This window comes from Corvus cornix, chromosome 3, assembly GCF_000738735.6.
Source record: "Corvus cornix cornix isolate S_Up_H32 chromosome 3, ASM73873v5, whole genome shotgun sequence".
Lineage (NCBI taxonomy): Eukaryota > Metazoa > Chordata > Aves > Passeriformes > Corvidae > Corvus > Corvus cornix.
The window spans coordinates 46351040-46895953 of NC_047056.1; the positions used below are offsets into that span (position 1 = coordinate 46351040).

At 37.7% G+C, this 544914-nt stretch overlaps 4 protein-coding genes across 19 annotated transcripts; 2 read left to right on the forward strand and 2 right to left on the reverse strand.

The window, feature by feature from the left end:
* The first annotated feature begins 1004 nt into the window (after positions 1–1004).
* On the forward strand, positions 1005–167763 carry FMN2 (formin 2). Of its 5 annotated transcripts, XM_039569096.1 has the most exons (22): positions 1005–1069; positions 15238–17230; positions 33546–33712; positions 45957–46104; positions 47971–47979; positions 50395–50456; positions 63123–63155; positions 66359–67685; positions 67770–68076; positions 69117–69261; positions 79730–79817; positions 100602–100663; positions 108175–108266; positions 108405–108534; positions 109423–109569; positions 111364–111423; positions 111604–111724; positions 121843–121935; positions 136260–136311; positions 152900–153049; positions 165138–165219; positions 166590–167763. In XM_039569096.1, exons 2-22 carry the CDS (start codon positions 15289–15291, stop codon positions 166614–166616), a joined length of 5244 nt encoding a protein of 1747 aa, XP_039425030.1. In that variant the 5' UTR covers positions 1005–1069; positions 15238–15288; the 3' UTR covers positions 166617–167763. The 5 variants fall into 5 exon arrangements, with proteins under 5 accessions (XP_039425030.1, XP_010397253.3, XP_010397270.3 ...); XM_010398951.4 differs by having other exon boundaries at positions 66359–68076; XM_010398968.4 differs by lacking the exon at positions 63123–63155 and having other exon boundaries at positions 66359–68076.
* A 3974-nt stretch (positions 167764–171737) lies between these two features.
* Positions 171738–213053, reverse strand: GREM2 (gremlin 2, DAN family BMP antagonist). Of its 2 annotated transcripts, XM_039569107.1 has the most exons (3): positions 212745–213053; positions 176714–176840; positions 171738–174601 (listed from the first exon to the last, which is right to left on the reverse strand). In XM_039569107.1, the coding sequence occupies exons 2-3, from the start codon at positions 176779–176781 to the stop codon at positions 174094–174096; spliced, it is 576 nt and encodes a 191-aa protein (XP_039425041.1). In that variant the 5' UTR covers positions 176782–176840; positions 212745–213053; the 3' UTR covers positions 171738–174093. The 2 variants fall into 2 exon arrangements, with proteins under 2 accessions (XP_039425041.1, XP_039425042.1); XM_039569108.1 differs by lacking the exon at positions 176714–176840 and having other exon boundaries at positions 212745–213052.
* Positions 213054–236079: 23026 nt separating this feature from the next.
* On the reverse strand, positions 236080–479093 carry RGS7 (regulator of G protein signaling 7). 11 transcript variants are annotated; one of them, XM_039569100.1, is made up of 19 exons: positions 478700–479091; positions 477471–477582; positions 373437–373533; positions 341630–341680; positions 320943–321049; positions 310619–310670; positions 298668–298732; positions 296890–296966; positions 296675–296756; positions 278801–278875; positions 277640–277738; positions 276842–276903; positions 275294–275404; positions 274712–274837; positions 267355–267541; positions 264529–264618; positions 263212–263265; positions 262329–262409; positions 252733–253401 (listed from the first exon to the last, which is right to left on the reverse strand). In XM_039569100.1, exons 2-18 carry the CDS (start codon positions 477546–477548, stop codon positions 262335–262337), a joined length of 1488 nt encoding a protein of 495 aa, XP_039425034.1. In that variant the 5' UTR covers positions 477549–477582; positions 478700–479091; the 3' UTR covers positions 252733–253401; positions 262329–262334. The 11 variants fall into 11 exon arrangements, with proteins under 11 accessions (XP_039425032.1, XP_039425034.1, XP_039425031.1 ...); XM_039569101.1 differs by having other exon boundaries at positions 253125–253211; XM_039569102.1 differs by lacking the exon at positions 252733–253401 and adding an exon at positions 261878–261942.
* A 28713-nt stretch (positions 479094–507806) lies between these two features.
* PIGM (phosphatidylinositol glycan anchor biosynthesis class M) lies at positions 507807–513874 on the forward strand. Its single transcript, XM_010406631.4, has one exon. The coding sequence runs from the start codon at positions 507910–507912 to the stop codon at positions 509161–509163; it is 1254 nt and encodes a 417-aa protein (XP_010404933.2). The 5' UTR covers positions 507807–507909; the 3' UTR covers positions 509164–513874.
* Positions 513875–544914: the final 31040 nt, after the last annotated feature.

A 544914-nucleotide genomic window follows, 5' to 3' on the forward strand; every position in this document is an offset into this window, starting at 1 on the left:
ACCTTAAAAGGGAAAAGGTTTCAAAACTTCTAAATGCTCCTGGTAGGCTTCAAGCGGTTCTTTGATTTTTTTTTTTTTTTTTTTTTTTTTTTTTTTTTTTTTTTTTTTAATTAAAAGGACAAATTTTGGTTTTTTGTTAAAAGGACAGAGAGTGTAGAAAGAAAGTATCTCAAATGGGAGGAAGGCTTAAAATAATCCATGTAACTTCCATTTACACTTAGAGGAATGAGAGTCTGTCAGCTCAGACTTACCCTGCAATACAATGATTCAGGGACAGAGCAATACCACTTGAAGGTCACTTTCTGAGCATGAGACTTCCTTAGAGCATGAAATGAATTGGAACAGAGAGCTGTATTCTGAGTGTCTCCATTACTGCAGTCCTATGAAATGTAAACCACAAATCTGTCATCTTCCCTGCCCCCTCCGATGCAGAGCTCCTTCAAATTAAGACAATGAAAATAAATCACTTTACAGAATTAAAAAATGTGTTTAAAATAAATAAAGGGAGGGAAGGGAGCTTACTGGAAACTTAGGTGCCAATCACAGATTTATTCTAATCCACTACTTTTGTCAGTTTGTGGAATTCATCCCATTTAATTTGTCAAACTCCAACACCCATTTAAAATTAAAATGTCAGATTCTTCCCTGATTTGCACACAAGTTCTACTTTAGTGAGACTGTAAAGACATAAAATTTGGAAAAAAAACTTTATTCAATATGGTTTGCCCCACTACACAATATATAGTTATGTGACATATTACTATGAACACCTATGTTCCTCCAAATAAAACACATACCACACTTTCAATAACTTTTGTGCTAAGTCTTTCACGCAGTGAAATTTCTTAAGGCATTTATGATTTATTTTTTTAAACATTCCTGCAAATGTCAGTGGCTGTTAACATCTGAATCAAACTGTTCCCAGTTCATGTGACTGGAAATGGTGCCCAGAGCAAAAAAGCCAGACATTCTGACTCTTGTATAAGTATAGTCTGTGTGGAAATGTTTCTACTGAGCAGAAGTAGAACTTGCTGAGTTCACATCAGAATACATTTTGGCAGGAAACAAGGTAAGGCTGCCTTATGACCACTTTATTATTATTATTACCTTTATTAAAGGTATGTTTGGGAAATAAATGGTCTAAGAGCTGAAGAAAAACACAATGACCTGCTAAATAAGGATTCTGGCTGGACACAAGGCTAAGTGGCTCACATATTGGTGGCAGTATCTGAAACTTTTCTGGGATTAGAATGGAATTATCTCACAGGATAGAAGGCTGAATTTGGGGCTTTAGCTTATAGCCACTCCAGGGAGCAGTTCTGAACAGCCTTAGGCTCTTAAGAGGTTTTCCACCTTTTAAGTAGAAGGAATGCCACACAGCAACCAGCTGTGCATAAGGGTAAAGGGCATTTTTAGCAATGAAGACTGAAAGAGATAAACCGAACTCTATGCACATGTGAATGAGATTTATTTGGAGTGTCGCATGGGTGGTATCAAAGACAGAAAACTGTGCCACTCAGAGATGGCTGGACTGGGAGCAGCTGTAGACTTGCATTTGCCTCCAAAGGTGTTAGTGCAGCTAAAGATATTTAAAATATAACACTTGACATATGCACATACTTTCAGAGAAATTGGAAGATCTAAAAGCACAGCAGAAAAGCTGTAACTGAATACCTAACTCCCTATGAAGCTCCCCGTCCAAAAGAGAAAAGCTTTTTTTGTTATCATTGTAAAAATTTCGATCATAATTAAAGATTCAGATGAGTTCTCTAAACTTTATCTGTCGTTTAGGAATAAGCCTTTTTTAAGACTAACCACTGGATGGCCAATGTAGATAGGGTATGTGTTTAGACACTACTTTACTGAAAGAAAAACAGGGAACAGTAATTAACTCCTTCTCCCCAGTCTCCAGCTACCTTCTCTCATTGTTACCCGATACTGTTTGCGTGTTCTCGGCTACATGGAAGCAAGCAGTAGCTTCAGAACATGACAGCTGTAGTGCTTTGTTTCTCTTCTCTTTGCTTTGCATCCTGCTTACAGCATGTGCACAAGAGGAGAGGAACAGGATAGAGAAGCAGCTCCACCACACAGGAGGTTCGCTGCTTTGGCAGGACAGCATTTGTGTTCCAGTGCAACTACAGGGCAGGGTCTTCAGGCTGCCTGCATAACACTGGACTTATATTTATGGGACCCAGGCTACCTGACTGAATGGATGGATTGCTTGGGGTTTTTTTTTTCCTTTCATCAAAAAAGTTCTTTCCTCCATGCCTTTAAGTGGCGGCTAAGAAAAATAGGTGTCAATAATTGGACAAAGGAGACTAATATTTTCAAAATAGCCTTGTTGTAGTGCCAAACTGTGCTTGTCCTATCTATGCTGGATGTGGATTTTGTTTTAAAGAAAAATCCTCAAAGAAAAACATGATGAGTGTGTTAAATAAATAAATAGCAGATAATGATGCATTAGAGCAGCTCGTATTCAATCTTCCAGGATCTGCAAGTGTTTTCCCTAAGCTGAATTGCTATCATTATCTTACCATTTTTAACTGATAAGAAGTTATGAGTTGTCTAGGGATGTTGAGTGAGAAGCAGGGGGAAATCTTACCACAGACAAAAAGCTATACCCCCCATGTTTAAAAATAACAAACCAAGTAGGCGGCTTAGTACATGAGACCTGTTTTATCTGGTTTGAGATGATAAATGAGGTGGCAATATAAACCCAGTTTCTGTGGATATTTCTTTAGCAGAAGAAATGGTGTAATATATATGCAAAAAGCCACAAACCACTGAAATAACTAATACCACATAATCAAAGTTATATCTGTGTGCCTGTAGAAACCAGTTGCACTCAAGAGTACAGAAGAATTCAAAAGCATCTTGTTTTGAGGTTTTATTAAGAAATTTTTTAACAAAGAAGTCAGAGAATGTTTTTTCATTAAGTCTTTATACAAATGGCTCTATAACAGAAAAATCTAGATGTGCCAGGCTTAAGTAGTGAGAACTTACTGTAGATATGAAACAGTCTTTGTAATCAATTCTAGTTACTGAAATTCTTAGTGTTTACAAAATATCTGTAAGATTTCTCAGTCTGATTCAGCAGATGGCAAGAACTCAAAATACCCCAAAACTCGGCAGTTTTCAAAGTTTATTGTCATACTGAACATATACAATGATTTTTGTGATTTATGTGTACACACATTCCTGACCTGGATCAAACTTCCTTACCTTTTTTTTTAGTAAATTAATTTTGCAGCAGAAGAAGAGAATTATTTGTTCTATCTCATGATCTGAAGTCAAAAAATATTTACATGTTCAAAATTTTAATCCTTACCTATACTAAATTCCTTATAATGTCTTCACAATTGTACATAAGAAAATTCAGTTTCTTTCCAATGCTTTAATCATTACATTCTGATCTGGAGGTTTCTCTGCTTCATCCAACAGCCTGGGTCTTTAATATCTTTTCTATCAGAAATTTATGACTTTCTTCAGTGTTGTACTCTGTAGCACAGCAGTTTATATACAGGCTATATTTCAATGGAGAGTTTAAATTTGCATTCTCTAAAGCTGCCTTTAAATATACTCATTATAAATATTTCAAGACTCTCTTCTCTGCACTTATTTTCATGATAGAATTGGAGGAGAATGTGGAATGAAATGTAATCAAAATAGAATAATAACTCACAGCAGACACTATCATTAGAGGAATTTTTAAGTAACTTGACACTCTATCTCTTTGAAATATAAGCTATACTGCACGCTAATATTTGAGTAAGAGATAGTTTTCTAGGTCATGAACAAGGTATTTCTGTCTTTTATCTGTATGCCTTCCTCAGAAAACAGTGGGCAGGATCTATTCATTTCAAGCTACAACAACAGGAGTACCAAGGGTTCTAGGACACATCTGGAGCAGACCCTAATTGAGGGATCAAGGCAGCTGTGTCAAGATATATATATATATTTATAAATAAAGACAACTTTGGTGTGGGTTTTGCCTTAACGTCTCCCTGAAATCCTCCATGCAGTTAGGGCTTTAATTGGCAACATAAGCAGCCTATTAATACATTATTTGAGCTAATGCCAGTTTAAGGAACTGTAACTCTGCTGAGGACCATAGGAGTTGAATTTGAAAAGTGTATATATTTTATGCTTTTTATATCTTTAAAAGGAATTATTACAGATATGAAAATTTTCTGACTTATATTATCAGAAAAATCTTATATCCTGCATACTGCTAAAGAGATGTTTATTCACAGCTATTTCCAATTGACTTATTCCTGCCTATGCAGACAGTCTTGAGAACTGTGGTTTAATGGAAAGCCATCTGATTTCCTTTCTGGGACACAGCTGGATTTCCACATCAGAGGGAGTAATGTCAGACTCTTAATATAAAATTTCACACAGAAACTTTGGACTGCTTAGAACCCTGTTATGGCACTTGATATATTTTATATTAACACTGAGTTAGAAGGAACATAAGAAGCTTGTGTCTAATCAGATATTGACATAATGATAGAAGAAAAACAATTGTGTCATGAATAGTCCCTAATGGGAGTGAATAATAGTAAGTTCAGTGGAGTGGAACAGAAAGAAAGCAAGATCTGTAAATATCCTGTCAAATTCTTTTCTCCTTGTTTCTCAGACTGATGTAATGATCTGACAAGATTGAAATAAGGTGCATTTTCTAATATTGCATATTTCTGCTTTTTCTGTAGATGTCTTGTTCCCTAAATTAAATAAAAAATAAAAATATAAATAAATGAAATCAAAATCAACAAAAATCACCAAGCAGACTCCCCAAACCCCCAGACTTTGTCTTCTGCTATGTTTACAGGGTCCTTAGAGCACAGTGAGCCCTTGATCTATATTAGAACCTAGTGTCAATATTGGTCCTGTCATGAGTTTCCTTCTCTTTCGCATACTCACATTGAGCTATAGCATCTTGCCACAAAAGTAGTACTGGTAACAGCAACGGCTGAAAAGAAAGCTTAATACATCAACGTGAGTAATTATATGTTTCTGCAATTGTGCAAGAGAAGTCCAGCACTTTGGTATCTGTGAGGCAGAAAAGCTCTTTGCTTTGCTTGAGAATTCATTGAGAGCTTGAGAATTCATGTATTTGGATGAAATAGAAACATGAGGCTAATTTCTACACCCACAGATAAGCCACACAGAAATCAGAGAGTTCAAGGCAGTTCTTCCTTATGATGTATTACAGAAAAGACTGATCTTCCATCTGTCTTCAGTTTTCCTTTTCCAATTCTTCCTTTACTTTCCTTAGCTTCTTTATAACACTATATTGTGATTGAGCATTTCATGTCATATTCATCCCATGTCAGTGACACGTATGCTCTGTACTGTCCTGGGCTTTTGTGTAGCTTATTATCCTTTGATTTGAAAGTACTGACAGATTTAGCACTCTTTCTTTTCCCACTTTACACATACTTGCTGTAAACATGAAACAACCACTTTATTTTACCAGGCCAAGAGTCTATCCTTTCCACATTAAGAATCTATTTCTAGTTCATATTTTCTAGAAGGCTACTGGTATTTGTCTATCAAATACCTCTTTGCTGCACTGTGATGCAAAAGCGAAAGCGGTGAAAGGCAGGGGGAAGAGAATAAATGTAATTGAGTTAATGAGGTTATCCATGTGAGTCTACTTAGATTATCAGCTCTCTGGAGTAGGAATGATGTGCTTGTAGCACTTTGCTTAGTGTTTGGTGCAACTGGTCCCACCTTTGACTGACGTGTCTGTGAGCACAAAACACAGCTAACATGATAGCACACCCTGAACCAGGCACCCAGCACAACTGTTTGGAGTTGTGAGACTCAGTCAAAACAAACAAACCAACCCCCTTATCTAAGGACATTCATTAATAGGAATGACAGACTTGTGGAATTAAATTTCCCATTGCTTACTGTTAGAGTGTTTCCTACAACATTGTCTATACTGACAACTGCTAGAAGCTTGCTGTTGAACCAGATGTATCTGCAATCCAAATCCCTTTTTTTTTTTTTAATTTTTCCAGTAATATATCCTGAAATATTTCAGTATCTGTGGATATTGGGCAGATTTCTGGCACAGAAGCAACTAAAGCACCAGATTATAATGGAAATACCCTATTTAAAAGTCACAAGTCTTCTTATGACTTTTTTTTCTTCTTTAGACTATGCTAAGGTAGCCTAACACTACTTTAGTAAAGCAGACACCTCCTGTAATAACACCCCAGGTGATCTGGCTCAGGGAAGACCATCAGAATTTTGTTAATTGAACATTTAATCGTTTTTTTCCCCAGATGGTGTTTTTCCCTTGGTGCTGAGTACATTATTTTAAAAAATTGAAAGGTAAGACCTCTTAGGGCATATTTTATCCTTCCTATTGTAAACACATACAAAAAGATGAGCTGCTCTATGGACAGTTCACACAAAATGTCTCTAAGTTTAATTTAGGGCTGTTCCTGAGTGTTTAAATTTTGTTTACTTGAACATCTTTCCTGAACACAAATGAAACGGAAAAGTAATGTCATTTAATGTGTGAAACTGACCAACTCGGATGTTGGGAAGGACTCTGCTTTCTAAATAATTTTATGTAAGCTCTTAATATGAAGATATTGGCAAGGTTGGGGACAGATCACAGTAAAACATTTGCTTGAAATTTTTCTTGCCAGTTGTTGCATAACTTAATGCTTGTGTATTACTTCAGGTTCTATAACTAATTTCCTAAAGCACTCTAGGCTGCAACATTTTCATAGAATCATAGAATTTGCTTAGTTGGAAGGGACCCATCAGGATCATTGAGTCCAACTCCTGGCCCTAAGCAGAACACCCCAAGAATCACACCATGTTCCTGAGAGCATTGTTCAAACACCTCCTGAGCTCTGATAGGCCTGTTGTTGTAACCACTTCCCTGTGGTGGACCATGTTACAGTTTTAGGAGAAATTAAGACCTTGACCAAGCAAGCATCCCTCAATTATAACTCCCTACACTCTTTGCAATTCTCTCACACCTAAATTTTCAGTAATTAAATATAAATTTCCTTAATCTCTTTTCTACATTTTTTCACAGTGTAAACTCTATCTAAAAACATAGGGAGGCAAATATTTAATTCTTTCCTTTCTTTCTGATCAGTTCTGTTTGGATTGTGACACTGCAGAAGACTGGAATCCAACTAAGGGTATTCACAAAGGGAAAATGAATCTGCTGCATAAAGCTAAAGTAAATTGTATAAAAATTATAGAAAAAAATAGATGATGAATACAGAACATCCTTTACATTGTCAGTCATGTCTTGACAATATTTGAAAGACATGGGCATTAACATTTACTAATGTTATCCAAGAACCAAGATATGGAAGGCAAAAGTAAAAGCAATTAAAATGTCTGAACTGTAAACTGGTGAGATAATTTCATTGTATTCCTTATCCACAGTAATACATGAAAGAAAGTGATGCTTGGTCCTACATGCTTCCACTCATTACTGACTATCTGTCAAGAGTTGGAAGTGACTCCTTCCATCATAGTCACAGCTGTGCCTCTAGGTACAGTTAACAAGACTTTGGATTAAAAGATAAAAAATGAGTGATGATACACCATGTAAGGACAGGACAGTTATGTGTAGAAGAGAATGAGGTTAGTTAGCAGAAGGGAGAAATGGCACTGCAAGGGGAGGTGCATTAGAAACTGGCAAACCAATTAAAGTGTTTGAAATGATCAACAGCTTCAGAAAAAGGAATTAATGAAGATAAAGTAGCATAGGAAAAGGGGTGCCATTTTTCATCTAGAAGCAGGTCACCCATCATATTGAGGATATTCTTGGTCTGTGGATTACCTTGGATAAGTCAGGAAATGAGACAAGATATCAAACAAAAAAATTCTTTTATACAGCAGTGGTGGAGACTAAGTCAAACGAGTTGCTCGGGACAAAAAAGACAGTAGGACAGTTGATACTAGATACTTGGTCAGTTGAAGACGTTGAAGTTGAGTAAGACGGCATAAGACTGAAAGACTGGGAATGGGTATAGTGAGCAGAACAGCGATCTGGTAAAATTTTAAGTTTCTATTGCTCATGGAATGAACATTCAGTTCCCTAACTAGATCACACTAATTGTTCTATTTATTTAGCCCTACAAAAGCTGTAGTGGTGGCCTCTATGCATGTCATAATACCTTTGATATAGAAACCTCATCATCTTAATTGAATTTCATTACCTTTGTCTGGGCATCTGGGTTATTTATCTGTTATTTATTATGTTTCTTCTGTCTTACTGTAGTTAAATAGTTTGCCACCTGTTCATCTGCAACATACTTCCTTTATTGACAATCAGGACCTTAACTCAGCTTATTATGATAGCCATTCAGCTGACAAAAGGAAAGACATTTTAACCACAAAACCAGTAGGAATTCACTGTGCTAATTAGGCTTTAGGTCCCTCATGCTAAGGTCTAACTGACATAAAACATAAATTATGGTTTGAGCCCACTTCACATAGTTACAGCCGTCTCCATGAGTTAATTTCCACCACAGCTAGTTCAGCCTAGTGAGGCAGCCAGGACTGCTTGGGTGTTAGCAAGCACTGTGTGTAGGTGGACTTCTAGCCCAGCTGATGTCCATTGTCCTGCTTTCTAATTGCCAAAAGTATTTGAAACAATACAACAAATGAGTACAAAATCAAAATAATCACATTTTTTAAACCTCCCTGAGTGTTTTACAGAGAGAGTTTGCCCCAGGGTTGTTTCCTCTATGGAGAGCATAATGGCAATTGACAGGAGAATGGTTGGTGTTTCAACAAAAAATGAAAGCTGATCAAACGCTTTCTTTTTTTAATTTGACACAAATTTTACACATCCACATATGTACATGCAACAGAATAATAACTGATGCCCAAAATAAGAGAGTAAAAAATTAATATCATTTATTCTCTTCACGTATTTTTAAATCAAAGTTATTGGTTGAGATTTTTAAAAAACTTTAAAGACTCTCAGGAAAAACTGATCTTTGTCAATTTTTCCTTGAGACTAGTAGGTAATTTCTGCAGTAGAAAAGATAAAATTAGAGTGCTAAGTACTTTCGTTAATCTCTTGTCTCCTGCAGAAAAGGACTAGGCTCAAAAATACGCCATTGTTTCATGACATTTTGGGCTCTCTGCAGGCAAAAAGGTTCAGTGATATGATCAAAGTCAACATTTTTCAAACCTGTCATTAAGTACTCTGGGAGTTGTCCAAGAAAACCAACAAGACAATATGTAATTTTCCGCTTGATTTAACAGAATATGTTCTTTTCTAAGGAATGAAAATGAGGAGGCCCAGTTTCCTACAGTTTTGTGTTCTTTGTTCCTTTCTCTATCCTCTAGTACAATAAATCTTGTCCACTCTCAGTTTTTCCTATGAAATGCTTGCTTGTGGTGGGTTGTCCTAAACTACGTTAATCCTGTTTGATCGACTGACACAGCCAGTTCTGCTTATCTTTCCCCCTCTACGCAAATAGTGATTCTGCACATGTGTGAATTTTGCAGGGGTTTAATGGTTTCCATCTTAAAAGTTTGGTTGGTGTTTCCTACTGTGTTCAAAAGCTATTATGACGTCTGAAGAAATAACCTTATTGCTTAAATTTCATTTGTTAGGAAATAAAAGACTTATACTCCTATTTTTTTTATTGTACTTTACAGTGGTTTAAATGGTAGAAACTGTTTTTTCTGTGCTTTGACAGTCTGGTCAGCAGATATTTTGCTAATTATTTTTTTCTTGGTGTAGCCTAAACTGTGTTGCATTGAATTTGTTTGGCACATACTAACAAATAGATGCTGGCAATCTGCATTCAACATAGAATTTGTCTGAAATAAACTTTGTTCAAGGAAGAGGGGAAGCTATGCCACAAGATACCTCACTTTTCAGTTGGTAATAGGGAACAAGCCAGATTTTCAGACTTCCTCATTGCTTGGGTTTGGATGCAGCAGTAGTGTAGTACACTGTGCTCCAAATGCAGGAGTATCTGGCTGTAGGATTTGCAGAGGCCTGGACTTTTGGAGCCTTCTGTGACCTAACCCTGAAATGTAATGCATACATCTCCAGAATGCTGGCAGGGATTTGACTGCAGCTGTTCAGCCAACTCCCCCTGCATGGGTAACTGTGATAGGTTCTGTAGAGCATTTATGATGAAAAGTACATTTTACAATAAAGAAGCAGTAAGAATATGGAAATGCAAAGGGAAAACAATAAAGCGACTTACTGGAATGTGTATGAGTTTTGCTGTGTCGAGCTGGTCATATTTTTAAACAAAAAGAAGCTCTATTTCACAATGCATAAATGTATTATTGCATTTAGGTGAAGAATTCAGGAGGTTAAATGCTTCATAGAGATTTTGGCTCCTAGCCAGTGGCCTTTTGCAGCATGTAGTTGGCAAACATTGCATTGCTGGAGACACTGCTTTTTCAGATACATTAATTTTAAATGATAACTCTCACTAGATAGAAATTATGAGAAAGAAAGTTCAGCATGATGTAGCAGGCATTTGAAAATCCTAGTCAATATTTTTTCATGCACTAAATAAAAGTTCCTAAGCAAGTCAAATCTCACCTAGAATCATTGCTTGCTAGGTTCAAGCTCCTTGAACCTTCCTAAAGGAAGCCTTTCAACGGGTAAACTAGGTTTCCCAGTAGCTGGATCACCCCTACTTAATATAAATACAATGCATACGGCATGATTTCATACTGCTTAAACAAGTAATAAAAGAAAAAGCAGAATCTCATATCCACTAGAAACTAAATGAAGCAAGGGCAGGACCAGCTTTAATCCTGGCCACTATGGTCTCTTAATTTACTTCATATTTTCTGATCTTCTGACTTGTCCCTTGCCAGTCACGCCTAGAGCATGTCAAGTCCTAAAAGACAATTCTCCCTATGGCTGAAAGAGATGGGACTGTGGGGGCAGGAAAAAATTTTCAGCTGCTTGGAGCATGCCTTTAGCAATATAAGGGAATATTTAATGGTAGCTGATGCCTTCTGAGAAGATAAATTTTACATCGTGCTCAAAATGGCGGCCAAGGAAGGCTTCTTGATGCCACAGGACAGCAGGAACCGAGACCAGGTTCCAGCACTGGGCTGACAAGAATGAGTATGAAAATTCAAGCTCTAGTAACATAGATGGGTGGAATATCTCGGTCTGCTAAAACAAGTTTTTCTTCACACCCCCTGCATTGCCATATGCCAGTAAGTAATGCGACACCAGAGCACTTTAAAACCCTGCTGTTACTCTATGTACCTTTATCTCCAAACCAAACCCATGCTCATTTAGCAACTCATTAAAATTAATCTCTGCAGCATGTGTATGGCAGATGTGAAGATGTCCTGCAGCCATGTCTTCTCAGGGAGTGGTGTGAGAGGAGGGTGGAGAGCATACAGCGCTGGCGGAGCAGAGCCCAGCTCCGAGGGCACTGTCATGGCATCTGGGCCCTGTAGTACAGTGCTGAGGCTCTCACGCTGCTGCTGCCCCAGCCTCAGCCCACCTCTGTGTGAAGCCTGAGTCCCTGGATATTGAGATTCAGCCCCCTCTAGTCAGCCTCTACCCTGGCCTGCCATGTTGTGTCTTAAACCCAGGAGAGCACCTGCCCTTGACTGCAGCAGCCTCATCACCCTCCGTACTGAGTGTCCCAGCAGGAAGTGACAGGACAAAGAGCCCAAGTTTGTAGCCTGACCAGCCACTTTGGGCTCCTGGAAGAGCTGGCTGTGAGTACAGAGCCTGTCCCTCAGCCACTGTGCAGGGTGCTATGGGAACACGTGGCACAGTTCATTCTTTGCCCTCCACATCTTTGCTGCACAGTGGTGATGGTGCAGCATCACTGCCGAGAAACTGCTTTGGGTCCTTTGTGTCTTGCCAGCACTCCTGTGGATTAAACCCTTTCCTGGGGTCCTATGGGTGAAGCCTAACCCTGCCCAAAGGCTTGTCCTCCAGCAGGCACAGCCTGAGGCAGTAACAGGGTGTTATCTCCACTCTACTGGGACTTGCTCAACAACTAATATTGAGAACCGAATGAAATATCACAGCCAGTAAATCATGGTGAAAACTCATCCACCCCAAGAGAGATGTGTCTCTTCAGAGCAGGCTTCCCTAGGTACCCCTCTTTTCCTCCAGGCAGCCTGTGTTTGCCATAGGTCCAAACTACCAGGATGCCAACTGGTCACCAGCGTTTTTGTAAGGAATTGGAGGGAACACTCCTGACCCAACAGGAGGGCAGTGCTCTGCCTTGGCTGCGCTCCAGGAGGCTGAGTCCTGAACCCAGGTGTGGGCAATCAGTGCTGCCCTTCCCCTCCCAGCTGATCAAGGGGATAGGCAGGCAGTGTTGGGGGATCTGCTCACCCTTCCAGGGAGGCTGCAGGAAATGGTAACTATCTTGAAGATAATCACAATTCTGTAACAGGTCTTGCATTTTTAACAGGAATATGTTAACATGAAGGTCTCTGGGAGCACAAAGATGATATATCTTGAGTTGTAAGTTTTGACTCTCCTCTGTGTGTTGCCATTTGCACATCCTCAGCTTTGGAAGAGAGTGAGAGATGAGGAGGATCTCAGGTCTATGCCTGCAATCTCACACCTCAGTGGTTCTGGCTGGGCACTGCAAATACTGAATCAGGCAGGCAGGCAGGCAGGCTTCCTGATTAGCCTCAGTAGCTTGTTGACAATTTATACCAAGCTAAGAATAAGTTATACTAACTCAGAATGAGTTACTATCACTCTTAAAAATGAAATATCCTGCTTGAACACCTAAATCCTTTTCTTTTCCCCATTTAGTGTCTGTTGAAATTCTGTCTTTTTTTGGTGGAGAATATTGAATACTTTGTTAGCTTTTAAAATGTAGCTTACACTGATGCCAAAATGTTCTGGTTTCTTGCTGAATTTCTTTTTGATAACATATTTTTCCTTAGAAGCTAAAAGACTGACTGAGAAAAAACAGACCCCAAAACATTAACTTTTTTAAAAATGTAATATATTTAAACTTTGGAAATATCTATGGCTCTACATTATGTGGGTTTTTTTTGAAGAACTGACTCATCAGGATGTGCTCTGTGAAGACATCTAGGAAATAATGCACCTACGTGATTAAAACTATTCTAAGTTTCTAGTTTCTAATTTAAAAATTAAGATTGATCTTTAACTTGATTTTCTTACAAGCCTACCTGTGTCAATGGCTTGGTTTTGCAAAACAATTTGCAGAGTAATCACTGCTGGTGAGTTATCAGTAGTTGTAATGAAGGTGTATGGGTTCTGCCAGGCAAGTTTACAGAGAAGGAAGGAAAGAAAGTGTTTTAGAACATTAAAGTAGTTCTACACTTCTGTTACACATTCAGGCCATTGTATCTTTATATTACTCCTGCAGTATGTTAATTTCTGGCAGGTTTTAGTGGGAAAAGAGTTTTTAAGTGAGGTTGGAAGATACAAGTACTCCAGTTGTAATCAAGGCTTAGATCCTTGTCAGTTCTAGTCAGTGAAAATACCCATCAGGGTATTATTCTACTACTATGGTTCTCTCAAACTGTGCCTTAAGTAATTCTTTCTGTGTATCTTCAACTGGACTGAAATTATATGCTCTTTCAAAAGCCTTTTCCAAATACATAATAATGATGCAAGAGGTCAAATACTAAAACAAAGTAGAAACTAAGTAGGATAGCAGAACCCAAAAGCAGGAATGGAGTAAAAAAGCAAAATCACTTAACATGCTCTTGCAGGTTTTGCTATACTAGATCTTGTTAGTATATTTATAATTTTTAAGTGTTAAAGGTGGAAAAAAATAGATGTTTGACTTGGTTAGATAAGAGAAAACTAAAAAAAAACCAACCCAAATCATCCCACTGAGTATACAAAGTCATCTGATCCACATAAAACACTCAAGTTTTGTAGACAAAAGGTTTCTCAAGCCTGAGCCACAGGCCCCTCAGAACAGGGCTTACGTCAGAGCAGTAAGTGACCAAGAAGCGCAAGGAAGAAATGATAGTTCAAAATAATTTATTTGCATGTGTCATTGTATTCTTTCCAAACTGAATAAAGAGAAATTATTACTATATAACCAGAGCCTATATTTTTAAAGGTATTTAGAAATCTTTGGAAAAATAAATAGTGTGTGTCTTGGGGGGAGGGGAGGATATGCCTGTATAGTTTTTCAAATGTGAATGATACTCCTTCTTCTTTAATGTATATTAAGGCAGAGGAAAGAAGCGAAATCTCTGTTAGGAATTACGCTGAAAGTAGGAGTTAGATAAACCAGTAGATTGTTTCCCTGGAATGATGTATTGGTTTAAGCAATCCCTGATGGAAGGGAAGTTCACAGCTGTGAGGAATACATAAATTCTTTCAAAGAAACTGAACATAATAGACCAGACAGTTTAGAGATGGTAAATTATAAGCAGAAAGTTTATCTAATTACTACTTGTTTGGTGTTGAACCAAAGTACTGGACTGCTAAACTGATCCAATTTGGCAATTTGGCATTCTCGAGCCCTTTTCCTTCTATTCCAGTTATTTTAATTCTAAATTTTAAAAGTGGAAAGAAATATGTCTGAAAGTTCAGGAAATGTATTTATGAAGTATTGATGCTTATACATCTAAAGCAAAAATTAAGGAGAAGCAGCAACAGATTAAAACTTTTGCACAAGCTTCCAAAATAGTTAGGAAATGTCAGCATCTAAATCAATTATTAAATATGTAGGGCAAAATAGATGAGTACTTCACTGTATCTTTTTCCTTAGTAGAGTTTGAATACTGCTATTTTTCTTATTTGTTTTATCTTGTTTTGTGCCAGATGTTCTTATCAGGGAAAACAATGGTGACGTGTTTTAATATTGATGAGTTGATTCTCCTGGGAATAATAGTGTATCTACCTTCTCAGAATACAAATTGTGGGAGGCTTTCTATAGCATAATTACCACAACACATTGAATTTTAAGTGCAACTATTTAAAACTGTGGAAAGAACTTTCTGTTTATTATCTTTGTTTTATCTATTTAAGAGGAGAATGACTCTTCTTTTAAAATTATGTACTGTTTTGATGGCCTTTAAAAAGCAAGCATATAAATCAGCAGTGGTAATGTGTAATCTGTCAAAGCAGCATATGCTTAAGCACCTTATAAACTATTAAATAATCATAATATTTCTCTTTCCAAGTTTGTTAGTTTATTTGTTGAAGCAATTGCAGAGCAGTTGCAGAGTAATTAAAGTACTTTACTTTAACTTTTTTTTTTTTTTCCCCTTCAGGAACTTGAAGTACCGATATTATAAATGATTTGGTGACAAGCTGAGCTTGCAATGCAGGCAATAAAAACCGTGGAAAAAGAAGTGACTTTTATTAAGGAAATACTTTTCACAGAATCCTTCCTCAAGCACCAAGAGTGCAGCAGAAATCGGGAGAGCAGGCTGCTCCAAGAGCAGCAGCCATTGGAAGGAGCTGTCTGCAGCTCTCAGTGCTGTACTGAGCATGTCCCAGCGGAGCCCAGTGCAAGCAGCACATTATGCAAAAAGGCAGCTCTAGCAGATGGGAGAGAGGCACAGCAAGCATTTGCTTCACTTGCATCACCACCGCTTGAAAACAAACCTGGATTGCTAGAGGGGATCTCGCCAGCAGGCCAAAGGAATGAAATCCGGGAGGATGGCTTGATTGTCAAAGGTGTTGCACTGCGAAAAATCATGGGGAATCAAGATGGGAAGCTAAAGAAAAATACAGGTGATGTGCAAGAAGGAGGAGAAGATGTCTCTGGGCCCAAGGATACGGACGGCACAAAGAAGGTATCAGGAGGCAGAAGGGGACTGGGGAAACATGCAAAAGGTAGCGAATCGGGTAAGAAGAAGGGTAAGTCGGACTCCAGGCCCTCTGTGTTTTCAAATCTGAGGATCAGAAAAAATCTGTCCAAGGCTAAAGATGGGAATAGCAGTTCACGGGAAGATGTTTTGGAAAGCCAGGCCTTGCAGCCTGGGGAGCTGGACAGTACTCATTCAATTGTAGCCAAAACTCCCGATATAAGCATCTCTGCAGATGAAGGGGGTCTCTCAGACACAGATGTTGAACATTTTGAAATCAGAAATGAAACTGCTCCAGCTGCTGCAGAGACACAGGATGGACAAAGGACCAGCTCTGGCTCTGATACGGATATATACAGTTTCCATTCAGCCGCAGAGCAAGAGGATTTGCTTTCTGATATCCAGCAAGCTATTAGACTGCAGCAGCAGCAGCAGCAGGGGGCAATTAACATTGGAACTGAGGACCTTGTCGCCAAAACAATGGGCCGACACATGGCTAATTCACAAGCAACCTCCTTAGATTTCGAACGGTTTTTTTCAGTAACTACCACTGACAAAGAAAGGAGCCCAGACACGGAGGGGGCTTTTCCAGCGGTATCAGAAATTGTGGAAAACCTTCCTGTCTCCGGTGCCACTGAATGTGAACCGAAAGAAGCGGTAAATGGCACAGGCTCTCCTGGTAACGGCTTATTTGAAACACAGGAACGTCAGCTATTGACTGAGGAACAGCCCGTTGCTGGAGTGGATGCTGTAGCCAGTGAACTACAAGACAGTTTGAATAGAACTGCAGTAGAAAACGGGTCTGAGACACACAGCTCCGCACAACCTTCTCCAGCCTCAGTGGCCGATACTGAGGCTAAAATTGCTGAAGTGCAGGCTGTTGATTTTCAGGGCTCAGTAACAGAGGGTGGTATTTCAGATGCAGGCCGTGATCATGCTGCTGAGACTCAGGAAGGGAAACACACTCTGTCAGCCAGTCGAGAGGAGCTGCGTAATGGTTTATCCATGGAAATGAAAAATGGCAGTTTGTCCTCTGAAGGAACAGCAGACAGTCCGATGCTTGGTTCCCGATGTTTTAAGCCCTATCTAATTAATCCCTGTTACATCAAAACCACAACTAGGCAACTGAGTTCTCCCAACCATTCACCTTCTCCCTCCCCATCCCAGAGCCCGCTTTTCACAAGGAGGCAGGATTCCGTCCACAAAAAAGAAAAAGTCTCAGTCAAGAAGAAGAGGTCTGCTAGTTTGGCAGGTTTGTTTAGTCGTTCTGCAGACTGGACAGAAGAGGTGTCTAATCACAAAAGCGAGATCACAGAGAAGGTGAGCTCTGCAGACTATTTGGAGCACAAGGGGTTTAGAGAGAAATTTCAAACAGAAAGAGTGCCTTTGACTCATTCAAGAAAGTCCTCAGGGGTCCAGGCTTCTACAGAGACATTTCCCAATGTCTTTTCAGGTGAGTGATATGTATTAAGGGTTGTTTGGCTTTGGTATTTTTTTTCCCACAACAGCTTTGAAAATATTTTTAAAATACTTTAATTCACTTAATGCAATACTTTGCATGCATTATCATCTTTACTTGTGCTGACAGCTTTAAAATCCAAGGCCTGATCTTACAAACACAGTCACATTTCATCAGTCTGGCAATACTGCCACTAAAGGAAATGCATAACTCTGAAGTTTTTCATTCTGCTTGTCTCCGTTGTCTACATCCTGTAGAAAAAGGCCGAATGCCTTAAATTATTCTTGTTGAAAAATGCTAAAAGCTGCACTGTTGTAGGCAGACCAGCTCTCTGCATAAATAGATCTTTCAAATGTGAAGCTTTCTGTAACCAGGATCCTGTTTGGGGTTTTCTTGTGCTAGGTGCTGTTCTAATGTACTGTAAACATCTGAGACCTGCACCTGGTGTTAGACTGAGGTGGTGATGAGGATTTGCTTAGTACAAAAAGGAAAAAGCCATGCAAGCACAGATGGACAACACTTCAGAAAGGAACCAATTTCCTCTTCAGAAGGGGGGAGGAGGAAAAGAAAAAAATGTTAATGTATTGAAGGGCAGCAAAAACAGGAGAGGAGAAGGGAACGCGGGGTTGTACAATTTGGTAGCTGTGTCAGGCTGCTGCTTAGGCTACATAAGGTGACTCATTCAGTAAAGTATTCTTTACCTTGCCGGTTAGGCAGCTTGCATCCTGTCACAATGACATGGGAATAGAGAGTTCACAAATGAAGCACTGTGAGTAGATGGTTGTATTTTCCTTCACGCTGAGGTTATTTCCCCTTTTTCTGCCCCCACCCCCGAAGTTTCTTTATAAAGGTAATATATTCATAAATAGGAACATTTCTGCCACATAGGAGGTATGTATACAGAGAAAACTGAGCAGCATATTCCATATATTTTTCACTTAAGGAACCTGTAGAACTAAGAGAATACAGAGAACATACCCTAAGAGCACCTGTTATAAGATAAAACTGGTTTTGTTTTGAATGAAGTCAGTTCTAGATGCATGAGCACAGTAACCATATCTGTGCACAAGCTCTTTGCAAAAAATGGAGTGAGATTTTTTTTGTGGTTTTATGAAAAGTAGACAGAAGAGTAAGATTTATGAAATAAATACCTAACATTACTTTCTAGATTCAAGTCACAACTCTGTCATTCTTCAGGAGTCTTGAACAAAATTCCCCAGTTTCGGTCTAGAAAATTAGAACTCAAATTTTTTAAAACAGAAAAAGCCAGTCCCCTCTGAGACTAGCCCTCTATGAAGTGAGCTGAATCTTTTTTTGTGTTTTGAATCCCTTTCACCCATTTCTAAGACTTAATTTCAGACATACTAGTTAAACTTTTCCAATTTGAGGTGTTCACTAATTTCAGATTTATAGCATATAAAAATCACACACTTTTTTTTTTTAGCTATCAACATTTGGCAGCTTATAAAAAGCTCAGAAAAATTTTAATTGCCACATCAGTAATTAGACCTTATAGTGGTGCTATGACAGAAATAAATTTTATGTGGTAAACTTCAAGAACATGGTATTTCTTTTTAGATACTTGTTTTCTGAGAAACAGACTTTTTTGCATTTCCTCACAAGGTTTTGATTTGCTTACTAAAAATTTTTGGATTGTTTTGTGTTTTCCCACCAATACTTCAGACTGTTATTGTGAAGGGACCAGTGTCCAATGCAACAGTAGTTCTATCTCTTATGGAAATCACAGTGACCCTCATTTGCATGTACATACCAGCTGTCTTTACAGGCAGAGGACAATTATATCTTTCAGTTCATGCAGAAAAGCTTAAAGTGAGGGAACTGGAAATGACTCATCTCTATTTGGCCATTCATAGTTTTAAAAAATGTATTTACAATCTAAAATTTATCAAGAATTTAAAAATAACAAGTGGTGTACATAAAAAAGGGGAATTAAACTTCACATTACTCTTCCCATAAACTGCCATTGCTGCAAGAGCAGAAAAGCCTCTAAATAAACCACTCTGGTCAGCAATGATTACAGAAATAATTTCCTTGTAATTTGATACTACTTGTGAAAAATGTTGTATTTTACTTGCATGCATGAGATACATTGACTTGGGGATTAGCATCAGGCTTTGAGAAATAACATTCTTTATAGTGGGATATTTCTAGCTAAAAAAAAAACCAAACAAAAAAAAAAAAAAAAAACAAAACAAGAAAAACAAAGGAAAGGCAAACCCAAACAGCTTCTTGCCTACAGCATTAAATCCCATTTTGCTGTGCAGTTACTGCAGTGTTGTTCTGCATTTCTAACTGGAATCAAGTAAAATATTCCACAACACTTCATCATTGATTTCATTGACTGCAGGTTCTATGCAGATGATTGGCCTACTTTTGCACCATGTTGTGGTTTGGCTGTGTGCCCTTTGGTTTTCACAGTGATACATACGAACTCTTTAAGACTGCTTTAATGTAAAATGAAGATGGAAGCCAAGGACTTGAATGGCAGAGACTTTGCATATCTAATTTTGCTTTCTATAAGAAGGAAAGTACAGTATTTCGAATTTGATGCATTTCTTAGGAATGTGGTGTGCACAAATTTATGGGCATTTTGTAATTCAGGCATTTGAGCTATTTCATTTTTTATGTGGACAGCTGTATTTGAATTTGCAGTGACAGTAATTACAAGTTCTAGATTACCCAGTGCACAATGGGGCCATGGCTTTTATATCGTGGTCCCAGGGGGACAAGAGCTTGACAAGAGTTGGTTCTCTCACTTTGTCGTGTGGCAATGAATGATTTGCACTAATGTGAAGAGAGTATCTTGGTGGGAAAATGAAATTGATATTTCCAAACATTAACATAACTGAAATGAAAGAGCCAATAGATAGATTTAGTAAAAAGGATTTCATCCTTGCATTAATTTGAGGTGCAGTGATTGCAGAGGAGCTAATAAGGGCGTGTTTTACGTAAATTGAATGAGTCCCATCAGCTGCCCCAGACAGTAATTAAACTTGACCCAGACAAACCCATGCCCTTTCTAATCTCTGTTGGCTGGTTGTAACACACTTGCTGCATGAAGCTCTTTCAAACAGATCATTTACCTTTAAATTTCTCTTCAGAGATTTTTATTTGTTCTGCTCTATCTGTAAAGAGGAGACAAACAAAAAGTCCTGGTTACCATAAAACAAAATCTGAAGCCAGTACTGTGCTTGTGTACTCATGTCTGCTTTCTGACTTCTGCCACTTTATTTCACTTCCATACTGTTTTAATGTTGTCTTCCCACTTCCAGTTCCATTGCAGTGTCTACAGGCACATACAGAGGTCTTAGTATAGATAAGTATGCGAAAACTCGAAAAAGTTGGATCAAAGTTTATTTCTGAGGCATAAAGTAGACCTTTTAAAATGCTTTTTCAAGGCTTTTTTTCTTTCTGATTCATGTGATGACACACACACAATATGGATTTGTATCTGTTGGCATCCTGAGTAGACTTTTTATCAGGCAGCTGTTATTTAAGATTACTTATGGTTTTCTGTTTCACTGATGATGTTTGTTAGCAGTAATACAAACGATTCTTTTATCAGATGAGGTATAGCCTCATCTATGTAAGGGAGCTGCCCAACAGCAACCCTACATGTGGTATGTGATCACACACTACACTGAGTGTTGCTAGCAAGCATCTGAAGGGAAAGATCCTCCTCCTTTTGCCTAGTACACACAAAACTCGGGGGAGGGGGGAGTCCAACACTGCACTTCTACTGTACTAAAATGTGTTTGAAAGTGGCCTGCAATATGTTATTGAAAGATGGGTGAGTACTGATCAGTTGCTTTAATGTTTCTGTGCCAGAACCCCAATATGGGATTTGGAGAAACGTGAGTAATTTCACTGGAATCCAGTGCTGCCAGGCTTGTTTTGATGGGATCTCATGATTAATACTTTGATCTTTATCTAGAACTTCATTGGGAGTAGCAGATTTTGGTCATGGGATTGAGTGGCTCTGTCTATTGGGCAACCACATTCTGACCAGCAACCGCATTCTGATGTATGACTGGGAGCCTGACATGTCTGGAGTAGGAATGTGTGGACTTGGTTGCCTGATGGTCTTTTTTAGGGTGCAAAGGGGGAAAGGAAAAGGGACAGTTTATAGCTGGGATCTGTGCAGCTCTACTTGGTTCTGAGACACAGTATCACAAGAATATCCATCACACAAGGGATCTGTCTGGAACTGACCATTAAAGGACGTTGTGTGCTTCAGTGACTTCATTTCTGTGAAATGAGCAGCGGATTACTCCAGTGGGAATAATTATGTGGAGTTTAAGTTTGATTATATTTCTTGGGTTTAATTGTGCTTTATTATTTTTTAAAGTATGCACATATTTTTTAATAGCTTGGGGCATGGTTGGTATATTTTTTTAAAAAAATCCCCAACTGTGTGTGTAGGACTTATTTGCAGAAAAAAAAAACCCTATTTCTTGAAACAGGCTTTTTTTTTTCTCTGTGCTGTTCTGTTTAAAGAAAAACAAATTTGGAATTGAAAAGCAACTCTAGGGATATTTTAGGCTGACTATATATGAGGGATTAAGTTCTAATGTGAATCATGGCGATAGAATATGCAAAAATATTAATTACCCAAGATATTTTGTTTGTTTAGTGTTCTAATCAAGCTCAGGATATGGCCAAGTGTATTCCTTATGAACTACTTCTGCCAAAATTTGAGCTTACATAAGGAGTAGTGGTGATGAACCATATATATGTAGGTGTGGGTGACTGCAGCTTTGGTTATTTTTAGATACATTTGAAAACATCATTCTGTAGCAGTTAGCTGGACTGCAAGTTTCCAGAAACTTACTTTTATGGAGGCAGTTCATCGTTTTTGGGAATGGGGTGAATTGGTACAAGGGGAACAGGACAGAAGAAGAAAGGACAGCTGTGAAAGGAAGGTGATGGACAGATGTGAGGACTTTACATTGTGTCACTTCATTCCTGCCTCTTCACATGATAATAGAAGGCCAGTTGCACTTCATTAAATGCTTTAAAAAGGCAGCAAAGGGGGTTCAGGAGCTGTGGCATGCTATCATTTTCTCTAAGCAACAGCAGCTTCCTGCATTCCTACATTGCAATTCATGTAAAGAAAATTAAGGACAACGAGGTGGTCTGTGTTACCTTGAGTATAAAAATGGCTGTTCTTTTATTTCCATGTTGCTGCTAACCAGAATGTTTCCTTCACACTGATGGAAATAGCTAGGCTTTCTGACCAGGAAGTGGGTGATGTTTTCTGATGCCAAACCATGTTTTATTCTCTCATAAATACAGACCATAACTTCTTTCATCTGTAGTTGCACAGCAGTAGAACCATTAAGTAAGTTAGCACTTTTGTAACAGTAAGAAGCAGTGGTTTTGAGATTGTGTGCAAATATCACAGGTTGTAAAAGAAAACCCTAATATATATAAAGCTAAATGTAAATACATAAATAAAGAAGTACGTAAATCTTTAGAATTTAATCTTTTTGGTGTCTTGACATATATAGCTAAGTAGTGGCAGGAAAGCCTAGTCACAAGTGAGATTTATTGAGACATTCTTATTTGTGAGTACAAGTATGACTTTTTTGGTCTCAGGATCTGTATAAGAGTTATCAGGAGTGCCAGAGCTCTGAATGTGGTGTGAATTTGAATGAGGAGAAAACATAGATAACTTTTCTCTGGAACTAATTACAGAAGGCACCTTCATTCTAGAGTTTATTTGGTGCCAGGATCTGGCTCAGATGTACCAGAGATAGATGCAGAAGACGTAGAAATAGCATGTACCAGGGAAAAAGTAACTGCTATCCTTTCCTCTTCCTTGCACTGATAAGGAAAAAAAAAATCACTCTAAAAAAGAAATGTGTGCTGCAGTATCACAATAGTTAACTAACTTAACATCTCTTAAAAGTCATGGAAGAAAATGTGGTTTTCATTTAAAAAAAAAAAAAGGGAAAAAAAGACCAAAACAAAAACATTTCCTTCATAATAGAGGTTGTGTATCCAAGTGCTATTTTGTCATGCAAAGAGTCAAGAAATAATTTATGCTGAGAAATTGTTGAGGGAAATACTTGATTACATCAGTGAAAGAAAATAAAGGCCCAGTTACAGCAAGGGAGTTGTGTTTCTAGGTTTTCTTCAGATGAAGTCTAGAAGAACATATCTGCACAAATACATAGATGTACATGTGTAGTTTTTGTGGAATATAGTTCTAACTTTTTGCTTTTCCCCTTTTTCATCTTACTGTTGTTTGTTTATGGACACAAACCCAAAAGCTTTTGTACATCCTGATAAATATTAAAAAGCAGATATTAAAGTTGGAGATTACCAAACCTTGGGAGCACAGCTCCTGGAGCAGAAAGAAAGCTAAGGCATACCTGGGATCTAATGAGCAGGTTGAAGGAAATGTGTTATTTGTGTCCCATTTTAAAGACTTCCTAGTTTGGTTCAGTTGTGTCTCGTGACTTTTGGCTGCTTGAGCACACACTTGAATTTACTTCTAAGGTAAAGATAGGCCAGACTGCTTTGAATGTAGAATAAAACATTGAACCATTAGGCATAAAGGAAATTGGGTTGTATGGAATAGTGTGTATCAGTTTGGACTGACAAAAGATGCTGCTAGTAATAGATGCCCAAAAAGACATCAGAGGAGCTTCTTACTTTAAAGAGCTAGATGGAAAGAATTGTGGTTTTCCAGCAGTCTGTAAGAACCTGGCACAGACTGCTGCCTTCACATCACAAATCTCCACAGAAACTAAAAAGGTAAAGATGGACAAAATTAAATACTTGCTGAGAGGAAGCTAAGTACCTGGAAAACGCAATACAACATTTGCCAAAGATGCATATGGTGCCTAAAAGATTTGATAGACAGACACATATAGATTCTCCTTCATAATAAACTGCTATAATTATAGGGTAGCCTTGTAAATGTACCTCTGTAATCTGCAATGATACTGCATTAGAACCTGAAGAGAAATCAATGTGAAAGAACACATGCAATTTAATGTTGTGGGAGGGTGCATCTTGTTTATATTTTTAGAAAGATATTTTGTACTCTATGCCACTGCTATATCATAGTTGAGGAATTGTCTGGTATTTAAAAATTTTAAAACCTTCAGCTTCTGAAAGTTAATATATGAAAGCTTCTGAAAGATGTATCCTTTCCTTTTACTATTTTTGTCACATATATAGTTGTCGCTAAGTGACGTATATAAATGACATATAGCAAGAGGAAGGGATAAAAGAATAGTTTAATATTCTGTCTCAGCTTATCCTGTTATACATATGTCATATGTAAGAAAATTCACTGTGGGGGAAAGGTGTAAAATCTTAGTCACCATGAAAGCAAAATTTCAAGGAGCTCATGTTCAAGTTAGGGAGAAAGAGTGCTTCACAGATTTGCTAATCTGGAAGAATGCTGAAAGCACTGTCACAGCCTATCACAAATATTTAATATGTTGTGAAACTCTGGTGATAGTAGAGATATAATACCTGCTTTTTATAAAACGTAAAATATTGTTGCAAATAATCAAGCCAATTTTCATCATGTTTTGACTGCAGCAGCAAGTAAGGCTTTGGAACAAATCTTGAGGGAGGAAATTAGAAGATATAATTAACTATTGAGTATATGACAAAAGGGTAAAGAAAAATGACAAAATGCAGCATGGTTTTATCAAAGATCAATAAGACTACATTGCTAATATTTTATTTACAGCTGCTTTCTAGACAAAACAAGTGTGCTAAGAAGGCACTCACCTGCATTTCTGTACAAATGGTAACACTGCAAATCATTTATCCAAAGAAGAAAATTCCTGCTGGTTTTAGATAAGGGACTCTGTCATGTTACTTCACTGCTACCAGAGGTAACAGCATCATTTTGGCCTGCCCCCCCTAGAGTTGTGATCGATGGGCTTGGTCAGGCTGTGGAAACTTATTACATAATTAAAACAAGAGTAGACCTGTGTCCTGACCTTTGTCATGGCCATAGCCCTTGCAGGACTTGAAATTTTCACTACCAAGTAAAATTTTTGTTAAACTTCTGTCTTTCTATATTATGACACAAATTTCAAAATTAGGAACTGAGCTGACCTTAGGATTTCATTCATCAGGGTGAAGGTCTGCATTAATTAGATTTTCACATGCTTCTGCTCTTTCTAGCATGATTTGTGGAAATATGGTGCATGTTTAAGTAATCTTATAACAGACTACTGGGGAATATGCTGAAATTGGTGGTGTTGTCGTGTCTCATACCCAGCACAAATGAACAGGTTGTTTTAAAATGTAGCCACTTGGTTCAATCAAGAAACACTATGGATAAAGTAGGAGATGCGTTTGTTTTGAAAACTGTTTGTAAAATCTTTTCTGGGGTGGATTTTTACTTCCTTAATTCAGTGATCTCTCTTTCTCACCTTTATTTTTGGAGAATCCTGTTTTCAAATTTTGTCAGATCTCCACTTTTCCCATGAGGGCATTTCTGGAGGAATTTCAGGGCCATTTGAATGAGGAGCTACCTTTGCTCTGCATGCACTGAGGTGGCCCTGGGGGCAGTGGCAGGATTCTCTTCCGGTGACAGCTAATGCCCTTGCTTCCGAAAGGGAGCATGCACACATATTCTCTGGCTCTCTTTTGGATGTCTCAAGCACTTGAAGCTGTTAGCATTATGTGTTGCTTTTTCTTTTGCTGTATAATGTGTTGCTTGTTCTTAGCTGAGTTGAAATCTCAGTGATATGCTTATGAAAGTTGTCTTGCACAACCCAGAATCTGTTTAAATTTTAATAATAATTGTGGGGCTAAAATATAGGGAAAAAAGTACTTGCTTGACTTGCACAGGGGTTGATGTACTCTGGTCCTATCCTTAGAACTAGTGAAGAGTACACGGAAAAATTTTAACACTAAACAAGCATACTATGAAAGATAGGACAGTGTAAAATGAGAGAGATTGAGATGCCAAAAAATTCAGAGAGCTTGGCAAAAGTAAAGCATAGTTTTTACTGTGGCAATCAAGTACAGGACTGAGAAATGTGAAATTAATAATTGATAGTTTTATTCTAGTTGTTTGAATAGTCTATGAATGTATTCAATCAATACATTATTCACTGTAATTTAATAAATATGTGTTTCTGACTTTGAAATTACGTTGAACTGTCTGCAGGCAGACATGGAAAACTGTGGGAATGAGGGAGATGGTGTTGATATATGTCTTTTTCTTAATTCTCTTGCTTAGACAGGCTTTCTGCTTTGACTTCTGAATTTAAGATGATGTGTGGGTTTAGTTCATACCATCCATGTGAACAGATAGGAAATCTGGAGGCAGAACATCAGAGAAGAAAAGTCAATCTTCTTGGGTATTTCCACACATCCCTAACTTTATTAATGTTCTAAGTACTAAAATATAAAAGTATATTTTATGTATAATATGATAATATACAATATAAATATGTAAAGACATCAACATATAACATCTGTGGGTTTTTTTCCCCTTAGAAACATAAGCTTTTATACAACTAGCAAAGGCAGAGATGAACTATTTCACTGATAATAAGAACAAGAAGAAATATATTTGACAGTATTGTATCAATTTGTGCCCTAACCCTAGACCTTGACCAATTTTTTTATATTTAAGTTTTATGTTGCCTGGAAATTAGACTTAAAACATATTTTATTTTGTGTTTATTCAAAGCAGAAAGCTTTTTTTTTTCTTTTTGTTGTGAAACTATATTGTGCGGAGGCCGGTTGCTTACCAGGTTTTCCATGTTTTATGTAACCAGGATGTGAGAAAACTGTCACATGATTTTAGGAAAGTATCTGTCAATAAAAATTCAATCCCTTAAAAAAAATTTTAAAAAACCAACCAAACAAACAAAAAAAAACCCAGCTAAAGCAACCTCACAGGATGAGAAATCTAGAATGGTTTACCAATCTAAATCAGAAGAGGATTAAAAACTCCACAGTGAAAAAGAACAATAAATGAAGTTTCTAATCCTGGCATATTCAGCATTATCTCCCAGGTCAGTCTTCAGGCAAACAACAGGCAAAATTAAATTGCTACTTTGTAACTGCAAATGCATATTTAATATGCACTTATGCAGTACTTGGGCTTATTATTTGAAGAAAAGATGGCTAGAATACCAATTTCTGTTTCATTCCCCAGGTTACGTGTGCACCTTGGAAAACTGTTCTCAGCAGTCACATGTTGCACATTATATCTAGGCTGAGTGGTACAGGTTAGCTGAAAAATGGGAAATTTGAAAAGCTTGTGAAATTAAAGGAAAGCATTAAAGAACTTTAATACTTTTTATCATTGAGGTATTAATTTTATATGTGAAATATTAGTGTGCTTGTTCTATTTGAGTCTTGGTAAAGTATATGAACAGCAAAAAGGTGAAAATGGAGTGCGATTGATTTGCCCCTGAAAAATTGTTCATTAAGCTTTTGCTGCATAGTTTGAGAAAATATGATGTGTAAATTTATACTGAAAATTATTTAAGAAATTGTATCTAGCTGAAATTGCTATCTCAGCTAAGAATATGAACATCTTTGCAGTCTTTCTGTCTCTCTGACATGTTTGTCTTCTTCTGGCATTCTGGGCCATGTTGGTGCTGCACTAAATGAGGCCTGAGTTAGCTGGCACTTTGCTGACAGCATATGTAGAAAAGGAGATAGAAAAAAAAAGTGAAAGGAAGGAATGATTTAGACTAATATGGGACAGCAGATAGCTGAAGTACACCATTTTCTTCCTTTTGAATGCAACTCTTTTTTTTCCTCCTATTTTCTCTCTGGTTTTTAGTTTGGGGTTTTTTTTGGTTGTTATTTTTTTGTTTATAAAACTACATAATTGAAATCCTTTCTAAATGAGAAACCATAAGAAGACTACAATTGTCTTTTTACATTTTGCAAGAATAATAGAAAATGTTAGAAATGGAAATTCACCATTTTGTCTATTTCTTCTTCCTTTTCCTTTATTTCCTCTACTGTCTCCCAAAAATAGAGCAAAGCCTAGGGTACATTTGGCTTCAAAGCTTATGAAATCACTTTGCTGTGTGAGCATTTCTGGTGTTACTAAAATGGACAAAAAAAAGAGGGAAAAGGAAACCAGCAGATTTCAGCTTTTGAAGATGTAAGCAATATGTGAGTGAGTAAGTCAAGTTAACTCTTGAGGTTGCTGAATAGGGTGTTCAGAGCTGGTGTTATACTGAAGCCATTCACTCTGCATTAGGAAGAATTAAAATGGAAAGTCTGTGTTCAGTGTGTGTAGGTGTACTGATGCAACTGCTGTGCTAATGGTGAAAGTGTGGTATAGTGCTCTGGGTTTTTGGAGAGAGGATCACCGAGACAGGCAGAAGGGGGAGCTTTTGGAGTATAACTCATTTTGATCATTAGTCTCAGCTGGTGCTCAGTGACAGCTGTGCTCCCGGGCTTTTGCAAATCCGGCGTAAGGAGGATAGAAGACACATCTTTAAAGATAAATGTGAGGTTATAACAGCAAGATCCTCAGGGAAACATTATTGTAAGCTCTGCTGTAGCACAGCGCCTCAGTGCACATGTTTGTGTTTTCAGTATGACTATTCTAGTTTTCTTCCAATTCTCACTTCCATTCATGTCTCTTCCTGCCCTCAATAATTAAGCAAATGCAAAGCTAACAATATTTTATGATATTGCTGATTCTTAAGGATTTTCTTTCTCACCTTGTAGCTCTTTGAAAGGCTTGTCTTCTGAGCATATCAAAGGTCTATAAGGTGAATTCATTGAGTCAGGACTTGTATTTCTCTGTAGACAATACTGAACATGCTTTTACCCACATTTTTCATACAGGGAGACAGGATGGAAGGAAACCATACTTGAACTTGTGAATTTGCATTCAGTAGTGAATAGTTCTACATGTTCTACAGCGGTGGCTTTCACGAACAGTGGTGTTCAATTCTTGATCATAGGGGTTGGGTGAGGACCTGTTGTGTCATACTGGTGGAGACAAGATCAATAGTGCTTCATCTTCATGAGAATGGGAGAAAGAGACAGATCATACACAGGTGGAGAACATGGAATTTGGAAGCAGAGCCAGAAGATTCAGGCTGAGTCACAGTAGCAGAATTATAACAAAATATCCACAGAAATCCAGAATACCTGATACTTCCAAACTTAATTTCATGTTCTCATTCTTTTAGTTGATAAACTGTGTAATCCTTTGCAAAAGAGGAAAAAATAAAAGTCTTTTTATCCCTTACTGGGGTTTAATAAGTCATTCCAAGCTCCTAAAAAATATCTTCTGAGTTTATAGTCATCTTACTTGCTGAAGATTTTTGGCAGGATCCTCAGAATACTGATTTGATCTAAAGCTGGAGTTCCTGTCTAATTCAAAACTTAGTATGCTTCCTATCCCTTGTCAAAATAATTAGGGGAAAGGTAAGAAAAGGGTTCAGGATTCATGACCTGGGATTTCTAGGAAGAAATGTTGTTTTATACGTGAAAAGTGGTAATTTATCCTCTTAGGGGGAAAAATATCTCAGAGACCTTGGTTTTAGTTTTTACTGTTTCCACAGAGGGAACAGGCAGTCAAGAGAAATTCTTTGCTATTCCATTTAACCTTGTAGCAGAAATCAGCCAATCATTTAATAGTTATGAAATGATTAATCACTTAATTATTCCAGATTATTTGCAAACATCTTTACCTCTTGAAAGTATTATCTCATTTAATTTAGGTATATGAGGTGATTACGGTGTCTGGGGCCAAAAGCTGTTGCTGCTGCATTTTATTTATAAATTAACAATGTAAAATTGTAGCTCAAAATCTTTTAGTTGACTGAAATTTAGCCTATGCATTAAATATGGCTATGATTTTTTTTTTTTTTTTGCCATTTAGGGTGTAGATGCAGGGATTAACATTGTACAGTCAATATAGATACAAAGTAATTTTAGTTTGAATTAATTCCAGTGTATAGTGCAGATAGACAGGGTACTGGCAATCCATCTGCAGTTCAAAACAGCAGCTGTTAAAAGCCTGTAGGATCGAGTACTAAACAGGTATTTTGCTAAAACTAAACAAAAATAGAACTTTCATTGTGCCCTGAATTATAAACATGATTCCTGTTGCTTCACAAATGTCTCTTACATCAACATCAGTGCAGGCATCGGTGGGGTCAGAGGGCAGTGAGGCGGGAGCAGATTCAGCACCCACCTCCCCAGGCTGATAACGACTTTGGAGCTGAAATGCTTCTGCTATAGTGATGCCTGAAATTAGGTATAAGGGAAATATCAGGTGCCCTTACCTAGGGAGAAACTACTTCTTGGTTAATGGTGGCTTTCAAATGTAATTTTCCCCTGTCAGGAACTACAGTGGCACAGCGAATCCATCCACCAGGCCCTGCATCATGGCATGGTGTTAACTTGAGGAAATGAGCATATTTTCAAATATCAACACAACTTCTCTTGATAGGATTTACCTCTTCATTTCCCTTTAAGTAAAACTTGTGTTGTCCTTTCTATAACTTTGGTTTCTTTTTATGTTTGATGGGGGATGTGTGGTTCTTGCACTGGTATTGTCCACTCAATTTGATTGTAAGCCCTACCTGGTTAGGTACAAAACTTCAGTGGCTTAACACTATGTTCTGTCTGTATTGTATATATTAAGTACTTTAAGCATACAACTCATTCAATGCTGATACAGAGATTTTTGTCATAGCTTCTTGCAGTAAAACTATTTCTCTATGCTTTGAAAACTGAGTATTTTCCAGCTTGCATTTAGTAAAATGTGTTAACTGAATGAACAAAACATATTTCTGTAATTTAAGTTTCTGTCTGTCCTCGATCTCCGTAGCAATTGTAAGGAACACGCAAGCTGCATTAGAGCAGAGATTTATATGAACATGGCTACCTTTGTGTTGAGAATGCTTATTTTTTGATTCAACATATACTTGATAAAAAGAACACCTTAATAGTATTAAAATCAGTTTAAATCAAGTTATTGATTCTTCTAGCTTAAAAACTAATTGCTAGTATAATTAAATAATTTTTCTGTCCTATTTATTCCAAGACTACTTCATGCGCAGATGGACAAAATGATATAATTTCTCTTACCATAATCTGAATTACTTAAATTCATTACTGACTTCTTTACACATATCCTTATTTTATGTTGCTTGAATACTAAAGTATTTTTAGACAATAGTTAAAAACCACCATAAAAATTAAACTCCAACTGAATAGCAACTAAGATTCTGACCAATGCATTTGAACTTAAGCAAGACATTTAAATGCTGTAAAAATTAGCAAATTAATGGGTGGATTAAGGGAAAAAAAAGCCTCATTTCCTGTTTTGTAATTTACAGATATTTTTCCTGCTATTAGGTCAAAGCATAAGAGAGGGGTTCTGAATATGCAGGAAAAAACTCTCTAAACATGACAAGATTATTAAATGTTGAAATATCTGGGGGAAAAAAGAAAAAATCTATCAAGTCTGACATTCAGAAGTCATGGATACCCTTTTAATATATAATATAGTATGCAGAAATGTGTCTTTTTCTTGCATAATCCTTTCTTTTTGGGTGTGAGCAAAGTGACCTGTGGTCAACAAGAAAGACAGACTGTCTTCAACTAATAAATTATTTTGAAAATTTGAAAATTAAAAACTGAACAGTGATAGAGGGATACAGTGAATAAGCAGTTTTGTTAGCACTGCATTATAGGTGGTGTAACCAAGGAACAGAGGCAAATTGATTGAAAAATGTAACAAAATTTATGTCTCTTACAAGTTTATCTCATAGCTTATCTCCTGTCTTATTCCCTTGAATGTATTGCATTTTGTCTAATAAAGGGCTAGGAAACTTGGACTAATAATGAGATAATTATTAGATCTTTAGATGTGGCGAAGAAAGTCTTAGAAATATTTTCCAACATTTTAATGCATTATTTATTTTAGGGTGTATTGCCAGATGAAGTTAAAATAATACAGAAACTTCTGGCCAAATGTCACTTACAATATTCTTTTAAAATTGCTTCCAGATGTTTAAAAGAAAAATCCTTTTAGTATGTTCAGAAAGCCTGGAAAATTTTACATTTTGAATAAATTTAATGTTCAATCAGAAATCTTGTGTGTAAAAATCAGTAGAATTATAATAATTATTATTATTATGCTAAATTACACTAAAATGCCTTCTTAACACAGTTTGGGTTTCTTTTGTTTTGTTTTTGGTGGGTTTTTTTGAAAATACCTTTGTCTTTGAATGAGTGGGTGAAAAAAACAGGCAATAGAAGCTTATTTAGGTACAAACTGTATTCCTAGCTGTTTTATACTCAAACATGAAATTAACTTTTTTACTCCATTTGTCTTTTCTCTTTCAGTATATCTATTTAATCTTCTTATCAATATAACATAAATCTATAAATCTGAACTTCGGCATCTTTTTACATTTGACATTTTAGAGCTTAAGCAACTTAACATTCTTACAAAGTAGATTTTACTGCAACCTGAGTATGTAACTAATTTTTATAGTCTATTTCTGGCTAAGTTCACAACGCATTGTCATCTTTCAAACCACTAACATTTTCTCCTCTAATATATTTTATAACATATGCTTTCCTTTCATGTTCTGGTTGGATAACAAAAGAAAATACTTTGATCATAAAATCTGGCCCTGTAAGAAGAATAAGTATCTTCTTGCTCTTTAAAGGCTTTACTTCTCTGAATTGCTGTGACACTGCATTTTAGTTTGGAGCACTCCGCCACTCTGGACCTGTATACAATACAATTTTATATGGAATAGTTATGAGGGGTTTTTGTTACTATTCTTTTATTGAGAGTGTCTCTGAAGAAACAGAGCACAATTTCTCAAAGAATATAATAACTTTATGATTCAAAAAACAAAGGCTCATTCCAGGAGCTGAGAGACTAAACTCTATGCTAACTTTTGTGATGTCTTTGAAGAAGTTGTTTCATCTCATGGTAATGTCTTGGTTTTCCCTTCAGAACAATTGTACAGGAAATTGATGCTACAATAACAACTCATGGGTTTTGTACATACTTCACAGTGAAGCCAGCGCATATATATGTATACATATAATATATACATATATTTTCTTGAATGTCCTAATTATTCAGGCTCCAGGTCATTTACAGTCATTATGTAGAAATATTTTACATTAAAGACTTACTATCAGATACATTTCTTAAGAATTCTTTTTTTTATTTAGTATTTTTTACTTCAGATAGTTCAGGTTTTCAATACGCATTGTAATGCCAATACCTGTGTTCTGCATATAGCTACAAATTCTTATTTCTCTCTCATCACCTTGGCAGGACGAACTCTGCTGGAAAAGCTCTTCAGCCAGCAGGAAAATGCACCACAAGAAGAAGCAGAAAAACTCTGTTCTCGCATTATTGCAATGGGTCTTTTGCTTCCATTCACTGACTGCTTCAGAGAGCCATGTAATCAGAGCGCCCAGCAAAGCACCCCCACGTTTGATGTAAGTACTGAAAAAGTTATCTTTTGCCTCCTTTTGAAGCAGGACATGATTTGCTAATGGTTTATCCCTCCTGATAGAATTCTGTTTGTCATTTTAATGAAAATTGCCCTTAGAGTGACCATCTATTTTTCTGTGCTCAGGTATGTACACTTTTGTATCCATGTAAGCATAAGAACGTTCTCCTATAACTTGATTTCTTTTAAACTCATATCTTAGCCTGCCATACTGTTCTTCATTTGCAGTTTTCATTAAGGTGTCTTCTTTGAATCAAAGCATTCTATACGACCACCAAGATTTCTATCAATAGCTGCTTCTCCAAAAAATATAAATGAAAGGAAAAACAGAAAGCAGCGTGTCACAAAATTTTACAGAACACAGACTGGATGTCTATGCTAGACTTTTTTTTTTCCTCCCCTGAAAATACTTTTTGATACAAAATAGTGCAGGGGTCAGTGCAAGTTCTCTGGCATTCCAGCTATAGTGTTATCTGTGCTTTCCTAAATATCTGTGTTTTCCTAAATAACCCAGTTTATCTACAAAATCGTCCCATGGTCCCTCTAACAATATTATATGCTTATGTTTTGGATTTGGTGTTACTATTTGTTTTTAAGATGCAATATTTGAAACATTTTTAACTGGTTTTTGAAATTAATTGAAAAATGCAGGTTAACTATAAAACTGAGCTTACTCAGGCAACTTAAAATCACACAGCATTTGAAAGTACTTGGGGTTAAATATGCTCATAAAAGTTACTGCAAAAGAAAAGTTTCTTATTTTTCAGGTTGTTTAAAAGAGTCTGGTAATGTTTTCAGTTCTACTGCTGTTGCTATATATTCAGCAATGTCCTTTAGAGTATTGAATATCATATCCCTAAAAAGTTTCTCTGTTATAAATAGATTTTTTACCAAATTCGAAGTTTTGAAAGAAGCAGAAAAGGCTCCTTTTTTAACTGATATACCATGCTTTGTGTAACAGGTATTTTAGTTACTTAGTTTAGTTAGTTTAGTTAGTTTAGTTTAGTTAGTTTAGTCTTTTGTTTAAAGTATCTGACAGGAGGGACATATTAGTAGCCTAGTACCATGTCAACCATCTGTCAAGGTCAGGAATTTAAGATGTTGCTGGATTAGCAGTGTTCTTAATGTGACTTGGTCTATCAGTAAGCCACAAATGTCACAGCTTCTGTGACTATTTTTCTGTATAAATCCACTAAATAGATCACACTCCTGGTAAAACAGTGTCAGAAGTGGTGTATGGCCCTGTTATGTAACCAATAGTTCATTCTTCTTCAAGGGAGCACGCAGCTGTCTTGAACACTGGGATCTCAATAACTGAATTCCCCATGGTGCAGAGCTGAGAGCTGCTGATATTGAGTTTTGGAATATGTTTCTGCTCCAGCCTTGGTGACCACAGTACAGGAACACTGATCAGTTTATTCATTACATGTTCTCTGAAATGAAAATATTTAGGCCTTGCAGTATAAATTCTAATGGCTGAAAAGTTGAAAATTCTCCATCTCCTAGTTTCTTAGAGTAAATAAAATATTTTACAGGAATAAATGCTAATTATTACGTAAGGGAATGAAAAAATTCAAAATTAGCACCAAAAATTATGGTGGTGCTGAATATTACTTAAAAAAGGACATGTAAGGTTGGTGAGTTGTGTCCTCTTTTGCATCTCTCTCCATGTTTGTACCTTGGGTTTTTTTTCTTATTCACATTTTTCTTGTTTGTTCATTTGCAATTTTTAAAATTCATTAGAGCAAGACTTGAATGTTGATCTAACAGATTATATCAAAGACACAGGAATCAGACTATCCTTAAGTAATACCTAAATTTCACCCATCTAGAATTAAGAGGTACATTTTTTAACCTTACTCCAAAACTGGGAGCAGAGCCAGACCCATATTATTCCTTCACCTCCAAGCTCATCAGACCCCCAGTTCAGTTTCAGATTGCCTCCAGCTTGTCAGATGTCATTTTCACTCAGCTGGAAGTGCCATCAGCAAAGCTCCTGTAGCTCTGTCCTGGTCCCTGCCACCTTGTTGTTCTTCCTCCCTTCTTCATCCAGCTATGGTGCTTGCCTGTTCCTTAATGTTACTTCTTTGGCTGTTTTGATTTTCATCTTAGTCTGGTGCTTGTAAAGTCTCTTACGTCACTCCTTCAGAATATATGAATTTTTTGCAGAATTTCCAACAATTTTTCCACTGAAACCCTTCTTTGAATCCTGCCTATTCTCCTATTGTGACATATCCCTTGTATTTCTGAACTTTAAAGTACTATTTTTTTTACATTGAATAAAATCCATTATTCCCTTAAGTGTGGTCCCACAGACTTTATTTTTTGAAGATGCTGTGTTACAGTTTATGAAAACAATTCAGTAAGTTTTGTTCACTATCTATTGCTCATGGCTTGAGATGAATATAAACAGATTATTTAAAAGTCCTATACCCTCACTTTGATCCCCTTTTCTGGATTGCCTCTAGTGAATTTAATTTAACGTGGCTAATGCTGAAATCTCTTTAAATGTTTGCAATTGCACATTCTGATTATATTCTCATTTTCTTTATTATTCGTGCCTGCTGGTCACCTCTACTTTTCCCTGTCTTAGAAATGTTTATCCAAATCTTGTGTCTGTTTTCTCAGTAAGGCAAGAGATCTGGTTTGCTTTTCTTCTCCCAAGATATTCCAGGCTTCGGTGTAGGCCATTTAACAATGATACATGCCCTCTTTTTGATTTCTTCTTGTATCCTATTTCTTTCTCTTCCCTTCTGTCTGACTGCAATTAAGCAGTGCATTAAAAGTAAAGAGAACTTTCACAGCTCTTAGTTTCTTGGGCTAGTATTCTAATGTCTCCTAGAAGTTAGTTTAATTTAAATTCTTGGCATGTGTGACTCTGGTGTATGCTATGCTTTGTGGATATGGTGCTTACTCCTTTTTTCATATATGGTAAACGTGAAGGATCAATAAATGCCAAATGAGAGCACAAATCTTCAGAGAATTAGCATCTGTCATCACATTTATGCTGAGGACAGTGTCTAGTTTCCAGAGGCTTATATATTAGTCAGATCTTTGGATAAATTTTAATGATGATTGGAGGTGGCATGTTCATGAAGTATCTCTGAACTTTTTGTCAAATTAGCCCAAAGGACAGAAGTTTTAGAACTGTTTGAAGACCTTATGAGAAAACTTGCATGCTCAGTCTTGGCCTGTTTTTATCATTTCTTTTGAAACATGATGGCAGTTGCCCAGAATAAAAGATTAGTCTAAAAAATAAAAGTTGAACAGAGCTTTAAAGTAACAGAAATAGACAGGGTTGGGGGTTTTAAGATGTTTGCCGTTGAGAAACGGTGGAAGCTTTGGTTATAGCTCTTCCTACCTACTCTTACACTGTAAAAAAAGTATCTTAAAGAGTAAGTGAATGTTCAGTGGCAGGTTCTCTGTCTAGAAATATGTTGCCCTGACTGCTAGTTTCCCATTTGCTGGAGAGGTGCTAATTATTGCTTCATGTATGTCATGATGACTTACTCATCAGGCTATCTTTAGTCTTTCATGCTTCTGCTAGTATATTATAAAAGAGAACCAGAAGGTTGAACTAAAAAATAAATAAAATCAAGTAATTAAATGGGTAACTTAGATTAGCAAAAGCCTACAGAAAGCATGTTCTCTGAAAAAATTTCTTGTCTTTTGAATAGCTGTCGACTGCTTGCCTTTTAAATTTTTCCTTTTTTAGCAGTTGTGGGTTATTCAAGAGGGTTTCTAAAGATTCAAATTAAAATAAAATACCTTCTGAGTGAATGATATGAGAGAAAGTAATGCCTTGTGAAAAACTCTTCCATTTGTAAACTGAAGAATCATAGAATCATTAAGATTGGTAAAGACCTCTAAGATCATCAAGTCCAACCACTAACCTGGCACCACCATGTTCACCATTAAAGCACATTCCCAAGTGCCATATTCACATTCCTTTTGAACTCTTCCAGGGATGGTGATTCTACCACTTCCCTGGGCAGCCTGTTCCAATGCCTGACTACTCTTTCAGTGAAGAAATTTTTCCTAATATCCAATCTAAACCTCCCCTGGCGCAGCTTGAGGACTTCTCCCCTTGTCTTGTCTCCTGTTAGCTGTGAGAGCTACCAATCTTCCTACATGTAGTGCAGCTGTAGTCTTCAGCTTTTTAGCATGTTACCTCATTATATTATCCCATTAGAGTAGAACAAACATGAAATTGTCTTGGCTAAGTGGTCCATCTTTGGCAAGAATGTAACAACAGGCAAGTTTTGTCTTCACCTGTTGGAGGATTGCAGCTTTAATAAGGAGAGATCTCATCCACTTAGGTTCTCTCTTAATATTCTCAGAGAGCCATCAGTAATGTGTATAAATTATACATATTTGCATTAGAATTTAAACTGTTTATACATCAATTAAAGAAGCTGGCATTTTCCTATCAGTGTGAGGTTTCTTTAACATCTCAGTGCTAAGAAATATCAACAGGACTTGGTGTTAGCATTTTATCCAGTAGTTGCAATTAGCACACACTGTGGATGCGTAGTCCCTAATTATGACTTCCCATTTCAGATTTTCCAGTTCATGTTGTATAGTCTTAAGCTACGGGCAGTTTTTTATTTCATAGCAAGTTTCTATGTTTTTTCTGACAAACTTTTCGAGTAACTTTGTGTTGCTTCTGAGCAATAGGTTTAAAACACTTAAACTCTTAATGAAAAATAATTTTGTGATAGGGGCTTTTTTTATAATTTTGTAAGTGCTTTTGAGAAGAAAACCAAGCACACCTTAGTATCCATACCGTATTCCTTGTCTGAGGAACATAATCTCTATTTCACACTGAAGGGTCCAATAACTGCTTCTTTTCAAGTGGCACTAACCAGAAGTACCATCTTCTTTCATCTTTCTTTGTTTCTGGTTTGATTTTGACTGGGCTATCTCTCTATGTCTCTTTTCAGTGCTTCTGTTTAATCCTCTTACTGTATTGAATACAGCTCTTAAGGCCTTCTTGATTTGTCAACAATTTCAGCACATTCTGTAATGAAAGGGCTAAATAACATCATCTGGATGGTACCTTTCTTTGCCATGCTATGATGTGATTTTATAGAGTCGTGTTTGACAGTTTGGGATAGGCACTGCCCCTTGTGCCGTTTGTAGTTATGATGCCTGACTAGGCTGTCATCTGTTTCTGAAATAACTCTACCCCAAGGAAGCAGAGAGACAGAGAGCATAAATGGAAAACACTACAAAAAATGGTTGTTTTCCTATTATCTCCTGGCCACCTGTGGTGATGCAAATGCTTTCTAAGGAAATTAAGATGCTGCTTTCTTTCTGCTGAGTAGTAGCAGATGGTGGAACTTTGCAAGTCGGAAGAAAGAGAAATTAGTGACGTGAAGGCTTGACTTAATTTGAACTTATTTGCACTGCTTGTATCAGTCTGAAAATTAGTGGGTAAACAGATTGCAGATAGACTCCTTTCTCAGAAGGCAGAGAGCCAAAATACCAGTGATCATTTCTTTACCAAAGAACTTTCCCAAGTACTGACACCAGCTAGGAGAACTTCAATTCTAAACTGCAGCACAGAGCTGGCAACAATGCATGCAGCATTTCTTCAAGCCTACTTTCAATGCTTGGGCATATAATGTATAAGACTGAATGTAGTCCCATTTTAGGAAATCTGTCAGAGCAGTACCTTGGAGTCAATAGTGAATAAGACTTTAAAAGTGAACAAGTGAAAACTGTGGACTACAGCAGAGAAAACAGATTATTAATCTTTGTTTGTAGTGTAGGTTACCATGGCAGTTCATTTTGACTAAACCAAAGCCCCCATGCCTTCTCTTCCATTGCCCAGTCACACTTTGTGACACTTTGTCTTTTGTGGTGAGCAACTCTGAATATTCTTGAGTGTAGTAAAATAGAAACAGTTGGTTGATCATTGGGCTGAAGTATTGCTTTTATGCTGCTTTCCTGCTCCCATTTTTCTTTTTTTTCAATTTTAATTACATATTTATTTAGAGTTGTTAGCTCTGGCCCTGCAGCTTTCTACTCTTTTTACTCCTTTTCTTTTTTTCTTTCTCTTTCTCTTTCTTCTTTCTGCCTACTTGTGGTGATGCTACTGTATACACTTTCAACTGAAATGCTTTATGTGTGGGATGTTGCTAAGTTTTCAGGTTTCTTTTTGCAATGAACATTTCTTACCTGCTTGTTCTGAAGAACTGCTTCAGGAGCCATATACTGACTGTTAAGTTTATACCACCTGTTTAAATTTTTTAGTATCATTGTGCATATGGTGAAGGTGGTGGTCAGCCTGTCACCTCAAGAGATCTTTATATTCTATGACTTTCTCTAGGTTAGTTCTCTTTCTTCAGAATTTCATTCATAAAAAGATGTTTTTTCTTGCTTGGAATTGTGAATAAATGGAGGGTTTAATTTGCATATACTGCATATCTCTCTTTCAAATAGAGTTTTATAGTAGTAAAAATCACATGATCAAATTGCATAGAGGTGAAAAGAATTTTCTAAGGAAGCAGTTTGATTTGGGTAATTCAGATTTTTCAGAACCCAAACTTACTGAAGAACTGTGTCAGTGTAAATGAAAACAACTGAGGAAGGAGCTTCTTGTCTTGGCTTACATTTTCTTGTGAGTCAATGAGAGGACAAACCATCAGGTCATGTCAGTAATAGCTGATAACCTCGTGGTCTTGGCATGCAGCCTTCCAAGTGGGTGTTCTAGTTGGATGTGTAGAGAGGCTAGGTCTTGATCTCTTTTCTTGAAGGGTAGCCACTGTTCCCTCTTCCAAGGAAAGTTTACTGTAAGCTCACCAGTTGAACCTGTTCAGCTACATTAAGTGTAGAAGTTGCTGGGGAATAGGAAAACCAAGACAACAACTCTGGAACAGAATAAGAATAGATGTGGAAATCTGAAATTTACTTTCCTGATTTCCTTTTCCCGTGAGTGTTCTAACTGCAGGGCTAGTGGCTCTCTTTACCTCTACTGGAATATTGTGTTGAATCCTGAGCAAAGTTTGATGGGATCAAACATATTTTTTCTCTCTGGTTGAGAAGGTTGAAGTCATTCCATGGGAAATAAATGTTTCATGATCTTTGACACTTGAAGTGTTTTTAAATTCATTGTTGAGGCACACTGGTTCCCTGAAAAGAAAAAAAATCCCTTGACTCAAGTAAAATGCTTATGTAACAAATTTAGTTCATGAGGATAAAGTGCTGCTTCAGCAGCACATTACAGTATTATGAAGGACTTGCTCTTTTCAACCTTGGAGAGCATCTGTGCTCACTAGTACAGCCAAAGGTAGCACAAGTTGAGGGCCATGTTTAATTACTGCTCTGGTTCTGTCAGTGGCAAGACAGAGCTTTGTTACTGAACCTGTCCTCAAAAAGTAAACCACTTTCCCCATTCTTAAATGTATTGATTTCTTTATTTTAAAAGCTGCTTAAAATAAAGCAGTCTCCTGCTGCTAAGAGCATTTTGAGGTAGTCTGGCTCTAGTTTCTCAAACTAAAACCTTGGTTCTCCAATTAACTCTTTGTCTGCAGTGGAGAGCATGCAGTTGGCTTTCTTTCATTTTAGAGGCTGTATACTTAAGTATACTAGAATGAATAAACCTCCTGAATGGAAAAAAATTAATTCCTTCCATGCACTTGAAACAGACTAAATGCCAAGAAATTATATACAAATGTGGACAAGCTCTTTGGAGCTCTTAGCCTGGAAAACACCTCTGAGATGGAGTCTGGGCCCTTCTCATCCCAAGTAGCAAAAAATGTAATTGCTCTATGCGTTTATCTTGTTCCATCTTAAGTACAGTTACACTTTTTCCTCTCCCTGTTCTTGTTCCATCTTAAATTCAGTTACACTTTTTCTTCTCCACATTCTTCAACCTCTTCCTACTGAAAAAATGTCATCCAGACTGATTTGATGAGTAGGAACCTTCTTGTAACGACTGCTCTGTGTTTACTCCTGCCCCATTTATACTTGCCTGTGAACACACCAACACTTCTGTTCTCCCTTTTCAGGATAACTTCGAATGTTTATGGTTCTAGAGAAAAATTTTTCAAGTGTACTATTTTAAAAAGAAAATCTCTGCCAAATAGAGCCCTATTGCATCACAGCTCAACACAGGAACCACCAGGAAAGTTAGTACAAATGCACTGTCAAGTAAGAAAATTTAGAGGTACTGCTAATGTACTTTCTCCCTCTACCGCTGTAGAGCATTGTGCTGCTGTACTGCCTCACCTTTCCCATCTGACTGTGCTTTGGTTTTTTTCCTTGAGAATTGTCAAAATACTTCTGGTCAGATTTTTTTCCCCTTGATTCTCACACTGCTAATTCATGCTTTTGCAGCCATTGGGGGCAAAAGTGTATACACCTATTGCTATTTGAACTCCACCTCCTATACCTCTTTTAAACCTTTCTTACAATGGATATTTTTGTTCTTTGAACTGGAAGCAGATAAACAGCTGATTAAAAACAGAAATGACATTGAGCAGAAGGTTGTATCACCTATATATCTCCAGGAGCAACGCAGCATACATTCAAGGTTGCATGTTATATTCCTACAGTGAGGAATACACTACTCTGTAACTCATTCTGTGGCCCAGGGAACAAAACTGTTCTTTCTATGAAAAATGTATGACCCCTCTTCAAAAATCTCTAGGCCCACCAGAATCACTTCAGATGTTTGCTGCAGGTCTAGCTCATGGCCATAGTTTTGGGTTCACTAGCTCCATGTTATTTTCTAGAGTAGTTTCCAACATCCATTTGCATCTTTAAAGATAAGCCAGAAAGAATCTACAGCTCAAGCAGTGAAGGAATATATTTAATATTTAATTTATTATGTACTTGAAGTGTAATGCTGTGGTACCAGAGAAGGAAAAGTTGTAACAAAAAGCCATTCTCTGTGCATACTGAGAGCTGTCTGGGAAGAGAGTGAGTTAAACTACAGACCTGACTCTCTGCTAGCATCTATAAGTGGTAAAGTGTATATTGATTAGGTACCATCAGATCCTGCAGGCAGTTTGCCTCGCCCATGTGCAGATGCTCTGCACTTTTGAGAACCAGTAGAAAGTGCTGTGTAAGGATGTGTGGAAATGAGAACTCTTCTTGACATCATGTTTAGTGCGCTGGACTCAGACAGCTTGAAGATTCCAGTGTCTGCCCAGAAATTAATCTGAATAAATAAGACTGGGATCATTCATTACAAGGATATATATGTAATTTTTTCCCTCAAAAGAGAAGCTTTAAAAACTAAATAGTGGAGTTTGAGCAAGATGAAGTGGAAATTCCAGATGTATCCACAACTTGATCATGGTAAGTGTATTCACTGACTGTATGTACAATGATATTTAGTAAAAATTGCATCTGAAATGAAAAGATTAAAGGAAAACAGTTGAATGTGGAAATCTAGGTTCATGGATGATTACTTTGCAATTATTAATACTAAAAACAAATCTGGATTTTTTCATTTGGATTATTTTGTTTCTTTTGCTTCAACAGGACTTCAGCAACACAGAATTGGCTGCATATATCTTTCTTCAAACTGTTCTAATAATCATGCACATTTATGGCATTATCAGATTTGAAAAAGGAGAAATGAGATGACTTAGTATATTAACTGACAAGGAGCTAAAGACAAAACATAAAGAGGATTAGGTTTTGGACCGTAGTTTCAATGTGTAGGAATTAGGACATTAAAATGATTTGTATTTTTGAAGGGCATGAAAGTAGACAGGGTTAATCTTTTCCCTTTTAAAGTGTAATTTATGGACTATCAACTTGCCTCCAGAGCTTCAGACTACCTTTCTGTCATGAGGGTTTTTCATATTTTAAATTACATTTACAAGCTTGCAAGTAATCTGAAAAAAGTTGTTGTTAAATACCTTGTTTATGTGTTGAAAATGGATATGTTTTCATTGTAGTGCAAGTCGAAGGCATTTTTGGAAAGTCTACATTTACATCTGTAAATTTCCATTACATGAGGAGTCTATTCCATTGTCCTTCTCTGCACTGAACAGTGAATAAAAAAAATCCCCCCCAAATGCAACACAAACAAATAATCCTGTCTTTTATACTCACAAAGCTCCCATGCTGGGTAAAGAGTTGTTTATTGAGTTGTGTGATGTTTTAATTTATAACTGCTTGTATAGAATATGCTGTAAATTATATCAGCAAGAATATGGGTACTTCATATTTTCTTACCTTCATAATGCATACCATCTGTACAATAATTCTGAGATTCTTTTTTTTTTAAATGTATCTTGATTCATATGGACTAATCTTACTTCAAGAACCTGTCGCTAAATTATTGTATTGTGTCTTTCAAGAACCGCCATGGTGAAATGTCATGCCCAGGAACAGTTTAACTGTTTGTCTTCCTTGTTTATGCTATGTCAATATTATCTACAGCCAGTTGTCTTTTGTTTTACTGCCCTATAACCATACCTGTAATCCTATTGAAGTCATCTGTGCTTAGCCAGTTAACCGTGTGCAGAGCATGTTCTTCCCTGTGTTCCTTGGACTGTATAAGGTGGTAGAGTGGGCAAGAAAAAAATAGTTCTGGTTTGTCTCAATGACTTTTTCAAGTCTTACTTACCTCTGTGTTTTTGAGATTTAAATGGTGCAGAAACAAGACAAATAGCAAAATCCAGCACTTTTTCTCTGCACAGTATGTACAGGTAGGACTCTCCTCCTTTTTATTCAAAAAGTATTGGAAATTGGGCAGAAACTCAGAAATACATATCCTCTAAAAAGCTGGAAATAGACGAAGGGAGAGAACTAAGTGATTCAAAGGACTGAATTAATCAAGCCTTTTCAGATGTTCAAAGAGAGTAGCATGGTAATGGGAGAAGGAACATAGAGTTCAGGGCTATGTAAAGAACCTGATGTTATTTTTTATTAAGCTTTTTATCCTTTTTTTTTACCTCTAAAGTCAGTGTACGTGTCTGGATTTTTGCCATGTTTTTCCTGCTGGGAAGGTCTAATGAGCTTCCTTTGACCCTGACCAAGGCACCCTCTGTAAAACAAAGCTTTTTACTTTATAACCAGTATTTGTTTGTTCCACATAAGTTGCTCTCAATAGAATATTATCACTCTTAAAACAATTTCTTTCTAGGCAGGTAGAAACTTAGTCACATAGAACAGTGATTATCCCAAAAACAAGCATCATTCTTCTCCCTGCATATCTTATCAAAGTTTATTATCTGTCAAATTAAAAAAAAAAAAGTTTTAATCTAAAAATTAAATATGTACTGGTTTTTACTCAGGCCATAGCATGAATGAAGTCTAATGAGCATCATCTTTATAAGAAGGTATTACTGTGATATGATTGTATTTTCGTCCTGTGACTCGATTTTTTTTCTAGTTTTGTACTACAACATTTGCATCTTTCCACATCATTTACTAGGTTACTCGTGCAATTGCTGTAAATGATCTCTATAGAATTTAGAGTCTTCTAAACATTTAATCACAAGCTGTGCGTGTTGATGCAGACTAGGAGTCACAAGAATAACTACCTGAATTGTGGTCATCTGAAATCTTGCTGTTAGCTTAAAGCATAAGTTTGCCCTAGTTTTCATCAGAAAGTCTTCGTGTCCTACTTTTAATCATAGACTCAAACTCAAAGCTATTGAGCAATAAGGATGTAATCTGATTTGAGCCCAGAGGACTGAGAACACCTTTAGCTGTTGGTTTGTTTGTTTGTTTTCCTTTTACTGCAAAAGAAAACCCACCTTCTTATCTGCTTTTCTAAAAATATTAAAATGGAAATGATAAATGTAGGACTGCAAAGACTGCATATATCAGTTTAATTTATGCTGAAATAATTCTGTTCATTTTCCTTGCTTGTATGTTTGGTGTAAAAAGTTTATGTATGGTGTGGACTGAAATATTTCCCTCCAACCCATAAAACCGGCCATATGTGATGAAGTGCAGTCATGATGGACAGAATGTGTTACCTAAGGAAAGAAGTGTCAGAGTTCCTTGCTCAAAAAAGTGCTGAACTGCATCCTAGCATGTTGTTGTGTTGTAGAAAATTAAAAGCTTAATTTTCTGTTGTTAATGAACATAACTATTTTAATATAGATTTCTCTTAAGTCTTTATCAGACTGAAGAGCATAAAACCAAGTCTGTCTTGATATAGGGGATGTTATTTGTACTGAAAACAAAAGCTTAGGTATTTTGACCTTGTCTTTCTATATGAACTTTTCAACCTTTTTTTTTTTTTTAAATCACAGCAAGACCAGCTTTATACTTGGGCTGCAGTTAGCCAACCCACACATTCAACAGATTACATTGAAGGAAGCTTTCCAAGGAGAATTCCATCTGCATGGCCCCCACCCAAACCTCCAGATGAAGAACAAAGACTCAAAATTTCAGAAGAAGGTACAGTTCTTGGACACAGAGAAGATAAATATATAGCTTAGGGGAAGCTGCTGTGTTTTAGAACCTGAGATATAAACTTGGTATCTTAGCTACTAACAAACACCTAGTTTTGAGAATCTTGGATTAGCATCAGAAATAACGTTAGCTAGTATGAATCTAATAAAAAATATTCACCAAAAATGCATTCTTTTTGTTAGCAACCAAGATGTGTACTGTGAGGAATGGATTTTGCCAGGTGCTGTGATCTTTATTCTTTTTCAGTTTACATACCTTCAGAGCTATTAGAAATGGGTTCTTTTCTCCTCTTAAAAATATGGAAAACTTCAGAAGCCGACTGGTGGTATACTGAAAGTTATTAGAGTGGTGTAAGGTATTCCTTTGTAGATTCAGCAGTCTCATGCTGACAGGGGTAGGAAAAGTGTATCTGAAAAAATAAATTGTAAACTTTGTTTGCAAAGTCAGTTTATCTTAAAAATTGTGAGGTTATGCTGCCAGCCAAATTTCTGCAATCTTCTTCATGCTCTTTAAGATCTTCATTTAAGCTGAGCATTAAAACAAAACCAAGTAAGAAAAAAACTCCCCTGTAGCTGACAAATTTAGAAAATAATTTCAAATCTGTTTACTCTTAGTAGTGTTGATCCATAAATACCACAGGTTCTTGGAGGCTTTTCTTTCCATTAGTTAGTATTCAGCAGCTCTCAACACTTTAAGACTGCATTCATCCCCATGCCCTCCATGGAGAGCCACTGGGTATTCTCAGATTTTCCATTCCTTTCCACTCCTCCTTTTCATTGCTCAGATTTGAAGAGTTAAGTCATTATTTCAACAGATCTCTTTGTATTGTTTGTAGGCTTTGGGTGGAGTTAATTTCAGATTTGCTTCTCTTTGGGACTTCTTTGCTACTTCCCCTGGAACATGAGCAAAGTATTTCTTGCATGGACACCTTTTACCATGGCAACAATTTACTTTTACTGGTATCACTTATTCCAGTGCTCACAAGCAAAATATCTGATACCCACAAAAATGCAGCACTGCTATATTGTTCTGTTCATGCTGTGGCTTTTACTAAATTAGATCTATTGGAGATCAAGGAAACATTTCTGCACCCATCTCACTGATTCAATTCAGAGTGTGGAACACCGCAGTACTGGATTGTTGAGCTAGTCCAGTTTTTAACTGATGAGCTACTGTTTTATGCTGTATTCAGTGAAAGTGCTGCCATACATGGTGGTAGAATTCACTGTCATGTACTCTGAGAGTTGTGTTTCTCAGCTTGGAGACTTAGCTAATGGATGTGTGATCACAGTATTTATGAACATACTCTGCACTGGGAAAACGAAAGGGTGAATTTCAAATTAAATAATTTTGAGATTTTAGCCCAGCAGAGGTTGGTGCAAGGTAACAACAGTTTTGTGCTCTAAAATCTAGAAGAATGTTGATAACATAAAATATTTTACAATGTAAAGATACACTTAGAAGTGTATTTCGACCAAAAGGACAATACTTGTAAGTTTTAAATGTATTCATTTTATACACGGTTTGTTTCCATCCTATGTTGTTCTATTTATTATGCCTGCTACATGGATGTAAAGTGTACAGGAATTGTGTGTTCCTTATCTCAGCCACTGCCCTCTCAAAAAAAAAGCAAAAATACTAAGAAATAGAGTTAGAAAAAATCAAAATACACTATTTTCCACTTTAAGTTTAATGTAAGTAGTTCTTAAAATTTATTCATTGAAATTTCGGTGTGATTTTTCAGTGCAGGGCATGGAGGAAAAAGGAAAAGTTACAAGTTTTTTTGAATACAACTCAGGCAGGTGAATAATTTAACTTTCTTTAATTGTTCACATGCTTGCCATTTGGAAGAACCTGGAGGTGAGTGATGTGAAACCTGAGGATTAACACCTTCCTCAAAATTTGTAACTAAATTATTTTATGTATTTACACCTTTGCAATTTTGTAGGGGACAAATACTTTTTTAAAGGTTTAAACTATTGTGTGCAGGCTAGCTGTATTTTGTATTACATAGAATTATTGCTGTCTGGGTTACAGAGATATAGTAATACTAGAAACAATAGTTCCTTCATAAAAAACCCCATGCATTTTAGACAAAAACATGCATAGATTAACAGAGGAATGGAGCAGGATATTTTATAGAGTCTTTGCTTTTATTATATACGTTAGCATTAGAACAATAGTGGACCTCAAAGTTTAAGTAAGGCAAGACAAAACTCTCCAAGGTTTCAGGTAATCCATCCTAAATTAGCAAAGTAGTTAATCATGTGTTTAGTATAGTATGTATTTAATAGTCTTGCTGTATGCTCTGTATGATGTGAAGCATTGCTAGATGTGTGAAAAGGGGCCATTAGAGTGGTCAGGAGTTTTTGGGGTTTTGGGGCAGTGGGTGTGGTCAGGTTGATTGTTGTTGTTTGGGGATTTTTTTAGGTTGGCTATTTATTTTAAAATGGACATTTGGAAATACCCAATATGAATTTGGGTTCAAGTCATCAAATACGATAAAAACATTTTTCAGTTCTGGTTTCAGTTAAGATGGTCGACAAAATGAGCCAACATCACCAGTAAGACCAATGTGTATGGGACTAATTTTCTATTTGAATACCCCAAATCTGTTCCTGTCACTTCTTACAGCATTTCACTCTACCATTATCACATCTCAGCACATTGCCTAAATCTAAACTCACCAGGGTATCTGAAATTCAATGACTTTAATGCTTTGCTGATGACACTATTCTACTTAACATATAGGAAAATGCAAGTAAGCAGGCACTAGACCCCAGTCATCCTGTCTCCCCTGTGACTGTTTAAACACTTGTGAAGACACTCAAAGATTATGCAACTTCTGCAAAATGAAACAGTCTCAGCCCACTAAATATCACTGTGGGTTTACAACCTGAAATCTAAGTTAGTCTCTAAAAACAAAAAACCAAAACAAAACACCAAAAAAATTAATGTTTGGTTTGGTTTAAAGGAAAGATTCATTTCTCATGTAGCACTTTTTTCCTTTCCCTAACTGTTTTTTTCTAACTGTGGTGGTAGTGCTTGGGTTTTTATTTATCCTTTCGCTTAACTAAAATGGTTGGTTTGCTGGGAATAGATTGCATTTGCCAAATTTTGTCAAACTAACCTTAAAGTTAACTGCTCAAATCACCCTGACTTCAAATTATATTTAGAACCCTTTTTAGAAGGATAACATTTCTGAAGTAAAAATAAGCTAGACAATTCTGTCAAATTGTTAAATATTGACCAATACATAGGAGCAGTCTGTTCCTATTTTTTAAAGTATTTTTAGACAAGGGAAGTAGTTGTGCTAATTTACATGGTAGAAAACATTAAGTCGTGAGGGTACATGCCTAATACTAGAAAATCAACATAGAATAAGCCTGTTGTGAGCAAAGATTGAATAGTATTAACATTTCCCTCACAGAGAAATCTAAAATCTAAATCATGAGTTATTTTTTCTTAGGTGCAGCTAATCCACATCCAAGTAAAAAAGTTGTGGATTTTTAATTTTCAGGAGTTGCAACATAACTCACACTTGCAATGATTCTTCCTTCTATGTGTTGCTTCCCAACAGCTGGGATTGTCAGAAAGCTGTGAGGAGGCCAAATGTCTAGGAATTATGAATCCAGACGCTCTGGTTCACAGCCGCTTCACTCTTTCTGCAAATGGTCAAGAGATTTCTCTGTTGAATAGTAGTACCTTTAAACACATAGGAAGGATGCCACACATACATTCTCTGGGCAGGTGTAAGAAAAATACTTCTATTCTTGCCATGTGTAAATAATTAGGCTATGATCAGTAAAGAGGCATCATTAGCAGTAGCTCCTAAACTGATTAAAAATCTTTGCACTGTGTAGTTGCTGTGGAGTTGTTTGCTTGTTTGTTTTCCTTCTCATTAGTTCCTTTTGGGCAAGGAAACTGAGATGCAGTGAGGTTCTTTAAGGTCAGCAAAGTTTTAAAATAAGAAATACGATCTAATTGTGGAGTGTCTTATGTTTTGCTGCCCTTTTTTAGATCTGTATTACTACCTATGTCATTGCCAAGTTTTCAAATTTCTGTGGTAGTGGAGGAAACAAAAATGTAGTTAGCAACAGTCATCAGTTTTAAGGACAGTTAATTTAAGAGATAATTTGGAAAGCGGGACAGTTAATACTGTTTTCTTTTTAACTCTACACTCCTTTCATGAGTTTCTTAATGTGTATTTCAAAAAATCAATGAATTTTTTATATATATAGGATTTTAAAATCTGTATCTTCTTTTCAAATTCAGAGTTGAAATCTACAGTCCTAGAAACAGAGAAGCAATGCATAGATGGTGTTCAGCGGGCACAGGTAAGATTCTAACAGAAATATTTTCTCATTTTTTAAAAAGAGTGCAAAAAGAAGTACTTCTTTCAGACATTTTTGAAATAGTTTTGTGTACTGAATGTTCTGTATGAAAAAATTCCAAAGTGAGGGTGTTTTATGTGCTCCATAGAGTATCTAGGTATAAGGATTGAAGGTTCCTGCCTGCCTAAAGTGATTCTTACAAAAATGTTACTGTTCACTCAAAAGTAATTTAACCCTCTGATGGCATTACTAAGGAATAGTTATAAAAGATCTGGTTATAATAGCTAATCTACAAAGGTTCATGTAAGTAATAGTGGCAGGGATTTTTTTCTGACTCTCTCCTCAAGCTTATGGCAGTGGTAGTAAGCGAACAGGTTTAAAGGGCCATGCTGGACTTAAAAAGGAGATGGTCTAATACTGGGACACTGGAGACATTCTGGGTTGGACTTGTGCCACAGAAACATAGTCTATCATATTTTTCCAGCATGTCACCATACATGTTCTATACTTCAATAAAGATGGTACAGCTTGATGGGGACTAAGGAACTTCAAATTCTGTTTCCTCAAAAGGAAACAGACTTATCTTACTAGGGAATAAGACTATTCAGTTGTTCTGGAAGTCATTAGAAGGAAGACTAAATTCTGAAATCTTCTTTTGAAACAAGGAGTGACCAAAAGCTCTTGGAATCTCTTTTCTTCCTCCTCTGTTTCCCTCCTTGTTTCCCCTTTTGGGTTTGTTTTGTTTGGTTTGGGTTTCATTTTCTGGGGTGGTTTTTTTTGTTTGTTTGTTGGTTTTTTTGGATTTTTTGGTGGGGTATTTTTTTTGTTTCTTTTGGTTTTTTGGCGTTTTTGTTGTGAGGTTTAGGGTTTTTTTGTTTTTTGGTATTGTGGGGCTTTTTGTGTTAGTGACAAGACAATTCAAGCATCACTGCATCAAGTAGCATTTGTGAAAATGGTCGGTGATTTGCTTTTCAGGGGGAAATAAGGAATGCCTAGTTAAATACATACAATACATCATAAAAACATGATCATTAGACTCAAAAATTTAATTTGGGCTTGATCACGTATTTTGTGAGCCATGGGTGGGGAGAGTACGTGTATTAACTTTATGGCTTCTCTCTTGCCAAACAACTTTGAAAGAGTTCTTCTAGTTGGTTACCTAAATTCTGCTACTTTCATAATATGGAACATTTTAAAACTACAGCTCATTAATTAAAATAATATTACAAAATAATTCTACTTTGCAGTATTTGAAGTTTAAACTAAAATATATTTGTCCCATCATATTTTTGTATTTCAGTCACCCAGGTTTCAGTAGCAATGGTTTCTAGTATTTATTGTGGAAAAGTACTTTTTCCCCATTCTTACAGAAAATTATTGCATGTAAGGAGCATATTTAATTGGTCTCTAGTATTTTAATTCATTGCAAGAAATGACCTATTATAAATGGTTTTCTTATTGGAAATATAATTAATTGAAATAGGTTTATGAATACTTAGGTATTTTACTATTAGAAAAAAGTATTATGAGAATTACTATGAGAATGATGTTTAACCAGGAGCTCTGGAGCACTGTGTGATTGCTTGAACGAACGGCATTTGCTTCTGGTTGGCAGCTTTTCTGTATTTTTAAAACTAGTCTATTATGTTGTCCAATTACTGAATTCCATCTGCTAGTGTTTAGGAGATCCCCATCCCTCTTGCTCAGTGGTGATTTCTTATGACAGTAACATGAACTTCTTCCATTCTATACTATTACTCATCAATGACCTGCAGAACTAACAGGATTACCTCACTTGCAGAAAGTCATCTCAAGGTTTTGCTGTATTATGCCATCACCATTCTGGTTTGAAAATCAGAGTGGAAGCTTTTTAATTTGAGGAACTGTGTGTGGATAAAACTGTCATGTTGTCATGTGTTTAAATTATTTCCATGGTGTCCCAAGCAGTTGAGCATATTCTACCTATACATCAGTGTTTAACTATATAAATCTATGAAAGCATCCAGAAAGTAGAATGGCCACCATGTTTGTAGGTAAACCCTTTACTACAATCAGATCATTCTTGGTGTTATTTTTACTTTTTTGAAGTGATCAAATGCTATGACATGTTTCTATAAGAGATCTACCCTCTTTTGTTATTTGTCTACTGTTTTAATTTCTGAAATAAGCATGCATTGCCTGAAGTTAGCCTAGTAGGTGATTTTTCTCTTTTTCTTTTTATACATAAATGAAAGAGAGCTCTAGTGTAAAATTTGAAATTGATCAACTAAGTCTACTTACAGACTTCTTCCCTGTCCTTTTTCTGGGAAAAGACATTTCCCACATACTAATATAATTGAAGATTATTGGCCAGAACACAATTGTAACTTGATGTGCTGATAAATTATCTCACTTCTGATAAACAGTTAATTAAAAGATTCAGAATAATTTTAAATTAAAGGCACAAGTAATACAGCCTGGCTTCTATACTCTCTTGTCACTTGAAGGGGCTTCTTTCTATATATCCTTTCCATTTCCTTATCTTTACAATGGTAGATATAATCTGCATGTTTTGCAGCATAATTTCTGCAGGTTTTTTTAAGAGTGTTTTTTTGAGTCTAAAATACCTAATTTTTCAAAATTACAGCTAAAAAAAATGAGAACGTAGGGGTGTGCTTGTTTTTAGTACAGGAATTGTTAAGCGGTGGAAAAATAAGAAAAATTGGCAGCCATTTCAAGCCCTGGTTTTGAAATGCCAAATAGCAACGATGTCTGCTTAGTCTTCCCAGTGTGAACAGAGAAAGTTTTGTTAGGCTTAACTCCTTTAGTGAAAGAAGAAGAGAAAAATTGAATGTCCTAATTTAGAAACTCCAACTTCAAACCTGATCTTTAAATTTGACAGCCATACTTTGTGCAAGAACCAGTTTCTGCTCTGTTTGTACTCCTGATCTTTTGTACTATCCTCACAATTTTCCTTACATTTTAACTCAATTTTCAAAGTTGCTTGATTTTATTTATATGGTAGGTAAAAACAGACTCTTAGCAAAAAGAAGAACAAAAAAACCCCCATCTTTTAATTGAAAAATGGGTACATGAAAACTAGGCTTTGGTTAGTAGTGGGACACCACAGAGCCAGAAACCTAAAGTTGTTTGAAAGGCACCTAAAGCACTGTCTTATACACCTTATTATAAAATTATTTTAAATTTCTATTTTTGATCATTTGTGATGAGAGTCTCTTCTGTATACCACACAATTTTAAAAACAAAGCCCTTATTACATTTGTTTAATTGTCAACATCCAGATAAAATGAATATTTCATGCCACTTCATGCCTGGTCCCTGTAATCCCATCTTGGGAGACAAGTTTTTGCCAGACTGTTGCAGTCTCTACCAGTTTGGTTATAAGATAGTTTACACTGACTTTTTAGACTATATTTACATCAGAAAATCTTGTCATCAAAAAATTCTTATGCTCATGATGCTTCCATCTTAGTTGGGTTTGGTTCACCACATTTTACCCAACAAATAAATCCTCAACCAAAATTATATGCCTTTTTGGAATTCCAAGTACTTCCACTGGGACTAAAAGCCAGACAAAATTTTGGCAGTTCTGAGGTGCTGAAGACTGGTTTCTACTGCATAATCTATTGGTGCACTTTCCAGCAATATCATAGGGAAACAATGCTAATCTTAAAAAACTTAAATTACAAGGCAGGTTTTGCCATCTTGAAGATACTTTCTGCTTCAAAAAAACAGACTCGTGGAGTGTATTTTTAGAATATTCCTAAGCGGCCCACTTTACTAACTCCTCTCTCAGCGTCTCAGTAGGAACCTTTCTTCTTATGCTAGATTTAACTATGAATTATTATAATTCCTTTGGGTAATAGCTTAGTGATATTGGAAATGTTCCAATTTTGACACTTAGTAATACAAGAAAAAAGGTTCTGAAATCCTTTAAGATAAATACATAATCAGTCTATTTAGAAAGTATAAAACATTGATGGGACTGGAATTTACTTTTCATTATTATAAAATGTCACTGCTAGAATTTGTCTCAGAAACATGCATGCTGCCCAAAACACTCTCTTAAAAGAAATTTCAGAGATTATTCTTTACAGGTGAAGGTAAGATAAAAAAGGTAGATGAAAGATTAGTCTGAAATGGTGAAATACAAAAAAGACTTTTTAAGAAAGATTTTATAAACCTGCTTTAGACCGTTATGACACTTTTAGTCTGCTATAAAACCTGTTTTATATTGGTATTACATGGATTTCATCAGCACATAGACCAACTGTAGACAAGACTAGTGAACCACTGGCTTCAACAAGAACTTGAGGAAAATTGGGAACTCTTCCTCTATTGGCTTGCAAACTGTTCTGTGGCTGTGGCTCTTTTAACACTGCTTGATTTTTGCATGCTCTTTCTTGAGATATTTATTAAGAAAAAACCTGGGAAGAAGTGTCACTCTCCTTCTGTCCCTTTGCTATTTGATGGGTTACTTTTCGTAAGGGGGAAGAGAAGGCTTGTGGAAGCAATGAACATTTACTCTAAAACAATTCTTTTCCTACAGAGATATGACTGCCAAAGTCTTAGATTTGAGCAGGGAAAAATAAGTTACATACTTGGGTTAAAAAAAAAAAAGCCAACCAACAAAAATATATGACATATCCAAAGGGATCTACTATATACAGTTTTCTCATTGAGAAAATAAAGAATTATGAAAGAAGCAAATATTTTTGTAAGTTTCCATGTGAATCAAATGATACTGAATAGAGTTTTATATCTTCTTTTAAGAACTGTATCAGTGTAAACTTTCTGCAAAATCATGCCAGCATACCCAAATTTCAGAATATAAAAAGTTAAAAAAAATCAGATGTATGTATCTGGGGGTGTCTTATCTTGCAAAATATACACCCAGATTTGTAATATGTGATGTGGAGGAACTTATATTCTAATTCTAGGTCCAATGTTAGAATTGGGATATCTTAGCTTTAAGCAGATGAATATCAGGAAGCATATGTAGACAAATAGTGTTTTCTTGTTAGCATTCAGAGTGAATGATGCTTTGTCAGAAATGTACAGAAAGGAAACAAAGTTTGTATGAAAAGAGGTAATACAAACCTGAGAAGACTTTAGTGCCAGGGCCATAGGAACTGCTGAATTGTAGAGCATTTTGCTCCGGCAGTAAAGGGAATCTAACTTTGTGGAACTTCACCCCAGGACAAGTTAAGTGCAAATCAAGTCGTTCATGTTCATGAAACATAGTTTTTATGGAGAAATTTCAAGTTCTGTTGATGGATATCTTAGATTCTTAATATTAGAATTTACTTTTCAGTTCAAAAGTGCTGCCATTTTCAGGTTTATTTTTTTGTTTATTTGTTTTCAGAAAGCCTAACAAGCACAATTAGATTTTTTTATTTCCTAAAACCATAGCAGTTTTATTTCCTAAAACCATAGTCTAAATTAACGAGACTTTTTGAAATACGAAGTGAGATTCTCTGAGTTGAGACCTTAATATAGCTCAGAGACTGTCCGTTCCAGTCTGTGCTGCTTCCTGCACGGCTAGTAGCCAAACTTTGTAATTAAATACTTTCATCTGATCATGCTGGGGTTTCTTAGGCCGTGAAGGAAGGATGAGAACGCAAATAGGAATATTAGAAACGAGGGAAGAAGTATTTCTTTAGAGTCTGAACATCCTAAAGCAGTCTGCCCAGGCAGCCACTAGATGGCACTTAAGCATTTTTGAATGGACAGCAAAGCACTTGTAAATCAGTCCCGGGCGGTCCTGCAGACACCCTACGGAGGCTTTTTTTTTTTTTTTCCCCCCAGTCAAAGGGGTGGCTTTCTCCTAATTGATAAATTAGCCTTTAAAATGTGCATACACTTGCGCTGTTTAATCTAATCAAGATTTAGCAATCCGAGCATCTCTCAAAGCAGACCCTCCAACCTCCCAACCCCCCGAAATGTTAAGTATTTAGAAAGCTCTGTTCTGTCACTGTTAAGTTGTTTTGTTTGTTTGTTTTAAACCAGTGAAAGGAAAACATTTGGTTTGGTCTTCAGCCTTCTGGATGACTATCTTTGAAGTGATAATTGAAAAATTTTACTGCTGAATTACTATCACTTAAATAAAGAGGTCAATTTTCTGTTGAAAATGAAATTTGCTTCTTCAACCACAATCTTGAACCCACTTTTATTTAGTTCCGATGAGGCAGAATTTTTAAAAAATTAAAAGGATAAAAGTGTGTTGTGCATTATTAATTGACACACATATAGAATATAAATCACAGGCTACATATTTAAATGAAAATAAAGGAGTATAGAATATCATGCCTGTGTGGTAGAAAAATGAAAGCAGTTAATTCTTAGAACAAATGTTAGTATTTTGTATTATATCCAGACTTCACAATACTTGGATTGACTTCTTTTATTTTGCTTGAAGGCAGCGTTTGCCTCCTTAAAAGAAACAATAAGTTTTATTATTTTCAGTGGAGCAAAAAATAACACATTTTTGCACTCTTCCTCCTGGTCGTGGTGAGACTAAAATTTGTTTTTTCTAATGTGTGTTCTTCATGTTAATGTCAAGATGAAGTTTTACGTCTGCGCTCATTTATGTTTCAAAGGCTCTTTATTCAGTTTTTCCTCTTTTCTTGAGACAGCCATATATCATAGATCTGAAACACATAAAAGTCCTAACAGAGTTCAGGGCTGAGTAGACATTAGGAGGTCATGATGTACAAACCCTTTTCCACCAACACTGTCCTCCATGCCACGCCAGGTTAGTTTAGATGTTTGGTGTTTTTTCTCAGGACTTTGCTCATCTCTGAGTATGGGTATGAGATAATGATAATATGTATTTCCTGCTTTGCCTAGTCAGTGGTAAAATGTTAAGTCTTGCTCTGTTTCTGATGCCTTGTTTTGATAACAGATAAAAGAGATGAAAATGTGCTGTAAAAGTCTGTATTTCCTGTGAGTTACTCCTAATTCAAGTACTGTGTCCTTTCAGGCATTGATTAAAATTCTCAGGAAACTGTGGGTCAAGTTCTTGTGATTCATCTTGTTTCACAGCTTCTTCATCACAGACTCTTATAAGAAAGTATATTAATAATAATAATAACCATAATAGTAATAAAAATATACATTTTTCATCCTTTAATCATAATGGATATTCTCCTTCTTCCATTTTGACTATGCTTTATACTTAGACAAAGACAGGTTTTTTTGTCATTTTAGTTACAAATTCTTGGAAATTTAGCACCAATCTCAGGGTTTGGGCAATAATTGATGGGGAAAAAGGAGAATGAGAGTAAAACTGAGAAAATAATTTATTTTAACAAGAATTACTCGGCAATACTTTAAAGCCTTGTCTATAGTGGGAGAGACTTTCACTTCTTGAAAAAGGAGAACTAAGGGATAGGGACTCTATAGAAAAATTACCTCTTTTCTGTCTGTGTGTGATTCTAAGCATTAATATGTTTCTTCTCTTGCCTTTTACAGTGAGTTTTTTGTAAAATAGTATCAGAGTACTGTAAGTTCCCTGAGGGAGCAGTGAATAGAAATGCATGATATAGTTATATACTAATTGACAATTCTGTTTAAATTGCTTACTCTCTTTTCCTCTGACTCCTCACTGGTTTTGCTCATGAAAATAGATAAATTGAGATAGTGCTCATGCCATCTATACATTTCTGGTTAGAGCAAAATATATGAGCTGTGTTCATTAATTGTTAAAATATCATTTTTTTTCTTAAATTCTCTAAATCAGAAATCCTATTTCAGAGGAAAATCTGTAAACTCCCTTTATACTGAAATATGATTTATACTGGAAGTTCCATTATTTACATATGAAATTTCTCTCATCTTTTGGAGAGCAGTGAAAACAGATTTTGCACGTTCAATGGTAGCATCCTATACTTGGATTATATAGAATATTTTTGTTACTATAGTATTTACTTTTCAAGCTTTTTGAAAAAGAATTCCACAGAAATTGAAGAGAACAAGTGAAGAAATTACATGAAATACTGGAAAGCAGTTTGAAAAATGTATATATGTATGTCTGTGTATTATGTGTACATATGAGTATGTTAAAGAAAGCATCTTGTGACATTCCTAGCAGGACATCTCATTTGGCAAGTGGACTTTACCTATTTGAGAGACCTCATCCAGTCAAAAGTGAGAACTCTTTCAAGTTCTTATATTTTGCTTGGCATTAAGTATCAGGTGCTACCTTTTAGTGGTGTAGATCCTGAGATTTTCCGCAGGACCCTGTATGCAGAAGAGAGATAAGAAATATTTTTCTTAGTAAAAATAAATATTACTTTAACCTAGAAATAACCTAAATAATTTAAAAACAAAACAAAATAAATAACCATGATATACTGCCAAACCTGAATGAGAACTTAAAAATAAGGCTGAGAATAATTTTTGCTCTTTGGATACAAGATAAACCAGTTACTCTATCTTCTACTTACACTTAGATCAAAAGATAGTTATCATTAGGTTTTCCATCTTAAGTTGGTATAAATAAAAGCAGTAAAATCACTTTTTTTCCTTTTCTGTTTTTTGAATACCTATTTTTCTTTTATTTATTCTTTAGAGAACAAACCCAAAACTATTCATAAAAACTAACTCACATATTCCAGAATGTGTAACTGCTCTTTGTTATGATTATTCAACTTTTTCTAAAGATAAAATTTGCTTTTTCTAATGTCCATGATACCAAAATAATTTTACTTAACCTCTTAATACCTAAAGATCATTTTTGAGTCCTTGATTTTGATTGACTTTTTTTAAGGCTCTTTCACTCAGACCAATACAGCCTTGTTTTTAATATAGCTTTCATGCCTTTAAAGAGTTAAAGATGATGACAGACTTTCAGGCCTCTGCCTTCAGCATGTTTATGGATACATTTGTGAAGGCTCTCATTCCATTTCCCCAGACCTTTTCTGTCGTGAGTAGTAGACTCATGCTTCAGGGTATCTACAAAGATTTATTCTTACTGTGGATATTTTTTTGCTTCTTATTCCCTACTGGAAGCCTAAAACAAAAGCAACATGTGAACCTCCCATTTGGTTGTCTGGCTGAACTCTTGGATAAAAAGGGCAAGTACTGTGTAGAAGTATCATACTCTGGACAGTTGCTTATCAGGATGTGGCAAAGTCACCTGGAAAATCATTAGCTTTTTTGATCTCCCTTACTAGAGATTAAAGGCATTAAATTTAAACTATTTATGTTCACATTTTAGCTCATAGAATCCTTATTGTTATTTCTAACATATAGCATATAAAGAGCACAGATATAATAATAGAATTAGTTTGCACAGTGATTGCTTTACAAGTTGCTGGTCAGTTTCAAGGTGAATTGAAAATCAGGGAAAGGTCTGGTGTGAAAAAGTTTAACACCTTTCTCTAATATGTCAATGAAGTAATGCTCATGGTATGCCAGCCAGATTTTGTGTTTTAACAGAATGAGATGAATTGTTGCCTTGGCCTGGATACACAGGAAAACTAACCAAACACTTTAGATTCATAGTTGAAATACTTTATAGCAAACACAGGTGATAGAAGAAAAGAACCAATTCATCATGTCATAGGCATTTCAATAAGCAATTTAATATTGAGGAGAAAATAAATCCAGACAGTTTTTATCCCAACTTTTAAGGAAATATGTGACTTTTAAGGTACCTGTTGCTTATAGACTGCTGACATAAGTGGCTAGGTTTTAGTTATCTCTTCATCTTTAGTAGCAGTCTCTTTGCAATCCACAGCACAAAAAATAAAAGACGCCAGAAACAGGTAAAATAAGGTTGTATTAAAATTAACAAAGTTCAACTTTTCTTTTCTTTCAATACCCAGTCTCATTTACATACTTTACACTGGATAAGTGACGGAACACTTAAACGAATTTCTGAGCTAAATTAAGCTATGTGTATGGGTAAACCCTTTTTGAAGTCTTATTTATTGCTGTATTGTTTCATGCCTCTCTAATAATGAATTTTATCCAGGCCAGGACAGAAACCTTCAAGACTTGAGAGGGACTTTCTGATAGGTTTTTCAGCCTGGACAGTCAGGACATTGCTCATGGCATATGGAACATGTACAGCCTGCTTGAGAAATGCTGGGCACTGTTCTATAACCATACACCTCTCAGTGTATTTTTTTCTGCTCATTCATTCATACTCAAGGCACCAGGATAAAGCAAGGGTTAAGCTTCCACAAGCTTATTTTTTGAAGGTTTAGAGTAATATTATGTAAGACTACAGTAATTAAACTTGACTCCTGTGCATCTCCTAGGGTGGTCAGTGGTTCTGTCAGATTTTATTTTACCTTGTCTTGTCTGTTGTCTACAAAAATTCTTTTGAGGTTTCTATTGTAGTAAAACTTGGGGATAACCTAAGGTTATTTTCCAACTAAGTTCAGAGTTACACCTTAAAGAGAGAAAACTCTTTCAATCTTTGATGTATCTCAAGTTGATTATTTGTTAAAGTGGGTACTGTAAAGAACTGAGATCTTATCCTCTGAAATACACTTAGCTCAGGGATAAGGAATTCAAACTGTTCAGGAGCAGAAACTTCAAGAAACTAAGCTCTTTTTCCTCTGGCTTCCAGCTTTCCAAGTTGGCATTTGCAATGCGTGCATCCTTCTTCAAAGGTGTATGTTGCCTGTTAATTCTGTGATCGTTTATTTGAACTATTTGAATTTCAATAATTATTGAAATTATTCAAATTATTTCAATAATCATTGATTTCTGCATGTAATGGTTTGGGGTTGTCACACATGATAGGTTTTTACAAAACCACTTGGTTGATTAGACATGTCTCAGCTCTTTAGGATAGGAAGAGCTACACAGGCCATTGCCAGCATAGTGCAGGGTGGTGTAATCCATCTGTTGCAATGTGTCACAGAGTGGGAGAGTGGCTCACACTCACCACGTAAGTTTTATAACTTCAGGCAGGACAATGCACTGCACTGTTTTTGTTTCAGGGCTTGCTCATTCATTGCTGTACTGGGAAGCTCTGCATCATGTTTCCTTGTGGTTGCAGGAAGAAAGATGGACTATTGTGAAAATGTCTACCCCTGTTCCCGTATGTGCAACTTCAGAATAGTAAAAGCTTCCCTCAAAAGGCTTTAATCAGGTAGTCTGAGGAAGAAACTAATATCCAATACTAATTCTACTCCTTCGGCAGTTCTCCCTGATGCTATTGGCAAGTTTGCCAAATTTTGACTCAACTTCTACTGCTGTAAAAATAACATGCTGCAATGGGCCTTGAGATTAAGTGAAATGTGAGAATTAATTAGATGGATGCTATTTTGTTTGAATGCAAATCAAGTCTCCACCAGTACTTCTCATTTGCCAATTACTGTAGCACTAAAAATGCCTGTTAAATGTTGTGTCTCCTTTTCTTAAGGTTGATCTGCAGTTGCAAGAAGTAGCTTTGAAAATGAGACAGCTTTAAAGAGAGAAACCTGAATAGAGATCACATTTCTCTGACTGAATTAAATTCTTACTGTGGCTCTACTTTGTGCCATTCGGTGAGCGTGCGCGTTCAAAAATGTTTCACTTCGCGTAGAAAAGAGGCATTTATTAACAGAACAGTTGGAAAGAGCATCCTTCCAAGTAACTGTGCACTGCTAGTACCACCAAGTGCTCCCAGGCACACTTACTAGAAGACCTGAGGGGTCTTATTTTGCCATCTTAATCCTGTTTAACTATATGCTTCTATTTCCTGTGTGTTCTTGCAACTAGGTAGCAGCATAGACTCTGATTCATGAATTGTGATGTAGAGAAACTAAAAGGTCAAGTTTTTGGCAAAAAAAAAAAAAAATCAAAGCAAATATAATCTTATCATCTAAATACAAATTCCATCCAGAGAGGAAATTTCATTACACTAAGTGACAAGTTGCTGAAAATTATCAAACTGCTGATGCAACTTTTTGACTTGCAAGAGTATAAGGTATTAACTTCTAAAACTAAACTGTAATATGTCTTTATTTTTCAAATATCCCAAAATTGCCATTAAGAACTGTCATTATGTTTATTAAAAAAAAAAAAAAAAGATAACATTATGGCTGTTCATAAAGCATATAAGTGAATGAAAGCAGAGATAGATAGATATAAACAAATACATAATACAGACACCCATATACGTGTGTCTATATATACACATAGACTAGGGCTGACTTTTACAGATGTGGGTTTTTTCTGCCTGGAAATTTAGTTATAGAAGGGTCTATAGGTTTCAGTCACTCATCTGAGAAACTAGGTTGTCAACTCTGTAGCAGGAGGTAGCTGAAATCTGATCTTTTACATGTTTGAAGAACCTGGGTATGTTCTATCCATTTAGATCAGCTTTATGCTGGACATCTGATGTGCACACATGGAAACATGACAAGATTGGAATGAATTGTATGAAATGTACATGTGCAGATCCAAGTGTACAACATTTAGCCAGTAAAGCAAATATTCCCAGATCTGTATACAAACAATCCTAGCAGTGCAACCCAAAGAGGACATCGGTCCCAGACTGAGCATCCAACTCATTGCACATGGAACATGTACAGCCTGTTTGGGAAATGCTGGGCACTGTTCTATAGCCATACATCTCTGAAATGTTTTTTCCTGCTCACTCTTTCATAGCCAAGCCACCAGGATAAAGCAAGGGTTAAGCTTCCACCTTTCTTTCTTTCTTTACAGAAAGAAGACTGTTCCACAGTACCTGGGTCCTGGGTAAGAACTCTAGGCAAGACAGTGTTTCCTCATATCTCTTTTAAACCCCATAGGTTTCTGCTGTGGAATTGTCCCCTGGATTGAAAATGAAACTTCTTTTCATTATGTGTGGATTTTTAGTCTCAGTCTTCTGATCCTTGTCAACAGCTTTTGACCATCTTTTACATGTATGAAAAATTAAGTAGTCTCTTGCTTAGTCTCTAAGAAAATTGTAGAATTTTCATTTCTGATTGGATTTATATAGTTTTGATTTCCTTCTTTGTTGAGGATAGTGGAAGCATTCTGTGACTTAGAGTTGTTTGATAAGCCCTCTCAGATCTAGAGGTAGACTTTAAACTAGGGCAAAGGCAAAAATCCAATTAAACTACTCTGAGGGCACCTTAAAAGTCTAAATGAAAAATATCTCTGTCTAAAATAATTACTGAAACACATAAATGCAGGGGCCATGTTTTGTTTTGCTTTTGGTTTCTTTGGTTTTTAGACCAAATAAATGTAAGTATATCGCATCCTCTGGATAAATATCTCTTCATTCACATCAAAGTCTTGTTTGTTCATACTAATGCTGTTTCTATGAAAACCTGGGTATGTTGGTGATTGTTAGGTAAAATAAGATAGGAAATCACCAGCTTGTTTGAAATGTCGTATCTCGAGGATAGCAGAAACACTGCTTCTTAGGGCATGGGCTAAACAGTTCCTGTAATGCATCAGTATATTTTCATTTCTTGTCTGAATGGCTAATTCATCTCACTGGATTGCCCATTTTTAAAAAACTTTAAAAAACAGTTCTTCTCTTGAAAGAAATTTCATTATCCGCAGGGTAAATTGTCTTGTAGAACAGTGAATTCTAGGTTTTTCCTGCAGCTAACATAGAATTTCAGTATTCAAGAATTACTTCTTTTTCTTGTTAGAAGTTGAATCCAATCTCCAGAGTAAAAAAGTTTTTAAAACAGGCAACTGTTCTGAGATCAGCCATCATTAAGGCAAATCTCTTCAGAGCCACTGAATATTGTGCTTAATCCTGTTGGGTGCAGTTTGTTTATGGCAGAAATGAATTTGCCGTATCTCTTATAAAATCCTTGCTGGAGTGTTCTTACAGTGTAAAATGGGAGCTTAGGAGAATTACAGTCTGGGGAAACTGTATTTGATCTCAGCTGAAAACTGGTGTGTGGCCTTAATAATCCTAGCAACACATTTCCTTTGATAGTATTGCCTTTTGAACAACTGATAGGCCTTATGGTATTTGCAGGTGACTGCTAGGGGGATAAGAGCAGAAGAGAGAAAGGGATAAACAATATTGGGTTCCTCCTTTATTAAGAATTTTTTCAATAAAACTGTTGCTGCTACGAAATATTGAGTTATTAAAGGAAACTGGATGGACTGAAGCACCATGAGTAATTTGTAATGGAAATGTCTTTCTCAGCCTTTTTCCCTTCTTATTATAATCTATGTTAATGTAACTCTGTTAATTCCTTCACTGTTCATTTTTTCATGTTCCTTTCTCTGTTTTCCTTTTTTTTTTCAACCTGTGGTAGGGAGACCTAGTTGAAATACATAACTTTTGGTTCAAACTGCTGTTCCAGAAAGTTCAAACAATCTAAGAGATTGTAAGTTTTTTGATAATGGTACTTCAAAATCAAACAATAATTTGTTTAAATGTACTAGTTGCTGTTTAACTTCTGGGATTACTTTAAGACAACTAAGAAATTCTAAGATAAATAAGAAATTGAATTTTTGTGTCTGAAAACCAATTCTGTGCAGAAACATTTTTTTTAAGTATTAATGAATATAATATTTTATTAATAATCCCCAGCTGGGGAATTTTTAACTCCATTTTCCAGAAAAAAAAATTACTTTTAAATGCTTCATGTGTCAAAAGAGGAGAAAAAACATTTTTCTGAAACAAATCAAGGCAATTGGTATATCAAGTATTGTATGTTTATTTGTAGGGTTCTTTACAAAATCTTTAATCTGAATATTTGAAATATTTCCTATTAAGTAAGCCTATGGTCTCATCTGAGATGCATATGATTTTACAAAAGGGAATAAAGAGGCACTAAACAAGTTTGACTGTAACCACTCATGAAAGCTGTTGCATGAACAATTTAATTCAACTAAATACTTGAAGTGCTGGCTAATATTTCAAAATGAAAGAGAGAACAAAAGTACTAAAAAGTAAATGCATGCAACTAGAAAATAATTTCTTTATTAGAAAATTTTTTTGTTGTAAAGTCATGTCTATCTCCTGTTCATCAATCCTGAATAAGCACAAATGGCTATTTTTGGACAAGGTTGCTTCTATTGGTAGGTTTGGATGAAAGCACATATCCATTAAATTCAGTACAGTTTATTACTGGTATTTCTTTAAAAATGTAGGAATTAGTGTGCCTTTAAGGTTAATGGTTCCTCGACTCAAGTCTACAGCAAGCAGGATCAGATACTTGAGAGAGATAAGAAATGTGTAATCTGTCAAATACAGATCAACCATTCTGGGAAGGAATCTTTCCTACCACAGTCTGTCACTTGGCAGAGGAGTCATAAATCTGGGGTAGGAGGAAAGTTCTCCCTTAGTTTTGTCTTGCTTCTTTTCTTCCCTAGTCATGCTGGCTGGAGAAAAGCATAATTATTCTGTCCTGAGATTTAGCTGTTTTCCAAAAGAGAGCATTTGTAGTGTTCTGCATTCCTGATCTGTGTTGTATCATTAAGGTATATACTGAAATGCAGCTGTCAATACTATGTTCAGTCTGTTATGCATGGTGCATCCCTTTGAAGAAACAACATTTTTCCAATTAACAGAATTAAAGTAATGCTGAGCCCTCCCACCACCATGTCCGCATATCCATGTGTAGGCAAATGCTTGCAGTACTTGTGCTCAATGGTTGGTTGTTTTCTTGGTCAGGATATTTGCAGGGAGGGAGGAGTTACTACTGAGTTTTGGTTTTGACAGGTATAATCACAGTCTAAAATATGCTTGTACTGATGAAGGTAGTGTCATACTGAAGCAAGTAATTTTCCTAAACTGTCTACTTCCAATTAAAATGTAGCTAGCCAAAATTATTCCTCACTTTTTAAAGCCTTAAAATAACTAGTTTGTTTTGGAACCTCTTGAATACCAGTATTCTTGATCTAATATTCTTGATCTAAATTCAATTTTTTATATAGTGATAAATGTTATTCTCTTTTGTGCTTATTGTTTTCTTTGAAAGGATGATTTTGAGGTGAAATCTGAGGAGCGTGCCAGTGTCATCCAACAACTTGAGCAGACTATTGAGGATCTGAGGACAAAAATTGCAGAACTAGAGAAACAGTTCCCTGCTGCAGAGGTACAGACTGCTGGGAGGGAGCAGGAAAATGAGCACACACACGCAGACTCTGGGGAACTCAGCAGTGTGACTCTTCAAAGGAATGAAGAGGAGACCACACCCAGGACTGTGTCACAGGCGAGATCTGTACAAACATCACCAACAGAGGATTATTTAACACATACAATGCCTTCAGCTAGTGCACTGCCACAGCCACCCCCACCACCACACTTAGAAGGGGGCAAAAGTTCCGTGCCAGATCTAGAACTACAGCCCACATTCTGTTCTGAAATTTCCTTAGTTCTGTCACCGAAGCTAATCTCAGTGCCACTGGATGCAAGCCAATCAGTACCGAGTATACCACAGTCACCTCTTCCAAGACCCAAAGTTGATTCGTCCCTTGCATTTGAAGGAGAGACTGAAACGTCAGTTTCCCATCAGCCTCTAAGTACTGTAGATGTAACTTGTAGCGAACATCCCCCTTCTTTGCCCCTGGAGCCCACATGTAGCATTCCCCCATCACTGCCAGCAACAGAACAGGCTGCCCCCCTGCCTGGAGCACATGGCCATTCCTTTGTTACTCCAATGTCTATGGCAGGAGTACCACCGCCACCACCCCCACCTGGCTCAGGACTCCCGTCTTCTACTGTTTCAGCAGTGCCACACCTGGACCACTCTTTCCCAGGTGCCATGATGTCACCTCTCCGTCCTCCTCCACATTTGCCAAGTGGGGAGATACCGATGCTGCCTCCAGCTCCTCCCCTCCCGTGTCCTGGATTCCCTCCACCACCTCTACCGCCACCTTTGCCTGGTGCAGGAGTCCCATCTCCTCTGCCTGGTTGGGGTATCCCACCTCCCCCTCCACCACCACCTTTACCTGGAGCTGTTGTCCCTCCTCCACCTCCTCCTCCACCTGGCCTGGGATTGCCACCCCCAGCACCACCACTTCCTGGAGCAGGACTGCCACCACCTCCCCCACCTCTGCCCGGAGCGGGCATTCCACCCACTCCTCCACCGCCACCACCTCTGCCTGGTGCAGGTGTACCCCCTCCTCCACCCCTGCCTGGTATAGGTGTTCCCCCTCCTCCACCTCTGCCTGGTGCAGGTGTGCCCCCTCCACCTCCTCCACCACCTCTGCCTGGTGCAGGTGTGCCCCCTCCACCTCCTCCACCTCCTCTGCCTGGTGTAGCTGTGCCCCCTCCACCTCCTCCACCACCTCTGCCTGGTGCAGGTGTGCCCCCTCCACCTCCTCCACCACCTCTGCCTGGTGTAGCTGTGCCCCCTCCACCTCCTCCACCACCTCTGCCTGGTGTAGCTGTGCCCCCTCCACCACCTCTCCCCGGTGCTGGTGTCCCTCCACCACCCCCTCCTTTGCCTGGGTTGGGGATGCCTCCTCCAGCCCCACCACCATTGCCTGGAAGTGCACCACCCCTCCCAGCATCAGTCCAGGGCACCACTTACCCAGCAGTCCCACAGGGCTGTGGTTTTCTTCCTCCTCCATTACCATCTGGTTTATTTGCAATGGGGATGAATCAGGAGAAAGGGAGCAGGAAACATGTGATAGAGCCTTCTCGGCCAATGAAGCCTCTTTACTGGACAAGAATTCAGCTTCACAGTAAAAGGTAAGTCACAGAGTTGTGTAGAGAGTGGTGGTTTTGCTTTGTGGCTGTCTTGATAGTACTGTTTGTTATTTGCAAAAGTCTTTACTGCTAGGTAGGTGTCTGAGAGGATGTCGGGGCAAACAAGACTATATTTAGTTGGATACATTAATAGGGTACCCCTTTTCTTTAAAGTGAGCAAAAGTTATTTGCACATGGAAGCTCTTTGATGGTAGCGTTTTCAGTGTCCTTTGGGGTTACATTTCACATTTTGATCAGAGATCCAGGGGTGACTATGTGCCACCAGGTGTTCTGTGAAATGTTTTTCAAAATGTCATATTTGAGATTCCCCTCAAATTTCAAAGTAACATCTATCTCTGGAGCAGCTTGTAAGTTTTTGCAGTGTCTTCCTTCTAGATGAAGGTATGCTGAACGCATTCTATCCTTCTCTTTCCTTTCTTCAGTGACCTAGAAATACTTTTTTTTTTTTCCACCTTGTACACTCTGCAGACTCAGATTCAATCTGCAATTTATTTGCATAAAGCGATTCTGATAGCCCTTACTTTGACATGACTGGGTTTCAGTTGTTGATGTTTTTTGAGGTTTTTGTTTGTAAAAGATCATTACGGTCACGAGAAGAAGTTTCCTTATAAATATTTTCCTTTATGTCTCTGAGTAGTAATTATAAAACCCATCTGCTGTTATTTAATGATGAATTTATTCTTTCTTTTCAAATTCTTGCCACTGTCACACAGGTTGTCTGTAAATAACTATTTCTACTTCTCTTCCTGTCCATGTCTGCATGTTTTATAGCCTATATACAGCCTCTTTCTATTCCTATCCATGTAGAGTGGGTGAATATAAATAAGCCTGACTATATCATGTGTGAACACAGAAGAAAACCCAGAAGTATAAGGGAGAATTAACGGTAGTTCTTATCAAAATGCTGCTAGTAGAATTTAGGCAACAACTTTTAAATTGCTGCTATTTTATTTTTTAATTCCTCCATTTATGACCTTATTTAGTTTGACATTGCCCTACATAGGTCTTTTGCTTAACTTTAGAGATTCTAGTGCTTCACTTGTGTGGGAAAAAATTGAAGAGCCTTCCATAGATTATCATGAGTTTGAAGAACTGTTTTCTAAAACAGCTGTTAAAGAGAGGAAGAAACCCATTTCGGACACCATTACAAAAACAAAGACTAAACAAGTGAGTACTCATTTAATTTTGGATCTTTTCTAGGCTGTTTTTTACATAAAGACAGATTTTTGCATGCAGCTTAGATGAATTATGCCTTGTGTGGAATTCTTACCATATATATATATACACTACAGAAAAATAAAAAAAGGAGAGAATGTAGAATGGATTTCAAAGCTGTACATGTTAAAGACTGAAGATTTCTTTTTTCATAAATTACTTCTCAAGTATGTATTTTCCTAAAAATATCTTTGCTTTATCCACTTTAACAAAAATAATACCAAAATAATTAGGTGCATATATGACGCTTTGAAATTGACTGCAGATGTGCAAGGAGTAGTATATATATTATTCTGATTAATTTTATACATTAAATAATGAGTTGCACATGAAGTACCATGACTTCAGAGAAAAATTATGCTTCAAATCTAAGTCCTAGTGTTATACCAATCAGAGTGGTTCTAAGTTTGTGTTGTGTTTATGTCTATAAAGAATATGAAGTTTATATAGACAACAAATGACAAGCACAGCTGGGAAAAATCCAATATTAATCAAACAGGTTTCTTGAGACAGAATGGTGTTCAATATAATAAAAATGGGAAGCATACTTTAAAATGTAGAAGTTTAAACCCCTGAGTAAAAGAATTGAATCTGAATGTTTACATGACTATTTGGCTGTAATCTTCTTGGTATCTGTGTAAAAATCAAATTGTGGTGGTATGCTAAGTAATTTTCAATTAAACTTTTGGATCACAGAGGGGATGGTCTTATGTAGGATCCTAAAAAGCAGTTAAAATTCTTGTTTTATCTTGGTTTCATATTCCTCTACTCAATTCAAAGCTAGGCAGTTCTTTCCATCATCTTTTGACATGCAGGTTAATGCTGTACAAGACTTTTTTCCACATTGGATATGCAGTGGGACTCTTTAAAATATCTATTCACTAGACTTTATATCTGAATATGACCTGTTAGTTGTCCACCACTTAGTTCTGGAGATGTTGCCCCCATATACACATTGTGGTCAGCAGTATAAATGCACGTCCTTTACTGTGCTGACAACCTGCTGCAGGCAACAGAACTGGTAAAAAGTTAGGATAATTATCCCAAGGTGTTGGATAAAACCTTTCTCTGGATGGATGGGAAGGACAGTGCAAACACATGTCCCACTGTGCTGCACTAGGCTGTACTAACTGGGATGGGAGGAAATGTAAGGTTCTGCTGCTATCTTGCTGTCCTGCACTAAATGTTCAAAGTGCAAGATTTTTGCTCCTCCTTCCTCCTTCTAGAAAAAGCCCTTTTTAATGGTTATTCTTAGCTTAATTACTATCATAGTTGTTTAAGTAAAACAAAAGAATGCAAAATGATGTTGTTGGTCCCTGCATATTTCATAAGATTTGGTGATGAAAATCTCTCAACAGAGTAGAAAGCATGACTGCTTACTTCTCGAACATAAACAGAGCTTAAAGACAGTGATTATGAATAAATATTAGATGTGGATTTTAATACTAAATGTTTCTTTTTCTTGCAATGCCAAAAATGTAGATGTCTTTTCAGTAAATTAAAAAAAATGTAGGTAAAGCTAAATTGAGTAATTGTTCTTAACTTCTTTGTAAAGAGAATTATTTTCTGACAGAAATTTCCACACAGAAGTTTAAGGCAATCAAAGTAGTTGCTGTCATTTAGGACAAACAGTCCTGTGGGCCACCTTAATTCCGAGAAGAGAATCCTCTGTTTCTTTTCTTCTGATAACCAAACAAATGTACTGCTCTCCAAAATAGAGAGAAATTGCTTAATAGAGAAGTCTGGCTTGTTGAATTGAAGTATCTGGGGAGAAAAGATTGACCAAACAGATAATCATAGGCTTTTATCAGAGCTATGAGAGCTATCCTTTATTGCAGATGTCAAGGTTAAATACTCGTGCAAGAATCCAGTTAGGGCTTTTCAGAGTACTGCCATGAGACAACTGAAATAGAACAGCTTCACAAATATATTCCACGTACACCCTCTCAGCAATTTGGAATGCAGGACTTCATTTTTAGAATTCTCTTCATTTATACTGCAGTAAACACTTGGATAATGAAGTCCATCCATGTTTAAGAGAAGAAACAGTTACTTGGGGAAAGAATGGCTGTAATTCCACATGTTTTTTACAGGGAGCACCAAGTGCTCTCTAAGTGGTTATGGACTTACATGGCTTCTATGATAGTTACGGGTGTTGTAAAGATCTTACAAATGGTGTTTCTGTAGTGATTTTTACAGGGACACGTTATGCAAAGCAGATGTGTTTTGTCACCTGTTGAGCTATGAAGAAGCACTGTAGAGCACAGAACCAGGACCCTCACTCTGCTGCTTTTCAGAAACGCTCTTCTCTGGCAATTGGTTTTGCTCCTTGTGTTGATGTGCAGGGTCTGCTGAATGAATGTATTGCTTAGATGGATTGGATGTAAAGTACTGGCTACACTGGTAATAGTAGTCATGAAAAAATGTACAGATAACTTTCAAACATATAAAGTATTTGGTACTTTGTATAAACATATGATTTTAATAAAACTCTTTTTATTGTAAGCTAAAATAAAAATGGATTTACAGAGAAGGCCGCATGGCAGGAGGGAGAATTCTAGCTAATCTGTAGAAAGATTTGATAGGTTTGGGATGTTTTAGTGCATGAAAGATTAATGATTTCGAAGTAAAATGCTGTTCTGCACACAAGACTTTTTATTCTCTAAACCATAGAGCGTATGTATATGTTTGCTGTGTATGTATATAGATACGCATGATATAATTATTTCTGAATAGCAAGCCCTTTTTTAAGTGGTAAAATTATTATCATTCTGGGTTGTTTAGGGGTTTTTTTTTAATGAGTGTGTTAATTTCACCCTACACAACTATTGTTGTAATTGTTGTAATTGTTTTCTCAGCATGATCATCTGCAAGTAATACAATATAAATCTATAACACTTCTAAAAAAAATCAATATCACACCTAGAATTGAATGAAGGCCACATTAAAATCCATTCCAGAACTTTAAAGAAAGAGAAAGAATGAAGTGTTAATATTTATTTGTGAATGCAGCTGATTTTATTCTTACCGTCTCTTATTTGGTGCTATGGCAAAAACTGTGATTTATTTTGCTCTGTTAATGCATATATATCAAATTCTCAGCTGCTGTAAATGTGTGCAGGCTCACTCAATGAGAATGCCAACTAAATCTTCAAAGAAAGTCCTTTATAGGCTGTATTGTAGGTGGAGCTGCCATTGCTACCTATTAAAGTGGTCTGACTTTCATTATAAGTCCCTGTTATAACTTTGCCAAAATTTAGCTCTTTAGACTGCAAGTTTTTTTAGGTTGTGTTTTTTCCCCCAATTTGTGTATTTTGACAAAGTTACGAAAGGAAACAAAGTCTGGTTTTGCTCATGTCCACATAATTTCATAGACTTGAACTATGGAGAAATTTATTACATATATCTTTTTAGTTGCATAAAGGGTTTCTTAAATTTTGACATTCTACAGATTATAGGTCTGTTCCTGTTGCTTAGGAGGGACTTCAGGTATAATCCTGAAGATTTTTTTCTGACTTTTTACTGGTAGTTTGGAAAACAGGAGCCAAGAGGAGTGATGCAAAGGAAGATTAAGAAAATTAACTGGGGAAGGAGTGAAGAACAGAGGAGATCTGACAGCTGAAAATACAGAGTATATTAGCTGTGATTCTGTGTCACCTCTTACTCTGTCTAAAGTAATTTCCCTCAGAAACTTTTTGTGAGACTGAGGTGTCCTTGACCTGGATCATCCTTTCACCAAGTTGTCAATCTCATCAAACCTGTGGTGTTTGGTGCAAGCACGAGGTAAAACTCACTCTTGTGTCTTGTTCAGCCATGCCATGTAGTTACAATACTAGTTTTGATTACAAGCCTGGGTAGTTTTTTCCATAGAACCATAGCTAGTGTGGACTGTGTGGAATGAGCACAGTCCATAATGATTACTTACTAATTTAAACTGCTCCCTGTGTCAAAAATTGCTTTATAGCAGTTGTTGCAGCACTTAAAACCCATGTAATTAGTAAAGCAGGAAGAATACACCTCATGATTAAGGATAGACATACTCAAGAATGATGGTAACTGCAATATTAAGAGTATACTTCATGGCAAACATTGGCCAGCATACATTGAATGGGTTCAGTGGGAAAATGGTACGTAATCAGAAAATCTTGATACCACTGTCAGCACAATAAGGATGTAGAATGCACTGAGCTGACGTGCATAGATTACTTTCCTAACTTTTGAAAAGTCATTTTAGAAACTTTACTGATAATCCTCTAACTCTACTTTTGGAAAATATTATACAAGTAATATGATGCAATGCAATACAATGCAATGAACTTTTCAATCACAGACCAGTTGTTTATAATCTATCATGTAAATGAAAAAAAGTTAAATATTTTCTCAAGTGGAAATTCCACTATTAATCTATTGAAGTTAAAATTTTAAACACTGTTTCCACCCCAGAATATAAATAATAGGTTACTAAAATTTCATTTGGTTTCAAAAGCCTTAGGTGCATAAAAGATGTCAATAAAACAGTTTAGATAATGATTTCAGGATATTCGAATTTTTAAGTTGGACGCAAAGAAGCTGTAGTAAGAGAATACTTCTAGAAATAAAATGCCACTCCTGTCCTTAGAGTTAGAACATTATTCTTATTTTTCAGTAAGGAACATTTTACTATTGCTCAGCCTCCTGTTGAGGAATACAATGCTTATCTAACTTAACTAGTTTCTAACTAAATTTAAGCAATCTAGGTATTTTTTTCACCTAATGATAGAAATGATGAATATTACTGGGGCAGCAATCTCTTGGTGAAATATTATTCCTACAGTAATTGTTTTATTATGATAATTTCAAGCAGGGCCCTTTTAGTGATAAAACAGCACAAAAAGGAATGAACTGTTTCTCATCTACATCGGTAAAAACTTTATGAATGAAATAACACAACACAGTAATAGAGAAAATGTATGAAAAGTAAATATTATGTTTTATCGCTACCCTCAAGCATAAAGTTTCAGACATGGCTGCTTGGCTTCACTAATTTGCATAACATGTTAACAACTTGCCTCTAGATTAGTATGAGAAAGAGAAAGATATAGATTATGAAAATCTTCAGTGGGGAAAGAACCCAGCTAGTTTCCAGGGGGGATTTTCAGTTTTGGTTAGGATAGGAGACAGAGAGATGCTGAAAATTATGCTTTGTTATTGATGCTCTGTGAGTTCAGTTAAATCATTATGTGCCATCAGCATGGATATATTGTTAGACAGCCATGACTGGGTGTTGGTTTTGGGAGGTCAGGGGTTTTTTTGTAGGTATTAAGGAAAAGTTTTTGATCTCCTATTATACTAAAGTGACCTGACTACTTGAAGTAGTCCCGGTTTCCACTCTCACAATTGCCATTACTAGCCAGAAGTTACTTCTGGATTTGCCTTTTAAAAAAGGCAAACAAAAGGTTAACTAAAACCCATGACACACACAAAAACCCCACCTGTAAAACAATATATTACTGTTATACCTATAAGAAGGATACATGGGAAAGATATGATGGGTCCACTTCTGTGATCGCCCATTTTACACTTCGAATATACTTGAGTCTGCAGAAAAGACTTCTTGTCACAGCACCTAGTGAGAAGGTAACTGCATTACTGCCCTGATCCTGTCTCTTAACATTTTATTGAAACTTTGTTGTTTCCTCCTCTTCCCTGCCACATGTATGAGCAATAGGCCTTTGTAAAGTAGAGTTTCCTGCATGTGACTTCATGTAATGTACAGTAGTTTTTCTTAACCAGTGAGAACTTTGGGATAATTTTTCTAAGCGCTGGCAGTCAAAATCAGAAACAGAAAGCAAGAATCATTGAAAAATTCCATGCATTAACTAAATATTATTCTGGGGAAAGGCAATCTTCATATTTTTTGCTTCAGGGTTCTCATCAAACATGTGTCTTGCATTACCTTTCACTAAATATCTCTTTGACTGTTTTTGCTTGTGTTAAATAATCAGGAAAAAATTTGGCATGTAGTTTGTTTACTGCTCAACAATGAGGACCACTCAACAATTAGAAAGTTTGTCCTAGACTTCAGGCTGCAGATAATATCTCTAGCTTCCTTTTTATTTATTTTTTTAAAATTTGTTTAAAGCAGAGTTCCAGAATCCAGACTAAAAAGGAGCTGTGTATTGTGTCTGAGGCTTTAGATCTTGTCGAGATTGGATTTATCAAAGTTTTGTTGTTCTGCCTTTAAATGGCGTCACTCGTCTGTAGCCTGTAGGCCCAGACTATGCAGCTGATTTGTTTTATTGTTTTTCTTTTAAGTGTGGGAATTGCTTTAGGCATTTATGCTAATATTCATATTTTGTGAATTAGTGTTGTATTGTTACAGCCATTCTATTGGAGGAATCTCTAGTATTCATGCAATTGACTGAAATGGGAATGAACTGCGTAATAGAGATTAGTATAAAAGTTGACATAAACCCTACATTTTAAATAAAACCAGACAAAATTGGTAGCTTCTATGTGAGGCTGCTTTATCTATTGCTGTTCTGCACCCATTCACCTGACAGTCATGCTCTTTGTCACTATTTTGATATCATCATGGTTCAGAATTTTGCAGCAGAGATAACTTATTCTTCCTGAGGACAGTGGTTTTTTTGTTTTGTTTTGCTTCTAATCACTGTCAAGATGTGGCACTCAGCAAATAATTATTCTCCTGTCTATCAGCTCACTTTCAGAAAAAGCAACTTCTTTTTCCTGCTAACTTTTAAGCCAGGACTTGAAAGGGTCTACTAGGTCCCTAAGTCCGGTCTTGCAGCAGTGACAGCAATCATGTTCTAGCCTGCACGACAACAACATAATTTATTTGGTTATTTTTCTCTAGTTTTGGTCCCCTTGTTGTGTTTGTAAGCCTGATCTTAGTAGCTCTCTGAGCTTTAGAATGCTGATAGAAGAGAGAAATTGTGATTTCACAATTTGAAGCAAATATAATATTACAGGAGTTATGAATTAGAAGTGGGAGTTTCCTAAGAACAGACTCCAACTCATTCCTGATCTTTGGGCCTCCAAGAGGGAACAGTGTAGTTCTGCTTCCTTTGGAAATGTCAGGTTGGTTCTAGGTAGGTTCACACCTGAATGCAGTTGTAATTTTGTTTTGTGGAAGACCACTTAAAGATATTTTACTCTCAGTTTCCTTCTTTCGTTTTGGTTTACTCTGGACAACATAGTATCCAGCATCAGTTCCATTTCTACTTTATTTTTGCAGCATCTGAGTGACAGGAAATGTACAAGCTTACTTCAGATAAGCTCTTGCCACTTTGTGTGACTATTGTTTTCTGATAGCACTTTTGCAATAAGTTTGCATTTCATTTTTAGTTCACTTTATTTGTCAGCTTTGGGATAGTTTTCTTGTTCAAAATAAAAGCAACAAAGGACTCCCACTATATGCTGACACCAGCAAGTTAAAGTTATGCTGTTAATATGAGCTGTTTCAGACAAGCAATAACAATGGGAGCTGAGATCAACAGTTCCCCCAACATCTACCATACCAAATTCAGTCTTTTTGATGTTGTTGGAGCACACAACTTTAAGGTGAAGTTTTTGAACTTTTGTTATGTAACATACTACATTGTTTTTTTGTGTTGCTCTGCCTTTTCTGTAAGTATGGTTCGGTAGCAACATCAGTTGAAGAAATTCTGTTCTTTTTGAAATTTTGAACCCCTTGTTCTGTTTTTTTTTTCGATAGAATGAAAGGTACTTGTTTGGTTGCTATTATGGATTGCACCTTAATTGTTAGAAAGTTTTGATCTATACCTTGCTACTCAAGATCTACTTTATCTTTTTTAGCTGCAAAGAAGTAAATCAGTAACAGCTTCTCTTTCAAGAAGAAAATCTCATATTGACCCAGCTTTATCTCAGTTCCAGGCTTAAATGAAATTTACATTACATTTTAAAAATATTTAGAGTGATTATAGCCTATTAGAAGACTAGTGCAGGTTATCCTAATTATACTTTTCTGAATCACATTCGTTTCCCCTCTGAATTCAGACAAATCTGACTATCCTATCGTATTTTAGTCCATTTGACTTCAGTTTTAAATTCCTAATAGTATATTACATTTGCATAGGAATTTCTTGCTAATTTTTGACAGGTGATATCAGTAGCCATGCCTTGAATTTAGGTCTTTAAACTTGTGAGCATCAGTTATAACATACTTGTTTTCTAATGTTAAAATTTTTGGTTAATGAGCAGTATTTTTGCTGTTGAGGCATCCCACCCCAAAAGGGAAGGGAAAACCCAGGTGTACAGATGCTCATGGTCAAAAAGGAATGACAAAAGTCAGGTCCGTAAAAGCCTACAAAGTTTTAGTAGCAAATTATACACTTGTCATGGAAATTGGTATGTCATTGCCTTATTTTCCAGTATAAGCACACAGTGGTGGGTTTTGAATAAAGAGGTAGAGGGAGGGAGAAAGATCACCAGTCCTTGCTCCAGTGTCAGTCCAGCTAATGGGATGTCCAGAGTCCTGGAGCATGCATACCTGATCTTCATGGGGGTACCTATTCATAGATAACTTTTCCCTGCCCTGGAGATAAGTTTCTTGCTTTTTATGCAAAACAGTTATCATGCACAGTTCATTCCTCTAGACCTTTCTGGAAATGGGTTGGAGGCCTTTGGGGGTCCCTGGTGTTTTGATCCCCTACTACTGGGTTGGCTTTTGGTCAACAATCCATGCCCTTTTCTCAACCTCATTCCCGCATGTGCACTGTACCATGTTGTGCTTATCTCCAGGAGCCAGAACAAAGCTTCTGTCCCAGAAAATTGCTACCCTACCCCTGCATGGCCCCCTTCTCCAGCCACATCCTGTTACTTCTCACAGCATGTTATTACCAAGGATCCTTGGTTGGCCGCACAGCGATCTGGCTATTCGTGTTTGAGACATAGACATTAGCCCCTTATCGTCAGGGCTTCTACTGTTGTATTTTCACTTCACTGAGGCTAGTTTGGCATCTGTGAAGAAAGGGGGATGAAATATCTTCATAATCAATGGTTATGAAGGTTTAAAAAGGGAAAAAGTAAAATTAAACAATTGGTCAGCCAACCACATCCTCAGAAAACCTATACTGTAAGTACCGTGAGTTTCTCAAGATTCCGTTCCTAAGTAGTTCCAGTGGCAAAGTTCTGGGTCAGGATTTTCATTCTCTTCTACTGTTCAAGCATCAGTGTACAAACCTGTGTCTGAAAATGTAGGTGAATCAAAGTTGTCAATGAATCAGTGAATTACAGGGCAAACATCTTCTGGGTACTTTTTTGATTTTTTAAGATGTGAATTGAATAATGAAATTCTTTACTCTGGCTAAATTCTACTTTTTCTAATCTCTTTTCTGTTAATTAATTTTTAAATCTGCCAGTGTGGCTGTAGATAATACAGCCTCTTGGTGCTACAACAGGAGCTGTGTAACTTGAAAAAATATGTATATGCTTCCTGACTTGATCTTACAGTTCTAATTATGTGGCTTTTTTTTTTCCTCCAAGTGACTCTCAAAGGTTTTCGTCAGTGTGCTTAGTACAGTGTAAAACTCAGCAACCTAAATTGCTGAGATTAAATATTAACCTCTTCCTTCTGTGCAATGGTTCTATCTCCACATTGAAAAGTATTTCATCTAGAATAATGTTGTTTTACAGATATGATCCTTTTCTGGCATTACTTGTTTCCCCTAACAATGATATAAAATTTACATCAAGTTGAATTCAAACAACTTAGAGCCCTGTGGAAGACAGTCTCTGAATTACATGCTGCTTTTATGCTTGCAAAACCAACATTTATGAAAGTGTGTTTTCATCACTGATTTTAACCCCCTAAAGCAAGATGTTTTGATGGCTTGATTCTGTTGGGTTTTTTCTATTTTGAAAACAAAAAAGCTTTGTGACCTTTTATATTCCTTAAAGTGATCAAAGAAAACCCCAATGTGTACGTGGTTATTTTGATTTTAAAATAAAATTCATATTGGCGCCTACTACGTCAAACATTCAAATAAAATATAAATTCTCACAGTTTTAACTTACATCAAAGATGGAAATCATTGTGTGGTTTTGGAAACCAAAGCAATTCCAAGATAGACACAGTTGGAATTTTTTTTATTTGACAGCGTGTTTCATACACTTAGTAACATCAGTGTGAAGTAAAGTGTGCATTCTAACGAAGAAGGAAAACTAGGGGAACCTTTATAGGGACTCTTTTAGGATTAAATTCAACTAGGTGACACAGCTACATATGCATGTAATGGATTTATACAGCAGAAGCAAACTTTTAAATTAATAAATTTGCTCATTTTTAAATATATATATAGACTACAAAGAACTATTTCCTGAATATGTCGTTGGTAATACAAACTATCTTGTACATTATCCTGCTGATTGATAACAATAGTTGTGTTTCTTTTGGCAGGTTGTCAAGTTGTTAAGTAACAAAAGATCTCAAGCTGTTGGAATATTAATGTCTAGCCTTCATTTAGACATGAGGGACATTCAGCACGGTAAGTGAAATAACTATTGATTATTCTCAGATCACATAATTAATAATCTGGAAATGCTAAATATTTATCTCTTTTGATATGTAAAATAAATTAATATGAGGCCTTTTTTACACTATTTTTCCTGAAAATAGCTTGTTCTGGCATTTATATTCTGCTTTCAACATCAGCAGTATAAGTGGTATATAATATAGACACTTTGATTTTTGGTCTTTTTGAGGAAGAAAGAATGATGTGTTGTTTATTTTAATTCAGATAACCTTGGGACATATTCAGAAAAGTGAATTATAATGTTTAATTTATTTGCTTTATAAAATAGTTCCTATATTTGGGTTAGCACAAACTGTAGAGTTCTTTCATCTTCAACAGCATTTTTTACGAAGTGAGATCTTTTAGGGGAGTGTAATACTTTTCACATTTATGCTAAGAGACAGTAGTGCAAAAAGGTGAAAAGTGGAACTGCATTTATATTCAGAGCATCCCTTATGTTTCCCAAAGGCTTTGGATAGATTTGAAGCAGATTGAATTATCCTGTGAAGTGCCAGCCTATCTATTAAATAAATGTGGTTTCAAGTATAACACAGACTTCATAAATCACAAAAACATCTTGTGAACTTTCTAGGCTACATATTTACAGCCATGCATTCAGTTTACTATGATTTGCTTATTTTGCAAAATTATTCATAAATAGAACAAATTTGAGAGCACTCTGTCAGCTAGTGAGTAACTCTTAATCACAGTTTTAAGGTTTTATTAAACTGTTTTGATGGTTACTAGACTTCCTCAAGCTGAAGCGCTTAAGATGGTAGTCATAGAGCAAGGCGCCAGCACTGGCGCCAAGAAGTACTTGGTATTTCCAAAGCTGGCAGATGTAGTTCAGTTAAGTCATAGAGCAAAATCTGAAAACAATGATATGGTCCTTTCCTTCAGTCAAATACTCAACTTGGTTTCAGTTAATAATGAGAACCTTATGAAAAAAGGAGTCCGCCTAACATCTGTGTCTGTGGTAAAGCCAACACAAGTTCATTGAAAATTTGCTTGCTTAACATGCAACACTAACAATAATATGGCATGAATGTCAGTAGTTGAAAGGGTCAAACAATATTATTCTTAACCTTTATCCTATTACAATATTAAGCACACATGATCATCTAAGAGCTGTGTGCAGATTTTGTATATTCCTCTTTCAATAGCTGTTTTCTAAAACCAAAAGTTTTTGCAAAAGGGAATTTAATAGTTCTTTTATTCCCTTGCTGTGCAGACGTGATTGAACAAACATGAGAAAACTTTTGTCTGGTGGGGGGATTTGTGAAAATGGTTGATGCTAGAAGTCTTTATTTTTTTTCCTTTTTTTTTTTTTTTTCTTTTTTTAAGAACATAAAATAGGCATGGAGAAAAAGTGGTGAGGAGCAGGAAATAAATTTGCATGGTGGGGGCAAGGAAAATAGAGATCTCGCCCAGCAGTATTTCTGGCATCAGTCACTCCATGCAGAGGTCTCTGAGTGATCTAACCATAGATCCCATGCAGAAATTACAGAATCACAACCCCAAGTATTTAGCTTTACCTTTATGTAGGCAACAATTTTAATTTCTTATTAAAAAGAAAGGTTTTTACACGTTTTTGACTGTTATAACATTTAGGATTTTCTGCTGCAATTTGAATATACTTACAAGAATGTACTAACAAAAATTCAAATAATGATTGAGTGCCTGCGTTAACAAAAATAGTCAGTTGATATATTTGCACCTTTACACGTTATTATTTAAGTTGTATGGCAATGACTACAGTAAAAAATGGGATCAGTGTTTTTTGTCCCCTGGTTTTTTGTCCCAGGGTTTTAGTAGATGTCTTGAGTTTTTTCCATGTTTGATGTACACTGACATGTAAATTTACACATATCTCACTCAGTACAATACAAGCAGTGGTTTTCCATAAATAAGAAATGCAGTCAAATGAAACTTCCCCCTGTCCCCCTCCCAACAATTTGTGGTACTAGACAACATATAGCTTTCTTGTAAATATTCTCTATATCAAACATAAAGAATATTTTTAGGATGCAGTGTTCATACAAATTGCAGAAATGTAATTTTATTTTTTTTTACTGGCCTCAGAAAGGCAACCAGAAGGAGAGAGAAATTTTCAATGCAGTGTGATATTCTGTTTCTTGTTTTGCATGCTACCTATTGTGTTGTATTTTTCTGGCACTTTAGAAAAATTTTCAAGTTCTACATGAACAGAAGAGAAAACAATTATGCTGGGTACTAATCCACCTAATAAATTTAGTATTTAAAGTTGTAAATCATATTGTGTTTAGATGAAGACCTTAAAATAGCTTGAGACCTGGTCACATGTTGTATTTAATGTCTTGTAAAATTTTTGTTCTTTGGTTGATGTTTTTGGAGTATTTTTATTTGCTTTTTAAGATACAAAATAATGATGAAATATTGTCTGCATATCTGATCCGATGTGGCATTTAATAGAAGATCTCAGTATATTGTAATACATCTTAAATAGATTTCTTTTATTATGTGGCTGTTAAGTGTCTGCTTGTAGAATTGCATGTCTGCTTCCAGCTTTGAAAATAGGTTTAGTAAGACAAATGCCCAGAGCATGTCTGCTTTTAAAACATTTTTACAGTGTGGAAGGAGTAGTTGTAATAATCAAAACACATTTGTTCTGAACTCTGGTGCATCTTTCTAGTAGTGCTGTAAAGTTTGCTAGGTTAATTTTTGTTGTTATGGGGGATTTTTAGTAGATTCTAATTGCTAACAGAACTCCCATCTACTTCATGCACTCAGGCTAGAACTGTAAGAAATGTTGGTCTCTTTAGTTGCAGTGCCATTTCTCTGTAATTAGTACAAAAACGAGTACTCGTGGTTTCTCTGATTTTACGCAAGGTTTTACTGATGCCTGGTTTTTTTGCAATCATCTATCAACTATGCAAAACACTTTATCCAGGCATTTTACTTGCTTTTGTGTTTTCAGTATACCACAAATATCCTTTATCCAGTATTTTGTTCCCACTGGAAATATTGCTGTATTTGGCTGCATGATATGGCCAGTGCTTGAGAAATGCCAAACAAGCACTTCTTACCTCTTTTTCCTTTATAGTTCAGACTTTCTTCCTAAAGTAAATGACCTGGGGTTTAACATTAATATTCTGGGGTTTTTTCTTAACATTTCAGAGATGCAAAGTGTGCTCAAATTAGAGATACAACAAGTTTCTGGTTTAATTGACTAGAGTAAGCTATGATGAATATCCTATACATTAAAATATAATTCCATGTTAAGCCTGTGTCTGCATTTAGGGACAATGTCTTGTGAATAAAGTACCTCTTTTTGTTCAAGTTGTCTGTCTGCACTTGAAATGTAACAACTGTTTGAAATTGCAGCAATGTTGCAGATAGCAAGTTTTTCAGTGCCTTCCCCAGCCCCCTTGTTTATAAAGAAACAATGTGTCTTCCTCTGTGTTTACAAGTCATAGTAAGCGCTGTAAGAATAGCAAAAAGTTCTTCTGTGTGTGTATAAAAATAGAATGAACAAATTAAACTGAAGATGTCAGCCAGGAAAAAAAGGCAAATTTGGTATTTCGTGCAGCTAAATATTACATTTATTACACAGTGAGATTTTTATCTAGTATTTCTTTCTTGTATGGAAATTATTCCTTGGCACACCAAAATAGCCTTAGTTCTAACCATGCCTTGTAAATGTCGAAAGTAAAAGCTTGTCAAAAATGGCATATGCAGTTCTTTGTCTTTTGAAGTTATCTGTTATCTTTTCCAAGTCAGTAAGTTTCTCTTAACAAGGTTTGTCTCTCCAGGTACTGTGTTGCTACAATACTCTTAACTATTTTTCTGTAAGGTTTTGCATAGCAACTTGTGGTTGCCCTGGCTCTGTTAGAAGTAGTTTGGAGATTTCTGCCTCTGAATTTTGGATGACTTTTCTCATTATCCTCATTTAATAAGTCATTTTTTCCCCCTCTCTGAGACACTGGTAGTCTGCAGAATTTGATGGAGATACCTGTCCCACTCTGATATCTGCAGGGGGGAAAAGAAAGGAAGGCCAAGACACTGCCTATTATAGGCCTCAAAAAAGAATGAAATAGGAAAAACCATTACAGAAAAGGCAGGCAGATTCACCTAACAGCTGCTAAAAACCAACCTTGTAATCTGAATTTGAGCTTATTTTACTGGAAGTTATACCTGCAGCAAAGTTTGTTCTGCTAACAGCAGTACAGCTTTGAACAACAAACATATCTTCTGCCCTGAATTCAAGACAGATGTGCAGGAAGTGAACATACTTTAAATGTTAGCAAGAAAAACAAATGTTTATTCTTTAGTATTTGACTATTAGTGACAAAAGAACAAGAGAAAATCTTGTTCTTGTAAGAAAATCTTTCTTACTTGACCACTCATGCTGACATGTAGAAATGATGAGCAAGGAGAGACTGTCAAAGGTTTGACTAAATGATTTCACTGGAGAAGGATGATAAAATATCTCTTACATTGCATTATTTCAATTTTCTGTGCAGGAATTACTCATGCATTGAACAATCATGTAGTCTGGGTCCAAGAGATGCTCTACATAGAAAGCAATCAGGGAAGAATGACTTAATATCTGGAAAATAAGACTCAGGATTAGTTTATTTTATAGAAGGTCCAGAGGTGATCTAAGCATTATTTATCCTAACAATAATGGGTGTGCACAAGCACTATCATTTGAAACTTATAGTACCCATTCTTCACAAATATTTCAGTACCTTCCTAAAAGACATCTTACTGATTAAACAAGTTATGAGGACAAAACAATACATGATTGGATCAAGTTATTTGGCCACTGTTATACTAGAAAGTATAAGTAAACTTGCTGCCCAAAATTGTTATGTCTGTCCATTTAAGTTATGGGGAAAAATGTTGGCTGTAGGAAAATATGAAGACCTTTTTTTCTGTTAGATGGCAAGTCTTTATTTCTTTATTAAATTAATGATAAATAAAGTGATTGAAATCAGTGTAGGTTAATTACAAAGTTTGAAACTTTACCTGTTACTTCTGGTTTATCAGTAGAAAATTGAAATTGTTTAAATGTTTCTCTTTTTTCGTCAATCAAATACTGTGTATGCAAACACCCAAAACCTTAAAAGATTATGGTTTAAACTTTCCCTCCGATAGTCTTTACAAAACCTGTTTAGATTCTTCAGAGACAAACCCAAGTAAAGATTGGTTTGATTCAGCATTTTTCTGTCTTGTGTACTAGCACTTCCTCAAAACTTCACACCATAATTCTGAGTCTTATTCCTCTATTTCTTCTTGACTTTATGCTACCATATTCATTATATTATGCCTGCTGTTAGATTGTATGCTTGCATGTTTTATTTGCTTATAATTACTTTACAAGCTCCTGTTGGGAAATTATTGGTAAGGAAAACAATGGAATACACAAAATTACTTTTATAGAATACAGACTAGAGTTAAATTAGAGTGTCACACATATGTATTGCTGCAGATGTTTCTATTGCTTTGATGCTGTTATTATGCCCACAGTGTTCTGTATTGAGCAGTGATTTTGGAGCCCTTGTCTGGCCCCTCCTGTCAGATGCAGTTAGGGAGGAAGAACAACAAAGGGCCTTGGAGACAGGTGGAGTTTCCAGTGGATGTGGCATAAACCCCTGAGCTACGGGTGAAGGTCCTGAAAGCCAGTCCTGAGTATTTAAAGCATGCCTCAAGTCCTCTATTGTCTTAAGATTTTCTGAAACTTAGTTTACAGTGACCAGAAGTCAATAAAGCAATGGCAACAGTTGTTAATGGAAAAATACAACTTCAATAATAATTTTATTTTAATATATGTGCAATCATCAAGATAATGAAGGACAGAAACATTAATATAATCAAGAAAGGAACTGAATGCTTTATGCCATATATCTCTTTGTAATTTACACTTAAAAACCAAATTTATAGAATTATACCATTTTTTTCTATAATGCAAAATGCATTTTAAAGAACATAAGTTTAGGGTTTTAAATGAGGAAAATAATATTGAGTTTTCTTCACAATATTTGAATCAGCAGAGACTAATTACTGCCACATTGGATAGTTTGGATAATTAAAGAATTTTTGTTGTTGTTAAGAACATATGAATGTAATTTAATAGAGAAGTTTTGTAAGAAAATGTAACTTCATTGTCTGTCTGTTGTTTCAGTTGAAACCGAGGGTTTTTTCCTTGCAAGTCTGACGTAACTTTGAAAATTTGAGAGAAAAGTTTCAGGAAAGTTCTTTTCTCCAAAAGGAAAAAAAGCAGTCCTGTTATTTCTCATTTGCATACTGTATACTCTCTCAGAAGAGGGATGATTACAAAATTCTTAGCATAAAAGCTAAAAAGTATGTGCATGCATTAGTACCATGTAAAAATTGGGTGGGGAGAGGGAGAAAAAGAGCACCTTGTCCCTCTTTTATAGCAGAAATAATTTCCACTGGTCATACTTTTACATTGCTGAACTACATAGAGGTTTTAGCATTATTAAAATTAAGAAATCCCTTTTCATTAAGAAATTCCAATAATACAGTAATATATTTTTTCATTAAATCAAAATGTTTAGAAGAAAAGGATGTTTGCCACAACAATCTGTTTGTGATTTGTCACGTGTTTTTTAGATTTGAATACATTTATGCATAAAAAAAGTCGTATTCAAAAATTAATGCCACTTATATATATGTATAGATGCTAACAATTTAAATACAAGGTAGTTAAAATGGGGATTTAGTAAAACTTGCAAGAAAAATTGGTAAATCCCTTTTTTTTATTCATTCAGTGTACCTATAACTGTATTTTTCTTATCAGATTTCTTAAAAAATCAATTTAAACTTTGCTACATTTGGCCAAGTGGAGCTCTATCTAGCTTTGTACCCGATCTCCTCTGTAGATAATCAGAAAATAAAAATAAAAAGCTGAGTGGCACTGACCGCTCATTATGTAATTTTTGTAGGTCTCTTATCTTATTGCAGGTAGTTCACCTCAAACTGAAAAGTTTATTTGGAACAGCTTTCATTCATGTTTTCTGTTCTTTTGATTTTTGTCACCAATCTACAGTCCATGATTCTTTCTTCTCTTTGCCAATGAGGTGACTGACTAGCTCTGCATGCTGCTTTCAAGATCTGTGTGCACCACATGTCTGTGCCAAGATGTCACAGCATCTTCTTTCAGGCTCTGTTTTCTCTGTATTGTTGCTGTTGTTTTGTTTACTCTTCACTGCTGCTAATTTTTGAGCTTATGTTTTCAGAGAATGCTGAAAAAAACTGTCTTTTTGGGGTAGCAGTTTTGTTGATTTTGTATGCATCACATGACTTTTACAGTCTGGGTTCTTTTTTTCCCACCTACTTTGCATGTATTGACACTGAATATTTGAGAGATCCTTTTTTGTGTGTTTGTGGTCAGCTTTTAAGTTGTGTTACTATCTGAGAACATTGATGCCTCATGTTCATTAAACTGCACAGTAACCTGCAGAGGTCCTAGTAAGGCTTCTTCGCCTCAAATTTCTACTTTGAAAATGAAACATTCATTTTGGTAATTGATTTTTTTTTTTTTTTTTTGAGCTGCTTTCTCATTACATTGGTTTATTTGTATGATGTTTAAAAAAGCTGTTTTTCTGTATAATACATAGGCATTTTCCAGGCATAAAAATCAGATTGACTGGTTTCTAGTTTCCAGTATCATCTGGGGGATCCTCTTAAAATTTTCATTTGTATGTTCTGAAGCTTGTTCAATTTGAGACAGTGCCCAAAACATATCACTTGAGAAGTACAGAACTTGTCTGAGAACATCTTTGACCTTTTCTGTGGTTGTGAATCCTTACACAAATAATTTGTTTAACCTTCTCTGATTCTCTTTCTTTTGTGCTCTTTTTACAGCCAGATTATCTGCGTGCCCAGCTGTTTCCTGTCAGGCTTCATATATGTGATGTGTTTGAAAGCAGTTTTATTACTAGCTTTATGCATTTGGCAAGTAGGGTTTAGACCTTTTTGTTCTTCTCCAATTTACATTGAACTTACAGGACTTTGCTTTTTGTCTTGTTTGGCTGATTTCCACTTTTGAAGAGTATCTTTTATTTACAGGTGTCCCCCATGCTCTTGTACTTAATCATATACGTGATTTTGAGGAGTAGGAATATTGGGGGTGTGAAAAGACAAGGGAGGGAAAAGGGTGTATTTAAATTTATCAATTGACTTTTTTTTTTTTTTTCATTGTGCCTCTAATGAAGTGTCTTTAAGCTTTCTTCTGACCTTCAACCTTTTTTGGCTTTCAACTATCCTCTCATTTTAAGGTAATTTCTGGTTGTAAAATCTAAAGTTATGGTGTTACTCCTAAAAATCTAATTCTCTGGTCCTATAGAGAAATTTCGTTAAAGGTTAGTTTCATGTCTCCAACTGTTTTGTATTTTATTCAGAAGTAGATCAAGTGTTACTTCAGCTCTTTTGGTAAATCTGCTTAGTTGCTTTGAGTAATAACTAGTAATAACTCTAACCTAAAATTTAGACTCCAAAAGATGGCTCAAACAATATGGTTAGCAGATTAAACCTTAGACTAGCATGTTTTCTATGTGGCATATTGTCTTACACCTAAATGGTAAAATACCATTTAGGAGTCATTATTAAGATGCTTTTTGGATGGTCTGTAATAGGTCACTGACTGTGTTTTTTCTATTTAGGCTTGAATTTATTATTTTTATATTATTATTATTATTATTTGGCGTGTATTTACAACCAATTGCTTTATCTTACCCGGCTAATGCTCCCTTCGGTATTCGCTGCCTCTCTTCTGCTGTAACGCTTTATGGCACCATGTACAGCCTTACATTGTTACTGTCACACTGGTTATCGTCCTTTTGTTCCATTCGGAACGGCCATTGCATCCACCAGTAAATACAGATCTCCCCTTTGCAGATGTTAGATGCCTGGAAACTCTACGGACACCCATCATTCACACAGCCTGGCCTTTACCCGTCGGGCTCGGCTTACCTGGGCCGCGGCGCTGCCTCGCCTCCCTCGCTCATGCCCGCACCGCGCTCCTCCCCGGGCGGGGCCGTCCCGGCCCCTCGCACATCCCGGGGCCGCCGAGCGCCGGGGCCGCCGCCTGCCCGGCCGAGCGCCGCCCGGGCCCCGGGTCCCCGCTGCCGGCAGCAGGTGGCAACAGCGGCCCGCGCTGCCGCCGCCGGGGAGCTCCGCCGCCCTGCCCGGGAGACGCCGGCCCGGCTGCCGGCAGAGCGGAGTCGCTGCCCCCGCGCCCGGGCTGCGCCGGGCAAGGCGCTCGACCTCGCGGCTCGGCGAGGCGCTGCCTGTGGGCACAGTCCTCACGCAGGGAATAGCTCCTTTAAACAGTAGCTCCGAGTGTAAGGAAGAGAAAGCATGATGCGAAGATGGTAGAGTGGCTTGTTTGTTGTGTCCATGCATCATCCACTATAGGGGAGGGTAAGAAAGAGTGCCCGGGAAATTATGGTTTTCTGCTTAGCCTGAGTGCCCACTGTTCCTCATGCTGCAGTCAGTATGTTGGTGTTCCTGTACCTGTCACTTTATGAGGTACCTGGATTTCTCCTACTTATTGCTTTCTCTTCTTTCTCTTGTTCTGTTGTTATCCGCAGACAATGAAAAATCAGGATAATTTCTGTTCTGCTGTTTCACATGAAACCTCCCCAAGCAATGGGTGTTACGTTCTGTTTCAGTGTAAAGTATTTTCTGATTTTTAGTGAAGTTGCAATTGCTTTTGCTACCTAGACACAAAACACAGCTCAGTGTCATTGAACTGAAGCAATATCGATTGCCTCTCATAATCCTACAGTCCTCAGTAGGCCAAAGCTAGTCATGATACTGAAATAAATATATATATGTGGTTCCAAATAACTTTTGGGGGTTTTTTCTTCTAATGTGCGTATTTTGGTTTTCTGTGTACATGGGCATTTCGTTTTGTTGTTATTTCAGCCCTTATTTCCTTGAATTAATACCAGCTTTTGAAAAATGCTTTGGAGTGTGAAAAAAGGTGGAACTTAAACCATATACAGGCATCCGTCTGCGCTCAGCAATCACAGTATTGTGATTTGAATTAGTAAAGCTGTGTCATCTGTCATGTACCTAGCCAAAAATCTTTTTGCAGTATTTTCATTATCCCACCACACTTATAACATGGTATCACAAGATCATTACATCACTTTCTTAGCATCTGTAGCTCCTTAGTACTATAACTTCAGAATATTTGGTGAAAAGCTTAACGTGCCTTAATACGATGAAATCCCTGGTGTGTTTATCCATGCATCAGACAGGGCAGATATGTAGAATACTAGGCAACATCTAATATGTACTTTGCTGTGCCATGAGAAAAAAAAAAAAAAATTATTTGGAGAATAAATTGAGAGTATGTAATTTTATTTCAGTGAGATACTACTACCATTTGACAGAAGGAAAGAAATTTGATTTGAGAGGAAACCTCTCAAAAGTTTTGGTTTTGTTATTCTTGACCAAGAAAACTTGTATTTTGAGTTGTGACTAAAACGGTTGCTTGTACAGCAATTACAGGCAAATGAGGACCTGCTTTGCATGATGTTTGAAACCCTGTATATTTCCATGCTGTGCTTTCTAGCTAATTCTGCTAGTACGGATACTGGTATCACACACAACTGGCTAGCTTGAACCATAAGCAGGGAAAGCTCGTTTCTGAATGATAATACATGTCTTCATGGCTAAAAGAGCTTGCAGTACTTTCTGCTGTAAATCATCAAAGGGTAACAACATTCCATGTAGTCTATGTAAAATGATTTAGGCTTGGTGATGTTACAGAAGACTAGTAGAGAATTTGAGAGAGAGCTAGCAAAGGGCAAACATGCAGCTCAAGTCTAGGTTTTTAGACAGAGCATTCTAAGCATTTAGTCTGGCTGCTGAATAAGGCAAGCTATGTAATATTGCCTGCTAATTTCTGCCTCAAACTATTAGTCTGTATAAATATGAACATTTTAGCAGTATAAATGATCTTGAGTTCCAGCTGAAATTCTGACCCTTCAACCTTTTGCTTTCTTTGAAGTTGCTGAAAGTTTTGCAGTTGACTTTGGTGAGTCTAGGATTTCATAGAAATACTTTAAGTGATGGAGAAGTCAACATATCCCATGAAACGTTGTTCAAAAGGTTAATTTCTCTCACTTTTAGCACTTTAAAGATTCTTTCCATAGTGAATTTGCTAGATTAATTTACAGATACCCTTCATTCTTTCATGCTTTGCCTCTGTGAAATTACAGAGCTGTCTACTTTCAGATATCTTGTCATGCAGGTATGTAATCATGTTGCTTCTTAACTTTCTTTATATAAGTTAAATAGATCAAGCAATTCAGCAGACAAGTTCTTGAGGTTATTCTGCTCCCTCCTTTGTTGGTCTTTTTGATCCTACACTGGTTCTAGCTCTAGTCCAAAAATTGCTCTAACTTCTAGCCACTTCTTGAGAGTTTTAGATTAGTCATTGATGATGATTACAGAGTGCAGTCAAAGCACTTCTTTGGGTGAGTTTGAGTCTGCTCAGGAAAGAGCGGCTCTCCCATTAGCATTGCCACCTGGATTTCATTGAGGATTAATCACTATTTTTAATATCTTTCTTTTCAATGTTGATAAAGTTATATTTATTTGCAGTGAGCTGAGAACGAAGTCCTATGAAAGCCTAAGGTACTCTCTTGTTTGTGGTAATGTTTCAAGAGCAATTACATTTTTAGATCTATGAGCTGGCAGTTATTAGCTCATTTAGTGCTGACAAATAATTTAATGTAAGTGTTCTAAATTGCCAACCAGACACACCGGGAGCTCCATTAACTATGCACTAACTGTGGGTAAATTGAGAGGAAAAAAGCTAAAATCCCAAGTTAGTTTCTTACTGCAGAGAATCTACTTTTTGTAGAAACAACGTGTGTTAGGTATCTGCCCTCATAACTTTCAAATACTAATCAAATACAGCAGTGCACTACCAGATAATTCCAAATAAAAATCTTCTTTCTCCTCCTCATGCATTTTGTTTAAATTTATAATTTAGAATGAGCTCTCTAAAGCAAGAAAGGAAAAGCTTGTCTTTTTCTTATAGACTGCACTTCCCAGAGTTAGACATGACTTAGTTTACTGTGAGGTATTCTAATAGAAGTAGATTAAGTGGGATTAAATCAAAAGCCAGCAAGTTTGGTTACTAAAAAAAAGCCACAGGTAACTTAAAGCCTCAGTTAGTTTCAAGCCTGAAGGCTCATTTGTATTCCAAACAAGTCTTGCTAATGTCTCCCAGTTACACCATCACTGGTACCACAATTAGCCTGTGGAACTCCTGGTCTTAATGTCATTGAAACAGAGACTGAAAGGCATTAGAGCCTACGTGGATCTGAAAGAAAAGTTTAACACACAGAAAACCCAAATTTTATGTCACCTGACTCATGAATTTAAAGCTACAAATCATGTCTGTCTTGAGGCAGATTGATACACAATGCCAGATGTACTGCATATGTGCCTTTGCAGCTGATGTGTTTGTACAGTTTAAACGTACACTGTAAATACTTACTGACAAGTAAACATCCCCAAAATATATTCCTCAGATATCATGTTTCAGTAGTCTGCCCCCAAAAAAGATATACTTGACAGGTATGACAAGGTTTCTTTTGGGAACCTCTAAATGAAATGCCTGTGGCATGCTGTACTGCCCTAACCAGGAAGTGAAAAAGCTTAGTACAAACTGGTACTGAAATTAAAAGCCAAGAGCATTGGGGGGGTTTTTATAGCAGCAGTTTTATTTTCTGTAACAGAAATTCTTACATATAAAATACACCTGTATGTCAATATTAATTTTTATATAAAAATCCTGTTCTTGAAACACTTTACATTTAAGGGTCAGGAAGTTTGCCTAGAGAACAACCCCCTACTATAATCATAAAGCACAATTATATATTTATTTAAACTTATTTAAATGTGTCTTATACAATCTGCATTTGTGTACTATGTTAAGCCTTAAGTAGTGTTTGGGGAGTTATCATAGTAATCCTTTTCAGTTTGTTGAAAATCTTGAATCCTGCCAGTCCGTCTCACATTTCAGATCCACCCCCCCCAATGACCAGCCCCTGGCAGGTTCATAAAACTGTTTGCTCCTCTATGCGCTGTAGTTTAAAATAAGCATAATCTGGTAAAATGCCAGTCTTTTCTCAACCTTCCTATATCCCACACCCATGTTTTTTTCACCTGCCAAATTCAAACAAATCTTATCTAAACAATTAAGATAAGCATTGAAGTACTCTCTATAGTCAAATCAGCAAACCTCTCAAAGCCAGAACTGAAATACAATCTCTCTAAATTAAACAGTCTACAATGGCAATCATGTTTGTATTTAAACATTTTATTCTGAAAGGATTACAGCATTGCTCTCCACTTTTTTTTTCATGCCTAGACAAGAAGGCGACATACTGAGTCAAACAAAATATATTTGTTCTCTATGAGCTGAGCTTGCACACTTTTTGTAAACAAACTGTATAGGTGTATGAAGTTTGACTTCATATAATCAGTAACTGCTGTCCTTAACAAAGTAGGCACTTGTTTGAAATCTATGTAATGTAATTGTTTATATTAACTATGTACAGCTATGTAAAATCTGGTGATATATTTTGTTGCATGTGTGAATGTATATTTACATGTATGTAAAAAAATCTGTTGATACAGTTTTTATATTAGGGATACAAGTGAGGGAACAGAAATGCTAAGGACAACTTTCTAGAAGTTTAATTGTGTTTATAAGAGAAGAATCATGCCGAAGATTCACTCCTTTCAACAAAGTCTCCTACTTTTTTTCTTCACATTTTGCAAAACATATTAATGCTTAATTTATTCTTATTTTATTGCTTCCTAGAAATGCGAGTGCATGTTCTTGAAGTTATTTAAAATTCTTAAGTCCTTTAAAAACAGTCTGAAGCAACAGCTCAACTTAATCCATGGCTTCTGCTTGGAAATTTTGTTTTCTGTTCTGGTTTCTCACACAAGCTTTAGATCAAGGTGAATTACTGCCACAGTAAAACTGTGTGCAAGCAGTTCTAGGTGGTGTCTTGCCTCTGATCCATGCTGTATGTACTTGTGCTGAAGTTCCAATCTCCCTCGAGCTTTGTGCACTTAAAGTTTTCATCCTGACAATTTTAGAGTATTTCCTAATAGATAAATATATCATGCAGGTACTGAGGGCAGGAAGGTAGGTAATAATGTGAAGTTGTTCATTTATGCTAACTCTACCAGTGCAGTCATGTGCCACCTACCCATTTTAAGGAGGGGGGGAGGGGGAGATAGTGTCTGCTAGTTATGCAGTTTATGTTTAACAATTCTTTTGCTTATTTTCTGAGGAACTTTAAAAATTATACAGTCATGACTCTTGTGTGTTTGCTGCAGTTTCCATTAGCACAGGGACATTAGGTCTTAGCACTGTTGTGTAAACACAACATTTATTTCAAAGAGGCCCATTTGGAATTTAACTTTCTGCATTGGAGATACACATTTCTATTCCTAATGATAAAGAAAAATCCCAAGAGAATAGCAGCAGTTGTCAAGTTGCTGGAAGTATTACAGATAAAAACATGACCTTGTCGATGTCAGATGAATGATGCCAAAAGTCTCATGGGGGAAAAAGTAAAAAAAAGGGGGGAGGGGGAGGGAAGGAGGAGTGAACCAAAGGATATGAAGTTTTGAAGTTGTGGGTTTTCCATGTGATCAATAAGAGACTGAAAGTTTTGCAATTTAGTTTATTTTTAAATGTAAATCTTAAGTTTCACATAAATCTGGGTTTACTTGGCAAGTAGCTTGATATTACATCCGAACGTAATCTTTATGGGAGCAAAAGAAGCCATTGCACTTTGATCATCTTCTTAGGCTCTCTTGGCTCTTTTGTTGATGAGAACATTGATGCAGGTGGTTTTTTTTCTACTTCTGAATTGAGCAGTTCAGCTGTCCATCATTCCAATGAACCTGATGAAGTTGTCTGCATTGAGACTTTTCTTCATGGATTGCTTGTGTTTGCATGTGCTGTGTTCTTGCATTTTCCCCCAAAGCCACCTGTCAGAGAAATCTTCCATTCTGTATTCACAGAACAATTCTGTATACATTCTGTATCTATTCTTTTTCTCTGTTTGTTGATAAAAGCATAAGTTGATCAAGCTATATATTATCTGACTTGTTTTTCTTGTATCAGTTTTCCATTTTTTAAGATTTGCCAGTATGCTAGTTTTCTAATGATGCTGGATTTTGACCTCTTTCAATTTACTGCCTGTACATTATTCTTGAGGAGTCTATTGTTCTTAATTAACTCAGAAATAATAATTCAAGGAAGATAATTCAAAGTGACACATTGAACCTACTCATCTACTTATGTGCCTTTATTTTCTTGAAAACATACTTTTTAGATAATTTAAAATAATTGTAAATCCCATTAAATTTGGTTGAATGAATTTTAATAGTACTGTTCTGCCTCAAAATTATGTAGTAATTTTGAGACACTAATTATATAAAGCTTACTGTTTCTGCAGTTCTCTATATTGATACAGATTCTTAACAACAACAGAGTCAATTTTTTTGTCATAAGTTTGATGGATGCCTTTTCAGTTTCTTTCACTCTTCAGCTTACAGTAATATTCCTGGGTATAGATGATTTCACTGGAGCAGAAATATCTGGGGATCAAAGCCTGGTAAAAATACTATGGAAGTTGTAACCTCTTAGTATCCTGTAAGCTTGCTCTCATGAAGGGCGTAACAGCTGAGAAACCCCCAAATCTGTGCCACACACAGAACTATGTGGTAAGAGTACTGTGGTTAGTTGTTGCAGAAGCAGGACGTCCTTCACTCAGTGAAGAAGAATAGCTCTGCCTTTGTATTTTGCTGTGCTGACCATCTGTTGCTGCCATTTGTCAGAGAAGTTGTGAAGTCTTGCAGAAACTCCTGGTGCTCTTCTGGAGAAAGAGAGCAGATGTGAAAGTGAGGAGGCAGAGATGTGCAGGAGGAAAAAAGGAGTGGCCTCTTGAAGCAATACTCCTTGGTTTTTGGAGAGTCACAGAGAAGTCAGCTGAGGTAGAAATCAGCAGGAAGGACTTAGATGGGTGGTTTTCTTGTTTGTCTCTCTGAAGGACGGATCTGTGTAGGGCAGGACAGGTTCAGACGTGGTTTTACTTTAGCTACTGCTTCTTTATGAGGACTTAAACTGTGATCTGTTATCAGTCAAGTAGGATTTGGAAAATGGTTAGTCAGTTTTTTGTGAGACGGCGGTGCTTCCAGGAGGTTTCAAGAAGGAGACACTTAATTTTAGACAGAGTCCAGAGCCAGAAAATCTTAGGCAGCATACTTGGAAAGGCCAGAGAAATGGAGTGGGGTTTGAAACCTGTCCTGAGAAAATGGAAGCCTAAGACTAAGAATTCAGCTGAATACCAGTTTTCTGAAAGTCATCCATATGTGATTGTGTTAATGAGAGTTTTATGACATAAAATTTGGATCCAAAGGATCTGGTTTATAACACTTTTTCTTCTTTCTGAAATGCTACTCAGTGGGAAACTTCAAATTTTGGCCTTTTCATTTAAAAAGGAAATTCCAAAGTTTTGGACTTTGAAACAAAATGGAGTTTCCAAGGACTGGGTAGTTGTAGGAAGTTGTCTTTTCTCTGACACTTTATGTAAGTGGTGCTATTGGTGTATTTAGAATCACAGCCACAGGGAAATGTGAGTTAGCTGTGTCGGCATTGCCTGTCGGCTTTGGTTTAGTGGCAGCTGGTAGTTCGTGTGCTCCTAGATACAGAATAGCAACAGAAATGATCTGTCTAACAAAGGAAAAAGTACAGCCGCTGCCTTTAGAGTCTTCCTGACAATACACTGGGCATCATGCAGCTTGCTGCCAATGGTGTTTTCTCATACATTTCCTCTTCAGGATTACATTTGCTGGCAAAATTTTGATCTTGTTGTTGGCTTGGTTACTGTCTTCCCCTGAAGACTTGAGGGTGGTGATAATTTATTGTGTTTGGTTTATTTTTTGTATTTTGCTTTGTTGTTGGTTTGGGGTTTTTAAAATTGTGTCTCTGTTCTAAATTGTCTTCTATGTATATGGAAGAAGATCCATTAGTTCTCAGTTCAAATATGCCTCTGAGTATGATCACGTGCCCTAATCTCACTTTTTTACCAGCAACATATCCTCCTGTCAAGGGATGTACCTTCTACACTTGTAAATTAATTGATATTAATGAGAGTAGTGAATCTTTGTCTGTCTGCTTGCATTTTTTTTTCTTTCTAACTCCCAGCTAGTACCTAAATTGGCTTTTCTAATGTGAGTTTGCATACATATTTTTTTATTCCACTTATATTTTAGAAATACAGAATTGAAAGGAAACTCTTCCATTCTGCTAAAATTTCCATATTCTGTCATTAGATAATAAGATATCATTTCTGCCATAAAGATACCATTTTAGATTTCCATGCAGATTGTGACTAAAACAGTGACAGTATCAGGAAATGTGAGGACGAGCAAGAGTTCCCCGAACCCTTTAATTTGGCTATAAATCCTTTGAAATTTCTTCTTCTTTGTCCTCTATAGTATCAAGTAATCATTTGTGATTGATCCCCAAACCCTCATTTTACTGGGTGGATTTTTTGTAGTTATCTGTTGACCATGGCTTGCTTAAATAGAAAAAGAAGTTGTTGGTTTGTAATTTCTTTAACTTTTTTTTCTTGGTTCAACTTTGATTTAATCATATCTATGTATTTGTATATATACATCAAATAATTTTACAGTGTTAGCTTGAACCTAGTGCTGGTTTTATTGGCAGGAGTGGCAATAGGAATGCAAGAAAATAACAAAACTATGAGATCTTGACAGTAAGAACTGAATTCCTGGGTCTGATGTGATTAAAGTTCTTTCTATTAGAGCAAAAGCCAATAGATAGTCTTCACTTTCATAGTAGTCAAGGCCAGGAAATATCAATGTCAACTTTGAAACAAGAAAAAATCACTTTCTAAACTAGTGACATGGGTGAAAATATCCAGTGACTGCAAGACTAATACAAACCCTTCTCCAGTCACTTGCATCAAAGTGTACTGGAACTGCAGCGTGGCCAAAAATATTTTCATATGAGGAAATTAATCTTTGTCTGTGTTTCATCATTCTATTGCCACCACATATGGAATACTTTGGTTAGATGTTTGTGTAGTCATGCTGATTGTAGGGGGCATGTTTAGCTAGTAAGCTTGGCTACATAAGGAAACATGATTGTTTTTTTCAATTCAAATTGTCTAGATAATGGAATTGAAAATGCAGTAGTTCTGGTTTATTTTTCCAACTATCTTGTTCTGTATGGCAATGCTGCAGGTTTGGCAAAGAACAGAAGCTCATACCCTGAGTCCTCAGAGTAGGGGGAGCGCACCTAAAATGAGTATGGAAAAATCCTAGTGAGATGTCAGAGCGCTGTTTATGAACATATACAGGTTTAGATGAAACATCTAGAAATGTATTTCTCTTTGGAGGAGGAGACTTGAAGGATATATCCTAGAATCTAACTTCCCCATGTCCTTGTCTCAGACTGATTTAAGCAGCTCCCTGAAGTATGTACACTCTTCTGCATACCTGTTTTGTTGAAAGTACACAGACCTGGCACCATTGTGTTTGCCAGGCGTTCTCTTATCTCCTGCAAGCATTCAAACAAAAGTGTTCTATTGCTCTCTGAGTAATCCGTGGGTGATCTTAACATTCAGCAAAAGTCAGGGCAGGAACTTATGTTAAATTTCTTAGCACAGGAGTGAACGGTCTCTGGAAGGAAGGGGGTGGAGTAGGGAGAAGGAAGCCACAACTCAAAATAAATAGTTGAAGGGTTGTGAGTGTGTCCATATATGAAAACATTGAGAAAGCATAAAAGTGCTGGAATGTTAGACGGTATAAACTGGGTTTCATAATATAACCTGGGTTTAATAAAGCTGTTTGTACATAGGCTTTGATGTTAGTGTTGTCTTAAAGTAGAGCTCTCAAACCAATCTAGACCCAGTTTCTAGTTGCATGCAAACTTTAGTGTCCAGTTCTACAAATCAAATTTGGCATGTTTTTAAGCATACAGCTAGTCTTATTGAGCAGCAATATCTTATTAAATACAATGTATAATACAGTGCCTTGTGTAGAGGGCATCTTTAAGTCTCTGTTGCAACAATTATTACACTTGGATGGGGGAGGGAAGTTTAAAAATATCCCATATAATTAGTAGCAGCTTTTTGCACGTGCCTCCTCCCCCAAAAGAAAACAAAAAACATGTTGCTTCCTGAACTGTTAACTGTTACACTGGCATTATCTGCTACATTGCTTTCTGGTAAAGGAAAAATGAAAAAATAAAGAGTTTTAAAATTATTTTTTTGTTTAGTCCTAGAAGTTAGCTTTGTGCCCTGCTTAGAGATACAGTGTGGCCTGCTTAGTTTAATCAAGATCAACACTTTTTTGTTTATAATTTTCTTATACTGCAACTAAAACTATGTCTCAGGCCTGGAAAGGGGAAACATGATGAGTCCCAGACTCAGAGTGGTATCTCTGGATGCTTTAGAGCAATCAGAAACATATGAGCTTGAATTATATTCTGTAGTCTTCAGGTGTATACAGAATTTCTCTGTGACAGTTAAGGACATGGATTTATAGGACAACAAGCAACCCAGTGCTGGGTCTCTATCTCTGATCAATGTTGCAATTTCTAGATTAATCTCACCTAAGGAATTTATTCAGCTTATTGTACGAGTGCACTCACACACCACACACACACAGAGCCCATTACAAAAAAGGGTACAAATTAATGAAGTGCAAAGTAGGAAAAGACTGGTATAGTATGATAAAAATTATTCATTGCCATCATATATATTCTAATGCAACATTCTAAATGTCAAGATATAAAATCTGGATGGGGAAATTTGGATTTATACACCTTTTAAATGAATGGTCACAGTGCTTGCAAAAATATGTAAGAGGAAGACTGAAAAGCACTATTTGAGAAATAAATCTTTGTATTAGCCGAGAACAATTTTTCAGTAGTTGCAAAAATATTTCCTATGCCTTGTGAAATGTTTCTAAAACAAATGGGGAGTCAGGGTTCCATTTCTAAAGGTGTGTCCCTCTTAATGATTTTTTTTTTTTTTTTTAATTCAGGTTAGGTAGATAGAAATCATTGTCTTTGAGCTGTTCCACTGGGGTTTTTTTGATGCTGAAAAAAATACAGTATGTGTGTGGCGCCAGAATTGGTTGGGAACAGGAAAGGCATATTTTGTATCCCTACTAAACGTGTCGGCTTAGTGCATAGAAGACTTGACCCTTGTCAGGTGTTTTGAAGTTAACTGGCTGACTTATGGATTAATGAGTTTAAGACTGAAGTCAAACAGTGACAGGAATGAGCTTTGTTGTGCGAGTGTGTATGTGTGTGTGGCTGTGGTGCAGATTTACAAATTTTTATAATGCTTTCAGCTGGACCATGAAAGTCTGATGTAAAGCTTATCTCTGATCTCTGACTATGGCCATACTTGTGGGATCATGTTTGTGTGTTTGGGGGGAGGGAGATGAATTCTTTAACACTTGACACCTGGCTCTACCAGGTTTCCAGCCATACTCTTAGAAACGGCACTATTCAAGGCATTAATAAAGTTAAAACCCTTAAGCTGTATGACCAGTAGGTCATAAAACTGTTGTTTAGTATTGTGACCAGTCTTTCTTTCACAGCTGGATTATCATCCTGAACAACTAACTCTTTTTTATTTTGTCTTTTTTTTACAGCTGTTGTGAACTTGGACAACTCTGTGGTTGACCTAGAGACACTGCAAGCCCTGTATGAGAATGTGAGTAATCAAAGGAAGTCCATAAAATGTAGGAATATTGTGTGTCCATGTGAAGGTATTTTTACTTGGCATCAATAATATTCAGAAATCTTGTAGAAAAAGTCCTATTTTGAAGTGACTTTATTTTCCACAAAGCAATGAAAACACTTAAGTATTTACATTGCATTAATTGCCATTGTGTGTTTTACATAGTGCGTGTATTTCTGCATAAGTAAAATTATCAATGTCTAAATGACTAAGCAGAAATCAATTTTGCTCCTTTTTTTTTTCTTGGCTGGTGCAATCTTCGATCAATAGGTATCAAACCTTACACTCCACATCTTTGCCATCACTTCGTAATTTCACTGACATAAAAATACTGTTCAATTGAAAAAAAAAAAGCTTTGATAGCAGAAATCATTCCATTTGTGAAACTGTAGCATTTAATTATTGTTGCTTCAGGGATTGCTCCAAAATAATTTTAACTCTTTGAAAGGAAAAGAATTTCTCTAAGGTAATGTAATAAAAAGTAGCAGAAACTTCCAGGGCCTTCATAAATGTCTGGTACTAATAATCAGAGAGATTTGACCTCTAGGTGTGTAAAATCAGGGATTCAGAATATGCTCAGGCATGTTCTAAAACTTCACAAGGACAGTCACATAAAAAATTCAAAATCATGGATGTCAGAAGTGTGTTTCTGCCTTCAGCTGAGGCCAGCGAACACTACGCCTTTCTGTGAGTGCGTTGCCTGGATATGTGGGGCTCTGGCTACACATCTGTGGAAAGAGTGAGAAGGCTTTTGCACTCCAAAAGAACCTGGAAATATGAGACTCAAAGCCATGAGCCACAGAATGGCATTGAAGGCCAATGTATGCTATTGTATGGGGTCCTTTACTTCCCTCATGTAGTTTTGATAATGCTAATTAATTTAACACCTTTCAGATGTTTGGTTTTTAGTCTTTAGCTTTTAGTCACCTGCTTTGGAATGATTTGATGATTTATGAAATCCCTCTAAATAATCCACTTCGGAGTACAAAAAGGGAGATAGTAAGCTCTAGTCCACTTTAGAGAAAAACGGAGGAGCTAAACAAAACATAAAAAAACTGGAAGTCTCACAACAGCTAGAAAAGACTTTTACTATTCATCCCTGAAGAACTAGGTTACTCAACACTGCTCAGGAAGATTATGGTCAAAAGAGAAACCTATTCTAACAACCTCCAAATCTCTATGAACACTTCTCTTCTCTGTGCCACAGCATTTCTGTTTTGGGCTATGGTATTTTATTTGACATTAATTTTAATCTGTTTCGTTATAAAGTGAAGATATATCCCATTCCATACAGTTTTTAGCATGCAAAAAAATTGAATTTTATCTGTTACATATGTGTGAATGTGAGAGATTTTCTTGTGGGAAGTATGGAATAGATACTGCAGTCATAATCAGTTTTTGCATACTTCCCTCTCTTATAGTGAGCAAGATTTTTTTTATTATTTTGGTTTAAAAAATACTCCTCTTATGTTGATAATGTACTAATAATTTTCAAATGTTTACTTAACGTCATCTCTAATATACTTCAGAATCTGAATATAATAGATTATTTGCAAATTTGCAGTTCATTGAAATAACCAAATGTCATTGTGTTGATTTTGTAATTACCTTCACTTATTAGAGAAAATGTCTAGGAAATGTCCTGACTAAGGAAAACACCATATGTTAATCTCAGGAAAGACTCAAGTTGTTCAAATGTCTAATATATTTCTTTGCTTTGAATAGAAAACAGATCAGTCCAACTTTATTATATTTGCTTGGTTACAAGACAGAAAAAAACCCCACAACCACAACCAAAAAACCCAACCAAAAACCAAACAGAGAACAAGAAAAGTCATCAGTTTACTTGGAGAGGGTTTTATAAGGGGACCTGAATTTTAATCCTGGATTTTTCTGTTTGATAAAACTGTGTCTAGAAAGAAGCTTTCTTTTTAGTTGACTTTTGTTTTCTTTTTTTCCTTTCAGCCTTTTGTCAAAACACTTCAGACCTTGCATTTTCTTCCCTTGCTAGCTTCATAAATTATAACAATATTGTTCAATAACAGTTGTAAGCAATGGGTGGTACCAGAGAGCCTGGCATGTTTGACTCCTCCCCTATTTCTCAATATCATCCTGTGTTGTAAGTGGGAATAATTTTGCAGCATTTGTTTACTTTGTAGCCAGTAATTTAATTTCTAGTTCTTAGGGTTTATTTATTAGATTGAGATTTTTTTTGCTGGATATTTAGATACCACTGTACCAGTCCTCAGTCTTTCTATTTGATCTGTATGGAACATATGGGAGCATTTGTTTTACAGTCTTCCTTTAGAATGGAATCTTTTTTTCTGATTGCATGTGTCTGGCATAGTGCTTTCCCTTCTTAAATGTGAATGAAATTTGGGCAGTCTCCAAACCTAAACACACCCTAATTTCAAAAGCCACAGAATCCCAAGGGTTCAATTCCTGTTTAGTGAGGAATTAAACTCTTGTTAAACCACAAAGTTGTTGTATATATCTTAGTGACTTTTTATAAATGAAGAAGCCCACACCCCACCAAAGACCCAAGTCCTCAATAATTTATTTAATATTATTAAGTTGAACTGCATTGAGTGAGAAGGACTGTGTTACTGCAGCATTGTACTGTACAGTCAGATAGCTCTTACATGTGGTTGTGTAGCTCGGTTTGTGAAGAGTTGTTTAAATATGTGTTGATAATTAGCTATGTATTAATATCTAGACTATTTTAATAGGAGAATCTTAATAGATAAAACTACATGTGGAAGTGTTACTTAAATGTGCTTTTACAAACTCTCTAATAACAATGCTATCAGGTGTCAGCTATAATTAGGGGAGAAGGCAGGTAAAATCCATTCAAGTTTCTGTATGGGGTTAGGACATATTGGTTGTGATCAGAAATGTACTGATCAGCAAATAAGTGAATGTTTACTTTGAAAACAGATTTCCTCTTAGCAGCTGGGGTTGTAGCTAAAGTATCACTGAAACAAGGTATGTCTGCTTCTGCTTGCATGTTCGCTATATCATGAAAACAATTGTATAAAAGTGGATTAAAAATGCTGTCAAATTATTTTCTTTCATCTATGAATTTGCCCTTTTCAGTTCTTTTCACATTACAAAAGAAACATGCATACATTCACAATTAGGCTCCCAGTTTTGTCCATACTGCCTTTAAAAGATTTAGGTCAATGCTTTCAAAAACCTCAAAATGCCTTTGCAAGAATAAAAGGCATCCGGAAGTCTGAAGCGCATGAATCTGCCACTAAGATTCAAACCATCTCCTCAGTTATTTCTTGTGATTTTTTTTTTTTTTTTCAACTAGCAATGACAATGTGATGTCTTAATATTTTTTGCAGAGCCTATAGATGGTACTTGAGTTCTGATGATCCAGCTTCAAAAGAATATGATATTTATTATTAACTGTGGTATCTCTGTATATCCGTGTTGTTCCAGCTACTGGTGACAAAATTCCTTAGACAAGTCACTTGATGTTTTTGAAATGTATAACACAAAGTTTTAAAGTCAAGTTTGGCAAAAAATAAAATTGCATACATTTAAACTGATCCAAACTCAGAGCTAAGGTTCTGTTGCAAGGAAAAGGAAGCTAACCAGGAAATGGATAAGATTTATGTTGTGAGATTGAAAAAGGGCCGTTATGAACTTTGGTAAGACCAAATACAGGCTAAATTTATACTCTGGAAAAAAATAGGAAAATAATTAAACTGAAGCAGAATATTTTTGCAGTAATTTCTGTTAGATTTATGCTGTCTGATTTTAGATATGGTTAAAGCAAATTCTAGTATATTATGTTATTTTTTCTAATTTGGATGCTATATAGCTATATATAGCTAAAATTCAAGGAAAGAAATATCAGTGACATTCAAGGAGGTGCTAATGCAATCAGATTAATTACTTTTCTGAGAAGTATTTATTGAATGTGTTCTCTCTTGACACAAATTTGAAGGGCAATATAAAAGCTTATTTTAATTATCCATTTGTAAATTAGAGAATAAATAGCCATTAACAATAAAGGAAGCTGGTAAAACTTCTGAGAAATGATCTTCAATAATAGCTGTGCAAAAGATACAGTATTTCTTTTCTGTCAGAATTTAAAGTACCCATAGATCACAATTCTGGATACCTGAGCCAAAATTAGTGACTTGAAATTCAGGTTTGATTCTGAACTTGGACCATGTATTTCAACTTCTTGATTTTGGTGAAGGGTGTAAACCTTCTCTCTTGAGTTTTGCTCTGGCCTGCCCATGAGTGGATCATGCTTAGCCTTTGTATCTTTGACAGTTGTTACTTCTTTGCATAAACAACCTGGGAATAATGGCTTTAAATAAGGAATAGAGAGTCTGCCTAACCTTTGGCCATGGGATTTGGTGGAGAAACATTAAGAGCTTGAACATACATGTATGTAATAGATTGCTGCGATAAGCCCTCTAATATTTCACTATGTGTAGAAGGCCAGGAGAGAGAGAATTCTCAGTATTTATTCTAAAATATTTGCAAATAACCATTTAGTTTTATGCTTCATGTTAAAATATTTACTTCTCTTTAACTGTTATGAAAAAAATGTCAAGTGATTTTTCTCCAGTTTAACAGAAGAGAACATACTTTACAGACTCACCAGAAATAATGGAACTTAATTTAAATTGTTAGTATGAGAACTTGTTTACTTTTACAAAAAGTTAGTTTTTTTTCAAAAATTTACAAGTGTGAATTGAATACATGAACTTTTTGAAATTTGAGTTGAATAAATAAAATAGCTCTTTATACACAGTCATGTCATTTTCACATCTAGACCTCCATGGCTCTGATGATATGACCACTGGAGCAATGCTACCTTTCTTGGCATCCTTCCAATTTCTAAAATCTATAGATTTCACTTATTGCCAAGAGAGTTCTTACTGATTTGAGAAGTGATGGAAATTTTCTTTTCTTTTAACTCTCACTTGGTTAAGAGTATTCTAGATTAAGTGTGGACATCTCCCATTTACATCTGCCTTTTTAACACAAAACGAAACCCAAGCCTTCTCGTCAACAGCACATGCAATATTTAATTTAATACTTCTGCAGTTAGTTGTCTCTTTTCTAGTCCTCATCTTGTCTCTGGATGAGTCTTCTAAGACTGGATTAAAAGTGGATTAAATTTTCTGATCCTAGGATCTTGGAAACATTCTTCTTCTCAGGATATCTTGATACAAGAAATAATTACTATAGTAATTGTATTCACAGGTCCTATGTCTGCATTGACTTTATGGAGAAAAATACCTTTGGAGGATGAAGGCCCAGGTTTCTTTCCTCACACAGAAGTGAAACTGGGCTAGGGAATTCAGGAAACTAAGTGTTATGAATGGGCCACTGCCAGTATTTTAAAATTAAAAACTGATAAAAAATCCTCAGCCTAGTCCTCATTAACTGAGAGAGGTGTGATGCCATATAAACAATCAGATAAAGGAAGGCGCAAACAGGTCAGGGGAAGTGACCTGCTCAGCACTCATGGGATCACATTTAGGATTCTATGTGCAGGTGTGGCCCCTCCAGGGCAAGAGATAGTGATATATGGGAGCAAGTCTAGTGCAGAGCAGCAATGATGGTTAAAGACTTGGAGAAGTGTTATACAAGGAGAGACAGCTGGGTTGCTCAGTCTGGAAAAGAGAAAGCTCTGGACAATCTTATCAGTATGTACAAATACCTGACTGGGGAGGGGGAGTAAAGAACACAGAGCTAGACTCAGGGATGCCCAACATAATGACAAGACATAGTGGGCCTCCTGAATTTGAAACACTGGAAATTCCATAATTCCATTTAAATAGAAACACCTTTTTTTTTTTTTTTTTTTTTTACTGCAAGGGTGTCCAAACACTGGAACAGTCTGCCTAGAGAAGTCATCAGGTCTCCATCCTTGGGGATATTCAAAACCTGGCTGGACATGATACTGAGCAAGCTTCTCTAGCTGCCTCTGCTTTGTGTCAGTGTTCACCTAGACAGTCTCCAGGGGTCCCTTCAAACCTCAGCTATTCTATTAATCTTGGGTACAGGTACTACCACCATAATAATTTCTTAGTGTCGAGAACAAAGTTTATTGCTGGAAAAAAGAGTTTTTAATACTTCCAATCTGTTGAAGTATTTAATATATAAGATCAGACAACTTTAGAGATGACCTTTGAAGAACATCCACAGAAACGCTGGCTAAATATTAGGATATGTGACATTCAAGATAGGTGGCCTTGCAGTCATTTCCAGACTTCTTGATGTAATAAGAGAAACTCTAAAGGGCTTTTGCTAAATGTCTCTTCAATCTCTTCATCTTTCTATTTTGCATCAGTATTTTCTCCTTTTTCACGTGGGAAGATGTTCAACAATCTTAGAAAAAGTGTCCAAACCCAACTTTCTGGTTTCAGGTTCCTGATGGAGCAGGCACTGTGATTTGAAACAGCTCCATCCCTCTTCTGCTAACCCTGCAAAAGCATTCAAGAGAGAATGCAGATGCAGCATATCTTATGCTTTGCCATTATCTAAGTGCTTAGAATATAATTTTCCACTGTTGTCTTCAAGTTCTGTGGTGGAGAAAGTTAAAAAATGAGTGTAATGCTTTCTTAAAGGAATAATGGTAGATATACCTTTTTTAAACACTTGGGCAGATTGATGTTTTGAATCTCTTTTGAAAACTGCTATATTTGTCAAAAGAAGGGTCAGAAGGAGGAATTTTCATTTCACTTTTATTCCTTTCCATGCCATTCCATTTTCCAGTAATACAGTTTAGAAAAAAATTTTACCATCGCTTGGAACACAGAAAAAAGTGAGGCTCAGTTTCTGTTGATTGGAGTATTGAAGAACAGATTTCACAGTGTGCCACAGGGTTCTTCAGGAAACTAGGCAGTTTATATGTAATTTTTTTGGCTTATTAAGATAAAAATAAAAATAATTTTACTCCAAAGAAATATGCAGTAGTTCTCATGTGTTATATGTATGACAGTTCCATATTAAATCAAATATATGTTCGTTCCATTGTGGTTTCTCAGATCCCTACTAAAATTTAAAATGCAATAAACAATACAAAAGTGTTTTCATTTATTAAAAAAAAATATTATTTAAATGCATATTTAAAGATCAGATGACATTCAAACGTAACCTAACAAATTTGTGATGAGAAATACCACTCTCCTCTTGAGTCCTTCAATTCAAAGACTTCATAAATCAGCAAAGTAAAGGCATTGGGAGTGAAGACTGTCATCTCAGTGCATCATTGAATGAGTAAATATTTTGCAGACTGCTGGCAGTAATATTATTTGCAAGATATTCTATTCTCTATCAGATCTATTTATACTTAAAATCACTCTGTAGACTCTTATAGTTTTACCATAAGCAGTTGCTAGAAAGAAAAGAAAAATCTATGAATTTGATTTGTTACAAGGGTATCTTTATCTGTGTTGTTTGACTAGTCACAACAATTTTTCATTTTTTTTTTTCCTTTATTCCAGAGAGCACAATCAGATGAGCTAGAAAAAATAGAAAAGCATAGCAAGGCATCCAAGGAAAAAGAGAACGCCAAGTCTTTGGATAAGCCAGAACAGTAAGAACACACTTATGAAAGAGCAGTTTTGCTCACTTCAGAAAACTATCTCTGCTGAAGCAAAATATGTATGAAAAAAACCCCAAGCCTGTACCTACTGACAGTGACCCAAATAATTTTCTTTAATCACTTCGACAGGTTCCTCTATGAACTCTCACTGATTCCCAACTTTTCAGAACGTGTGTTTTGCATCCTGTTCCAATCAACGTTTTCAGAAAGCATTGGTTCAATCCGTCGCAAACTTGAATTGTTACAGAAACTGTGTGAGGTAGGTTGTGCTCTGTGAAAAAGTAGATCTAAATTTCTGATATTTAATCTTGTTAAGCTTTACTCATATTTCAAAAGTTTTCACTTTATTTACTTAAAGTACTCATTAAAAATCTAAAGGATAGTAGAATAGAACATTTTATGATTGTTCTTCAACATCAAAGTGAATTTTAAGATTAGCTTTTGGTTCTGAATTATATCATGTTTTTGCCATCAGTGTGTATCAGTCTCTGGAAAACAGTGCACCTTCTACTTTTTTTAAAGCAAAATCTTCCCTCTTCATAGTCACTGTATCACTCCTTTTCAAAGGAATGCCAGTTCAGCTAACCTTGTGTTTGCTCGAACTTGAGAAATGTGCAACTTAATAATATGTCTGGTATCTAACATCAGATAGAGATAGCAATGTTGTATCTAGTCTGAAGAGATTACTGGAATTTTGCAGTCCCATGCAAAACAAATATGGGGCTTTAAAACGCAGGTAACATCAGTATTTTTGATAACTTAAAACTGTTTCAATTGTTTTATGTTTTACTATGTAATGTTTTTTATTTGATTGATTAAATGTTTTACTTGTTCCATCTGAGTGTTTTATGAACTTCTTGATTAATTTTCTCAGAAATTAAATATACCATTCACAATTTCAGTATCAGTCAAGGATTACTATTTTGTTTTTTTCAACAGGTCATGTCTGGTAATACTGTACAGATTTTCTCTTATTTTTTTCTAAGTCTCCATTTTGGAGATAACATTCTCCATTCATAAAAAATTACATATTAATATTGTTCTACTTCTATGTGTTGCAGTAGAAGGTAACACAACATCAACAAATCTGCTCATTAACCATAAATATTAATGGAACTTTGAACTTTTTTTTTTTTCTGTATTTTAGACATTGAAGAATGAATCAGGCGTTATGAGGGTTCTAGGTTTGGTTCTTGCCTTTGGAAATTACATGAACGGTGGAAACAGGACACGAGGACAGGCTGATGGGTTTGGACTAGATATCCTGCCAAAACTGAAAGATGTAAAGAGCAGTGTAAGTTGACTTGAGACTTCCTGAAAGCCTGAGAAGCTTAAATTCTCAGAAAATTACTTCGTTTCTGAGTAAATGTTGTGAAGTTTATGAAGGCATGTGGAAGGGAATTCTTTTGTTGCTACGCTTATCTGATCACACTTCTAGAGTTGGATGTATTTGTAGAATTATGAAAATTAACCATCTCTTTTCACTACTATACAAACAAAAATACCTAAATTTATGTTTTAGTTCCTACTTTGATGTACGTTTGACTTTCAGTACACTTCATAGTTCCAACTTTTCTTGTAATTAGATACTATGATCTGACAGTTAAAAGTTTATTACAGAAGTGGAAAGAGTTCCATGCTGATTCAAAATATTTGTGAGGGAAAAAATGTCACTCCTGGAAATGATTGAATAGGCATTCAGAGCATTTTGGATAATCCAAAATTCATTCTTTATGTACACCATGATTACAGAGTTTGTATTTAATATTGAAACATGGAGCCACCTAGTAAAGTACTTCTTGATTCAAGATTTGTCTAGTCTAGTCATCTCAGTAAAGACAGTGATAAGTAATGTTTTTTCTTGCTCTGTGCTAAACTGGAATTTGTGTGTTACCAGCAATTTTTGGCTTTGATTAATCACTTCAGGGTTACATCACATATATCTACTTTTGTTTACAAGGAAACAATAATCTTAAAGTTTCTATGGCTATAATGAAAAATCTTACCTGAATGTGACAGATTATAGCAATAATTCTTGACCCTTAAATTAGTTCCTACCAATGTGATGAGTCACTGTCAAGATCTTCAATTCTGCAAATGGCAGAAAAAGAAGAGTTGGTTTCCCTGCTTGGTCCCTCACTAAATATACATTTTTTTAGCTGCTGAGGTAGGTCGTGTGAGTAGACTGTTAACCCTGAGTTGAGAGACCATGTCAGCCATTTGCCTTTTTAAATGGGTGGAGGAATTTCATTCTTGCATCCTGGTCTCTTTTTTAAACCAAGGGAGTGGTGATGTGAATGACACTTCAGTACAACGTATTTAGAGCAGCTTACTCCAGCTGAACCTTCAAATTGGCTCTAGATCTGATATGTCACCAGTTTTAGAACTCTGCTCAGTAGAAAATGTAGGCACACTAAATTTAGTTTGGTAACTCAAGACTTGAGTATGTAATTTGCTGGAAATATTTTGACTATTAACCTTGCAATTGCAAGATACATTTTCAGTTTATTTGCTACTGATCAGTCAGGAAAGCTCTTACAAAAATCCTTTTCTTAACACATCTGAAAACTTAATTCTGTCAGAAATCCTCTTCAAATGGAAAGTTTTCTGCTGAAGTTTCATTAGAGAGATTACACAGGGGAAGCAATGAAAAAGCTCCCTCCCTCACCCCCCAAATTTCATTTATAAAAATAACTTTCTTTGTTTAATTTAACTTTGCTTTGGTTATAGTTATAGTGTTGCCTTGAAGAACTTGTCTACATGAACCAGAAACAATTTCTCTTTTCCTTGTTGAAAAATTTCAGAACATAAGGTTTGCAATCAGGTAGAATTAAAAAATCAGGAGTATGTTCCATGAGTGTTATATCTTTCTTCATTTTATTTAATGATTAAATAGGACTTCAGGGTGAGGTTTGATTTTGATTTGGGTGGTTTTTTGTGTGTTTCTTTTTTTTTTTTTTTTAGTGAAGGGACCAAACCAGCAAAGTATTTTTTTACACTAAATATTTCATTTATATGAATTACCTTTTCTGAATTTTTTTTTTCTGTGAGTTTCAGTAACACAGAAAACTCTTACTCTTCTATACAGGACAACAGCAGAAGTCTTCTATCTTACATTGTCTCATATTATTTGCGTAATTTTGATGAGGTGAGTGAAAGTTAAATTTACTCTTTTAAATTCGGGTTAAGCAACCCAACTGACTAAATTTGCTCTTCTGCTGGCAAGATGCAGAAATGTGTACAAATATTCTCTGTGCTTTCAGTTATATATTTTAGTATAGGAAAAAGTAACGAGCACTATGTAACTGTTCACTTGTGGTTTTGTCAGGATGCTGGAAGAGAACAATGCATCTTTCCTCTTCCGGATCCACAAGATCTCTTCCAGGCTTCACAACTGAAGTTTGATGATTTTCAGAAAGATCTCCGCAAAATGAAGAAAGACTTGCGAGGTACTGAACCCAGATCATGCTAATTATATGTTGCCATTATATCTCTTCTATTTTTGTTTGTATCATTTTGAGAAATTAGATGACACTGTAAAAATAGTTGTGTATTTTTAACTTCTCAGCTATTAGTTTGTTTCTTTAATTTGCTTTTCCATGACTATGGAAATAATGCAATAATACACAATTTTCTGTAGATAACCTGAAGAGGTTTTTAAATTAAACAGCATCAAACCAGTTAGGTTAAATCTTTTGTTTCAAAACCAAACCAAAAAACTAATTTAGTTTTTCTTTTTTGCACACTGATTTCAAGTCTTTGACCATAAAAAGCATTGCAAAGTGTTGGACTATGTCCATGATAAAAAAATAATAAGAGGTTTATAACCAGGTCCAAATAGTATCTAGCAGATAAAAAGTATGACATTGTTAGAGACACTTCAAATAACTGGACTTTACTGAAAAGTAACATGCAAAGGAAGTATTTTTTTCTCCTCTTATGAAATGTTTTCTTTAAATGAATTCAGCAAGCTTAAGATATATTTGCTAGACTTTGATGAAGAACATTTACCATATATTTCTTAATAACATGGGGATCTAAGCACTAGATTTGTTAAGCAAGAGTAGTTTGCACAAACGATCCATGTTCTTCAATATTTTTTGCAAAAAATCTGTGTTAAACTGGTCAGTTATGTTACTGTGCTGAATCTTTGAGGGGGAGATACAAATCAAGGAGTGATCTGCCCATTACTGTTGCCTTGCTGCTTTTAAATGCCATGCCTCTGGAGAGCTAGAAAAGGTTTGGTAATCCATTAATCCCTGATCAACCTACAATGGGAGGTTCTCTATTAAAACAAAAACATAACATGGTTACTAAAGGATATCTGACCTTCCCTTCTTGCTTCTATCAAACTTTGTTTGGATGTTTTAAAAGTTATTTTAAATATTTTGAGGTAATATTTAAAGTTGTATCAAGGTCACTTAGTGTGATACTAGGGAGTGAACTGTAGCATCATCCATTTACTGCTCCTGAACAATCTAGGGAGCAAAAATCTCACAATTCAGTCATGAAAACTTGTTCTATACTTCTTGCAACTTCCAGATAATCTCAGAGCTGATCTCCAAGCTTGCACATGTAGAAGATACATAGGTCTTATTTAAAAAAGATACTTGAATTCAGGTGCATGTTAACGAATATCCATGGGGGCAGATTTTATTCCTCACAAATTTACCAAAAATGTTTTTTGGTACATTAAAGGTTAAATATTTTTAGATCAAGGTTGAAATTTGCACACAGACATAAATCTCTTGTGGAATAAATCCACACTGTGCAGTGATCAAAGCAGGGGTTCTGTAGAAATGGAAATTACACGCTTCGATCTGCCTTCAGATTGCAGTTGAATTCTTTCTGTGCTTCCAATCCAACCCTTAGGCTCGAGACTCTTCTCTGTAGTTAATGAAACTGAAGAATAACTACAAACACCATTGCTGGTACAAGCTTTTTTGGGGACAGCATCAGCATCTTCATCCTCTCCTGAATATGTCATGACAGTTTCAAAACCAGACTGCAGTCTCAGTCATGACTTCTTAATAGTGTCCAGAGATCCAAAATGCTTTGTGGTTCCTTTTCCAAAGAAAAGTGTCAATCTAAATTAAAAACAATTTCTGTTAAAAGATTTTATGACTGCAAGAGCAGTAGAAGTAAATTTTAGTAATACATTAAAAATTCTAGGTATTCTGATAGCTTGTTATAATGATTTCAGTGAGATAGAATAGCCTGTCTTAATGACAATCATTTCTAAATAGAGTACAAATTTTAACAGAATGCATAAAATTACTTGCAAACGGGTTTTTTACTGCATTTACTCTAAGTACACTGCCAGATTTGCTAATGAAGACATGGAATCTTAAGAGTTACTAGAGCTATTAAGTGCCTCATCAAATGACTGAACAAGAAGAGAGTTGTATGATGCTGAGAAAATTCTGACAAAATTCTAAATATGAACCGATTAATTTGATGTCAGTGTGAGTAAATGAGTATTGATTATTCCTGGGAAACACTGACTTTAAAGTCATAGAAATAAATGCCCAGAATACATTACTGTTTTATACTGAGATGTGGACTGTAACTTTGTACTTATATTCATCAGTAATTAGATGGCAGATTTCACCATTTGGTGAGGGGTGGGGCATTTGATTTGTTCTTTGTCACTGAGAAACAGAAACTTGTTCAAATATTGATGCAGGCAGTATCACCATTTAAAGGGTATTCTGTTCATGTTAGTTTCAAATACCCTGAAAACCATGCAGTGAGATCATGCTTATTACAGTGGGGGAAGGAGGTGTTGGTTCACCCAGGAAAAAAGTCTTCTGCAGATATTTTATTTCTGACTTTGAAAACTTTCCTGGATCATTATTCAAAGGTAAATTTCATTCCAGAAAGATCCTTTCATAAAACTTAAAAAACCCCAACAGAATACCCACAAAGTGGAGGACAGTTATTATTAAAAAAAAGTTTCATAGCTGTAACAATAACAGTTCATTTTAGTACTGTTGTATTTTTCCATCCAAAGATGACAGTAATATACACAGAGACATGCAGCTATAAATAGTCTTCATGATTCTGTAAAATAATTTTGTTGATGTGCTCTTTCACAGTTTTGAGTTTGGGCTTATGTTTGTATTAGAGTTATTATGTTGACTGCTTAAAAAGAAAAAGGACTCGTGATGTTCAAACTTCTGTACTTTCTTCCCTTGTGACTATCGAGGCTATTGTCCATATTTAAGTGTTCATGAACTCTATGCCTTGGCAGTTTTTAAAATCTTAGATATGAAAATTTCTTCTAGTATTTCAGATTAGAAGTGCAAGTCCCAAAGACTTTTAGAATCATACCGTGTCTGTTCCAAGATGAATAAGACAGAAACTTATTTTTTTTTAAATAATACAGCTCTCCAGGATAAAATTTATATACCAGATTTTTTTTTTTTTTTTTTTTTTTTTTGGTAAGGTAGAAGACCAAAGAACAGGTAGATCCTTTAACTAACAAATCAAGTGAGTTTGGCTCCATCTGTTGCTCCTAGATTTCACAGCTCTCCAGGATTCCCACTTTAGCCTTTTTGACTTCAGTGACATATAGTTTGTTAAGCAACTTGATCTGCTTTTGATCTCTCCTGGCTGTCAGCAACATTCCTTGATGCAGTCATGCCAAGCAATGACTTCTGCTCCTATGTCATTCCACAGAAGAAACTTTAGCACTTGCCACATGACTTAAATCAACTCACCATGTAAAGAAAATTGGGCATCCAGGGTCACAGGAGCAGTGTGTGACTCTCACTGATTAGGACCTCTGTTATGTAATTGTTAGTATCAGTATGTTTTTCTAGACACTTCAGAGTGCTCCAGGCAGAGCAGAAAGATGTGGAAAACATATATTAATCAAGATTCTAACCCTCTTTGCTCTGACACTCTTAAGGTAAAATTGTGGTTTAGGAACATGTTGGATTTCTTGCCCATGAAATTCTTCAAGATGTATTTAGGAAAGAACTAGAACACTAAAATGGCATTGAGTGTTATAAAATTATGGCAAGTTAAAAAATGTTTAGAAGCTATTCTTTGGCTACACATTAGCATTCTAGCCTTACAACATTAAGTTTATTCTTACTAATCAGAAACTAATTCATCACTTGTCACTTATTGCAAAACTTTCACTTAAGCTCAGCTAAAAGGGAATTAGAAACAATGTCAGGCAGAAAATAAATCTCACTAGTAGAAGAGATTAATAGTACAATATGATGCAGATTGCTATGAAACTGAGTTGAAGTCAGTACTTGTTTATGTGTCATAATGTCATATTTAATATATTTGATTAGTCACTGACTACAAGCAATAATTATGATAATTTAACATTATTTTTTTAGTGATGCTTTCTTTTCCTATTCTGGGTGTTTACAACTCACTGAAAAGTCTCCATCCAAAGAAGCTAGGCTGTGTGGCCCAGTACATCTCTCTGATTTGGAATAAATGTGACTGAGAATGTTTATAAAGTGTTAAGCATTTGCAGAACACTTTGTATTTTAGAAGTATGTTCCAAGAAAAGCCCCAGAGTATCTTGGAAAAATACACGTTCCCTATTTTTTTAGTGCATCTTACAGTCACCTAAAGTTACCTATTCTTGTTGGACCTGCTTGTTGTAGAGCTGTTATGTGCTCTCATGTTTAACACCTGCTGTGTGAATAAGAGCATTGGAAGTACCATAATGTGGGATAGAAAGACTTTTTAAAAGTTGTATTTGGGATGGTGTCAATATGGGACTGAGAGAGTTCAGACAGTAATAGGCTCACTAATCATTCCTCTTGCCTCAGTAAAGGTTACCCTTAACACCTAGAAAGAGTTCCCATACCTGAGAGTTCAGTCAAGCTGTAGTTGAAACTGAATTTTCCTCTTCATGGGTGAACTGTGTCTGGGGTGTAGGGATTACTTTGCAAAATAAGATTGCATCCACTATTAGTTCTTTCATAAGTAATATTAATGCTTTCAGACTAAAATTTTTAAAAATGTATCATTCTATTTGCCCCTTTCTTTCTCACACACATATGTATCCTTGTATCTTTTCATATTCCCAACTGTTTCCATCAGAGTTCTGATGATGGATCTAAGACACTGGTGACATTTCAGTGCCACTTCTTGATCAGAAGCAGGAGTGGTATTAATTGTGACTTCAATTAACAAACTTGAGCAGCCTTAAGCCATTTATGGCCCCTCTTCAGATGGAAGAAAAGGAAGGGATTGCTCTTCTGAATTTGATTGTCCCCCTCCTTAAGGAGGAGAGGGACAATCTAAGGATTGATTAATTTTCCAGTTAAGGAAAGGCCTCGAGTATAACCTGGTGATCTATCTTTTAAAAAGCTAAAGTTTGGTGAAATAAAGTGTATCCTCAGAGGTTTTCCAAAAAATTAAGGTTTTTTTAATGTGCTCGTACACTGATATTTCAAGTTTCAAGAGAAGACGGAGATGAAGTAGAGAGAATTGAAGTAGTGAAAAAATTGTACTCTTTGGAGGCTGAATACATTTCATCATCAAAAACATCCTGTTCAAAGACAATTTGAAATTGTGGTTTTGTAATTCTCTGTCAATAGTTTTGATATAAATGTGAATGAAGATATTTTACAATTAATAAATATATTTCTTTTTTTTTTTTTATGATCCATAGATCCATATTGTGATAAAATAATGCCTTCAGTCTTATTATAAAATGCCAAATCACTCAAGATAATTAATAGCAAAGTGGTTTGGGTCAGTCCTCCAGTTATCTGTACCATTTACAGAAACCTTTACAGAACCTGCCTTTACAGAAACAGATATTGTTTAACCATATTAAATCTTTACTTTTGCCTACTCATTAACACCTGTACACTCCCAAATTCTAGCTGTTTGTTCAGTTATCACAGAAAGGGTTAATTGCTGCAGCTATGCTGCATGCAGACTCCTAAACCTAAACCAGATGTAAACTAAAGCCAGGCTTTCAGTCAATCTGTGAGTCATATTTTACTGTCCTTAAAACTCCAAACAAGGAGCTGTCTATGGAAGCCCTTGAAGACTCAGCAGTTCTTAGTGTAAGTCATTGCAATTCCAAAAAAAATAAATAAAAGAAAATTAAGAGCTCTTTCTGTATTTGTGGCTGGGTTCATCAGAGTTTGTCTTTTGATGAGGCCAGCATTGTTTCCTTTAGATAAAGTCTAAACTTTCTCTTAAAGTCACAGGTTGCAGTTGTAAGGAACCCAGAAAGCACTGAGGAAGTTGAGAAAACAGTGGTTATGTTGTCGTATGGTTTTCAGACAAGTAGGACACAGGCACATCTCTTGTGGAAGTCTGAGCACTCAGAACCTCAGAAAATTAAGGACATAATTTCAAAGCTTCCATAAAGGCTTAAAAGCAAAGTCTATCAAGTCTCAATTAAAGGTGTGCTCTCAAGTATCTTAAACGATCTTGAAAATCCACCTGAATTCTAGCAGACTTCTATAGATAAGTATGTGGTTTCTGAATTAGTTAATAAAAACAGCCTAATGAAGCTGTTAATTATTCATGCAAGACAATTCATAAGTCTGCTTGCTTCCTTTTTTATTTTGTTACTGTTTGGTGTGGGGGTTTTGTTGGTTTGTTTGTTTGCTTTTATTTTTCATTTATTTTTCATATTTTGGGGGTTTGAAAAGAAAAATCCTGCTGCCCATTGTTACCCTGGCCAAAGAAAATGCAGAAAGCCTGAGGAGCAGCTGGTCATCTGCTCACCCATTTTGTTCAAAAATACATCTTTTATGTTTAGAAGAGATTTGTACTTCCAAGGGCTAAAATTTGGCATCCAACAGAACCAGCTGGGAAATGTGCACTAAAAAGATACTCTGAATGTTGAAAACTTTTTATTTCTCCTTTGAAAAAAGGTAAAGCAACTATTTCTGATAATGAGACTGAGTGTATCTTACGTCACAGAATCACTAACTGAAAATGTTGGTGCAAAGCACAGAAATTTTTTGTCACTTTTCTTTTCCGTATAGATGTCTCTTAAATTATATTTGCTGTTGTGAAACTTCACATGTTTTTAGTAAGGTGACCTGAAATAAAAATAAAAGAAAAAAATAGGATGAGCAAACTAACACAATGGTTTGAAAAAATGCAATTATTTGTGTTTTAACACAGAAATATAAAATGAGATGAATTCTTGAGATACTGGATACAGCTGGAATTGCTGTAAAATTAAATCTCTAAACTGGTTTTGAGCACAGATTTTCACATCAATTTCCCGATCAGGAGCATTTGAGAGACCTGTGTATGTATGGATAAAAAGCTACCAGTTTGAATTGCCCACAAGAATCCATTTTGCTGCATCTGTGAAAAATGACATGGAGTTCTCTGCAGCATATGATCTTGAGAGGAGATGAAATTAGATGTATTATTGGTCCTTTCCATTGTTTATGTATTGCTTATATGTTAAAATTGGTTTAGAGGGTTGTAGAAAGGGTGTCTCTGCACTCACCAACTTCAGGTTAGGATTTGAGATCTTTGGAAGGTCTGAAGTGCATGATTTGGGACTAGAGGATGCTGAAACCTTCACCTTGCTTCAAAGCAGCACAAAGTTTTTATCTTTATTCCTGTTTGGGCAATTCAGTCTTGTGAGATAAGTTTCTACCTAGTGCTTGGCTTTTGTGACTGCCTATATGAATCTCATTTGTGGTGCCTTGAATACCTTTCAGTTCTTTCACCATAAGAAAATTTAAAATCTGCTCGAAATAAGTGGAGTTTAGAAATATGCTAATTTTGTCTAAGTTTTTCAATTGTATGCACATCTCCTAAAATGAGAGAATAACTAAACCTGTGAGAACAGGGATGATAAGACCAAGTCTGGGTCTGTTAAGAAACAGCAGATAAGCTTTTGTTTTAGACAAAACTTTTACAAAGTTGTCACAGCAGATCCCCTTTGCCAATGTATTCCTTTGATATCTGGGATGTTTAGCTGAGCTGTTTCATGGAGATGAATGTGTTTTAATATGAAGCTGAAGTTAAAAACATCAAATTTAGAAGGCTGTTTGTATTCTCACATACTTTTTTTCCCCCCCCCCATGTTTTTTCTCCATGTTGCTTAGAAGTTATTAAATACTCTTCTGACACAAGCATTTACTTAGTATCTTACTTCCTCATTTGGGCAGAAGTACTGGGAACTATCTGATATTTTGTACTGTTTGCATTTGATCAGCACTTTAAATTCTTCAGTTACAATGAGGAATAGCAATAGCTCATACAAATAGTGGGGGGTTTTATTCTAGTGACAAATTACAGAAAATAATAGATGAGTGCTCTATCCAACAGGCTGTGAAGGGAGACTAACATTCCAGTCTTGGTGATCTGGAGAATTGAGAAACTTAAGAACTGCTTACAGACCTCTTAATTCTTTAATGCAGAAAGCATCTGATGACCTAGTTTGTTTTAAGCATCATAATAATCATTAGTATGGTAATAATGACTGGATTTGTTGATTTTTAAGGTCTGAATGCTATGTACAATATTTTACACTCTCTAAAGCAAAAGAAAGATATTATTTTCCCCTGTTTTTCTGATTTTAAATTATTTACACGGTGTTTGTAATTCAGGAATAGGGCGAAAAATGGTCCTGAACTGTTATTTTTCTGAACATCATTGATTTTACTCTTTTCACAGAGGGAGGGGTGTGGGCAGAAAAGAACAAAAATAACTCCACCAAAAACTGGAGAAACAAAGCTGCCATTAAATGCACACCCTTTCCCACACCGCACATATGTGCACAAACAAATCAACTATGGGAGAGCTTCCAGAATCTAAATGGTTGAAGAAGAGACATTTCATTTTCACAATCAACATTACATGGTTTCGTTTCCTATAACAAGATGAATATAAAACATAGAATATCCCACATTTCCTTAAGCATTTTGAAATGGGACTGCTTCAAGCTGTTGACATAGGTATAGGCTAAGATTTTTGTTGAGTATAAGTTTTCATAAGATATATTCTTCTCTCAAATTGGCTGAGAGTTCATTTAAACTGCAAACATTCAAGAGAGTATAATGCAGTACTGCTCTGAAAAATATTTAATCCATATTCTGGAAAAACGTATGGAATTTTGGTGATATCAAATGTTATGGTAGGTCTGTCGCCTCTTTCAGCTCTGACACTTGTTTCTCCATAAGAGAAAAGAGTAATACAAATCCTGTATATTACCATCAGAACATCTCCATCTGCAGAATAGTACATAGGTTCTCTATTTCTTCTTCTGTCATATGTTGTTAGAAAATTCATGGTCATTTGGATCCCCTCCCCTATTTCACATGTGTTGACTAACATTTGTTTAAAAATTACAGGCTTCCAATTACGTAGTTATATTTGGCGGAGGATAGGATTCTTTAAAATTTTTAATATCGCTGCATAAGCAGGTTAGCTGTCTAAGTAGACACCTTCATGTTTATCTTTCCCCTAAAAGTCTGCTGTTATTATTTCCATTTTGATCTAAGTTTAAAAAAATAATTAAAATTGAATTTTATTATCACCCTGGTTTTATTCCACTTGTGTGGAGTTACCAGTTATTTGAGTCAGTCTGCTTTTCTGTATAAATATTAGGATAGTGCTTTCTACTACCTTAAAATATTTTTAAAATGTTAAACAAGTTTTCTATCTTTAAAGATGTACTAATAATTCTTTTTCCTAAAGAAACCCTGGAGGGTAAGCAAGGAAATGTATGTTTTGGAATATGTGCACTTGAACTGGAAATTTTTAGGCAGAATCCAGCAGGATTGATTCCTGTTGAATGGCAGGAACTTACCACAGCCTAAAGAGGTTTTTCTTATAGTGGAAACAAGTTTAATATTCACCTGAAATAGTCTCAGGTCTTCTCTTGACCCAAATTAAATCAGCTTGGATAGTTGGTGGAAGTATGATAGTACCACCTTACCCACAAATAATCTTTGTGTCAGGGGTGCTTTAGGCCCCAGATTCTCTGTCTTGGTTTCTAGTGCAATAAGAAGCAAGCTGTTCTTCAAGTTCTCTCATAGAGTTTAAGCAATGAGTACTGTACTCTTACAGTCTTCCACTTTAATCCTTTTGCACTGTTACTTTTGAAAAATGCAAAACTCTTCAATACATCTGTCATTTTATCAAGTATCAAGCCCTCATCTGTCTTAACTTACTAAATTAAGGTCATTCCTACTGTTGGTACAGGTTTTGCATCTGAACCTTATTTTGATTCAGGCACTATTACCTGGGGCCAGGTATATCAACACGGCCTGGAATCTGTGTTTGTAATTTTGTTCCCATGCAGTTCTGCCCCTGAAATTTGTCTTTCTCCCTCAAAATAATTGAACACTTTTGTTAACTTTTGCTACCACTCATTTAAATTCACACACTGGCCACAAATTATCTGCCTATAAAAATATTTTACTAGGAATATAACTGTTCCTGATTCTATTATCATAGTGTTTGTACTTGTTGTGTGTTTGAGGCACATATTCCAGCAGTTTCACTGGATATGAATTTAAGTGTTTTTTACTACAGTATACAGATCCATGGTACGAATGTGTCACCCTAAACTAATCTGTTACTTCAATTTCAGCATGTGAGACAGAAGCAGCAAAAGTTTATCAGCTATCACTAGAAGAGCACCTACAGCCCTTCAAAGACAACATGGAGCAATTCATTAGTCAAGGTAAATAATGAAATGTCACTTAACCTTTTCATGACATTTCAAAGGAAAGTTATGGGAACAATGTTTATACATTGTGGGAAAGGGACTGTTTATTTTGGCATCATAGAAAGACATGGATTAGTTTAATCAGATGCCACACAGTTCTAACAGATTTGCAAAATGATTCTCTTGTACTGTAGGTGACTCACTCTCTTTTGCATGACAGCAAAGACAAATGCTATTGGCTTGAGTGTGTGATCTTCTAAGTTCAACATTCCAGTAGAAAACAAACTTGCAGCCTTTGTTCCTTGAAAAATTATTGAAGCTGGATCTGTTTCATTAACTTCATTCCAATGAGATAATTCTTTTGGGTGTGCCAAAAACATGGAATAAGCATAACAAAAGTAGTTAAAGCTTTTCCAGATATACTGCAAATCCATATGAAATACTTGGATGTGGTTAATGGTTAACACTGCAAGAGAAAATATATTAGAAATAGCCAGGGTCAACTGGCATCCTGAGTATTAGTAGGAAAACCCTTTGAAAATGAATGGACTATGCTTTACTAGATGTTTCTTTGACAAGATTATAGGAAATATGGATAACTTTAGGTTTTCACAAATGTTATATCAGAGCTTGAAATAGTACTCTGCATTGACCAATTCATGTTTTAATACAAGTCAGAAATCAATGCATCAGGGTTAAAGTGCCCTGATGAGTACATCAATGTAATTGTAACATTTTGCTGCTCCTTCTGCTTTGATATTGCCTCTTATAATGGAAGGCAGACCTGTTGTCTCCTGAATAGGCAAATTATGTGAGAATTCTGATTCTTGTGCTGATTCATTAATTCATTAGCCTTGACATGTGTTAAAGAGCTACCACTCATAGATATAATTATTAACTGAATGTGCTTTGTGTTTGAGAGGCTGGTCAGATTTGCATGTGTCTCTTCCTGGTTAGAGTATCCAAGATGACTATATATCCAAACATTTTAAGTGCAGTACCTATAGAATCATAGAATGGTTTGGGTTGGAGGGGACTAGACCAGGCTGCTTATGTACTCTACCATGTACTGATCCATGCTATAGGACTCTCAATTACAGGGAATAAATTGAGCACACCCAATATTTTGAATCATCAAATATGAACTGATGTTTTCTAAGACAAATGTCCACTATCCAAACCTGGCAAACAGGATGTTGTCTCCAGCACAAGTAGGTATGAACCAAATTAAAACTGGATGCTGGTTATGTATATGGCATATAAATATTACAGTAGTGGTATGATTGAACATGTAGCAAGTGCTTTGCATTAGGTTTATATTATAGTTTTTATGTATAGATAGGGAAAATTCAAATCACAAGTTTTTCTGAAAGATATCACTATTGGCATGCTGTAAATCATGTCGTTTTAACCTTATTGACAGAGTAGGAAATCAAACATGAAGATTATCCCTGGAAGTGTTCAGGGCCAGGTTGGATGGGGCTCTGAGCAACCTGCTCTAGTGAAAGGTGTCACTGACTATGGCAGGGGGGTTGGAACTAGATGATCTTTAAAGTCCCTTCCAACCCAAACCATTCTATGATTATATGATTGTATTTCAGCAGACGGCTATCTGTTAAATTTGTTTCTTCTTTTAGAAACCATAGTTTTAGAAGTGTCTAACTTTAGCTTGTTTTATGATTTTTGACTATACTTTTCAGAATATAATTTTATATAATCTTTGTAGTGATCTGTTTTTGCAAGGATATGCAATTTCCTTTGTGATTACATGTCTGTACTTTAGGAGAGTGAGGAAAAAGAAAAGAAAAAATATATATCCATCGCATCCGTTAAGAACTTTGCTGTGTTCCCATATTAGATGTGTGTGTTGTTGACAAAAGGAGAAACCCATAATGTCAGTAAAAATATCAGTGTCTCATTTTGATAAAAATAATTGTGTATTGTGAGCACAGTAAAGTGTGACTAAATTTCTACATTTTTTTAAAACCGTAGGGCCTATTATGAAGAATTCTGTCCCAATGTAAGAAAGACAAAGGTTAACATATAGCAAAAAAGAATCCCTGGTTAAGATCCAAAAATAAAGTAATTTAAATACCTTTCATTATGAAATCCTTTGTTTTTACTTCATGGGATTGAATTCCGACTTGAAAGAGGCCATGTTTAAAGCAGGATTTCTCTTTCCTGTTCAGTGTTTGACAGGCTTTTGATCTAGATATTTTTTCTAAGGGCTTTTGTTGTTTATGTAGACATAATCGATGAGTCTTTTCAGCTAGACTGCACACATGATCATTTAGAAAAACAGAGGGACAATTCTTGGCACCTTTTGGGGATTTTTGTTTATATAACGTATGCTCTGGGCAAAGAAAAATCAAGCTTTACATTTTTATCTTTTCAAGTTCCAGTTTCTCTAAAGTCAGAAAAAGTTTTAACTTATAATTCAGATGAAAAGCATTTTTCAAAAGGTTGAATAATTTGGCATGTTTGTATGATGCCTTTTTAGAGCGGATAGCTTGTGTGCATAATGGGACCCAAAAGTTCAAAGTAGCTAGTTACTTACAGCATATTCACTTATACATGTTGCTAGCAGCTAAAATGGAAAATGGTTTTCCCATTGGCAAAAAAACTTGCACACCAAATTAAATATCCTTGGCAAGGGGTTAGAAAGGCTCTGCTTTATAAGAATAGTTACTGTCACACACAGATAACTTTGAGTTATGTTACTGCAACTCATCTGGCTGATTGTTACTAATGATGTATTAATAAAAAAAAAATAATCTTTTTTAATGTTAACACTTTCGTTAGATTCAGCAGAGACAAAAAAAAGGTTGTACATCATTAGCTTGCTGGTAGATTATTTCATTTGAAAGCTAAAGAAGGGGAAGAGGCAAGAATGTGTTCAGAATCATGAAGTTTTTAGATGAAAGTGCTAGTGGTATGTGTAATGAAGGCTGTTCAGTATTTGCCTTGCTATCCAAGTCAGTAGCCTAAACAATCAGTATGTGCACTAAAGTATGCAAATTAGCAACAGGATACCAGTCCTTTCTTGAGGGACTTCATGTCTTTGTTAAAATGATCATAATACTTAACGAGATTTAATTACCTGTGCTCCTTTCTACATTGGTTTAGTGGATATTGGCAAGTGTGATTTATCTTATGCATTGGGCTTTTGAGGGTCTGTGTGCCTCAAAACCTCCAACAAAATCCTCTCTGTTCTTCCAGGTTCTTTTGTTTTCTTCCATGTTTTTTCCTCCTCTTTTTCTTTTCATGTCCTCTTTTTGAGTCCACATACTGTAATCACATCAAATCACCAAATGTATCATGTGGTTCTCTTGTTCTTACAAATGTTATATTTTTTTCTGAACTTCTACGTAGCCATAGGGTTTAAAAATGGAAAAATAAATTTAAAAAAAATAGAAAATCTACTTCAAAAAAGGAGATTGAAGAAAAGTTGTCAGAAAATACAAAACTTTTCAAAAATATATTGCTTATTATTTAGTTTGCTATAACCATTTCTCTAAGCGTTTCCAATATGTGAGTAATATATAACTGTGAAATATAGTAAAGCAATTGTCCTTTTCCAATGAAAATTTATTCATACCAAACAGTAGAGATTTAAAATTTGCATGTCCCCAGTATAGAATATATAGTCACATTTTCTCTCTTTGAGTTATTCCCCACAAGTTATCATAATTTGAATAAGAGAGATTGAAAGCAAAGCTCTATTTGGGAACCTTGTCTCCATTTTTCCATATGTAATTGTGGATACATAGGGATGCAAATACGTGAGAGATCACATCCACCAGTTTAGAAAGCTTCAGAAATCACTTCTTTTCCTGGCGGGAATGAGTCTGACACGAGACAGTGGGTAAATGCTGAGGGTGCTAGTTATCGTGCAGTTTGTAGAGGAATTTCATTAGCAGTTAGTAATCCTTTAACCTTGTCCCCACTGGATAGGTTAGCTAGCTCATGCTGAAAGAATTGTGTGTGCATGAACCACAAATGATTCATAGTCCACAGGTTTTAACTGTGGTTAACTTTGCAGTGAAAAGCTGTCTCTGGGTGTTTGCTGTTGGGATGCCATCTAGGCTGGGCATTCTTGTCAGCTTGATAAAGCAGGAAACTTATGGCAGGAGGCAGCAGTCATCACTCCCTCAGAACAGTAAGATTTGTTTGGGAAGTAGGAAGATTCAGTATGTTGAAATCACAGCTTTTCCACTGAGATTCTATAAATTGTGAAAACGTTGCGGACTTCAAATCTGAACAAATCATCTGTCATCATATTCAGAAACCAAGCCAATATAATTAGTTTTAGACTTTAGAAAGAACAGTATTCCATGGGACAAATACAGGCATTGTTTGCAGAAATAAAAACAAAAATTTCTGATTTTTCACTATTTCATCTAAAAGCAATGAGGATTATTCCAGTGTAATTTTAAGTTTGGGACCACAGCGTAACCCTTCAATCTTTGGTTCCTTCTAGTCTTACTTTGAAAAATTTTGCCATTTTGCTATTGTAAGTGAATACCAGCACCGGATTTTGTTCTGCTGGACCCAAGAATATAGACTCTTCTCCAGACCTAAATTCTAGTCACATCCTCATGATCTTACAGAACAAAGATGCTAAAATTGTCCTTTTGGTTGAACTGTCTGTAACCATCTCCTCCTTTTGCCTGGAAGAGCATTCAGGAACCTGGTTTCCAAACTGTTAGTAAATGAGTGTATAAATTACAGTGAGTTCTATTTATCGCTGCAACCAGATAGTTGGTCATGACTTGTTCTTTTAGGTCAAGCAGCAAAAGGCTGTGCATCATCAAATGATGGATTGTGAATGAGACTGCAGCATCAGACTGCATCTTGGATGTCTGGGTTAAGTTCCTGGCTCCAGAAGTGTTGTAGATGATTGTGAAATGAGTGCTGCTAGGGTAATCTTAATTCTGGCATTTTCTAACCCAGAATGATTGATTTTGCAGATTCCATTTTCTTTAAATATTGCTCTTAAAATTTGATTAATATAAAGGAGATCATAGCAGTACTTAATAATTTTTCTAAAAATAATTTGAGGAAAATATGACTGAAACATGATTAGGAAGATATATGAATGAATGTTTTTTTTGTTTTTATTTGAAAAAATTGCACAGAACATTAAGAGGTTGGATATTAGTAATTTATGTGGAGACACTGACTTTCAATATTATTATGATTACCAAAATATACTCATTACTAAGATCTAAAAAAAATTTTTTTTCCTTTGAGAAGAAAATTTTGGAGAAATCTGAAGGGCAAGAAGCATAAACCCACTAGAACAAAAGATGCAGGAATTCAACTTAAGCAATTTAATTTAATGAATGTTTAAATTTTTCTGTTAGTATTCTTTTTGTTGAATTATTGAAGGAGCTTTTAAAACTTGTTCTTTGAGTCCTAAAAGTATTTTTTTAATCTCACACTGACATCTTAATGCTGATAAATAGTTTAACGTCAGTGCGATATAAACTTATCCTTACTTCAGATGTCAGCACCTCCATTGGTGTGCAATTTTACATAATAATCCTAATTCAGATAGTATTGCATTTGCAACACTAGACAGGCTTCACTGAATTAGCCTCCCTTGCTCCATGAAAGTCCATGAAAGACCAAACTTTTAGACTGGGGCTGTCAGCTGTTTTGTGCCTTTGGCACAGGATCTCATCTAATCATTTTTGTAGGCATCGCAGTGGTTTCAGACAGCACAGGTGTGGTAGAGTTAAAAAACGTATTTTGTCATCACATCAGGACAGAACAATGTATGAGTATCACAATAGCATGATATAAGTCATCCAACTCGAAATACTCTGAAAAAAATGCCCTCTGAAAAAAAACACCAAAAACATTGTGGACAGGGGAGGGCAGAAAATAATTCACATTTTAAATCCCTTCTCTAGTAAAAATGTAATCAAATGAGATTCCTTTTATGACATAGTTCTTGGGATGGAGAACGAAAAATAAGAGGACATTAAAGCTTAAGAGCACTTAGGTCCTTCATAAGCCGTAATCACAATGGCATATGTTCTTCAGCACTGTGGAGTCCAGGCTTACAGATGAACAGCCTTCCTTTTAAATCAGGCCTGAATTCTCTTGCTGTATCTTTATTGTACCCAAAAACATATATTTAGTCATAGGTATGCTGTCCAGCTTCACATCTGTTTCCTGCCTAGTCCTGGCCTGACTGAGACCTTTCAGCAGTGTTGGATTTAAGATCAGTAGCAGGGAACATCGAGTGAGGAGCTCAAAGCTGCACACGAAATACAATGCATTGTACTTCTGTGAATGTGACACAAGGTCTCAAATATGATGGATGGTGGCTTAGCCACTTCCTCAGATATGGATGCATCTCATCAGGTCCCATGAATGTGAGTACCTTCATGTTCCTCAGTCTCAAACCCAATCTTTTCCTTCTTCATTCTCTCAGTCCTTGCCTTTGCCTTCTGCAACTTTGGCAGTGTGGATAGACCACTTGCTGATGAATACTGAAGCAAAAATAATTATCCTATTACCAAACTGCTGCCTGATGGAGTAAAAGAGAACACAAATAGCAAAATGTGGAGGAAGTTTGCTTCTTGAGACACGTCTCAGATAGAACTTGAGATTAATTTTTTTGGTTTTATTATTAATATAATATTAATCTGAAAAGTAAATCTCCTTTTATAGTCTTCTTAATTTTAAAATTTTTTAACTTTTAAGGAAGTTCAAGTTTCTGTCCTTGCTTATTCACTGAGGTTTTAAGTTGTGCTTCCAGAAATCTTGCTCATAATCTATGGAGCTAGCACATAATTTTCATTCCTGTTGTGTGACGGTCTAGTCATAAGGAAGTATAATTGGTTGGAATCTATATAAGTGTTTATGTGTTTAACTGATCATAGGTTTTGGAAAAAAGAAACAACATAATCAGGAAAATGTTCAGCAGATTGGATGCTCTATCCCAAGTTATCTTCAAGAAACTGGGGCCTGAATTTCTAAATTTAAATATTCTATTTCAATGTTCTCTTACCTGTAGGCATAAAAATCTTAGAAAATGGGGGAGGGGGTACAGGTATTCTTCATGCTGAAAACCTTTTATGAATTTGTCGTAGGAAGTACAGAAGGATGTAAAACTCTTGCTAGGATTCCCAGAAGAAATCCTGCTGTATTCTCTTGTAAAGCTTTCTTAGCATTAATGTACCCAATAACAAGCCATCCAAATGTACTTGGATCTTTGTTCAGTGTAAATAGAAATTCTCAAAACTATAGCAACACAGCTCTAATGAGTCATTGAAAAGGCTTTGTATCTGTCAAAAAAAAAGAAAAAAACAACTGGCTCCACTTGAAAGTTACTGGAAAGCACATTCATAGCTAATTATAAACAAATACTAGTTAACACTTTAAATAAAGAGAGGAAAAAAGTAAAAAGATTTAGGATGTAGACAAGATGAAAGGATTCTTGTTGCCTTCCATCTGAGATTACTCAGATGCATTCCTGTATTCAATTACCTGAGAAGATGTGATATTCCCTTAAGAGAGTTCAGGAGATCAGAAGGGATGGCAATTTCGTGCATCTCCTTACTCATAGCCCTTTGAAACTGGTTCAGCAGAAATAGCTTAAATTGCAACAGGGATTGGGGCCAGACGGTGACTACAGACAGTAATCACTGGATCAAGATCGTACCACAAACAACAAGAAGTTCTGGTGGAACAAAAGCTCTGGCAGGGTGTTTGAATGTACTTTGAGTAGACTTACAAGGTCTACTTGGAATACGTTCTGAATCGGCACCAATGGGTCAACTTGTTTTGTGGCTATGCTTATCTAGTACATTTACACGTAAAGGGCATTGATAATTCTTATTAGTTGCTAGCTTTGAGTCTATTTTTCTCATCAAATCCCTTGCATACTTCATATTTAATTCTAAGCTTGAGGTTTATGGATTTTGGTTTTTTTTAGAAAGCCACCAAGCACAAGCCCCTGTCATCATTTAAAAACTAATGATCATCTAACTTTTCTTCACAGTCTTCCCCAAAAGCCACTTCTTTTTTCATAGTGTCCATCTAAAATGGCTTAGTTCTTCCTAGTGCCACTCATGCCCTTAACCACACTAATCCTATTAAATAAAACATGCAAAGAGAACAAACAACAACAAAATCCAAAAATTGACGCAAAACAAATTCAGAAGTCTAAAAGGGAGCGGAGATAAAGGGGGAGGGGAAGAAAGAGACTTTCCTCAAGAGCTTTCTATTGATTCTGGTGTATTTGCTATTCTGCTTTGGTGTTTCAAGGTTTTTCAAAACACAGTCTTCAATAGTATGCTAACTGCCAAAAAAAAATTTCTCTAAGTGTTGGTGTTTTCTGAGGGTATTTAAAAGTATATATACTACCAAGGACAATAGGGAAATTTTCTCAGAAACACTGACAGAGCTCTTGTTAACTTGGACCTTAGACCCTAATAATAGCAGAGTAACTGCATGCTGTTGCTTGTGGTAGTTCATCCAATATTTTCTCTATATCCATTTTCTTTCTGTCCTAGTCATGTGCTTGAGATACCTACAGAAGGTATCCTTGTGGCCTTTTTCAGGCACCTCAGGTCCTCAAGCTAGGAGCTAGGACAGACGTGACAGGTGAACTGCCTGAGGTTCCATAAACTTTTTAAGAATGTTTTTCCCTCAATTTGGTTTTTAGTTTGTTTTGTTGGGACTTTTTTTGAATTTGTGGCTCTGCCATTGGAGATACATGGTATATTTTCAAAGCCCCAGCTACTATTTGTTCATCACCAGTGTGAAAGAAAATATGTCTTCTTTAAAGATCCTCATAAATCTGCAAGAAGGGTTTGTAAAAATACTATTAATAGGTTTTTTTCTATAAATTTTGCTGCTTTTTAATAATGTGTATATAAAAAAGGAGCACCATAATCCCAGTCTAAAACAGGTGTTGTATGTCTTCAAGTTCCCAGTTAGTTGTAAGAAATATTTCTCTTTAGATTTTTTTTAGTCCTGTGGAAGAGATGATAGAGTGAAATATCACACTTTCAAACAAGAAGTTGCAACAGCTGATAATAGAAACAACAGATGTTATTTGCAATATCTGTCCACACGGAAAATAGTCTGTACCCATAGAAAGAAGATATATTCATGTTATTAGCTTTTTTTAAAGTCAGATTTAATGCACAAGGTATAGTGGTTAAATTTGGAGGAGACTAGTAGAGTAAGTTTATTGGCCTGAAAATGAAAGGATACTTGGCAGTTGTCTTTGCGTACAGCACGGCTTCATTTCCGCAGAGAACTTAGTATAACACATCCAGAATGATCCACTGAGGTCAGAGGGGACAATTTGTGGTCAATCAATGGTTTATATCCTTGCCTTTGAACCCCTTTTAATTTAATTTCATCTTCTAGGCTTCTTAAAAAAAAAAAAGACTATTTAGAGAAAAGTGAATTATACTGTTCTGCTGAAGACCAGCATTTTCTAAAATTCCTGTGTCTATTTCTCACATTCAATTTGGCGAGATACATCAGATTTTTCATAAATGCATAGGTCACTTTAGTATGGTTGTTCATATATGTTCCTTTGTAGAAGTTTATAAGTAACATTTGCAGGACTCTAATCAAAAAGAATTGGAAGAACATGCCATTGTTTCATGTGTTTACATCATTCTGGAATGTGGATATATGCTGATAAGGACAGAAAAATTGAAAATTCAGTTAATTATACTTAATTTGTGAGATCTTGTTTGAAAGCTCATTTTGAGATGCATGAAATCAAGTTTTATGTCCCAATTATGAAACATCAAGCAGTAAATTGAATCAAATTTTTTTAAAAGTGATAGAATAGAAATTAGAACATCTGATGAGTAATTTTTGAAGAAATATATATGTCCTATAGTTATAAGAATTGATAAAAGAGCCTTGGATATAGTACAGTCCTCATGCTTGGTAAGCAATGATGTAGGGAGGAAGGAATGTACTTGAATTTTGACCAAATATATAAAGTGTTTAGGAAGTATAGACCTTGCTCTAAAAGGAGACCAACTTTAAATAATCTGAAGGTATCTTAATGGAAAAAGCAGGCAAACAGTGGAATGTCATCCAACAAGAAGGCATTAAAGATGCTTTCAAATGAAAAAGGGAAAATATAACTAAATCAGTACATGTTGTAAATCATTGATAAAGTAACTTTGCTCTGTGTGAGGTCACTTTGACTCCAAAATGCTGTGGGTTTTGAGATGGCCATGTTTTTCAATATGACCTTAGGTTATTTTCCAATTACATTATTTAAAGTAGATTTTTCAGAATATCTTTGCCTTCAGGATTATGAAAGTTGCATGTAAAGCCCGACAATATATAGAGTGTATGAAGGCTGACATATAAAACTAAGTGTTACCTTTGGTGAGTGGTGCATTACACAAAATAGTGGGGTTAGTATTTCCTGGTATGATATAGTCTTTAATAGATTTGGAACAGTGTATTTGGAGGTACTTCAGCAAATTGGTGTCAAGAATCAAGAAAAGTTCTTAGCTGGGGGTCTTAGAAAAGATGATGAGCCAATAAAATATGGAATATTTGGGAAATAAAACTAACCCAAGAGCAGAAATTCCTACATCTGTCAGAAAACCTGCAAGCAGTCACTGCCACATTAGCTAGTGGATTCTAAATAGATATGAAAGCAGATATGGATACTGCATGACTACAAGATTTCTTTTAATGTTTTTCAAAGGAAATCAAATAATATTTCTGAAATAATCTTATTTCTTGAAGATAGAGAGTAATTGCAGTGGCAGAAGAGTGTGCTCAGATATGGTCAGCTGCCATGATATCCCTGGATTTATCTAATTCTTCTAATATTGACCATTGATATGTTATGATTGCTGTGGAATGGGCATGGATATTCTTTTTTTTATTATTTCACCTGTTGTAGGTGGTTTTTTTGTAACAGGAAGTACACTATTCTGCCCTGAATGTTCTCCCAAGCTGGACATCTTTTAGCTGGCATTTGGCACTTAATGGATATATGCCAAGAATGAAGAAGCCAAACTGGTGCCTTTCATGCACTGTTTTTACACCTGTGATGAACTGCTTTGGAGGAAGAAGTGATAATAAAGATGCATTATATTGAGTGAAATGATCAAGTATAATGCACCTTCAACTGGATCCACCATAACTACATTTTTTTTCTTTCCCTACTCAAAGAGGAAAGCTAAATTGGAAGCAGTTTACCAGTGGGGTGATTAGTACAGGGCAAAGTACCTATAATCACTAATATCAGGAGGTAATATTAGTGGCCCATTCCAGAAGTTATAACAGTCTCCAGCTGTTTCAGTGTCTACAAGTTATTCCATTGCATCCAAGTGATAATAAGAACTCTGTCACTTTTATAACAGGAGGCTTTCTTCCCTGACTGATTAAATTTCACTGGATGTCTTCAACTAGCCATTTTCCATAGCTCTTGGATGTTTACTGTATACTACTGCAAAAGCAGTCATCTGATTATTTTCTTTGGACAGGGACAGATCTCTGAGTGTATATACCATATTTTCTCTTTCACTGGTCCCACCTGTGGTCTTGTGGAATCAGAATTGTTTTCATAATGTCTTTAACCTTTTCTGTCTAGAAAAATGATAATGCAAAAGGCTTGAAATTAGATTTTCACCTGAATAACATTTTTTGATAGCATGCGAAATGTTTAAAAATATCATCACATTTGGAACAAACTACAAGGAAATTCTTCTTCAGAGAAAATTCTTTTCCTTGCAAGACTCTGTTTAATACCAAGAGGTGATTTGATGCAGGATGAAATCTCTCTCTGTGGGAATAGTAGCTGCCTTATGCATATGTACTTATTAGAACATATTAAAAAAAAAAAATTAGAAAAAAAAAGTGCTATTACATGCATCTCTGCCATTCAGGGTTTCTAGAGTTTCTTTTCATTGTGTGATACCAATTCTCTATGAATTTATTGAAAGTATATATACCAAAAATAATTTGGTTTTGTTTTGCTTTAATTTGTTTTTCTTCTTCTCTGGACCACAATAACTTTCTTTTTTAATTGAAAGGAAACTTGTGCCAGAATGGGGAGATTCTGACATGCTTCAATAAGCTTAGGATAATATGTTATGCTTACACTCTTTTGAAAAATAAATTGTGGAATATTTGTTCCATTATTGGTGTGTAAATAATTGTTTGTAAACATGTGCAGAACAGTTGAAGTAAACAAGAAAGGACCTAAAACAAGGCAGGTCTAATGATATTCCATCCCACCAATCCTGGAATGATAAAAAAATTTCTATCCTAAGAATGCGATATGTGTATACAAGACTGTCATAGGATGGAAGATGCTAGCCTCTGTTTCTAAGCATTGCTTCAGTGAAAGAAGTCCAAATTGCATTTTTCAGTAATAGAATTATTTCTTTTAAGAGTTGTATTCACAGATACTTAGGGATTGTGTTAATGCAGAATTAGATATTTGGTCTCATTTCATTCAGAGAGTTTGTGCACAGCTTCTTCTCTTTTGAACAATATGTTTTTACTGGTAATACCTTCACTTTCAGGACTGAAATATGAAGAAAAAAAAAGTATTAATGAAAATCTCTAAAACCTGCAACATTTCACCTGGTTTCTTATCCAAAGTGATGCAAGGCTTTCAAGAAAAACTTCAAGTCAGCCCAAATTCACTCAGCACTGGGCTCAACTTCACTCAAAAGGGTTGTGAGCCCTCGCAAACCTTTTGAAGAATCTGGGCCATGTTTCAAGTCAGTATTGAAACCTGTAATCAGGCAGGATTCACGTGCTCTTCAGTTTCCTTGAGAGCATTTACCCATCTCTGCCTTGAGTTTTCTGTGGTTTGCTGGGATTTTTTTTTGCTTTCAGGATAACAATGGTGGAGCCCAAGTAATGATTACTAAATACAATTTTTTCCGCTGCAAATATCCGGGCACTGGTCACCCTACTCAGCAGACTACATTGCTACTAATAAAAAGCATTTGCAGCCCTAGACAAAGCTCTGGTCATTGTTGTGACTGGGGAAAGTATAAGGAAAGTCCATTTGTATACCTTTGCTACAGATTTCACACGCCCATTTGAGTGCATGTTTGTAAATTGCTGTTGATTGAAACATTGTAACAGAAAAACAGCAATTATCTTTGTATCCTAATTAAGCCACTGATTTGCTCTTTTTTGACAAATTTAAAATCAAGATTTTCTTTTTCAAAGGCACTGTATCTATGATGTATAAAAATAATTTTAATGAATTATTATTATAGAGCTATGTAGGGAAAGTGGAATAAAAAATAGCTTAAACGTTTCTTCTTTTTTACATTTCTACATGAATTTTATACTACTGACATTTGTTACCCGGAAGTTAAGAGCTTTTGCATGTTCCAAAAGCTACTGACTCTTGGGAATCCTAAAATTCTACATGCAACTTAACAGGCGAGAAGTCTAGCAGACTGAAAAGGGAATCAAGCACCAACTTAAAAGAGCTTTCTGCTAAAGCATGCAGATCTTAAATGAGATTTAAGTTGTGCTACCTGAATGACTGCATAAATATAAATTTCACCTAAGCACATGCACAGAGCAGATTGGTAATTGCTTTGCACATTGGTGATGCCTAAGTTAATGTGCACGTTCTTGTAGATTTTTTATTAAGTATTCTTTCACTGATGTAAGTTAACTGAAATGTGCACAAAAAAATTATGAGAGAACATGTGGCAAATAGATAATTTTTTCACCAATGTGTGGGAGTGAAAGTTTCTTATTTGTAATTTCCCTCACATGATCACCAAATGATAATATCTTTCATATAAAACCAGTCATGTTTTCAATATGTGCCTGCTACAGTTCTAGTACTTCACTAATGGATGTGTGTACAGGGAGCGGGAAGAGTTTTCATTTGTCAAGCAACTTGTAGAAAAGCTATAAGGCTGAATCTTTCCTGCTCTTTACTCAGCCTTTCCTCCTCTTGGTAGACAAGTTCCCATATTATTTAAGTTTTTGGAATCATTATTTAAAATCTGGTTTTAAGTCAATTTCATGACTTGGTTGTTGTTTATATTACTGCAAGATTTTTTTTGTTTTTTAATTTTCAAGTCTTTGAGTTTTGTGTTGATTTCTTTTTGTGGTTGTGGTTTTGGATTTCTTTTTAATAAGGTTATCAAAATTTGTGCAGTTTTGTTTTGTGGTTGTTTGTTGAATGGGGAGTTGGTTGGTGTTTTTCTTTCAGAATTGATCCACATGAGTATATCCTCAGGTCGTTTCAATATATTTTACACATTACATACTTAAAATTATCTGGAAACATCTCTATTTTTCACCTTGTTGCTAATTATTCGATTGTATTTTTACAGCCAAAATAGACCAAGAAAATGAAGAGAAGTCACTGACAGAAGCACATAAAAGGTAAGAAAGAGCAATGCAGTAAAACCTTTCTTTGAAAAATATGGTTTTGTAGCAGTTGTTGATAACCAGTATTACTGTATTTTTGAATATTGATAGAAATGCACTCAGAAAATGAAGTGATATTTAGTTATTTTCAATTTTAATTTGACAATGAAGAAAGATTGAAATTCTATAAAGAAATATTGTACATTACTCCTGTCTTTCAGAAAATGCATTAATCTTATGTAAAAATAAATTCAGAATGTACCATTTGGACTGAGGAAAACTGTTCATACTACACAAGAATCGTGGTGATTTGAGAGATATTTAGCATTCCCCAAACAAATATTATTCATTAGGCACCGTTTCTTCTGCTTATAAAATGTCCATTTTATAAAAAAGAATTAAAACCTTTCTTTTAATAAACTAATGGTATGTATAGTTAAATGTGACTTCCTTTGTAGAATTGCTAATAGATCTTCAAATTCTTTTTGTGGCAAAAGGCAAAATACCTCATTAAATTTCATCACAGATGTGTGCAGTTGAGACAATTTCCAAAACTGGGAACCTCACTGCATTTGCACCACACGTGGTTTGGTCTGATTTTTTGGAAGAGTTCTCCAGCAGCAGTGTTTAAATGGGACAGATTTTTATCTGTCCCAGCAAGAGATCGAAATATGGTGCACAGCATTTATAGCCCAGGTTTAGTGAAACTCACAGTCTGCATTTGTTTATCCTTTGCTAAAAATAGCATTTTCTTTTTGTACTAGCTACAACTATCACTTAATACATACTAGTGAATATATCCATTATATATTCCCAGAATTATGAAGTCTCTCAGTAGGATTCCTGTAGAAGATATCACTATAAATGTTACTACTATGGGGTTTTTTCTACTAGTTTTTACTATGGTTTGTTAGCCATTCTATGATCTCAGTGCCCGAATTTGCTACCTGCAGTATTGCCACAGGGCGGTTGACATCTTTCCTGGTACAACACCACATTCTCTCTCTATTCTCTTGGGCAGTGTACTAAAGATAGTAGCTGAAAAAGAAGCCCAGAGGAGTGAGTGCCACAAGAACCTCCCTTCTTACTTGTACAGAGATGGTAGCTCCTTGAGTGGCACATCAGTGGTGTGGAATCATGGTGGGAAAAAATGCAACAAAGGAAGTGTAAGAGAATCACAGACAGCTGCTTTGAGTAGATTCCCTTAAGTTTCATGATAGAATTACAGAATATTCTGAGCTGGGAGGGACCCACAAGGGTCATCGAGTCCAACTCTTAAATGAATGGCCCATACAGGGATCAAACCCACAATGTTGGTGCTATTAGCACCATGCACTAACCAGCTGAGCTAATCTCAGGGTATTGCTGTGGCTTAGTATCACACCTCTTGCTCAAGTATATGAAAGGCATTCCTGACATTTCTTAGGTTTGTTTAACTGTTCGGTTACATAATTCTTATCTTTAAAATTTTCCTTCACAATAAAATTTTGAGAGAAGATGGTGCTGTTAGGAGATTTTTGTGATCTCTGACTGCTCTTTTAAGGAAAATGTTTTTCCTGTGGAAAATGGATTAGAACACTACTCCAAAGGTGACAGGAATCTAATGACAGTAGAATCAGCAATCTGTTCAGAAATCTTGTGATTTATCACTATTTTTTGGTGTCTAATTCATTTTCCATTCTAATCTTTTTCCCTGACAAGACTGGAACCATCATAGAAAACTTCCTATTGGTTTAATTAGCATAAAGGGGGAAGAAAGTAAACTGCTCCCTGGATTGTCATTCAACTTTGTCTGCTTCTTCTGACTTGTCCTAATTCTTTCTTCTCCCCCTATATTGAGTGTAGCAGCTCCTTTTACACAGTTTGTCAAAGAAGAAAATTCTGCTTCATTGCTCCTCCTTACTGTGAATATCTCGCAAGGATACTCGCAGACATAATCTTTCATGGAAGACAAGGAATTATGCTAGGACCACATTTACTAATATCTAGGTTACTAGATATTATTTTCTTTCTTCCCTCCACCTTCCCACTGAAACTCTTGATCAGATTAGTGGTATTTGTTAAAACACTGAAGACAACTTCATCTATAGTTTTAGTATTATGTGTAATTATTTCACTAAAATTTTTAATTTAGCTTGGAAATAAAATGCTTGGGATCCTTTTTGGCAGGTTTGGGTGAAAAAGAAGATGAGAGCTTAAGAAGCTAAATAAAAGATTAGTTGCATTTGACTAATCATAGGTAGATAGCAGTGCATAGGATAACGAGACGAGCAAGTAGTGCAAAGGAAAGTGATGGATTAGATGGAGCAAAGTTAATGTGATTAATGTGCTTGGATTTTCCTTGTTGAAGTGGATGACTTCAGCCCATGTGTAAGTTCAGGTCTACTGCATGGAAGCATTTCTTTAGCTTTCATTAAAAACTAAGATTTTTAAAAAATTATTATTACTATTATTATTTTCTTTGTTAGTTTCTCTCCATTAGAATACAAAAGCCCAAAAGAAAAGCTCTTGCAACAATAACAAAAAAATGTTTCTGAAATGAATAATGATTTGGGGGAAATGCAGCAATGTGTATTTTAAAAAAGCTCAGTTGTGCAATAGATGAGCTGAAATGGAAAGTTAATCTTACACACAAAATGAAGACAAAGCAAATGGAATGTCTGCTCCAGGGACTCCATACAGTGTATAGCTGTTCATTTGTCACAAGTGAGAAAATGTTTAATCAGTTTTGAAATGATGTATTCTCTCTTTATTTATCGTGTTTAGTGACTTTGAGAGTGTCAGTATGTAAAGTGTTTATCCAAGGAATGGATTTCTGGCACATGGATAAAATGAAAAGTGAAATGTTTAGCTCGCAATAGGCATATGTTCCAAGATCTCTCTGAGTAAGTATCCTGAGATGAGAAGAAAGCACACAGGTCTATGTTTATCTAGCTTACGCAGGCAGACAAGGAAGGCTCCAGCCTGGTATTAACACTGAAGTGACATGGAATGTCTTCACCAAACCCCAAACAATTACATCATTCCCTTAACAATATTGATAAAGTGTAATAAGAAAGAACCTGGCACTTTCCAATTAGATCCTCATTGCTAAATGCTTGAGAAACTGTGAAATACTTGTCAAGTTAAAGCAAAAAAAAAAACTCGTTTGGGGGGAGGTGAAAGAAGTAAAACAGAAAAGAGAGAGGAGGAGGAGGAGGGGAAAGAGATGCTTCTGTATTTTAGGAGTCCTCAGTTCGGTGCACCTTTTTTTTTTCTTCTTTTTTTTTTTTTTTATTTGAAATAACATCCTCTGTCCCAAGACTTGTATTATATATATGTTCCCTCTTTTCTGTATTTTCATGTACTTAGTGTTAAATATCTTTCATCTTTTCAGATGTGATTTTACTTAAGCAGCAAGAAAAAAAAATTGTAGTATTGTTTCCAGGTATGCTTAATACAATTTCAGAATGAGACAGACTTCTATCATAGCATCCACAGCAGGTAGGAACCAAGATTGCAACAAAATTATTGTCCAGATAATATGGCAAGTGATACCTCGTTTGCCATGCTAGGATGAAAAGTAACAGCAACAGCAGAAATACCATTTTGCAGACTTATAATCAGAAATGAGTTAGTTACTCCTCTTCTTGCACTTCATTTCTGAAGAACCAATAGCTAAACAACCTGACTGAAATTACTAGCAACAGCATTCAGTGAAGTTGGAATTCCTAATTCTCTGTCTTGCTATCTGAACAGCTCTAGAGGAGTAGCATGTAACTTTATTACTTTCTTAAAATACCTCACCCAGTATTAAGTTCTTGTCTGCTTAGAAGGCTTCCAGATTCACCTCTTTTTAAAAAGCAAATAAATCCAGACTTGTAACACTGGTCTCTCCTCCACTGAAATAGTACAGATGGTGTTTTCCTTCCCCTTTCCCTGCAAACATTTGTGTCTTCTTGGAATAACACTGTGGGAATTATTCAAAAATTTAATTGGAGATGTTTGTTTTTTATATCCAAGACACAGTCAGATGATATTCAATTTTTCCTGTTCTCAGTCTAACATTTGCTCAGAAGCATTTGATTCTAAATTCAGTTCAGCAGCACTGAAAATTGTTCAGTTACTCATATTTCATATAATTAATTTATATTCCACTCCTGTAAAAGACAATGTATGCTAGAAATGTTTAAGAATGCTACTAAAGTTTGGGGGTTTTGTTTCGTTTTGTTTCTTTTTTAGTGTTTCAGATAGTATAACCTTGCTTGAAGTGATAAGTCACTAAGTCAACAGTCCCATACACTGGTGGTTTAAAACCGTTCACCTGTTTTTCCTGTTGATGCCTAACAAGAGCTGGAAAGATAGAAATGCCACTTGCTGTCCTGGCTTTCTGTGCATCACTCATTCAAAAAAATCTTAGAACTTAATTTTTTCTTTAGCAAATCTCAAAGCATTATGAGAATATATATTTGTTTTATAAAAAGTCAAACAGAGGCCTTTTTGCCTTTTGACGTAAGTATCAACTGGGGAATTTAGGACGTGCGTGGCTTGGTATGAAATGCTCATCTTTCTATATTGGGATATTTTTATTTGGTTTGTTTTATAATTTGCTTCCATTACTTGCACATTCCAGTGATTTTTGGGCTTTTAAGTGCTTTTTGAGTGCAGCCTCCCAGGCACCTCTTCTGTTTTCAGGACTTTTAATAATCCAGTTAGAAATGTGTTGTTGCTTTCTTTTGCTGTAGCAACAAAACGACATTAATTTTGAAGAGAAATGTTTACCTTTAAATTGCTTGCAAAAAAAAAAGTATTCCTGACACAACAGTCTTTGCAGACTTCCATTGACTTCACTGAATGTGAGACTTGTGGAGGAACAAAGGTTTACACCTGCTTATGAGCTGACAAGTTGATGACATTTAGAGAAATAGCAGACAGTATGGTACAATGGCACTGCTGAAAAGCAACACCTCGAAATGTAGCACCTAAGTCTGGTAATCCTTTAAAACATTAAATGTTCTTCCCACCTCACTACCCTCCACACAATGTTTTGGATTGTTTCCAAAAGTGAACTGTAAAGTTAAAGTGAAAATTGAGTTAATGATTGAAATAAACTGGTGAAAAGCTTAGTGGAAGAGGTATGTATTTAAAAAAAAAAAAAAAAAAAAAGGCAACAAAAAACAGAAGGAAAGTTTTAACTGAAAGGCAAGAATATGCTATGGGACTCTGTCTTTCACTACTCTTTGGCCATTCATCTATTGTTGGTTCCTTCACTGTTATGTCTCTTTTCTCACTGTGTGGCTCCCAGCATGCAGGCTGGAATTGTTAAGGGTAATACATTTCAGACCGTAGATATACATTAGTTGGATCAGCAAAAAGTAAATACTTGCTGAGCAGAGGATATGTGTATAGAAGAAGCTTACAGACTGTTAAACAGTTTGGATCATTCTAGTTTAGTATCCTGTCTCTGACAAAATATCAGGACCAGTAGATACGCAGTAATGGAAACTTAGCCAGCAATTTAGTTATGTCAGAAAGTCTCTTCTAAAATATGGGTAATTGGTCTTATCCTGGAAGATGAAGTCCTTGTCCTTTTCTGAAAATATTTGCCAAATGATACAAGTCCTTAACTATTTAGATGATTGCTTTTTGCCTGTAAGAGCATTATCTTTTCTTTTAAAGATTTTGGCTTACTTGCTTTGAAAATAATTTTATTTTATTGGTTTGAAATTAGTTTGTATTTAATGGCATTCATTGCTAGTATGAACAAATGGGAATACAACTTCTAACAGTCTGGGGTACAATTCAGAAATCTAATGTTTTATGCAACTTACTCTAAAGTTTATGTAGAGGATTTATTCTTAGATCTTACAGTAAAAGATAAAGGACGTTAGTTTAAGGTGCAACTACAGTTACACTGCTAAATAGCAGCTAACACCTGGATAACAATATAGTTAAAATAACTTGGGTCTGATCAACCCAAAACTAATGCTATGGCATCAAACTGAGGATTAGAAAAAGAGAAAATAGAAGAATCAGGTAGCTAATAAAATTAGTGGGAAAAAAATACATGAATTAAAGTCTTTCAATGTGTCATATCTTTTTTGGCTTCCAGTTTATGTCCAGCAGGTGGTTTCACTGAGTAGCCCTCAAAAATTCAAGATATTCCTCTTGAGCTGTTGCAGCTGAAGTAAAACGCTTGTGTGCGTGCATGTGTGATTAGCTCCAGTGCCTCTGCATTTTGCATCAGCTTCTGATTGTGTTCAGCAGGATTTTTCTTTCATCATTGTCTACCTGAGCTGTTTGGTTAGATTGTTTCCTAAGACCTTCATAGTACAGTGTTCACATTTGCAAGTACTGTGACTCTTTTACTCTCTTGTGCTGATTTGCCACTAGAGTTGTTCCTTTCTTCCTTGCTGTATGTTAAGATTTACTTTAAGTATTACAATATTATGTTGCTGTTGTCATGTATATGCAAATGGAAAAGCAGAACGGCAGGGGTGGTATTTAATTAGGTCACAACTGCTGTATTAACTTATCTGGGAACTATCCAGTAATAATCTGTACAATATAGGTCATTCCTTCCATAACAATTTCCAGCTGATGGAAGGCTGCCATCCTCAAGCCCCTCCACGATATAGGGCTTGCTTCAGCCTACTGCTGAAACTCCACTGTGCTTCTCATATACGGAAATGAGGTGACTAGGGAAAAAAAGCATTGTCTCTTTACTATTCCTCGGTTTGTTCCTCGGCCTCATTGCCTTGTTTCTTGACTTCTTCGACAAGCCGGTTCAGAAACAGCTTTACTGGGCCAGATCCCTTCTGTACTATGTCTTAAATGAGGGCTTCTCATGAGATAACCTCACCCGCTTCTTCTCTCAGCTGCTGCCTGATAGTTCTACCTTAATCAGTCTGTGGAGGAGGTAAAACTTCCTGCTTCACCCTAGAGAAAACAATTAGGGCGTGGTCACCCCAGACTAGAAACACTGTGAAGCCTTCATGTAAACCTTGGAAGGGATGGGACCAGCTCCTCCAGACATGAGATAATTTTCTTAGGTCAAAGGAGTATGGTTTGTCTAGCTTGGCTTGGATATGTGAATATTGATGATTCACAAATCCAGAGTGATGCAGTTATTTAATACAATATTTCTGTTAATTCCAGTGGCTGCCACCTTTTCATTTAGACTTAATCCTTGTAGAAAATGTTGCCCATTTTCTGAACTCATCTACACAAAGTTTCCATCATTTCTATGAAGAGGATATATTGGGATAACTTGAGAGTTGAATCTTAAGTGCTTAACATTTGAAAAATCCAAGTAAAGACCTTTCCAACCTGGCGGTTCATCAAGGCAGATTTTGAAGTCTTTCAATTTCCTTTCATGGGATTTTGTCATAATTGACTCTAAGAATATGAAAGCCCCCATGAACAGCTCTGTTTTCAGCAAAGGATGGATTTCTTCTATTCATAGTTGTGCTGACCTATGATGATATTAGTGGATGCATGTTAAGGAGAGAGCTCTTGGGCACTGAATTAAATAAGAACGCTCTCCAGAGCAACCACAAAGCGTTAAGGTGAAACTGCATCAGACAACATTTAAAATGCTAGGATGTTCTATAATACCCAAGTGTTTAATACCATTTTTATTTCATAAAGAATAAAAGCATTTTTATTCTATAAAGAATAAAATTTCAAAGAATAGAAACTGAAACCTAAGTTTGACTTGAGCACCAAAATAGAAATTATTATGATTATGCCAAAAAAAACCCTGTACATTCATTTCACATGCTATATTTAGAGGGTATTTTTGTCAATGCACATATATAAAATTTAATCTATGCTGAATTTTATTCTTAATCTTGTGTGTACCTGACATTTGATAAAGCATGTGTGTGGTTTCCATCTAGATATCTAAATAATCTGCTCTAGATTTAAGAAAAACTGTTCTTTCATTATATAATTGTTAAGATTTTTTAGATAACCCTGACCTTGCCTTTTCATGAATTTCAGTTACAAAAGTGAGCCACACCACGGGAGCAGGCAGATTACAAGGCTGAGGCTGTCATCAATAAATTGAAAAAACATAACAAGCTTTTAACACAGTATTTAGTGCACAACAGTTCTGCACTACTTCCAAATGTAATTATAACCTCTTTAAGTAATAATGGTTGCTCAGAAGGTGCGGGGACTTTGGGTGGGTCGGACGGTCGGGACGGTCGGAGACGAGAGATCTCTGAAGTCAGATCTTGGAACATGCGGTTTATTGCAAAGGGTGTGGGTACAGGGGCACTGCTTAGAGCTGCAGCTGGCAGCTCTGAGCAGGCCCAAGAGAGCAAGAGAGTAAGTGGGTAAGAGAGAGAGAGAGCGAGAGGAATGAGAGTGAAGAAGAAGTGATGAGAATAGAATGGAATGGTGAAGTCCTGGTTACAATACAATAAATCATCTTCTGTACTGAATATTCTAATTGTCACTAACCAATCTAATACAAGATACAAATCCTATAGCATTTACATACAGCCTATAAGAGTTCTTATATTACCATAGAGTGTTACATCTTAACTTCTAAAAGCTACTCTTTGGACCCCTTCTGCTGAGCTAGTAGGGTCTGCTCTGACCCTTGGACCTGCCTGCAAGCAGAGGGTATTGTTCCATCAAGAGGGGATTACCTTCAGTCGGCCATACCATTGTTTTCCAGTTGTTCAGTAACTAAGATTTGGTATTTCAAAAGCGGCTTTCATTTCGATGTCGCTTATATTTTTCATATTCCCCAGATCTTTTGTCAGGCAATCATATTTATAAGGCTTTCCTGTTTCATCTTCCCCAACAAGAAGGCCTCCAGTGAAGATGAGGTGTGTTAATAATCTGAAGCCAAGATGGGCTTTCAACATGAGGTTTTTAGCAGTTTCTTACAGCACTGAGGCCAGCAGCTTTTGTGTCAGACCACTGCTGTTGAAATTCATTCTACCACTGTATTCTGCGTCTAACGGCACCTTATTATTTCTTCAAGTTCAACCAGACAAGGGTTATTTAATATCTCTGAAGCTCACATGTTTGTCTTTTTAAGATAGAAAAATAGTTTTCTCTTGGATATGTTTCTAGGCCTGACTTTCCAGTGCACAAAATTACACGGTATTGTTTTACACATGCTCATATTGCCTACATCTAGTTTAGCACAGAGCTATCCATACGTCTGGAGCAGCTTAGCATGGGCATGATATCCACTGTAACATGAAATTAAAAGCATTAAAGTCCAAGATAGAGAGCCTAAACATTTATGCAAAGTATTCAGATAACAGCAGATTGCAGCTGACACCAATTCATCTAGAGAACTTTAACTACCTCAAGCCATGATTTTGGGAGAAAGTTTGAAATTAGTTAAAATTGTAATTTTAAAATGACATGGAAAAAGCATATGCAACTTAAAAATGCATTCAAAGAGTCACGCTAAAAAATGCTTGGGTTTTTTTCTATTTTTCTTCTCAGAGTGGCCTGTTAGAATACAGATGTCAGAGGCAAGGAAAAGACATAAAGTTAGTTCTGTTTCTAATGTACTATCTCAATTCATATTTTATTCTGAATAATATTCTTGAATAGAGACATAACCTTTAAATATGCACAGCAGAATTTAGGTTCACATAAACCCCAGATACTGGGTGAGATGTAGCTGACATGCTTTGCATGTGATTTAGTGAAGGTAGCAAAAATATCTCTAACCTACCTTTCCTGAGCTTTGATTTTCAATTAGCTGGAAACTGACTCAGAAAAGCAGAATGGCTTTTTCAGCACTGTGGTTTTTTTGTCGTTAGAAAAGTTCTGTTTGCCAAGATAGCTCCCTCCTGATGAAATTTAGCACCTAATCCTATGCCACCTTGGATAAAAGATGGCATTGTTATATCAGTGGAGCACTTGTTTACATCAGAGTAATGCAAAAACCCAGACTCAACCCAAACTCAACCCAAACACACAGAGGGACCAGGTTAGAGCCTATTGTTTTAGAGAGAAAGAGAATAAAAATACGGAGAAAAAATAATTAAACCAGTGAGGGAAAATCTTGCAGAATACTGTTTAAATGTAGTATCAACTGTGATCCCTGATAGCCTGCTGTTTCCAGAAGATATAAGGAACAAGACTTGATTAGGCAAATGTCATCATACCCAACGAATAAATCTTATTCTGGACCTGATAAAATTATTTTCTAGAAATAGAGATTTTGAAGGTCTCAGAGCTCAAATTCACCTTTTAACAAAAGTATCATTTGGTTTAGTTATGGCCATTTTATTTTGCTGTTTTGCAACCTTTTGTTAAGAGGCCCTTTGTTCGTGAAAGACAGGACTAAAGTAATACTCTCCCACTGAAGGAAGTAAATAGAAGGGTCTGGAATAACAGTTTAAATTGAGGTTGAAATGGCAATCTGATATGTGAAGGGTTTATTCACTGTTAACACCATGAGATCATTGGTCTTCCTAAAATTTTATTTTTCCCAAAATGTTTGAGTGCAAAGCTTTAGTCCTGATACCTGTTGAATTTAACAGTCTATGTCATAGTGTATGCTCTGTGCTATGAAACAGTATTCAGTTACAGGGTCTGCTGCCATTAGTGTAAAATATGGAAGTTCTGCATTTGTGTTACTAATCATTACGTAAAAGTAATAATACTGATCATTGAAGATGAACATTAAAGTTGCAAAGCATTCCTAGTATTGGAAGCGAGGGTGTTAAAATTCTCATGAGCAAGACAGACTGGCCTGTAAAAACATAATTTTCTGTTCTTCGTATTGGATGCTTTCTGTTGAGCTTTTGTTGGGAGAAAAAAAATGGTACTTCAAAGGTAGAGGGATTTCTTTGCTCTTACTGAAGCTGCTAATTTTCATATGGTTGGAGCAATAAAACACTTTTTGTTTAATATGAATTTATAAGAGGCAAGGGACTAGACATGGGGGAGATGACTTAGGATTCAAAACATTGCAAATGTTTGGCAGGTTTTTTTTAGAGGGAAGGAAAAATCTCTTGAGACCGTTGTTTTCTAAGGAACAATATTACAAAATACATAGTTACACAATATGAATTGGCAAATGAAAGAAGAGATTAATGATTCTGGCAGCTAATTTAAGCTGGAATATTATCTCAACTTTCTTTTTAATATAAGAAAGTTACTTTTCTTCCTTTATAAAAAGGGGGGAAAAGTAAAAGGACAAGAAGAAATTTCTTACCAGCATTTAAGTACTATTTATCTTGAATGAACCTGTATTTATTTTTTATATTTTCTCACTTATAATCATGCAAAACAAGAGACAGCACTGAGGAAAGGCAATTAAACTTTTTTTTTTATTAAAAAAAACCAATAGGTGAAGAAAGTGGTGCAAAGTTACAGTGCAAAAAAGGACCCTCAGCAAAATACATCAATAGATAATTACAGCCTTCATAGGATGCTATGCATATAAAGTTTCCTAGCAGTCTTGTGCTATCTCAATAACCAGGATGCTGTTTCTCTTTTATTTTACATAATTTTGTGTGACCTTGTTGGACTGATTGGTATTCTGTCTGAATATTAACTCTTGGTATTACTTTCAGATGTTGAATACACTTAGAAAATACATACAAAGCCTTGGTCTCTTTATAAAACAAAACAAATACTAATGTGAGGATTCAATTATCACAATTATTAGCAATTATTATCAATTATTAGCATCCAGGAAGCAAATACTGTTACTTAGATATTGTACTCATCTTTCAAATGTAGTTAACAATTCAAGATCAACACTCTGAACAGGCTTACGTGCCTATCAATTCAATTTGGCTTTAGATAAGACTCATGCCAAATTGAAAGTAGTAGGAGGCACATACAAGCTTTTCTTTCCCTTTTACCTTCTTTGTTTTGGTAGACTATGCTTAGTTCTAAATTTTATCTGTGAGTTTAATCGAACTAAAAGGTACTTCAGTAGTTTCAGCCTGATTTACACAACTGCTTTGCAAAAGTAACAGATTAGCACCATTTACACTAACTGTTCTTAATCACTAACGTATATAAGTGATGCTTAGAGATTTATAAAGCCAAAAGAATATCCATGTTGCAACTTCAACCAAAAGATGTAGTCTGTTAAACAGTGCAGAACAGAAACACTTCTTTCTGCTTTTAAATCCACATTGAAGCAAATCTTTACTCTCTCAGGTGATTTAGTTTGCTGCATGAGAAAACCAGATGCAAGTGTGTTTGTGCATGCGTTCACCATTTCTCAGGAAGGTCAGCCAGGGCGTGTCTGTACCTATGGTTACTTTGCTATTTGTTTAGCCGAGGAAGCCTGATCAAATAATGCTGAGATAAAACTACTGCTGTCTATTGCTTAGTATTGTTGATTTGCTTTTGTACATGTTTATAAACCAGCCAATGCACCCCAGACAGCAGGTTTGAATTTGAATTATTGTCTGCAACTTTTTGCTAGTTGTTCTCAGAATGGAATGGGGAAAAAACATTGAATAATCAATAGCTGCTCTTTAAATATTCCTAATGGATCAGATCTATTAGCTAGTATTGCTGTCAGTGAGCCATTTGCAATGTGAATAGCTTCTCTTCTTTTTCATATGATTAAATTTGGCTTGGCTTTTAGTACATCCATTCCTTTCTTTCCTCCAAATAGAAGAATCACTTTCATAGACTCATACTCAAGGGAGTGCACATAAAAGTCCAGTGATTCATTCATCAAATTTCTACATTTGAGTAAGCAGTGAGTTTAGACATCAGTCTGAAGTGATTTTTCTGAATTACACAAACCAAAGACATTAGAAGATAAGAAAGGAAGAAAAGGAACTAACCGTCTTTATTTATTTCCTTCCTTACTTTTCAGAGATAAGCAGCTCTTCCATTGTTCTGAGAAAGTTGGTGTTACTTAATTCTCCTTCGGGGCCAGCTTGAGGGCTATGAAACCCAGTCTGAAACCTGTTTAAAGAATTCTGGCTTTTGCCATGTCAGGATAAGAAAGTAGTGTGAACAATACTGTCTTATTTTAATCATGCTTGAAAAGTCAGGCTGTTTGAAGCAAAGGCAATGACCTCCTTTACCTACTTTAATCCCTGAAACTAAGTTGCATGCCCTTCCTTCCCTCTTCCATGACTCCAAGATCTCCAATGCACATTCTTTTCATGACTCTCAGAAAGAGTATGGATAAGTATGAACTTTTCACTTGAGAAATGGACACTAAACAAGCTTTGCAATACTTGTTTCAAAATAAATATTTAATTTTTCAGATAGATGAAATGAAATTCAGAGAGGTCAGATGAGTTTCCCAAGGTTGTATGATGCAGAAATTAATCTAAGTATAGAAACAAAAGGCTTTTGGGCTCCCTTATTTGATCCAAAATGTCTATGTGATGCACAGTTAGGAATAGTGACAATAGTATTTGCATATATTTTGTTTCAAAATCTGCTGAAGAATGAACAGGAAAATTTGAATGGCTTGCAACAGAGAAAAGCACCGGAAATATTTAAGATATTTACTGCCTGGCTGAAGTCTGAGAGGATTGTATCTAGTCTTGGGGCTATGGCAATGTCATCCAAATTTCTCTTTCTATTTAAAATGCATGTCCCCTCCTGGAATTAGCCTTGAGATATGTCTAGTTTGACATATGTAAACATTTCCAAATCAGGTATTTAAAGACCATGGTAACAGGATTTATTTCTGCCCATGTTTTATTATTTGATGCATTTGGATTGGCTTTATTTGCTTTGTCTTTCATGTGTGAATTATGCCATTTTGTCTTGTACTATAAAAATGACAGCATCAAATGTATAGCAAGCAGTTTCCATATGTCTTCTAAATGCACTCTAAGAGACTTTAATGCTAAATAAGGGTGGACCTCTCTGGTTAGAAAAAGTGTGGTAACTGTCTTGACTGTTTGATCTGCATGTATAGAAAAAATTATTTGATCCATAGAGATTTGTGCCCTGAAGTATTATTGTGCTGCAGCTGATGTCTTGTGCATTGTTACTGGGCATTAGAAAGGTGTGACATACTAACAATGACAACCTGCTATGCTGCTGCTGTTTCACATTTCACAGACAGATAATTTTCCTTACCTCCCAAACTAACTGCTAGGGAGTCAAGCAACCTGTATGAGCATTTCTCTGCTCTCTATAAACCTAGTAATTATGTTACAGCTGTTAGACACAGCTGTATGAATGTGTAAGATTGCACTGGTTATACAAGTGGTCCTCAGGGAGATTTTCAGTCACCAGAGAAAGAACCACTGGTTATCTCCTCCTGCTCTCAGAGGATAGTTGGAATAACTGAAGAGTAATGGAAGTCTTTGCACCTTTAACAGACGTTAGTGCTGTTTATCTATTGTTTTTGACTGAGCATTCTTTTATATGGTATGAATTTCATTTTGATTGACTTCCTGTTTCTTGGGATGTTTTCCTGTCATGGACTTTATTATCTCAAATATAAAAGCATTACTTAGGATGGGCCATTCACTGTCAAATTCTTTTCTCATCATTGTCATTTGCAAAATGTTATGAAGACACATTTCTCAAAACAAGGCTTCTTATTTGAAATTTTGTCTTTCTCTGTTTTGCAAATCATTAATGGATTTCATTCCATTAAACTCCAAACAGCTTCTTCAAAAATAAGTCATTGACTCAGCTGACGCCTCCAGATTTCTCTCTTGTTCTTTATTCCTCACGTTCCTCCAAAAATATTGTCAGTTCATTCTGAAAATTCAAATGAGCCTTTGATATGAGTTCCCTGCTAGCCAGCTACAGAGCTGTAACTCTGGGGGAAGAGACCGGGAGAAAAAATATCTCCCTGGTATATTTGCAGTCTTGCAAAAAGTTGGGAATATGTGACAACAGGAAGAAGTTTAAAACATAGTGCAGCTGACTGCAATGTCAGGGATATTCTTTTTGAATGATGCTGTGGAATCAGAGGATAGATGATAAATACCTTCCCCAGTATAAAACTGGGGGGAAAATGTAAATAAGTAAAATGGAATATTTTAATCAGTACTATTACTCATTAATAAATAATTTGAAAAAAAACCCAAGCCAAAACCACAACAGAGCCAAGCCCAGAAAGAAAAGCATTCTGTTTATTGGCCAAGCACTGAGTTACAGAACAGAGTGCCATGGTAGGCTAACTGAGAGAGCTGAAAAAATGGCATAATCAGGTGAGGAGTCATTTGAGTATCGATGTCATGGGTTAAAAAATAAGGATGTTTTTGTCTTCTGTATTTTTATGTGCTACATCTTTGTTACTCAACAGCTTCAGTTTGCTTCAGCAAATGGAAAAATAAATTGCAAATTAAGAGAAAAAATGTAATGTAAAATTTGGTGTAAAATTTGATTGGTAAATTGATGTTAAATTTTTAAGATGCAGGCTTTTTTATTCAGCAACATGATAATATATATAGATGCTTGTTTTTCAGGTTAGGGAAAAGAACTGGAATATTCGGGTTTGAGAACTAAAATAAACATTTTCTTGGAGAATTTGTGAGATTGACCCTCTGAATGGTTGAATCTTTGTACGTTATTGTCACCATCATAATCCATGAATGAAGATATAACTTCTGTGACTAAAATTACATTTCCATCCATTTAACTGGAATTGGATTTTTACTCATAATTAAAGTGATTAAAACTGTGATGATTGCTTCAGAGAAAATTGTAGGAGCCAATGAATAATAATAGATCAGTGAGAAAAACACGTACAATTATATTTCAAGAGAGAGTTTTCTATTGAATTTTTTGTAAAATAAGCAATTCTCCAGTGGCTTCTATGTTGAGCTTCAGATCAGGAAAACATTCTTAAAATCTCCAGTATTTACAAAATGCAAAGTGAAAAACAAAATGTAATAATAGTTAATCAAGCAATATTTTTAAAAATAATTATTCTGTACCCTCCTGTAACATTCCTGAAATAAAAGAGAAACCAGTCAAACTCAGAAATACACTACATTTTCTTTGCAGTCACAGTCTGCATTCAGTGTGGGAAATATGACCTTTGCATTTCAGGAGTAGTTTTTACTTGAGGAGTAGCTTATGCGTTTGCTACACGAGCTTTACTTCTGCTGTGTTCAGAAGGGATTGTTGGATTGTTCTGGTAGAGTCACAATGGACACCTGTTTTCTAGCACAGCTGCTGCTGGCCAAGTTTTCTGTTGCGTCATTTCTTGTTTAGTACAAAGCAGGTTTGAGTTTTAATGTTTCTGTGTAGTCTCCAGCCTAAGCTATTGTGTTGTAGCACAGATCTAACAGAACTTGAAGAAGTTTATTTACAGTCCTTTTTGGGCTTTGACTCTGTGTTTTGAAAACAGCTTTAAACACAACAGAAAAGCAATATATGGGTGGGTGTGGATATCTGGATTTGCAGGGCTGCAGACAGCGTGTTCATTTTAGCTTTTGAAATGGAAAATTCTTTGGTCAAAACTAGAAACTGTGATAAATCCCAGATCCCAACTTTACTGAAGAATCATCTTACATTGTGTACCTACTTCTGTATGAAGAGCTCAGAGCTGTTATATTTTTATATTCTTTTATTTTAGATCTGCTACCAAGAATAATTAAATAATATGTCAGCGTCAAATTAAAAAAAATGCCTCAATAGGTACTGAAGCATTTGCTATTTCTGCTTTCTTCGACAGCTTTTTGGAAACGACAGCCTATTTCTGTATGAAACCAAAAATGGGCGAGAAGGAGGTGTCCCCACATTCCTTCTTCAGTATTTGGCATGAATTCAGTTCTGACTTCAAAGACTTCTGGAAGAAGGAAAACAAACTTATTCTTCAAGAAAGGTACATTTGTTTGTTTGTTCAAAGGCTTTTCTCAAAGAATGTTATTGGGAGCAATCGCACAGAAACCAGTCAGCCGCACTTCATTAGCACACAGCCTATTGAATGCCTTTTGGAGTTTTCTCAGGTTTTGTTTTTTTAACAGATCATGACACCCACCCCCACTGCCCCCAACCCCTAGTCATCCTAATTTTTGAATGGGATTTTGATACTAGTTTGTGCTAAAGTTTTTTGGGTCTAGTGTTTTTGGCAGAGCATGTAACTACTATGCTGCTATGAATCTGAGGAATGGAAGGCTTGTTTTAGGCCTGAAAGTTGATTAAAGATTTTCCATTAGCGTATTTAGTCAAAGAAAGTCAAGGCATTAAGACATGGCATTGCGGAGATTGAGACATTCCTGACATGGCATACTGTAAATATTTGTGTGACGATGTTGGGAAAAAGGAAGACAGAAATCACAGCCCAAGCGATGGGGTACACAAGAGTAAGTGTGGTATATATGGCATGAAGAAATGCTTTCTTTGAAAAATCAGCCATGGTGTCTGGTCCGTGTTTTAAAAGTTATGAAGTCTGTACTCATCTGCATGCAGATAGTCCATTGTGGTCACCCTTTGTTTATAAAAATTATGCCAAGAATTAATCAGTTGTTTAAAAAGTAATAAATGTCATATAAGGAAAAATTAAACAAGTGCAAACATGTAAATTCTAAGCACTGTTATATAATCCTACAACTGTTAGCAACTCCAGTTGAAGCTGTATCTGAACATTGATGGGATTGAAGCTTTAGATTCATTAAATTTACTTCAGCCTGTTATTAGGTAAATTGACAAGAACAGGCCCTTTTTTTCAAATATACTCATCCTATGTGATTGTCACTGACATCTGACTACTGGTTTAGAAAGTTACTGAAAACTTTCCTGAGGCATCTATATAGTCAATGTCATATATACCATATATATATTTGCTGTAAGTGGGTACATTTTGGAACAAGCAGTCTCACAGTGAAAAAATCTGGATTCTGCGACCATGGCAAGAGCATGGTGCAAATGTTAACACAGTACAGCAGATCTCTGGGGATCTATTTCATATTACTGACTGGATGAATTAATTTTATGTAATTAAGTGTATCTCTTTGAAACAGATTTGAAAGTTAAATAATATCTTTGGTTTGCTATGCAGGGATTTAGCTGCCTAGTTAACATAGGTTAATTTAGTCTTGTGTATTTTACAGAAAAGCATTTAAGAAAAATGTCCTTTTATTTCAAAATACTAAGCTATTTTCCTTAACCCAAAAATCCTCCAGAGGGTTCTCACTGTAAAATAGTTTTCTTTAAAAGACATTAACTAAATGAGCACAAAACTTCTTCCTCCTATTTTCCTTAAACATCTAAAGCTTAAGAGAAGAATGGGATTGAGATACGATCATTTGACCCTCTTTGAGTTCAATCTATGTGTATACTAAGAGGATGTGTTGAAGCAGCAGAGAAAAACATGGTGTCTGCCAGCTTGTCCCTTCTAGGGCAAGGGTGTTTTTAGCCTGAAAGGAACTGAACATGTATAATGTACAAAATGGCTGCAGGTGCAAGATGTGACAGGGAAGGGAAAGGACAGTGAGAGGGACCTACAGTAGGAAAAGAAACTGGGACATCCCTTGGAAGAACAGCAGGGAGATCCAAATCCAGGCTCGGAACTGGTGGTTTGAAGGAGGTTCTCCCAGAGGGACAGACAGGACTGCGTAACTTCAGTCCAGGAAATCACTGAGATTAAGACTGAAAAATGATATATCCTGAAAATCACAAGTAGATTTTTGTTTTGAATTTTAACTTTTACTTGCCTCATCAAGTTTAAATCTTCTGCTCTATTTCATTTGTTCAGGTGAGGCAGGGCTTAGACTTAGAAAAAGTCTCACCATTGCTGTCAAAGGTTAGTATCAATATCATGTCATAGATACCAGATCAGACCTTCCTAGGAACAGATGAATGGTATGGCAGAAACTCATATGCAGGGCCACAGTTCCATCCTCCCTTTTCTGGGTATGAGTGAGGTGCTTACACTTGTTGGTCCTCTCCGGCTCTGGATGTGTTTCCCTCTCTTCAGACTGTTTGCTATTCTAGAGGGCCCGTGCAATTCAGCGAAGATTTACCTTATATTAGTTGTATTTCTAGATGGGAGAGCTGGAGGAGGAGAGAGCGAGGGGCAGATATATGTGTCCTGTAAATGTATATGTACGTATAAGTTATACAATGCTCATAAGCTCAGTGTGGCCCTTGCCTTTACTAAGAGTCATGTTGCTGAACAGAGGCTGTGTCAGCGATGCCAGCAGAGGAGAGTTCATAATCAAGATCAACACAATGGTAAAATTCTGTAAGCCCCTGATATCTTGCATCACACTAAGCTTGAGAATTTTTTTTTGGCTGACTTTATTCAACCCTTTAACTCCCACGATAAATCTTTGACACATTAAAAATAATGTATAAACTCAGAAAAATGCACTCGCCTCTCAAATGCAGAAGTTGCCCATTCCCGTAAGAATAGCAGTTAAGCTGGCACCTGGTGTGTCACACTGTGTATATCTAGATGAAAGGGAGATTCCTGGCCAGCATGTCTCCACAGCTCATTGATCTCCCTCTGCAGAAAGACTGGTATGTCTCCCTACAGACTCCTCGGCAGGATGATTTAAAACTTGCTGTTGAGCAATTTAAAGTCTGGCATGGGATATCTGTACGTTGCACAGCAAGGAGCATATTGGTAAGCTGCCACTTCTGCTTGCAGAGGAGGGCATTAAATCCCATTGCACGAGCAATGTCCTCTCAGACCAATTTAAGGGATGTTTTGTTAACGCTTATAATATGAACCAGTCAGTCAGACTTGAGAGTGAGAAATCAAGGGACATGGGAATAGGCACTTGCAAAGAAATGCAGAGATGGAAGAAAAGAGAAGAAAAATGTACATGGAGTTGCAACATGAGAGGGAAATGATGAACATGTGGAGTATGTTTAGTGGGGTAACATTTTGCTTGGCATGGTTCTGTAATGCCAGCTAAAAGCTCCAAGTGTTATGTTAGTGAGTAGTCATGGGTAGATACATTTTCTGAGTTGGGAGCTTTAATCTCAATGTGTTTATTACACTCTAACTAACTGAGCTGCATGCTGGTAGGCTTGGGTTTACGACTCATAATGACATTTCAAAACAGAAGACAGTTTTACATGACATTGAATTGAATAATTAATGGATCTTCAGTTTTTGGGAGTATTTCAAAATTGTTATCTTTAATAGATTTCTGATGACAATATACTGTTATGGGCCCTGGAAAATCTACTTTAAAAAGCCTAGACACACCAAAGATTCAGCAGCTAGGAACAGTCCTGTGAGGCAATACCTCAAAAAGAGACCATTTGCTGTTCAGATAAAGAGGTTGCTCAACATTTCAGTATGGTTTTTTTTCTTCTTCCTTGTGCATTTTTGGCAATTAGTCTTTTTTTTTTTATGAATACACCATTGTGTTTTGGTTAGGGGGAGGTGAACAGAACTTTCATTTCTTAGCACTGCTTTTGAGAGGAAAGTTTGTGGAAAAAAAGCAGCATTTGGAGATAAGTTTCTCAGTCTGGATCTTTGGTGGAAAATCCTTTTGAATACCTTAGTCTAACATTTTTAAGCAATTCTGTGTTTTATAGGACAGGAAAAATATTTCCATTTGCAGCTATGAGCCAAGTGGTGCTTACAAATATTAAACATAGTGAAGGATCTAGTAAAAAACTAGTTCCAAATGTGCAATATTTCCTAATTTTTGTGACTTCTGTGATGTTGGATTCCAGAATGGCGCCCACATAAACAGCAGAAGGGCTCTTCAGTAGCATCTATCTGGTGATGGTGGTGTATCATGCTGGCACATTACGTTGCATCCTAGTATGTATGTTTTGCATAAAAGAAGGTGGATACCAATCATAATTTCATAATTAAGTTTACAGACTGTTTTCATAGCTGTAATGTCAGATTGGGTGGGATAGTTAAAGCCACAGTGATATAGGATACCATCATTCCTACCATGTAGCGATCTTTTCCATCTTTTTTCAACCTTTTCCTCTTCACCACTTCTTGTATAAAGAACTACATTTGCCTATGATGAAAACAGGGCCAACATATTCAAAAAATACTTGCATATTGGTGAAAATAATTACATAATTAAAAATTTTAAACAGACCTGTCACTTTTTGTACTTGTTAGTGTTTTCATTCCCAGGCAAAATGATCACTTTGGCATTTGAGGTGCAATAAAGCATTGTAATGTTTTACAAATGAGCAGCATTTGTCATTAAATACTAGTCCCCAAAAGTTTTGAGATGGTCATAAAGGCTTAAAAGCTACTGTAACCCGGACTGACCCTGAACTACTGAAGATGTGAACTTCCTTGCTCACGGGCAGTTTGCTAAACCAGTGCATGGAGTTGGCATAATGGCAACATACATTACGTGTAAGTGCATGGCTCTGGGCATGTTTTATGGTATCAGTATAGGGAATAGTCTAACATCAGGGGGTTTTATTACGTGTTTGAGAAGAACCTTACTGTGTCTGCAGTCATTTTTGAGTCACTACATAATGATGGATGGGCACTTTTTACCTCATGCAGCAAAGTTCAAAGCCTCTTACTTTCCCATCTCCTGCACTGGAGATACCTTAATGTTGTGGCTCTTCAGCTGACTTCATTTTTTTAAATTTTCTCTTCACTAATCTCTTCTATTCACTCAATTCTCATCTTTGCTTGTACTACCAATCTTGTAGCTACCAATTATCCAATGTACTAGCCCCAGCATACCCAGTGTAGCAACTCTTCTGTCCAGGGAATGTTTCCATATTCTCTTTAAGTTTTCTTTTCCATGTAGTCTGTTTACTGAGACTTTTTGTATCGTTTTCTACACATTGGGGTTTTTGCCTTCATTTACCCCATCTGCTGCTTAAAAATGTTTTACAGCTAACACAGAGTTTCACACTTCTGTTCACTCATGAGTTTAATTTCTTTTGCTAGCTGATTACAAGTTTTACCTCACCTCTGGTCTTCTTCCCTTCCCTTATCATTTCCTGTTGAATTTCCTAACAAAATAGCCCAAATGTAGCCAGCTTCTTTGAGAGCAACATGACTTCAGTTGCAAGAAAAACAGTGGAAGGTGATAACTATCTTTTCTTAGTTTAATTTCAGTCTTGATATGTAAAGTCTGTGGAAAAGTGATTTCCATTTTGCCTGAAGATACAGCCTGAAATACTGGCCACTTTGACAATTTGTTTACAAAGGTCATGAAATGTATTTAAGTGGGTATGTGTATGTTCTCATTTTATTAGAAATATAGCCATCCTTAACAGTTCAATTTTTTTATTTCATTACATTTTCAAGGTGAAATTCTCTTTAATGTCAAAATTATAATTTTTAAATCATGTTTTGCACAGTATTCATTTTTTTTGTATTTATTCACATCTGTATATCTCTGCACAGATAAGACCCGAACCCCTAGATCACCAAGAGTATGATTGCCAGAGAACAAAGTGAAACTAAGTATTTCTGAATTGAAATACTTTCAGAATATTTTTAAGTGTTTGGTGAACTGCAGTGAGACTCTGTAAATGGGAAAGTCTGATTTTCATTTCAGTTGGCCTCAAAGCTTTATTTTAGGACCATTTGACATGATGAACACTAAAAAAGTCTGAAATGTATTCCCCAAAGTCTACAGTGTTGACAGAGGAGGTATGTTATTTAGGGTCCTGCTACAGGTTATTTTTTTTTGTTAAGTGGCCAGATTAAAACATTTTAATTGGTTTTTCTGTGGTCCTCTGAGTGAAATTATGATTAATCACTGTGTCTTTCCAACAGCCACTGTCTGCCTCATGGTCCTTGAATTAACCATGCAAGGAGCTGGCAGGGTTGTCATGATAGTCCAATACATTATTTCTCTATTGGTAGGCAGAGGTTAGGTTTCATCAGTTTGTTTGAGGGGTGCAGGTACATTACAATGTACTTCATATCTGAATAAGGTCTTTGCAGTCAGTTACTGAATCATATCTGTGTCATGACTTCAACCCTATTGGCATGAAAGTAAAAGGTCTAAATTTTTTTACTCCACTTTTATGTTGGGAATTGTAATTTTCCATTCTGGGTTTTATGGTTCAGTTTCTCCCTTAGCAAAAAATATTTTCAGTATTTTAGTCAATGAATAAAATATAGTAACATCACCCTGGCAGAGTTTAAGGAGAGAGTTTTAAAGTTTTCTGCCCTTGAAATCGGAAAGATGTCTGGCATGTGATAATTTAGTGGAGGATTTTTTATTTGTTTTTATATGTAAAGGTGCTATTATTATTGTAAACAAGTTTAACTCAGTCTTCAACCCAGACAAAGCTACATAAAATATTTTGGCAACACTCCTTTTATTTAACTGATAATAAACACTTAGTAGTATAAAGAGTATTGGCCTCAGCTTTGTTTTGTGTTAAAAAACACAGAATATCTGCAGAAAAATGTCTTTTGGGTTTCATGAACTATACTGTCAGCTGTAAAAGTAATATCTGTCTGAGTTTATCATGGAAGTTTTTGTGAGCAGCTCTATTATCTAAGGCATAACTTTCCAGTCCTCTCACTGTGATTACATTTGTCATGTCATAGTGCTCGCTGGTGAAGTGTAGCGCGACCAAGCCTAGATGGAGCCAGTAGGAAATGAATCTGTCTGCCACTGATACTTCAGACAAAATTATTAATGTTTAGTGGCAGGGAAGTGGCTACTCCTTCAATGGATTGAATGATGACAGAAAGTCTTTAAGCCTTGATAAGGTTATGGCCAGGCTGGCTTTTGGTCTAGAAGGTAGATAAAAATACTCTGTCTTTTGGGTTTTTAAGCATGTCTGGTTTCTTTTTCCTGTGTGCATGCCAAAGTGTAACTTGCTTATTCATCTTACAGGCTATCTTTATACTTATTAATAATTTTTATATCTTTGTCTCACAATAAATACGAGGTATGAGGAGGTGATAGTGCTGGAGAAGAGTTTTTATTATGATGGAAATAAGAAACTACTTCTTTTGTTACAGGTGACAATTGATAGACTCAATCTTATTTAGTACAGATTTCAGGAGCATAATTCTTAGGCTCTGTAAGTGACTGTCTGTTCATTCCCTTGTAGATTTTTTGTTTAAATTTTTTTTAGCTGATCCATGGATTGCCCAATGTTGTATGTTCCCTACATATTTTCTGACTGTTGAGGCTGTTTGGAAGTATATTCTGTCTAAAATAATGCTAGAAATGCTTTAGCTAAATTTAATATTTAAGGAAATTCAAGTGATGAACACTCTTAACAAGTATTTATAGAATCTGCCCTAGGCCTGAATAACTCTGCTCCTCAGATTACTAAAGTGAGAGTTAATCAACTCTCTGGTTGTCTAGGCTGGGAAGACTAGTTTTTTTAGGATTATGTTCTCACTAAGACAAAATCAAGAAATTACTTGAGAAAGGAATAAGAGGCAAAAATTGCTAAAGGTAACACAGCTGATGTTATCTTTTCTGTCAAACTGCTATGCTGACTTTTGAGCCTGAATTGGCATAAGATGGGACAGGGAGCGACAGTAAATGAACCCGAGTCAGTTTGCTGAAAGAAATTTGAGTTTGAGAAGCACTTGAAAAGTATGAAGTGGGATAGTTTGAGCATCAGTTTAGCAAAGAAGCTTGGCACACTGCAAGCTTGCAAAGCATTCCCATCACACTTACCAAGTGACCAAGCACACCATGTCCTTTCCACATCCATCCTTTCCACATCCATCTTCCTCTACCACTCTCAGATCATGCCTTGAAGATCTGTCCTACTTCTAAGGATTTGGTTGCCATTGAGAGTGATGGCTCTATAAGGGGACTGCACAGCCTCTCTAACAAAAAGTGTTAGTAGTGTGGAACTAAATAGCTTAAAGTAAAAACAGATCTTCAGAACAATAAATCAATCTATCACATGCCTGTCTTTGCCTAAGGGTCGTAATTCTCAGGAACTGGGGAACACTCACCTTCCTCAGACTTTTCTTCCACAGTCTCCCCAGTGGCAGCCTATCTTTCCACACAGGGCCTGATAATTGAATACCCACCCCTTTTCTAGGAATGTCTTTTTAACTGTTTTTTTGCTCTTTGACCTCTGCATTGGCACAGTGGTAGTGTCATTTTGGCCTGGAGCTTGGAAATACGTTGTTGTATGCTATTACTTCTCCTTTTGTGACTGTTGTGACTCTTGTGTTGTTTTCTCCAAACATCCTTTTTCCTCCACCCATTATTGAATTAGATCCGTTTGTTTCTTCATAAAGCTCTATCAATGCACCACAGCTGAGTTAACCCAGTCTTGAGTTGAGTTAACCCATAATCAGTAGTGTTCATGCAATTTTTGCAGCTTTTTTTCTCAGATTATTATCTTGCCTCTCCATGCTGATCAGGGTCTCACTGATGTCAGTGGGAAGTAGTGCAGGAAAAGCCTGAACAAGAGGAAGGTACACAGGGATTTGCTTGCCACTGTGAGAAATATGACTTGAACCAGGCATGAGCTGACAGAAGCAATGTGGTTTTGCTTAAGTCTTTTTAGTTTCATGGAAAGATGAAGAAACATTCATGGCCAATAGAGAAAACCTAAGATGACAAAAACTTGCCAGTGGCAATTATTTTCCAACTGAAGTAAGACTATTGCCCTTACTTTAAAGGTAACATTTTATCTGCTTTTCTACATCACACAGTTTAAACAGTGTGGATCCTCCTATCAAAACACATCCTTTTCCTCTTCCAGAAGGATTAAGTTATTTTATTTTTACATTTAACAAAATCTTAATTAAGCTGAACAATCAGCCTTCACAAAATACACTTGCACATTGTAAAAATTGATAATCACTTTCACTGGTTTATGATTTAGCCCTGTGGAAGGCTAATGGTTACCTTCACCTCTATTTCACCAGTCTGCTGGCTTTTCTTTTTCAGATACAGCTGTAGATTTATACAGTTCTCCATGCTTCCAGATTTAACATGGTCACAAGCTAAGCCTCCTTGAAACAAACCTTTGGTGTGCTATCTTTACATTTCTCAGGGCATTCTTGCTGAAGAGGCATGTGTATGGGTCACATGGGCCTCACTGAGGGTCTATCCAACTGCTTGGATCTTCCTGCACAGAGAGCAGGATGCGAGCCAGGAGGCTGTGAACTGTCCCAAACCCACACAGTGAGTCAGTGATATGGTTGGAACTGGAACTAAGTGGTTGCTAGCTCTCAGCTTTAAGTACATTAGGGAGTAATGTATCTTCTGTATTTCCCTTGGTATGAATAAAGAGGCTCAAACTCCAAGGAATTTCATAAAAGCTCCCAAAACCTTGAGGACCACAACCATACTATTGAGACCAGCACCTCTTACATAATCCTGGAAATTTGGGTAACACAAGCTTAAGGTTGTCACTTATCAGTCTGGAGGTTGTGGATCATTTTTGAAGTGCTATCTAAGGGACACAGGAGTTCTGACTTCCTCCTTCACAGAGTGGCGTGTTACTAACATCTCGCTGTTTCAAACAGAGACAGCCTTTCTCTAAACAGCTGTTTCTCTAATTGAAGCAGAATATGTAGAGATGTTACACTGACAGTGACACTTAATGGGACCTGCTCTGTAGAAAAGAACTGCATTATCAAGCGTTCCTTACTGTGTGAGGATTTTTGTTTTGAATTAACATGAGACCCACAGGGAGCTGTGTTGTCTCGTGACCTGGTACGTTAGCCAGCAGTGGGTAATCCATCCTGGAAGGGGAATATTTAGGTGGGACAAAGACTGGAATTGAAGATTCCCTGTCATTTCCCAAGGATAACATCTAGATCTGTGTGAACTGGTTTGGTAAATATTTTTGTGTGTTACATATGCTGCCATCTGCATGTTGAGTAGTTGGAATACCTGCATATAGTACACTGCTTCGATAAAACCATCATTTAGATGAGCTCAATAGCTCCCTAGGACTTGATACTAATTTACTCCCAAGTAAGATTTCATTTTTTTAGTTAAATGATGTCTACCAGTGAAGGGAGACAGCTATACTTGTATTTGAAAAAAAGGAAATTACATTATAGATGTGTTATTTTATATCAGACTTTGTAAAGCGGCTTTTGATAGGTTAGAGTGTGTCTGAGTATTTGGAAAAGATCATGGGAAGATCAATGTCACAGATATTTTTCCTCTTTTGGAGGAAAGTAGACATGAAGCAGAAGAAAAAATGTTGTAGGGAAAAGAAAATGTCCTTGAATTTTGCTTCATTCTGCATCATTCCCATAAGTTTCTATTTGAAGCTATCACCACATTTTGGCTGCCAATTTTACTGAATCTATTTAAATACATTTTAAAGGTGAATTACTTGGCTGCTTGACATTTTTGTTCTGGATTATGCTGCAGCAGTCTATCTGATTTGCGGTCAGAGAAAGCATTACAGCTTGAAAATAACAGGTTTCAAAGCTCCCCCCCCCACCTGTGCACATGAAGGTCTCCCCACACTGACAACATACAAGGCCATCAAATGGAGAAGGCAACTTGTGGATGTGCTGGAAAAGAACTGACATTTAAATTAATTTTTGAAAGTATAAATTTGAAACTTATGAAGAGAACAAGGTGTGTCTGGTGAAGTTGAATAGAGGAGAGATGAATGTGAAGGCAGTTTTTATAATATGCTTAGCAGACTCAGCTGGAGTTTTATTTTCAAAATCTTGGCCCTTACCACTCATAAAAATATTCAAAAATAATAGTAACACAAAGTCTGATTCTCACATTGCCGTGTGTAGCCTCAGTGAAATAACAGACATACAAGTGGTCTGGAGATGAACCGCAAGGAACCAGCCAAGGACATATGATTTCCTAATATCATTTAACTCTTGTTTCTTTTTTTCACTCTTGGATAATGGTGAAAAGTCAGACTAACTGCCATCTCAAGTCCATTTTTTTGGCAAGATCAAGCCAATATAGGACATACATTTTTGTTTTCTACTTCTTATTTAGCAATAAAATTATCATCTCTCATTAAAAAAAAAATTACAGATCTCACATGATTTAATGTTCTTATAGAAAGTGCTTATGTAAGTCTTTGAAGCTTAGAGAATTCATAACATAAATCTGTATTGTCAGTGTTTCAGCAACCGTGTGTGTTTACAAGGTTGATCTATAAAATGAGTGAAAATGGTAAAGAAATACTTTACAGTGTGACATTGAATCTGTCAGCTTGATTCTGGCAGGTTCGTAGTCTGAATGTAGTCCTCTGCCTTTCACAGTTTGTTTCCTATCTGCATGACAAAAAAGGACATTTTCTCACCAAAAATGTGGTGGCATTTCACAAGTTCCTGATTTGGTAGTGTTTGTCAAGTCAGGAAGCACTAAGAAGTGGACCCTTACTTTTAGAACCTGCTCCTCTCTTTATCCAAGCAGCCCAAGCGCATTCATCCCCAGTGGTCATGTAAGCCTTGAGGTTCCTCAGCTTTGGAATTAAAGAGATGGGTGCAGTGACATGCATCACCTTGGTTTAAACATCCTATTCCATGGAAATTTTCCATTTTTTGTTTTTTTAAGTTGGAGAGTAAAGACTAGAAATTTAGGTTAAGCTATTTTGCCATTTTAAATACAAACAAAAATGGGTGGGAGGGAACATAGCTTGGTGAGAAACTTTGTTTAAACTGTAGCTGAAGTACCGAGGGTTAGAATGGATGAAGAGTTATTTTAAACAGTGATAAAAAGGAGTTTTCTTAGCAATATTTGCATGAATGCTCTGAAATGTAAACTTCATGTCATCCAGTGACATTCAGAAAGCACTCATACATTTGAATCTTCAGCTGCAGAAAGTACTGATTGCTTTTGTAACTGGAATTGATTATGCAATTGATTATGCCTGTCCACGTAAATGCCAGATATGGCTACAAAAGCCCTGGAGTGCAAGTACTATTTTGTGGAGCATGCTAATGACTAGATGGAGAATAAAGTTATCCACTTGTGTCCTCAGGCCTTAACTTGTGAGTTATGTACTGCATTGTCTTTGTAAATATTGTTGGTCTACAGGAGTATTTATAGATTTTTGTCTCTCTTCAGAGTCAAAGAAGCAGAGGAAGTCTGCAGGCAGAAAAAGGGGAAGTCGCTGTACAATATAAGACCAAAACATGACTCTGGAATTGTAAGTAAAAAATGTAGCAATACTTCTATCACTTATTCTACCTTTTACCCTTTGCATTTTATAGGTAGGTTATTCTTGATGTATGTTTTTGTTCTGAGTTGGTTTTTTGTTTTTATTTTTTTAATATTTGACATTTGCCTTAAAGGTGTTAGATTAACAAACTTGAAATCTGCCTATGAATATTACTCCTCAAAATAGATGTAGCACAAGCAAGAGCAGTTTATTATTGCCCCACCGTGCCAATCTGTGTTGTTCCCAGTCTTGGTGTGGGATGCACGTAGAAGGCAGAAAGGCGAGTCTGGTCTTCCAGCTTATTCCGTCTGTATTCACTCTCTTTTCTACAGATATGGAATGTGAGGAAGAATTTTGTTAGTTACACATTTTTCAAGCTGGATCACTGTATCGAATACAGTGGTTTCTGATCCACTGATATGGATTTGTTTGGAATAGAAACACTAGAAAAAGATAATACTGTGCTTTCACCACTCTTTTGAAAACAAATAACTTCTGTGATAATAGAGGAGTAATTCTGGCCGTTCAATGAAACTTTGCCCCTATGATTGCCTAACCATTGGGAGGATCATGACTGATTTTACAGAAAAATTATTCTGGTACCTCACATTTAAATCATAGCTGTAGCAACTGGCCATCATTTATGTTTTAAAAATATTAGATTTTTTTAATGTGCCTGTGTCCTCTTACCCCCGCCACCCCAAGACATGACTTAATTCTTTTGTGCTTCGTAGTCATGGCTGTGTAGTCATATTGTCTGTGACACATCTTGTAGATGAAGCATGTGGTAATTTACTGTATTCTAACTAACATAATCTGACACAGGAAGCAGTAATATTGCATTTATTGTTCCTTATTTTGAATGATTAGTGAGAGTTGACTAGTTAGTGCCACAAGAAATGCAAATGGAGTACTAGCTTGGTAAGGAATTATAAACTACATTTTATCAATTTTAGGTAAAACAAGATCAACCTGTTATTTCAAAAAAACCCCCAAAATAAACATTGTTTTGGATTTCTCCATCTAACTTATAGCCTGCTGTATATAAAGACACTGAGATTTCTTTTAAGAAATAACTATTTGTTAATTATCCCTGTATAGTTCTTATTTGCACTGAAACAGGGACCTTCAGTCTTACTGAAAATTTGATGAGTGAAAAGGAAACAAAAATATTTGACAAGCAGTGTACAGCTGTAGTCTACTTCAGTTCTAGCTTCAGTTTATTTGTGAAATCAGTTCTACAGTAAATATAGTCAAACATTTGCCTATGTATTTCTATGCTTTTCATACTTGCATGAGGTGGTTTTGTGTACACTTAAATTTTCTCCTTATTTTTTTAAATTTATTTTATTTTTCAGAAAGCAAAGATAAGTATGAAAATCTGAGAGAAGAAATTCAAAAGCCATTGTTACCTGGTTACCAAAACTCAACATGCCTGTGGGTGGGGACTGAGGGAAGGAAACTACATCATCCTGATCATTTGCTTCCTTGACCTTTTAAAATTTGCGTTTTGTTCTCTGGAGTTTTCCACCAACTGATGTGTTACTGTACATTCATTCACGAATGTAATCACTTTAATGGAGTGCCCAGAAACAGACTAGGTATGGACTTGAAACACCTTCCCTGTACTCTGTATCTCCTTTGCCACTCGAAAATGGTATTTTGTAAAGTATATGGTATATTACAAATAGGACAAGTCAGCATGCCTAAAAAGCGGCATCTGCATCAGTTCCGAACATGCTGAAAATTGCATTAAGTTGAACTTCATAAGAATACTACTTGGTACAGTAAAACATTTCCATTCCTACTGGCAACATCTAACACAAATACTTCATGGCACTGCACTTAGATTAGGGAAAGAAATGTTACTCCTAGTGAATTGTTTGTATCCGTTTCATGTTGGCATTTGTAGTTTGTATTTTGAATCGTTAAGTGCTGTTTATACAGTATAATCAATGCTTTCCCAACTTGTTTGGTTGCCCTCCATGACTAAATATTTGTGGAACAAGATGTTTACTGTAACTATCTTTAAAATCGATAAGGCAGCATACTTTTACTTCATCTTTTGCCAGATAGTGAATGCCAGGTGGTACGGGGGTCAGAAATCCAGCATCGTAAAAAAAAAAAAAAAAAAAAAAAAAAAAAAAAGTGAAAAGCAGGAAAATACAGAAAAGCACAGAACTATGATAGAGAGTATGAGAAATTGGCTATTATAGTTTATTAATATATAAAGCAGCTAATACTTTTACATGAACTTTAGAAGGTATAGTATAGTTTTAACTGCGGATCACTTAAGTCAGGCTTTTGGCCATATGTACATGACTTCCCTTCTGGAATTAGCTTTACAGTTAATTTAAAACTCCTTTAGAGAGCCATTAAAAGATGCACATGGAGACGACATTTATGGAAAACAGTAGCCAATTCTAGTGACAGAACATAGACTACCAACTAATTGACATCAATTTCACACTTAACTGAATTACAGACATTTCCTCCAGGCTTTCAGTGTCCCTGACTAGGAGTTAAATGATTGAAATATAAGACTTAGGGCTTCCATTTTAGACCACGTGCTTAATTCCAATTTGCAATCCAGAATTTGCTGTATCAGTTTTGAACTGCTCAACTGATAGCAATCCCTTCATCCAGTCCTTATTTAAGAGCCCCAAACCAACCAGCTTAATTGGTAACATTTTTCTTTCAAAGCTAATTTTTCCTGAAACCAGACCGTGCGTGCAACTCAGTTGGATGCATGTGCTCACAGATTTGGAGCCTGAAAGACACTGGGGTAAGGCAGATGAGCTCTAACCTGCTGGGTTGTGTTATTCCCTGTCCAATCTAGCACATCAAGAGACATTCCGAGCTGTTCAGAGGCTAATATACTCTACAGGGTGTCGTAAAAGGAAGTGCAAAGTATGACCTCAGGAATCTGTTATTCTTCACATATACCAAGCACTAGAAAAGATGGTTTTTTTCACTGTGTGAAAAGCAAGTCTCCTGTTGCTGATAAACCTATATGAAAATCTGTACTACTAATAATTTCTGGCAGGGATATAAATTACCAAGAATGGAATTCTAAAATTTTGTGTTGATGGGAGTAACATTACTATTTGGGGAAGAGAAAATAAGAGATTATTTGCTGTTACAACTAACTTATGGAAAAAAAAATCTTTAAAGAATAAAGCTATTTTAATGGCACTGATTCAAATCCATGTTTGTATTTATGTAAACAATAGTCTTTTCCTCCTAACTTTGCTCCTAAGTGCAAGGATACAGTAGCATGTTTTCATTTGTAGCCTTCCTGTTCTCTTCAGTACCTACAGTATGTATATTACTATACTAAATGAAATAATAGATCATCTAACAAAGATCACTATGTGCAATACTGTATTTAGTGTTTCTATTCCAATTTTTTTAGAATGTTAATTTATATGAAAATAAAAGGAATAATAATGAAATAACTGCCTTCTCTTGTCACTCTCTGTCTTGGCAGTAGTGTGGTACAAACTGTTTTCTCCCTAAGCACCACATCCCATTCTGGCTCCTGTGATCAAGGAAGAGCCTTTGTGAAGAGATCAGAGGAAACAAGGCTTCTCTCTTTGCTTGCCTTTTAGAAAGATAGAGACAGTAATTCCCAGTTATATGTATATACTTCCTTTTCTCCAGGTGGTGGTAGGGAGAGCTCCAGCATCCTTTACCCAATGAGACCATGTAAAACTCACTTCTCCAGCATGTGCATGCCTCCCAGTCTTGCATAGGACCAGCAACCTGGTCCTACTAACACTGCTGAAGTAACAGTCTCAAGAAAGTGCTATTAGGGCAAAAATATGCATTGAAAAGTAATTTCTGCATATTATAATCCTTTTATATATATGCATGTGTTTTGTCCAGCAACCTGCTAAATCTGTCACATACATACATACCCTTTCTACAGGATCTGCAGCATGTATGCTAGAGGTTATTTTGAGCCTCTGTCTCCCTGAAGAAGTGTCAAAGGTGGACTGCTGCTGATGGAACCACTACATAGAATTTTTCTTTCATTTTCCTCAGACCCAACCTACTTGGTTGAACATGTCTCTCTTTTATATAGCTTCTCTCCAGCCTGTCTCAAACTTCCATGCACAGTAGCCCACTATGTGCAGTACCACAGCTGACCCACAGAACCTCACGGGGGACTCCAAACACAAGTTTCACTTCTGCTTTTTTTAGCAGCACACTCAACTTTTTACAGAATTCGGGACCAATGTTTGTTTGTTTGGGTGTGTTTTAAAGAAGTTCTCACTCCCCTCATTTACTGCAATCCCCCCCCCTTTACTGCAACATCAAGCACTCTACACTTTGAGTTGGCCCTAATTTAACAGTTCCCACAGACAAAATTCTGAGCCTTTGTTGATAACCAACACCACGTATCGCTCACTGTTACTTAAATGCAGCAGCAAAAGAAGGACTTTCATACCTGAGCAGCAGATGTGACTTACTGACAAGAACAATCTGGGTTTTTTATGAGGAGCTAAGAGGATTCATGTTGTTTTTCTTGCAAATTAAAGCCTTTCAGAAGCATGGTACTTTGTCACATCATGACACTGTAGTGGTTAGCTTTTTTTAAAGTACCTTTCATCACCCCAAAATACTTCCAAAACATAGTTAAGTATTAACCAACTGTGGCAGTAGGAATAATAATTAGAGGCATCTTCCACCGACTGACTTTTTTTCTTGCCCAGTTTTTCAGTGATCAGCTTAAAAAGTTGGAAGCAAATATTAATTTCATTGAGAGAACATATAGCAAGTCATTGCATTGCAATTATTTTGTTGCAGGCTCTAGGTTAAAAGCAAAGCCAAATTTGTGACAAATCTACTATACCAGTTACTGCAGTTACACAAATTTTAAACTGCTATGGACAGAATAAGTGAAAACTGGTGAAGATAGTGTAAACAAGTGAGCAAAGGGAGGAAAGAGAAAACCATGCCCCACACCGTTCATGTCTGCCACCCACCAAGAGGATTCTCATTAAAGAACAGGTTTTCTGAGCTATTCTCATTTATGACAGACCCATCTGTTCCAGTGTATGATATTCATCCAACCTACTTGTAAAAGCATCCAATAGTAAGTCCATTGCTTCAAAAAATGGTGTCTTTCTGAGGATAAAGGGTGCCTATTGCGTCAGCACTGTTGTCTCATTTATTCCCAGCTGCTGCTCAAATTTAAGCTCTTAGAAATTTCACTTGCCACTAACCCCAAATTGGGGTCCTGCCAGCATGGTAGTCCCATTGTGGTTGAGCTTAACATTGACTGTCCTCCTCCCTTCTCCTGTCCTGTAGCACCTCTCCACTTTAAGAAGTAACTGCATCCGTCTGACCTACAGCATTTTCACCTACTCGGAGAGACTCATCTTGTTCTTGGATTGCTTCCACAAGGGGGAGATGCTTGGATCACAGCGTACGCCTCTGGTGTACAATGGTTCAACAGTCGGGCAGCAACAGACTGAGAGAGCTGGAGCTGGAGACTGGGCCGTGCCTCAAGCAGAGGAGGTTCAGGTGGGTGCTGGGCAATGCATTACCTGCAAAGAAGGAGAGTGGCCAAGAGATGGGTGGAAATGAAGAGAGGGGCATTCGAGGAAGTGAATGTTAGGCTCCCTTTGAGTCAAGTGACAGGAGGTGCTCAGGAGTCCTGAGCAGGGAGCCTGACCACACCTAGGCAGCTAAGGCAAAGCAAAACACTAATTCTCTAAAGCAACAGCTACAAAAAAAAAAAAGTCTCCAAACATTGAACTGTGAGAAGATTTGGGCAAGAGACAGGGAAGACAGCGAAGGGCTCCTGCAAGCGTAGTGCCATGAAGGATATAGCCCTCCCTTGCTAGCTGTGATCTAAGTTCTCCTGCTTCTTTCAAGACCCATCACAGGCACCTCTTCTGGTCATGTTGAGGCTCATCAATCAAGTGATAACTCCCTTTCCACACAGAAATTTGCCTTTGAGAAATTGCATTATCTCTGGGATGGAAAAGGAAAAAAACCCACAAACCCTAAAATACTACCCTATGTTTGGAGTGCCATATGGTGTACCTATTCAAGAGCTGGTAACAACCTCTAAAGCTCACCTTTATCTTAAGATGTAACTTTTTTTTTCCCCTTATGAGTAGTTTGGTGCCTGTTACATAAGGATCTATATATATTTTAAGCAAAATTATTTAGGTCAGTTACGTCTCTTATGGCAAATGATGGCAGTGTTTCAGCCAGTGGTGGAGCTTTGCTTGTCAGTTGACCAAAAAAACCCAGAAGAAGGGCATGCAGAATCAACTCCAGAATCTAAGATTAGTGCATTTTATTTTTCCCTCTTGCCTTCCAGGTACTTCTGACGGGAGCGGGAGACAAGCAGAGAAATAGGTTTTCCCAAGCTGTCAGGGTGAGCCATCATTCACCTGTATTTGGGAGGGTGAAAAGGAAGCTGGAGAATATACTGATTAGAGAGCAGTTGGACACAAGCTATTGAAGCAAAACACCTGGATGCCATATAACCCTAGAGTAGCTTTATTATTTAATCTATAATTTAATAGTTGACCTATAAAATAATTACATTATACTTAAAGCATTTCTTCATTTTTTTTTTTCATTTATAAAACAAGAATTAAATACAGTTTTAACCATTACAAGCTCAACTCAGTTTTTACATAAACACAGCTCCTAGAAGGAGCTTTAAGCTGCAGCATATTCATATTGCAAACTGGTGAAAAACCCAGGCAGGGCATAGCTTAAAGGTAAAGATTCTTGCACATTTTTCTTAAGTGAATTTATTAGGGTGCTTTTCTCTCTCTGGTCCAAAACGTCTGACTTTCAGTTCATTCCTTTCAAGTGGAGTCTGAGATCCCCAGAGTCTTAGTAGACTATATTGCCACCTTCCCCCCCTGCACCCCGCCCACACCCACACTCTCAAGACAACACTGAATTGTACCCATCCTGGGGCTGGCACAATGCCACAGGGCAGCAGCAACAGCCCCTACCTAAAGCATTCCCTGTGGGAGGAGCCTCCCTGTGCACTTCCAACACACTGAAAGGTCACAGCAGAAAAGCGACGTCCGTTCATATAACATGGTTGTCAGAGCCAACCAACCTCACCCTGCCCACGCCAGTCCCTGTAAACCGCTTGGTGAGCTCTTGTGGAGATCAGTCCTGAAAGCCTCTTAGGGAGGCCTGTGTCACATAAGGGACACCCGTGGCTCTGGAGCCCCAGCTGGCAACAGTGCTGAACATATTAACCCCTTGAAGTGGCTGCATGCGAAGAGGCTGGCGGGGAGGGGCTCCAGCAGCAGGCTGGTTTCACTTGCTGCAGATGCTGAACTGTGAGACATGCACAGGGCGTCGGCGTGTCATTTTTAATTTGTGAGCTTCAGACAACTGAGTGCGCACTGGCTTCGGTTTGGGGGAAGGGGCTGGTTTGAGACAGGATTTTAATGCAGCTGGGACTAATACAGATCAGAACTGTAACAAATGGGATATACAGGACATGTTAAACTCCATCAACTATATCAATAACAATGTAGTATGACTTAAAATGAACTGCAAGTGTTCACCAACACTTACTGAGCAGGTCTCACAAACTGAGTGGACCACCAATAGTGTAGCAATTACAGCTTACTCTTTACCCGCTCCCACAGCTGTGACCCATTCCAGCAGCACTGACTGAGGTGTTTGTCCTTTAACAGGGACACATTAACATGGTTTCCAATCATGGGAGAGACACCACTCCCAAAACTTGGTGACACTTACGTAGCTTTCGTATTCAGTCCAGCAATGACCAAATTTTGTCCTTTGTGTGACAGTGCTTTTATACCTTTGGGGACACATCATTCCCTTAAGTGTTCTCTCCCACTACCCTCCCACCCTCCCTGGTCTGAGCAGGCATAAATAGGTGGTCATAAATGAATGTTGTCCTTTTTGGAGTAAGAAACAAACACACATATCTAACATACAAAAACCTACCAAAAGCAGAGTAAAACCATGTCCATTTTAAGCCAGGCAGCTGACCTAGCAACCGAGTCTCTTAACATATTTTAATCGCTGGCATACTCTGCCACAAGAAAAATACACATGGCTAGGTCTATAATACTTTAAACAGCTGTTTACTATAGCTAGGTTACAAAATAAACAGTGCTGCAGAGGCCATGTGTTCAATATACTCTAACCACAACAGCATCAGAACCCAACCTCAGTCTGCTCTGTGGTCACCGTGGCTGACCCAGCGCCTCACCCTCTTCCCCTTGCTTCTGATCTGCCGTTCAGACAACAAGCCCAGAACCATTTGTCATTGCACAATTGAAGTCATCTTAAGGAGAGAAGCCTTGTCAGACAGTCTCGCTTTTCACACATTACTCCTCGTTACTCTCCCTCATCTGTGTCCCCCAGTCCTGGGCAGCACCCCAGCACTTCCAAGTGAGAGAAGCAAGCTCCAGACCAAAGCACGGGGAAGGCATTCTCAACTTGTGGAGGGAACTGGAGTGTAGGGCAGAGGGCTTTACTCCACACAGTGGAAACATTTAATGCTGGATTCAGCCAACTGGTCACTTAGATGAGCAAACCCAACTTCTGGGAGCCTGCTCCACTCCAGAAGACTCAACTGCCAGATGATATCTAAAATACAATACAACTTTATGGTGAAGTGCCTAACACATCCCGTGAAAAAGCATTATTCCAGTAGGCAAGTGACAAGGAGACTTTCCTTGCTGGAGAGATGCCTCCTGAAAGAAAACAGAACACCAAAAAAAAAGGAAAAGAAGAAACAAACCAACAAAATGGACAGTCTGCTCAGTGGGAGAGGAGAGGCAGCAGTAAAGCTGATGGAGGCAACACCAAGCAGCAGCTACATGCCTGTTCTCACAGTTTGCCTGAGCCGTTTAGATTCACAGACATGCACCGGCACTGCTTGACCTTCTGAATTTTCTTGAGTCGGAATGGTGGGTCCAGCTCAGGGCACTCCAGCTGCACAGTCGAAGAGGTGACCTTGTGTGGCTTGCAGAAAGCACAGGACTGAAAGGACTCCTCCTCCTTTTTCACGTGCCGCGGGATGTAGAAGGAGTTGCACTGCCCGTAGCAGAAGCGGTTGATGATGGTGCGGCTGATGCAGCCCTCCTCGCTGACAGTCTGCCGCAGCGGCTGCGTCTTGCACCAGTCGCTCTTGAGGTACTTCCTCTCGGTGACCACGAGGGCCTCCTGGCTGGAGGCCAACACCTCCTTGTTCAGCTGCTGCCTCCGCTCCGAGTGGTTGCTGCTGCTGCCTTTGTATGGGGAGGGAATGGCACCTGCAGGCCGGTTTTTTCTGGCGTCCGTCACTCGAACCAGCGCTGCCATCAGAAGAACGGACAAGGCAAATTTCCAAATCATCCTGCAAGGGCAACACAGGACACTGTTAGGAGAGACGCATTTCCAAACCTCAGAATTGGAATGGAGTTGGTACTTCACGCATGCTTTTAGAAGAAGTGGAGATCTTATCGTCTTTATAACCCCATCACTTTTCCTAGATCAGCTCTATTCTAGGGTGATTGCTTATCATGAAGAGGCCAGGCTCTTTGGAAAGTCACACTGCTTCCCCTCACGCCTCCACAAACTCTCCAACTACTTGCTTTTTCCCCTCAGGGACACTAATGCTTTGATGACTGAAGTGGTGGTTTTACAGAAGCTTCAGCCAGAAACATTTCCTCCTTGTCTCTGAAATCCTGGGCCAAACAGCTGGGCAAACTCCTGGCTAGCAAAGGCTCAAGAGACTCCTCCCAAGATGGTGAGAGCTGATTTGGGGATAGCAGGGGAGAGGGGAAGGGAATACCAGGTTACACAAAGTGAACTCCCCTGTCTCTTCAGCCCCCGAGTCCAGGCCCGGCCTCATTCCACACAGAAGTAGCAAGGGGTGTCAAAAAGACTATTTTTATTATTTTAAATTGCTTCTGAAGTTTCTTAGGGCTTTTATGGCACTTACAGGCTTGTATTTGTTGTCTTTGTGTGAGGTCAAAACCTTGATGGATTTATTTTTGCAGTAAGAGGAAATGCTTAAACACAACTTTGAGGACTTCACAATTGAAGGCCTCTTGGGCAAATGGTTTAAGAAGGTTTGTAAACAGGAGAGGATTAAATATTTATTTTAGATGTTAAGGAATAAGTTAGAGCATAAGCTTGTTGATAAGTTGAAATAGTCTGCCAGACGGCAAAAATATTTTTTCCTATGGTTGTATATTATGTATTCTTGTTCTGTGGAGCATCTCTTACCAGCTCTTGTCCAATTTATTTTAGTAATGTGTCTCGATGTGCTTCCAGAGTATCAGAGTAGGTGTACTAAATTTCCTTATAAAGTCAATGCTCACTAGTGAACTGCTCATTTGACAGTTCATTTCATATCACTCTCCCACTCTCCCTGGGAAAGGAGAACAGAGGGTCTCTGCAGTGCCATAAGTGGGTACACGGAAGCTTCCCACTTGGAGACTAGAACACTTACAAAAAGTGCTCTGTTCACCCTTATTCTTAATGGATATTTTTATAATAGTGTACAAAAGACAGACTTATCCCTCTATTCCCAGTAAAGCTTCAAACCCTTCCAAGTAATGATTTTAATTTTTTTCCTTTAGAAAGATACCAAGGCAAAAAAAACTATCAATCATCACACTGGCAATTATAATGCCTAACACTACAGACACTTCAGATGTTACCCAGGTACTCCCATCTCGAAATCATGTCATTTTCCAAACAATGAAACCAAAAGATCAAAAAAGTGTTTGCAGTAAAGGTGTAAGAGAAGACAAGAATAGCAGTAACAAATGCTTCTCACCTAATAAAGCAGATCTAACATGTTTGACTTCTGTGGAGATGAAGAAAAAGAACTACTCTAACAGACTAGGTGAGATAACATCCCTTAAGGTTATTTTCTAAGTCTATTAGATCTCAGTGTCAGACTTGGACTAAGTTTCTAAGGGGATAAGTCTGAAGTGCTGAAGGAAACAAAAGTGCTAATCGTATAGCTGTAAACAGAGGGTGTTCTGATGCAGAGTTAAATTTCACCAGACTGTATGCTTGAAACAGAACCACCTTTAAATGGCAACCAGTATTTCTAAACCACAAAAAAGTTCATTCATCTGCAACCATGCCATCTCCCCACTGAACACTCACTGTAGCCATTGGTACTTTAAATCAGAGGCCTATTTTCACACTGCTTAGCATTCAGCTTGCAAGTCTAGAAGTTTTGTCCAGAGTCTTTAAATGAAGCAAGACTAGACTTGGCTTTGCTGGCAGGTGTTGTCGCCAAGTCCATTGGATGTCAACCCACACAGGCAGGCCAAAACCTAATCAGGTAATTAGTTTCAGTTGAATATAGTGTTCCATGCTTCCTTTCAAATTGTTCTCATGTTATTCTGCACTGATGGCTGCATTTCAGTAGTAGATAAAATAACTGATTCCCAGTGCTTTGTGTTTTTATATAGAAAGGGGAGGAAAAGAAACCAGATTTACAAACCTATATTTTCTAGAAAAAGACAGAGGTGAGCTCTCCACAAGATGCCTTATGCCACATTCGTCAGGCATACTCTTCCACTCTTTTGATACACAAGGACTATTGCCTCTCCAGTATCATCTCTCTGAACCTGGCATAGAAGAGGACAGCAAAGGTCAGAAGGAGAGACACACCCGTTCCCCCACCCCTCCTCTTTTCTTGGGATGATCTTCACAAAGCTTTTTCCAACTTTCATGACTCTACAGTTCTATGAAACTCTGTGTTACCATGCCTGCCCTTTCTCTTCGTAAAATGCAACTTGAATGGACATGTTCCTTTTTGTATCAAGTGGTGGCCACACAGAAATCCGATGCAGGAATTCAGGAAAGCTGACAGAGAACTAACAACTCCAAGTCTACAATACAGAGAAATACTATAGCAGTATTCTAATTACTTAAATGGTTTTATGTAGCAATGGAGAGCCATTCAATAGAGTAAGTAGGATTTATTCAGTAAGTCTGTGTTTATAACTAATAAAGCATTATTAATCAAAGCCACTATTGTGTGGTTATAAACCAAACACTGCAATACATGTTAGCAAGTACTTCTACAGACAGGTAGGAACACACCACTTATTTCTGTCATTGATCCTTATCAAACTTGAATGTTAAAATATTTACATAATGGAATAATAATCTATTTTACACTAGCAGGTCAAATGTGCATTCTGTCAGATTGTGGAATTTCTAATCACAGTGCTACTCCTTACTAGCCTGCAAATCACCCCTTTCTAAGCCCTGGCACACAAATCCCCTATTCAAGCAAGTAAGGGTGCAAACAAGGTCACACGGTGCCAGCAACTTGCCAAGGACTACATATATTTTCAGTGCTCACATGCAAAGAGAAGAGAAACTTCAGGACCCTCAGAGAAAGAGAGCATTTTGGCAAACTCAATTTGAATGCAAAGCAACCTGGTGAATGCTGTCTGTCTGCACACAGAGCAGGATGAGAAGAAACACAAAACGTATTGGAGAAGAATCTGGCTTTTGGCAAGGACAGGGCAGTTCTGCCCTACTTAGATGGAACAGAATGGAACAGCATGTGGCTGAGACCATGCAAGTGAGAACTGCCTCAAGAGACCAACGCCTGCCTCTACAGCTTGCACCAATGCCAGCCTGGGCCCCCCATTCCTGCTACACTGGGGGTCCCCACAGCAGACCCAGTGGCAGCTCCTTTGTGACAGTTTTCAGCTTCTTCAAGCATTGTTGCCAGCTGCTGCCAGTCCCCTCCATGCCTTTTTTACAGTGTGTGAGCTGACAATAACTTAACCTTAGATGAGACACCCAACGAGGCCTGGCTGCATTTACATATCACATGGCAGGTTTTTTTCCCCCTGAGATAAGGAAATCAGCATCAAGTATGAGTTCATAAACTCATCAAATCCAACATGCTGGAGCTGGGCTATCAGGCCCAGGAGTGTAAAAAAGCCTTGTCCATGGAAGCAAGAATGCCAAAATCCAGCTCTGTCATTCAGAGGTCAGGTCACTGTGCTAGGAGGGGAAGACCCAGGATCACTGTGTCTGCCCTTAGCTTTATTTCTTCTTTGTATCCAATTACTGTGTAACATAAAGTATCTACCAAGCCAGGCTACCTTTTGCATACCGACCTTCTGGCCCTATAACTCATGCATTCTTGAAAGTAATCCAGTTCCAGAGCAGGACAGGCAGTAATGTAACCCCCAAAATAGCTTAGTTTTGTGCTTAGGGAAGTCCTCTCTGAATTGAAGCATTGGATTTGATTTCAGAACTCAAACTCATAGTTTTCAGAGAAGTCCTGCAGTGAAGAAGTGAGTGCTATGGTGTGAAATGCAGGGCAGGAGGTAACACCAGTGTCCATCTGTGCTGAGTGACTGCGCTGATCGTTTCCTCTAGTTTTCAAAGTCATGACCAGTTTCTCAGCTCAGGATGCAGATTCTGACTGGGAATTCCTGTTTTGTAGATCAGCCTACTTCTGGGCTGCAAGTGGACAGAAAGAAAGAGGGATGTAACTGCAAGATCACTGTGATATTTTGTTAGCTGCTCAGGAAATCAGGAGGTGTGAGACCCATTTGTTTGCTGTAGCATGCACACCTATAAAACACTCAGCATTATCAGCATTCCTGTAAGCATTCAACTCTGATACAGGTATGACACAATCATCTCTTCACCAGGCCTGTCTGGAGGGAATTCAGAAGTAAAAGTCGCAGGCAATTTAAAACAAAACAAAACATAACAAAACAAAGGGAAAAAAAAACCAACCAAAAAAACCCAACCCACAATCACCAAAAAATCCAAACCTGCAAAACCTGTCTTACCATAGAACATAAGACTCTACCTATTCAGCTTAATCACAGTATGGATTCATGAAGAAGAAGATTTAGTACTATAAACCTATCATACACCCATCAAAACTACAGACTCAAGTACTGTAAGAACCAGTGGCTTGGAAGATGATAAATTCAGAGATTTTTCACTTTTTGAAAAATTTAAATTTAATTAACAGCTGAAGATCTTCCTTTGGACAAATATTTCTCTGTAACTACCAGCAAAAGGCAGGCATTACAGACTAGATTAAATCAGGTCCCATGACATAGTACTGTACATAGATGGCCACATTTGACCACCTGTATTGCTTGTTTGCAGCTTCCATCCTGCAAACTTCAGAGACATGAGAGCTCTCCTTAGGGATCACTTGAGCATGGCTGAGTATGGGAAGCCCTGTTACCAAAATAGTTTCAAGTCCCCACTTACTTTCATAGTAGACCTAGTCAGAAGAAGAATCTGTATAAAGCAGTCATATGTATAATAATGCAAGAACACGATGTACATGGTTAGTTCTCACATTTAAGATGGGACACAAGAAGTGTTCCTTGAAGACAAGCCAGGCAAAAGCTTTTCAAATAATTAAAACTTGGCTTTAGCAACAGATGTGGAAAGCCAGGAAATATCCAATACTTTACCAGGAAGCCAAAAATGCTATTTATTTAATTTATTAATAGTTAGGCATGATTCTAATGGTACAATGTTCTCATAAAGGCTACAATAAAGACTAATCAGGCATCTTTGTGCAAGGGAGGTATTTGGTGCTAACTTTTCTCTTTTAACTATCCTTTGGAAACTATTTCTCCCATGTCTCAACAACATCAGCAATAACTGAACACTGTACTGTATCTCCTGTTGCAGAAACATGGGCGTCTTATTAAATTGTTGCATCATTAATAGATTCCCATTATTAAATTGCCAAGACTGAGGCCAGCCACAACAACAAAACATGCAGGAGGCATCAAACTTTAAAAAACAGTAGAAACACAGTACTGCAGCTAGGATTCAGCTATTCAGGTTTGCATTACAGCAGTAGTTACCATGTCCTAGGAGTACTAAGCATCACTTTCAAAACCACTGCACAAAACACAAAAGGCAGTAATTATTTAAATAAGAATAATTAATGCCATTACAGAAATTTACACGCAGAAATTTTTCCATTCTTGCCCTCTAAGAACCTTCTATAGCAATCTGAAAGAAAGCTATTTAGCTGCATCACAGCCCTAATAGTAGATGGTTGGGGCAGAAAACATTTCTTTCAGGCTTAATAAATTCCTAGTACCCTCACTGGCTCGCTTGGATGGAGATCCTTCCTTCTCTCCATCCTTCTCTCTCCCTTCCACCAGGGAGATCCATCCTCTTTTTTTGCACCAACACCTCTCCCTCAGAGAGTCAAGACTGCCTACAGGGATCATCACGAAGCTTTGAAGGAACCAGGAAAGGTTTTCCTGCAGTCTGGATGTCTCAGGAGCCACACTCTATTGTGCAGGCTCTTGCTTTGTTTTTTGAGAGGGTGAGATGAAGTTAGGTTTCAACAATGCCAGCCTGCATTCCTCAGAATAGGACAGCATTTCCCCAATAATGCCAGAACTTAGAAGTTCTCCTTGCCAAGACAGATCCTGAATTTATTCTCCTTGTCAAGATAAATCCTGAATGAATTTAAAATATTGAAACACAAAGTAAATCATCAATGAAATGGATGTAGAACAAAGATACTGGTGGAGACAGTCTATGCTAGTTGAAAGGATGTTGCATTATACTAATTCACTCTCACTGAAATGATTTTCTACTATCAAGAGCTTTATCTTGAATTTTCCCTTAAAAGGCTGGGAGTTTAGAAGAATTCTTCATCCATGCACAAAAATATAAGAGGAACCAACAACTCAGCCAATTATTCCTGTCTTTCAGCAATGTGTTATGTGTTATTTTTAGGACAGGAGGAATAATGAAGAAATCTTGGAGGTAAACTAACCAGCTTGAATGCTGGGTTTTTCCTTCTCATCTTGTCCTCTCTTTCTTATCCACCTTTACTGCCAATAGAAATCCGTGTTTATAACCACTGAACTATTCTTTCTTTCAGGAACTTCAGACAAGCTTATTTGAAACCTGTTTAAATGCAGCTGGTCACTTCATCAGTGTTAAAGGATCACACTACTCCAGCAGTTCTTCTTTGCACTGTCATCCTGCCACGAAGTATATTGGCCTAAATATTGTATGACTGATCTATATTATCAGGCTTTTCATAGGCTGAATCTTTCTTATCTTGCATAGCTTTTAAACCTGTGGTTAATTTTTTTTTAAAGTAGTATTAGTACTGGGGGAATAAAGAGAAGTTTTTCATTTTTTAAAGCCAGGACCATGATTGTGAGAAAAGTCACTGAAGAACCTGGTTGTAAACTACAGCTCCAGAAGACTGGAGAGAGGAGAAGGAAAATATTGATGAAGTCAGCCCTGGTATTTTGACATACTTTTATCATTAGGGAGATGGAAGTAGCGTTAGGCCACTTGGAATGAATTTAGAGAGGTTGTCAGAGAAGTAGAAATGAGACAAGGAAGGTTGAGGCAATCTGGAATTCAATCTAGCCAAGTATGTCAGTAAGAACAAGAAGGGCTTCTTCAAATATATCTATAGCTAAAGAAAAACTAAGGATAATGTGGATGCATTACTAAATGGTGTGCGGACGCTGGTAACAGAGGATACAGAGTTACTGAAGATCTTTGCATTGGTCTGACACAATCATCTCTTAGGACTGTCTGACCCAGGAGACCAGGATGAAGGAATGCTGAAAGGAAGGAGGATTGAGTTAGAGAACACCTAAGCAAATCTGACATCCACAAGTCTATAGGCCTTGACAGGCTGCGTCCATGAGTGCTGAAAGAACTGGTGGACACCAATAGTGAGGCTGCTCATGATCATCTTTGAAAGGCCATAGCAGGCAGTAGAGGTGCCTGAGGACTGGAAGAAAGCAAATGTCACCCCAGTCTTCAAAAAGTGCAAGAAGAACAACCCAGGGTGAGGCCCGTCAGCCTCACCTCAACCCTGAGAAAAGTGATGGATTGCCTCATTCTGGAGTCCATCTCTAGCCCCATGGATGACAAGAAGGTGATCAGGAGCAGTCTGCATGGATTCACAAAAAATAAATCATGCTTGACCAACCTAATTGCCTTCTAGTGTGAAACAACTACCCGTATAGATGAGGGAAGAGCAGAGGATATTGTCTACCTCGATTTCAGCTAGGCTTTCAACACTGTCTCTCCCAGCATCTTCACAGGCAAAGTCAGGAAGCGTGGACTGGATGAGTGGACAGAGAGGTGGATTCAGAACTGGCTGAATGGCAGATCCCAGAGGATCGTACCCAGTGCACATGGTCAAGTTGGAGGCCTGTCACTTGTGGTGTCCCCCAAGGTTCAGTGCTGGGCCCAGTGTTGCTCACCTTGTTCATCAATGACGCAGATGGAGGGGTAGATGCCTCCTCAGCAGGTTCACTGACACCACGAAGCAGGGAGGAGGGACCAATACCCCAGAGGAGCTGTGCAGCCCTTCAGAATGACCTTGACAGGTTGGAGAGATGGGCAGAGAAGAACTGGCTGAAATTCAACAAAGGCATGTGCAGGGTCCTGCACCTGGGGAGGAATAACCCCTGCACCAGCACTCCCCAGGCTGCAGGCTGAGCTGCTGGAAAGCAGCTCTGTGGAGAAGGACCTGGGGATCCTGGTGGACAACAAGCTGTCCAAGAGCCAGCAGTGCTCTCGTGGCCAAGAAGGACTGGGATGCGTTAGGAAGAGCATTCCCAGCAGGTCAAGGGAGCTGATCCTGTCCCTCTACTCAGCTCTGGTGAGGTCACATCTGGAGTGCTGTGTGCAGTCCTGGGCTCCTCAGTACAACAAAGATGATTAAGGGACTGGAGGATCTCTCTTATGAGGAAAGGCTGAGGGAGCTGGGCCTGTTCAGCCTCGAGAAGTGACAACTGAGAAGGGACCCCATCAATGCCTGAAAGATTCAGAAGGGAGGGTGCCAAGAGGATGAATTCAGGCTCTTCTCAGTGGTACCAAGCAATAGAACAAGAGGCAACAGACAGAAATTGATGCATGGGAAGTTTCATCTGAATATGAAGAACAACTTCATCATTGTGTGGATGACCGTGCAGTGGAACAGATTGCCCAGAGAGGTGGTGGAGTCTCCCTGACCAGATATATTAAAGAATTGTCTGGATGCAATTCTGTGCAATGTGCTCTAACATGACCCTGCTTGAACAGGAAGGTTGGACCAGATGCCCCACTGTGGTTCCTTCTAACCTTACTCATCCTCTGTGATTATGTCCATGATATGTAACAGTGCTTCCCAAAAAACACACACACAGATGCAATTACTAAGGCCCCAACTAGAAGAAAATAGTGCAGGAAACAATGCTGCAAGTTTTGTTGGTTTGGGTTCTTTTTAAGGCTAATGTCAGGTAATACAGTGAAAGAAGACACTATCAAGTTCATATAACCCTGTATTTATCAGTAGCCAAGATTTTGATTCAACAATTGTGTCAGCATTTATGATTTTAAAACAGGAAAAGTGAAATAAAGAGAAGGAACAAAAGCTGCAAGAAATGTAACTCTGGTAATGCAGTAATGCCTTTTTTAGGGGATAAGGAATACACATAACTCTGATTGAATACTAGCAGGTAACTGGACAAAGGGGTTTTTTGTATCATTATGATTAAAAGTCCTAAATTTTGTTGCTATTTCAGTTTGAGGAACTTGTGGTTTTAGAACCAGCCACAGACAAATGTCTGCCTGGTGAGCACATGTGAACTGTCCCAAGCAGAGTGAGATGTCCTACTCAGAAGTGTCTGGGTAGTCATCAGTACTGGCAGCATATGCAACACTGGGGAAAAAAGGGGGAGTGGAAGGAGGAAAAAACCCACAAAATAAAACCAGATTTCTGCTAGCTGTCCATGAGGCTGATTTTCTTTCTCACAACCTGGTTTTGAAGAATGCTACAGTCAGGGGGTGGAAGGAATGGAAACAAGAAGAAGAGCTTTTTTGGGAAAGGACTGATAATTCTGTGAATCTAAAAAATATCTCTCTGCAAGAGTGAACTAAGTTGAAAAGATACTTGGTCAGTGTTTCTCAGCTTTTCAGCACAAAAGCCCCGAAGAGTCAAGTCAGTTCTGTTTGCATATGAACTTTTTGTCCAGCAAGTAAAAACAGCCTACATTTAACTTTATTCTTCTGTGTTGAACGCAGCTGTTACACTCCCATTTGGCAGCATTTCATTCAGGAGAAAACAGCAGACTTCTGCCCTTGGGAAACTAAAAACTAAATCTGAAGGGAAGCGGTGACTTGAGCAAATATCTTCATTTGTGACCATCCCTCAGCCTGTTGGAAAGGAGGACAGTCAACACAAGAATGGGGAAAGTTCAGCATTTAAATACAATAGCTCATTTCGTTGCTTCCTCACTGGAGAATCGATGCTACAAAAGATGATTTTGCAATGAACCATCTCCATTATATTTTTGTTGTTTGCATTACAACAGAACACAGAAACCTCGTCCAAGACCAATGCCTAAGTGACACAACTTCAAATGTTTGTAGACTGACTTGGTGACCAACATATGGCTCAGAACTGAGCTCAGAGGGGAAGTGAGTTACTGGAGGTCAGAAATTAACTGAGAATGGACTGTTTCCAGCATCTTTCAATTGCACTGCATGGCACCAATACTCTTCTTTTTGCAAAGAAATACAGATTTGTTGCCCTTAGGCAAGCTTCTCTTTAAGAACATTATACTCTTGTAAATAAAAATATAGTTTCCCTGAGTTTTGATAGAACAGGCATGGAGTTAGGAGCTTCATTTCTTTGTAGCTTCAAACAACACACTACTTCTAGAATGCACAGCTCATTTTCTAGCCCACAATAAAGGAGATGACCATTGATCTTCAATATATGTTCCTTACTGTACTTGCACCATTCTAAGAAGAGGGCATTTGAATGAGTTTTGTTCTAGGAGAAAACTGAGCTCTCTAAAGCACCATAAAAGTGCTCAAAAGAAGTGCTTGCTTCTCTTAACGATCAGAAAAATGCAAGTACTTCTAAAAATCAACAGGTGGCATGTAATCTTGTATATAATAAACACTAGATTAACCAGCAGAGAAGTAACATTTAAATTTTCCAGATTTTCTGGTAGATTCTGATAGTTTTATCCTCTGAGGCTCTCTATCAAGATGCTATCCTCAGGTACGACACTGTGACTCTGAAGTGGTCATGTTCCTGTTTGAAAAATCTAAAATGTTACTGATGGTCTAGTCTTTATATTATGAATTTCTGTAAGCCATTATCCTATTTATAAAGTTGAAACACAGATGGTTCAAATAAGGATTGCTCTTATCACAATATCCCACAGGCTAATCTTTCTATCAGGTAGTATGCAAATTCCCATACAAACAAAATTTCAGCTATATATATCACTACTTTCCAACATGTCACTTACAGGAACCATTCCAGCTGTATTTTCATACAGTTGTCTTAAAAATGGCATAGATTTATTGCTTCGAGCGTTTTTCATTCACATTCATCTCTGCTCCAATTTGCCTGACAAAGCATCAGTCCTCCTGACTATAACTTGCAGCAGTTCTGGGGACAGAGTGCAGAAGATCTATGCTAACAAGCAAATAAAACAAATATTGACCCCATTCAGCCTGTTAGCTGCAACCAGGTCTATGCCACGCAAACACGTAACTAAGTGCCTTACCAGAATTATTAGTTTCACAGAAAAGCCCTTTTTCTCCTCAGTGAGGTTAAATCTAGGGAATCCTCTCATCCTATCTTGCCTTTCCTACAGTTTATAAGCAACACATCTGACACTTCCTCACAACGAATTTTTTTCCTCTGCCAAATTTCAAATGAGCTGGACAGCATGGCAGGTTTGAAACTTCTACTGCATTATACTAAGTGTGTTTTGTCCTAGGGTACACAGGGAGGCATGAAAAATATTTCAGGGAAGGGGATGGGGGGGAACAAGTCAATGGTATCACAATTTAGAACACGAGGATGTTCGGGGGCTACTGTGGTGGACTGGCACACTGAACACACCCATAGAAAATCAGAGTTCATGAGCTCTAGTGTTCACATGTAACACAAGATACCTTGAAACAGCAGTGGGTCACCTCAAAGTTTTTAATACATTCTCTCAGCCAGGGTGTAAGCTGGCCCAACAGCGTAAAGCTTGTTTGCACTCTGTGTCGATGGAAGCCACGCCATGCATGGTATTATCCTTGGGTTGATCCTGTAATATTTTGTAACCCCTTTTGTTCAAAAACTTACTTGGAGAATTATCAGATGTTTTCTTCTTTCCCTAAGAGCACCAGCCTTCTGCTTACTTTTGCAGTAACTTTTTGTGGGTTAACCAATGGCCCATCACAATCCCTGTTTAATTAGTTTTGTTTCAAATGTTTAACTCAGCTGTGGGCTTTGCTTTGAAAGGAACCCTGTTCACTCAGGGTGTCTACAAGAAAAACTTGATGAATTTAACTGAAATGCAATTCAAACGCTAAAGAGCTGAAAAGTGCAGCAACCATGTGCTCTGATGAGGTTTTTCCTGTGTTTTTGCAAGCCTATAAACACAGATAACATTTGGAGTTCAAAACCTTCAGAGTTACATGGCTTTTTGGCCACCCTAGTCCATGCATCAGTTGATGCCTTGATGCAAACTCTTCAGTTTGGAAATATTTTGACCCTTGTTTTTAAGTTGTTTTCTAATACAAAAAAAAGAAATTTTATTTCGCTACATGTCTATTGATATTTCCAAACTGACAGTAACCCTTTTGACTGTCAGCTGTCAAATGGACCAAAATAAATCATAGCAGCTCAACAGCTGTCAAAAGTAAAGAACTTTTGAGATGCTATGAAGTCAGAAATACAAATAAAATTTTAATTATATATACACTATCAACATAACATGCTAAATACCTATACACTTCAAAATAACTTTCTAGAAATATCAGGAAACCTACAGCACACAGAATGAATGGGCAAACTGCCATTTTTGCACTGTTAACTGGCAGTGTGTCACAACTAAAAGTAAATAAAAGACAAATTTTCAGTTAAAATGCTGCAGGATGATTTGTAGGAAATTTAACATCCAAATACTGGAAATTTACTCCATCCCTCCCACTTCACACTGCTGGTAACACGTGGCTGTCCCACATCTATGTTCTTGTGGCTTTGATTCATGCTCAGATCAGTGATTCTCCCTCTGTCATTACACACAGAATGTAAATATTTGCTCTGTCTGTATTCTGGTTTACAGACTTGACCCACTATTGAATATGAAGGCTGTAATTCAATCATAAAAGGATCTGTTGCCATGTGTAAACCAGGACTTTATGTTTTATGACTTAGGCTTTGCAGAGCAGCCGTCTTCCTACTCACCTCCCCCTCTCCTTGCCCATGACTGAATTATAGTTCTGTCTCTAATTGAAGCCTAGTATTATTCTATTTCTCTTCTGCTGAGAGAAAGACCAGAGCTATTATTCTGAATACACAGCAAGCCACAGGAGCCTGGATGAGGTACTCTAATGACAGGTCCTCCTCCACAGCACATTTGCAGTCTTTCTGCTAATTAATTTGATTTCCTTTGTCTAGACTAACATAATACAGCAAGTTATGCTCATTTAAAGGGAGATCGTTAGCCTCTGAGTTCACTCCAAATGAGGAAGAAAGAAAAGTCAATAGACTGGAATCTGGGGGAGACTGACTGACTTTGTCCTTGACTACACCATTGCTTATGTTTTCACTTGACCAAGACTTTGTGTCCAGGAGAACCCGAGACAGCACTATCATCAGAGGAGAGACTATAATCAAAATCAGATATCGTTGGTATGTGCATGGCAAGGCAGTGGCAGATACACAGAAAGGTTCTGTCTATGATGGACTGCAGTCAGCAGCTTTCTTCCTGGCAATTACTTGGCATTTGCTGTTCACAGCTCCTGACATCCTCAGAGGGCTGAACAAACATGTAATTAAAAACACACACAAGCTGATTTCTTCAGATTCCCTTCACAGAACAGTAGTGTGCCACTGGACTAGAAAACCAGAGGCAAAACTAGTAATGGAGTTAATGAAGTAAATCCTCACTATTTGGAAGGCAAGACCTACACTCACCAGTTTTGACAATGACTGAAATTTAGAAGCTGGATGAAGTCTCAGAACTGTCAGTCAAACACAGAACTTGGGAAATGGAGTGATGCATGATAAACAGATGAACAGAGCTGGATTTGAAAGTTCAGCCTTCTGAGTCATCTGGGCAGATCCGGTTTTAAAACCCAGCAAGAAAAGTGACAAGAAATCAGCCATCATATAGGTGCCCTGTGGGGTGGAATGAGTTCAAGCACTTTTTAATAATGGCAGGGAAGATCTTCCCCTATGACAAAAGAGGAAAGGAGAAAGCTGGCAGGGGCAATCACCAACCCCTTCTGCTTGCACATCCACAGAAAAGTGCCAGAGCTCCCCTTCTGTAGACAGTTTCAGGACCACTTCTATCCTTGTAACCTCATCTGCATTTATAATTTGGCAGCATCAGAGTGGAAGGATTCCGACTTGATGACTTCCTGGCTGAGGGGTTATTTTTTTGGCTCTTAGTAACTGGGGACCTTCTTTACTCAAACACAAGCAGAAGATAAACTGCACCTGGAGGCTCTTTATTAACTTATTCTGACCTTGTTTTTTTTACAGTGTTTGGCCACAAGCCATTCAAACTGTGTCACCGAAGTTAAGGTTTGAGTGTTTTTCCATTACTGACGCTTTCAAGCTTGGTAGAAGTAGGCAGTAAGTAAAAGGAAATCTAAAGATTCTTCTCTTTGGCTCTTTCAGAAAGCTAATCTCAGAAAGGTCAGGAAAGTATCTTGGAAAGAGCCAACATCTTGCTATAAATTTCAGTGTGAGATTGCAAACTCCATTTCTCTTCCAAGTCTATTCAGGGACTCTTCCCCAGATCTACCTCAGGCAGCTCCTCCTTGGATCTAGAGAAGAGAGATGACACTTCTGGTAATCTTGGGTGACCTCATGTTACTACACAGAAGGACAAAGATACAAGACCCCACTGCATGCCAGTGCTTAATTGGATTCAGAGGAATGAATGGTCCAAGTGAAGTGGTAAAGAGCTTCCCTTCTGACATGACTACAATGGAAGATCCTGGCTAACGTGACCAGTAAATGCAAAACTGATTGGGAAGAGGGGGAACAAGTGATCAGGAAGATTGCCCGTTCACGGTTTGCTTTGGTTTCTTTTCTCTTATTACAAAGTAGTCAGAGAACATAAGCATTACAGTTTAGACCATTTTACTAATCCTAACCACTTAGTGCTGGTTCAAGCAATCATGTATATCGTACTGAAGCAGCAAGGGAGTTTGATCAGATGAAGGTTTTGTTCGAACAGATCAAAGTACTTGTAATGGCTCAGCAACCAAATGCCATCTGTGCCACTACCTAAGTCTCACTGTAGCTGATTATAGCCACATAAGATCATCCCAAAGAAAATGCTCTGATCCATAGGTTTGTTCTGGTTCCTAATGAGTGATCACACACACAGCTCATATATTCATTTATGAATGATTTAGACCAAAAGTACAAAAACCATTACATACGCATGAACTAGACTCTTCTAATTTTTTTTCCTATGTCTTGGCTAAACACGAGACTTTTTAAAGAAGCTATGTGTAATATGGAATTAGGAGGACAGGAATCTAAAATAAGGAATGAGGGAAAATATATTTTGACACTGAGAAATAGACATATTGAAAGCCTCATCTCGATACTGGAGGAAATATTAACATTGGCCTATGTCTCCACTTAAAATCAGCTAAATTATTAGATTCTGAATTTTCCCTTATTTTTCTTTTCAAAAAGGAGGTGAAGTGAGCAAAAACTGGTTTTAAGATACTTTCAATGTGAACTTAATAAATCCTCAAAAGCCAAGAAGCCATTTCAGAGAGTTAAGATGAAACATGTTTTTGTCTCAGTAACGGGAAAGTCCTAAAATGAATTTCAATTCGAACTAGGGCCTTCAGGTGCTTTCAGTCCGAAAATGTCTGTATCTCTTCCTTTGAAAAAGCATTTTTGAAAAAAAGTTTTGATCAATACTTCTGAAAACTTTTATTCCCAGTGTGTGAAGAGACAAAAAAAAGTTTCAACTGAACTTACCACAATTCCTGTAGTATGATGGTCCTCAATGGGTCAGTGATAACCACAGCCCCATGGGACTTTCTACGCTTGTATTTTGAAAGGAGGCTCAGTAAAGAATTTGGCTTAGGAAAGCAAGACTATGCTTCCTCTCTTCCCTTACTTAATTTCAGAACAACAGCTTTTGCTTTTAGTTATTATTTCAGCTTCCATAATTTTTCTCCAGCACAAAATTACAGAGAAGCTTCATACATATCAGATCAGTGATTTGGGCAGTGTAAGAACATGGTGAATGTCAGAGCAACAGAAGAGTAATTAGGAAAACACAATAAAAAATGCACCTAGCAAAGGTCAAGCTAAAAGCAGCTCACCTGTCTGAAAATCTGTTAATTTGCCAAAACCCCTTCTTCTTAGAGGATCCTAAGAAGCTCTTAATTAGCACAAAAACTGGAGAGTACTAATTGCTACTTGGCAAAACTTTGCTTATTAAAAACACAGGGACATTTGTGGGTTTTTTTTCCTTGTTTCCCACCCTCAAAATCAAACACTTTGTTTTACAACATAAATGACACAAAAAGCTACATGAAAGCAAGTGCACACTTCTGTATCTACATCTTTATTATAACCATGAAGGGGAGGACTCTTAAGTTTACCTAAAAAAAAAAAGTATAAAAGGACTGAGAATTAAATCATTAAACTGTATGGTTTAAGCAGAATGTGCAATGGCACTGCAGACTTGAACAGAAAAGGAAGAGAGGTGATTTTGAATTAATTGAAACAGACTTAAGAATGCAAGCTATTGAGTGGATTTACAGCATAACTGTACAGAAGACATAAAGAGCTCCTCTAGCTACTATAGTTTTAACAAGGTCCTCTCTATAACTATTCTCCACCCCCCATAAAAACCAAAATATTATTTGTTCAAAGCTGCTTGCCAAATCCATGGCAAAGCATCTAAGAGAAACAAGAGATTTAGAGACACGTTAGAAATAGGTGACGGAGACATACGTATCACTTGAATCAATGTGAGAAATCCAGAAAACACCTGTTCCCACACCTACAAAGCCTCCAGTTTCATTTTAGACTGTGACATTGCTTATGTGTCCATATGCTAGTGCTCCTGTAGGATGCCCGGATGTCCAGCTGGGTAGGTGGTGATGATGTCTTCTGCCATTCACATAGAAGGCAGATGAAGTTTGGGAACCTCTCAGCAGCTCCCCAACAGCCCTGCTTTGTCATGTGTGTTTCACATACAGTCACCACTGAGTGGAAGATGAGCAGCATAAACTGCTTGCTACTAGTCATCCAAAAATCCAGCCAGTGGGGGACGCTACTTACCTTTCTTGTAACAAGCCTTTCAACAACATCTTCCCTGTTTACGAATGTAAGCTCATGGTTTCAGTACACACTGGAGGTATTTTGACACACATTCCCCTCCCGTTGTAAAAAAAATCCAACAAACTCTAAAAATTGCAGAAAAGGTTAGTGAGAAAATGGAAAGCACAAATAGGCATTTCCCATATTTTACAGTTAAAGCTGGGTTATTACGTAGAGAATAAACACAAAATTCCTGGACCTGAAGGGAACTACAGTACCATATCCAACATTGTTTTGATGTCATTAGGTTTTGAGGTATGGAGGGTGAAGTCTTGATTTAAGCTCCTTGAATTATATCATCTTCCCTTACAAATTAAGAAGGTCAATTATTCTAGATTTTTGAGTCCAAATGAAACTAACCACAGACAAAACCAATTAAAACCTATGCCTTTTTCCCTCAATTTCACATTCCAATTAGAATACTGCAGCATATTGGTTCAAACACATATTCCCATTATATGTAGTCATTTTAGGACAGGACAACTCCCTTTTCAGGAATAATGGCACACAGAAAATCCTGCATCTGACCTTGGGAAATAACCAAAACAGCAATTAATGTCAGCTGGATATATTTCTGATTGCAAACCATGCCCTTCTGAGATAAAGCTTAAATCATCTTATGCTGTCACCCAGTCCAGGATTGAGGACCCAGTTTGAGTCCTTTAGACTGTGAGCCACTGTCACTCTGCTCCTGATCTCGCCTTCCCCCCCACAGGACACAGGCATGTGTGCAGCCACACAGTCAGCAAGACAAGTTTGCTGATCCAGCCAAAAAGGGTTGGTTTTTTCTGTTTTGCCGGCAGGATCAGTGGTGCTGCTGGACTCCTGTGCCAGTGCTGGGCTGCTCTACCTACCCAGTGCCAGCCTACAGGCATGCTGCCTCCAACCAGTGGCCTCACCACACCCTGATACTCCTTCCAGACTGGGGCCTGGGAAAGCTGTCACCCAACTTACCTGTTTCAGGGCGGAGGAGGCTAATGTAACTGGGAGGGTGTGGCTGATAAAGGCGGCGTTGACAGATGAAACTGCATGCTTTGGCTTCCTATAAGAGATGCATGGTCCTTATATCTAAATGGCTTGATGTCAGTAGTACAGTCTGTACCACAGCAGTGAGAAGGAATAATAATAATAATAATAATAATAATAATAGAATAGAATGTGATGAGTAGTACCATTTCAGATGACCGAGAGCACCACAAAGATGTTTGTTTAGGCCAACACATCCAAGATAGACCCTGTGAGAGATGCATACTCCTCTACAGTGGCCACTGGAAGCCAGGTGAGAGATGTGGCATATCTGAACAGGCATATGTGCTAGGGCAGCCAGCTCTCCATCAGAACCTCATTCTGCTATGAAGACTCAAGAACTTGATTATGGCAAGTGTCTTAAACACTACAGCTCTGACTTATGACTAGATTTCCAAAAGAGGTATGCAGCGTTTATCTCAAGTCCTCAATGGATATGGGGTACTTAAAAAGAGGATCTTTTATCTTATCTTGAAAATGTGCTCTGCAACTGTAGTGCAAAACTAAATATTAAACAAGGGAAAAAAGCATGAAAATGTACTCTAACTTCTCCATCCTACTGTCTTGACTTTGGAGTGTCTTGCCTTTTAAGTGCAAAGGTTTCTACCACCAAGACATCAGGGTTTTAAGTGATTAAACACAACCACTGGTTTCACTGCAAAGAAATGATCTACATAATATATGAAACACTGATGCCTTCTGCTTCTCTGTCTCCATTATCACCCTCCCTGTCCTAAAATTTATGCTTGCTGGATTCTCCATACCTGATCCAGAATCTAGCCTGGAAGATGGTGGCAAGGTGGCTCTATCTTTGTGTGAAGATGCGATGTACCCATGCACTTAGTGCAATGCAAAGTTAAACAAAACTGAATTAAGGACAAACAAACAAACAAGTAGTGTGGTTTGCAAAAAGAAGTTGGAAGAAACACTTTTCCATTCTCTTTCCAGGTAACAGACATGCCAGAATACTTATGAAAAAAAACCAATTTGCGGGCTTATAGCTTGAAAAAAAATCTCTCAGAAGTTATAATACATTTTGAATGCAAATATTTGTCCAACCTCCCTTTCAGAACAGAGCACTAGAGCTGTAAAAAGAGTTGGTCACTTGTTCAGCTGTTGAATTCACATGGATTTTTGCCCTCCTCAGGCAAAAGCATAAGTTGTGCATTCACATGACACAGTAAGAAATGGAGTGATGCTGCTAATACCTGAATAAGAAAAACACAAGGTAAACATTCAGGAGCATTCATTCAGCAGAAGGCTGAAACAGTCTGTTCATTTGGTCCCATACTGTTTCTCAGGTGACAGCTTCAATGCCAAGGAGCACCAGCTTGTACATCTGCCACCCAGCCAAAGGGTACAGACCACAGTGACCAGCCAAAGGGAACAGGCCTTATGCACAGAATCTGTTCATTAAGCTTCTCCCTTGTTACTGATCAAAGGCACCTTCATTCTCCAAAAGACTGGGTGATTCTGAGAACCATGTGGGCTAAGGCTTTCCATTTAACTACAGCTGCTTTTATGCAAGAATAAATGTAATACAATTAATAGTCAACAGATAGGACTAAGCTCTCATGCAGGTATGGGAGCATTTTAGTAATTAGGACTCTGATTAAGACAGGGCAGCTTTAAACTAACGCTCTAGAACTTAAGCAAACACTTAATTGGCTTCCTGCATTCAGGCCCAAAACCCCGTTAAAGTTACCGGACCTTAGAAGAAAAGTGTGACAACGTACCCTGCACACCAGCAAGTCATAAGCACCAGGGAACACACCCTCTACCCGCTCGTAACTAAAATTAGGAGATAGAAATTGTATGGCAGTTGAATAAGTTTGAAGTTTGGATCAGCTGGCATTTAAACAGGGAAAGGTGCCTGCCATCTAAGATGTACAGCTCTCATTTTTAATCAATTGCAAAGTAATATTTATTCTTCTTAAAGGAAGCTGTAGGCTCTGTACTTCACTGACAGCTTTTTCAGCTTACACAGACTCCCCCAGTTTTATATTGTTTCAGTGTGCACTGCTGTCTCTCACAATGGTCATCACAGTAACACATCAGTCCCAACATGTTCCACAGTAGACAAGAGACTCCTCTGCACCTGGAAATTTAGACAAAAATTCAAAAGCAGAAGCTAATGCAATTTACATGTTAATCTCAGATCTATGACCACCACACTTCACTTAAGGATGTTAAGGACAAATCAAGAGTCTACTTTTGGCCCTGAAAACATGGGTGCATAAATACAGAATGGAAAGTAGTAGCTTATGAACTAGTTCTGGGCACCATGCTTCAGGAAAGCCATGCAGTATTCTCGAGGGGAGACAAGGAAGAAAGGTAAGAACATTTATATACACAGAAACCAACTCAATGTGGCCAGATTGCAGGAATCAGTGACCTTTAATATGAAGAAGCAAAGTCCAGAGGAGTGATGTTAATAGCCTTTAAATGCACAAAAGGCAATAGCAAAGAGTGAAATGATACATTTTTACTCTTCATGGATTCAAATGCAGTAATGTTAGCAAATAAGACTTCAGACAATATTCCAATTAGCAAGCACCATGATACAGATAGTGAGGCATTGGAATTGATTTGCCGAAGTTTGTAGACTCATCATCAGAATTATTAAGGAAAAAGTGACACAAAAGGAAAAAAAAAATCACATCTGCCATGAATTATGTTAGATGAAATGGATCCTAACAAGCAGGAGAAGAACCAGATGACTTCTCAAAGTTCCTTTAATTCCCTTTTAAGTAAATAGACATATATATATGTATATATATTATATAAAGCAATCATTATCCACCAAAGAACCATCTTTTTAATAGGTTTGGGGGTTTTTTTGACTAGTTTTGTCATCTCTGCTCTCATCTTCCTAGGCTTTTAGGTTTTTGTGCTAGCTATCACAGAAATAAATCACCATTCTTTTTGCTATGGGGTCACCTATCACTACTCAAAGCCAGCCTGATGTTTAACACACTGCAATCTCCTAAATGTGAACCTACCAGGTTTATAACACAGATATTATCAGATGGTTTCAGAATTAAAGACTCAGTTTGACTTCTTTTGCTGCAGGCAGAATACGTAACTTCTGTGCAACGCTCCTCTGTCGGCAAAAGAGGTCAAGACTCAAAATTTTGAAGAATGTCTGGGCTTTTCCAAAATTTCAGTTATTTAGAGGAAACATTGCCTTGTTTATTTTTTTGAAGAAGATGAATGTAATTTATAAAGCATTAGAAAATAAATCAGGTTTCCTAAAACATATTTAAATATGCATAAAACACACAGACACCATTTTCCACATAAGGCTAATTTAGGCACAGTTTTCAACATTCTTTGAAGACCGATTTCAAGACAGAGGAGTCAAAACTGCTTAATTAGCCAGAGTGGGTAGATGGGAAGATGGAAATATGGTGCCATGCACACTTCTTCCCCACAGTCCTTTCAGAGCTAGCAACAGATGCATTGAACTAGAAGGTTTGCAACGGCACTGCTGCTGCGGCACCAGCTGATGGAGCTGCCAAATTCCATAGTCAGCAACTGAATGGGACAGCTGAGTGGCTTCTCACCCAGAGGTCTCAGGATGACAACCAGGCCTACAAAAAACCACATCCTCAAAGATCTGAGGCCAACTGCAGAGGTTAGCACAGAAGAAAACATCTGTTAATGTCCTCATGACAGCAAACACCCAAATTCCTCTCTATTTGTAATACCTGTAATTAACAGGTGTGGAATAGTTTGTCAACAGCTGTTATCATAAAGCTGTGGTATTTGTCCTACAAGCACAGCAGTGCTCTGTGAAGCTGTACCCACTGTCCAACACTCCCTTTCCCACAGAGCACAACAAATAAGATAATGAAATTGCCCTCAAACAGAAACTGAACACACACTGGAATAGAATTCAAGTTTCCCATCTCCCTTTTTTATCCTTCCAAAACCGATACAAGTTTTGAAATTCGATTTACTTAAGTGTTGCTAGTTCCCTAAAATTAATACAGAAAGGAAAGGCACCTCCTCAACATTTTCCTATGAGGAACTGCTTCCTTACCTAGATACAGTCTAATATTTCTGATTACTTTAAACAGGTGGGGTGACATTGCAGTGCATGGTTTCCTAAAAGCCAGGAAAGTCATTCACCTAAGAGCAACCTACAACACCAACATTAGTTATTTCTTTAATATTATGTTCTTATTATTTACTGTTATTTAGTAATCAATATACTGCTATTTCTGAGAGAAGCCAGTTGTGGAGGTGCATTTTTTAAACCAATGCTACATTTACACTCTCTTGTAACCCAATGGAAAGTAATGATCAAGTGGATATACACATGTTCACAGTCTAATAAAAAGTACATCACTCATTGCCATGGAATTACTGCAGGATTGAAACAAATGGGAAGTGAAATACAAGACAGAATCCTTTAACAGATCAGTACAGCAGAGGATGAGAAGAACCAGCAATGCTTCATGCACTAGGCAATACTGCAATGCTTCCTAACAACAAAAATTTCCCCACCTGCCCACTGTGTTTCATAAGCTCAGGAAAAGAAAATATGGCAGATGGGTAGATTCTCTGAAAATATGTATTTAAAAATATTTTAGAGGCTTTATCTTACAAATACTGACTTCATCAAAGCGAATAGAAAAACTAATATTTTAGTTCAATACAGACAATAATTTTACTCTGTGGAAATATCAGTACAAAATCCTTGAGATTTAAAATATACAGTCATTTAGGCCAGGCAGTGATCTGTCTTCAGGTAGACTTGCTGATATTTGACACATTTCAGGCAGCACAAAAATGTACTGCCATTAAAAATACTTTATCAGTTTTAAGTAGCCAGCAAATGCTTACAGATAAGTTATTTTGGCAGCTGATGGATGGAAAAAGAAAGAATAAAAATGACACCAAAAAATGTTTACCAGGAAGTAATTTAAAACAACAGATTGACAACATTTACGTTCTTAGAATATCTTGCAATTCCAATACAAATTATTTTTCATTTGCACTTAACACCATGCTACTTCTTTAGGTATTTTTCATATTTAAAATGGTACTATAATTTTAATTAATTATTTTTCATCTAGCTATAAAGAGGAAAAAAATGGACAAGGGAAAAGAAAATTCCGAAGATTAATGTTTCTTGCCTAGTGTGACACACCAAATAAATCTAGCCTAGTTAGTTTTAATCTAGGGTAGAACTGCCCTTGGCTTTACAAGAACACTAGTATTTTAAAAGGTTCCATAACACATGGCTAAAAAGGTATCCCCCCAAAGCACCTGTAAGACTGGGCAAGTTCCCTCTTTTTAAAGACATCCAGTCCAGCGAAATTCTGCAAGCCAGAGGTAACCCAAACTTTCTGCTTTCTGATTTTTCTTGCTTATGCAAGTCAGTGAAGCTGCCTGGCAGGCTCACTTACGACATCTGAGAATGGTTCAGTCTCCCACTAAATGCCTTTCTAAGACGTTTGAGCCCACAATAATTTAGTACCAACACACAACAGATAATTATCTCCTAATGTTCTTTCTTTCCATGTCCTTAGGTATAGGGATCTGGTAAGAACTTAATGGAAGAGCATTGTGGGTAAAATATAGAAGTAAGTGAAGAAGGAGAAAGAGCTGCAATACAAATTTTGCAGGGAGAAAATGTAAAGAAACGAGGAGTATTTTGTGGCACAAGTGCCATGCAATTCTAAAGCAATAAATATATAAATATAACAGGAATCAGCCCATACTCCATTGATTTACACCCCTGGTTGTGAGAGATACCAAACCAGCTGAAGAAAGCAGAGGTATCAGATCATCTGAAGTCATGAGGTTCAGTTTCAGCAATGGTGACACATAACTGTTTTTCTGAAGCTAATGGTAACTTTCCCACAATGTTTGCATTACTTGTTGGCTTCATAACACAAATGTCTTGTTTGGTAGTTTCCTGGCTGGAAGGACCTAGTTACTGCCAGTTGGCGGTACCAGGCAAACCATTTCAGCAAAGAAAGGCTGATCCTAATCTCTTCTCATGCAAGGCTAATACGTATCAGTGAAGAATTCAGTATCTGTATTCCTCTGTGTGCACAGCTCCCAGCTGAACTTTGGACTTGTAAAATTGGTTGTTATAGAGGACTTCCTCATCTTGAAGTAAAGTCACGTTCAGTGATCCTTAAAAGCATCTCGGAAATCCCACAGACCCTGAAAGGTGCACCAGCTCCGAACTGTGACATTCTGGCTACTGGCACCAGGGGCCAGTCCTTATGTGAGGGCTTGACAGTAGAGGGGAGGGGGTAAAATGTGTCTAGCGGTACTGTGGATCTAATTACATCTTCATACAGCTCCAAGGATCTTATCAGCTTTAGTTCCAGAGTGTAATTTAACCTATGCATTCAACTCTCATAGTGATAGTCTCCCCAGCCTGCAGTTGCACCTTTTTCCTTACAGTGTGAAAATCTCAATAGATACATCCAAAAATGGGAGCATCAAGCAGCATCTTGCAGCATAACCTTTCTTCCACCTTTTTTTTCTGAACACTTCTGCAGAAGCCTCCACTCATGAGATGCAGGGCTCTGCAAACACTCATTTCTTCAGCATTATCTGAAGTTTAATAATTTCCCTCTTTGGCACACTGATTTATGTGCACTAAGCCTAATCCCCCAACGCCCTATTGGCAGCACAGAGTGCTGGTGTCTACCCTACCTCTGGAATTCCTGATACTGGACATCTAATTTTTGTGTTCTTCAACAGTCCTTAGGACTGAGAGTGATGTCTCTACTGAATTATTTTGTTTGCTCAGTTTCACATTCAAAACAGGTGCTTTGAAAAACGACAACTTGGACTTCATAATACTTTGCAGCTCAGTCTACAGAGCACTTTATTTCATTTGGAAGCCACCGAGGCAGGTGATCACAAAGCAGTTTACCTTAGCTATTAGACTCCTGCTTCTCTGCAAGACTTATTAAATTCAGACTGTCAGGCTAATCTATCTTCACAGCTCCACATACTGAGCAAGGATCATGCAAAATTCTTAGCCTTTGTAATGTTAGGCAGAGGAAAACTTAAGCACTCTAAGACAAAGGTTTAAGGGAAGTTGCCCAACAGATAGTTTGGGGCTTCGTGTTCACAAACTAGCACTCTAGGCATTGTTATTTGTAGAATTCCTTTGACCTTCTTAACAGGCCAGTCTTCTGCATAGTGAAAATAGGTGGGAGGAAAGAAGGCAAAGGCTACTTTTACCACATAACTAATCAGTGCCACAGGGGCCAGATACATTTAGATTCTTCTTAAGTTCTTCTGAAGTTACTCAGAGATTGTGCTGAAATTTCCAGAAAAAAAGAAAAATGCTCCTTTCATTAACTTATGCATGAATCAAGGTTTTACTGCGAGTCATATATATATGTAAGGTTGGGCTAACAGGCATATTTTAAGTAAAGGGTAAGCTGATATGAGAAGGTGACCGAGACAGAGGAGCAATGTCACGGTGATTCTGGACTCCTGGTCTTTTTAGTGTGGCAAAATAATGCAATCCTTTGAGCAAAAAGAGGGAAAGAAGAAATGGCTAAATACTTAGCCTTCACCTCCCCACACCCCTACTATGCCCTGCAGAGCTGCCCTGTGAACAGCAGCAAGCAAAATCTACAAATATGAAACCTTTCTCCTTGCAGACACCAGCGACTGCTGTCCTCAGCGCAGATTCAACCAGCATTTGTCTTTCTCCCTTTTCTCCTGCACATTCCTTCTGCACACCTCTAACTACAACTCTGCATCAGGGCAATAGCTGCCTGCCACAAGATGATCTGGAGAGAGACTGCTGTCTCAACATAGCATGGAGATGACTCGATAGTGACAAAGTAAATCATCCTTCAAAGATAAGTCAATAGTGAATAAGTAATTTTATCTGTCAAGAGTTAGCATGCAACAAATACCTATAAAGGTTACACAACATAAAATCTACTAGTGGTTAGACATGAAATTCCCTCACATATGCTAACCAAGGAAGTCTATGAAGGAATAAATCCCACTTGACTTCTCATGAAAAGCCTTAAAAACAGCAAGCTGTATATATACACTCCTAGGAAAAGATTATACCCTAAAAGATTGTTAGTTTACAGCCAGATATCTTACTTGAAGATGCATCTTGTATTTCTTAGGAATCAGGTTAAATTTCCATGTAAAAATACTTTTAAAAAAGTGAATGTATGAGCAAAATAGTTTACAATGAATAATAAAAAAAAAATCCTAAAGCTGCTTTAAAAAGCCCAAAACACTTCTTGAACCCACACACACTGTGAAGCCATAAACAGTCTGGAATTTAACTTCAGACCACTGAAAAGTTCAACTCACTTTTCATTTCTGTCACTATTTGCATTTTTCTTTTTTTTCCAGTTACATAAAAGCATTAATCTGTTATGATTTTCTTCTTGAATGTACTTTTCAAGTTCTTATATAAATTTCTAGCATGGCATGATATCTCTCCTATAAACTTTGTCAAAATTTAGCTTATGATGTTTAAAACATTCTATTTAATTAAAAGAAATTAACAGTCCTCTTAAAATGTGCAAGCAGCAGTTGTGTATTCTGAAATCCAGGCTGTAAGTATACATCCCTTAAATTTTCCTAACTTCTTGAATAAATAGATACTTTGAGGTTTCCCAGATAAGATATATTTTAGATTACTTAGGCTAGCTAAAGAATGCTTTTGCCACTCTGTGCAAGTAGAGCTGAAAGTGCAATTATCTTGCTATAAATAAGGTGACTCTTAAGAATGAAGTTCAGAAGTGTTAATGTCAACCCTTTAGCGGACATATCTCTGATAGGCTAACTCCTATGTGTCTCAAAGCACCTAAGCTAGTTTTAACTCAAATTTTAAATCAATTCTGACCTTTGTAATATATGCAACTCAGGAAAAGGTGATTGAATAATTTCAGAATTAAATTATACAAGTTTTGCCATAAAAACTAAGTAGGTACAAAGCTGTTTTGAAAGTTTCCATTTAAATATTATGTTGACTCACAACTACCATCACACATAGCAAAAGGTCTAACTAAAATGTCCAAGAACAATCTATGCATGGAATAATCCAATTCATCAGAAGCAAATCCTCTCTTCCCTACTTTATAGTACTTGGATTTAGATATGCTGCTTCAAAAGAGAAAAGTGCAAGCACAATTAACAATTGTTGCCTCTTTCTTTTACTACAGTAAAACTTTTTTTATAGGTATCGATGGCCTTGTGCAAACCATAAATTAAAATTTTGGATGTCCCAGGTTAGAAACATTAAATAATGAAGATAGCACAGCAATACACACTGGGGTGAAATTCTCACTGTATAGAAGGCATGGTTAAAAGCATTAGGTTTTGTAAGTATAAAAGTATATTTGCATTGTCTTGAAGTAATAGATGGTTCTCCTTCTCTGTGTAAGGACTTTAATCCAGTGTGTGTAAATCTGCATTAGAATTCACATCCTTATAGGCCTTGCAGAAAAACGAAACATCTAATTTTTTTGTATCTACACAAAAGGTTGTAACTACCTCTTTTAGATACTATTCATATTTGCTTACATGCACACGCATCACACTGCAATAAGCAGTTAATAAGAGAAACACTTCAGCATTTCATACTTTTTTTTAAAGTGCTCAATGACAATAAGAGTTTTTATAGCTCATAAAGTGAACCATAAGGTACTGTTCAAATAATGACAGCATTATACAATCACAGAATGGTCTGAGTTAAAAGAGAAATTTAAAGACCTGACAGTCCAATCCCCCTGCCATGGGCAAGGACATATTCCACTAGACCAGGCTGCTCAAAACCCCATCCAACCTGGTCTTCAACATTTGCAGTGATAGGACACACACAGCTTCTCTGAGCAAACTGTTCCTGGGTCTCACTACTCACATTAGCCCACATCATTTCAGAAGATTTGGGAATTCTGGTCTCCGTGTTGTCTCTTAAACAGCAATCTTATCCAAAGATTTTCCACACTTAGCAACTAAGCCTGTCTACCTAGACCACTAAGGCCACTCAGTACTAAAAGGGTTTTTAAGACATCATGCACGGAGTCTGCACCTACAAGCCTCATCAGTCAGAGGATATACAGTGTTTTCAACACTTATGTCAATATTTACAGCACAGTTTCTGAGCCAGTTTCCCATATGTATCGATTATATACCATTTCAGACATGCCAGAGGACACAAAGAAAGGCTGGAACAGAATTAAGACACAGCCTAACAGCCAGAAGCAGAGCCAAGGGCAGGATGATCCTTCCAGTCTATAAATTTAGACTTATGGCAGGCTGAAGTGATATCACATGGGCAGAGCTGTAAGCAGAAGAACAAAACACGGATACTCTCTGGACCACTAGCACTTTGTGATGCTTTTGGCAGGGAGAGTTAATCATTTTCCTGACAGTAGCTGGTATAGGGCTGTTTTGGGTAGGACAGTGTTGATAACACAGGGAAATCTTAGCTATTGCCAAATAGCAGCTTCACAGCATCAAGGCCTTTTCTGCTTCTGACCTGACCCAGCTAGAAAGAAGGCTGGGGATGAACAAGAAGTGGGGGGACACAACCATGACAGGTGACCCCACCTCACACAAGGGATATTTAAGACCATATGGTGACATGCTCAGCATATAAAGCTGGTAGGAGAGCTGTTTGGAGCGATGGCATTTGTCTTGCCAAGTCACCACTGCACATGGTGAAGCTCTGCTTTCCTGGGGATGGCTGAACACCTGCCTGTATTTGGGAAGGAGTGAACTAATTCCCTGTTTTGCTTTGCTTGTGTATTCAGCTTTTGCTTTCCCTATTAAACTGTCTTTATCTCAACCCACAAGTTTTCTCACTTTTACTCCTCCAAGTCTCTCTCCCAATCCCACCAGGCAAGGAAGTACATGAGCAGCTGTGTGGGGCTTAGTATCCAGACAAGGCTAAAACCATGACGCAGACTTCAGAGATTGTTAGATTCTGCCACCTAAAAAACACTGGTCATGAATTGAAATTAAAAGGCCATCACAGAAGCTTTAGGAAAGGTTTACAATCAGTACGCAGACAGGACTTAAAAAAACCCCTGAAGCATGACTCTCACCCAAAAAATTCAATCAGCACTGCTGTGTGACTAACTTATATATGTTTTCATGCATCTAGAAGGTTCAAAGTGTATGTGTTGCTAAAATTAGGGCATCAGCCTTAATCACAGGAAAGTAAGTCAGTGTTCAAATGTTTTAAAAGAAAAATAAATATACTGGTGAAAAAATCTAATTTGGAGCACTTCATAACCAAAGAATCTTAAATTGCAGTTCACTTTTATAACAGAAAATAAGATTCTCTTAATGAATATAAACCTAACCATGCAGATTCTGATTTAACCATAAAAAACAACTAATTTGGGGTGGTTTTATAAACAGTGACAATAAATATAAACCCATGATAAATATAATGACCAGTAAGTTTCAATGTTCTTAAAAAACACATCTAAATTTCGGCGTGGAAGAAGAAAACCCAAACAACAAGTACGGCATCAGCATCTCAAACTCTCTGTATTTTACACATTCAGATAAAGTAACAGCTTAATTCAATAATGTTTGACTGCTATCCAGTTATTTATATAAGTAAATGAAGCTGGCGTCCAAGTGGGGAGATGAACTGGCAATGTGCCGTAGCCTTGAGTTACAATTTGTATATAATGGGGCAAACTGCAAGCACTCTGATTGCAGTCTGTCTATCTATGTGGACAAAGCTAAGCAGAAGAGCCAAAACAGGCAATGCTCTGGTTTACCTAATGACAAAGCAAGATAGACATTTCTCCAATCTGCAGGTGAACTTGCCAAGGACAGATCTGCAGAAGAACCCCAGGCTGTGGCCTGAAGCCTGGACTGCCAGCAGAGTTAGATACAGAGCAGTCTCCCATGAGGCAGGAAACACCTGCTATGGGCTGTGCACCCATGCATTTGCAATTCTACAGCCTGAACGGATCACCTAAAACCAGAAAAATAATTCCCATGGTTCCTGGAAGTCTCGAAGACTCAACAACATGCTGGACTGTACTACAGTCATGGTTATAATGGAAATGCATGGCCTTTAATGAAAACGGTAACTTAGCTGGCATGAAAAGGTGATCTCCACTGATTCCACAGACCTTTAAAGACCATTTGTGGTGGGAGAAGAATGCAGGAGAAAAGAGATTATTCCTCCACAGCTTGAACAAATTACATCAGACTTTAATATCTCAAGCAGGTTAGGAGCTCACATTCATATCTTACATCACCAGGAAAAGGAATGAATATTTTGGGGTGACTTAATGGGTAGCATACAAATCCATAAATTTCACACAAAGAGTGATCCTTGCTTTTTAGGCTTGTTTCTAAGAAATTTCATAGTTGAGAGGAGTGTGGAGATTAACTCATTTCCCTAATCACCTATTTATCAAATAGATGTATTATCACACACGGCATGAACAGCTAACCACAGTAGCTTCTATAACCAACAGTGACTTCATCCTGCAGTTCCTACTAATTACCAACACATGGTGGGAATAATCCACTGGCCTTTTGTGGTGCTCAGAAGCACACAGTGAGCAGCTGCCCACTTTAGCAAGAGATCTGCCATTTTGGAGGTGATGAAGACATTTACAGTAGTAGCTTATGTATCACTGTGTGATTATACATTCTCCTCTACTCCCAATATTTCCAAAAAGCTTCCCTGCATGCACTGCACAGCACAGTTACTTCATTCTGTTTTACTGATTTGTAAGCAGCATTTGTGACCTTGTAAAAATGACCTCTTAACTCGTACTTAGGAATGAAAAGTCATCCCTGTGGCCTTTTCTTTCTCCAGAATTCACTCTCTAGTTGAAACATTGGCCAAGGCACAAATAAACAAACATTAGTAAATACGAGACTGGACAGCCATTGCTTCTCAAGAGTAAAGTCTGCCAATGCCAGATATGGATCCAGAGATATTGCTGGTTTTACCTCTTCCAGAATAACTTTTCCAAGGAGCTACACCCTTGTCTAGCTTGCTCAAATTCTGAAAATTGCTGTTTATGACTGTGGCTGTAATAGCTGACCTAACCAGAAGTGCCAGGAATCAAACCACAGTCTTTGGAAAGCAACAGGATCCATAAGATACAGACTCCTTATTTTGAGAGACTATGCTATGAGATTCCCAATCCTAAGCCACACGAGATGGCTATGCCAGGGTAACAGTTCAGATTCCACAAATCACATCCACATTGTTAAGTTTTTTTAGCATCTCGTGTACTTTTTAAATGGACACCAAATCTGTTTGTCAAAGGGAGCCTGAGCTGCTAAATAAATAGTGATAAATTTCCTAAGACTACTGGGCAGAGTGTTCCTTCAAGTACAACGTGTGTTTATCAGTTTCCCACTGAGCTAGCGTTGACTTTCAAATTTCCTTTAATCTTATTATAGTAAACATAGTACAGCTCTCTGGCAAACAAGAGGAACATTCTTCCTGTAATATCATATGCTTCTTTTAAAGAAACCTTAGAGATGTCCAGAAAATAATGAGGCTCAAGTTGGAATAACACAATAAACTTGTTTCCAAAGAAACAAGTTCCACAAAATATTATATTTTTGTACTGGAAAAAAAAATGGCTATTTTTATAAAGAGAAGACTGGCAAATTCTGATAGGTACTCAAAACAGCGTTTGCATGTATCATATTTTTAAAGTCAGCTATTGAAACACCGACAGAAAAATATTTTCTAGTTGGAAGCAGTCTACCTGAATTGAAGGAAAATGCAACCGGAATTTCGGATTTAGAATTCAGAAAATAGTAGACTGTCGTTTGTGAAGGAACTTTTGCAATGCTCCTTTGAGAATAAAGAACATCAAGTGCAGACAACTTTAAAAAAAATTAGATAAAGAAAACAAAATGGGATCTATTAGAGTACAATTTGTATTTAAAGCCTCTTTTCATTTGAAAGGAATGTACGGTAGACAAATGTGAGACTTGTCTTACAGTTCAAAAAAACCCAAAGATTTGAATAACTTTATGTAAGTGACTGAAGGGACGTTGGGAACCTGAAAGCAAGACAGCTTCAGGTGACATAAACTAGCTCAATTTCCATTTGTGTGCATTTGTCTTGTTTGCTTCAGGGTTTCTATAGAAAAAGGGTCATTATATATATCAAAAATGGAACACAATGGTGCTATTTTCACGTATCTTCTGTGATTTTTGAACAAAACAATAAATATTCCTAATAAGCAGTTTCTGTGACATTTTGAATCTTCAGCTTCAGCTACCATTAAGAAGCCACAAGTTCTAAGCTATTACTTTACTGAAGGCTCAGCTTCAGTAAGGATGTAAGTATTAAAGAGACAGATGAACAATCTTCCCCTGCCTACATGGAATCCAAGATGCTTAGAATTTGTTTCAGTTTGTAAGTAGTCACGCTTCAGACTATCTCAGCAAAAGCTGTTCTCACTGAAGAATCATGCAAAGTTTCCATGGACATCATTAATGAAGAACATAGACCAAAGTCAACAAATATGTTTAGTATAAATCCATTGTGTGTAGTAATCCGAAAGGTGTCAGCCAGAGAACAACTTAAATCAAAATACAAGCGATAGCCATCTCTCTCTTCATTAGCAGACTTTACTGGGTGCTTCCATTAAGTCATGCAACATATTCACATATTCCCATCTTCTTTGCCTGTCAACCTCCTCTCGCTCCTCACAAAGGACACTGAGCTCCAAATTATGTTGACAGAACAGGAACAAAGGATAGATGGTTCATAACAAAAAACATGCCTAGAGCAAGGATGTCTGATATCTGAGAGCTTCCTTTTGGATGTTTTCCTTTTGGATAGAAGCTCTGACCCACTATTTACACCCCTATCCCAAGCTCTCCCACATATTTTTAAATTACAACTTTCCAGATGTTATCTCAATGGAGACTGGCCAGATTTATGGGCAGGATCTCACTTAACTCTAAGCCAAGCTAGTGTTTTGGCCTCACTGGAAATGAGATTAGGTCTGAGATTTGCACCAGGGACAAAACCTGCTATTCCATGCCAGAAATGGTCAATTTTTACAATGCTGCTTATTTTTTTGTTAGCACTACTGTATAATATCAGTCTATTTTAGCATTATCATAACAGCACTTAAGTAGGGTAATAGGATAGATGAGGCATGGCTGGAATCCACAACAAAACTGCATGTAAACGGAGATGGGCAACTAATTCACATCTAGACCAGCTCAACAGAGTTTTCCAACTCCAGTAAGTGTTTGTACAACACAAGGTCAACAAGGCGTTCTGCATGAGCTGTACAAGTGTTGTTTCCAAGTTTTAAGAGATGTTAAAAATTCAGGAAATTTTGAAGATTTATTGTGTTAAATCCACAGTCTGATGCTGTATTTGTGCACTGCCCATCACACTCAATAAAATGAAATTTGGAGGGTAAATAATATATTTTCCTTTCACAGTATACTTTACTTCTCCCACTTCCTTAACACAAAATAGACAGAAACAAAACCTTTATGAGTCTTTCTCTACTTGAATATATCACAGTTTTAATTTCCTCAAGTTTCATTGCAAATTATGGTTTCTTAAAATACTCACTTCCTAAACATCAATTACTTTTAAACTGTCGGGAATGAGAGATAAATTTACCCCTTCTCTTTCCCTAAAAATCTTGTAATAAAGGCAGTAGGATGCATATTTTTATATACAACACACGTTTACAGTATAACTAATTCTATATGGCATCACAGTCTATATTAAAAACTGACCTTAGTAAATCCCCCTTATTTTTATGACTAATCTAAAATACACCACTATAACTCTTAGAAATATTATTTGGACAGCAACAAAGAACGAAATATTCAGAATGTCATAGATAAGTATGGTTAAGCACAGAAGAAAAAAAGAATGTTAAAAGTAGGTGCTGTAAGATGACTTTTTGAGAAAGACAGGTTACAAGTGAAGTTGCCATAATTGTATCACACCAGATATTGAAAGATGGATTGCCTGCTGCTTTAATGTCCTGGAGCAAGACAGATTTTTATGGTCTGCTTCCCTTTCTGAAACAGGCTTCAAAAATCTTCTTAAAATTGATAATGAAAGGCTTAATGGATTGAAAACAAGAAATACCATGGTTTCAAGTGACATATCATCATGTCTCATGTTAAAATCTGTACTTCATCCCACAGAGAAACTATGCATTGAAATAAGACTTGAGTACACAACTTCCAGCAACAGAAATAAAGTCATGTGAGAAGGAAACGCTCTCCTGTTTTTCACTTCCTATTGTTCCGCTTAGTAGTACATTTTCTGCAATCTAAATCTAAAAGCAGTCTTGGAGCAGTCACAGTGATTCAGGACAAGAAGAACCTTTGTATCAAGCATGCTATACACATGCAACCCTACCATTTCCATCACCATCCAACGAAAATGTACGTAGAACTGAGGAGTTGGTAAGAAGGCTACTTTCTGCAGCAATGACAACCGTCTTCTGTGTCTAAGTGAAAGAAGGATCTGATCCCTAACTGCTCCAATAATATATTTTTAAGCAACAAATGCTTTCATAGAAGAGATAACTGTTTATAATTAACAGAATCATTTTTCAATTTAAAATATTTTTCCCAAAAGAAGGAAACTAAAGAAAAACATGAAACTGTAAGAAGCCAGCCAAATCACCAAAAATACAGAGAATGGAAATTTTTCCCTTTACAGCGAAAACTGCAGAAAAAATGTTTAACATGTTTTAATCAAGCTTGAAGTTTTAAGTGGATGTTTCTAAACATCTCCCCTCAAACATTCCCCCCTGCCTGAGGCAACTAGACTCCAGGGTCAGAGCACGATTCTCACCATGTGCTGGAGTCCAGGAACTACCCCCACAGGTGGAACCTCCTCCCAAGCAGTACTTCTGGTGCCCTGTGGGAGATGCAGTCAGCCACGATGCTGCACCCAGGGAACACAGGGCAGCATTTCTAAACAACAGTTTTAAAGTTTCAAGCCAACATTCCTCATCACTCCCAAATGCAATGAAGAATACAAACAGCCTTATGGACCTTTATACGCAGAAGGGCTATGGCCAGTGACAGGCAACCAACCATGAAGAAGCACCAGCTGTCCTTTCCTAAATGCAAATGCTGTGTCTACACCCAGTAGACAAGCACAAGGCTACACTACCCAACCCTCCCACTCAAAACCTAGTCTGCTATCACATGCCAGACTAGAAAAAAAAAAAAATTATCCATCTTAATTTTGAACTGAAGAGATCTCAGCAGGACAGCCCCAGTTGGTTGCAGGGCTGTGCTCTCCAGCTGAGCCAGGAGTTTCTTGGTAACACATGCATGGTGCAAGAAGCAAGGACTAGCCCATGCCCCCAGGAAAGATGGCTAGTATTGGCTTCAGACTGCGTGGTACCTCAGTAATAGCATGCTGCAAATGGACCAGGTCTACTGTCGCAGCCAGCACAGCCCAAAAAGAACTGACAGGCACAGCAAAACATCTAGGCACAGAAGACACTGTATGTATCTTATAGGGTTTTACTTCAGGCTAGATCTGGTCCGAGCAACAACTCTAGCACATCTTTTAGTTTATATTCATCTTAAAGGAATCCCAGCTGGGCCACCATGAGGTATGTGGAGATGGACAGTAGGTGGAAAAACTGAAAGATGTGCATCAAAAGCCCACTCCTGACACGAACCACAACACTATAAATGCACAACCACACTCGAGAGCATCTGTGAGTGAAGGGACAAGGCTACTCTTGGAGATATTCTTCAGATGTCAGTAAATCTGCACAGTACCTTGAACCACTTGATTCTTACTCGGTAACTTGGAACTGCTCACTGAAAAAATTCTAACTCAAGATCAGAAATTGGTAAATACCACTGTACCAATTCCAAGTTGGAATTTACCAGTTTCTGATTATTGGGTTAGAATTATTATGTGATTTTAGTAGTGTTAGAATTAAACCAGTTACCAAATTTATTAAACAAAACTCAAACAGGACTATTTATTACAAAAGATGATCTGGATCTCTCAGCTTTGCACTTTCACAGAAATTGACAAATGGTGACTGAAACCAAGCATTTTCCAATTTATTGATGCAGTTCAGTGGGTACTTCAGGTATTAATTTTTACCCTCACCTGATACTATGAAAACAAACAAAAATCTCCACACTTAAATTCTTCAACTTTTCATACATTTGTTCTGTTCCCCATTGAAAGTCATGCACAGTCTATTTGAAAGATAAAAAATGGAACATATTTCAGCTGAACGAATCAGCTCAAAATCTTGGGTTAATAGCATTTATTTTTGTGGCACCCTTGTAGAGGTCTTACTGATGCTTTTCATTGACACATCTTTCACTTACTTATCATACTGCAATGGAAGACTGAGCAAAACTCGCTGCTACGAGACACACCTGCTCCCCACACACAAGAGCTCTGCCCGAACAGCAGGCTGCAAGAGAGGTGAGAAGGCAAAATCCTACTTGCTAGGTTTCCCACTCATCCTACAAAAAAAATTTTCCAAACCAGTCCTCTCTTTTCAGCTGCACAGTAATCACAAATGTTTAGAACATAGGACTTCACTTCAGTGATGACAGAAGTTCATGAGGACCATGCAACAGAAGTGAGAGAGAGACAGGTTGCTCAGAGCCTGAACACCATCACAGCACCCTCATGTCCTGGCTCTCAACGTAGGCACACTGCTGATCCACTCAGTTACTTTCTTGAAGCGATTTTTTTAAATCTTAGGGTATAATTCTTCTTTAATTTTTTCAAGTAATGAAGAAAGACCAGCCTGAGAAGCAAGAACCAAGTTTTTGCAAGTGAAGCATCTGCATTAAAATACAGCAAGCATTATAAATAAGCAAATATTTCAGGCTGTGCGTACTTCTTGAAGTTCAAGAAACAATCTAATCCCCTAAGAAAACACAGCATCTGTATTGTATTGGCACGGGTGGGAAGACAAGACTGAAGTGATTGCTGATTTCACCCTGGTTTAGCAAGAAATAGCCTTGAAGCAGCCTGATAACCAACTTCCTAATTGGGGCTCTGAGAGGACATTGCTTGGTCTTGCACCTGCTGCTTCTTGATTGTTGAGAGGGCTGTGGGATTCATAACCTGGGGTTTTTTCTCAGGGAATCTCTATCGTTGGGCTGAAGTTCACCTGACTCTACTCACTGAGATTTCATCCCGTTTATTTCTCCTCTTTCAGAAAGAAAAAAAAAAAAAAGAGGTTTAACTTTTTATGAGCTGTTAATTTTTTGTCCTCAAAAATCCACCAAAAGTTATATAACCACTTTCACAATCGCATGCTAAAAATAAGAGCTGTTCAGCCAAATGCCACTGCAATTTTTTATAAGACCTGTACGTCCAATTCTGCAAGACCTGTGGAAGCACAAATATCTCCTTAACTGTAGCAGAAAGTCAATCAGGAGCTCCTTCTGAGACAGACATCGGTCTGTATAATCCCCAAGTTCAAGGTATTAAAATACGAGTGTATGTATACACACGTGTATTTCCAAGTCATGACTTAAAGTAATGCTATTCGCTCTTGGAGCTGATCCCTCGTGGGGTTTCATAATCACAAACCATCATTAACCCAAAGCAAAGAAAAAAAGGTACAAAGGGGCACAGGTTTCAAGCACGAACTATTTTTTTTTTTTTTTTCTGGTTTGCCTTTCTTTTTCGGGAGCGTGGGGACGCGACGCACGACGCTCCAAACGCTGGGGGACCTGGCCATCCAGGTAACTTCCCAGGGCGCTCGGAGCGAGGCAGCCAGACCCCAGCGCCGCTCTCGCTGATTTCGCTCCGTGCCCCTGCAAGCGCCCCGCGGGCGGCGGGGTCTCGGACGCGCCGCTCCCCCGAGGCGAGCGGCGGCCCCGCCGAGGTCCCCGCGCGGGGCCGGGCCGGGCCGGGCGGGCGGGCGGCGGAGGGGCGCGGGGCGGGCGGCGCGGTGCGGGACGGGGCTGCCGGCGGCCGGAGGCGCTGCGGGCGTCCCCGCGCTGTCACCGCCACCGCGCCCGCGGGCCCCGCCGCCTGTTCCCCGGAGGGGCGGTAAGAGGGCAGGGGAGGAAGAGGAGGAAGGGAGCGAGCCGGCCGCAAGGGCAGCCGTGCCGGGTCAGGGCGCTGGGCGCTCCCCCGGCCGCCCCATACCTGCACGGAGGCGGGGAAGGGTCCACAGCGCGCTCCGTCCGCCGGCTATAGATCCCAAGGGGCGATGAAGCGGGGTGGCGGTCGCCGCCCTCTGCCGCTGCTGCCGGTGGCGGTGGTGCGAAGCCCTCGCCGGCTGCAGATGCCCATAGGCGCTCGGTGGGGCCAGCGGTGCGCGGAGACAGCGAGGCGGCTGTGCCGGTCCCGACGGCTGCGGGGAGCGCGGCACTGGCTCCGCGCAGCCACTGCCCGAGGAGAGGATCAAGGCCCCGCTTTCGATTGGCTCCGGTGGCCAAACAGCTCACACCGGCCTGCCCGCCCGCCCGCCGCCTCCCGCCCGCCTCCCCTCGGTCGCCCCACGCGCTCCGCTCCCGGCGGCCCCGCTCCTCCCTGCCGCCCGCCGGCTTCCCAACCTGGCGGGCACAGCCAGCTCCGCTCTTTCCCCCTCACACCCTCCCGCTCCCCCCTTTCGCCCCCCCCCCTCCCCAAGACGACGTCCAATCCCGGGCCCTTTGTTTATGTCGTGACATTCTCACCCTGGGTCTCACAAAACACCCTCCTTCCCTTCGCATCTTCCTCCGTGAGCTGAAGGACTCGCAACTTTAAGCATTCATGACATTTTGTGTCATGCTCAATATTCAGACACGTTTGTTCTCTGAACATTTCAAAAAATATCCCTAGCTGGTAAAATTAAAAGCATGCAGTGCCTGATCACCTGAGGGCTAAATCTGAGGTAGGACAAAGCATTCTTTGCCTGAGTTGAGTTTGCTTTTCTTACGCTGTTTGGGCTCCTAGCCCCAGCTGGGTTAACTACACGTCAAATCTTGGCATGCACAGAAAATAGGATCAGGATGCCTTCTCGTCCTGATCTCAGGTTATTCACTTTCAGCGGCTGTGGTTGTCATTCCTTGGTGCATCTTTGGTGTTGGTATTTCTTTTGCTCAGGATGACTTAAGTGACCCGTGGAAAAGTATTCTTCCTCCTGCAGATGTGCTGTAATCTTAAGGCAAATCTTAGACTTGTCTTCTGGGCAAAATGGCAAGCCTTTGGTTTCAGTATGACCCTCTGTTTAAACAATATACAGTTGAACCAGATAAATAGGTCCTGTGGGTTTTCTCCGTGCAGGAAGATGTTGTAATATTTCCAGTAAGCATGCTGGCAAAATTCTTATTAAAATTAGGGAGAACAAAATGATGAGTTATAATAGATGCACTCTTAATTAATGCAATGACCTGCATTTAACTGATGCTGTTGAATTAAGCAGCATCTATAGCTGCTGGTACATTAGATGCCATTAAAAGTCAATATTTATCCAAATTTGGCAGATTGAAGCGTTTGAGACGGAGAATGGAGTTGCAGAGATACCTTTGCATGACACCAGTATGTACATTTTTAATGGTGACCTCCATATCCTTTTTAATTGATTCTGTATTAATTTTTTTCCCTACAAAATGGTATGTTATTTTTCATTCCCTAGAAAGCATGCATACTTTTCTCTCTTTGGGGCATACAGAACTAGTTAAGAATGGTTTTGTTTATATTTTGTACAGGCAAAAGTCAGAAAAATAAAAATAGAAATATTGAGAAATATATAAACCCAGACATATTTAGAAATATCCATACTTGGAGTATAATAGAGCCCTCATTTAAAAAACTTTATTAGCAAAAACATCCCTCACTGAATTCAGTGAAGCTACACCTCTGGAACTTTAATTACCCCCCAAGAATAACTAAAAGATCCTGTTTCTTTTCTATTATATGTTTTTCCTTCACATATTGCCAATTTATTTTTCCCTGGAGAAATGAAATTGCTGGTTTAGAGACCAAGCTACATTTCCAGCCATGGCCCAAGAGACACAGAAGCCACTGCTTCTCTGTCTCCTCCCCCAACACCTCTGTCACAGGCATCTCTCCCAGCATGCTCCTGATCCAAATGACTGGCTGACATATATATATATGTGTGTGTGTGTATATATATATATGTATACATATATATATATGTGTATTTATATATGTATACACATATATATAGACACACACACACACATACACACTAAGTATTTCCTTAGTCAGAAAGTGTTGTCTGTCTTCACTCTGACTTTTTTCTGGGAAGAATGCAGACTCCATTTTCAAGGCCTCTTTATAATTTCAATGCAAATTTTATATCCTGCTTTGTGTTATTTAAGGGAAAAAGCTCTGAACTCACTACAGAAGTTTTCCTGTAATATAGTCTTTATAGTTGTCCTAACGGACCAAGAACTTTCTTTGGTACAGATGACTTGGGACTTAATAAGATTTTGTACTTCCAGAGTTGCTACTTCCCATTAGTTATTTTCAACATTTGTGTTTGTTTCCTTCTGTGTTTGGATTCCTTTACAGCACTGATAAGTTTCCCTCTATTCTTGTTCAATTTAATAGCTTTTAACCTGTCTGCTTTATTTATGTCTGCTTAAGTGCTTATTTAATCTTTTCCCTTATAACTATAATGACCTTCCACAGGTTAGTATAATCCTAGAAGGTATGTGGGGAATTTAAAGATTTAAAAGTCGTTTGACTTCATAAATAATTTTTATTTTCTCATTACGTGCTTTATTTTTAAACCAGAAATGTTTCATTTTCTGTTTGATCAATGATTGTTTTTCAAACATATTCCTTTCACATGTATAGTAGTTAGCAAACTGAGACATTTTGGATTCTAAACAACTTTTTTTCTTTTTTTTACAGTTTGGTTAGTGAGAACTGCAAAAGGTCTTGATCTGACATGGGAAATACACAGCATGTTTATTCTTTGGTGTGCTCTACAACTAGAATTTTATGTCATTAAAAATACTTTAGTTAGTTACACGGGTTTTGTTTCGATTTTAAAAACTGAAATACTTATATTCTGCAGATAGCATTTATCCACTGATATCACTGTAAAGCACGTTGATATTGATATTGCTGCATCTTTCCTCCACTGTGAGAGCCTAACTGCTATTGTATGCTGTGCTTAAACTAACGGACTAACCTTTTAATGTCCCTTGGCAATTACAGAGCCATTAATTCAGCAAGATGTTGAAGCCTATACCTACTTTTAATCTACAGATTTAATGACTACATTCTACTTCTGATGTGGCCACACTTCAGGAATGACTGTAATCCATGTCTTTTGTCTCACACTGAGACAAAACACAAACAACTGGTGCCCATCTCCTTCACAGCAAGGACCATATCTTTGTCATCGCCACTACAGAAACTGTTCTGCTTTGCAGCCCTGAACACAGAGCTTGTCTTGATCTGTGAACACATCTGGCAGGAGTGCCTGCAGAGCACGAAAGGCTGTAGCACAGCTCCAGAGCCAAAGGAGGCTTGAGAGATGGTACAGTCAGTCACATATCCCAATGTCAGTCCTGCCCTGAGACATGATCCACAGAGTTACATAAATCAGAAAGAAGAAACCAGAGAGATCCGGAGGTCCCAACTGGTGATTATATGAATTATTCCTGTTTGTAAATTGACATATCTGCCCTGAATGAACAAACTGATAATTTGTGTCAGGTTACACACATATCCTCCTCTCTTAGGCCCTGAGTAAGCAATCAAGCTCTGCAGCCAGGAGCTGGTTCAATACCCTCCTGGGAGATTGGTGTCCTGAGACTCCTGACTGTCCAAGGGGTGCCATATGTTTCTGATTCAGGTACAGTTCTACAAACTGATTTCATTGCCTTACAAGCACCCCTAACACCCCTTTGTTTCTGCATGGTTCCTGCCTCTCAACTAACCTGCATTGTCTTGTTCTAGTCCTAGCTCATGTTTATCCACAACTTTCAGTGCAAGCTCTTTGATTTCCTGACCTGGCTCTTGATTTGCTCTTTGGTTTGAGGAAGCCCTCATTTATCAGTTTTCCTTAGTGCATTTCCACCTGGAACTTTGGGCTGGTCTGTCCTTGGTGACTGAATCCTGGTCTTGAGTTTCTTCAGTCTCAGTGGCTGGACCTGCCCCAGCAACACTCACTTAGCACAAGTATTCCACTTGTGGCTCCTTAATAACTTCCGTTCAAAGCCACCTTTCTGAATGGGAATTATAAAACATGATATCCCGCTGTTGACGCAGAACATTTGGCACATAGCTTATCTGCATGATAATTCAGCCGCCGGTGGGATAGGTTGTATGGGCAATGTTGGGTCGTGGCTTAGGAGAAGATGCAAGAATGCAGGAGAATGTCGCGTCCCTTTAAGATTAATCACACTTGTCAAGATCTTCAACGGCTTGTACTGTTTTCACAGACAATTAGGCACCTAAATGCCTTTGGACATAGTGCACCTGTTTTTTAATTTGAAGTCCTTTCTAACATTGTGGATTCAAGCCAGGAAAGCACTCTAAGCAGCGGTAATTTTGATCCTGTTTTTTTCAGTACTTTATCTTTGCTATGTGAAAAACAACCCTAAAATATGTCTCTACCTAGACAGGACAACATCCCATCCCAGAACATGAGTAAATACTTCATGTAACTGCCAATAAAGAACTTCATTAACATGGATAAATGTATTCCTGGCAAAAATGCCATCTCTGTATTTCACAGTTGTCATGAATGAAACATTCTTAGTATTGCCCAATTCTGACTTCAAATATAAATTACTCTGTGCACACCTTAGAAGAAAAAGAAAGTGCTATCATCTTTCTTTACCTTTATTTTCTTTCATTTCATTCCCATGAAAATTTCATTTGAGCTATCTAGATGCCCTGAGCACATCTGTGTGCTCCAGGCACTCGGGCTTTAGGTAGTTGAAAGTTGTTTCTCCTTTGTGCATTCTCTTGGAGGAAATAATTGCTCCTCACAAATTTACCGTTGAAAAGTCTCCAGAAGGCTCACAAATTCAGTTTGCCAGATTAAATAAGATTAGTCCACACAGGGCCTGAAGTAAATTTCTCCTTGATTGGAATTTTTTTCTACCCTGGGGATGATTCTTACTTAGACTGGTGGAGGCTTAGTATCAAATGCTGCCGTACTGTTTTTCAGGAGGTCATCATAAGAAAAGGGATAACTAGTGAAGAACAGAAAAAAAAGAAGAGGGAGGGAGAAGGGTATGAAATGTTAATGCCATTTTAAGACAGAATGGGTCTGTAAATATTCACTAGTCCTCTCTCAGAATATGGTGGTCCAAAGTACCTCTCAACACTAACTTTAAAGCTGTGGTTCATTAAGTCGTGAACACTTTACAAAACCCTTCAATTTTCCAAAATATTTGAGGAATATTCTGAGCTACCCAGAACTCTTCAAAAACTGCTCAGCTAGAATGAAAGCAGTCATCTCATACACCAAAGCATCACACACATCCTGCATTTTCTGTTTCATATGGTCTATGGCCAGTCTAGATTTTTGCTTAGAACAACTTTCAGTGAAAATTAAAAGAAAAAAATTGTGTTAACGTCTCTGATGTCTGTCATCCCCTTCTCTAATTTAACCTTAGACACTCTTTTACCCTGTTTTGATGATGCTCTACTGGTTTTAGAGCAGACGATCCTGCTGAAATATGGGATGAAATTAATGAATGAGGACACCAGTTAATCTCCACTCCATCTCTATTTTTCCTGCTTGGATTGTGATATTATCTAGAAAAAGAAGAGAGATGAGTAGCAGAGAACAGAAGTCCATTTCAGATGAATTCTCTTCCTTCTTCACTGTCATGAGGGGTTTTGGGGACATCTGGATCTCTAGGGAACATCACTAAATAGGACCAGATAACCTCAAAATATTAGAGTCACACCAGCCCTGTCATGAATGATTCACTTGCTGTATAACACCTAATAAAGGCAATATGTGTGGAACCAGGAAGGCAGCCAATATAGCTTCTTCCAAGAACTGTGAGTAATTAACAAGGTCTCTGGTTAATTTCTTTCATGAAAACGTGTTGAGTGAGATTCTTACAAGTGGTGCTTTTTGTGTGACATTCCCTCTACTCCCAAACAGCACAAGTTCGTGCAACTTGAAAGGGGGAAAAAGTAAAAGTCAAAGTTTCAGAATTTGGGGGGAGTTTGTCTCCAGCTGCATCAGCTAGTGTATCCTTGCTCCACTTTTATTTCCTCATCTCCTGGTGGTTTTCCTCTCAAAACCTGCTGTATAACCCAGCTATAGTTATTGTATAACATGCCCCAGCTTCTTGCTTTTTGAAGTGTTTCAAATCTCTGGTGTTTCAGAGGAAAAGTCATTTGGAACTTCCCTGAGATGAAAGAAGCCTAATTAGTTGCATCATGTTGCAAAGGAGAAGGAATTCACAAAAAGCTCCAAATTGTCCTTGTTTGTGGATCTCATTTCACAGCAGCTATGAAGAGGAAAGGATGACTCTCAGCCTGCTGTCACTGTTACATTTTATAAGGAACACTCCATCTCTTTTGCTCTGTGTACTTCAAGCTTTCCCCTGGTACTGCTCTTGAAGCAGTCCATCACTGTCCATGACTGAAGACATGTCTCCTTTGAACTTAACAAGCACTTTCTTCCTCACTACAACAGAGCAAGCAAGTTGTGGAAGATGGTTGAGTTGCCCAAAGCAAACAGAGCCTACCCCCACCCCAAGCAGCAGAAGATGCTCCAAGCAAACAAATAAAGTGATGGGTGGTTCCTTCTGACAGCGGGGGAGATTTTAAGTGACAAGAATCCTGCCAGGGATATGTTGAGGATGGAGTACATATGATAACAATTTAATATGTGCATCACACAAGGCAAAAGTTAATATCCCTTGTTATATTAATATCACATGGCACAATTGAATTTGATATTTTAATTAAACCTAAATATATCTCACTGATAGTGATTGCCACTGGATGTTTTGGGAAATACACAAGCATTTAACTGAAACCATCAGTTCAAACAAAAGGACAGTATCCTCTTCGATATTTCAAATGTATTATGAACATGTCAGCTAATTGTTAGGAAGAAATAATACTAAGCTGCTTCAGAATTAGGTGATGAGGTGACAGAGCACAGAATATCTTATAATGTAACATTTGCCACATATGGCTGTCTCTGCAAGCCCTTGAAAATATAATGCCTGGTCTAGATCCCTTTATGCTCAACATCTTTGCTGGCAATATGGACAGTGGTATTGAGTGCACCCTCAGCAATTTCACTGATGGACCAAGATGAGTGGTGTCACTGAGTGGCAGTGGACGTGCTGGAGAGAAGGGATGCCATCCAGGGGGACCTTGACACACTTGAGAGATGGGCTGATGCAAAACTCATTAAGTTCAATAAGCAAAGAGCAAGGTCCTACACCTGGCCAGGGCAATCCAAGGCATACCTCCAGGCTGAGCAGAAAAGTGATGGAGAGCAGCCCTGTGGAGAAGGACTTGGTGGTGATGGTTGATGAAAAACTCAACATAAGCCAGCAATGTACACTCACAACCCAGAAAGATTCTCCAATGGAATCCTGGGTTGCATCATAAGGAGTGTGGTCAGCAGGTTGATGGAGGTGATTCTCAACTTCCACTTTGCTCTTGTGACACCCCACCTGGAGTATTGTGTTCAGTTCTGGTGTCCCCAGCATAAGGACATGGAACGGTTGGATCCAGTCCAGAGAAGGGCCATGAAGTTTTTAAGGGCACTGGAGCACCTTCCCTACAAAGGTAGATGAGAGAGTTGGGGCTGTTCAGCCTGGAGAAGAGAAGGTTTTGTGAAGACCTCACAGCAACCTTCCAGCATCTTCTTGATGGGGGCCTACAGGGAAACCGGAGAGGGACTCTTCATCAGGAACTGTAGTGATAGGACAAGGAGTAATGGTTACAAACAAAAAGAGGGGAAAATTAGGTTAGGTATTAGGAATAAATTCTTTATACAGAGGGTGGTAAGATACTGGAACAGGTTGCCCAGGAAGGCTGTGGATGCCCCAACCCTGGCAAGTGTTCAAGATCAGGCTGGACAAGACCTTGGGCAACCTGTTCTAGTGAAAGCTGTCCCTGCCCATGGCAGGTGAGGTTGGAACTAGACGATATTTAGGGTCCCTTCAAACCCTTAACATTTTATGATTCTCAATAATTTTCTTTTGAGGCTTTTTTTATAATAGGAAGTAAATAGATGTGATCAGAGACCATGAAAACTGAATAACAACAAAAGAATTGTATCACTACAAAAGCATTCACTTGTGTTGCATGAAACAGAATGGGACTGAGATTTGGCCAGAACAAGTGGAATCTTTTATTTGCTGGGAATCTAGGAATATTTACATATATTTTTAAGTGAAATCTACCAGTTTGAACAGCATCAACTTGTTTTTATTGCACAATTTGACCATGAATTGAATTATTTTTGCCAAGTTTTGTTAATTTACCTGGCCAGTTTTATACAATTTATGCACAGTTAATACTTCACTCATCAACTCTATGTAAATGATGGAATTCTTCCCTTCTCTTTGCTCCTAATGTCACACAATAATATCTGCCCATTTCTGACTAAATTACACAGCTAAACTTTGAGATATATACGTGTACTTACTAGTATAATACATTGTTTCTTAATTCCTTCTGTTCCTTCTTTATTTTTTGTTAGTTATTAAGAGATCTTTGTCAGCTATGGGTGGATTCACAATGAAGTCTTCTCTTAAATAAAAAATTATCCCAAATACTGTGTGTTATGCAATAAAAATTATGTATGTAAAGAGAGACTATTTAAGGAATTGAAGAAAAAATTAAAGATTTGTCTTTTCCTCTTCTTGAAGAGTCTAGGAATTTCTTGGATTTGAGCTACATCCTTTACCACAAAGGTACAATGTCAGGTTCAAACTGATACAAGAGCAGAACTACTAAAAAAAGTATATCTCAAGAGCATATCTGGCATCTGAAGAGTTCTGTCACAAATTCTAGGAGCAAGGTGTGCCCTCTTCCCACTCCCACCAGGGAAATCTATGAAGACCACTAGCTGCTAATCCAGATCACCTGCTGCCTTCTGGGAGGCTGAGCTGGAATCTGAAGTACTGCAGATGACTGTCCATTCTCAAAAATCAACTACCCTTTATGAAAACTCAAGAAAATTACTGAGGGAGTTTGTGGCCTATTGCGGTCTTTAGCAGTCCACAGCTTCCTTGCAAGGGGAAGCTGAGAGGCAGGCACCAATCTCTTCTCTCTGGTGACCACGGACAGAACACAAGGGAAGGGCATGAAGTTGTGTCAGGGGAGGTTTGGATTAGATATTAGAAAAAGGTTCCTTATCCAGAGGATAGTTGGACACTGGAACAGGCTCCCCAGGGAAGTGGTTACAGCACCAAGTCTGACAGAGCTCAAGAAATATCTGGGCAATGCTCTCGGGCACATGGTGTGACCCTTGGGGTGTCCTGTGCCAGGCCAGGAGTTGAACTCGATGCTGCTTGTGGGTGCTTTCCAACTCAGGATAATCTGTGGTTCTATTTGTTTTCTTAGGGATGGACTGGAATTATTACCAGAATAATAAACATCAAAGGTAGGGTGCTTCAGGTAGCTATACGTAACACTATGTATTTATTCAATTTGATAATAAGATTTGATAATGAGATGTCTTACTGTTCACATAAATGCTTATCCATTTTGATATCAATAATAGATAAAATATACTATATATTTTAATTTATGTTAAATTATGCAGGGACCGGAAGGGGCTCATCCATAGAGAAGTCCAGGCAGGGTGTGTATGTATGTTTATCATTCTGCAGGGTCTGCAGTTGTCATGAGTGCTTGACACTGCATGTGGAAAAGCATTGTACTTTCTCTAAATGATGTATTTGATTACAACCAAGTATTTATGAAGCTTCCAGCTGCACAGTACTTACAGGATCTTCAGCAAGTTAAAAATGACAGTACTGTTGTGCATACTTAGCTCTCTTTTCCTGCCATGCTATTTAAGATCTGAATAATCCACTTTTCTATACATGATGGTAAGCCTAGGTAGGAATAAGGAGAAATTCACACGGTAATGAAACAAGATTAAGCCATTTAAATCACTCTAGAAACCAGAAGGCAATGCACCCCATAGTTATTTTTGTTCTAGTCCTAGATCTGTACTTTCATTTAACAACCTCATGAATGTTTTAGTTGAGAAGGGAGGCGTATGTTGCTCCTAGCAAGCCAACTTACATAATTAGAAGTAAAAAAACTTCTGAATATATAAGCATGTCTACAGGTCTGCTTTCAATACCATCACTGTCTGCTTAAATGTTATATAAGAGGACAGGCTTAGTGCTATTCCCTCTAACCATGAGGAAATTCAGAAAGATTCAGAGATAAAGATTAGAACTTCTGCTGCTCCTGAAGTGCTGTGGGTACACACTGTGAAAATACTGCTTCATGTCAGGAAGTACTATATGCTTCATTCAGGTGCTCTGGACATTTGCAGTAGGAAAATGGACCGCAGATGAGCGAAACTCCACAGTGTAGCTACAGCAAGGGGACTTGCACATATGCCTTCTAATTTTCACAACTTACATACCTTTCTAAATCTAGGGCCTGTGGGGGTGGAATAATCTGGAATTGGAGTGGTCAGGATGGGAAGAAAACAGACATAAGGAAAAGTCTGAGAAAGCTCTGGTGACAGAAGGATTTGACAACTACAAAGTTGCATACAAAGAGATGGAGAAGCAATAGGTAAAAGGCACAGCATAGCACCTAGAAGAATGATGTGTAAAATAGAATAGGACATCACAAGTCTCTGATGCATCATTCCACTTTCCTCTGAAAGTTCATTGCACTGGTGCAAAGTACTGAGAGAGTATTTTAAGGGCCTCAAATAATTTCAGTTTTGCTTATGCACCTTTTCATATTCTGATTAAGTAATGAAATTTTACTCAAGGAAGCATCTGTGGATGGGACACATGTACAAGCATTTGTGCTTGATGTGTTAGACAACTCATCCACTCAGGTAACATAAACAATACCAGGTAACCATTGCAATAAGAATGTCAAATATAGAAAATACGAATGGTCTGAAGTATATTTTTTTACTGAGATCTAGCTGAGGGCCTCTAAATACTGATCAAATCTGATGAGTCTATGATTTTCAAGTGGACTTTGAATAAGTATGGAAAGAAAGAGTCCTAGAGCAAATTGTTATCGATAGTTGTTCTTTGCAGCATAATCTCTTCCCCAACACTTCAAACAAATGTCTAAGTTTGGACCATAACTCATATCTCTACTACACACACACACACACACACACAAACACAAAAAAACAAACAAAAAAAACACCAAAAAACCCCCAAAGCAACCCCCCCACAAAAAAAACCCAACCAACCAAAACAAACAAAAAACACCAACAAAACAAACAAAAAAAAACCTCAATGCATTTTTTTATCTATAAGAATATAGATAGAAGAGACCATAGTTTAAAATAACCAAAGATCAAAGTTTGTCTAAAGCTTGGCTTGGGTTTTCCTTTGGGTATGAGACTATTGTACCAACTTTTAAGTGCATACTCAAATAGAGAAGACATGAGACAAAATACTTCAAAGTAAGTACCTTCCTTCACATTGACTTCTTGCTTATCAAGGCCCAAGTGAAATCTTAAAAATCTTGAAATTCTCAACTCGAATCCATAGTTCTAGCTAAGCAAAGGATGATCTTTTTTACAAGATAAACTAGTCTAGACTCAAAAGTTTGCAGTGATGGATAGTCTAATAAGTCCTTCCCTGCTTGTGCAATTCTTATAACCTTTATTTTAATCTGAATATTTCAAAACACAGCTTTCTGATACTGGATCTTGTTATGCCTTCTGCTGGATTAAAGAGTCCTCAAAGCATTCCTGAAGTGGTTTCCTGAATGCTTTCCAATTTTTCAAAATCCTTTTGAAGGTGTAGATACTGGGGCTGGACACGGTATTCCAGCTGACAGTTAAGTTTCATTACCTTGAAATAAGGATTAACTGGGAAGTCAAAACTACATAACTTGGTGTAGTGACATTTCACCTTTGGTGACCTGGCTTAAAATTTGTGTTTGGTCAGCAAAGGAAATTGTTTTTCTAATCTTATCCGAGCCCCTTCTCACATTTTTCCATATCAAAAAAGAATTGCTTTCACTGGCATAATTTTCCTTTGTGACTAAGGACAGGCCTAGCACTGGGCAGGCTGAATAACAGCTTTGAATGGCGAGGACATGCTGCCAGAGCTGTGTCCATCCTGGGTGCAGTCTGTGGCTCCTGTGCTCCCAGGCACAAACACATTGGGAGCAAACACTGTGTGTACATGAGCTGCATCTGCCCACTTTCCCCTGCCCTGACCTTAGGCACAGCCAGTGCAGCCCCTAGCTGGATCCCTTCACCCCTTTGCTTGGTGGTCCTGCCTGAACAACAGTGAAGGAAGCAATTTTCTTTACAGCCTTAGAATGAAATGGTATTTCACAGCTGCAAAACTATATAAAGACTTGAGGCTTACAAGCCGAGCAACAGAAGGCAGCCTAAATTTAAAACCCTCTTTGCACTATAGAATATTGCCAAACAATATCCAATGAAGAGAGTGAGATGTTACCAAAAGGTTTTTCTTCAATAAGTAAAAAAAGTATGACCACATACCAAGTATTTAGGTAGTGATGTCTTCCAGACTATGAAGAGATAGCAAGGGAGGTCAAAAAGTAAAGAGAATCTAGTTGGTGCAAAAAATTACTATATTATTATAATATTATTAGAATAAGATAGTTGTACTTCTATGGGGTTTGGATAGACTCATGAGTATTAAAATACATAGGCATTAACATATGCATAGCTATATTCCAATACAAAGCTTTTTGCTTGCCAAACCCCCATTTTTCATTACAAGATAAAGTTCCAACATAGCTGTTGGGATTCATCTGCAACAATTTTAGCTTCTAAAGTGTTAATAATCTACTTTAAGTTTGTCACCTAGGTCCCCTTTTGTGATTGGCAGAAGGAAAAAGATAACCCTGGAGTTATTGGTACCATAGCCTCACACATGGCTTCAGAAGAAATTATTTGCCCTATAAACATGCTTCTTTTTCTCCATCAAGTATCAAAAAAGCTCCTTTGTATTTGATGTGATTTTTAAGAAACTGAAGTTAGGTAGTTGTTGTAGATACCCCCACCCATGAAGATTAGAAATGTATATGGATACTAATGGCTATAGTCAGTGTTTAATCAACGTAACAAATAATCATAAATGCCATTGTAGCACATTCCTAATGCAGTGGTGCCCACTATTGTGAAGAAATAGGATGAGGAATAGTTAGAAGATGTGTGAGAACCCTGAAAGAAAGTCTATCCTAATTTCAAGAGTTGTTGATGTACCTGATGTCCGTAAGATGTGATACTGAACAAATATTCCAGCAGGATTGTCAAGGAAGAGGGAGATAATATAATCAGAAAATTATTAGTGAAGAAGTGTCAATGAACCCTTTATTTTTTGCATCAAAACATCCTGTTGTACTTAGGATAACCTTGCCAAACTCCTAATTTGGAAGCCATGATATGACAGCTTAAAGTGTTGGTAAGAAAAATTTGGTTGCTTAGAAATTTATGCCTTTTGGTTAGAAATCAGACTGCCTGTGCCAGAGGGATAAGCTGGATGTTTCCACTGCTTTGCTGAAGGAAGAGTTGGGATGTGGGAAGTTGTTATAATCCTGGCTGAAGGCAGCCCAGCTGGGCTCAGTTTCCCTGTCCCCCTGTAGGTCCCAGAAGCAGCAAGTCTGGACTGCTAATGCATTTCCTTGACTCTTTTTCTCCTATATTTCTGCCCACTCTTCCTCTCCTGTCCATGATGAGAATGTCTGGCTCTTGCCCTGATCCACTTTCATTCCAGTCTTGGAATGGAAAAAATCAGCTTTGCTTGCACAACCGAGATCTCACTATCTGTCCCTCCTTATTAAACCCTGTCAGTCTTGAAGGGGGCATGCACAGCATGGGGAGGTATGCCTTTGACATAGGGAGCTCTCTAGAAGAGGCTGAAAGACTCTTTCAGACAGAAACAGTGGGTTTGTTTCAAATTGATGCACTCTACATTGAAATGTCAGCTTTTTTTTCTGTCCTGTTATTTCCACTAATCAGTTTAAAAATCTCAAACAAATGATGTTTAGAGTCCAAATATAAATCAATTAATAATAATCATATTTATAGTCTCTTGTTCTGTTATAATTAATAATTTCATTGATTTCTTTAAAAATATAAGTACTGTAACAGAATATTTAAAGTAGATACATTAATGTTTCAAAGTTTCTAATTTTTTCTGAATCTGTTCAAAACTTCCCGGAGAAAATACAAGATTATTCTTCAATCAGAAACATTCCTCAACAAAATTTTCTTTTAAAAGGCTCTTGATGAGATGTATTTGGATTTCTGAGCAGCTATTGCCCTAAATCATTTCATCACTGAGGTCTGTATAAAGGAGCCTCACTTGGTGGAAAAGAATAACATCCAAGCAGCCTCATCTGGAAGAATATTAGCAGTAGCAGAGATCTGCAAGGTTTTCATTTGGTTAGCAGAAGGCCTTCAAAGTTTGCAAAGTAGTAATGTTTCCTGCTTCAGAAGGATTGAAAGTAAAAAAATAGCTTATAATTCAAATTCAAGGAAGAGTATGAAAGAATTACTTACTTTCTTGCCAAATAGGATGCAGCAGGAGATAAAGGTTCTTAGGAGTTTAATAGATACTGAGAGGGTGGTCAAACACTGGAATAGGCTTCCTAGAGAAATGTTCAATGCCCACACCCTTTCTGTGCTTAAGAAGCATTTGGACAGTGCCTTTAACAACATGTGTTAAACTTGGTCATCCCTTGGTCAGGCTGAGACTAGAGGATCATTGTAGGTCCCTTCCAACTCAAGTAGTTCTATTCTATTCTATTCGATTCTCTTCTATTCTATTCTATTCTCTAAGCAACACAGTACCTAAAACACCCTTGGACTTTCAGGGATTTCAGCTGTTTCGGGCATATGCAGATTTGGTATAATTATAAAAACAACAATGTAATGAACCTTATGTAGGTATGCTCACCATTCAAACTGTGCTGTGCTTTTCGAAGTACACGTCTGTTATGTACTAGATTTTCAGAAACCATAACTGTTACCTTATTGTCACCTGCCATTTACAACAATAACCAAACTCTCCTAGCTGGAAACAAAACTAGTGATGCTGGGGCAATGCTGATCATATCAGGGAATACCAGCTGTGCTGTGAAAACAGTCATTGATAGTACACTGCGCACCAAGAAGGAATATTCGTGATGTCCCCATGTATTATGAGTATGTAATTAGTTGAGCAGAGGATGAGAGTTTAGATGCATGCATGGACCAGTGCAAAAGGTGTATGAACTATTGCTTAAACCCTTTGAAGGTTGTCAGCACCACCAGGTATTTATGATCTGCCTTAGAAGCCTAAAGACAGAACCTTTGTGCCTCTGTAGTCACAGCACAAGGACCCTCTCCATAGTTGCAACTCGTTATTTACTCATCTACATTGTCTGCTGGAAGACAAAGGAATCAATCTTTCAAGAGTTTAGCTTCAGTTCTTTGGCACACAGCGTGGAAAGTCCATGTGTCATCAATCCTTTGAGTGAACCCAAGTTACAAATCGGAGCAGCACACTAACATTAACAGAGCTCTTTACTCCAGAACCAGACAGGCTTGGTTCTCAGCTTAATAGACTTACTTAAGAAAAAAACTCAAACAACAAAAAACCAAACATATATAGGAAAAGGATGTGTTTCCATCTCAAGACTAATAAAATCTACAGTTTTGGCTTCACTCCATCTAGTGGCAACCAGGAAGAAATCCTCCCTCCTCCTTCCACACAGAAGGAGCAGTGCATGAGCTATGGCTACAAGTTAGTTTTGGATGTGTGTGGCAGGGTTTGGGCTTGTTTATAGTCACTGAAGTCCAGGAGTCATCAATTAATGGGCTTTGATGTGTTCACCACTGACAGGACATGGCTCCCATTGCACCACACCCTCCTTGGTGCAGGAGCGTGGAATGGGAACTACTCAAGAGGAGGCAGGAGGAGAAATTTCCCCATGTAGATGGAAGCAAAGATCTGCTGAATGCCTGTAAACAAGGCGTGCTGTGGTAGAAAGGTCTGAGAAAAATGCATTTGTAGCTTCTGATAAAGGTTTCTTAAGCAATGGAAAGGCAACAGAGAAGAGGCAGTTTCATTCATCATCAAATGTATCCTAGAGCCCTCAGTAAAAAGTCTTGGCTCAAATCTTCTTTTCTGATGTGCTGGAAGCAGACTAGTTCTTACAAAGTCTTCTAGGTATTAACATGTCAGCCCTTGCTCGACATTATTTTTCTCTGATACTTTATCTGAGCTTGCAACACTTGGGTCTCCATGTGAGTTTCTAAAGAGAACAAAAGTCACAGGAAGGTAAGGCACATCTGTGTCTGCCTCCAGGTGCATGCTCAGAAGCAAAGGATTCTCTCTGAGGACATCAGTTCTCACATGAACTTGCCTAGGTTGGCTTTTATGTTGGAGTTAGATACATTGAATGGTCTGTGCAAAAGCTATCGAAATCAAACACCTGAATTTTAGAAGTGTTCAAATACCATTGAGATCTGTAAGCTTTAAGTAAAGTATAAAAATTCATTATATATGTATGGGCACACACACACACACACACAGACTACATATTTTACTACCTGCATATATACAGTTACATATACATAATGTAACTGCTTCTTAAAGAACTTAGCAAAGGATCTGGGTCTCATTCTCCTGTATTTTGTATAATAGACAGTTTAAAAGAAATGCTTCTGAAATTCTGTGTGAAGGCAGATATAGAAAGCAATTTTATATGGCCTCTCTATCAATCAGGGTAAGAAAAGAAACAAATTTAGTGAGATAATTTTCATGAAGCATAACTGAATCATGCCTCTGTTTTCATTCAAATCATATAGTAATTAGTAAGTGATGATCTGGTTTAGAAGAAGGAACATATTGTTTTTGTACACTTTGCTTTGTGTACTGTTTGGGCTAAATTAAGACAAATAACTAAGACAATATTTTTCTTTGATATCAGTAAATACTGGCATCAAGAAACCATTGCCCCATTATATTTAATGGGAAGAATTCAGTCTAAACCTTTTTTTCATCAAGTTGAGGAGGTGATGTCATATGGTAAAGGCTGGATATTCCAAATAAATCACTAACAAGTCATTTTGGCTGCGCAATATGTGTATCAGATATGCAATTGAACATGTCTGGAAGAAAATGCATTATTGTCATAAGACTTAGGAGTCAGAGCCTGATGAGTCTGTATATCTTGCAAACAGTTACACAAGTAACCAGACATTTCCTGCGCAACTCAACGTTTTTAAGGGAATGTCCTAGACTTTATAGCAAATAACCTTGGATTACACACTCAGACCCTGATTCAGCACCCACTGGTGAGTGTTTCACTCTCTTCCTGTAGACCCTCACACGACATGCTTGTCAAACGTGCATTGTAAAATCCATTGCAATATCCAAAGGGCACCAGTGACTGAGCTTTCGGCATTAGTGTGTTTCAGAGCTGTGGTTCCCAAGACATGGCAGCAGCTAATAATGACAGGCCATCTTCTCTACATTTCTTAGTATCTGGTCCTGAGTGTCCTGAATGATTTAGAGCCCAGGGAACTGGACCCACCCCCTCAGCACCCAGAAGCTACTCCGGTGCCCAGTGCTTGTTCTGCTCATTGCAGATGCCTGCCCCATGTGGGGATTGCTCCAGCTCCAAACTCATGGTCATCAGCAGTGCAAGGCAGATACTGTTATGTCCACTGCTGTGCTTCAGTCTACCCATGGGAGGCCACGGATGTGTAGGTGTCTGGCTGTGGGTGTCTGGCTCCAAGGCAGATGTCCTGGAGGGTGAGTTAAGTTCCCCATGGGGAGTGTGCAGTAGATTTAACTGCCTCATAGGCAGTGTGTGATATCCAAAGGTTATGAGGGTATTTACTAAAGCTCCTGCTAATTTGATCTGCCATAAATCCTAAAAGGTTTTATCAGCAGGAGGAATCAAAAAATAAGCTCATTACTCTTTCTCACCAATTGACCATGATCTTTTTCCCTAATTTGATTACCTAAACTTATGAATTGACAGCAAACAAAGTATCAGTGAACAAATTAGACTTCTTCCCCAAAACAACATAGCAGAGCTCCCTCCAGAAGAGGAGCTATGCCAGTATAAGCTTGGTTTATATAAGACTCAATTTTTGTGGAAGGGTTACTGAGGATCCACCCTGCAGAAAATCAGAGCAGATGTGTAAAGTCTATGTGGAAATAGGAGCCTTCCTTTCTGATCGATCTGCAGTGATACCTCAGGCATGGATTAGACCCTAGGAAGAGCATTTCTCATGCTATAAAGTCTGGAGGTGGGTGAATATTTTTACAATCAAAATGAGGCTGGGGAAAAAAAAAAGAGAAAGAATAAAAAAGAAAAAGCTGGCATGTCTCCAGGAAGCTCTGTTTTTCATTTCACCTGAACTGTTTAGAATTTTTACAACTGAAAATTGCTTCTTTCCATCTGTGAAACATTTGCTTCTTGGAAAAGATGCACAAAGCCAAGACATGAAAGACATTTGAAATAAATAAATAAACTAAGGCATTCTTTGGAGAATCCATGCTGTTTCCCTACTGCTCCCCATTTTCTTATGAAGACCTCTCCACAGATGGAGGGCAGCCATGGTGTCCTCAGCAGTAATGAGTGAGGGAAAATAATTTCAGTAAGTAAATTACAGTAGCTCATATGCCTGCAGTCTTAATAGATTCTGTTTCTAAAGCATAGGCCACAACTAGTTTAGTGAGGGGAGACCATCTTTCATGTATGTGCATTCAAAAATGTTACAATTTCCAAAGAATAGTTACCTAATAGAATCATCTGTGGGTAGTACTGCCTGATATAAATATTTTGTGCAGGATAGGGATGGAGGATGTCAAGTTAGGCTACTGCAGGAACTTCAGAGACAATTCAGGGCTGTGCTCCTGTTGGCATTATGGTAGCTGAAGATCATTTTGTATAGCTCAGTAGAGAGAGAGATAAACCAAGCCATTTCTCTGGTCTCTCTATAACCTCCCAAAGTTTATAAGTAGCCAATAACAAAAATAAAATGGCAATGGTGGCTACTGCCAGGTTCAGAACTCCTCCTGCTCCTCTATGACTACATCCCTCTTTAAAAGGTGTCACAAAGAAAATTACCCAGAATTTCTGAACAGAAACTATGCCAGGTAATTGAGAAATTTTCCTCTGCCCTTTAATCTGAAATTATTGCAGATTATAAATAAAGCAGAGAGAAGGATCTCCAAGCAAGGACAACACCAAGGGCAGATACTTGCTCGGAAAGAATTGAAGCCTTTCCATTGACTTCAGCCAAACTATGCGGGCTCATGCTGGCTGCAAACTTTACCCTATATTTTTCTCCCTGGAAAGGAGTTACCATCCTTCCACATGCTTCTGGTAGTGACAAAGTTCAATCAGCGAGAGCTGTCAAATTCTACCTGCCCAGAAGCAGGGATCTGTGTTTGCTAAGGGTTTTACTGGATTCAGAATCAGAAAGCAAATGTTGCATTAGCAGGCAATAGAAAAAGTTACTGGGCTGTCCTCTCTCAAAGTGATTAATTATTCAGTGTGACTAAACTGATTAATTATTTAATGGAACTTTTCTTAATTGTTGCTTAGCAGCTCTGGAACAGAGGAAGGAGTTATTTGGAAGATTGCATACCATTCTACTCTCTGTCAGGTGTGTTGATTTGCAGCTAGATGGTGGCACCAGCCTCGATGGTCGACCAAATTGGAGACCACATTTCCTTCATGATTTGTGTTGCTGGAGCTAGGGAGTGTATTTGAAGAATGCAGGAGAGGAGCCAGGTCTGGTAAGGGCTTGAGGAATCCTTTTGTTATTCAGATTGAAAGCTTGGCTGGTTATGTAGAGCACATAGAAGATTTGCTACCTCCTCTGTTACTACCCTGGAGAACAGAAAGCATGGATAAGATCTCCTTTGGAAGCTCATACTGTTAAAATAGACTCAAGAGTCTACTGCTCCTTCTGTTAAAATAGACTCAAGAGTAAATCTATTCTTCTAAAATCTTATGTTTAGCTTACAGTAATTTTGGATACACAAAATATCAAGTTTTGAGGAAGAAAAAAAAGAAGAGAAAACCCATAAAGGGCATGTGTTTGAACCCAGGCTCAGCAAGGCGTTGCTCTGTAGATGAATTTGCAAACCTCGGTTCTATCATTCTGCTAAAGTGAGAGCTATCGGGGTCTCCTTAATGTGTTACACAAAAGGGCTGCAGCACACAAAGCCTGGAACACATCAGTTCACAGATCCCGAGAGGGTCCTGTGGAGTCTATTACTTTGATGAAGTGGTATTTAAAATTGCATTACCCAGCAGTTGTTTAACCCTCCAGATGTTGCCCCTGTGGAGTGTTTAATACGACGTGAAGTGCTGGTAGGCTAGGCCGTAACCTCGTGTCATCTATTCAGCAGGTCACGTCAGGTCTTACCATCTTCTACTAAATGAATACAGGATGACCCGACATAGCAACTTTCCTCATCTGCTGTTCTTTTTCTCTTTTTTTTTTTTTTTCAATAGGGAGTAGGAAAACCAGAAGAAAACAAAACAAATCCAAAGGAACGGGAGAAAAGAAGGACATCTCAAAGCAAACTCAGGAACTTTTGTTCATCTCGGTTCGTGATTCCCTCCCGTTTGCGCTGATAGCCCCGATCCAGCAGCTTGGTGCTGCCATCTGCTGTTTCTCTTGCTGCTCACGCTGCCCACGTTTTTGGGCGCATCAGCGAAGAGCAACTTAAATAAATCACCATCACGAATAAATAAAAGGTAATTCTAAAGGGAAAGAGGTAAAGAGCCTAGAAGTGAAAAATCTCACTTAATTTTTGATAGCATTTTTTAATCTTTGAGCAACATGCTAATAGTAATTCCTATGGTCACCAAAAAGATGAGGCATGAGCAACTCAGCTTTAAGGAACATTTAACCTGGAATTTCTTATGGCTTATAGGTCAAGGACCTGATGCTCCACAGTGGTTTTCATGGTTTAGATATTTGGTGCCACAGCTATTTGTTTTACAGAGCTGGCTTCCAAAATCAGTTAAAACCAAGGAACAAACTTGTTTAGATTAGCGCAGGGCACTTGTTAGATCACCTCTGCAAAGACGAAACTTTCTGTCCAAAGGCTGGGTACCTTCTGGGACATCAGCAGCTTTTAAGAACATGAACGAAATCCCTGTGTTCGCCAGAAGGAATTCAGTTGGCATATGACTTGTCCCATCAGCCCAATTAGGCTCTCTGGTATCTAGCTGGGCTGTAGTTCTGCCACCATCTGGGTTAAAACACAGTCCTGACAGGATTTCTGTTTTGAAGGTAGATATGGAAATGAGGAGTGAACTTTTGTTGGGGGTTCCTTGTAGCACAAACAAATTTGAACTTTTTATAGAGTAAGAACATTGACATCCAGGATGTTGAAAATCAAAAACATTTTACCATTATTACACAGAACTCTATTTTTTCCTTCCATACTTTTATTTTTGTGCGGAAACCTATTTGCACTTCTCAGCCAAGTCTTTACCAAAGATTTCAACAGGGCTAAGATTTCAACCCTTGCTGGCCAGTGTTAGCACAAATGTGATAGGTGTTACTATGACTACATCTATGGAGAACTGGTACTTAGAGAAAATAACAGTTTACTGGCATCTCTTCTAGTGAAGTTTTTGAGATTCAAGTATCAAGAATGTAGACATGTATTGAACTCACTCTGCCAGCACAAATAATCTCTTGACACAGGACTGCAGCCACAGAAATCAGTGCCAGCACAGCTCTCTCAAATTTGAAAGGATTGACCACTTCCTCTCACTGTTACAAAACCCTGTGTAGGAATGTAAAACAGAAACTACAGCACATGAGAGCTCAGGAATGGATGTCTGTCACACCAAACCCTTGACAAATGTGTTTTCCATAATCTGGCTTCACCTTCTGCTATTCTAATAGCATCCTATGGAGTGGAACCTTTGGCAAGTGGTGTCTTGTAAGTACTGTAGGATCTTCTTGCCTGATACAGATAGCAGCAGTAAAGCAGCATTTAGTGTGGAAGAGGTTCTCCACTGTAATCCATAAAGGTGGAGCTTGGGAACTAACAAGAGTTGTGCTGTAATTTCTAGCTCTGAGGAATGGTCCTTCTTACCTTTGCAGATCCATCTCCTCTGTCACTTACCTCTTCCAAAAATGCAAGGCTTTGTGAGCTCTTTGGCTGCAAGAACAGGCATCTTTGCATCCTCTCAGGATGAAGTAGCTAGACTCAAAAGAAGCATTTTCTCTGTATGTGCTTTAGTGAAAAGATGTAAACAAGGTCAGTGAGCAGACTTGTGCTTACAGAACAGCAGACCTCGTGCTCCAAGTGTGGTTAGTGCCAGCGGGACAGAATGGGCTCCCAACCTGGGAACTGCTCAATCTTGATAGGCACCCACCACTCCAGTTCTGAGACTGAAATTGTGCTGCCAAAGATTCAGTAGACCTAAACCCAAGTTTAGAAATGCTACTAATACACCCACAAGTCATTTTAGTCTCTTCCCTCTCCTCTCTTCCCTCCTGTTCTTGTCGAGCCCAAATATCAACAGTTAAAGTAGGCATTTGGTATAATGCAAAATGTAAAGTGAATTGGCAACAGCATAAATCTGAAATGCAGATATGTGAAGATACATTTAGAGAGAAAAAACGTCTTCAATATATTTGAGCTGCAATTGGAACATGAGTGCATATGGAAGAAACAGTACTCTCAACCCATCCTACCAGACTTCCAGAACTGGAGCCAGCTGTGCCGGCAATAGGCAGTAAGTGTCAGCCTGGGGCTGGAGGTTGTGTTCATGCCTCTAGGAGCAACCAGGAAATGAAAATCACCATTATTGTGCTGGTGTAGATGTAACTCATGTGCAGTTGCTCAGTACTTTGCACGGGAGCCAGAGAGAGCACGTGTAGGGAGCAGGCAAGTGTAAGGGTACATTGCAACTCTGGCCAAATAGTGTTCTTCTTTCCAGGCCAAGCACACTCCATTAGCTAAACTAACTGAAAACAGGTGACCTAACCTTTGAAAATCAACAGTATCATTGTTCCCATGTCTTCCAGGGTACAAAGAGCATTTATAAAAGCAGGTTTTACTGGATCATATTGCACAGTTCAGTTTACCTTTCAGTATCAAGGTCTTATTTAAATGGTGCATATATATCAATAACAAAGACAATTCAGTCATTACCAAATTTTAGTCTCATCTGACCTGAAAATTCCCATTCTAATACCTGTATTTTGGGTATAATTGCTGTCAAAGTATCATCTTCTGAACACAGACGCTTCAAAAGATTTAAACTGCTATTGTGACTGTCCTGTATACAATAGAAGAAATATATTGTTACTGCAGAGGAAAATGACTTGTTTCATGCTTCTCACATAGTATCTTTATTAAACATTTGGACAGGTAGGCATCCATTTATTTATAAGTAATCTATGGCTTCTTAGTTTGCAAATGCTGGTTGAAAGTTCACAAGAGCAGGCTTTTCTGTGAACTTTCTGTATTTATAAGTTCGGTCACCGCAATAAATCCTGAGCTTATTGCCTGCTTAGCAGCATTTTGCGCTGTACCCCAAAGGCTAAAGCTTGGAGCTCTGCATCTGAATATTTCAAAACCTCTGAACAGCTTGATTGGAGTTTGATTTTCTTCTTAAATAATGCAAGTTGTTCTGGAAAGAACATGGAATCGCAATTACCTGACAGTCAAATCCTTGGTCACTAACATACAAAGCTCCACTACCACTAATAGAGGTTTCATTGGAGCAAAGCTTATTGCAGCATTTTGTAGTTGCTAGAAAAAAAGTGTTCTTTGTGCGTGCTGTAGTTCAGAGCTGTAAGGTCTTTGTGAATGGTTACTCTCAAAGCGCTACAGAAGTTCCCCGGTTCAAGGTGGCTCCTGGCTCCTCGGAAAAAGGAATGTGGGTTTCCAGCCTGGGAGGAGAGAAATAAGTGAAAAAGGAGCATCCTTGGGCTAGGCAGGACAGGTCTGCTTAGTGCAGCTCTGCAGCCTGGACAGTCAGTGCTAAGCTGGTTCAGAAGGAAGCAAGGTGAGTGCTGACCCCAGTAAACACAGTGCACATCCATGAATCCAAGTCATCAATCACAGTAAAAGCTCCTCCAGCCCTATTTGTTAGAGAAAAAGGATTTTCAGATTATAAAACCAGGAGTCACTGTGTGGTCACCTAACCACATAATTTAGGATACAGAACATCCTTGAATTTGATCCAGTGAAAACTTGAGTAAATCTCTTAGATTAAAAAAACCCAACAACATCTATTCTCGATTTAAAAATTGCTAATGGTAGAAAAGCCACAATAACCTCTTGCAAACCATACCAGTAGCTATGTATTTCCTTGATGAAATGTGTAGCCTTTTCATCCTGTGCATTTGTCCAGCTCCAGCCACCAGATCTTTTTATATCTTTACTTGCTGGATGAGAAGAGCATTAGTCCTGAAGTAAATACTTACCATCTATAACCAAAATCCTTAAACTTTTTCTTGGCATGCTTAAATGATTGCACACCTACCACTTTATCCGAAGACACTTTCCAGCCTTTTGGTTGGTCTCAGAGCAATCTTTAAGAGCGCATGAAGCAAACTCTGTGCTTCAGAGCTCAACACACATAGAGAGGAAATCAGGCCTCCATGCCAAAAATGCGTATTCCCAGGGGTTACATTAGTTTCTGACCAGTTTTGTTCCTGGAGCTGACACCCAGCTAATGCCCTGGATGTGAACCAGCATATCCAGTTTAAACCCACTGCCCCCTGGTGAAGCATGCTTCCCACAGCACATATAGCCCCTACAACTTGTTGCTCTGCACCTGACTTCACTTTTGCCCACCGGATAAATGACTATTGCTCAATCATACAACATCAAATGGCCAAACTCTTCAAATTTCTGCCTCTAAAGTTCCTTCAATCCTCATTTAAGATAGAGGAATCTGGTAATCTTTGTAGTCATTGTAAGGCTTTAAGTGACAATTTTGTGTTTTTATTATTAATAGTAAAATTTGTACTATATTTTTGCAGAACACTGTCAGAAGCAAGGCCACTCACTGCTGAACTGTTTAACTGCAGAAATATTAGCCAGTGTCATTGTTACTCTGTGTATCTTCATTTCCCTGAAGTCACACATTATTATTCACTTAATGTCTAAGGTATTATATAAAGATTCCATGCTGCATTTTCAGCTCAGAGAGGTCTCTCTCAAATGAAGGAAGGGTAGCAAATGCAAGTAATCTTCTCTGCTCCTGTAATGCTTTTCGGGTAAGAGCAGCAGTTACTAATTAATCAGCTCCATGAACTAATTAAAATATCTTCTGCATGTACCATTCATATAACATATGTAGGTGAAATGAAAGCCACAGCAAATATAAATAAAAGTTTCACAAGAATTTAGTGACAGGCCATGAAGAGGACCCTGGGAGAAAAAGGGAAACAACTCTCTTATGCCTTGCTTTATGCGTAAAGACAAATTCACTTTCTTTCTGAAAATGGTTGATACTCAGCCTTGGCTCTGCATGTCAACTCCACTTCTTTTCCCTCTTTGAAATGCTGAGCGTCTTTTGATATGTTTGGTAAGTCTCTATTAATCCATTCCCATCAGAGTGCTAAAAAGACACATATCATGTAGGAAAAAATTGCATAGCTCTCCTTCCACATGGAATTCGGCAAAAGCAACCAGCTGCAAACAAGCAAGGATGCATATTTCCATGATTCATGCTGCAGAACCCACCATAGGCTGTGGGACTGTTGTACAGAATTTGAGCTTTCACAGAAAAAAAAAATGCTACCAGGCGGCCTGATGGTGAGGGAAGTCTTCCCAAACAGGAACTGAACATGAATCAAATCAGGATGACTCAGATTGTTTTTGTGATTCTGCAGAGAGACAATCTGAGATAATAGCTGGGTTGTGTGAACTATTGCTATAATTTATTACAATAAAAATTCAAAATACAATGACTTACTATTGTGAATTAGGTTTTTATTTTCTCTATATATATCAAAAGCACTTTAATATTTAGATTTCTAGCCCCTCTGTATGAATAAATACATATAAAAATATTTATAAAAGTCCTCCGTATGCTTCATAGCAAACATGCAAATTATCATCTTAACAAACATAGCAACATCCCTTTTGTATGCTCAGTGAAGTGCACTTTGATAAGAAAACAGTAATGTGTAGCAGCAAGATTGAGTTATGATGGGAGGTAGCCAACCTTCGGACATCAAGGAATTTATAATTCTATCATTACATGTTGAAGCTTGAAGCTTATGACAGAACTTTCTGGGTGGTGGGGGAAAAAAAGAATGACTGAAAAAATAAGCCTGGGCCATTGTTTAAATATATAAATTAGGTTTGTGCTGCTTTTGATTCAAAGAAAGAAAGAAACCTGGTCTATTTGTGTTTCACAACAGCAAGGGTACTGTAGGCAGCACAAAGGATCAGTAAAAGTAAAGGGTATCTCTGATGTTTGTGTTGTACACGCAGGTTAAGTAAATGGTTTTAATTTAACCAACCAGGTCCCATGACTCAAGGTGAGAAAAATTCTTCTTTAGTGCTGTTCTCCATCCTTTGCCAGAAAGCTGTTCCCAATTGAAACTATATTTATCCATTATTTACCAGTTTAGTCAGCCGAGCACAAGTTGTTCTGAAAATGTTTGTTTAAATCGGCCAGCCAGGCATCAAGAAGAAAAAGGAGAGGAGTGGAAAGAAAAACCAATATGGAAACACGTCTAAAGTTCCAGGGAAAACCTTTCTGTTGACTTTATCAGGATATAGCCAAGATCTGCAGTCAACAGAGAATGATGGCTATTAAAATAAGGGAAAGGGACAAGACACTCTAAAGAAAGAAAAGGCAGAGAAAGGAAAATAGAGGGAACTTCCTGCGTTCCCATTAAAGAGGGGGAAAATGGAGATTCAGCTGCAAACAAGCAATGGAAGGGAATGAAAACTGAGAAATTAAATTAAAATATGTATGACAATTGATTTTAATGGGTAAAAATGTCAGGCATTGGCCTTGTTTGCAAATTTTCCTGAATAAGTGGTAGGGACATAGGCTGGTTTCAGGATGCATAGGGTATTGAAATAGCTGGAAAATTCTGAGTGATTATTCATGTCTGAAGCCTTGGGAAGATCACATCTGGTAGTAAAAGAAAGATTTACCTTCAGTTTTAACTTGTTTGGAAACAATTGGGGAATTTTTGTTACGAAATTATATTTGGGGTCCTGCCTCTGAGAGAATATTTTAATTTGCAATTTTTACCCTGACAAAACAATTTTAGTAGAGCACGATGAGTGCAGTGAGTATGAATCAGTAATGACCATGAAAGGACCAACACCACATAGTGAGCCTTACAGGATTCAGGAAGGACAGAGTCAAAGTTTAACCACAAAGAAAGCCAACTTGTTAAGAAATGTGTCTGAAATGCAATGACTAGTAAATCCTCCAAAAATCAGTCTTTGCAGGGGGAGTAAATGTGGAAGGCATATTGTCTTCTTAATCCAGAACAGACTGACGCATCTTTTGAAGAGCAAACTGAAATTCTTTCTAAACTATGAAATCTTGAAGGGGGACAAGGCATGAATTTACCAGCCAGTAAAAAGGTCCTTCAGCCACTTTCCTCTTGCCCCAGCCAGACCTCCCCATGCTCCTCCCTTGCCCATTTTTTAAATAGTAACATTCAAATACGTATCTAGTTAGAGAGATTGGTGGATGACCGACAGATGGGTGGTTAGTAGATACAGACCACTTAGTTTGTTTCTCCCACAGTTTTCTGGTTTGTAGTAGTTTTATTTCCCTTATCACTTCTCCCCAGCTGTCCTTTTTGAGTTGGCTTCCAGTGCAATGAATGGTTTCCATTTTTAATTTACCATACATACATAATTATAACTTTCCCTGTGGACATGGGCAAAGAGCTTGCAGCCTTGACAACAACATTATAAATGATGGAAGCATGTGCTGTCAATGCGCCGGCTAGTAGAAGAACACAGGCCTCCAAAATTTTCAGAGTTTACTACATAAGACGACCTTGTTAGCTCAGTCTTACAAACATGGATCAGGACAGAGAGGAGCCATCACAATAAATATCTGTCATACAATCCAGACCTAATTCTTCATGGCCACCACTTTCCTGCAGCACGTTCAGGCACTAGTGCTCTCGTGCATTGCAGCATCCTCCTCACTTTTGTGTGTTTGCCTGTGTTGTGGTGTGTCTCTCCCAGGGCCCCGCCACTGCTACCAACACCCTCCTCAGGCTCAGGCCCCTCCAAGTACACAGGCACTATGGTCTGATTCTCCAGGAGAGCACTGTATTGGACTTTCCCCTTCCATGTACATACAAAGGTATTCTTTGCACAAAACCAAAGACTAACTTTGTCAGAAATTCTCCAGGTGTTTGAGGAATGCCATATGGAGAACCCAACTGACAAAAGCAGCTCCTTTTCCTAGAGTGGAACCAAATTTGCTAGCATGCTACACCATTACCTCCCAAGCAGCAAAAGACCCATATAGGATTGCATGAAAAGTCATATAAAGGCTTATTACCAAGGGCAAAGAGCAGTTGGTAGCAATGTCCCAAATAGTTACACTTCAAAAGCATCAGCCTGTAGTTCAAAGCTCTAGTAGCTCTCTCGACATGAGCAGATCTTCCCTTCTTCATCAGCAGCTGAGCCAGGTTTTGAGCCAGCAGTGTTTCCAAACAAATTAGTAGTAGTAGAAATAATAGCAGTAATACTGCCCACCCCTTTCCATCACTGGAAGGATTTGGAAAGCAGTCTTCCAGCAGAGCTGTGCCAGTTGCACACAGAGTGGGCAGATGCAGAGAACATCTGTTTCAAAGGATGCGCCAGCAGTGCAGGCACTGAGACATCAAATGCCAGTGTACAAAAAGGCACCAGGAAACTTGCTGTAGGATCCTGTGAGGAAGGAACTTTGTTCCTCCTGTGACCAGAGACAGGACTGTTCAGTCTGTGTCACAGAAGCAATGTGTATCCTCCATCCCGCTGTTCCTTGCTGCTCCACGCACACTGCACCACAGTCATGCTCATTCACCTCTACAAATACCAGGTTGCCAGTGACTAATATGAGCTTTTTAAATCTTGATGATGAATGGTTTTACGTTTCCAAAGAGGAATGCTCTGTCCCACTGCACATTTTCAATTGTCTTGTCCGTTTCTATAAAGCTGGGAGGATGGACTAACAAAAATCACCTGGGGTGATGAAGGGCTTTGATTAAGGGCTCCCCAAACTGAGCTTAGAACTAGCTACCAGTACCCGAACAGGTGCCTATAAAAGCCAGGTAGGAGCAAAACAGAAGCACATGTTTCTCTGAGCTGAGATGTGCCCTCTCCTCTCTGTTGAATACAGCCCTATCTCAGGCACCACCAGCTCAGCAAGGATGTAGCCCCAGATGCTGCGGTGGTGTGGGTGACAGCAGGGCATGGTCACATTTCTCAGTCCCAGATGCATCACGCAAGCTGGAGCCCAGAGGCCAGCTCAGCTCAGAGCTACGCCGCACTCTGAGAGCCTTCCTCGCTCCCCAGGGAAGCCAGCTCTGCTCCAAGCTGTGGGAAAACCACAACCAGACCCCATGTTTTACATTTTTACTGCCTGCCCAGCCACATCATCAGACTATCTCATTTTTAGCAAATGATCTAGACATCAGCGAATTCTCCAGATATTAAAAGACTATCCTTCAAGCCTGCTCCACCACCTCTGAATGTGACCCCCCACCTAGACTGCAGCTCTTCAAGTTATCCTCCATTTGTTTGTTGGTGTGCTCCCTTAGATCTGCAGATTGCTTTGATTATTTGAACATCTGGAAGTTGTCACATGCCTTTTCTGACCGTGACCATCTGAAATATTACCCAGCAGGACTTGAGGGGAGACACAGTAAGGAAACAAAAACATCCTACTCATAAGAACATGTGGCAGGAATTATCAAATGACACCATCCCAAAGGGTAGTGTTATATATCCAAGTAAAGGCAAACTTTCTCTCCATCCCCTAAAGCGAGGACAATTTTTTTCCATAATATCCACTCCAGACATAAAACAATATTACATACAAATACCTAAAGTATTTTTCATTAAACATTATGTTATTAAGGTTAGTTGTCTATTACTAATGGAGAGAAAGTATTTCTTTCATCCTCTGGCTTTAAAAACTGAAGAGTAGATCCTCCTCATACATGATTCTCCACATAAAAACCTCCCCAGAATGGTTCAGTGTCTGAAGTCATTAGGGTGCTTATTCCTGGTTTTCCTGTGGCCCTCACAGGCGGAGTGCAGGTTCTTTGGTAAAGCTGAAATGGGATATATAAAAAATGAGATGAAAAAAGGTTGAAATGCAAAGTCAGACTTTCTCAGCAATCCCATCAGAGGCTGTAGGGGCTCTGGAGAAGAGGAGAAAAGACCAAAATCAATGCAGCTGTGCTGGTGAAAGCCCAGGAAAATCAAGCACAGCTTTTAGATTTGGTTTCTCATTCTTAACAAGATACAAAAATGAACAAATGAAGAACAAATAAAGCGTGAGGAGCAATACAGACCATACTGATGCAGTCTGGCAGCTGTTGATCAGTTACATTTTGGCCTTTGTCAAGAGGTTCTCCCTAAAATCAGAAGTAGATGGCAATGGGTTTCCTTCTGGCCTGCCTGTTTGCTTACAGATCATAGGTCCAACATCTCATTGCCCTGAAGGAAAACGGGAACAACTACGTGCAGTGCTTCCATGCATGACTTCCACACTCCCCTTCCCTGTGGGCAGCCAGCTGGAAGGGGGGCAGTCTTTGTTGGGGAGGTGATACTAGTAGAAGTAGAACTGCTTAATCCATCAGTCCTCAGGCTCTGCATGTCTCTAGAGTCGAATAAGACCTTGATGTCTGTGGACGGCTTTGCTCCGTGGCTGTCCCTGTTTCTTCTTCCTTTGGGGGTACTTTCATATTTGGTTGCACAGCACTCTGATTTTTTCTTCTTAAACCAAGTGCCACTGGCTACTGAAGGAAATTCCTAACAACCCAATTATATCTTGATAAGACCCCAACATCCCAGAAGGAACTTGTGTAGTGCAGCAGCACTGGTTCCCAGGAATCCTCTTAAAAGCAGACCGTCTCCTCTGATGTAACCTGGCAAAAATCTTCCACGGTCTTTCTGTTGGGATATGACAGAAGGTGGTTCGTTTGTCCCCGGCCAGGGGAGGGGACGGGGAGCGTCCGTGGGAGCGCGGCCGCAGAGGCGCTGCGCACTGGCGCCGCGCGGGGTCCTGCTCTTCCCGGCCGAAACCGCATCGCGGGGCCTGGGAGCGGCGCGGGCGCGGTTCCGGCGCGCACCCACGAGGTGTCACTGCTGCCCCGCGCCCGGCGCCGACAGCGCGGGCAGCGAGCGGCGGCCGAGGGCACGCACCCGGCAAGGCTTTGGGGCGCTCGTGCTGGGAGGGAAGCTCGCGATTGCTGCCCAGCCACTTCCAACATCACCGCAGCGGAGGGTTTAGAGGAGGAGCGTAATACCGGGTTTATTTGTTTCCGATGAAGGCCGATCAGTTGTCAGCACAACTGTCAACAACACATGAGATCAGCAAGACTCAGCATGAAAGAAAACTGAAAATGTCAAATGGAAAAAAGTGGTACATGACCACTTCAGGACTACGGGAGGAAAAAGGAAGAAAAAAAAAAAATCACCAGGCTTTTGATAGCACCAAACTAGTTTGCTCTACTATGGTAAAGAAAATTGCTTTGACTTCCTCCCTTTGTTTCTGATTTTATGCTCTATTTAGTTTTCTCATATAATGGGTTATAATGAATACCAAAATAGTCCCATCCAGTAAATTTCTCTAATGAATATTTTTTGTAGTAAGCATTACACAATTCATAGTAGTACCATTCAGATTGCAAGCTTTTCCTTAGAAGAAACTGCAGCAGCAGTGCAGCAGATCAGTGCTGATATACGGCCATGCTGGTCCTGCCCTGTCAGTACCTATAAAACAGAAAATAGGAGTGTGCAGGGGATGGAGTTGCCTAAAGAAGCCATTTCTGTGTTACATGAAGGACTGATGCTGAATAATGCAGACAGATTTTCTCTGGTAGAGTTGCTGCTACATGCACAAGGTGGCAAGGCCTCAATAATGAGGAGTAATGATGGAGGCATCCTGGTGCAGGAACTGTCAGGATCTGAAAAGGATGCAGCTTCTACAGGCAACATCAGACATCTTCACCACATTGGGCATGGAAAGGTTTTCCCTTCTTTCTTGTCTCCTCTTTCTTTCTTTTTTCTTTTTTTTTTCCCCCCCCACAATGCTATTTGGGCAACATATTTAAAATCTTTATTTAGATATAAAATAAAAGCAGCTGGTTTTGTTATTTTTATCACTCCCTCCTGAGTCTCATATTCCTTGTGGTCTTCTGGCCTGTAAACTCTTGCTTTTTTTCTTTCTCATTAAAAGACACAAAATAATCAAAGTAACTCCACCTAGTCCATGCTTTTTGTGGAAAGAGGTTGTCTTCAAAATCTTTCTAGAGACAAAGGTGCATTCCCAGCTCATGCTGTGGCCTTGGGTGAGAGAAGAAGCAGAAGAAATACAAACCATCTTTCAAAAAAAAAAAACAAACCCAAATCCACCCTACTAGCCCACCCTACTGTACCAAAGAGATTCCACTACTGACATCCAGCTAGCAAGCACAACTTTAGGAGCAAAGGGTAGCTGTATTTTAAAGCCAGTCTTAAAGGTTTCACGTCTCTGCTTTCAGTGGAAGTATGCTCTGGGGCAGGAAGCTTTGGAGGTTGGGATAGGAAAAGAACAGAGACGTCAACTGAGGCAACAAAAGGTCTGGAGATGCTCAGAGATCCTTGCAGATGGCAATCCCGAAGTACAGTTTTAATACAGCCATGAGGTTTGAGAAAGTATTTTTCTGTTTTTCCTCTTAGCACTGACCAGCAGCAGAAGAGATATCTAAAATTCATATCTTCTGTGTTTGTTTTTTTAGTTAGTTGTGGGTGTCTTTTTTTTTCTCCAATGCCACAAGTATACAGAAAAAGTAGATGATATGGGTCTGTACGACTGGAATTGCACTGGGAAGAAGCCCTTTGGAACAAAATGAAAGTCTGATACTTCAATTGTCTCATTACAGGATGAAAATAAACATGGAAGTAAAAATTATGCTCTGCACACAAATGCCCTAGTGGGAGAGCAGCTTCAGCTACTCCCTTATACCTGGGGTTTCCAACACTGACAGAAAAAGATTAGGAAAACAGCTGAGGAGAAAATCAAGGGAAGAGATAAGGCAAAACCTTGCTAGTCAAGAAAGGTTGCTGAACTGCTTCAGAAGGGATGGAGGAAGGAGAAATGGAATTACCCAAAATGACTTAGGAATTACAAACTTAACAGTTCCCTAATAACAACTTTCTGGAAACCAATTCCCTCATTAATTGAGCATGTCTATCTAATTGAACTGTATCTTCAGCAGTTTACTCTATCCATCGATGAAATTCCACATTTGTGCCTCCACCCCCAAAAAATTTTATCTGTGATTTAGGCACAACATGAGCTTCCACAGGCCTGTTCACTGGTGTCACTGGAGCTACCTCCCAGACCAATATGGACCAGGACTTAGGAATATTTCCTAGTCTTGGGCTTTACTCTTCATTCCTGCCTCCCACAGACTCTCTCTTTGATAAGAGAGAGAGACACTCTGCATCACTCTGTGGACACCTCACTCTTACCATGGAAGAAGCTCAAGCTCCTTACTTATTTCAAATTGCAATGCTGGGAGTGAATGGCCCGAGTACCCGCCCCCTTTCTTCCATCAGTCTCGGGCACCAGAGGAGTCCACACCTTTTGTCTGCCTCCATTCACTGCACCTAAGCAAAGGAATAACTCATCTCCCTCACATCTCCTGAGGTTTCCAGAGACACCTCCTCACCAGCAAGGAAGGATGTCCTGCTGTGTAACAGCACCCCTGTACAGGCACCCTTCTCCCCAGGACATTGTCCCATGCCCCTTCTCCTTCACCTTGGGGGAGCAGTGGCTGTAGGAGTGGAGAGCTCCTGGGAACAGGGTGGGGAAGGGGAGAGGCAGACTGCCGGGAGAAGGATGGTCCCTTGAGATCAGGCCACAGTCAGAGGCACATTGTGCATCCACATCAGCCCCTGCCCTAGCGCTGACCTGCCTTTCCTTTAATGCTTTCTGTTTTGTGTTGTTTTTCCTAATTTTTTTTAGTTCCAAGAAGGATAAAACAGAGAAGGTAAGTATAAAGAGCATTAGTGGGCACCATAAGACCATGCAGGAGAGATCAATGGAGCAAGAATCAGAGGAACAAAGGAAAAAAAAAAAAAAAAAGATGGAGAATCCTAAAAAAGATGTTACTGATGGGAAGAAGGAGAGAAAAAAGAGAATCTTAAAGAAAAGTTGTCTAAAGAACAGTGCATCAAAGGAGATGAACTCAAAAAAAGTTCATAGATTTTGGGTTATACATTCCTCTCAGCAAAAGGTACAAAAGTAAGTCACATTAAATATGCCATTGCCACTCATCTTTTAAAAATGAAAGGGGTAAAGAAATAAAAAGGTGGATAGAAAAGATAATGTGCATAATGAAATGCCTCATTTATGTGATACCTGTGCTTAAGGAGCAGTTGCCAGGTTAAGAGGAAGGGTGGGAAATAGTACCCCTTTTGAAAGATGACATCTGTGATGAATCTAACAAGAGATTTTAAAATCTAGTCAAATCAAAAAGAAAGCCAATGAAGGTGAATGCAGCAGAATATATTTTGGGAGCAAAGTACAATAAAAATTGTGCAAATGCCACTAACAAGGTAACATTTACCGTCGTGTCTTAATATTGTTTGATATTTACTGTCCATGTCCACACTTGTAAATAAGGACTATCACCTAGCATTTGAGCAGGTTCTCAGAGTTTATTATCTGGACAATTTTTCTTTGCAATTTACACATACAGATCCCTTACAGCAAATAGTGATGATGGTACTCATTCTCATTCAAGTGTTTGTGTTAAAGAACCAGACCTGAAGCTTCCTCAGTTTCACCCATATATAAGGATAAAAGATTATACCTGCAGATAAAAGGACTGCAAATAATGCACAGGTGGAATAAAAAATAATTAAAAAAAGATCTTGGAAAAAGAGAAAGATTGTCTGAAAAATGAGGATGCTATTCAAGGGACAACTCAAGGCACCTCACTGACCGAAGAAGAGTCAGCTACACACCAAGGGGAGCAACCATCTATGCTAGAAACACCAGTAAGAAAACCAAAGGAGGCTGTGATGTTGCAATGTCCATTTATGTTGGGAACATATAATTGTAGTGACTGCAGCAGCCTGGTCAAAAATAAAGGGATAAACCAAAGCAAAGAAGATTCTGTTTAGATATTAAGGAAACAAAACTTTGTCATTTCAGAGATAATGACTGTCTGGAGAGACTCTGCAGCCCTCAAGTCAATGTATATACAAACAAAACACATTGAGTTGTACACATGCCACTTGAGGGCTCCACAGTCTGCAACGACATGGGGGGGGGGAAATCCAGCCTCAGAGAACTCCTCTTCCCCTTCACCTCTTCAATATTGGGAATTCAGCATATCTTCAACTCATAGGAGACAAAAGCAATCTGTTCAGCATAGTTAGATCAAAAGGCAGACTGGTGTGAGTCACAACCACTTAGCAACTTGCTTAAATGAATTCTGGACACAGAATATGTTAAAATGATTTGCTGATAATTTTGCTTGAAGATGTTGGGATTAAAAACTTATTTTCTTTAATTCCCTGTAGCTATTAAAATTCTTTTAGCAAAATTCCTGTATTTTATGCACCTTTTATAGTAAGTCCAGTGTTATGCACCTACTATAATAAGTGCAGTGTTAGTTCTATGCACAATATCTTTACCTAGAAGAGACATAAAAAATATGTCAGTTTTAAAATCTAAATTGAAAGAGCTGTTTTTCACTATGCATAAAAAAAATAATTGGAAGAGCTGCAAATAAATCACTGGCTTTTCCAACTCCTAGTTCCAGTTACATATCAAAACCAGCCTTTCCTCACTTTGGTGGTCTGCTCTGGCTTTAATTTTTTTTTTTTTTTTTTTTTTTTTTTTTTTTTTTTTTTTTTTTTAATAAATAACATCCTAAATGCATTACTATAGGTCTTGTTTTCTGGAACTGTTTGTTGCCCTCCTATTTTTTGTTTCTTAGGAGACTATTTGGCATTTATGGTTTCAGTCATATTAGGGGTACAATTTGAAAAAGTCAACTCTAGATATTTTATTATTACACATTATTGCTTTCTAGATGGAAAAATGTTGTTGTTGGGTTTTAAGGCACCGGTTGAAGTTGATCTTGCCTGATTTTTCAGGTTCTAATTCCAACTCAGCATGGCTGTGACCAACAGGCTGGCAATCCACCAGCTGCATTCTGCCTCTCTTGCTCCTAATTATTTAGCTCTCCTGTTTTCCTCCCTTGTCGGTTCTGTTCTGGTCACCGCAATTAATTCCCATTTCTTAGTCCTGTATTCACCTTCAACTCATTAATTTCTGGCCAGACTCCACCACTGTTTTGGCTCAGCATTTTGCAATTTATCTCATCACTATTGTAAGGCCCTTTTTCTCCCTCTTTGGATTTCTAGGGTTGAAGGACTGTTTTTACTTGCTTCTTACAGAAGAATGGGTGACTATTTTGCTGTTTTCAGGTAGGTGCCAGGATAGATTCTGCCTCTCCTACCTTCACAGGCTGGTCTGGGAGCACAAAACCATCTGAAGTGTGCAGAAGCACCATCAAACACTTTATCCTGTAGGCTTTAGAGCTGTTTAATGTACAAGGATGTTTGGGGAAAGAGACTGACTGATGAACCCCAACTCTCAGATGAAAGTTCCAAGCTCCAACCAGTTATTTTAAGGAATATTACAATTAATATCCCTTATGAGGGTGTTTTAAGCTTCTTGGGCAGAGCCAGGAGGCACTGAGTGATGCCTTTTCCCTAGAAGATAAGAAATATGGTCCCTTCAGAGTGATTTTCTCTCTTGGTCCTTTTTTCCTCAGCAGATTTGTGGCTTCACTGACATTCTTAATTGGTAAATTGTTGTGTAACCAAAGTCAAACTGCAGCTGCTCGGTTAATGTACAAGCATGCCTTAATCTGAGATAATCTTAATTCTTGAAGTGGATCTTTGTATAAATTTGGAAACACAAATTTAGCTTTTCTCTGTGGGTGAGAAAAAAGGAAGTTTGTGCCTGCTTGGAGTTTCCAGTCCCAGTATTGTATCACTGGCAGATGACAGCGATGAGGTGAAGTATCAGAAGATTGCAGATAAACCTTTTAAAAAATCATCTAGTTGTAGGATTGATTTTGTTTGGGCCAAGTTCACTCATATGTAGCAGGGGAGCTGTATCACTTGAAACTAAGCTCAAATGAAACCTTAACACAGCTCCCTGACTACATTGAAATCCTTATTAGTAATGCCCGGTTTTACTTTAGAGACATCATGTTAAATCCTGTGCAAATACAGGGAAAGATAGCCATTCAATACAGACTTCATATTTCTTGAAAGGAAATGTCCTGGATTCAGCTGGAATAGATTTCACTTTCTTCCTAGTAGCTGATGCAGTGCTGTGGTTTGGATTTAGCATGAGAATACTGTTGATAAGACACTGATGCTTTTGGTGTTGTGGAGCAGGTCTTACCCTCAGTGAAGGACTTTCCAGTTTCCCATGCTCTGCCAGGGAGCAGGTGCACAATAAGTTGAGGCAGCATCATGAGGACAGCTGACCCGAGCTGGGCCAACAGGATATTCCATACCACAGAACACCAAGGTCAGTATAGAAACCGGGGCAGTTGGTCAAGAGGGCCCGATCGCTGTTCGGGGGGCTGAGCATCGGTCAGCGGGTGGTGAGCAATTGCATTGTGCATCACTTGTATTTCTTGGGTGGGGGATTTTACTCCTTCCTCTCTTGCTCTCATTTTCATTAAGATTACTGTTATTATGAATATAAATTTTTTCAATTATTAAATTTTTCTTATCTTGTCCCATGGGTTTTACTTTTTCCTCTTCTCCTTCCAATCCCACCGGAGGTAGGGGGGAGTGAACAAGCAGCTGCTTAGTTTCCAGCTGGAGTTAAACCATGACAGGAAAGAACTAGAATAAGTACTGAATGGGTTCAGGAATACAAATGCTCCGTGACTTTTTATCAACCAGTTGGTGTTGCAAAGTGATTTTGAAAAAAATATTTCTTAGGGTGAAGTTGCATGAAATGCCTAATGCTTGGATTTGAAACATTAGGTATTTGACGGAAGTGATTCTTTGAAGCAGACAGCGGTATCTAATTAGTTAACTACTAAGGCAAAGGAGGCAATATACCAGTTGATGAAATTGGTGGCAGCAGGAGTTTGGAAATAAATATCTCTATTTGGCACTGAGAAGTGAAGCAAAGCTCAAATTTCTGTGGATTGCCTGGCCCCAAGCTCATCTCTCAGAGCTCACATTTCTGTGGTAAAATTAAATCTCAGTTTAAGATCTGTGGTTCAGTGTGGCTACTTAGTAAAATTTGTGTGACGTCCCTAGGTTGTGAATATTTTCAGTTGACCTGTATGGACCTCTCAGTAAGACCCAGCTCTGATGGGGCATTTCCATAAAAGCTTAGTAGAATTCTGCTAGCAAAACCAGAGACACTTTAAAGCAGTAATTGTCATCCTAGCTAGAAACCAGAAACACAGTGCCATGTGAAAACAATGAACAAATAGAAATCCCAAACCTCTAGAAACCTCAACTGAGCAGAATATGGGGAACAGCCATTCATGGATTTAAAATGCATTTTGTACTGGGTTCACTCAGACTGCATCTTTAAAGATGCTGCATTCCTGGTTATGGCTGCACCAGACTACTGCCAGAGCCAGTGGAGAAGTGAGTGCTCCCAGCAGAAGGCAGCTCAGCTGCCTTCTGCCCAGAGCTGCTCTGTGCAACTATCCTGTCCCTAATAGCATCAATGCAGGTGGTTTTCCAATGCTAAATGAGATGTCTCTGGTAGTAATGCATTCAAATTGATCGTCTGCTTGTATCTATGACTGTCCCACTTCGTGTGTTCATGTTTAGGATTCATAGTCCCTTTGAAACAAGATTCTCAATATCAAACCACAGTCAGCATGACAGATGGTACTAGAGTTGGCTGTCCTGAGTCTATTCTGTGCATTGCTAAAAAGGCTTGTTCATCCTGTGCACACTACCATGCCCTGGAGGTATCACCATTTTGTCATTTGACTTAGTTCCCATTCTTTCTTTTCTACTCTGAGATTCTGTCTACTATCCTTACATCACCTCTATCAGTCAACAGTGTTGTTTCTTAGGCCGAGCAGATTTCTGGTTCCAGCTTAGATTAGCTTCAGAAGCTCCGTACCTACTGTCTCACGGGCAACATCAACACACACTCATAAATCTGTCAACAGGTTTCTGTGTGAGTAAGCTTGGCAGTGGACGCACAACAGCGTCCCCGAACAGAGCCCTGGAAATGACAGCCTCCTCCTGCGTTACTACTAGAGGTTTACTCCACAGACTGTGTACTTAGCACTCCCAAAACACTACCTTTTCAGCTTAAAATGTTGCCTTATAGCACAAGTGACAGCAAGGAGAAAGAAGCCCTGTCCTTCCTATTTAGCAAGTATACCCTTGTGTTCTCAGCCAGCTTTGTTCATGTCCATTCCTAAGGAAGTGCAGTTCAGTCAGTCCAGTCTGGGGTAGCGACTGAATCGCTGGGCAGGCTGCGCTCTTACAGAACGGGCCTAGCTTAAAGAACGGTTTGCTTATGCAATGACAAGCAAGCGGCAAAGGTCTCTCTGCTGCTAGCTTGATAAAAAGAAAAGAAAAAGTAAATGATTATCAATAAAGTGTGTTTGGTTAGGTGTCACTGAGAGAAAGAAAATGCCATTTCATGTCACTTTTTAGAAAGCACAAGGTGTGTAACTTTTGGGGGTCATTTTGCTCAACTAATCTTCAGATTCAATATTAAAATCTCAAACTTCCCAAAGGAAAGAGATTCTGCATCTTTTAATGAAAGATAAAACAACAATATAAACATACACAAATTTACAGAGAAAGGATCAACTTTAATACATCTGAAGTAAAAGGTGTTCTTTTTTTAAATATGGTATAAAAATAAATGCAAGAAACATTAACAGAGAATATACAGACAACAGACAAAGACACAGGCTTTCTTTCTCAATGTGAATACATCAGTGAAATGAAACCTTCTGTGCTAATTTATTGTGCAATAAATGTGATGCCATATGTATATTTATTAATATATGCATTTTTTACATTTCTTCCAGTTTTTGATTGACGTATTTTTTTAATAAACTGTGCCTAGCAGAAGCTTTTTTTTCACTGTACTTGAGCTTGCAGAAAATAAAAAGACACAGATCCAGCTTGATATGAAGGAGGAAGTGAGCAGACAGTTTTCGAAATGGAGGCATCGAAAGGCTAGAGAGTCCCTCGGAGTCTGTAATGCCTTAGTATACACAAAAGAAAACAAGTCAGGTCCTTGCTCATGCAACATCTTGTTCTACTGTCCTCTGAGTCAGGCAATCAGTGAGCTACAAAGTATGTATAATGATTTGAGTCTGCTTCCATGCTACAAGGTGATCCTTTTAGTAGGACTGCACTAGACTGGTTAACCTCTTTGATGTGAGCGATTTCCCCTGAGGAAAAGATAAAAACAAAAAACAAAAACAGAAAACAGAGGCATGATCACTGCAAACCTGTTCATCAGCAACCACTCAGTGTTGCCACATCACTCTCAAATAACTAGGGGCACCAACTGGAGTCTGTCAAATCTTAAACCACAGGAAGTCCTTACACTTAAACACCTCCACTGCCAGCCAGCCAGATTGCTTCACAGAACAAGCCAGCAAATTTAAAGGCCGTTTTTGAACGAGATTGGTTTTGGCTGATGAGAAACTGATGCTGAGGTTTTTGCTGTCAGTCACACCCAGAACTTGAAGAAGGCTACCGCCAGCAAGAGTGCCTTGTGCTGCAAAGATGAATGTGCAAACTGCAGTAGCTCTGTCACAGAGGACAAAAAAGCTACTTTCAAGTTAAGGTAAGAAAGTAAGAGGCAGATTGCATATAGGTAGGAAAGCAGCTTTTCCATAAACACAGCTATAGGTTTGCTGAGACCATATTTACTCTATAAAGAACATTGGTCAGGTATATTACATGTGACTGCATAAAACTGCTTTGAAGGTGTTGTATTTCCATATTGTTGTTTTCATCATCATTCCTCCTGTTGCAAGGATGTGGTTTCAATTTTTTAACAAGTTCTTTTAACAAGGTATAATGACTGTCCCACAAGAGCTAGGTCTACAGCATGAAGAAGATGGTGTTAGGTATGTCACTCTGGTGAATTTCAGGCAGATTTGAGCTTTATCTGAGCCAGACAAAAACCACAGAACAGGAATTAGCTCTCCTATTGCCACATAAACGGAGTTAGCTCTCCAAGGGCCATCCTACTGTGGCTCTGATCCAACAGAGGCAGAGCTGGCACAGCAAGCTGACATCACAGGCATACCCTGACAATGTAACACAAATATATCATAAATAATTAAATAGAAAATGGCTCTAACTCACCAGTTATATATTTAATACTTACATTTATTATATTGTTCATTTTAAGTGCCCAATTCAGAAATATCAAACTGATTTCAAGGACAATACAGTAAGAAATACTGTAACTATGGAGAGATGCTTCATTTTCGGCAGTAAATGGTAAATGAACTTATTCTGCCATATCAATAAATTGTTAAGTCATCTGCAGCATTACATCTCAGCGGAATTACACAATTTAATATCTATTGTCATTATCAATTAAATTTATGCTCATGGGGATCTGCAAGTTTGTCTTGAGCATTCGCTCATACACAATAGATCAGAGCAGGTCTTCATAAAAGGAAGAATAACTATTTTATTCTTTGTTCTGTGAAATACAAGTTGACCAAATTAGGATGAATACTTCTCCTACAACATAATTTGAAAGGGAACTCATGATTTGCAATGTTGGGTTAGACTGCTCATCCATCAGGTTCACCATATCACCTGACAGTATTAAAACCTACTTCTTTTAAAGATGGAAAGTCTCCTTCCTGGCACTCTGTCTTCCCTGTATCTGCCACTTTCTACCTATATTAAATTCACAGCTTCTTGATACTTTTTCAGCCTTAAATTCTGTTTTCCTTTAATGCATCAGGTAAGCTGTCATAGTAAGACATCTTTTCTTTTTAAATAGTCAAAAATCCTCAACAGCAGTGTGGCCTTAGAATACAATCTAAAACATTAAAAGCATTTCCAAGATTAATGTTTTGTTAGACAATTTTGTTAGACAATTCTTGACTTTTGGTGCTAGACATAATCTCAGAAAATTTTGAACATATGCTTATCTTTGCCTTTCATTAAGTTATTTGCACTTAAGTTTATAGGTGTACAGGCCTGGCTAATTTCTGTAAACATGTATGTGTTCCCTTTAGTACTGAACTGCATAACCCACTTAATTAAAATATTAACACCTGGCATTCTCAATTAGTTACAGTTTACTCAAAACTACACTGGAAAGCTGCATAAACTCTTGTCGTGGTATAAAATCTGTGAAATAATTGTTTATTATTATTTGAAACTATTATTTAGGAGTTTCAAAATTTCTGGAATTTCTGGATGGACCATAACGAAACTCTGGCATCTCATGAATGAATTATGCTGTCACATAAACTAGGAAGTTTTGACCTAAAATCAGGCCAAAAAGTAATTAGTTGATCTGATTTGTATAATCTTTTTCTACATATTGTTTGACTTTTCCCCTAGAGACACAGTGGGCTGTCATGACAATCTTTTTCTGTATTCCACATCACTGGCTCCCTGGATATTGCTTGTCTTTGGATATTTTTTCTCCAAAGCCCTACAGTGATCAAGAACTCTCTGGATGATCCCCTCTTTCACCTCTCCTCCCTGACTCAGAGAAATCTCCATATGAGCAACAACAACTACAACAAATGGTCTTTTTCCAGGCATTAGTAGTTCTAATTTATCATAAAGTTGGAAAAGTGAGAGCTTAGGAGATACACCCTTCTTAAGAGATCTTCTTCAATGCTTATTCTGAATCATATGAAGTTCTCTGATTAGGAAAATAAGCTTTTAATACACAGAATCCATTGCAGCCCCAAATACAGAATTATCACATCTTCTTATAAGATCTGCAGGGACTTGTTATTTTCCAGTTTACAAAATATACCTTTCAAACTCTGTTCCAGAGTATACTTTTCCTTTAGCCCTCTGTGGTAGCATTTCATAATTCCTGCTTCTAGGAGATTTCTAGATTTACTCAATTTACAGACGGATGTAAGGCTTATCCATTGTGGGTCATAATTCAAGAGCTGAGCCTAGCTATTTATTTCAGATGCAATGTTAACAGCATTTCCGTAGGCCAGATTTTGGGTTGGGAACCTGCATCTAACAGGCTAGTTTTCAGAGTTGTAGCATATGAAGATGTTTCCTGTGCTAATGAGATTAAAGAAAATTCGGGGGGCGGGGGGGGGGGGGGGAGGGTGAAGTCAGAAGTAGTTGATGTTTATCTGAATAATAAAAAGGAGATCCTTACTGTTTTCAATATATTCTTGCCATCAACATTTAAAAGCACACAGCCAAATTCTAAAGAGGATTATGATTTTTTGGCTGTATTAGTGCACTTTGGACATAACAATTGCAACTATTTAAGAATTTTACTAATAATGCAGAAGCCAAAATGGAACCCTGCACACATACCCTGACAAGAGAGTCAGAGTACGAGAAGACAACACAGCAGGTGGAGTGAACAAGTACATCTAAAAGTACAAAATCAATTGGCCTCAGCCTCCAGTCCCTATTTTAGCATATTAACTGTTTGACATAGAGTTGTCCTTCCAACTTTACTTCTAGAGAATTTAGGGGGGGGAAATTGTAAAGCTATTTGCAGATGCTGCTAAATACAGTCATGCAGACTGACCCATTTATGCAGCATGACACTAAAACCTCAAATAATCCAGCAAAAAAGTCAGCAACAACCTCCATACATATGTGGCTTATAAGAAGCCAATATGAAATCTGTATAGGGGCTGGAATTGAAATGTATAACAGAAAAAGATCACGTCTTTTCCTTTTAGAAGATTAATTCTCTTCCTTTCTGCTAAGCAACCTCAGTGGTTCCTTTTTCATGTTTCTTTATTGCCAGTGCAGATGCTACTTCCCAGGACTGATACTGGTAGAACTAGAAAAGAGAACTCCACGCATCTGACGGGAAAAGAGAGAGGTAGCGTGAACCCCACTGTGAGCAAAATGAGATGTGGAGCAAGAAGCAAACCTCCTTGGTCTCACTGTTCCCCATCTGCTCATGTGTGAAACACCTGCAGCACGCTGTCAGCTCTGCCAGATCAGCAGGGAAACCTTCCAAGTGACATTGCAGTGCACTACACTCAGAGCTGGTGTGTAAACAGCCCCTGACAGGAGCACAACTGGAGAGACAAGGGAGAAGAAGCAGTAAATCCCTTTCCATGTTGAGGGAGCCCTTGTACTACCAGCACAAGGGAATTGCTTCAGCACTGCTCTGGGGTTCAGAATTCTGCTCCAGTTTCCACAGAGCACAGGATGCTGCTCTCAGCCATCTGTGCAGGTGTATTTCTCTTTCAGATGTGAGGAAGGGGACAAGGTTAGTATTTACTGAATTTGGGGCACAGGTTGTCAGTACAGCTGCAGTGCTAAGTGGTTACATGTGCAGGGAAATCCTTCTGCCTCTGGCTGAGATTTGCAGCCCTTTGTTCCCTTCTCATTAGGGCTGTACTCTTTCCTGCAATGATCTGAGGACAGGAGTCAGAGGCTGAACAACTGCTTTCCTGTTTTGGCTCACTCCAAATCCACTGACAGTCTCCATTTCTTTCTCCTTTTACACTTTGCATTTACTGATGAGCTGCTCTCACTTGTGATTAACCTAAAAACTCTTGTCAAATGGGGTAGTTTGAACTTGAATAACCATCTGAAGTGTAGGTCTCCAAGGGACCGATGCACAAGAAAAATATTTTCAGTATGTTTGTCCTGGGCCTGACTCCTCAATAGCTCTCTCCAGTTCTCATTCCTGTAAATAGCCTAAGAATCAGGTATATGTTTGTCAGCTGCAAAATGGCAGACACTGGCCCAGTACCTTACCAGTCTGTGCTGGCTCCTCACTTGGATGAACCTGGTTGTGCAAGTGTTACTCCTAAGCTCCTCTCTTCCAACACAGAGCACAGCAGCTCAGCTCCAGTCACTGCAGAACAGCACAAGGAGGCCGGTCTTCACTGGCACGTCCTTTATGATTTTCCTCTGTAGGCATAATTCTTTAAAAAACCCCAAAAACTATGGGGATTTTACTAATTAGTAGGCCGAAATAAAAATTTCAATTATTTTCTTTGTTCTTTTTTAGTCAAACATAAATAAGACTTCCTGAAATGGAAAAGGCCTTCATTTCTACAAATAGTTATTTTCATTCTTGTTTTGTATTTGTCAAATAAATAGCTTTATGATTTAGTTTTCTTCTGACCTAGCTACTTTTTTGTTTAAATTTTGGGAATGACCTGTAAGTAAACTCAAAATGAGATTCCACAGCTGATAACTGCATTGAATTTCTCGGACAATGCTATACTTGAGGAAAATCTAGGCCTTGGCAGGATTTCAGGACTAGATGGACTTTTGGTCTGGCACAGTAGGGCCTTGTGTACATAAGTTTTACCTATTCATATAGAAAAATTTCTTGATTAACAGATGAAATTGATTATTTATCTGCTTTGTTGCTCTGAAAAAGGGATAGATTTTAACACGGAGAGAGATTACACTTGTTTAAACATTTGGAAAATCTATGACCTACTGATAAGAACTGGGGAAGCTATTTTAATGAGTTTTAATTTCCATCTCTAGGCCATAATTCACAATGTCATGTTAAGTGGCATTGGATTGAAGCTCCGTGAAAATGTGCTCTGTTCAATGGCCTTTGCATTTCACATCTCATGCATGAAATGGCCTATTGTTACTGGTTTGGAGGGGGGAAAAAATCAAAGGACTCTGGTCAGCCAGTTCTTTCAGGTAAGTGGGAGAAGAAAACTGTGTAGGATATGGGTAATACAAGACATAACAGTTTTAAACTCAGAATTATTAAATGGGGTCTTGTTTATGATGTTATGCATGGAGACAATTACAGTTTGATGGCTTTCTAGTTTAATATATGAACTGAACTTGGTCTGTTTTGTACTGGCTGTACTTCCCTAAGACCTCACAAGCTTAAAACAAGCACCTTTTTTTTGTGTTCTGTGTGACCATGCAGCAACAGATAAAATGCTAACACTGATGGTGGTGTCTGAAGTCATGGCACCAACACATGAGGATGAAGGGTCTGCCCCTGGTAGCTCTAAGGAGGAAGGCTACCCCTTCTTACCCCACTAACTCGGTTCCTGGTAGGACAATAAAATTTGCATGGGGTGGAAATTAAATTAGCCCACTCCCCCTGTAAAGCAGGTCCCTTTGTCTCGAGGGCTCCAGACCAGTAATAGCAGCTAAGCACCAGGCTGGGGCTCACAAAGTCCTGCTCAGTCTGCCACTGTCACAAGTCCTGCATGCACATGACAAATTACAGACAAAATTGTTCCTTAAAGAACCTCTTTGTTCCCGTTATCAGTGTATATTCACCCAGGTTTTTCCCCTCTAATGTAGATACTCACACTTGAGGTAGAGGAAATTTTCTGAGCTTTTTAATTTTTAATTTTTTTATAGTTTTTTTCCCCATGTGAATTCTTCACAAGAATTTCAGTTTTTAAATGCCACAGAAACTGCTGATTTCAGTCTCTCTACTGCTTTAGTATGCAATGAGATTCTCCTGCTCCATGACTTAGACCTTTAACTTCCCTAGTCCCTTGGGGACCTGCAGGTGACTGGACTTCTGTTATTCTCAAAGAGAAAGCTGAGGGGCTGAGCTAGGCAGGGAGAAGCCCAGAGCACACTGTCACTGCTCTCTGTGCCTCTGACTCAAAGCTGTGACACACGTGGTTGCCCATGTTAGTCCAAGGCAATTCCCCTGTCTGATGGCTTCATTCCAGCAGCACTGAAGTGTATGTGCTCTATATTTTCACATAGTACCTGGGAGCATAAGTGAGGCAGACCAAGCATACCTGGGGTTACTACTCAGATACAAACTGTAAAGTGTTCAATAACAAACATTACATCTAGCAAATGCCAGTTTGCTATTACTTCTGTGTATTTTATGTGAATGCACATTCTAATTCTAGTTAGAATTCTAGAATGTGAATTCTAACACTATCCATATTGTCTGCTGCAGACTGCCGAAGGCATTAGCAATTTTGCACTATAAAATCTACAGAGCAGCTCATTAGTCAGTTTTTAAACTGAGCATTTAGGCCTTTCATGAAGTGTACCAACTTACTGAATTTTTTCTGGGAAGAAAACTCTTCAATGTCAAAGAAACTCAGAGCTGAGCCTAGTATATACCTCCACTTCTATTTTTTCTCCATCAGACTAAAATAATGACTCATTATAATAGGTTATTTCCATGAAATTCATGAAATAGTACAGAGTAATTTCCCTCTACAACGTTTCTAAACTTTCTATTTTAACAAATACTTTCTGTAGCAAGTATAACCCAATTTCAATTAACGTTGATCAGGAGCCTCTTAGAGTCAACAAATCAGATTATGAATTACGAGTCCATCTTCTCAGATTGAGTCCCTAGACACAGCCAAGGTTACTGGGGTTTTTTTAAACACTTCAAATGGAAAAAACTGAGTTCTAATTTAGTTTAATACAAACCCACTTTGATACAAGTGAGGGAAAAAATGCAGTGAAAATTAGTCTAAATATTGCAAACCATCAGAGAAGAGAAACTGTAATTTTCATCCCACTAAATCAGAGATGATAGCACTTATCCAAGTCGTAGAAGACCCTTTTCACACCTATTTTCTGTATTAATCAGTAGAACAGATCTATTCCATGGTCCCTCACTTCATAGTTGATCAAGTTAATCAGTACACTGTAGAATATTCTGAGAAATGTTTCCCTTATCCCTGCTGATTGGAACCACTGTACCAAGGTGAATAATTACATATTATAAACTCATCACAACCAAGAACAAAAGTGGAAGAACAAGGATGCCTGGTGGAAAGAGGTCCTGAGGAAGTGGGTGACATGAATTCAGTCGTCTTGGAAAAAAGCTTTGCATTTGAGCATCCTGATATTCTGGATTAATTTGCAAGCCTCAGACCTGTGAGTCTAGTAGAGATTATAGATCTAGCAGTGACATGTTTTTCTTTCATACCTGACCCGACTTGACAGACTCCACCCAGGTTAACAGGTAGTAGTTGGAAAAAAAGCAAAACCACAGATTTTATTTCACAGTTTGCTCTGTGAAAAAGAAAAAAATCTCCCTCCTCTATCGAGATACTAATGTCCAGAAATCCTCCTAGTTCACAGCTGGTTTATTGGGCCTGCCAAGCATCTCTGGCATGCTGCTATTCTGGTACTTCTGCCCTGAGATTAGCAGGATGAAAATCAGGCACGGCTGCAGGGCACAATGCTCCAGTGTTTGTACCCAGAACTGCTGGTTTGTCTGTAACGCTGCTCTGGGAGGGATTTCAGTGTCTCGCAAGCTTATCTTCACATTTCCCCTTTTTGTGCTGTATTCCCAACCCATCCACCTGCAGCTTGCTATTTCCCCCCTCATGATTACCTGTTTACATTATGTTTACCATAGCCAGTTCCCGACCCCTGGGCTGCCCAAAATGCCATGAATAAATGTAGCATTGCAGCTTGCCAGGCACTGTGACTGGGAAAAAGTTTGGTTCTCAGAGGTCCTGGATGTATTACCCACTCTATGCACTCTCTTTTACAGATTTTTTATTAATATGGAACTTCCTACTGAATTATAGTGGAATTATCATGTACAACACTATCATGTACAATGTTGTTTTATAGATCCAACCTGTTTAGACAACACACAAATCACAACTGCAACATGCTATGGCAACACCACCATGCAAAACATTGGGGTTTTTGTTTCAAACATTGGGATAGTTTCCTTTGTGGCTGTTTATTTACTTTTAGTGTCCTTTACTGACTTTGTCCCATTGAATCCAAATTTCTTCCTGATTACAGTGGATTCAAAGCATATTACAGGAAGCCTTTACCTATAAGAAAGTAGTTAAAGAATTACTATTTTGTTTTAAAATGTGAGATATTCCCACAGCCTCACAAAACTTTCACTGTGTTTGTTTCTTTTTGTGATTACTGGGAAGTATATATGTATTTTTTAAATACTTGAGGCAACGCTCTTGAGCCTCATTATAGGGGAGACAGTTTCTGACAACTGCTTCTCCTTCCCTAGAAACTAAAAAAAAACAAAAACCATGATCTTTGCTGAAAGCTCTCATATTTTTCACTTCAACACACACAGCTCCACTGACCAGGTCACAGAAAAAGCCACAGACGCACACGCACACACACACAGCAGCGTCACCTGCACAATTCAACAGACAATGCAGACAAACTTGAGTATAATCCAAGATCTTTCTACCTCTTTTCATAACAGGTTAGTGCTCGCCCTCAGTGTTGGTGTACAGTTTTTATGGCATGGAAAAATAGGGATGTTTCTGCCCTACAAAAATAAATGCGTTGAATTCTTTAGTTTGAACTTTCACAATGTAAAAAAAAAAAATCCCAAAGAAACTGGATAAGTAAAAAGAATCCCAAATATCATGAAATCAGTGGATCTTTTGGCAGGTGGCAAAAGAACGCCCACACAAAATCTACCAGCCTTTATTTTTTTTACCTTTGAAAAATAGCTTTCGAAAGTTATACATTGAAAAGAAAAAAAATCAGTTCCTGTAGTCCATTACGAAAATGAATCCAAATCAAACCCTTGCACAATAACAATATGAATTCTTTGGCCCTGTAGAAGCTGTTAGACATCAAGGAAGATGGGGAAATTATTATTGTTTGTTTTTTCCTGTGCCCAATTAAAAAAAGGGGGACAAAGTCTTTTTTAGTAAAATAAAAAGAAGACAGGATGGAAATCCAATGTATTCAACTGTTTTAGACTTAGTATTTAAGAAGGCACCAGAAAAAGAAACAACATCAAGCATGTTTTCACAGATTTTTTACTAAAATTATAGGGGGGGGAAATGACTAATTTCATGCTTCCTAATGCAAAAAGCATGGCTCCCAAAGGTCCATTCCTCCATGTGTGACTATTGAGATCAGCGGGAAAGGGACTAGGGAGGAGGGGTTGTAATGAAAGCACACTATAAAGCTGTCATTCCCAGGAAAATCCACAAGCTGTGATGAATACACTTTTAACCCTCAGGTTAGAGAAGCAAACGGGAAAGTAGGGATCAGTGAGGGGAAGGGGAGAAGGATGTCCCATCAGGCTTACTAGTCTTCCGAGGCAACAAACTTACCACATTGCGTGTGAATTTCTCAAAAGATGTTCGACGATCCAGAGTGTTTTCCAACTTAAATTTGAAATAAATGAAACAAAGGAAACAAAAAGAAAAAGGAGGGGAAAAAGAAAAGCAAGAACAATGGAGTAGAAAAGAAGGTTTGATGAAACAATGGACTGCAAAACAAAGTTTGTATAAATCAGGAAGCAAACACAGGTATGAGGCTGTAAAGGGACTTGGCAAAACAGGGGATGGGCAAAACAGATATAGTACTGGACAAAAATAATTTTTCATGGGGATCAAACTGGTTTGAATTTAAAGAAAAACTGAAAGTAAAAAGAAATAATGAAGTGCACATCTTGTGTTAATGAACTGACATTCACAAACTTAAGGACTTCACACGGACAGTTGAAGCTTTCTGGTATTTTCAACATCTCTCTCTATATTGGATCTTCAGAAATCAATGTTTGAACAAAAAACAAAATCACACAGTACTTTCACATAATTTTAGGTTGTCATTATAAACAATAGAATGCTACAGTGTTAATAACTACCTTGTTCCTGTAACAGTCAGGGCCCTGATTTTGCAAGGCACAGGGCTCCCAGCTGATTCTAGGAGATTACTGTTTAGAGCCCACTAACAGAATTATTTATCATCATGGAAATCTGCATTGTACAAGCTGCTCCACATACTCTGGGCTGTGGCTATTCAGAACCCATTCCATGATCTGGACTTTTCTAAGCAAATATTACATACCAAGTCATGAACCTCTGTTTGCCAAAGTGTGACATGATCAATCTTTCAGGTCAGATTCCTAGCCTACTCAAAACTATTCATGTAGTAATAGGGAAAGAAACAAAATTAGGAAGCCCCTATATTTATAGTTGAAGTTAGAAGTTATTAATATGAGTAAGATTGTTTCTAAACACATTCTGTAGCTTTCATAGGTGGAATAAAGAGAACAACAATTATTACATAAGCAAACTTGCAAACATGAAAGACTATTCTTCTGGGATTTTATTTTATTTTTTTTAATGTATTTGTAAAGCACTTTGCAATTTAAGGTGCTTCATAACAGAGAAAACAGTACAATATGGGATGTAAAAATAAAAATAAGTTTTGCTAGATTAACTTATTGAAACATGCCCGCATGCAGGATATATACACATATATGTATATTGAACTCCTGTGTGTATGTGACCCTCCAAAAACGCCAAGCTGGTCACCTACCAGATATCCAGTTGCACTGGCACAGGGGAGAGAAGACTGAGTATTGTTGCAAACATAACCACTGCTTTGCACAGTGGCAAGACAAAGGCAAGATGGACCAATACCTTTTTCTTGGCCTGTAGCAGCTCCTGGTAGGCACTGGATCGTATAAAACGAGGATAAGAATCACTTTTCATCAGTTTGTAAATGTGCTCCTGAAAAGGAAAGGAGGAGCTGTTACTCCCTTGAAAGAAGACACATGTAAAATGGGAGGCAGCCACACGTTTTGGCTGTGGAATGTACACCAGCTAGCACTACTATGAATAGGAAGCATTACAGGACAGCAGGTTTCAATTCTGAAGCTAAGGCTTAATTGCTTTCTATTCTTAAAGCAGAAATACCACCCATTTCTTATATATAATTACACAACACACCTTTCTTTAATTTATAGACCAAATTTTCCAGTACAAAATTATTTTCTAAGAATTGACAACCGAGTCCTAGCTTAAGGCCCAACTTCAAACCTCCCTTACATTAGTTAGTTTAGCTAAGTGATGAAATTAGGAGATTTGGGTCCTTCCTCATCAGGTTTTCTGAATTAGTTTCTGGAGATACTCTTGTGATTTCAGAGGCTAGGAAGAGGTACTAGGTTTTGTGCTTAGGTTAGTGAGGATTTCCCCTGGCTACTCTTGAAAACATTCTTTGACAGATGTTTAGTCTGCTCACCAGCTAACAATATAAAAAGGAATACACATATGTAAATTGAAAAACAGTTCCAGGCTAATCTAATTTTCAACATATTAATTCTTCAGAAGCGTATAAAAATTTGGAAACTTTTATCCAGAAAATAAATTACCAGAGCAGCTTAAAAAACTTTTAATTTTGGAGCATTCTAATTTCTGAAAAAGATGAAAAAAAATCTCTGATGTAGGACACTTGATAATTCTAGTTCTGATTATATGCTAGAGGAAAGATCTTTAGAAAAGCATTCAGAATAGGAAATGCTCTCAAAAGTACTTTTAAAAGATCCTGAATTGTGTTAGCTATTTTCGTGGAGTTTTTCTTCTACTCAAATTCTATTCTTTACTGTAGGAAGCCTGTAGCACAGCAATTGGGAAACAGCAAACAAGCTGGAAAGTAAATACTGTTTCTCAGCTTGGTAGTGCATAAAATTAGTGAATATAAAAAAAACCAACCAAACAACCCCAAACAAAACTCCCCACTTTATCTGAAAATTAAGGCAAGGTAAAATTAGAGCTGTTATTTAACTTTTGCTGTATTAGAAACCTTAAAAATTATTCTAAATGTCTTTGATTGTATTTCTTACACTAAGCAGAGAAATTCTGGTGTATATTCAGAACTTAGACTGGTTTATCTGGGGAGGTTTTTTCCCGCTCAGTGTTTGTGAAAGCAGACAATGCAGTCAACAGAGAGCAGAAACTGGTGATGGGCATGAAAATTTTATTTCTGAACATTCTTGTAAAAGCAAGAATAAATTAGGCTGTATTAGTATCATTAATGTACACATTAGCCAGGACACATGTTAATGCACATATTTAGCACAATCAGACTATTTTTACTTACGTGTCCCATTTTACTCATGTGTCTGCATTTGACATGGAGTTTCATCTTTCTGTATTTCCAGTCCAGAAATGCTTTTCATACATTTTTAACCACAATTAAATGACCCACCGACTTCCAGAATGGCACACAAGTGGTCTCTTTCCCAGCTGGCAGGCCAAAAAGGGCCTGTTGCAGAGGCAGAACCCTACTCCTGACAAAACCCTCCACCTCAGATGGACACTTTAAAGCTCCTAAAGCTTCAAGTGAGAACGCAGCAGGTGTAGCCTCTCCCTTTTCCAGAGAAATTGAGGCTTCCAGGTTTAAGGTTTTTTGCTGAACTGGATGGACTAAACAGATGTCCTCTCCAGGAGGAAAAGTCCTGCTTGCATAAAGACTGAATACTCCATGTCTCTCATAAACGAAGGACAAAATTACAAGAAGAGAGATCTGGAAGTAAAAGGGTATTGAATTTTTACACTTACTAAAAAAATATAGATTGGATACTGCAAGGAATTTGTCTTTTATCCATTTAACTGCCAAGACATGTTTTTTTAAAACCTTTGATCTTGCTGGATTGTTTATTTGTGTAATTTATGTCTTTGCTATACACTGCAGTCTTAAATCTCCAGGGGTCAGCAGATGTAAGCAAAAATTGTATGTTTGGTTTCATGCAGAGTACTTCAAAACAATGGGTATGACATAGGATCTAATGAAAATTTTATTGTTTCTTCATAGGTTGCTATTCTCATAATGGAAGTATTAAAAGGAGGTAGAATTATTCCCCTTCATACTGAGGACAGAGGCATTGTCCCAAAGAGTAGAAAGTCTCAATTCAATTCCCTTCTCTCCTTCGTGGGGCCTGCAGAAGCATCTCCTGACTCTGTAGATGATGACCTAATAATCAAGCTGTAGGAAATTCTGCAGGGATATGATTTCAATCTCTCCTTTTGACACCATTTCATTTTGCACTAATAATTAAATTTTCATCACTGGGCTGCTGATGAAAATGGAGGATGATACCAGTTCTGCTACTTTTACTGTGAATCCAATTATTTTCTATTACTTTTCTCAGAAGTCTGCAAAGATGAAATATTAAGTTATAAGTCACATGAAGTGTTGCATTTAATACAGAAGTACTTCATTTTTTATTCACTACATGCTTTCCTCTATTCAAAGTCCACTTGAAGACTGTATATCAAGCACAGAAATTTCATTAAGAACTTCATATGCCTCATGAAAGAAAGAGTGTTACACATTTGCATTGCCAAAATGGCATTTTAGGAAACAGGGCATTATCATTTAATTCCCAAATACATCTCACTTACGTATATAGGTTTCACTAGCCAATATTCCATTTCAGATGTCCATTAACGCAGTTGCAAACTGACCTGAGCATCTTCAAATGTGTATCTTCCAGGTTCCTTCACATTCTGAGTGGTTTTGTCATAACTTTTTGAATCTAGGTTGATAGCGCTGGGTGCACCTGGAGCAAGAAATTCTTGCCAGATTTCTTGGACACGAGCAGGAACTTCACGGATAGGCCTCTTCTTCAGGTCTTCTACTGCTAACCAGAACCTATGGCACAACACAGCATCTTGACTTCCAGCTCAGGATAACCACTAATGAAGTGCCCACATTCTTTCTTGCTTTTAAAAATAAATTAAGTAATGGAGGTTTGCATATAAACATGCTAAAATAAGAAAAAGCTGAGTGATTTTATGTTGGGATCAGCATTCTGGTATCGTGTCTCAAGGCAATCAATCCACCTTTGGAAGCAATTTTTAGAAGGCTCTTCATGAGATGGGTAGGAAATCCTTCATTACTTATGTATGGATAACATGCTTACAGGAAAATTTCCATTTAGCTGGAATTAAACTGAGCCTTCATTTTGGCTGAACCACAAGGGCTTATATTACCTATAAACTGACTGCTTTTTGACATTCCCTCAAAACCTAATAATTTATATTCTTGCAATCTACATGAGTCTCTGAGTCCTACTAAATCCTAAACTCTATAACTGTACTTTTGTTACCCACAAATCATGCATAAGTTGCAAAAGCATTTGTTTTGCTAATTATAATTTAACTTCTTTTTTCAGCATTCCATTTATATGTATATTTTTCCTAAAAATGCTGAATGGAATTACACATTCTCTCCGCTGCTGCAGAGCAATCCAGTATTGGGCAGCCAAATGCAGTGTGGCCAGTTTGCTGTATCCACATTCAGTCTGGAGCAAGATCACTAAGAAGGTCTTGAGCACTTTATGATCATAGCTAACTAACTATAAGCTTCATTCCATTATTTCCTCTACTGGTGTTCAGACCAGACCTTCTCATGGCACAAAACAATCCTAAATTAATTTAGGATTCCATTCTTAGACATGTTTCAGACCGCTTAGTTCTCCCCCAAATCCAAGAGCTCCACTGAAGTTTGACTTTGGTAAGCACACAGTATATACCATCACAACTTTTCGTTATTGTTCTGACACAGCTGACCCCATGAAACAGATAAGCTGAGTCTTGAAGCCATTTAACTTTGAAATCAGATGGATTATCCAAGGCTTGCAAATAAATTGGGTGCACCTTTAAAATGTGATTCCAGCCTGCTTACACTGTGAGATCAACTTAAGCTCTCTTAGGTGACTTCAACAAGGATGGGATAAGAGAGAGGAGCAGTGAAACTGTACACAGACCCCCAAGAAAGCAAAATGATACCACCCTCAATCCAAATTCTAATTTAATTATTGCAAAACTCTTAAGAGACGATAGTAAAGCATAGCAAACATTACAGTGTTCCTGCTATAAGCTATTCTTCACTTGAGAACATTTACCTTTCAGGAAGCAATTATTCCTTCATATTCCTGTTTTGAAATTTCTTTGTAGCACAGATGGAAGGAGCCTGTGGTCATTTTTCACAAGCCAGTATGGTCAGCTTCACTCTACCAAGAAGACTATTTTAGGTATTTCTACAACCTTCAATTTCAATAGAATCTAAGCACAATTTTTTCATCTAAGATTCTCCAAGAGACAGAGAAGCAATATTGTCCCAGTTTCGCAAATATATTAATAATGTAATAATGTGGAGTGGTTTCTCCAAGGTCACAAAAGGGGTCTGTGCCAGTAGAACTCCAGTTTCGAAAATTCTGGGTAGAATCACTTTTATATATGAACTACAGTTGAATTGAACATAGCTCTGCACAGAGCCTGGGGATGTATCCTGAGAACCTGATGGCAATGCAGCAAGAAGAGAGGCCTCATAACTCAAGTTTAAAAACTGCAAAGCACACAAACTCTAATTCAGTTCCCTCTCTCAAATTTGGGCAACCTACTTTGGTTTCCTTAATCTGCTTTCGATATTTGCATTTAAAAGCACATATCCTGCAGTGCTAACCCCTTCAAGTGCATCTTCTGGGATTGACTGATTACTCATGTGTCTCCAAGTCAGGTAAGGAACACAAAAATGAAAGGGAAGGATGCTCTTTGTAAACACACATTTTCTATCTCCCTGCAGGCCCCCTGCGGAACCAGCTCAAAGATGTCACTTCCTTGTGTGTTCCATTGTATCACTGCCAATACTTCTGGAAGTCACCACAAACATGCCTCAGGATGCTATTTTCTTTTGTAAGCAAACTGTTTTCATATAGTAGGTTATGCTCAATTATGAGGAAATAGATGGGAGATAAATTCCAATAAATTTAACTTCTATGCTTGCAGCATAGAATAGGTAGGTTGCATAGACCCATTCTCACAGGCTGAACACCAGTTCTTTGATAGATTAATTTAATTTTACCCTTCTAACAATAGCATTCAAAGACTACTAAAAATGTGAAGTCCTAAATACAGAAACCTCTCTAAAAGTGGGAAGAATTATGATTTCTGTGTTATGTCATGTCTAGGGAGCTTATTTCACAGCCAACACACATTTCAAGATTTTAATCTACTTACTTATCTTTTAAGAAAAGATGCCTGCCCTCCTCCCACAGACAGTTGAATTAAATATTCAAAGTTAGGAAATGACAAAAATAAGGCTGCCCCCCTCCTGCATTTTCAAAAATAACTTTTTCCAATATCCCATGGCAACCAATAGCATGGATGAAGTTGAAATGGAGTCAGCAAGACCTCAGCACAGGGCCTCAAATCCAAAGAGCTCCCGGTATCATTTTACAGCTCCTTGCCTCATGAGTGTGACCAGAGCAAGGGAAGACTCCTGTAGCAAAAAGCACAGTCCGCAACACTGTGTGCAAGGGCAGGAGAGGGGAGAGGGGGAACTGCATTTTCTGAACAATGATATACACAGACTTAGCGCTACTTTGTGTAAGGAGCTAGAACTCAGTCCGGCTGCCCTTGGATGAAACTGCATCTCCTGTGGGTGGAGGTTTGCTTTTGCCATGGAGACCCTCTCTAGAAGATGCTCAGCACTGTTTGAACAGAGACCTGAGTAGCTGAGTGTAAACCTTGCTGCTGTCTTCTATCCCAGCATTTGGGATAGATAGATAGATTCCCCCTGCCACATGCTGGGTCACACAGCAGACACACAGCAGTGAGGGTGTGTAGTGAGTGTATGGTAGTAGTACATCCAGCCACATGGACTGGTGAAACACATGTTGCAAGATACCTGGGGATTATGTCCTCCAGCTGGATTACTTTCAAAGCCACAGTGGCCTCATGGAGAAATAGCACAGCCGCAACACAGCTCTGTCCCATTAACTGACCTAAATGCCAGGAGCAGCCAGATCCCAGACCAAGCCAATCAGTTAAGTTTAGCCCATAGGAACAAAGAGTGAGAGAAAGGCAATGGTTCTCCATGAAATGTGTGAGGTATAGTCAGTGTGGAAACAGTGAAGTGGGAGTTATGTGGACTTTGCACTCAGTGCATGTGACACAACAAGTCAGCGGCCAGACCTTACGGCATTTTCAGAAAAAAAAAAAAAAACAACCTAAACAAACTCTATGAATAAAATCACTTAAGATTTTTCCTGGGGCAGGAAACACTGCTCTCTGATTTCTAGAATCCACCTTCTTCCCAACTACAGCTTCAAGCTTCAAGGCATAGTAGAACTGAAGGATTTCAAGAATATGACAGAGAAAATCATTAAATCTTGCAACTAGTTCCTTCTCATCTACTCTGCAAAAATGGCAACACTGCTGGCACTTGGCATTTAAGCTTGAGTCTGAATGAGCAATAACTCATAGGCAATTTCATCTTTGAGGATTAAATTTTGGTCAAGTTATTAGCACCCAAAACAAGGCCTCATAATCACCAGTGTAAAGGATAAACATCTCACAGAATATCAGCTTGCAGCAAGATGGTTAAACAGAAGTTATTGATGGAAAACATCCAAATCTAGCAAATTTCTCAGTCCCTCTCTTCCGAGATAACAAGAATGCAAAGTCCCTTTTTCCTATTTAGTCACACATTACAGAGCTAATAAATAAGCATCAAAGGAAGGGGCAAGGGGTCCGGTGGCTTTTCCTTCAGTGTATCATGGAACCTAACCTGGCACTACTCTCCCTTCACTAATTTAGGTTTTCGCAGTCCTAGAGCTGCTTTGGAGATCACACCCACTGCAATACTGCATAATGATTTAGACAGGCTTTCATGTTGGCAGGTCTGAAATTAAATAATCTTTACAGGCTGCAACTCCTACAAAATAATCAGTTGGGAGCAAACCTATAGTCAGGATACAAATACTAACTTTCCAAAGAATTCTGCTGCATTACAGACAAAGGAAGGATAATAATAGGAATACAATTTCCTACAAGAATTAAAGAAATTAGGTCTCCAGTTGCCAGGTTGCAGTAAGTTGGATTTCATAACCTCACTCTTTGAAAAGTCCTTTCTTTAGTACTTGGACAGCCTTGTGACCAAGCTCAATAGTACTGGATCATGCTTGAACTTTAGTCTGGTGAATTTTAAACAATGGTCACCATTTTGTAATAGGCAGTGGGAATTTCATAAATCTATTATCCAAATCATATGTTACTTCCGCTATTTTTTTCTGTGTATAGAGCAGCACACAAAGCAACTCCTCAAAAAAATCTGCATGGTAACAAGAGATCACAAGTCAGCCTGCATTAGGTGAGTGCAGAATCCAACCTGCAAACTACAGTCACACTGTAATGAAGTTACTGCACTGACAGAACTGTTTAGACAGCTTTATTCCTTTGCTGTGCTTTACAACACCTTCAGAGAGTGAAATACTATTAAGCCCCATTTACAGGCAAAGAAAAAGCACAGAGATAGAAAGTAAGACGGGGAAATCTGGTTATATTCCTGATCATTGCACAATTCTTAGTATTAAATCATGGCTCAAGTTCCTTCATCCTTTTTGTGTTCCTTAAGACAGGATCTGTATCCACCAAGAATGATATTCTCAGACAGCTCAGACACTCTCAGCCAAAGTCAAAGTGACAGTAACACTGGGACTTTTTGCTGTGTAAGACCATTGCACTTGAATAGAAATGGTGTATCTGGTAGTCTTATCATTTCATGGGGTTGGTATTTCTTTCACCAGAATGATGTATAAGACATCTAATTTACTACCAGCGAAGCTCCTGTCATGCCAGCAGTCCCTGCTGTATCCTGTGTACTCGGCTTGAAAGCTTGAATGCAGGGTCCCAGCCACCTATCCAACTATAGGCTTGGCAGTGTTGTAAATCTTATTGTGATTAGATCTGTAAAAGTACAAGAACCAGCAGCTGATTTGAGTTGAATTCGTTGCAGTGGGAAGATGTGGGTTGACATAATTATTTTTCTCAAGGTGACTATCAAAATAGTAAAAAAAAAAATACCACTAAAAACCCCCAAATTACCATGATGGAGTTAACAAGTGAGCAACGAAAGTGGTGGTCTTCGAAGGTGTTATCAGTGGTAATGCTTGAAATCATTGAGCTTTTCACTTCTGTTTTTGGTGTCTAAAACATTTTGACAGCCATACACAACAAGCTTTACAAATTCATGTTTTCTAACCCAACTTTACTATGTGAACCTAATGGTGGATTGATTTCCCTACAGCTTGAGAATTTACAAATATAATTCTGAGCTTCTGAGACAGTTTTCCTTCAGTTAATTATCACAGAAAGCACCTTTTCAGAACAAATTTATCCCCTGCCTGGCCTGTAAGATCATATTCACCATTACTCAGATATTATATTTTATAATGCCAACATAAGAATTTAGAGGGAGAGACAGAAGAGTAGATGGCATATGAAGGAATCATCTCTGAAGAAATTTCTTGGGGGAATTTTTCTGGATCAGTTACTTGCAGTTTTCCTGTGGTTAGTGTTGTAAATAGGATTAGAAGAAAGAGTTAGGGATTATGCGGGTAACAGTCTAGCTGGCAGAGAGACAAATTAATCACAGAAAAGCACCAGAAACTGCAGCACACATTGGGCTCAATAGGTTCATGTTTGAACAGCTGCTCTGCATAACAAATTACCAGGATGCTATTTAAATAATAATTTTTTTAAATTACTTTCCTTTTCTTGGTTTTATTCTGAGTTTTAAAAATTAATTTTACCAATTGGACTTTTTAATAAGAAAAATCCGTATCTGTGACTAATAAAGTCATCAACATACACATACAGGTCAGGCTGTATTTGTGATGCAAGGTTAATGTTTGACTATGAACATGGTCAGCAATTTAGAGAACTCCAACTCCAATTATTCTGCTGACAAATTTAAATTAATAACAAGGAGATCTGTGCAATTACTTGGCATTTATAAATCAACACCATAAATATTAAATGCCTCTTGTAAGATGCCACAAAAGCATAATTTTAGTATGAACGGCTATGCTGCAACACTTTAGAGTGAGAATTGGCATAGGAAAAAAGTAGGTTAAGATTATTCTGAGCTCTAGAATGTAAATTCAAATAGGATTCTACACTACTTATGTTGTTGGTGAATGGAAAGTGATACAGATGACATCTGACAACAAGGTGGAATTAAGAGAAAAATATGTTGCCTGTATTTTTGTACTATGCTCAGCTTAATTTGTCTGTCTATAGAAAGGCTGTCATTAATCTCTCTGAAATAACTCTTACTGAAATATGACTTTCTTTGAACAGACAAAACCTGCTATTAACCAATGGATGGACTATCATTTTTAAAATCAAAAAACTTTTCTCCTCACTTAAAAGTAATTCTGTAAATATACTTTTTAAAACGTACCCTATATGCTTCGTACACTAGGAACACTTCTCCATTTTGCGATAGTGAGGAATTTGAGAGCTAGATGTCACCCTACTTCAGCTGTGTCAGATCCACAAGTACTAGAATACTGGTGGAGATTTTCAAAATGATCTCCAGAAACCAATCAACCTGATGAAAGTCTGTGAATTTTACTTTTAGGTCCTTTATTTATTTTTAAACTTTTTTATTTTCATTTTGCTTTTCCCAGAGTATTTGACTTAATAAAAGATACTGGACAGGCTTTGAATGAGTCAGTTTTATACCTGTTTAACAAGACAAGCTGAGAGAAAAGTTCTTACAGGAGTAGTTTGACCAAAAGTTGAACATGAATGGAAAAACATGCTTCATGTGAGTCTCTGTTAACTATATGAATATTTCCCTCAGCCTGTACATGAAAGCTGCCAGCAATCTGGACTAATTAATTCTGAAAAGTGAGGAAAGTTTTTGAAGGAGTCAAAAAATGAAAAGTATCAGGAAAAAAAACCCAAAACAACAAAGCAAAAACCCAATATATCTTATAAGCTAATAAAAAAAAAAGTAGCTCTCATTTACCTTAAATTTTCTGAACTGAATTCTGACTCCAAGAATTTCAGAAACTGCTCTCTTCCCACAGGGTCTTTCAAAGCTTCATCCATGCCAAATCCCCATCGTTTCACCCTCTGCTGTCCTGGCTCTTTGCTACAGAAATAAAAACAACAGAACCCAAAGTAAGCAATACTTCAGTATTCTAATAATCTGTGTTCATAATTTAGACTAAACCATAAAGTTCCATGGTTTTCTCACTTTTTAGAGTGCTCACATCTGTGCAATGTTCAGCAATGAGCAAACAGACTGTTAGTGCTTACACAGGATGAAGGTAATACACAGAAGAATAAAGATTTCCACCTAGGAATGTTACCAGATTTTAAAAGATGTCTCTTTTTTTCACCATACTAGAATCCTTGAAACTGGTTACTGTAATTTATTAGCCCATAGCACTTCCCATCTTACCAAATGTAAAACTGCAAAGACCAAAAGGGTACTGCATTGCCCTTCTACCTCAGTATTTTCCTGCAGTACCTTTGTCTGAAATCTTCCCATTCCAGAAAACCATGTTATACCCCCTTACTTCCAAAGAAGAAATAAATTATATACCTTGTCTCCAGTTCCCAGAAAGTGGTGTCATCTGATATCCAAGGGTTTGAGGGATCAGGGGGCACAAGAAAAGGATCATATTCCAAATACTGCTCTGTATAAGCTAATAGACTAGGAAAACAAAAGCATCAAACATTGTCACGTCAGGAGGCGAGGAAACCTGATCAGGTTACCCCAGTTAACAAGTTACCTTGCATCAATTGTGTGTGCACACACTCAGAAGGCAGCTACAAGCTCAGGGTGAAATAGGTTTGCTCAAGCCATTTAAAAGTGGACCACTGAAGAAGGAGGGGTGGCTCAGGTCTATCAAGAGTAGATATAAAATAAGTTTCCCTAATACTTCCACACAGCTCCATTTAAGGTTCCTTTAGACACTAATAAATTAGATCATATAACCTCTTCCACACACATTTGTTTTTTCATAAAGGAACATGTTATATATCCCTGTGGTCTTAATCATCAGTTCCTTTAAAATCTGTTCTAAAACACTGCTTGTTACACAGCTTATATTTGTTGGCCCTGCATCTGCTAGTACTCCTTTTATTTTCTCTTAAATATAATTAATATTTTTATTATTTCCTAATAAAAGGGCACTATTCTCAAGTTTATCTTTTAAAAAACACGCCAATTTTTTTTCACAATTTTTTATATTCAAGAATTGGTCTGACTCAGTTGCATGCACTAAAATCTTTGCTTGTATTCTGGTAATTTACATCTCCCATTGGCCTTATTCATGCTTGCTGTTTCCTTTGGCCTCATAATTTTTGTAAAATTACTGACAAGTGAGGACAACTATTCTTTCTTTTCAATTCCTTTTATAGGTAGTGTGCATGATATATTTACTTTTCAGCAAACAAAAAATCTTAACCTGCTCTCTTTGTGAATAAATATGTATATGTATTTGCATATATATGCACACATACACATAAATAAGTAGACATATTTGTACAAATGTATATTAGAAGATGAAGAGTAATTTGTATTTGGGTTAGTTTCCTTTACTGAGCCCTATGCAGCTCCATTTTCTGCAACGTTGGGCTTTTTGTTTTATTTGCTTTCTAGCCCCTTCTTGACAAATTCTGGTCGTATTAGGAGATAGATTCCTACTAGTGTTACATCTCTGACCCAAACTGAGGCCAAACTCACTTCGTTCAAGCACTGACTGAGCTCCACACCAATCAGTTCCCTTGGTTCATCAGTGATTGCCCTTTTGAAATATCAAAACAATAACCCCAGACCTATTCCCTTTTAGCCTCCCTGCCAATGAAAGGTGAAACTTGTGATCCCTTGGTCAGAGGCTCTTTCAGTGACTTGGGTTTATCAGATATGCATTGTGGAATATCTGGAGTATTTTTATCACTAAAAGAACTTCATACTTCTCCACTTAAAGTAAACTCTAACCAGTTATTTCTATGAAATCTGAGCTCCCATGTCTCTCTTTGAAGAGCTATTTGCTGTGAATAGCTCTTTGAAACTATTTCAAACTGACATTTTTCCCAATAGTTATCAGTCTAACTGAAAAAAAAGAAAATGTGACAATATACGTACCTCTCTGCAACTTTTGACATTTTTAATCTATGTCTGTCTAATTGCATTTGCCAGTGCTTAATCTGCAAGAAAGGAAGGCAAAGAGTTTTATGAGTAATTTATTGCTTGATTCCATTTCTATAACTTTTTTTATTAGGGCTGTAATTGAACCTTAATTTATCCTAGGGCACAGAAGAGAAATATATCAGAATTAAAACATTTCACCAGCGTAGTTCTAAAATAAATGGAATTTTCCATTAAAGAGAAAAGATCATACAGAGACAAAAGATGTGCCCAATATAACATTCTCCCTAAAGATTCATCAACAGAAATCCATTTTTAAAATTAGCCTTTATTTAGATTTTTGAAGAGAACTAATACTTCTTCAGACATTTACCTTCTCCAAATTCTAACATCTCAGGAAAGATTAACAAAGCTTTAACAGTAGATAAATGCGTGACCTTATACATGCATACATGGAGTGGTAAGTATACCCCCAAACCTCAAATCAGTATTGAAAGAAGAGCAAGCTCTCCACAGCTGAACAGTCTAATGGGCTTAGCTATACAAAGAACCCACTCACTGGCCTACTTCCCACTGCCTTTAGATGTTTAATGCATTATACAAAAAAATTCAGGTTTTGTCTCCTTAGTTTTGATGAAGTTACATTCCTAAATCCATATATCTTGAAACAAGGAAAAAGTTTATTAAATGTTTGCTACACCTGTTTTGAATAACTTCCCAGTTACAATAATATTTTTATACCTACTTTCCTAAAAAGTTAATTTAAAAATACATGTTTGTAGTTATGTTCCAAACCTCTTGGTGTAGTTCATCTTCTGTGGGTGGCTTAGTCTCTGGTACTGGCATGTGGGTAGGGCTGTGACTTCGAATGTCATTTTGTAAGCCATAGACAGACTGAGCAAAAAAATATGGAACAATGAGAGTTGCTTTCATACAGTGCTTTCTACACACACTCATAATAACTGTCATGGCTTAGTACATTGTGCTCAAGAAGTTAGCCAAGATCATCTTTTCCTGAGGAAACTGCAATAACCCATGCACTCAGATGAAACTGTGCTTCTGCACTAGAGTGTAAAATAAAGACTCCCAAACTCCCACAATTCCATAAAGCCACAGGACAAAGGATCTACTTTTATTAGGTCTCTGTATTAGCGTCACAGTAAACATGGGGAATGACACTGAGAGATGCTATTACAGTAAGCAGAGATGACTGGTAGGTGAGGTATTGTGAAAGGTACACTAGCACAAGGATTATTTGGATGACTCCCAAAATTGCAATTACTCTCTGGTAAATTACACTAATCTGGACCTTTCACTACCATAAATAAGACAAGCTAAAACTTTCTCTAAATCCACTTTCCTTCTTAAAACATATTTTTCCACGGATCAACATGCAAATGTACCTCAAAGGAAGTACTTTAAAGTGGAAGTCAATCTATATGTTTATGGTGCAAAGGATTTAAAAGAGTTGATCCAATCCATCTATACAACCCTAGATAAATTACACTCCAATTACAACCTAATTTAGATAGAGCTAATTTCTTCCACAATTTCCAGTTTTGGGCATAATTGTAAAAAAGAGACACACTTTTCATTAAGAACAGGACAAGAACTGCTGTTAGAGTTCACACTGAATTTTAAAATTTCTTTTCCTTAATTACTGAAAGAAACACTTTAACAGGCTTTATTCAATCTACTAAACAACATGAATAAAGAATGCAAAAATGAATTTTATATTCAAAATCTCTTTGTATTTCTCCAAAATCTTATGTGATAGAATTTACTTAGCATTAGCAAATTTGTTAATACTAATTCAACTAAGAGCTTATGAAATATTAACATATGTTCATGCATTTGTTCCTTGCAGCTGTAAGAAAAAAATGCTGTAAGAAATTATGGAAATTTGTGCTATAAATTTCCTCCACCTCCTGATCTTGATATAATAACAGTACTTACCTTTCTTGTTTTATGTGGATTTCTCATTCTTGAAGATTTTTTTATATCCACTTCAGTCGTGTTTACACAGCCAGGCTATTAAAAGAAAGAGAAAGGAAAGCAAAGGGCTAAATCTGGGAAGGAACTTCACTGAGATACTCCTCTTCAGTGTGCAAGACTGAAAAACAAATTCCACACCATGAAATTGAAATAAAATAAATTCCCAAGATAACAGAAACCAGTCACATGTTTCTGCTTCGGTTTTGCCAAGGAAGCCATTCATTACATTCTAGCTATTCCTCTAAGAAGCATGGTTGACCTAATGAGACAAAATAAACAGAATTGTGCAATATTCACCTCACCTGTGAACCTCAGGCTCCCTTCAGGAGCACCTGCTTTTGGGTCAATTCTCAAAGAGGATCTTCTTTTAAAATGCAATGAAAAAAAGTACCAAAACAGGATTTGCTTCTTTGGAAAACAAAGGAAAAAAACCAAACCAAACCAGCAAAACAGGCTTCTGCAGCCTTACCAGAAGACTGACAGCCTAAATAAAATTACTCTCAGCACATCGTATCTGGGTTTCATTGGCTCATTCTCACAACTCTGTAGCACCCCAAAGCAGGCAAGCACTCTAGATTCTCCTAATTTATCTTCCTTTGACACTTCCCTCTAACTACAAAATCTGTGCGTAAATCTGGTTTTTACCCTTTGCTGGAAAAAACTAACAATAAGTGTTTTGCTCTCAGGTGAGTTTTATCTATTGATTTTAGAGGAATTACATTTGACACTGAGTGGAAACTACAAAATCTGCTCTCTAGTGGGAGCGGATTTTTAGTGAAAGTAGGTTGGGGTTTTTTAATGGGAGTAGCTAGATACTGAATTTACTTGCCCAACAGCCAGGATGGACTTATTATCACACTAATGATACAACCTCTGTCTTCTTATCATAACGAAAAGTGTGACTCTAAATTTTCAAAGACAAAATTTTAAAAATTGCTTACATAGGAAGAACTAAGAAAAAAATAGCTTTCATTAAACAGAGCAATGGTACTTTGCCTCTGGAAAATATTCTAAAAACCAGACTGATTTTATTTAATCCAGTATGGGTTATTTAAAATTAACAAATAAATAAGTTTCTATTTTAAAGTAATAAATTAGTGTGCATTTGATCATATTACATTTGCAGCAGAAAAAGTTCCTCACTGCTAACAATAAATATTCTTAAGACTGCATCTGACACACTAGAATTGGGAAGGTACCCTTCGTGCTTCTGAACAAAAATGGGCATTTTTAAACTCAGAAACAAATGGCAACTCTCAAAGAAAAAGGCAGGTTGAAAAATACAAAGTTCTGCATGATGGTCAATTTAAAAGCAGAAAGCAATTTCCCAGGGCAGTATACTGAGATATAAAGCTTAAAAAACCCCAGTGCATCTACTTTAGGATTAGAGCAGCAGCTGGCAGTGAAGAAGAGAGGGGCTTTAACAACATCTACAGCCTTTGAATGTAACAATTTAAATAGCAGGCACACTTACGTAAGGTACAAACTGTTATTTGTTCAGTTTTCAGTTATGGTTTGTTAAAAGCATGTCCTAAAAATGGAGAGGAGGAAAAAAGAAGGCATAAACCTCATCTGAAGCCTCTTATTTTTAAAGATTTCAAGCCCACCAGCAGTAAATTGGTACGGACAGATCTTGCAACTTGCCTGGGTAACTTACATGCCAGAATTGTGCAGATTGATGTAAGGAACACGAGAAATTCTGGGAGATTTTTAGAAATGAAACCAGGGCAAAGCTTTTGCTAGTTGCAAAGAGGCCGAGCCCAGTACTGACCTTCTACAGCACCTAGTGGATTCTTACTGACACCTGGCTGTTTAAATCCTCTCATGCTGAAGGAAAGCTGCTCTGGCAGGGGCACGCAGGAGAGACTGTGTGGGGAGAAACTGGACCAAGGTGGGACTGAAGAGAAGCTGACAGGAGAGCTGCCCCAGGCAGGGAGAGGCAGGGAAGCATCAGGAAGCTCCAGTGAAGAAGAGGAGGCAGCTAAAGGGCATATCAACTACTCTGACAACCTGGGGTAACAATAGGAGTTTAAGACCTATATCACTACCTCTATACAATACTATTCTCATAACTTGATTTAAATTATATGACTGGAAGTACCTAATGTAGCTTGGGTCACAATTTATGTTTTCTTCTCAACATAAGTATATATATATTAGATTATACTTGATATGAGATGGGTTTTATGGTTTCTCTGGTGCTGCCGAATTTCATTTGTCAATATTTAGGAATAAATATCAAACATATTTTCAATTAAAATAAACACAAAAAGTTGCATTATATGAACATTTTGCTAAAATAACTCAGTCTTTGTGGGAAAACCTCTGCTGGACAACATTTAATTTTATTTGTATCCCCTCAATAACATAATAAGTATGTGTTTGAATACAATTATATCCAGCTGTGTTTTCTTTTTTTGTGTTGTTTTTTTAACTGGACTACCATAGTTCAAATAGTGAGATGCCTCTCAGAGTGCTCTGCTGCAAGATTCCCATTTAGTGTGTGGTATATAATTTGCATACTAATACTGTAAATAGTTTTCAAACAGATTTCCTGGAAGACTTGAGAACTCTTCTATATGTGTAAATAGAATGCTTATTTCTTTCAGGAGTAATATTCTGTGTGAAAACAATTTCCCCTCAACACACACAGAGGAAAGCCTTGTGACCTTGTTGAAATTATCACACAGCAAGATCACAACCAGGGCAGAATTTGGTCCTCATCAATTTTTAAATATCTGGGTGAAAAACTGTCATACATTCACTTAGTTTTTTTCATCCATTAGCATGTCCTTTTCTCAAAGTACAAATGCCTTTGTATTAATTTACATTAAAGGACATGTCAATCCAGTCGTGATAAATTCACTGTTGATGTAAATGGATACAGACAAAGAACATAAAAAACCCACATATAGAGGAATTTTAACCCCTACTTCAGTTATTGGATAACAACGTTAGTATGAAATCCAAGCAGCACCACTTTCTAATGCTGCTGTAGGAGGTTGCATACCAGGATTCTGCTAAGAAACACAAAGGAAGGAAGAAGTCTTGTCTGCAAGCAGAGGAGGTACCAGAACGTACATGCCTTGATCTGGCTATCGCCAGCATTTGAAGCAACCATCTGAGAGTATGTTGAGTTAAAAAAACCCACTTGATATTAATGTTCTTTTCCTGATAACTGTGGCAACAGTGAATTAATTAATTAAACCCTTGTAATAGTGCTACAGTGTATTAATTTTATGAAACCTGTAACAACTCTTTGGAAGAATTACATAAAATGGCATGCCTGAGCCATGGTATATTTCCATCCAAGTAGTGCAGAGTATGGAGTATTTTTAGTCTGCTTGCTGTACAAAGTTGCACACTCCAAGTGTCCTTTTTATTGCCTGGCCACATAGCCCAAATCAACTGCTGTCAAAGCCTCTTTTGTATAAAAATCTTTTTGCTATGATGTGCTTGTAATTCAAAACAGTGAAAAATGCTCAACAGAGAGTAAATTAATATTCATAATTAGGTCAGCTGAAGTTTTGATGTCTTTTTTTTTTCTTTCCCAAAGAAAAGGGCAATTTAACTGTGCATCTACTTAAGCCAAAATAACCAGAAGTTTTCTTGTATCTGAGACAAATATACCCCTGTATGTGGGAGGGAATAAGCTCGTGCATTCCGATAGGCTGGGAACTGTCTGTCTGTATTGCTGCTCTGTAGGAAATGATCTGAAGGAGAAGCTGAACATGAGTCAGCAGTATCTCTTTGCAGCAATGCAGACAAACCACATACCCAGCTGCACTAGCAACAGCTTAGCCAGCAGGCAAAGTGTTTATTTCTTTCTACTCAGCATCACAAGGAAACTTCTGGAACACCAAGACTACTTTTGGGCCCCACAAACAACACAAGAAATATATTCCAAATGGGAAAATCCACTGGAGGAACAGACTTTTTTTATGCTTGCCAAAGGGGAGAGCTAACCATTGTCTTTTGTGCCTACAGGGGAGCTTAGAGAGATAGACCTTTTCCAAGGGTGCACTGTGGGAGGACAGGAGACAGTGATCTGAAATTGCAGTAAAGGAATTTCCAGTCACCTATAAAGAAATATACTTCACAGTAAAAGTAAGAGAGGCTATGGAATGTCCATCCTTGGTGATTTTCAAAGCTTGTTTAACCCAAGTGCCTGGACAATCTGATTCACCTTAGAAGTTAGCACTGGTTTGAGCAAGACGTTGGACTAGAAGACCTCCAGAGGCCCCTCTCAGCCTATACTTCTGTGGTGCAACCTACACTTCACAAGCTGCAGGGAGTGAAATTCAAATTATCCACTTTACAGACCACTCCAATCAAGTATTCACATTGGTATGAAATTCATCTCTCTGCCTTCCCCACCCCAAAACATCAGAGTGGAAACAAGACTGGTATGTGCTTCCTTGCTGCTCCCCCTGCCCTGTAGCATCCTGTGGTTTGTGCTCAACTCATACAAACAAACCTCAGGTTGATTTAAGGAAATGTAATTTCAGTGTCTCTTTAGCTAAAAATACATAGGCACTATTTAAAATAATTACCTCATTTCAATATGCACACCCATAAATTCAGAGTTCATTAAAGCAGTAAATATTTAGGTAGATTGATCACATACCTTATGAAATTTCATTGCATTTCAGTGTCAATACACTTTGAAATAGATTTTATTTGTTTTGCAGGCATGAGCTAACCTGCTAAGTGTAATTGCAAAATACTAAATTTCAAGATCTCCAGGCTCTCAGAATTTAAAGACTTTAAATTTAAATTATGGACCTGGGTGCAAACATGACAGGTCTTCTCTTTCACTTGAAAAGATTAAGTCAGGCACACAAACATAAGAAAAATCAGAGATTGAAATCTGTCTTTTACATTATGTGAAATAGAAGATTTTAACAAAAAAAGTAAGCTTGCAACCATCTATTCTGCTATTTCTGTCATTGCTACTATTCCTGTCATTTTTCTAGGAGTCTTCTAACCCTCAACAGTAACTATTCATATCACTCACTTTCTAAAGTAGAGAAAAGAAGCTAATTAGGCAGTGAGTGATAAGAAGAGCAGAGTTCATTTTTATTTGTAGGTTTTCTATTCCAGTTTACTTGTACAGCTATCTGAACAGTGTATAGTTAAAAATCAACGGGAGAAGATTATAAAAAAGAAACGGAAGATTACAAAATAAAGAAACGAGGCAAAAAAAAAAAAATCCAGTGGCACTCAGCTGGAAAAAATCAAAGGAGATGCTAGCTGGAAAAATACCCAATTTGACTCTGGTTATATGGGAAAGATTATTTTTCTCATACGTAGTCTAGCATCAAAGGAGACATTAAAATCCTATATTGAGTAAGTTGTCAGTAATGGCTAAAACTGAGGCTCTCATAAGGCTACATTCTCCTGCAATGCACCAATTTTTCATTTCACTGAGATGGAAGTTATTCAAGTGTGCAGAACCCACTAAGGCTTACAGGGAAAAGTTGAGGTTTAGGTAATGATTATCAGGGTATTTTGGGATTTTACCTCATTTTACACACTTCAGGGTCAACAAATAAAGAGGCTTTTCCAGCAGAAGAGCTGCACTATTAATAACTTTGCTGGTGCAATAGGACATCTCAGAGGAACAGTCCAAACATAATGAGTACAAGTGGTCAGGCCTTTAACAGGATTTGGAAAAGCAGCTGTTGTCTTAAGGTCCAGTCAAAGGACAGCAAAATTGCAAACTCAGATATAAATTTCAGAAAATGTGTTTTTTTAAATGTAGCTCACTTTATAATTAGAGATCAATGAACCTCAACTAAGTGATGAAAAAATAAACCCAGAAGCCATAGCTGCCAGAAACTGCAAATATGTAGGATTGTGTACTGCTAGTGCTTCTAGGGGACATCTCACCAGCCTCTGTTATGCCCCCCAAGGCAGCAAAGACAAATCAGTGATCACGGGAACTGGGCTGCAGGAACCACTTCCTTTCGGTGAGAAAAAGATACTGTTATGTAAAACTGCAGAACCTAATCATGGGGTTAATTTACAATCAGCTAGGTGTACCTAATCTGAAACACTCTTACGAACTTTATGAGCCTCCCTAAAGGTGTTTGTTTTAATTACTATTCCCATTTGATTCAGCAGTTCTGTGAAAATAACTCTGAGAAATCAAGTGTGTGAACACTGGGACTTGACAACACCTCTAGTAACAAGATCCCCAGTAAATCTGAAGAGAGAGGAAAAATACTATGCTGAGTTTAAGTACTAGGACACAAGGGGTGGATTTTTTTTCTTTTTCATTATGTAGCATAATCCCATAACTAGAAACTATAAACTAAATTGGATGGGCCTAGCTACTTAACGACTGTAGTATATAATTTTACAGTACTTAGAGTTTCAGACACATGTACAGTAGTATAAAATATGAAATTATCATATTATATGCTACTTGTAGTAGTACCATATTCCAAGCTTCTGCACAACAAATTTTAGCACAACCACCTCTCTGAAAACACGCCTTTTTGATTCAGTTTTTTAGACTGACAAACAAGCACTGTGACTGGACTTCCAATACCTGCTGTTAAGTCACAGTGCTTTTATGGAAGTCCCACTTGCATTATAGTTCTAATAAGAAGCAAACACAGAGAGACTAATATTCAGAATACAGTCCAGTGGCCATGGCAACCGCAAATGTAAATTGTAATACGTACATAAGTTTGATGACTACTTTGGAAAGAACTCCTATCAAGACTACACCTCTCTACAACTCCAGACCAAGCTTCTAAAATTAGCACCTAGCTCTTCCTATGGACTCTTGTCTGTTAGAAATTACCTCCTCTGAGAAGCAGACTTAACCTTTCAATTACCACCTTTGAAACATAATTTTTAGAAAGCAAATCCCAAGATTGTTCTCAAGTATAGAGTCTACACAAGCACAATTCATATTTCATTTCTAGAGGCCTCATAAATTTGGCAGATAATCAGGGAAAAGTTATTAAAACCTGCTTGTTCTACTGACTCATTAGATATTTTCAATATCCACAGTCTTTTCATCATGAGATGATATGAGATGAGATATGTTATGCTTCTAAATACTGTATTTTTGGAACTCAAGGTAAATAATTGCAATGTATGGATTCAGTCTGACACTGAAGTAAGTGAATACAACTTGGAACTGGACTTGCATAGACTAACCTCAAATGTCTTTGTGTTTCTTAATACAAATCCATTTTTAAAACATGCGATACATCTGTCAATATGCTGCAAATATACCTGAAAATAGTGATCTACAGTCAAGTAGTATAATGGAAACAAATTAGTTGTACACAGCTTAACCACTACAACCAGCTATCAGTTGATAATAATGTAAAACCTACTGGCTTTTGATTAAGTAAATAAAAGCTTTTCATCCTTTCGTATTCGTTTATTGGACTGATATTTCAGGCCACAGAATGTTCAATGTAAAATCTTATTGAGCTGCTTCCTTCAAAGGAAGGGATTGTCTTAATTCATAAGAATTAATAAAAACATTGTTAGGATTAAGTGTTCTCTTCTGTTGAAGGTTTTAGTAGAGAATTATGCAGATAGCATAGAATGAATTTAAATGCTCAATACATGTCCTCAATAGCTAATTCCATTTTGACTCATTAAAGAACAGAGATAAATAATAAAAAGTTACAGACTTATTTTTTAAACTAAAATGAATGAGCAATAAACCTTATTGTGTCATACACTAGAAAGATATTGATGGAGAAATAATGAATTTTGCATTTATGCCTAAGTTAAGCATATTATGGAGAGCCCCACATGGAGGACAGAAAACTTGCTGTTGGACCAGTGAGTAAAATCAATATATCCTTTATTCAAGATTGATTTGAACATCACTGACTAATACCAAAATAACAGTTCCACTGTTGTTCTGCAATGGACCTAATCAAAACATTGAAAGGTCTGCAATTAATGGATAAAAGTTCAACTATGAGTTGTTTCTCTTGTTCTGACAAGACAATGGAGATTTGAACACCATCAGACAAAGGAGAGACATTTGATCAATTAGTTTGATCAAACTTTAATTATGTTTGCAGCAAGGTAAAACTCAGAAAATTTTCAAACTAAGATCTGGGAAGTCTCACTTTAAGCATAGACTTTAGGATCACTTAAAATTTCAAAGATTTTTAGTGTCTTTCCAAAATAAAGAAACCTACATTGCATCAATTTCCACTTTATACTTATTTGTCTTCTCAAACTAGAGTTTAGATCTTTTCCCTGAGTAGTATCAGAAACACAAGGAATTCCACTGGCTGTGCAAATGAAAGACCTGTTTGAAACAGTAGAAAGAGAGACACAGAGAAATTTTCAAGTAATATAATACTAATAAATGAAAGAATAAAATGACTCCGTAGAAGATAGAACATCTTGGACCATGACAGGGATCCTCATGTTCTCACATACTTTGTTGATTAAGGACAGATCTTGTTGAAAGTCAGGCTGCCACCTTAAGAGAATGAGATCTAATCATTGTTTTTTTTAAAAAAAATTAGTAGTCTGTGTGTCACAGAATCACATAATATGCAAAATACATTAAAAAAGGATATTAGAATTTAATCTTGAGACAAGTCATATGAAATTAAACAAGAAGCTGTACCAAAGAAAATACTACTGCATTGAAGTTCTATGCTTAATTCTTTTTGCAAGTTGATTTAATTTCGAATTAGTTTTCATTTATGATATAGCATTTCACGTTTGCAGTGACTGGTTTTCAGAACCAGAAATTGTTGCACAGAAATTAGATCCATTGAAATTTTTCAAGTGGTGTTTCAGTAGTATTCATTTTACTTAAGGATGTATTAAAATCATTTTTGATTATGTGAAGATTCCAGTATTTGTGACACTGTTGCACAAGGAAACTGGCTAAATTTAATTTCTTTCTGGATTTTTTTTACCCCAAAAAGCAGGAAACTGCTGTTTTACAAATTTCATACAAAAGAAATTTAGGTTATTCACTTGAAAAGAAGTGGCAACAGAAAAGTCTAGCACGTCTCTGAAAATGCCGATGGCAAATATAGGTGACATTTAGAAACTGATTATATGCCTTTTGACTTATAAGAAGATCCTTGACAAAATGCTTTGGCTTAAAGCAGCAAATCTAATTCCCACAGCTACAAAGATCAATGCATAAACGTTGCACTTATTAAAAAAAGTTCCTTATACTTACTTCTTCAGGTTATTTTCCTAGTTTCACACAGAACTGGGTCTTACTCAAAACCATATTGTCATATCATTTTTCTGTGTCCTTCCACCATCTCATCAATGAACTATTTCACAACTTGGATGTCTCAGTTTTAACTTCCAAAAATTTTTTTTGTTGCACTGTTGCAAGAAACTTGGCTTTTGTTTCCCTATCTGCCCCACCTTTACTCAAGTACTAGACTAAATAAAAATGCTAAGTAATGTCAGTACAAAATCTTCCACAAAGGTCTAAGCAGGCCAGCTAGAAGGTTTATAAGTATGTGCCTCAACTACAAGCAGTTATGGATCATAAATATTATAACCATTTTTTGTAATTAAAATTTTGTACAAAGTTTTGTTTCATTACCAGAAGGGCAATTATCTGAGAGCGACAATTGCTGGTTTGGCTGCATTCCCTGCCTGCTGTAGAGGTAACTCCCTTGTAAGGACATATGGTCAAACAAGTGCAAAAGAACACATGAAAATTATGTGTATATATATCACTAGAGAAGTTGGATGGCATGATTCACAATTGCTATCTGAAGATGTTTAAAAATTTTCTGAAAATGTTATTATAAAGCAGAGAGAAGTGTTCTCCGGCTAAACAAGTGACTGGCCCAGGAAAGTCTAGCAGTGAGTGTGAAATGCAGGTGTGTACCATCTTATCCAAGGTAAATTCAGTGTTTTGACAAGTCTCTGAGGCTGATCTTGAAAATGAGGAAATGATGAAATAATGAAATAATGAAAAAATCATTAAAATTCAAAAGAACCCACTGCCTGGCCTTCAACATCTCATAAAGTTCCACTAACCAATATGCAGTTTGCATATAGGTCAAATGTGAAGGGTCATGTTCAGATCACATAAAATACAATTTAAAAATATAAACAGAGAAAATTAAATTAATGGACATAGAATGTCATAAAAAGAGAGAGAAGCAAAAGGTGTGGGATGTGTGACAAAGTTTAAAATATCTGAATGCCGACTTCCGGGCAGGGGAAGCCATGCAGACAATCCATGTGATTGATAAAGCAAACTTCGTTTATTGGCAATACAGAGGCACTTATATAGTATCAGTATATACGCTTGTCAGTTCTTGATTGGTTTAAGCTTACAAAAGCACATTCTTACTTCTACATAATTGGGTTAGATAAAAGACTACATTTGGCAAGCTTCTATTATTTATGTTTTGACTTGAGAGATCAAAAATCTTCTTCCCTTCTCATGGTCAGTATATCTTATCAGCACAGGACTGTACCTCCTTAAAACTCCCTTTTTGTTCTCAGGCCTGTTTCTCACGCAGGGATTTTCTCATGGAGGCTTTTTGTCATGCAGGCCTTTACTTGCAGGCTCTTGCTTGTACAGCTCTGTTATTGATTTGTTCCCTTTATCAATAATCCATGTGCCTGATCCTCTAACCATTCTGCAACAATTCCCCTTTTTTCTTTTTGTAAAGGCAATATTTGATTGGCTACAGATGTAGTAACTTTGTATATCATCTTTTGCAAGCATTGGCATAGGCAAGGTAAGCACACTATTATTAATAATATTACTAGTCTTAAAGTAATCAAATGCTGCACAAGTGAAACTAGCCATGGTCCTAAACCTAGTGACTTTAACCATCCTTCTAAGCTAAGACCATCTTCTTTCTGTAATTGGGTGGTTAATTGATGTAACTCACTTATCTGCTTGTGAATTAGAACAGAATGGTCAGAAAGATTACAGCACATACTTTGGAACTTTTCACAGCTGTGGCTGTGAGCTAATAGTAGAAAATCAATGACTACTTAATTTTGTAATATTGTATGTCTAACACTAGTAACATCTACGCTTAACTCATCAAGCATTTGCGAAGTTATGTTTAACTTATCCCTCTCCCAGCAAGCAAGTTTATGCAAAATAGCGTAAGCCCTGGCTGCTGAAGCACCAGGTAAAAACATAAATGCTAGCCAAATTGACTGCTTTCATTCGATCTAAATGGGCAGACAGCTGATTGAAAATGTCTGCTAATGCTTTTGTCTCAAGACAGTCAAAAAACCAATTCCCTACTCTATTTCTGTGTTTGATGATATACCAAAAAATTTATGCAATTCTCCTTCTTAGTTTTGCCTTTGGAGAGAGTTCCCTGACACCCACCACAAGTCACTAGCAACCACCCAGGGCAGCTGTTACATTCGCCCTAGGGTCTCGCTATTTCTTCTGCTACGGAGAGTGGTGGATCTGGCAAGTCCTCAGCTCCTTCACTCAGCCACGTCTGCAGCCTCTCCCAAGGCTTCTCGGGACGGAGGTCCCAGAGTTCCAGCTGTTGAAGTAGTGGTGTCACTTTCCTCAGGAGCTGATGCTGACTGCACCTTCTCACTTCGGGGTCTTGTATGCATAGCATGGCACCACTTGCTGGGCACCCCTCTGGTCAGTGCTGCAGCGATGACTTGTCCCTGTTGTTGCAGGAAATTCTGCAGCATTGCAGTAAAAGCAGCTGTTTGAGATGACTGTTTTGCACAGGTAGCACGTACGAGCATCTCATCTACACCTGCTCCTTGGGGCAGCATGGCAAGAATTGTCTTAGTTTGCCTATTAGCATTTTCAAATGCAAGTGTTTGGAACATTTGCTCTTGGAGCTCTTCAGAGAGCTCGGTTGCATCCTTTAAGGCTGCTGACAACAAGGCTTTGTGGGCAAAAGTCTGTGACAACTGATGAACGACTATGGGCATGGTCAGCTGTGTTACTGTCACCCCGTAAGCTCTGCTTCCAGTTAGCATGTCAGCTTGGAGTGCATACAGTGGGTCTTGTGTGTCACTTTGATGTTGGCTCATTTCTTCTTGTGCTAGCTGTTTCCACGTTCGTTCCCAGAGCAGGAACTGTGAAGGGGTTAATAACAACTGTGCGATGCTGATGCAATCATTCGGACACAGAACATCTGCTGTAAAGATAGACTGCAAAATACTTCGTGTAGATAAGTCAGCAAGCTTTTTGATTACTTCTTGTATCATTTCTTGGTGCTTCTCCCCCTCTTGGGGCTGACCCCCGGCAACCCCGGCTGGCTCTGGCTCTGCAGGCGACAAAACCACAGAAGCTGCTTCGCAGCCGGACGTTTCACTGTTCGGCGGGGGGGGTTGCTCCCTGCCGCTTTTGGCTGGGATTTAGGACCACTCCGTTGCTCTGCCGCTTTTGGCCGGACACCAGGACTGCCTGTGTCTCCTTGGCCTGCCTGTGCCCCGCCCCCTGGGTCGGGAGGCTCTGCTCCCGCATTTGTGGCCATTCCTCTCAGACGTCGGAAGGATAACATCCTGCCCTGCTGAGTCCAGCAACTCCTGCAGTGAGCGGACGGGTGCTGCTGTGCCATTAATCGGTTTTCTCGCGGCCAGCCCGAAGGACCGTGCTACCCTGGACTCCACTCCAGTCTCTAGCTGCCGCTCCGTAAGACCCCTGTCTGTTTCTTTCCCGGAGCTGCCACAGCCAGCACTGCCACTCTCTAAAGCCTCTATGGCGGCTGCGGCCACTGTCCTCTCTATTTTCATCTCTGCGAGAGTGTCAGTTACTGCTCTCCAGATTAATCCGAGAGCTTTTGCTTCTTCAGCTTTCTTTTTGAATGATCTTGGATCATCTAGTTCCTTACAAAGGTTTACTTCTTTAACTCCCCGCTTTTCTAAAAAGCATAAAAATAAATCAAGGGTCACCTCTGTTTCTATATCTGCGTCCTACCACATCTGCGTCTTACCGCAATCCCTGTCGACAGGATTTGTGCAGCCTTTTCCCAGGTTTGCCCTTGTCAGCCAATACAACGGACCCCTCTTGTTAGGTCAGTCCAGGCACGGATCAGACACTTGCTTGCAGCTGCTGATCTTTTGCCCCCCGATCGCCGCTTATCGGCGCCACGTTGGTCTCCCACCTTAGTCAAGAAAACAAAATCCCAGTCTCTGCTTGGGCGCCAAATGCCGACTTCCGGGTGGGGGAAGCCATGCAGACAATCCATGTGATTGATAAAGCAAGCTTCGTTTATTGGCAATACAGAGGCACTTATATAGTATCAGTATATACGCTTGTCAGTTCTTGATTGGTTTAAGCTTACAAAAGCACATTCTTACTTCTACATAATTGGGTTAGATAAAAGACTACATTTGGCAAGCTTCTATTATTTATGTTTTGACTTGAGAGATCAAAAATCTTCTTCCCTTCTCATGGTCAGTACATCTTATCAGCACAGGACTGTACCTCCTTAAAACTCCCGTTTTGTTCTCAGGCCTGTTTCTCACGCAGGGATTTTCTCATGGAGGCTTTTTGTCATGCAGGCCTTTACTTGCAGGCTCTTGCTTGTACAGCTTTGTTATTGATTTGTTCCCTTTATCAATAATCCATGTCCCTGATCCTCTAACCATTCTGCAACATTTGAAGAACACTGTTTTCCTAGTTTAGTGCTAGGAAAGAACGGCAAGAACCACCCAAATCCAGAAATGATACATACTTCTGAATTTTACAACAACATTATCTTAAACCCACCCTATATTACTGCTGTCCTTACTAGAAATACTCACCCCAGATACTTTGCTGTCCTGTATTAAATCACACAAATATTGCTGTTGTTTTTCATCAAATCAAAGAATCATCTAGGTTGGAATAGACCTTAAAGGTCATCAAGTCTGACCCTTATCAATATTTTATATCAATTTTTTTCCCAAAGAACCAAAATAATCACCATTATTCAGCAAACCAGTAATGGCAATGGGAAAAGAAGTACTGTGGACTTGGTTTAACCAAGTTATAAATGGCAGAGTGGAAGAACTGGCTCACACTTTGACTCATGCTCATGCTTTATCAAATCACACTATGACTAAACCATAGACAGTGTTTAAAATTTGGGGAGGAACACACAGAGGAATGTTACACATTTCCCATCTTCATTTTAAAAACAACTGCACACAAACCTGCTAAATGTGACTGTAATACAACCAACACCCTGACTGATGGCAAAGGTCAGAGATGCATTGGAGAAAATTAATTTTTTTTTTAACTTATTACGGTTACAAAGCATACAGATGACTTTCAGAAGAAAAGGATAACAGAAGAAAAGGATACTTCGCTCATTATCTTCTGAATTAATCTGAATCTCAGCAAGTATCCAAAAGGCCTTTTTTATTGCATGAATGCGTAACTCAGGAAGAAAAGTGAATCATTTGTAACAGCAAGACATCAGCCATCTTGCTTGTTACCTAAAAGAGTTAATTTTACAGCAAGCCACAGCTACTTTGCTCTGACTATATTTGGCGTGGGTTTGAGAATGTTTCAGAGGATTTACTGCTTTAGTACTTGTTTTTCCCTTTTCAACAAGTGTAAGATTATGGGGTTTAAAAAGAGATGATAATTCAGGAAAGCTGAAACAAGTTCTCTTTCAAAGACTTTAATAAGGAGCATGACATTTCTTTTTGAACAAAAGCAGCTTCTCAATTTCTTTCTCTGGAAGTAACTCACTTCCCCAATTTAGCTTGATTTGTTATTGTTTTTGACTAACACCTTAATCCTCCTAACCAATTTTTGCTTATTTCCACAGTCTGTTATCAATAGAAGTTTCAAAATTATGAAAATAATACACTTATTAGGCAGGTGGAAAGAAGAGAAAGACTTTTATAATATGTTTACTCTGCCATCAAAAAGAGAAATGCATCACTATATGTGAATAATACTAATCTCAGACCTATGCCAGATACTGACTCTACCTTATAAATAACGCATGGACTTTATCCTAGGCCTGATGTCAGGATTGCAAGGGAGTTTATACAGCTCTCCCTGACACAAATTTCCGTGGTTTTACTATGGCTGGTATCTGAACTAGTAAAATTAGAACTTGTTTGGGAATGTCTCTGCAGGCTGCAGTGTCTAAAGCTGAAGCTCAGCCATACTCTTTTTAACTGCAAGCCAAGATCTTTCTACATAAAGCAGAAACTGGGATTTACAGAAATTACAAGACTGCACTCCACATACCCTGAAATAAACATAACAAACCTCAGTCTCCCCAAAACACCAAAAAAACCCCCATCCCCACAGGGAAACTGCAATTAAATAAATATTGGAATGGAAACTAAACAATGAGATAACAAAGCTGTTCTCTTAACTGTGACTCAGAAGAAAATTGAGGAATAGATGATTATTTGAAGAAAACTTTCCAAATCCAATTTCTCTGGTTCATCTCCAAGCATCATCTCAGTCTAAAAACCTAGGAAAAAATTATGGGCCAGCCAATCAAAAGTAACCATGATAATGACTTTCAAGAATTTCTGTCCCTCAGACTGCGGCACAAATCTTCTAGAACTTCTGTAATCACCTTCAGGGTTGACTGTGATTTGGGAACTATGAAACAACAGTGTTTTTTGAGCCAAATCCTCTTTCATGTCAAACCTTGGTTCATTTCTTTTATTTTAAACTTATGAGTCACGTGACATTTCTGATACCCAAATCATGCTCTTTTTCTCCGTCACCACTCTCCTGGTTTCACTGCCCATGCAGCTGTTCTCATACTTCCCATTCTTGTAGTGCCCTGCTGCACTGTCCTTTAGGAATGACGGCTTGCTTCCCTCTTCTGCCCCTTTCATCAACTTAAAGTTGAAATACAATGCAAAGGTAATATTCATAGATTATATTTTACATGTAAAGCTTCTGTATCAGCACTGTAGCTGGGTAGGTAACAAATACAGCCACTAAGGACCAGGACACCTGCAAGAATACCCTGAAAAAATATTTATTTACTCACCTTAAAACCAATCAACCAACCAAACAAAAATAATGAAACATTTGATCCTCAAAACTCATTTTCAGTAAAAAAAAAAATTACATTGGGGTAGATTTCGAACTATGTTGTCGCTACCCCTAGCCTCTGAACTTTCATCAAAAGGTGAAAAACTGTAATTAAAAATAAGCATTATATACAGATTCTCATCCAAACATTACCTTTAAAAACAGTTTAAAAAATTTAGCTCTCCAGAGTTCCAGTAGCATTTCTATAAGTTTTTGGGAGGGCTTTTGGGGGCTTGAAAAGCCACCACAAATTGTAAATAGCTCTAGCATCACCTTCCTCTTTTCAGTCTGTTTGTGTTTTATCTTTTATTCTTTTCAAAAGAAGCTTCTGGCTTTTACTGTGACAGTAAATTCATAACGATGTTTTCAAAAATATTATTTCAATGACTCTTGAGAGGAGCAGTTTAGCCAAAGTATGAACCTCTCCATTCATCTATTTATATCTTCTAAAGCCAGGAGCCTACATTGCTGACTGTAAGCCAGTCTTTTGCCTCTGATATTTCCTAGGCATGTTTACAGCCAGATTAAAAACATCTGCTGGACCAGGCAGATTTATCCACAGTTCAGCCAAAGCTCTTAATCAGATTCAATTTCCTCTTGTCCTGGTCCCTTTAACTCTCTTGAAGCTTCAACAATTCATCTCTTCCAAATCTGAAAATTACATCTCATTCTCAGATTCAAAACCTTTACATCCATTTCTGCAGCAAATATAAAAGCTCTCTGCGCCTTCACAGGTCTCAGGTCCACAGATACTTTGTGTCTATTCCCTATGTAGCTCCAATCTACATCAGATGGAAAATTTCTTTCTGTTCTCCTTCCTTATTTTTTGTCAGTGATTAGACAATAATGTCCCAGTCTTCTTGCATCTATTGCCTGTGGTTGGAATCTTTAACATGAAATTATTTTCTCTACCTGTCATTCTAAATCCTACCTAAAAATCCCTTTCTTCTATGACGGCTTCAGTTCCACAGTCACAAATGTAAGCTGACCATGTTCAAGTTCACTATTTTTTATTTAAACTTTCTCATTGCATTCTACTCTTCTACACATATCATCATCTAATTTTACTTCCCCCACTAAAAGTAGCTTATCCCAGTGTCAGAGTAAAAGATACAGTCCGCATACGATTTCATTGGTAATGATACCAAACCCGATGCACGGTAAATGAAAGTTTAACTCTAGGTAAGGGAAACCGATACTGCTCTGTAGTAAAGCAAAAAAAAGAGTACAGTTTAATTGGAATTATTGTAAGAATTGACATTCTGTCTCACAATTGTAGCACTCAAGGTAGTTGACTATGTAAGAACCTTTCTTTTTTAAAGTTTTGATTCAGATGGACTTTGACAAAGAACTCAGATAAATCTTGTTTAGACAGTGTGTGACTCCCACAGCTCAAAGCCGATATCTAACCTTTGTGTACTTCAAAAATAGCTTGGAAACAAAACTAGAGTGAAGTTGAAAGGCTTAGCAAGCAAAAAAGCAGACTGAAAAAAAGAAGTCAGAATTATTTAAGGGTATTTTTAGTTATGCTGATAATTTTGGTTGTATGACTCATACCTTAGGAAACCTTTGAGATGATAATAGTCAAAGACAGGTACCTTCTGATTCAAGAAATCAGGCACAACACATCTATTCACTGAAAATCGTGAATTGGATGCACACACATCTGCAGTCTACAATAATAGATTCATATAAACTCTAGATCCTAAAAAAAGGTAAGCAAGCCCCAACCCCTCACCCTACTGCTCTTTTACTTGTCCCCAGGCTACCTCAAAGCTCCACAATGGCTGACATTTATCAGTGGCCCTGCTCACAGAGCCAGCAGCCCCACCAGCACTCACCACCGGACGGTGCACATCCCAAAATGCCCGCTCCTGACTGTCAAGAATCTTCCTCTCTATCTTGTCTCTCTTCTTGTCAACCCTGTCAATGTCATAGGATATTTAAAAGAAACAGTGTTGATGACAGTAATTTTAAACATAAAAAGTGTCCAACCACTTTCCCCCCCTTCAAAAAGCATGCAGAATGAAAAATGCTCATCTCCAGAGGAACTTACTTTGCTTGTGCTTCAGCTTGCATAAAAATAAACTCCCATTTCCGAGCAAATGCTCGCTGTAGCCTGGCCAAACTCTCCTGAAAATACATCACAATTTTAGTGGGTTAGGTTACAAGTTATTTACTCTTTAATAGCTTCTGGCTTTATCTTTCCCTCCTCCCCTCGCATCCCCCTCACTGAGATATAATACAAGTCACGATATTTGTGTCAGTGTAAGTGGACCTTACTTATCTGATATAAAGTTTTTCTTGACACCAAATGAGATGGAATACTTTTGAATGCCTCGACTATTTTAGTTTTGAAACTCTGATAAAAAGGGTAGATGCATTCTTCAGTAGAACATGGGATTTCTGAAACATTTTTATATATTGGGTGCTGGCTTAGGAATTCTGAAATAGTACAAAGAAACATCTTTGTTTTGAAAGTATGTAATAATGAAAGAAAACAGCAGTTATCTCCATACTGGATGATCCACACAACAATTCCTCATCAGTTATCCATACAAATGATTTCCACTGAACAATTTTGGCTGCCATTTTTGGTAGCATAGCCAAACCTCCACAGCTATCCTCATTTTTAAAAATGCAGACTATAGTTCTTCAATACTGTACAGGAAATGTATCTATCCTACTAATAACAGGAAGAACATTTATAAAATCTTTGCAAAATTCTTTCTTCCATTGATGCTGGAACATTTTCACTGTCTCCAAGAGAGCTTTTTCAATCTCTCCCCAGCTTAACAGCAGTAGTATGCAGTCTTCTTAACAAAAAATGTGTTGTTTTTACTATATTTCTTTGCATTGCAAATGTACCTCTGTGCCATACACACTGAAAATGAAGACTACAGAAAGAGAAGAGCAGACTTTCTAGAGATCTTGCCAATACCAGTAAAGGCTCTCATGGATTGTACACTGAAAGGGACTTTTCTAAGGCATGTAAGTATAAAATTATGCATATCCCACCGCGCCGTACACTGAAAAACAAGCTTGTGCCAGAAGAAGCAATACAGCATGTCAGCATGGTGCTGTGGCTGGAGTATTTGGTGTGTTGAGAGGCCTGGCTGACTACCCTGCTATCAGGTCACAGCAGCACAGCTGGACAGCTCTCAGCTCAGAGCCAGGGCTGTTTGAGAATTTTATGTTGACATGTTCATGAAAAATTCAGGAACTTTTTGGGGGTAGAGTTGGAACTCAAGACATCTCTCTCCTTATCGAATGCCATCCTCATCAGCTAATCAAACTCCCTCTTTTTCAGGCTCTTCCTGGCCCCCATTATCTTACCTTGCCTGAGGCACAGCACAATCATCAGGGAGTAGGAATGCCTGTAGTCTGACCCTCTTTGCCTCTCATCTAGCTGATGGGAAAAGGCTCAAGTGTCAGCATCACTTATAAAGAATGAGATTCATATTTCTACATCTATCAAGAGGTTTTGAAAATATTGTCAGAGATCCTTCATTCAAACCTTAAATGGTGTAGAGAACAACTGCTTCCAGACACTAATGGTGTACCTGGGATTTGTGAAGTTATTTATGATCCTGGCATGGTGATCTGAGCAGAGTAAGATTAGAGATGGACTGTAATCTCAACATTTGTCCAGTTAGCCATCACTATAGTCTCGCAAACACCATTTAAAACTACTCAGCAGTGTTAGACCCATAAGCTGGAAGAACTGGATAACTAATAAATTTTCACATATAATGCCTGTAGTTCTCATGCTTAACATTATTTCACGGGCTCATTAGGCCCAGCAGAAAAATTTACTTTTTGCCAGGTACTTACAGCTTCATAGTCTGCTAGTTCTAGCCTTGCTTTGTTTTGCATTGTCCGCTTGCAGAGGTAAACAGCTGGAAAAGAAAAAATTAACACAGAATTTGCTACTATCTCACAAACACAGCAGATCAGAAATGAAGGCTTCATATCTGGTTTAAAGCTAGCTTTTTTCGGTTTGATGTGTCCCTTTTCCTAAAAAGCTTTAAACATGGGATCAATGCTACCTACCAGTATTGCAACTGAAATGATGGATCAGATACAGAGGTTCATTAAATAATAATAAAATCTGCTTTATGCAACACATCATATGTAAAATGCATGAGGTACTTGAGGTCAGGGTTTTTAATGGACAGGGAACTAGCACATTAAAGAAAAATGGCAAAACATTTTTCAAACTGTGTGTGTATAAACCATAATGCACAAGAGTTTTAGCAGGAGCTGCTGCTGTATTAGTCAAACAGGTTTTTAAGAACATGAATACATGGTTTTATTTATTTTTACTCTATATTTAGAAAACACAAACTTTCAACCTAAGAAGATTTTAGCTAAAAAATAATTCCAGATAAAATTCATGTCTCATACAGATTAGTCTGCTATAACCAATATTTAAACCAGAAAATAATATGAGACCAAAATATGAAAAAAATTGTGTCATCTACTAGATATGAGAAAAAAAATCTTTCATTTATTTTCTACATCCAAAAATCCTTCAGGAGACCTGTTCTGCCTGCACTTCATTCAGACAGAGCAGGATCTTTGATAATAAAATGCTGAAGTTCATTTCCAACAGAGTTTATTTAGCAGCAAATACTTCAGAAACAACTCTGAGTATTACACAGTTTCCCCCACCAGGGAGACAATGAGTGCAGCACAATTCCTAATTGTGCAATATTTACCCACTTCATTACTTCAGAGCACTGCTCATGCGTTAGATGGATGTATCTTTTGATCAGTGTAGGTAAGAAATCCTTAACTTATCCGTTGTCTCTATAAGCAGCAAAAGGGGCCCATAATTACTGCTTGTGCTTAGGAATGTTCCTGCTCCCTGACTGCCAGCTTGTCTGCTACAGGAGCAAAGCCTCTCTGTGAAATAACTTCACATAGGAACTTAATTCTTCCTAACAAGGAAGAAGGAGGCACTCGTTTTAGATAGAGCTTTGAGTATTAAGGTAGTCAATCCAAATATAATTTAAGATTCCATGGAAATATTTATTCCTGACATGTCACCTGCAAATGCATGCACACCCAGTCCAGTGAATGTTCTTTTAGTTTAATTGATTACAAGCACTTCTACCTGCAATTAAAGGTCTTACGTGATGTAAAATAAAGCTACATTTTAATGCAATTTTTTTCTTTTCTTGCCCTCCTCTTTTTGTGTGTGTTATTTGGTCTATTTTCTTTTAGAATATTTCACTTTCCACTCTCATAAGAAGCCGTGGTCTCTTTCTCTATTCCCTGCACCCCCATATACCCTCTGGTTCCAAAGCAGTTTCTGTGTTTACAAAATATAAAAAGACAGATATATGCCCATGTCACACACAGCAGACAGATACCTTCTATAGCTTTCATGCATTTTAATACAATTATACACTTACACTAATGCACTGGCATGCATGCTGAAACGTCACAAAAAGATGAGGGGATGAATTTTGGACCTTTTGTACCTAGGTTGCATTCACAATCAGTACAGTGGTAAGAGATTCTTGAAGAGAGAGATGATCTTTTTCATTTAGCTTTTTTTACAGTGAAGCATTTTCCTCTTTTCCTTCAAAATTGGTTATTTTGTCGAACAAGAAAAAAAAATCCCAAAAAACCCTTGTAAATATTAGCAATAAAATACATACCTTATATAAATGTGTAGACAGTTCAGAGAATTCCAGGGGTCAAATTTTGTCTACCAATCTAATACCATTTGAACAGAAACAAAACAAGCTCCCAGTTCCTGCACTGGATCAAGACTTTTAAACCACATCCTCATAGTCCCAGTACAGGCACTTTTAGTTAGTTTAGCTCTTCCTTGAGTCCCATTGTGGGCAAATTTTGGGATTATATTTCCTGCTACCTCCTACAAAAATTGTTTCAGAGGTAGCTGCCTGCTCATCTTTCTGTCAGGATAGGTTTCATCAAAAAAAGTATCTTCAGATAACAGAGATTTCAATACTGGAGAAACAACCACTGGGTCACCAGGAGACAAATCAGCTTGACACTTTATTAATTTAATACTGTGTCTCCACTGTGTAACTCTACTGCAGTTATTTTCCCTGCAGGGTTCTTTTAATGACCCTCTTTGCTCCCAATCCATAGTAAACAGTTCATATAAAGATGTTTGGTTTTCATTATGAGCATAACTTGGCCAAGACTCAAAAAATCATGTTCATCCCTCAGACCCTTTTTTTTTTCATCTGAAATATCCAGATTCCTTTCCCTTCAGAGGAGCCTAATGGTTATAACACCTGTGGCTTGGATTCTTTATGTCAGAAATGATTCTATGTGCCACCGTGGGTAAGGCAGAATATGCTCAAGGAAGGTTTAGTATTGTGGGAAGTGTAGCATATCCTCTAGTGTAGAAGAAAACAGTGCTGGAGGACATTCCTACTCTGACTCAATTTACTGCTATTGCTATGTGCTAACAATTCCATCCTTATAAAAGTGCATGTTCGACCCTCTATTTAAGAGCTAACTGCCATGAAAAGCTGGCAGCAGCTCAGGAATTTGTGTTCACCAGTTTGTACTCTTGCTATCATATTATTCGGCTTATCTGTAAAAAATTCAGTAGCATATTATCTGTAAAAAATTCAGTAGCAAGAATGTGAAAATCAACCTCATTTTAAGCCATATCATTTGAAGATACAGCGTAATGAGGTTTTGTTATTCTGACTTTTAGGACAATGATATTTGAAGTATGGATACTCCCATCTTTCACAGGCACCACTCCTTTTCTGCACCAAATCCCGCATGAAGTAACTGCATGTGTCCAGTAGCCTGACTTGGACGATGTCAATCACCTTCCCTCTCAAAGCAGAGTCAGGATCTCCCAGAATTTCAGCAAATTACAGTGTCTGCTTTCTAATCCCACATGTTGACAGTGTTTTTACAGCTTCATAAGAAGTACAGCCTGCAGAAAGGGTCTCCAACTAAAAGCTCCTCTATTTCCATATATAGTTCTCTATTTATCTATCCCGCAAAGGTCCTGGTCCTCAGTACACCAGGGAGCTGTGATTGCACCGAGCAGCCCATCTAGGGCCTCCACCGAGGCCTGTGCCCTGAAATTGTGCTCAAGCCCAGCTACTCCCCCTGGCACAGGCTTGAGCTGTGTTGTAGATAGATCTCCAACCAGCCCTGTAGCCTACCCATGCTGCTGCCTTGCTCCTGCCTGCACTGTTGCCAACCTCAGTTCTTGCTCACCTTCCCTTGCAGAGCTGCCCGCTCTTGCCGCTCCCTGACAAGGGTGCTGAAAAATGCTCACCATGGGGATGAATGATATGCAAGGAACAGGGTCTGATTAATAACCTCAATTTGCTAAATATGGACTGCCTTATACACTCTTATTTTTGGAGCCAGTGTATTCTGATGGATTTTGCAATCAACATAATTGCCTCTACTAAACTGAATTATATATTAGATGCTATAGCTTATGCTTTAGAAGTGACTGATTATCATGAGAGAACAGATTCGCCAATAATTTTAAAGGCCATATTAATTTGTAACATTTGATAATGAAAGATGGTCAGTGATGTTTATAAATGGGTATTTGAACAACAAACCAGTATTGAAACACACTTCAGTAGCTGTGCAGTAAATACAGTCTACTAGCTCTTGAAAATTCTATTCAGGCATTCACAAAATGTGGGCAATCTGAGAGTTTCAAGTGAGACCGAAAAGCCAGAGTTGCATAAAGAGGATGTCTGTGTTTTCCCTCTTGCAAGTTTTTAAACTGTTAAACCCAAAAAAATCATTTTCATGGTTAGATACCTTTGTTTCCTATTCTTGACTGCTCACTTGTACTTGAAAGTGTCTAAGAAACCTCTACAGATTTTTTCTTTAGATAAGATCATAGAGATTATGACAGGTTTCATTCTAGACTCAAGAAACTGGACAGAGTACACATTATATTATACATGCTTACTCAAAAGACCCCAAAAAACCAAACACAGAACTTTCACCCAAAACCTACACTGAGGAATTTTATTTTGTTGCTAAACAGGGGTAAATCTTCCCTTTTCCCACAGTGGAGCAAAGGCCACAGCTAAATTCAATGGAAGTTTAACTGGGCCTCTGAAGACCATGGACTATGGCACCTACACACCCACTACCATGTACACGAGCTCCTTCCATAATTGTCCCAGTGCCAGGGGTATCGCAGCTTGATTCACCCCAGACAGTGGGTGTGCTTTCAGTGAATGCTCATTATTTCCACTGAGGCCAGGTTAAATTTACATACTCCCCGAGTCAAAATTCTGTTTTCAGAGTCAGTGTGTACAAGCCTAGTCTGTATCTAAAGAGCAAAGAAAATAGCAAGTACTGTAAGGCCTAAGGGTTTCAAAGCGCCCTGCAGGCAGACAGTTCTCCCCTGAAGTGCCTGCTTCAGATGGGGAATTACAGGACAATCAGCACAAAACATGACTGCAGTATGTAAAGCATGAAATTAATTCCCTTATTTAAACGTTGGGATTTCTAGGGCTATTTCATACCATCTTTAGGTCACTTCTGCTTTTAGTCAATAGAAAAAAAAATTGCCCTTAACAACAGCTATTGAGTTCCACTTAGTCTTAAAAACATTATTACAATTCTGGGGTGGACAAATGGGTCACCACAGAGCCCTGTGTATCTATAAAAGAACCACACTCTTTCATAAATGTTAATAACATTAAGTTAGAAGGAAGACCATGATCAGTTTTATGTATATTAAACTGCCAAATCATCAAAACCTTAACTTATGAAACACTTCTCCTCTTCTCTACTCTTTACTCTTTGATCCTGTTTTCTCCCATAACATTTCAGGAAAGCAATTTGATTATAGATTTACATGAGCAGAGGACTTTCTTACATAAACCAAGGCCAAGAAAGAAACCAAATTTCAAAGCACCAAAGAGATCAAGAACTAGAAAAAGACAAATTTGTCTTCAACATACAGAAGTCCCCAGATGATGATGGCCCTGGAAAATCCTGCAGAGTGACAAAAATTAGTATGGAAGAAAGGTCACCAAAGCTACATGAGCTATAGGATCAGACAAAGAATATCCAGTCATCAAATAAAATTTAAAATTGCATCCATTGAACTATTTCATGTTTCTTGATATTATCATAACGCTTTCAATTTGCCATTATGGTTACATTTTCAGAGAGTCAGAGTCATCTCCAGGGACAACAGGGCTTGAAGAGGCATGGGAAGTAGAGCATGTCGGAGTGCCAGCATTGCTGCCTCCACACTCTTCTAACCTGGGCTACCCATGGTGATGGGGACCTCAGCCTCAGCACCACGATTCCATTAGGGTTAACATTCAAATGGGCACAGAGCCCACAGCTCCAGGGACACTGGTGCTGGAGAGGACATTCCATGGTGATCAGCAGCACACCAACATTGCTTCCTTCACACCTTTCTAATCTGCGTCACTCGTGGTAATGGGATGAGGGGAAGTCATATGTGGAGGGGCTGAGGTCCCTTGGCTTTTCAGCCTAGAAAAGAGAAGACTTAGGGGAGATCTCATGGCAGTCCACAGCTTCCTTGTCAGGGGAAGAGGAGGGGCAGGCACTGATCTCTACTCTCTGTAGTGATCTGTGACAAGGCCTTAAGATCTGTCAGGGGAGGTTTAGGTTGGTTGTTAGAAAAAGGTTCTTCCCTTAGAGGGTGGATGGGCACTGGAACAGCCTACCCAGGGAAGTGGTCACTGCACCAAGACTGTCAGAATCTAAGCAGCATTTGGACAATACTCTCAGGCACATGGTGAGATTCTTGGGGTGTCCTGTGCAGAGCCAGGAGTTGGACTTCAAGGATCCCTGTGATTCCCTTCCAACTCATGATATTCTGTGAAAACTATTTTGTTTACTAAACATAGTAACTTGAAAGCAATTCAGAAAATTCCAAGTTATGTTTATGAATCTCAGAATTTTGATAAGAAATTTTATTTCTATTTATAGGGGACCTAGATGCAATTATCAATGCTTTTAAAACAGTACTGCAGAAACATGTGCCTGGATCAGTTACCCTTTCTTATGTGTGCATACAAATGCGTCAGCCTAACACATTTTCCATGCTCCTCATATTATGAGAATAAGTTACACTTTTTTGGAAAGAATATTTCAGGTAAGCACGAAACTCTGAAGTGGTGAGATGACTGGAAAGCATTATCAGGGAATGCCTCCTGGTTAAAGAGCCTTCATTGCAGTGGTTTGTCAATGTCAGAATTAGCAAGGATCAGAACAAAATTCAGGCCATGCTTGTTGAAGTGAGACTTTCATCATTTACATGACAGAGATAGCTTCTAATGAGTAAATAATATATCTCTGCAGAGAAATATAATGGTATATGAATTCAGAGCGGGAAAAAATACTGTAGGTCACCTCTTCCACCTTTCTGCTAATGTAAATGTCTTTCCTAAAGCACATTTGATTTGGTTCTGCCCAGATCAAATTTTACGCATAGCAAGCACTGGCACCAGCCACACTTTTCTTGAGAGGCTGTTATTCTTGGTAGACTGTATTCCTCACTTAGTCCTGTCACCAAGGTCTTAGTCAATATATTCTGTATATGTAGCTTCCTAAAGGCAAGTCATTCACTTAAGGAGTCACAACCCAGTCTTAGCAACAATTTAGTATGTTACTTGAGTTCTGGTGGGAAAAGTCTGTTGCTTACTACACCTAGAAATCCAGAAAATTTTGAGAGACAGATCCTTAATTGAAGGATCTGTATTAGGGATTTAAAAGAATTGCTTGCAGGAGTCATTACTGACACACTGACATCAGCTGTTGAAAAAATGGGAACTGAGAATCAAGATTTCAGATTATAGAACGGCAGAGCTCTCCAGAAACTATTTACATATTCTTCATAAAGTCTCATGGCATGAATTTTAACAAATAATTTTTTATTTATACATGACAATTTGTATCAAAAGTGCTTCTCTGCTACCAGTTTTGCCCCAAGCTGTTGACTCATAGTCATGAGTGGATTTCCAGAGATGCTGAGCACACACAGTGCTCCAGCCGAGTTCAGGTAAGCAACAGGGATCAGTATTTCTCAAACACAAATTGCTTACTAATAAGCTGTTGCCAAGGAAATCCTTCCTGTGCATTTGGGCAAAGAAAACATATAATGCATTCTCTGTACAGTTCTCCTTCCAAACAGTCACTCTATGCTAAACGGTACAGAAAGACAAATCAGAGAGAAAATTCCTGGACTACTCAAATTTTCATAGAGGAATTTGAAGCTAAGCATGTAAAATAAGTAAGCAATAGACTCATAAGAGAAAATTATATGAAAATTTTCAACATGTGAAAAACATGATACATGATTGCAATTACTTTTTGTGCACTATGTACTTTTTAGCGTTACTGCAAGTTTGGGAGAGAAGAGGGAAATGAGCCAGGGGAAATGGCTCATGTTCAGAACAGAGAAGCAGAGGGAGAACACAGAGAAGTCTCTGTCAGTTTAAGTGAGAGGAAAGTATCATAAGGAAGGAAGTGTTGTTCACACTGACTTGTTAGCTGATTATCAAGTAAATTTAATAAGGAAGGTCTTGTGCTTTCTTAAAAATGCTGGAGAATAACAATGAAACAGCTTTGACGCAGCAAAAGTAAATGGCTACTTCATTTTACTGTAACACAGGATAGATAACAGTCATGACTATCTGAAGAACTGCAGCACTTATGCAGACAGGTATCTTACACTTTTAAAGGGAGCAATTAATTAAGACTTCCCCCAACACCTGTGATTGCTCTAATTTCCTAGGAGACTGCCTTTGCACCACATGACTTTACCTGGAAGGCTACTGAAAATATGTTACATTTTCAAAACTTGTCCTTCATCACAGCAGCAGAATTTGAGAATTTGCTTTGAGTATGCAAAAAAATAGTCTAACTTAGTATCATGTAAAGATCACATGGGCAAGTGCTCTTAAAATCATGTTGTGTTATCAGTTACTTACTGTGTTCTCCATAACACCAATATTCTGCAGTCCTCCTCCATTTTAACTCATTTGAGAGAAATGCACACAAAAAAATTACAATGCTCAAACAACATCCTGTTGCCACTACATAGATGCAGTTGACTTTTTGTCTTCTAGTATGAGTCCAAACCTTCCTAAGACTGTACGTGACTGTGGCACTTCCTAAATTTTATTCTTTCTCTCCTTTGAGCATATTTCTCTTTTTTTTTATTATGCATTTAACTGTAAGAAAAAGTCTGATATGTCACAGATACTTTTAAGTCTAACCATCAGCAAAAGTTCACTAAAGAAAATGAGTAAAAATTACTAATTCTTCATATTTTATACATCTGAAATTCTTATAAGCCTCTTACATTGAGTAAAAATTACTAATTCTTCATATTTTATACATCTGAAATTCTTATAAGCTTCTTACATTGTCAAAATTAAGTTAAATTAAGCCTAAAGAATAAAAAAAAATGAAAGAAAAATCTGTCAGTTACAAAATTATATCTGTAAGAAAAGAGAAGATAATTACAAGCATGTCACATGCTCAGCCACTAGCTGTGTTCATTTCAAGAGCCAGATTTTCTGAATTGAGATCCAATTCTATTTGTCACAAAACCTAATCATAATTCAGGAACGTGACTTAACTCTCACAGGAAAAACAAAGTTGTTTGAACTACACTGGCCTTAATAATACTAGTTATTATTATTATTATTATTATTATTATTACTTAGTTTCACTAACTTAATCACACTAAAACCAATGGCATTCTACAAAGAACAACATGTCCTGCCTGGGTGGACTCCAAGACATATGGGACTTCAACAGATGGAACTTAAGGACCTTCCTTTGTAAAAATTATTTGCAATTTGAGGAATCCCTCTTGACAACACTTTCAAGCATCATTTTCAAGAAAAAGTAGGGAGATTTTCAGTGCTTTATGAAAATTAGCAGTTTCTCAGTAACCTCGGAATGATCATAGCTAATATTTTGGAAATTACAATCAAACGGCTATTTTCCATTTTGACATAAATTAAATTATTCTAAGCCCTGTTTTTGCCACCATGACATAGCATTGCACTACAGCTTTATTATGAGAATGTGTGTCTGTTTTTTTGACATATTGGAAGATTCTTTGTATCTTTTTCAGTTACACTTTCTACAGAAAAAAATTTTTAAAGCAAATATTTGATATTACAAGCTCACGTAGATCAAATTATATTTTAGAGAAGGTATTAACATATACAAATATGTAAGGATTATTTTCTTTCTTAGTTAATTCTGGTAATAAACTGACATACAGTATGTCAATCTCATTTAATTTCTTGTTTAAGATAAATTATTTTCCTGGCAGTGTGCTACATTCTGGACAGTAGCCCAGCTACGGGTGAGTAAAGATGAATGGTTGGGATTAATTTTTAAATTAAAATAAAATTCTAGAGTATTTTCAAAGGCTTGTAAAATTAGGTTAATGCCAAAGAAAGTGATTTGCTTTGTTAATAACTTTGATCAAGGAAGATTACAGTGGGAGTTTACTTTTTGCTAGTCTTGAGAGACTTCTAATGCCTGCCACAGTCATTCGTTTTAGAGGGAGCAGTTTCAATCTTGTTCAGGACAAGTCCATGAAATTGGTAGCACTGCACGGCAGCATAATGCATGATAAGTATGAAGTACATTTGCATATCTGTAATAACATAAATTATATTTATTATATTTTCCAGGAAGTAAAAATTACTGCGAAAATCTGCAGAACCTATTTGGCATATATTTGAGGTGAAATTTATCCTTTCATATTCTCAAAATGTTTCAAACCTACTTTAGATTTGTTTTGGTTCCTTAAATATTTTTATTAAATATTTTGATTTTCCTGTATTCCTCTGATCATCGTTGTTTACAGGGAAAATGCTAATTTCTGGGACTCAGCAGATGTTAACCTAATAAGAACAGTATTGAAAAGGTGCCTCAAAAGTTTATTTTCCTGCAAATGCCCTAGCATTATCCAGTTCTGGTGAGACACAGCCACCTTTGGTAGCTCCAGTGCAATTCTCTGACCCTGTTGCATGGGGAAGCTGTGGGTCTGTTTCTCACAGGATTGCACTTTTGGTCATGACATGGAAGGAGCAATGAGATAGCGGATTGGAGGGTTTGCTTCCCCTTCCTTCTCCCCTCTGCAATCAAAGAGCTTAACTCAGCAACTGAAACATATTTAAATCTCAAAAGCTCTCAAATGAGTACATTTACTGCTCAACAAAGGCACCTCCCTGTGTGATAAAGGCACTGATTCCAAGCTTTAGTCTGTATTCCTGGCATGCAAAACCTGGACAGATTATACAAGATTTCTATTTACTGACTAAGGTTCATAATTCACTGACCAATCCACTGATCAGCTGTGACAGGAAAGTCAGTGTCTCCTACTTTAGACTAAAGGATATTAATAGAAACTTTCTCAGCCTGATCTCAAATTCAGATATGTTAAGCATATATTTATTAAAATCACCCCAGTAACGTGATACACATTACAACTGATCAACTTAATGTCTCTTAAACCATAGATAATTACTTGCTGATCTTTAACATATTAGGGGACTATACTGAAGTAAGAAATGGTAAATCAGTCATTTTTCCTTCAGTGACTAACTTCCTCATACGGAGTGGCTAAGCACACTTATGTGTGGTAAGAATCCTTCCTGCTTGGGAGCTTTCAATAACTATTTACTGGACATCTTCAAATATCAGTAAAAAATTGAACATTTTTCCACTCCAATAGGATGAGGACACTGTCACATTTTCAAACTCTACCTTGAAGACACTCAGCTCTGCTGAGAGTCTCAGCTTAAAATTGCTTTATTTGGCAATGTATTTGAAACTAAACTCTCTCTGCTCCAAAAACGCAGGAAGCATCTATTGGAACCATCCATTCCCTTTGGAGTCTTTGGCTCCCAAGGGCATAGAATCCAAATTACAAGTGAGCACTCACCTAAATTTCTGAAAATCTGTAAAAAGAGACTTTCATGGTCTGAGGTTTTGAAAACATAACCTATCATGTACATGCTCAGTTACCTAAATAAGTGACCTGGTCTTCAGATGGGCTCAGTACTTACAGTCTGGACTAGAATGAAAAGGAGGCTGCTCATAGATCCACTTTCTAGAAAAATTAGGTCTTTATTTGGTGTACAGAGGCACCTAACTTAGTTATAATTTTCTATTGAGATTTTTTCCTAATATGTTACTACCTATTATCTTCAGATTTTGCTGTCCAAGTACACACCAGTAATTACAATATATAATTTATTAATAAACCCCCAAGGCACAGGCAAATAAACAAGGTATTTTCTAATACAGTTCATATCAGAACCATATTAGTTTTCATAATAAGTAACCTTCCACATGGTGTACATTAGAAATAAGAGCTCTAAACTAGGCACATCTTTGGGTCTCAATCTGGTTGCACAACCATCAATAAATTGTCCTCTGCTTCACTGAGATTCTCTCACTGTAAATAACTAAACTTGCTGGAGCAAACAGAGGATGTAAATGGCAAGGTAGGTTTTGATGAGCCTTGAATTTTGGGGTTTGGGTTTTTTTCTTTTCTCCTCAGATCTACTCCAAAATATGACTTTGACCAACTTCTGATAAACTTTGAGTAAGGTAACAACACATTCATTTCAATATCAGCAACTCTTGCACAGGAATTATATGACATATAATTATGTTTTAAACAGTGGGATGGTGAAACAAGACAGATGGCATTGATGCATTCATTAATACAATGCATAATTTCCAAAAGTAATAGGAAATATTTCTACACTGACCATAGTCTGTGTTTTCCGGCTCCCAACAATTTGATGGCCAAAAATAGGGTGTCTATAGACAAAACAAAGAAGTAGGAAACTGAAGTTAGACAATGCAAGCATTATACAGTCCTTGGATTGTTACTGGTTTTCAGAAACAATTTCTATTTTTTGTACACCTATTATACTGTTAACTTGACATTTTTGAAATAGGCATCAAAACAGAAAATTACATTTGTACACCTGTTTATCATACTAGTGTCAGAACAACATTAAAAAAAAAAAAAGTGGGGTTTTTTGTTCTCGAAGTTAGGGGAACAAAACCCACAAGGCTAGGTAGTGAGGTTGTCTTTTACATCTTCCCTAGAAATACATCTCTCACATGTCCTGGAGAATCAGGTTGAGAAGGTACAAACACAGAAGATCCTTTGAGGTTCATTCAGTTCTTGATTTTTGAGAGTTTTCATTCATAGATTAATATTCAATACTCTTTCCTGGGTGTTATTTGTTTAAAAATGCCACTAAAAACATCTTGTTTTCACAAAGACATCAAAGTCTACTTTTTAATAAGTGTTTACCAGTTGTGATTTAAAATGTGATTTGTTTTTTAAGGGAAAGACAAAAAAGTACCAAAAACTACTTCAACACTAAACTTATTAAAACTGTGCTAAATGTGTTGTTAAAAGAACTCACTTCTAGCAAATGAAGAATACTGTATAGGATTTTTTCATACAAATAGCTTCATTTTTAAAATAGCAACTTTGTGTTAAAATGTAACTGATTATAAGATTTTTTACAGAACACCTCATCCCTGTACAGGCCATTCACTTAAGAGTTGGACTCGATGATCCCTGTGGGTCCCTTCCAACTCAGAATATTCTGTGACTGAGTGGCTGTATAAACACATACACACAGATACAAAGAATTATATAATATTTGAGCAGTTGAATAAAACTCATTAAATGTGTGAACTGGTTTGAGTGGTATTTCAAAACACAGGTGCTTCTTCAGGAAAACCTTCTGCTTTACTCTCTATTTCTTATTTCTCAAAAATCTCCCAGCTGCAAAAATGGAAAACTCTTTGCTGCCCATTTCCTTTCAGAAATTTTTTTAATGTTAATCTGGAAACCAACAGGGCTGAAGGGTGACACATTCACACCAATTGTCAAATTAAAGATATATTGTGAAAAATCTCTTAGCATTGTAACACCAATGCATCAAATTTAATAGAAGCAATTTAGAACTTGCTACTTATCAAGCAACAGCAAGGAGCTAAAGGATAAAAAAGGAACTATCACAAACTAACTTCAAAGGCTAAGATGTGTTTCTTGCAAGCTGTTTTGTACTTTGTAAGGGAGAAGCAATAATTAATTCTCCGATCAACCATCCTTCACAGTGCCACTGAAATCAAAGTGACCAGTAGAAGCACATACTAGCACAAATGGAAAGAAGATGAACCCCTAAAGAATGAATTGCAGTACTCTGCATGTTTTGGAGAAGCAGCTATAAAAATAATTTAATACATTTATTTTTATTTTTATTCATATAAACCAAAAGGTCACCATTATTGAAATATACAGTTTACAAACTCAGGAAGGGAGAACAGTCTTTCCTTAGAGGCATGAAATGTATCTCCAGAGAGGCCCAAGAAGAAAAGCACAGCTGCATCATTTTTCTGCTTACAGGAAGGTTAATCTCTGTTTACAGGTTCAAGCTGAGCTTCTGAAAAAGGTATGTAGTGAGGGTTACTAAATACATAGAAACCATATCCACTCAGGCAGCACTCCTGCTGAAACTCTTCCAGTTGTGGGCATACTTGCTGCAAAATCCATATTAAAGCTCCTCATAAATACTTAGGATTTCTCTTGACAGCTTACATATACTCCCATCCCAGCTGAGATTAAAAAATAAATTCCATCTTCTGACTCAGAGAAAAATCACAAAATTTGCTTTCAGCATTCATTTCACAACAGGCTATGAACAAATACTATATATTCTATATGTTAGTGATGTTACAGGAGGACTGTTGTTTCATACATAAATGAAAAGCTATGTGTGGCCCGCATAATGTTTTCAGTATTTAGTGAAAAAACACTTTTAAATTTACTGAAACTTGCACTTTGGTGGTGAAGGCAGTGTGGGCACTAAACAGAATATGGGAAAGGGGACATGATCTTCAGTGTTGTGAAATGTTGTCACTTTAGCTCGCTAGGAGGCAGAGATGACCAAGGATTTTCTGAAGGATAAAAAGGTGCAACCTAAATGTGGAGATCATGGAAAAAGCAGAAAATAATGCATCGGCTACTAAGGATGAGACTAAGCCTCCCTGTGCAAGGGAGATAAAAGCAAAAAAGTTAAAACAGAACATGAGTTTTAATTAGCAAAGCACATGATGAGCCATATTAAAAGGTTTCAATGATGTGTGATCAGGTAAGCCAAAAAGAAACCCCAGTAAAAGGCAGACATTACAATATAAGAAAGGGATTCAAATAACAGCTAGTACAGATAAGCACAGAAGATTATTAAATGCCTTCTTTGTTTGAGTCTCCAGAAGGAGGGAGACGGTGGGCAGATAAAGGTCTTTCTGCCCAGGGAATGACACACAGGCATGAGCTCTCCTGGCCAAAGCTCTGAGCTGGGCAGGCACAAGCTGTCTCTGAACTGCAAGCCATGACCCTGCCTGCCTGGTGCTCGGATGCATTTAATGGGACTTGCTGAGAAGTACAGCTCATCTGCTCAGGCACTGCAACGTGGACAGAGCTGGCCTCCAGCCAGCTGGCTCTCAGAGGGAACAAAGTTCAATTCTGCCTGCAATCAGCTCTGTGAACATGCCCAAAATTAATTTGGACATGGAGATAAGGCTACAGGGCAAAGCACAGGGCAAAAAAAAATCAGGGAGGGAAATATTTTTATGAGGTCAGACAGTTCAGGCTAGAAGGCTGATGAAATTCAGCACAGAAAGCTTAAGGATTTATTGAGTTTTCATGTGGGTAAACTGTTTATTTCTGAAAAAGCAAAAAAAGCCTCACCAAACTAAAGAATGGCTCCTGGTTCCTCAGGACTGTGATTTATATGCATGTGTACATATTATGATGAGATGCTTCCTCTGGTATTTCTCTTTCTGCTCTATCTCCAGTACTCCATAACAATGACTATCTAACTGGTGAGAGTTATCAAAAGTATTGAAATACCTGCACGATGTTTAAAGGGGTGCAAGTTACCTGAAGGGTAATTTACAAATGGAAAAAATATTCATTCAAGTGACCTTTGAAACACGGACAGTTATTTTTATTTTTTAAAAATCACATAAAGCAGAGGAGCTTCAGAAGATTAAAGCAAAGAGAAGAACTGTATTTTCCAGAAAAGGTAAAAAGCTTAAATTTTCTCTTTTATAATCTTTCTATATTTACTCTCTGGAGTGAATAGTTGTAATACGCTATTTGTTTCTAATCTTTGAAAGCTAAAGTTTACTAATATTTGGATTTTTCAAAAACATATTAGGTCACTGGCAGCATAAAACCCTACTAGATGAGAAATAAACAGTAGATGCTATGCATTTTGACCAAGGCAAAGTTCTACATTACTTTCTTACTAGCAAGTGAAGATTTATGGCATCACCCTAAGATGTGCTCAAAAGCAGCTACAGCTGCTGATAAAGTTGTATTCAAAGAGTAGATATCGATTATTCACTTTCAAAGCAAGAAATGGCATTGATGTGTGCAGAGATAAGGGAAACTCTTAAAAACAGGCAAAAAATAGGGATAAGGGACAGATTAAGATTTAAAGAGAAAGAAAATCCAAAACATCAAGAAAAAAATCTTTTAAAAACCCTAGACACTGAAAATAAAGCATGATATAAAAATCAGTTTCTGATTAATGGGCTTTTGCAATGCTGTGATTGAATTGACAAGCACCAACAATAAACATGCATGTAGTTAAAGTGACTGATGTTTTTCCAAAGGAATATTCCACATTTTCTTGTCTAATTGCTTGGTTTTAACAGTCATAAAATTCTGGTCTTAATCTGAAGTTTACCTTGTTCCTTATTACAGACATCAAACAGTTTAATCACATAGCACATGACCATAATGCTTGTGCTGAGTTTACATTTCCATTTCTGTTTCAAAAGTCTCCACACAATTTCATGCTCCAGATATTTAACAACCTCTGAGAAGAATTTGCTAGAGAGGTTATCCGTGAAGACTATGGGAGAAAGATTTGCCTTGTTCAACACAGAAGGATTAGGAAATAAGAAGAGTCTGATAAGAAGATCTCTGGTCTCATGGAATGAGGTCAGGAATGCGAATAGTAGATGTGTGCAAAGGAGAGAGCTGCCTGCTCTCATCTATCTATTAAAAAAATCCCACAGCAATGCAGGGAGGCTTTGCTCAGACGAATTACCTTCTAAATAGCTGGCTATGCAAACAAAGCTTAGTTCAACTATTTGTTACAAATCACATACCCAAATACATTTTATAACATCCTTTGCAATGTCACATATTCCTGTAGCACAAATACTACACAATCTGTGTGCCTTGCTTCATGATCTGGAAGCCCATAAGTGAAGATTTCACCCAGGAGAGGTATGGACACGGTATAACGTACCACAAAGTCACCATTTCACCATTTTCGAAGAGAAGATTATGAAATACTGATGGGGTTTGGTTATCTTTCATGAGTGTAGAAAACTTGAAGGAATTCTCCTACTTAAGAATTTTACTTTTCCTCAGAAGGAAATATGAAGCAGTTCATCATGAAGAAGTATTAAAGAGGGAATGCTTGTCATTTTGCCATGACATCCCACTTATAGCTGAAGGGAGGTGGGTGGTAGAACAGTTTAAGGAAACTCAAGTACTGTTTATCAGCCTAGGCAGAAATAATGCTGCCAGTTTTTATCAGTATGCTTTTGAGGCACTTTGTTTAATTGTAATTTGAATCAGCATCCAGGACAAGTCAGGAGCTAGAGAAATAAGGCCTACCTAGCACTGCAGATGTGATTGCAGATACGTTTAAGCCTTCAGAACAAGAGTCACAAGGATCTTTATGCCTTTTAACCAGAAAGCTGGTTTTGCACACACAAACACATACTGGTTCTGTTGCGTTATACACTAATAGCATTAGGTAAACCTAACCACATAAACCCATAATCCTTCTGTAAAAAAGGCATATGAAACAAAATCCTGAAAAACAGCACATATTCTACAACTAGCAGCAGTGGCTGCTATGCACTGTGAGCAATCCAGTGATAAAGTAAATAGATCTGCTTTGGCTCTACCTCAAAATTAATCAATAATAATATCTGAGCTAATGAAACAGCCACTTGTAAAAATCAGTGTTGCCCATCAGCTTTTATAAAACATGATTAATTTCTATGCATTAAACTGTATTACCGAGGAGGGAAATCACTAAGCATCTTTCAGCTACCCCTTGTTGATAGCAATAAGAAAAGAGTTGCTGTCTCTGAAGCTGATCCGTTCCACTCCACGAAATTTTTTAAAATCCAATTACTTGGATGGGGAAGGAGTATTCGAATTACTTATAAACCTTCACATATTACTGCTATTCTTCGCTCAGGCACCAGGGAGTCTTTATAAACAGCAGAAATCAAGCCTTTGCTGAAAAGTAGTTATGCACAATCTCAAATGCTTTGCATGATGGATGGCAGAATTCACTGGCATGCTGTTTTATATTCATTGCACTTGACAAAAATGATTTCTTGATAAAGGGTAAGATTGCTAGTCTAGCACTAGCAATCAGGAAGCAAGTAGTGCTCCACGGTTAGCTCACAATCATTAAAAAAGAAGTTGAGGAATTTGGAAACAAAATTTTGGCTCTGTGATTCCTCTTTTCTAACCTGAAATGAGGATGAGCATGGGAAGCAGTGTGGGGCAAAGTGTGTCTGAGTAAGGAGTCAGAAAAATCAAAAGCAGCACTGATGGGGCAGTCAGAAAGACACATGGATTTGAAAACTTCTTCCCTCAGAAACCTTAACAGAACCTGTATATGCGAAGCCTGACCTGAAAAGACAATGAATTAGTTATTGCACCTTCAATTGCTGAAGAAAATCTGCCAAAAGCAGGATAAGACAACCTGCTTCTTTTCCATTTCTAAAATCTGGCTGCCAATAAAATCCTTCCCTCAAGGCACAGTAGATGATCCAGAAAGGCTCTGGAGAGTGGCTGAAGAGCTGTGATGCTCAGCCAGAGACTCAGCATTCAGAATGGCCAGAGATCGGTCCAGAATGAGCCAAGAGGAAGCGAGCTCAATAAGGCTGACTCAAAGAGATGTGTAAAGCAGTGCAACCCCACCTGAGACACGAGGTACTCACAACACTTCACACTCTAAACTATTTTCCAACAAAGCTATTTCAAGATCCTTACAGTGTTTGCTATATAATTTTATACCAAATTTAGGCATGGGAAAACAAGGCCAGAGAGGTTAAATGCACTCATCAAGAACGTGTTCCCAGTGGCAGAACAGGAGAAGACATCAAAGTCCACACCTTCATCTTTCCAAGGTCCATGAATTTTGCTGCTATCTTCACCAGATTTATGCTTTCACAAGAAACTGTTCCTGTTTTCACACTTTTTCTCAGTTATTTCTGCCTTTTATCTTAAAAGTTACAAAACAACAGTAAAACCTCACCCTCATCTCTGAAAATTAGTTTATGTTAAATCATTAATTAATCTCACTTAAAATTGGGAGTGTGACTATCACTACTCTCGGGTATCCTAGGAGTTTGTTTACAACCAAAAGATACTAGGAAATATTATTTTTCACTATTAACATCAAGAGACACACTATGCATTTAGGACTTGTAGAGGAAATCAGCATATTTTTCTGCAGGATGATATTACAGAAGTCTACCAGCTGAAAGGGCAAGTCAGGAATTCCTCACCAAGACAGAAAAAATATCACTTGTATGGACATAAGTGAAACATCTCCATGAATAGTCCCTGGCCCATAGAAGATACGCTTTCTAAGACAAAGCTTGCTTTTCTTATTTGGGCCCTGCTACCTATTTGCTCTCAGGTAGAGGAAGATGGTGAGCAAATATTCAGCTCCTTCTTTCATCCCAGGTTTAAGGTACCAGGAAAAGGCAATGTAGCTGTTTCTGCTTTTTCTTATTGAGCCTAATAAAAAAAAATTCCTCTCTTAATAAGGCAATTAATATTTAAATTCAGCTCCTTTGAATTAAATTGATAGCACAGAAACTAACCTAATTAACACCTGAGTAGGTCAATGAATGATCCAGAATTTTTTTTATTTCACATTATTTAAAAAAGCAGATGTAACTATACTCTTGCCTCCTGATGGCAAGAGTAATAACTGAAAAAGTATAATTTTTGCCCATAAGAGGGCATTTGTCCAAATGAAGCACAATCCCCACTGCTTTTAGCTATTTCTATACAACAGAAGGTGGTTTAAAACAAGCTGGAGATAATTTTACTGACAGGTGGGAATGTGTCACCCTTTGGAAAACAAAACACCAAGCGCATGGAGAACATTATTATAGCTAGTCTGTTTTTTGTAGGTTAGGTCTTTATATTGCAAAAATTTCTCTGCAGGCATGGCTTCTGAACTTTTCAGTGCTGGCAGGTGCATGGTTTCCTCTTTCTATTAAAATACCCAGAAATTTGCTAATCCTGTCCAATACTTAGAGGGTACAATTTGTGAAGAACCTGAATGTTGGGGTTCCTCACCCCTGGCGTGGGGTCCGGGGGAGGGGACCCTGGAGGAGAGGCACGGCCTATGGGGTCTCCCTGCTCCCTGGTCAATCCTGTTCCCCACTGGTTGTTTTGTGTTCCCCCGCCCAAGGAGGACCCTGGTTGCCCCGTGACTGCTCAGTTCTTCGGCAGACCCCCGGCCATGCGGCTGGAGAATAAAGATCTCTGAAACTTCTCTCAAGAATCGCTCCCTGTTTCTTTCCATGGGCCTCGCTGTCCTATACATGTTGCAGTAATCCCTGCTGCAACACCTGAACATCTATTCTAGTGCAAAATTCACACATTTGCAGTCAAACTTTCTTCCCCATTGAATATGCTCTCTTCATCTTCTAATTTAACAGTTCAGTAACAGATTTTATACTAGCCTTCTTTTGGTGGGGAACATGAAGCTATAATCACATAAATTTTGCTGTTATAGCTCCAGTTAACAGTATGTCACCATTTTCTTATCCTATACATTAACAGCTGCAATTGCATTGTCACAACAGCAAAGACACATTGTTGGCATAGGAATAGCAATGCAAAAGGTACCACAGAACAGCAAACAACCCTAACGCTGCAGATACAGACTGAGAAACACTTGATTAAAGCACCTTATTTCATATGCATTTGTCAAATAGGTGCAAATTCTTAACTTATGTAAATAAACTGAGAAGATTTTACAATCTAGCCCTCACTGAAGCTTCACGTCCAAACATGTAGGCTGTAGACGTCTCTGAGGAAAGCTCACAGCAGGGTAGCTGCAGTACTCTCAGTGGTCCACAGTGCAGCTAATTCTCGTCTGTACTTTCCTTCAGTCAGACTATCATGCCAGCAGAGGTGATTATTTCTCATGCTAGAGATGGAAGCAGGCCAGCAGCTGTGCAGAATTCAATGGCTAGCACTTTTGTAAGTAAGTACTATTCTCTGCAAAAATAAGTCCTTGTATATTTTGTTCTTCTGGACACTGCTTATGCAGACACCAAGCCAAGAACTGGAGCCTCAACCACTGCGTGATTCCTTTCCACCTACCTCATAAGCACATCAGCAAGCCCCTTTAATCATGTGCCATCTCTCCTCTTTATACTGAGCACTGAGAAGAATGAAGCCTCATGAGCCTAAAAAACCCCCTTTTCCCTCAAATACTCTCTCCAGGATCAAAGGTAACAGAGGATCATGGGGAGGAGGCTTGGAATGCCTGTTCTTAGTATTACCCATATACACATCTAACTCTCTGTTCCACTGAAGAACATGTTTTTTGCACTGTATGACTCACAGGATTTAAATATGAAAATAGGATAATATTGTTTGCATGTATGCAATAATAATTCTCTTTCTTGCCAGACTGTGCTATGCATATTTAATTATATTCATGCTAGGATTTTGATTTATACAAATATTACGAGTCTTTCTCTTCCCTTATGTGGGTCTATAGGACTTAAGCCAAAATATTGGTGAAAGTATTGTACAGAAATTAATATAATACAGGGTTTGAAACTATGATTGGTCTCCAACCTCCAGTTTTCTTCTGCATTTTAAAGATCACAGTCTCAGTACTATTTTATTCTTGATGACTTCTCATTTAAATAATCTTTAAGACAAAGCTTAGACCTATATATATCTTGAAGACAATAGATTTTTTTCTACTAGATGTTATTTTACTCTGAGTATTTAATACAGTTAGAAGTAATAGAGAAGAATTAACAAACTCAATTTCATAATGAGAGTCATCATATAATTTCAAAGCAATAAATATCTAGAAAAGACCTTGAAGCAGCTGTTGGTGATACCAGGAATACCACCTAATAGAAATAGTAACACAGAACACAACCACCATTGTCAGAAGTGGCACATGACAAGCAAAGTTAATTCCTTCTGTTGAATCCATAATCTGGTACTTTGCAGTCATATTTGTTTCAAGTCATTAGCAATATTGTTCTGCAAAATTCTGGCCCACTAGTCATTATCAGAAAAACAACACTTCTGCTCCCAGGGCCTTAGTTTGAAATTTAATATAGTAAAATACAACTATGTAGGTTTCTGAATAATATATGTGCAAGTGTCAGTATAGACATACGTACATGTTTATGCTTCCAGCTTGTTCTGAACCATCTGCATGTTTGTTGTACACAATGGAACTGACAAATCAACATAAAAATGTGTCTGCATTTGCTAGAAGAATACACACTACTCCCATACTACTGAGTTACCAGTAAGGAAATTGTGGCAAAAGAAGAAAAAGAAATATTATCCTCCATTATTTCTATAGATTTCTGCTATAGACTTATTATTTAAAATATCTCCCCCTTTCCAAATTAAGACTAGACTAGGAATAAGAGGCAATAAGATAACTTAGTTTATTATATTTCCAAAGAAATGCATTAATTTACTTCATGAGAGATAGTTCCACGTTTAGGATTATCACACTTTTATTCCAGATATCAAAATGGACATTATCATCTTAAGATTTTGCTGACAATTTATAAACAAAATCTGTCTACCTTTTTTTATTTTTAGGGGAATTTCTACTCTTTACCAGGTTATGTAAGAAACAAAGTATGGTTAAATTAGCTATGAACTTTTCCGTAAGGCCTTTGAGCCTCCATTTATGCAAGTCAAGGACATATTGAAAATATTACCTGGAATCGATAAAAGGTGCCATCATCCTTCAATGTTAGAACATGGTCTGAGATTGGAAAGAAATAGCCATGTGCTGCCATCAGAGTTCCCAAATGCAGAGCTTCAACTGTTTCAAGAAAAAAAAGAAAGATAAACTTAAAAAGTTAAATAACTTCTTTTCAGCAATTGAGTTTGTTGTTACGATTCACCTGATATCCTGCAGATAATCCCGGTTTTCTCAATCAAATTCCTACCATCATGAAAGAGCTGTCTTTTTCTATGTAATATAATGGTGCAACCAAAAAAACACTTTCCTTAACAAATAGCTTTTAAGTGTGCCACTTGTAGCTGCAGTTCCACTACTTACATCGACATTAAAAGGTAGCTGTAATGTTCACTCACTTGTTCTGAAGCTGAAAACAGCTATCATTTCTACCCTGATAGTGCAGCCTGCTTTTCTTCCTCAGAACAGTTTCTGATTATATGTTAAAATAGTTGATTCCAATTACATGGTATCTTCCTCACTAGCTTTATCAGAGCTGCTGTAAAGGATAGAGATTTCCTCAAAAGTTTCTTATTACTGGAAAAAATAACAAGGGATAACAGGATACAAGAATAGTTGATGTAGGAAGGTGCCTGTGGAGGTCATCTTGTCCAGCTCCCTTGCTCAAGCAGAGCTACCTTAAGCTACTTGCCAAGGACCTTGTCCAAGTGTTTTTTGAATAACTCAAAGGAGTGAGATACCACAACCTCTCTCGATAATGCCCAGATTCATCCTCTAAGAAGTGCTCATTTGTTCCTATTGCCTATAATTCTGCATTCAGCAATGACAAACACAGATTTGTCTTGTCCTGACTCTTAAAAACACCACTGCAGCACCCGACCAGCAGTAAAGCATCATCACACAGAAAGAAATGCGAGTCCTGACATTTGTGTTCTTGCTGACAAACACAGAAAGACATTCATTTGTGTTTCACCCATTATTATTTTCAATATGAGAAGGCTTATTTATTTACCCATACTTCTTCAGCATCACAAAAAATTCCCTCCTTCACCCTTTGCTCACCTGAAGACATTGACTCGCATAGGAGATACAGGAGAAGCAGTGGGACATCTTTAGTCTAACCCAAAGCCAGCAAGCATGTGAAAGGAACAAAAAAGGGGATCTGGACAGTACTTAACTGAGAGCACATAACCCTTCCAAGGTTTATTTGACACCAAATATTTGTTGCAAAATACAACACACCCTCTCTGGCAGTGAGCTCTCTGGCCTGATGTACAACACCGCAATGCTGCTTAGATTTTTCCCAGTTGCGAGCCTATAAGAAATCTCTCTAATAGAAAGAAAGGAGTTGCTTTGTTCCTTGTGCTTGCAATATCTGTAAATCACCATCTGGACTTTGCCCTAATTATAATAATACATTGTTGTTATTCATTCATTTCAAGATGCTAAATTCTATTATCCCTTGGATCAGAAATTTTGAGTCAATGCTTTCTGCAGTGTGTCAGTCACTCCAATATTTCACTTTGTTTCAATTCATCTGCCTTTTAATTTCATTAAGCTTTTCTTTGTTCTTCACATTGCAACTTATTTCCAATTCCAAAAAGCTTTATTTTTGTATATATTATGTATCTTCATGGAATGAGAGAAAAAAAGGAAGAAATGTGCTGAGTTTTCTAGAGAAGGGCATTCTCAGACAAGGGTGACAGGGCTTGCCAGGGAGCTCTGACACAGATGAGAGTGTATTCTCTTCTGATTTAGCATACACTAAATAGGCTCCAGATTTGTTTCATGTGCTTCCTGGATTCTGAATTGTAATATTTTTCATTATCACAAGGAGCTCACATTATTTTCTTTTACACAGCTATTTTTAGAGTGCATCTGGACTACTATGTCCAGTTATGATTAACATGTCCATTGCACTACAAGAAGAATATCAACAAACTTTGAGTGAGTCGAGTGGGAGTCCACCAAGATCACTAGGGCTGGAGCATGCACCGTATAAGGAGAGATTGCAGGAACTGGACTTGGTCAGACTGGAAAAAAGAAGGTTTTGGAGGTGTCCAGAAGTACCTTTCCAATACCTAAAAGAAGATTTCAAAATGAGGGAGCCAAAACCTCTATTGAGTTTCAGGGCAATAAAGTAAATAAATGAGGAAATAAATAAAAGAGAAAATGGTAATAAACCAAACCAGGTATAGTTCTGATTTTCAGCCAAGCAGCAGGAGAGGCTGCTCAGACACACTGTGCAATATGCATCCTTGGAGGGTTTCAAGAACTGAACAGATAAAGTTCAGGGCAAGATGTTTGACTTTACACTGATTTGAGCAAGGAGTAGGACTGGAGTCCTCCTGAGGTCCCTCTCAGCTTGAACTGTATTACGGCTCTGTGACTCTAGATGGGTCAAGCAGAAGTGGAACATAGAACATAAAAAAGGGATGAAAACAATTGGAGAAGAAACTATTTGAAAGCTCCTGCCAGAACAGCCTATACTCCAGGCAAGGTTGGGTAGAGTAGCAGTAAGAACTTGTACTTCTCTCCCTGACCATTGAGTCATATATATGCAAGAGTGACCTGGCCTTCTTCAGAAGCCAATTAAAGTTACTTAAGGTCTGAATTAGTCCCTATAGCAGCCTATATCTCTTCTCCAGTTATGTATGGAGAGTAAGGTTGTTATACTCTTACCTCAGGCAATCTCATTCAGCTGGAATCCACACTGACTCAATGCTAAGGTGTATCTTTGTCCCTTCAGCTACTGAGCCTTAATATGGACATCTAAATTTCTCTTTTTCTTTCCTTAACTAATAGACAATTAATTTTAATTTTTTATGGCTATCAAACAATAAATTTATTCCAGCATTAAATGAATATAAATGCACAAATACTCCCTTTTAATATCCACGCAAGATCCACTGTAGCTCATACCTTGAGTGTTACAAAATTATACCCAGTGAGTAACAGGCACAAGACTGTATTCCTACCTCACTCCAGGCTGGTAGAGGACTAATGCTGATGCTCTCTGTACAGCAGCAGTAGAACTACAGCACAGAAAGAAACTCAGCACTCAGGAGGTTTCTAATCTCCAAGCAAGGGGTTGTCCAGTGTATTACAGGCAACAAAGGCAACGCTTTGATATACATCTCAATTTGCTAAAATCAGACTGAAAAATAACTACTAAGAAGCCAATGAAGTACAAGAGTAGGATTTAGGAAACAAACCCATGAGCTTGAAAAGGAAAATGAAGCCAGCAGCAGACTAACCCAACATGCCTAAATTCCTAGAATTTAAATACAGACAGCTTCTATATCTCCCAGCTATTCCCGCACATGAAGTTAGTGGATTTTCACTTAAGAAGCAAATTTCATCTGGAAAAATGGCAAACATGGATTAGGAACATCAAAAATGTCTACAAAGTACATTAGATAAGAAGAAAAAAGAAGTCTAAAAGAAATGTTTTTAGACATAATGGTTGCCAGGTAGAAAGAGTAATGTTTATATGTATTCAGAATACAAACTCAAAAACTTGGGGGAACAGACAAAACCAAAAAAAAATACTGTTTTTTTAGATCGCAAGTGTACACAGATGCACACAGAAATGGTATGTGGTATCTACACAACTATTATTTCCCAATCCTCAGTCACACCCAGATAGCCTCGCTGAGAAGGTATAATTCAAATGGCAGTCAGCTGCTGTAAAGTCAGCTGCTATAGCAGTCAGCTGCTATAAAGCTGCTATATGAATAAAAACTGCAGCCAGAGACACCATGTAAAAAATCTGAGGAAGACAAAGCTCCTGGAGGTGTAACTGGTAGAACGGAGTAGACTGAAGCTTCCTTGTTTTGAAGATATTAATTATCTGATTTAATGTTCCAGACACTTCCTAGTAATTATACTGTGGAAAAGTGGAATGGAATATTCAAAAAACAAATTTACCCAAACCAATTTTAATTTTTTTAGCTAAAAATAGGGAAGTGTTGAGAGTTACAATAGCTAATGGAAGAAGAACGCCTCAGGTGAAAGACAGAAATACATCTTTATGAGCCTGTTGCATTTCAACAGGATACAAAATATTTTATATAAAATCAAAATAACGCTTTGGAAGTAGGTTTGATTCTTAATGTGTATATAATTGCTGGGCTAAAAGCTCAGAAAAAGCTAAAAATTCCATGGTTCACTCTGCTGTTGAACTTTATTTAGCTGAGTGGGTGAAGTGAACAACACATGTACATGGATTGATCAGAAATCATTTTTGTGAGAAGTAATATTGCCCAGCCATCTGCTGTGCCATTACAAGACAGTGATCTTGACAGATTAAATGTCAGTCATTTTTAATATACGTTGTTATACAAGAGTTAGATATTTTCAACGCTTTGGGACAATGTAAACCTGATGAAATCTAAGGAATGAAAAACATACCCTGGTAGTTGAGTTTTGATATTTTCTTTTTAACATAGTGCAGTTTTCTCCTTACTTTAATAATTATTGCATAGAGTAATGACAGTTTGTTCATCTTATATTGCAGGGTATGGTAGTATTGGTGGAACAAGTTGTTTCTTATTATAATGTCCACAGGAGGGAATTAAAAAGGATGAATGTTCCTTGTTTTCTTTGGAATAAACGTGTTTCTGTGCTTTGAAACCCCTTAGAGGGTATCTTTTCAGTGATTAGTGTGGATTCCATTTACTCTTACACATCTCAGGTCTACAGGTGATGTGGTATCTATATTTATTTTTACTCTGAAGTCCGTAAAACACTTTGTGGTATCATACTATTATAGTCTCGCAATATCTGAAGCACCTTGAAGTAATGTCTGAGGGAGTGAGAAATGAAAACTATTTTCCAATTGTGCTCCACTTTCAAACATCCTTTTCTGGAGTCTGTCTTACATTCTATGTGGACAGATTTTCTACAAGGAACGTGACTTGGGGCATTTTGCGTCCTTAAAATTGCTTTTTGATGTAAAAAACAGTGAAAACCCCAAACTTGCAAGTTTTTTGGGGGTTTTTTGGATCCAAAAATGTCAAACAAATGAAAACTTCCTTTTCCATGAAACAGTAAATAGTTTGATATTCTGGGTTATTTGTCGAATCTAAAATCCATCACAGTACTGTAGTGCATTGCTAAGCCACACAGCAGCCTGGAAAAAGAATTAATGAGTCAGAACTTCACAAGCACACATTCATTGTAAGTGTGGAATGCCAAGACTTTATCACTTACTTTCGCCTCACTCCTGCTGTCATTTCATTGCCAGTGTGAACACAAGCTGCAAAGGATTAGAGTAATAAAATACAACCTGCTTCTCACGCTGACATAAAGCGTAGGAGAGGCTCACTGTCTTGGCCTGACTGTGGTGTTTAAAGAGGAGAAAATAAAACAGCTAGAAACATTCTTGAACACCCACAACACCGTAAACCTCTCTTTTGTCCATCTGAAGGATTGAATTTGTAAGGAGAGCAGCACTTGGTGAGAGTCATTTCAAGAAGGATAAAACAGTTGGTGAAGGAAGAGGCACTACTTACCCAAACACAATTAAAATGAGATTCATACTTGATTTCAAGACAACAATCACAAACCACGTTATCTATCAACAAAGCTTCTTACCTAAATAGGTAGGATTTTTCTTGTTCTAGACTGTACCTGCTGATGCCATTAGCAGGGCAGAGGCTTTGGTAGGAGCATCACTCACCAGGTAAGGAGGAAAACTTATCAAAGATGGACTATGAGTCCTCATCTGCCCAAGGCATGGTAATTTCCACCCTTACAGTCTGAGCTGATGTGTAACATATAGTGCGTCCCAAGTCTAGAAACAGTGATGCACACCTGAAACATTGACTACTTTCTTCACAAAAACATCCAGCAGAAAGACAGCTGGGTCTTCCTGCATCCTCCCCTCACCACGTCCCTTTCTGCCACTGTCTCTGATGGGCAGTGTGGTTTGTCCTAAGATAAGAACACCAGGTGAGTATTTCAGGAGGAGTTTCTGGATGCTCACATGATTAGTGTATTCCAGGGATGGGGAGATGAGATGCTCGTGACTGACTTTTATTTGCATCTGCCTGAAAAAAGGTATAAAATGCTTCTGGAGACTGGTCCACTGGGCAAACTGGTCTTCCAAGGCTGGAGATAAATTCTGGGTGGAAACTCCCCCCAACAGCGTCGTTGGCAGAGAACATCCAGCCGAAGGTGAGGAACATTTTGGAAGGTGAGCAAAATGCCCTAAGGTCCAGTCAAATGCAGAGATAAAATCCTAGAGTAGCTTTGTAACTGTGAATTCTGCAAGACCAAAGACTGCAAACCTGTACATTTCTAGCCGAACCTGCTTATATTATAAGCCTTTAAACATCAACTGTTGAATAAATCTGAGACTAAGTGGACTCAGTCATGCTCAGACTTCTCAAAGAAGTTTAGTCTTAGAGAAGTTACTTCTCAGAGGAGTTTAGAAAGGGAGTCTTACTGACTCAACAGGAAGGACCACAACCTGATTATACTATAATCCACTGTACTAGGTTATACAGTTGGTATTTAAATACTGTATTGACAAGATTTAGATACTGTATTAGCAACAAATCTGATCATAATCATCCACATAATCACCATGTCCTACTTCTCATGCCTGATCCAAGAGTGTTTTCTTCATTACTCCGTTATAGGGACACACTAACAGTCCTGCCTTTTGTGCTCACAAGGTGAATGGGGACTGACCTAAATCTGAAATACTTTTATCCAGATAAGACGAACAGAAGTCATGTCACCATGAAAGACTGAAGGAAAGGGGAAGCTGGCCTATGGTTTCTGGAAAGAACAAAACAAAAACAAAGTAAAAACCTTTATTCACTCACAGGAAATGAAAAAGCAAAAAAAAAAAAAAGGAATTATCAAATTGGAGGGAAAAAAAAGAGGTCCTTGAAAAATAAGCTGCATCTCCCTGCTAGCAACACACAAACCCTCCATTTGAAAACTTTTTAAGTATTGCCTGTTAAGTTTTTTATGTGGTTGTTTCCCACTGCATTTCAGCTGACTACACATTAACTGTTGCTATGTCCTATTAAAGTCTGCTTTTATTCTCTTAATAAATTTGTATCTTGAAAGGCAGACCCCCGACATGTCAAAATGCAATGACTTGAGGTGACAACCAAAGCTTTCATGTTGACCAAAAATAATAAAAAATAATTGGAGCTGAAACATGAGGTCTCAAGAAACAAACAAATGAAGAGTGAGGTGCTGGCACTGAGATGTGCTATAACTTCACCTCTGGAATATTTGTTTGTGGTGTTTGTTTGGTGAACAGGAAACATGCCGCTACAGAGGCTGGAGGAAATCCATCCAAGCTGTAACCAACAGGTAAACTTAACTACCAGGCAAAACAGAACATGGCACAATTTGGTAACTAGATTTGGTCACAGTTCATTCAGGACAGTGATGCCTTAGGTTTTAACTTTTATATTTTTCAAATCCTGTACTGCCTAGTGTGTAACTGAAGTTTCTTGTGGCCTGTTAACTACTGTTCTCTTATGCTAGTTAGACATAACAAAGCCTCTCTAGGTTTGCTCTCCAAGAACACCTAGATAGTCCCAGGCCCCAAAACATGTAAACTAAGGCCTCTGAAGAGGAGGGTAAACTTGGGGTAATTACATCATTAACTACAGTTGTAATTGGAGAATTGATCCTGATATGCAAATGGACCAAATTTATACAAGTGTGAAGAACTCGTGACCCAAGGTCCATCTTGGGCGTAGCCTTTTAATTCTCCAGGATGTACCTTGAAGGCCCTTCAAATAAATACCTATTTTATTCCCTTATTCTTGTCTAGTCTCTGTTTTTAGGTGGCATCAATACAGTCATGAAAATTGGCCTGATAATGTTTAAAATTCCCTTTATAGTTTCCCTGTCATCTCCCACCTCAATTTTTTAAAGTACCTATCAATATCACACCAGCAATCAAGCATTCCAGTGGCGGAATCTACCTCTGTACCTACCAATGAAAGTCAGCTTTTTTAAACCTTTTCCTCAATTTCACTATTACTATTCTTTAATTTTTCTATTTTCAATTTTGTAGAAATCACAGATTTTTGCTTTTCTATATACCGATATCTCTTGTCTCTTTAAATTGAAATGATAGAAGGGTGAAATACAAACTCCTTTGAAGTATGGGTTTCCTGTTTTTCCATCTGGCTCTACCTCTGAAACTGCAACTTTTTGGTTTAAGCTTTGATTCCCATGCTTCCTTAAGGAGAAATAGAGAAAATCAAAATCTGTGTGTCTTGTTTTCCCTAATGACTCTCTGAACTTATCTCCATAAGACATTTCCGAACACTTCACTCATTCCCTCCTCCAGTACGAAACTCTCAGCTAATATTTGAAGTCATATGTGCACCCTTTTGAGCAAACCTGCTAAAGACAAAAAAAAATATTTACAAAAAATCCAATTACTGCAAATACACTACTTTTGAGAATTCTCCCAGTTGAAATCTTGTTCCACAGTTTCAAGCATCTGTAAAAGACCCAAAATACTGGACACAGACTACTTCTACTCAGTATTATAATTATTATGCTTCTATTTCAGGTTTTCTTGTATACTGCTTGCCAGTTGCTGCTAGCACACCAGATCTTCCTACTTTTCTCGCCTCCAGCAGCTGAGTCTGCAGACATGTGACCAAATTGTTTGGCTGCAAATGCTCGGTGGGGAAGTATGTGATTCATTCTGCACATGACACCTAAGAATCTGTGCATGTTAGTATTAGCCAGGAAATGTATTTTACGTCACGGTTCCCTAAGATCTGGTGCCCCGTGGGATGGTGTGCTTTCTTGGCCACACCACAGTGCCATTGCTTCTCCCCTTCTTTGTCACACTCAAGGGAAGGCACAGCTCTCCCTCTCAGTCAGCTCTGCTTGGACACCACAAGCACTGCAGCATTTACAAAAGCACAGTCCAAGCATGTGACCAATCAGCACTGCCATAGACAGTTTTATATCTGGGATAGGGTTGTAAAGGAGGAGACCCGTCTTTAAGGCTTGGGACATCTGGGGCATGTGGATAACCAGTGTGGTTGGTGCACCACTTGGATTTGTGGCCAGCAAATATGAAAAGTAAGCACAGGCTTTTTCAGTGCACAAAATATTTGTTCCTGAAGGGACTACAGAAGATAATATTGTCGAGTCAGAGGGACATCAGCTAGAGTGGAGATTCTGAAGCTGGGTGAGGGTAAGCAGTAGGTAGCACTAAATCTCTCAGTGATTACTTCTGGTCAAGATGAATCATGACACTTTTTTTAGTCTCTGTTTTGATATGACTTGCTATTGCACCAACCATTAACTTTGTGTCATTGCCATGCATTGCTATCATAATCACAGAACACCCACTTATGACCAGGCAGTTCAGAAAACACAAAAGAACACACAGCAGCCACAGCTAGAAAAATAACTGCCTCTTTCACTGCACTCAATTCAATAAAGAACAATACAATTTCTTTATAACAATTTTCATACCTCCAGCAAACTGAGAGCATAAAGTACTGAAAATAATGTATTTTTTTCTATGGGAAGAGTGCTCTGATTTTAAAGTCCACCAGGAGTTAGCAGCTTTATAATTGTTGTCATTGAGACACACATCAAGGAAAAATGCCATCAAAGCTCAGGAACAGTAACAACAAAGAATATGGAGGTGGCTTTTCCGGAGAATAACATGTCACTCCCCATGTGATCAGATACAATTATCTGGGATGTACATACACAAGAATCCTCAAGGCAGTTATTAAAAACAGGATCACTTTTAGAGAGTTTTCTTTGTCCATTATTTATAGTAGTTTGGTTGGCAAATAAAATATAGTTCACTGTCCTCATCAAAATGAAGGAGCAAAATTTCCAATGTTGCAAAAGTCCACTTTACACCATTCTGTGTTCCTATTATCATTACTCCCACTCCCAGTGCTCACTTCTCCCCTTTGCAAGGGATTTACACAGATAATTGTAGAGAACTATCAGTTCAGCCAGACAAACTCTGCTATTAAAAATACAGAAATACTGACAGATATTAACTAGCAAAAATAGCTCAATGAAAACTTTCGTAAGTGCCTTTTTCCCCCACAAAAAGAGAAGAGGCTTCAATGAATGACCTATTTCTTCTCTAGTGACAGAATCTAAATGTAGAAGGAAAAGATGGGACTGAAGACAACAGCAGCAGCAAAAGCTATCAAAGGCCTTAAAATAAATTGATAAAATGAACAGAAGTATCTGGTTCAAAATAACGGTCAATCTGCATTTTATAGCCAGTAAAATATTAAATGGCTGAACTGTTAGCTGTAGTGTGCCACTTATCATTTAATCACCCTCAGTACTAAAGGAAAAAAGTTGGAAAATATGTCCTTAGGTTTTAGAAAGACATCCAGGGGAAATCTGGGAGAAAAAATGATGTGCAAATCAGACACCCATACAGACAGCATGATAGGAACTATAATAAAGGATAGAAGGAATGAAAATAAAGATAAATGCAACAAAAAAGGAAGATTCAGGATGCCTTTTGTTGCTGGATACAACTCTGTTAGTGTTCCTATGTAGAATTAGAAGACATATAAGGTTATGAAAATCTGGTTAACATATTATCTTGCATTCCCAGGAATCTCTTGGCATGATTTCCCCAAAGGTTTTCTAAAGGTATTAAGCAGATCATGAGAAAAGCAATAGGTAGAAAGGAGGGAATAAAGGTTAGGCACAGCAGATCAGTGATTACACTGAATAATGTAATATTACAATGAAGTAATAATATTACACTGAAGGGGGGTTACCCACAGTAACTGTGTTTAATAGGTCCTGGACTGTTCAGGATAATCCCAAATTATCTACAGAAGAGTGTGAATCAGACTCACAGAATTAACTAGGTTGGAAAAGACCTTCGAGATCATCAAGTCCAACCTATGACCTAACACCTCCTCATCAACTAAACCATGGCATGGTTATGGACATGGTTTAGTGATGGACTTGGCCGTGCTGGGTTAATGGTTGGACACAATGATCTTAGAGTCTTTTCAAACCTTAAAAGGTCTATGATTCTGTTCCACAGTTACCATGATATAATGTTGCTTCTCACATTTTTGCTTGTTTTCTTTCATGCTAGTGGTTATATTTGATGATGTAAATAATTCCAAAATTTCAAGAGGCAAATATTTCACATTTCTAATAAACTTAAAGGCTATTAAAAGGTTAAGTTTTCCAGTTTAACTGAAGTATTACCATAAAGTAGACAGTAATCAGGAAGCAAATTTTCAAAAGGAAGTGTAAATTACTTGTAATAATTTCTGCATGCCTAACTGAGGTGAATAGACTCTTTTTATGGCTTGGATTTTTTTTTAATTAATTTGAGCCTCAGCTTTAGTGAGAAAAGTAATTTTTTATCACCTGTAAAAATTAAATTCTATTGACACTAGGTATTTTATACTTTGTGGTTCCAACTGTTCTGAAGCTAAATGAGGTATTGCAGCTACAAAACCAGAGTCGACATGGCTGTTGTCACCCACCCCACCACAAAAACAATTAAGATCCTGATAATTTGTGGAATTTGAGTAGATGACTGAATGCAACCAGTGAAATTAGAAAAAGGGAGAGACATTAGAGGGAGAACATCTGAATGGAGAAGTACACATTAATTAGATCCAACCACCAGCCATAAATAAGTGAGAACCAGAGGATTTTATGCCGTAAAATTGGAGCATGAACCATGGAGATTAAAAACAAACAAACAAAAAAAAAATAAAAAGGAGGAGAAGATAGTAGAGGAGTAGAGAAGGAAGAAAAAGAGGGAAGGATGTATTGAAAAAAATGAGAGAGTGCCTAGGAAATATTATTCTGTCCAAGATGAAATGGCAAGCAATGTCCTTTGCATAGTAAATGTGCCTGATCTTGGACCATCACTGTGCCCCTGTGCACAGAGCAGTATTTCTCCACATGTGCTACGGAAAAACTTAAAACTCTCCTCAGGTCAATTACTAACAAAATCAAGAGGGCCTCACACTAACCTTCCAGTCACCAAATACTACATATGACATGTAAATATCAAAACATTTTTGTTTACTTGACTATAAATAGCTGCAGCAGCTGTCGGCAAGATGAAATAGGATTTCAACTGCTTTTATTCAATTAAGTTGGCCAGATTTAAAATCTCACTTCCACCTACTTGCATTTTTCATTACTATATAACACAGTTCTTTGGCAAACAAAGAAGCTGAAATCTAATGAAGTCTCTAGACAGTTCTTTAGCTGCTTTTAATTAATTATGCCAGTGTGAATTGGGAATTAGTAAATGTTCTTCCTCTTAAACCTCCAAAACTTGGTATGGTCCCAAAGGTTCAGAAGGAGGCTGTCAAACAGTAAGAAAACCATAAAATTTCCTAGTAACTTTAGTAGAAATGAGATAAAATATTTTATTAAGAAGGTCATTATAATTCAATTTATGCAATTAAATAATTAGCTTTATTTCTAAATGTTATCAGAGTTCTCCCTAAAAGAGCATAATTTTTCTTGGAGTCCTCATTTGTGCTTTCATCCTCAGCTAAGTCAATATATGTTTGTTGTTATTAACAGTCAGTAACATAATAGTCTCTGACCACACTGCTACTTGTTTAAAGAGTTGCAATACAAGCAGACAGGATGGGGAACAGATGATATTTTCAAATCAGCAGGATTTGGGATCTGAAGCCTGTTATTTTTAAAATCTGATGCATCAATAAGGAGTTAATATAGCCTTTACCTATATTTGCCTTATGCTAAAATATTTCTTCCGTATTCTGAGTGGCAACATCAAGGAAAAGATATAGGTACAACACCCAGAAGGAAATACACACTTTAGGAAGACTAAGTTCCTTAGAAAAACAATGTGGAGAATTTTCGAAGAAAACTAAGGAAAAATGCCTGATTTGGGATTTCATTCTAAAAACTGATTATAAAGCTTTTCAGACCTTATAAATCACTGAGGAGAAGCAAGTATGACTTTTCAATAGCTCATCTTATCTATAGATTTATGACAAAGCTGTGTACTTTGACATAACTTCATGGGTAAAGATTTCAATTGTGCAATTTAGATTTAAGGCCTAACTTGTTCTGTGACAGAATTAAAATCTTCCTTCAAATGGTGCAACAGAGCATCTGAAGTCCTTTCCAATGAAATTACTTAAAGATTAATGACGTTTCAGCTTCTATTATCTTGATCAGGTAACAGTTTTAACATTAAGCTGTTATCTCAGTAGGCTTGTTCAGACATATTTTTTTAATCAGTATTTTTTATTCTAGTCAATACTTTTTCTTCCTTTTCTCTCAATAAGACTCTGAGACCTCAGTGAAATAAAGCCCATGCTGCCTACTGAATTGTAAAGAATATGCTGATTGTTGGTTTGTTTCAATTTTTCAAATCTAACTGGATATCAGACACATTTTATAAACTAGATTTTGGATTTTAGCCTGAGATGTAGCTTAAAGGCCATGTTACACCTAATACTATTTTAAAAGGCACCTAGTTAAATCTTGTTTCATTGGAGTTAAAAATACAACCTCCAACTTTGTGCAGAGGTTGGAATTTCACCTTTAATGGTTAAAACAAAGGATGAAGGAGTGAATGTCATGTGAAGGTATTATACTTAATAGTGAAAATAATTCTGAGTAGAATCTGGAGAATTTGATATTAAAGGCAGTAATTATTTCCTATTAAAATAAATATCTTTGAAGTCATCACCATGGAACCAGAATTAGTATTAAGAAAAACTAAATTTAAAAACTCAGTTGGTGCCTTGTTTTTAACCAGAGAGAAGGAACCATCAATAGAGTTCTGTTTTATACAGAAAATGTGTATGTCACACAAGTTATATTTGAATCATAGAATTATAGTATGGTTTGGGTAGGAAGAGACCTAAATTTCATCTAGTTCCAACCCTGCTGACATGGTCAGGGACACCTCTCAGTAAGTATAGTGGCTCAAAGCCTAATAAGAACCAAAAGAGATCTATTTTGAGTCAGTATGCTATTGACAATATCAAAGAGGTTGCTGACAGCAACAACTTTACAGAACACATGCATTTTGTCATACCAATACCTAGTACTATCATTTTATTTTTACAACCATTTTATTGTACAAAAAATTATGCTAGATAGCAGCAAATTCCATACTTGTCTTCTTTACCCATTACTTCAAGATGGACATTTATTTATAAATTAAGCAGACACAACTCATTTATATTTCCCAGGTAACCGAAACGTTTATAAAATTTCTTAATTGCTGGAGTGAAAAACCAGAAACTATTTTTTATGAAATCTTGCAAAATAATGCCTCCTCAAGGCAATAACAAATTTTATTTAGACATGCTTAGCATGATGGAACAGTTGTAGTAGTTTGACCTATTTGCTTGTGTGAAGGAAGAACTTTGTAACTAATACCATGATAACATACTTTGCATCATGACACTGATAACATACTTTGCATCAATACCAGTCACAAACTTTGTATCTTCCCTATAAATGTAAAAAAATTTTCATTTTTAACCAGATGCCACACTACCAAAAAGATCAGAAGAAATGACTGCTCCTTCAAAGAAAATTGAAAATGAGTACAGATGTAGCCTACCACCTATCTACAAGAGAGGAAATAAAATGGCCAAACTAGGAACATATTAATCACTTTCAAGAGTGACTACAGGGAAATGAGACTGTTCAAAGAGTACTGGCACATTTGTGGAAAAACAGCTCACTCCAGGTGGCCCTGCAGGTCTCTGTGCTCTTCAAAAACACTCCTAACACACACAGTCTATACAGGATAATAGATTATACTAATCTGGAAGAAGCTTCAGTGGAAAAAACATGAAATCCATTAAATCTGATACATCCTGTCACAATTGAATTGTAGTCAGTACACCTCTGTTCACCATTTACAAAATCTCTCTAAAGGCTTTGGGCAAATAAAACAGCCTCTTCACATGAACATTTAGCATTGCACTCCTGGAACCTCAAGAGTGGCTAGAAGCCCAATGATTACCACACACAGGTAAGTACCACCTATGTTGAATGTAATTATAGGAAACCTGACCCACATTTTTTGCATGAGTATCACAATGTTACTATTTTTAAAAAAGTGTCTGTAAATTCTGATATTTTCCATTCTCAAACAGAACTTTGTTTTACTTTCTTTTTGTTCATCTGAGATAAACGTCATTATTCCATTGAAATGTTACAGGATCTGACAAGCTCAGATCAAATTCACCCAGTAGAAGTAAGCTGGGAATTTAGTTACACTAGAATTGACAAAGGCTCATGAGGTTTGCTATCAAATAAAATGTGCCAGAATTTCTATTAGGTATATGAAAAATTACAGTGTCTAGTGTCCCTGGTTTCCCAACATGAGGGGTATGGTATGTGTGCAGGCAATATAAATTATTTTATTTCGGTTTTGGGTTGCTGGTTTTTTTTAAGATTATAAAGGGGAACATTCTACTCTTCTTGCACTTCCCCAAGTTTAGATTAATGCAGAGACTGCAAAGATAAGCATGGCCTTTTCATTCCCTTCTTTATTTCTTCTCATAAGAGACTCTTTTCTCTGTTAGCAATCTCTGGAAGTACCTCCCTAGTGCAGTTCCCTAGTGCTGTTTCCCAAATGGCAATTGTTTAGAACATCTTGTCTGGCTCCTGCTCTTTGCTGCTACCTTTCTGCATATAATTGGGGAAAGGGAAAACAGGGAACTGAACAATTTTTCAAGTAAACTTTCATAAGCTCAAATAAAAATCCTAACATTTTTCTTTTAACTCTTTCAAGCAAGTCCTGTGTATTATCAAGGTCATTATTAGTATAGCAGCTGCTGGAGAGAGATTTGAGTACAAAGCAAAGGAGGGAAAACTGGAACAAGCATAAACAGGTGTTGTGCTACTGAGCCCTCCCTTTTTCTTTCACTGGATCAGTGACCACAGTTTTCATGGACGCTAATGGGCATCTAGTTACAAATTAGTTGCACCAGTTAAGTGAAAAGACCATAAATGGTGAGAACTGAAACTGAAAAATCACAGGAGGATGTAAATACCAAGGTAGTCTTTTTTCATTATAAAAGTAGATCTAGTCATATATATTTTTGGCTTTAATGTAATTCCTGATGTCTAAGTGCAGTACCAAACTACTTCAACAGACCGCCTAAATGAGCTGGAGCAGGGCAATGTGAGTGTCGAGGTCAAGCATTCTAGAGTGGCTGCAGTGTCTCTGCTGGGGCAACCATCCGAATAAAGTGACTCCAGCCAAATTCAGCTGCTTTGCAGCTGTGAGAAAAATAAATAAGCAACACTCAGGAATAAAGGTACTGTAAAGGAACATGAGGATGATGTCTAAATACATTATCTACTCTTATTATCTACTTTTCTGACACATCTAGAAGAAAATTATTCAAGGGATGACTTGAAGATGAAATCAGTGTTTGTGAATAACACACATTTCATTGTGAAAAGACTGGAAAACTCATACTGTTCTTTTTCCTTCAGGAGACAACAGCATGATTTACTATTAGCATGTTGAATATTACAGAACAGAGAAATCAAGTGTTTGCCAAAAGGGCATCGAAGAAATCAGTGCAAGAACCAAGTACAGGATTAGTCTCTTGGCAATTTGAGCTGCAACCTTTAAATCAGCTCATCTGTCATTTTTGTTCTATTTTTTCCACTAAGGATTAAAAGAACTTCAGTTGCTGGTGTGGTCATTCTGGTGCATTTCACATCATTAATGATCACTTTGAAAAAGAAAACACAATGTAGAAAAACAAAGTAGATTTTCCACATTAAGAGTAATTGGCAACATCAGTGAAGAGTCAGCACTCACCCTGTAATGGTCAATTCAACAACACATGTCTAAGTGCCAAACCACAAGCCCTTACAATTCTGTAAACTCAGTTAATTGCTTCTTTTCAGGTTGAGATCATGCTTACATTTATTCCTGAATAAAACTTCGCCATTAAAATTAACTTGGACAATTCCTGTTCCTTAAAATTTTACAGATGAGTTGTAGGCTGAAATACAAATATTTTTTAAGTACATATTGAAAAGCAAACAATGTAACAGCAACTGTACCTTGCCTTGTACACAGCTATTCTGGGCACAAGCTCTGCTCCACTGAAATAACTTCAAATCTGGTACAATTTAACAGAATCCACCTAGCATCTCCAGTTTATTTTCTTGATGGAGATCTACTGCAGCAAGCCAAAATCTTTCAAATATTCCACTGAAAATTATTTTCCATTTATGAAAAATCTGCATGGTTTTATTGACTGGTAGTTTACAAGTTCCAGCTTGTTACTATTTTTTACTGGAAATTGCTGTTTCCAGGTGAGAGCTTTACACTTATTACCACATTGAAGCAAATGTTGCTGTCAGGCCTTCTTCTACCTTTGGTTCTCCCACTATCCATAGAGCTGCCTACTTCATTTCCACTTAAATGGTATTGGAGCTGTATTCCCTATGCAAAGCAAGGGAAAAAACTACACTAAAAAATATTACTTTTTTATATATGAAGTATGGCAGCATCAGTAGCGTTACTTTCTCCTTACTAGTTCTGTGTTTTATTAAAGAACAAGTTGACTGAAGGAGTTAGGTGTTTTCACCCTGGAGAACAAGGCTCGGAATGGGACCTCATCACAGTTTTCCAGTACTTAGAAGACACAGATTATCTTCACAGGGAGCCACACTGAGAGGATAAAGGGCAATGGGTACAAGTTGCATGGAGAGAGGTTTCATCTATTCAAATTTTTTACAGTGAGAACAAATAATCACTGGATGAGGCGGAGTTCCCATCAGTGGCGGCATCCAAGATGAGACAGGACAGAGTGCTAGGTAATCTCACCCAGGTTTGCCTCTCCATGAAAGTTTGGACCACATGGTCTTCTGAGGTCCCTTCTAATCTGACGCCCCTTCTGTGAATCTGTCTACTTAAATCGCAATTTACCTGCCTTGCTTGCATGAGTATTTGCACAGCACTTGTAGATGAGTTGTGCAAATAGTCCTTACATTTTTCTGGACAGAATAGAATATATCTTAAAATATGAAATCCAAGGTCTACTTTATGTTGTTCTTCTAGGTATGTGGCTGATATCAGATTTAGACAGAGATGATAATTTTCAGTGCAAACTGAGGCATTATTTATTTCTGCATCACAAAACTGCATAGCTTCACAAGTGATTTGTAACAGGACCCTACAGGGAGTTTTAAAAGACAACCAGGTTAAACTCTGACACACTGGTTAAAAGCAGTCAGAGGACACTGGAAATCCAAATTACGGTGACAACATATTGCAGAAATTTAGGTCTTTTCCACATGGGGTTCTAGATTGACTTGTCCAGAACGGAAACGAAAAGCCACACACTTACGAATTTTGAAAAAACAGAACATTTTCAGAAGTTCTGTCATGTGAAAAGCTCTTGCTCACCATCTCTCAAGTTCACTGTCATGTGGCAATTCTGAGCATTACCCAAAGGAAGCATTTAGGGCTATTTGTTTTCTGAAGATCTGAATTTAACCAGTTCCAGATAGCTGACTTTGGACTAGGACCAATATACATAAGACGTTTTTGCCATTGTGGACAGTTTTTTCCATCCGTGTAATCTGAGAGGATAAAACCCAGTTTCAGCTAAATTACTGTGGTGTTTTGGTTACATATGTTAGTAGTTTGTGTGTTTGTTTAATTTTAATTGGATATGAACATAAGGAACAAGGAGACTTGGTTTCTGTTTAGCATAAGCTTTTCCTATTCCAAATTTTGCAACAAGCAGGTAATCTGAATGACAGCCTATTCCAGTATCGCAGTTCTGGTTTGACAAATAAAGGTTAAGCTTCCACATCAAATAAATACAAAAATAGTAAATACAAATAGGTGAGTGTTTTGTAGCCAACAACTGAGAAATGCAATATCACACTTAGGTCTCTCTTGAAACCTGCACATTACCTTCAGGAAGCAAACGTACAGCACTGTTCAAAGTTAGTTAAAAATGCAGTGATCTCTTTAATGTAACATGCCAATACATTGTGAACTGACTACTTCCAAATATCAAATTACATATTGATAGTTCCTTGCTGCTCAAGTCGCAATTTTAGATACAGTGATTTTGCTTTTTGCCGTGATCATACTTTGATTTGTATTTGTAATTTTACAGAAAGACACATTTAAAAATAAAGACAAAAATAACTCCCAAAAACCTAAAAAAAAAAGCCTGAAACAAAGCAAGGGAAAAAAGCATTTTTGATCATTTTTAAAGAGGGAAGATTATCTTTCCTCTAAACAAAAGAAAATGGGAACTTCCACAGAATATTTTATTTCTACAATTCAGCATTTTCTACTAGAAATCATTCCTTTACAGAAAATTTCTGATCAGGTAACTAGATTCCAGTCAATCAAGGAAATAAATAATAGCTAAATGCAATAACCTGAATTACCAAAATATGGGTATGGATCTAATATCGACACCCAACTGAGATGGACAAAGACTCTCTAATGGTTTAGAGTTAGAAAGTGTATGTTTATTCCAGCGCCGGGCAGCTGCATGGGTAGCTCCCTGATAAGCAGTGCAAAGTTACAAGCCAATACAAAGTCTATTTATCTACAAAAGTTATGAATATCCAAAATACAAATGCATATGTATAACATTGATACCTCCCATTCTCCACTTCGTATGGAATTTAGCTTAAATGTCATTAAGCATGCATGGTATGCTCCCTGAATTGGGTCGGTGGTCTCGAAGATGAGGTAAAAGTGGTCTTCCTCGATTTGACCTTTCTGCCTCCCTGGGTTTTGACAAATTACTTTTGGTGACCTTCCAGTTCCTCTTTGTGGGACTTATGAATAGGTTCTCAGATGGGGAGGAAATTGATAATTGTTTACGTTCCCTAGATCTACTTATCAATGTTTCTGTCTCTCATTCTAAGCACAGCTAAACAAATATAAAAGTGACAGGAAATCAGTTATTTAGTAATCAGTTACTCGCATCTTGAAAACTCATTTCAGGTCCAGCTCTTCTTTACTAACTATTAACTTTTAATTAATTCTAGCTGGGCCTAAGCTCACTTCTATTTTAACTACATTCAGCGCAGCTAACCTTCTAACTAAATCTTTATGTTTCTTTTAAAATCTGTATTTCAAACCAAACTGTGTTTCCTGCTAGCCACACAACAAACCAGTGGCAGAGTTTGGAACCAAACCCTTACTTCCATGTCCCAATCCAGCTGATCAAGCAATGAACTGTTCTTCCTCATATGACTGATTTTATTTGCATTTCACTTTCCATTTAAGATGCTATGAAAGTGTCCAAATTTAAGATTAGCTTTTAGTAACAGTACAAGAATGTATTTTAGTAGTTCTATTTATTTTTTATATATTGAAAGATTCTGTAAGAAAACAGCATGTATTTAACAAACTATTTAGCATAACACTGAATAAATTCCTCATGGACTCAAACACATTTTCTGCCAAAGAACTACCATTATCATTGTTGTCCATCAAATTGTTTCCTGTTACCTGCAGCAATCAAAGGGATAATCAAAATCCTCAGATTCTTAGCAAAGGTTTCTAAGATTTGATGTCTGTTTTGCTATTGAAATTATACTGGTCAAATGCTGTCTTGTCACTCCCGCTGCAGCAGAAAACAAAGTCAGGTCCAATAATTTTAAAAAAAACAAACTAGAATTTGAAGACATGAAAACAAAAGAAATTACCTGGGTCTTCTATCGATAAATTCTTCGTTAACCATTGAACAATATCTGAACCTAGGAGCAAAAGAAAAGGCATTTATAGATTAGTAAATTTTCTCTCCCTATTCTTCAGATCCCTGAGGCAATTCATATTGTTCTTCCATGGAAGAGATCTACATTTTTTGCTCAGTTTGTCTAGAAAAAAAACCCACTGGCCATTCTATTTTAGTTTAGTTTCTTTTTTTAGCTTTGTTTTAGCAGTGAAACACAGCACTTTTTTCTTCAGGCAAGACTTATAAAACGTAATAGAAGTGCATTAAATGCGCAGTAGTAGTCTGCATTTTAAAAATAACACTACTTCGAAATTTACATAGAAAAACATTTTATTAACCTATGTTTCCCCCCCTTAAAAATTAGTTTACCAGTAAAAGCATATTCAGTTACCTACATATGGACTACCAATGGATCAAATTCCACCTCATGGCTAAGCTCTCAACAAAATTCATTTTTCCCTCAGTGGTAAAGTGCTTTCCTTACCACTCCAGTCTCCCTTGCTCTCCATCCCTTCATTTACTGCATATCCTTTTCTTTCTATTTAATTTCCTGCCTTGTTTTAATGTCATGTGCTATTGCCCACCTCTTAACACCTTTGACACCAGGTTTCTTCCTGCCTTTTACACTGAGTATCCTTCCAACCTCACCTCCTAATTCCTAACCCCTCTGCTCCTCTTGGGCATGCACTTCTATCAACTGCACTTCTATCACACTTTGCACTTCATGCCACAAGCTGAAGTCAGACTTGTTTTTCAGGCAGAAAGCTACAGTTGAACTTCACTCACTGTTAACATGATTTGCAAAATAAATTATGAAGCATTGCTGCGGACAAAAAACCCAAACCACAATCATGATTTAAGCAACTTGAAATAACCAAACTGTCTTAGAGGGAAAATGAGTGAAACACTAGGGGATGTTACATGCATGTTCTTCGTGGTTCATGATACCTCCAGTTCAGACAAGCAATGTAATAGAGGGAGACATCACATATTTCCTTATAGAGCCAATATTTAAGTTGCTCATCTATTTCCCATGAAGCATTATAAAAAAAATTCTTTGATAAACCTTAGATTTAAAACAATAATAAAAATTTATACAACTCACACAAATATAAACCAAATCAATAAAATCTCTTGAATGTACAATAATATATAACACTAGAATATGGAGCATATTTCCCCTGTTGCTCCCTAGATTCATATTTCTGCCTGTACTTTACATACTGCTTAATTTCCTTTGCTTATCTTAAGGCACTGAAAACAATATTTTAAAAAGGCATTTCAGAGACGGAAATTTACTTCTCCTTACAACTTTCATTTTATTACACTTAGTGAATAGCTCTATCATATATTTTACAAAGCCCCATTGATTATATCATAGCTTTCCCTGTGTGTATGCTTTACTAAATTGATTACATAGCAGTGAAAATCTCTAGAGATTTAACAACCATGTCCAGAGGAGACATTTTCATTACTATGTTAAATGTCTAAATTTTGAAAGATATTAAACTGCAGTGGCACTGTTTCTCACAGCATTTATATGGCTTTATACCTCAAATGAGGCAATTTACCTTCGCATGCTGTTGGAGGTATACAAAATGTTAGAGAGAGATATTCCTACCCCAAAAATATTCTATTTTTATAAATACAACTTTAGTCCTTTTTTTATACATATGAAATTTACAAGGCTGACGCTGACAGAATTTTAGTTTAAGATGAAACTTTATAAGCCTCAATGACGCAGTTCCAAGCATAGCTATATTTTTCTGTCAGCTGACTAGAGAAGTTAGTCAGTCCTAAATATTTCCCTAAATCTTCAAAGATCAAAGACAAAAATTAGAAAAACAACATGACATTTTTGAATACTGATTTTTTACTTTGTCTTCTTTCAAATCTCTAAGGTACCCTATGGGAAGAAATCTTCTTTTCATCTCACCTTCAAAAACTTCTTTCCTTTTTGCATCTTTTGAAAACTTTCTTACAGTGACATTCCTCAGTCCTGTATTCCTCAGTCCTCAGCTCCTGGCCTCATATTTGCATATACATGGTCTGCACATCACAAATTTCACCTCCATATGCTCCACTGTCTTTTGGCTTATTATTAATAAGAGTGGGAAATGGGCTTCCTTGAAAATGGCACCATCTGATTATGAAAGTTCATTGATGCTCTATTCACACTTTATCCTGAAGCCATTGCCCTGGCACTGGAAAGCCTGGACAGGAGTTTAAGCCAGCTATTGCACTTGAACACACTGATGATTTCAGATGCATGACTTTAATGACAGATGAATAAATACCAACATCAAATACTCTCCTTCTAGTGTGAAAGCTATTCAAGTAAAATCAACTTGCAAGTAATCTGTCATATCACAAGTGAGAAATGTATCAGTTCATATTTCTTTGGGAGATCTTGGGGCCAACTGTAGTCCTAAAAGTATAATAAAGGTATTAACTTGTAGAGCTTGCTGGGTGTTTTTTTAGCTACTGGTTTCAACATCTAATCAACAATATTGTTTCCCTTAATCGTTCCTGTGCCCTTTTCTAAGGTTTATTACTTATGCAAATGTGTTTCTAAAAGCAAAATCATTACTCTAATTTCTTATCTCAGGAAAAAAAACAAGGCAACAAAACAGGTGAAAACAGGAAAACAATACTTCCTGTCAGTGTAGCTTCGAAAAAAACTGACCAGTAAATTCATGTCAGTTTTAATACGCGACACTTCACATCTATAGGAATTATGATCCAAGACTATAAACATCATTATTTGTAAACAAGAACTAATACTTATAGGATGAAAAATCTTTAACCTTCAAACCTTATTCTGTCTTATCACCAGAAATCTAGAAAAAAGACAAAGTAGTCAGATGATATAAATTTTGTGGAAACCACTACCTTGGTACTGGACTCACCTGAAAAGGAAAATTTTAGCAATCCAAAATAGAAAATGTTTGCTGCATCATATACTCAGTTTTTGTATACCATTTAATGTGTGATAGCAATGACCCAGTTATAACATTGTCAAAGCAGATTCTTGAGTTCTCCAGGTCTCCCTGCCTCACTTCCACCAAGCAGCAAAAAAGGCAAATTGGCTATTAGATCTGCAAGGTCTGGAAGACTTCAGTCAAATTGCTGACTGAATTTTGAAATCCCAGAAAAACCTTCAATTGCCATGCCAATTTCTAAAGCAAATGAAACTGGACAAGGCAAAGTAATAAATTTTAATAATATCTTAAAACTAACATGAGCAGAAAACATTTGAAAAAATGGGTTTTTTTAGATATAGAGCCTGAAAGCCAACTGTGAGATTCCTTAAACACCAGCACCTATCCAGATAAAAGCAAAAAAATTCACAAGATCTTACTCAAGCCCAAAAATTATAAACTTTAATCTTCTTTAAAGAAATAGGCAAAAATATGTCTATGTTCATATACAAACAAAAAAGACTCAGTCATGTTCTTTGTAAAATGTACTTGCTGAAAATTCCACAAGTGGTTAATTTTAAATTAAATGGTCCAAAAACAGCAGTTGCTGAAGCTGTCACAGATCTTAAGAAAATACTTTTTGATGAAAGCATGCTATCTGAACTCTGCAATACTAATTTCCAAGTCAAAGTCATAATGCCAAGGCAATGCGAAGGTTACCTTTCAGAGAAAATCACCTATTTTAAACAAGTCCTTACAGAGTACATTTCCAAAAGGTGCTGGTTCTGATCTATAGAAAATTTCACAGGAATTATAAATCAAATTTTTGCTATGCCTAGATGCAATGAGCCATGTAAGCCTTGATCTGTCAGAAAAAAGATATGATATTAGTACTGCAAAAGAAAAGCAAAATTCAAAATGCTCTATCTTTTTCAAAATTCAAAAACATATTTAGCGGAAGGAGAGACAGTTGCAAGAAAGCATATTTTATTAATCAGAATCACAAACAAAGAGACCACTGAGAAACTTAATGAGTTCTTACTTCATAAAGAGACAGGTTCAACCTTGCAAAGAAAATAGTCTTTTGCTGTTAATATCTCAGTTTAGTAACTAATACCTATTCTTCTTTTTACTTTTAGACCTCAGAGTATTTGCAGATGATGAAGAGGGAAGGTGACGCAGGAAGCCCCCCTGCACTGAGGATACCAAGAGAGAGGGTTTTGCTGTTGACAATCAAGATTTTTGCCATCTGAACTTTCAAGGGCAATGTAACCCTCACGCTTATGTTTGCCCAGCACTGTGACATCTGGGCAGATGGGCCTGTTTGGTGCCGAAAGGCAGGAGCAGATCATTCAGGTGCTGCCTCGAGGGAACCTCTTGGTCAGCTGGCTCAGCTTCAGAGCTTCACCACCACCTAGCCTTGAGAACCTAGAGAATTTTTTGCAGGGCAGCTCACAGTACAGAAAACTTAATAAACATGACTCTAGAAAGTATCAGTGTCTAAATTTAAGACAAGACTATTACTAAATTACTAAGGAAATAATACTGTATTTCCACTGTTTCTCTTTATTTTTTATATTGAGAAAGGAGGGTATTGGGTCATTTTAACTTTTGTCTCCAACACCATCACTTCATGGAAATTAAGGTTAGTCACTGATATACTCTTCAAAATCCTTGGCCATGACTGAAAAAAGATATAAGGTGCAATTTCATTTCTCACCACTAATTCAGATATTGGAAACACAGAAAGTGGATTAGATAAACAGGGAGATTGTAAAAGCCAGCGGTCTCTCAGGTTTTCAGCACTAGCTGTTTTCAAACAAAAATTGCTGTCTAATGGAGAGTAGGTCTCTACAAGGAAGCGCTTTCACTGGTGAGAGGGACAAAAATGATCTGCATTCTCCTTGAAGTTTTCACAGTCACAAACCATAGCATTTGTTGCCACAGATATATCAGCATGGATATTTTACAGTTTCTTTTCTTTATCTGAGAAGCACAGTTTGTGTATGAATTCTTCATGCATATATCTGAAAGAAATCAAGTACCATATAGTTACAGGCAGAAGGGCAGAGGGAAGAAAAACAATGGCTATACTATATATGGGTTAAATTATGGAAAAATACATTATTATCCAGTACCCATACTGGATTATTCAGATTAATTTTTCCCTATGTCTATTACAGCTGAGCAAAGAGAGGCTTTGCATCACTTGATTGCTGTGTCCACAGAAAGGTAAAAGAAGGATGCAGGGACCCCTCTCTGAGGCTGGCATTGCAAAAGTGCTTGAAGGAACATAATCCCCATAAATTATTTCCACCCTGTGTTTTTAGCTAATAGGTTTTTTCTTTCTTTTCTGTATTCTTTTGGATTAATGTAAAATAGATTTATAGGTTTAAGTTGGTACAATTTTTTATCATGAGTGGTAACAGAGCTGACACTGTGATAACTTTAATACCCTGCTGATTGCACTTACATATTTAATTTCCTGACCTTTACTATTTAAGTTGGTTGACTTTTTAAAATAAAAAACATCGAGTGCAATTTGATTAAAGAAATTATTTACATCTCAACTTCCACACGTATTTCTGCTACTTGCTTTTAAGAATTACTGATGAAAACAAATGCAGAAACTTACTCTTTTGACTTCTTATAATTGGGGGTGGACCATGCATTTGTTTGAGTTCTGTTAAACTTCAAGGAAGCTTGTACCCAGGTGCAAATTTTAAAATGTCATCTGAATAATATTGACTGTACAGAGAATATGAGATATTTTAATGAAACTATTCAAGCACAAAATTACAGTTTTCTAGTTTTGAAACAATATAAGCTGAAATATACTTTTTTCCAAAGTGAAGGTGGATACAGGAATTTGAAGAAATAAAACCCTCAAAGGAATCATCCTGCTGCTTTTGAGTTGGACTCTTTCATTCTCAGCTGTAATTCAGAAATACTCAAGCCTAGAAGGGCAGAACGGATCCATAATTCTGGCTAGCCTAACCTTGTGAAGAACGTGTTTCTTGATACTGTTATGACTTTCTGCTTCAGACAGGAAAATTCATCTACATTCATATTGTGAAAGAGCTAATAAAGAATGCGAAAATCTCTTCCACTTCCATACCTATATGAAATAAATCAGTGGTGCTGACCAACAAATTCCAGTAATGTAAACACTTCAGTCACACTCTGTGTCATAACCAAGCCTCAGAGCAGAAATCCAGTTCATAAACACTAAAAGGATAATTAAATATGGCTGTGTATCTGTGCCACTCTTTATTCTAAAAGTGTCAATCCACACAGGTCCCTATCTCCTCCAGCAAAAGGAATTGCTGCTTCTTTCCAGCAACATTTATCTCTAAAGTTTCCCAAAAGACATCCTCTACTTAGATCTCTTCCACAGCCACAAATGACACTAGCCGTGCATAATTGGCAATATGCCAGTAACCACAGACGAAACTCCTGTAATCCCAAGGCTCTTATCCTAAGCACTAGAGTTTAGCATCTTGCTGAAGAACATTGCTCCACACTAAACATTTGCAAGACAAGAGTGTTGCTGTTTAGAAAAACTAAGTAGCATGAAAGCCCTGTACAGCCTGTCTACTGCAAAGGAATTTTTATCCTTTCCTTCAAAATGATGTAAAACCTTGTGATCTTGATGAACAAGAATAGAGTATCAGTGTGCACATGACATGTAAAATCTTAAAAGATTCCTCTATGTAAAAAATATTTGTGGGGGGAAAAGCCCATAAAATATAAGCACAATTTTGAACACCATAAAAAAACCCTGAAGAAATTTCATTTATGATAAATCCTCACCTCCAAATAAAAAAGAAAAACAAAACAAAAACCAAACAACCAACCAAAACCAGAAAAAAAAAATCACACTTAGTTTTTAACTACTGTATGCTTTCTTCAAGCAAAACTTCTAAAGACTGAGATAAACAAGGAGGCCAGGAGACTTACTAGTGAGACCTACTTGATTTCCTGTTCATCAGAAATCTTAAATAATGGCAAAAGAAGATAAGAAGCTAAGTGACTTCCAACTTTTCTCATCATGATGTGCCATCCTTCTTCTCTCAGTCAACTCCTTTCCTTACCTTTCAAACACCTGCAGACACATTTGGGTACTATTAAGAGAGAAACAGCCAAGACTTCAGCTACTCATCATGTCTTCCATCTATCATTACCTTTGGGAACTCAAGCTAAATCACATCCTCCAAAACAATTCTGGATCTAATGCCAAGTGGAGAGCAGGAAGCCTCCAAACAGCAAGCACAATGGTGTCCATGCTCTTCACAGCACCAGCGTGTACTGTGTAAATCAACCAGCAATGAGGCTGTTCTGCAATATCAATGCCCCAAATTGTAGGTGAGTGCCTAGTCACCAACTTAAAGAAAATATTTTTCTATCTCTCTCTGTCATGATGTAATTTCTTTTTAAAATAATGAGAAACTCCACATGGAAGAGAACAGTTTCTACTGTCTGCTAATTACATTCTCTAAATAATGAGGCAGCTTAGTCCAAATTTCTGCTCAGACACAAGGCATTTGAACCTGAGTGTCTCCACCTCAATCTTTAGGCATTCTGGTTGGGGCATTCTGGTTGTGGCCCCTTGTAGGAACCCAGAGTGCCGAGAATATTTCTCTGACTGTTTTTAAGGGTTTTTACCCCCTTGGACAACACTGGTATAGCTTTAAACCTTGGAAAAAATTATCAACAGTCAGACAACAACTAGAAAATACAGTGGTATGAATTAGGTGATAGACTACTATGTAAGATTGTCATAGGGTGAAAAATTTAGAGGTTTTAGGCTTCTCTTTATGGTAAATAGATAAGAGTAAAAAATATCAAAATGGAGGATTGTTGTTGTTCTCTAGACCTTTTTCTCCTTCTTCTATTACTCCATATTTTGCAGTAAAAGTAGTTTGGATTTATTGGATAGAAAATTCCGCTGTTCCTAGTTGTGTTACTGAATAATTGGTAAGAAAGTGAAAATAATGTACTTTTTTAGTAACCATTGGTTAAAATCTTTCTTGCTCTCACTCCTACTTTTCCTCCTTCCATGCTGTACCTGGGTCACGCTAGTGGCTCAGTTCCTCTGATAAGACTTAATAAACAACTGTCTAGAAGCATTGAAACTACAGAAGACGTCTTGCTTTATCTTTTAAACTCCTTGCAAGGACTTTCAGCAAATTCTCTCCCATCAGGAGAGACTCAATTTATGGCACAATAAAGTGTCAGCCCCTTTTAATTCCTTTTGCTGGAGCTGTAAGTGTAAGGCTTTTGTGTTAAATAGCTTGGGAGATAAGAAGAGAAAATAAATGATTTACCACCCTGTAGGACACCCCTGTGGGAAGCTGAACACCTGGTGTCCCCTCCCTACTGCGTGCAGTCTGGTTAATGGGAAGTAGAACAGCATTGGCAAGTGTATGCTAGTGGAGAACACTGCAGGGTACGAATGTAAGAGCAGCCACCCTCAAGAAAAGCTAAGAAGGGAATGGATGTGTGACTCCTATCCCTGAAATAACATATAAAAGGGCAATAGTAGCATCACTGTTGTCTAACTATCTTGAACTCTCACTCTGAAAAATTCATCCAAGATCATTTCAGGAAAACTGAAAATGTATTCTTAAGGGAAAATCATAAATAGTTCATCTGGCCTTCTTTTTGTATCTAGTGGATGTTTTACTCTGTCTTGCTGACAACTTTGTACATAGAAAACAGGTAGATTGATAAGCATATGTTCTTTCTCTCATACACGTATCAGTAAGTGTTTGCACATTGCACTTTGATAATCTCCACAGCACAGTAAAAGCTGCCTGAGTTTATCTCTGCCACAGTAAACGTTTTTGCTTTCTTTTTTTTTTCCATCAGCAGTCTGAAAATAGCATGTAAAACCAAAAACCAAAACCAAGTTCAACAAAAAAGCTTTGTGAAATTCGACCATGCTTCAAGCAAGTATGTATTTTTTCATATTTCCACATTAATATCTCTAAGAAATACAATATTTTCCTTCAGAAATGCTTCTAATTTTTGCCATACTGCCCCCCAAAAGACACCCACACACAGATGGCAATGGAAGGAAGTGAGGAGCAATGTCATCTCTGCTAGACACTTTAATATTCATGGAGGATTTTCACAAGGGAAAATCCACAAATCCTAATCCAGGGGTAAAGGGAATAAATATATAAATTATATAAGACTTGGTTTGGGATTTTGACTCCAGGAGGAAAGTCAGTTGGGACACAATGATTTGCAGTTTTGACATTGGCCCAGCAACAATGTCAATGTACCTCCTTCCTCACAAAGTGTTCCTACACAATAATATTTAATTTATACAGTTGGTTTGAAAAAGGGTTTTTCCAGTGTCGCTATTTCAAAACACTCTTTCAGTGACTCATGCTCTTACTGTTCACTTAAGACTCTCAAAACTGATGTCCAAAAAACCCCCTTTGATCAGTGTAGATTTCCTGAATAACCCAATCTATTTAATTTAGTTATTTTTTAAAAATACACCTTTTAGAGAGATTTAGTGATGCTTAGTACAACAGCACAATGTGATGCTCTGCAGAAGCTCCTGAACCACAGATTTCCCAAGAATCTGGTCATTACCCAGCCATTCTCACACACGCAGAAACATCTCCAACAGGAGAAATCTCTTCTCAATAAAAAAAATTCTACAATACAGCAGTTGTACAAAATACTTATCTTCAGAGATGCAATCCAGTATAGGAACACAGGCTATAACAGAAAGTCCTAAAACATGACTTTCATAACAAAATGCTGAGAAATTGCAGAATAAAAATAATTTGTTTGGCCAAAGTAGTCATCTGGGGGTTTTAGTTCTTTATTCCCATTGTTCCACAGCCTGTAGCACAGATCAGCTATTTTTCAACTAGCAGTAATAAATACAAAGTATGAGATACAAGAAAGTTTGCTGAAGCTGAGTACAAACCTTCAACCTTAATCCTAATATTCAAGTGTTACACCAGAAATGTCACTGACTCTGATCAGAACTTTGCTGAAGGCTTTTTTTTTTCTATTTGAAATATGAAATGTTTTAATATTCAATAGACCACAGAAAGTTCAAATGAATTTCTATTCTTGATTAAACTGTGCTGGATGTTTCTGTGGTATTTCCTCCAGATCCATGATTATTTTAATACTGCTGTCTCAGAGTTTGCACTTCAAAGACTGCTGCAGGGCTACATTTTCAAAAGGGAAAGGAAATTAAGTTATTCAAATTTTAAGTACCTATATTTTTTAGCATTAGTCTGACTGAAAATCTAATCCCATTCAGTTTTTACCAAAATATGGGACTGTTTCAAAACTTTATTACGCTCAGTTGCTTGGTATAACAAAAATCACTTACATTATATAGTATAGAATGAACTGTGCTAGAAATAAAACTGAGCTTTGCTCCAACTCGATACTTCCACCAAATTCAGCATATTTTTCATTTGCAGTCTTTCATCACTACTCAGGGATTATGAATTAATTTATTGTAAATGTCAATAATTGTCCTGCACAACTATCTGAAGCAAATATTACTGTGTCTTTTCCAAAAGACATAAAAATCTCATAGTCTCAAGAACCCTGTCACTGTAAAGGTAAAATTTACTAGCTCTTGAGGAAAATTCCCAAATACTCATTGAAATATAAATTCTGCTAACAATTTAAATTCTCTGTCATGATTTATCCATCAATGGAGATTTACCAAAAATCGAGATAGACATGAACTACCATTTTAATATGCAATCAACAGCTCTTGGGTTTAAAATAAAATTAATCATATCATCCATAATAAGTACTATATTTCTATCTCAAATTGAAAATTGAAGTATGGTATATGTTCAATGGTTACTCATATATGTGAGCATATGCCAGTCATTTTATATATTATGCTCCCATCCATCACAATGAACTTATCAAACCAAGCAGTAAAACTTAGAGGAAATAAATCCCTCTACTTTTCAGTTTACCAAGTTCATTCCCTTGCTGCTGTGTTTCCCAAAGGACATTCACATCAGCATTTGTAAGATAAAAATTGCAGCCCTGTATCTAGTATTGGCTTTTACTCCTTGACATTTTTATAGGAATTGAAAAACCACCTTTCTGCTTTGACAAGTAACGTGGTACCACATTAATCAAATACATTTTTGAAGCAAAGTACTTTGCTTTCCGTCAGTATCAGGCAATGTTCATAGAGCCATCACTAATGTCTCCATTTTAGGAATGTCTCTTGGAGCCTGGACAAAGAAACCATCTCTGCAAAAACATGCTGTTTTCTCCCATCCCTACCCTCACATTCATTATGTCCAGAGCAACCATTTAATAACACTAATCCATGAGTTCATGGGAAGCATTTGTAAGTTCAAGTGGAAAAGCTGGAGAGAGTAATTTTCCACCATCCGTTATCAAGTAAAAAATGATAAAAAAGACATTATTCTGAACAATCCTGGACCACTAGCCCAAGATGTAACCTTTGCTATTTATTTCTCCAGTAACGATAATAGTTCCTCATACTGTGCTGTGGATTTTGGGGGCTAGAGAACAGAGAAGCATTTTGAAAAGATTCACCTGTTAGTGCAATAAATAATAGTGCATGTCCTGGAGTCTGTATTCTATTCTTCATGTTATTTTACTGTACATGTCAATGTCTTATTTCTTTAGATGGAACATCTGAGAACAGATGATGGCTTACTGTGAACATAGGATAGGTCTTTTATAACTTAAACTTGTAAGTACAGAAGCTCTTCGTAAAGATGAGACTGTAGTTCTTTTTTTTTTTCCCTTCTTCAAAAAATGCAGAAAAAAAATTAGGTTCATACTGTTGCCTAGGAGCATGCAGTGACGTGAATACTAGTTTTAGCACCTGTTGCGTCTTTGCTGTTTACATTGTCAGAGTAAGAATAAATAATACCTAGATGTAAAATCACCCTTGGTGAGGGAATGTATACAGAACCATTCAGGTACCTATCCAAACCAGTCCTGGCCCCCTTCCCAGCCCCTATACAAACCATTTATTTGAATTTTGGTCTCTCCATGTAATTTTTGAGGACCTGTATATATTTTATGTAAAATTGTTGATGGCCACCATTTCTTCCTAAACCATTGACTGCAGACTCAGGAACAGATGATATATATTCTCGTGGGAAAATAAAGACAGAATCTGTAAAGAAATATAAAGCAAATATCCAAGATATCCAGTACTAGGATTACTTTTTACTAGTGGAAGGCAAAAGTAGACACAACCCTTGTGGTGAGGGCCTGGAGAGAATAAAGATTTGTCAGTCATCTAAAGAATTGTGTTGTCTACATGAAATATGGTCCCAAAGTTGGGAGGGAGGGGACAAGAAGAAGTTTGGGAAAAACATGTTCTTGCTCAGTCTTCTTACATCCTTAAAAGAGCTAAAATGAATTCACCAACAGATTACAAAAGAAAACTAGCAGCCCTCTCCTGCAACAGAAAATAAAAAACAACAAAAGCCCAAAATTCAAAAATTTAAAGTATTTCTTCATAGATAAATATACTCTGTTCAATCTGGCATCAGCAATTAATACGATTCTCCCGCTACCTTTTTGTCAGATAAGAAATCAGGGGAGAGCAGCAAAGGGTGCTTGTGCTTGGACTAGCAAATAGTCTGATTATGGCATAGGCAGATCACTTCCCCTTGATTGCCTGGGAACAGAACCGTTCTCCTCTCCAAAATACAGGGGAAAGGGAGTAGTGGTAATATGACTGGAGAGAGTTTTGATACAAAACAGGATGGATGGATATAAGTCACCTAGAAGGGAAGTCTTAAGTAGCTTATCCCCTTCAAATTTCTGCTTCACTTTGAATGAGGCAGATTTATACTTGGAAACTAAGTACATCCTAGGTTGGTTTAGTCCTCCTTTCTACTATCTATCTAGCTCTGCATAAAACTGGGCTCCTGTCAAATACCAATATACAAATAAATGCCTGCTATAGCACTGTTTTCAACAAATAATGTCCAATGGATGGGAACGCAGGCTCATGCTTACACATAACCTTCCTTGTTTCCTTTGCTGACCCCTTCCGTGGGCTCAGCAGAGCTCACTGCATGGCATTCCCAGTAACACCTTGCAACCATATCAATCCTGCTCTGTAAAGTATTGGGGTTAGAAAAAGTTTCCACTGGTCAGCTGTGTGCCTCTTGAGAGCTTCCCAGCCTCTAGCTGTGGATGCACCCTCAGTGTGCCTGACTGTGTACAGTATCATTTTCCTGGCTGTATGGCACTGGGAAATATGGTAGTTTAAGGTCCAGCATTTCTTCCATGGATTCAGAAGAGCAGGATGTCAGAGGAGCAGGATCTTTTTTTGCTAGCCACGTTAACAGCCAGTAAAACAAGCTGCTCTCAAGAGAGAGATGACCACTCTATTGGTCTTGCAGCACACAAACATGGCAGCAATTCAAACCAGTCAGCAAGTATCAGAAGAATCTCTTCATCTCAAATTCACTACCCTCATCTTTTAGTGACTTAACAAAATATGTCTTTGGCCATTGCCATTTTTGGAACAACATTCCGTGGTTTTAAGTAATGTCTGATGGAATATATTTATATGCTTCTAAATTGTTTAATTTTTTTTTTTTTTTTTCGTAAAGAAAGTGATGGCTTACTAGTTTAGGTGAGTATATTAAAAAATACCTATAGATTCAACTTTAAAACTGATTTCCTTTCTTACTAACAGTATTGAGTTTCACCTCACATGTTACGCCTCTAGAAATGATTGCCACTCAGGGAAAGGAAGCAACAAGCTTTTACTACTGTTAATACACTTTAAATTTCAGCAATTTTTCCTTCTCACACATTTAAAATTATCATTTAGCTTGCGTTATGAAAGATGTCCTTGCTAGTTAGCGTTTTCTTGTTTTTAGCAAGTATGCTAACAAAGGTAGACAAGTTCTTGTTCTTCAAACAAGAATGCGTGCACTGAGAAAATAGAGGAAAATTACAGCTCTTAGCGCAGGTTCTTAAGAAGAAGCACCCACAAGTAACTCTTGCTACATATATAGCAAATACAAACATGTAATGCCTTAGTGATGCCTAAATTTGATGTACTCTAAACTTAGTAAAGATGATGATCACCAAATCAAGCATATCAGTAAAGGCAGATGATCTGGCAGAGGTAGGAGTTACTCTGCTGTTTCATGTTGCAGAGCTCATTCAGTAATTTTAGTATGGAAGCATTTTATACTAATTGCTATTCAAACACGTTGGAACAGTGAGTCCCTCTGCTAAGGACCCTACAATCAGCATTTCTGATGTGACATTTTAACTGAATAATGAAGATTTTCGGAGTTGATCATGTTCAGCAGTTGCTCAATAAGGCTCCTGACTTGTTACTCTCTGTATTTCCCTAGCCTAAAGTGCATCCTCAAAGGATGCTTCACGAATCACAGCAGAACCCATGAGACACCAGAGTTTCTTACCTTGCAGCACATTCTGAGGCTCTCAAACTTCATTTTGATATGAAGTGGAACCCCAACATCAAATATCAAAGCTTTGCACAAACTGAAAAATTAAAAGTATTTTCCTTTAATGCTATCAAAATGTGTGATTCAACAGGGGCAAAACCTTTTTTTTTAGCATAATACAAACAGAATTTTCCATCTTCATTTTTCTGACTCATATGACAGCTTCTAACCAAAGTATACTAATGAAACAATAAAAGAAAAACTTAGTATTTCAGTACTTCCTGATAATGGAAACGTCAAAAAACTTCTCCTGAGAAAGTGTGGCTTTGAAAACATTTCACAGCAGAAAACTGGTTTGCCAGATATAGCATCAGAAATGCTCTTAATGGATAATTCCTCTAAATTAAGCAGATGTAGAAGGCTTGAACAGAACTAAGATGGATGTGCCTCATTATCCTATGATTCTGTGATCTCTTTGACAAGACCAGAGGACAGAGCCATAGGATCTGCTACACAGAGCACTCAGGGACATTCGATCAATAGTTTTAGACACAAGAGATAAAATAAGAAGAGTATAATGGGCATTTCATCTGCCTTTTTCTCTTAAGGTGTTACCTTGTCAATCATTATCAGAATAAGTAAAAATTTTTATTGCACTGTATATGTTTAATAACTTGCCACTTCCATTTTAACCTAAACTAAATTCAAAGATATTCTTATTGTGCAATATAAACACTATAATCATAGCCGTGATCGCTCTCCTTATCTCATATCATGCCTCTCTCTTGATGATGAGTCATCTCTTGTTTTACCATGTAGTAAAGAAAACAGATGAGCCTTGAAAAGCGAACACTTTTTGCAATTTTATATAGCAAATACCATTTGGAAAATGTATTTGTAAAATCACAGCTCCTGTAACTACTATATCAGTTTCCAGACAGCGAGTTATATACAGTGGGGATGACAACATTTGAGAAGTATCTGGAATTTAGCTTCTAAAAGATGTTTTCTTTGAAAATAAGAGTAAGAGTGAACTTACTATTTTGGCAGTTTTGAATCATGTCCTTTTAAGCTTTAATTTCAAGTATATTTTTAATTCTGGTGCTATGCTTAAAAGTAATTTCTCTTTATTGAAAGAGAAATCAAAGGGAATACTATAAAACCACTCTCTTGGTTGCAATGGGAAAATCCAAAGTAACTCCATTATGGTCAATAAAAATACTTCAAAAGTTTCAAATCAACATAGTTTCAAGAAGCAATCAAAAAAAGCGATCAAAAAAGATAGTGAAATATGGCTCAAATTCTTCTCAGCTAGCACATATGTTGAGAGTTGCAGAAAAAATTGGCAATTTAAAGCTGCTTAAGAAACTTAAAGTCTATTTCTTTACTCCTTCTACGGTCAGTATGCATGCAAAATTGCAGTGAAACCATAACCATCTAGAGGTATTTACTTTTAACATAAAAAAAATTCTCTATACAATACTGCAAATTTTTATACCCATCTGTGTTGGGGTCCCTCCCCCTGCCATGGAGCCCTGGGAGAGGGGCCCTGGGGAGGAGACACAGGGTTTCCCTGCCCCTGGTCAGCCTCATTCCCCATTGGTTGGTTTGTGTTCCCCGGTGTGGCCAAGGACCCTCGGGTCCCGTGACTGCAGATTTCCTGAGCAGAGCCCCGGCCATGCGGCTGGAGAAATAAACACCTCTGAAACATCTACCACGAATCTGTCCATATATACTTCCTTTCCATGGGACTCCTGGTTTGATATATGCGTGTTACAGTAATCCCCGCTGTAACACATCTGCACCTTCGCTATCCCTGACAGGCAAAAGGGATATGCAAAAAAAGAGCTCCACTCTTCATATTGTTTAAGAAGATGTCCTGATTGTCTCTCAAGCACCTTCCTGTGCTATGCACACTAAAGCAACCATGATCACATTCTGTAAAGAAGAAACATTCAGATTATTTTGACATGAAACACATTTGTTCTACCAGAGTCAATAGCAATGTGATGATATTCCCTCCCGCAAAAACACTTCCTTTGGTTGATGTATGATTGATGCCTTCACAAGGAAATGTAGACGAATGCTGGTAATTAAAGTCACATATGTAAAAGCCAGGAGAAGCTGTGCTCCCTCCTCTCTGTGTGCCGGGAAGCTGAGGGAGGACAGGTCTCTGGGGTGTCAGACAGGGAGTATCTTAGATGCCAGTTAGGTAACTATGCTGAAAACAAAGCAAAAGGAAAGACAAGTTGTGGGAACCTGTTAATCCATTGCTTTTCCTATTTCACATGTTCCCCCTGTTCCCTGCCCTAGGCCTGGCCAGTCCCTCGGTTGCTCCCTATTTGCTTCTGTACCCCAACCCTGCCCAGGAACCACCCCTGGGCCCCTGACAAAACCACCCCGCACCCCGACTCGTTGTGTCTCCACCTCTGAACATAGTGGGGACAAGATGTGATTAAAGCCTCATGAGAGACCCTTCTCTACCTTCTTTACCACCGCTGCGTTGTAGCACTGCTGGCTGCCGGAGCCAGATCGCGGGGCTGTCCGAAATGGACTCGGGGATGCGATCAATCGCATGGCCCTAGGAAACCCTCGCTGAGCTCTCAGGGAGCAGCAGCAGCCTGCTAGGCAGAGTCCAGCGGTTACAACAACAAGTGGGTATGTACAAACTAGTAGGATGAGGTTATTGAGGGACGTATTATTTGAAGGACCTGCTTTTATCTTGGGTTTGACTGATGCGGTCACCTGCAACAAGGCTGGTTACCTGTATTTGGCACAAGGGAAAGGATTTGACAGAAGAATGATCACTGCTTAAAAAAACTTTTCAGCAAGGGAAACAACAATGCTCAGTTTGTCACAGAAGACGCACTGTTAAAGCGAGTGTTATTTCCTAAAGATGTAAAACTTACAAAGGGCCCTGCAAAGAATTACAGAAAATTATTTAATTGATTTACAATTTGTGCAGTGGTACATGGAAGAACTCCAGCAACATTAAGCCCCCTAGTATTACTATGATGAAGTCAGTACAGAGTTCATTTGTTCACCTTATAGCTGTGGTAGTGGTCAGAGAGGACAAATGGAAAGACTGCTGCCACAAAGGGAGAATGGTTAAGCCAATGATGAAAATCCAAGAGACTTAATTTTAAGCCCCACTTATGAGCCAGAGGTTACGCTAGTATGCCTTTGACAGCACTAGTTTTTTCAGGGGGTGGGGGGTTGGTGCATTTACAAGAGAAATACTATACTTAAGATATTAAAAATACATAATTAAAGAATGACAGGCAAATTTTCATGCTACTTCAAATGGGAAGATTCAGCCTTAATAACACTGATTGTTAGACTGCTGAACTATCTATTGCAAGTACTTCTTTAATAATGAATGACCCTTGGTCATTTATTTATAAAAGCCAGGCAAGATACAGGAAACATACAGATAAAGGTCAGTATTTAACATGATGAATTCAGGCAGGACTTCAAAGTATATCAGGCTTGTTCTGGATTTTCTTTCATATGAAAATTCTTCATATCATTTGCATTGATGGCTGGGCATAAGATAAATGGGGTTTGGTGCATTTTTTTTATTAATGTTAGAATTTTTTTTGCCAGGTTTTTCTTTTTTTGCTGTTACTTAAGCAGGTGAGAGGGAATATAAACTGAACACTTGAGCAATGAAAAGAGTTCAACTTCAGTCTTTCTCTCTGGTTTTGTTGCACTATAACCATATATTACCCTGAGTATCTGCCAGATAAAAAGGTCATGAAAAAATATAGCATGTTTGTAATACTGATCACCTTTTTCCAGCACTTACATTCCTATCATGTCCTTTACATTTTTTGAAATGCTAATTACACTCAGTCTGCTGTATTATACAGAAGTTGCTTTGGGAAAACAGAACAGGTTTGCAGTTACAAATGGTCATTAAAGGACAATTTCTGTGATTCAGTGCTAGGCTTTATACTGTTAATAAACACCCTTGACTGGAAAATGTAGAGAAGAACCTTGCAGATAAAGGAAAATCTCACTCATAATGCACCCACACTTTGTTAGATTTCAGACAATTAACTGGGCCTCTAATGCAGCCACAGAGGGAGTCTGTTTTATACAAGGGCACCCAGTGCAGTGCTGGCTGAGAGTAGTTTGGGGATTCTGAGCTCTGCTCTTCATTTGGGGGCAGCTCCACTAAGCACCCACATGTGGGCACCCAGCTCCTGGCAGCGGCAGCAGCAGGCACAGGACTCCCCTCTCCTCGAGCACAGCAGCAGCCCGGGGCCCCAGCCACAGGGGTGGGGGGTGTTTTTCTTGGTTTTCTCTGATCTTGCTGGATGCTGCCTCATTTTTAGCCCGTTAATAGTTTCAGACTCCTCACCCATAATCATAAAAACTAGATTGCTGTTTCATAGCTGCTGAGACATACACTTCATGTATCGGTGCTGTGGTATATGTTCAGTTCAGTGACTTAGATTCCGAGTGAAGAATACCTAATCAAATGTGTATGGATTTTGCTCAAGTTTTTCTTCCTGTAAAAGACATTGGTTTTATGTATACAAATCTTTCAAATTAATCTATTTACTTTATTAGCACTACAGTAGCAGGGTTCACTTACCAATAGAAAAATCTCATATTGGAAATAGTAGTACGCAGAAAAAAAAAAAGGCATTTTGGATTTGAGGTGGAATTTTTGACTGTTTCTTTTATTCTTTCTTACCAAGTCAATACTAATCACAGATGAAAGACATGTTTTGTTTTTTGAATTATGTCAGCAAGAGGAACTTTTTCCTTTCCAGAACAAGGATAGAAAAGATAGTTCCAAAAGATTTCCAGTACTGATACAAACTTTCATTAGATCTGAGACCCAGGGCTATAATCTCCTTCTTATTTGACAGATATGTTGATTTGAGAAGAGTTTCAGCTGACTGAGGACACCTACTGCAAATGTTACAACTAATATATTCTATTTTCTTTTTGCCATATATTGTGCCTGTTTATATGCTTGCTGTAGCTAATGCAAAACTTAGAGACTCTTGCTTGCAATCTGTGCAGTGTCCCTTCTTCTTTCTGTCTGCTATTTTTCTGTAAATAAAATATCCTGTTTGGATAACCCATTATAAAATACAGCATTTAAACTGAATAATTCCCTTGCTAAACCACAAATTTCAATTTTTAAAGCAAATAATTATCTGCACCTGTAAGTGGTGTCTTGGACAGAAGATCATAAATTATCATTCATGAAATTATATTTTATTTATTTCTCCTATTTCTGGACTTCTAGATCTCTCACTACATCTATCTGCATACCAGGATTCCATTTTTGAGTACAGCTAGTACAGACAGTTTCTATTTTGGCTTGACTAAAAACAAACTGAGCATAGAGATTCAGCAAATATTGATGTCTAAGTTTGATGGAGTGGCCTGAATAACCAGGCTGCAGAGATGTGCCAGAAGAACATTTCAAATACACTGAATTAGAGATTTTTTTCTCATCTTTTATAACAAAGGATCCAAAACTGTTTGTTACAAACCCCTTAAACTGGGAGCTACTTCTCAGATGAAGAATTAGGACTTGATCTAAAATAGATGTAATATACACAGGACTAAACTGACATTTCACTCTCTCACCTCAATGTATATTTTGCTTTCCATACTGTTCTAAAAGTATGGAAAAAAAATCTAATTTTTTTAAATTTTCAGCTATCAAGCAGTGAGTTTTCGGTTGAAACCAATTATAATATTACATTTTAAAACACCAGTACATGTGTAAAGAGGATACTTAATTCTTACAAAATAGTAAGATTACCACAGAGAATAAAGACAATGTCTACACAGACATAGCCGTAATTCAAATAGCCTTTTATAGAACATGAATGCCCTTCAAATCTCACATCATTCAAAAGTTAAGACACACTTTCCATATACAATTCAGCTTCTTCCACAAAAAGTAATGACTCATTCCACATTTAATAATTTATGTACACTGAGGAAGTCTTTTCCTATTTTCTGTCACCTACATGAATAATCACTGTTCCCAAATAATCCAAACAGATACTGTTTCCAAACACATGCAATGCTTTTGATCAAAAAGTACAAATCTTGAAGAACTTTGGAACCTTTAAACTGGTAGTGTCTGGTAATGCCATTCCTTCTCTCATTAAAAAGATTTAATGGTGCCTTCCCTCTTCCCAATTCACTTCCTGTTCAGAAGCCTGTTGCAATTCTTCCCTGCAACTGAGAGCTCACAAGTCCCTTTTCCCTTTCTAAAATCAGGTGATCCTCCTTTTCTCTATTGGGACCTTCCAATTACTATGCTAGTTTAAATTTATTACTATACCAGTTTATCTTGGTTCTACTAAAATACATTTCAAAACAGTATTTCATGTTTAATTTATTCTCAGTTTAGAATTTCACTGAAAATGGTTTCCCTCTAGCCTCCTACAATAGCCCGTGTTTCCCAGCTTATTAACTGTCCTTTAAGGTCTTCCTCTGCCTAATACACAATTCCAGTTTAACATAGCTGTGTCCATATAAACTTGTTTAAATTCTTTTTTAAATTTTGTATCCCATCATTAATGATTAGAAATATAAGTCTTAAGAATAATCAAAAGTGTAATTATAACCGACTAAATCCAAAACTAACTAGGTGACTGTTTCGATTAAACATGGCATATCATTCCTTAGAATAATAGGAGGAGAGTTTTACTAACTGTGACTAAATTACAGAGGTCATTTAACGCATTGCAGAGGTAATTTATGAGCAGCATCCCAGATCTCAGCTACATCACATGAAATGAAACAATATATTTGCCCATCCAATTCATGCATACTTTACCTTACTGCTGGTGTGACAGAGCTCAGGACAACCACTGCTGAATTGTACCTGCTCAGTAGTTCAGCAGCATACCACTGGAGCTGTGTTCCCTGTCCCTTGCATGCCTGTCCAGAGGAGCTATGATCAACACACAGAGAGAGATGGACATCCCACTTGTGTGGGGGTGTTTGTTTGTTTCCTTTTAAACAGGAAGAAAAGTATTTTTAAGACAGAGAAAAAAAGCAAGACGAGTTGCACTCTTCTGTTTACTTTCAGCAACTGTCCTAGAACAGTAAATTGCTACTATGACCAGTTCTCCATTCGTTTTCTGGAAAATAGACCAAATTACTGGCCTTTAAATGGCCTAGAGTTTGGGGACATCATGCCTGCTGGAAGCTTCCTTGTAAGCATGACACAAAATTAAGATTAGCCTCATAAATCCTGCTTGAGCAACATGATGTTCTTTACCCCAACCATATTTTCTACCTACTTCCAGTCCAGAGCAACCAACCCATTGCTCATGCAGAACAGATGGGGTCCCTCTGTAAATGCTGACCATTGTAACTATGTCTTCGTGGCTTGTCATTTTAGTACTCATGATAAATTTTTTAGATGATATATCAACAGTCTCAAAAGATGTAGGTAACAAGCAAGGCCTAAATATTTCTGTAAAACTGTATTTGACCTCAGGCACAAAAGCCAAAGATGAGTCACTCCGCCTCCACCTTTCATTCAGACAGATTCTGATTTGTTCTATTGAACAGATGCTTTTGTAAGTATGAAAGGACTTGATCAAATTTTTTTTGAAAACACCCACTTCCAGAACTCAGGTAGTAGGAACACAAAAATACTACTACTCAGAAAACAAGTGAATAGAGAACAAAGAAAGTCTATTTTTCTCCAAAGAGTATGGAAGAAAGGAGAATTCAACTTGATTACTGATTAAAGCAACTAGAAAAATGAGGAGAGGGTAAAATTGTGGGAAGAAATGTTGAAGGTGGAATTTACGTGACCAAACCATTAACGGGCAGGTTTGATTCAATACCTTTTCTCTATTCCCAACATATTGCTGGTCTAGAAATACAGTTCAGGAAACAACTGAGCATTTTACTGTATACTTATTAAGATCTGCAATCTTCTTTCCATAATAAGTAAGTCCAAAACTTACAAGAAGATAGTCTTGATGAAAAGGCAAAACATCTGACATATAGACCTATAGACTCAGTTCTTTATGTCTTTAAACTATTTCCACATTTTAGCTTTCTTATGATTTATTATAAAATCTCAAAAGGAAAAAATTCTGGTATCAGACAAGCACATGGGTGCTGGTATCCACGAGAGCCTTTCATGCAAATATTATGGTAATTGCCTCTGAAGAAAAAAAAAAGTAAAAAAGTCCCACATGTGAGCTTGTACACTCAACCACTACTGGGCCTTTTAATAATTTTTTATTATAAAATATTTTCTTAAAAAACTGTATGTTTGGGGAGGGGAGTATAATACTAATTTCCCTTTTTTTTTTTTATTTTATTTTAAATATTCTCAGTGGTTTCTAATTAGTTAGGCTACAATTGCCAAGTCTCAGCAATTACTGTGTCCTCTTTCCTACCAATAAATCAGGACCTCTTAAGTAATTTTTTTGTGCCATCTACCTGGATTCCGGAAGATTCCTGGGTTTCTGCTCTGTTCCTCAGACACCAAACTCATCAGCCTGCACCTTCTGACTTCCTGGCAATCACTGCAACAGCTCTGCCTGCTTCCCACTGTGGTCTAACCTTTACTACGGAGATGTGCGCAGGGAAGCAGCACCTGCTCCAGTGATCTTCCCTAAGAGAGGAAACAAGCAAACCAAGAGCATCCCCACTGAGGTCTTCCACCCCTAAGACAAAAAGAGACAGATGCTGTGTGGCAAGGCGCACAGCAGGAACGTCAGGCTTTGTGCCTCCAAAGCTGCCAACATCCTTTGGCCTCGGGGACTGCTTAGTCTGTGGGGTCAGGATAAGAGAAAACATGGTAACTACAGCCAGCTTACATGCTTGTTTTGTAACATCAAGGCTCACTCTCCAACTGCACAGACTAGAAAGTAGTTTTTTAAACAATAAACTCAATTATTGATCTTTATGATGAAGCTCAGGAGTGTAATAGGCTTTGTCAAATGTGTGGAGCGTTGTAAGCAAAACTCATCGCACATTTGAGCACTCTTATTTCCTGTTAAAAAAATTGTTCTTGACACCATAATTCCATTTAAAATTATTTTGATAATTTATAGAAAATGTATTACTATCAGTGGTCCGTTTATTTACATTGTGATAGATTGTCAGTCACAGTATGCTTCAAGAAATTACAATTACTTCCCATGAGGGTGACTTTATAACTTAATGTATGTTACTTTTTGTCAGGAACTCAACTGACCGAAAATAGCAGCAGAACTTCTTCAGCACCATGCAAAACTAGCCTATAGCTAACTTCAGCAACAACAGAAATATAAACAATTACAATTACTACAATTTATTCCTTGCTTCCTTTTGCAAAGCCAAGTCTGCAGTCTTCTGATACAAGTGGAATGACAAAGTCTTTTTCCTCATAGCTAGTACCAACAGAATTAGGAGCTAAATCACAAGTAATCTTGTAAACCCTGCTAACTTGATTTCTTGCTTAAGGGGCATACTCTCCGGGGAATGATTTTACTTAGTTTGATTATTTTAACTGCTGGCCAGCTATATATGTGCCTGTAAAAATGGAAGATTGAAATCTGCAAATACAGAACCACTTTCTTTTTGCATGCAGCTCATTTAAATATTTCAAATTACTTTGAAACAGTAGATTTAAAGACAGTAAGATAGAAAATCATGTACTAAAAAAGTAAAACTGAAGTAGAAATAAATGATGTAGCTTTAAAAGTCACAAAATGAGTCAATTTTAGATATCATTTAAGAGGAAAAGGGGACTATTCCAGATGCATGTGTATCATCTTAAAAAGAAAAGGAAATTTGTTTACACTGTATTGCACATAGCAGGATACCTGTAAATATGTTATCTGTGCGTGTACCAGAAATCCTTATCATGTCTACATTACTTGCTAAATTATAGTTAATAATCACCACGCAACCAAAAACATGCCGCCAGACAATAGAGTACAAAGCCACATAAATTAAAAAATTAGATATTTTTCAGCATGTACTCCAAAATATAATTGTATTAATAATTATTGTCTCTGTTTATAAACAGTTACAGTATCTGCTCCTATAGCACTGCATGCAGAAATTCCCTATAACTATTTTATTCCATTCTAATTGACAATATATTCAGGACCCAAACCTGCTAACATATATTACCAGCTTTAGAATTACACTGCACTTTGGAATTATACTTCACTACACAAAGTGACACTTAAAAATCCCATGTACCATTGCAAAGTTTTGACTTTTGGCAAGACAATGGATACTTTCTGGGACTCAAGAGTTCTGATCTTAGAGGAATAAGATTGGTTTTCTTTTCCTTTTGTCCCAGTGGATATTCATTTCTGAAATAGTATCCAGAGACTATTTAACAAGTGTACCATGAAACAGATTTCACATTTTTGGCAACATTACTATCCCTGAAAAGGACTTCATGATGGGACTTCATTTGTCTTCAGCTACTCACTTCCTCTGCCCATTCTTAACATGAGCTGCAGATTTCCCTCCTGTCTCAGAAATTAGTGACAGGAGACACAGTACTTTTTTCTGAGAAAGCACTTCTCTTCTGCCTCCCTCAAATTGCTCTGTGTGAAAATTCCAATGTGATTTAAACAGCTTTGCAGTCATAGAAGTACCTCTTAAACTGGTGGAGTTAAATAGTTTACTTCGCTCTGCTTCCTAATTAAAACAATTACTTAAAATATACATCCCCAGCAAATTCTCACTGATAGTTACTCCTCTAGTTCTAATTATTGCTATGCAGCATCAGTAGTATTTCTTTCTAAGAGATTTCCAAGAGATAGTGAGAAAGAAAAGCCATTTTCATAGAAGTCCTGAACATATTTCCGTACATTTCACTCTTCTTTAGACGTAATCTAGTTTTTTCTTCCTACAGGGCTTTGTGCACATGACAGATTTTAGTTAAGCTATCACTACTACAGATGCTGCTTATATCAGCTTAAGAGGGTTTCTCTTAAGCTGATATATTATGCACTGCCTCCATAGGCAAATACAAATGGCCTAAATATGTGTGATACTTATGTTTGTATGTGTGGGTTGGATGGGGCTATTCTCTCGGTTTTCTCAAAGGACTACTCATTGTTGCCAATGGACAACCAGCAAACCAAAATTATTAACTGGTGTTAATGAGAGGGAAAATGGCACACTACTGAAATTGAAGCTGTGATAGATTGTGGAATTCCTGATAATTTCAGGTTTATGTGAAGCTGATTCAGGGCTGCCTTTTCACCCCACATTTTCCATGAATGTTACACGTCCAGTGTCCAGAGAATGGATGTCAGTAAATTTTGGCTGTGGTGAATGCAGTAGGTTTTCCCATACTCGTTTTAAAAGTTCTCACACTTCAAAGCTCCAATCCTGTTCCACTTAAAACAATGGCAAAATCTTACACACAAAGAGATTAGTAAGAAGATGTAGCAAAGGGACAGAAGTATTTTCTCTACAAAGCAACATAGTAAGAAAAGGTAGCAAAAATTTCTAGCGATGATCAACAAGGTCCAAAGCTAATTCTCTAGAAACAAGCATTTGGGAGGCAGCATGCATTTGGGAAATGGGATCATCTAATTCAAACTGAGCGCTTCATTTGGACAAACCTCAAAGATGATGAATGTTCCCAGCAATTTTCCATCTCACAACAAGTGAATAACTATTAAGATTTTTTTTTCCATCATTGCATGACTTCTATATCTATTTCTTTTGCAAATGTCTGTAAAAATAATCTTTTCATATTTTAAGGGAACAGACATTTATGATGACTGTTTTGCAGACAGATTACTTTAAAAGACTTTTCAATGAGTTTTCAGTATATTTTAGTTTCCTAGGACAATTTTGCAAAATTGCCTCAGACTTTTTTCACTTTATTTCCTTCTTTTTCCTAATGCTTCCCATGGCAATTGCCACTGAATCGAAAAGTAAGCATAATAAAATTTTTTGGTTTGTTGTTTGGTTAGGAAGAAGCAATAACCTTTAAATGAGTATTTGTTTTTCTGTTTAAAATAACTTCACATTTTGAAAAGCTTTTCATTCCAATAGTAATTTAATAAAGATCTGATAATAACATGTCTTAAAATGAAAATGGAAAGCATAATCATCTTGGAACAGGCTGCTTAGATAAGTTGTGGCTTCCCCATCCCTGGAAGTGTCCAAGGTCAGGCTTCATGGGGCTCTGGGCAACTGGATCTAGTGGGTGATATCCCTGCCCATAGCAAGGAGACTGGAACTAGATGATCTTTAAGGTCCCTTCCAACCCAAACAATTCCATTATTTTATTATTAAAGATATTGGAAAAAGTTCTTCATTTCTTTCTGAGGAGCATTCATCTTATTTGATCCCAGCCCACCACAGCTTGTTCATTCTACACTTCCCAACAACAAAGCTGTCACAAATCTGATTTGCCATAAGATACAAAAGTCCTGTCCAGTTTTAAGCAGCTTAAGGTCACCCCTCTCTGGTCAGTTACCATGCCAGTCATGAGGCCAAGACAGGCAAACAAACAGAAATAAGATGTGAAGGGATGCAGACAGCACTCAAATATCCACTTTGGTTTTCCGTAAAGCGTAAAAAGCATCACTCATTAATCACTTAATTATCTCAATACTTGGAAATGACTGTGTGTCCAATATTATGGCTCCACTTAGTCAATATCTTCTACTCATGACTCTAAAACTCACAAAAAAAATCCACTCCCAAAAGACCATGAACATTTGAATGCATATCAGTCACTCTGACAAAGTGACAAATGGAAACAACGTGCAAGAGAGACTGGTGGTATAACTTCAAACAAACCATTCATTTGGGAATAGAGATTTATTAACTTTTTTCTCTCAAAATTGTGCTTTGAAAAGTGAAACTGTAAAGATGGCAAGTCCCTCCTCCAGTCTGCCCATCTGAGTGGGCACAGGAGAGGGAATGATCCATTTTCTGTCCTTCAGGAACTGACAGCAAGCTTCTCATCAAAGCATTTCACTAAGAGTGGAACCTTGTCAAAGCAGTGAGCTTGCAGTTTTAACACTGAAGGCCTGGTTTACAAGAAACAAAAGGCTCATTTGGCATAAAGAAATCAGCAGTGATTCTACCATTAGGACAGTGCGAGAAAAGAGAGATGAAGGAATGGATAGAACAAGCAAGTAGGAACCTGTCATTAACCCAGCACAGGAGACACTGAAGTTAAAAACAAGGTCTATAAAATTCAAGACTTGGGAGATGGGAATCCTAGTTTCTCCCAAATGGTTAATTTACTCTGGAAAATCTATCAAAAATGGAAATTCCAAAATCCTTTTATTTACATATAATGTAACATTACTTTGCTCCAAAGGTACCAGATGATCGAAGTGCTGTGCCTTGTGGCTTTTACTTCCTGTCAAACCAAGTAGTAGAGCTTTCTATTCCATTTTGTCTTTCAGGTCGGTAATCTCCAGTAGTGAAGTGGATAAACCAATCAACTAATTTCACATGCAGCACTGAGAAGTCATCAGATGTTAACAACTTATTACTCAACTGGAAAGATCAAAACTAATGAGAAACTCTCTTTCCTGTTATTAGTCCCCTGAGTCATCCAATTCCCACTGTACGGCTCTTCATTTTTTGCTGCCTGCCTCTATATAATAAGACAGTTGCAGGTAGCCCCTGTGACTCATTCCTTGGGCTCACCCACCTGTGACTTGTGAGTGAGATGAGCTACTATGACACTGCTTTCCTCTGGAGTATCTCACTACATCTGACCAGGCTACTGAGACTGCTGGTCTGCTTTTAAGTTATATTTTTTTATGTTTAAACACATACATTCTTTAATTTTTTACCAAGCATACTGCTACTAGTGCTTAAAGACTGGTAATCAACCATTATATTAATACATTTGCTAATTAAGCTGCAATATCTCATTATTTTCATGATTTCCAAGATAAAAGAGAAATAAGTATTTTCTGAGATCAGGAAAAACATTTTAAAAAATTAGATATGATGGCAATAATCTTTCAAAAAAATGGGAAAACATAATTTTTATATGGAAAAGATACCATATCAGCTTCACCTACAGGAATGAGAAAAAACTAAAGACTTCACATGGATTATATTTTCCAGTGAAAGGTAAATTAATGTTTTCATTTTCTCTTTAACACAGGAGATGTTAAAAACACACCTTTCTACTGATCTCTTTCTTCTATTTTTGTTGGTTCAAGCTGTGACTACATTCCAAAATCATTGAGCCATGCATCAGAAACAGCCAGTAATAACTAGTATGAGCATGTTTTTCTTGAATAGTTTTTATTCTCTCTCTGTGTGCATTCTTTAACCGAACTTACATTTCTCATAGTTCTCCCTCCTCCTTCAATAAAAATTCTCATGTTCCACACTCAAGCTTATACACCACTCAGTTGGAACATTCTCCACAGGTTTTATTCATCACCAAGTTCACCCAAGTATTACATGCTTTAAAGCGCTATGAAGAATCACTCTGATATTCCATAATGACCACAAGACATCACTACATCTACCTAATGAAATATTCATGTTCTGATTAGCTTGTGAAGCTTTCAGCACTAATACTGGCTCAACCACCCACACCATCCCACAAAGACCTCCAAAAGAACCCTCAACTATTGCAGTGCTTTGTCAGTAAACTCTGATTCTTTCTGCTTCAAAGTGAACAACAAAGCTTTGGCATTTTTTTGTATCCCTCCTTAGCCAAAATAAAAATGATATTTTAGAGCTCCTTCTAATCTCTATGATTCATATGTCGGAATCCCTAAACTGATCATTTCAAGCAAGTTTTTTTAAATCCATTTCCAGGTCTAAAGGTGAACCATGGACCAGGAAAATCACCTCCTCTTTAATTCTAGTACTCTAATCCATGTTAATAAAGAATGCCCATTACAACCTTCATGCAATTATTATTGTTGAACAGCAAGATATACACTATATTCTTCACTCCTCTTAAACATTTCAAAAGCATGATGACAACGACAGTAAGTCCTCCTTTTGTTCATCAAAAAGCATAATCACATAGAAGGAGCAAAATCTCCTGCCTACATTTCTCCTTAGAGCCTTAAAAGTTTCAAATTTTTATTCACTCTCTATGAATGTGTGGAATATATGCAATATAAAGCAAAATGATTCCTCATATTTTCAAAATTTCACAAAGTAGAATAATCTTTAATTTAGGACTATATTTTTCTGAAGCACAAAAATGTGTATAGTGTATAGGGAGATATCTGTATTTCAAATGTTTCTCTCTGTGGATATTTTATTTGTGAAAACATTTCAGGAATGACCCAGTAAATGAGATAGTATAATTACATCATCCTATTTATTACAATCACAACTTTCTGTTAAATTCAAATACCATTCCTCAGGCTGATTTTGCTAATGCAGTCATCTTAGAGATGGTCAGTAATTCAGCATTAAAAAAGCGATGGCTCTTTCAACTAGTTTCTCACTTGCCATTTTTAGAAGCAATAGTGTGAAATAAAAGTACATAAAAATTAAAATATGTATACAACGACATATAATAACAATTAAAACGATATCACACAAGACCCTATTCCTACAGACAATTTATGGGCATCCTTAGTTTTTACAAGTTGTTTAAAGGACTCATAGAGTTCTTTTCTAAGTGCTTGCAGGGAACATCATTTCACTGTGGTAGAACTATCCATTTTGCTTCCTCCACAAAAAAAAAATAGCAAACAATTGCAAAACTCCAGTATTTATGGGGCATAATCCTGGACAGATGGCTTCTTACATGACATCTTTTATGCACAGACACACACACACACACACCCCCCACACACACATCTATGTATGTATATAAAAATACATGAGCATATATGTATGTATATTTTAACTGGAGAGCATCTACTTCGATGCTTTTGTGGGTATTAACAGTACTACAAGTTTTTATTAAATATATTTGCATTACTGTCATCATGATCCTTAGACAATATTCCCATGTTTCCTAGCAATCAACAGTTTTGAGTTCAAGCCGATATTCATTTGCTACACACACATAAACTCCTAGCACACTGAATGAAATCAGCTACTGAGGACATAGGTTTGAAGCTTTCAGATTCCATTCAGTATAGAGAACTGACAGGAAAGCTGATAAATGGAACCAAAATGACAGTTATACTGTTCTGGTGGGAGTTTTAGTCATGTGTACCAAAAATTACTGCTACCCCCTGGTATTTGAAGGAGAAAATCAGGAAAGAGGAAAAAAATGAACTGTGCTATGATTTTTATTTCCATCTGAAGCTAATGAAGTTAATGCATCAATAGAAAAGTTGTTACCTCAGTAACCACTATGTATAACTGCATATAAATTCTAACACAACCTTTAAAAGTATGATGTCTATTCCAGTGAAAAGGAAAAAAAAGACATTTTGGTCTGTATATTTTGAAATCCAGAGTACACAAGGTAAGGCAGAGATTAACAATTAATATCAATTATTCAGTTTGATGCCATGCTGCATTGACCCATGGCAAATAAAGGTCCATTCTTCAGAGACTAGTTTTTGTGCAAGTAGTTTCTAAAATCATGAAGCAATTTTTTCACTCTTAAGGGCCTAGCCTTCTTTATGACACGATTATTCACTAGCAAAAACATTCCAAAGGTTGAAAATTAAAATATAGAATTCTTCTTGCTGTTCTGGACAGTAGAAACTTCTATAAATACTTTCTGTGTAAGGATACACTCTTATGGAATATGGGAAAATTAGGTTAGACAATGGCACCTATTTCAAAGGAACTCCATACACATTGGAGTATATAGCCATATACATAAATGCATAAATTGCTGTAAAATTATGTAAATATCAGAATAAGTATATGCTAATTAATAAATGCACAGATTTTTGTGCCTATGACAATACTGACCTGAACTAGCTATAAAGTTTACAGCTGTCTTTCAAATCACCACAAAGATCTCAGCCTTAGTTTCTCAGGCACAGGCACCCAGCTACAGAAGCAGATCATGAATGTTCTAATAAATGTCACAGCCCCTAATCAGTATCAGTTGCAGAGTGTGGTGATGATTTTTCTTTTGTTCTGCTGCTATGAAATTTCTTATCTTCATGTACTGGCCCATACATTAACCTCACACTTGCTATGGAAAATAGCTAAAAACCAGACCTGACCTGTAATAAAAATATTGCCATTTTGAGAGAATTAACTTTTTGTAGTAAATTAAGTATTCCCTTCACCTAATTTTCAGGACAAAAACATCTCTGTGTAAACCCACTCCAATCTGAGAGAAACATCAAAAACTTCTATAATTAAAGTATTCAAAGGATAGGAAATGTCTCATCCAGACTAGATGACTGAATTCTCAACAGTACTTATTTGAAAGTGTTTCCCACTAGAACATCCCCCTACATAAGGCAGAGTGAAAACTTTAAAATAGCATGAAATTCACTTTGACTCTTACCAGAAAAGACACTGGGAATCTTGGAAAGAAAACTTTTCACTGTACGAATAGGAATTCCATTTTTCTCATCTTGCATGCGGGCTATGACGTCTTCCATCTGAACAGAGACGTTAAAAAAAAAAAGAATAAATAAATTCAGAATTATTTCCTAAAATTAATCTCCAAGAAATCCTAGATCAATCTTTCAGAATGACAGATCAACTCTTTCTATTTCTTTCTTTAATTTATATTCTATAATTTTATTGAACAGTCTAAAACTGCAAGTAATTTATTCATGAAAAACAGTAAAAAAATATATGTATTCAAGGACTCTTGAGAAAGAAATAGCAATGCAGAACAACTTAGTTAAGATTACATTTAGTTAAAGTACCTAAAAGAACTTGTCAAAAACCATTGATGGATATTAAACTTCATGTTTTGATTGTTTTAATGGTATTATACCACATATAAAAGCAAAATAGACACACATAGACTTTTAGGGGACTGATAGAGTTCTCAAACAGAATGTTCAAAACAAAAAGAGAGCTTTTAAGTTCAAAGCAAAAACTCCTGCTTTTCTTTTGAGAAGGGGGAACAAAATACAACATGTAATTTTGCATCCCTGGAGACACCAGAGCCAGAAACATAAGATTTCTTTGTAGGTAATAATGGAGTGGGTATAAAAATATTTTAAATCAATTTGCTGATTTTCTTATATATATATTTTTACATTAGCTCAGTTTTCCAACTCAATTTTTAGGCTAATTTGGACCACACATTTTATAAATTGTGCCTAACTCAAAGGTTCACTTTCCTATGAACTATGATGGGAAAACCCTTTTACTGGAAAACAAAGAATATTCAAGTAGAGTCACTGGCTTACAGTGTCAGTTTTACTTCTTGCCCATTTCATAATTTAAGTTTACATATTTGATCATTTCCATCTTTCATTCTTTGAATATCTAACTTCTCAAAATGTTCAATAAAACTCTGATGAAATTAATTAAAACTATTCTTTCTTTTTACTTAAATCACCGACATACTCCATATGAACAATTCTGTGTGACAGGGCATTTTACACTCTTTTATTAGTCAAAGTTTAAAAATTTTTTTCTATGTCACTTCTGTACACCTAATAGGTTCCCAAAAAATTCCTTAAAAGTTTGTGGCTGGGCTGTGTTGTGGAAGCAGACTAACAGACAAAATTCTGTCATGCACCTATTTCCCCTGAAGGCAGATGTCCCACATTAGCAAATAGCAAAGCAGCATTGGGTGCAGCTGTGCATTAATTGGCCCAATAAGGGAGTTGTATAGAGCCAGGAAAGGGAACAGCATTTGAGCACACCAGTGGTGTACTTAGGAAAAAGAACAAATAGCCATACAAAAGAAACCCCAAAACAAAAAACCAAAAAATAAACCAACCAAAAAAAAAAAAAGAAAACCACAAAAACAGAAAACAAAAAAATTTAGCTTGACTGCTCATGAAAAACCTATTTATACAGAGAGTGTCTGGAGCTTCCCATGTTCCATGTACTTACAGATCAGACATTAACAACCCAAGGAATACAAATCCAGTGTCATTGTCCAAACCAAAAAGTACACACAGGACGCAGATATTCTTAGCAAGGTGTGAAAAACTCAGTCTATTGTTCAGCATTAAGCAATGTGCAAAATGTAAGAGAAGAAAACAACCAATATTCATCTGACATGGAATTTAGTTATTTAAATAGAAAAGGCTATTAATAGATTTCTGAAGAAATTGTCAAGCATATCTATACTTGTCAACAACTGTATATGAGATGGAATCTGTCCGTACATTTTTATCCACATAGTACCTGAAGGCTTGTATCCACCCCTTCCAAATTCAGTTGGTGAACAGTCTTATTGTGCCCTTAAGTGAATAAGAAGTCACTTAAATTCAAGTGAATATTTTTGCTGATCATATTTGATGATAAATTCCACACATGCAGAGTAGGCTTGTGAGAATATTGCTAGAACTGCAGAGTCAATAATGTGCACTACACTAGGAAAAACTATAGAAGACAATTAATACATAAGGCAGCACACTAAAAGTGTATTTGCAATATAATAAGGATTACTACAAACACAGGCCACGCTTCTCAAACATAATATTACAGGTAGAGAGATGCAGTTACTGCTTGCTCAAGAACACAGGAGTGCAAATGTTAAATGCCCAGTGCTGCCAGCAGTCAGTCTTTTGAGAGTACATGGAATAAATTGTCAACTGACATTTACATATGCTTTCCTAAACTTTCTTCATGGACAGTATTTAATGTAAACAGCATAAAATCTAACTTTCAGATGGACTGAAGCTCTGGGAGAGTCCTCTGGTTTTGATTAGCCAAGTGAACTTTAGGATATCTGCACTGCAAAATTACACCTTCCCCTTTATATCAAGCTCATATTATTGCTCCGTGTTGGGAGTGAATTCTGCAAGGGAGTGAATTCTGTGCAAAAGGCAGCTTACACTCCAGACAGCACCACTGTGAACTGCCTGGTTAACTCAGTGAACAAAGATTACTTCCTGAGTAGGAATGTTCTGAACACACAACACAACAGCAGTCCACTAATTAGGTACAGTTGACCTCTTGCACAGAAATCTAAAAAGTTTCTTGTGGTTTGTGGTTATCTTAAATCTTAAACACAAGAACTCTAGAAAATGAAGGGCAATTTAAAAGAAAAAGTTTAAATTAAAGATTCAAATCTATCCAATCCAACATATGCAGGTGCACAGCTTAACTTCCAATATACATAGTTGCTATTTCTGTTTCGGCTGCTATAAATTCAGCAAATATATAACCGCTTCCACTGAAAACCATCAAATTTAATTATATTTGGGAAGCAGCAGTAAAGGCACTCCTCTGTCATTCATCAACAATGACCCAAGACAATGAAAAGGGCAGAATAGTTTAATTATAATGATGAAAGAAAATCTTAATCTAATTTTGCTCAAGAAGCCTAATCTGAGAAACACATGCTGCTGCCTGATGTAATAATTTTCCTGCCTGATGTATCATTGTTTGCTTCTGAGTCACCTGACCCAATACTTAAAAGTGAAATAGAAGCTTCTTCATTTCACCTCAGAATTAGACTGTCTTCTACTTATATGTTCTTACCTGGCTAAACCTGTCTGGCCCTCATCTTGCTGTGGGATCCTTTTTAGTCCTAAACCTTCTCAAATAACTCAAACAAACCCACAAATAATTTTCTTCCAGATCACTCTGCAAATGAAGCTCAATATGCTCGAGAAGAGGAAGTTGTGTAACCGTATCTTTTAGCTTTTCAGTCATCATTATACATCATTAACTGGGAAAGTATAGCTTATAGAAAGAAGCTCCAGTGCAGCACAGATTCTACAGAAGGCTTTCAAAATAAATGTCTTCATCAAAAAATGTGCCATTTGTTTACCAGTGAGGTAATTCTAGCCCTGACAAAAACTCACTAAACTTCTGATGCATAGGCAACTCAGAACAAACTTATGATATTAATATTTAAAACTTCACTTGTCTCCTTGTGAAGATAATTTGAAGTCTTCATCTTGACATGTAAGGACTCTGTGAAATCTATTTCAAAGCCTAACTCTATGACAACAGTGACAATGCATCTTGTCTAAAGCAAAAAGAAAGCAGATAATATCCTGTAATAGAAGGGCTACAGGATACAGGAGCTGTTGAATAATGACAACTAACTCTGCTCTGAACACACTGGGAGCTAGGCATGCAGGCATGCCCAGCTTACCCCAGGAGCAGAACCAGTGGAGGTCTTGAGAACATACAAGGAGCAGTATCCTTCAGCTACTTACAGCTAGGTGAAATGAGCACAGCTCCTAAGAGCAGAATTTTTATGGTTCCTCAGTGCCACCATGCCCCATGGTTTATGGGAGGAGACCCTGACCTTTAAACTTCTACATCTAAATAAGAATTTCATTGCTGTTCATCTGCACACCTTGCAAAAATTATCAAGTTGAACTTAAGGTTCAGCATCACTGCATCTTTAGAAATGGTTTATATTTGGGTTTTGGTTTGTTTTTTTTTAAATTAATTCAAACACAACAAAAGAGAAAAACAAAATGTCTGTTAGTGCAGGACAAGAGTTTTTTCTTCCATTAAAATTGAGTCTAAATCAACTCCACGTAAAGGTGATCACTAGATAAAAGGATACTGGAAAAAGTCATTCATCTGGAATTAAGTTAGTTCAAAAGATACATGGTAAAAACTTGAAGCTTTGGCCTACTTAGATATAAACAGATGTCTTAATTTGATTTCTGTTCCTAAAAAATTAAATAAACTCAGTGCCACAGAATTAAAATTATACTCAGGAATACCAAAATGAAATAAGCATAATTTTGTACTCAGTTATCATACATCAGAATGGGGATTGCTCTTACGTTGAGTGTACTGGGGTCCACCCACACTACAGCTTCCTTAATTTTGCTGAAATCTTTTTTCTCCTTTTATACAAATGCAGGGGTGGAATAGCCCAGTGGGACTAGCTACAGACCTCATCCAAACTTGTTAAAAATTACAAAGAGTTACAGTATATTTTTTACAGTATGCAACATGTTTCCTTAGACAGTTTCTCCCTTCCCTACTTTAACATTTTACTGAGTCCAAGGTCATTAGTGCAGCTGGCCAGAAGGTGCAGGAAGTTTTCCTGAGCCTGCCCACTGTGCAGAGGTGTACATCAAGCAACACGGGACGAATAAAACTTGCAGGGTAGGAGACAGATACAAGGTTCCTTACAAGGGAAGGACCACTTCATTTCTGACTCCTTCACTGACAAGCACCAATACAGGCAAACTGATTGCCAGATCAAATCAATGAGAAATAACCATGGAAGCAGAGACAGAAGGTTAATGGCAGATCTTCAGTTTACCCAGTGAATGAGGCAGTCACCAAAGTAAAATAAACAATCTCAGTTTAAGAATGCTGACAATTCTTTTTCTAAATCAAATGTGTAGAAACAAGGCAGTTTTTCCATTCAATGCAGAATTGGATTATTTCAACTCTTTATTCCTACTTGGGATGAAAATCAAGTTTAAAATATTCAGAAGTTCAGAAAAGTACATTTAGATTTTTGACTAAAGCACAGTGCTGAAAGATGGCTCGAAACATGCAAGACTAATCAAACTGTTAATGGCAGTCATGCATGAACTCTCTGAGCTTGCTGATATAAAAGCAGTCAGTTGGGAGTTTCTCTAAGACAGCAATATTGCATCTCTGACCAGAGATGCAATATTTCTACAGGAAACAGCCCTAAGTACTCTCTGATGAACATTAAATTATAGAATAACTTAATTAAAAGAGTACAAGAATGACTGATCTCATTCTTTTCAGAGCATCTATTTGCTGAAATAATTATTTGACATCATAAAATCCAATGACAAACCAACATAAAAGTTTCCAGTCATATTAAACAGATGCATTGGAGATAGCTTGAAGAGCCTAATTTTCTACATGTACCTATGATGTTGGCACCTCTGTGTCATGTTTCTTTCCTTCTGTATATGAAAACACTGGTGTGAGCAAATAGTTCATACTCTGTCCTTAAACAGAATACCTGTGGAGAGCAAAAGATGTTCTGGCTTCACATGTTGCACAAAGGTCTATATTGAACCATCGTCTGTCATTACTGCTATGGCTTAATTTGTAGCTGTCAATGTGAATTTCTAATTAAGATTCAAATTCATTTGCCCTATTTATCCATACTGTTTCAGATTCAAGAAATAGGTAATGTTTCAGATTGGCTGTAAAACAAGAGTGGTACAATGTATACTAAGCCTGTTCTTACATTAAATGAGTGCAGGGCAAACCTTTGTCATTTATTAAGAATAATTAAGGCTATTTTGAACTTATTTGAAAATTGATGCCAGTTCTGTGCAATTATTTTTGAGGCCTAATTAAATGAACAGTCCCACTGGGCTTCTCCTTACTATCAACCCTGTAATTTCATCATTGAACTTGCATCAATAAGAAAGGCTCTGCACACTTTGCTGATTTAAAACTGTGGGTTTGAATGATAATTTTAAGCATGCTCTTGTCTTATTCATGTAACTAAAATGCTGAATCATTAAAACCAGCATTTCATTTAAAAGTGCTTGTAGTTTAATACAAATCATACAAGAAGTTCTTGTGCTTTTCATATACCTTTTTTAATACTTTTTGAAAGAAGGACAACTTAAAAGCATACTTTGAACTCCTGTCATTAACCTGTAATTATGTGGCCTGTTTGGAAGCTAGAGCTGTCAATGATCCCTAGGTAAAGACTGAATACAGGTTAATTCCTGTCACTTGAAACTGTGCAGTATTGAATGGAAAATCTTGAAGATACCATAAAGGACATTCTGTACTTAGTGATTTATGCCAAAAAGTCACTGTCTTTTCTCCGAAGGACTACCAGTGTTGAGCTCATGGTTTGATGCACCACTTTTTCTCTGCTTCATACACGGGGTAAACAGAAGATCTCACAGTAACCTTCTATTTCCACCTTCATTCTACAGTTATTTCTCACCGTGATTTCTTTGGATAAGTTGATTTGAAAACACTTACTTAATACTGTATTCCCCCCTCCCCCCTCCAAAAAAGTTCTTCTTTATTCTAATTCAAAAAGTAGTGCAAGTTTGCTTCTATCAATGTATTTTTTTGAGAACTCTGTGTGTCAGAACACTGTCAACAAACCTATAATACCGCCCTATTACTTCCAACTTTTTTCAATTAAATAAATTTTTCTCTCACCTAGGAATCCTGCATCTGGATATGTAAGACATACATCCAGTTCACTAAATGTATACTAATGCTATATAGCTGGATTGTGAAGAGCAGACTGGAGTACTTGCTAAAAACTACTCAACTGGCATTACAGAAAAATCATATAACTGTGGAGGAATCTGTCATACTGATTCAGCTTTGAAATCAAGAAAAGGTTCTAGAAAATGCTATACTAAGTCTATGGAAAAGCAGGTAGTTGGCAATTCCAGCTCCCTGGCCCTCATGAAAATGCAACTTCAAACAACAGAAAACATATTAAGCAAGAAAAAAGGCTATATTTTTTTGAATTAATCACTTGCAAAATAATTCAAATTTCAAATATGTTTTAAAATTGTTTCAGAGTATTAATGCTTCATAATTTATTTTTACTCCGGCCTTTCCTAGCTAAGAAGCATTTTCTATATTTAGTAAATGTCACAATCAGATACAGAAAATATAAAAGGCTATGCACTGATGCAAAAATTGCTACTTTAACTAAATGGCTCTCATACTTAAATTCCAGATAGATAAAGAAAGGCATTTAATTTTATTTACCTGGTTTTCTTGGAACTTAGAAACTTAATTACAATCAATTAAAAATACAAATTTCTCAAAGCTTGAATGCTACTGTTGCACAACCAAACCAGGGAAAGCTTACCCAAAGGAGTGAAAAAATACATCCAGATGGTGAAATTTCAAAACCATCTAAGTCAATGAATTTTGGAAACTGCATTTCTGCTTTCAGTAAAATAATTATTTGTATCACATGTATGAAACTTTTTGGTTGGAATGTCAGAGGAAAGGGAAATATCACTATGGGCACTTGAGAAAAAAACACAGCTTCATGAAGGAGGTCTTGGTGAAAGACTGTTTCTATTAATAGAGAGATTTCTGCAAGAATACTTCATTCAGAATAAAATATACATTTTTAAAGCAGATAAACCTATAAATAATTTTTATTAATCTGTCAGGCCAAGATTTTATCTTCTAAACTGTGCTACCACCAATCAAAATATTATTTCCTAGGCAAAATACATATTTTTAAAAATACAGTCTTTCAAAGCCAAGGTGTTTCCCGAGTTGCACGGATCATCTGTGATATGATGGTTCTGACATTAAAAATGAAGTCTCCTATGTATTTCAGAAACAGAGAAGTTCAGCTGGAAACCTGATCTCAGAGATCCCAAATGGACCTTTCAAAACAATATTACAAAAGTGGTCAAAATGTTTTTTTTCCAAAAGAGAAGAAAGGTAAAATGCCAAAACTCAACAGGAAAAAAAATTAAGAACAGATTCTGGTCAGTACACAGGCTGGGATTTAAAAGAAGAAAACAGATGCAAACATTTTTGTAGGAGATGGAAAATAAGGAACTAAGTTAGCTTATACATGGGTAACCTGGATACAAAAGTGAAATGTAGGCAATAGCACATTTTGCCTTCACAAAAAATATTCACAAAAATCTTAGCTATAACAGAGTTATGATATATTCATCCACCTAACAAAAAAGTGATGTTGCTCTGGAGAACATTTAGATTTACTCCAAAATATTGTCATTTAATTCTAAAGTCTGCAAAACCAGATGGTTTTTTTCTAAATTGGTAGATCTTATGTCATCTGTTACTAATGGTTTTAAATCTATATTTGTCTGGTTGGAATCTCTTTTCCTCACTTGTCAGATGATCCCAAACATTACAAAGCCACATCAGAGCAGCAGATCATTTGAGAAGCAGCTGCTGCTGCCCAAGGATGAAACCTTTTTTTAAAAGTGCAATATCATTATCCTTCAAATACTGATGAGGGGAAAAGTAATTACAAGAAATCTTTCAAATTACATTGACAGAAATAACATTTTAGGGCAAACAATGATTAATAGTTTGGTGATTTCTGCATTGCTCTCTGCCCTGTGGGAGGGGAAGACTGAGGGAGGCAAGATGATCTTCTGCTAATTTTCTGTTGAATAACAATTTAGAAAATGACCCTGCCTATATTTTAAGGTTCTGTAACATGCTCTAGACAATAAATAATTCATCTTATTAAAAGCTGATAAATCACAGGATTACTTCTCCATTCACAAAGAAACTGCAAGGAGGAACATCTGTCATAGCATCATAGAACTATGGAATCATGGAATCATAGAATGGCTTGGGTTGGAAGGAACTTCCAAAGCTCATCTCATTCAAATGCCCTGCAATGAGCAGGGGCATTTTCAAGCAGAGCAGGTTGCTCAGAGCCCCATCCAATCTGACCTGGAATGTTTCCAGGGATAGACCATCCACCATCTCTCTGGGCACTCTATACCAATGTCTCACTAGCACATGCAGAAGATAAAGCCTAAGTAGTTTGGTGATTTCTGCATTGCTCTCTGCCCTATGGCGCAGGAAGACTGAAGGAGGCAAGTTCATCTTCTGCTAATATTTCAGCACCTAAAGAGCAAAGATACTATATAAAAACTACATTTCTAGTTCTCTTTGTCCTTGAAATTGCTCTGAGGCATTAAATTCCATTAAATACAGAAGTAAAACTGCTACCATCAAAATAAATTTTTACTAGTGACTTTTAAACCAAGCTCTTGTACAAAAAAAATGTTTTTAATTGCATTACAGTATTGAAAGCTTTCAGTATCAATTCTATTTGGCATTTTAAAAAATAGGCTGTTGATGTAATACAGTAATGTAGCATTATATGACAGATGGATTGGTTGCACAGTAGTCTGTTCACCCTCTGTTACACAACTTACTTGAAAACAAATATTTTATTCTTATCTACTCTGAATAGATAGAAAATAGCCAGCTGTGGATGTTCTGGCTATGTCAGTTCTTAAAGCATGTTGAATTCACCCATTTTCACTTAAAGAAAAATGCAAAGGAAATGAAAACAAATTAAATACTGAACTATTGATCTGCCAAGTGAAAAATGCAGATAATTAATGGATAAAGTCCACAGAAGATGCAATCATTGTACATTCCCTATGCAAAAAAAAAAAAAAAAAAAAACCACCAAAACCAAACAAACAAAAAAACCCCAACCCCTCCCAAAACATATCAAGAAGAGTACTGAAATAAATGAAACAGAACATCAGAACATTTAAACATTTTTTCATAAAAATTTAGCTACCAGCATTCCAATAACACCAGTACATTTTCCCTCCTTATTAAAAATCTTATTATCATCTCCCCTTCGAGCCAGCAGAAGCTCCAGGACTGATCATCTTTTTATTCCTCTTGAGAAGATCACTCACACTCGAGTACTAATTTTCATGCTCAAAAGCAAAATTATTTCATATAGCTGTTGCTAGTAGCAATTCAGGAACTGCAGGGCAAACTATAGGTTCATGTAAGACAAGCAATGCATACAAATATTAGCCTGCCCTTCAGGGACAAAAATTATGTATTTCTACATGTCAAGCAAGTTTTTTCATCTCTTATTGATTATACAGATTAGTCAAGCTTCTCATCAATCAGAACATTAGAAGATTTAAGATAAATAGGTTGTAGGTCTTCTTATTCAGCAAGGAGTAATAAAAAATAAGTTCTACATGCATTTAAAAACCAAAAACACTGGGGTGAATTTATGTGGAAATAAAAGGGAGGTTTTTCCCTGCATTGGTCTTTACAGTTTAAAAATATATTTTAAGTTGATTGTGGAAAAACACCCAAACAAAATGTATTTGCTATGAAACAAAATTTTAAAATGTAATTAAAATAAGGAATGTTATTTTGCAAAGAATGTCAAAATTGCCACTATTTTATTTATAATTTCTCAACATTCCCAGAGTTATTCCTGTATAGAATTCTAACTGTATCAGCCAGAGTCTAAGATGAATTTAAAATCTTATTTCCCTAAGACAGAGGAAACATTTCTATGGCATTCACAAAATCCTGGCGTTCTTCTAAAATTTACTTAAGATATAGCAAAAATAACTTGATTGACTGAATGTAGCCCATTGCTTCCTTTAGCAGTTATTCAGAAGAAGAGAGTTAGTCAGAATTTTGATAAGGGTTTTTGATTCTACACAATGAATGGGCAAAACAGAAATGAAAGTTCCTTATTTACAAATGAAAGCTAAGTTAGCCATACTCTTTGATCAAAGCAGGCTTTCACAGTAGTTTTCTTAAAAGAAATCATTGCTAAAGAGCAGTAACGCCAGTCCACACCTAATACCATTGTATGTCCACCGCAAACACACACAGACTGACTTCTCGTCTTCATCGCTTATAACTAAATCTACCCGATTTCTTTCTCCACACATTGAAAAAGGACACCGTTTGTTCTCTCTCCCACTCTACACTGCTGTATTTTCACAAGGATTCTCTGCCATGTAATGATTCAGGAGCAATTTCAGTAAAGGTTTATTTATCAAAGCACTTAAACAGTTGGTAAACATTAAGGCTGAAATTTTCTAAGAAAATGGAAGTAACTAAAAACTTATTAATAAACAGTGAACTGACATATCAAAAGACAGTGGGTGACACAGCAATGAGTTTGTATGTTCCAGTGCTTTGTGAAATAGGAGCCCATTCCAGTGTGACATTTCCCAATTTATATTTTGATTGGTTGCAGCAAAATTAGGAAAAGTAGAACACTTTTTGTGATACTTCCTTTCAGTTGTATGTAGCAATAGCATCAGCTCTAGCACACCACTGGACTTGGTCTGAAGGAATTAAGGAAATTTAAAATGGACTATATGCCTCTGTCTTATTTAATTTTCCTCTGTTTTTAAAAACATGAATTTGTCTTATGAATTCATGTTATATTTTCACAGAAAAACCAACCATACTTTAATTTCCTTTGGAATAAAGAAAGCAGAAAAGGCTCTCTTCCCATCAAAACACTAGAGCTTTTGAATTCTCATGATTTAGACACTTTAAAGTAAATCAGGTCTGGATGTTCCATATTTGCCCAATTTAGTCATAGTTTGACATTTACAGTATCTACATTTTATTTTCTTTTGCAGTAATTTTCCTTTTGATTAGAAATATTCTATGTCTTTATTGTCAAATCACATTTGCACCACAAAAGAAAGTAGAGCAGCAGTCATTAACAGATTTGAAATATGTGAGCTTTGAAAATTGTGAACCATGGCTGTAAAACCATTTCTTTATTCTATCTGATACACGATTGAGAAATGAGATATTCTTTTGTTATGGTATTCACATATTATTATATGGATGTAATGAGATTAGAACAATTTAAAATCAGACATACTGTAACTTAAGAACCAAAAAATGAAAATGGATTTGAGCAAATTAAAGTTAGAAACCATAAAACCAAAAGAAACCAGAATTAAACCCCATAAATTCGTTTGTGAAATTATTTTTTGCTCTAGAAAAAAAAAAAATTAGGCAAAACACTGCAGGACAGAATTATGGAATGCTATTTTTTGGCCAAATTTTATTTTTCCAGGACAAACTCATTCTAGTTATTTGGTACAGTAAGCAGTATATATGACACAATGCACATTGGAAATTTGAATGCCATACCCATCTTTCTGTCAGCCATAGGGGTGGACAAGACATTCTCAACTCAATCTCAAATCTCTCCACTGCTATGTAGTTGGTTAATTGGAAAAGTCAGAATCTCTGTAATAGATCCAGTTGGATCAAACTGGATGCTTGAATCAGAACAATTTTCATAGAAAGTTACTTTCAGAACAGAAAAGTTTGATTGTGATAAAGCCATTTCTCACTTGAAAAATCACAAGTCTCTTGAAAGAGACTTTTTCCATCATGAGTTTATCTATCTGGTTTACCAGTTTAAAGGATGGAAAGTAACTGGGTATAACAACTGAAGCACTACTTCAGTTAATCCTGTAGCTGTGTTAGGAAGCATTTAGAATTACCTGTCTCATACTGCAAATATATTAGATATGAAAAATTGCTACAAAAAATGGGACTCTTACTAAAAAAAAAAGCTGCATTTTCCTATACAGAGTGATTATGCTGAAAGAGACCTCCACACTAATAAATTAGAATATAATAAATAGAGGTAGTCTGCAAGCACCTACACCTTCCAAGCAGAAACCTACTTTTGGCTGAAAAGAGGTAATACATTACACAACTAGTCTTTATCTGGAAAAATTAAGGGGCTGCAGATGTTGTCTACAAATACAGAAAACCCTAATTCTGTTCTTTAAAATTGTTTCAAATGAGGTCGGAGAAAAGTAAAATACCTACACACATCATGAGTGATAAAATTCCTCTGGCATTTAGGAAAAACAGAACAAGTTTCATAAAGCACAGGAGTCACTTAATGAGGACTTCAGAATCCTTGATTTTCTTCTCCACTTTGCTACCAACTGACCTTTGACAAGTCACTGTAACCTCCAGCGGCTGCAAAATGTGAGAGACAACTAAGGAAACAAACACTAAATAAAAAACTTTCTAAAAACTTTAGATTTGCTGGAACATTGCAATGCTAGATTAAATTAAAGCTTTCCGATTTTAAAACAGACTGGAGTTTCTTTCAGTTCCAGAAAGCTGCAGAATCCTGACATTTTTTCCCACCCTATGTCTTCTCAGAGACATGAATCAAAGCCTACTGTAGTCAGTGAAGGCATTTCCTTTGATATTTTGGGAATAAATATTAGCATCACTAGACTCTGGACTTCTAAATATTAACTACTTCATGACTGTCACAGCAGATGTCCTCCATTTCTATCGAAAGCTAAGCTATTTATAAAGTTCCAGAAACTAAATTAAAGAGGTTGCATTCCATATACAAAACCACAAGACTGTATTTCTGTATGGTCCCCTCTTACAACTAACTTAACATGTTGGATGTTGATGTCTTGAATGCATTTAATATGTTAAACTTCTCTGAAAAGGTCATTATTCTGAAGGAGAATGTTTAGAGACATATTTGTTTACTGTATGCCTCTTTGTTCCATCATTACCCTACCACATCTTGTTGCAGTACATCATGTTGCAAGAGAAACATAAGGAATAACTTGTACACTGAAATGGTTTTAAATGGCTTTTATGTGTTAGACAAAGCAGAAAGGGAAGAGGGAATCACAAGGAGGGCAAAGGAAAGATCCATGTTCGTTACCTTTTCATCTCCTTTGAAACTGTGTAGATTTGCATTTTAGTTCATGGTCATCATACACACTCTTACCAGGATTTATTCCTTCGTACATAATCCTACTTCAAGATAATTAGATAGGATCTTTGAATTCGAACAGTGAAAAATGCATTTACAAAAATATTCACTGCCTCGCAACATTTGGCAGGACTTCCCAAAATCCTGCATTCAGAACAGATCACTTAGGTAAAAGCACTTAAACCCTATTTTAAAAGAAATCTTTATTTACAGATCAAAAATTGCCTTTTGGACATGAGTTCTAAAGGTGGTGTCTAGGGAAATCTTACAATATCAAGGACCCCAGATCTGATTGTTATGACAAAAATGACAAATTCTGACAAACACAGACATTACATTTTAATCATTCCTCACTCTAAAACAGCCTGGTGCTTCTAGTATTATCTCAAATATTTTATAGCTCTATTAGCATAAGAACTACTGTTGCAAGTTGAGAGTTAATATAAAAAGATGCTGACCAAAGAGGCTTCAGACTCCGTAAATTCTGATTAACTCTGCTGAGATTAGACTGCAGATAGCATGACTTCTAAGATAGTATAAATGGGTAAAAGTAATAAAAATATTTAACCTCTTAATGCTATATATCCAGCATAGTTAGTCTGACATCAGGACATTCATGACACACTTGGACCAGGAACAGTCTTAAACATATTAATACCCAGTGTATACCTTACAGCCTAATGCAAACTGAAGATTTTTGCATCAGCATCGTGGTTTCAGCCAGGTCGAGTTAATTTCTTCTCAGTAGCTGTTACGGTGCTGTGTTTTGGATTTGGAATGAGAATGGAGTTGATATCACAATGATGTTTTGGTTTTTTGGTAAGTCATGTTTACCCCAAGTCAAGGACTTTTGTCTTGTCTCGTGCCTTGCCAGTGAGGGGCTACACAAAAGAAACTGGGAGGGAACACAACTGGTGGCCCAAACTGACCAAAGGGATATTCCACACCATAGAACATCATGTCTGGTATATAAACTGGGGAGCTATCTGGAAATGTGGCCAATCTGGGTTCAGGAAGGGGGATTTGGCATCAGTCAGCAGGTGATGACCAATTGCATTGTGCATCAGTTGTTTTTCCTTTTTATTATAATTTTATCATTCTTATCATCATTTACCATTACTGTTGTATTTTACTTTATTTTAAATTATTAAACTGTTCTCATATCAAACTGCAAGTTTTACTTTGATTCTCCTCCCCATTCCACCATGGTGAGGGGGCAGAGAGGCGTGGGTTGAGCAAGTGGCTGCATGGTGTTTAATTTCCATCTGGGCTTAAAACAGAGAGGAGGAGATCAGGTTCCATTCTGAGTTGGTTTTGCCCTTGGTAACATTTGTAAACTCCCAGAAGTGAAGTTAAACCTTGGCTTAACTTTAGGAATAGTTCTAAAACATCACTGAAAGTCAACTCTGACATTCATTCCTAAGCAGTAGTCCTTTCTCCATACCCAAGTAGTTGTGGGCTGTGGATACAAAACTGCTGTTAGCAAGAAATTTTCCTGCTTCTTTCTAAGCCCTTGGGATATTTTTCTCTGTCATGGAAGATAGTAGCAGAGTTCTATAAACAATGAACACCTGCGACCTTGCAAAGCCTTGTTTATAGTACAGTAGAAAAATATTTTGACAATGGATGTTTTAGGATTTTAGCCAATCAACCCAGGGGGGTGACTGATCCTTTGCCCAATTAGACTATGAAGAAAAAAGTCTATAAAAGAGTTTGTAAAATAATTAAATAAATCAATCTTGCTGCACAATCCCTGCCTGCTGGATCTTCTCTCCTCTCCTCCCTATGGCTGTGGGATACAGTAATAGTGGGCATGTGTTAAAAAATTTTGATGCAAAAGGGCTGTCTTGGAGACATTGGAATATTGTATTGGTTTTAGACTTCTTATCAAACCATAGACTTAAAATTCTAGAATTTTTGTTATATTTATGAATCCACACAGTAATCACTTGCACATTTAACTGTACTTTCCAAATAAAATATATGAAAGAAATCCCCAGACATAGAAAGTTCATTAGAAATAATTACAAGATCAATTTGACCCAAAAAAGGAGGCAGTTATGGTTTGCTTCTTTCCTTTTTTGTTATGTCACTTAGGCTTATTATCCTGTGAGACCATCCCCACTGTGTGCTCTAAAGCATCTAAAGGAGTTGTAACAACCAACGGGAAAGTGTGAATCAGAATTTGTTCCACAGTATGCATAGCAAAATGAGAAATCTAGACTTTATTCTAGGGTCCAAGTCATTCCAAGGACTATGTATTCCAAACCAGATCATAAAACTGTAATTGCTTACCAAAAAAAAAAAAAAAAGCAGCACAGTACATGTCCTTTGATAGCCCTCAGAGACACAGAAATTAAAAGATAAACCAGGTGCCAAAAAATAGAAAAACACGTGGGAATTCCATAGTTTGTTCCTACTGAGTATTGTTGCTGTCAAACCAATCATCCTAGAAGATTACTGCACCAGAACACCTCGCTCATACCCACAGCAAGTTTTCTTCACACTGGTAAAGCAGTAAGCCACACTGTTGAAATCTACTGAAATCCTTTTTGAAATTCTTTTGAAATACAAGGCTGAGCTCTCTCTGGCCTTGCCCTGAAGCCTGACTGAGGGTACAGCACCAGAATGGCCCTGCCTCCATCCCTCTGCAGTTCACACAGAGGTAACTGGGACAGTGCAGTACCCTGAGGGCTGCTCTGAGGCAGTACCAAACTGCTTTTGCTGCATTTTGTCTTGCATCCTTGCCAAGCACATACATAAAAAAATAATTAGTTCTTAGCCTCACTAATGCTCATCTAATGTCATCTCAGATGTTGTCAAATCCATGACTCCAGCACTAAAAATCAGATTAGTATAATTAATAAATGATTAACATGAAGTTTGTTTTAGAACTTCAGACATTATAGTAAGGCTTATATACTTAAAATATTCACAGTAGTTTTGTTACATTGATTACAAACTTAACATCATTTAAAACATTTAATTTCTCTAGATTTTTAAAATTTAACTTGCAGAAGTAAAACCGACAGTATCATTCCCTCTTCTGACTATACAGAAATAATTAATATTTACATCTAGAGAAGACGTAGTGATGAAAAAGTGAAGTGTGGACAAGAACAAATGAAGTTATGGAATGTCGTCTGTGAAGGAAGGGGTTATACATCTGGACTGAAAAAAGAAGAATCAAGATTACCAAATAGGGAGAGGACAGAAGTGAAAGACATAGACAGGTTTTTTATCTAGTTAAAGACATCCATGTCCATGGCAGGAGAGTTTAACTAGATGATCTTTAAAGACCCCTTTCAGCCCAAACCATTTTGTGATTCTACTGATCAATGAAAGGCACAAATAATGAGAGATCATATTTTGCATAACACATGAACTAAAAAAATTAAATTATATTAGGTAAAAGGTTTAAGAAAGAAATGTGTACATAAATAAGTTGTGAGACACAACTTCAATTTAGCCAAATAAAATAAATGGTTACTCAAGCTTCTGCAGCACATGTGAGAGTTCTTTAAATTTAAATGATATTTATGTTACCTTTACTGGGAGTTAAGCACAGCTTTCAATGCTGTTGCAAGAACCTCAACTGCAGTTATTAAAGATGCATAACACTATACTATTTTAAACACATTATTCAAATTTAGGTCATGCTTTCTCATCCTTGGTATCTTCAAAATTTCACTGCAAAAAGTTTGGCAGGGTGTGACTTTGTTTTTGAGAGCCTTAGTAACCGTTTAATGCCTCAGTTAGGATGATGCATAACAGAGGAGTGTTATATATATTGTGTCTTTTGTGCATACAACTGAAAATTGTTCATACATGGAAGATGAAAGAAAATGGGGTAGGAAGAAAATGAGCCAGCAGTTTTATGATGAAATCAAGTAATAATGAAATGAATCAACAAAAAAACAAAGAAACACTTTTTGAAGAGAACCTACACAGCTGTGCATGCTGACACATAGTGCACAGACACAAAAACGAGTTTTTAATATTTAGGTCTCAGAACTTTATCATATGTTCATCCTTTCCCCATCCCATCAAAATCTTCGAGAACCACACTATTGATCTTCAAAAGCTATTTTAAGTAACACTATTTATTTTTTAAAGGTACCATTTAAATCTTTATCCAGTGATTCCATTTTATATTACTAATGTTGAGGAAATTCTAAAATAGCACATTTTTGTTTCAAATCCATATTTTTTCCAGACACAGCAGTATAATTATTTCAAGTTATTTCTGACTAAATGGGGCAAAAGCATCTTTGCTATAAACAAAGACCAACAGGGGTGCAAAAGGATGATCAAAAATCAAGTGATGAAGTGGTGGAGCAGATGGGCAAGCAAAAGCTGTCCGGACAAAACAGTCCTCGTAATCAGCAGCACAGGACTAAAACGAGCCCACCTCAAGCATGTCCACCTAAGTAAGGATGTGCCTACAGGACAGCATTGTGGGGAAAACCCTCTTGCCTTTCCTAGATAATCAGCACAACAGGGTGCCTCTCTGAAGTGCATGTACACCAACACAAACAGCAAGAGAAACAAGCAGCAGGAGCTGGAGATCTTGGTTGTTCCCAGGATGTTTTTGGAGGGCACTGATGGTAAGTTCTTGACAGAGATGATTGACAGTCTGAGAAGGTCAAGTGCCCTTTTGAGCTTCACATCCTCTAAAAAAAAAATGACCGGGGGCAATCTTAGCAGCAGTGACCAAGTCTGACACCTCACAACATGCACTTCCTCTTTCCTCAGAGTAACCTTTTATGGAGAAATGATACATAGATTTTACACACAAGCCACTGAAGAGAGACAATGTACCTAGGCAAAAGTCTCCACACAAATACAAGCAGGCCCTGTCTGTGCTCTGCAGCAGTGAGAAGCCAAGTAGCCACATGATCACAAAGACAAGAACCGGACAGAGCCAGACTCACAGCTTTTTTCACTACAGGATTAGGTCTGTGCCCTATGTGCAGCCCCAAGGCAGTGGGGGGCGTAACTCACATTCGCCTACAAAGGACAATACATCTCTACTATTTGTAACTTGGTAAAGGCTGTGAAACAAATACAGAGAAAGCAATAAATTTAATCCACGCTTCACAAGGACAGACTATAAGCAAGTCAAACCTCTTTCCTTTCTCATGGTGTCTGTCAGTACTTGCAACCATCATACCATGTATTGAAGCAATCTAGTTTTTGTGCCTAGGGTACATGGACTGGAAAGACTGAGACAATCAATTTGAATTTAAAGAAAATCTGCCATAATTTAAAAGATACAGAATAATATAAAATGTAGAAAACATCACCATTTTTATATTTTTCATCATTCTTCCACTCCTACTGGACATGAGGTATCTTTAACATCAGCCTCAACAGCTCAAGGGCCAAAACAACGTTTTGATTTAATAATCCTTCTCTCAAGTCATACACACAAATGTCACACACACAAAAAGGACTCAATTTGAAATTGATTTTAGCTTTCTCTGAACTCCACCTACCTTATTAATATTTTACTACTTTCTGACCACTCCAGACTTCTTTTACTGTTGCTTAAAGCTGCAAGATAGTGAAACTCTTGTCTGCACCTCCTTGAGTAGAATACTGCTAAAGTCTTCTGTTTCTCCTGGCTTTAAATCTCCAAATTTGAGGTTTGCTCTTTTTTGCATATATTGTAATTGCTTTTTGTGCATATATTATGCTTGTAGCTTATCAGTTAAAACAAACTTCTTATTTTGAGGCTCAACCTTTAGCACATTAGGTAAGCTATATGATCAAGTGATATTGTTAAATAACAGTGCAAAGAATAAAATAAAACCCACTAAAAAATGGTTTGCTTATACTGCACCACATGTTACCATGGAATTCACTTTTATTTCAGTCATAATAAAGAATAATTCCCAAGGCATTTAAAGGCTTATAAAATTCATAAATTCTTTTGTACTTGAAAGTGTGTCAACAGAGCCTCTCACCTAATAGTATGCAAATTTCTTTTGGATTTAATTTTGGTTCATAAATTCTTTTAATCAATTAAATGTAATTGAACTAAGAGTGATAGCAATACAGGAATGATTGCTCAGATAGGAAGTTAAATGAGATCATCAGTTCCTACCATAACATATAGCAATTGTGTCAGATTTTTGATTTGAAGTTTCACAGATATTATTAGATATAGGCAGGATTTTTTTTTTTTTTTTGCACATTGCAATTCAACCCTAATATTTACAGCTAGTCTTCTGAATAGTTCCATTTAAAAGTGTGCCACTATCAGTCTGAGCATCAGCTTCAGCATTTTTTTTCCTCTGTGTGCCTCTCTGCTTTTCCAAATGTAACCTACTCTCCTTTCAAACTCTCATTACCCTCTCTGCATTCTAGGTGTTGGTAATACATTCTTGAAGTCTGCTAAGGTCTCATCCCTTTTCATCCAAAGTAAGAGCAAACAGAGCTCTGTTCTGCCCTCCAGAATTCAAATTTTGACATTGCCAGGCTTCCACATAGTAAGTGTCCCCCATGTCATTGATTTTTCAGGTTGAGACTATAACTAACATCCTCAAAGCCAGTACAATAATTTGTTGGTAAACTACACAGAAATATCTTCCAAGCAGCATCTTGAAATTAAGTAAGCTACTGGTAGACAGATGGTTGAGCTCTGTTCCAACTCAATTATTTATGATTTTGTAGTTATGTAGATTGATTTCTGCAGTTTCATTTAGGTGTCTGAAAAAAAAATCTATTATTGACAGATGATGAGCCAGCTAATGAACACTGTGGAGTGCACATAGTGCAGGATGTACTGCTTCAGAATGAGAGGGAAAAAATTGCCAGAATAAAACAGCATAAAAAACTTCCAGTGATTTCTTTTTTATTGTTATTAGTGGAGGGCTTGCTCTCTTCTAAGTACAAAGAACTGACTAGTACTGGTAATGAATCCTCTCAGGAAATCATCATTTCAGTTTAGGTCTCGAGCTAGAAGTTTTCCATTTTCTTTGTGCTAATTCAGACCTTTCTATAAATGTATGAAGGCATTGTTGCCACTCCTTTCACAGCTGAACCATACCACAGACTTCTATCCAAATTATTAAAGAGACAATCTTTAAAAGAAAAAGGAGCATAAAGGAGAGGGAGAGGAAACAGCAAGTTGGTACACCTGGACAAAAAATCATACACTTCACATGTTTCCCAACAACTGCAAATATATTCTCAAAATATTTTCAGAGAGTTTGCGCTCATTTTCAGAAGGATAATCTCAATATGGCCATATCAAAAGACTAAACAGGTAAGTGCATACAGTATTTTAAAGACATTCAGTATTTTTTAAAAAGATATTTTAAAATTTAATGTTTTTTCTAGTATAAAATAAATACGCATTATGATGCATAATTTCAAAGGCTTAAGCTCAGGATGCAGTTACCAAAGAATGAGTTGTCATAAAATTAGCTCAATGAAAATTTTAATTCTTATTTAGAGCTGAGCACCTCCTCTTATTTACAATTTTCCACATTCTGCTCCTTCTATTGAAAAAGGGGATTTTTGATTGGTTGGGGTTTTTTTCGTACTTTTTTTTTTTAATTTCAATTCTATTGTATTTAAAGAAAGTCACTAGATACCAATATAAATATTAGTATTAAATAGTTTTTGTACTATATAAAGAATATAAGTTTCTCTTAATTCAGAATTATGAAAATGAAATAGAAGAGTATTTTATTTCAAGTTTAGTTTTGGTTTGTATTGGTAAAATTGAGTTAGAGAATTCTGAATTTCAACCAGTCACAATTACTTAGTGTGACAAAGATAATTTATTATTTTTTTGCAGCAACACGAAAAGTGTCTGCACAACAAAAGTGAAATAATGTAGCAGGACAACAAGCTGTATGAGTAATTCTGCATATTAAAAACCTGACAATTTCAAATTTTCTTCAATGATTTTTCCAAACAGACACCATTCAATTTTACGGATCCTGAATGCTGCATCTTCCACTGCCAGATAGAGACAGACTCAGGACTCTCTGTTTTCTTCCCTGTCTCACAAGGAGGGTCGAGGAACCTCAGAGCTTTAAAAGAATAATAAGGTTGTCAAGGTTGTAGCTGCAAATATCATATCCACTGATATCAATGGAAAAATAATATTTCATTTCTGACTTTATTTCAGGACTTTCAGAAAGTTACTTAGTAGACCTACCACTGATGGAGACCATTTCTATTATTTAATCTATGTAAAAGGTTTATAAAACCAGAGACTTTTTTTTCTCATGCCACACTTTCTCTACTGCTGCTGACTTTCACATCCCTATCTGTGCTGAATCAACCACTCTGATGCTGTATGCACTAATGTAGGGGCAGAAAGCTCAGTCAGTCAGTAGTCAGAAAACGATAGTGGGGCATAAATTTGCATTCCTAGTCAGCACTGTGTTCCAAATAGACAGACACTGTACAGAGCACCACCACCTAATCCATTTAAACTATTGATCCTATCCAAGCCAATTATTTGATGGCGATAGGAGAATCCATCAGCAGAAAGACTAGAGGTATTCTTTCAGGTTCATTTGTTTGCAATTAGGAGTTTTAATAGCTTTTCATTGCCTCTTTTTCTCTAACTCACCTAAAACACCAGAACACATTTTTCTTCTATCATAGGACTCTCAGTTTCAATCTTTAATTTACCATCCCCAGGAAAAATCTCAAAAGTAAAAGCAGTTAGAGTGAGAGAAGTTTATACAAAGGTACCTCTCCTTTCATAATCTACCAATAAAATACAAAGCACAGTGTCATTTGTCATTTAACATACAACAAATCTTTCCATGCCAAGCTCTCAAAAGAACAGATAGTAATAGAGAACACCTAGCTACAGATATGAAAATAGAAATATACTTATACAGTGCTTATAGGAATTCCCACTGCCATTAAGTTTACATAGTAGTGAGCACTTTACAGGTACACTTGCATTTGCTGTGCAAACAAGACAGAAAGAAACAGGAGTTTAGTTGGAGACACAATGTGATAAAGAGACTTCCAGTGTAAGCTAACGGCAATACTGTGTCATCTGCCTATTCTTACAATTACATTTTAATATTAACTGTTCTCATTTGCATACACATTCAGATTTATATGGACAGTTTATTCACCACAGCCACAGTTTGGTTATATTTGTTATACATACATGATTATATACAGCATCAAAAAAGTATAAATAGTAATCATATAAAGTATTTTATAGTATCTATTATAATACTAACTGTAATAAAATAATTGAAATATTAAAATCCTTTTAAACAGAGTTTACCCATAAGAACTGAAACAGGAAGAGACTGCTTAGCTTCTATCAAAGAATCTAATAGTTCCAAAATCCCAAAGAAGGAACCTGTTTCAAAGATGGCATATGAATGTATTTCTTTTTGTAGCCATGTCATACATCCTGATTAAATCCTAAATCTGTGTATGTAAGACCTTGAATTACTCCACAAGGTCTTCATTTACTATGCTGTCAACAAGCCGGGCTGCTGTGAGAAAAATTGTACAAGAGCTCCTAACAGGCGGCCCTGTAAGGATGCATATACTCATACTGCGTGGGTGTCACGGACGGAGTGACGCACTTCACTTGTAAGAGAGAAGTAGCAACAAGTTTATTGATATAAAACAGCAGTTTAACAAAGCTGAATAGGAAATGTAGCAGAGGTTCAACAAGATTCAATGGCAAGGTACACTTCATTATTTACTCTAGAGAAGAGGATCAAACTGCCGGGGAGATCCCTCTGTCAAGTCATGAGGGTGAGAAAGGACCCCCCCACTCTCTAAACATCTTTTTGAGGGAGTTTAAGGTATGCTGGATCTATACCTAATGCCAGATTTAGGCAATGGTTTATGTCTAAGGGATTATGTGTGTACAATCAATCCCTCATATCACTTAAAAGAGATTTCAAAGTTTCAGCACACTTATTCCCTTTACTGAGTACCTGACTCAGCCTAAGGCAGTAACCTTGAGAAGTGTCCCAATTCAAGGGAAGATCCTGGCATGAAGCCCTCTGCCATGCACAAGAGTTCATCAGGCCCTGGGCTGCCCACTATTTGTGGATTATTTTCTTATAGTCACACTCACATACCAGCTGGAGTTTGGTTGGCACATGCTCAAGTAGCCCTCAGCTGTTCAGCAAGGCTTATGGCCCTAGCCATGTTCTGTATCTTCCCAGAGTCCAGCTTAAGCCAGACACAGCCAGCCAGACCACCATGGATATCTAGTACTCAGGCAGGAAAGAAATAGAGGGGAAGGAGGTGGTGGGCACACCATCATAGTGGACAATTGAGCAATGCCTTGACTTTTGAGAGTTTCCTTTTATATTCTCAGTATTACTGTCATCACCATGCCAGAACTTCCCACATTTTTAAACACCAAGAAGAAAGGCAACAGGAATTGTTCATCTTCTAATTTCTCAACAGCTCCTGGTCTTTATCTCACTACCAGAAGCCCTTCAAGCCAAGACTTAAGTCCTGCTGCCAGTCCATTTCAAACCATCAGAGCTGAGTCTAAACTTGAGTTTTATGAAATGAAGATGTACACCACTTGAGTAAACCATAACTAAAAACAGTCTTTGCTTTAATAACCCAATTTGAAATGTGAATGTTGCTACCCTTTATTGTTCTTAGGTGCTATCAGCTTCTTAGTAACTGCCATAATTAGGCATAGCACCTCATATGGATTGAGATTTTTTTTATTTTTTTCATTTTTTAAGATGTTGTAGTTTTGCTGGCAGATAAATGAGTCATCAGTCTGTCAAATAAAAGAGAGCAAAAAGAGTAGGTAAGAAAATCTGTTTTTTCAAGGCTTTTGGAGGTCATGTAATCAGTGGGATTTTCTAAAAATTAATACAATTTTTATAAAGATGCTTCAATTTCAAGAAACAACTACCAGGCACTGTAGCCATGTATGCCTTAAAAACTGCTGACCACAGTAGATGCCCAGGCCGCACTCAGCCAAGGCTGAGGATGGCATTTCAAAGCCCAGCACTACACACTGGTGTTCTCACAGCCTGAAGCAAAAAGAGAGCTGTGTCCTCACTGAGGGATGCCCTCCCCACATTCGAGCTCACAGCAGCGATGCCCATGCTCTCCTCATCCAGCCTCTGTTTTAACCCTGAAAGATTTCTGTGTTTCAGTGTCACTCAGCTAAAACTCACACCATGCAAAGCCTGAGGGAAACTTCACAGGATGCCATGACCGCAGCCAAAGTGGAGAGCATGGGTACCTCACCTTTGGTCGCTCCCAGCCTGCTGTCTGTGGCCATGACTGAAATGGCAGATTCCTTTCTCAGTGCTGTTTTTTAGAAGAATCACAGAATACAACGTAAGCTGATGTTCTGCTGCTGTAAGAATACCTCTGCTCTGGCTGTCCCTGCCCAGGTACCAGGGTACTGAAGGAGAGACAGGTGCTGCCCCGTGCCAGGAGCAGGTCATTCCAACCAGCTCCAACCAACCCACTGCAGGGCACGGCTAAGTCCCACAGCCCCCCCAGAGAGTGCCTCAGGGAAAGTGTATTTCAGAAAGGCCAAAAAATGCCTCTAGAGCAACGAGGGATGAGGGAAAAAAGTGTGAGAAACAGCTCTGGAAAGACCCAAGTCATCCCAGAAGAAGGCAGGAAGTTGTGCCATCTGCACTGGGGCAGGATTCCCTGGCAGCCCGCAGAGGCGGCCAGCAGGAACAGGTGGATATGACTGTGTATTTACCTAGCCCTAAAGTTAAAAAAAAAGGTCTCCTCCATTAAGAAAATACTACCAGTTTGGGGGCACTTTAGTGGTCTTGAAATGAGTTCATTAATGCTATTTTGTTATTGCTAATCTGTCTAAAACTACAAAGGTATTTTCTTTCAGAGGATGAAGGATACCTCACATGCAAAGGTATTTGAAGCATTTACATTTCTAATTGTGCCATTGACAGTGATAAATGGTTAGTTTGTTCCTCCCACAAATTTGCTGGTGATACAGGATACAAACACAGGCTCATATCAAAACTGAAAAGAGTGATTCACAACAGACAAACCCTGATATTCAGCCCTTTCTCTTTCCCTTGCACAATGGAAGAGTCTAGGAAACCATTCACATCTGCACGAAGTATTTTTCTCCAGACAGTTGCAAAATTTTCTTCCACTTGCCTGATTTGCTTTGTTTTTATGGTCAAATGGTTCCCCCAAGAGTGACTTTTTATAAGCTCAGACTGAGCCAGTGTGTGTGGTCAGAGGTCAGAGCTGTGAGGTACCTGATCTACGCATGAAAGCAGCACTGATATTTAACTGAGTTAGAAAGCTTACTGAGGCTTTTGAAAAACATCCATGAAGGCATTTCAATTTAATGTGATTTGCATGCTAATTCCATCAGCTCAGTGACAAAGCAGAGCTAGTGTCATCTGGAGTATTGAGAGTATTGTGACAAATCTTTAGATATTTATACTGTTTTCTATTGTTTTGTCTCTAGACTTTCTTCACTGGTGTGAACCTACACCAATTAAGCTAATTGAGAATATCACCATGTTTTTGGTGCAAGATTATCTTAGAGAAAGAAAACTCAAATATTTAAAAGGTATAATAAATTTGCATTTATATCAGTAATTTGGGGGTGGGGGAGGAGGGTTACTAGTGATCACTGTTTGATTGGTCCATGAAAATCATCACAGAACCAAGGGCTGATATGTTACAAATGCACCCAGCCATTGCTTCACTAGAATCCAGCAATTGCTGTGCTTATGACAAAAAGGATTAGTGGCAGATTTTGTGCTGAAGGTGATGCAGTTGAGGAAGGAAAGCCTATGTCATGGTTTAATTCCTTTAAATTGGTTATCTCAATGATTCCTATCTTTCAGCATACACATGCTTTTGATATTTATAATGCTTCTGCACTGAGTTTTACAGCACCTGTCACGTGGTCATGTGAACTGCACATTTATGTATTGTCTGTGTGTGTACTGTGCCAGCAGATGATGAAGCATTAAGCAGGGTGTTCTGCCAAGGGTTGGTAGAGTGGTGGTACAAACATAAAATGTAAACATGTCGCAGAAAACAAGCACAGAAACTCCTTTTACAAATCCCAAAATGCATGTTTGAGAACATCAGAAATGAGCAAGGCTTTCCTGCTATAGTTATATTACTGTCTTTTCAGCACTACAAAAGACAGCAAAGGACAGACAAACAGCATTACTCTGTTTTTCATATTATCTTACAGGCAAATATACTTTAAAATTAGCACATAATCTATAGATGCTCCATTAACAAGAAACTATGCATTAAATATTGCAGACTTATTTTAAGGTAGATACAAAAGTGACAGAAACTGAGAAGGCCATGATGGAAGGTCCCTTCAAAATTCTACTAAGAACTCAATTTTTCATGCTAATATTCCCATTCTGTTGACCCTTATTATGCAGAAAAAAAGTCTTTTTCAGCAAATTGTTCTCTTTGTGAATTGTTATGAAATTTCACTTACCGAAACACATTTCAAACAAATAAATGATATCTAATTTCTTCCAGATTATATTGCCATCTGAAAGACACCAATATGTGTGAATGAGATTATAAATTGTCCACTCTGTTTTTCAATTTTTCTCTCTTTGCGTTTGAGGATTCAGAAACACCATGTTCACCGCTGAAGAAAATGAAGGAACATCCAAAATACAAACAGTGAACATTTAAAAATCTCTTAGGCTGAGCTAAGTATAAATTGAATAGTGCAAAGCTATAATAGGGCTGTGTTTTCTTTCACAAACAAGGCATTTATTTGGTTTTAATCTACTTACACACAATTGCATTATATAATAATCATATTATCATTGCATAGATATTAAAAAACTGGTAAACAGCAATAACATAAATTGACATTTAATCATTAAAAACACCAAGCAAAGCCAAAACCAGGATTGCCAGCACTGCACTGCCTAGCTGTCGTCCTGCTCTCCCTTTTAGACACTAACATGACATTGTACTATTTTTGCCTCACCTCAAAAGATGAAAGACTAACTGAAAACAGCGAGGCATAGCTGACAACTCCATAGTTTTTGGTTTGTTTTTCCAGCCTACTGCTCTACTGCTTTTCAGCAGTACTGAGTTTTTGTCCAACATTCTCTGGACATGTAGGAGTCAGAATTAAACACTGTTTTTCAACAATGAACTTCAGAGAGCTTTTCAAAACAGAGTCAATATAGCCTTTTTAATTCAAAAGGCATTTTTAGCTTTTCAGAAGTTTGGGAAATACAATCATAAATGGAGACATTTCATAAATCAAAATGAAGTAACATTAGTGTATAATTAGAATGGAATAGATTTGATGGAAAAAGCTACTGGTGCAACTCTACTTTTAAAAATTATTGTTCATATACATAAGCCTAAGGATCAACACATATCTGCCTCTTTTTTTGTTGTTGATATTAAACAAAATCTGCACTACTCTAAGATGTGGTTACATAGTCTTCTGTGAGTCCTAGAGAAGACGAAAGTCTGGGCTGTAGGAAGAGTAATTAAGCCTAACTGATCTGCACATAAGCTTAGTTTCAATACATGCAAAATATTTCTTGAAGCTCTGGGATATGAAGCTAATAGCCCAATTTGTCATATCTACCATGAATTATGATATACAAAATGCATTGGGGGAAAATATTCAGCTTGATTTTATTACCTTCACCGTTTCAGTTGAAATGCCTACATATATCAGGCTATCTAGCTCTTAGTCATTTGCTAGGCAATTTTATTTGCCATCCTTTGCTCAAAGAAAACCTACATGAAAGCTCAACAAAAACTACACAAAATACATAGAGTTCTGCATGAATTTGGCAATGCCCATCACCAAAGAACAAGCAACCACTGTCAGCAAGGTTGCCCACTTACAGACATCAGAAAAGCCACACTGACAGCTTCCAGTGGCTACCAGTGTTTGCTTAGTGCAGCAGTCCCTTCACCTCAGGGAGAGTGATCAGAGGAGCAGGAGGCCATCTCCCTCTTCTCCCACCGAACAGAAAGGGAGGAGCCAATGAGAAGCTTTGTAGCTGACCTGCTTAAAGCAGACCTGTTCAGAGTACAGAAATATGGGTAGAGCTCTGCATGTAAAAGCTTTTATATATTCTGCCCATGGACAAACAGGTGACTTCTGCTGCCACAGCTGGAAATGCCTTGAAAACACTCAACCTAAACCTTACCTGCAAACCTGCATGCTTTTGCCGAGGCAGAAATGGTATGAGATGCGAGATGCACAAGCAGCTGCTAATGAGCATTGTCTTCATTAAAGATCGAGGGGAGTTGTCTGTTTGCCATTTTAAACAAAAAAACTGAAAAAAACCCAGGCTTCTTGTAGACCTAAGTGTTTTATTTACTGGCACCAAAGCAGTGAAAGTCCAATGTCACACGTAACAACTTACCTTTGACATAAAAGGACGCATGGCCTGATGGGGCTACAAAGCATAAAAACTTCAAATGCATCTAGAGTAGGTATTCGCAATGTATTAGAGTTCAGTGTCATACAAAGACATTCATGGTACATCACAAAATCCTTTTAGATACTTGTGAGGGTCAGGCTTAAAGACTACTGGGATTCTTTGTAGTAATGCAAATGTAATGTTTAATCAGTACAATGATATCAAGTTGATACAAAGTGACATATATAACCATGTGAAGCTTATTATTGGTACTTTGAGGTATCAGTGTGTTTCAGACAGATTTTGGATGTTGTTTCTTAGTTGAAATCCATGATAGCTACCACAACAAGGTGTGTTGCATGGAAAGACAAACTGTTAATACATTCTTCCTATCAAAATTATCTTTTTCATTAATGCACAGATGGCAGGAAATCAGGATTAAAAGGCTGACACTTCTTTACATCTAGCTAAAAAGACCTTGTAGCTGTTATAAGTCTACAGGTTGTTATTGAAACATGAAAATGCATTTTAAAATTCATTATGATCTTCTTAGATCATTATAGAGTAGGTAATTTGAGTATATTTTATTCACCTACAATTACTCTGAAAGTAAGATTTGTTTATGCTTTTTTTTTCCCCCTTCCCTTTTGTTTCTGCAAGGAGAATGAAATATGGATTCCTTCATTTGGACACAGGAATGATGCAAAAGAAATAAACAAGGTTTATAAATATGCTCCTAAGATGTAAACTAGAGTCCTCTTCAATCTCTTATAGTATTTTCCTTTAGCCAGAGACTCATACTATGGTTTGTGGCTCTTTTACTGAACTGAGGAATCATTAGGTCTTATCAACAAAGGTGAGTGTTGCAGACAGGCATTGGTATTTGGATCTAAGTTAATCTCCTGTATAAACTGAGGACAAATTGTATAGTTACTTTGAAAGGAAGAAAAAGAGGCTTAGGACTCAAGATTATCTGTTTCGCTAAGAACAAACAGGTCCCATGTGAAGTGGTTTTAGTGAGATAAATGCTACAGAAGCACTGACTCAGAGCAGTCCAAGCTGCGGCTGACTCCACAACCCACCAACAGAAAAGTTTACAAGCTATTTTTTTCATTAATACTCATACTTGATTATTCCTTGAGCCATGAGATTAACCACTGCTAACCAAAAGCTGCAGTCAATACTGGAGGCCAAGAGGCACCACTACCTATTTACATTATTGCCAATAGTCTTCATCCCAAATGTGAGGAATCCCTACATAAAAAAACAAGTGAAATTCCCCTAGTTCTGTTAGAAAGTTGTCTTGGTTTTTTTTCAGAAAGTTGATATATCACAACAGTACAGTAAGCATGAACGACACAGCCATACTGACTTGAATCTGCAGGTAGCCTGGAGCAGGATGTCTAAGCGTGTGGAGTAATCACCCAGCTCACATTAATCACTGTCCTCATGAATCTGATTATCACCCTTCTCAAGGACACTTAAGAGTTCACCATTTTTACTGCAGGACTATTACCTTACTGCAATAATCCAAATGGCATTTTGTTTTCCTTTCCCCGCTGCCTGACAGAATCTGCTCTTGCTCTTTTTCATAAAAAGGAAAACCATGTTCCCCACACTCCTCTTTGCAGGTCAGCTTTATGGGGCGATGACAACAGACTGTTGAAGCTTTCAACAAACATCTGCCCTATCACAGTGCAGCTAGGAAGTTGGAGATGGCTGATTAAATAGCAACATCCAAAGAGATATCACAGCAGAATCTTCCCCTCTATGAAAGGAAAACAAAACAAAATCAAAATAAGCCAGGAAAACTCAAGAACATTTTGAAACAGAAGTATCTGGAGTGTCTTGGAGCAGGTATTTTGCATAGAAATAAGTAACACAGGATAATGAAGAACAGAGTATCTTGAAAAAGGCATTTCAAAGCACAACATGGTACGCCTCATAAACCTGCTATGCACTGCTGAGTGGCTGGTGAGTTTTAACACCAAGTCTCCTAATGGAAATTATGCAAATTAGAAAAACTTAAATACTTAGAATAGGATAGAAATGGCAGGAGATTCAGGTAACACATCCATCCTTCAGTCTCATTTAAAAGTTCCCTCTGCAACACTTTGGTCTTTACTTACAAGCTGTTTGAGGCAACAAGACAATGAAGAAAAAAGCAGCCGAGGATGGGGCTGACTTAGCAATTTTAATGTGAGAGAATCTTAATGGCTTAGAAAAAAATTCCCTAAATTTAGGAAAAACCCTAAATTACCTGGGTTTTTCATTTTAGTAGCAGTTCTGTAACATAAAGAGTATTTTTAAAACAGAAAAAAAAAGACCAAACAACATACATAGCTCTCTCATTATATCTGATCAATTCACTTACAAAGAAAGGAAATACTATCCCCCACCAGCTCCTTTGGCTTTGGGGGTTTTTTGGTCACACTATGAAAGAACGAAACTGTTTTAAAATGCTAGCACCAATGGTCATTTTAAGAAAAAATATACTATAGTATAAGTAACAAGAACTATATTTTAAAAGCAAAGGCAATATGCTCCTCTTTTGAAAGTACAGTTATTTTAACTGTGGTCAAAAGCTCATGTAGGGTGCTCTCTAAGAACTGAACTTAGGATTTTTTTAAGAAAAAAATGCACAAAACACCCAAACAGCTGCACATATTTAACATGTGTCAGCAAAGAAAGTTCTAAATAAACTCATACACAACATTCTGATCAAACAGGAACAGGCAACTGAACAGTCCATCATCTTGACACCAGAAATGTCTTTTTCATTCTTCCTTTGGCGAAAGTAACTATGTGGTTTTTATTGACAACTATATACTCATAATATTTTTCTTGATACTTTAAAGTGTGAAGACTTCCATATTTTTATTTCTATGCTTCCATTAGAAAACACTTCTAAAAGCCTGCAACACCTGCTTAGTACTAGTTTCTTATCTAATTCACTCAGAATACTCATTAATTTTGTGAAAGAACATGTAGTTAATAAACTACAAATTTAAAGAGAAATTTTTATGTAACCACTATGATTTACCTAATACTCAGGACCTAATTCACAGAAAGCACCTTTAGTAAGATTTTTACTTACAGAAGCAGAATTTCTCAGGGAGAAGATTTCTGCTCCATGAGCTGTCAGTCTGAATTAGGTTCGATACAGTGTGGTGACTATGAAACACAAGTTTGGGCTTAAGAGAAAGAAGATAGCTCCAAAATAAAGTTACTGCTTTTATGCCAACTGAGGTACACTCCACAGGGGAACTGCACAACGTAAGGGTAGGAAGAAAACATTTGTCATTTTATGGACCTTTTTCTCCTTTTATGACTTTGTTTTAGCAGACAGAAGAACCTCTGCAGCCAGCTTGTATTACCTCAGATTCTGTGACACAGCTGTAACAACATGTCAACCACAGAGATTTTGTCTTAGAGCTGTCTCAGTGTCCAGCTCATGCCTACTTCATTTTTCTTTGGTTGGGTGGCTGGGAGTTTTTTTGAAGTGGCAGAAAACCATTGTTTTAAACATGGATTTCAATAATAAAAAACCAAACAGTCTAAGAGTTCACCTGAGGGATAATATACCAATATGCTAAGGCACTACGAATTACCCCTCCTCCAAAAGGATTTGCGAAGTATGGAAACAGATTCTTCCTCTGACAACTCCTACTTGACTTCCAGACCCTGAAGTCTTCCTAAAGAAAACACCCGCAGCCTTTCCCTCCTCCACTAAGCAGGTCACGCTTTCATAGAAGGACATCAGGTTGGTCAAGCAGGACCAGCCTTCCATAAACCCATTCTGGCTGGGCCTGATCCCCTGGTTCTCCTGCATGTGCCACATAATGGTACTCAGGATCATCTGCTCTACGACTTTGTCTGCCACTGAGGTCAGGCTGACAGGCCTGTACTTTCCTGAATCCTCTTTCCAACCCTTCCTGTGGATGGATGTCTCTTCCAGTCAAATGGCACCTCTCCAGTTAGCCAGGACTGTTGGTCAGTGACGGAAAGTGGCTCAATGAGCACATCTGCCAGCATCCTCAGGATTCTTGGGTGAATCCCATTCTGCGCCCTAGACTTGTGCAGGTCTAAATGGTGTAGCAGGCAGGGAACCATTTCCTCCCGGATTGTGGGGTCCTCATTCTGCACCCTGTCCCTGTCTTCCACCCCAGGGGATTTGGTAACCCCACAACAACTGGTCTTTCTATTAAAGACTGAAGCAAAGATGGCATTAAGCACCTCAGTCTTTGTCACTGTGTTTCCTAGAGATTCTCCTTACCCCTAATTTTGTTGCCAATGTACTTATAGGAACATCTTTTTATTATCAGAGGATGGCCTGTTCCGATGCCTTCAGATTTCCTTCTTGAAGAACGTCCTGCTTTCCTGGATTCCTTTGTGCTTCCCAAGGGACTCTCTCAACCAGTCTCCTGAAGAGGCCAAAGTGTGCCCTCTGGAAGTCCAACTTCTGCTGACACTCCTCTTTAATTCTCCAATTACTAAATCTATCATTTTGTGATCACTGTGCCCAAGGCTGCCTCCAACCATCACATCACCAGCCAGTTCTCTGTTCACAGACAACAGACGCAGCAGGGTGTCCTCCCTAGCTGTCTCTCTCATCAATAGTGTCAGGAAGTTATCTCTCACATGCTCCAGGAATGCCCTAGACTGTTTGCTCTCTGCTGTGTGCTATTTCCAGCAGACATCTGGTAAGCTGAAGCTCCCCAAGAGAACAAGGACCAGCAATTGTGAGACTTCTCCCGGCTGTTTACAGAGCATTTCATCTGCCTGTCCACCTGTTTGAGTGGTCTGTAGCAGACTCTGACCATGGTATCTGACCATTCCTCCAGAGTCTTACCCAACAGACACTTAAGCACATCATCATAAAGCTCTAGACAATCAAAACATTCCTTAACACAGAGTTAGTCCACTGCCTCTCCTTCCATGCCTTTCCCTGAAACAGCAGACCAAAGGACCTTGCAAGCACATTGAACGTTCACTCAGTTGTTGCTCGCTTGTATGACACAGAAACAGCACCAGTGACTCCAGAAGGGATTTCTGGAGATCATCTAGGCCAAGACACTGCTCAAAACAGTCAATTACACTGCAATTGAATGCAACCATCTTGTAAACTAGCAAAGCCTCAGTGGTCTACTCAGTAATTTTAGAACACTTGCAAGTGGTAGCATTAAAAATTCAGTGGTGTCGCCTAAAGCTAATAGCTTAAATCCTTTCGTTATTCCTGCAAGTGTTGTGTTTTTATCTAGTGGAACATTATGAACGTCCAATTAAAACTGTTACATTTTTGTAGAAAAAGCTAAGATGTTTTGCAAATAGCTTTGCTTGGTTTAAATAGTTCCTTTTAATTAGAGGGAGAAATGTGTGCTATAGCATAAGTAAAACACATTATTTAAGCTTTCACCTTTTCATTGATGTAAGAAAAACCTAATTAAACAATAGTAAACATTCTAAAAATGCACAGTGAAGTGAAAAAATATGTTTACTGATGAACACTAAGTAATAAAACATTAAACAGATTATAATGAATGGGAGATAGTTTTAGTTTTATGCCTGCAGGAGCTGGAGTTCTAAAAAATTTTGCACTTTTACTTAGACAAATATTTATTTATTTCTTACACAGCTCTTTATTGTTAAAAAAAAATTTTTTTAACTCACTGCAAATTTCAAAATAATGTTAAATGTGGTATTGATTTTCTCTTCTGTCCACATCCAATGCCTAGAATCTGTCCAAAACCAAAGCACTCATTCTATGTAAAAAAGGTAATGCAAATCACACTAACATTTTTATATAGTGCTATTTCCCTGATGCTGAAGGGCCTGAAGAACTTTAACCATGTCAATGATAGCTCAATCTTGCTGCTGTTCCACTTGAAGACTGAAAAGGTTACCATGGGGACTTAACTAGAATAGCATTAGATCAGTTATAGAGTTTGGAAAATGTCAGCTGGGAAGTACTTCTTGAGGCAGGCAAGCTGGAATTTACTTCACGAAAAAACAGGGAGATAAAACATAGATGCATTCATTCATTTACTTCCCAACATAAAAGAAATCAAGTTCATTAAGCAAATTTAATTCATACAAAATGTTACTAATTTATCTGTTGTTTTCTTTTTTTTTTCTTTCTGCATATTTAATAAAGACTCCCTGTCTCCTTTCTTACAATTTGTTTGAGACTGAAGCTCTTTGTTACTTGGGTGATTACACAAATTTTCTTTTCAATGCCTTGAAGCTTAAGGGAAAAAAAGCATTGATTGACTATGAAAAGCACACTGATGCTGTATCCTCAGGAAAACATCAAGACCTTAAATTTCATTTCATATGAGACACAGAGCTTACAGAAAGTTGCAGGGTATATCCCACAAGCAAAACCAGCAGTAATTAGTAACTGCTATGAGCAGATCTTGGTACAGCATTTCAGCAAACTTAAACACCTTTGATGCCTGCAGTCTGATAACATGCATGCAACATATTTCTGTATCACTGTGTAATCTGGCAAAAAACCAGCAGCTTTTAGTCTGGTGTTGTGTACTAAGCACTCTCTCTCTCAAAACCTTTGTATAGTTTGTGCTAGAAATCCTTTGCTATCATGTATGTTCATTCCCAAGAAAAGTTCCTTGCAAAGTCACTGTTAATGCCACCTACGGAGAAACTTCTACACTAACTAAACTAACTGTTAAAGCTGTTTTTATGAGTGCTGTAATGACAAAAATTATTATTATTTCCAACTGAAATGGGGAAACAGAACTCCAGGAGATGTATATGCTACTGAGAATATGCAAGTGTTGCACAAGAACAAAAGCCAGTTTATTTATATAAACACAGCAATGTTTGTTCATATCTAGTTTAATACTAAGAAAAGGAGACAGTAAGCCTGCCACTTGCTCTAGGTTTAATTGGACTGATGCTCCAACATCTTTACCAACTTTGTAGTGCAGATTTTGATGTGAAGCTCTGCCAGTATTCTGCTAGTTGATTTTCAAAATAATGCAGTTAATAAAGAGACAGAACTTTGTGCTACAGTAATGTGCTTAAATACAGACACAGCCATTCACTTTTCCTGTGTCAGTAAGAGGACTGAGAACTGCAGTGTTTACAGATCTCCTCAATTTCTTGTCAAGAAACAAAGTGTATTTCTTTTTCTTTCCCCTGAAGTTTAGTATTTCTTTCTAGAATGCTATGTTTCACCTTACTTTATTCACAAATAAAATTTCATGAGTGGAACCTGTCTACAAATTGCTACAGTCAGGAACTAGCCTGTGGCAGTGAAGAGAACAAACAACAGTTCCACTCAATCACCTTTATGTTTTCATTACACTTTCTGAACTTCTAATGTTATCTCTATGTCTAATGATAAATATTGACTTGGAAAATACATTTCTTGTTTGTCAAGAGCCGAAAAACTGCTGCATCTAGCTTTTTGATAAGATAGTATCCATCACTGTGGAGATGCACCTTTTCCTGTTCTTGTCAAAGACTTTTATTTTTGCTTCAATAGCAATCACAGCAAAGAGAAAATAATCAGACATACCCATGCAAACTTGTATAACATGGAGGTTAGTACATTTTCAAATACTGTGAGTGATACTTGTTGTTTCTAGTTAAATGATTAAATCTGCTACTCGAGAAAGCCTGTGATATAAAAGCTTTCTCAATTAGCATTTTTTTGTGTAAAAATATTAAACATTAGATAGTCTAGTTTTCAAAATGTGTTTGGAATACTATGAAATGAGGAACACATTCTCTTCAGAAAATTTGGTGCATATTTCAAACTGAACAGCCTAAGCAAGACAAAATTACAGACCCATGGCAGGTTTGAGTTAGTACCCAAGAGAAAAACCCAGTGACACAGCATCAAAGGAAGAGAAGTTACAGATGTTACATGAGTGGATAAGCACAGGCAAAACAGTGCATAAAAAGCTAAAGATGATGGTGGGAATCTGAGTGCCCAAATATTAACTGAGCATTAAACAAGTTCTTCCAAACAATTTCATTCTGAAATTTATTAAAGTGGGAACAAGATCTGTCACCACTAACCAGCCAGGAAAATGTAGCAACACCTTGCTGTGAAGGAAAGACCCCAATACAAACTACTTTGAAACTTGGAAACCAAAGGGTTTGTAAACCTGAGACATTTGAAGAACTTACACTGTGAGAGGTGAATGTAGAAAAAATATCCATAGTGAAAGTAACAGGCAGAATTTTAAAAAGCATTTGAAAAGTATGAGTGGGACTAGATTGCACTTTTCCAAAACAAAGGGGAAATTATTTCAATTACAGAAATAATTTGGCAAAGTCTGGATTAGTGCTGCACAGCTGGAGAGGAAAAGTAATAAAGGAAATATTGTGCAAGAAGACATGGCTAGATTCACTCAGTCTGAACTGAAGATGTTTGTATTTGTCAGCCTGAGTTCTCCAGAAGCCAATAATTTTTTTTTAAAAGGCTTAGAAGAAAAATCTGTTTCCTAGTTAAGCTTCCAGCTGAACATGTAGGTTAGACAGATTTAGTTCAGACACAAGAAGATTTAGTTTCAAATAGAAAAAAATTATCAAATTGGCATACTAATTGTAGCTAAAATCCTATCACAAACAAAATTATTGTGTGACTTTATCACTGAAGAAGAGGATCAAGAATGATGGCCCATAGCTCCACAGACAGCCAGGGATGAAGGAAGGAAGATAATATAAAGGAAGAAAGATGAGTCACAGGAGCTAAATAACAGCAATTACTCCAAAGAAGATGGCTTAATTTGAAAAGTGAATGCTAGCTTGAGAGTCAAAGGTATGTCCCAGTTCTGCCCTTCAGCCAGTGAGAAACCATAAGACTTTACTGGTAGCAGAGAACAGAAGTGCCACTTCAGAGTCCAAGCAAAAGAGTGGAGGAACTGCTTCACAGTGCTACTCTTAACTTTGACAGCAAGGGAGAGAGGTTGTAGCTGGGTTCCAAAAAACATCAAGGTTATGAAGGTAATATCATGTATTTGATATTTTTGTGCCCTTTCAACCAGTCTTATTAGTTCCTACATCCAAGGGACAATTTCAGCCCATTCTACCCCATGGTAAAGTTCCTAACATTAAATTCTTGCAAAGTTTAGGAGAACCAATAGCTAATTGGTTATATTGGCTAATAGAAGAAACTAATTTGAGAAAAAGGTGTAACTTAGCTATTATTCATTCCCTGTGCTGGCCACTCAGTACTCACGAAGCTCCAGACACTGAAGAAAATTTCCTCTTTAATAAGACTAATATATGGAGGTGACACTGCTTTATAAGGCTGGGGGATGGCAGTTCCCACAGCTTTTTCTTCTAACCTTTATGTTTGCATAGAGTATGTTAATAAACATATGCACTGCTCAGAAATCACACAAGTTTAGTCCCTTACACCTGATAAGAACAAACTGAACAGATTTGATCTTTTTGAACGGGCAAGGGGAAGATCAGAAAAGTCTGAGTCCAAAATTAGTGGAAAAAAATTTACAAAGAGAAGCCATAAAAGACATATTACTCTTAAAGTGTGATTCTTTTAGTCAAAAGCAGGATGGCAATTCATTAGCTCTTGAACACTATATGAATTTTAAAAATAGAAGCAACTTACACTATTTAGCTTTTACCTAAAATACAAAGACATGTTAATAAGATATGGGCTGGGGTTTTTTCAGAATTTACTGGCACCAAAATCAAATGTAACTTTATTAGAGTCTGCATATATTTGTTTTGAGGACTTTAATGGGTTATATTCCAAGACTAGGGAACTAGATGCACAACCAAATTGTGAAGCTATTTAAAATGACTGGTGCAGACCTCTAATAAATAAAGGTCTATGCAGCAATACACTGATACAACATTTTTTTTCCTTTTTAATGTAACTTAGGAAGTGCTGCATCAATCCTCTGCCACGAGACAGCTGTCTACCACTGCCCAGTAAAATAAACTGGTCAGCATGAAGTCAGAAGCCATATTATTCTATAATTCCATTATTTTCAAGTACTTTTCAACATATTTGCAAGCTTAAATAAAAATATTTAAAAACCATAATGAAATTTAAGAGAATTTTTTTAACAGGTAGACTGTAGCATAGTCCAGTAATATAATCATAGATCATCTGAATATTCAGATGGGAGGTTGGAGTATATACTAATATTTTATATTCCAACTGTTGCTTGATATTGAAAAAGCATTTGTACTGCATTATGAAAAGTAACTACTCCTAAAGAGCTTCCTTATATTCTACAGATTTTAAAATTTCAGTAACCCACCCTAGTACTGCATTTCTATGGCAAAATAGGCAGCATTTTTTCAGAAGAAGCTCCAGTAACTCACTGTAACCAGATATAGTCCATGTTTTTGTTAACTAATGCATGTCCAAAAAAAAAAAAAAAAAAACATTAAAGTGATGAATAAGTAAAGCAGATTTCAATTTCTATGAGTCATAGCATCTTTGGTTTGCTGCCATAAAACTGGGTTTCATAAATTCACATCTGTGAAGATTCTTCCAGCATGTAAGCACAGCTGTCCCTCAGATGCAACTTGCTCCACATTTTCTGAGCATCCTTTTGTCTGTCTAGCAAAATTAAGCCTCCAATTAGTATCATACAAATTATTCTGTCATACAGGTAGCATCTTTCTCTTCCACTGGACACCTGCTAGGAAAGCTGAGTATTTGTGTGCAAGTTTTATCTTCCTTCAAACATAATCTTTTATGTTACTAGATAAACCCCTTACACTCAACATGGGAAGTATTAAATTGCCTAAAGAACAAGTGATTTCAATTTATCAATGGCTGACACTTCTACAGCACTTATTTTAAAAGCAGTTTTACCCATCAGACAATATATGTGGCTCTATTAATACAAACTCTACCAAAGTAGTTCATGTACTTTCTAAATCTATCCTGACCAGTTTAGTTTTGTTTTTTTTCACATCATTCAGGGAAATTGAGGTAACTCTTAAGGTCCACTCTAATTATCTGACTTAATTTTCTTTTCTATTGATCAATTGTCGTATTTACTTGCTTATTGTACAAGTGCAAGTTTGAAAATTAATTTCACACTAGAATTTGTTAAATATTTTGAGCATTCATCTCCTTGCCACATAATTTGTGATCCAACAAAGTTTTATTTCCAGGTTTTAGTTAATCCTAAATAAATCTTAGGTAGGGATATAAGATTTTCAAGCTGTATCTTGGGGGACAAGTCAGGGGCTTGGCTATAGATGGCATAGGGTGAGATGGAACATGTGGCAGGGACAAGGCCACACTTGGTACGCTCACCATGCCCCATGTCCTCATAGGATTGTTCCTGAGTTTACGTCAAGGACTTTCTTCACAATGCCTAAAGCTCTCCAACCCATGAGCACACGCTGGTATTCAAAGAATAGTTTAGTATGGATGCAGTGGAGACGAATCAACTGTATTAAAAAAATGCGTGAAACCGAAAACAATTTTTACACATCATCAAATACGCTTACTACTGCAATTTTTACATGTGGCACTATCCCCAGTATAAGCACAGCCAAAGGCATTTTCACACATTTCTTAGTTCTAAGAACATAGTTTTTCCTCCTACATAATGCCTCATGAACTACGTCACCACCTATGTATCTTTGTATTTCCTGCAAGAAAATACACAGTGCAGAATCTGTTTTTATAATTATTATATCATTATTTCCACTGGTATTTCTTTCCCATAAAAACTGTATTTTTCATTCTGCTGCCACTTGAGGAATTTTTAAATAAAATGTGCACCTATGATAGAAAGAACTACAGGTTTACATCACTATGAGTACTTCCCTACTCTTAATCTCTGTTGACTTGTAAAATTCTTTAAAGAAAGCAATGAATAAAAACTTCCTGAATCTAATCTGTACAAATCAATAGTTTTGTTTTGTTGGCTTTTTATTGTTTTTTGTGGGGGGAAGGGGCTTCGGGGGGGGGGGGATGTTCAGAAAGGACAAAAAAAATCTAATACCTTCAGTTCATATTATTCCAATCAGTAAATTAAAGTAAAGTGCGTTTCCAACAGAAGGTACTGAGGAGGTATTCTGAATTTCCTTCTCATTCCCAGGTAAGCATGAGATACATTCTAGGCAGATGGGTACCGCAGATTTTTGTTTTAACATCAGCTTTCTAGAAAGTAGATTTTTAACACTATTTTATACTTAAGTTTGTTTTCACACTAAACAGCCCAAGGGAAAAAAAATGCTACTATTTCTTATCTGGGGCCAAGAGAAAGCCAAAACTTATCCCATGAGAAGGATTCTAATTAATGCTTCTAATGCCCTGCACTTCAACATCGCAGTCTGAGCAATGGAAACAAAGTGCTAGCATTTGATCTGTACTTGCTGTAACCAACAAGCTCTGTTGTTTGTAATTCGTGAGTACAAATTCTCATCATGACAAAGAAGTAGTGGAAAACTGCTTTGGCAAAATTAAACAGTGGGCTGATAGCAAGCAATTCATTCCATACCTTTAAGCATACCTGTCATCTATCTTTGAATCTTTTCTAGCTTTAAATATAACCTTTCTGAGATAAGGGAAGGAAAAACTGCAAAGGATTTTCATGGTTTTGATTAACCATTGATTTATCTTGAGGTGTACTGATTTAGTCCATATAATCAATAACAGTTGAACTGGCAGAATATCACCTGCTAGTCTCAGTTTTAGGATGTGTTTCAGGGTTAGATGTGTTAAAGTCTACAGAATCTGTGTTATCAAAAAGAGTACAAGATGCTGTTATTCATAGAGTCACAAAATGAACAGTCAGAAAGAATACATTAAACTCAAGAATTACATTCATTAACATGTGCATCTCTGAATTGGTTTAGGCTTTGTCTCTAAATACAGTTCCACATCCTGAGGAGTGTGAAACGCTTTTCCACATCTTTGGAGTACCACAGTTATTTACATAAACAAATAGCAATTATTTATTAACTATTTCACAGCCAATTGCTTCAATAAAGGCATCTGATTCTGGGACTGAGGAAGGGCAGAATTCAAGGCAAAAATTGAGTAGGCAGTCTTGCAAGTACTTATTTACTTTGAGCTTTAGAGTATTGGCACTATGGCCTCATAATTGTATAAGGCTACTGGGATTAAAACTTGCCCCATGTATTTCTTCCTACTTTAGTGAAATGTAGTTGCTCTATTGCACAGGATCCCAAAGACACTCAAAAGAAATCTGTAATATATAAAAACCGGGTTTTGAAACATTCTGCCACATCTCACAAATCTCCAGTTTAGGTGAAGAATACCAGCAGAACCAGTCATTCATGTCCTGCAGGCCAAGCAGCAGCCACTTCCCTGGTCTGCATCTGCACCTCACCTTTGTTTAACACCGTGTACTCATTTCCACCAGAACGTAAGAACAGTTGCCTGGAGAAGCACAGGTCAGAATCAGAAAGATAAATACATTTAGAGAGCTTAAATGTATTTCATTGAGCAGAACTGATCAATTCATCTAGAGTATTTTAAGAATCAGCTAAAGGAACATCTTTTTGATACTTCAAGGAAGACCAATGAAATCCCAAAGGATTGGTGAAATGCGAATATAATACTTTAAAGTCAGAGGGAGCAACCTATAGACAAACTTACAGGCGAGACAATCTGACTGCAGCACTCAGGAAAATACTGGGCAATGCTAAACAACTTTAGAGGTGCATACAAGAGAACACGATGTTCAGCATGTGGTTTGTGAGAACACCCTCCCTCTGCACCCCCACCACCCCACTTCCCAATAACTAAACTAATCCATGTTTCCACATTTCATTTTATATAACATGGCTCTTAACAAAGAAGGCTAAAATATTAGATACCAGGGTTCAGTAAGTTTCTGATGCTGCCTATGCAACTGTGTTTTGATGTTCAAAAAGTAACATCTCAGGAATTAACTAGGTATGAAAATAAGAACAGTTAGGAAAGAAGAGTTAAGCACTGAAACAAGACTATCAAGAGAGTCTGCAAAGCATCTCCAAAAAGAATGTTTTAGAGTTAGCCTAAGATTACTTTTGGTCTTGCTTCCACATTTTTGGGAGGGACTAGATCTCCTGAAATCCCTTTTGGTACCATTTTTATGACATCACAGTATCTCATAAACAAGTAGAATCAAATTACTGAAGGAAACATAGGTAAGTATCCAACTATCAAGAATTAGTCCTTGCCTGGAAGTTTGCCTAGGACTTCCTGTAGAGGACTTTACTGTATTAGCTAATGTTATTTTCAGTACTCAAAGGATGATACAGAAAACATAGTCACATAGCATTTGCTGTTGATTTGAAACTCAGAGCAAGCCCTTCAAGGGTTAGAAATAAAACTCCAATTTACAAAAACAAAAAAATAATAATGCAAACTCAATCACACTGAATTCAGTGATGAAAAAAGCGCTACACTATTCAGAGGTAAAAATCCCTTCAAAATAAGTAAATATGTAATGCAGAAGTAGAAGGTTTAGAAACAAAATATCATTTCTATTAACCATTCATATCATTTAAGATTTCCTGGAAAAAAGGTGGAAAAACATTCTAAACTAAATTCTGCATGGTTTCAGAAGATATTGTCTTAAAGAAAAAAAGCAGTCTTGCTGCTGTAATCATCAGATGCCATTTGCCTGTGGCAAAATGCTACAGATTAAAAAAAAAGTCTGATACCATCTCTAGTTGGTAACTTAACTGTTCTTTTATTTGAATGAATCACATTTTTCAAATTGAACAAAGGTCTTCTTGAAAAATTATTTTCATTAAGTCATTTACCTCTAGCACTATCATGTCATTATTCCTCTCATTTGCCCACTGAAGTTGCCTCTTATTGGGTTTATTATCAGTAAATACTGATATTTAGTCTCAGAACATTATGTACTTGGAAACCTCAACTGAAAGAGTAATTTTGCAATTTCTGGGAAGCAATTGATACAGTTTCCAAATTTATTAATGTTCTAAATGACACTGAAAATGCTAAAGTACTAAATATAACTTCCAGTTAGAACATACTGAAATTCTACAGAAGCGTTCAAGGTAATCTCTGAGATAATATAAGCACTTGCTATATCAGTCTTTTGAATAATTTTTTAAGACATATAATTTCTCATTCTTCTATAAAAAGTCTTCCCATAAAATTGTGCAGAGGATTTTCTGCAACTATATGCTGTTCTGGATGAGTAGAAGCCTGACACAGTTTCCTAACTTTTCCCAGAAAAATGGACGTGTCTGAAAGAAGCAAACTTCAGTTCACCCAAGACAGCCCTACTAAACTTCAGCAGTTAATGAAGGAATTAATAAAAAATATTTCTTTCATATCAGAAGGGAACATGGTGTGGTTCAAGAGGAAAAGAGATAAAACAAAAAGAAGGAACAGAGTCAAATATTTCCTACCAAGAACACAAATACAGATAAACTAATATATTACCCCTTCTTTCAACTAATTAAGAATTGTTATCAAACATATGGGTAAAACACATTCCAAAACCCAAGCCTTTCTAATTTTAGTAGTTAGTAAAAAAACACAAACAAGATTTTTTTTTCTCTGAACCGAAGATTTTTGTCATTAATCCAATAAAAAATGTACAAGGATATTTCTAAATATTTTGTAAATTGATTTTAACACATACATCATTATTATTAGTCCTATCAATAGCCCCTTTGCCTTCAGCTAGGCTAAACCCCTGTTTAAATACACAAATCAAGCTTTCAATACCTTGAACACAGTTTTTTGCACTCCATGGTATGGGCATTGAAGATAAAGCAGAATGCATCACAGTTATAGGCCTGATGAACAACATTTGTTTGCCACATGCAAATTCCCATAGCTCACAAACAGTATTCAAGAGGCCTGATTATCAAAAAGTCACTGATGTTTCCACAGATCCTGGTGGATTTTGTTAGGTTACATTACATTCTAAAATCCATACAATTCAAAACTCAGAGATGGCTAAAAAATGAAGCTGATTTTGTTTTACTGTACACACTTTGAGAGGAATTTAGGACCTTGAAAAAATACACCTTCATATTTCCCAACTAATGTAAGTATATAAAATATAAATATATTCGTTTATTGTTAATGCACACAAACCTATCATCCAAGTCAACCTAAAAGCAAGTGACATATCTCAAAATCCTTTCATTGCAGTGGTGCAATAACAGACTGAAAATTGATACAAGAAAAATGTGAAAATTAAAAAGTATTAAAGAACAGAAAAATCCTTTATTAGCTAAACAGCCCTTAAATAGCCAAGAAAACTAAAAAACTATGTCCACAAATCTGTAGCAGTCTTCAGTGCAGTCTGTAACACAGAGCTTTGTTGAATCCCCAGCATTCCAGATGCTGAAGTACACAGGCATGTGAGGTATGTCAGGATCCCATATAATGCTTTAAAATACTATTTTGAGGAGATACAAATTTAAGGAAACTTTTCAAATTTGGCCCACCTCTTACTTCTGTCTAATCTTACATATTTTCTGTCATGCACCTATTACTTCACAAAATTATAGCTACAGATTAGTGTATGAGTTATCCCTCCTAAACAAAGCAGTATCTTAGTAAGTATGCTAATACAATTTGTGTTAGCAATGCTAGTTTTCAAAGCAACAAGGCATAATAGCCAGCTAAATTACAGTTCCACAAATAAAATTTTGCAAAAATTAACTATACCAGCACTTATTAGTAACTGAAAACCCATCATTTTACCAAGCATTAAATTTTTCCCTTCTTGTCAACGTCACCTATACTTTAAATTCTAAGCAAATATTTTATTTTTTAAAAAATAGTTTCATCTGAGGTCTATTCATGATTTATATTATTTTAATTTTTCATTCAGGGTAACTATTCATAACTGACTCTAAAGAAGGATCAAATAATTAAATACTTAGAAACACAGTAAAATCCATCTATTTCCTAAAAGTCATCAATTGCAGGTTTTACAGACATAATGTTAAAAGCTCAATAGGTATTCAATGCTGTTTGACATTGATAAGGTAAATTTAGAGACTTGCTCTCTAATTACTATAAACACTGAAAGGGCTAGCATCTGTGGATAAAAAGGACTGATTATACTCTAACAAAATATGCCAACAGCATAGGGAAATGCACACAGGAATCATGGCTACACTTTCACTAGCAAGTTTTATGCCAATCACTGCATTAACTTGCAACTATTCCATAAAATATTTTTTTCACTGCATTCACTAGGAGTATTCTGAAAAGAGAAGGCCCAGATTTGGAGAGAGCATGAGTGATTTAATGTCTATGCCCCAAATGAGCAAACTATCCCTTCTCCATTCATGGCTTGTGGATTCTTAGCACAACAGGTTTGTTTAGTTTACTTTGGGTTTGGATTTTTTTTTTTCTCAGCTTTCTTAAAGGACAAAGAACACCAAATTTGTTCTTTTCAAATTCAAATTTATGTTACCAGGGATTAAACTTGAGCTCAATATCACCATTAAAGGGAAAGAAAAGTATTCTGGGCTCATATTCCTCGGTCATTAATGTGCTATCACAAAACATAACAGGATTGCAGCATATAGGAAATTGTCAGATGTGTGCCTAACCTCCAGTTGGATAAGTAACCTCCAAGATCAACTGTCAGAGGATTCCCCAAGGGAAAAAATAGCACGTTCTTCTGTCACACACAGCACAAGAGTGCAGGTCCTGACTGAGCTTTACAGGCACTGCCGCAATCCAAGCAATCCGGAGTTTTAATTCTGAACAGAGTACATAGCAGACAAGAAAAGATATAAAACCTATGGAGAATGAAGGAAGAAGGGAGTGGCAGGACAAGTCTAGACAGAGCAAAAGGATATTAAAATATTAAATAAGGTTCAGTCTTTTGAATTACATCAGTAGTCACAATGGAGTCAATAGGAGCAGAGTATAATAACAGTAACTTCTGAACTTCAGTCACATGGACTAAGAGTAATGTCAGCTTCAGATCACAGTCTCCATACTAGGCAGGAACCTGCAGAATCTAGCTATCCCACAGAAGTTTCCTCAATAAGTTCATCTGGAAACCATGTAAAATAATGTGCACTTCTTAACCTGATACAGTCCTGTATCAGTTAACGTATTGGGTTTGCATGGCCAAGCTTTGGTAGCGGGGGGGCTGAGGGGTGGCTTCTGTGAGGAGCTGCCAGAAGCTTCTTCCATGTCTGGCACAGCCAGTCCCTGGTAGCCCCAATGATGGACATGCCACTGGTCAAGCCTGGACCAATTAGAAATGGTAACACCTCTGTGTTAACATATTTAAGAAGAAGAGAAAAAACAGTTGTTACACAGATCTAATTGCAGCCAGAGAAGAGTGGGGTGAGAACATGTGAGAACAACAACTCTGCAGACACCAAGGTCAGTGCAGAAGGAGGGGCAGGCACTGGAGCTGAGATGTCTCTGCAGCCCACAGGGAAGACCATGGTGAAGCAGCTGTGCCCCTGCAGCCCATGGAGGTCCACAGGGATGCAGGGATCCACCTGCAACCTGTGGCCCACGCCAGAGTGGGTAGATACCTGGAGGAGGCTGTGATCCGGTGGGAGGCCCAGTGGAGAGAGGGGGACCCTGCTTCCAGGCTGGAGCAACCTGTCCTTGGAGGACTGCACCCCGTGGAAGAGTGACCCACGGCGCAACAGTTTTGGGAGAACTGTGTGCCCATGGGAGGGACTCATGTTGCAGCTGCTCATGAGATGGAGCCACGCTGGAGAAGTTCACAGAGAACTCCTGTGGGAGGAACCCCACGGTGCAGCAGGGGAATGACTCCTCTGCCTGAGCAGCAGCAGAAACCATGGCTGATGAACTGATCATAACCCCCATTCCATCTCCTTGCGCCACTGGGGGAGAGGGTAGATCTCAGAAGGAAGGAGGGGTAGGGAGAAGGTGTTTTTTGAGGGAGGGGTGGGAGGAAGGTGTTTTTTAAGGTCTCATTTTCCTGCTCAGATTTTGTTAGCAATAAATTCAACTAATATCTCTACTTTTAGCCTGTTTTGCCCATGACAGTATTTGATGAGCAATCTCTCCCGGTCCTTATCTCAACTCATGAACCCTTCATTATATTTTCTCTCCCCTGTCCAGTTGTGGAGGGGAGTGAGTGGCTTTGATGGGTACCTGGCATCCAGCCAGCATCAACCCACTACAGTCAATTACAAAATTTCTCAGTAAACTAAAGGAAGAAGAGGAAAAAAAATACCCCAAATGTAGTACAACATTCAAGGGTGAGTATATTGAAACCACAACTGATTTTCCATCATTACAACACCATTTAAAAAAAAATATGAAGTAGTTTCCAAAAGAAATGGTTTGGTTTTAAGTCAGATGCTTACTCTAAGGGGGGAAAAAAAAAGGGAAAGAAATAAAAAAAAAAAAGCCTGCAGAATTCATCACAATTTAAAATATCCAGAAGCTGTAAACTGTATGAAAAAACACTGAGATCACATCATCATCTTAAATGCACAAAAGTGTCTAAAATTCTGGCTGCATTCTACTTTCTTGAATTCTGTTCCATATTTTTGAATGTCACAGTCCATCTAGCCTGCCAATTAGTCCCCAGGACAAAACGCTTGCTATGCAACTGTGACAAACAGGGCTTGCTTAAGGTAAAGAGCCTCAGCAGGCAAAAACATTAATTAGTAAATCTTCTTTTTTTTTTTTTCCCCCTCACATTAAAGTTGCCAAAAGCAAGAGAAGGCATCTGCTTATACTTATTAAAAATAATATCTCCTGCCAGTGATTGAAATACTAGTTTAAATTGCAAATAATAGAAAAATGGAGAAACTACTCTATTTGCAAATGATAACATGAAGAGTAGCTGAGATTTGCAAAAACTTTATTGTAAATAGCACTGGTTTAACGCAAATAGTGTTGTGTAATATATCTCTTTATGCATTTCAAGATGCTGCATGTTTTCTTACACAAAGAAATAGCAGAAAACCTTCTCAATCTTACTCTTTATTACATATTTCACTATTGGATTCTCCCAAAATATCTTACCCAGATATTGGCAATAATAAGAACAACCTGAAGAGTGATGAAGGTTTTTAAAAAGGCCATTTTTCCCCCTTATAAATCAGGATGCAGGCATAAAGAATTGTTTTTTAAGGGAGAGTGCATCCAATGGACATTTGGCAAAACTGCACAATGCTTATTTTTTGCTGCTTTGTTATGTAAGAACCCAAACCCTCTCTTAATTTGCGCTGGGATGCTTGATTCCAGGCCCACTGCAGTTCACAGGAACCTAGCCAGCTGATGTCATTAAGCTCTGATTCAGCTGCATCCTGAAAAACTGCTTGGAAAATAACATTAATTGGATTCATATTGCAAATTCTATCAAACTAGGCATATTTTGGAAGCAGTAATTTAAATTCCTATTTGTAAGAAATGAAACGCTGGTGAAATATTGTTGTTTCATCTTATGGAATGCACAAGCAACAAGCTTCCTGATAAGAAAGGTTTTTCAGTTGCTACCCTTATTCATTTTGAATTTTCTCCACTCTTTCCTCATGATGTTAAGAGCAGAAACCTGCACAGAATTCAGAATGCTGACAAACCATATATTTCTGCAACACCGCACTCACTGATGTTCTGCTTTGCTCTCCATTCTCTTCCTAATGACTACTAGCATTTTATTTCCTTCTTTGACTGCTATTTAGCATTAAGTTGATGCTTCCATGACTATATCTGTAATGACAGATTGGTGTTTCTCCTTGTTAGAAAGTAACTCACTGTGTAGCAAGGACCAACTTGGAAACCATCATGTAATATATGAATTAATGGAAGAAAAGAGATCCCAATATTTATTTACTTGAATTTTACCTGCCTTTTCTTTAACCAGTCAGACTATGTTTTAAGATACCTCTGCCATTCCTCACAGTTAAGCCATAGCCCTATTTCCATAATAGCTTGCCATTGCACTATCCCCTTTTTCAGGTCATTTATAAATATACTGAACAGTTCAGAATTCAGACCAAACCCCTGTAAGTCTTCTCTCCCTCCTTTCATCACTAAACCAAATAATTTATTGCTATCCTCAGTTTTTGGCTTTCCACTGATTTTTTTATCAAAGGAAAGATGTTCTTTCTTGGGTCTTGACTGCCTTGTTTTCACAAAAGCCTCTGGTTTATGAAACCAGATTCTGTCACTAGGTATGGGATGTCCAAGTGCAGCACATCATTCAGGTCACCCTCATCAACAATGAGCCAAATCCTTCAGAGAACTCCAAAACAATGGTTATGCGAGAGTAATTTTCACAAAACCCATGCTGAAACTTCCCAAGTATATCTACTGTATCTATATCATATTTATCCACCAGTTCACAAAGTCTATTCTAAAGTAATTTCTACTATATTATATAGAACAGAGACTTACAGGGTTGCAGTACTTTAGATTTCATATCAAGTCTTCTCTAAACACTGGCCTTGTGTTTACCATCCTCTAATCCTAGGCACCAAGACAATTTTAAATTAAAAGTTGCACATCACCAGGAGTAACACAGCTATTTCCCCCTAGAATTCCTGTAGCACTCCTGGGCAAACAACATCTCTTCCAAGCAGTTTTTTATCAAGGCAGTAGGTGCTCTCCAGGCATATTGAAAGACTCTTCCTGTTCCATATTTTGAAGCAGTATAACAGTCAGATACAATTAAACATTTCAAATCAGCAATTCAATAAACTTAATTAATCAAATTCACCTCTGTATGTTATTTTTATTGTCTGGGTTTTGACATCACCAGCATAAATTACCTGACTGATTAGTGATGCCAGAAACCCCACTGACACATTGGGTATAGGCAAAATTTATGGAGAACTCAATGTTTTATTTAATCAAGTAAATATAAGAGTAATGAGGTCCACTGAGCTACAGAAATGCACAAACTCACACTTGCATTATTTCATTAAAAATAAACAGAATCTAAATGTGCTGCTTATAGCAAACACCTAGAAATTGGCGTTCTTCTACAAAAGAGAATCCCTGAACCTAACAAGTGAGCACAGGAAAATAAAAAGCAAGTGTTAGGTAACAGTTACCCATATTTGCATATTTAAGATTTCAGATGATCTCATAATATTATTTTGGCCTTTTATATAACAGCAGCAAAACAAAAAATGCAGACATCGCTTTGAAGACTTTCCTTGCTAGCTTCTCTCCACCCACAAATACACAGAAATGAGCACAGGCATTTTGACTGCTGGCGTGCATGGGCAGAAAAATTTCTAGGACAGATGCTAGATCCAAGTCATTTTGCTCCATTACAATATAAGCCTGACTGAAAAATGAAATCCAAATATCTCCATTACCTAAACTACCATGTTTTATTGATTTGCCATTATGAAAGACAGGGTTTTTTTACTTTTCTGCTAGTCAAACAGCCATAATATATAATGCTCTTACTTGAAGTTCCATGTTTGTTATTCTGAAACATTTATTGTCAGTCTTAAGTTAATACTGAGTGCTTTCAGAAAACTTGTTCAAACATCATCAGAATAGTAGCTGTTTTGTAAGGCATAAAAATCATATTAGATATGTAATAACAAGTACTGTCAGAGTGATAGAAGTGAATAAATAATAGAAATTCTTAACTTTTTTTTTCCTGGAATTTCCTCGTTACTTCTGCTAAAATATTTTTTATTCAGATTTCTGAACTTCTTCATGTATATGAATTTGCTTCCTTACATTTGATATTTGAAAAACATATATATTAATCAGATACTATTGTTTTATTAGGGGGAGTTTTTCAAAAGAGGTAGTCGAGCATGAAATTGATATTTATGAGTACTTTATTCCAGTCTTTTTTTTCTGAAAATCCAAACCTCAATCCAAATTTTGGGGGATTTTTTTTGAGGAAAAAGATGCTTTTACAATTCCAGGAATAGCATTCTATGTTTTAACTATGAAATTCAAAATGTACCTGGCATCCCAAAAAAAGCATTAATTTAAAAGAGTACTCTCTAACACCTATTATCTCCTGCAGAACAATGAGGACATAGAGGTAGGTCTTCTCCTGCCAGAAGACTTCCTCCAAGACATTCTATAAAATTCTTGACACCACAAAAGGCTGCAGGTAAAATAAAGAAATCTGTAGATGTAGGGCATATATACCAAGCAGACTGTTCATGCCATGGGATATTCAAAACTAAGATTTATGGGTTGTGGAAAAGTGTGCCAGGTGTGTCTAACAGAGGACACCAGCACCCACGGTTTGCCAGATACAGGAAAGAAAGTTATGCCAGAGCTTCTGTCACAGAGTTGGCAGTCTAGAAGTCCCAGGAGCCTCAGCTTGCAATCAGGCATGCTTGGGAAGTCTAGTAAGGATTTTGGCACCCTACTGCAGAACTGTGACTCAGAACCTCAGGAACCCTTGGCTGCTAATTGGATAATGTCACTGAGCAACTGTAGCACACGGAGAATGCTAAAATTTAGAAACATTACATTTCAGTGCTTCTAGGAAAGAGAAAAGAATCTCTGACTAGAAATTGATTTAAAAGAGTATAAATATATAATATAAATATAATTGAAATACCAAACCCACCCAAAATAATGAAAAACACAGTCCTTCTTATGCATGAAAACCCCTGCAATCTGAACTCACCAATATATTCAGGAATAAGAAACTTTCCTTTTCACACAGGCACAAAAATTAATCATTCCACTCTCAGAAGCTTACAACCCTGCTTAGTTGCAGACTGGGCCCAGGAGATCTGTAACCTAAACCCCCTGAACTGCTCTTCTTGAGTAGTAGAAATATGCTGGAAGTGACAAAGCTCAGATCTAGGTTTTCGGTACCATTCTAGGCAATTTGAACTATGAATAGTGGAAGAAGGGAGCAGTAAAAAAGAAGCCAGTAACAATACTTACAAAACAAAACTTTTAGAAAACACATACTAGGCTTCATATTTTAAAGACAGATTTCAAATATTTCTAACATTATCCTTTTAGATGTCTCCTCTACGCATTCATTGCTGGTTTGAAAGTCCTTTCCATCACCTCCCTTCATTTGATTTTCAGGCAGAAACTCAGAATCCCAATTAGGTTTACCTTATACTTGCATTAAGATTTAATTTTTGAAATGATCTTGTCCTATGCTTTCTAATATTTCATTATATCAGATACCATTACATTCACATATCAGAAGACAGAAGCAGGAGAAGCCACTGTCTTTCCGTTTTCCTAGAAAAGGCCACCACAAGATCCAAAACAGTTACAATCAACTGAAGCAATTGTGCATTAAGATGAGAGTATGGTAAGGGAAAATGACACATACTAAATATACTTTTTAAATATCACCTCTAAGTTGCTTTCTAACTCTCCTAAAATAAGCCATGCTGGTTTTGTAGTGAAGACAGAGCTCTGAAACACTTTTGGTAGCCTTGTTTGAACTCTTTTTCATTCTCCAGTTCCATTTCTTTCTTGAAAAATGCATTATCCTGCAGAACTAATGGCAAGTACATACTGGTTTTTTACTGCCTAGGTCACGGTGACAGAGGAACAACCATTTTATATCCTAATTACCTCAGCATGATTTAAAACAGCACAAAGTAGTGGAAGCATTTTTACACATCTAAGAGAAACTTCTCATGAAGGAAGATTAATAGCTGGAAGAAGTTAATGTGTAGAAGTTAAGAAAAATTACATTCACTCTCCACCAAAACACTGTCACAACAGAAGGCTTTTTGCCTTCCTCATATTCTTCAAATATGATATATCTGAAAGACAGGTGAATCTTTTACAGAAAAAAAAACCAACCTCAAAACAGACAGTTAAAAAACACCACAAATTACGGCTTCCCAGACCATACATTAATAGCCACCAACAGCTCTTTGAAACATTCACCTTGCAGAGAGCCATCCTGGATGACTAAGCTACACGAGGGAGCAAGAGGAGGACACAGCTATTACTCAGTGTAAGGAGCAAGAAAATAAAGATTTACACTTAAGAAAAATACACCAATTGCTCAGTGAAAGTGTTTGTAACTACAAAACTGTCTAAGCCTACATAAAGTTTTATATGCATCAGTTCCTAGTATTTAAGTCTGATGGAAAATTTTGAACTCTAGCTAACTGCTACTCAAGCAACTACAGAATATACAGAGATTCCATTAAATCAACTACAAAATAACTGACAGTAAACTTCAGAACCACAGAACGGCTCAGATTAGAGGAGGCTTCAAGAAATCCTCCAGGCCAAACTTTCCTAGGGAAGGGAACCTTAAAATGAGATTATTCATCACCCTGTCCAGTCACATCTTGAAAACCTCTAGTCACAGGGACTCCACCATGTTCCTGGGGAGGCCATTCCAGTGAATGTTTGTTCTTACTTAAAAAGTTTATTTCTTGTATAAGGATGAAACTTGTCTTTAAAAAGACAATTTGCAGTTGCAATTGCCCAAAGATAGCTTGGAGTAATAAAAAAGAAATAGCAAAAAATGCAAAGACAACAGAAAATCACTCACAGAATCTTCCTGTTCAGTAGCAGCACTCATCAGAAAAAGTTACAGAAATGCATTGAATAAAGAACCCTTTGCAATTGTTAATTTAAAAATTTCCTAAATTCATTTACAGTTATTCAGTTTTCTATTGTTTTTCAAAGAATAATTTTTCCTTAACAGATATGCTTAAAATTTCAACATTCTACAAAAGGAGAACCATCTTTTATTCCAGAAAGATTCTTATTAAGTATGGTTTTAAAAGGCTTCACTTCTGGATGGTATTCATACTTTAGCAATTCCAAGTACTGTCATTAAGAACCTAGGGAACTTGAACTGAAAAACATTTCTTTGGAAGAATAAAATATCACTACTAACATAAATATAATAATGTTTCATAAAATATGAAAATAAATTACATTCAGATACAAAATGCAACTTCATATTATTTTTTAGCTGGAAATTTGTAGGAGCAAAACTGTTAGGATGCCAAGAATCTGACCTTCAATGCCCCCAGTGAATCCATGGCTGTGGAGATCACATGGTATGTGCCATACCCAAGGGCTAGATATCTAGTGTGAAGTGCTTCTTGCTGGCATTTCCTAACAGGGTGATTATCTTTCCTGTGAACTCTTCTACATTAGTGCACCAGTTTAGATGACAAATCTATTTCCAAGGCAAGCTTTCCACTTAGCTGTGGAGACCTCGCATTATGAAGCAGTCTTCTCACAGGACATCAGCTGAATTCTTTCCACACCAAGGTAAACACAGAAGTATGCTCCTAATTATCCACTGCACCATGGGACCAGACAAGAGGCTGGCTGAAATAATGGCCCTAAAGTGTGTGTGATGGGGACAACACCAATTATTCTGTTGCACAGGTCTCTTCTCATTACCCCCTACTACCCTGTGTGGGGACCTTGTCACTCAAAGCTTTGTACCATACCTGACTGAGAGAAGCATTTTGTCTCATCAAACCAAGTTTCAGCTGCAGTCCACAGCCACTCCTACAAGGACACCGCCAGGGGGTTCTCCCAAGGGACCAATGCTGCTTACCCCAGAAAAGAAACCTTCTTGCCCAAGTCCTTCTCCAGACAGTATCCATCTAAACCTATTTTAGGTAGCCACCTAAAAGTAATGACCAGGACAAAATTAATGCACAGAAGAACTGCAAGGATTTACTCACACTCAAACAGTGATTTGATAGTCAAGAATTATTGTCACAGAAAAAAAATAAAAAGTGGTACTATAAATAAATAAATGCTGTCAGAAGGCTAGGTGACAGTCAAGACAGCACTCCAATACAGCCTGTTTCAAGAAAATAGCAAGATATGTTCAGCTTTTACTGGCAGTTTAAGAATCTTGAGGCCTTACAGTCACAACTGTAAGAATATCAGTGTTGAGACTAAACTTGATAGTTATAAAAAAGTGGTATCATTACCACCTGAAATGTTAGTGAAATAAGACTGCATCACAAAAAAGTGTCAACTCTCCTCCCATGATAATTCTGCTATTTAGCTTTATAAAACCAACACAACATGTATAAACAAAGTGGTACAATTCTTGAGCATAGGCAATCTCAAGGGATAACTATGACCCAGCAAATTTCATTTAAAAGAAGTTATCAAAAGGCAGGATTTGACTTTATCCAGTCATTCAAAAAATTCTTTTGTCACATGCAAAAAGAGTAAGATTGTGGTTTGAGGTGCTAAAGATGGTTTTCCTTTCAGGTCATACATGTGAGTTAATAAGATATTCTTCTCCTCTACCTCCTTTATGATTTTCTTCCACAATGTATGTGGCATTACAGAGAAAGAATGAGCTACAGGTCTTCAGAATCTGAGAGAGACTATTTTCTGTTTCTGATATTTTATGGCATAAGGTGTATTTTGAACATTAAAAAAAAAAAAGTATTGTTTTATCTTCCAGTCACCAGAAAGTTCCCCAAAGCCCAGGATGCCACTCTGAAAATGACACCATGTCATCTGATACAACAATAACAAGTTAGAAACACAGTAAATGCTGCACAGTAAGAGCAGGCAGGCTGCCCATTATCTTCAGTTTTCAGAGTATAACTGAGTTCCCCTCAGCAGCATTTTAGATTTCACTTCATAAGCAAAAGAGACTCATGTATCTTGAAACCCTTAAAAAAAACAAGCTCGTCAAGCAGTTCTCATATCTTGCTTTACAATCTCACAAAGAACAACCCTGCCCTGAAGTTGTTCCGCTTCCTTGAGGAGTTTCACCTATAAAACAAATTCCATTTGAGATTTAGTCTCCATTTTGTTTCATATTGTGGAAAATCTCCAAAGATATTAAACATTTCTCAGATATAAGGGCAAAAGAATTCTATTCTTGATGTATTTCACCAGTTTCTATAAAGGCTCAATGATTATCTGTACAGCTAAGTATCATTAACTTAGCCTAACAATCGTAAGTTAATGACTCCTGACGGAAATGTCCCTGACAAGGAGCCACCAGAAGCAAAAGGTGTTCCCTTGGCATCCTCCATCTTGCCAAACATTTATTTTTAATATTTTTATTTCACTTAATAAAAAAATTGATTGAACAGCTGAAAAAGCCATTTAGATATGTCGGAATTCTTTTTCTGAGACACAGCCCACATAACAAAGGAAGTGGCATGATGTGATTAAGCACTATGCCAGCAAGAGACAGGATGGATGATGAGGACTTGAGGTGAGGGTCAGTGTCAGCTCAGCCTAAACAAGTCAGCAAGCAATTCTGTGGATCTGCCAGCTGCTCTGATACTTTGTGGTTAGGAAAATGCTTTCACACTACGATGCTTAATGAGTATTCAAGACATACTTTTACTGCCATAAATACACACCTTTAATACAGGATTTAAACATATAATAATAATGACCCTTTTGCTAAAAAAGCTGCCTTTAATCTCAAGGTACCTTCTCTGAAGAAGGAAAATTAATGCACAAATCTTGACAAGATCAAATTCCTTATGAAAAATATACAGACAGGGTAAACTGCTACCACACAGTTAGTATCATCTCCCAGATACAAACCCAGGCAACTTTCATATCTCACACATCTCTGTCCAACCAGTCAGTGACTGAAGGAAATGGGCTATACAAATTTTCTTTGCCAGCTACAAGCTACCTGTTACAAAGGTTCAAAAGGAAACTAGAAAATACAAACACTTTAAAACTTTTTTTGGGTAGCAATATTAAACTAGAGACCATTTTGCCAAACTGTCCCTCAATTAAAGCATGAGATATGAAGAAATGCTGGGGGTAATATGAGTACTAATATCAGAAAAAGCCTCAATTGCATAAGATTCAGAGATCTTTGCATAAAATATCCCCTCCACTGAAAAGCAAACTGGTGTAAATTGCATTTCTAAAGTTGACAGAGCATGGCTTAGAGCCTTTAGAATGCTACTAGTCTCAAACTAAACTTTGCTGCCTCACATTTGGTTCAAAGTTTAGCCAATGTCACAGTTCATCTTATTTAGGCTGTCTTTGTCACAACCAGACACAGGACAGTGTTTTTCCCTGTGAAATGGCACAGAAGGCAGTGAGGTAGGACACAGAGAACCTGCACAGGGCCTTCCAGGTATAATCCTACCTCAAACATCCTTAGGCATAATGTTAGGGTTCATATCTTACCTGAGTTTCACTGACCTCACAGACATTTTCTCTATATTGCAGATTGATTTTCCAACCTCTGTCTTGCCAAAGCTTGGACAAGTTTTATTCATCTACATTTCATTTCTTGAAATCATCTGTAGAGATTATTTCAACCATTGGTGCAGTTCCACAAATCTTTAAGTGAAGCAGGGTATTGTGTCATTGTTCTAAAGGAGGGAAGGTAGCCTTGCAGGTCCTGTTAGGTTTTGTCAACTCCTTTGACAACAGACTATACAGCTGTCGACAACAGCAATGTGCTTTTAAAAAGTTTACACCCTCTGATAGGATATAAAAACCTCAATTCTAGGTTTGGTTTTTATTTTGTTAGATACAATCTACTCTTCAACCTCTGAGCTAAAATTCAATTGGAAAATGGGATTTTCATCACCCACTCCTTTCCAAAATCAAGACCAACTTAAAATCATTCTGTCTACAGTCTTATCACACTATTTAGTTCAATACTTATTGTTGCACAGGTCTGTAAAGAAAAAAGAACAATTTTTTCAGCTGTCAAAGGAAAAAAAGTCTATCCTTCCCATCATCAGCCTTGAGCTATTTCAACAGCCCATTAACAGTTTGAGGACTATCATCACGAAAGACTTATCTTTCTTCAGTTCTTTAAAAACACCTCTAGAAAAAAGAGACAGCACTTGCTTCACTCCTCTGCAAGGCTCCCCTCTACACTGCAGTGCTCGAGTGACTTTGTTCACCCCTTCTTTTGCCTTTTTTTTTCCCCAGTGTTTCTGTATTTCTGATATCATGTAACTAAAGCCTGAGGCAAGTGGTTTATTTTATTCTGCAAACAGACTCTGTGAAGGACTTGTTCAGGAAGCTACAGATTCTCTAAGCTTTGAAATACATCTCTCATATGAAAAACACTTCATTCTGATGACAGGCTTATTCTCTGGCTCCTCATGTCAGAGGAGGAGCAATATTATTGAGCAATAAGAGCCTCAAACAAGTTCCTGCCTCAAACAAGTTCAGCTACAAACAGCAGGACAAAACTGGGTTTAGGCTGGACCTGGAAAAAGCAGTGAGGGTAAAAAGACTGCAAAGCTTTTGGCCCTCTCTTATGAGGGAATACACTTATGTGGGATTTGCTGACATCTAAATGGATTTCATCAGGCAATGCAGGCATCTGCCTGTAAGCCAATCCTTCTGAGCTCTCTTTTTAGCCCAACACTCTTCTCTAGGGTGTGATTTCCCTCTGCTAAAGAGAACATCTACATTTGGCTGGAAAAAAGCAAATCCCACAAAGTATCTGTTTATCCGCATTGACCGTAAAGAGAATCTGAAGGCACTAAATCAACTGCACAAATATAGTAAACTAAGAAGAGTCCCAGCCGTGGCCTGCAGCATTCTAGCAACTCCAGCATCATTCCACCCACTGAGTGCGGTCCAGCAGCTGGGTTGACTGAGCATATATAGTGGTTGGATCCCTAAGAAACTTTTTTACATCATGTGTACTCTACAACACATCCACCTGCATGTCTGTCTAGGTTTTCTCAGGCAAAAATCCAGTAGTCCTAAATTTATAACTCTGGAACATATAATGTTCTCAAAAGAACATCTTGTTTCAATCAGGGTTTCACACAACCTTCATTTGGCTAAGGAGATGGGACACTAGATATGAAGGTAGAAACAAGGAGAATCAGGTCATTTTCATTCACACTAAAAGATCCCAGCTCCTATTCAAGTCTACTTAAAAATCCAAACTCTTACATATGCAATGAAATTAAACAGAAAACCCATCAGTTGCTGGAAGAGCCAGACCAAGACGTTTTCTGTCCCATGAAGAAAGAGACAAGATTTCAAACATATTTTCAGTCGTGAAATGAAAGGAAAAAGACTTCACATTTCTGTTATGCAGAAACATAAAGGCAGTCTGGAAAAAGTCTAAAATATTTTGGGTTTACCTACATCATTGTTAAGGTTCAAAGCCGTATTAAATCACTGCAAACTAGTCTGGATTATTCAACAATTTTGAACCATTTGAGTGAGCTGAAATGAAACAATATTTCTTGTCATAACTTATGTTTGATGAATAAAAGTTGAGCTAGACTTAGGTCTTTATTTGTGAGACTGAGATGGCTGTGTAAGGATGGAGGAAGCAAATCATGCTCCAAAGTGGTAAGAAAACACTGAACAAATGCATATTTACCAATTAATATGAAATCGAAAACAAATATTCACAAGAGACAGTGGCGGCATAAAACAACACTAGAACATTGATAGACATTATCTTCGAGGCATTTTTTTCCTCACTGCACCCTAATCATATCTAAAAAAAGAGATGTGATACACTCCCTATTGAATTAAATGGGTTTTCTTCTGTGTTTCCAAGTACTCCTCACATAAAGTGTAACTCATATTTCCCAAAACACCCAAAGATTTGCAAGGCTGACACCAAGATGGGTACTTTAGATTGGTAAGAGTTTGCATGCACTGCATCAAATGTATGAAAACAGAGGATTTATGGAGGGGAGATGAGAAAACAGATCTGAGTGATGTGCAGTATTTTGCAAAAAATATAATCAGGGAAAACCAAACAGAATGAGAACTTCATTCAAAACAAAGAAAATGTATTTTAGGTCTCTTGAAATTTGGAAGTGACCTTGTCTCCCATCATCAGAACTGCTTTTACTTGGTATGGAAGTACAAACGGGGCAGACCAAAGAGTCTGAGAAAGATACATTTCAAGGAGTGGTCTTTTAGCCTTTCAGATCTTTTTCTGAAAAACACATATGTCATCCATATTAAGGTACAGAACTGCTTTGATTTTAGCAATAAATATGTTACATCATCTTCATAAGCAGAAAGCAAAAACTGATGAACTTTTGTTATGATTTAAGTGCCACTGGACACCTGAGGAAGGTGCCAAGTGTTAATTTCACCCCTCTAATTTCTCTCTGAACTGACAAGTCATGAAGAACCTTATAAAGACAAATTGGAAGAAAATTATCAGATTAAAAATGTAGGAAATAATTTAAAGCTTTAAAATAAGGAGAGCGGCAAAAAGAGAGACAAAAAGAAAGAAGCAGAGAATGGAATTAGAGCTGAAGGAGCAATAGAAGCAGCTGGGTGAAGGGGTGGGAAAAGAAGAATTGATGCTTGAGAGTGAAGTCATGAAAGTATGGGGGAAGGTGTGGGAAAGAAGTGAGCAAGAACCTGAAGGGAGGAGCAAAATAAGGGAGAAAGGAGACAGCATACATTTTAAACTATTTAAACATTTGAAGAAGCTTCACATTTTTACCATCTGGCAGCATATGCCGTTTATTATGAAGTGCTGGAATGTGTTTTGTGGTGCAGGGAGAACTGTTTCATGAGCTCATCAGAACTGGATAACTGGCCTGTAGTTATCTTCTGAAAAGTGGGAGAGGGCCCAGTGATGAGTCAGATGATCATATCTAATCCCATCACCAGTAAAAATTAAAAATGGTTTCAAACCAAAGTCAAATATTCATGCTGATGCAAATGTCTCTGCTCAGCAAATTCTCCTACCTCTAAATAATGCATCACACAAGCATTTTGGCCAAATAATGTTTTCCAGGAAGAGTGCTGTTAGTCATCGTAGTGTTGCATGGAGTGCACTAAGCCTGAAATAAAATATCTGATTCTCTCTCTATTTCAGGGAGAATTTCATGCAATCATTCTTCTACTTTTAAGTTCTCAACATTGCTAAAGATAAAATTCAAAACAGAAAAAAAAAAAAAACCTATTCTTACAACTCAATTTTAGCTGTCTTTTTACAGCCAGACACACCTGGCAGTAATACTTGGGAGTAGAATCTGTCTCAATTAAACCTGAGCATACTTCACAGGTCTTCAAGGCCATTTTCCTTTATCAAACTTGAATTCATATTTTTATTTATTCTAACTCACCAGCACCTATGTATACTCACAAATTTCAGTGAGTCCAAAGTCCTACTGGAAAGCATATCAGGCTTTGTGTTCAGGGTGCTTGGAGCCATGCCATGGAACAAACCACTCTGATGAACAGACTCACTTGTGTCAAAGATTCCTCTTTGCTTACAGGCATTAATCTGTTGAAGATATACCATATTATATAATCAAGGGCATAAGAACAGTCTGACACAGGTAAAGTTATGCTGAAATTGTGTTCGGACTCACAGTTATCTGTCATGCTGTAAGCAGCCTTCATTTATCTGACTTAAGGGAAGAGTTATAAATGTTACAGAAGGCATGGCATAAGAGAGGTAGAATTCACCCTGTGCAGATAGACTTCCAAGGGTGTACCTGTAGGTAGGGAGAGAGCAGCTGAAAAAACTGGTATTAAAACTAGACAGGAAAAAAAAAGACAGTTTGTTACCTAACAAAACATGTTAAAAGAACTATGCATACTTTCCTGAAGGATGTACTCCAAATGTTTTATAAAAGAGCACAGGAATAACTAGTAAAGTACCAGAATCAAATAACAAACCATACTAAAGCCTGGGGTATTTTTAATTCTGCAGCTGTAGAGTTTACCACACTCTCTGTCTGAAAAATCAAGATTCTGTAGCACAAAAAAAAATATAATTCTAGTGTAGCTTTTGGTAGGAAATAAAACCTAAAATCATAAACTGCAATTAAGCTGTTGAAGTCATGTTCACCTGTATTTCCATAAAGACTGACATAAGAGCTCAGAAATATGAATTCTTCAGTTTCACTTCAGCATCACCATTAACTGTCTCATGGTTAACCAAATATGCTCTTCAGGCAAACCAATCTCTCTTCTACATCTTCCTAGAACAAGAATGAGAATGTGAAGAATAAGTCTCAGTTATTTCTAACTCTGAGATATTATGATTTGCCTTTGAAAACTTTATCAGCAGGAAGGACATGACATCCCACTACTCATTTTCATATTCAAAACTTTTAATACAGAACTCAATCTCACATTTTAATCTGAAATCAATGAAAAACTCTAGCTGCAGACCTTTCTGTCTTGCAGGGAATGCATAAGAGTTAGTTCTCAGTATTCAACACAGCATGTTTTCACAATGTATATTTTTTCAGATATGTATCATTTTATAAAAGCTTTTTGTTTCCCAACTGCAACTCAAAATTTTTGCAACAACTATAAAAAACATGCCATAATCCCTGACAAACTGGTGCCAGCAGCCACTTAGCAGCCTTGGCCAAATTCAGAAGCGCCTCACATACCACTGCAATCTTAGTATGACTGTAGAACAAATATAAATTTGACTCTAAATTGTGTTGGAGGTGGTGTTAAAAATGATTGGAGAACTGAGGCAAATTTGGCAAGAACTGGACGTTTGTACTCATTGCAAATCACTTTGAATTCAATCTTCAAACAAACAAAAACCTAACTGTGAGTTACAGTTTAAAGTGATCTGACCATCATTTTCCATGGTTCTCAAGGTAGATGAACACCATGTTTGCTCAAATGTCTCAAGGATGTCAAAAACGAAAATAGTTCCTAAAAGGAATTTTTAAAAATTCCAGAAAGTAGAACATATGCTTTAAATTCAGCTCTACATTAACAGGAACATTCATACCTCTCTGTTTACTTGGCTCTTGGTATAGAGGATAAATCTAAAGCAAAAAATCTCAGTCACTGGATCTCATGCCAAGAAGAAGAACTGTGGGAAGACAGAGATGCTGGTTTGTGTTCTCCTAGGCATTCTAGGGATTCAGGGACAAATTTTGCATACTTTATGCATCCAAGTTACTTTATGCATGCAAAACTGAAGGAGAGTTCTGCTGGAAAAAAAAAATTAATTAAAGAACAAAAGATTTACTCAAGCAGAGTTCCTAATGCCTTCAAAAGTATAAAATCTAGAGGTCTCTTCAAATATATTTTCACAATCCATTTCTTTAGAAAAGATTTTGTTAACAGTTGCTGTAAGTAGACAATCTGAACATATCAGAAAATCTAGAATGAAGTTTCAAATGGGCTAGATATAATATAAAGTTCACATTATGGGTCATGAAATCTTAGAGCCAGTTTAATCCCTGAACCAGTTCTACTGCTTTTTATGGCAATCCACAGTTACTTAGATTCTAAAGCATCTTCAAACTAGCCTGACCCTCTAAGGCACTCCAGGCTTTGACTTCTTGAACACAAACCTGAGCTCACAGGATTTTATGACAAAATTAATTTACTGTAGTATCAAATTAGGGACAAACAACTTTCATATCTTCAACAAGAGATGGAACTTTGCCTTCCCTGGAGAAACAGCAATTAACTTCAGGCCTACACCATCCACTTAGATATTGTACAGAAACGTTGTTTCTTAGAGATGACAAAGTTTGATCACAGAAGGGTGCAAAGCGAAGTACAGAATTTTGGAATGGAGTGATGGTGAGACTCAGATTAGCAGGAATTTCAAAGATTTGGGTACCACAGGGGAACCAAGTAAGTTTAAATATTAGCAGAATGTGTTGATAACCAAATATAACAATCTGACTTCAGATGTCAGCATGATGAAAGTCTAGGAACAGTACTAGGAGCCTGAAGCAGGTCCAGATGTCCTGAAAAGTTTCACCTCATTAACAACAACATTGAAAGCCATGGTGAATCCCAACTGATTTACATCCTTGTTTTTAAGGCATTATTTCATTTATATCTGTAATTTAATGCATTCTGCCACATAAATGAAAATAAAATTGCCTGTCTGCAAAGAAGAGATGGGGAAGAAGAGGAAGCAAGCAAAAAAGTATCATGGTATATCTAGAGTGCTTACCTCCAGAGCTGAGACAACACAAGTCTGGAGATATACAGAATAACTCTACATTTGTAAAGTAACATCCACTTATCAGTAAATTAGGAAAAAAATGTAATTAAGATACCAAAAAATATCACCCCAAGGCATCATTTGTACTTTTGTAAGTTGATATCTGCCTGTGTCCTACAGTAAAACTTGCCTATCAGAGCAGAGGGGTGAGAGCACTCCTTATCAAGTCTGCCAAGGTTATGACAAAATTAATTTGTGATAATATCACAGTGGGGACAAAAGAAACTTCTGCAGCTTTGATGGTTCCCAAGAGATGGAACTCTATTTAGTAAAATGGGAAGATATCACTTCCATTCTGTCTAGCAGTGGACAGTGCTCAGTGATAAACCCGCTTAACAGAGAATGGGGTGCAGCATGGCTTACTCAGACTGATCAGTATTTCCCATAATAAGAAGCTTTTTCTAGTTGTTTATAAAATTATACAAAATAAACCAGTGAGCTAAAGGCACCAAATGCCTGACATGTGCTAAAGACTTTTGTTTGAAAATATTTCAGAAAAGCCAATAACTCCAAGAATCAAAAGAAAAAGAAAAAGAAAAAGAAAAAGAAGAAAATATTATGTTAATATTAAAACAACTCCTGCATTTTAGAATAGAAATCAGTCTGAAACCTGGCCAGTCACAGAGGCCATTCTCCCCTGAAATCCAATGGGCTGTATTGGGCACTCCTTTTCAGAACCGTCAGTTTTTAGGAATTCAAACCAGAAATCCTCTCCTGAGCTAAGCAACAGTTCTGTTCACTTTTGCACTCTGCAGATTGGCCCACTTCTGCTGTAGATCTCTTTCAGGACAATCAAAACTCAAAATTGCACTGACACTAGAGCATTCTGTATTTGAATAAGGACAAGAGTTCTCAAACCTCCTACCTGTCTGTATTTCTATATTTATATGAACAAGAAATAAGTACAGAAATAATGAATGCTTATTTAGCAAGCACCTTTTCTTTGGCATGTTACTGTTTCCTTCCATGAGGGGGAAAAAGTAAAGCTTAACAAACCATTTTGAAATGCTACAATACACAATGTCAAATGCTGTAGTAACAGCAGCATATCTCAAGACCTGAACTCTGATGTTTGACTTTTAGGCACCCTTGAGAAAAGCAAACTGCAAACTCATTCAATGTATGAAAATTAAGTTACAGTATCAATGTAATTACACAGAAAGTGCCACACTGACACCTTGTAGTTTTCTAGCTGTTGGAGCAAGGATTGTTGGAGCTCTACTATGGCTGCATTTTGCAATAATTACTACTTACTATGATTATGGAAATCAGAGATGAGGATACTAAACTATTTCTTATCTATTTGAATGTTATGTATTAGGGCAAGGGAAACAAGGAAGGAGGACAAGAGGAAAAAGGCAGAATAAAGGTCATATGTGGTGGTTCAAGTTGGGATCAGTGAAGCCCGTGCACTAACTACTATGCAAAATGTAATTTGTTTGATCTTTACTGAGCTGTCACTCAAGCATGTCCCCAGGAAATATTCTTCAATAAATGAAATTTTATTATTTCTGCCAGTTATGGGAGGGAGCTGCTGGTGCTGGTGTTAATGACAATCGCCTAACTGTGTTTATCGAAGCAAAGGTGCTTACCTAAAGAGTGGAAATCTTGTTTCTGACAATGAGCTATAATAAGCAAAATAAAAGTCCTTGAAAACATAATGCAACTTCATTATAAAATCTCCAGATTTTTCAGATCATAGAATTATTTAGGTTGGAATACACCTTCAAGATCAAAATATCCAACCGTGAACCCAGCATTACCAAGTCCCCCACTAAATTATGTTCCTAAGTGCCACTTCTACACATCTTTTAAATACCTCCAGGTGTATTTAAAGTTAACTACTTCCCTGGGCAGCCTGTTCCAATGCTTGACAACCCATTAGGTGAAGAAATTTTTCTTAATATGCAGTCTAGACCTTCCCTGGTGCAACTGTAGACCTTTTCCTCTTCTCCTATTGCTTGTTACTTGGGAGAACCCAGTAACAACCTCCACCTTTCTACAAACTCTTTCAGGCAGTTGTAGAGAGGAACGAGGTCTCCCCTGAGCCTCCTTTTCTCCAGGATAAACATCCTTGGCTCCCTCAGATGGTCCTTGTAGAACTTGCGCTCTAGACCCTTTACCAATTTCGTTTCCCTTGCATTTAATAGAATTTTAACATTACTCAATTAGAACAAAGAATGTCAGAATAAAAGAGCACATACAGTTTAGTTTGGGAAGTCACTGGGGCCATGGACACTAAATCAATTTCAGTTTCTTCTCTACTGCTTTGGAGATAATTATTTTCTTTTTATTTAATGATAATCACAGATGAAAGTAAGTACTTTTATAAATGTAGCAAATCATTTTAAGAATGTCTGAACCCTGCAACTCTCCACTCTGCAACAAAGTCTGGACCATGTGATAAGAGCCATAATGTAGGACAGATCCTTTGACACTTGCAGTAGCCATCACACACTTAGAACTCTAATCACTCATTCCTTTTCCAGTCACGTGAGTCATTTGGAGAACAGGCCAGAAGCATAGCATTGTTTAAAGCAGGATTCTCCCTCACCAAAAAAACATCCCAACAACCTAGTTTTTACACAAAGAAATACAGGGAAACATGCTTACACCAGGATTAGCTCTTGCTTGTGAAGAGAAGTGTGCTATTTCTCACACCTCTCCTGATCAGCTAGTTCAAGTCAAGACTCTTCAAGCTTATTACAGACAATGAAAAAGTGCTTGAGGTAGGAAAATTATTAGACCTACAAATCATGGTTAGGGTCCTGTTTAAAATGAATTTAAGACTTTAATTCTTCTGAATGCAGGAAGACACAGACACACATAGTTTCTTTGCTCACTTGTTCAGCTGGAACACCCTATTTTTCTTCTGCACCAATTCCTCTATCTCCAGCTGTCTCATCGTCTTTACTCTTTGACTTTTCCTTTGGTTCACAAAACTTTCACAAAAGAAAACGCAGCTTAGGGACATGGAACAGGAAAAGGGAAGGAGGAGTGCTATTTTCTGTGTATTGTTTTGAGACTCCACTTTAGCTTTCTGGTTGATCCAGAAATGTAACCATTTCATACATTTTCCTCCAATAAGTAGATGATTTTTACATCCATTACTTCTAATCTGACACATAACATTTCTTTCCATGGAAGGCAAACACAAGGAATATGTAAGACTGCTCCAGGAAACTAACCATGTCAGTTGGGAAGAACAAAAACCATGAGTTTGAATCTAATGACAAGTGATAACAGTTTTCTATTTTCAGGGTGATAGATATTTCCATTCCCTCACTAATTTTCCTAGAAGGCAATGTTCATGTACTTCATTCTGAAAGTTCATTTTTATATATTGTTCTATAAATAGCAAAGATCAGTTCTTTCAAAGTCAAATATTTTACTTTTTAACAACCACTACTACTCCTGTGTTCCACTCTTCACTGAAATAAACCAATGATATTAAAACTCCTTACATGTAAATTACCTTACAGGTAAGCAGAAATTTCTTCTGCTCCCATTTATTTTCCTGTAACATGAAATCCCTGTCTGCAAAGCCAAAGCAAGCTGCAGGAAGCTACAGTTTGCATATCTATAGAAATAAACCAAACAGCTGTGCATAGAGGAAGATAATAAAAAGTGGTTTTGACAAAGTAAAAATACATGAAGACTTACATAAGAATTTTTAAAATCAATTAAACTATAAAGCAAACAGAATTACATTATTAGATTCATTCTCATCCACGAACAAAATTGCATATAGCAAGTTGCAACTTGTTGCCCCCAGTTAAGCACAAATACATTCTCAATCTTAAATACACATTGAAACATAATAAGATTTTATATATAGGTTTGATTAAAGTTACAGTTTCTGTTATGAACAAAGCTTTAACTGGGTCATCTATAGCTTAGGCAAGAGTTTAATCACAGCTTCTTTCTGCTCTTAGAATAAAAAGTAAGATTTTCTGAAATGCATCACTTCTTATCTTTAGACTTTTCTGCTATCTTCACCATGTTCTGAAGAGAGCTTGCCATTTTACTTGACCTCAACATACCATTACACATGATAAGCATGGAAATTCATATTTCATAAAAGGACAGAATTTCTCCCTCATGGTAATACTTAAGAAAGTCTCATCCTTTTCCTTTCCTTTTTCCATCTCTTCCAAGAAAATGTGTGGTTTTGGCATTTTATGAAATGTTATTGAAACAGCAAGTCACCTGTCTTCTAGTATATGCTCTTAGTGCGTAAAAAACAGCTCATAGACATTGAGAATTGTTTTTAAAAAACTGGTTTGATATGGAGTTTCATAACATTGCATGCTCTGGACTGGGCCAGACATCTTTCTTTTTAAATAGTTCCTATGTGGGCTGCTGTGTAACCACAGGACAAATCATCCCTATGTTGTTACTCAGACTTGTAGTAAGTGCAGAAATGTAATGCAGCATTTTGGGGACTGTGAGGTTTGTACCCTGCAAACTTACTCTAAACTGATTAATGATGAGAAGGACACGGTGTGTCTAAATAAACAGAAGCCATCTACATCCATTAACCTAATGGATTACAGAGGAAAAAGAAATCCTTATCTCAGGACAAGAAAGCTAAAGGGCACTGAGATTATTCAGAAAAATATTTAGCTTTTAGTCTATTTTCTCTGGTGTGCTGTCCTCTGTCTCATAATGCTGCTCTGCCTTACAGCAGTCAAAGATAGGTAATTCTCAAAAATCAACAGAAATGGCTGCCTTTGAAGTCAGCCAAATTCAACTTAAAAGGTTTACAAGAATGCTGATGCAAGTGGCCATTTTGAATGCATGAAGTCTCCTAATTTTCAACACCCAAAATGTAATCTTTTTTCAATAAAGAACATATTTCATTAGCATTCAGCGACTTGTACTGAACTATACACAACTGCAAAGCATAAGACTTGAACTACATAATCTACAAACAAAAAAGAATTCTGGTTAGTAAGCTACCACCAACAAATTTCCACAAGAACTACTATCATCATCTTGATTGCATTTTTATAGCAGGGAATTTTAGAGATCCTTGAAATTTGCAAGATTATTTGATTACATAAAAAGGACACTAGCTGTGCCCTGCTCAAAGGAATATATTCTTCCCATACATACTTTTAGTCCGAATAAGCAGCACTGGACATTTTACAGTCTAAAACTCTGCAGTGGTCTCATTTACATAATTACATAATTATTGCAAAGTATGCATGACTCTTCTGGGAATGTTTTCTTTTTAAAATCAGTTTAAAAAAACATTAGAGATTGCACACGTATTAAACTACTTCTTCATAAAAGCGTGTCTTGCCATATAAAGGTATTTGAAATGCTAGATCTATGCACCTGGTCAAAAATTACTGTTAAGGCCTATTTTGTAATCATTGCTTTTAATTTACCAAGAATTGTAACATCTCTTTCTTACGTTCCTTCCTTCCATCAGCAGTGAAGAAAATCATTGCCTCCTCTAAAAGCAGTCTTGACTGACCACCTAGATTCAGAGGCACACCCCTGAATTTCCAAGTTGGACAAGTAAAAACAAATAGGTTTTATGAGACAATGGCCACCTCCTAGCTCCATAGAGCTTCCCACATTCAAGGCACTAAATTTAAATCTGCATGTCTTCATTTTCCTGCAGGAACAATAAAAAAACACGCACTATACAATTTATCAAGTTGTCCAAAAGCCTGCCACACATAACACCTCAAATAGGAGAATGTCTCACCGGTAGCACAGCTATTTCCTAGAGCAGATTTTTTATTTTGGAGTCCACTTAGCATGACTAAAAAAAACTTTTAATCCGTGCAACAAGTGTGGCAGCCTTTGAAATCTTCCTCAAAAGTACGAGTAACGTGTACTAGAAGAAAAGCAAAAAGCAATGAAAAGTGTGTGGGGTTGTTACTATTACTTTATATGGGACTCAAACTTTATAATTGGCTGAACCGAAAGAAGAATAAAAGATGTAGGCAGTATCTTCAATAGCAGTACTTTGAGGGGACGAAGAGTGAAGAGTGACCCTAAATATTACCATACCGTGTTTTAAGGCTCCTTGCCAAGCAGAGAAAGGCAAGCTCTGCACAAGCAGAACAGTCAAAAGGTTCAGTAATTTACAAGCTTTTAGGAAATTTTTAGTTCTGAGATTTTTTGGTCACAGTGTAAAACCTGGAATGTCAGACCATAAGCTTCTTTAATATTAAGGTAAACTAACTTTTAGGATGGCTCCTGCTTCAACCCTAGTTGAGGCCCAGCTGGTATTCTGTCACTGGCAATATGGCCTTAGCATTGAAATCTTATCATTTTTCACACTTCCCTTTTGCCCCTATAAGGAAAAAAGAAATAATAATGTCTACAGTAATAATGTAGACATTAATTTACAAAATGAAAACAAATCCCACTTACTAGGCTTGGGGGAAGAAAAAAAAAAAAAAAAAAAACCACAAAAAAAACCCCCCCAAATATGTGTAATTCTGCTCAGGGTAGTACCAGCCCTAGGTGCAATCTCAGTATGCATCTTCAACCATATATTGAGCACTTTTTCTAAGAGATTTAATGATGGTGATAATGAATTTTGAAAGTACTACCTATAAGCAAGCCAGTAAATCCAGAAATAGTTAAAGCAGGCAGAGAAGGCAGATGCCAAAAGGCAAGAGTTTTTGAAGTCTGCAAGTTTACAGAAACAATTATTTGCATGCTGCATTTAGTCCTGAGCGTCTGTTTTTATACAAACTACTCCTTCAACTACATAGTCTAGAGAAAGTCTGTTCAAGACTAATGATCCACTGCCAAGACCTGAGGACCTAGCATGTGCCCTCTTTGGTATGGCATTACCCTACATCATTTGTTCTTCCATTCCCAGCCAAAACCAGGTATCAAAACTTCCACCAAATGCACCACACCCTACCAAGACTCTTCCAGATTTGCCCTTTTCATTTTAGGTACAGTATAATTGCGCAAGGAAGACAGAGTGCACGAGGAAGCAGTATGGAATATCTCTCTTACACATAACAAACAAAAGGGTTTATAATAAGAGACTCATCAAGACTTTCAACTTTTGCAAGTAGGCATCTGTATTTGCCATGCAGTCCTGTCATCTCACTATTTTTGATTAGCAAAGCTGATAAAGCATCATACTGTATTTACTTCATTCAGCAATTTATTACCTCATACATAAGCGCTTGTGAATTCAAATATATTAAGATATTTTCTCTTCTTTAAAGGCATGTCAACTTTTTAGGTTACCTCATTAGTTTCACATAACAAAGAGTTTCTCAAACTGTAACAGTTTGTATAGAAGGTTAACAAATTTCAGGTACTCCTTAATTAAGTAAAAGTATGACTTGCTTTATTCCAGACTTAATAGAGATATTATTGAAACTCTGAGCTTGCTGTATCTTTTTATGGAATAACAAGTCATCATACAAGGCAAATTCTTTGTGGCAATCAAAGCCCTGAAATTTTTTAAGGCACATATTTGCTCCATCTCACTTTGGTGTAGTTTGTAGATATTGGTAGAAAAAAAAATAGTTTATGAATGCATTTATTTTTCACTCGTGTTTTCCATTTAGCCTCATGGATAGACTGCTGTTTGTTGTAAATGATTTCACAGGGAAATGCATTTTTAAAATTCAAATCCTTCTTCAAAGTCTCCAATTAAAGCTGCACATACTCCATTTGTATTTTAATAGTTCTCTGTTTTACATACTATAACACAGATCTAAGGATGTAATTAGTGGTTTTTCTGAGAGCATAAATTTGCATAATGTTTTATTTTGAGTATGATAAGGTCAAGTAACATTGTTTTGTTCGATGAAATGTTCATAACTAGCTATCAACAGTGTGCATACAGTGTTGTCACTGGTCACAGGTCACATTTATTTCCAGAAATGTATAAAACGCACCTTAATCCCATTCTTAAAAGTATAGTGAAAGAGAGAGAGAAAGGAGGAAAGGAAGGAAGAAGAGGGAGGGAGGAGGGAGGGGGAGGGAGGGAGGAAGGGAGGGGTGAAGGGAGGGAGGAGGAGAGGGAGGAAGGGAGGAAGGAGGAAGGGAGGAAGGAGGAAGAGAAGGAAGGAAGGAAGAAGGAAGGAAGGAAGGAAGGAAGGAAGAAGGAAGGAAGGAAGGAAGAAGGAAGGAAGGAAGGAAGGAAAGGAAAAAGGAAGGAAGAAGAAGGAAAGGAAGGAAGGAAGAAGAAGGAAGGAAGGAAGGAAGGAAAGGAAGAAAGGAAGGAAGGAAGAAGGAAGGAAGGAAGAAGAAGGAAGGAAAGGAAGGAAAGGAAGGAAAAGGAAAAGAAGGAAGGAAGGAAGGAAGGAAGGAAGGAAGGAAGGAAGGAAAAGAAGGAAGGAAGGAAGGAAGGAAGAAGGAAGGAAGAAGGAAAAGGAAGGAAGGAAGGAAAGGAGAGAAGGAAGAGGAGGAAGAAGGAGGAAGGAAAGGAAGAAAAGGAAGAAGGAAGGAAGGAGGAAGGAGGGGAGGAGGAGGGAGGAAGGGAGGAAGGGAGAAGGAGGGAGGGAGGGAGGAGGGAGGAGGAAGGAGAAGGGAGGAGGAGGAGAGGGAGGAGGAGGAGAGGAGGAGGAGGAGAGAGAAGGGAGGAAGAGAAGGAGGAAGGAGAGGAGGAGAAGGAGGGAGGAGGAGGAAGGGAGAAGGAGGAAGGAGGAAGGGAGGAGGGAGGAGGAGAGGAGGAAGGAAGGAAGGAAGAAGAGGAAGGAAGGAAGAAGGAAGGAAGGAAGGAAGGAAGGAAGGAAGGAAGGAAGGAAGGAAGGAAGGAAGGAAGAAGGAAGGAAGAAAGGAAGGAAGGAAGGAAGGAAAGAAGAAGGAAGGAAGGAAGGAAGGAAGGAACAAGGAAAGAGGAAGGAAAGGAAAAAAGGAAGAAGAAGGAAGGAAGGAAGAGGAAGAAGGAGAGGAAGGAGGAAGGAGGAGGGAGGAGGAGGAGGAGGAGGAGGAGGGAGAGGAGGAGGGAGGAGGGAGGAGGAGAAGGAGGAAGAGAAGGAGGAAGGAAAGAAGGGAGAAGGAGGAGGGAGGAGGAGGGAGGAGGAAGAGAAGGAAGGAAGAAGGAAGAAGGAGGGAGGAGGAGGAGGAGGAAGGAGGAAGAGAAGGGAGGAAGGAAGGAAGGAAGGAAGGAAGGAAAAGGAAGGAAGGAAGGAAGGAAGAAGGAAAAAAGGAAGGAAGGAAGGAAGGAAGGAAGGAAGAAGAAGGAAGGAAGAAGGAAGGAAGGAAGAAGGAAGGAAGAAGAAGGAGGGAGAGGAGGAGAGGAAGGGAGGGAGGGAGGAGGAAGGGAGAGGAGGAGGAGGAGAGAGGGAGGAGGGAGGAGGAGGGAGAGGAGGGAGGAGGGAGAAGAGAAGGGAGGAAGGGAGGAAGGAGAAGAGGAAGGAAGGAAGGAAGGAAGGAAGAAGAAGGAAGGAAGGAAGAAGAAGGAAGGAAGGAATTCGGAAGGAAGAAGGAAGGAAGAAGGAAGGAAGAAGGAAGGAAGAAGGAAGGAAGAAGGAAGGAAGAAGGAAGGAAGAAGGAAGGAAGGAAGGAAGGAAGGAAGGAAGGATGCCTGAACCCTCTCACCCTCCCTTAGGAAACTTAGTATATGCCATGCAATTTCCCAAAGCTGTTTGAATTAGGTGATTTTTATCTTCCAGAATATAACAAAACCAGGAGATATTTGTCATATGTACTTTGAGTTTCCATTTTAAGTCAAAATTCATTTCAAATCATCCCAATGTAATATCTGTAATTAAATTTCAAAAGAAAATCAGTTGGCTTTTAAAGTTGATTTTTATTTCAAGGCTTGTGAAATAGCTAAAATTTTCTTTTGTTCAAAATAAGGACTGATTAAGGGATAAATGAAAGGATAGATGTGATCTACATTCATTTGCTCAAAGTATAACCTTTATTTTCATTTTGTACATCCATACAAAAAGGGCCTATAAACCACTTAAACCAGGGAAAAACAGGTACTTATCTGTTTTTAACTCATGTTTTACTGCAATAAAAGACATTATTTGCTTTAGTCAGGGTAACAGGCGCTTTGAAGCCACTTGGGGAGAAGGTAGATTGATACCTTAATTAACTTCTAAGGGATTTTCCTGATTTTCTCCATAGCTCTGCACCGTTTCTCAACTTCTGGACTCCATTCTTAGGGAGTTTCTATATGGACTATAGGAACAGAGAATTGCTCATTGATTAACAACGTGTCCCAATGTAACAATGCTGCCTCACAATGGGAAAAGCTTCTGGAATTCACAGGGAATGGACAAAGATAGTTCATCTTTCTTTCCTGTTCCACTACAGACATCAACAAATTAATTCATTGTATGTACCTGCCACATATACCATATGACATATGCATTGCTTCATATCCACAGAACAAAGAAAGATGCCCAACTTCACAGATAATGCTGCAGGTTTAAATTGATTACTGATTGAAGAATGCAGAAAATGAACAATATTAAACAAAAGGCAAATAAATGTTAAGTGTTAGGGATGACACAAACCTTTGAACCAGTAGATCTTCAAATCCATAATTTCATTTTGTCATAACTTTCAGTGCTGTTGTACAAATTTAATTCTCATAGAGTCAAAATTACATCATTCACTACTATTACTCAGGAAAAAGCTACAATCTCACAAAGTGTAAGAAGGAAGAGGAAGACAAGCCCAGCCCTTACAGCTACTCATATTCTCTTAGATCTATATATAAAACTACTCCTGCAATCAAGCAAGTGTGGGCTTCGCCTTTGAAAGCAGGTGTCAAGGTACAAGGTTAGAAGTCCTACAATACTTTCAAAAGCAATGTCAGAATGTTTCAAAAAGTGGTATACTGGTATAGTCTTCATTTGAAAAAAAAATCAAAAAGCTGTTTGGAAAAAGAGCTCAGCCTTATTTAAGCAAAATCATGAAATGACATTGCACTTAATCATTGGATCATACTGAGGTCTTGTTCCTACATAATAGCAAATTACATTCTGCAAGAATTTAAAAAATTAGCCAAGATATATTAGATAGCTCGGGCCTTTCTTTCTCTTTTATTATATTGCTAACTGCGCTTGTCATAACAGATCTTCTGGTTTCTAGCAAAGAGATGCATAATGAACTGCTTTGTGGGTGGGCTACAAAAATGCTGACAAACTTGACCATTTTAAATTACTTCTCTGTAAATCTCCTGACTGGAGTGCTCTGCACGTAAATTCCAGCAGCAGCAGCAGTTGCTGCCATAGCAACAGAGTTATTTAGGAAATAATTTAAAGTAAGTACCACATCATATTCAGCCTCTCATGGAAGAAAGCAGACTTGGCAGGAGGATGGGAAGTGGAAAGAGAGATATAAGGTCTATGGCTTTTAACTGACAAATGAGTTGGTATGTTTCCCATATTCACCAATGCATAGGAAATGGTACAAATCAATGTTTACCTTTGCATAGTGCTTCAGCAATTTTACTGTATTTTTTGTTATAAAATCAACCAACACTCATGAACAACTTCACAACTACATGAGGTTCTTGTCAGCCCATTTCTCTAGCCTGCCAAGGTCCCTCTGGATGGCAGCACAACCTTCTGGTGTATCAGCCACTCCTCCCAGTTTTGTGTTATCAGCAAATTTGCTGAGGAGGTACTTTGTCCCATCATTCAGATCACTAATGAGGATGTTAAACTTAGGACTCTGTAAAAATCCCCCTGGCACACCACCAGTTCCTGGCCTCCAACTAGGTTTTGTACTACTGATCAACACCCTCCTATTGTGTTATTCATATAAACAAATAGTAATTCTATGAAGTACAAATCCATGTGACTCACCACTGAATGCAGAACAGACACAAAAAGATTTCTACCTTTACCATCTTCGAAGACAAAACATTTATACTTGGAGACCAAAATAAGTATTCCAATCATCATTAGAGAAGAGAGGAAAACTTCTTGGGGTTTTTTGAAGACAAAGCGTTCGTGTGAAGTGAGCACTTTTTCACTAGCTGCAAGCCCCACTGAGGTCAAGGAGGCTGCATAGGTTGGAATGAAATCCCATCAGAAAAGTCTGGCAGCAATCTCTCTAGATTCTACAGCTAGCTTCCAGCATAAAGCTTTTCTTTTTTTCCCCTCACACATAAAATACAGCCTCATTCATGGAATTCTCACTGGAAATGAGAATTATAAGAAGGATGAGAAATGTGTTATTATAAGTACAAATACTTCAACAGTGAACACCAAGTAAATCTAACAGATTCTCACGAGCAACACCAGTTACAGCATACCATAATCCTAAATTCTTCCTTATTTGGTACACTGATAGGAACTGAATTTCCATATGCATGCCTCCATTGCTTTTATTCCATCCCCTATACTTCGTGTAGATAAATGAGTAACAGAACTTGTTCCTAGACATGATTATGGCAGCTACATCCACACAAGTCAATAGAGACACATTTTCCTGCTCACCATCATGTTTTCTGTAAAAGATATTCTGCATTTCTCTCGAGGCATGATTGTTTGCAATAATAATAAGTGTTTTCCAATCTATTATTAAATCACTCAGCCTTTTATATATATTTTAAAAATTAGTATTTATCTATGTACACATGACTCCAAAACCAGCCATATCAGTGTTTGCTCACCTGCTGTAGAACGAGTGTAAACCTACACTACTGAAAAATATCCTATTGTCCAGCATAGCCTTGACAATACTCTTCTGGGTTAGCTAGAAATGCAATGGAAGAGTTAGCCACAGGTCTCACCTTTCCATCTTAACAACCCAGTACAAGTAATGAACTGTGTAAACTCATTCTTAAAAACACTGTGCAAGCCAAATCTATCTTTCATGGCAAAATTCTATTCTTTTACATACTGGAGACTATTCTGTATCAGCTCTGTCGTACACTGAAAAATGTTCTGCAAGGATGCATGCATCATATACCTCCTTCTGTTTGCTCATCGATCTTTGTAAAAGATTTGTATCCTCAATTTGTAAAAAATTGAGTTCTTAACAGAGGTATTGCTATCCATCAGAACATTCTGTGGGCAATATAAATGTCATAGTGTACAATAAGTACTCTCTGCCTTGCAGATACAGGTGTTGCAGTATCATGCAATATCATGAAGACCAGTTTATCATAATCCTGTCCCCATCTGTGCCTGAATGATACAGCTCTCACACAGACCCTTTTCTAAATGGTATTTATGCTGAAAACTACACTGCAGTGCTTTTGAGGATATATCATTAGACGCTACTTCACTAAAACTCAAAGTAAACATACTGGAAATTTCTTGTACTGTTGAGTATCTGAGAGAGGAACTGCATACCTCCCACCCTTGTTTTCCATCTTGATTAAATTCTCCAAAGATTCACTGTTTCTAAAAGAAGCATTGCCAATAGTCACTGACCTTATTAAAACGTGTTGGGGATAAGTTAACTTCTCCTGTTGGTCTAACAAAATTTACTATAAATCCCTGCCCTCACCTAAAAGGAAAAAAAAAACCGCAAACCAAACAAGCCTATTGTCCAACCAATGAATTGCATTTCTGTTCAAAAGAACATTCTCCAAGTAATGCAGTCAAAATTTGCTGTTATATACTAGTAGCAAAGATGAAGGAGAACTTTTACTTCACATCATGAGGCATTGTTGCCTTCTGAGTCACAAAACTAACTTAGTTTACAGTTTTAGTAACGAAATTATTTGATTGACCAAGGCTTTAGTAATAGACTATTTGATTGACTACAGACTGCAATACAGACTGTGTCCATTTTTTTATTGCTTACTACAGCTTTAAAGTATTTTTCCCTGTCTGTACCATTACAAGCTACAAAGAGAAGGAAGTTAATTTACCTTGTTACTAGACCAGAACACCATGTTTTGTTGTTATTTCACACGGACATTTCCCAGTATTTTCCTTTTTTCCACTACATCAGGTAAGTTGTCTTTGGCATTCTAGCATTGTTTGGTCTAGAATATGCAAGTAGAGGAGGCAAAAAGCAGGAAAATACTTTCCATAAATCAACAGATGTTTCAAATCAATTTGCTTCAGTCACATTTGTTACCTTCCCTGTATTGAGATGTCTTTAGAAAGTAATTTAATTTTGCTGTCAATTAATAAATGCAGAAATTTCTGCTCAAGTTCCACCAACTGCAGTTTCATCTACATTGCATTCTTATTCTCTAGATATGACATAAGTATCAAATTCAAATATCACATGATTTAAGAGTATAGAACCTGTTTAGTGATAACATCAACTCTAATAAAAAGGTTACTTATTCATTATGATTTCCTTGTACAGTCCATATTCCTTTAAGAATTTCTGCTTTTGGTTAAAACTTCCATTACAACTCTGATTCAACATTGAATATCAGTAGTTTCTGTCTTCTGTGGACACCAATTTTTCATATGAACATCTAGCAAATAACTAGAATTAGGAGATAAGGTTTAATAATTACAGATCAAATTTCCATTTGATCTGTTGAAAGGTACTGTAAACAAAACTTTATTAAAGCATCACAGTTTAGTGTTTCTAGGTTAATCCATGGGCAAAATCAGAACATTTCCAACAAAGCATTACCACATGTCATTCCTGAATGGCCTGCCAGTATGAATGGGACAAATAGAACTGATGGGAAAAGAAAAAAAAAAAAACACAGAAAAGATGAAAACACTTGAAAGAAGGTAAGAGAAACATCAAATCAGAAAGCAATTGTTTAGGGGGGAAAAAAAAAAGAGACCAGTAGACACATTTAGATTCAAGGACCAATTTTAACCTCAAAATACAAAATATACACAGAGAGACATTAACTGTATAGCAGGGCTATCACTTATTCTATGTTTAACTAATTTGGTTTATTGTGGGTTTTTTTGGACAAGATGTAAATATATTATTCCTGGGAAAATTAAAAAAAAAAAAAAGCAAAGAAAAGGGGGATTATGAGGATAAATATTTAAAGTGGTTCTCAATGTTGAAACTTTAGACTGGATGACATCTGTGACAAAATATTCAACCACCATACCAGGAGAAACATTTGTACAAGGGAAAACAAGTCTTTTCTCATTCACTTCAAGGGAGACTATAGATGCACACAAAACTTTCACTGTAAGCTAGAATCCAGATGAATAGGAGGATATTAATTTTTTCAAGCCAGAGTTAGTTTACAGCAGCTTTTTTCCATTTAAAAAAATTGCAAGGGCAACGAGCAGTGGAAGGTAAAGTTCTTCACCCTTCACCCAAAGTTTGGGGCACAGTGGCCAGTGACAAGTGCACAGCCATCCCACCAGCTAAAGATGATTATCACTGGGCTTTAAAACAATGCTAGAATCCACCAAAGACTGAGATCTCTTGGACTGTCACTCAAAGTGACATTTGCAGATACATGCAGCCCCAAACAGGGAAAAGAAAATACTAATTTATGTTTAATAAATAAATACAAGGATAAAGATTAGGATATTGTACTGGCAAAGCTGCCAAGTCATTCTGAAACAAAAGTAACCTTCTCTAGCCTGGGTAACCTAGATCTTAGAATTTCATAGGAAAGTAATTTTGTTTGACGGCTTGTCTTGTTTTTTTCTGGGATAGAGTTAATTTTCTTCCTAGTAGCTGATGCAGTGCTGTGGTTTGGATTTAGCATGAGAATACTGTTGATAAGACACTGATGCTTTTGGTGTTGTGGAGCAGGTCTTACCCTCAGTGAAGGACTTTCCAGTTTCCCATGCTCTGCCAGGGAGCAGGTGCACAATAAGTTGAGGCAGCATCATGAGGACAGCTGACCCGAGCTGGCCAACAGGATATTCCATACCACAGAACACCAAGGTCAGTATAGAAACCGGGGCAGTTGGTCAAGAGGGCCCGATCGCTGTTCGGGGGGCTGAGCATCGGTCAGCGGGTGGTGAGCAATTGCATTGTGCATCACTTGTATTTCTTGGGTTTTATTCCTCCCTCTCTCTCTCCTCTTCATTACTATTAATACTATTATTATTGTTGTTGTTGTTGTTATTATCATTAGTATTATTAGTATATTTTTCTTTAGTTCAATGACTAAACTGTTCTTATCTCAACCCACAAATTTTACTTTTTGTTTTTCAGATTCTCCTCCCCACCCAGAAGGCAGAGCAGTGAGCGAGCAGCTGTCAGATATTTACTTGCTAGCCGGGGTTAAACCACGACTCTGTTTTAATACAAAGCTCCAAGAGACCATTATGGCAATCTAATCTGACCTTATATATAACAAAGTACAAAAGAACTTCCTCTAATTAATTCTGCAGCAAGCCTAGGACTTCTAACTGGGTTGGAAAGGACAAAAACAAGCCTCCTGCATCCACTCTGTCTTCACAAATATTTTTTTCCTCCAAAGAACCTTATCTTCTAACATATATCAGCACTGTTATGAGCCCTTTCAGCATACAATACTAAGGAACTCAAAAATACTCAAAAGTTCCTCTTCAGGAGAAGGTGAGCAATATACTTCTCTTTAGCACTCTCAGATCCCAATTAAAACATTGGTTCTCAGGCTTCCATGTTGGAGTCAGTGTTTTAACTGGTTTCACTAAACAGAGTCACTCCATATCTTCTGTACTTTTTTCTCCTCTATTCTGTGCAACCAGAATGGTATCAAGGACACCTTGCCAATGTATGTTTTCTAACATTAGCAGATATAAAGACTTCTCCGGTTACCTAGATCAGCTAAGTCATGTGCCACTGTGAATGTGCATTTAGGGAAGAAATCGTTCAGGAGTATTTAGGTCACAAATCCTTTCCATCAGGGGCATCTGGTACTAGAATTATGGGCATCTGCCGTTTAATGTTTGTTCTAAAAGTAGAAACAGCTTATCCTTAATAAGTATTTAGTGTACTGCATAAGACTTGGCCAAGAGATTGAATTTCAGAGTTGCTTATAGAACCTTGTTTGGATTTTTTCTTAATTCAATGCTCCATGGCATATCTGTATAAATTCAGAAAGTGTGTTTTTATCTTAACAACTAATAAGAGCATTCATAATCAACTTAGAACAGTGACTGTACCTCTAAAGCAAAGGTACCATGGTGATAGGAGAACTCCAATCGCAAAAAGCTTAGACTTAAAAAATGTCTATTATGGGGTGTTTTGTGAGGCAGAGTCCCATTACTGGATAAGGGGAAAACACAGGTGGTGGTGCAAGTGAAGAGTTTTAGCATCTCATCCTCATAGACTCCCTAAGTAGAGCATAGATTAAAAAGTGATGCACACACCTTAGGTCTGAATTCGGATGGCTCCCAACAGCAACGCTGGAAGCTAACTCATCAGAAGCACTGTGAGAGCACAGAAGCCTCATACTTCTTTGTACAAAACAGGGAATACAGCAGAAAACTTCTCAGCCTGTGAAAGAGTTGGTATTATTTTGCCCAAATATCTTTTCACCAATATAAAACACCCGGGGAGTAAGCCAACCAAAATTTTCCATCATTTTAGTGCAAAGTAGAAAATGTACCAAAGGATAAACAACAATGGATAATCTGCATTATAGAGAGTGCTGCAGCACTCTTTAAAGTGTATTCAAGAGGATGGGTACCAGGAACAGTTCTGTCAGCTGGAGCAGACACAAATGGGCTCCACAAGACAAAGATAATCATGAGATATTCTGCAAGAGAATATTAACTAATCAAATAGATAATAAATTAATGTTTGCCTTCTTTAAGAGAAGATCGATTAGGAGAGTTATCTACAGAATAGGTTCATTTTATAAGAAAATAACTGGTCACAGCTTTTCCTATCATCTTGGCGTGTTTTGGATATAATGTATATTTAGAGAAAGAGTGTGGGAGGTCTGTTACTTCAATACACTTGACAACAGCTTAATATTTTGGAAAAGAGAAGGTTCTATATGAGAAATCTTTTGCTATGACAGTGGACAAACAATTATTGTGGAGCCCTGGAAGACTTTTTCTTGTGTTAGCCAGGAACTGGTGAGGAAACAGTTGGTAAAAGAAGCTGTTATTAATCTTCCACCAGTTTATGGGATGCAACCCTGTTGGCTGAAAACAAACTTAGGCTGGCTGGAGCTTCTGACTTCACCAAGCAGACAAGACCATTACACATTTACTAGAACACCAAATTTGCAGGGTACAGATGCTCAACCAGTCGCTTCATCCACTCTCACGAATAACCAGAAAAAGGAAGCTGTTAAACACAACCTGTTTGAGAAAATGTTAAAGAGGGAAAGAAAGAGTCATCAAACTTGTACTAATTCACAGTTATGTGTAGACACACATACACACACAAAATCTGCAACAATAACTAAAATTAGCCTCTTTGTGGCTGCAGCCACTTTCACTTTTTAAAAAGGTGATCTGTTTCCCAGTTCTGCGAATGCACACAAAGAGAGAATATAGTCCTGATAAAAAGCTACTTCCAAGAGCTTTAGAGTATGTTATTTTTGCATAACAGTTTATTTTAAAGGACCCCACTAACCTACTAAGAAATTCAGACAGAGTTTACCTATTTGGAATATGGTAAGACAGAGCAAGATAAAAAAAGCAGGAAAATTAAGCAGCAGGAAGAAGGATAATGGAACTAACAAGAAGAGTATTTTGCTTTGGATGTTAAGATGCACCAAGATACCACTGGTATTATGGGCTTTACACTTCACAGGAAGGTGATAAGAAGACAAAAATTTAGCCACTTACCACTATCACAGACCTTTTTCAGTAGCAGCATAAAAATTTGAGTTGTAAGTTATCTCTGGGCCTGCTCATTAAATCATCCAATTAAAAAGCACTTTATCACCCTCTTGCCTCCTGGTGCAATGCAGGCAGGTTTGCTGAAGAACTGTTCCCAAGCTTGCAAAACAATACCATCAAGCCTCCAGCAACAAAACCCACACCTCATAGCTATGGAACCCTGGAAGCACATGGGAACCACTATACAATAAAGTACAATTCATAAAGTACATAGCTAGTATGGAGCTATGTTTTGGATTTGTGATTATAACAATGTTGGCAACACAGGGAGGTTTATTTATTGCCAAGCAGCACGGACACAGCATCAAGGCCTTTACTACTTCTCACCCCACCCCACCACCAAGTGTGCTAGGAGTGCACAAGAAATTGGGAGGGGACAGAGACAGGACAGCAGACCCAAGGGGTAGTCCAGACCATACAGCATCATGCTCAGCATATAAGGCTGCAGAAAAGGAGCAGGGCATTCAGAGTGATGGCATTTGCCTTCCAAGTCTCCATTGCGGATAACAGAGCTCTGCTTTCCTGGGAATTGCTGAACACCTGCCTGCCCATGGGAAGTGGTGAATAAATTACTTGTTTCACTTTGCTTGTGCACACAGCTTTGCTTTCCCTGTTAAACTGTCTTTAGATCAACCCACGAATTTTCTCAGTGTTACCCTTTTGATTCTCTCCCCGATCCCACAAGGGAGAAGAGAGAGTGAGCAGCTGTGTGGGGCTTAGGTGCCAGCTCAGAATACAGAACAACAGTCTTTTTTATAAAAATCAATGATAAAACTATCACCTGGATAATCTTCCTGTTGTGTGTTTAAATGACTTGAAAAGTACTCTGTGTCCTTGGAATAAATTGACTCAAGCACAAGAGTACAAAACGCAAGATAAGAAGAGAGATCAATAGAGTAATGTGCAGGTAAGTAGGTGAGCCAATAGATACTTATCAGTGGTAAAGCAGGTAGTTAAATATAAATACAACACAGCCTACGATGAGAACACTGATAAATTAGAAATATATCAACCACTGATTTAATGTCAGTTAGTACACCTGCAAGAAAGTCATCAAACAACAAATGCTTCCATATGCAAAGCAGCATTAATGAAACTCATTATCAACAAAATGGGATTTATATCCAATAACCAAAGAACAATTTAATTAAAATTCCTTTTAAAAGTCAATTTTAAAATACTAGATCTGTTAAAATGAGTATAATCTACTTTATAAAACACAGACAATTAACATTTGGAAATATCAGGAAGAGATTTCATTATAATTAGGCGGTTGGATGATCAACCCTCCATAGGGAAACAACCAACCAAAACAAAACAAAAAAAATCTGCCTCTCCTTGAGTACTGAAATTGTTTCAAAAGGAAACTAAGGAACCTCTAAATCCATACCTTCAGCTGTTGCACCCACCAGCATAAAGGCCTGCATTCTTCAACTAGAAAACCTTGCCAAGTGTTTTGCTTCTAAGCCAAATATTCTGCAGTGCAAGAGGAGGCATAAAACCAGATCATGCTGAAAGTCAACTCAGCACCATTGTAAGTTGTATCTGTTAGTTGTTGTGTCAGAGACAAATTACACAGTTCACCTTAATTGAACTACAGGAAGGTTCTAAAAATACATAGCCATGTAGTCCTACTAATGAACAGATCTGCCTTACCATTTTGGCAACGTAAATGCTCAGCAACAGTCTGTCTCCTGCTAAGACTTAGAGACCCAGTCTCAATACTAAACCAACAGCAAAAAAACCAAACAAACAACAAAAAATAAGCAAACAAAAAAACCACACTGAAAAAACCCCACTCCATCCCCTAAAAAGAAACAGACCTTCACATGACTTCATGGAATACAAGAATAGTTTAGGTTGGAAGGGACATTTAAAGGTCACCTAACTTAATCTGACCTATACAGTGTTATTAATATTTGTCAAAATTCAGATAGTCATGGGTATGCAGTCAGAAAAAGGTTTTATTATTTTCTACTAACTGTGGTTCAGAATACTCCCTAAAAGAATAGTGCCATTTTCTGGCAGCTTTAAAATTTGACCACTCAATCAGGATCTTTTGGTTTATGCTGCCATTATTAATTTTTTTTTTTTAATTTTATTCTGCAACTGGGATACTCAAATAGTAGATCTCTTTCAAAAGCATATACTAGCCTGTGTATTAACTGGCTGTATTAAATGCATTAACTGTATTAATCAGATTGTGATCAGTCACTAAAAGAGTTACAGTAATGCTTGTTCCAACAAGTATCTACAGGGAGTATTTCAACATTTCAAAGTTTATGATGATCAAGGACTGAAATGGTGATTGCAAGTGGTCATACAGAGACACATGAGAAAGAATATAAGCTTGAAGCTTAAGAGCCTCCTAAACAGATAAGAGTCAAGATCTTCACAACAACTGAAAAAAAGTATAACAATGTCATATCTTTGATCAATCAAATCAGAGTAAGAAAAGCCAATGATCTTTTGGCAATTTATTTCCCTAAACATATTCTTCTCCAAGCACAATAATTTCATGTAATAAAATGAGATGATAGTATTTCCCAATATTTTTTTATGCTGTTTATCATCAATTCATCCAATTAGTGCTTGAAAAAGCACATGATTTTTTAGGACACATGCACTGATAAGAGTATGTATTTCAAAGCAAAATCACAACTCTACAGCTTAGTTTTCAATCACCCACATCATTCATCTAAAATAAAAACATTTGAAAAATGAACTAAAGTAATAGAAACTGTTTCAAAACTTTGTGTAACCTTGGAACTTCATTTTAAAACTGGAATTCAAAGTATTTCAAACGTGAACGAAAATAAACACACCTCCTTTGAGGGAGTATGCTTGAAGTCAGTCATGAAATAATGTATCAAACATTCTCCTCGCCTTTTTGTGTGTTAAAAAAGTCTCATTTCTTTCAAAGAGACTCCAAAAAAGGCAAAATTCAGAAACTGCAAATTCCATTTAAGGAACAGTGAATGGAAATATATCTGGGACATTACTGCAGCACTTTTAAGCTGTAAGATCCAACAGTACCCTGCAAGAAAAAATCAATTTGTCAGGCTGTGAGATAAAAGGCATTTTCTCTTGCCATATTAGTGAAGCATTGACAATCAAAGACTCTGTTCATCTGAACTACAAAGTCTAGTGAGCACTTCAAGATAGGAAAAAATATGAACAGCCAAAACTGAAAAAGGCCCTTGTAGACTATTATTAAAATAAGCTAAGAGATTTTCTTGCTTAAAAAGTAACAAACAGAAGTCATTGGCTACAGTGGTTAAGAAGACATATGGTTCCAACAGAGCTTCTATAAATATCGCTCGCAATTGTTAGTTGATTTACTGAGTTGTAGCTTTCACAGCAATATTGCTTGATTAATATAAAAAGAAAATATATATTTTTGCACCCTCACAATGGAATTGGAATTCTTAGCCTTTCTTAAAAATAGTCAATGATGACAGAGTGCACTTGGATACAAGAAAATTTATATGCAAATAAACTGGTTTTCATGTATATCACAATTCAAGAGCACCAACACTGTCAGCTGAGATGCTTCTATTATTCTGGCATCAACAACTCTGATTTTCAGGGTCTCTGATTAATACTGTAAATGTCATTAATCCAAGAGGATGTTCAAATTATGTCCAAAATAATTCTGCTTCTGCTTTTTATTTAATAAGGTCTTTCTCCTTCATTCATTTAAGATGATTGCAAAGTTCAAACTGCTGCAAATTCAGGCATCACTTATAAGACTTGAGTGGAAGACAGGGGTAATAATCACTTGTTTGCTAAAGGTCATGGTTTTTAATAGGGCCTCTTAGATTACACTCACTAAGAGTCTAAGTCTGCACAAGTGACTATTTTTGGATAACAGCTATGGATTTGACCTGTTATATTTACCTCTGTTTTACTGGTAATGTGTAAATTGTGTGTTCTGGTCCACAGATTGTAGACTATGTAAGATTTAGAAGATAAATCCTGTGGCTCTCTCATTACTTTAGAAAAGGCAAAAAATTTAGAAGCTTTAAAGGCCATTATATTTACAACCAGACTAATTTGCTGTGAAAACTGTTATATGGGACTTTTGGTAACCTACCAGCAAAATTAACAGTGAGCAATTACCAAAACATTATATCTACACGTATCAGTAGATACACAGATTTTCTATTGGATCATTCGTTTTGAACCATAAACAATTCAGACACCCTATTGTAAGGGTGTTATTATTAGGACAAGGATGTCCTAATAAAGTATTACTTAGATTAAAGAAGCCTGAATTTTGTTAAAGAAACGTAGGGGTCTTTTTACAGAAATCCCCAAAAGTTCAAGCAGCAGATGATAGCAGACATCTTTGCTGCTACCGGTATAGGCTGACACCTGGGCTCCAGGGCTACAAACAAATCATATATTGTCAAATTCCTGGTGAAGGAATGCAAACTCAGGACCTGGGTAAAACAAACCCTGTATAGTAAAATTCAGATATAAAATGGAACTTGGGAAGCAATAAAGAAAGAGCAAGCAAGATGATCATGTTAGCAAACACAAAACAAGACATACAAGCAGATCCAAGAGCAATGAGGAAGAAATACTTTACATCAACATTATACTGTTTCTACCAGGATGCAGATACAATCCTTCACCATCATTCTAGAAGATAACTTGGTATTATTACCATAGGAACCTAAAGAGCCTAACACCAGAGAAATAAAAGGATACTAAATAGATCATGTTTGAGCTTCAGCCCTAAAAACTTCTGAAATTAACAATAATAGGATAATTAGGGATATAGATTTGAGTGTCCATCTGTGTGAAGCATTAAAATGGAACAACAACTCTGATTTGGTTGCTAATACTTTAATTACACTAAGAAATAAAACTTGGCTCTGTATATAAGGTGCATTTCTTTGGTCCACATAAACTTTATGTGGTGTTTAGTTTGGTTCCTTGCTCAGGGAACGTGGCTTAAATTTCAGTGCAATAAAATCATGCAAATTAAAGGATTTATTAGATTTCTACACTGAACTGAAGCACTGAAAATACAACTAAAGTTGCAAAACCAGATGTCCGATGGGTCATAAAAGTTCTTGTGACTGCAGAAGGAAAATCTTAGTTAGTCTCAAACTGTGATTTGTCATATGTCTCTCAGACACAGCCAGAAACTGCACTAAACCCAACATAGCATCAGACTTAAAATCATGCAGTGTCTAGGACCATGACTCAACCTCATTAGCACACAGCAACATTCTAAAAAAACAATTTAAAGGGATATTGATTTTAGTGTTATGACTATAAGTTGACACTTATAATCGAAAAAACTCACAGCTTCTGAGAGGTAAAGATGGGTCATGGGTTAGCAAGCATAGTCCCAGAAGTGATGTTCTTGCAAAGGGGTGCTTACAGCTTCCTCTGTGACCTGACAGAACCTATCAGCTGGCCAGTTTGAATATGGACAAGTCTTTAAGCCACTTAAAGTTGTGACCACCTCTGTGATCCACACTTAAGAATAGACAAACTCCCCCCCAAGCTCTCTCTCGTTTCCGGCGCTGGCACAGGTGGCTGCGGGCCCCGTGCGGGGGCCAGCGGGCCCAGCCAGGCCCTGCTTGGGCCAGGCCGGGCCAGGCCACAGCCATCCTGGAGCTGATGGGTCCTGTTCCACCCGCGGAACCCCCCCACAGCCCTGCTGTGGGCAGACGGCCGGCTTGGCACCCCCCACCTCCAGTGCTGCCAAGATTCAGCCGAAAGCTGCACCGCTGTCCGGCAAAAGATCCTGTGACCAACAGCAATAAGCAGAATTCCAGCTGCAAGGCCTAGGTGAGATTAACCCTTTTAGTGCTATGAACAGCTGAAAACCTGAGGGAAGAGAAAGAGGAGATGCTTAAAGCTGAAATTCTGTTGTAAAGCTATGATATATCAGAGTACCCACTGTAATTCCATGAAGGCATGGGGGGTGGAGAGTTTAACTTGTACTTGTGAGCAAAAGCACCTGCGCTGAGATGAGCAGATGCTGACGCAGCTGTAATTTCATGAGAAGTTTGGACAGGGAGAGATGGACCAGATGAGGACTTTTGCTCCAAATGGGAAAGGAGAAAACCTCAGTTCCTAGAGATGCTCCCAGAGATAGTCCTAAAGATGAAGATGATGAAGACCCTTTGCTCCCAGGGAAGGAGAAGGGCCTCTGTTCTTAGAGATGAAATGCTCCCAGAGATGGGTGAAGAGAACTTTTGTTTCTGAATGGCTCAACCTTAAAATTGTACCCCAAAAAACTTCAAGGGTGGACCCTTGAAAGCAGTTGTGGGAAAAGCTGCAAGTCGGGGAAGGGACTCACATGCGAGCAGAGAACCAACCTGGGCAGCTGTCTCATTGTGATAATGTTTTCATAGCATGGGCAAGAGAGACTCCTCTTCCTAAATGGACTGAACAAGGTTATTATGGAAGTGGTAAACAGACTGAACATCTCAAGGGTTGTCTTTTAACATTGTCACTTGGAGAAGGGAGAAAGGTGGGGGGAGGAGAAGTGTTCTGAAGGTGTGGTATGATTTTATTTTTTTTCTTCTTTTAGGTCTGTTAATAAACTTCTTTATATTCTTTCAAGTTTGGTGCCTGCTTTGCGTTTCTCCTAATTCTTATCTCACAGAAGGTAAACAGTAATGACTATTTTGGACCAAACCACTACAAGATGGTTTTGACAAATACATTGATTTAGAATCATGGATGTTAGAAATGACATAGTAAGGTGTTATTAATGTCATTTTATAAAAGTTTATGAAAAGTGAAAAAGAAACTGGGCAGTAATCCAAAGTGAGGAAAATATTTTATATCACTGGCAAAGCTATTCATTCCAGAGGACAACTTAGTCAAAACTAGAGTACCAGAATACCCAACATGGGTACACATGTACACACACAGTTTGGGAAATTAAATCCTGCTGCCAAAGGCACAGATGTCAATAATATCAACCCTAGTGAAAACAAACAAGCAAACAAAAATACACCACCAAAAAAACACCAACCAACCACAACTGCCAAGCAAAAGAAACAAACAAGGCACTTGATTTGCAGGTATAATCATGTTTCATGTGAATACTGTGTATGAAGCTGCATAGGTTCATTCAAATAATCACTATCCATATTAGACTCACTCTTTCCATATGAACACAAATTGAAAGACTACTTCAGCATCGTGAAGGTCAGGATATACTGCTGAAAGATACAATTAAAGTATATGCTACAAAAATTAATGCTTGGGGTAAATAAAGCATGGATTAATGTTCTTTTACTTACACTCGCCATGACACTTAATCAGTGTTCTGACTAGTCTTAAATTCCTGAAAAACAAAATCTCACAAACATGGCTCTACACATCAGTTACAGATATCCTCTGAGTTTTTAGTGGCATGAATTTAAAAAAAAACAAAAAACCACACCAAAAAAAAATCCCAGAAAACCAAATACACACACAAAACAAACAAACAACAACAACAAAAGAAAACCCAACCAGAAAAACCCCAAACAAAAAAAAAGAACAAAAAAACGCCAACACCCCATGTGTTTGGGTTCCACAGAAACATGAAACATATTATTTTGAATACAGCACTTATAAGCATTACAGAGTAAGATTAGGATGCAGTGGTTATAAAGCATAAAATGCCATTCTGTCAATAAAGGTCAGCACTTCCATCATTCTTGCTTCTTTCAGCACATGAGTTTCCCCTAGACAATTTACAGGAAATTGAAGGGAAAATAACCAAATCATTGGAAAATTTGTTAAATATGCCATCTGGTCTTCACAGATGGGCCTGTACTGCAGGTCATGTACATCTTCTTTCCTCTGTCATCACTCACTGAAAAATTAGAAGCAGGTAAAGAAATAGAAGCAATGACTCTAGAAAGTGTATTATCAACACACCATGTGGAGATTTAGCCACTGTGTCTCCACTTACATTTCACTGGGAGACAGACAAAGTTTTCCAGGCTGAAGAAACCTCACTCAAAAGGGAAAAAAAATCTGTTGGTCAAAGTTTTGATCTGTAATGAATCACAGGGGTATTGTGAAAAACAACTGGAAAAAGGTGTATCAGAAAAATAAGGCAATAATGGTTATTGCAGAACTGCCATCACTATACTATACAGTGTTCAAAACCACAATGAATCTTATCATCAGTGTGCCTTCATAATCCATCTGAATTATCTCCAAATTGAAAATGGGAAACAGAGGCAGAGAATAACCACCATTTTTTCAAACAGGACAGAAGAACAATTATTCATATCCATGTTTCCGCTATCCAATTTTTAAACACACTCCTTGCTCCTAAGCAAACAGCATTCTGGCAACGTTACAAGAATTCTGCAGCCATGAGGAATTCACAGTTTTTAAAGCATTGCACAAATCAAGAGTCTGTTGCTCCAACTTCCTTCATAGAGAAGAGGAAAGGGGTCATTTACTTTTGAGACAGATGCTGTTTCACATATTATTTAAAATAATACCTACCTTTTCCTTACCTGTACCCAAAGTTAAGCACGAAGTGCCTATATGCCTTTCAGCTCACTTGATATGGAGGGGTTTTCTCAAAACCACTCAGCAGCACAACCTAGACAATTTTTGTCTCACGCTTTCAGTCTCCCCCTGCATGATCATTTTCAGCCTTATAGGGGGACAGTCACCTGAGATCTGACATTAGGACAGAGATGTAACAGAGCACTCATCACAAATCATTCTAGACTTGGCAAAGAGTATGGCTACTGTTGAATTTATAACATGCTCTCTGCCACTGTTTTGCCACGGTGTTCTAATGAAGGTTATGTCCTCAAGACACCATCCATCTCTTTTTTCAGGAGAAAGGTGCCATGCTGGCTAATGAGTATTATGTCCTTTATTCTCACTTGTCAGATGTCATTCACTGCATTAATAGTTAATGTTAAAATTGATATATCAACTGTAAAAATTTACTTAGCTTGAAGAAGAACCAAGTTACTCAAAATTCATCATTATATTTATTTTCTTTGAAGGAAAAATGGAAAACATTGTATTTTTTTTAATGTTTCGTCTGTTTCCTTCTACAATGTAGCCTACTTCAGTGGAAAACAAAAAAGCTGGAATTCACACCTCTAGTACACCACCACCAGAGCCCCAGCCTGTAACAACTTCAGTAGTAGCACCTCACCAACATAGAAACCTTGTAGCACTACTTTTTAAGGAATTACCCTTAATCACTTCAGTGAGAACAGCAGTTACTCTGCACTTTGGGCCACATAAATAAGGCAAAATTGCACGTCTACTTCAACAAGGTGAATAGAAAAGAACTTAGCCTAAAAAAAAAAAGAAAAAAGAAAAGAAGAGGCACTTTCACCCTCAACTGCATCTTCTACGTGTTTCAGACATTCAAGGCTGTCCCCAGGATAGGTAACAATGCATTTCTAGTAACATTCTGAAGTCTAAGTGGCTAATAGATATGCACATAAAAAGTCCATCTTTTAAGTACTATTCAAGACAGCTTGGAAAAAGGACAAAAAATATATCAATGCAAACAACCACATGGCTATAATTTAAACTGATGCTAATATATTCATACCAGCCATGGCCTACTCAGCTAAAATCCATTTATCACGTCTATATGGATTATATGCAAAGGTCAAAAAGGTAGGATATGGGAGAAAAGTGAGAACACAGAACGATATTTCTTCTTGCTCAGACCTGTCAAGATAAAAAATAAAACCACTGACATTTGAGCCAAATCATGTCACCGACTGAATTTGTAGCAAGTTTCAGTTCTATTTTGGTGATCCTCAAATACTATTTTGAAGGTGATATGAAGACCATTCCATGCATTGATGGAAAAATGAAAATTACCTAGTCTCAGCCTTTTCTGACTGGTCTCCCCAAATCACTTCAACACCTCTTGTTTCATACTTAGACTGCAAACCTTATGCACAAAAATTATCCTTTCAGTTTGCCAACAGAATGCTAAGCCCAGCAGCCTCCAGTGTGTAACACTGTGCAGGCAATTAACAGCAGTGTTTAGACTGACTGATGGACGCATGGTGACAGTAGAGACTTCCCACCCAGGAAGCTGCAGAACAAGGATCAATGAATTAAAACCACCATCAAAAAGTTGAGCAACAGTTTGACCAGGCCAGTGGTACCAACATCAACATCTAACATGGAAGACCTCTTTATGAGACCAGCGTTCATTGTTTCCTCAAGAGAATCCCTCTCAGCGTCCCTGTTCAATGTGTGTTCCCTACCCAGGAGGAAGAGCACCACCTAGTGAAGCTTGAGCACCGTTTCTGGAGCACCTGCAGAATTCTGGGGGTCCTGTTCATCCCTGACTGTCTCTCCATAGTCACCAGCCGGAGCAATTGGTGGTATAGCTCCCAAGAATACAGAGTATTGCAAGTGACAGAGCGAGGCAATGTTAGTATTTTTCTCCCCGTGCCTCACACTCAGCACTTTGTCCTTGAACCTACTCCATATCCTTTAATACTGCCAAAAGTGACCAAGAATAAACCCCATATAATGATCTATTGAAATAAACTATTTTACAGGACACAAAGGATAGAATGCCTGTTTTAAGGGGAAGTAAGATGGATAGATCTTCAATACATTTAAAATTAAACACAGACATATCTAACATAGAGATGGCAAGTGAAGGCCCTGTGCTTTGCCCTGCACAACAGCACATCTTCTTTTCTGCAATTTATAGTTAAGAGATCCTAAACTTTGGAATGCAGAACCAGAAATTATTTTCAAGTCCAGTATCCTGAAATCAAAGTTAGCCCTTAATTTCTGGAGAGAAAAATACGTAAAGCAAAAGAATTCCAGAGCGTTGGCTATGGCTTGCGTCACCAGCTGTGCACCACAGTGTCTGTTAAAAGGCTGATGGCATGACAGTGACAGATGCATCACAGATAAATACAAGTACAGCTACATAAATAGAATATTTCCAGAGGCTTTTCTTCTGAATGTACCTCAAAATGAGATACAAACACTACCTCAATATAAGAACAGGACAGTGTGTTCAGTAAACTGCTGAACACAAATGTCAACATCCAAAAATAACGCTATAGAAGTGGAGTTGATGGTAAAGAGAAAGCAGGATCAGAACTATTTTTTTTTCCATTCCAAACAAACCTAAGTGCTTCAGGTCACAACGGTCTGTAGAGCACCACATCGGTTAAAGTCTGAAAAGATTTTTCTATAGCAGAGGTACCATTCTTGCAATACAGATTTTTAAGAAATGAGCACAGATAAAGCACTGTATCAGTCATTCATCTTTCAAACAAGCCAAAGGTATTTCTCCTCACTTTTGGAAACCAAACCAATGCATTAACTTTACTGGGCATTAGTATGGCTCCTCTACTGTGATGGACACTGATATGCCCTCCAGATCACAGGAGCCAAAATCTAAATATTTCATGCAGGTAGTGCGATGACTCCACCAAGTCACAGACATGATTTATGAAAGGGTACTAAAAACCTTTAGCTCCTAGTGACTTGAATGAGAATTTTTGTTGCTTAGTAACTCTTAAAGAAACTGAGACATTTGAAAACTAGTAATGCTGTGAGCAGCTGTATGTACAGAACTCTTGTTTATAGCATCCTGGTTGTCTAAAACTGCATATTTCTAACTGTAGTACTTTACCATCTAATGTAGTACTTAGATGAACTTAAGGTACTCTGCACAAAGTACACAGATATTTACAGAATTTCACTTAGGCTTGTTTAATTATGCCTCAGACCACCTATTTTACAGATGACACAACTAACATAAACTACTCGTGACACACAGAAAATTTAGCATAGCCTTATAGGATACCATTCATTATTCACAACTAATTTTTGCATTTGCTACTAAGAAGCCATCCTGTTTCACAGTTTTGAACTTATGCCTGCAGCACTAAAATGCTAGCATCAGGGGTTTTGTGGTACAGCCACAAAATGTTCTGTATTTTCTCCTCCATACAAGCAGAAGTGTATAACATAAAGAGAACTCTTCCTCTAAAATACCTGCCTCAAGTTTCTGTAACTTTGAGGGTTATTCTTAAGATTTTTCATTCTTGATATTGATTCTACATCAAACGCAATTGTATGGCTCCTGCTGATATCAAGAGATGCCATGAATCTATATCTGAGGGCAGAATCTAGCTCACAGAAGATTAATACTTCTTACTTTCTAGTTCAGAGAAGTGTAGGTGTTAAGAAGCACTAATATGTCTTTCAAAAGGCATTCAGTAAACTGCTTATTCATCCTGATATAAAAGGAAATCAGAAAAACTGTAGTTTTCCATCAGAATTAATGGTGCTTTTAAACAGCTAATCGAAATATTTCAGTGCAGTTCATTTTCATAACATGGAAGAAAATATACAATAGCGTTACATTGCAAACATGAGATACTGTAACAAAAAATATTATATATTTAAATACAAATTGTATATATACTTTAATACAACCATTTGGTCACAGCAACTCAATTATGAATCAATAATCAATAGGTCTTAGGGCAGCAGGACTCTGCATGGCTGGAAGGATATGCATATGCTTATACACACATGTACATTCACATTATACAACCATCTTCATCATCAAGAATAAATGGAAGAAAAAAAGGATTCCTTTGGCGTTACAGTGAGCAGTTTTCACTTTCAGCTAGATAATCCTTGTATATCTGAACTGCATTGTGAATAGATCCTCTGTGTTTGCTATCTCTTTCTCTGTGGCACAATCCTTACCCCCTAGAACTTCACACTACATTAGTCAAACAGGATTCAGCACAGGTCAGAGAAAGAAAGCAAACACACAACTCCAGCAGAAGTGATGCACAGAAGCTAATACGGCTTCAAAATTCCCATTTTACCCAGTTTCGGTAAAAACAGTACAAGAATGCCAGGAGAATGATCATTTCACTGTAATGGATCAATTTCTAACCAGATGGTTCTTGGTGCTTATTTGGCTCTTGACTGAGGTATTTCAGATTTAAACCCGCACATGTTTGATATGAATACTACATGATAAATTCTTAGAGTCTTCCCCAAAAGGATTTCTTCTTTGAATGACACCATGGATCTATTTGACTTCAGTTTCATTTAACAGCTATCAAGATGTCCTCAACTGAGTAGAAATACTACAACTATAAAAATCTTGAAAAATAGGCCTCTTCATTGGAAAAATATGGATAAAATATACATTACAGTGTCATCTTTCCAGTTTCTAATCATCAGCAATAAATTTTTAGCCAGAAGTATATTTGAGGGAATAACAGTAAGAAGGCAGTAACAGTAAGAGAAAGCAAGAGTGATGTCTCTGCTTTTTAATGCCCTGAACACCTTCACGGACAAGGCAGCTTCTCTAAAACTAAGCCTGTAAAACTGTCTTCTCAGAGACACACCGAGCATTCCAACCTGAGAAAGATTCACAGCAGCATCTGACAAAGGAAGCTTTCAAACACAGATAAATACACACACAAGCACAAAACCAGCCCCAAATTTTTGGAGGCTAAGTAGTCCAAATGCCATGATCCCATTACTCTCAGTTAAGAAGTCTGTATGTTATCTAGTAAAAGCTTCCCCTGACAGTTGCAATGGATTTATGAGATGCTCCTATACCTGTTCCTACAGCTCTATTTCTTAGCCAGCCTGCTCTCCTGCACTAACCCAGGCTGTTCTCATGCACCAAATGAAACTGCTGTTCCCAACTCTGCTTCTCAGACAGTTCAGCTCCAACGTCCCCTGTGGCTTCCCAGCCAGTCTCATTTCCACTGTATCTATTCCAGTTACTCTTAGAACCAACACGCACGTTAATAACTAACTCAACCTTTTTTATCATCAGCTTTATTATCAGTTGTAGCTGGTGGCAATCTCTCACCAAAAACCAAAATTCTCAGCTGATCCCTTCACCATGGGAAATTGCACATGTACTTTTTCTTCAATGCATCATCATCTCAAAGTTTCATCTGAAGATGTTTCTGTCTCTACTGGTACTAAGCCCACCCTCAAAGTTTTCTTCTCTTATACATTTTGGCAAGATTCATATTACCACTACTATAATCCAGACTTTTCTTGCCCTACTACTACAATCTGTCCATTAAAAAAAAAAAAAAAAAAAAAAAACCACACAAACAGAAGGGAAAAAAGAACAGGAATAATGGAAGACATTCCAGGTAGTATTTTGCAGTCTTAGTCCTAATGGCTCCCTCTTCTGTAGAAAATAGTTTGCTCCATTTTTTACCAAAAATAAAAGGATTTTTAGTTTTTCCTCTGCTCTGAAAGTTCACTGTCACACCTCAGTCTACCTATCTGTAACACAGAGAATAGAACACATAGAATTCTATGTATCTCTTTCACAAAAGCTTTATTTTTTAGTCATAGTTGAAAACCAGCTATTTTTCACACTGTATTACTATATACCTGCACAGTTTTCCTTTGCACAACACTGTCAGAAAAGTTTTAAAGCATGTTGAAAACAGTAAATAAATTCTGCTGTTTACTTTGGTTTGTTCTTTCTAGGCTGGACCCGGATTTTCTTTTGTTTGTTTTTAGTAGCTAGCGGCAATCAGGACCAAAGAGTCAAAATTCTCAGCTGACCATTTTACTGTGGAAATTAAGCCAAATTTCTTCTCTTTTTGCAGCTTTTACAAACTGATTTGAAGAAGTGGGTGTAAAGTTTCCTATACTAAAAGTTACAACTATACTTCAACTGGTATGAGACTCCCGAATTGGGAAAATAACATATTTTTTAAAGTTGTATTTACATGCAAGCATTTTATTGTATTTAACAGTATAGTTCACATCAGCTTTGGTGGGGATCTGTCAAATATTATGGTATGATAGAGCTTACTATAAAAATTCCTGCAGTCCACAAAAATGTTTTAAGCCTGAACTAAAAGAAAACAAAACTCCAAAACAAACAATTTCTGCCTCGATATTGCACGTCACTCTCAACAGCATCATTGTTTCCATAGCTACAAATGTAGACTGCTTCAAAGGAAAGAAGCAGAGAAACTGAAAATGACAATGCACAATCAAAACAGGCACATACATTTTTCAGATGGCACATGTGGGATGGAGAAAGGAAGTAACATGGTGGCACAGAATGCTGTGGAGTTTTTGCATTTGACAGTAATGCCAGTGATACGAGCACATCAAGCTCTGAACAGGAAGCAGCAGTAAACCTCTCACTGCAGTATCACTTGATGTATTTCTACACCTAGTGGAAGGAAGAGGAGAACAGAAAGGACAGAAAATACCAGCAGGAATTACCAAAACAGGGCAAGTGCCCTTCTTGCTGATATAGCCACCTGCAGACTCAGACACATTTTTTTTTTTAATCGAGTTTCCTTGGAATTATCAGTCATTCTATATAGTTGTGAAGACAATCAAATCCTTTATACTGCTTTTCTTATAAATTATGACAAAATTTAGATACACACTACACTGAGTACTAACTATAACCATTCCAGGAGAGGATACAGCAAAGCGAATCTGCACAGAGGATAGATACAAAACAAGAGGGTGAGACCATACAGAGAAACAAAAGGCACTCTACAGGATCCAGCAACTATTCTGTCCATCTCTATTAAGTTCTTGCTCTCTAATTTCTCTATGCAAAAGCTTACTTCGCTATCTACCAGCTACTCCAGGACTGGACAACACCCTCATAACTTATTGGATAGAAAGGTAAATTCTTTTCATCCTAGAGCAGGAATTCCTGAGGTTCACAAATGTGGACCTTTCCCCATCAATTCTATAATGATGAGTGTTGGAATAATACCAAGACCACCAACCAGACTCACACCAGTGCCTCTCTTCTTCTTCGAAGAAGAAACAGCATAATCTGGAGGTACAGTGTAATTTAATATATAAAACTTTAAATAAATTTATAAACACAATAGGAAAAAACACACAAACCCCCCACACACTACTTATCTCTAGAACCTTAGAGCACCCTGACTTTTCCTACTTAATAAAGTAACAAACGAGATACCTTCATAGATTGTCATGGCATATTTAGAAATGTATAGTATCAGAGAGATTCTTCCCTTCTCAAAGTGAGTGACAGAACTTAGAAAAATCCACCTAAAATGTCCTTCTCGCAGGCTCTAAGGAATACAGTTAACCATGATACCATTTTCTACCAACCATCTTTTTTAGGGAGCAGCTGATAAAGGTCACATGAGAGCACAGTATTATCTGCAGACTACACTGGAAGCCACCTCTGGTGGAAGCAGAGGAGAGGAGAGTGGTTATTAGAAGATGGTGTCACTATTTGCTCACATGTTGTCCCTGCATGGCTACTGCTCATTTACAACAACACTGGAAAGTATTGTGCTTTGGAGGCGTGGTTTCTATGAAGAATATCAGATCATGATAAAGTAAGGAGTTTGAGATTACAAATTCAGTCCTCATCATACATGAGTACTGGTATATATGACCTTCCACAATTGTCACAGAAACAGAACAAACACCTCATTATCTTTATTAGAACATTGAAAGCCCCACAGTTAGTGATTCTAATGAGACTTGGCAAAAGCTATTTTAATACTTGGGGCAGTGAGATAGGTAGAGAGCCAAAATCTCAGTCACAAGAATATTACCTTTCAGACCAGGATAATCTTATTTCTATGAAATAAAGGTATCCGCTCTCAAATTAAGCTAGTTCAGACAGCAATACAATAACCATTAAACTGGCAAATCGGAACTCCTAATACTTGCAGCATATGCTTGAATAAAAAGTAAGCAAAGCAGAGACCAGATTGATAAACAAAGGTTTAGCAAGAGCAGTAGTAGGTCTAAAATAGAAGCTCCTCACAGAAAATTCTTACTCTTTTAATTATTTGTGCAGAGATTAAAAATAATAATAATTTAAAAAAAAAAAAAATAGAGGCAGGTCAGGCCCTGAAACTTGAAAAAGCTTTAAAGTATGGGCCTTCTACTACACTACTACATCTCAAGTTTCTTCCCTAAGACTAGCTTGCAGCAGCAAGTTAGCGTTGCCAAAATGAGATTTCTGCATGAAAAATTTGTGATGTTAAAATACTATGGATTCTCTCATCTCTTTTAATTGCTGACTGGAATGGACTCTGTCAGAGAAGAAGCAAAAAGAGGGGTTTTACATTTTTCAGATTTGCCTCAGGCTAGCAGCAGAAAAATTCAGGACTTTTTCTAAGGTATGTCAGTGCCAATGATGTGTCACATGTCATTACTTTATAATTAGGCTGATAGACAAAAAGAATAATGCAGCTGACATTCTATTAAAATAAAAATTATTCCCCAAGGCATAAAAACACTGACATGAGCATATTAAAAGGCAGAGTAAAAATTATATAGGGAACTACTTATCTGTGCTGCTATCTTTTCCAGATTCAAATAAGAATTCTAAGTTATGTATGTATTGAATATTTAATTCTCCTATGCTGATTTTTTTTTTAATTCTTTTATGAAAGCAAAGTCTAATGAAACTCTTCTCTGCCTAGGAATAAAAGCTCCTATGAGAATAAGACACTATTTATGCTCTACATGACTTGAGATTACAATTTGATTATCAATTGTTCAATTCTTCAAATAAGCAACTAATCAAATAACAAATACATTTTAAAAAATAGAAAAACATCCTCTTTTTGTCAAGTGTTTGAAATTTACTTAGAGTGCAGTAGGGATTCTAATAACAACTCAGCCTTAAAAACCAAATTTGAAAACTCTAGAACTTCATTCTGTATAGAATTTTCTATCAAATGCTCCTGACAGAATCAGGATTTAGGCAACACAGAGCTGCAACTCCATGTAGTTCAGAACATACTTAGTTCAGATTGTGTCTGGAAGTTAGACAGACTAGCAGAATGACTAGTTTACAAAATTGTGGTTTATAGCCAAAATAACAGTCTTCACTCAGCACAGCCAAATTTTAGCTCTTCATTAACATAAGTAAGAGATGTCCCACCTATTCTTTGCAAGTACAGATATCACAAAATGTGTGCTATTCCATCTCTTGATGTATAAACCACTGGAAGAAAACATTTCCACCTTCGTGCATTTCAGCAACATTATCCAAAATATAAGACTTCAAATTCAGTTCGGACTGAATCCAGCCAATAGGATGTTTATATTTGTTTCTAAAAACTGTTAATACTTTTCCAGTTGGCCGAAAAAGAGAGTCCTTCATGAAGCTGTCAGATCTAGTTCTTTGTTCACACAATGCTTTCATTCCCAACACAATGACAGACAGAGAGATAAGTATTGTGTTTTCAAATGTATTACAAGGAATCCTGTCATTTAATTGTTCCTATTAAAGAATTATACTCAGGGATGATACATTCTAAAGTGAAATTATTTCCACTTGATGACCCTCCTCTTATGTTCTAGACCCAGAATTTAGACCATGTTTGCTTACAGTACATCCTATTTCAAGAAAAGGCAGACGACTTTTTTGAAAAGTTTTCTATTATTTTGTTGCCCATTCCTTGAGTACTGCCAAAGGAAGGGCTACTTAGTTTTCTCTCAATACTTGAACACAGTGTGCATAATCTGAAATTCTCTTTAATTCACCATGCTACAAAAATAAGTAGACAAACAAAAACAAACAGGGCAGGTAATGCTGTAGAAGGTCAGTATTTTTCAAAGTTTAATACTCATAGCACCACTTGCAGTTCAGTGACAGCAAGGGAAGGACCACTGCTGCACTGAAGGATGCAAATTCATATCATGCTCTACAGATATATCGCAGAGAACAAACGAGGTGTTTGACGTCTTGATTTGCCAAGCATACACCACAGTGGTGTGTCCTATTCCCACTCCTCATTTTCAAATCTCCCCTGCATCACCAGGACTCTCATCACTTGCCTCAGCCATTCCATTCAATCTGCACACTGCTCAGAGGCGATGCTGCCCACAGGCAATGATAAATTTTGGCACGAGGTCATAATAAATACCATAGGCTACAAATTTTACCACAAATTTTACCAGACTCAGCACAGGAAGAGATAAATAGTTTCTCTGTGTTGCCCATCTGTGTAGCAAATAAGCTGAGAAAAACCTTTTTTTCCAGCATTGAAGTAAATGGCAAATGTGGAAAGATTCTGTTTAGAAAGATCAAAAACCTATAACGAACAATATAAGATTTGGCTTACTGCTTTTCATATATGCAGCATGTTTTCATGTATACAATTGCCTTTTGGAACACTTGTGGTGTTAATGGCAAGGTAATCTTAGTGCATTCTTAGAAGGATAACCACAGTTAGGTTCATAAATTCATTCACTTATGTAAAAGGAGCCTAATTTCACAAAATAGCAGCTACAACAAACTAAGTGAAATCAGCAACATATCTGAAAATAGGAAGAGAAAAAAAGCATGCATCAGACTTCAATTTGAGACTATTTTTTATTTTCTGGGAAAAGAACACTTACCACAGTTACTGATGATACTTCAGTTCACCTTTAAGACTAAACTGAGCATATATCAGATGCTTTCTATTACTGTTAACTTGTAAGGGGAAAAGTCAATGCCTCTAACAAAGTAAAAGCATTGATTTTTTCCACCTGATAAAAACAACCACAAACAAGTTAGAAAGCACTGTGTTCTAAGAATAAACAAGTAGTTGTATAATTATTTATTTCAGTTTGCAACAGCAAAATTATTTTTTCTCCATTATTATTAGAATTTGTTATTCTTTTTTCATAAATGCGACTAATTCTTTATTTAAAAAATGTATAAGGGCATCTCAGAATCTCCAAGAATTTACTCTCACTTAAATTAAAGCAGCATAATCACCAAATAAGCCTCATTATTACAGTTCAATACCTGGAAATTTTGTGTATTGATGTTGTTGGAATAACTACATTAGAAGTCTTCCCAGAGAAAAATTCTGGAGTGTATGTGTTTGGGGTTTTTTAAGTTGTGGCAATGGCAGATAAGTGAGATCTTTAATCAATTTTTCCCCTCGCATGAAATAATTTAATGGTTCCGACTTCCCTGCACGAGACAGAAATACTGCATTGTACAGTTAATATTTAGCTTTAGTAAGTATTAATTCATTTTACAATTAGACTTTACAAGTGAACACTTGACCTCAAACATGTTCCAGTCTCTGGCACGTCACCACCATCATGCATTATACGTATCAATGCAGAAGGTGACTGAAATACATCAAGTATCTCAAACTGAAAAGCAGCTGTTTCTGAACAAGATGCAATGTTGATGCGTGCAGATTTTACCATTTCAAATAACACATACAGTCATTTCTCTGTTCAAGAAATTGGAGAGAAACAGCAAAAATAATGGCTTCACTTGTTAGGCAAAAGAGTCCAGGACCTCACTTTCCTCAGCTTCTGAAAAATACAAAGTCTTACCTTTCTGTACACCAGCATGTTTGGGGATTCATCAGCCACCCCATTGCTGCTTTGACCATAATTATTTCCTTGTGCCATGTCCCACAGATTTGATCCGCTTTTGGATGTTGCACTGTAAAAGGTAAAAGTGGTTTCAATAGGCCATCGCCTCAGGTCTCTTTGCTTCCCTGATGATTAATGGACCTGACTTTCTACCAACATGTTATTAAAATCAGTGTATGCTCTTACTCCAACAGATATTTACATTGCAGCGAAGTTGCTAATTCACCATTTACTGTCATTGCTCTTTTGCCGGTAAATAATGGATGTAAGGTGTTGATCTAATTTAGACGTTAATGAATTGTCACTCGGAACACACCGCTAACCACCACATCACACAGACGCCTCCTCACAAAGCGCTCTTTCCTCCTCTGTACGGGCTTCACCAAGGGACGCTCTGCACCTTCCAGGCCAGTTTTGGGGGGACTGACTCGGCCCATGACGTGTATTCAGCAGTGCCCTCTGCTCACGGCTCGGGTCGTAGCAACTTTCACAACATTCAGACGCACAAAAAACGAACCACACGCTTTGAACTTCCCTGTAATTCACCAGCACATCTGTGCTCGTACGTACACCGGGGCAGGGGAGCAGGTGACGAGGGAAAATGAAGAAACAAGCCAGAACACAGTTCCGGTTGCTTTCACCTACTTTCATCACACTTTACAGCCGAACACCGGCTCCCTGCCAGCCCCGTCTCCTCCCCGCCCTCCCCCGGGTCACACGGGAGCTGCACTAAGCAGGAGCTCCGATCATGCCGTAGCTCCGGCTTTGCACGCAGGTGTAAGAATGTGCTCCATCTACAGACCACACCGGCGGATGCGGAGAGCCCGGAGAACCGCCGAGCCCTGCTCCAAGCACTACCCTCCCGAGCCCTCCCCAGCCCCCCAGACCTCTCGTGTTCGGGCTTCGCTGCCCCCCGTCCGCCGGCCGGCCCGCGCTGCCCCCGCACCGCCCGCCGGGGGTGCGCGGCTCTGCTCTGGGCGGCCAAAGGCCGGGCGGACCGGCTCGCCCGCGGGCAGCCCGGCGCGGAGCCCGGCGCGGAGCCCGGCGCGGCGCCCGCAGTTCCAGCACCGCGGACAGCGGCGGCAGCGGCGGCACCGCCCGGGGGCCCGGCGGGAGCGGGGCCTCGGCCCCCGCGGGAGGCGCGGGGCGGGGGCGCGGAGGGGCGCGGAGCCCGCCCGCTCGGTTACCTCCTGGGCCAAGGTCACTGCGCGCTGGCCGCCGCTCCTCGCCTCCTCCTGCTGCTCCTGGCGCGCCCCGCGCGGTGGGTCTCAGCCGGCAGCGGGCGGAGGGACGCGGCGATCGCTCATCACACACACGCACACACACGCACTGCGGGCGGAGGCGCTGCTGCTGCCGCTGCCGCCGCCGAGGCTGCGGCTCTCCCGTGCTCTGCCGGAGCGGCGGCAGCTCAGCTCCCTCCCCGCAATGGAGCGGCCGTCACGTGGGGAACGGGCACGTCAAAGGTGCTGCCGCTGCCGCCGCTCCTCCACACAGCAGCAGCCTTCCTCCTCCTCCTTCCCTCTCCTCCTCTTCCTCGGCGCTCTCGGCTCCCTCACCGAAAACAGCGGCCAAGAAACTGCAGCTGCCAGCAGACCTGGCAGCAGCCCCTGTAAATGGGATTAGGCAACACTGGAGGGCTGAGCAGGAAGAGAATGTGGGCTAATGGGATAGGGGAGGGAAGGAAAGGGGGAGTTGGTGGGGAAACTGTGTCGCCTCCTTCATATTTCTTTACCGACAGCAACAGGGAATCTGCCTCTTCCTCTGTCTTATGCTGGACACCTCATGTATTTTTTTCATTGAAAACTAGGGAGAGCTTGTGCTCTGCTGGCACTGAAGACTTCCCTGAGCAGTGGAACAGAGAGAGCAGAGAACAAGTCTGTTTCATGCAGATAGGAAGAAGCCCTGAGGACACCTCAAGACACCCTCGGGACTGTTTTGCTATGTCCTAGGCAACTGCCTAATTTGTGAAGGCCTCGCATCGGCCACGATAAAAGAAAAAGATCAGGTCTGTCAGTCTTAACTTCCCCATCACCTGCAGACAAGAATACTTTGCTTTTGCAAGGGGGTTGAAATTCCCAGGACTCAACATTCACAAGAACACAAGATACTTAAGAGGTTAAGCTTTGGTATATTCCCATTTGAAAGTGTCTTTTCTGGAAACAGTAACTCTTATGACAAGAATGATCTTGCAAAAGAATCCTCTACTGCGCACTGCACCTTGTGGAGTGTGTGCTGGTAAATCACATAATTCAAGCAGAGAGGTTTCCATGCATACTGGGTCATCTTCACCCTTACTTGTTCTACCTCTCTCACATCTCAGAGAGCCTCAAACCAACATTATCCTGCAGGAAGTTTGTTATTATCAACTACTCACTGCAGCTACTTTTAAGCTACTCTTTCAAACTGCCGCAGATGCCTTCAGATACTTTAACAGAGGATGTGGTAAATCAGCTTAGGCAACGATAGGGAGTCACAGTGGCCACAACAAGATGAAGGAAAAAGGATAGAGCTGATCTGGACTTCTTGGAGAGCTGAGGAAAGGAAGACATAAGTTTGATAATGGTCCTAGAATGAACACCAGAATAAAGAAAGGTGATCTCCATCCCGAATAGGAATGTTTTTCAGGGACAGAAGTAGTAAAAGGTGAAATGACACAATAAGAACCATCAGCTCTGTTCAATGAGATCCACTGGCAGCAAAGAAAAGAAGCTCTGTAGCAGATAGATATTGCGCGTCTCAACTTTGATAGAGGAGAATAATTTAGCATGTCACAAGGAAAAGGAAATGTGAAAACAAATGGTGTGGAAAAGAGAGAACTCTGGAGTTTTGAGGTGGAAGAGAACAAGGGAAAGAATTCAACAGCATGAGCATAAAGTGAAGAAGTATCAGTGTTGAAAGTAGTTGGCTGAGGAATTTATTAAGCCAAAGAATAAACAGAGAACTGAGAAAAGACCTGTTTCCTACTAAAATTCACTTGACATACAGTAGCATCTTGGTGAGGTTACTAAAGTCAGATCAAAATATTAATCTTCCAATAGATTCTCTGATTCAGCCCAGCCCACCGTTGAGAAATGGGAACCAGCAATAAAGATCTCAGTCTCTAATTTCCCCAGCTTTCACAGACATCCCAGACGAGCAGCACTGCAGTGTTCAGAGTTCAGTGACTTGACTTTGTAAGTCTGACAGGTGCACTAGAAGACAAGGGAAATGCCTCCCAAGATGTGCTAAGAACACAAGTGACACCCTTGTGGTTGTATGGCATCAAAATAAACTCAAAATCTTATTTATCAGACAGGTGTCTAAATTTCTTTTTCAGAGTAAAATGGGAACTGCACAAAATATAATTCAAATATAATTTTACCCTTAAAGATGGATAGGAGGAAAATCCTTAAAAATATTGATAGTGCACATATTCTTTCCACTTGCTCTGCCAGCCAACACTTAACGTAGTAATTGTGTTAAAGGGCATAAAAATCAAACACTAGCAAGTTTCCAAAAAGACCAAATATTTGTTTTCTTACTCTGCCTCTTTTTGTTGCTAATGTAAGGGAGAAAAGAAACCCCCATAAAATGAAACTCTTTTGTACTACAGTTCTTGGACTACCTACATGAAGTTGTTCAAAATATGACTTCAAACTGCCTACTTTCTGTAAGGTATTCTGCAAATAGATCTTGGTAGCAGTTATGTGTCATTGGAAAGCTCCCCAACAAAGTGACTAATTTAGGCAGCAACATTTTCCAAGCTTTTATTTTCTGAGAATGTCCTTAAAACTAAGGGCAGAGGCATCCCCAGCTGAGTTAGATTTTGGCTATGCTGCCTCCAATTTTGCCTTTGCTTTAACTTTGTTTTAACCATTCTGATTATTTTACAAGTAAAATACAAACTCCTATACTAATAGGCAAGGTTTATATATTTTCTTCAAAAATAATCAAATTTTATTAACATAAATGCCGTTCTGAAGCAGAGCAATTACTTGGGCCCACTGAAGTTAATAGGTGTTTCTCCAGGAACATCAAAAGGAACTGTATTCCACATAGTTTTTAATCTTGTCTTCAGAACCAGAGGAATAACTTAAACATCTCAGCGATGTATCTCACAATTACAAACTTGCTATACTGAAGCACACCAAAATTTTTTCAACTTCACCAGCATGTCCACTGTCTAAATGAAGTAGAAGCTCGGAACTCTAATGAGGTTAAGCAGAAGAGAAGATCAGAAACAACCCAAGAAAATTTCTTTTTGCCACCACTTTGTGGTGAAAGAGACCCTGGGCTGGACTACTACCATAAATGCAAGTAGAAAGAAAATAATTTCTTTACAAAATATGTAACAGGATATTCTCATTCTATTGTAGTTGGGTGTCTTTGTTCAACGGCCTACAAAAGGCTTTACTTTATAAATTACTTACACATCTTTCCCATGTTGAAAGTCATCACTTATCTCATACACAACCAGCATTAGCCTCCCCAGAAAGCACGGTCTGCCAGAAGAGGAATGGCCTTTTCAAAATGCAAGGCAAAACTACTCATTAATAAAACAAAGATGATGGGGAAAGGCTGCCAAGGGGCAGCTTTATCTAACGAGGCAATAAAGTACACATGATTGAGCAAGGTGGTGACTACAGTTTCTGTGTTTAGCTTGCACTGTCAGTACAACTCAGGCATTCCAATAATATCATATGCACATGGCATTTTTAAGTAAAAATATTATGTCAGGATGGGTACAACAATCTATCTGGACATGATCAGAAATTTTTCTCTCTGTCCTGCTGGCCAATGCTGTAGCAATATGTCAGTATGCTGCCTATATCCATCAATTTATCTTGTCTTATGCCTAGACTAAATGTTCTTTGGTGTAAAGACATGCTGGGCAAGCTCTTAGCACAGCATGATCTTGTTCCATGACCAAGTTTTTAAAGCTTTAGAGCATTATAAGCAATCACATTCAAATTTACTGAAATAATGTAAACATGCTGGTCAACTAGGCTCTCAACACTGACATGAGTTAATACTGTGCTACCTTAAAGTATAAAACCTGGATTTTTTTCGCTCGCCGGTTAAGCGCAGAGACAATCCGCTTACTTTAATTGAACTCATATATTTGTGACCCTACCAAACCACAAGTGTTTCACTGCCAGGCTCTGAGCAGGTACCTAGTGATTCCAGGCCCAGTCTTTGGCCTTTGTGATGAGATCTGAACACCTGCTCCTTCAGGAGTGAATTGCAATCAATCTATTTAATGTAGGTCTTCAAATGTCATTGCAATGATTACAGGTTGCAGTATATATTTTCTAGAACTGAACCCAGGACTGACTTAGAAACTTCACCACTTTCTTCGTGGCATTGTTTTTAAGCTCTAGGAATTTGGTTTGTCACCTACCTTCCAAACCAATTGAAACGTTAATTACCTTTGTCAATTTATGATGATGATGATCAAAGCTATTGGTACTCTGACAGTTAGGGATGGAGTTAAAAAACAACAAAAAGATGGTTTCTAAAACATAAAAGAAGGAAGTAGCTAAAAAGAAATCTGGACTTAACAAAAAGAATTCTGATCTGACAGAAAAAAAAAATGAGTCATGGACAGACAGTTTCACGGGAATGCAAAATTATTAGAAATAAGGAAAGCCCATATTTCCATAATTTTTTTTTTAAGTAATGTGTATATATATGTACACTCCCACAGAGAAAACAGTACAATTTATACTTCAAACTTTAATGGAACAAATTTTATCCCTTACTGTTATTGTAATAGAAAATCCACAGCTACATAGAATTTGATATCAATATAGTGGCCCACCAAAGCTATCCATGGAAATCCAACAGCTTCTCTAGACAAAGCAGAACTACCTCAAGCAGTTACACTGCAGTCCTGACAATTTATCCAGTTCTAACTTCACCCAAAAGAGGGCAGGCTTTCTCAGGCAAAGAGAGAGAGGCGACGGTAGCTGGCTGACACACTACTACAATTTTTTTCTCCACCTGAGAGTTACCACAGCTGGCTATATACCATCATTTCATCAAAAAGTGGGAGTGTTTACAGAAATGAAACATAGCACATCACATTCCTTCAAAACTGCCTGGAAGACCTGTGATTAATAAGTCCTGATCTTACAATAAGTTACAAGCTGGAGAAATCAATCAAGCATGGAGGAATAGAACTAATCTGCAGGGAAAAGAAAAAAACTGTGGAGGTTTGAGTCAAATTTGGATCTCATCATACCAACATCCTTGACTCAAGAACTTGACTCAACTTCTGAATCCTGGTCTTCCAACTTGCAAAATAGCTCTTGGGGATGCTTTTTCATTTTGTGTAAAAATATTATTATTGACACAGAACAAATCCTGAGTTCACAAAATGGGATATTTTGTCTCTGCTTCAGATAAAATAATTAAAATAGGAGTGTATTGCTCTCAGCATCTCCTATCACTTGGTATTTACAACACTCTCCCCAGAGGAAGAGATGAGCAGTTTATAGGTTAATATCTACATCTTCACATGCCATATACTTCACATAGGAGTGTCCAATTACTGAGCAACTTCATACAAAGTAAGGAAAGAAAACACAGTGATTGTGGTTTTGTATATTTAGCTACAATGCTTTTAGACCAAGCTACTAGCTTAATTCAATCTGACAGTAGTCTCAGGTTAAAAAAAAAAAAAAAAGGTTTTTTTGTGACTAAACCAACAAAAAACTCCAATAAACCAAGGAACAGGCTTTTTCCCTTCATTCCTCAAGAAAATCACTCAGGCAGGCCTGATTCATAGGCCAATACTTGCTCAGATCAAAATAGAATAAGCCACTTATTAAGGATTCGTTAGGAAGAAGACATTGATTTAGAATCCTTTGGCATGAAAGGACTAGAGAAAGGAGGACTCAGAAGCCCTGTAAAGGGAGGGAGGAAAAAGCACCATGTATGAGAATGCCATGGTTACAGACCAGAACAGATTAATTGTCAAAAGACCTCATAACAGAATTAATGGCAGACACCGAGAACTAGCTGGAGGAATAATTTGTGTGGCAAAGAACTGAGCTGATAAATAAAAATAATGCAGCAGAAGAAAACAAGGAGAAAACAAACAAAATCAAAAACCGTCACACTGGTCACAGCTAGCAGGGGGTGGTTCTGGCAAGCTGTTGAAATGGTTTTGGGGGAAGATATCTTGAAGTTTTCATAAGGAGAGACAAGGGAGCAACTGAGAAATTTTGAAAAGTAAAAGTTGTCCCTTATTGTATCTGATCTCATCCTCTATATACAGAGACAGAATTTCTAGGAGCTCCTGTTAAATAGGTAAATGCCAAAAACACAGAACACAGGCTGACTTTTGCAGGTTTTTGTCAGTTCTCACAGGTGTTTTCTCTTACTAAGTAACAATTTTTCTAAAACACACGTTTTAGACTGCAAGATAAGCTTACACATACCACTAAAGTACGAAAAACTGTGGCAGCTATCAAGCCAGGAAATAGCTTCCAATGTTAGCAGCACACCATCATAGGTAGCCTGCAAGTAGCAAACTTGCCTATGCAAGCTACTACTGAAATTGCCCACTTTGCTCATTCCCTCCAGCAATCAGAGTTGATGTGACTTAATCTCATTAATTCACTGAGCTGAATGCACTGGAGAAAAAGAGAGCTCAGCAGTTTAACAGGCTTCGTTCATCATTTTTCTTTCCTTCCCCCACCTTTCATTTTGAAGTTCCCTCTATCATTCGTGAATTCCCTGCCTCATATCCACAGACAATATAATAAAACAGCTTTTTCCCCCAAGGTTGCTTTGTTTTTCCAAAGATTTAAATCAGCCAGAATCAATTTGCTGATTGTGCATCACAAACTGAACCAATCTACATCCATTTATATCCAAGTACACAATAAATACAGTCATTCTCTCACAGGAAATGAACAGAGTTTTCATTCTTCTAAACTCTACATAGCATTCAGGCTAAAAGGAGAGCTTTATTTTTTAAATCATATTCTCCAGAAACTCAAAGGACTAAAAATTACAAAAAGGAAATAAGCAGGTGCCTATGTTGGCTAAATAGTCCCATTTAACAAAAACAACAAAAAAGTAATAGAACCACAAAATAGGGATGTGGGTTTGCTGGGTCTTTTTCAAACCACATTATAAACTCAAGTCCTTCCCAGAATGCGCTTCTTACCACAAAGATTGTTTTACTTCAGCCTACAAGATTATTAGCAAATATTCAACTTCAATACAATTTCTCCAATGTTAAAGGAAACATCCATAAATTCCGAAGTATAGATATAGTTTAAAACAGTTGGCTGAGAAAACAAATTATATTTATTTTTTAAAAAGCACCAAACCCTTGGCTGTATTATCTCTAAAATCATAACAAGCTATTTATTTTTGAAAAACAGTGTATCTAAACTAGATAGATTTAGTACTTCAAAGCAGTGAGTCAGAATACTTTAGACAGTCAAGAAAAGTCTCACAAAAATCCTGTATCATAATACTTGCCTCAGCTTTCAATATTTGAGAGTGAGTGAGTAAAAAATGCATCTTTCTCAAATTATACTGTAATATCAAGCCACTTTGCAAGCAAGGAAAACTAAGTAACCTTGAGCTCATAGCCTGAAATGCCCAGGCAGTGAGGTAAAACAAGAAGGAAATTAAAATATGCAAGACATGCAGGAAAAGAAATCTAATTTTGTGTCCTCTCTTTGCAAACTTTCTGAATTTTGGTACTCTGCACAGTATTATTCTCTAGTTAAAGAACTGCTTAACACAAGGATATATGCATTTGGCTTTGTCACTAGATTTTATTTCAAATACAAGAAGCAGACAGTGAAGCCTGATGAGGTATGTGACAGATAAAATGCTTAGCATGAAAGAATTATTTTCCCCCTAATATAGCAAATAGTTAAAACTTGATTTTTTGCAAGAGAATGGAGACAGACAGAAGGAGGAAAATAAACTGGTATTAAAGAAAGCAGAGCTTTGTTGTGCTAGACTGGGAACTGAAATTTTATGCAAGACTATCAGGTGACCGGCATGAGATTTGTATAGTATAAAGGCTTATCTTGTATGGGAAGAAAGAAAGATATTTAGCCATTGGCCTGTGGATAACAGAAGAGAGAGAGATAGGGGCAAATGAATAAAGAGGTCCTAATAGTGAAGGCAGGAAGGTACCGTGAATACACCCAGACTGAAAAATGTTCCACAGTGGGGAAGGACAGTACTACTTATTTAATAAGGAAGCAGAGTGAAATCAGATTTCACTATCTCAACGAGTCTGTATGCCAAATGAAATTTGTGCAGCTTCCAATGGTAAAGCATGAGAATGGACTAAGATGAGAGAGAGGAAGCAAGGAAGATAATTCAGAAAAAAAGAAAGAATTGATCCCACTTTCTCTGCAAATTGGTTAGCTTTTCAGGATAAAATTAATGAAACAAAAACTAAAACTAAATCTAAGAACATTAAAAAAAAAAAATGAATGCTATAGAAAAGAAGAATGAACCTGGATATTCACTTCAATAAAGAAAAGAAAATTAAGATAAGACTCAGGGAGTCACAGGAAACCAAAAGACTTGGAGATTCAACCAAAAAAAAAAAAAAAAAAAAAAAAAAAAAAAAAAAAAAAAACAAAGACCAATATAGGTACAGAGCAGAAAGAGTCCGCTGTCACCAGGCAAGAACAACCAGTCTTTAGTTGACTATAAATAACAAGGGAACAAGTTCTAAGCAACTTTCAGATGGGGAGAGCATGGGTTTATATCTAGGAATAAGTTTATCTAGCAAGGAACAAAACTGGCTGCAAAATAGGAAAAGCTAATTTATTAGTCTAAGCCACAAGAGATTTCAGGGAGTTCTCTAAAGGCAGAAAAAGCCACAACAGGGACTCCAAAAACCTGAGTAAATGGCTTTTATGTGTCAGAGGGAACTGAAATTTACAGTCATAAACTCATAGCAATGTTCATAGTTCTTTCACACTTCCTCTCTTATGCATCCTGTCATCTGATAGTGCTACAGGATGCTAATGCAAAGGTTCTACCCTGTGCGTTTGACCTCATGGTACTACTTGTTCTACATGCACCAGTCTGGATATGTAGTATATGTAACAGATGTCATTTTATGCCATTATAATGCACTTACATCTAGCATAAATTCATCACAGAAAGTGGTTTCATATTTGATAGTGGAAGAATAAACAGAAGTGAAATCTGGCTTCAGCTCAGTTCACCTCAAAAGCTCACCAAGCACAAAGCAGCAATCAAGATACTTCCTTTGGTGTACAGGAGACATTCAGGAGTAATTCAATGATTAGGTCCACAGACTCAGCCACAGCTCTTCCCAGCTGATGTTTCCTTTCTGAGTTCTTTGGAGTTTATTTCTACGGCCATATTACCATTTCAGTTCTCATCAATTGGAAATATTTTTCATTCTCCTAAAATATCAAAATTTGCAAACACATAAGAGGAAGGACCTTGAAATATGGAACCAACCCTGCAATTTAGACTGATAATACCTTGCAAAGCAGCAATCACTTTCAGCAATCACTTTCACAGCAAGCTTCATCAGACGTGAAACTCACATCCCGGAAGCAAACAGCAGATACAGAAATGTAAGTACACATGCCAACCTAACCACCTTTTTAGCCAACTAAATATCATTTTGAAGAAGCATGTTCCAGTACATTGTTACTAATGTTCTAAATACTGTCTAAATACTGTAATACTGCTTTGCCAGTCACAACACAGCTATCGATTGTCCTCCCCAGCCTCATCCCCAAGGCTAAACACAATATCCCAATAATTTGTATGCAGGCATCTGTGAAAATGGAAGGTCAGTATTCATTAACTAGAGCAAGAAGAGAATAAAGTAATGAGCTTGAACAGATGATGATTAACAGTAACATGAAAATGTTTCAGTTCTAAATATCATCAGGTAATAATGACATCATCACAGGGTACAAGTGCTGCATTCAATTCCATCCTCTTCACTCTGGCCTCTCTCCATTTCACTACCCAGCACTTGGGCAATGCTACCTGGATAGCCTCTCTATGCCAGCAATTCAGAGGGAAATGGATAGGACAGAAGTCACACTTCCTCCTCCTCCTTCTACACAGTGCTGATTCCTGACTCCCGCAGTCTGCAGAAAAGAGAGGAATTGCTACTCAGTAGGGCAGTCTGTGGATGCAGAGAGGAGAGCGCTTTGAGGCAATGACTGCATGTCTAAGCAGCCAAATTTACACTGCAGTTTTCATTCTGGGACAAAAATCCTCCAAGAGTAAGTCCTACAACTCCAAAGAAATTAGATGCCTTACTCAGCTTTTGCTACAGACTGTAACAGAGGCGCCCCCACCTCACAGGCCCTTCCTTCCTTCTCAAGTCACCATTGTTCTCCTTCCTAAAAGTGAAAATGCTGTCATAGTTTTTACTGATACCAAATATTCATAGCTTCATCCATCGGCACGAGGAGGTGAGGAGGTTTGCTGTTTCAACATACTAAATTTTCTGCAATATTCCAAGATCCTTCTTTGCCCAGCTGTCTTGCCAAAAAAAGACATTACTATTCTCATAGTGGAAGCCAAGTGTCTCTAAAACATTATTAAAGCAGCCTAGCAGAAATCATCTCTAGGACAAAAACACCATAATTAAGAGGCAAGAAATCAGGTTTGACCTTTAAAAGTTCCAATAGGTTATTTAAAAGGTGATATTTCTTCCTTTAGAAACAAATGATCACTTAAACAAATGCAACACTGATGTCTGAACCAAAAAAGCACCCCTACCAACAAAGAAACCTAAGCATATGGTAAAGTTCAACTGGCTTCACTTAACATTGAAAAAATATTTTTGAAGATTTTCTTGGAACAGTATCTAAAACATTACAATTAGACATGTGAAGCAGCAAAAAAGGGAATGCGAAAAGGAGATTTTTAGGGCACACAAGTGGGACACAATGCATGATAAATCTTTTTTCAGATCCTTACCTTTTCAAAAATGTGTTTAATTAAAAGAAACATATTTGCATTACTAATGCAGATTAATTTGCCCAGGTTGCTCAGGTCACCAAATGCTTTGTGATTCATAATTATTAACAGTTTTAACTGCCTCTGAAAATTAAATTAGACTACTTGGGAAAAAAAGTCAAGAATCTTCACCATTCATTTTGTAACCAAACATTATTTACTGCATTCACCTTTAGGTACCAATTTACATAGTCCTTGTTACCTATACCAGTGGGCTGTAATACGAAGGTTTGGGTCCAGGGTCTTGTTTGGCTGTCTTTTGTTCTAAATAAAGAATTTCACTTTCTGCAAATTGCCAGAGGCTATGACAAAAATACCTCTTTCAGGAAGGCAAAATGGGAAAGAATTTCTTTCTATTTGCTCTGCTTTACAGCAATTAAGTTACATCCAGGACAAGCAGATAAACTATAGAATCTTCCCAATTTATTTCTCAAAGAGATGGGGAAAAGATTGAAAGTATGATTATCAGAGAAACATCTCCATTACAGACCATTGGAGGGCTCTAACTCCTAGTTATGCTGCTGGCAGCACAAGTCAGTTATGGGTTGCTGAGAAACTACCTTCTTCCTTTCCCGTGTTGTTCCCCTCGTTAAAAACATACTGGCTTCACAAAGTGAGTGCTAATTGACCTGAAAAAACTCATTTCTTGTGTAGGGAACTCAAAGTCCAACTTGCTCACTGGGGCCTGAATTTCACCCTTCAGCTACAGTGCTGAGATTGAGTGATTGGTGCTGAGACAGCAACTGTCCCCTTTCCCTCCTCTGTCCAGTTTTCTCTCAGTCCCGAACTTCTTATTTTTTAATACTTTCTGTATTGGTGTACTGAGTTTCCAGGCTACCAAGGCAGGCAGGAGCTCAGGAGCACTCAGAGTATCAATACAGGGCTCCAAGCAAGGGATACCTTCCCAAAGTGCAGAGAAATCCTGAAGTGATTCTCAGGACAGCCACAGCTTCCCGACTTGAACAGCAGGACCCCCATGGGTGAGGACAGGCCTAGCAATTCCACAGCTTTCAAAATCCCATTTCACAGCAACTACCTTAGAAACCACAGCTCCCTCAGGTTCACTAAGGCTTTGGTCTCCATACCCAAAGAAACCCCACCTGAGAAGGCTTCTTTGAAACCTCAGTCCAGCAGCATCCTAAGGACCCAGTGAGTTTGTTTCTGATACATAACAAACACAACAGAGATATTTAATATGAATACAGGAGATAACTATGGGAGAGAGAAAAGTGCAATTACCCCAGATCACAAATGGGAGCAGAATTGGTGTGTTACTTGGCAAATGGCACTAAGACAGCCACTCTGGCCCAGGGAGCAAAATAAAACTGAGAAATTTGCAGGTATGAAGCAAGCAGATAGACAAAATTAGGGCAATGAATTTAAAAGAGAGAGAGACAATAGTACAAAACCTTTCTGGCCCATAGTAAGTCAAGTACAGTTAGATCAAGAACAGAATAAAAGGACATAAAGTAGGATTTTATTGTCAAACAGGGAAGCGGGAACACAGAGAAAGAAAAAACATTTTTAGGATGCAGACAGACATTTCTCTCTGACGACATTTCATCTTTCAAAAAAACTAGGTGTGGTATTCCTAGGATCACAGAAGTATGTTTTTCTTGAGGGAAAGAGACTAGAAGAAATACAAAATACAGGAACACGTGCAATTTCAATCAGAAGATGCATTATTTTGGAAGCCAAAAATTGCATTTGCTTTTTATTTTGAGACATGTAGCATGTAAGGCAAGGACTTTCATACATTCCACAAATTATGCAGACTTGGATTTTCTGTAGGCTTTCAGGAAAATACTGTTTCTACAGGAAAGTAATATTAGGTTTTCAAAAGTCGGTATTCAATACCAACCCCATCATGGGATTTGTGAGCACTGTTTCAGTAAAAGGAGAGTGTTTAGGGAAAGCATGCTTGATATTTTAATCTAACAAATACCTTCATCATTTAATTTCGGACTTTAAATAAGATTGAAAAGTAGAACCTGATGCTCTGCATTCAAGTGCAGATAATTAGTCTACTCTGTGGGGAAAACCAGAAGGCTAAGGGATGTATTTCTGAACACTGATCAGTACTTGAGTATCAGCACTAAATGAAGGTGGTTTTATACAAACAGCTGCTTTTCAAGTTGTCTCAGCAACTTCAGGCAAAATTTCCTGAATTTGGTGAGGTTTATGAGTTCAAAACCTACAGACAACACTCCATTCTCTATTTGCAGATGGTTTAGCTTTTATTTATAAAATAAAATTAAAATTTCACATTTCTTTTAAAAAATAAAGACATTATTATTCTTGGAGAACTCAAACTTTAACCACATTTGTTACCTACAGCATTTGGATAGTGCTACAGACTCAAGATATCAGCCATCTCCTCCAAGATACTTCTGTTTCTTCTACTGCTTCAATTACTGAAAATAACTCCAATTTTTTTCATACTTGCATCTCTTAAGACCTCAGTCCTATCACCAAGTCCTTGTCTTACTGGGCTGTAGAATTGCATTTCTATGGGAAATGAAAGAGGGTACTCTTCATTCACTTACTCTTGGGAAGTGTGGCATGGCAGTTTGCATGCATATGGCTAATCTGTACTCCCTCAAAACAAGGGGGGCTGCTTCCTTATTGCAAATGGTTGCTAGTCCATCATATCCATCACAAGGTATTGTCAGAAAAAAACTGATTGCCTCAGGTGAAAAATCACACCAGGAAATTCACAGAATATGGAATCGTTGGGCAGTGCTGAAACACAATCTCTAGCCCATCTAAGTTTCCTAGCAGAGACAGTCATAAGGCCCAAACTGATTATTTCTCCCTCACCCACACCTATTCCAGTTAGTGCACAAGAAGAAATACTATTGCATCACGTGGATTGTCAGAACAACTGGATGGTGGAGCTGTAATCAAGGTCTTTTTAAAAAGACTGGGCTCTCAAATTTTTCTGAGCTTCCCCTGAGAATGATATCATATTTGTGATGGTGCAGTGCAAAAGTAACAAGGTTTAACATAACAGCTTCTTTATTCATCACAGTTACTGTGAGTATTATACTTAGAATTATTTTCAGACTATCACATTAAAGATGCACTAAAGATGTGTGACTCCTTCCCACTCCTTCAAAAAAAGATGGGAGGGAGGGAGAGAGAAAGAAGATGAACTAGAACAGTTTGTTAAATTAACACATCTAATACTGAAAAAAAACCACAAAGGCAAGAGCTACACCCTTAAAATAACCTTTTCAGTTTAATACAGATACTCTTTCTCATTTCCAAATTTAAGCAGGTATCCCTCCTACCAATTTTACAAGTGCTGTCATGTTGAGCAGTCCTTGGCTCTCTAGAAATGTATGTGCTCAACATCTTCTAAAAATAGTTCTTGGTTGTTCTCGCTGCAAGAATTATTTGTTTCAGACTATAATTTCTCCTTTCCATGAACCCAGATTCAGTTCTGTTTTGGATAAATTTTAATGTGTGAGCAAACCTCCTGACTTATACAGCATGATGTAATTGTGCTGACAAGATTCACTTCCCAAGGTAAAATATGCAATGGTAAGGGAATGAATAAGCAAGCATACAAAAGGCTGGTAATACCACCAAGTCATCTATTAAAGTTGTCTAGCACTTCTCTTAAAAGCGTTGAAATTGCTTAGAAATCTACCAAAACCTGTTGGGCTAAGTTTATTCCCACAAAAGGTGTTGGTCCTAGCCTGAATTTTCCTGAAGACTTCAAGAAGATGAAGACTGCAGTGATAAGGCATTTCGTTTTCCTTGCTGTTTTGGACTGTTATGAGCCAAGCTGAAGGTTAGAAATCCTACATTTTCAACCACTACCCTTTAGGGAGAAAGAAATTGTGTATTTCATATGAAGGTTCCACAAGAAATGGAGAGGAATAGATTTGGATGAAGAGCAAAGAAGGATTTTCCTCCTGGAAAGGCCACCTCAAAAACTCAAGGAGAAAGCAATACTGCTTCTAACAAAAGGACATGAACTGAGAATACGAGGCAGTAGATACTGGAACAGGGAAAGAAGCTAGAAATGAGAGCTGTTCTGTAGGCAGAGAGACAGATTGTACAGGAATCTGAAGGAGGACAGATACTGCTTTACACTGCTGAGTAATCCTGGAGTCACTTGTCCACAATGGTACCTTTCGCAGCTGTACAATCAATTTAGGCACAAGGACAAATTATGACAAGTCTAAGAACAAAGAAGATCGAGAGGTGACTTTTTACATGCTTGGACTGTCTGGGTTAAGAAGCGAATTCTTCAACCTGTTGCAGATTCCCACTCCTCTTCTAGGGTACTTTGGTGAAAAATAGTATCTCACATTTCCCAGCAAGCTCTCAGCTCACAAGCTGAAGAGGACAGGGGATGAAAAAAAACGTGATCTAAGAAAATAAACAGGAGGAAGGAACATTCTCTCAAGGAGAAATACTTTCTTCCTCAAAACAAAAGGCAAAGTCTAAAGGCTGTCTTCCCTCTTTGAACAGGAAGAGCTGCTTTGTTATATAACAAGTATCACTGAAGCAAAAATTTAAGACTCACAAAAGTCTCAGAGCTACTTATATAGACAATCAAATCATATCACACAGACATTGCTGTGAACTAATAATAAATGATTTACTGGTTAGGTTTTCTTTATAGCTCTTCTATATATATTCGGAATTGGCCACACAATAAAAAAAAAAAAAATGGATTGGGACTATGGGGGAAGAAGTGGGGGGTTTTATGTGTGGATTGGCAGTCTGAACTAGAACGGCACAAACTTTATTACTGCACAAACCAACACTTTTTGCTCTCTTAAGTACAACCTTTAAATGCAGGCCCTTCAGTCAGCAAAAATTTTTAACAATCTAATAGTACACTAACCTTGTGTTAAGATCTATTTTTCTCCCTTTTAAACCTTCATTTTTACTTATTATAAAGGAGTAAATTTAGCTTATAACATTATCTCATATTTTCACATCTAATGTTTACTGTAAGAATATATGAAAGACACAAAGAAACAAAATATTTTTCTTTTCTACCTTTTTCTATCAATAATTTTGGTGGACTCACCTGCTCCAGCTCTCTGGGGGTATCTACTTCTTTCCATTAATCACAGAGGAAAGCTAGAGAGCTAGCATAGACTGGACATTGAACTTTGAGACTGCAAAGACTCTGTAATATAACCCTAGGTTACTTCCATTCAGTTCTATACTACATAAGTGTTTCAAACACCTTCCTAAAGCAAAAAACCTACTGAAAGTCACTCAGTTCTTAAGTCCTCCTAAGCTCAACTAGTACAGTTCTGCACTTTTGACTTGGATACCACTACAGACCATCCACACATACAAAAACTTGATATCCTGCATTATCTCATTCAAAGAAAATAATAGGAGAATTATTGAGGTGAATTGTATTTTGTGATGATAAACCAAAGTGTGGGTTTAATGTTTCTTCACTTATACATATTTAAACTCTTAAATGTAGGTTGAAAGAATTAAGGCTTAAGTTTACATGGGAACAGACTTAAGTAGTTAATGAAATTCAATACTTCATAAAAATCTTTGTTACAAATTAATCTCCAAATGGTAGTAAGTCAAGCCTGTAATTCCTCAGACTTAACCCTTCCATATATCCTGTCATATTCCCTTCTCTATTGCTATCAATCTTTAATTCAGTACACCTCCAAAAAGATTCATCTAGACCCTAGGGGAACAGAAGCTGGAGACAGTCTTCAGTGACGTTCAAATCAAACTGACTGTCACATGGAATAGTTAATGCCAAGCCACAGCTTTTTCATGCGAACTTGAAAAATAAAAAAAGTAAGACTTCTAATTTTACTGGTTTTTTCATCTTCTCTCCAGTCATTCTCCTTGAAACAATTCAAACTAGCAACTGTCTGCCAGGTTTAATTGGATTACCTTCAATTTTATATACCTCTGCATCTAAGCAAAAAGCAGTATGGAAAAAATGAGTAATTGTTGTAATAATTGTTTATTGGATTGCCAGAGAATTACAGCAGCAACATCACCACATATGCTGATATGGAATCATAGGTAAATTATGACGTATCTGGAGTAGATTAAAAAAAAATTCAGTGCAATCAGAACTCATTGGGAAGATTGAAAATCAAGAGCCTTGAACTGTTGCACACATTTTTTTTTCCTAGATATTCATCTTTCTTCTCCTTCCCCCACATACAACAATATATTTACTTTCAGAAAACATGGAACTCTTCAGCATTATTGGCTGTACTTTCGTTTTACAATAGGAGCATGTTCCACTGTATAAGTAAATATTATCTCAATGGAAACACCTCACACAAATGACTGATTTCACTTCTGCTTTATTATTTGCTCCAAGCATGCAGGTCCATTTGCTGCCACCTCTACAAGGATTATGTTTCAAACAAAGCCAGACATCACTTGCCACCCCTAACCTGCCAGTAACCTTCTTCATATCCAGAAAAATCAAAAGTGGACAAGAATGCTACAGGGACCAAATCTATCACATTAATATCTCATATTTGGCTTAATTTAGATTTGGCTTAATTTTTATGTATTTATTTACTTTGAGAAACAGAATATGTTTCAGTTCTGAACTTAATATCCCATTTTATAGGAAATAGCTTATCTGTCACCTTCTTCATCGCATTTAGTAACCCTAAAACTCTAAAAGCAGTTTAGTAACCCTAAAACCTGAAGACCAAGTGAGAACACGCATACTGATCTGTTCCCAAGGCTATTATAGATGTCACTGCAAGCATATTCCCATTTCCATATATAGTGGGATGGTTTTTCTTAAATAACCTGACAAATCCATATGGTGTCTGACCCTCTTGGTACTGCGGTCACTAGCATGAAACATACACCTGCAAAATACTTGACTTCACCAGCACCACCACCTGCAGGAAGCTCTTCTTAGTAGGTATCTTTCCTACCCAACTCTCATCAGAATAGTGGTACCTACACCAAGGGCAGATATCCCAGGACTACAAAACGCAGGAAGGAAATTAACCCATATCATTAGAGATAGACCTGACCTTAAGTGTCTTTTCCAACCTAAATGGTTCTGTGATTACACTATCCCTACCATGCCAACAATGGGTGTTCTGAGCAGAGCAGAAGAAGAGCGCTAGAAGCACTCTGGCTTCCTGTTTACCCATCAGTTTCACACCTCCCAGACTGACAGCAGTATCTGAAGTTTTTCAGATATCTCCACAGAAGTCAAAGCTTTGGTGACAGGGTTTTGTTTAACCCACAGAAAATACGTTGTAACAAAGGTTACAACACATATAGATTTTTCCTGGTTTGAAGAATATCCAAGAAAACTTGCTTTGTTTTTTCCCCTCTCCAAACAGAGCGGCAGAAAATTTCTTTTATTTTTAAAATAGATCCCCAAAATTGGAGAGTCATGGGAAGAGACACTAAAAAGTTCCACAAAATAAAACTGTCAAATTACTCTGGTAATAAAAATGTTTTATACCATTTGTTTCATCAGTGTTCATTTGTAAGTTGCTAGGGTTGGAGAAACAGAGAATGTGTTAATTCTTGCCTAAAAATTAAAACAACCTAGATTAGAATTATCCATTAGAACTTTCCCCACTTTATGTGAAAACTTTCTTAGTTTTCTTTTTAAATCCATTCAAACAAAAATGTGTGATGCCCCTGTGATTACTATGGTCACATGAAAAGTCACAACCATGACAAATCTGTGAGGTGTAAGGAAAAACAGATGCAACATTTTAGACTTAGGCTTAGAGATAAATTCCCATTATGATTTTTTTTTAGTTTTTAAGAATTCTCCACGGATTCAGGTAGATATGCTCATTTATTTCAATTGGAAAATATACACCAAGTTTTGCAGTAGGACATCAAAGCATATGGGGAACTCAAATCTCAATATGGTATCTCTTTCTGCTTGAGATACTCTTACTTCACTGAAGACTGAACTCTGAAATTCAGAGGAAGATCAAAAGGGACACTGAATAAATGAATGTTTCTGGTGTTGATGGTGTTAAGGGAGGAGCAAAGCAATATTCCCTTGGGCAAGTTCTGCTCAATTTTTTCCTATGCAATTCTATCAATAGCCTGGCTCTCAGAAAGTAAAATTGTCTTTATACATCAACTCAACCAACACAATACAGAACAAAACAAAAAAAATTTCTAGTCATTTTATACAAAGAACTGTTCCATCTTTTAAAATTTCTAATGATTTTAACAGGAATTAAAACCTGACAGAGCAGTCCTCCTGAAGAAGCCCACAGGTTCACTGATGCAGAAATTTCACTTTTCAACTGCCTCTGGATTATCCTAGCTAAAAATTACTACAGCAGGATTTTTACTGGAACTAGAAAATGTATCTTTCCTTCTAATTTTCAGGAATAACACAGTTACCCCAGAAAGCACTTGAGTAGTAAGATTCATTGCAAGTAATTTATGCATTTTGTAGAAGCATGACATATAGTTCAACATAATGTTAATTTTGCATGATTCCAGTCTTGGTTGTTCAAGGAAATCTGACAATTTCTATCACCCTTAAATAGCATGGCTTCTTGGTAAGTATCAAGTTCTGACTAATCTGTTCTTTTTACAGAAACAATTACCTTACACTTTGTACCAATACACAGCAATCAAAATAAGGAAAAACTACAGTTACTTTTCATTGCATCGGTATTCAACCCAACATACATCTTATCCACGGGATATTTTTGTGCTGTATTTTTGGGTACAATCAACTCTTTGAAAGATTCATCAAATAAATATGAGGTATGGCTGTCCTCTTCTCTCAAAAGGCACCCTTTCCTAATCTTCTACTATACACAATCAAAGCAGGATCTACTCTGACACAGGATAATCACCGGTTGAATCTCTCCTTAAATATATGCAAAGTTTATGTCAGCAGACTCAAATTCTGGCAACAACCTGTCAAACTCAGCAATGTGGCAGTCAGCAAGGACAAATATTGAAATTCAACAGTAACCAGAATGAAGAAAGACAAGCAATAATGAAATGAGTGACTCGTCTGTTGCCAGTTGCACTGCAGATATAGAACACTATGTATGAATTGTCCCAAGTCTGCAAATGTGGCTTGCCTGAGTCGTCTTCCATGAGTTTTCCCTCCTATGATAGGAGTTCTACAACTGAATCCATAAGTGCTCACATCAGTGGAGTCTGACTCCAACTTCTGATTCAGGTGCAGCAGACCTGCAGAGCACAAGGGGCCAGACAGCATTCCTGGGCCAATGTGTGAAGGAGAGCATCTCCAACACACCAAATGGGGGAAAACTGACAGATTGATGGCACAGCTGTCACTTTGAATCAGCAGGGAATGAATAAGCTTTGAAGGCTGAGTTAAGAGACACATGTACATAAGGTTAGGGGACAGTGTAATTCTATATTCTAAGAGGATGAAAGAAGCAAGGACAGAACTTTGACTGCGAAAGACAGCAGCAAAGACAGGATGAACTTTGCTACCATGTAATTATACTCTGCACAAGCACCAGCGCTTGGGATCATTAACACAGCAAGAGGCAGAGCTCAGACAGACAGTGCATAAGCAACTGATCCGGCCAAGTAACTGCCAGAGTTTGAATGAAGAGCAGCTAAGTAAATATTTAGGAGATAAAAAACCCCTAGTTACTGGGAAGAAAAAAAGTGAATTTCCACAGACAGCTAGTGAATGATACATCCTGTACAGCTGAGTCTCTAGGACATATCTCTTTAGTTTATGATTCTGTACTGCAAAGTACAATGGCGTCTTAACCACTACGCACAATACAACACGATACTGCAAAAGGAATAATAAGGTAGAATTATTACTCAGGGATACTTTTCAAGATGATCTCTCTGACAAGCTATCAAAAAGAGGAAGACAATGGCATTAAAAAGACAGATGCTCATTTTCCCATAAAGGCACTTAAAAGGTTTAAGGAAAATTGAGGATTCTTTCCCAAAAAGTATTTAGAAGACCATACCATCCCCTAGGAAATAGAGAAGGGAAAAAGTTTAACAACAGTAAGAGTTCAAAAGATATTTAAACGCTTATTTAACCAGCTGACAATCATTCATGAGAGAAGACAGGGAAGCCCTTTATTGGTTAAGGCCAAAAGCACCAAATCTAGCTAAAAGAATGTTTCATCCTGTTTCCAGAGGGAGTACTTGAAGTTTAATGTAACAGAGAAGAACTGGGTTTTTCAAAACTTTTGGAGGATGCAGAAACCCAGATAATCTTCATTCCCATTTTTCCACACACACTGTATACCTGCTAGCAGTTCCAACCATTACTCAGAGCACTCTTTTGTGAGAAAAGCTAACATGATTTTTTTTTTTTTTTAAATCCAGACATTTATTTAGGTAGGTAGATCTTAAACACATTTGGAAGCAAAAGGCAAAACCAGCTTCGGGTAGACCAGAGGATTACTCACGTCTCAACAGACTAGAGCTCCTCAACAGCTGCTCCTCTCTCCTACAGGATGTTCCTTTATTTTATGCAAGGGGATATAGTGCAGGTGGGATTTTCCTCCTTCTATACATCCCCAGTCAAGAACAGGAAACCAAACAACAGCAAGCTATTCCCTCTTCTCATTTCACCACTCCCACAGGAGAAGTCCCAGGGTCTCTATACATGCACACACTTGCTGTAGCTCCTCACAAGCAGCATCTCTGGGGCCCTTCCAGCACAGTCAGCCCTAGCAGCTGAGCTCTGCCTTTTCTAACAGCTGCTTCTAAACTGCTGCACAGCCACTGCTGGAAAAATAGTTAGGCTGAACCATATTATCAAGAAGTAAAAGAAAGCCTCATAATAATCCAAAAGGCATCTACTCTTACTTACATTTATTGTCAAAACAGTGCTTGCAGGCCTGAATCTCTCGCAGCATACAGCTTCAGTCTTTTGTCTCTGTGAGCAGCTCCCTAAGACATTCTGTCAGCATAAAAAAGGCAGGTGGTAGGACAACAATTCCTTTCCAAAGCATGCGAGATTTCCCCAATGAAAGTGAAAATCATCCTAAGGGAAGCATGTGGTCCCACTGACCCCCACACCCACTTTCAACTATACCCCTATCCCTATTCAAACATCTTCCCTTTCTTTTCAGTATGACCGGATCAAAATGCCATCAAGAAGTGAGAAAGTTAAGAGACCTTTTATTTATGATTTTCAGTGTTTGAACCTGGTATTTGAAATACATGCAACAATGTCATAAGAATTACAGACAGAAGAAACAGTAAGATGTTTACTGTGAGAAGAAAAGGCAGTTCTTCAGAAGCCACTTTTTGGTCATACAGTATAAAAGAAATTAAGATATTAACTTCTCTGATCAACTGATCAGCTTTGACCATGAAGTCAAAAGCAGGAAACTGCATCACTGATTTTATTGCATAAATTTATAAACCTTTTAGGGCTACATAAAATAAAATAACTGCTCCATGGTACAGACTTGGAACTCATATTTCTATCTAAACAAAGCACCACTACATCCTTGGAAATCCATCTGATGCACAAAAGCATAAGAAACAGAGGTGATGTGAATTGTACCTAGTGCTCCTATCGGCCAACTCTGCAAGATTTAGTTTGAAACTTTATCTGTAATTGCAGTGACTTGTTCTTATCTCAGTGAGTAACTGCAAACACAACACAGCCTGAGAACAGCAAAGCTTGGTATGCAACAGCTATGTAGCACATTTGGACCATTGGGCCACCTGAAAGAAGGGGTGATTTCTGATGACAATGCTTTGGAGTGATGCTCAGGGTAACATTCTTTCCCTGGTGTCTTGAATTCTTGCTGCAGTCCTTCGTCTTGCAGGGGCAATAACATCATCTCTATTAGCCAGCCATCTTTCTCCCAAAACTTGCAGAAGCACTTGAGAGTTCAACTCCTCTGGCAAGTTACCAGACAGAATTCCCAACAGTTATTCAATGGAACTGCACAAACCACTTTTCTTTTGTTTTGGGTTTTGTTTTTATTTTGTTCTTTTTTTCAGCCAAGTGGAAAAAAAAAAGAAAAAGCAAAACAACAAAAACCACCACAGTAATTTGGATCAAGCAAATAGTAAGAGCTGGCTTTTCCCCCTATCACTCCTTTCCCTCCAGAGCTCACAAAACCATGCTGCACAGTAGCTCCAGGGATGAAGAAAATATCATGTAACCTTTCCTAGTGCAGGTGTCGGACCTCTCATGTAAATCACCTATTATTCACTCTCAAGGACTACATACATTTTCTCAGCAGATGTGTAAAGCAGCCCTTTCTAGCCTTTCCAGCCATTTTTTTCCAGCAGAAACTCATGAAATGGTATGTGAATTTGCTAATAATAAGCTCTGCTTATTAACAAACCTATACGCTCAACCTTATTGCTTATTCTAGTTACACTGAAGCAGAACACACCAAGCACCAGACAGAAGTCCACTATTGCTACACAGTTATTTATATTGGCCAAACTTTCAATAGCAAATAAATCCCATTTCACCATTTCTCCACAGAACATATTATTTGAGAGAATTGCACAGCTTTTTGATTTGCCTTTTATAGCTGCCATTCCTGTGCCTTACACTAATGTGTTTTATTTACTATGTGTTGACATAATGCTAGTTCTCATTTTAGTCCTCTTAGCCAGGAAATAAGAGAGGAGAGCACAACATAGAAAGACACTCAAGTGGCTGGAAAGGGATCTGTGGCAGGACCTCTGGTAGACAAAACAGGGCTTATTAATCAGAATTGTTTTCTTGTACTTTGGGCACAATAAGTCCATAAAGCCTGTTTTTGTCTCTTCACATCTACCGTAGTAGCATAAAAATGAACAATATTCAGAGATTAATCACCCACCAATTTAATGAAAATAAACATTTGAATAAAATAGAATTTCCCTGTAGCAGCAGAAATGACAGCACAAACACTGTCTTAACTAGAAAATGAAGTCCAGGGAAGGGGATGGGAAAGACTAAGAGAAGCTGTGTCTGCTTCTTCCCCAGGAAAAGGTTTGATCAAAACTCTGATGTTCTTGGATCCCATGGAACCCAACTAAGCTCGAAGAGGCCAACTTTCCTTAGTTTAGCTATCCCATGGTGCATAGTTCAGTGTCATCTTGTTTCGAGGGATGATGATAAACTTCTTGCCTCAACCACAGTCTCTGTAACCCAAGTTACAGCCAAGAATTCTGCACCTAAAGAACTTATTTATTACTTCATGCACTGAACCAAAGTAATTCAGACCTATTTCTAAACAAATTATTGACAAGTACCTCTTGTGCTTTTTCAAGTCTATGTCCCACCCATTCTAAAAGTAGTCTTCAGAAATAAACATGCTCAGTACCAGAGGCTGACGTGATTTTTATTTCTACTTGTCAAATGAAAAAACAAGAGTAGAGAGTTTTGTGTCTCATTCACATCTCTCAATATGATCTCAGGAACTCGGCATTAGTGAAGTCTCACTGGTGTAAAAGGTGGTTGTCTACTTTAGGCTTAGAAAATACAGTTTCCTCCCCATCATCCTTCTAACTGCAGGCTGTCCTTCATATTTGTTAAAAGAAAAATTGTGTGAGGAGACTGCAACAGTTACGGTTCAAGTTTTGTCTCTTTTCCCCTTCCAAAGAATTGGAAAAAAATTAAGCGGTTATAAATTAAAAATGCACGAAATGTTTCCTCTACACATTCAAAAGATGACAAGAAGTGATGCCTAACACAATTAGATTTAGCCTTTTACAGGTGCTTTCTGGATGTGTCACTGGGCTCTGCACAATGGTCAGAAACCATCAGTCTAGTGCCAGGAACCCTCAGTCTCCTAAATCCATAATTTGTCATTTGGCTCCAGTTTCTCTTTTGCCTGGGTTCTCATCAATTCTCTCTCTGCATTCTTTTATTAGCAGAAGTGAATAGGAAAAAAATAAACAAGTAAAGGAAATTCAACACAATTCTTGGTTGTAGTCTCCCACTTCTGGAATCCCAATCCACTGGGTTGCCTGCACCATTAGCCAAAGCTATAGAATTAATGTAAAAAGGAGGAAAGTGCTTCGGTATTGCAAGTCAGGGAGTGAGAGTTGGGCACTGTCCATCTTAGATGCAGGCAACTCCTTTTTACCATATCATACTTCAGATTCACCATGGACTTAAAGCAAAACAGGCCATATTTTTTGCAATTTTCCCCCAGGCCAGCATCATACTTCAGTGGACTTATTTTTGCTGCCACATGTGTTTTCTCAGACATAATATTTTCTTTTCTTTTCTATCAGTAAATTTAACAGGTTTCCCTACAGACTAATTTTTATCTGGTACTTATTTTCCCTGAAGAGCTAGAATTTTACCTAATACACTGACATACAATCAGCATAATCACTGCAAGCAGAACTCTGCCCTCCGCCAACACCACTTGAAAGCATACTGTGCAAAATCATAATATGGTGAAAAAAAAAATCCTTTACAACTCCAATCACATTCTCCAAATAACCACATTTATAGCACAATGTGTGAAAAAGGGTATAGATTTATCAAGCAGTTTTAAGAAAACACATTAACAGGAAAAGCTTAAAGGAGAGTGGTGGCCTTTTATTTATAATGGTGATTTTCTTCTGTGAAGAGTTCTAATGTGTTTTTCATCCTACTTTTGCAAACCCTCCTGTATTACTCATTCCAGTATTAAAGCAGAAATGAACACTTCCTTACATAATCTTAACTATACTTCTCTTTTGCTAATTATATCTAAAATTTAACACACTACAAATATTTGAAAGGCATCAATCCTATTTGCAAAACCAATTTATTTTATCAAGCCCAAAATATATAAGAAAAGTGTTAGTCACTTTTTCTACAGAATTTCATGTGCTGCAAGAAACAGATTGTACTTATCATGTTATCAAAAACTTACTGTCAGTTTACAAATATATTAGGCAGGAGTATTTCTCATGTAAGGAAACATTCTGAGTTCAAAACCCAAGAGAGTTAAAAGGGAGCTCTAACACATTACAGCACAGCAGTCTCCCCTTTCAGAAGTCTGAAGACCAAATAGCAGCTATTGCCCAGTGTCTTCCTTACCTCCTTGAAGACTCAGCTTTCATACCACCTTTTACACATATAGACTTGTGTCACTGTACACATACAATATGATAACTTACAGGAAAACGTACAATCTTTATGATCAAATTTCATCTCATAACAACAAAGTCTGAAAGTATAGCTAGCCATTAGCAACTAGATTGTAAGAGGAGACTTGTATGAGAAATGCGTCACCCTGAGATCTCTGTAGAATGACCTAAAATAGAGCACATGAATTATCCTCCAACTGCCTTCCCCCTCCAAAGCCTTTTACTGCTCTTTCTTCCATATTTTTTCAGATATTCAAGCTTGTCTAGCTCCATAGGCCACCTGAATCTTAGTAAGGTTCTCCCCACCGCAACTCAGCACCTGTTCTTTCTTTCCTTGCACTGCTACCAATCACGTCTCCCTTATGCTGCTTTACCAGAATCATCTTCTAATTGTCAATTTTCACAAACCTCTTTATGCTTCTCCAAGTTCTCAAATTTAATCTGTTAGTCCCTCCAATACTTAGTCCTACTGTACCCATCAGATCTAGGTTTCAGCCATATGTTCATATCTGTTAATAACAGTAGTGTCAACTTAACCTTTCTCAAAACCTAACTTTCCACCCCAGTGTGGACAGCAAACCCCTGAAAGGCAAGTGCCTGACCAAATGTGAGGATTGCCCCTGGCTGACCAGGAACCAGCACAGCTCTGTCTCCTTCACTCCAGCCAGCTGCCACCCTCCAGTTGTACCTTGGTTTTCAGATGGTTAAAACTTCCATTAGGCTTTAGAACACCTGGTGTAACAAGGCCCCAGCTTCATTGTCCTTTTAATGCTACCACTGCTGTGTAAATCTCAAGTAGTGGCACATCATATGAGAGACTTTATGGAATATATATCCTGATGCTGCTCAAGTAGCCTCTGTTACAGAACATGATGCGAGAAGATAATATTTGAGATCAGGTTTATAATCCCCCATCACACGTAGACAACAGAAGCACATTTAGAAGTGACCTCAGTTTATAAAGTGGTCCATCTCTGAGACCATGTAAACAAAATGCCTGGCAGGTAGTGAAAAAAACCTTTATGCCCATGTGAATATACATGTATATATGTATTCCTATTTAGTTAATATTTTATGCCCTGTTATGGCTGCCTCCACACTTTTCTTCATGTTGTTTGTACCTTCGTGTGCACTGGAATCAATCAGCTTCAGTCCCAGCAGTTCTATTAGTTTTTATCTCCCAGCATTTTCTAAAAGTGGCTCCTGGTGACTTATATAAATAAAAGCAGCTTTTTACAGGAACAACAGATTTATAACTTTAATAAGACTGCCCTCCTTCCTGCATTAACGTCTACAGTACATGACAAATCAGGTTAAGCAAGCTGGTATCAAATCTGAAGCAAAATCCGTTTTTGAGCCAAACCTTAATTCTCTGAAGAGCTTCAAGCATATTTTGAAGATGTTAAATTATTGATAAGGAAAATCAATTCTTTTTCCAGCTCAGGCAATGTCATAGAGTCACAGTATATGCAACAATAGCTAAGGCAGATTTTCTGTTTTATTAACTTCATGACCCTTTAGAATTAAGTTACTACTTTTTCCCTCTTTAGAATCCTGATAAACAGTCCCTACCAACAGCTTAACAACTTCTGTTAACCTCAGATAAGAATAAAAGATTTGTCTGAAAACAGACTGACAGAAACAGACAAGAAAACCATGAGATGCCAGCATACTCCTAAGTTTATTTATGAACTCGTATTATTCCACCAATATCATTAAACTTGGACACTTCAGCAAATAAACAGCAATGCGTTCTGATCTGACCAGGAACAGTTTCCTCAAAGGGTCTGAAATAACAAAACATGTTCCATCCAGGAAGGCAACAATGTGGCAAACAATCCTGTGAGAAAGTTGGCAGATAGCAAGAATAGTTCTTGTGAACCTTTCCAAACTAAAAAATTATTAGTATCTACATATATACATTCGAGTCAGTCACAGTGATTTTATCCAGTATCCATCTCAGAGCTTTCCCAGAGAAAATCTTGGATATGGTGATGGAAGCATATTTAAAAGTACACCAACCATTATACTACAAGATACATAGAAGAGGGAAGAAAATAAAATGTTACCAATCTTTCCCATTCTAAAGTAGAACAGCAGTCATGAGTAAGCAATTATTTACAAAGGATCAACAACCACTCTCATGTCCTTTCCCAGAAACATCCTAACAATCAGTTTTAAGACTTAATGATGTTATATGGTTAGTGGAGAATCCCCTTGAGATTTCCTGTTGAAGTTGTCCAGTTTAGTATAAAATGTGCACGTATCTGACAGAGGAAAACTGACTCTCCACGTTAGTTAGTTAGTATGCTTCTCCCATTGGATACCTCAGACTATACCCCAGTGTACTGTTACACACAGAACAACAGCCTTAACAGATAAAAATTAATAGCTGTGTGCGCACAAACAAAAATATATTTTGTCCCCTGAATATCCTACCCGTTAGGCCACCCTCCAAGATGCTTCTGCCAAATACAAAAGATCTGTTCCCAGTTCTCTGATGGGTGTCCCCAGAACTGAGGAAAAGCAGATTCTTTTCTGTAAGTGATGTGAGCCAGCAACAGTACAGCTCCCAAAATGTTCCCAAATTAAACCATTCAGCAAAAAGAATGCGGTTGCAATTAACTACTAAATAAGCAAATGTGTATTTTTGATGAATAAAGCATCTCTAAGAAAATCCCTTCTAAGTTCTCATATGAAACTCGCAATAGTAGTAAGTAATAAACGCCCGTTTTTCAATCAGCCTCAATTCAAATGTGAGATGGCAAATATCCAGACAGGAAAACTATCTGAAAAACATACAAAATAGGCCCTCAAGATAGTGTCTAATGAATTGCTTTGTTGTAAGTGACTCTAAGTTTCGATTTTCACGGTACCGTTTCTAATTAAATGAGAAATCTGCTGTGGAAGTGCTCTAGAGAAAGCTCATACGTCTAGGTAAAACACAGCCACTTGCGGAAGGCAAATAACAGACGTTATTCTTCCTCCTTCTTCTTACTTAACTACTATGGCATCTGCCGCCTCCTTGCCCGCGGAGCCCGACAGCCCCCAGGAGGATGAGGGGGCAATGGGCAGCGCGGGTGGCGGTGTCCCGCAGCTCTCCCCTGACACCGGCGCCCACCGCCAGCCCTCAGCAGCGGCAGCGCCGCCCATCACCGCCACGGGACCCGCCCGCCCCAGCGCCGCCCCGGCCGGGCACGGCTCCGGCGCGCACCGCGCAGGCGCGGGGCCGCCTCTTCCCCGCGCGCACGGGCGGAAGCCGCAACGAGCGAGGCCGCCCGCGCCCGCTCCGCGCCGGGAGCGCCCGAGACCCGCGTGTCCCTGCTCCCGCATTCCGCCGCCCCGCGCGGAAGGGATGGCGGGCGCGGGCGCGGCCCTGCTCGCGGGGCTGCTGGCGAGGCTGGCGCTGGTGCTGTACGGGCTGTACCAGGACCGCGCCATGCGGGTGCGCTACACCGACGTCGACTACCGGGTGTTCACGGACGCGGCGCGGCTGGTGACCGAGGGGCGTTCGCCCTACCGGCGGGCCACGTACCGCTACACGCCGCTCCTGGCCTGGCTGCTGACGCCCAACGTGTTCTTCGTCGAGGCTTTCGGCAAGATGCTCTTCGTGGCCGGGGACCTGGCGGCTGCTGTCGTCGCCTACCGGGCCCTGCGGCGCCGAGGAGCCGCCGCCGGCCGCGCCTGCGGGTGCTGCGCCGCCGCCTGGCTCCTCAACCCCCTGCCCATGGCCGTGTCCAGCCGGGGCAACGCGGAGGCGCTGGTGGCGCTGCTGGTGCTCGCCACCCTGTACTGGGTGGAGACGGGCAGCGTGGGCAAGGCCGCCGTGTGCTACGGGCTGGCCGTGCACATGAAAATTTATCCCCTGACCTACGCGCTGCCCATAGCGCTCCGCCTGCGCACCAGGCCGCGCCGCGGGGAAGGGGCGCTGGATGCGGGGGGTAACAAAACAGCGAAGTTCACGTTCATGGCGCGCCTCTGGCACCTTTTTATAAAGATGCTGAACTGCGACGTGCTGCTCTTTGGAACGCTTGCCGGATCAGTGCTGGCTGCCTTGACTCTGGCATTTTATCACCTCTATGGCTGGGAGTTTTTGGAGCATGCCTACCTCTATCACTTGACCAGGAGGGATATCCGTCATAACTTCTCTCCCTATTTCTACATGTTGTACTTGACAGCAGAGAGCAAATGGAGTTTTGCCCTTGGGCTCGCAGCTTTCCTGCCCCAGCTGCTTTTGCTCCTGGTTGTGTCCATAGCATTCTACAGAGACCTTGCCTTCAGTTGTTTCCTACACACCACTATTTTTGTGACTTTTAACAAAGTATGCACATCCCAGTACTTTGTTTGGTATCTCTGTCTTTTGCCCCTTGTAATGCCTAGTATTAAGATGTCCTGGCGTCGGGGCGTGCTGCTTCTTCTTCTGTGGTTCATCGGACAAGGGCTGTGGCTTACTCCTGCATACTTTCTGGAGTTCAAAGGATATAACACTTTCTTATTTATATGGTTGGCAGGCTTGCTTTTCCTTTTAATTAATAGCCTCATAATTGTTCAGATTATTTCACATTATCAAAAAGAAGCACAAGTTGCAAAAAAACTGAAACAATGGTAATAAACTGACCAAAATCCAGAAGCAGCCCTACTGTCCTTGATAAGGCATCACGTATCACCAGCCCTTTGTTTAACAAAAGTGCATGTAAGTTGTACTAAAGCACTTTGTACGTAAATGTTACTGTTTCAGGGCTGTGACAGCACTGATTGGCCTCAGTTACCTTGAGCAGCCCCAGTCCTGCCCTGAGCAGTGTCAGCAGCTGTACCTGTCTTCTGTATGGGTCTTGAAACTGTGTTGCAACCCTCTCCCCAGCGCTGCCTCCAGTTCTGTGTCCTCCCTGGAATCCCTGGAAGTACCCTGGACCAGTTCATCTCTTAAACATGTTTGGGGCTCTGATGAATGGGCCCTACCCATCTGTACTGACTGTCTTCACCTGCCGTCTCCAGAGACAGTGTGACTGTGCCCTGCTCTTTGACCCCTGTACTGGGGTCACACTCAGTTCCTGCTCATACTCCCTCATGGAGTAGCCCTGGCACCTTTTTCTTCATTCTCCATGCTAGTCTGCTTGAGGACCTTGGCCTTTGTCTAGAATAACACAGAAGATTTTAAAGGTGGCGTTTGATTATAAAATTGGAGTTTGACAGTTTTGTACATTCCAGTAGGTCAGTGGGGTATTTGGCAAGGCAGTCGCTCAGTACGTACACTGGGGATTGTTTTTCTTTTGTTTTTACAGTAACATTTTAGCGGTGCACTGTTTGTGGCCTGTACCTGGTCTTCATGTCATTAATTCCTTGAGACTTCTAATTTATTTTAGAATTCAGGTATACCCCTCTTTCACTTGTTTTTGCATATTCTGTTCTGTTTGAGTTTTTGAATAGATTTATTCCCCTTGCCATGGAGGAAGATATTCCCATATACCTGTCTTGGATCACAGATATGTATAAAGCTTAAGTATTTGTTTCTTCATGCCATGATCTAGAAAAGAGGCCAGTGCCTTAAATTTCAGTTAATATACAGTTATTGTGGGTGTTAACAATAGCACATGCAAAGAGTCAAAGTACAGTTAGAATGGCACCTGTGTCCCAAAAGCACTAGAGTTTATACCAAAACAGTAATTGGAAATGTAGTTTCTCAGTGGTTCTGTTTCTCTATTAAAAATAAATGAAAAAATGATTCAGAGTTGAAGAAATTGATCAGTTGCCAGAAAAAAAAGGAAGCTTTGAAATAGGAAGCTCTATAACCTGTCAAAACACACTTATTCCCAGAGGAGACACACGAAGATGTGGAACTGAGTGCCAGGTAGTGAGAGGAGAGCAGCACCATTATGGAATCAATATTCTCAAGATCATCCCACAAGAGGTCTGATGTACACAGCTTTTGACAGATGTGGAAACTGACAATGTGTTTTAATAAAATCTAGTTTACATAGGCATATGCCAAATACAAGAATTTTCATATTTGCCTCACCTTTTAGTTACATCCAGTGTGAAAGTGAAACCCTTAGTGTGTAACATAGAGCAGGGCTTCAAGGCAAAATAGCTTCAACCACTTGGTGGAATTCCCAGTGATGTGATTGGGAAAGGGTATGGCCAAGTGGATTTGCTGTGCTGCCTCTCTGAACCCTGCTGTCTCCTGAGGCAGCCCTCTTCCTCAGGACTGTAGTGACTCCCACCTGTCTCACATACAGGATTTCCTTTCCTAGTTGTAGTGCTACCTCGTGAGATGGAATTACAGTATTTTGATCTGTGTACTTTTCCCATTGCTTCTCAGCCCCATTGAGGTGGTTACATGAAAGGAGAGGAACCCCCTGAGCCCCCATAGCCCAGAGCCAAAGGGCATGTTACCAGGAATGAGACCATGTCCTTACACCACACTGGCCATACACCACAGTTTGGACATTCTGATGTGTTTGAAGGAAGGATGATTTTCCTGTGATTTCCATGGTCAGAGTGTTGGGGGGTGTTTCTGCTCCTCCAGTGGAAAGCTTTTCTCTGCCATCTGCATTCTCACTTGCCTTCAAGTTGTGAAAATCCTGACAGCCTCTTTGCAAATCCAGAAACTGGATAAGGCAATGGATATTCTTTTGACTGTCTTGGTTTTTTGGGGCAGGTCTTAACAGATGTGGCACTGATTTCCTTCCCCTGGCTTTGTCTGGGATGAAGAAAATTTTATAGCACCAGCTTGTCTACATCTTCCACTAGAGGTGTATCGGTCAAAAAACTGGTGTCATAAGCCACTTGCACACAGTTTGGTATTAATCAGCAAAACATCTTGTGTGTGCTGTGAGTGTGTGAAGCGAAAGCGTCCCATGTGGCTTTATTCTCCAAGGCAGAGTTGGATATACCCAGCTTCAGCAGAAGACTGAAGAGGCTCTTCTGTGTGATACTTCTGCTCACCCCATCCTGATGCCCAGGCAATGGCTCATTTTCCTTTGCAGCTGATCTTCCATTTTCCGTTACACATTTTTTCTGTTGTGAAAAGCATGTTTTCTTCCCTCAGATCAATGTTCTGTTTCGCTTTAACAGACCTACTTATGCTGTTTGCAGACATTTCCACACCTCTATTTTTCCCTTCCTGTTGGCAAAGAAAGCAAATGTAAGCCAAAAGGCATTTCTAACCTCAAAAACCTTTTGCAAAAACCAGCATTTTAAGTTACTGTATTCATAACAGAATTGCGATGTTTCTTAGGTAAGAAGTAATTTCCTTATGAAAAGTACATTCTTGATTTTTTAACAGCTAAATAATTTTGAGAAGGCAGATTTTTCAGCAATTCCACACCATTTTTTAGAATACAAATTCTGAAGCAGCAACAGGAACTGAAGGGTACCTTCCCTTTGCAGGTCAGTACCAGTCCTGCAGCAATGATTTGAGAAAGCCAGGCATAAGCAAGTTTTAAAAAAGGCTTTTAAACATGGATTTACAGTCGTCATTTTAATAATCCAGGATGAATCCCTCTTTTTACAGTTGTTTTCTTAATCACCCAAATGTGTTTGGAATTTAGAAGTAATTCAAGTAACTCATAAAAAGCTGGAAGAAAAATGAACCGAGTAGGAAAATGAACCAATGAGAAAAATTAACCAAAGGGGATAAATGAAAAGATATTTGAGAGTTTAGATCTTGCTTTTAAAAAAAGATTCCATAGTTAAATGGAATTATATAACTCTATTCATTAGAAAAAAAGGGATAAAGTAATTTAGTCAAGTACCAAACAAGTTACGGTTCTTGAACAAGTTATGGTGAGTAGTTATAATGCCCTTAAAATTTACCAAATTCATTTCCTATGGAACATTTATTGCTTTTGCTGCTGTTCAAATTATTTTGCGTGATAATTTTATGTCCATTTATTTTCTGGTAATTAGGAACTGAAGTGTCTGGATGTCAGTGTTCCTTCCTTACCATGAGTTGCAAAACTGTAATGCCGACTACTTTTTCTTTTTAAAAGTTGAAGTGCCCATTGAAATAAATGTGTCCCACCTGCAGAAATTTTTCATGTTGTGCTGAAACCAGCCCTTAAGCACAAAGTACAAGATGTGAAAGAGGAAGGGAAAAGAAGAATCAAGAAAACTAACATTTTTGCCTTGCATTTTACACTGCAGCCTATTGTCCAAAGACTCATGACTGGATTCTCAGGTGACTTCAGGCAAAGCTCAGAATTTAACAATGATTTGCTTTAACATTTATAAATGAAATTACTCAAATAACAGGGTAAACAAAAATATAATATTATTTCATTCAGTTTTAGTTTGAGGATGCTGAATTACCATCTATGACACAATGTACTTTGTCCTTAAGTTTAACTTTCTTGTGTGTTACTTGCACTGTATTGACTCCTGTAATAGTAAAGACATCAATTAGGTGTGCTAAACGGAGCTCATCTGTTACCTTTTTCAAAGAAACCATGAAGCTTTTGTATTTAACAGCAAGGGGAAACTCCAGCATTTTTCATAACATTGTATAGAGAAAGTAAATGTTAAAAGAGAGTAAATTATGAGCAAATGGTTTGCTTTTTTTATCTGGGAAGAGTGAGTCATCTACTTCAAAAGGGCTGCAGAAATACATGGCAAACACAGGGAACCTCTAAATATATGAGGTTTTCCATATACATTTGCCAAAGACAGCTGCAGAATGCATGTCCTAGTGATAGCAGCATTATGGAATAGGATTACCCTGAATTTAGGACAAACCTTTTACTCAGACTGAAACCCAACCACTCAAGCAATTTTCTTGCTTAAGGGCATATTTATGTGCGCTATATTCACAAGCCCAAACATTTACCTGCACGTACAGAAGCAAAAAGAAGTCCCAGTCAATACACCTTTGAATAACGTTTTTCAGAGCTACCCTCAGCAAAACGGGTTCCTTAGATATTTCTTATATTTAGCACTCAGAATCTCTAGCGACTCTAAAAATGAATTACGTAAATTTTGATGCATATGGAAAATTAAATAATATGCTGCAGGGATCTTGAGGTGTAATAGACACAATAAGGAACCAACTAATTATGTATTTGAAGGTGTACATTCCACCAGTATCCTCATGTTTTTCATTATAAAAATCTACACTAGTCACATTTGTGTAGGAGACATGTTTCAGTCTTTATGCAGGATGAATGAAGTCAGAGACCTACATTTTGTACTAGTAAAAGCATCGGAAAGATAAAATTTTTTCTTGATGCAGTACCATTGTTTTGAGCGTTTTTTAAATTATATTTCTGTTAAGACATTAATGAATTGATGCAATAAATCCATGCAACTGTTACGTGCATTTTTAATAGCTGGTATGTCTCTTTTTTGTCAGTATGGTGAACACCAAAATTTGTCAATTTTTAATGGTGTAAGTTGATAGTACTTGGAGCAGGATTCCTCCTGACTCCTTTCTGGCACATGCTGAGGGGGGTAGGGGCTTCTGCAGAAGAGGTTGCTTACTGGGGTGCAATCTTGCTTAATGTGTAGATAAAGCTTTAGCTGTAGTCTCTTACTATTCTTAGAGTTTAACTTCCAGATATTAATGATCTCTTCAGATAAAACATTTCATAGCTTGCACAAAAAGACATTACAGATGAGCGATCCTCCCTATTTTTCATGGATATTGGTGGGGAAGCCAGCTAAAACATCTGTGGGAGAAATGTCTAAAAGAAATGTCTGTACCTGATTAGCTACAAAGACAGAACTTCAGCCTTGGAAGTCAGCTGAAATGCAGGCAAATTGAGCAGTAAACCCATACTGTGAAATTCCCATTATTTATATGGAGGGTATTCGATCAAAAGTGCTTTCCCATTTTACAGGAGGAAAATGGGAACTTGCTAGCAATTGTCAGGCTGAATGAATATAACTTTCCTTCCTTCACATTATCCTAAGGGGGTCTAGCCTACAGTAGCACTTGGGCAGTTGTACAGGTGTGACTTGCATAAGGTATTATTAGTCAATATTGTTGGTGTAGCAAGAGGTTATTAGTAAGCAGTTACTCTCAAACTGCTTTTTGAAGGTTAACTGAAGTAAAACCTGATTCCTGCTTCACAAGGCAGCAGCTGTGTTAATAGAGATGGTACTGTTTTGACAGTAATTTTCCAAGGAGAGCTGCACTCTGTGGCCCATATGCTTCCACTCTGTGTAAAAGAACATGAATTCAAATCCCCTAGTGATCTAACAGTCAACATTTTTTAATCTATCCCATGTCCCTCCCACTGATCCAATAGATTGAATTAGCCAGAAAGCAGGCTTAGAAAATGAAGTGGAACACAAAGTATGATTATCCTCCCCTTATTTTCTGCCCTGTATTGTGTGACTATGTTGAATAATTGAGATCACCTTTTGGAAGGACACAGTCCCATTTGAGCTAGGTGTTAGAATACTTTGCTAATATGAAGTACTTTACCCAAATGCACCTGAGGGAAAATTGACTGGTTGGGTTACATGGACTTTTGTCAAATAATTGTAAAGCTATTGATAATTTATGTCAGCTTCAATATTAGCACTATTTTGTCATATCTTTCTGAGATATATACATATATACGTGTGTGTGTGTAAAACAGAGTAACTAAAAATAGCAATGCTTGTAAATTCTAGTTTCAAGCTTTCCTTACTCAAAGACTTTAGAGGACACATACAGCCATAAACTCTCTAAAAGAGAACAAATGCTATATCAGAGAGAATTAATAATTAATTAATAACTAATTATGTTGTTTCCACAGCTGACACCTTCCTGAAGAAAGTAGCACCTTTTTTTTTTATACACAGTCTGGAAATTCACATGAATAACAAGTACTTCACCTTAAAACTGTCAGATGTATTTGAAAATAGATTTTAATTACCATTAGCACTTCCAAGTTCAGTGCTGGCATCAGCCAGCTTGTTAATTCCAGCAGTACAGGAACTGAAGTCATGACCAATTTTCCTTCATGCTCTAATAAACTGGTTGATTAAGTATAAGAAAGTTTGTTGTTCAAAGTGAACCAAATGTTGTTTGTTCACTGGAAAGAAATACTGCATGGCCAGGACCAAAATTTACATATGCAGGATGGAGCAAAGTGATCAAGAAACAAGGGCAAAAAGTGAGGCCTCAGAGACCTTGACTGTTCTCTTGTCTCTGCCACTAATTTATCATTAAGAAGTGATTGCAGCTTGCTGAGCTGTTTGCATTTGCCACTTGTGATGGCTTGATACATTTAATTGACACCTTTTTTGAGCCAAAATGTCTCCTAATCTATTTCTGTAACACACTGCTGTAATGATTGCAGTCTTGTTTGAAACAATTATAAGTCTGACTGGCAGTAAACTGTAAACACTTAACTAAAGACATTTTGATTAAAAAATACTCAACATGCCTTTTTTTTTTTTTTTTTTTTTTGCATGTATTTAAACTTTTTTTTTTTGGTGGGTTATGTTAGGCTCTCATATGCATTCCAGTGTTTCATTTTTAGGAGAGGGTGAATTACTGTTAAAGCTAAATGAAGATCTGGAATCAGATAATGGAATTCATGGTAAAAAGCTAGACAATTTAGAAAAATAATTTAGAAAAATTATAGTGAGCTGATACCATAATTAAATAAGATTTTATTTTTACTGGTCTGCTTAGATTGCATTGGAAATTCATATTGAAAATGTATTGGGAAAATGAAGCAGCAGACAACTCTGCAGCTGGTATAAATAATGAGAGATAATGGCTCAGGAACTGTTTCTGTATATTTGTAAAAAGTATATTATGATGTTATCCAAGAAAAAAGTTACTTGTTGAGCGGCACTATGAAGGCAAATTACAATTCTGCATTCATATACAGGTGAAAAGATTTCTTTACCTGTATCTTTCTCCAAAGCTTTTGTTAAAATGAGTCACAGACTACCAAATTGGAATCTGGACCAGATGTGCTGTGCCAGAAGCAGTTACAGGGAGCTCTCCGTTTGCATCAGCCTTGTAGGCTTCCCAAACAAGGGCGTGCTGAGTGCTGGAGGCCGTATCAGGGTGGCAGTGCACAGATGCAAACTTCCCCATAGCATGCTCAAAGTGATTCCTCTGCAGTTCTTAAGGTACCCAGAGGTTGCCTTAATCTATATGGTATATATCTCCTCCTAAATCTACGTATATCTTAAATAGATATAGATATATACACCCTATTTAACTATATATATCCACATCTGTAATAGTGCAGCAGCAAATTCAGGGACATCATGCCCATCCTGACTGGATAAACATCTGTTAAGGATATAGGAAGAAGCCCCTTTTGGTTTACAGGGACATGTCAGTCAGGCCTGAGAGTGGAAGGTAGATTTGTGTGGATCAAACTCCCTCTAGAAGGAAGGGGTAAAGTTCTTAGCTATTCCCAAAAGACAATTGGGCCTTTGCAGATTAATTAGTAATGAAAATGGGGAATAAATCTTCTCCTAATGTTGGAGACACAGGACACTGAGGGTGCTAAGTTTCATGGCTATGGAACAACTGATGCAAATACATAGAAAATTATGTCAAAGGCTATTAAATACTAAAACTATGTCCTCTGGTCTTGGGAATTCAACAAGCTGCAAATCACGGTGAAGTAGGGAAGTATTTCTAGGCAAATCTCACCTCTGTGTAGTTTTCCTCTGCATCTGTTGCTGGTATTTGGAGAAGGATACTGGTCTAATCCATGATGGTTGTTCATAGGTTCCTAACCACACAAGTGTCCCCAGCAGAGCACTCCCATAACCAAATGTGCTCCATTACTTGGCTATGCCCTTTATTTTACACCACACAAAGCTGTGTGTCAGATAACACCTCCGTTCTGGGCCTGTGTATCTGCTTGCTCTTTTCTTCCAGAGCAGACACTATCAGATTGGGCCAGTAAACCCCAACTGCAGCTTGTTTCACTGGGATTTCACAGATGACAGTTAGCAGCTGGTAACAGATTGATAGGTGAGAAGGGGAAAAAAGGGAAATCAAAGCTGACAAAACAGATCTGTGTGATAAAAAAAAGGTGCTTTTAGCTGGCCAGGTAACTAAAAAGCAGGTAGATTGAGACAGCTCATTAGGCCAGGTTAATTCAAGCATACCAAACCCCTGGAGCCTGGCTGCCTTCTCTCCCAAAAGGAAACCACAGTTTTTACGCGACTTCACATGTTTTCAATGTGGAGAAAAGGAAGTCAGGGAGTGTGAGGGAGAAACAGATAAATTGGCACAACTCCATTTACCTGTACTAATAATGGCTTGTGTAAATGCAAAATAAAATCAAGATCCAGCCCTTAGCCGAAATTGTCTTCTGTTTTAACAATAGTTTACCTTTAGCTCTGGAATGGTATGTACTGCTGTTTAGGATGATTAGCTTAGCCTGTAGGTAAGTAAAAATAGTTTTGCCTGAAGAAAATAAGTGGGTTTTTATCAGAAAGTAAACCCTTTCTACAGACTACTGCAGTTGACAAGATGTACAGTTAAAGAGTTTGGCAGATTTACCATCTAAAACATAATTTTAGTAAAAAGGAAAAGGCAGCATTCCAAGCATAGCCAATGATGTCTGGCCTGGATTGACCCATGCTGAGAAGTTGTTTTATCTCAGAAATTCAAGCCAGGCTGAAAACAGCTGTTGTGGTGGAGAGGCTGGAGATCTGGTCGCACCTGGGCTCGTGGCAGCTGTCTTTGGTAGATCCAGATCTCCTCAGAGACGTTTCCTCTGTGTATTGTGCATGTGCCTTGTTGCTCATTCCCTCTGTCTAACCTCAGCCTGCATCTGCAGGCTCACAGGGAAAGCAGCAGTCAAATTTTAGCTTCCTGCTCCCCATCACTTCCCTGTGAGAGCAGCCAAGCATGCCATTGAAATGTGACTTCGGAAAAAAGGAATTCTCTTGTGTTCCCAGTGTTTCGAATGCAAGAGTTAAAAGAAACTTCACTCTATGTGGTATAGCTCAGAACTGCTCATATATTACTTGTGTGACCACAGCCACTAAGGCAATTCTTTACTGTGACACAACTGTCATCTAAGTCCCATGTCTTATATCCAACGACTCTGTGTAGATGTGATCCTGAGGTCTTTGAACCTGGCAGCAAATGTTAACCCAGTACGAAAGACTCTATTTCTCTGCTATTTGTTGGTTCTGATTTTACGGTGATCCCGAGAATTCAAAGAAAGCTATTGAAGGCTTCCCTGCAATCTGGAATAGATTACTGTTGGGAAAGTTTCTGCTTTTGTCTAAACCAAATTTGTTTGTTTAATTATTCTCACACTAGCACATTTTCTGTCATTTGCCTGCAGGCAGGCTACCTCTGACAGTGCATGGGTGCCACACTTGACTCTTTAATCACAACGGGAGCAGAGATTGTTCTGCACTTCTGAGAGCTGCCTCGACCCGTTTTTCACATTCAGGTTACAAGCCCAGCAAGAGACATCAAAGGTAAGCAGTGTTGCTCACAAGATGTTTGGAAATGCGTCCTTTAAAGCCACTAGTTAGCACTGAGATTTGCTGCACTTTTGTCTCTTTACTTCACACTCACATACTTTAAGCTTTGCCTATGCCTATGCAGACAGAGAAGTGAAGTTTTCTTACAGGTGCATTACAGACAATTTACAGTTCACGCAAGAATATTTTTTTGTTACAATTCATCAAGGCTAACACCATATTAATTTAGCCGTCTGGAAAATGACAATTTGATCTTTAGTGTTGATTAGTAGCTGGCATTCTGTCTAAATAGGAGGTGTCAGCCGGGTACTTAGCTGCTTGAGATTTGAGCATTACTTGGACCTAAATTAAAGTGTATTTTCAAAAACTGATAAAGTAATACAATTAATTCTTGTCAAGCTAACATGTTAGACTTATTTCCAGTGCTCTGACTGCGGGCCAAATCAAAACACTTTGCAAAGGAATCATGATGCATTAGTCACTGAACATGCATAGTGTTAAGCAGCTTAAAGGTCAAATATATTCATGAGAACATGTAATCTTATGTGTGTTTGGTGAATGAATAAGAAAAAGGTATCCATTCGAGGAGAGGAGGGTCAGAATATTGAAAAAAAAAATATGACCGACATTTACGTGGGTATTACAGATGTTATTCCAATGACAGATTTCTGCAAAGCAGTTTCAAGAACACTCATGAAAAATAAAGGATATACTTCAGCCATGAGAATTTAACTAGGTACTATGCTGCCATATGGCATAGCTGCTTTCAAAGCAAATGCAGGTTTTTTTCTTTTCTGGGAGACCAGATGGCAGAGAGGCTGGTATCTAGAAGCTGTCACACCTAGATCATCAGTATCAGTCAGTTGCATGGGACAGCAAATAATTTTAATCTGGTAGCTTTTCAGTAGTTTATACAAATAATGTGTGCATTTATTTCCCAAAAAACCACAAAAATATATAGTAAGATCCTTGTGATAAATTAAACATGTTTTTGTGCAGTATTGACAAGTCAAAATATAATGCACCAGGAATGTGAACTATCCCTTTTCACAAGAAGTGATCCTTCTATCTTCAGGGACTTGCCAGTAACGTGTAATGTGCAAGCCTTCCTGAGACCGGTGAAAACCCAGGCTCTAACACTGCTGACCAAACACCTTCCAAAAGCATTGCAGCCAGTTAAATGCCTTTTATGTTGCTAGCGCAGATGAGAAAGAATTGATAGCAGCATAGGATAACACCCAAAACAGATGATAAATGCTGTATTTGTGGTTTGTCTCCTATTAAAGGCTCCAGAACAAGCTGCCAAGAACAGAAATTCCATGACAAGGTGTGACCAGACCTCAGTCAAGTTAAAGCATGTCAACATTTGTAATTTAGTTCAGAGCAGTAGTGAAGTGATTTCCCCAGATGTCCCCACTCTACGGTGTGCTGGTTTGCATCACAGAGTGCAAATACATTGGAACTTTTTCAGGATGTTTTTGCTGTGTGTCAGTGTGAAGGGGGACTTCCTTTTTTCCAGTAGCAGGAGCATGGCAGTTCAATACAGAGCAATAGCAACTTGGTCAAGGAAACTCCAGTGGTACGTTTTGATAAATTTGTGCTTCCAGTTGAATATCTATTACAAGAAAAATTAAGCAGAAAATACGGCAGAGCCTTGAGATTTTCATCAATTAAAAAACACAAAACAAAACAAAAAACATTACATCAATAGTAGACACGGTAGTTCTGAAAATCATCAGTTAAAAATCTCAATTCTTTTTTTTTCCTTCTTGAAACAAAATATGTTTTCTGATGTTTCCTTTTCAGTTTTGGATTAGGCTTTTCTGGATTGGCCATTTGACATGAGAAAAAATTATGCAAGAAAAAAAAAGGAAAACATCCAACACAGAAAAGCAAGCAATTTTTTTAAAAGTCTTTTTTTTTCTGGACTAAAACAAGAACATGTGATCCAATCTGCTTCTGACAATTTTCTGACAAGTTGCTACATTTCCTTTCATTTAATTTAATTACAGAGTTACTTCTTATTTGCATCTTGGAGAAGTTTTGTGGCTTCTTATTTGGGTGTTCTACCTAAAATGCACACAGGCAGTAAATAGTAAATAGTTTGTCACAACAACTGGGGATGGAGCAATATTTTATTAGTTCCTAACTCCCCTTTCTGATTGCAGTGGGACAGTGGTCATGTCACTGCTTGTGTTGCCAGGTGGCCACAGAACTACAAAAGCTAACAAGATAGTGGTTCCCATCTGAAAAAGCACACTGAATACATTGTTATTGCCAGAATAAATTTGATTACAAGTATTACAACTAACCAGAATACATAGAAAAATAAACAAACCTGTGATATGGTCAACCCATCATTTGAGCCTTTTTACTTAGCGGCCATTTGGAAAGAGAAATGGTAATCAGGTGCCTCTGAGGCGTTTTACCACTTCCTTGTTTTCACTTTTATTTTTATTTCATCCACTACAGTGTATTCTTATTCATTCTAAGAGTTCCTTCATCTTTTCAGTTTGTTTCCCCCATTATATCCTGTAATTTTATTTTCTGATGGTCTATTTATAAATTTAATAAAACATATACAAATAGTTACTGTAGATAATGCAGTTAAACTTCATTTAAAAACTGCAGGAAATTATAAGAGCATTGTAGTGCACCAGAGTGGAAAGACATTCACTGCTGCTCTGTATTGCTGCTTTTCTGAAAACATACTTACTATCCAAAACTACATCTTAAAATATCATATCCCTTAATTGTATATCGGTTTGTGTCACATTGGCCATTGACCTGTTTACATGTTTAAATTAACCTTGTACTTGGACTAAGCTCTGCATCTGAATTAACCATCTTTAGGCCTCAGCAACCATTCTGCTTCCTTTAAATCAGATCACTTATTGTGAAACTTCAAAACTACCTACAGTATTTTATCCAAGAATTGTTCAATAGTCTGACCTGTGGCTAAAAGATATAATACTTGTAAAAATGTTTTTCTAGTCTTACAAAGCCATTTAATACACTGCAATAAATATTTGGTGTATTTACCATACAGTCACTCAATGAAAGCCCCATATTTTTGATGTAGATATTCTGTAGAAAGTAGGAATACTGTTCAACATGTTGGACATAACTGTAGGGTCACATCATGAGAGGGACCCCTGCCTTCTCCCTTTCATTTGCTTGGAAAGGAGCCAGGTCCAGCTCTCTGTCTGTGGAACAAAGTCTGAGGGCACAAATGTTTAAGTGGCCATTTTCTCTGCTTGCACTGAGGGCTGCTGTGCATAGATTGGGCGCACAGTGAGTTAAAACAAATAGCCGAGGTCTGAAACATTGCAAGACAGTTGAGCCAAGCTGAGCAGCTTCACAGCCATTTCACCACGATTCTTCTCCAAAAAGTTCAAACCTCTTGCTTAATATAGAAAAAAAATCAGCTTTCCTTGATGGGAAAAGAAAAACCTTTGTCTAAAGAATTCTTTGTAATGAGTTCATTTCAAACAAGGCAATCTCGAACTGCAGCCCAATCTGTCCGTTGTGTGAGGGTGATATCTGTCTGTGAATGATTACAGATTACGTTTGTGCAGGACTGTTGTGCCAGTAAGACAACAGTGCAGTCCTGCCCAGAATGTTCCTGCTGCAGCAAGTCCTTAAAGAGTATAAACATATTTCACAAACTGGCTACGGGCTCTACTCTTTTATTTCAGAAAAAAATGATCGTTTGTAGTTCTGTGTAAACCAGCAGGTTCTTCCTTTCTTGCAATGCTCTGCATATGATTCTCAAGACATTACTTACATGATGTAAGTATAAAACCTCCATCTGTAACACCTTAAATTCACTGGAGGATGCTAGCACATATCTACCACCTTCTTTAAATTTCAGTGCTACCTAATTTCTGCCTTAAAAAAAAAAACAAACAAATATAAAGATATTGGAAAATTCTAGTTACTGTACATTCTTTCAAACTGCTTCCTACTTTGGTCTAGTTTTTGGAATATACTTGAAATAAGAAATCAGCTTTAGCTGGTGTGTTTTAAGTAGCTGGCATCTACCTTTTTTTTTTTAATTCATTTAAAGTAGGTGTTTAAAAACATTCAAGAGCATTCTGTAAAACGTTGTTCTTCCTTGATGCTCTTCTTAACATTAAGCAGTATGGCTATACAGGCACGAATTATTCTCAAAAAATATTTGGCCGCATACTAACAATATTCCAGGAAATAGATCCCCCCAAAATATGTCAGAGCTTCCCAAACATTTAACACTCTCCCAGAAATCCAAGGCTCAGGTGTCCTGACAGCCCTTCTGGGCATGTTTCTGTCATGGCAGAAAAGTTCAGATGCTGCTGCAATTCCCATGGCTTAGTCTTTACACCTGCACTAAGGGATATTTTTTTCTCCATTTGCCATGCAGATCAAGTCAGGAGACAGCAGAAATCTTAACTACAGCAGACTCGGCCTCCTGTTCACCTGAGAAGCTGAAACCCTGCGAGTGGGCAGGGCAAACAAACATGATGCAACTGCAGCATCCATCCATCTGGCAAAATAGATGGCATTGGGGCAAAGGGGAAGCTGTCAGGTCAGCTGAGACCTGAAAGATCATGAATGCTCCAAATCTGCTGAGCATCACTGGCAGCTATTTTGACTGGACAAGCCAAGCAGAGAACTGGGGGTTATTTATAACACAGCCCAGTGCAAATTGCGTGACACTGACCACAGTGACTCACACAGCCCTGGAGGTTTCTCACCTGCAGCCCAGGAGCCTGGGAAGACTCCAAAACTCTTTTACGTTTGCACCAATATTAGGGGCCATTTCTGTGTTAAATATGCAGAAACCCCAACGCTGCTCTTCTCTAAATTTGGAACTTTGCCCCTGAAATGCTGACTTTTTTAAGAGTGATCACCAATTTCTGTCTCTTTCTTCATGAGAAATAATAGGGATAAGACTGCTGAGCAACTCACTGTCTTTCCTGGGTCTGAAAAATTAAAATCTCATTTGCAGTACTGTTACTATTCGATTCTTTTTCCCAGTTTATTTAGGTTTGGAGGGTATTAGAGTGTTCAAGTGAAATGTTAGAAGAGAAATCTGAAGCATACCTTTCAGTCAACAGTACAGATGCATTATTCATTCAAATTTATCAAATTAGGCAGTGAGGTGACAATCTTTTACAGGAATTAAATATATGGTCAAGAGTGTTTGTAAATTAGCAATCATTCATCCTTATTCTTCAGTGCACTGTGCAATGTTCTGCGTAAAGTTAGAAGACTTGTCTTTCAAAGAGATCCAACCATTTGATTTACTTTATAAAATGGTTTAAAGGAGACAAAGTTTACAATGCTTTCCCATAATTTTTGATTCAATCAAGGGAAAAAGATTATTTTTAGAGTATATAATATCTATTTCATATATATCTACTGCTCTGGCTGGGTCTAGTGAGAAAAGATCTCTATAAATCAACAATAAAGGAGTGACATTTAGAAACTGCAAATCTGAAAGGGAAATATGTTGCTGTTCTATTAAGGAGCTATACTAGCTGCCAGCTCCCACAAAAACTGGGAAGTTGCCACTCCACATGCTTGGTATCATAGCAGCATTGAAACAACTTATATTGCTGTTAGAAAGATCATTGAAAGTGTCTCTTCTGTCTGTACTTAACTGTGTGTAAGACCAACAACGGCAACCATGAGACCACACTAATCTCTTGAGATCCTTTAGAAATACAAAAAGGATATCAAAGGTAAAAGACGAAAGGAATGAACAAATCATATAGGTGAAGCTCACCCAAAGAAATTAGGAAGGCAGCCCTGAAGCAAGTAGCAAAATTTCTATAATGAAGAGGCCACTTGAGTTTTTGTTTGCCCATGCCTTAATCTGTCATGGGAACAATTCTCCTTTTGACTTAACTGTGCATTCAAACTACAGAAGATAGTTATGGCTTTATCATGATGCAGTGGTCTTCTCAAATTGAGCAATATCCTTTGAGCATTTGGGAAATATCTGATTCATATTTATCATATTAGACTTCTTTATGTTATGTGCATGAAAAACTCAACTCCAGATTAAAGATGTCCATGCAGAGCAAAATTAAACAGGCAGTAAAATAATCTCTCTCACTGCTATCCCCCTCCCTTCTTCTGTTCCCCATGGTGCTTGAGAAAATGACTCAAAGCCAAATATTTCTGTGGGCTTTGCTGTTGATCAGACTGTTCCTATCTAAGGAATCCAAACTTGACAGCTGCTTTTGGTGCCATCCCTTCATTTGCTCTCTTGGCAATCTGCTCTGCCTTGTAACATCCTGTGGAAGAAAGGAGGAAGGAAATGAGAAATTACTCATGACTGTGGGCTAGAAAAGCAATAGCAATCATGAGGTGCTTTTGCATGATTGATCTATTAGACACTTCTGTTAGCAGATTTCACTTATAGAAAGTCTGCTTGGGTCAGAACTTCTTCCAACTCATTTTGTGAAACTCTTCTGAAGGCAAAAAGGGTGCAGAGATGTGATTCTGCTCAGAGAGGAGCCCTTTCTTTCTTGACTGTGAGTGGTTTTTACTACATCTCTCAGTCCTCATACTACTGAAGTGTTGGTTGAAAAATAATTTTACACTGAGGTTACACAGATCTTGTTCATCACATTTTCATTTTCACTGGCAATGGCCAGAATGTGATCATTCTGTTTGATGACCAATGCAGAGATTTTGATTCTAGAGTGAAACCAGAAGAAAAGATATGTCTCAAGATATGTTTGGAGTGTTGTGGGGGAGCAGGAAGAAAGGCAAGATAGTGAGACTGTCATTAGTGCTGAGTATAGTCATTGACATTGAAACCAGAGTAGTCTCTTGGATATCAGATTCAGAATTCAGATTTAAAAAAAAAATAACTTGGCTCTGTCTTATGGAAGGGAAGAAGCTGAGGAAGAAGGGGGCATGCCTGCTCTCTCTATAGAACACTGATTGCATCCTGTCTCCTGCTGCTCCTAGCCTCACACTAACCACTCATTCTCCTGCTCTCCCCAGTGACATCTCAGAAGATTTTGTTGAACGGCTCCCTATCATTTCTTGTTGTTCTTGATGTAATTTCTTCCCTGCCATATGCTGATCTGGCATTGGGATGGATGCTGCCAGATTGTTTCTTTGTCATCAGGGGAACACAGACAGTCTTATAAAATCTCATGCCATTATCATATTGCCTATTTTTAGCTCTGCTATATAAGAAAAGCACAGAGGAGTTGGTGCTGTCACTTCTGTGAGATTCATGCTTGGTCACCAGCTTAACAACTTTATTTTTACCTACCCAGGGAATCACATGAACTCATGATAAAATCATTTTTCCTTCCTCTCTTTCTTTTACTTAGCTGTGAGATCTTTATGCTGGAGGAGAGGAGAGGAGAGGAGAGGAGAGGAGAGGAGAGGAGAGGAGAGGAGAGGAGAGGAGAGGAGAGGAGAGGAGAGGAGAGGAGAGGAGAGGAGAGGAGAGGAGAGGAGAGGAGAGGAGAGGAGAGGAGAGGAGAGGAGAGGAGAGGAGAGGAGAGGAGAGGAGAGGAGAGGAGAGGAGAGGAGAGGAGAGGAGAGGAGAGGAGAGGAGAGGAGAGGAGAGGAGAGGAGAGGAGAGGAGAGGAGAGGAGAGGAGAGGAGAGGAGAGGAGAGGAGAGGAGAGGAGAGGAGAGGAGAGGAGAGGAGAGGAGAGGAGAGGAGAGGAGAGGAGAGGAGAGGAGAGGAGAGGAGAGGAGAGGAGAGGAGAGGAGAGGAGAGGAGAGGAGAGGAGAGGAGAGGAGAGGAGAGGAGAGGAGAGGAGAGGAGGATGGGTGTATGCTAAAGGACAAAGCCTCATGAACACTGCTCTACACAGTACTCCAAATCCTCAGCTGTCCAGGCCCAATTTCCTCTTTCATGGAGGCTGCCATGGCTCTGTTTGGTACACTGGCAATGTAAAAGGCTTTTGAAGTATGTGTGAGTGTAAATTACACCCTTTAAGGCCCCTCTACAGTGTATAAAAGAGCTTAAGTGTAAATTAGAAACAGATGTAACTGTTTCCAAGCAGATACGGTATCACCTGCAGTAATGGCATGTGAAAAATCCTTGCACTTTTCTTAATTACCGAGTTCAAAGTAGTAGAAAAATGAATGATAAAAGTGAAGGGTTTATGTTTCTTTAATGCTTAATAATTTACAGAATTATGTGCTTACTGTGATTCAAGGAAGCTGATTGCTGCTAATACTTCAGGCTACCTATCTTTGTGTCCTCCAGACATTTTTATTATTAATGTGAGGTCAACTTCTGAGCAAGGTTCTTTGCTGTAGGCACAAATTCTTCTGAAAATGAAAGTGCTTCATTTCCTGGATGAGAAGATAAGCCAGATAATGCTGAAAAGGAGCCATCCAATCCCTGACCTGTGCAGCTTCTGCCACATGAACTCAGGATTCACTCTCCATCCCCAGCAGCATCAGCATCCCTTCCTCACACATCCCCAGAATAACAGCCTAGAAAAGCTGCGTGTTCCTCTGAGGAACAGCCACAATTCCCCAGCAGTGTGTCCTCAGCATCATTCCCCTGGCAGGGATGTTCACAGTATGGTCTGCTGCCCCTGTGGTACTTCCAAGCGCATTTGTCTGTGTGTTGACCTCAGTAATATTTCTGTGGGTGCCTCTGGTGTGGTGCTGCTCCCCACCAGAAGGGACTGTCCTCACTGAGGTATTTTCTGAAAATTGTTGTTGTTAGTCTGACTCCATTCCTGTTCAGTAATAAATCTTACATACTTTCCAGGACAGAAAGACAATTTTTTTAAAAGTATCTCCATCTAGGAGATTCTTTTTATTCATGTAAAGTGGCTGTGGGTCACATTTACTCTGTTCTCAGCTCAAAGACAACTAACTGCTGTCAGCATTTTGGTTTAGCTGTTTCACTTTGGCTCAGATGGATCCTACCTGTGTTTCCCTCAGAGTTTGCTTTTTAATCTTCTCATCTAGTATTCTGGTCTCCCTGTGCATGGAAATAAAATTCCAAATAAAAGTAATCTGGGTTCCAGCCAGTACTTTTTCAGAGTAATCTGAAAACTCCTGAAAACTTCTGAAGATTTCCTTCTAAAACCTCTCTGCATTTTTACCAAATCAGCTTGCTTTGCAATGTCTTTACAGACTTTGTCTGTCACCTTCTGCTTATCTGGTTCAGCAACTCTGACCTCAAAATGTACTTGACTTGAGATCCATGAGCTCTATGGACAAAGCAAACAGTCAGGCATACAGCACATTTCCCAGTAATCTAAATAGCTGTAATAACTGGAAATGGGTTTACACCCACACAGTTCCACTGAATATTCTTAGCTCACCCTGTATCCTCGATAGAACTAGGTTTGAGGCCAACATTTGGAAGCAGTGTGGTAATCCAGGAGATTTTAAAATTCCATTTCTCAAGTAAACACAAGTCCCATCAGCTCCTTAATTCCTAAACTGCTTTTGAGAGCTGGCTTGAAGTCTCCCAAGCCATCTGTTGGGCAGCTCCTCTGGCTCCCAATGTGCATCACTGTCTAGAGATCCCAATCTGTTTCAGAGACTGTGGGGGAAAAAAGCTTATACACTGTAGTTTTCTGTCTTGTCTGATGTAGGAGGCCAGTTGCAGGTAGGAGAGTAAACATCCTTTCTGAGCCAATAGAACTAGAGATGTCTATCAGTTTAATTGCTGAAATACGTACTTACTTCAAAAGGAGATTAATGAGGGCATTTTTATTGACCGGATCCCAAGGTATTTTGTTGCATAGTGAAATTTTTGTGTGGTTCCTTCTTTTCAGCCATGACATCTTGAGGGGTGTACTCTTTTAATCGAGGATGACAGACATCCAGTAGAATGATCTAATTTATGACTTTTCTTTGAACAAGTAATTTTTATTGATTGATTTCCACTAGTACCCACAGGCATCTGATGAAACTTAGGTAATAGCCACATTTTTATTATACTTGCCATGAAAACATTTTCATTTGGATATTCTCCCAGTCACAGAAACAAAGCTATAGAACTTATAGAATAAGTTATAGGAAGGTATGTGTGAATTTTCTAGTTTGCCCTGGGAAAAAACAAAATGTCCCTTCTGCCACTGGCCTGTTTTTTAACTTTTATATTGTTTTTTACCTAAATGACTGCTGTGAGTTCAGGGCAGTACACCTAATCCAAAACCAAATATTATTTTGTCTACTAATACATCTACTCACATCTTTCCTCACAGAATAAGGTTAGCTTTCTCCCACTGATCCTAGTTATTTTATTTTGCTCATCCTTCCACTTATTAGCTGTTAAATATTCTGCCTGGCATTTTGATTCCCTACCACTGAACCAGAAAAGAAAGGCAAAGGCAGGATTAAGGGAGGAGGGGACAGATTTTCAGCTGCGTCAATGTTTTTGAGGAAAGCGGCAAGTAAGCCTCCTGACTTAGGTGCTGGGTGGCTTTCATGCACACTGGTTCAGGGATTGCAGAACAGCTGAATTTAGGGAGAAATCTGAGGGTGTTTCCAAATAACATTGGCTTTCTTGCCCTTTCATGATCTTGCCCTTCTGTCAATACAGAAGCAGGGACAGCAGTGTTTCTGTGTTGGAGCTGCAAGGTACCCTGAATTAGATGCTATATGAGGGATAAGGTGGCTGGTGATGTCAGCATTCCACATGTTGCACTGGAGGAGTCACTGTCTAGAAGGGCCCAGTCCCAGCACAAGGGACATCCTGGAGGGTTACACTGGGAGCCTATCATCATGTTAACTCTTGGACACAAGGAAGCTCTTTCTTCATGAAGGCTTTTTCATGAAGGTCCTTCCTCCAGGTATAAAATTTAAAGTAAACTCATGTAATTATAAATTGATCAGGCTTCTGAAGGTGACGCAAGAATGAAAAATCAATGTCAGTGTGTGCTTCTGCCCTCTTCTTGAGCTTTTCTATCTTCCTTATTCCAAGGTGCTCCTCTGGCCCATGGTCAAAGCTGGCCAGAAGAGCAGGCAGGGTGTCAACACTGGTGAGCACCCCTGCACAAGTACAGTCTTACTGTGTCATTTTAAATATGTACTGATGGACACAAATGTTTGTCTGAGAGTATTTACTCCATTACATCCTCTTCTTCAGCCCATGAAACAATACAACATGATGGATTATATAGCCTGTAAGCATGAACACAGAAGCCATGCTCTCAGAAAAGAAATACTGGAAAACTGCACAATTCACTTTTAAAGATTATACAAAACTAAGGGTGTTGGACCTCACCCCAGTGCATAGTTTGATATGTTTACTAGTGATAGAGTGGTATCTAACACAGTACAAATAATGAAGTGTCAGCAAACAGGAATTGTCGAGCATAAGAAAAACATGAACTAGACCTCCTCAGCATTTTAGAAGTATGTGTTGCAGTATGTCAGCTGGGTATTTTTATCCCCACCCCATCACTAAGTGAAGCCTTGCTCTTCCTATGCATGATATCTCTAGGAGCAGCCCTCTATCTGTGAAAGACTTCACTGTGAGGTGAAGGACATTGCTGAAGGGACCCAGCAGACCTTGAACAACGCTCACTGCTTAGCTTCTTATTTGCAAATGCTTTTGTCTCTGAAATTTGCATGCATTTCTACTCTGAACAAGAAAAAAGGTAATGACAAGAAAGGATGGTCAACATTCAAGCTACATATCTATGCAAACAAGGTGGTGACCAAAAAGGGTTTCCCTGAGGAATTACTGTTCATGAGCCAAAATGATGAATACAACAGAGTGTTTGATACAATATAGCCTTGGCAAAGATCACCCTGGTTATGTAGAAGAACGAGCATACATCTAATAAAAGAACAAGACTGTGATCTGTATGATTTTGACAATGCAATGTTACTCATTATCCCAACACTTTTAATTTAATATTCCTCTAATTTAATTCAGTTAGCCTAACCAATGAATAGGCGGCTCACACCCCCAAAAAGGTGAACCCATGGATCTGTTCAAGGTCCTACCCATAATGATTACATTATTCCCCCTCTAGTTTATACAGGGCAGGATTTGTTTTTCTGTACTGTACGTTAGCATGAGATCTTCAACGTGAATCACAGGCCTGGAAGCAGATAACCTGTTAATTAACATTAGAAAAAGTCACTGCACCCTGTGATCTAATTTCTTATTTAATATGGTGAAACTAACCACTGCTCAAGCACTGACATGAATCCCCTATCCAAACAAATACAACACATAGGGTGGTGGAGAGGAGAAGGAGAAAGGAGGCAAGGAGAAAAGGTTTGTAACAAAGGCCAGTTTTGAAGCAATTTATGATTTAGCTCACTGTTGGTAGGCTTTGTCTTTGAAGCAGGTGCTTTCTTTAAGCTCAGGGACCTGCCTCAGGCTTCTGCGAGTGTGGATATTCAGCTCTGTCACCTCCATCAAAAGCCTTCCTCTTTAGTTTGTTCATACCCTGTTGGCTCAGTTTTGTGACCACACAGCTGTCAGGGAGGGAGATGCAGGCATCTCCCAAGAGCTTTTAGGAGTTTAATGCATTTTTGATCCAAAGAACACGTGTATGTTATCAGAAGCAGAGATTAGCATTTTCAGGATCCAAACCATGAGTTTTTATATAAGTAATACAATAACTCAACAGCTACAACTCCTTAACGAAGCCCTTTGTTCTACACCAGCAGTTTTCCTTTGCCCTCTGTGTACCTGTGTTTTTCCTTTTGTTCTGCGCATAAACACACATTCAGATGCACATATGCACTGATATCTACCTTTCACGTTGAAACTGAGCCATATCAAAGCCTAAAGAATGTTTTAGTAGTATGGTTATCCAGATCAGTGCACATTAGAGCATTTTGTGGACTATTCTGAGCTCTCAGCATTGAAGCAACTCCTCCAGTGTGCTACTAATATCACCTTTGCCAAGCAAAATGAGGATTTTATAAAAAATATGCACGTACCATATGCCACTAAAAGGTACTTCATATTATGTGGCTTCACAATTAAAAAACATCTAACATAATGTAGCTCCAATATGCAACTGATCACAATACAGGAAAAATCAAATATCTCTGCGAAACTGGACATTTTCATCTCCTTCTGGGAGTATGATTATGCCTTTTCAATATGCTAATCTGAGTCACACAAAGTTAATCTTGCAAGAGGCTTTTAACAATCTTTTTTAATCATTTAGAAATATGCCTTGCTAGTTTTGCATAGGTTATGAAAAATAACCAAAGAGGTTCATTAAAGCTTTTGTTTGAAAGATTTTTTGTTACAGATTTTTTTTAACTATTTGCTAAAACTGAAACAATATTTTAAGTCTTATCTACTGCCCAATTAGAAGTTTGGGACAAAATCTTGCTTCACCTTATTCATCCACTAACTGCTCCTATCTGTATCTGCTATTTTCTACCCTAAATCTGTCAATCTGCATCAGCATTTTCGCCTAAAAATCACATTTTCTTCTCATGTCCTCTGATGTGCTCTATTGTGTGGATGTTTGCCTGCCACTGAATGTTCTGTTATTTTCTCTTTTCCTGTCTTTCTGTGGCCAGTTCTCCCTTTACCCTTTCCCATTTACTATTATGGATATATATATATATATAAACTCCCTACACAACATCAGAATTATTTATGAGGTGGAAAAAGAAGGGATTCATATGAAAGGGAAGTGGGGAATCAGAGAGATCTGCTTTTTTTGTCTCTTTCTGTTTCTCTTCCAATTTCTACTCAAAAATAAAAAAAATGGTGCCAGAAAAATTCCAATAGCAGATTAGTCTATTGAAAAAGAGGTTTGCCAGTCAGCCTGAACAATCATTTGTTGCTGTCAAGATGGAAAATGCATCTTCTGAGGATCTGAGTGAAGTCTTTCAGCTATGACCCAGCACTGAAGGAAGTCTGATCCTTCTCCTCCTTTGAAATCCACAAGCAAGATCATTAAAGTGTTTGCCTTATTTTTTAATTTCTTTTTCTCCCATCCTCTAATTCCCTAGCCTTCACACTTGCCTTTTTCTGACCTCTGCTTCTCTCCTTTGATCATTGTCCTCAAACCAATCTTCTTTGAAGGCTGTTTCATTCCCCTGTGCCTACTGAAGCAAATTCCATTTCCCCTTACTGCCTTCTTGCAGTCACTTTCCCACTTAGCTTGGCCAAGGGGACAGTGCTGTAGATATAAACCCCAGGGGATGTCTCTATTGGAGCAAAAATATTTCTCACCACCTGAGAAACAGATTTCTTAATGGCTCCACTGGAAATGTGACTGGCCTCTCTGCAGCAAGTCTTATGCCTGATGTGTCTCCAGGAGGCACAAACGAGGCCATAGCATTTTGTACAACTGGTAAGCAAGTTTGGGATCAGATATTTGGATTTCAAAAGGGAAACTTTTGATATTGTATACAAAAAGCATACTGGATAAAAAGCATGCAGCATGTCCAGCTCTGTCAGTGAGCAGAATTCCTGATACCAGCAGTTTTTCAATGCTACGTTTGAAGCTGCTTATTGTTTTCTCTTATTTCCTCTGAGTTCCAATTGGATGTGTATTACTGCAGAGAATTTTTCTATGAAGCAACAGCCATCAAAAAAAAAAAGCAGAACCAGCAGTTTGGATATAAGTCTCTCTCTATGTATCTCTCTTAACTGGCATTAGAAGAACAAGTGTTTCTAATTTTACCATGGTTATGTAGCACAGCAGGATTACAAAGCTAGTTTTGAATCAAAGTGCTGCTGTGGAGCAAGTTTCTGTTTCTGGAGTCCAAGCCAACTTTTCTTGATGTAACTAGGAAGAGGGACAGAGGTCTCTAATTAACTACATAGGGCACAGCTTGGGCCGGCATTATGGCAGCTGTGGGGGCAAGTGGTGCAGGATAAGGAATGCTCTGACCACAGACTTGAAGACCATGCTTTCCAGCACTAGCTTTGGCACAGATTTTTCTCTTCAGCTTTAGGCAAGCAAGCTGGCCTTGCTGGCTCAGTATTCATGCTGCCCCCTTTCCCAGGCAATAATGACAATTATCTCTTTGTAAAGGACTTCAGAGAATTACAGGGCCCCATAGCTGCTGTGGCCTGAATTCCTGGTTACATACAGGCTCTTTTTCAATGCTTAAAGGTGGATTTATGCAGCCAATGATGTAAAGATCCTTTATCTATCACAGTTGATCCCTATGTATCTGGGACACTGTTGTGTCCCTGACACCTGTTACTGGAAACTATCATCAGGGATTTGGCTTTCTTCTAATGCAAGTGTCCCTCAGTTCTGTTTGCTGGTGTAGCCCAATTACCAAATGTGGTCTCTTCCCACTGACAACTTTTCTGCAAGAAACAGAGCAGCATAATCTATTTTCAAAGTCAAAGCCTATTAAATGAAAACGTCTCCAGCTCCCAGTCAAGGGCTAGAAAACATGCAGCTCAGAATGGCCATTTCCACCTCCCACTGTAAAAGCAGCATCATTTTTTCTCCCAGTGACTAGATCTGCTGCCATGGTTACAGCTTCACACAGAGTAGGGTCACCTTCCCTTTCAAGAAAAATCAATGAAAGATTTAATTTACACTATCCCCATACCAGTCACTTTTTACACCAGTTTTTACTGCCTTAATGTCCCATTCTCCAAAAATGAAGAAGCAAATGGGGTGTCAACAAACAGTGGAATGGAGATGAGGGAAGCAGTTGTCAGGTTGATTAATAGATACCAGCACTGATTAATTAAACAGCTCTGTACATTAACAAAACTCTTAAGCAATATTTCCTGTTCTCCTAACTCTTGCACTTGTAAGTTTGCAGCTATTATGGAGTTTAATATTTCCAAGAGACAGAGCTGTTTTGGTAATGATAGTGGAAGTTTTTATGCTAAGACATATTTAAAAACTGAAATTGACTTCTCATGTCCTTGGGCAGCTCTCTGCCTCCCACCACACTTAATTACAGAGGACAAATGTACAAACCCAAAACCTCTCTACCTTTTTCACTGAAACATGCTTTCCTAACACACCAAGATTGCCTACTAAAGTGACAATAAACTCAGTTTTTATAGAGTTTTTTTGTTTCAGAGGAAAGAAGAGAGCAAAGTGTGGAGGTGACTGAGCAGCCACCCATGCTGCAAATCGTGTTTGCAAATGCTATTAAACGGAGCATGGCATTAGAAACTGCCAATGTCCTCAAGACTATACTATTTTTCTTTCACCTATGATTTAATGAATAAAGTGGGATACTTTCACTACAGCTCTCAGATGGGTTTAAGTTACCTCAGCCCCACAAAATAAGGTAGCACCTGATTGCAATAAGTTTAGTGGCTTTATTCCCAAGATGACATTTCTCACTAAACCTTTGCATCATTAAGGCAGTCACCCACTGATGCACAAATGCTGCAGAGGAGGTTCTACCCTAAGAAAGACTTCAAGGTTTTGGAAAACCCATCTATTTTTAAGCATGTATCACATGGAAGAGAAAGGGAACCTAAGACCCACCAGTCGCTGTTGACTCTCCAGACCCTTTCCCCGGCTCTGGGTCCCATTTCTTTCCTTTCTGCCAACTTTTTCTTCTCACAACTTGAGCAACCAGGTAGGTCTCTGCTCACAATACTTCATGCTTAGGATTTCAAAATTTTATTTTAGCCATGCTGCTGAGCAGCACAGTTAGCTCAGGGAGGAAAATTCACCCTGGAGGCCACTTCAATTCATGACACCTCTGGTGCAGCTGACAGCAAAGTGCTACCTGTGAAGGCTTTATAGATAACACCTCTCCACTGACAGCTGACAGCCCATTTATCTTGGTTTAGATGCCACATCTGCTTGACAGAAAAGAGTTGAGGGATACCACTCCAAGACACATTTAAAACATTAAAAATTGGAAAAAACACTTTTCTTAACAGGGTAACCCCAAGCCAGGGGCTCTCTTCCCACAAAATACTTTCACAGTGAGGACTGAAGAAGCAGGTTAAATTTTTAGCTGTTTTGTCACTGAAACTGAAAGATGCATTTCCTGAACTAAAGGCTTCATTAGTCTTTTGTAGCTGAAGACAAACCTATAGGGCACAATGCAGACTAACCATAGGTTGACACTGACATGAAAAAGAATTTAAAATCAGATTTTTTGATTGATCTTCTAGCGGGCACTTTTTAAACACAGAGTTTAGCACTGTTGTGTCTTTAAAGAATGACATCAGGTATGAACCTGTCCCAATTTTTACCTCTGAAAAATCTGTAATCCACTTGGAAGAATATCTTCTCATATTTAACAAGCTGAACTCCCAGCATGAGTCCAGAAGACAAATCTGGCTTTAAAGACAACTGTTTCATCATGGCTTTTGTGGGTAGCAAGAGGCAATCAAGACCGGAAAAAGGTATTTAAGTTTCTTAACTGAAGACACTCCTCCCTTATTATATTCCTTTACAGCTTAAACCTTCCATGTTTCCTTTGTCTCTGCTCAGGGTAACTATGTTTTGAGAGTAAAGTCTGTTCTGACATTTTGCAGTTTGGGAAAGAAATCCAGGACAGTATGCACTTCTGCTAGTGTCAAAGAGGAAGCACTGACAATACAGATAGGAAAGGAGGTACTGGAATGAGCTGGGAGCATTGCACCCAAAAGCCAAAAAACAACCATGCATTTTTATCTCATGTGTTACAAACAGTATATGCCAGGAAAGTGTTGTCATTGCTACTCACAGGTCACATACTGCTGAAGGAGTGTGCTGGTGAAAGAAAAGCAAAGGCCCATCTGCAGAGCCAGAAGCTAACACAGAGCACTCACAGCTTTCTTTGTGGGTAAATTACACACTAAGCATGCTCAGAGACCCAGATAGATGGACATATGTTGACACTTGCAGTTTTTATTCTGTCTCCTGTGTCATCATAGTCAGGCACCAATTTAGCCTTTCCAAGTGAGATCATTGCATCAAAGTTAAGCCTGGGGTTGCCCTGTTGCCCGCTCTGCTCAGCTCTAGACAGTACAGGAAAGGGCAGCCCTACTTCTCCATAATGTCATTGCAAAATGATACCAGCATGGATCTGAGCTTGCTGTTACCAGTGACTTTGAGGAGTTTAATCTTCATTTAATTTGTTCTACTGAAAGGGTCACCAACAGGCCACAGTATTTCATATAGCTGTCTCTTATTTGGTTTTATTGTTACTGTGTTTAAAGCCTCAAAAAACATGCATTTCTTTGTCTGTGGTGTAGTTTTTCTGCCCTTGAATTCCGGTGATCCTTTGTGATATCCGAGCCCCCTGAAGCATTAAGATGAGCTAAGATGAAAATCATACTAACTGCTTCTCAGAGATCATGCAAACCAAAGAGAATAGAAGCAAAACACAGATTCAGTTGCTTGATGTCATAAGGCCCTGATTTACCTCCCAATTACTACTAACATAAAATTGCTGTTGCTGGTGATGAAAAGCCTGTGGACCTCGACAGCATGTGCACAGTGCTGTTTATAGACAACAGCCTCATAATAGCTGACCTTGAGGAACTCTGCTGGGTCTGTAGCTTTGCTTGTCTCCTAATGCTTCCTGTAAACAACAGCAGCTGACAAAACCAGTGCAGAAGAGAGGGAGAAGGAAAAGTATAACTTCATTTAAAAAACAAATCCACAGCTAGTCAAAGCAATTTAATCTGTTAAATAATTGTGTAGGCACTGCCTACACCCATGTCCCACTGACTTCAGCCTCCTTTGTGGAGAGCAAGAAGTGCTGGTATCAACCAACTGACCTGTGAGATGTATTCTCCTCTTACTCAGCAAACTGAACTGTAGCAACTAATCACCATTCAACTCATGTTAAATAGAGTCTCTTATTTAATTTTGGTACAGATTTCAGGGTTTTCCACGTGACATCTCTGGCAAATTAGCAGCTAAAACATAGCTTCTGTATATCATCAACAAAGGATGTACATTATCAGCAGCTAGCCCATTTTCAGAAAGTCTTTTCCTGAGGCAGGAAAAGACAGCTATTTCTGTGGGGGTTAGATTCCTGACAGATTCTCTAAGCTTGCCCTGCTTTCACCTCCTGCCCAGCTCTCTGCCACAGACCTGCCTCCCTAATTCCTAGGTAGCACCTTTATTTCCATGTGCCATCTGCCCTGCCATAGCTATGCCTCTGATGCTTCATAATTCACTGCTCACCAGTGGCCTCGCCCAGGCCAAAACCTTTTTTACAGCTACAGACAGATTTTGCTCTCTTATTTGATTTTCTCTGGCTTCATCCAAGTTCTTGAAACACATTGTTTTACTTTTGCTTCATCCAAGTCCTTGTAACACATTGTTTTACACTACATTTATTTTCCTGCTTAACATTTCTGCTTATCAACCCTGCATGAGCTGAAGCAGTGCTACTAGCATTGCCAACACGACATTCCATGGTGGATTTATGTCCATGAACATGAAATGGTGTTTTATTACCCAAGGTCAGTCTGAACAGTCTCTTTGGCGATCTGTCTTTTCCATTTGGAGCTATGACTCCAGGTGCCAAAATTTCCTTCAGCTAGATTTCTTGCACAATGAATGAGCATGCCAATACTGTTCCTTTCCATAGGAGACATCGTGGTTTATAACGTCAGCTGTCAAATACTTTAGGTCAATATTAACCATGATGGGAACAATACAAAAAACAATCCAAGAAGTTCATCCCCAAAGCACTTACATTTGTTCTCTTACTAATGATTTTCCAAATCTTGCTGCTGTTAGGGGTGTAGTGTAATACTGAGAGCCAAGTGTGAGAGTGCTTGTGGGGAAATCTGACAGATGATGAAGTCTGACTAAGACAACAAGCTGGGAAGGCACTCAACCCCTGTGCTCTGTTTTCACAGAATGAAGGAAATGTCTGTCTCCAAGACAGACAAAGATGGCTTTCATATGTTCAGCATTTTAAAGGTTTGAATTTCTGATAATGGCTTGTTTTGTGCTGAACTGTGGAAAAAAGATAGCCGCTATGTCTATCAGTGTCCCCTGAAACTAAGTCATTAGCTGATACGAAGAAATGTTCAACATTCCTATTACATTGTATTTGAAAGGGATTCATTTGTTAACTCAGTAGTTGATCAAGACATGGAAAAATGTCTGCTAAATTATTATGTCTTGTGATCTTCATGTTTGCTAGGATAGAGGAGTAAAAACATATTTTAGCATATTTAATCTTTTTTGCAGTTGTAAAATTTTTGCTCATTCTAGTAACAGCAAAGAAATTCTAGAAAGGCAGTGACCTGGGAAATTTATAGTTAGCATTTTGTGACCTTTATCTCAACAGCTTTTTAAAATGAAGATTAAAGAAATAATTAGACACCAGAATTAAATGTAACTTTCAAATGCTCTTGAAACCTGAAATAGCTGCTAAGGAAAGCAATGTTGAAGTTTGGGATTATAAGTTATTTAATGAAAGACAATTACTTACTCCATCAGAAAAATCACCCCCCTGTGGTGCTCTGATCAAAAACTGCTTTCTTCTTCTTTGTTAGCAGCAGTAAGCATATCTTCTTGCCTGGTAAGAGAAGTTGTTCAAATCTCTGCTGTAGGGGATGTCTTTTCAAGAGTAGGAGGGTTCACAGAGCACAAAACTACAGAAACATATCCCTTCTGCTGCTACTGACTTTCCTGTGGGGCCTGTCTTCAGCTTGGTTACTTGCATGAGATTGCACTGTCCCACTGTACAGAAATGTGAGGATAATTTGGGGTGATCAGGCAGTACAGAGATGGAGAAGCCATATGGAGATACCCAATGTTTCAGGATGCAAAGCAGATTCTACTGGAGAAGCTTTACTTTGGGGTCTCTTTTGCCTTGTATCTCATGCAGTTAGTTTCCCCGGTATGCTAAATGCATGCAAATTACTGCAATCTTGATTTGGCAGCACTTTGCATCTCCTTTTCACCAGTTGCCAACAAACTGATAAAACCAAGTTGAAAACTGTTTAACATTCAGAACACTACCACAATTATGAAGGAACAAACTGCACTGGACTTGAAAGATCCTCAGGAACAAAATTTTTTCAATTGATAGTGCTTTACTCTTTGTGGAGAAGTCAGAATTGTCTTTTTCAGGTTAATTATATGTTCCTAAGAAAAGCTATTTCAGTTAGAAAATGGATTTCAGGAGTAATATTCTCAACAGTTTCCCTCCATCTCTTGTGCTACTTTTATAGTAGCATTAACTGTCTCCTGTTGAAGCCCATAATACTTCAGCAGCTGCTCACTTTGAAATGACAAAAATCCCTGCTGACTTGGGATGGCATAAACATGTTTAAAGACTTTTTATTTATAGAAAAGACTGAAGGACCTCTGTTTGTCTCATTCTTCTCAAGTAGTGCTAGCCAAAAATATTTCAATGCAATGCTTTTCAGTCAGAGAACACTATTCCAAGGAAATTACACCATTTAGTGGAATTGCGTTCATTAGTGCCAAACTCATAGGAGAAACCAGCAACACACAGAGCAGATTCCAGACAACAGCTTGCCTCAAACTGTGTAGCCACCTGATATAGCTGTAAGAAACTGGGCCAGATCATACATCTGGATAAAGCATTATTATGTGTGACAGCCTGGATGGTAGGTGATTAGCTCCCTGGGAACCAAAGTGTCCAGGTGAAGTTCATAGTATTCTGCTCAAGAAAGAAAGAAAGAAAGAAGAAGAAAGGAGAAGTCCTCAATAAAACTTACTTACTAAGTGATATGACTGACTCATTTTGTTAAAAAGCCAGGTGGGGGAAAATTCAAGCCCATATTCAGACACCCATATTTGGACACATAAAATTTAAATGCTCAGGTATAAAATAAATGTATAGATTTTCACTGAAGTCAGCAGAGATCTAATTCTCCATACTTTTGCACCCATGGAGGTGCCTACTGACACCTGAGATGTTCTAGGATATTCAAGACACCCATGGGTACGATAAATTTGATATAGGACCCACAGAAGACCTGAACCCTTGTGGAGCAACAGCTTGAGGCCATGCAGTTTCGATGAGCATTGCCATCAACAGTTTTCTGTCAATACAGGCAATGGAATTCTCAGAATTTGTCATTTAATCAAACCTATGTAGTTGCTTCAAGATAAGCTGAACAACTCTCTAGAGTTGTTGTTGGTTTGTTGGCTGGTTGGTTGCTTGCTTGGTTGGTTGGTTGTTTTTTTAAGAATGAAATTGAAGTGACAAAGTGAGTCAATACTTCTGTTTAGTAATACTGCTACTTTACAAGAGTAGGTGTAGGTGGTCAATACCTGAGTTTCCCTGTGGGAACTAGGTGAGAGCAGAGCTTTGCAGGTTCTTCCAACCAGCCTGCTTGGGCAACAAAGGATTGAGTAAAATCATTGTCTGCACCACACAGGTTTGACAGAACAACACTGTAACTTCACTCAAATCAGGGCGGGCAGTTTTTATCTATCAGATCTGTCAGAAAAATATTGCTGATATTTTCAGGACTTCCAGACAGGCAGTGGGAAGAAGCATCATTATGAACTCATCTTGAAGCACCAAAGGCAAGAGGTTTTACTTTTTTCCAAGGCCGTTTTTTTCCAAGGCCATTTAAAGAAGCATTGATATGACTGACCTACAAAGGCATTTGTGGGCTAGGGGGAAAATAAAGCCAAAACCTAACTAAAGTACTAGCACAGAATTTTACAGGAATGTGAAATTGCTGTGAAAATGTTTCTATGTTTATACAGTAATTGAAGTACAGTCCAAGAAGCATGTGGATAAAACCCTTTACTCTGCCTTTATGAATTATTAATTATTACTGGGCCAGAAAGTGACTCAGTGGAGAAGGGGAACCAGGAGAACCATGTGCTTCACTGGGTAGGAAGGGAATAGGAAGAACAGTTTGCAGCAGTGATATTGATTCCTGGCCTCCCCATCCTACTGGTATTTCCTCCTCCCCCATCATATTTCTCTGACCTTTAAGATATATTCTTCAGTGTAAATATTAGAAATCATTGTCCTTAATTGTAAGCAAGTTATATTTGGAAGGTATTACTGAGAAAGATATTATAAGTCAGTAAGTCTCATTATGACCTGACCAAAACCTAGTCACATTTGAAAACTCTAGTCTGAAATTATAGCATGCTAGGGAAAAATGATCCAGTTTTAAGATTAAAACATGCTTCTCTCTTCTTTAGAAGGGAAAAATGCAAGGAGGAGATAAGTCTCCAATATTATCTAAGCAGGGGTGTACAAGAGCCGGTGGAGGCCACTTCAAAAATGTTGTAAAAAAAAAGCTTTAGGGGGACTGGGAAAGAACAAGGATAAGCCAGAAAATACAGGAAAACTATTTCTAGGCAACACAACCTTACTGTTTACTAGAGCAAATAATGTTTGTGAAAAGTACAGAAGTTCTCCTGGACATACACTAACTCCAAGAAAGACACTTTTGTCATAACACGGATCTTGCAGATCACAGATACATTTTGCTCATAGGTGCTAAATGGCTCCAAAATAAAGGGGAAAGCATCACAAACACTAGGAAATTGACTGACATGGTGCAAATTACTTGCTATGTTTTCAGACTTGTATTGTTCTGAAATAGGTGGAGTTCCTAAGTTGGTGGCACATTTATTTAGGAAGAAAGCAAAATACCTGCTTTAACTGAACATTGAAATCTGACAGTATGACATAGAACATAAACTTACAAGTAGTAAGGTGCTGCAGCATAAAACATCTCTTGAACTTCTACTTGGATTTAAAAATCTCTTAGCTCTGCGTCTTCCAGTTCAGTCCACGTATAATGCAAAAGGAACAGCTTTAGCTTCCCCAGAGGAGCTGTCTGACATAATTGTAATTCAGCATGTGTCTACTGCCAACATCTGAGGCAATGCTAGATACAGTCACCTTAGCAGACTGGCAAAGAATAACCAGGAGTGCAGCTTTCTGATTTGGGGGAAGTCCAGCAACGGTGGGACACAGTATAATTAAAATTAGAAACAGCAACAAATTAAATTCTGATCAGTAAAGATCATCCCTTCTCTGTACATGTTACATCATACTGTCCCTGATAGTAAGTCTTCTTTCCCATCAAAATCACACTGTTCTCTCTTCCTCAGCAGAATTCTGCTCCCCTCTGCACAGAGCAGTCTAAACCCAGATATGACACTTGGACTGTTTGTACCCTGGTGAGGTCTGCTGCATTTTATACAAATTAAGCATTGTCCTTGGTACTCCAGAACAGGATGAACCTCTTTTCCTATCTTGTTTCCTTTGCAGAGAAAGCACTAAGCATGTAATTGTCACCTCTAGGAAGGACAAATGGTTTAAGCGATGAGTTTCTGCAAAATGTAGCAAAGCCTGAAGAAAATTAAATCTGTAAGCATTCATCCAAGCTCACTATAAAACAAACAAACAAAACTAATGACATAACAAGAACACAGACCAAAAAAAGTCCAATTCCTGCAATAAAAATACAAGTCTTTTTTGGCTTGATAACCCAATGGCTCCCTCTGCAGGGTGACACACCTCACCTGGATATAAAATGGTCTTGCTATGTAACTGATGTATATCTCAAGCTGTTTTCAATGGAAGCTGACATATTCTTAGGACCAGTGAATTCCCTGCGTTCAGATACGATTGTGTATTATGTGCAAAATAAATGTATGATATATTATATTTAAAGTACATGCTGTCTCACTTGAACATCACTCTGTCAAAAATTTTTGTAGGTACCAGTTCAGTCCCTTTTCCCACTGCTAAATCAATGACACCTTCACAAACCTCTTTGCAATAAGGCAGAGATCTCAAATTTATTGTGCTTCCCTCTTTACTTAGCAAAGACCATGTATCTTTTCTGTTAGAAAAGAATGCAATTTTTATGAAACAGTGTTAAAACTAGTTTAAAAAAATACCCAGAAAAAAATAAGAATATGGAAGGGACTTCACTCAGAAAAACAACAAAGCATTATTAGTCTGAAAATTCTATTTCTAATAACAATAAATGTCTAGATAAAGAAACAAAGGCTTGGTTATCAAACTTTCTAATATTTGACATTTTCAACATAATTTCTGATTCTATTCATAATCTTTCAGAGAAAGACACAATCATTTATGTGCTTCTTTGTAGTTCTTCAAGGACCAGTTATTAGAAGTTGATAGTCAAAAGCTAAGGCTTGGGACGTACTGTTCCTGGGAAACATTTTGTCCACTTTAGGTAGCAACATGTCCTTTTCTAATCACTAATTTCTCATTCACCTTGTAAATTGGCAGCGTATGGTCTCCCAAATTTCTTTCAAAAGCTGAGTGTCTCTTACAATACCCTGATCTGGGCGTATAAAACATAATTAGAGAAAACTCAAAATAAATATGATTATTATTCTACCACACCTTATTGCAGCAGTGGGTACAAATAAGCCATTTCAAAACAGTTGTCAAAGCAAATGCTCCCCACTGTCAGTACATTTCATAGTAATTCTCTGGAAACCAGACATGCTATTAACTTTAATAGAAATAGCTCCAGGGCAGGAGACAGACTGCTATATCCTAAGCTTTTACTTAAAATTTTAAATACATCTAAAATTCATGAGCTGGACTATTTTGTGTAGCCATAAATAGACATCTTACTTGAACTGTTTATTTACTGAGCATCTCTAGATGCTGTTATATACTCTGTATATATATGTATGTACTATTCATATGGCTACCATCATCTCCTCACACTAGAAGAAATAGCAGGCATTTTTCTAGTGGTTTTGAAAAGAAAAGAGTATCTTCCCACACTTTTTTCCCCCCTATCCTGTCCTACTAGCCCCTCACTTAGAAGCTTTCAGGCAACTGAGAAACTAAAAACTACACACAGTTCTATGGATTGCAAAGTTTCACTGGTTTCTGATGGCTTCAAATAAACCCTTATTTTACAACTACCTCTATAAAGCCACAAGTCATGATTAATAGGAGCCATAATGTGACATCGAGGTGTACACTGGTATTGTGTGATATACATAGATGCTCTACTAACACAATCTACCCCAGAGATCTTTTAACCTCAGTGCTGAAAGGGTTTAGAGGCAGACAAAAATCCTCTTCTGTATTTTACCTCTAGGAGGACAATTAGAATT

Excerpts from the sequence above, each read along its gene's own strand:
- FMN2 (XM_010398951.4), top strand. The coding sequence starts at position 15,289 with ATGCAGGCAATAAAAACCGTGGAAAAAGAAGTGACTTTTATTAAGGAA. Across the intron at positions 63,156-66,358 it reads CCACAGTACCTGGGTCCTGG|GATGATTTTGAGGTGAAATC; the intron begins GTAAGAACTCTA and ends TTTCTTTGAAAG. Across the intron at positions 69,262-79,729 it reads CAAAAACAAAGACTAAACAA|GTTGTCAAGTTGTTAAGTAA; the intron begins GTGAGTACTCAT and ends TTCTTTTGGCAG.
- GREM2 (XM_039569107.1), bottom strand. The coding sequence starts at position 176,781 with ATGCCTGACGAATGTGGCATAAGGCATCTTGTGGAGAGCTCACCTCTG. Across the intron at positions 174,602-176,713 it reads TCTTTTTCTAGAAAATATAG|GATGATTTGGAAATTTGCCT; the intron begins GTTTGTAAATCT and ends TTGCCCTTGCAG.
- RGS7 (XM_039569097.1), bottom strand. The coding sequence starts at position 477,548 with ATGGCACAAGGAAATAATTATGGTCAAAGCAGCAATGGGGTGGCTGAT. Across the intron at positions 274,838-275,293 it reads TTCTGGGAACTGGAGACAAG|CAAAGAGCCAGGACAGCAGA; the intron begins GTATATAATTTA and ends TTATTTCTGTAG. Across the intron at positions 263,266-264,528 it reads TGCTACAGGCCAAGAAAAAG|TTGGAAAACACTCTGGATCG; the intron begins GTATTGGTCCAT and ends TTCAAATTTAAG.
- PIGM (XM_010406631.4), top strand. The coding sequence starts at position 507,910 with ATGGCGGGCGCGGGCGCGGCCCTGCTCGCGGGGCTGCTGGCGAGGCTG.